The 469,929-nt window shown below is 41.7% G+C and overlaps 2 protein-coding genes, 6 long non-coding RNA genes and 2 pseudogenes across 17 annotated transcripts; 7 read left to right on the top strand and 3 right to left on the bottom strand.

Moving 5' to 3' along the window:
- The first annotated feature begins 8,299 nt into the window (after positions 1–8,299).
- On the top strand, positions 8,300–237,051 carry ANO10 (anoctamin 10). Of its 4 annotated transcripts, none has more exons than XR_013361650.1 (13): positions 8,300–8,572; positions 16,036–16,188; positions 20,014–20,211; positions 21,805–21,939; positions 41,356–41,475; positions 44,274–44,843; positions 46,246–46,301; positions 47,946–48,020; positions 50,045–50,227; positions 60,297–60,488; positions 71,802–71,930; positions 100,048–100,326; positions 174,043–174,159. XR_013361650.1 is itself a non-coding variant. In XM_077865993.1 (13 exons), the coding sequence occupies exons 2-13, from the start codon at positions 16,050–16,052 to the stop codon at positions 236,492–236,494; spliced, it is 1,980 nt and encodes a 659-aa protein (XP_077722119.1). In that variant the 5' UTR covers positions 8,308–8,572; positions 16,036–16,049; the 3' UTR covers positions 236,495–237,051. The 4 variants fall into 4 exon arrangements, 3 of the variants coding, with proteins under 3 accessions (XP_077722121.1, XP_077722120.1, XP_077722119.1); XM_077865993.1 differs by lacking the exon at positions 100,048–100,326 and adding an exon at positions 236,429–237,051 and having other exon boundaries at positions 8,308–8,572; XM_077865995.1 differs by lacking the exons at positions 41,356–41,475; positions 100,048–100,326 and adding an exon at positions 236,429–237,051 and having other exon boundaries at positions 8,304–8,572.
- LOC144294196 (ferritin heavy chain pseudogene) lies at positions 17,269–18,028 on the top strand (annotated as a pseudogene).
- LOC144294194 (heat shock protein HSP 90-alpha pseudogene) lies at positions 66,404–69,062 on the top strand (annotated as a pseudogene).
- Positions 237,052–238,288: 1,237 nt separating the features above from the next.
- Positions 238,289–241,605, top strand: LOC144294193 (uncharacterized). 2 transcript variants are annotated; one of them, XR_013361648.1, is made up of 2 exons: positions 238,289–240,157; positions 241,187–241,605. It is a non-coding gene; the product is annotated as an uncharacterized LOC144294193 (long non-coding RNA). The 2 variants fall into 2 exon arrangements; XR_013361647.1 differs by having other exon boundaries at positions 238,289–240,273.
- A 3,093-nt stretch (positions 241,606–244,698) lies between these two features.
- On the bottom strand, positions 244,699–302,586 carry SNRK (SNF related kinase). Of its 6 annotated transcripts, XM_077865989.1 has the most exons (8): positions 302,444–302,564; positions 301,665–301,745; positions 289,013–289,103; positions 285,241–285,935; positions 259,555–259,696; positions 254,788–255,000; positions 252,272–252,406; positions 244,699–248,518 (listed from the first exon to the last, which is right to left on the bottom strand). In XM_077865989.1, the coding sequence occupies exons 4-8, from the start codon at positions 285,827–285,829 to the stop codon at positions 247,327–247,329; spliced, it is 2,271 nt and encodes a 756-aa protein (XP_077722115.1). In that variant the 5' UTR covers positions 285,830–285,935; positions 289,013–289,103; positions 301,665–301,745; positions 302,444–302,564; the 3' UTR covers positions 244,699–247,326. The 6 variants fall into 6 exon arrangements, with proteins under 6 accessions (XP_077722115.1, XP_077722113.1, XP_077722117.1 ...); XM_077865987.1 differs by lacking the exon at positions 301,665–301,745 and having other exon boundaries at positions 289,013–289,113; positions 302,444–302,586; XM_077865991.1 differs by lacking the exon at positions 301,665–301,745 and having other exon boundaries at positions 289,052–289,113; positions 302,444–302,586.
- A 178-nt stretch (positions 302,587–302,764) lies between these two features.
- Positions 302,765–305,070, top strand: LOC144294396 (uncharacterized). Its single transcript, XR_013361794.1, has 3 exons — positions 302,765–302,905; positions 303,757–303,802; positions 304,716–305,070. It is a non-coding gene; the product is annotated as an uncharacterized LOC144294396 (long non-coding RNA).
- A 34,902-nt stretch (positions 305,071–339,972) lies between these two features.
- Positions 339,973–343,878, bottom strand: LOC144294395 (uncharacterized). Its single transcript, XR_013361793.1, has 3 exons — positions 343,684–343,878; positions 341,400–341,530; positions 339,973–340,144 (listed from the first exon to the last, which is right to left on the bottom strand). It is a non-coding gene; the product is annotated as an uncharacterized LOC144294395 (long non-coding RNA).
- A 32,217-nt stretch (positions 343,879–376,095) lies between these two features.
- On the bottom strand, positions 376,096–378,432 carry LOC144294394 (uncharacterized). The gene is made up of 3 exons (XR_013361792.1): positions 378,245–378,432; positions 377,674–377,875; positions 376,096–376,246 (listed from the first exon to the last, which is right to left on the bottom strand). It is a non-coding gene; the product is annotated as an uncharacterized LOC144294394 (long non-coding RNA).
- A 52,838-nt stretch (positions 378,433–431,270) lies between these two features.
- Positions 431,271–437,121, top strand: LOC144294190 (uncharacterized). The gene is made up of 4 exons (XR_013361643.1): positions 431,271–432,998; positions 433,114–433,189; positions 433,758–433,834; positions 435,430–437,121. It is a non-coding gene; the product is annotated as an uncharacterized LOC144294190 (long non-coding RNA).
- Positions 437,122–440,605: 3,484 nt separating this feature from the next.
- Positions 440,606–469,341, top strand: LOC144294191 (uncharacterized). Its single transcript, XR_013361644.1, has 3 exons — positions 440,606–444,455; positions 444,707–444,776; positions 468,948–469,341. It is a non-coding gene; the product is annotated as an uncharacterized LOC144294191 (long non-coding RNA).
- Positions 469,342–469,929: the final 588 nt, after the last annotated feature.

Raw genomic sequence — 469,929 nt, 5'->3', positions numbered from 1 at the left:
GCTTATTTTATTGTAAGAATGCAGTATATAATCCATATAACATGCAAAAATATGTTAATAGACGTTTATGCTATCAGAAAGGCTTCTGTTCAATAGGAGGTTATTAGTAGTTAACTTTGGGGAGAGTCCTAAGCTGTACACATGTTTTTGATTGCCTGGGGGCTTGGTGCCCCATCCCCTTGTGTTGCTCAAGTGTGAACTGCACTTCTGTTGGGAAACTCATGAGTTGTATTGAAAGCAGGACTATTTGTAATTCTTGGGAAACAGTTTTACATGGGTCTTTTGCATGCCTACATATCTTCTGAGTAAAGGCACTGAAAGTTTTTGTTCCAAATTATCTTTTGAAAGATATTTGTACAGAAAACAGCCTTGAAGCTAGGGCTGGTGTCTCTGTGTGGAGTAGAGGGCAGACTTGTTTTCTCTTTAGGATCACAAAGATAATGTTTCCCTCAGAGGTAAAGATTGAGTAGGCTTGCTAACAGCCCCATTACAAGACCAGAGTTACTAAACTCAGAGTTTCTGAGCTATGATGCACACCCAGTGAGTGTGCAGGATCCACCTGGGCTGCTCCACATTGCCTCCATGGGCGTTGGGGACCAAGAGGAACTCACACATAGAGCACATTGTGGACTATGCGGTGAGTAATTAAGTCCTCTGTCTTTGAACCAGGAATCTCTTGTCTTCTGTTGGCATCCATGCAACTGTGACAGTTAACTTTTAGCTCATAAGTATGGTAGCATGTCATACCCTTTGGGATTCTTGACACTAATGATATAGATTTTGATAGTTGAAGATATCCATCTCGATCAAAATCTAATATTTAGGATGAGCAGTTCTCTTCAGGTGAGCAATTTCATAGAGGAATTCTATTACATCAATGGCTTTATTCCAGGAATGTATTAGATACAGAGAAGACACAGAAAAGACCCATTAGCCATTTAGCCTGTTCCCTGCTAAGACAGGAAATTGAAATAACGCTGGGAGCCAAATTATTCCTTGGTTATTTGGTGGGTGTCAAATGGTCATTACTCTATATTATAGGTTTCCAGTAAAAACATGGTAGAAAGAAAACAACACTTTCCCCAGGATATTAAAAATATTTGTATCCTAGTTGGTCTACTCTAGCAAATAGGTGTTTGTATTCAACAGTTACAGGGAGGATGGAAACAGTTTACATATTTCTTTCTAGGAGGATGAGATAGATGTTTTAATATATGAACATAAATTTCTGTTTTTCATTCCTAGATATCAAAGTGGAAAAAATAAAAACGATTTTTTTTGTTTAATTCACCAGTCTATGATATTTCAGGTATAGCAGCCCAAACTGGCTAAAACCTTCACTCTGACAAAAGTAGGAGACCCCTGAACTGCAAAACCACACAACACAAATGGGAGTGCACCCAAGGCAGTGAGGCTCAGTAGGGACACAGGCAGAAGTACAGTAAGCACACTCACGGTTGCAGGTCTCAGATAGGGCCAGGGGTGCTCCACAGTACCCGTGACAGGGGCTGTACAAAGCCAGGTCCCAGAGCAGCATCATGTAAAGTATAAAAGTAGAAGCAAGGGTGCAGGGCTGCATGAGGACACACACAGACATGCCATTTATGTGCAGGAAGCAGTCTGCCAGTGAGCAGGGAGAGGACTGTACCATGAGCAGCCCTCCAGCGGCCTGTGTTTTGGATGAGGAGCAGGAAAGGCCAGGCTATTCACCGATTGAATACTGAGCCAGAGGAAAAGCTTCCAGCCAGGAACCTGGACTCTACCAATACCTCCTGCGTGTGGCTCACATGGAAGACAGTGAGACAGGAGACAAACAAGCTGGTGGCATTTGAGAAGAAGTGAAAGGAAAAGAAAAGTTATCAGAGAATTAAAGGAACACTGGAAATAGTCCCTGGAAGAACAGACACGGAAGCAAATTCAGGAGGAGCCATGGAGAGCAGGAACAAAAACAGCAAAATAGTTTAAAGGGATTAGAGAGACTGACTAGGTTACAGTTTTGAATAGGGAGGTGAGAGAAGGTCTCATTGAGAAAATGACATTTTGAATAGTCTTGGAGGAGTGAAGGAGTTAGTGGTATGCTAGGGGAGAGTGCTCCAGGCAGAGGGAACAGCAGGTGCAAAGGCCCTGCTTGAGGCAGGGACAACAGTGTTATTTGGTGCTAATATATTCACAAGTATGTTATCTCACTGTGAATTCTACACATAAGCATTCCAGACTCCCTTTCTTTGTCTTGTTTAATGGCTTTTTCTGCTCTAAATCCAACCACCTTGGCTTTATTTGCATTTATTGCATTTTATTTGCAAACTTATATTTGCCTGGCATGTCTTTGACAATCCTTTTAAAACTTTAAAAATTATTCTAAGTTGTCTCTCACAGAGAGTATAGCACTGAGTTTTCACATTCAATTTGAACATTTTATTTATTAGCAAATGATTTAGGCACGTTTACCATAATTGATAGGTCGAATATGTTCGACTTACTGCTCTCACACTATTTCATGTTCCCCATTCTCATTCTACTTGACCTGGCACAGCTCCTTCTTCATTCATATTCTTCACTTGCTTCTGAGACACCCCCTTTCCTACTCTCTTGGCTTACTTCCCATCTCACTGGTCAGTCCTTGCAAAGCTCTTTTGCTGTTCTTTCCCCTTGTTTCTTTTTTTTTTTTTTTCCCCTTGTTTCGACCTCTCGCTGTTGGGGCTGAGGACCAGGACTCATTCCTTGTCCTCTTCCCTAATGGCTTCTGGAACTCTGGTGGACCCATTCAGCCTATAGCTTCAAACATCTGCTCTGTGCTGATAATCCACGAATGCATTTCTCCAGGTGTACCCTCTTTCCTGACTGCCAGGGGCCTGTATTCCAACCCAGATTTCCAAAAGGCATCTTAAACAGTGTGTCCAACACAGAGGGCCTGACTCTCCTCCAAACCCACTCCTCCCACAGTTTTCCTGACCTCACTAACGACAGTGCTGTCACTTGATTTTTTTCTCTTGTACTTTACATCCAACGTGTCCAAATTCCTGAGAACTCTACCTTCAGGATATTTCTAGAATCTATATCTCATCATTGTACTGCTACCTCTGGTATAATCTATTTCTCACCTTAATTACTGCAATAGTCTGCTTCCATCTTTGTGTCTCTTCTGTGTGTTCTTGACACAGAAATCTGAGTGATCCTTTTCAGTTGTGAGTCAGATAATCTTACCCATATGCCCATTCCTCAACAGCCCTCTATTTCTTTCAGAATAAAAGCTAAATAAGGGAACCTACTAATAAAATTCATTATTACTAAGAAAAAAATCACATGAATATCTTCATGGATGATGAAAAGACACATTAAAAAAAATTCAGCATTCATGCTTGACAAGAAAAAAAACTTTCAATAAAATAAGAATTCATGGATTCTTACTTAATAATAAAATATATTTATCTCCAACCCAAGGTCAACCTCCTACATGCTCAGTAAACACCAGAGGTATTTCCTTAATGCCAGAAAGAAGAAAAGAAAGCAGGAAACTTATAATTATTTCCAAATTATGTGACTGTAAGCTTGGAAATCTTAAAGAAATAAACTACCATAAATTGTAAAAGATTTTATTCTTATTCTTATTATTTTTTATGCAAAAATTAATGTTCATACGATAGCCAATAGCCAAATAAAGCTATGCTGGAAGAAAAGTTCTCATTTACACTAGTAACAAGAAAGGTAAACTAACTAGGAATAAATGTCATGAAAAATGTGATTTACGTGAAGGTTTTTATGTAAAGATGTACTGGAAGTGGCTGGAAGCCTAGAAATAACACCAGGTTCTTTAGGAGGATGCACTAACTTGAGATCAGGTAGGAAGCAAAAACCATCTTCCTATGGTTCCTGGCCCTTCCGTTGGAGAGAAAAGTGGTGGTTTCCTTCCAGCAAGTTTCAGGCTATTCTCAAGCTTTCTGGGTGTCAAGAAGCAATGGTGGTTGTAGCAGCTTCTTGATCCAACTCTGAAATCCCTGGATCACAGATTAAAGTGTCCATTTTCCACATTTAGGCAGTGGCTGTGATTCTAGCCCAGGCCCATACATAGTTGGTATTGGAAATGGTTGCAGGAATCAGGCCCTTGAGATGGAAATCTGGGATTGCATCTGACCTGGCTAGGTTTGAAGAGAATGGTGACCTTGTCATCATTGACAAGGCATACTATGAATCTAGGGTACACAGTGGGAAAAGTTACATACATGATCACCTGTGGTCACCTGGAGAGAACAGTTTACTGAAGGCAAGGCTTCAGCAGCTGCTATACCAGACACTTATGATGGGAATCAGGGATTCAGAAACTGTCAGGGGGAACTGGCCTTCTCCCGCTATACTAGAGAGTTCAAAGAAAGAAAATGATATATTGCAAAAGTCCAAAAATACAGAAGGAAATTTAGTATATGATTATGATGGCATTTAAATCAGTAAGGAAAAGATGGGTTATTAAGTAAATCGTTGGGCAAATGTGTAGCTATCAAGATATAAAGTAAAGCCAGATCCATTCCACTTATATCACAACAAATTTCTGATGGGTCAACTTTTAAAAGGAAAAATATGAGGGGAACCTGGGTGGATCAGCCAGCTAAGTGTCTGCCTTCAGCTCAGGTCATGATCGCATGGTCCTGGGATCAAGTTCCGCACTGGGGGGGGGGGGGGGTCCCTGCTCAGCAGGGAGTCTGCAGCTTCTCCCTTTCCCTCTGCCTGCCATTTCACCTGCTTGTGATCTCTCCCTTTCTGTCAAATAAATTAATAAAATCTTTTAGAAAAGGAAAAATGTGAAATCATGAAATATTAAGAAGAAACCATGGAAGACTTTTCAAAGTAATCTCAGAAACGTAAAGGTCTTAGAAAAGTCTGATACAACCTGGAAATACTAAGTAGTAAAATTCACCAATTAGAAAAGGAAAAGGTCTGGTGGCAAAAAACACAAAACAAGCAAATAAAACAGCATAAGTAAAGTCAAATGACATGGCAAACTGAGAAAAAGTTTTGACATTCATACCTAAGAAAAGGACTATTTTTACTATTGTATAAAGTTTCTCTATCCAATAGAATGGACAAAATATATAAAAAGAGGATTCACAGAAAACAAAATACAAACTTCTCTTTCACATTCATAGTAAGAGAAATGCAAATTGAAATATTTTTTCATTTATCTGATTGGTAAGTTTCAGTTCTGGCCAAAATGCAGTAAGTCCACTGCAGCCCGTGTATCCCACTGACTACTGCTAAAACCTCTAGATAGAATACTCAAAAAAGGTTTTGCAACCTGGAGAAAGTGATGAAAACTCCTGATAGTTTTTTCTTCTTCCTTTTCTGTCCTGAGGCCAGTCCCAGTCATGGTGTCGCACTGCTATAGTACAGGGACTATACTTACAGTGGGTAAGTAAGACACACAGAACACCTGTCCCCATGGACAGAGGAAGTGGGAACAGGGACCCTGTTGTGCAAAGAGCATGGGGAGAATCCCTGTTACTTTTTTCTCTTTTCCCTCAATACTGCCTTTATAGTTGCTCCAAGGACAGATAGGCATGACAGAAAGCCTAGGAAACTCCAAGAGAACCCTAGCTCTCTGGCCAGCAGAACTGGAAATAGGTCCTGGGAGCCAGAGAATATGAAAATCCCCAAAAGGAGAGAGGAGATGGGAATCCCTAAATGTGTGTAGCAGGTTGTTATGCAGCATTAGGTAACTGATAACAGGGATACATGTCATTAACTCACTCAGGTCAGCCATTTGTGTTGTCCAACAACTAATTTGTCATACTTATCACAAAGTTTTAATTTGTTAATTATGGAGATGCAATGAGATTGTCCACGTGAAAGATATTTTTTTATATTTCCATTCAAATTTTGTTTTTGTCAGTCCTGGTCATATAAACAGCAGAAGATGAAGTTATAGGGAGAGATGGCCATTCAAGTTCAAGGGGTGAGGAGGGAGGAAGATTGCAATTTTAAAAAGCCTACTGAATAGTTAATGTCTAAACTTACTGGAACAGAAACAATTTGTCCCAATTTGCAGAAGAGAGAGAACTTCTGGACGTACCCATGCAGGACTTCCATGAGCATGACATGACAGGTCTCAGTGGGGTGGTGAGCTGCCATGACAGAGCACTGGAGTTCCAGAAAGAACAGCAAACAGTCCCCTGTGTAGTAGCCAGCTTCTGTTCCTGTCCTCAAGTTCCCCTCCCTCCTGTCTTGAGCCTGGAAGACCCAGAGGAGGGGAGGATGAATGGGAGGGCAGTCCTCACTGCTCTGGCTGGGCAGGCCCTGGAGGCATCCCTCTGGGCGGAGATGGGTGTAAGGTGGGGAGAAGTCCTTTTATTATTTTTTTTATTTTTAAGATTCAAAAAATTTATTTATTAATGAGAGAGACACACACACACACACAGAGGCAGAGACACAGGCAGAGGGAGAAGAGACGCAGGCTCCATGTGGGGAGCCGGACGGGGGGGCTTGATCCCCGGTCTCCAGGATCACGCCCTGGGCTGAAGGCAGGTGCTAAACTGCTGAGCCACCCGGGCTGCCCGGGAGAAGTCCTTTTAAAGCCTTCTTTCGATGGACACCGAGGCGATAAAGAAGATGTGGTCTATGTATACAATGGAATATTCCTCAGCCATATAGAAACGATGAATACCCACCATTTGCTTCAACGTGGATGGACCTGGAGGGTATTATGCTGAGTGAAGTAAGTCAATCGTAGAAGGACAAACGTTATATGTTCTCATTCATTTGGGGAATATAAATAATAGTGAAAAGGGAATAAAGGGGAAAGGAGAGAAAATGAGTGGGAAATATCATAAAGGGAGACAGAACATGAAGACTCCTAACTCTGGGAAACGAACTAGGGGTGGGGGTGAATGGGTGACGGGCACTGAGGGGGGCACTTGACGGGATGAGCACTGGGTGTTATTCTGTATGTTGGCAAATTGAACACCAATAAAAAAAATGACACTAAAAGAAGATAAAGCCTTCTTTGATTCCACTGAGAATTACTGCTTGCCTGGTGAGGACCTAAGGCTGTTCCAGGCGCTGCAAGTATATCAGTGGACAAAACTGACAAAGATCTCTGCCCTCGTGACGTTTACATTCTAGGGCAAGACTGACAGACAAAGAACTAGGAGAGCAGGCACAGAGACGGGGGGGCCGGGAGGGGGAAGCGCCTCCATTCCCTGGAGGGATGCGAGGACAGACACCTTGCCCAAGGCTAAGGAAGGCGAGGGATACAGCCAGGGCGGAGGCCTGAGGTCCGGGGGGCTGAGGTCCAGGCAGATCTGGGGGGAGGCAGGGCTGCGGGGGACAGTGACAAGAAAAGTGGAGTCTGGACCGTAAGAGACTGAAAGAAGGAAATGGCGAGGAGGGAACCTGTAGGCTCCCCTGGTTGTCCGTAGGCAGGGCCAGGGAAGTAGGAGGAAAAGCGAAGAAGAATCCCTCCATCCCAACCTCGCTTTCCGAAAGTTCTCGTTTACGAAAGACCTACAGTAGTACCTGTTTTCGCTACTGAAAGGAAATCTGAGGAGGGCTGCCGCCTTTACTAAAAAATCTCTTACTCCAGTAACGAAGGTCTTTTGTAAGAGCCCGGACACCCGCGTTCTCGCTCAGCGGCTCCACCAGTGCCCCCCTCTCCGCGCACCGCCGCCCAGCGAGGCCGCACCCCGCTTCCGAGAGACGGCCCGTCGGACGCGCCCCTCCCGCCGTGGGCCCCCAGCCGCCCCCGAGGGACAGCCCGCAGGGCACGCCTCTTCCGCGCGCCGCCGCGCTCCCGCTCTCGGCGGGGGGCCAGCTAGGCTCATCTCCTTGTTCCGCGGAGCCGTTTCCGTCCCGGCCGGGAGGACTCCCGCGAGGCCCCGCCCTCCCGCGAGCCCCGCCCTCCCACGAGCCCCGCCCTCCCGCGAGGCCCCGCCCTCCCGCGAGCCCCCCTCCCGCGAGCCCCGCCCTCCCCGCGAGCCCCGCCCTCCCCGCGAGGCCCCGCCCTCCCGCGAGCCCCGCCCTCCCGCGAGGCCCCGCCCTCCCGCGAGCCCCCCTCCCGCGAGCCCCGCCCTCCCCGCGAGGCCCCGCCCTCCCCCGAGCCCCGCCCTCCGCGAGGCCCCGCCCTCCCGCGAGCCCCGCCCTCCCCGCGAGGCCCCGCCCTCCCTCGAGCCCCGCCCTCCCCGCGAGGCCCCGCCCTCCCTCGAGCCCCGCCCTCCCGCGAGGCCCCGCCCTCCCGCGAGCCCCGCCCTCCCCGCGAGGCCCCGCCCCGCTCCGTACGGCGCAGTGCCGGCCCCGCCTCTCGCGGCGTGGTCCGCTGTGCCTGCGCTCCGGCTCCTAGGCCCGGTCAGCCCCGTCAGCCCCGTCAGCCCCGTCAGCCCCGTCAGCGCCGTCAGCCCCGTCAGCGCCGTCAGCGCCGCCAGCCCCGCCAGCCCCGTCAGCCCCGTCAGCGCCGTCAGCGCCGCCAGCCCCGCCAGTCCCGCCACACCCAGCGGCCTGCGTCCGCCCCTGCCAAAGAGCGTCCGCGGGGGCTCCTGAGTCTCTCCGGCCCCGGGCCCGCCTCCGAAGGCGTGGAGCGCCGCTGCGGCCGGTACGTGGGGGAAGGGAGCGCAGACCCTCGTGTCGGCGGCGGGGAGCCGGCCTGTGCGGGGCTGAGCTCGGGCTGCCTGGCGGCGGGGCTCCTTCCGTCCCGGTGCACCCCCAGTGTTGGCAGCCCCAGGAACGGGACGTGGGCCGGGATGGGGGGAGATGCGGGCTCGGGGGGTAGTCGCAGGGAGGGGGGCTGGGAAGAAGGGCCTGTTCAGCGGGGCTCGGGACTGACGCCCCCCGGGTTCAGCGGGGCGGGTTGGGGGAAGTCCGAACCCTCCGTGGCCGCAGCGGACTTGCGGGGTCCGGGTGATGGGCTGCCCAGGCTCCGCGCGGGGACGTAGCGTACGACTCGAGTCCTGCGTGCAAGCCAGGGGCAGGGCCTGGGACACCTGAGAAGGTGGCTGGAGCAGAGCGGTCTCCCCGTGGGCGCCTCCCCGGGCCTGGACTGGGCGGCACGGGCTGCTGCAAAACACCGCTCCGGCCGCCTGGACACTGTGCACAGGGTCCCACGTAGTAAGTGCGGTGGGGTTCGCCCAGGATGAAAACAGTTCCCGTTTCCTTAAACCTGCGGAGTTTAATTTTTAAGAATTTAGCCCCGTGGCGTTAAAAAAAAAGAAATCTTTATTATTTGCCTCTTTCCAATTTGAAGTCACACTAACCTACGGAACTCGATGTTTCTAAGGTTTCCTGTTTTGTGAGTATGATACATAGTTTTCAATTCACGGTGGAAAGTAGATCGTATCTGCGCAGACCAGCTATTGAATGAATTTTAAAAGGTCGAAAATAATGGAAGGGAATGGAAAAGGCTTGGTAAATTGGAGTGTGTGGCTTAAAGCCAGTGAAACTTGTTTTTCATTGTAGAAACATGGAATATTGAGAAAAAGTATAGGGATAAAAGTTAAAATCCCATGTAATTTCGCCAACTCTTAACATTTGGGTGCAGGGATCCCTGGGTGGCGCAGCGGTTTGGCGCCTGCCTTTGGCCCAGGGCGCGATCCTGGAGACCCGGGATCGAATCCCACGTCGGGCTCCCGGTGCATGGAGCCTGCTTCTCCCTCTGCCTATGTCTCTGCCTCTCTCTCTCTCTGTGACTATCATAAATAAATAAAAAATTAAAAAAAAAAAATTAAAAAAAAAACATTTGGGTGCAAATCTTCTTAATTCTTTTTGTATTTTATTGCAAATTAAATGTACATATTACATCATTGGGGTCATATTGTTATATTAATTTGTTTGCTTTTTTCCCCCACTTAGCACTTGCCTGGATCATTAAAAATTCTCCTTAAACATCTTTTTAAATGGTTGTATGGTTATCATGGATTCATTCTTTTATCACAGTAGAAATTTAGTTTTGTGTCAGGTGCTGCACTTGCAGGGGAGATTCAGGGCTGCTTCAGATTTTCAGACATTATTCCAGCCTAAATAAGCAAAATCTTGTCAGTATGTGGCATAATGAGAGTAGATACAAAGCTTAAATGAGAGGTGGAAATATTGTTGTTTCACTTCATTGGTCAGTCCGTGGCAAGGCTCAGTTGGGTGATTCTGTGCAGAGGTGGCCTTCTGTTAGTGCAGCATCTAATCAGGCCAGGGCTTGGGCTGCTGTGGCCAGGCCATCTTCAGTATGTCTTGTCTTGCCTCTCCTGCATCTTCTTGTGGGGTCCTGATACCACCAATTTCCCAGGTATGGGAGTGGGCCTCACCAGCTTCCTTACCTTGTCAGTGTCTCTGAGAAACTCTAGTGAGGGTGGCTGTGTGCAGTGTTGATTTCCCACTGTTAAATTTGCCCACATCTTACATAACACCAAGACGCAGCTACCTTGGGTCTCAAGGAAAAAATGTCCCACAAATGCCCTCATAGTTAACTGCCTACTGGAGGTTTCAGAGCATGTCCCCAAGTTGTCTTTACCCTCAGGGCCTCTGGAGCTGTCCTGTACTTCCTTCTAGCCCTGGCCATTAAAGTTATAACTTTTCTCCTAAGAAAATCCCTCTCATTTTCCAGCTCAATCATTGTGGCCCTTCATTTTTCTCTCACTGATGTGTTCCTGTTCTGCTTCATGACAGAGTAATTGTGTAATTTTGGTTTACATTTCTCCTTGAGTCTGAAATAAGGTGATTTCTGAAGACTGCTTGTGCATTTCCTTCTTACTCGCCTTTGAATTTATAATTCCACTGGTTCCCCACCTCCTAAACTCAGAAAGTGAATACAGGGTCTCCTTTTCTTGATCCTTGAATGTACATACCCCCAGCTTCCCCACCCCCAACCCATGGTTGAACTCACAGTGTGTTTGTATGGACATTTCAACCACTCTGGTCAGTATTTACCTCTTACTGTAGGCAAGTGATCCAGTAGCTAATCTAACAGCCACATGAATCCAAGTCATTTATAGGCCTCCCTTTGGCCCTCTGTGCAGTCCAGCATATGATAAGAACAGAATTTGGGATGGCTATCCTGTGCCCCAGAGCATCTGTGAAACCTGTATGCTATGCCTTTTAGTCATTCCTGGCAGCTGTCCTGGTTGACAACCTGCATAAAATGGAGAAATTGTTTGCAGTTGCAGAAATCATTCTATCTTTCAGTGCCTAAGAAGACTACATATGTTGAATCATTGTTTTTAGATTGGCCCCAACTGGGACCATGAGCCTCTCTTCCATACCCACACTTAAATGTCCTCCCATCTGGTATTTTGGTACCATGTGCTGGTCATATATATTGTAATGGTGAACCAAGCTCATATTAGGATCCTCTGGTGAAAGCAGGTTGCAGAACTCAGCTTAGGCCAAGGCTGCCATGAGGCTTCTTGTTTTCACTACTTTAGACTTGCTGTTCACTCCATTGGGCCAGCCAACTGGAGAGTGGGTTTAGGGCATGCCTGGATTCCACTGACCAGTTAACTGTAAAACTAAATCCTCCTTACCTGTACTCTGCTGCATGCAGAGCACAGGGGCAGGAGTCCCCCAAGGAAGGGACATCCAGAGGTTTTCTATACAGGGACAAAAATTCCCTGAGCAGTAGGTTCCCCTAGGTTGGTTACAGGGACAGGAAGAAGAGAGCACAGAAGGTATAGCAGGATGAGGAAGGGCATCTTAGGCAGCCAGGGTTGTAAGTACATTTTGGCTCAATGGATGGCTTAAGTGTAGAACAGCTGAAAACTGCAAGCATTAACAGAGCAGAGTTGGTCCTTAAAGGATTGTCACCGACAGTGTTGAAACCCCAAAAGCATTTTATGTCCTGGAGAAAGGGATCAAAGCTTACCAAACTCCACTAAAAAGCCTTAGTAGTCTTTCCCCCTCACATGGTTCACATTGCACAAAGCAGAGTCCATGCAACACTGCCATTTGTGTTAGTCTTTGAGACTTTTATGGAGCAAAAGCATGCACCTGTACAGTTTGGCTAGGCCAGTGTTTCTTCTAATGACAAAACTGTAAAACTGACTTTATTGACTAAGTTCATAAAAATGAAAAAAAGATCTTTTTCAGAAAATCATTCAAAGAGCACTGGTCTTCAGTTCTAAATCTGCCATGCTGGTTGTGTGAGTTTGGGTCTTATGAACATAGTACAGTGATGTCACAGGATTAAATGACCCCTAAAGCTCTTTCTCCTCTAAAAATTCTATCATTCTCCAGCTCCTTTGGTGCTTTTGGCAGTCTCCTTTTGGATAAGAGGGAATGTGCCTAGATGCTGAGTCCTTTCTTTTTTTTTTTTTTTTTTAAGATTTTATTTATTCATGAGAGACACATAGAGAGGCAGAGACACAGGCAGAGGCAGGCTCCATGCAGGAAGCCTGAAGTGGGACTCGATTCTGGGTCTCCAGGCCCCGGGCCGAAGGTGGCACGAAACCACTGAGCCACCCAGGCTGCCTGACTCCTTTCATTTTATATACTGTTGGACAGAAGGCTTTTTCATTGTTAGTTAATCTTTACTCCAAAACATCTTTAAAATTAAGCAACTCTTCTTTCACAGGGTTCGTATGGTTTTAATCAGGGGACTAAAGCAAAATATTACCTTGTATTATCCAGGTTTAAAAAAGTATCATTTGGCCTTTACTAAAAGGTGCATTTTACACGTACTGTTGAAAATGTGGGGCTCGTGCATACTATTTTACAACAGTAAAAACCATTTTTTTAATAATTATAAAAAAAACTCTTGCTCATTAAAATTCAATCAAAAAGAAAAATTTAAAGAAGAAAATAACAATCAGCTTACATCCTACTACTTAGACATGGTAGTTTGGAGAAATATATCTGACTAATCATTGATAGGATGTTTATTAAAACACACACAGTATAGATTGAAATGTGAGTGTATCCACACACGGTTAAGGGTGTGAGCTCTGACCTGAGGCCACCACAGTTTAAATCCCAATTCTCCTGCTTGTTACTGTGTGACATTGGACAAACCTACTTCTGTGACCTTAGTTTTCTCATCTGCTAGATGAAAATGTTAAGAGTTTCTTCCTCATAGAATTGGTGTGAGAATTTAATGAGTAGTCCAGTGCTTTGCATGTAGTAAGTCCCCAGCAAACGTTAGCTAGTGTTGCCATTTTGCTATTAGTATGGATCCTGTATATCCGTAAATGGGATCATGCTTTGTATTTTTTTTTTTTACCTTACAAGGAATTATGAAATGTTCTCCATGTTAATATAGTCACATCTGTATCCTTGTGTTGATGGTTCTATTGTATAGTTGTGACACACTTTATGTATTTAGCCAATCTCCCCTTGTTAGACTTTCAGTTGTAAGTTATTTCTTGTTTCTTTGCCATAACTAAAACCCAGAAATAAATAAGAAAGAAAAAAAGAAAATTATAATGAACTTCTACTATATGTAGATTCTTTTTTATTATCTCCTTGGCATAAATTCCTAGAAATGGCATTGTTGTGTAATGAATAGTAGGAGTATTTAGTATTATTTTTCATACTGCCACTCTGCTTTCTGGAAAGGTGATACTAAAGTACAACATCTGTCAGGCATGTGTGAAAATACCCAATTTTCTACACCTGTACCAGAACTGGGCCTTGTCTACATTTCAACTTCAGCAAAACTGAAAAGGGAAAGGCATCTTATATTAATTTTACATTTCTTTTATTAGTATGTTTGAGCATCTTTTCAAAATGTGTGTTGGCTGCTTGTATTTCTTCTTTTGTGACTTGTGATTTTAGTTTTTTGTATTTTTTTTGTTAATCTGTGGGTGTCCAAATTGACTTGAGAATTTTTCAAGCTTGGAAACAGAGTTAAAGATGATATTCCCAAGAGTTTGTAGGAACTCTTTGGATATCAGAGATAGTGACACGTTGTAATATATTAGAAATCTTGTTAAGGTTGTCTCAAGTAATGAAGGGCATGTAGTATCTCAAATGAGAATAAATCAGTGAGCAAATATTTATTACGAATTTGTAGCTGGTGCTCATATATGTGTATAGAACTGAAACCTGCATTTAGTGTCTTTAAAAGATTATTTTATGACCTGGTAATTATGAATAAGGTAGGCCTTTTATTACGATATTAGGCAATGCATAAATGGCAGAAAACTGACATCTTTGATGCATGTCCACATGTACCCTGCTGAACCCTTGATTGTGCCCTGAACCCTGATTGTGCCATTCTTTCCAACTTGCCTCTTTATTTACTCTTTCCCACATCCCAGGTCAGAAACCTTAGAGTTATCTGCATATACCTTTTCCAAGTTGAAGGGTGTCTAGTTCTCAGCCTCCCTTCCAGGAAAGTTAATCTCTCCCTCCTGCTGCCCCACCTCACCTGTTTATGACTATGGTGCTCAGGCCTTGTGTTAGAATGATTTGGTGCACATTTGCTTCTGCTGTAGGACTGCGAGCTCCCCAGAAGCAAGATGGGGACCTTACTTTTGTACTTTCAGACTCTGTCACAGCATGGCACAAAACATTTACTACATAAATGTTCATTGTACTTGATATTTCCAGTTAAAAGTTGGTGATGCCTAAGCCTCTGTAGTCTACTGGCAGATTAACCATTTTCCCCAACTTTTTGTTATGAAAAAATTTTAAAGTTCAGAGGAACTGAAAGATGAAAAACACAGTCTTGCCCCCTAAATTTACCTGTTGAGGTTCATATTGCTCTGACACGTAGTTAATCCTCTGCTCAGAAACTTATAGTGACTCCTTTCTGGCCATTGGAGCAGATGTGAACTGTACCTTAAATTTCAGTCAACAGCTCACAAAATGTGGCCCCTCCTTGCTCTGGTCTTACTGTTCTTATCCTATACTGTCTTTATTCTTCCATCATTGATTTGTGTAGAACATGGTTTTCTCCCTTTTCTTGATTGAAAACTTTTGCATATTAAGCGTTCTGAGTTCCCATAGCTCTAATTGGTATGTTTTATTCTTTCATTCCATATAATTCCTGACCACATTATTTTAGCTGTTTGAAGGGGAGTACTGAGTCCTGTTTTGATCTGGTTACTTTCATAAAGTGTAGCATGCTGACTTTTGATTTGGCTGGTATTTTATAATAGCGTTCCTGAAGCATTTGTGCTATAAGATGAACTCAGCATTGATTTATAATACCTATGTTGCCCCAAAACTATGTTCTATGGGAGAAAAACAAAAGTGTATTACTGTACACCAGATTACACTGTTCTATTAGATCAGCTTGTTGCAAGATCATAGTTCATCCTTAAGAATGGAAAGGTGTTCGGTGGTGTTGTGCACTCCTTTTGTGATTGTTCCCAGGAATTGATTGGCACTTGTACTTTGGAGTCATTAAAACTTAAATCAAGTACAAGCTTAGAATAAGATTGTCTAAAGTCTAGAAATTGTCCCTGCTGCGAATCAATGGGTTAGAGAGATTCGCATGAAAAACATTTTAGAGGGAGGCCATTAGGCCTTAGTTTAATACCATTTGTGGGTGTCCAAGTTGACTTGAGTCATTTTTCAAACGTGGAAACAGAGATAAAGATGATATTCTCAAGAAAGAAAAACTAGGAAGGAAGCTAATAGGTAGTGCTGCAGCTGTACCTAATCTACTTGTATTTCTCTGATTCTGTTGGCTGTTTGTCATCATTATTTTGTAAGGGAATGTTATTTCCTCTATTTAGAATGCCATCCAAGTCTCACCGGCAGACTCCTATTCATTCTTTTAAATCCCGTTCAGGTGTCAAATCCCTTATAAATACTTCTGTACTCTTCCTGTGTGAAAGCATGTTTTACACTGCTGTCCTTCCCTTTATCTGGGTGTCCCCCCTGCTGTGTTCTGAGCTGCTTACAGAAAAGGATGGTGTTCCGCCTTACTTTGTTTGGGCCTAGCTTACACATGTGCTGTGAACCATTGGTTGAGCCTGTCACATAACACAACTGGATCATGAGATATTTTCCTTTTTCTTGGAATCCAGAATTAGGTGTAATTAAGAGAAAATACAAATATATGTTTGTCTATATATATTTCTCTTTTCTGTTGTAACCCATGTGCTTTATATTTTATTTTAATTTCAGCAAGTTTGTGAAAGATGAAAGTGACCTTACCAGCTTTGGATACTTGTGAGAGTTCCTTCACACCTTTGGTGGTCCTAGAACTGGCTCAGGATGTCAAAAAAGAAACCAAAGAATGGCTGAAAAACAGAATTGTCTCTAAAAAGGAAGATGGTGGTGAGTAAAATAAACATAATTCAGACTTAGTTGTGATCAGTGACTAAAAGTATATTTTCAAATACGTCTTACAGTTTTTTCATTGATATGTTTCTAAAATTAATATCTATTTCTTTGCTCTTCATTTATGTAGATATGAAAGGAGACCTTAAGTCAACATTAGACCAAAAGCAACCTGAGTGATTTTGTTCACAGCTCTAAATGCTGTGCCTAGTACCTGGCCTGGCACAGTAGGTCACTATTTGTCAAACGAAAAAACAAGTATCTACTGAGTGCTCTTTATATGTGAGTTATGATGTTGAGGGAGAGATTAATATGGTCTTCTGCCTGCAAGGATGTTACTGTCAGTGTATGGATACTGAATGCCAAATCCTGGAAATTGTGTAGTAACAGGACAAAAATAAACCCCACAATAAAAAACCCTAATGAAAGAACTGTTACAAAGCAGTGCATGCTACTTAAAAATGAATTGTTTGTAAACTAGTTGGAAGGGTAAAGGGAAGACAGAGGTGACACTTGGTGATACTTTTTGGGATGGAAAAGGATGACTTTATAGAAGCCAAAGCTTACCCCTCTCCTGAAGGGCAAATAGGCATCTAGATCTGGTGAGAGGGTGGAGGACATTTTACATGAGCAAAAACTTCATAAAATTATACAAAACAAGAATTGATTTGCACTTGCACTTCACCTAAAACTTTACCAAGTCTCCAAACACTGAATAAAACTTAAATAGGCAGGTTTTTAAGTAAAGATTTTTACTGTAAACGGAAATGCTTTCTAAATAGTAAAGCCTTGGATCAAAGTGGAATTTTTAATGTTTTGCAAACAACTGAACCAAAAGAAGACTGAAAAACTGGAATACCTTCTTATTGAAATCTGACGTGTTTCACTGGGTTGGAGTCCCTTCTTTAAAATTCTTGTGATGGGCCAGTCTCCGCCGAGAGTTGCCGCGGCTTCCTGCTTCAACAGTGCTTGGACGGAACCCTGCGCTCGTCTCCCCTCCCCGGGCCCGCCGCTCAGAGCCAGCCCTCGGCCACCTCCACGCAGCGCTCTCGGACCGCCCCAAGGCCTCCGCCGCCGCCGCCCCAGCGCCGCGCAGCCGCCGCCGCTGCCGCCTCTCCTCAGCTTCCGCCATGACGACCGCGTCCCCCTCGCAGGTGCGCCAGAACTACCACCAGGACTCCGAGGCCGCCATCAACCGCCAGATCAACCTGGAGCTCTACGCGTCTTACGTCTACTTGTCCATGTCTTATTACTTTGATCGCGATGATGTGGCTTTGAAGAACTTTGCCAAATATTTTCTCCACCAATCTCATGAGGAGAGGGAACATGCTGAGAAACTGATGAAGCTGCAGAACCAACGAGGTGGTCGAATCTTCCTTCAGGATATTAAGAAACCAGACCGTGACGATTGGGAGAATGGGCTGAATGCAATGGAGTGTGCATTACACTTGGAAAAGAGCGTGAATCAGTCACTACTGGAACTGCACAAACTGGCCACTGATAAAAATGACCCCCACTTGTGTGACTTCATTGAGACTCATTACCTGAACGAGTAGGTGAAATCCATCAAAGAATTGGGTGACCATGTAACCAACCTGCGCAAGATGGGGGCTCCCGAATCTGGCATGGCAGAGTATCTCTTTGACAAGCACACCCTGGGAAACAGTGATAGTGAGAGCTAAGCCTTAGGCTGTCTTCCCATAGCCACAGGATGACTTCCCTGGTCACCGAGGCAGTGCATGCATGTTGGGGTTACCTTTACCTTTTCTATAAGTTGTACCGAAACATCTACTTCTTTCGTTTGTATCATTCCTTCAAATAAAGTAATTTGGTACCCCCCCAAAAAAATAAATAAAAATAAAAAAAAAATAAATAAAAATAAAAAAAAATAAAAGTCTTGTGATGGAAGAACATTCGTAAATGCCTAAGAGCAAGGGACTTCAGTGTATTGTCTTCCCTGCTCGTGGTGTGGCTTCAGCACGGAGACACAGGGATGGGGCAGAGGTAGGCATCTTTCTACACTGCTGGGAAATATGAAAGAGCATTCCAAAAAAGTATCCTGATATTTCAGGTAAAGGCAGTGGATTTATTTTATTTTATTATTTTTAAAAAAATTTTATTTATTCATGAGAGAGAGAGAGAGAGAGAGGCAGAGACACAGGCAGAGGGAGAAACAGGCTTCATGCAGGGAGCCCGATGTGGGACTCGATCCCAGGACCCCAGGATCATGCCCTGAGCCAAAGGCAGACACTCAACTGCTAAGCCACCCAGGCGTCCCATGGCAGTGGATTTAACACTCATGTTTACTTTTACTCTCTTTCAAACCTCTATGGAAATGACAATAAAAGGATCTTTAAAAAAGAGATATCTACTTTGACAAAGAAGAAAGAATTTAACAGCAGCACCATTTTGGAAGCTAGAAAACAGGTGGATGAGTGGTAAATAAGTTCTCAGACTTGAACAAGTCAAAGCTGAAGTTGGCAGGAGTACAAACTGAGGTGCAGTTTCGTTTGCACCACAGAATGCTCCTGTGGACTTAGGTATTAGTGATTGTAGGGGCCTATGGGGGTGGAAATAAGTGGTACCAAGAGCAAGAAAAAAAGAATCGACTGAGATTCATTTAAGAAATAGATTCCCCCGATCCCTGTATTCTACGATTGCTGCAGAAGACTGAATTTTCTCTGTAAAGGGTCAGATGCTTGGATTTTGGCATGGGGGCTTCTGTGATAGATTCTATACTGAAAATAGAGTAATGGAGTATTGTTCCCCTTATCCTCCATCCCACTAATCTCATACCTAATTTAGTTTCTAGAATGTTAGCAGCTAGATTCAAATCATCTAGGAAGCAGATTGAATAATCTTCCTTGGGGAGTCTAACCAAACACAAAATAACCAAAGGTGTAGAAATCAGAGAGTTGCCCATGGAAAACAACCTGGCCAGAGGACTGTGCATTAAAGGCCATCTTCAGTGAGCTCCATCTAAACCTTCAGAACTTGAGTACAGCCTCCTAGAACCCCTTTCTTAAACACGCACATACAGGAAAAGATCACCACACATCTGAGGAAAGTCCCTAACATGAAAGACAAAGCTTAACCTAAACAAACAGGTAGAAACAGCAAACTGCAGAAGAAGAAAACCAAGAGAGAATTAAAAACTTAACTCCTTCACTTATGAGAGGGCAGGACAGACATTCTGTAAATCAAGAGTTGGAGACTGTAAAATATTCATTTAGAAAAACAGAGCTTATATAAAGTTGAAGTATGAAAGCAAAATTTAAAAACACAGTATTAGGGTTAGAAGATAATCTTGATAAAACCTCCCAGAAAATAGAGCAAAAGGTACAGAATTAGGAACTTTGAGAGAGAAAAAGTCAGGAAGTTAGAGACTAGGCCAGGAGGTACACATCTTAAATAAAAAGAGTTCTAGAAAGGGGACAGAGGGAAAGGAGAAGAAGAAATCATCGAAGGAAACCTCAAGGGTGATGCCAGGCCTTTTCAGATGGAAAGGGCCCACTGCACTGTAGGTGAAAATGGTTTGTCATCGGAAAGTTCCAGAACCCTGGGAATGGAGACATACTACAAACTTCAAGAAAGAAAGACACAGTAGGTCACACATTAAGGATTAGACTTCTGAGCAGAAATATAGGATGCTAGAAGGTAGTTTTCTGGAGGATATCAACTTACCTGTAATTCCTATTTATTTAGAAAATAGATTTGAATTGTTAATACATTTTCCTTATATCAAGCTAGAAACAATACTTATTTAGAATGTTTTCATTTTTGAAACTTTTCTAAGATTGCTTTTACCTTTTGTTTTTGAAGGTGCCCAGCTGCTATTTAGACCACTATTAAATAAATATGAGAAAGAAACACTAGAAAATGAGAACTTATATCTTGTTGGTGCCTCCAAAATTACATTATTACTGGGTGCAGAAGCAATGGGTTTGGTAAAGGAGTGTAATGATAACACTATGAGAGCCTTTACATATGGAACCCGACATAACTTCAAAGATTATGATGGTAAGTCCCAAGATTGTTTCTATCAGCATCAGTTTATGTCAAAAATAAGTTTTTGATGAGTAGATCAGGGGTCAGCAAACACATTAAGGGTCAAATAGTAACTATTTTAGGCTATGCAGGCCATATATTCCCTTGCTGTTACTTGATACTGTCCTTGTAAAGCAAAAGCAACCTTAGACCATAAGAAATAAATGGGTGAAGATGCGTTCCACTAAAATTTGCTAATGCAATATGCCCCATGGGCCTTACTTTGGGAACCCCTGGAACGGGTGAACATAAATTAGCATGACAATATAACATATAATTCTGTTCTAATTCTCAGAATAGTAAGTATTCACTAGCTTGATACAGAAAAATCTTATAAGGAGAAATGCAGTAGTAGTCCAGAGTTGTAGAATTGCCATTTTCTGTAGGGTAACTGGTTCTGTTCTGGTCTCATAGAGGGTCCAGAAGGGAATGGATTCTGGAAAGAACTGAGAAAGCCAGGATGTCTGTGATGTCAGAGTGGGAGTTTGGTTCCAAAATAATTTAAATTGGTCCCTGCTGGGGCTTTTGGAGTTAGGAGAAGATGTGTTGTGATTAGGCTTCTTCAGACTCACTCTGGATTTTTATGTCTTAGTGCATACATGGTAATGGTAAAATTCACCTCATTTTTAAGAGGATTCACTTGTCAAAATATACTAGTTTTCTTATCAGATTGTCTTCTCCCTCATTTATGGGAGGGATTTTCAATCCCAGAAGGGAATGGCTTGAGCTTGAGAGTTTGAAGGAGGAGAATTTGTCATACAGCCAAACTTCAGTTCCATTCCCTGGTTAAAATAGTGTTAGAATTAAAGACCATGTTGCCTTCTGCTCATTGGTATTAGATGGGATCAAGCAAGCATCTGCCGTTTGGATGTTTCTACTATATTATATAAGAACTGGTATTGTAGCCTCCCCCCTCTTAGTCGTAAGAGATACATTCAGAGACTCCCAGTGGATGCCTGAAATAGCAAATAGTACTGGATGCTGTATATGCAGTGTTTTCCTATATGCACATCTCTGTGACAAAGCTTATTTTGTAAATGAGGCACCGTAAGAGATTAACAACAACAATAATAAAATAGAATAATGATGACAATCTACTGTAATAAAAGTTAATGCAAATGTGGTCTCTCTCTAAAAGTGCCTTTTATTGTATACACCCTTCTTCTTGTGATGAAGTGAGATGGTGCAATGCTCTCCTGATGAGATGAAGGGAGGTGAATGACCGAAGCATTACAACATAGTGTTAGGCTACCTCTGACCTGACGATAGGTCAGAAGGAGGATCATCCACTTCTGGACCATGATTGATGTGGGTAACTGACTGCCCAGAAAGCAAAACTACAGATAAGGCGGGACCATTGTACCATGATCGAAGAATTGTATTATTTGAAGGCAAAACAATGTTTTTCTTCATATAGCATATCAAAGGTGCTTTATGTTCTGTTTAATTTAGCAGTTTTATACTTTGCTTACTTACTCCTTATTTATTTATACCATCATTTCTGTATTCTTAACCTTATTTTGGCTATTACGGAGAAAATAATGGTAAATTTTTGCTTTCATTTAGATGACAATGATGACTTCCTTACAATGGCAGAATGTCAATTCATTATCAAACATGAGCTTGAAAATCTTAGAGCCAGAGATGAAAAGATGATCCCTGGTTACCCCCAGGCAAAATTGTATCCAGGAAAATCATTATGTAAGTCATTATATCAACTCTAATGCAATTATTTTTTTCTTGGTAGACATGTATAACAAGTTAGGCTTTATTTTTTTTTCTTACTAAAAAACATAGAACTTTACAATTACTTATTTTTTTCATGAACATATTTTTTGCTTTTAGAGCTTCATTACATTGTACCTTTAGATCAATATATTTTTTCTAGGTGTGTGCGGGTAGCTCAGTTGGTTAAACATCTGACTTTGGCTCAGGTCATGATCCCAGGGTCCTGGGACTGAGCCCTGCATTGGGTTCCTGCTCAGTGGGGGATCTGTTTCTCCCTCTGCCTCTTCACCTCCTCCCTCCTTGTTCTCTCTCTCTCTCAAATATAAAAATAAAATATTTTTTAAAAATATATTTGTTCTATATGGCTTACTACTTATTTATTGAGGTCTCACAGCATTCAGTTAGCTTATAATTGGGTGTGAATACATACACATATTACTCCTATTAAGATTAGCAGAGTTTACTTTATGCCCAGACACTCACTGTATTGGGAGTCTGGGGAGGAATGAAAATGGGAGCCATCCTGGAGCCCACTTTCCATCCCCTCTCATCAGTGAGTGAGAACATGGAAACATGGCATAGGAAGAGGCACAAAGTGGCATAATACCTAGATGCATATCAGCATTTTGCAACTTTGTGATTTTGTGTCATTCTGTTTCAATGACAATACTAGTTTTCAGATGAAAGTGCTCACTGCAGTGTGTAATTCCACATTTGCCTCGAACCTCCCAGATGGCGGCAAGGCCTTAGAGCATTTTTGCTGCCCAAATATACATAAACGTATTCTCTAGGCAGTGTAATACTACCTTCCAGTCTTTCCAGTCTTTCTCTCATGAGGACAGATTCAGTCCATATTCAAATTTTTCTAGTTGTCACCAAATATATATAGACTTGGTTTGTTCAAACCAAGATCCAATCATAGATCACCCATTTTGTATGGTGGTTATATGTCTTAACTAGCTCTCCTATTGTGATAAAGCACATGTAACATGAAATTTAAAGATTGAAAAATCTTAAAATATCTTATCCCTCTTCATAGCTCCTTTCATCTTATAAAACTGAAACTCTATTGATTAAACAGTCACTTTCCCTTCTCCCCTTGACCCCAGTACAGTCAACTACCTTTCTACTTTCTGACTGTGGTTTTGACTACTCTAAATATCTCAAATAAGTGGAATCATACAGTATTTCTTTCTTTGTGGCTGGTTTATCCCACTTAGCATTATGTCCACAAATTCATCTATGTTGTGGTATATGTTGGAATTTCTTTCTTATTTGGAGCTGAATAATTGTATGCATATACCACATTTTGCTTGTTTACTCATCCATCAGTGGACACATGGGTTGCCTCTATCTTTTGTCTATTTTGAATAATGTTATGAACATGGATGTGCAAATATCCCTTCAAGACCTTGCTTTCAATTCTTTGGGTATATGCCCAGAAGTGGAATTGTTGGGTCATGTGGTACTTCTATATATGATTTTTTGAGGTACCTCTGTATTTTTTTCTACAGCAGTTGTACCTTTTTACATCCCTACTGACAGTGCACAAGGGTTCTGATCTCTCCACATCCTTGTCAACACTTGTTATTTTCTGATGTTTTGATGGTTGTCATTCTAATGGGTATAAGGTGATATCTTGTTGTAGTTTGATTTGCATTTCCCTGATGATGAATGATGTGGAACATTTTTTTTTTTTCTCCTGTGCTTTTGGCTGTTTGTATGTCTTTGGAGAAATGTCTTTTCAACTCATTTGCTCATTTTTGAATCAGGTTGTTTTGTTGCCTTTTAGAAATTATATATTCTAGATATTATTCCCTTATATATATCATTGGCAGATATTTTTATCTATTTTTATGGATTGCCTTTTTACTTTGTTGATACTGCCTTTTGAGGCATGAAATTTTTAAATTTTTATGAAGTCTGACTTACCTATTTTTTCTTTATGCCTGTACCTTTGGTGTTATATCTAAGAAATTATTGCCAATGTTGTGAAGTCAAATCCAATGTCATGAAGCTTTTCCTCTATATTTTCTTCTAAGAGTTTTATAGTTTTGGGTCTTATACTTAGGTCTTTAAGCCATTTTGATTAAGTTTTGTCTGGTGTTAGGTAGGGGTTCAATTTCTTTCTTTCTTTCTTTCTTTCTTTCTTTCTTTCTTTCTTTCTTTCTTTCTTTCTTTCTTCCTTTCTTTCTTTCTCTCTCTCTCTCTCTCTCTCTCTCTCTCTTTCTTTCTTTCTTTCTTTCTTTCTTTCTTTTTTGGTTAGAGTTCATTTTCATTCTTTTGCACGTGGATACTCAGTTTTCCCAGTATCATTTGTTAAAAGACTGCCCTTTCCCCATTGAATGGCCTTGGTATCCTTGTCACAAATCATTTGACCATATATGTGAGGGTTTATTTCTGTTCTATTACATTGGTCTGGATGTCTGTCTTTATGCCAGTACCACATTGTTTTGGTTGCTGTGGCTTTGTGGTAGTTTTTGAAAAAGATTTTAGTTATTTATTTGATAGAATGAACACAAGCTGAGAGAGGGACAGAAGGAGAGAAACTCAAGCAGACTTCATGCTGAGCATGGGGTGCAATGTGGGGCCTGATCTTACAACCCTGAGATCATGACCGTAAGTAAGATCGTGATCCAAGCTGAAACAGAGTCAGCCACTTAACCATCTGAGCCACCCAGGCACCCTGGCTTTGCAGTAAGTTTCAAAATCAGGAACTTTTTTCTTCTTTTTCAAGATTGTTTTGGCTAGTTGAGATCCCATGAAATTCCATGTGGATTTTATGCGGGGTTTTTCTATTTTTGCAAAAGGCCTCTTTGGGATTTGATAAGAGATTCATTGAATCTGTAGATTGCTTTGGGTAGTATTGACATTTTAACAGTGTTAAGTCCTGTGAACATGTGATGTGTTTATGTCTTATTTAGCATTGTTTTATCGTTTTTCACTGTATGTCTTTTATGTTTTTAATTTCTAAGTATTTTATTCTTTATGATGCTATTATAAATAGGATTGTTTCCATAATTACCTTTTCAGATAGTTTATTGTTAGTATATAGAAATGCAACTTGTTTTTGTATATTAATTTTGTGTCCTGCTGCTTTGCTGAATTCATCTATTAGCAATGACAGTGTTTTTGCTGAAAACTTAGGGTTTTCTACATAAAAGATAATTATCACTTATCAACAGAGATAATTTTACTTCTTCCTTTCTAATTTGGGTGCATTCTATTTCATCTCTTAATTGTTAGGGCTAGAACTTCAAAATCTGTGTTGAATGGAAGTGGTGAAAGTGGGCATTTTGCCTTATTCCTGATCTAAAGGGAGAGCTTTTAGTCTTTACCATTCAATATGATGTTTGCTGTAAGGCTTCTCAGAGATGAATTTTATTATATGGAGGTAGTTTCCTTCTATTCCGAGTTTGTTGAGTGTTTTTATCATAAAAGTGGTGAATTTTATTAAATGCTTTTTCTGCATCGAGTTGATCATGTGGTTCCTCCCCCCCTTCTTTCTGTTAATAGGATATATTAAAATAAGCTGGTTTTTGTACTATCTTTGCATTCCAGGAATAAATTCCACTTGCCTGCTATGTGATCTTTTTACTGTGTGGCTAAATTGAGTTTGCTAGTATTTGATTGAGTGTTTTTACATCGTTGTGCATAAGGGATGTGTGTCTGTAGTTTTCTCTTCTTGTAATGTTGTCTGACTTTGTATCAGGGTAATGCTGGCTTTGTAGAATGAGTTAACAGTGCTCCTCATCAATTTTGGGAGCAAAACTTGAGAAGGATTGGTATTAGTTCTTTAAATATTTGGTAAAATTCACCAGTGTAGTTGTCAGGTCCAGGGTTTTTCTTTGTCAGATTTTTTTCAGTCTCCTTACTAATTCAGTCACCTTACTAATTATAGACCTCTTCAGATTTTCTATTTCTTCTGATTTATGGTAGGTTTTGCATTAGGAATTTGTCCATTTCATGTGGGTTATCTAGTTTGTTGCTGGACAGTTGTTAATAGCACTCTCTTATAATCCTTTTTATTTCTGCAGAATTGGTAGTAATGTCCCCATTTCTACTTCTGATCTTAGTTAAATTAAGTCTCCTCTCTTTTTTTCTTAATTCATCTAGCTAAATATTTGTCAGTTTTGTTGGTCTTTTCCAAGAATCAACTTCGTTTTTTTTGTTTGTTTGTTTTTTGTTTTGTTTTGCTTTTAGTTTTCTCTATTGTCTTTCTTCTTCTATTTTGCTTTTCTCTGCTCTAATCTTTCTTATTTTATTCCTTGTGCTAGCTATCGGTTTAGTTCTCCTTTTTCTTGTTCCTTAATTGTAAAGTTAGGTTGCTCATTGGAGGTCCTTGGCTACAAATCTCCTCCCTTTAGCACTGCTTTCTCCATGTCTCCTAAATTTTGTTGTGATGTCTTCTTTGATCCATTAGTTGTTTAAGAATGTGTTGTTTAATTTCCACATGTTTGTGAATTCTTCAGTTTTTCTTCTGCTACTGATTTCTAACTTCATCCTGTTGTGGTCTGAGGATACTTTTTATAATTGATCTTTGTAAATCTGTTGAGATTTAATTTGCAGCCTAACATATGACTGATTTATCCTGTAAAATGTCCCATGTGCACTTGAGAAGAATGTGTTTTTGGTCCTTTATTGTGTGACTTACCTATTAATTGGATTTTGCGAACTCTCCTGTCTCTGAGGTATGCTGTAGGTGTATGCTATGGATGCTTTTACTTGTTTGCCTTGTTGATCTGTATGGCTTTTAGAAGGTGTCAGGAAATTTGAATGTAGGTACTGATTCTTAATTGTCTACATTTCCTGTTATCTGCATATGTCTTGATATTGATTAGATTGTAACAGTTTTTGTTGACATACATTCATTCAATGTATAGACTAAGGATTACCATGATTTCAGAAGAATTTTTTTCAGTAACCTTTTAAGACTTACTTGATTGTATTTGCTTTCTTTTTGCCTTTAGGTAAGCCAGTTATGTGGGCTCTTACATATTCTCTGAAATAATTTTAAGGTTTTATGTAATTTTCTTAGACTTGTCCACCATTTTCTTGGCTATGTGTTCAGTATTACTTAGTAGCTTTTATTATGACCTTGTATCTGTAGTAATTTTATGGTGTCTTAAATAACTTTTCTGAGCTCTTACCTTCAGTTCTCATAGCTCTTCTTTGGGTTTTAGCTTCAGAGAGATGGCTTAGTTTCATTGCTTGAAATTTATGAAGAATTCCATAGGTTTCCATTACTTGGTTCTATAATTTCCTGCTGTGTTTCTTCTCTGCCTTTGTTTCTGATTCTCTTTGCCCTGTAATATTTCCGTATAGTTCTATATCAATTGCTTGCAGTTATTACTTAGTTTCTAGTGAGCCCCTGTTTTTCCAAACCACTATCTTCTAGCCGACGTGGTTCGGAGATCCACCATGAGTCCTTTCTGTCTACACCCAGGCAGTGGGGTGGTGGTCCCTGCTCCTTGGCGTCCAGGAGAACCCTGCCCTCTCCTCCTTGGCCCCATTGTGCAGAGGCATAAGTGCTCTTAGCTTAGCCTGGGCTGACTTTTAAAGCCTCTTCTCATGGTTTGTGATTTGGATTTATAGTTTGTTTTTTTCTTATTTTCATCAAAGATAGGGGATCCCTGGGTGGCGCAGCGGTTTGGCGCCTGCCTTTGGCCCATCCTGGAGACCCGGGATTGCATCCCACATCGGGCTCCCGGTGTATGGAGCCTGCTTCTCCCTCTGCCTATGTCTCTGCGCCCCCCCCCCCCCCCCCCGTGTGACTATCATAAATAAATTAAAAAAAAAAAAAGATAGGTGTTCCCCTTTATGTGTCTTGTTTCCTTTGTTGTTTTTAACTTTTCTCATGAGCAACAACAGGACAGAGGTGTCTTTCTGCCTCTATATATTACCAGGAGTTCACATTCCACATTCAGGTGCTTGTTTAGGGCCTTTCCAGAATTTTTTTTTTTTAATTTTTATTTATTTATGATAGTCACAGAGAGAGAGAGAGAGAGGCAGAGACACAGGCAGAGGGAGAAGCAGGCTCCATGCACCGGGAGCCTGATGTGGGATTTGATCCCGGGTCTCCAGGATCGCGCCCTGGGCCAAAGGCAGGCGCCAAACCGCTGCGCCACCCAGGGATCCCGCCTTTCCAGAATTTTAAATCTTTCTGAATCTCTTAGTGGGTACAAGACGGACTGAGGCATTGTCTTGGTTGTTAATGTCAGCATCCCATTTTTTCTGGTTTATCCACGGTATTCAGATTCTTAGGTGGAAGCCTGTGTTTCCACCTGCTAGTTACTGTGCAGGTACATACTCTTTGTGGCAGCTGGGACAGAGACTATGTGTGTGTTCCCATCAGCTGGAGATCTGGAGCATCAGTTTTCCAAATGCTTCCGCTGTTTCAGAGAGAAATTTTCGACTGAATAAAAACCTTGAATGGAATTTTGTACATAGATTTTTCTTGGGTGTATAGGTACCCTTTTGGGTGTCATAAAGCCATAATAGAAATAACTTTCTTGTTGGTAGGATGAGGATTTTATATATAGTGATCCACCATTTCTTTTTTTATAATACATAAAAAAATAATAAAATCATCTCAGTCATGCTCACTTGAAAATTTTTATGCATCTGAGATAAGAATCCTATTTCCATTGTTAAGGCTGGATTTTTATTTTATTTTAATTAATTATTATTATTTTTTAAAGATTTATTTATTTATTCATGAGAGACATGAGAGAGAGAAGAAGAGACACAGGCAGAGGGAGAAGCAGGCTCTATGCAGGGAGCCTGATGCGGGACTAAATCCCAGATCCTGGGATCACGCCCTGAGTTGAAGGCAGACGTTCAACTGCTGAACCACCCAGGTGTCCAAGACTGGATTTTTAAATTCTGCATTATTCTCTTCCTTAATGTCTTTTAAAATGTGATCCCTACAATGCTGTTTATATCATCATATTTGGCTGAAAAAAATTGTACATGCATATGAGATATGCATAATTATAAAGTGTGAACTATTTTCAGAGTGCAAGTTTTAGAACTAATAAAACTCAGAATAACTTAAAATCTTAGATTTCCATGAAGTTAACATAAGTGGAAAAGCTTGTTCTTTTTTTTTTTTTTTTAAGATTTTATTTATTTATTTGTGTGAGAGAGCACAAGCAGGGGGAGGGGCAGAGAGAGAGGAAGAAGCAGGCTCCTTGCTGAACAGGGAGCCCAATGCTGGGCTCAATTTCAGGACCCCAAGATCGTGACCTGAGCTGGACAGACACTTAACCTGTTGAGCTACCCAGGTGCCCCCCCGCCCTCCTCCTTTAGCCTTTATGATTCATGGGAGACATTCCCTGGATATCCTCTTCCCCAAAGCTACCTAAAGGAGAGATTGTAACCTGCTCATTGTGATCCCAATCAGCATTGTGAGAGCTAGCCAGGCCTTTTGTGACAAACACTCCCTGCTATTGCAGGTTTAATTTGATTTTACACACAATGATTGTGATTTTGTTTGTCATAATGTTGTGTTTTGATAACTTTCATTAAGTAGATGGCAGCTTGTGTAGTGGTGAATATGACCTTGAGCCAGTAGTTAGGAGGTATTGGGAACTTGCAGTCAAGGCTCTCACTCATTTCACTAGACAGCGAGCGATGTGGAGTTCTTTTTTTTTTTTTAATTTTTATTTATTTATGATAGTCACACACAGAGAGAGCGAGAGAGGCAGAGACATAGGCAGAGGGAGAAGCAGGCTCCATACACCGGGAGCCTGACGTGGGATTCGATCCCGGGTCTCCAGGATCGCGCCCTGGGCCAAAGGCAGCGCTAAACCGCTGCGCCACCCAGGGATCCCCGATGTGGAGTTCTTAAAGTGTGTCTCTACCTGTGTCTTAGTTGTGTTCATCTTGAGTTTTCTCTATGAGCAAGGATCACTAACCCTCAGACTCTGCCTTCTCCTGTTGATTCCTAATAGTTAATGAAGTAACACAAAGAAAGATTTTCTTTAGAAAAAGGAATTAAGGGAGTTAAGAATTTCTTACATATTAACTGTATCATAAGGGGTGCTATTTAGGTTAAAGCTCTGTCTCAAAATGTCTGTCACATGATTATCATGTTTTGATTTTGGTACATCTCATCTTTAATATTGTCATTCTCTTAGGACACTGTAATAACTACTTCTGAATATCTTCCTTTATACATGGATAGATTAGAGTGGTCAGATACATCTGTCTTCTAACATTATTAATCCACCTTATAAGTAATAAAGTTTCAGGTGAATATCATATAGCAGGCATGTATGTATATAAGAAGACTAAACTATAGATACATATGTATCTGTATTTCTGTCTCTGCATATATTTATCACTGGGTACATCAGCATTTATATATATATATTTTTATATATACACATACATACACATACATATACACATACATAGACATGCACATGTATGTACATATATATATAGGCACATAGGGACAGTTTTTATATTAAGCAGGAATATAAAAATGTATTTTGAAAACACAGGTTATTTCTAGGAGCAGTTTTTTCCTTATTGAGACACAATCATATGTGACTACTGGAGTCCAGTAGGACCTGGGAGAGTGTGCTGGGGCATGGTGGCAGCTATAGGGGGCAAAGAGGCACCCCATCTTCATTGTGCTGACCTTTGCTTCCTGTGGGTACTCTGTGTGCTCATCATCCCTTTGCTGGGTTGGAGGCAGTGTGACCTCCACATAGGCACTGAGAGGAGTCATGAGAGAGACTTTTGTTTTTGCTTTTGAAGTAAACATGTGCCACTGGCCAAAGACAGAAGCAGTACTGTCTTAGTATTGTTATTGCGTTATTTAATGTAGAGGTCTTCCTATAAGCCAGGTTAGTTCTCATTTCCCTTAAATTTGATTTTGCTTTGTTTGGCTAATCATTAAATGGCCATAATCATAATAATCCTAGGATGTGACAACAGATCATTCAGCCATTCAGCATGTTTAAAGGAGGGAATCTTGTTTTAGGTTGTTTAGTTTTATTTTGTAATGAAAATATAGTTGACATATAATATGACTTATTTCAAGTATACAGTATAGTGACTGGACATTTATATACTTTATAAAATGATGACCATTATAAGCCTAGTTACCATCTGTCACCATAGGAAGTTATTACAATATTCTTGACTATATATTCCCTATGATACCTAATTTTATAACTGCAAGTTTGTGTACCTTAGCTCCTTTCACCTATTTCTCCCATCCCTCCATCCCTTTCCCCTCTGGCAACCACCAGTAGTTTGTTCTCTGCATTTATAAGTCTATTTCTATTTTGTTTATTTGTTTTGCTTTTTTTTTTTTTTTTTTTGAGGACGAGTATAAGTGGTAGGGGGAGTGAGAGAGGGAGAGAATCTTAAGCAGGCTACACACCCAGTGCAGAGCTGGATGCAGGGCTCAATCTCATGGTCCTGAGATCATGAGAGCCTAAATCAAGAGTGAGATGCTTAACAGCCTTCTGGGTGCCCCTGTTTTGCTTTTTAGATTCCACAAATGAGTAAAATCATATAGTATCTCTCTTTCTCTTGATTTATTTCGCTTAATGTAATATTCTAGCTCTATCTGTGTTGTTGCAAATGGCAAGATTTCATTCTTTTTTTGTGGTTGAGTAACATTCCATTGTATGTATGTTTCTATATTATGTTTTCTTTATCCATTCATCTGTGAGTAGACATTAGGTTTATTCCATATCTTGGCTATTGTAGATCATGCTGCAATGAACATAGACGTGCAGATATCTTTTCAAATAAGTGTCTTCATTTTCTTCAAGTAAATACCCAGAAATGGAATTGCTGGATTGTATGAAATTCGTATTTCAATTTTTTGAGGAAATTTGATAATTGTTTTCTGTGGTGGCTGCACCAATTTACATTCTCACCAGCAGTGCTTGAGGGTTCCTTTTTTTCTACATCCTTACCAACTCTTGTTATTTTTGTCTTTTTGATATTAGCTAATCTGACACATGTGAGGCAATATGTCATTATAGTTTTGATTTGCATTTCCCTGGTGACTAGTGATATTGAGCATTTTTTTCATGTCTGTTGACCTTGTTTGTCTTCTCTGGGAAAATATCTCTGCCCATTTTTAATCAGATTGTTTTGTTTGTTTGTTTGCTGAATTGTATGAGTTCTTTATATATTTTGGATATTAACACATTATCAGATATAGAACTTGCAAATATCTTCTCCCATTCAGTAGTTTGCCTTTTCATTTTCTTGATGGTTTCCTTTATTAGTTTGATATAGACTAAATAGTTTATTTTTGCTTATGTTGCCCTTGCCTGAGGAGACAGAACCAAAAACATATTGCTAAGAATAATGTCCAGGAGTTTACTGCTTGTATCCTTTTTAGAAGTTATATAATTTCAGGTCTTACATTTAAGTCTTTAATCCATTTTTTAAAAAGATTTATTTATTCATGAGAGACACAGAGAGAGAGGCAGAGACCTAGGCAGAGGGAGAAGCAGGCTCCTTGCAAGGAGCCTGACGTGGGACTGGATCCCTGGACTCTAGGATCACACCCTGAGCTGAAGGCAGACGCTCAACCACTGAGCCACCCAGGTGTCCTGTCTTTAATCCATTTTGAATTTATTTTTGTATCTGGTGGAAGAAATTGATCCATTTTCATTTTATTTTTGCATGTAGCTGACCAGTTTTCCCAACACCGTTTGTAGAAGAGACTGTCATCTTGCCTCCTTTGTCATAGATTTACTAACCATATATGCATGGCTTTATCCTGACTCTCTTTACTGTTCCATAGATCTAAATGTCTGTCTTTGTGCCAGGTACCATACTGCTTTGATTTTTATAGCTTTGTGGTATCATTTGAAATCTGGAAACATGATACCTCCAGCTTTGTTTGTATTTCTTAAGATGGCTTGGGTTATTCAGGGTCTTTTGTGGTTCCCTACAAATTTTAGGATTGTTTGTTCTAGTTCTGTGAAAAATGCCATTGATATTTTGATAGGGATCACATTGAATTTGTAGATTTCTTTGGCTAGTATCAACATTTTAGCAATATTAATTCTTCCATTTCATGAGCATGGTATATCTTCGTTTATTTGTGTATCTTCAGTTTCTTCTCTCAGTGACCTAAACAATTTCACCTCCTTGGTTAAAGTAATCCTATGTATTTTGTTCTTTTTGATGCAATTATAAGTGGAATTGTTTTCTTAATTTCTCTTTATAATATTTTGCTACTAGTACATAGAAACATAGTAGATTTCTATTAATTTTATATTACTCAGCTTTATGAATAAATGAACTGGATTCATTTAATCTAATAGGTTTTTTGATGGATTCTTTAGGTTTTTCTATATATAATATTATGATATCTGCAAATAATGACGGTTTTACTTCCTCCTTACCAAATTGAATGCCTCTTATGCCTTTTTGCTGTCTAATTGTTGCAGCTAGGACTTCTAACACTACGTTGAATAAAGGTGGTGAGAGTGGACATCCTTGTCTTGTTCCTAATCTTGAATGTGATGTTTTCTGTGTTTTTTGTCACACGTGGCCTTTATTATGTTGAGGTATGTTCCCTCTATACCCATTTTGTTGAGAGTTTTTATAAATGGATTTGAGTTTTGTCAAATACTTTTTCTGCATCTGTTGAGATGATCATATGATTTTTATCCTTCATTTTGTGAATGTGGTATATTACATTGATTTGAGGATATTGAACCATCCTCACATCCCTGGAATAAATTCCACTTGATTATGATGTGTGATCCTTTTAATGTATTAATGAATTTGATTGCTTATATTTTGTTGAGGATTTTTGCCTCTATGTTCATCAGTAATACTGGCCTATAATTTTTTTTCTTTGATAGAATCTTTGGTTTTGCTATCAGGGTAAATGCTTGCCTTGTAAAATGAATTTGGAAGCCTCTATTTCTCTTCAAATTTTTAGAATAGTTTGAGAAAGATAGGCATTAACTCTTCTTTAAATGTTTGGTAGAGAGGTGCCTGGGTGGCTCAGTTGGTTCAGCGTCTGACTCTGGATTTCAGGTCAAGGTCATGATCTCAGGGTCGTGAAATTGGGCCCCTCATTGGGCTCACACTCACTGCAGAGTCTGCTTGAGATTCTTCTTCCCCTGCCCCTCCCCCTGCTCACACTCTCTAAATAAGTAAGTAAATAAATCTTAAAAAGAATGGTCGGATTCACCTGTGAAGCTGACTTGTTCTAGGCTTTTCTTTATTGGAAGTTTTTTGATTACTGATTCAGTTTCATTATTAGTAATCAGTCTGTTCAGATTTTCTTTCTTCCTATTTCAGTTTTCCCCTGAGGATTCAGTGTTTCCAGGAATTTACTGGTTTCTTCTAGGTTGTCCAGTTTGTTGGCATATAAAACTGTGGGTAGTAAGTAGTCTGTTAAAATCCTTTGTATTTTTGTGATGTCGGTTGTAGCTTCTCTTCTTTCATTTCTAATTTTATTTGGTTCCTCTTACTTCCATCTCTCCCTCCTTTGTTTCTTCTTCTTTTTTTTTTTGATGAGTCTTGTTTATCAATTTTGTTTATCTTTTTGAAGAACCAGCTAGTTTCATTTATCTTTTCTATTATTTTTAAAGTCTCTATTTCATTTATTTCTACTTTGATCTTTATCATTTCCATCCTATTAACTTTGGATTTTGTTCTTTTTTTTTTTTTTTTTTCAGTTTATTTAGGTGTAAGGTTAGATTGTCTATTTGAGATTTTTCTTGTTTCTTGAGGTAGGCCTCTATTGTGATAAACTTCCTTCTTACAGCTGCTTTTCCAGAGTCTCATTGATTTTGGAACATTGTGTTTCCATTTTCATTTGTCTGGAGGTTTTGTTTTTTTCTTTTTTAATTTACTCATTGATCCATTCGTTGTTTATTAGTGTGTTGTTTAGCTTCTGTGTGTATGTTTTTTAAATTTTTTTCTCATAGTTGATTTATAGTTTTATACCATTGTGATCAGAAAAGATGCTTGATAATGATTACAGTCTTCTTGTTTGTTGAAACTTGTTTTGTTCCCTAACATAGGATTTATCCTGTTGAATGTTACATGTGGACTTCAAAAGAATGTGTGTTCTGCTGGTTTTGGATGGAATTTTAATATATCAGTTAGTCCACCTGGTCTAATGTATCATTTAAGACCACTGATTTTTTTAAACTGATTTTCTGCCTAGATAATCTATCCGTTGATGTAAATGGGGCATGAAAGTCCCCTACTATTATTGTATTATAGTCAGTTTCTCTGTATTTGGCTCTTAATATATGCTTTTTTTATTTAAGTGCTCCTTAAAGTATAGTATTATGGTATTAAGTACCTATGTTGGATGCATAGGTATTTATAATTGTTATATCTTCTTGTTGGATTGATTTTTTTATTATTATGTAGGTCCCCTTTGTTATACAGTCTTTGTTTTCAGTCTATTTTGTCTGATATAAGTATTGCTACTCTAGCTTGCTTGTCATTTTCAGTTTCATGGACTGTCTTTTCTCATCCCTTCACTTTTAGTCTGTGTGTATCTTTAAGTCTGAAGTGAGTCTCTTTTAGACAGCATATAGAGAAGTCTTGTTTATTTACCCATTCAGTTGCTCTGTATCTTTTGGATACACTTGGAACACTTTGTCCATTTATATTTATATTGGTAGGTATGGACTTACTGCCATTTTGTTAATTATTTTTTGGTTATTTTTGTAGTTTTTCTGTGTTCCTTCTCTTGCTTACTTCCTTTGTGGTTTGATGATTTTCTTCAGTGTTATGTGTGAATTCTTTTCTTTTTAATTTTGTGGATCTACTATAGGTTTTTGGTTTGTGATTACCATGAGGTTCACATATAATACCCTATGTATGTAGCAGTGTGTTTTAAGGTGATGGTTACCTAAGTTTGAGCAAATCCTAAAAGCACTGCATTTTTTACTCTCCCCCCTACCCTGTTTTGTGTTTTTTTTTGTCATCATATTTCACATCTTTTTATTTTTTTATTTTCCCATAATTAACTGTTGTAGATATTACTTTTGTCTTTTAACCTTCATACTAGTTGTGTAAATGATTGATATACCACTTTTACTGTATGTTCACTGTTAGTTAGATTTTTTTCTTTCAAAAATTTCTTCTAGTTATGGCCTTTTCTTTTCCACTTAAAGAAGCCCCTTAACATTTCCTGTAAAGCAGGTCTAGTGGCAGTGAACTCTTTTGTCTGGGAAACTCTATCTTTACTTCAATTCTGAATGATAACCTTGCTGGGTAGACTGTTCCTCTTTATGAGTTTTTACTTTCAGCACTTTGAATATATTGTGCCATTCCATTCTGACCTGCAAAGTTTGCCAAAAAAAAATCAGCTGATAGTATTTTTTTTTTAATTTTTATTTATTTATGATAGTCACAGAGAGAGAGAGAGGCAGAGACACAGGCAGAGGGAGAAGCAGGCTCCATGCACCGGGAGCCCGATGTGGGATTCGGTCCCGGGTCTCCAGGATCGCGCCCTAGGCCAAAGGCATGTGCCAAACCGCTGCGCCACCCAGGGATCCCTCAGCTGATAGTATTATAGGTGTTCCCATGTATGTAACTAGTTGCTTGACTCCTGCTTCTTTTAATATTTTCTCTTTAATTTTTGACATTATTTTGTATCTTGGGATGAACCTCTTTGGGTTCATATTGTTTGGGGTTTTACTTATTTATTTATGAGAGAGAGAGAGAGAGAGAGAGAGAATGGGGCACAGAGACACAGGCAGAGGGAGAAGCAGGCTCCATGCAGGAAGCCCAATGTGGGACTGAATCCCAGGTTTCCAGGATCACACCCTGGGCTGAAGGCAGCACTAAACCGCTGAGCCACCCAGGCTGCCATGGGGCTTTCTTTCCTTTTTGGACCTGGATGTCTGTTTTCTAGTCTGTCTGCTGTAACTTCCTTAAATAAGTTTTCTGCTCCTTTCTCTTTCTCTTTTCTCTCTCTTTTTTTAATTAATTAATTAATTAATTTTCTTTCTCTTCTCATTCTGGGACCTTTATAATGCAAATGTCAGTACCATTGATGCTGTCCTTAAAGTTTCTTAAACTATCCTCAGTTTTTGAAATTCTTTTTTCTTTTTGCCATTCAGCTAGGGTCACTTTCATTACCCTGTTTACCAGATTGCTGATCCATTCTTCTGCATCCACTAATCTGCTGTTGATTCTTAGTGTATTTTTCAATTCAGTTATTGTATTCTTCAGCTCTGATTAGTTCTTGTTTGATATTTTTTGACCCTTTCTTGAAGTTCTTGCTGTCTTCATCAATTCTTAACCTGAGTTTGGTGAGCATCTTCATGACCATTACTTGGAACTCTTTATCAGGTAGATTGTTTATCTCTTTTTCATTTAGTTCTTTTTCTGAGGTTTGTCTTGTTCTTTCATTTGGAACATATTTTTCTGTTTTTTCATCTTGGCTCTCTGTGTATGTTTGTGCATATTAGGTATATCAGCTACATCTCCTGGTCTTGAAGGAGTGGCTTTTTGTAGGTGGACTGTGAGACCCAGAAGTGCATTCCTCCACCGGTCAGCAAAATCAGGAGCTCCAGGATAGTCCTTTGTGTGTTCCCTTCTGTTTTGGGTCAGCCACAGCTGTTGTGGGCTCATGGTGGATGGGAGCCCCTTTGGGGGAGCATCAGTTAAGGCAGAGGTGGCCTGGTGGGTGTGGTGGGGTGGAGGTGCCTTCCAGGGTAGGGAGAGTTAAGCAGGGCAATTCTGTAGGGGAATACCAGGGTGGGGCTACCAGTGCTAGCAAGTAGGTGCAGAATGTCAGGACTATTTCTCACCAGTACTAAGCCAGCTAGGTAGGGTGAGAACAATGGCATCTGCTAGTGCTTCTGTTCCTGGGGAATTTCCTGCAGTTGCCTGTACCTCTGGCATGTGCTAGTATATCTCCTTCGTATATGGCCCTGGTGCTTTTCAAACTGGTGCCTCTGCACTAGGTCTTAGGGTGAGTATGTAGATGGGTGTTTTAAAAGTAGCATCTTGGGAACCTGGGTGGCTCAGTGGTTGGGCGTCTACCTTCAGCGCAGGTTGTGATCCCGGGGTCCTGGGATTGAGTCCTGCATCCGGCTCCCCACAAGGAGCCTACTTCTCCTTTTGCCTGTGTCTCTGCTTCTCTGTGTGTGTGTGTGTGTGTGTGTGTGTGTGTGTGTGTGTGTGATGAATAAATAAATAAAATCTTTAAAAAAAAATAAAAGTAGCATCTTGGTTTTCTATAGCCCTCTGGCTTTCTTGGGATTAAGCTGTGCTGATTTTCAATACCAGACATTTTGAGGCCCAGTGCAGGTCCCCAGGGCAAGGTTGTCCCATGTGGGGCTTGAACTGCTCACTCCATAGGGAGTGCTATCTCTCCCACTTGTGGGATGCCATGCTGAGGGTGTGGTCCTGATCAGACTGCTTCTCTGCCCCTCCTGTGCTTCTTGATGTGACTTATTCTTTCTAGCCATTAAAGAGCCATTCTGTTAGTGTTTAGGTCATTCTCAGAGTTGTTATTTGTGTAGCTGTAGCCTTAGTGTGTCTGGGAAGAGGTGAGCTCAGGATCCTCCAGTCTGCTACCTCGATACTCCTGGGAAGCAGTTGTTTCTTAAATAGGCATGCACAGCATCATATTTTCCTTTGAAGGTAAGGGTCATTATAATTGCATTCTTAGCTGACAAGAGAAAGTTAAAGGATCAAAGAAAAAGATCTGTTTTTAGATGCTGAAATTGGAACCATACTTTTGGCGTTGATGGTGAAGAAAAGCTGCGTGATTTAGAACTTGAGTTTTTATATTCTCTGAGTTCCTTGGTTCACAGTCCTATTTTTAGAAGTAGCTGGTTATTATGCCTGCCTAGAGAGTCATCTATAGTAGAATGCAGTCAGTTTTTTAGAAAGAACTTAGACATAGTAAAATAATTTAGACATTGTTAGTTCAAAGTTGTATAACTTGATACAGTAATTGAAAAGGATAGTAATGGAAGAAAGAATACATTACAGCTGTGCATCTTCAAATACGATTTAAGAATCAGAGCAGCTGTGGGTGACCAACATTGACTCATGTGAGCTGAAGAAAAATCCACTGAAACACTTCAGAATAAAAATAATAAAAAATGGATTTGATAGCATCAGTGGCTAATATAACTTTTAAACCATGTACCTTTTCCCTCCTAACTACTGATATTTTGACTGTATGCTTTTTTGAGTCATTAGGGATTTCATAGCATCCATAGCTTTTCAAGACTTTTTAGAAAATATTTATTTATTTATTTTTAGAGAAAGAGAGCACAAGAGCAGGGGGAGGCAGAGGGAGAGGAAGAGGGAGACTCCAGCGGACTCCCTGCTGAGCATGGAGCCTGACCCAGGGCTCAGTCTCAGAACCCTCAGATCAGGACCTGAGCCGAAACCAAGAGTCAGATGCTCAACCAACTGAGCCATTCAGGTGCCCCTTTAAGACATTTTTGTAACTTCTGTGTGAAATATAACTATAAGAATCATCTATTAAGAATTTTTCTTTCAGACTCAGACTTTTTCCTATGGTTGGTATCACATATCTCCTGTTTATCATTCTTTGTTCATTTCTAAGAAGTTAGCTTTACTTTTAATTTTATTATTATTTATTTTTAGAGAGGGAAGGGACAGGGGCAGAGGGAGTGGGAGAAAGGGAAACTTAAGCAAGCCCCACACCTGGTTTGGAGCCTGATAAGGGCTTGATCTCATGACCCTGAGATCATGACTTGAGCCAGAATCAAGAGTCAGACGCCACCCAGGCACCCCTGCTTTACTTTTAAATTACTCCAGAGTTTATGATAGAGCATCTGTCTTGAGAATACCGTCTTTGTTATTTGTAGTATTTCTACACTGAAAACTTAAAACATGTTTTTCTTCAATGCTGTAGACATTCCTTTATAATCTTTCTTGAGGGGCTTGTTTATTATGCTCATCACTTGTCTTTTGTGACAAGCTAGATAGAAAATAAGAGAGGCAGCCCTTGGAAGAGGTGAGCTTATAAACCTTAAGAGCTCAAACCTTATCAGTGGATGAAAACAGCAAGGCATCTTTTCTTTACGCAAATTCCATCTTATTACCTATATTCTTTAGTTAGAGACTCTACTAGGAACTTGTGTAGAAAGTAGTCCATCTCCTCACATATGGCACAAGGCACTGCATCAGAGCTCCCCACATCTGCTGAACACACTTCCTGCTAAGACCTGAAAACCTGCCCACACAGTGAGTCATTCTAAATAGTTATGGAGAGAGAATGCCGTTTTCACTTATTATTACCAGGGGATATTGTCTTTGCTTAAATTCATTTGTCTCTTTCAAATATGTGCATGAGTGATAAAATCATACCAGTCACCTGACTGCTGAAAGTTTGATTTCATTTGATTTTGATATTTGCTGTTTGTAAACATAAGCCTTTGTTACAGATTAGAAAAGATGAAAATGATTTTGTAAGTATTCAGTATCATCAAGCATGAAAGGAACTGAACACTGTCTTCTTACCTTCACTGCAGTGGGATGACAGGTCAAATCTTTCTAGGGGCAGTTTTATAATAGGTGTTCTAATTTAAAAAAATATGCTCTTGGGCCTAGCAATTCTAAGTGTGTTTGAGGAAATAGTGGGCAGCTGGAAAAAGATACACATATAAGAATTTTAACATTTGTTTGATTATTTTAGAGAGAGCAAGCATTCACTCATATGTGTGCCACAGGGGGAGGAGCAGAGGGAGAGAATCTTAAGCAGACTCCCAACTAAGTATGGAGCCTGATGCAGGGCTTGATCCCATGACTCTGAGATCATGATCTGAACTAAAACCAAGGGTTGGTGACTGACTGAGCCACCCAGGCACCCTGAATTTTAACATTTATAATAGCAAAAAAGTGGGGAGGGGACAAGTATTTTTCAGTAGAGGATTATATTTATAGCACTTCACACAAGGGAATATTATGATACTGTTAGAAAGGACATTTCATGTTTATATGTATTGGCATGGAAAAACATTCATTATACACCACTACATGAGAAAAGATTACAGAACAATGTGTACAGGACAATCCTACTTTTGTTTTTATAATACATATTTATGAATGTATGTTTTGAAGTCTGGTTTTACACAAAATTGCTGTTTATAGTGGTTATTTTTTGTGAGAGGTTCTCTCCAGTTCTAATTTGTTCACTTCTTTATGGTTTAAAATTTTACATAAACTTGTATTGCCTTCATAAAGAAAATAGTTAAGATATTTACATTGTGGAGAACAAAAGAATATATGCCTTTAGAATAGGCAATATACCACTGATCTTTGTGTAGCACTCCTTCCTTATTGGGCTGCCCTTATAGCATTTGAAGAAGTATGTCATGAGCGATCTCAAATCCATTTCATCTAGTTTGGCACATTTTCCCTCCGCAGTGAGAAGACTGCTCACCTCTGGCATCGTGATTCAGGTGTTCCCATTGCATGATAATGAAGCCCTGAAGAAGCTTGAGGACAGCTGGTATACTCGGTTTACTTTAAAGTATCAGCCCCTAGGTATGTGTCAATACCTGTTCTTGTAGAGGAAAGGAAGAATTAATAAGTCATGATTCAGCAGTGGTGTTTTCTCTCTTGGCTAGACATTTAACACAGCTGGACAGGGCTCACCAGCTGCAGGGAGACCAAAATTGGGATTGGATAAGATGAAATACATGACCTATTTAGTAATTTTTTAAAAAGGTTTTATTTATTCATGAGAGACGCATAGAGAGAGAAGCAGAGATATAGGCAGAGGGAGAAGGAGACTCCATGCAAAGAGCTCAACGGGGTACTTGATCCCGGATCCTGGGATCACGCCAAAGGCAGATGCTCAACCGCTGAGCCACCCAGGCATCCCTAGTAATTTATTTCTAATACCATTTCAAATGGACTGAATTACAAGCTTTCACTAAATTTCACCAACACAGGCAATGGTCCCTGGTCAGAGTTGGAATAGAACAGACTTTTTAAGAATTTCATTTGACTGTGAATATTTTGTCTTTGAAAATTTCTGTTTCTTTAGAACTAATAATTTGAATGGATTGAGCTATGCTCATTTTTAGGGCCTAAACATCTTTTGTGGTAGTTTGTAACTATCTTGATGTGTATTACTGAATGTATCCATTTTCTCTGAATACAATTTTAAGAGTATCCATTAATTTATTTGGTGTGTGTTGAAAATGACTGTACATAAACTGACATCAGTTTGGGTGTTCAGATTTTTTGGCTTAGTTATGATTTTTTTATTTTTTTTAGTTAAGTTTTTTAAGCATAAGGATTATTGAGTTGTTAGATTTGACCATAAGCATTGCTATCAATATTTTTTTTAAGATTTTATTAATTTATTCATGAGAGACAGAGAGAGAGAGAGAGAGAGAGAGAGAGAGGCAGAGACACAGGCAGAGGGAGAAGCAGGCTCCATGCAGGGAGCCCGACGTGGGACTCAATCCCGGGTCTCCAGGGTCACGCCTTGGTCTGAGGGCAAGCGCCAAACTGCTGAGCTAACCAGGCATCCCCTATCATATTGTTTTAAAGATTTTATTTATTTATTCATGAGAATCACAGAGAGAGAGAGACAGAGACATTGGCAGAGGGAGAAGCAGGCTCCATGCAGAAAGGCTGATGTGGGACTAGATCCCAGGACTCTGGGATCATACCTTGAGCCAAAGGCAGATGCTCAGCCACTGAGCCACCCGGGCATCCCTCAGTGTTTCTTTAAAGGGAATTTCTCTTTTGACTTTGTTTAAAGGAATCCCTCTAAAATAATTTTATTTCTATTTCCATTCCTGAAAACGGCTAAATAGTAAACAAGTATATGTTTTTAAGATGAAATTTGAAATTGCATTTTGAATTTTTTTCTTGTATTCTTTGAAAGGAAAAGTTTTTTTTGATAGTTCTGGGTAATATGCTAATTATTTTGTGTTAAACTTACTGATATTTTTTCACTCCAGTAGCTGCTTAGAAAGTGAGGGGAAAAGTGAGTTGATGGTGAAGGCTGAGCATGGTTGTGGTAGAAGGTGTGAGGTTTTGGGGCAGGCTGGGACTAGGATTGCAGTTGGGGCATGGGCAAATCTTGACCTTCCCCTTGAAATTGGAAGAGGGAGGTCGTGTGATTTGGAGCCCAGGACCATGAGCACCTTTTTTTTTTTTCATTGATTAAACATCCTTTAACCTGATTCAGATTTGAGGTGACACCATCCTATCATTTATTTTAATATGTTCGTGTGTTAGAAGAATAAAGATAGGAGAAAATAGCTTATCCTGGTTTACTCTGATGCATCTTTTTAGACTGATCTGACACAATTATCTTAAAGTGTTAACTGCACGTAATAACCAGGAAATAATACCTCATTTCTGCCCCTCCCAAGCTCCCGCATCCCACCCTGGTCTCAGTGCAGGATGCTTTTGCAACCCAGGCACTCACCCAAGTAGATGCAGCTGTCAAAGGATGTAGTGTTGGCGATGCCTTTTGGATTAGCTCATGTTGTGTTCACAGAATATTTAACAGTGATATTACTTGTCCTTTCTTTCGCTCAGTTCTTTTATGAAGGTATAGATAAATGTGACCTGTGGCTGTTCTAGAAGTTAATGTGTAGAATATTGTTTTCTGCTTTTGAATAATTTTTCTTCAGTATATTGAATCATTTGCCATGGTATATTGTTTATCAATATTTATATTTTTGGATAGCAGGAGTGGATACTGTGGACAGGGAGTCTTCTTTGAAAAGAGCGTCTATAACTATGATATTAAAGTGAGAGAAGGATGGAGAACATAAATTAAGCCCCCAAATTAAAATGGCTCATTGGCTATGGCTAAGTTTCAACTAGGATCTTAGAAATTTAGGACAATGGGCAGCCCCGGTGGTGCAGCGGTTTAACGCTGCCTGCAGCCCAGGGCGTAATCCTGGAGACCTGGGATCGAGTCCCATCTCAGGCTCCCTGCATGGAGCCTGTTTCTCCCTCTGCCTGTCTCTGCCTCTCTCTCTCTCTCTCTGTGTCTCTCGTGAGTAAATAAATAAAATATTTAAAAAAAAATTTTAGGACAAACCCTAAGCTGAGTTTTTTTGGGAAGAGGGCATCCATCAGATAAGGAAATAAAAAGGAAACAGACCCAGGTCTCTAAGCTGGGACAAATATCAGGCCTGCTAACCGGAAAAGTGGGGTCTTTGTACTGCATAGGAAATGGATTTACCATCGCACACTGGGAAATGAAGGTACTAAATGATCCCCCTTTAACTAAAAAAAATAAGCTTACTTGAAATGGCAAAAGTCTTTGGTAGTCTGTACTTAAGGTCATCTTTTCCCTTTCCTTGTAGACTGTATTCGTGGCTACTTTGGGGAAACAATCGCTCTTTACTTTGGATTTTTGGAATATTTCACTGTTGCCTTAATCCCTATGGCGGTCATTGGGTTACCTTACTATTTGTTTGTGTGGGAAGACTATGACAAGTACGTGATCTTCGCCTCCTTCAACCTGATCTGGTCCACAGTGATCCTGGAAGTGTGGAAGCGTGGCTGTGCCAATATGACCTACAGGTGGGGGACACTCGTTATGAAGAGACAGTTTGAGGAGCCTCGGCCAGGATTCCATGGGGTCCTGGGTATCAATCCCATCACCAGTAGGGAGGAACCTCTCTACCCCAGCTACAAGAGACAACTGCGCATTTACCTGGTCTCTCTGCCGTTTGTGTGCCTCTGTCTCTATTTCTCCTTGTATGTCATGATGATTTACTTTGACATGGAGGCCTGGGCCTTGAGTCTACATGAAAACAGTGGATCTGAGTGGACCAGTGTCCTGTTGTATGTGCCCAGCATCATCTATGCCATTGTGATTGAGATCATGAACCGCCTCTATCGATATGCTGCTGAGTTTCTAACTTCATGGGGTAAGACTTGATGCTTGTATTTATGTCATATTTGCCTATAGGAAGTGTGCTTGTATCATAGGATTCCTATAACGGCTGCTTTGCAAAGCAAGGAGATGTTGCTGTGAGCTCACTATAGAGACATAAGGAGGAATTCATCAGCTTTGAGGGTTCTGATGCTCTCACCTCCTGGTTATCATGGTAGTCATAGAGGAATATTAGTTACTGTACTCCAGGTGCCCTGCTAACTTTTTGTTCATGGTATCTTATTTTCACCTCCTCAGGACACCATGAAATAGAAGTTACATCACCATTTTAGGGACAAAAACACTGAGGGTTATTAACAAGGTTCAGGCAAATCGTAGAGCCAGGCTAATCCAGACCTTTCTGTGTCTAAAACCTGTAATCTCAATACTATAATTTTGTATTTTTTTGTTGAGGGTAGAGTAAATTATCTTCAGGTACTTTGGCCAAATGAACTGTGTCTGCTGTCTAGCTGTTTAGAGCACTGAAGCTATTGACCTTAGTGTAGTGGGTACTCTTCTATCTGTTTGTGGTTAAAGGGGAACTGGTTATAGTTTAAAAATGGTCTTGACAGGCCATTCACTCTTTTTATTCACTCAAACAAGTAAATATGTAATATTCCCCAGAAAGAAGTCTTTGTCTTAATTTTATGCACCATAAAGATGTTTTAAATTATTTTCTTCATTTAACAACTACTATTTACTGAGTGCTCTCCTTGTGTTGAAACTGGAGGAGAGATTTTGTGATGTTTCTTATCCTGACAGTGACCCTGGGGGAGGGCAGTATTGGTGCTGTTTTTGTGGGCAAGGTGGGCTGAGTATCAGGAGACTAAGAGACTTGGCCAGCGATAGGCAGTGGCTGAATAGCTGAGTGGGGGTTCCAGTCCAGGTGAGCCTAACACCATCTCTGGCAGGAGGACACTTCTCTTCAGAATCTTCTTGTTCTTTTGCCCTGATGTCCTAGGGCCTGTCCTCCCATGTCTCCTTTCCCCAGCTGAGGATAGATATTTGAGTTGCCCTCTGAGTTAATCCTTGTGAGGCACACACACAGAGGGCTTTATTGCCCTCTTTAGAGGTTGCTGTCAGTTTTATTTATTCAGGGTCGTCTTCTGGATGGCTTTTAGTGGGATCATTTGCCAATACATCCCATATTTCTTTGTTGCAGTAATACTTGAAGAATAATTTCAGAACACAGTGCTCTGCAGTACTGTGGACAATGTGTCCTAAGCCGAGTTTCCTCCTAGGTGCTGTTCAGATGTGTGAGATGGAGCCATGAACCACATTCCGGCATGTTTGCTCACCGATGCTCTCTGCCTCAGTATATCCACCTTTACCCCATGACAGCCTCCCATACTTCTTGCTTATCTAAGAGAAATTTCCTCTCCTTTTTAATATTTTAGAGAATCACAGATTGGAATCTGCCTACCAGAATCATTTAATTCTGAAAGTTTTGGTGGTGAGTAGAGTTTTTATATACAGATCTATTTGGAGATGCCTGGGTGGCTCAGCAGTTGAGTGTCTGCCTTTGGCTCAGGTCATGATCCTGGGGTTCTGGGATTGAGTCCTGCCTCAGGCTCCCTGCATGGAGCCTGCTTCTCCCTCTGCCTGTGTTTCTGCCTCTGTTTCTGCCTCTTTCTCCTCTGTGTCTCTCATGAATAAATAAAATCTTTAAAAAAAAACCCCAAATCTACTTGGATTAGGAAACTTATGTATACTAGTTAATAGGGGTATAAATACGAAGACTGGCTTCTAATTTAAAATATCAGTATATTTGGTATAGGTAGGCAAGGATTGAGTGTGTTTACATATGTGTTCAGTTGTCTTACTGCCTATGTACACATGCTGTTAAGACTTCAAGTACAGAAATTAGTAGTAGAGTCAATTTCTAGTTATTTAACAAACTAACTAACCATGTTATAGACCTGTTTCTGTTCTTTTCCTTTTGGTCACTTCTTTGTTTCACTATTCAACAATTCTGTTCAGTGATGGAGCATTACATTTTTTTTTTTTAATTTTGTGAAAGAGTTTTCCAAAGTCTAAGAGATTCCCAGCATATTTTATTGGCTAGGAGGAAAGAAATGGAGAAAAGGCATAGTGTAACCTACTTGGTATTTGTATATAAGCTCACATACTAGGCTTCTTCCCATTATTATTATAAATAATAAATATCAGCTTGGAAGCCCCTCATTTATCAGGAGGTCACCTCAGCCATTGGGAACATAACTGCGAATTAAGAAAGGTACAGAGAGAGTCCTCTAAACTCTTCACCTGGAGCACAGTCCATGTACCTTACCCCCAAGAAAGGGTTCTAGAGAAACAAGTTTTTGTTACAGTTACAGAAATCATTCTAAGAAGCTTATTTATCTAGTTTTTCAGGTTTTAACTGATAGGAAAGTGTTTAGGTTTCTGGAGGTAGGTAAATTTGTAAAGGCAACAGTGGTAAGGAAGTAACATTTTTCATAAGTAGGTAATAAAAATTCGACAGTTTAGCAATTTGGACATTAGAAAAGGAACAAACAGCCATGTATACCTAAAAAGTCTTTGAAGGCTTCATTCTAGCACTGTGAGGTATTGATATTCAAAATGCTGGTGCTTGCTGTCTGGCTGTCCTAGTATGTCTCCGTGGGGCAGGGGAGTGCCAGGTTTTGCAGGGTGGGATGCACTGTTGGTGAGGACTCCAGAGAGATCCCCTTTGCCAGGTCTGTAGGACTCTTTGAATGAACAGGGGTTGGGGTGAGGTGGGTAGGTAGGGAATGAGCCCATCCAGGCTATCTGGAGTGCTGGTTGAGGGTGGAAAAGGCTGGGTGGGCCTTGCTCTTCCTCTTGTGTTAGAATATAGTAGAAATCTGCTAGGCTGGCCTGGAGTCCCAAACCAATTCATCTTCTAGGCTCTAGGCAGCTTTCAGAGTTCTCCTTTGCTTGCCCCTTGTGTTATTTCCAGAGTTTATGGACATGCTTAGTGAGGAGGAATAGGGGAGAAACAAGTCTATGCCATCTTGTTAGGACTGGAAGCTCCCTCAAGACATTTTTTAATGCTATATTTACAATTTTGATAAAGTATTTGTAAACCAGTGTGAAATATTACTCTCTTTTTTGGCAGTTCAACTTTCTGAATTGCTTTGCCTCACTCTTCTACATTGCCTTTGTCTTGAGGGATATGAAGCTGTTGCGTCAGGTGAGTGAATAGCAAAAGGTATGAGTTTTACAGGTTTTAGGGCTACTTTCCTATATTCGGGTAATGTATTTCACATTGTTATTTTTAGATATTAAATGTTACATTTTGTATATCTTGAAGCCATTTCTAAATATAAAACCATTAGCAATTGCACTGTGTATCATACTCAACTGAAAACAAATTAGTTGAAGCTAACCCACTTGCAAAACTAATATAGTAGAAGTAAATAAAATACATAGTTCATCTCAAAGCTTATAAATCAATTCTGATGAAAAAAGTATGTTTCTTTTTTTTTTTTTGAAGTATATTTCTTTTTTTTTTTTTAAATTTTTATTTATTTATGATAGTCACAGAGAGAGAGAGAGAGAGGCAGAGACACAGGCAGAGGGAGAAGCAGGCTCCATGCACCTGGAGCCCGACGTGGGATTCGATCCCGGGTCTCCAGGATCGTGCCCTGGGCCAAATGCAGGCGCCAAACCGCTGCGCCACCCAGGGATCCCTGAAATATATTTCTTAATTGAAGTTTTGTGTGTGTCCCAGAGTGAGGGGTGATTGGTGTGACTTTAAATGTACTTTACACGTTTCCTTTTTTAAATGAATAAATTGTTAAACTTAGAGACCAGCAGGTCCTATGCAATGTTGTGTCTTTTCTGGAGTGTTTAGGAAAGTGACATTTACTTTGCTGTGTTGCCATTCTTGGATCACAAATACCAGTGAAAGATAAATTGAGTACAAATTATTGCTATCTAAATTATCTTTTTTATAACTGAGCCAGCTATCAGAGCTGTTCTTTCTTGGTTTTAATATGCTGTAAACATTAGTAAAGAGAAAGAAGATTTTGTAGTTATGTCTAACTGCTTGCGTAAAAGTAAAATTAAATGCCACATTCTTAAGAACAATACGAGATATATTGCTACTTTTTTGAAAATTAAAAGTTCGAATAATACATTTTGAAATTGATAAGTTGGACGTACACATTGTCTTCTGTCCTGCTGTTAGTGTATTAGCAGGGTATGACTTCTCATTTCTTGTACCTTAGAGAGTCTCCTTTTTTTAACAGGAGATACGAGATGGGGTTAGGGAAGGACTTCTTAAATAATATGATTTTAATACCAGCAAAGGCGGTGTGTGATAGAAACACTTTTGTCTGTCTGGGGTAAGCAGAAATTGACACAGCATTTCTGGAAAGTTCTTGGGCAGCTTTGCCAAGAACCTTAATCCATCCCTAGTAAATCATCAGAGATAGGAACAAAGATTCATGTATACAGGTATCCAAGGAGCAGCATTGATAGTAGTGAATGTTGGGAATGATATAGTCAACAGCAGTCCGTGGGCTACTTGTATTTTTATTTGTGATTGGAAAAAAGTATCCTAAGATGTTAGCAGTGGTTCCATCATGCTTGTGGAATTATGGTGGACTTTTTTTTCCTCCTTTCTAGATTTTCTTCAGTGAAAGAGAATATGTTCATTTTGTAATTTTTTTTTAAAGTTTGGCCAAACTGGGATGCCTAGGTGGCTCCGCGGTTGAGTGTCTGCCTTCAGCTCAGGGTGTGATCCCGGAGTTCCAGGGATCAAGTCCCATATCGGCCTCCTGCAGGGAGCCTGCTTCTTCCTCTGCCTATGTCTTTGCCTTCTCTCTGTGTTTCTCATGAATAAATAAATAAAATATTAAAAAAAAGTTTGGCCAAACTGCTTTTTTACAAAGTTGGCAATATGTAGATTGTTATGTTGTAGCAAGGATGAGATGACAAAAAACACAATCTTAAGTTAAATTTTCCCCTGCCAACTCATAATTGATTTATTTCTTATTATAATCCTATTTATATATAACAATTTTTGCATTTTAGTATGTTATTCTTGTGAAAAAAAATTAGAAACATTATTCTAGCACCTAGCTTCGATACTAGTTTTTGTTGATAATATACTGTTTGTTGAAGGTACCATTTTATTTATTACATGATTATGTGTATACTGTGATCTCATTAAACTACATTGTCAGATTCCATTTGTGTGTTTCTTTTTAGAGCTTGGCCACTCTCCTGATTACCTCCCAGATCCTTAACCAAATTATGGAATCTCTTCTTCCTTATTGGCTCCAAAAGAAGCACCACGTGCGGGTGAGGAGGAAGGTGCAGGCTTTGAAAGCCGACATTGATGCTACATTATATGAACAAGTTGTCCTGGAAAAAGAAATGGGAACCTATTTGGTAAGTTTGACTGTTGCTGAATTAACCATTGACTAAAAGTGAGTTAACAGTCATGCACTAAGCTCAACACATGTGTTTGCTCACTGTCTCAGATGTAGCCACTTTAGTGTCTTTCCCGCCAGGGTGCTTTAAACAAGAGCTACTTTAAAGCTAAAAAGAAAAGGAGGAACTGCATTGAAATGTTGCTGTCTTTAATTAGAAGTTATGCCTAACAACAGCAGAGGGTAGGTTTGGCCAATTCTGTCACTGCTCTGCCAAGGCTTGTGGCAGTCTTTGCTGCAAAGATGCTAGAGCCAGGGAGAGATGAGAAGGCTGCAAAGAGGCAGTACCTTGCTTGCTCGGGGTGCTGCCAGCATCTGGAGGAGGCTGAAGCCCACTGCTGAAACTGGAGTGCCAATCTTCAGTCTCATTTGTAGTTTAAATTACTTAGTTGTATTGTAAGTACAAAACGGTCCCTTTAAGATAGAAAATGTCTGAGTTCTTTGTAGGAACTGCCAGCAGATCACTGGCAGTTTGGCCACTTATAACAGTGGAAGCATCTGGCTTGTGTTCGTGGGCAAGGGGTGTCAGCGTCACATCTACTTTGGGTCACTGTACATCCTACCCCTTCCTCCTTAGGGTGGGTGGTACTCTTCTTATGAAATAGGTCCTGCAGTGGCTCATCTGTGAGGGTCCGTTATTGTGAAACTCACTTAGTCTTGCTTTCCATCTTAATGAATCATCTTCTGAGTTTCTTGGCTCCTGTGCCCCTTTTTCTTAAGTGCTTATGAGTTTTAGTCGGTATGTTCATCTTGAGGAGGAGTATATTCTCTCTCTGCTCACTTCTTCCTACCTTATTTTCACAACTGTCCCCTGAGCCTCTAAGTCTTTAGTCCAGAGCTCGCAACTTGTGATGACATCAGGGATTTTGGAGAGCAAGTAGGTAGCGTGCTGTTGACACAAGCTGTATTCCAGAGCAGCAGTTGTGGCTTTTTCCAGCCTCCTTTCCGGTTAAGTGAAACAATGTCCTAGCCCCTGGTTTTGTTCAAACAGCCTAGCCTCAGCCTCCAGGGGAGTGGGGTGCCTTTGAGTCCCCTGCTCCATAGGATGCAGATCTAGCCACCTTGTTGGCCTGTGGATTGGAGTCTGACCAGGCTCCTGCTCACCACCTTGCATTTTGTTCTGTTTCTCACCTAAGCAGCTGATTTTCTAGTTTTTGAGTGGTGATATGCCTCTGATGAAAATATACATATATGCACTAGCGTTTTCTGTCATTGCTGTCTTTGAGGGAGAACATGATTCAAAGTATAAATTTATGGCACGCATGACCAGGAACACTATTTCTGTTTATACACAAAGGGTCAGAGAAAATGCAGGCGTGTGTGTGCACATGTAACACATACACGCACGCGTACACACACACATACACGCTCGCCTTTATGTGCAGGAAGAGTTAAAGGAACACATTTGCACAGTATGGCGCCATCTTGCCTGAATTGGTTTGAGGGCTAGCTTACTGTGGCCTGAAAAGTGTCTGCTTCATGCTGTGTCAGAATCCTTTCCTTGCTTGTTCTGGGGGAGTGCTATTTCTGGCTGTGTTTATTTTTTGTCCTTTACTCTCTTATGGAAGCCAACCAGCAGTCTCTCCTCCAAGCTCTTTATTCCATCCCCTTTATTCTGCATCCCCTCTCAAGGCCTCTTTTCCCAGTGCCCACCTGGAGCTCCCACATCTCCCACTTCCCCTTCTCCCTGCCTCAACTGTCAGCAGCCCTCCTGTCCCAAACCAAGCAAACCCTCACATCTTCTGCTGTTCATGTCCTATCTTTCCTGCCCCTCACAGTTTGTTGAAATAATTCTCCATATTTATATCTACTTTCTTCCTCTTCTTCCTATAATCAGAATCTGCCAATCTCTGAATTATTTGAGCAAACAACATTATCTCCCAAAGTGCCCCAGATCAAATTCACAGTCTTCTCAAGACCAGTTTCTTCTCCTTTTCTCCTGGCTCAGTGAGTAGTGTACAGTAATTCAACCAATATGCTTCTTGCCCAAGCAATTTTAATTCACCTAAGAATGGTGCACTAATAAGATGACACTGCCAGAATCTTAGACCTCACCTTTGTGGCATTTCATGACATCTGATAATATCTTTACAAAAGAAAATTAAGCATTGCTACTCCTATGTTAATAAAAGGCCGATGAAGCTCTGTGTTGTTCATCACCTGGCAACTAAATCAAGAACAAGATTCAAGACTTTGCTTTTCCAGTTGAGAGTCTTTCTGTCATTCAGCACGGGCTCTCTGAGGTAAAGTAAATGAAATAGGGCACAAGTTTCTCTTTGCGGGTCCTGGGTCTGTGAGTGGACGCTGGGGTTAGCAGTGCTACTCTTTAACTTGGTTGCAGGGTCCTGTGTGATCAGATGCATTTTCCCGTCCTCATATCCTATATGTCCCCCTCTACTCTCTCTGATGGAGTGACAATCCAGTATTTGCTATTTCAACTCTCTCCATGTATTGGGAGAGGGGACATACTTTTTGGTCATATATGCTCTAGATCGTTTCCTATGCACTGATTCTTCCCTCCAGGTGTATTTTTCTCCTCACTGAAGTCTGAACTTAGAATTGTACATACTGTAAAGCTCATCCTGACTGCTCTATGAGAATCTAACATAATAACCAAATTTTGGGGAAAACAAATTGGACTGAAACACAAACAACATTATAAAAGTAATACTTGTTAGGCACTGTAGGAAACTTGGATAATGCAGGACAGAGTAAGTAAAAAGTAAGGAAAAAGAACACCTCTGTAATGTCTCCACCGAGGGTAATTTGCTGGGGTCTTCTGACCCTGCTGCACCAGCCACAGGGCTAAGGCCATAGAGTGCCTCGATCTGCAGTGTACACTGCTGCCTCTCTCCTGCAAATTGCCAGTTCATACCTAACTGCAGAGCTGCATGAATATAAATTTGCATGACAAATGCTTCAGTTAGGGCAACATTGCCACACAGTAAACGAGCTGCCTTCTAATAAGGTAAACGTTAAGAAATTTGCTAAAAACTTAAACAGCACTGTTCTCTATACTGAACATTTTTGTCTTGGAAAACGTGATTATTTTTTCAGCAGTATTTTATTGATGTTAATGTTTTTATTTAAATGAATCAATGAGAAATAATTTTTACAGTTTGAGTTTTAGTTTCAAACATGCACTGGTAGAACTCCTATAAACAAAAGGCCTTTGGTGTCCTCAGTCATTTTTAAGAGTTTAGGGCTTCAAAGACCAAACAGCTTAAAACTGTGGATCTAGAATAGCTCTCCTGCCTTTTTTGTTTTCCAGGGCATTGGCTTTGGTGTAGCCAGTTGGTCCCATTGTTTCCTTACATGATTCAAGCTTGGCGATTACCAGAAGGTACCTCCATTGTACCCCATCAGGGGGTATGATGTCAGATTGCCCCTTGTGTGGGTTGGAGCTGACATTTTAGATCCCTGGATTGACTGCTGACAGGCAGATGGCACAGGAGGTTTTTCACTTTGTAACAAATAAGTTATATGCTGGTGGATACATTGAGACTTTTCCTGTTTCCTTTAATTGGTAGCTTTTTAAAAATAGTTTTTAATTGGTTGTTTCCAGTACATAGGAATGCTGTTGATTTTTGTATGTTTTATCCTGCAGCCTTGCTGAGTCTTCCATTATTTCTAATCCATTTTCTTGAATTTCCTATGTAGACAGATATTTCAGCTATAAATAAATAAATAATGGCTGTTTTCTTTATTCATCTTCATAGTTATCTTTTGGGCTCACTAATGTGTTCAACATAATTTGGACACAAGTAGTTACAATAGGAATTTTTCTCTTGTTCCTGATTTTTTTTTTTTTTTTTTTGTCATCATTGAGTGTTGTGTTTGTCACATGTTTTTGGTAGATGACTTTTTACCAGTTTAAATGTTTTTTTCCTATTTACTAAGAGTTTGTATTGTGAAGGATGTTAAATTTTATCAAATTTTTCATTTATTTGCTTCTGTTGAGATTATCAGATTAAGTCCTTTCATTATTTAATATGTTCATTTACACTAATAAATTTCCTAATGGAACACCATGTGTACATTTATTTAGGGTTTTGTGTGACTTACTAATACTTTTCCTTTCTCAATCACTGAGGGCAGGGTCCCCATGTTATTTATCATGTTATTTACCTGTTAACTCTTAGCAGGCATTCAATATGGAATAAGTTTTATGAGAAGAATGTCCAGTCCCTGATGTCTGTGTGTTGTATGTTGTCCTCAGTATACTTTCTTCCCTTGTCCTGCACTCAACGTAGGGAACTCTCAGACATGGTGTTTCTCCAAGGCTGATTTGAGGAGCCAGTGGGATGGATCACTTGAAACCTAAAATTTTGTTTTCATTCATTTAGTAAACAGACATGTAAAATTAGTTATGATTTCATGGAAATATTATAGTATTCTTAATGACAGCTTTTCTCTTAAAATGTTATAAGTTTGTGTTAGTTGGTCCTTGCTAACTTGCCACTAGTATAATTATAGTGTCTTGGTTAATGTATTTTTATTTTAATATGTGATTATTTACTTTATTGAATTTGCATTTTTTTTCCCCTTCTTTCTGTTGGAGTACATCCCTGCTTTGCTAAATTTACTGGCTCCAAAGTGCTCAGAAGTGTAAAAGTACGATATGGCGTTAACATACTATACTCACTCCCTGTGTGAGATGGAAAAACAGAATGTCCAGTGCACTGCTGTAGGTGGGAGGAGCTCACTGGGTGTTGTATGCTAAAAATGCCTTCTGAAGGCTGCCTATTGGCACATCCAGGAGAATTTGTCCACACATCTCTGCAGAGGCTCAACCACGTACTTTCAGAATTGAAACAGCACAGTTTTGAAAGCCGGATGTAGGCTATCAGGATTTCTTAAGACTGAATTGTAAAAATGGCTTAATAGCTAAGATTTTCACTCTTTCCTAACTCTTGATTTCTACACTTTTCAGAGAAATGAATCGATGCCATATCATTAGGTATGTTTTAAAACCACATCTATATGCTACAACACAACATAAGGAAATACTTTCCAGAAGCAAATCCAACCAAAGAGTGGTTTAGAAACTACTCACCACAGAATCTCCAGCTGAGTGCCAACCACCACCATCTCCTAAGGCACATGTGAACCTTGAAAACAGTAAAATCTCTGGGTTCATGCTTTCTCTATGTACTCAGAACACCTGAAAGAAGCACTTTCTACCATTCCCAGTACTTAGGTTTGGGTATTTTCTATTTTAGTGAAATACAAAATAATTAAATAACTTGGCTAGAAGTGCAATCTGACCTACACTGAAGCTCAGCTACTGAGCTTTAATATTCATGTAGTATATATAAAATATATTAAACATAAAATGTATATTAAATGTATAATACATTATATGTTTATCATATTAATATATAATATATAATATTAATGTATTTATGTATAACATATAGACTATATGTAATATATATAAGATGTATATAATAGAATATATAGAATTACATAGAATATATATTTTATACTATATAGAATACTATAGAATACTTAATATTACTTTAAAATATTGTGACAAGTATTTTTATTGAGCTGGAATCATTGCAGCCTGTGTTCTTAGATGGTCATGAGGAGGCCAGAGCATGCTGGAAGTCAGCAAGTGTGACTTTTTGATGGAGTAACTCTTGGGAGGTTCCTTGTTGCTATCAGCTTTTTTTTTCTTTGCTTTTTTTTTCAGAATTGGGATATAATTTGCATACCATAAAATTTTGCCATTTTGAAGTGTACAGTGTAATGATTTTTAGTAAATTCGTAAGGTTTTACAACAGTCACCACTAATTCCAGAATATTTCATCGTTCCCGAAAGAAATCCCATACCTATTAAGCAGTCAGTTCCTACCCCAGTCTCTGGCAACCACCAGTCTGCATTCTGTCTCTGTGGATTTACCTATTGTGTGCATGTCATGTAAATGGAATTGTATAGTATATGGCCTTTGTGTCTGGCTTCTTTCACTAAGCACAATACTTTCAAGGTTTATCCATGAGATAACATGTATCCGTACTTTATTCCTTTTGTGGTTGAATAAAATTCCATTGTATGGATATACTACATTTTATTTATTCATTCATCAGCTGATAGACATTTAGATTGTTTTCACTTTTTGGCTTTTATGAATAATGCTGGTATGAACATTTGTGTGCAAGCTTCTGTATGAATGTGTTTCTTATGAACATATGGTACCCATGGTACCATGGGCTAGGTCATATGTTCACTCTGTGTTTCACTTTTTGAAGAACTGCCAGACTGTTTTCAAAGGCAGTTGGTATCATTTTACATCCCTACCAGTCCCATTTTTTTCTGCATCTCTATCAACACATGTTATGTTTTGCCTTTTTCCCTCTTTTAATAACTTCTTTTTTTTCTTTTAGACTTATTTATTTGAGAGAGAGAGCTCAAGCATGCACATGTTGGGGGAGGGCCAGAGGGAGAGAGAGAGAATCTCAAGTAGACTCCACACTGCATATGGAGCCCAACACAGGGCTTGACCTCATTACCACGAGATCATGATGTGAGCAAGACCAAGGGTCAGATGCTTAACTGAATTAGCCATCCAGGCACCATTCCCCCCTTTTAATGATAGCCACACCTAATACGTGTGAAATGGTGTTTCATTGTGTTTGTGATTTGCATTTTCTAAATGCCCAAAGATTACTGATTATTGCCATGTGCTTTTTGACCATTGTGTCTCTTCTTTGGGAATATATGTATTCACATTCTTTGCCCACTTTTCATCAGATTATCTGCCTTTTTATTATTTCATTGCAAGAGTTCTTCAAATATTCTGAATATAAATTTTTTTTTAGAGCGTGAACGGGTGGGGGGTGGGGCAGACACAGTAGGAGTGAGAATCTCGAGCAGGCTCCATACCTACTGTGGATGCAGGGCTCAGTCTCATGACCCTGAGATCTTGACCTGAGCTGAAATCAAAAGTCAGTTGCTTAACTGACTGAGCCACCCACAAATGCTCCTGAATATAGATTTCTTATCAGCTATATGATTTGCAAAAATATCCTCCCATTCTGTGGGTTAGCTTTTTCTTGAGTGTCCTTTGATGCACAGAATTTTTAAATTTTAATGGAATCAGATGTCTCTCTATTTTGATGCTGGTTCTTTTGGTGTCATCTCTAAGAAACCATTGCCTTATCTAAAGAGAGGAAGATTTACTCGTATATTTTCTTCTGAGAATTTTATAGACAGCTCTTGATTTAGGTCTGATCCATTTCTAATTAATTTTTGTAGATAACGAGGAAGGAGTCCAGATTCATTCTTTCGCATGTAGATATCTAGTTGTCCTAGCACTATTTGTTTAAAAAAATAATTTTTTCCTTCATTGAATGGTCTTAGCACTGTCAGTGCTATTCTGTTGACCTCTATATGTCTATCCCTATGCCAGAGAAAATTCTCCTCTATTATTCATTTGTTCAGTGTTTTTATCATGAAAGAGTATTAGATTTTGGGTTTTTTCCTGTATCTATTGAAATGATTATAATTAATTATATAAAAATACATGTTTATGTATTTATATAAATTGTCATATGCATATAAAACTTTATTGTGCTTATATCCTTTTGCTTGCTTTAGATTTAGTTTACTATTCTTTTACTAGATTCTTTTTTTCCTTTTACTAGATTCTTAAGGTGAAAATTTTAGTTGTTTTGAGATCTGCCTTTTTTTTTTTTTAAATGAAGGCACTTATACCCATGAACTTGCCTCTCTGAGCACTGTTTTTACAGCATCCCATAAGTTTTGATATATTGTGTCTTAATTTTCATTCATCTCAAAGTATTTTCTCATTTATCTTGTGATTTCTTCTTTGACTTACTGATTTTTTAGGAGTATGTTGCTTAATATCCATACAATATATGAGTCTCCCAAATTTCCTTTTGTTACTGTTTTCCACTTCCATTGTGGTCAGAGAAGATATTTCGTATGATTTTTAAGCCTTTTAGATTTGTTGAGAATCATTTTATGACCTAACTCTCTCTATCCTGAAGAATGTTTCATGTGCTCTTGAGAAGAATGAGTATTTTGTTGTGTTGAGTGTTATATAGATATTGATATGGGATTGCAAGTGAACAGTCAAGAAAGAATTCTTGAAACATTTTCAGTACAAAAAGGTGCTTTCTGTCCACTGGGACAGGACCTGTGGGCATCTTGAAATAGTTGTACTTTTTCTGTATGAAGCTGCTGGTTATATGCTTAATGTTCAAGGGAGAGGGGACATACTGTGAGTATTAAATCATAAATATTTCTTCAAATTTCTACTCGTAAAACTACTGCTGCAAGATTTCTCTTGTGCTTCTCATTCAGTTTGATATTAAATGTTGGTGAGATGTACAGGCAGTCATGAGACTTTTTAAGAATGTAGCAACCAGCACTTAATTTAATTCTTATCAAAATTATGCGGGTCATAGGTCAGCCTTCTGGGCTAAAGGTGAAAATTTTTAAGCTTCTATCCTGCATCGGATGTCTGGTTTTGTGTAACATTAAACCAGGAAGTTCAAAATTCTGCCTTAGCATTCACTTTCTGCTTATGCAAAGGTGAGATCTTAGAGCCTTCTCAGATCTTTCCTGAGATTATGCAGGATACTAGGAATGTGCCTGGTCTTCTAGATTTCCAGGAAAATGTTGGAACTTTTCAGAGTCCCTGTGGATGTGTCATTCCTCAGCTTTCCTTTTGAGCTCCTTGGCTAGTCCCTTGTTCACCCCAGCTCTGCTACTCATTATCTCAGACTGACTGATTCAGCGAACATACCTAAGGAGAAGCCTTTAGCATTAAAAGTGACTCAGTGAAGTTGAGTAAAGATGAGCCTTTTGAGTGGGGTCTTCTAAGGTACCACTAACCAGGTCAAATAATGATTTCCTTTTGGGAATGAGGCTTTCAAAGATCTCCAGCCGCACTCTGCTCACTTTGGTCCTGGGAGTGCATGCTTGTTTTTTGTTTTGTTTTGTTTTTCAAGGTTGCTGCAGAGCTGGAGAGCAGAAGATGAGACTAGAATAAGTTAAAAATGCCAGAAGATTGAGATGTTTGCCATGACTACATGCAGCCAGAATTTCTACAAGCCTTTGGTTAACTTCCAGAGTACCCCAAAAATTGGTTCTGACACATTTTGCCATTTTTTACATTTTCATGGAGGTACACATTTCTGGAGGTCCTTACTCTGCCATTTTCATTAGCATCACCACTCTTTTTTTTTTTTTTTTAAGATGTTTCTTATTTATTCATGAGAGATACAAAGAGAGACAGAGACATAGGCAGAGGGAGAAGTAGGCTCCCTGCGGGGAGCCTGATGTGGGACTTGTATTCTCAGACCCCGGGGTCATGCTCTGATCCGAAGGCAGACACTCAGCTGCTAAGCCACCCAGACATACCACCACTCTCAGTTTTTTTGTTTTTTTAAATTTTATTTATTCATGAGAGATACAGAGAGAGAGGCAGAGACACAGGCAGAGGGAGAAGCAGGCTCCCTGTGGGTAGCCCAATAGGGGATTCAATCCCAGGACCCCGGGATCATAATCTGAGCTGAAGGCAGACACTTAACCACTATGCCACCCAGGCATCCCGGCCACTCCCAGTTTTTAAATGGAGGGTCAGGGACTGAGATTCTGAGGTACCCATGGGGCGAGGGAGCAGTCATGTAAAATTTCTAATAGTGATGTTGAATCATTTCTTGTTAGTTGATCAAGAATAAACGTCTTTAGCTTTGCTGTTATTATGTAATAATTCAGATTTGGCACAATGAAATGAGTAGTGAAATCATTTTTTCATTCTTTTAGAAACTTAAATATAAGACTGTTTTGGAATTTTTTTAAATTTTGTTGAGAAGAAGAAATTGGGAGAAATTCTGAGGGTTTTTTTTTGTTTTGTTTTGCTTTGGTTTTTGTTTGTTTGTTTTGTTTTGTTTTTGGTTGGAGTCCAGTGCCTTGGGTAGTATTGCAAATGTTTTCTTATTATATGATATTAAAAAAAATGCCTGTTTTTTTTTCTTGTGGTTTACATTTTCAGGGTACCTTTGATGATTACTTGGAGTTATTCCTTCAGTTTGGTTATGTGAGCCTTTTCTCCTGCGTTTACCCATTAGCAGCTGCCTTTGCTGTGCTAAATAACTTCACTGAAGTTAATTCAGATGCCTTAAAAATGTGCAGAGTCCTCAAACGACCATTCGCAGAACCTTCAGCCAATATTGGTGTATGGCAGGTAATTATTTGAGAAAAAAAATTATTCCTTTGGAAAATAAATATCAAAGTGGGGCATTATGATTAAAAATAAAAGTGCTAAGGAGAGATTTGTGAAAACTGGATGTTATCTCTCTTTTTTTTTTTTTTTTTTTTTTTTGCCACAAACTAGCTTTGTGACTTTAGTTACTAATTTTTTCTGGACCTTGCTTTCCTTGTTTTTAAAGTTTGGGATGGGGTAGGGGAGATAAATTATGATTTCCTATGACCCCTTTCCGGTGCAAAATTCTGATAGTTTTCTAGGAAATTAGCCAGCTGGGACTTCACCCACTGGGTAATAATGAGACCCTTGTCACTGCAGTGTCAGTGCAGATCATGTAGAGAGCCTGGACTTCCACTCTTACCCAGTAATAATGAGGTTCCTTTTCCAGTTTCTGCTGGAGTGGTCTCAGAGAAAGCCCAATGGAAAGTCAGACCTTTCACCACCACCCAGCACAGCAGAGGCCACATGGGAGTACACCTGTGGCACTTGTACCCCTCCTAGCTAAAGAGGTATCAGTGAGGGGCCTGGTGGGAAGCCAGAAGTCTGATCCCTGTCCAGCAATAATAAGGACCCCACGCCCCACCTTGGGTGTCAGCAGTGTCCAATGGGCAGCCTAACAAGTTGTTGTTTCTTCTTTCCATGCTGGAGTGGTGCTATAGCAACCAAATAAAACAAAAGTTTTAAGTAACATACAGAATCTTGTAACATCAAAAATGTCCAGGTTTTTATTAAAAAAAAAAAAAATCATCATACCAAGAACAAGGATGGTAAAAAAAAAAAAAAAAGGGGGTGGCATAGTCACTTTAATGATGGAGCCATCAAGGTGACAGATGTTAGAAATATCAAAGATTTTAAAGCAGCCTTGATAAATACACCTAAAACAGATGGAAAAATAGAATATTTCAGCAAAGAAATAGAAGATATAAAGGAGAGGCAAATAGATATTTTGGAAGTGAATAATACAATTAAAATAAACTTAGTGGATGAGTGCAATAGCAGAATGAAAGTAGAGGAAAGATCAGAAATTGGAAAACAGACCCAATAGAATGATTCAATCTGAATAGCAGAGAAAAAATAGACTGACAAAGTAAATACAACCTCAGAGACCTGTATGACTATAATAAAAGATCTAACATTCCTGTTGTCCCAGTAAGAGAGAAGAAAGGATGAGCTAGAAAATACTTGAAATAATAATGACCAACATTTTTTGATTTGGCAAGAGAACTAAAACTCCAGATACAAGAAACTGAGTGAATCGCAAACAGGATAAGTCCCCCAAAGTGCATGCCAAACACATCATAATTAAACATATAAAAACTAAAGACAAAGAAAAACTTGAAAGCAGCAAGAAGAGAAATGGCATTCTATCAACCGATAGGAGACCATTAGAATGATAGCTAATTTCTCATCAGAAACCCTGGAGGCCGGAGGAAAGTGGCATAGTACTTTTCAAACACTTAAAGAAAGGTACTTTTTTTTTTTTTTTTAAGATTTTATTTATTCATGAGAGACAGAGAGAGAGAGAAAGGCAGAGACACAGGCAGAGGGAGAAGCAGGCAGAGAGAGAGAGAGAGAGAGAGAAAGAGAGAGGCAGAGACACAGGGAGAGGGAGAAGCAGGCTCCATGCAGGAAGCCCGATGTGGGACTCGATTCCGGGACCCTGGGATCACACCCTGAGCCAAAGGCAGACGCTCAACCACTGAGCCACCCAGGCATACCAGAAAAGTACTGCTAATACAGAATCCTATATTCAGAGAAAATATCCTTCAAGAATGAAGGGAAAATCAAGGCACTCTCAGCTGAATGAAAATTAAGAGAATTTCTTGCCAGAATACCTATCCTAAAAGAATAGCTAAAAGAAGTTCTCTAAACAAGGAAATGATAAAAGAAGGGACCTGGAAACATTAGGAAGAAAAACCATGGTAAGCAAAAATAGGAATAAGTATATTAGACTTTCCCTGTCTTGAGTATTTAAAGTTATATTTGAGAATTGAAACAAAAATTATAACACTAATGATTCTAAGTATATGTAGAGAAAATATTAAGATACTATACAGAATGATAAAAGGAGGCGAAGTTTCTATACATCACTCAAACTGATAAATGATGACACAAGTAGACAGAATATAGATAGATAGATAGATAGATAGATAGATAGATAGCTTCCAGCTTACAATGGTTCAAATTATGATTTTTTGACTTTACAATAGTATGAAAGCAATAGATATTCAGTAGAAACCATACCTCAAGTTTTGAATTTGGATCTTTTCCCAAGCCCAAGGTATGCAGTATGATTCTTTCTCATGAGGCAGCAAGCTGCAGCTCCCAGTTAGCCACATAGCCACGAGGGTAAACAACAGATACACTGAGAACCATTCTGTACCCACAGAATGTTTTTACTTTCAATACAATGTTCAACAAACTACATGAGATATTCAACACTTTATTACAAAACAGCCTTTATGTTAGATGATTTTGCCTAGCCATAGGCTAATCTAGGTGTTCTGAGCACGTTTAATGTAAGCTAGGCTAAGCTATGATAATTTGGTAAATTAGGTGTATTAAATGCATTTTTGTCTTATGATATTTTTAATTTATAGTGGATTTTTTGGGACATAACTGCTCCTAAGTCAAGGAAGATCTACCCAGACACACACACAATATAATATGTAATGTATATAATATATAGTAATATTGTATTACACATGTAAAGCATATACATAATCGGTGTGTTTGTATGTATATATATGTAGAATACATATGTATGTGTAGTATATATAGGTAATACCTAGAACAACCACGGAAAAGCTGTATAAAAGATACATTCAAAAACAGATAAGTCAAAATGTAGTTCTAAAAGATGTTCAAGTAACCTGTAGTAAGGCATGAAAAATAAAACACAGAAATGAAAAAACAGAGGGAACAAATGGAAAACAAAGAAGTGATCAAGTCCTAACGTATCAATAATTATATTAACTTTAGAAGGTCTAAAGATACCAGTTAAAGACAGATATTGGCAGAGCAGATTAAGACACATAACCCAACTGTATGCTGTCTGTATGTCTGTCAGTTCAAACATAATGATATAAGCAAGGCAAAGCTAAAAGGAAAAAAAAAAGGTATGTATGGAAGGAAATGTTAATCAGAAGAAAGCAGGAGTGGTTATATTAATATCACCTAAAGTAGACTTCAGAGCAAAGAAAATTACTCGAAAGGAACATTCTATGATGATAAAAGGGTAAAATTACCAAGAAGACATAGCAGTCTTACTGCGTATGCACTGAACAACAAAGTTTTAAAATACGTGAACCCAAATTTATAGAACTGAAAGAAGTAGATAAATCCACAACAATTGGAGACTTCAACATTCTTCTCATGATTGACAGAACAAGGGATAGAAAGTCAGCAAGGATATAGAGGAATTCAACCATCAGATACAGAATCTAATCTGTATTACAGAGCACTCTTCTCAACAAGTAGACTAACACATTCAAGTGCTTATGGGACATTCATCCTGGGGAAACAAACTTTAAAAATTGAAATCCTATATAGTATGTTCTCTGACTACAGTGGAATCAAACCAGAAATCAGTAGCAGAAAGACAATAGGAAAATCTCTAGACATGTGAAGATTAAAATGACACACTTCTTAAATAATCATAGGTCAAAGAGAAAGTGTCAAATGAACTCAGAAGACAAATTGAAAACAAAAAGCATATCAAAGTTGATGAGACACAGCTAAAGCAGTGATAACAGGGAAATTTGTAGCCCTAAATGCATACGTTGGAAAAGAGGAAAATGTTTCAAATGATAAACTCCTACTTAGGAAACTAGAAACAACAAAAGAAACAGAAATAAGAAAATAATAGAGTACAAATCGATGAAATGAAAAAACAGAAAAATAATAGAGAAGATTAATGAAACAAAGAGTTAGTCTTTGGAAAAATCAATATAATTGACAGACCTCTAGCAGGACTGAAACCAGAAAGAAGGAACAACCAGAATAAAAATGAAACAGCAGGTATCACTACAGACCCTTCAGATATCAAAAGTATAAAAGGGAATATTAAGAGCAACTCTACACAAATAAATTTGACAACTTGGATAAAATGGACCAATTCCTCCAAAGCACAAATTACTAGAAAACTTGCCCAAATATGAAGTAGATAATTTGAATAGCTCCATAAGTGTAAGGAAATTGAATATGTAATTACAAATTTCCAAAAAAGAAGTGCCCTGGCCCAAATGATTTCACTGACAAATTCTAAGATTTAAAGAAGAATTAACCCCAGTTTTACACAATTTCTTCCAGAAAACAGAGAAGGGAGGAGTGTTTCCCAATTCATTTTATGAAGCTGGTATCAGTGTGATAGAAAACCAGATAGAGTACAAAAAAGGAAAACAACAAACCAATATCCCTTGTGAATAAATATAAAAAACATCTTAATAAACTGTTAGTAAATAGAATTCAGCAATCTGTAAAAAGAAGTATATACCATGACAAGTGGGTTTTAGTCCAGGGATGCCATCCTGGTTCAACATTAGAAAATTAATCAGTGCAATCTACCATATTAATATTCTGAAAAGGAAAAACAACATGGTTATGTCAATCAATACATAAAAAGCATTTGATAGAGTCCAACATTCATTTTTGAAAACTCTCAGAGGAATAGAATATTTCTAATATTTCTTCAACTTGGATAAGGAATATCTATTTTTAAAAAACTAAAGCTAAAACCATACCTATTGGTGAAAGACTGAATGCTTTCCTTCTAAGATTAGGAGCAATGCAAGGATATCCACTCTCACTACCCTTATTGAACATAGTACTAGAAGTTCGAAGTCGCATACTAAAACCAGTGATGTCTCCAGTTTACCCACTAGCTGACCTCAGGTGTATGAGCAAATACAATCAAAGTCAGCTAAGACCAGAAGAATTGCTGGGTTGAGCACATCCTAAATTGTCCATCTGCAGAAGCATGAGCTAAATAAATGGCTTTTGAAGCCACAGAGTTGGGGGTGGTTGGTTATTTAGTAATGACTAACTGATAAAGGAAGACTCAGCACTCGTAATATATTAGTTCTCTTAATTTATAAATTTACAAATTCACAAATGTAGCACCATCCCAGCCAAAGTTTTTCTTTTAATTAGATAAACTTGTTGTCAAGTTCACAGGGAAAAATAAATAGAATAGCAAGAAAACTCTAAAGAAGAATAGGGACACTTATCACATATTAAAATGTGTTGTATAGCTTCAGTTATTAAAGGCATTAGTAGACAATCAGACCAGTGGACCAGAATAGAAAGTCCGGAGATGCACAGTATGATATAGGTGAAATTTCAATTCAGTAAGGGAAATGATTTTCCACTAATAGCATTGAGAAAACTAGATATTCAGATGGCGGGGAGTGGAGAGTTTGCTCTTCTAAAGTTAAAAGAAGACAAGACAGGACACAAAACAGGAGCAAATATTTATAATATGTATGTCTGTTAGAGGAATTGTATTCAGATTAAGAACTCTTACAACTCAATGAGACATTTCAGCCACTAAAAACATGGACAATGATTTGAAGAAGTACTTCACCAAAAAACATATGCAAATGGCCAATGAACTCATGAAAAGATTCATATTACCAGGAAAATGCAAATGAAAACCACAGGATAGCAAAACATGCTCATTTTTAAATTTAAGAAGACCCATGGAATGAAGTGTCAACAATGATATTTAATAACTGGAACTCTCAGACATTGCTGGTGAGAAAGTATAATGATGCCGTCACTTTGCAGAATGAGATGGATATTTGTTAAAAAGTTAAACATATGCCTGCATACCCCTAGCAATCTGCTCCTGATACCCAGGAGAAGTGAGAGAATATGTCCATTTCAAAACTGCACAAGTGGCTTCTGCATCCTGGTGCTGCGTCGTCGCGGAGCCCGTGCGGTCCTGTAGCCGAGATGCCGGAGGAAACCCAGACCCAGGATCAGCCGATGGAGGAGGAGGAGGTGGAGACGTTCGCCTTCCAGGCGGAGATCGCCCAGTTGATGTCCCTCATCATCAACACGTTCTACTCGAACAAGGAGATCTTCCTCCGGGAGCTGATTTCCAACTCGTCGGACGCTTTGGACAAAATCAGATACAAGAGCTTGACCGATCCCAGTAAACTAGATTCTGGGAAGGAGCTGCACATTAACCTCATTCCGAACAAGCAAGATCGAACCCTGACCATCGTGGACACCGGCATTGGCATGACGAAGGCCGACCTGATCAATAACCTGGGTACCATCGCCAAGTCGGGGACCAAGGCGTTCATGGAGGCCTTGCAGGCTGGCGCCAATATTTCCATGATTGGCCAGTTTGGCGTCGGGTTTTATTCTGCCTACCTGGTGGCTGAGAAAGTGACGGTGATCACCAAGCATAACGACAACGAGCAGTATGCCTGGGAGTCTTCCGCTGGAGGGTCGTTCACGGTTAGGACGGATACAGGTGAACCTATGGGTCGTGGAACAAAGGTTATCCTGCATCTGAAGGAAGACCAGACTGAGTATCTGGAGGAGAGGAGGATAAAGGAGATTGTGAAGAAACATTCTCAGTTCATTGGCTACCCCATTACTCTCTTTGTGGAGAAGGAACGTGATAAAGAAGTCAGTGACGATGAGGCTGAAGAAAAGGAGGAGAAAGAGGAAGAAAAAGAAAAGGAAGAGAAAGAGTCTGATGACAAACCTGAAATAGAAGATGTTGGTTCGGATGAGGAGGAGGAGGAAAAGAAGGATGGAGACAAGAAGAAAAAGAAGAAGATCAAGGAGAAGTACATTGACCAGGAAGAGCTGAACAAAACCAAGCCTATTTGGACCAGGAACCCTGACGACATCACCAACGAAGAATATGGGGAATTTTATAAGAGCTTGACCAATGACTGGGAAGATCACTTGGCAGTGAAGCATTTTTCAGTTGAAGGACAGCTCGAGTTCAGAGCCCTTCTCTTTGTGCCAAGACGTGCTCCCTTTGACCTATTCGAGAACAGAAAGAAAAAGAACAATATTAAGCTGTACGTTCGCAGAGTTTTCATTATGGATAACTGCGAGGAGCTGATCCCTGAGTATCTGAATTTCATTAGAGGTGTGGTGGACTCTGAAGATCTTCCTCTAAATATTTCCCGTGAGATGTTGCAGCAAAGCAAAATTTTGAAAGTTATCAGAAAAAATTTGGTCAAAAAGTGCTTGGAACTTTTCACCGAACTGGCTGAAGACAAAGAGAACTACAAAAAGTTTTACAAGCAGTTCTCGAAAAACATCAAGCTGGGAATACATGAAGATTCTCAAAATCGGAAGAAGCTGTCAGAGCTGTTACGATACTACACGTCGGCTTCTGGTGATGAGATGGTTTCTCTCAAGGATTATTGCACTAGAATGAAGGAAAACCAGAAACACATCTATTATATCACAGGTGAGACCAAGGACCAGGTAGCAAACTCTGCCTTTGTGGAGCGTCTTCGGAAGCATGGCCTGGAAGTGATCTATATGATCGAACCCATCGATGAGTACTGTGTCCAACAGCTTAAGGAATTTGAGGGGAAGACATTGGTGTCAGTCACCAAAGAGGGTTTGGAACTTCCAGAAGACGAAGAAGAGAAGAAGAAACAGGAGGAGAAAAAAACAAAGTTTGAAAATCTGTGCAAGATCATGAAGGACATCTTGGAGAAAAAAGTAGAAAAGGTGGTCGTGTCAAACCGATTGGTGACCTCCCCGTGCTGCATTGTCACAAGCACATATGGCTGGACGGCAAATATGGAGAGAATCATGAAGGCCCAAGCCTTAAGAGACAACTCCACCATGGGTTACATGGCAGCAAAGAAGCACCTGGAGATAAACCCTGACCACTCCATCATCGAGACCTTACGGCAGAAGGCAGAGGCCGACAAGAACGACAAGTCTGTGAAAGATCTGGTCATCCTGCTCTATGAAACCGCTCTCCTGTCCTCCAGCTTCAGTCTGGAAGATCCCCAGACACATGCTAACAGGATCTACAGGATGATCAAGCTTGGGCTCGGTATCGACGAAGATGACCCCACAGCTGACGATAGCAGTGCTGCGGTGAGTGAGGAGATGCCGCCCCTCTAAGGTGATGACGACACGTCACGCATGGAAGAAGTCGATTAAGTGCTGCCCTGAGAATTACTTGTATATGTATTCAATACTTTATCTTCATTCCCTCTGATAATATATTTTCAAGGATGTTTTTCTTTATTTTTGTTAACATTTTAAGAATCTGTAAGGCATGACAATATAGCTACTTAAGGGGAAGATAAGATTTCTTTTTGTTTGAGTGTGATACTGTGACGTGTAGGAACTAAAGCTTGGCTAGTTTTTCTTTCTTAGTCCCATGCTGGCTTATTTTAACCGGACAAGGTAACATATGTTGTAAGGTGTACGTAACCTAATGTTAGCCGTGTGGTCTCAAGTGTGGATTCCGTAGTAAGACCAAGTGTTTTTTTGTCACTGAGGTGTTCTGAGCTGTACCTTGATGTGTAAAAGAAGAAATACTGGTTAAAACAACTTTCATCTTCTAGGATCTACTTTTTAAATCTTCTGTCCCTTGTAGTTCTCAACTGCATGTACCAGGCCTCTAGAAACTAGTAGTGAAACTGAACCAACTGGATGGGAGTAGCCATGGATAGGGCTTGTTTTCCAAAGAAGAGCGTTGTTTAGAGTAGCGAAATTCTAAGCCTCTTTAGGCATGTTGTAAAGCTGTTCAAGAAGTAACTCCACAAGTTTTGTGAGTGAAAATGTGTAGTGCTCAAGTCACATTCTGCTTTAAGAGGTTGTAACAAATACAAACAAATTAAAAAAAAACAACAAAAAAAACTGCACAAGTATGTCTATGGTAACTTCATTCACAGTAGTCCCAAACTGGAAACAACCCAATGTGCCATCAGTAGGTAAATGGATAAAAGATTGTGGTATAGTCATAAAATGGAATACTACTAAGCAATAAGAAAGGAAAGAATTACATATACATACACACACATATATGCAAATATATAGTATGGATCAATCTCAAAACCATTACAGTGGGTGAAAGAAGCATATATGAAAGAGTATATACTGTATGATTTCAATTCTTTGACATTCCAGAGCCTACAAAAAGTGACAAAAAGCAGGTCTATGTTTGTTTGGGGCCAGTTGTGAAGAGGAAGATAGATTTCAAAGGGTCATAAAGAATCTTCTGGGGGAAATGGAAATGTTCTGTATCTTGTTTGTAGTGGTGATTTCACAGGTAAATACATCTATCAAAACTTAATGAAGTATATACCTTCAATGAATGCAGTTTATTACACATAAATTATAACTCAATATAGCTGTATTTGAAAATCACATTTTATGATAAATGTATTAAAATACAGGAAGCCAGTGCTTATAGGAGAGTAAACCTGGTTAACCCTGTGGAGTGCAGCTTGGCATTATGTATCAAAATTATGAATGCATGGTACTTTAGGAATAATTTAATATTATTAATATTTAATAATTTTTAATATCCTAATTTTACACTTGTTAAATTATGTATTTACATGATGACTGATTGGAGCATTGTTTGTAGCAGCAACAAATGCACACCAATAAAGAAGTAGTAAAATAAATTCTGGTACATCTGTGAAATAAAATATTTAAGCAGTTGTGACAAAGAATGGAAGAATTCTTTGAGTTCTGATGTAGAATATTCTTCAAGACATTTTAAGTGACAAAAGCAAGGGCCCTGACAGGGTAAGAAAAGGCATATACATTCAAGTTTGCTTATATTTGTATGTAAAGTATTTGGAAAGGTACAAAAGAAATTAATAATAGTGATCATTTTGTAGGGAGAACAGGAGCTGGTGAGGGAGGTAAGGGGTACACAAGGACAAGGAGACTCTTCACTTTATACTTGAGTGTTTCAATTCTGAGCCATGTGAATATAATCATTAATAAATAAATAAATAATTGAAGTTATGTAAAGAGAAGGTAAACAAAGCCCTGAGTAGGTTTGGAAAACTATGGAAAAATAATCAGATTACCAAAGGATTTCTAAAATAAAAGCAGAAATTCTCCATGAAACAAGAAATTTATTCAGTTTGGATTCAATCATGTTTTGTTTTGCTTCTTTTTTTTTTTTTTTAATTTTTATTTATTTATGATAGTCACAGAGAGAGAGAGAGAGAGAGGCAGAGACATAGGCAGAGGGAGAAGCAGGCTCCATACACCGGGAGCCCGATGTGGGATTCGATCCCGGGTCTCCAGGATCGCGCCCTGGGCCAAAGGCAGGCACCAAACCGCTGCGCCACCCAGGGATCCCTGTTTTGCTTCTTTTTAAATTTTAATTTCTAACAGTATTGTATTTCTTAGAATTAGTGGGACTTTTTAATGATTTTTTAAAAAATTGAAATGCAGTTGACCTACAGTGTTACATTTGTTTTGGGTGTGCAACATAGAGATTGGACAAGTCTGTATGTTACCTTGTGCTCACCACAAGTGTAGCTCCCACCTGTCACCATACAACACTATTACAATACCATTGATTGTATTCCCTGTGCTGTGCCTTTCATCCCCATGACTTCTTCATTCTGTAACTGGAAGCCTATATCTCCCACTCCCAGTGGTTATTAAGTAGTGGTCAATTATTATACATTAAAGGAAAGAAAGAGCAATCAAGCAGTGGTCACATTTCCACAGTCAGTATTCAGTAGTGTACTATGAGACTCCTTTATGGGATCTTGGATCAGTCTGTTGAGCAGCTCAGCAGGGCATCTGTATTTTTTTAAAGTCCTCCAAGTAAATGCCATTAGAAAAGGATCACTGTAACGGTGCCTCAGGTACAGCTGAACCAGATGTGGTGTGTGATGTGTCAAAGTAGGGCAATCACAAAATAAAGTCTATTTGAAATCATATCTGTTTTTGAATGTGAAACATTTTTTTCTGGTGGCCTCATTTTAGATTCCCTTTAGATATGAGTAGAGTAACTTTAACAGCGTACTCCTCTAGGCTTTATTCCAAATCCTCAGGTCCCTGGCCACCTCCAGTTGGGAAGGTAGAACATACTGCTTTGTATAGACAAGCCAAAGTATCTAAAATACCTTGTAACAGCATGGCTTTTTTTAAACTAAAGAAAATCACGGCTTTATAGAGAAAAGGTTTAAAATGCTCTTAGAATATTTACAACGAGGGAAAGGCTTTTTCTTTGATTTTAGATAATATAAAAAAGATGAGGAAATATGGAAGAGGTCATTGTGGTTTTTAATTTCACATTTTTTTCCCTTTTAGTTGGCTTTTGAAACCATGAGTGTTATATCTGTGGTCACCAACTGTGCTCTAATTGGAATGTCACCACAAGTGAATGCCCTCTTTCCAGAGTCAAAATTGGACCTCATTTTGATTGTAGTAGCAGTGGAGGTAAGTGACAGTTTTAACCTGGTTTAAATAGTCTCCACATCAGATACCTCTGTTAAAACAGAGATGACCTAAAGCAGTGATGTCCCTGACTGTCAATGACTAGCAATTTAGTGATATGCATTTCCTGGTTCAGGTAATGGAAAGATGTGAGGTTTGAGGCTGTGCATTTCTGGTTGTGCAGATATGAAAAAGTCACCATGGTGCAGACAGGAAACTAACATTTCCAGTCATTGTACTGACTTGTCCAATGCTGAGCAGATAAATCCTATTTGAAATAGAATTCTGTAGATTTAATATATTTTTAGCCTCTTCTAGGGATCGTAATTTCTACTTAAGCAAATAACTCATAAGAAATGCTTTTTGATTAACAGATTAAATTTCATTAGTAACAGGTGTGGAATTGTGAAACTCTGAAACACCAAAATGTATAACAGGAAGGCTTGTAATTTCACATACAAAGTACAAGTAGGCTGTGTACTTTCTAGGTTTTCATTTTGTTTATCATGTTTCTGAACGTGGCTTACTATAACATTAGGAAAATTTAGCACTGATCAATGGCAAATGGGAGAATTTGCAGGAATTTTTTATTGCTAGTGATTATTATTGTCAGGAATATTGTGGCCTTTCATTTTTAGATACTTTTAAAATAGAACAGTTATGGAAATTATTAAAGCAGAATTTATAGGATTATACAGTTCTTAAAGCCTGAGGACTGAGGGCTAGAAATGGAATTGGTACATTTCCAGTAGTGGCTGAAGAAATAGATTGTGCTTTGCTGTATTTACTCTTTCTGTGTATTTAATAGGAATCTGTTTTCATGATAGCTGCTATATGCAGAATTTACATTTTGGAGAATGATTTTAGACAGCAGTGAGTAGGAGGGAAAGGGAATGGCTCTAGCAGATAAAAGTAGGTCTGTTTTGAATTTTGAGAGTTGAATAGGATTTTGGAGAGCTATTTGCAAGACTGATTTCTCACCTGCATGAGAGATCAAAACAGGTACCTTGGACAGGGGATGGCCAGCTGCCCAGGCTCATAGTGTACCTTCTTGTTCTAGGATATGGCCCTTAACTTTGCGGATCAGAGAACTTGTCTTTGCCAATACATCCAGAGTTAACTAGGCTTTTGGGACTGACATACTTAAAACTAATGAGACTCACACAGGACTGACCAGAGTGCCAGGCAGTTAATTTGCCATAAGGAGATCTTTTCCAATGATTTAACAGTTGGTGTTAAAGTGGAATTGGTTTATCAGAAGATTTCTTGGTAAATTGAGAACCACAGCAAGAGGAGTCTTGAGAGATAGGGAAAACCTGAAAACCATCCCTTATCCCAAATTGAGCAGAGTTCTGCTGTAAGCCAGATCTGGGTGTTGCATTGCCAGCTTCTGAGCAATTCTGGGTGTGTTCACTGCCTACCTCTTGACTTTGCCTTTACTTCCTCTAAATTTCTGGCTGGTCTAGTGTTCTGTATATTCCCATTGCTACTGCTTTCTTTCGTATTTGGTGAAGTCTCAACATCAGATACCCAGGTCCTGGCTCTTCTTACTTAATTTGACCTTTGCACTTTCCAAGTCCTTTCTTTGGGCCTAGGTAGCACACTTCTGTTCCTTAGGTCTCTGCTCAAATGTCACTGGGTTCCCAGCCTTTTCTGATCCTCCCATCTCCGCTGTATCTCTTCTGTTAGTCTCACATGAAGTCTTTGATTGTCCTCAATCATGGGGATTATCCCACTTACACAACCTTGCATTCACTGGTAGGCAGGTTTATGTAAGGTCTATTTCTCTTGTACATTGTCAGCTTCCCAACTGGTAAATCAGATTCCTAGCTAGAATATTAACTGAAACATGGTAGGTACACATTTCAGTGTTGACATGAACGTGGAATTAATAGATTATGAGATAGGAAAATGAGCATTTCTTTTTTATTTAAAAAGGAAAAATGGATATTTCTATTTTTGTGATAAATTTATAGTCAATATTAATTATATGACTATATTTGTGTATAACATTTTCTAAGTTCTACTTACAGAACACAAAGTCACAAGTGCTCATTTTTTAAAATTCCTTAATTAAATTGTACTCAGTCATTATTCAGAACTGCTATGTATATGACACTGAATCTGGTGCTAAGGAAAGATAAAGCTGTCTTTTTATTTTTGTCCTCAAGAACTCTACTTCTTTTTTTTTTTTTTTTAAATACAAACCCTTGTGTCCAGGGCTGACTTTCAATAGTTCGCAGCGAGGGAGCTGCTCTGCTACGTAGGAAACCCCGACCCAGAAGCAGGTCATCTACGAATGGTTTAGCACCAGGTTCCCCACGAACGTGCGCGTTGCGTGACGGGCAAGGGGGCGGCCCTCTTTCTGGCCGCACCCCGTTTCCCGGAAGGAGGGGCTCTCCGCACCAGACCCCGTCCCGACGCGCGGCGCACAGGCTGCGCCATGCGGCCCGCCGGCAGGGACCGCGGGGGACCGGCTATCCAAGGCCAACGGCTATCCAAGGCCAACCGAAGCTCTGCGGCGCTGCCGTGTCATTCTGCCTGGGCGGGATTCTGGTTTAGAGGCGTTCAGTCATAATCCCACAGATGGTAGCTTCGCCCCATTGGCTCCTTAACCAAGCACAAGAACTCCACTTCTTAATGTAGCTGAGATGTGCATGCGCATGCACACACATACCCACAGACGTATATGGTTAAATACATCTACTAGAGATGCAGCTAGGAAATGGCATGCCAATAAATGTTCTGTGGTAACACGGAAGAGGATAATCATGAATGGCATCCAAAGACAGGAGACCCTTTGCTGTTTTTATCTTCTTCCTTTGGTGAAGCCTGGGGCCTCCTATGGCATATTTTGGGAAGGCTTGGATGTGAGTTAATCTGATTTCCCAGAGTAGTTTTAAAGGCAGTTTCTTCCATGCTAGTAGAGACTTCTCACTCTGAATTGTGAGTGTAATCTACTCTTAGGATATTAAGTTAGGGATACCTTTGGTGGGAGACCAAAGCACAGCCACAGGCTGATTTAGAGGCAGTCATGACATAGAGGAAAGGTATTTTTCAGCATAAAATTAATCCACATAGGCCAGAATGCCAGCAGTGTTTTAGGCTATTTCATTATTGGCTAGACTTATACCTCTAAACAAGAAGAATTTCCTTTGGTTACCAAGATTAAATCCTTACAAGATAAAAGTGATCATTTTGGTGTGTATTGGGTTTTTATTTATTTATTTATTTTGTATTGGGTTTTTAAAATAAGAATAACCCATTAAAATGTTATCAATATTTATAAATATAGAGATCATTACTAAAATTGAGGTCTCCCAGAGTTAAGTCAAAGGGTGGCAGGGCGTGAGGAAGTTGTAACTAAATGTATACTGCTCTTTTCATTTTTTTTTATTGTGATAAAGTGAACACAACATAAATTTACCATTGTAAACTCTTTTAAAATTTTTAACTGGGGTAAAAAACACATAATATGAAACTTACCCTCTTAACCCCTTTTTTTTTAACCATTTTTTGAGGAAATACCATACCATTTTCCATAGCAACTGCTTCATTTCACGTTCCCATCAGCAATGCACAAGTGTTCCAATTTCTCTACATCCTTGTCAACACTTGTTTTTTTTTTTTTTTAATTATCATTATCCTGATGGGTATAAGGTAGTATCTCACCATAGTTTTGATTCCCCTGATAATCAGTGATGTTGTGCATGTTTTCATGTGCTTTTGACCATATGTATATCATTTTTGGATATCTGTTCAAGTTCTTTTTTTTTTTCATTTTTTAGTAATTTATTTTTTATTGGTGTTCAATTTGCCAACATACAGAATAACACCCAGTGCTCATCCTGTCAAGTGCCCCCCTCAGTGCCCGTCACTCATTCATCCCCACCCCTCTGTTCAAGTTCTTTGCCTATTTTTTAGTTGTGCTGTTTGTTTTTTAGTTGTTGATTTGTAGAGAAGTTCTTTATATATTCTGGATATCAATCCCTTATTAAATATGTGACTTACAGATATTTTCTCCCATTCTGTGGGTTACCTTTTTACTCTGTTGATACTACCCCTTGATGAACAGAAGTCCAATTTTTCTACTCTTTTTCTTCTTTTTCTTTTTTTTTTGCCTGTCTTTGGTGTCATATGCAAGAAATCATTGCCAAATCTAATGTCATGAAGCTTTTGCCATATGTTTTCTTCCAGGAGTTTTAGTTTTAGGCCTTATGTTTAGGTATTTGATCCATTTTAAGTTAATGTTTATATACGATGTAAGATAATGGTCCAAACTCCTTCTTTTGCATGTGGATATCCAGTATTCCTGGCATCATGTTGAAAAGGCTTTCCTTTCTCCAGTGAATGGTGTTGGCAGCCTTGTTGTAAATCATTTGACCATGTATGCGAGGGTTTATTTCTGTGCTCTTTATTTAGTTCCATTGGTTTGTATGTCTGTCTTTTTTTAAGCACTTTATTGATGTGTGATTGATATACAAAAAGCTGTACATATTTATTGTATACAACTTGATGAATTTGGTGATGTGTACATCTGTCTTTATGCCAGTTACCACACTGCTTTTATTACTATAACTTTGTAGTAAGTTCAAATCAGGAAGTGTAAGACTCTCAACTTTGTTCTTTTTCAAGGCTGTAAAAGATTGTTTGGGCTATTTGGGTGTGTGCTGGTTTTAATGTGCTTATAGGAATCGAAGTTATTTACTGACTTTTTAAAAACTAATGATCAAAAGCTGGTTTGTTTGCACAGATTGGTGTTAAAATAGGCCTTCCCTTCCTACCATAGTAGTATATTTGAATATTTATTTGTTTTTATTTTATTGACTTTTTTCCTGATGAGAGGACCCCACTTTTGTTTTCTAAATTGAAAATTTTGTGTGTTAGAACAAAATCTAGCTCAGGGGAAGTGTTGGAAGTAACCAAAAAATTAGTAAGTTAGCTAGTTTTATTCTAGTGTTGCTAAGACCTGAGCTGAATGCCATCTGGTCTTGTAATGAATCCAAAAAATAGAAAGTTTAATATAAATTAGAAAGTATATTTTTTTGGTTTATTACCATGCAAGTTTATAAAATCATACTGAAATTCTAATTCAGAATGTTACAGAAAGTTCATTAAAACCATCCATGAGTTTAACAAGTTTCTAATTATAAGATTTTTACTTTTGATCTGTAGAGAAGGAAGTAAAATCTACTTCACATAAGGAAGTAAAATCTTAACATTATATTTAATTTTGTTTTTTTTTTCCCAAAATCAAGATAGGTATTAGTATTAATTATTGAGTTTTAAAAGATGTTTTGCCTGTAGGACATTAAATTAACAGCATGCTGTACTTAACATATATTCATTCTTGGACCCTAAAAGAGTAGAAATTTCACTAATTCAAAACCTAAGAAATAAGCCATAAATATGTATAAAGTAAATTCTTGTGTAGATTTTTGACATCTTGATGGAAACAGCAATTTAAGATATTTTAGTTATTTTATATAAATTAAGTAACATCTAAAATATATTTATATGATTAAAATTTGTTGACAAAATAAAAGAAACTTAGAAAGTGTAACAAATTTACAAAATTGGTGTTGAGAGTATTCTCATAATTTAAATTGTGGATAAAGTTTTTCTGGTTCACACTTTTAAAGCCAGGAAACTTTAATTTGTATTTAATTTTTGATTTTTTTTTAAGCTTGACACAGTGCAGCATAAAATCCTTCAAAAGGCAAAAATGATAGGTATTGTATGCTGTTAAGCGCAGTATCCGTGTCACAACTCTTGTGTATTTACTGCCATCTAGTGTTTTCTTTAAAAACTAAGGACACTTGAACACTACTTGTTCAATGTTACACTTGTTCAATGTTACTTGGTAAAATGTTACAAAAATTTGTTATGGGCTAATCGAAAAGAATAGCCTATCAATATATGAAACTATGTGAAAATTCTATTTTCTAGGTTAAAAATAGCCAAATAATGGTGGTGTTACCGTTCACCAGAGGATTAAATCAATATCCAATTATTTTCTTTTAAATAATAATGATTATTCTCACTTTTCAGGCAAATTTAATTTCCTTCTTGGGTATAATTTCAAAGAAAAGTGACTACTGTTTTTTGTTTTGTTTGTACTTTAAAGGAGGAATTACACAAAGAACTCCAATTCCTAAAAAATAGAAATGACCTAAATTCTCCAAATATTATATGTTTGATAATCATTTATTTTAGTATTAAATGCATTCACAGCTCTTTTAATTCTCAATGTGGCAAGATGCACCCATCATACTTTCTGAATATGAACAATTCATCTACTAAATGCTACTTTTTTCCTTAGGTGAAAGCAAATTAACTATTCACTCCAGAAGTTCTGCATTTCTAATGTTCAGATCCTATTGCCCAGCAAATCAGTTTGTAGCATGCATGTTTAATGGGTAGTTTTAGAAATAACACTTCATTGCAGTTTACTTAAAAAAAAAAAAAAAAGGAAGTTACATGATTTTCTTTTTTTTTCTAGAGCTACTTAGAATTGTTTCTCGTCTGCTTATAATGACTAGGAAGTCTTCTGAGAATGGACAAAGCCCTTTGGGTTCTTTTATGCCCTGGCTCACAGGGTTTCTCTATTTTTAAATTTATTTATTTTTTAGAGGGGTGGAGGGGAGAGAGAGAGAATCTAAAGCAGGCTCCACCCTGAGTGAGGAGCCCAATGCAGGGCTTGATCCCAGGACTCTTAATCATGACCTGAGCCGAAATAAAAAGTTGGATACTTAAACCAACTAAGCCACCCAGGTGCCCCTATTTTTCCATTTTTAAAAAATGGTTTTAGACTTGAAGAAAAATTATAAGCATAACATAGATAATTCCTATATTTATTTTTTACTTATTAGGATTCACTCATTTGAACATTTTGCCACATGAGTGTTCTCTCTCCTCTCAGTTGATTTATATTTACATCCATGTGTATGAATACATATGGGTGCTTCAGAGTATGGAGATTATGTACTTCTCCTGCCCCTTGGTGCACCGTGGCCCTGGGCCAGTCACCTCATCTTGTAGGTCTGTTTCCTTGACTGCAGATTGAGACCAGTGCAGCTTCTTTTGCAGGGATGCTCTGAGGAGTAGAAATGACACATGTGTCCCTGATCACAAGGGTCTGGCCTTGTGCAGACACTTAATAAATGCAGGTCTTGTCATCACTCTTAGAAAACAAGATGTAGAAAAAGTCATGCATGTGAAATTCCAGACATAGAGCCGGGCATTTGGCAGAGGCCCAGGGTGGAGAGCTGCAGTTCTAACTGGCTCAGCAGTGGCAGAGTGAAGTTACTCTTGTTTCTATTGTCATTGTCATTATTTATTAAGTAGGCAGTGTTGCAGCATGGAAGTAGCTTGGCGTATCAGAGGTCAGAGGTAGCTAAATTAGTACCTCAGCTTTTCATCTCTGTGTTCTTTGGTTTGCTTAGATGTAAAACGAGGGCATTGGTAATGTACCCTGGAAGAGATGGATGCCAGGCCTGACATGGAGGAAGGGAAAAAGTAGTAACAGTGAACAGTGACATCATTGTTGGTGGGTTAATACTTTAGCAGCTAGCTCGTATGTGTCCCTCATCTCATAGATACGTCTTCTTCCACTTTGTGTGCCCCTCCTGCCCCCCCACTGTGTAACACTGAATTGATTTTGTTTGTGCTGCAGTTTCTCGATTATATGTTAGTCTCCATCTCATGTTTCCATCCTGTGACAACTCCACTGTTCTTCTCTTCCCAATCTTCTTGCTCCCACACCTTAGTCCAGCCCTCCTTCCCTTCCATCACCTCACCAAGTCTTCCTGATTCTGATTTTGTATCTGTTGAGTCTCTTCCTTGTGACCATTTCCCAACTAGACTTTTTATTTATTTTTATTTGATTTATTTGACAGCACAGGCAAGGGGAGCAGTAGGCAGAGGGGGAAGCAAGCTCCCTGCTGAGCCAGGAGCCCAATGCAGGGCTCAATCTCAGGACCCTGTGATCATGACCTGAACCAAGGGCAGATGCTTGACCAACTGAGCCACCCAGGTGCCCCCTCATCGATACTTAAAAAAAAACAACAACAACTTTATAAACATAATTCATGTATTATATACTCCCCTCTTTGAAAATGTACATTCCGCAGTTCTCACCTAGACTTTGACAGCCACCAGGTAAGTGGGTCCTTACCAGCCTTGTGGCTTTATGCTTTCTCTCATCTGCTCCATGCTCTCTACTTCTGGAGTGGTTATTCCAAAACAAAATTCTGATTCTGTTTCTCCTCTGCTGTGGTCCTTAACACGAATCTCCATGGCTTACAGAAGAAATGCCTAGGTTGGATATCAGAGTCTTTACAATGTCCCTTCCCCTTGCCTTGCCTGCTGTCTCATTTCACACTTGTACATCCCAGAGCCCTTCCTGCAAGTTACTTTTAGCATGTATTGAAACTGTAGGGCACTGATGCATCTCTTCTAGCAGACTGCACCTCCTGAGAGCATTGGCGAGGACAGGAGTGCAGTAAATATTCAACAGCTGGCAAGTGTCCACTGAGTCCCTTTCACTCTTTGTCTCCAAGCAATTAAATAATTACTTGTTAAATGTTTGTTAATGAATAAGTATAGTCAAGTATGGTTGTTTTTTTCCCAGTGGGGGGGAAAAATATATATATATATATATATACTATACATATGCTATACATATACATATATTTCCCAGTATACACACATGCACACACAGTTAGTGGGAATTATTCAAGAATTAATTTCAACTCTATAATTAAAGACGGATGTATTTTTGATGTACGTCAACAAAACCCTTAGGTAAAACCTTAAAATTCTAAGAAAAAGTGAGCTCAACTAGGCAGTATGACATGGTGGTTAAGAAAATGGCCTTTGGTCTCAAATCCTGACCCCACCATTGACAAGCTCTCTGTCTTTGATGAGTTAATATCTACAATTATGAGGATTAAATGAGTAGATACATATGGCATGCTTACTACAGTGCCTGGCAAGATTAAGTGTTCAGTATCTGTTAGTTGTGATTGTTGTTTCAGGAGAAGAATCTCTTCTCATAGAAGTCTCTACCTAATTGAAAGGTTCGATTAAACTCTGAGATTTCAATTAAAAACCTTGATTAGGAAGAAACCCACAACCAACTATTCATCTGGTACCACTTCCCAGCATAGGAGCATGTGTTGGGCTCTTAGGAAGGTTTTTGGATTAGGGTACTTGTGAATAGAGTTCTTGAACTGGGTTTTTCCTTACTCCTTTTGTTTCCTTTATTTCCATGATAATCATGGTAATTTTCTGGTCTTTCTATACGTTGTTGCCCTCTTCAGTGTTTTTTTTTTTTTTTTTTTTTTTTAATTTTTATTTATTTATGATAGTCACAGAGAGAGAGAGAGAGAGGCAGAGACACAGGCAGAGGGAGAAGCAGGCTCCATGCACTGGGAGCCTGATGTGGGATTCGATCCCGGGTCTCCAGGATCGTGCCCTGGGCCAAAGGCAGGCGCCAAACCGCTGCGCCACCCAGGGATCCCCCTCTTCAGTTTTTATCTAAGTGAAACACTGCTTTGTGTTCTTTTAATGGTGTGGAAGTAATTGAAGACAATCAGGGCAAATTCTTTCATTGAATGCATATTTATTGTGTGCTTAAACTATGCCAGATATTACTAAGATACAGCTTTGGCTTTAGCAGTGCTAACGACAGAATCCTCCAGGAGATGGATCATAGTGCAATAGGAGGCCTGCTTTCTGACCTCCCCAGGTGACCCAGCTCTCCCCTACCCTCCCAACAGTACCTGGGCTGGTGTAGGCACTCCCAGCCCGCTGCACGGAAACCAGAGTGAACATGTCTGCTCACCGAGATAAATGATCACCAAGAAGCATTTTGTTTCCAAAACTATGTATGGCATTCTTGTTCCTGTCATTGGCATAATTTAATTAAATGGAATGAAAACTGATGAAATGTGTGTGCTAAAACAGAGAGAGCCATCATTTCTATGAAAACCTTTGGAAAGACTCCATAAAGACAAATTACTATCAGATTGGATAAAGATGGGGCAATTATAAAAGAGTAGGGACAAAATCATAAAAATACAGAAAGCTTCCATGTGCTGTTTTCACCTTTGCTCTACATGTGACTTTAAGTCTTTATTCTTCTTTAAAGAAAACAGTTCTGAGAATCTTCAGCATTGTTTCATGGGTGTTATTTCCATAAGGAAGACTGAGAAACTCCATCATTGATCCTACTCAAAGGAAAATCTTTGCAAATAAATGTACATTTAAATGTTTGCTAAAACATGAAAGATATGCATTTTTATGATTCCTCATTTTAGCTCCTTTGTTGATTAACTGGTCTCAGGTGTGGCACCTTTATCAATGATCTGTCCTTGAGGGGTGTGCACTTAGGGGCTTGGTCTATGAGTTTGTCAGTTAGTGGGAAACATGTTTTGTTGAAGAACCCAGGGTCCTCCAAATTGATGGTGAGTACATAAACGATTTAAATATGACTTGATTGACATTAACCTTGAAAATTATTTTGTATTCTCTTAAGATATTACAATGGTTAACCTAACTTGAATCTTGTCCTAGGAGGTTTAGTAAAGGCAAGCCTCACACTTCTAAAAGAGATCACACTGTAGTTAGAATGGAGTTGTTTTCAGAAAACAATTTGTACAGGGATTAAGAATTAGAAAACTCCATAGTTTCTCTGTACTCTTAAGTCACAATTTCAATGTCTAGCTACATTAGTTTCTTTAAGTGAAATCACAGATCATCATCTATATCCATATTCAAATGTGGACCACTCCAATTCCAAAGACAAATAGAATGACTTGGGTTATTTAATAAGTCTTAGAGAACTGTTATTCTGGCCTACTCTCAGTGGATGCTCTCAGGGCCTTCAGCCAACTACCTGCTCCTTGTAATATGTCCTGTGCTCCCCACTCTCACATATAGACCTGCCAAGTTCATTGGCCTCCTGTAGTATTTACCTCCTAACCTCCTCCTTTTGTGACAGTGATCTTCTTTTTCAGATACATAAATGAGTTGCCTCCAAACTTGCCTCCTTTCTCCATTTTTCTATTTTATTCTTTTGGGGAATGATGTGATAAGAAAGCATTTTGGTTTTATTTTTTTTCCCCCAGGGTGAGTAGTTTTGCTTCAGAAAATGGAAGGAGACTTTAAAAACATATGACTACCAGTGTTTGTTGTATTGGATGGAGTGTTGAGAAGTCCTTAGTCCAAGGGGAATGTGTTAGGGAGGCCTTGTGTGGCAGGGGACTCCTCTGGAGGAAAAGTGAGATGTTGGGGCCATTCCAGAGGCAGGTGTGAGCCTGGGAATGGTGAAATCTGAGACCATCCATATGGGTTTCTTAGGGAGAGTGAAGAGCATGAATTGGGGGATGATGGATAAGGTGTAGGGAAACTGATGGAGGGCCCAGAGCTCATGGTGAAAAGTTTACATTCCATTCCATTCCAAATGGTCTCTTCTGACATGCCAAGGGCCAAACTGCAGGAATCGTTTCCTCTCACTAATGTAACTCTTCTTGGCCAATCCAGGGACATAAAAGCCAATAGGTTGGACACTGAATCTGTCACATCTCCCATTATGAGATTGAGCTTCCGGCCCTCTCGTTAATCTAGGGAGAAGCCCCCACCCCCCCCCAAAAAAAAATCTAGGGAGAAGCCCTGTGGGTGATTTGGGAGTTTGTCTCTGTGAAGCCTGGCCCCGTGCTTGTAGACAACACGGCTGTCCTCCACACTGTTCCACACCCTCCTCTACCTCAGTGGCTTCCTACTCTTTCTACATCAGTCCAGACCACTATGGTCTACCCAGCCTTCTTTCCATTGTTCAGTCCATCTGGCCTTTTCGGTTTCTGCTATCCTATGGGCCAGGTTCCAGTTCTGTGTGCCTGTGTCCTTAGATAATTTCTTTGCTGAAATATAAAACCTCCAGGGTAATTGTTCTTTAGGTTATCCTTCATGCTTTCACATAACTTGTTTTATTTCCATTTAAGATGCTATTTCTGAGTTTCTGGGCTATGCTGGGAATGCAGAGAAGATAAATTGCACTCCTGCTCTCTAAGAAGGCTTGGACCCGTGGGAGAACGTTTCAGTACTCATTTTTGATGTCTGTCTTCTTGTTTTTTCCCTCAATTAAAATAGCGCCTTTAAATTCATATTTATCAACATCTACACTTTGTTTAATAACCTGTTTCCTTTGGGAAGGTCTTCCCACATTGATGATACCCCAAGCCCAAAATGTTGTGGTAGTACTCTAGGTCAGATCCCACTTTAAGAAATACTTAACTGTTTTTTGCATTGGAATTTTGTTTCAAAAATTGGATCAGGCTTGAATTATCACTTTCTCCGCATCCTAGGCATTGATACATTAATTGGATTGGGTGAAATGGTGTCAGTTTGACAAGTCATAATTTTCTGATTGTATTGTTATGTTATAATTTTTTGTTTTGTTGTCACTTCTGTTTTCCATTTGCCTCACCTTAAGTCTGTAGCTTAAAAGCTTCAGAGGGGCTTTAGTTTCTTTTATAATCCCACAAGGTGCCATGTTGCAAACACTGGATTAAATTAGAAGCCAGGAGAGTTATAGATTCCCAGGTGCTTATAAATGCAAGATGTTCATATTAGCACTGTCATTTCTTCCTAATTAATACAATGTGTTCCAATCCCCTTTTCTTATGTTACTAAAAATTGACTATTTCCAAAGAGGTTAAGAACTATGAAAGGGAAAGATTTTGAATGTTGTAGGAAAACTTCTTATATACTTTAGGTAAAAAAAAAAAAAAAAAAACCCTTATCTTCCAACTGAAGCAATAGAAATGCCATGTTTTACACACATATGTGTATGTATATATGTATGTATAAGTGTTCATGTGTTATATGATATGCCTAATATGAGCCTGTAGATCAAGTTTCTCCTCTAGCACTTTGAGCATAAGATGGAAGATGAGCTGCAGAATGTAAAGCTGTGATTATCCCTGTGCTGCTGTCAGGGGACCCCAGCTATAACCATTTCTACAAGCACATGGAAGGTTGTAGTGCTTCCACTTCAGGTTCATTGTAGCATAGCACGGAGAAACTAATTGGCACCATCTGTGCAAATGGCTAAGTCTGTAATGTGGTCACTGTACACAAAGAATTCAGGTTGGGGAAGTATTTGACAGCAAAAAAGTAGTGGGATGGAGCAGAAAGAATACAGTTGGTTGACATTCTTTTATAGTGATCAGTTGTATAAGAGCAACCATAAGAAGAAAGAGCAGCTCTGTGGTAGCTCAACAGTATCCTTCCACTGAGCCTTTAGGAAGGACATATGAGCAAGACTGTGGATAGTACTCATTGCATTGTCTTCTCTTTGCTGTTAGATTTGTCATGTGCATCCATTCTAAATTTTGGATATTTAAATTTACTGAGGTTGGTTGCCAGGGATTGGGAATAAGGTGTGTCTACAAGGGTATAGCACAAGGACATTCTTTGGAATGATGGAATTGTTCTGTATCCTGATTATGATGATGGGTTCATACTTCAGTGCATTTGTAAAATCTCAGAGAGCTTCCTGAGTGATTTTTACTCTGTGTAAATTTAAAAATAAATTTTAAAATGTATAAAACTTTATTGAAAAACATGTTTTGGAAAATCCTTTGTGTGTGGCTCAGGGTATGTTTGCAAGATAAAATAAGTGATTCTGTTTTAAAGATTTTATTCATTTATTTATTTGACAGAGAACAAACGAGAGAGAGGGAGAGAAAGCGTGCACAAGCAGGAGGAAGGGGCACAGGGAGAAGGAGAAGCAGACTCCCCGCTGAGCAGGGAGCCTGCCCTGGGGCCCAATCCCAGGAGATCTTGACCTGATCCAAAGACAGACAACCAACTGAGCCACTCAGGTGCTCCAGTGACTTTTTCCCCCAAAACTAACTGAGAATGAAACAGCCTAATACCAATTAACCTAAAATTTGATTTTGTATATCAAGTGTCTTTTTTCAAACTCCAAATAAGATTTTATAATAGAATTCTTAGAGTCTGCTAAAAGGAATATGTTAGGAGGCATAGGTGTCTTTTCCGTTTCTTAATGTCTCATAACTCCTATCCACATTAAAGAAACTACTCATCCAGAGTACTGTTTTGCTGATGAGAAATTGATGAGGTGAGCCATAGTTTCAGACATTTGAGAATTCACTGGTCAAGCGTAAGAATAAAAATGATCCATTGTTTTATATTTTGTTGTTTTCAGAATGTGGGCCATGTACATAAATACATAAATGCTTATAATTGTATGGAAAGTAATATGCTGGGGCACCTGGGTGACTCAGTGGTTGAGCATCTTCCTTCAGCTCAGGTCGTGATCCGGGGTCCTGGGATCGAGTTCCACATCGGGCTCCCTGTGAGGAGTCTACTTCTCCCTCTACCTATGTCTCTGCTTCTCTCTCTATGTCTCTTATGAATAAATAAATAAAATCTTAAAAAAAAAAGAAAGTAATATGCTATTGCTGTTAAACCTTTCAAACACACTAGGTACTCTTCATGTGCTTTTAGAACCATCAGGGCGTGTGGACAGGCCAGAGTTCAGTCTCACACTGGGAGCGATCAATAATTCCAGTGTTCCAATGAGGGAGGGATTGAGGTTGATATCCATTAGTGGGGTCATTAAAAACCATAAGTTTGTATTTGATAATTTTTTTTAAAAGATTTTATTTATTCATAGAGACACAGAGAGAGAGAGAGAGGCAGAGGGAGAAGCAGGCTCCATGCAGAGAGCCTGACGTGGGACTCGATCCAGGGTCTCCAGGATCACGCCCTGGGCAGCAGGCGGCACTAAACCGCTGCGCCACCGGGGCTGCCCTATTATCTGTATTTGATAATTTTTAAAAAGATTTTATTTATTAATGAGAGACACAGGGGGAGAGAGAGAGAAAGAGAGAGAGCGAGCGAGCAAGTGGGAGAGGGAGAAGCAGGCTCCATGCAGGGAGCCCAACGTGGGACTCGATTCCGGTTTCCCAGGATCAGGCCCTGGGCTGAAGGCAGCACTAAACTGCTGAACCACCCGGGCTGCCCTATTTGATAACTTTTAAGTAAAGAATTTCAAACTAAAAGAAACATTTTAAACAATTTGGAACATTTACTCATGAATTTGACTTTTCTGAGGAATGTTTCAATAGTCCTAAACCAAGAAACTACTTAAGGGCTTAACCTAAAGAATGTTTTTTTAAAATATAAAAGACTAAATAGTATGGAACTGTGATCTGATTGGAAGTTGATTTATCAATTGGGTAACAAATACTTGAGTACTTATTTTGTAGTTTTTTGCTTTAAGATAAGGGTCAATGACCTTTGAAAATGAGCATGCTAAGCTCTGTTTATTCTTTCCTTTGGAAGAAAGAGGTTAATAATCTAAAGTCTTGAGAAAGGTCTTATCTGAAACCCTGACCAACTGATACAGTTATTAAGTTATGTGTTAGCTGATATTAATGGAATTTGAACTTCCAGGATATTTTTTCCCCGTTGTTTTGGTCAGCATGTCACTAAACCTTGCTGTCAGTGGTTGGTACTCATCATAGTTTATGGTGCTGCTCTAAGTATGGCTTACTCTCTGCTTGCTGCTCTGTGAACTGTTAGTAGTTTGCAGAAAGAGAGGAGTTCATATTAAAGTGTAAATCACCTGCTTCCTTCATAGCAAATGTCTAGGTATGGAAGACCGTGTCAGCTGAGCTCTAAGTATGCTTCGTGAAACTTGATGTGCATTCTGGCACAAGTTTTTCTTTCCCCAAGGGCTGGTAAATAGTATTCTGACCTGTGGTATTGAGGTGAATACTTTATGTCTGCATTCCAAGAAAGTTGTTGGATTTGAATGTTGGATTTCCTGCTACTGAGCAGTTAGTCCTGCACTGTGGCTATTTCCACATGGACACTGGGACAGTGCATGGGGAGGAGGCCTGTCCTGCCAGGAGCAGCCTCCACCCTTCTTTGCCTCTGTACTTTGGATCCTTGTCTGGGTCAACAGATGGTGCCCTCTAGAGGCTGCTCTTGACCTTCACTGTTGCTGCAGCTGTGCTATCCTCCTGAGAACATCCTCATGCACAGGTGAAAAGAGTTCTGAAAACAGTAGACGATATTCAGTGGGGCACTTCAGTTAGTGGGAGAAAGAGCTGGCTGCAAGCATTCCTTCTCAACTCTTCTTTTTGCTTTATACATGTAACTTCCAAGCAAGTTATTGGAGAAGCTGTTCTCTCCCGTGTGTGTGTGTGTGTGTGTGTGTGTGTGTGTGTGTGTATACACACACACACATACATCTCTTTGTAAGGACAATGATAGCCTCCATCATCTTCCCTGTGGCTTGCTATTTGATGGTATCATTTGATACAGTTGCGTTTTTGTTGTCAGCTGACAGCATGGAAACTATAAAGGTACTTACTTACAGAAATAATGATCTTTACATAAATGCTTTAATTTATTCTTTGAATAGTATTGCATTTTCATTGTTCAAACTTGAAAGGTTCAAAAACACAGAGATAAAATCCCTCTACCTCTATCTCCCAGTCAACAAATTCTCGTTTGTGGAGACAGTCATGGTGTTAGGATCCTTATGTATGCTTCCTGGAGTGTTTAATGTGCAGATAAACAAATATATAGGAGAATTTAGTGAATTCATTTTACATCTAATTGTTTAGTACAAATAATGCTGTTGGGAATTTAAAAAAATTATGTAAAATTTTTTATGTCATATGTAAGGATGACCTCTGATGCTGTTGAGCTTTAGAATTTATGACTTGAATATTTTTTTATTTTTTATTTTTTATTTTTTTAAAGATTTTATTTTATTTATTCATGAGCAGCACAGAGAGAGAGGCAGAGACACAGGCAGACAGAGAAGCAGGGAGCCCGATGTGGGACTCGATCCCAGGTCTCCAGGATCACACCCCAGGCCGAAGGCAGCACTAAACCGCTGGGCCACCGGGGCTGCCCTGAATGATATTTTACAATGCAGTTTTGACCTTTCCAGAATAATAGAAGTTCTTACATGATGAGTAGATAGATGATGGGTTGAAGGATAATGAATGACTGGTGTGCTTGTAATTTTAGGCTTGGATCTCTTTCACCTACAGGTTAGGAAAAGCAAAAGCTGTTTATTAATAACTAATATTTTGTCCTGCTTGTTGTCAAGGATAGTACCAAGATTGGGTTGGGGCCAGAGCAAAGGAGCAGCCTATTTGAGTATTTGTCATAATTTTTTAATAAGAGTGAATTTCTTTAAAACTGCTTCTAAGGCCAGAGCTTGTTTAAACAGGTAATTGTGCAACTCTGGGAAGAGAATCTGTTGTAGCAGTGTCATTCAGCAAAAATGCCCTCAGTTGGGGAGTTTTTGAAGTTGCCTTTTTAAAAAACTAAGCTTCATAAAATTTAAATAAATGTGAAATAGACCTTATTCCTTGATCTGAAATTCTACTTGATGTAATTTATCCTCGTGAGAGAGAAATTTGGGATGGAGTGGTTTAGGCCAGTGATGCAGTTCTCTGGATGATCCATCAGCTTTCAGCCCGTTTCTCACATTCATTTGCTACTGCATTTCTCTGTCTCCCTAGTCCTCCACAACCCTTGGCTTTGTTCTCCTTGCTACTTGCCACCGCCATCCTCTGAAATGTATCACCACCTCTTTTCTGATGATAGCTCCTACTTCAGGCTTCTTTCTTGTTGGAGTTTTCTCTGACTGCTTCCTTGAGGTCTGGGGCTGTGTCCTGCACTAGGACCACTGGAGTGTTACTGAGCCCCTTTTGGATTTGAGCCCTGGACTTGGCATAGAGTCTACAAAGGCAGAGAGAGAAGGAGTCAGCTATCTGGTGTGTAACAGGAACAACTAAATCCCTAATCGGAGAATGTCTTTGGAACAGAGCAGGCATATTATGTCAATTCTTGCTAGGACTGAAAAAGGAACTGAGCTTGCATAAACCTTACCCTATCACTGTGTCTTTGAATCTTTGAGTCAGTGATCCTTGGATGTTTTGGAGGGATTGTTTTGGTTGTTCTGTTTTACTCTTTCCTGGGAAAAAGCATTAAAATAAAGTGAATTAAATTAATTTTGTTTTGAATGACTATAAAGACATGGCATGAGGGACTCTGGGGGAGATGGAACTATTCAGTACTCCCAATATGCTAGCGGCCATGCAAATCTATCTATTTGTTAAAATTCATGAAACTGTGCACAAAACCCCTCAACTTTATTGTATGATATAAAATTTAAAAACAAAATAAGTTTAAGAATTACAGGTAGCCCTGCAAGTAGAGATATATCTGTGGATGTCATTAAGGAATCACTATTATACTAGATGAACTGTCATTTGACCCCATTACAAATATTGGGATTTCCAAGAACCTAGTCAGATTATTTCCCAGCATGTCTACTTCTCCCACCTTATACACACCTGCATGTATTTTCATATTTAGTATAAGATCAGGTTTAAATTGAATGAGGATAGCAAGTCAGATGGTTTTTTTTCTAAATCCTGAAGAATTTTGAGCCATTTTGTATGGGAAGTTTGAGCAAAGGCATTTGCAGTTGTGAAAACATCAGTTACTATAGCCTCTTTATTTAGAGAGAAGGAATCCTCATTCCTTTGACTATCAGACGTTTAGTCTCCTCCTTGCATTATTAATATTGCTATGGAAATTATTAAGACTTTAATCCAGGCTGCCTGTGATTCTGCTCTTCTTCTTGTTGGCAAGATACAGTTGATGTCACACATGGAGCTGTGAGATGAATTGATAGGGTACTAGTTGATAGTTGAGGACATATCCATGGTGACTTTCAGTGATAAGGATCTCTAGTGGGCAAGACATGACTGGACTTAATGACAGTGCTGTCAGCTCTTTGATTATGTTTTTAATTACCACTAAACCACAGAATTGTGAGGTCACACATTATAGAAGGTTTTTATTTCGAGACCCACTATTAGTATTTTAAAGCAATTATGAAGCAGAAATATAATACAGTAACTTCATTTCATATGTTAAAATATTAATGCAAGAAAAAACTCTGCCATAGACATCAGAAAGAAAATCATTTTTTAAGATATTTATTTATTTGAGAGACAGAGTGCATACGGATGGGTGGAGGGATGGAGAGGGAGAGAGAGGGACAGCAGACTGTTCACTGAGCAAAGCCCAACGCGGGACTGGATCCCAGGATCTCAATATTATGACCTGAGCTGAAGTCAAGAGCAGACGCTTAATTGACTAAGCTGGGTGCCCTGGAGAGATGGTATTTTTATGAATCATGAGAGGCCCTTATTTACCCTCATTCTTGTAAAACAGTTTGAGAAAACTAGAATAACCTACAAATATTTATATTAAAATGAGGTAGATCCTGGTGAATTCTATGGGCAAAGAATAAGGTAGGATTCATAATTTTAAAGGAGGTTAAAAATATTTCTCCAAAATAAAATGGAGTTTGCATTTCAAATATATGTTGATTCTTGAGAGTCTGTCATTTTGCTGTGTCTTCAAAATAGTTGAATATTACTTAAACAGCACGTGAATGCAGTCAAAAGTTAGAACACCTGTACTTGTGACCTTAGACTAATTTTTTTTTCTTTGTCTTCTTGCCTGGAGTTTATTAACAGTATTGTACATACATGTTTTACTTAAGAGAATATTCAGATTTTCCTTTTTAGATCTATACATGCCTTTTAAGTTTGAGACTTTTTCTGTGACCTGACACAGGATCAGACTTTTAAATGTTCTATGTGTGCTTGAGAAGAAAATAGGCCCTTTATTATACTCATGTAATGTTATCAGTATCTATATCTGTTTCTCTGTAAGCTCCACCATAGGAAACGTATTGTTTAGATCTCCTAAATTATTACTTTTTGTCCACTCGTCTTGATTTAAGAGTGATATCAAAGTCTCCTATTTGGATGCCTGGGTGGCTCAGTGGGTTAAGTATTTGCCTTTGGTTCAGGTCATGATCTCAGGGTCCTAGGATCGAGCCCTGCTTTGGGCTCTCTGCTTGGCAGGGAGTCTGCTTCTCCTTCTCCCTCTGCCTCACTCTCCCACACATGAGCTCCCTCTGTCTCTCTCTCTCTCTCTGTTTCTCTCCCCTTCACAAATAAATTTCTTTTTAAGAAAATAAAATCTCCTATTAAATACTGTGCTCCTGTTATAAAACATCTGTTGTAGCTTCTGGTTTATGAATGTAATTGCTATGTTACTTATTTTGATTTTGAAACGAACTAGGGGTGGTAGAAGGGGAGGAGGGAGGGGGGTGGGAGTGAATGGGTGACGGGCACTGGGTGTTATTCTGTATGTTAGTAAATTGAACACCAATAAAAAAAAAAAAATGAATTGTGACTTTAACATGATAAAAATATTTCTTTGTCATTTTTAGTGTTTTTGGACTTAAATTTTACTGTCTGATATTAGAATTATGTACCTTCCTTTCCATTTTTCTTTTTTTCTCTAGTATGCCCTTATTTTTAGCTTTCCTGAATCACTTTCATTGAGATGTGTCTCTTGTCCAAAGCATAGGATTTAGTTTTCTTTTGGAAGATATAGTTTGAAATATTTTACTTTTAATTGATGTATTAAGCCTATTTGCATTAATTGAGATGCCATTGTGTTTGGTCTTAACTTTGTTATGTTATTTTATGGCATTATGTTATATTTACTGTGCTTCTTTCTCTATGTGGTGTATACTCTCTTTTTGTGGGGAGGTATTCAGGTAGAGTTGTTTTGTACCTTTATAGTTATAGCTCCTATAATGTCCTTAGTTATTTTCCCTTTATTTAGATTTCTACTACTAGATTTGTCATTTTTAAAAATTTATTTATTTTTATGTCTTAAAGAATTTATTTATTTATTCATGAGAGACCCAAAAAGCGAGAGGCAGACACATAGGCAGAGAGAGAAGCAGGCTCCACGCAGGGAGCATGATGCAGGACTCGATCCCAGGATCCTGGGGTCATGCCCTGAGCCAAAGGCAGATGCTCAGCCACTGAGCCACCCAGGTGTCCCAGGTTTGTCAGTTTTAAAAAACATATTTTGATTATGTGTTATCTGTTTGACAATTAATATATTTCCTTTCTCCTTTCTCCTAATATTTCAGTTGTATTATTTCTACTTTGTCAAAATATTCAGCATTTGTTTGTATCTTTTTTATCCTAGGAGACAGATCTCCCTGGTGTTTGCCATCAGTCACTCTGCCAAAGTTCCCCTAACACTCACCTCTTTTGTCATGAAACTTGTTCTCTTGTACACTGCTTCTCCAACAGTAATGGGCATATGAATCATTTGGACTTCTTGGGTAACACCTAGATTCTCATCCCTTATATATATCCCCTTATATATCCCTTATATACTCCTTATATACTTATATACTGGATGCCAGTGAACCCTACTTTGAGTAGCAAAAGATTCCTCAAGAAGAATTTTTAAGTTCTTGAATATTTAAGAGTATTATTCTATGACATTACTATTTGAAGGACAACTTAGCTTTATAAAAAATATTTTGGTTCAGTTTTCTTAAAATTTCTTGAAAATGTTACTGCAATGTTGTCTTTGTTTATTCCTGTCAGACTTTGATGTCAGCCTGGCTTTTTTCTTTTTGTGAGTGAGTCGGATGTTTTACTTTGAGGGCCAGGGGTCTATTCTTACTTTTTAAATTTATCTTTAAAATGTAATAGTTTTATAAGTAGGTATATGTCTCAGAGTTGACTGGTTCAAACCACAGATACACAGTTGGCCCTTTCAAATGTTGTTTCAGGTCTTCTTTTATTTTTGGAACATTTTCTTGAATTATATTCAATGTTAATTACATTCTTTTGTTTTTCTTCAGGGTCTTCAGTTGTATGTGTGTTGGAACTTCTTTTCCTGTCTTCTATATGGATCATTTTATTTCACTTTGACGTCTCTATTTTATTTTTTCCATCTTGACTTTTTAGTCCTTTCTTTCAGGTCCGTTGTTTTCATTTCCGCCTATTCTCTGTTGGCTACTTTGTGGTTTATTCTTCACTTCTAAGATGATTTTTTTTCTTTTTCTTTGACTCTTTGCTGGATTGTCACTCTCATTTCACATCTTCCTGTTTATTGGTTTGATATTTCTGTTCTGAGTTTTTAGATTTCTTACTTGGAGGTTTTCTTTTGCATTTGTAAATGCTTACTTAATATCATTCAATTCAGGTTTGATTCTTGAGTTACAATTTTTGTCTGGTTTCTATTTTGCTTTATTGGTTTTTTGATCATTTTTATTTTGTTGGTTAGCAAACCCCAAACCTGAAACCCCTTGATTCTCAATGTCTGTCTTATTCTAGTACCTCTATTCAGACGTTATTGCTGTTTTTTCTGACCATTTTGAAATGAGTGACTTCCCTGGACTAGCTTTAGTAGCTCAAGCTGGCAGCAGCTCCCCTAGCTCCATGGTTCACGGTGCTCCCTTCCTCTGGTGCTCCCTTCCTCTGGTATGGCAAGAATGTTGTATCTTTGTTTTTCTTTTTCTTTGGCTAAGCATTTTTTTTTATTGAAGTACAATTGACATATTAGTTTCAGATATACAGCATGATTCAATGTTGTGTATATTGTGAAATGATCATCACAATGAGTCTAGTTAACTTCCAACACCATATAGTTATAAAAATCTTTTTGTCATGAGAACTTTTAAGATTTACTCTCTTAACAGCATTCACATATTCAATACAGTATTAACTGTAGTTAATCCTGTGCTGATTGTTACATTCCCTTGACTTACTTATTTTATAACTGAAAGTTTGTACCTTTTGATGCCCTCTCCCATTTACAGGGACACTGAAGTTGCTTCCATATCTCAGCTGTTGGAAGTAATGCTGGATGCATATGTTTTTTCAAACTAGTATTTTCCTTTGCTTCAAATATATACCGAGAAGTAGAATTGCAGAATCCTATGGCAGTTCTATTTTTAACTTTTTGAGGAACCTCCATATTGTTTTCCACAGTGGCTGCACCAATTAACATTCCCACCGACAGTGCACAAGTGTTCCCTTTTCTCCACATCCTTGCCAACACTTGTCATTTCTTGTCTCTAATAGTAGTCATTCGAACTAGTGTGAGGTAACATCTCACTGTGGTTTTGATGTGCAAAAAAAAAAGACTGTTTTCTTTAAGGAGTACTTTCTTTGTGGTGAGAAGTGTGAGTTTGCTCTGGTTTGTGCAGGACCATAATTTCTACTTTTTACTTTCTTCTTTTCCATAATCACCAGCCTTCATAAAACACCCGATCCTTCTGTGTAATTCTTCCCCCCCAGAAGTGGTGCCTTCCTATGACTACAGACTCTGGTTCTATTCATTTTTAAGCTCTGTCATTTTGATTTTCCAGGAATCTCTGATCCACCTATGCCAGACCTGTTTTCTCTAGTTTCTCACAGTGGAGATTTCTTTTTCTGTTAGTGATTATATTTGTCGTCCAACATCCTAGAACTCTATTTCCCTCTCTACTTTTCTTTCAAAGTTTCTGACTTGATTCCCCACATAGATATGGGCTCTAGAACTGGTGTTCCTGGATCTGGGTGTTGACTTCCCTGTTTTCATGTAACCTGAAGTTCATGGCATTCCCTATCTCCTAGTTATGTTGTAGTCATAAATAATGGATACCTTCATTTGTTCTCTCCTCATTGATCTGTTTTGTTTGAGGATGTATTGAGAGATTTGGATTTAGGTGGCTTCATTAACTTATAAAAACCAGAATTCTGTAGTAGTATTTTTATATCTGGAAAAAGGGAGTTTATTTTGGTATTTTCAGATAGTTTTAATATATGATAATAATTTATGAACTAAAGAAGAATACTTCATTTTCTGTTTAGCTTATACCATATTTTATATTACTGGCATATCATTATGCTTATTCTAATTTATACCTAGTTCACTACAAAATCCATTCTTGTCAACATAATAGTAAACCTCTAATATATTACCTATAGTGGGTGTGCTGGGCATGTTGTAATATTTTAATTAGATAAGAGGCATTTTGAAATTCAGTGTTTGTGAATATACAACCAGTGAACAAGATAACAGCTTTTCCCAGAAACTCATTACACATAAATCTGTGATTTAAATCCTTTGTAACTGCTCTACACCGCTAAAAAGCAGTATAGTGTGTGTGTGTTACATTTATTGTATGTGCCAGTTGAAGTCAGTTAATTTTGAAATTATTTTAGACCCTAGGAGAATTTTAAGGGACCTCTAGACCTCTACTGTTACTTCTTAAAGTAGAGCTGAAATAGAATGCTATATTTTGAAATATTTATAGGATATTTTAAGGGAATATTAAAATATTTTAAGGAACTTGTTATTAAAGTATAGCATACATAGAGATACTGGTTATGGATGTCAAGCTAAGTGAAGTCTCAAGAAGTGAACGTATTCATAAGACATAGAACATTGTACCAGAAGCCGCTTCTTGCCCTTCCAATCAGTGCTAACCAAAACTAACCATTTTTCTGACTTCTTTTGCCACTTCGTTTTGCCTCTTTTTAAATTTTGTATATATTGTATCATAGACTATGCTCTCTCCATATATTTTTTCAGTGATCTCAGTCTGTTGATTTTTTCCCCAACTGTGGTGCTTTTTAAACAGTTTTTTTCCTCTGACTTGTTAATTAATCATTTAGTATTGCTGTGTTGGTTTGCATGCTGACACTTCCTCATGGCTGGTAGTGAGCTGCAGTACTACACAGATGCACTGTTTCTAGCATTATAAAAGTGATCATAAATATTACATCTCTAAGTCCAGTGAGGAAATTCTCAAAAATGATGGCTAATTAGAGAGATTAATAAAATATGGATATATCTAAAGATGTGGTGACAGAACAGGACAATTAGTCTGTTGCTAATTCTGAAAGTGAGTCTAAAATGAGAAAGATAATTCTGCCGTCCATATGTTAGTCATACCCTAGACTAAAGAGATAAGTTGGCAGTCTTTTTTAAGCTTCCTCATTTTCATCATTTGATTGGTTTTTAGTTTCCTCAATGTGCTGATTTCAATGACTTTTTTACTTAATACTTTCTAAGTATATTATGTGATTATGCTGGAGTACATTGAATGTTGTCATTTGAAAATAGAAATGATCACTCTGTTGCAAAACAAACAAATAAATCCAAAGCAGAGAGATGATACTGGCACATTATAGCAGCAGCAGCTCCTTGGATTTGGTTAAAATGGTTCCCAGAAAACCTGAGGTTTGAGGTAACGTGTCTCCATTAGATTCCTCATAAATTGCTAGCATTTTGATATTGAAAACAGAAGAAGAGTTTGCCGTGGAGAAGAGCAAATTTGGAAATTAGGCCTCTGCTGGTCCTCACTGCATCTGCCTTCCTACCTCCACCCCACCCCCACTCTTATTTATTTTAGGAACTGAGGAAGAGGAGTGAGAGAGACAAAGCATCTTTCTCTGCTTAATAATTCTACTCCCTTATGTTGCTTTCTCCTTGCTGATGTGGCCAGAGTGTTCTGTGGTGTTGGAGAAGGGAAGTACGTTGGCCTCTGCCTCTGGGGTTGAGTGTGCCCCTGCCCCAACAGATATTGGGGACTGACTGCACCTCCTCCTGGGCCCTGAGCAGAAGCAGGCTTGGTCCCTGGCATCTTGGAGCTTTGTCTAGCATGAACATAGAACACCAAGCAGTCACACACAGACACAGAAAATGGCTGGAGTGTACAGAAGAACTCAGCCTCCTCGAGAGTCAGAGAGGAGGTATTTTTGAGGAGGAGTGACCACAGTCAAGGAGCCTGGAGCGAGGGGCTCGGGACAGGACACTGTGAGCAGAGAGGAAGGTGGTCCTGCTGAAGGAGCGTGGAGTCTCCAGGGCAAATTCTCCTTAAAAGCCTTCAGGCTGTCTACCATTTTCAAGGTTGAAATCCAGGTTTAGTTTTGCAGTTCATTTGTGAAATCCTGCAGCTCTTCCCCACTGCTCTCCTCCCCACACTTAATAATACCCAGCTCCTTGATGGTACTCCAAAGGACTGAGCTCTTGCTTTCTTGGTATTTTAAGTGTACTGCTTCCTCTGCTGAGAACCCTTGTCAGGCATGCTTAGCTTAAATTTCTAATTTGCAAATTGGTTTGCCTAAAGACATGGTCCAGTGAGCATGAGTCATTCTTTTTGATCTTTGAGCATCAAAACCCCCTTTTATGTCTACGGAATCTCTGACCTTGTAAGGCAGAGTCCACCCTCAGTATCCCAGAAGTAGGCAGTGCCAGGGTGCTGCCTTCCTAGCCTCCCTTGCTTCTTGGGTGTGGACATGGGGACATGGTCTATATTCAGACAGTTATAACCTTGCCACTCCAAACTTTGAACTGGAAGCTAGTGGTCAGAGGAAGGAAGCAATGTACAGAATCCACTTTGGTGAGGGATACTCTGGCAGTGGCTGTGGTCAGGGGTGTGAGGTCTCTGTTTTACAGCTGTGGCCGATTTTGGACATTGCGCCTGGCTGGGTAACTGCCAAGCCTGGCTCTGTAGATCTTTTAGAGGGTATGTAAGCTTCCTGATTTCCTTTTAACAAACCCCTTCTTTGTCTAAGTAAAACAGAATTGGTGTTTGTAGCTTGCAAAGAAGAACCCTGCTTGACTTAAGTAGACTCTAGCATCAATGCTTTCAAGGGCAGAGGGAAGAATGTAATTATTTATGTAACTGCAGGGACATACCCCTAATGCATAAGAATTGTGTAAGGCTCTTAGCTTGTGTGTAAGTGAGTAGTCACAATACTCACCAAGAAGAGCTTGTGCTATGTCTGTTAGTGAGGTAGTACCAGTCACAAAACTTTCCCAAGAAAAGAACACCAAAACATTGCTATGATAGTAAAGATGGTAAAAATATGGGTGTAGTAATAGTTGTGAGCCTTTTATTACAACATTTTCTATTGTTGGTGAAATATAAACAACAAAATTTGCCATTTTAACTATCTTAAGTGTCCAATGCAGTGAGATTAATTGCATTCACTGTGTTGCACAGCCATCACCTTTAAGCATTAACTCCTCAGATCCCTCTCACCCAACCCCTCCTAACCTCTACTTTCTGACTTTGTGAAATTGCCTATTCTAGATGTTTTACATAAGTGATTCACAGAATTGTTTGTCCCTTTGTGTCTGGCCTTTTTCACTTACCATAGTGTTTTCAAAGTTCATCCGTGTTGTGGCATGTGTAAGAACTTCGTTCCTTTTTGTATCTGAATAATAGTGCATTGTATGGATAGAGACCACATTTTGTTTATCTCTTTATATGTTGTTGGACATTTGAGTTGTTTCCACCTTTTGGCTATTTTAATATAATTATAAATAATGCTGCAGTGAAGATTGGCATATGGTTATCTGTTTGAGTCCCTGCTTTCAGTTCTTTTGGGTATATATCTAGGAGTGGAATTGCTGAATTATATAGTAGCTCTACATTAAATTTTTTGAGGATCCACTGAACTGCTTTCTGCTCAGCTGCATAATTTTACATTACCAGCCGCAGTGCACAAGGATTCCAGTTTCTCCATGTCCTTGTCAACACTTATTTTCTGGGTTTGTTGTTGCTGTTTTAATTATAGCCATCTAACTGGAGGGTATTATGCTGAGTGAAAAACTGGAGGGTATTATGCTGAGTGAAATAAGTCCATCGGAGAAGGACAAACATTATATGGTCTCATTCATTTGGGGAATATAAAAAATAGTGAAAGGGAATAAAGGGGAAAGGAGAAAAAATGAGTGGGAAATACCAAAAAGGGAGACAGAACATGAAAGACTCCTAACTCTGGGAAACGAACTAGGGGTGGTGGAAGGGGAGGTGGGCGGGGGGGGGGGGGGTGACTGGGTGGCGGGCACTGAGGGGGGCACTTGACAGGATGAGCACTGGGTGTTATTCTATATGTTGGCAAATTGAACACCAATAAAAAATAAATTTATAGAAAGAAGAAAGAAAGAAAGAAAGAAAGAGAGAGAGAGAGAGAGAGAGAGAGAAAGAAAGAAAGAAAGAAAGAAAGAAAGAAAGAAAGAAAGAAAGAAAGAAAGAGAAAGAAAGAAAAGAAAGAAAGGAAATTTATTTAGACAAATGGCTGGCATCTGCTACAGGGAGGTTGCCATTGGTTATTCTGGGCCTTTGCAGTTTTGAAATTCTGTTCTTTACTAGGTCTTCTTTACTGAGTCCTGTGGTTATAAGAACTATGAAGAAGTGAAAATGCTAACGCTGAATTACCTCTTCCTTGGACATAGAAAAAAATAGGAAAGTTTAGCCAGCAAAGTTTTTCACAGCAATCCCGTTTGCACAAAATATATTCTGTGGTCTTGTAAACCTACCTATTTGCCAAGGCATGATGCTGGCTTGAAACCATGATGATCTCCACTCATTTCTAGCCTGTTTCCACCTATGCAGAAGAGGTAATCGTTGTCCTCAGTTGTGCTACAGAAGGTAGGTGAAGTTTGAATATGAATGAACACTCTTTTATAGGAAACAAACCAGTAGGGACTCAGAATGAAAACTGAACGTGTGCATTAGGTCTCGTGCATCAAAGATCCTCTGGAATGGCCATCAGAAAGTTGGACGTATCCTCATCTGGAATAGAGGGTCCTCACCTCAGTGACAGGATCATGGGAGTTAATTTGCTTATCCATCTAAGTCAGAGTCCCTTGAGGGCATCTGTTTTGTGTGTTTGGTATATATATTGTCAATGGAAGAAGTAATCCAGCTTTGAGCTTGTAATCTAATTATAATGAGTTCTGTGTGGATATGATTACAGAGACTGAAGGAAAAGCAAAAGAGAAACAGAATAGAAGAGGCATTATAAACAAGGCACAGTGCTGTTCATTTTTAAGAATCTGCATTCTGCAGTGTCTTGTGGGATCTTGCCTAGGTATATGATGGAATCTTGAGCTTCTCTGTTATTCCCCTCACCCCATGACATACATCTGGTTTCATACGTGTTTAATATTCATGCCTTTATTTTGAGTTCTGTGCCTAAGCTAAATGTTGCACATTTAAAAAAAAAACTATCACAGAAAGACAATAAACCAGTACTGGTTGAAGCATGGTCTGTAGACTGCTGTTAGTCCACCAAGTATTTGATACTAGTCAACAGTGAGATTAGCACAGAAGCCGGGCATGTTTAGAAATGCCTAAGGCAGTTTGACATCACTGTGACATTTAAACATGTGGCCAGTGGACTCATGTTGTTGAACAAGGTATAGACCAAACAGAGTACTGTGCAACTTGCATGGTGAGCTGCATGTTGTACAAACTCTTTGATCACATGTGGTATGTATTAGTCTACTCTGATTGCCTAACAAAATACCACAGACTTGGTGGCTGTTTAGACAACAGAAATTAGTTCTCACAGTTCTGGAGGCTGGAAGTTCAAGATCAAAGTGTCAGCAGGATAAATTCTGTTCTGAGGTCTCTTCCCTTGGCTCATAATTGGCTTCCATCTTGCTGTGTGCTCATATGATCTCTTTTTCATATGTGTTCAGAGGAAGGGAGAGAGAGAGAGAGAGAGCGCTCTTTGGGAGCTCTTCTTATAAGGACACTAGTCCTGTCACATCAGAGCCCAGCCTTATGGCCTCATTTAATCCTAATTATGCCTTTGTCAACCCTGTCTCCAAGTTATAGCCACAGTAGGGGGTTAGGACTGCAACATATGAATTTGGGTGGTACGCAGTTCAGTTCACAGTAGGGCCATAGGTAGATCTGTAATGGACTAGAAATTTAAAACATCAGTCCTTTACCACAGATAATCTGAGAAGCTGTGCTATAGACATAAATGGGGCTAATTAACTTAATTACAAGTAAATATTACTAATATCGAAGCAGGAAACAATTTGCTGTGGGTTAAAAATCTTTGAATATTTTTGAAGTTTATGTATCTTGATTTTCAATAAAATTGTTTGTGTGTGGGCAGCCTGGGTGGCTCAGCGGTTTAGTGCCACCTTCCACCCAGGGCCTGATCCTGGAGACCCGGAATCAAGTCCCACATTGGGCTCCCTGCACAGATCCTGCTTCTCCCTCTGCCTGTGTCTCTGCCTCTCTCTCTCTCTCTCTCTCTCTCTCTCTCTCCGTGTCTCTCATGAATAAATAAAATCTTAAAAAAATTTTTTTTTTAAATAAAATTGTGTGAAATATTGACCCTTTGGAAGAGATTAGATTAAAAACTGGAAAAGATGTATTGGGTAGTTAATTCCTAAAGAGGCCTGGGTTTAAGCTTGATGTAATTACTGTATGGTAGCTGCTTTTGTAGCATAGCTGTCTTGTCTTTGCAGCAGACTCATAAATCTGCCTCCATCTGCTGGCTCTGCCTTTCTAGCTGCCTGAGGACACCTTCCCATGGCCATTCTGGAGGTACCGCCCCTCAGCCACTCTGAGAGCACAGCATCCTCCCAGGGACCCCACTCTTGTGTGTTTTTCTTTCTCTGGTTTTCTGTCACAACAAATGGGATCCCTGTCATCATGGTAACTCACTTTGAAATCATGGAATCTCTTTTCCTTTAGAGATTTCTTTTGTCTCCCACCTGCTGATTCTGCCCCTGGAATGCCACTTCCATCAGCCTCCTTCCTGAGGTGCCGTCCACCTTGCCCCGGGCCCCTGTTGTCATGCCTCACTGGAGTATTTCAGTGAGTGCCTAATTGTTCTCCTTGACTTCAGTTTCTTCCTCTGCTATCTGATATTTGTAACAAACAGTTCTCACCATCTGACGTGTGATCTGAAAAGCCTTTGGTTGTTCTCATTTTCATAAAATAAAGTCCAGCATCCTTTGGAAGGGACTTAAGATCTGTGATCTGCCTCTTAGCTCTCTTTCTTCCCCTCCCCCAGCCGTCACTCCTCCTTTCACCAGCACTGCCACGTCTGTGTCTTCCTGTTTCTGTGTCTACCGGGAGTTCATTTAGTCCTCAAATTTTCTCCCATCCAGTTGCTGCTATCAGAGGGCCTCTTGTCCTTCAAGGACCAGTTCAGACATCATCTTTCCCTGGTCTTCCCATTTAGGATTAATGATTAATTAATGTGCTTCCATAACGTGTTCTGGTGTCATACAGTGTTTCCCATGTATTCTCTCTCCTCAAACTAATATTGGCATGGTAGCCTTTTTTCTTTCTTTCTTTTTTTAAACAGTCTTCTCCTAACTTATTTGTGTTTATGTATTTTAAGGATGTTTCTTTTAGGTAGTATATGATTAGGTCTTACTATTTTTTTTTTAAATTCTTTGTTTAAATTCAATTTAGTTAACGTATATTACTAGTTTCAGAGGTAGAATTTAATGATTCATCAGTCTTATCTAAGACCCAGCGCTCATTCCATCAAGTGCCCTCCTTAATGCCCATCACCCAAATACCCCATCCCTCCTCCAATCTTCCTTCTAGCAACCCTCAGTTTGTTTCCTAAAGTTCAGGAAAAATAAAATTGGTCTTACTGTTTTATCCAGTTTGACAGTCTCTGCCTTTTAAAGGGGTTATTATGGCATTTATATTTAACCTGGTTATTGATATGATTAGATTTAAGTCTTCATCCTGCAACTTGTTCCGTTTTCTGCCTTCTAATAAACTCATGGAAGTTTGTGTGGATATGTGAGTCCACCATCAGGGGCTCCAGCCCCTCTCCACAGTCCCACCCCAGCTCACAGCCTAAGGGCCATCCTTTAAGGACTGCACAGTTGGAGCCTGTAACCCATGAGCTTATGTGGTAAGACTGTATGCTGCTCTGCAGTTTGGCCCTTGTACACTGGACCTCATTGGCATGTGGCTGCACTGCCCAGGAAAACATCTGGGAGGGGGAAGTGCACTGCTGCCCTCAGGCACAGATTTAACCTCATAGTGAAGAGCCCCTCTACTTTGTGTGTGGTTTCTTTGTTCCAGAGAAGCCTATAGCAGGCCTGTTCCTATGGGACTGCACACATGGGCCATTCTGATCCACTCTGGTATCAGGGCCCATTCAGGGCACAGAGCCTAAAACTAAAAGTGGGGTACTAAGGTGGCAGCACAGAAATGAAGGGCAATGACACTAGCAGACATGGACTAAATCAGGCAGATGTCCTCTGCCTGACTCTGTGTATTCACAATCATGATTTATATGTGAAGAAAGATGCTTAAGTTTATTTTATGAAAGATTATTTTCAGGCAGAGATAGAGATTTGATGTTAGACATTAATTTAATATGGAAGAGCTTATGCAGACTCCACTCTCAGGCTAAATAGAATTGGAAATGTCATTCTAGAACTAGGACCTTGTTAAAACAATTTTCTGAGATTTTGCAGATACTGTCAAATCCATAAATTGATATATAGACTATATTTTGTAAATTAAAAAAATCTAATTTGTGTTATGAGAGAAGCAGTAAAACCAAGTAACCATAAGGATAAATCAATTATGTTGGAAATATAATAATACCCACTTTTTGTACATAGTAAGTACACTCCCATCACTTTATTGACATTTTTTTCCCTTTGGCATGAACTGTCTTTGTGTCACTTAAAGCTGTAGTCTCTAAAGATGGAATCATTAAAGCGATCATGAAAATTATCTAATTGATCACATTAATCAACCTATACTATTTTTGTTGATAACAACTTTAATTAAATCATGAAATGGGATAACCATTAGATGGATAATTATTGTCACCATGAGAACAGTACTAAAACTAAATATGATTATGTCATATTTAACACATTACTATTTAAAAAGATGATCCTTTTTTTCCAATCTATCTGGAAATATGAATAGTGTGCAGAATGTAAAATCAGGCTGACTTAGTAGGATTTTGGGGAGTTTTATGTAAATCTAGTGGGTTTAATTAACAATCAGTTGAATCAACTATACAATCTTGCTCTCTTGCACAATGACATATTCAGGTAGAACCCAAAGACTTGGGAGAAGGTAGGTGCATAATCAGACATGGCAAAGTAATGACTTTATGATTTTTTTCATTGAAATTTTTATTGAGATAATTGTAGGTTTGCATGCTTGTAAGAAATAATTAATACACAGAGATCCCATGTACCCAGTTTCCCCAGTTTCCTCCAATGATAACATTTTATAAAACTGTAGAGCCATGTCACAAGTCAGGATATTGATATTAATACAATCCACTGATCTTGGTCAGATTTCCTCAGTTTTACTTGTGCTCCTGTGTGTTCTGTATAATTTTATCATGTGTAGATTTGTGAATTCACCATCAGCATACGGAACAGCTCACCACCATAAGGATTCTTTTAGTCTTGTTATAACCCCACCTACTTCTGCCCCCTCCATCCCACTCTCTTCATCTCTTATCCCTGGCAACCACCAGCTGTTCTTCATTTGTAAAATTTTGTGTTTTTAAAAAAATGTTACATGAATGAGGCACCTGGGTGGCTCAGTTAGTTAAATGCCTGACTTTTGATTTTTGTTGTGATCTCGTGATCCTGGAATTGAGCCCTACGTTAGGCTCCGAGCTCATCAAGGAGTCTGCCTCTCTCTCCTCCCTCTGCCCTTCCCCCTGCTCATGCATGCACACACACATGTGTGCTCTCTCCCTCTCCCTAAAATAAATAAATCTTTTTAAAAAGTGTTACATGAATAAGTCATGCAATATATACCCTTTTAAGACTGGATTTTTTTCACTCAGCCCACTTTCCTGGAGATTCATCCAAGTTAATCTGTGTATCAGTAACTTGTTCCTTTTTATTGTTGAGTATTATTCTGTGATGTGGATGTACCACAGTTCATTTATCCATTTAGCCATTGAAAAACATATTTTGGCTGATCCCAGTTTGGAGGCTTTGAACATATTTGTACAGATTTTGCATGAACTCAAGTTTTCATTCCTCTGAATAAATGTCCAAAAGTAACATTGCTGAGCTCCATTTGCTCCATTTGCATGCTTAGTTTTATAAGAAACAGCCAAACTATTTTTCAGGCCTCTACCATTTTACATTCCCACTAGCAATGGATGAGTAAACCAGTTTTCACATCCTTGCCAGAATGGTGGTATCTTCATTTTAGCCATTCTGATGGATTTATATTGATACCTCATTGTGATTTTAATTTGCATTTTTCTTACAGCTAATGATGTTGGACATCTTTTCAGGTGCTTACTTTTTATCTGTATTTCCTCTTCAGTAAAATGTCCATTGATATCTTTTGCTCATTCTCTCTCTTTTTAAGATTTTATATATTTATTTGAAAGAGAAATAGCGAGAGAGAGCATTAATGGGGGAAGAGAGAGAAGCAGGCTTCTTGCTGAGGGAGCCCAATGTGGGGCTTGATCCCAGGACCCAGGGATTATGATCTGAGCTGAAGGCTGATGCTTAACCAAGGTGATGATGAGCCACCCAGGTGTCCCAAGAAATGCCTTTTCTGAGTGGCCTGTTCACTCAGTCACCAGTGATTCTTCTGCACTATAGCCACCATCAGAAGTTTGGGTATTTCCTTTTTCTCCGTCTCTTCGTGAAGGGCATGGCCTTAGCTGTGAGGACCTCTAGGCACTGCTGGCTGGTGGAGTGCCAATCCTCCAGGGGCTAGGAACAGCAGGGATCATGGGAGGAGGGGAGCCTGACAAACTTAACCTGTCTGCATGTGGTGCTGGTTGAGGAAACACCTGTGGGCAAGGAGCATGTCCCAGTTCCACATGGGTCCTGGGCCTGTGAGAATTCCTGAGCCTTGCTGAACAGCTTTTCTTCCCTCTTGTGAAGCAAGGGTGGGAAGAGCATATAGCACCCACTCTGCCTCTCTCAAGGGGCATATCAGAACAATTCTTACTTTTTTTTTTCTCTGTCTTATCTGGACTCTCATTAGAGAAAAAAGCATTGGTGACTTTCCTGGATGCTATAGATACAGAGAGAAATCTGTTTATCAAACTCTTGGGTAAAAAGTTAGCAATGTGAGGTGCCTAGGTGGCTCAGTCGGTTAAGGTCATGATCCCGGGGTCCTGGGATCGAGCCTCACATTGGGTCCCTACTCAGTAGGGAGTCTGCTTCTCCCTGTGCTGCTCCCCCCACTCATGCTCACTCTCACTCTCAAATAAATAAAATCTTTTTTTTTAAAAAAGGTAACAATGTCAAATCTATTAGCAAATGAAGCGCTGAAGTAAGTTTTTTTAAAGAAACTAGATGAGTTCTAGAATCTTCCAATAAATAGGAATTAGAACTCATTCAATTAATTCAATAAGAATTTGCTAACACTGACTTAGTGCCAGACCCGTTTCTTGGCAGTGATCATAAAGCAGCAAACAAAAAGAAGAAAAACTCTGCCCTCAGGGAGTATATATTTTAGAGGGAAAGATAGATAATGAGGAAGATAAGTAAATATTTAGTATGTGTAAATGGTAAGTGCTAAGGGGAAAAACAAGGTGAGGAAGGGTGTGGGTAGTGTCCTTGATGGGGTGGTGAGGAGGCCTCCCAAGGAAAGTGAGTGAAGACCTGAAGTGGACTTGGGCCTCACGTCTCTGTACTGAAGTGAGCAAGGGAAAGAGGAGATGAGTCCAGAACTACAACAGAGGGAATGGAAAGGCAGATCACATAGCGCTTTTCAGGTCACAGGCAAGCTTGTGCGTGGCTCCAGGGGATGTGGGAGTCACTGGAGGTTCTGAGCAGAGGCTGAGTGGTCAGGAGTATGTGTTAGTGGGGCCACTCTGGCTGCTGTGATGACACAGACTAGAAGGGTTAGGGGCAGAAGGAGCAGTCACGAGGCCATAGCAGTGATCCGAGACAGTGGTGGCAGTGTTCTCTGCCAGGGTAGGAAGTGTGGAGGTGGTAGGAGTTGGATTCCGCATATATGCTCAAGACAGAATCACAAGGATTTGCTCATGGGTTGCAGGTAGGATGTGACAAAAGCAAGGCATCAAGGATCATCCCCAGGTTTGGCCTGAGCAGCTTAGAGGATGGAGCTGTCATTTCAGAGATGATATCATAAATGAGTTGGGGCAGGTAAGGGCTAGATCATAGTGTAAGAGCATTATATCTTTTTAAAAAGTTGATGATTTGTAAGCATACACAAAGTGTAATAAAGTATGCTTATTTTAAATTATAGTTTTATAGGAAAACTATATCTTAAATATATTTTATTCATCATAAAAATTTTGGGATAGAATTTTTTCATTAATTATTCACATCTTAAATTCTTTACCTTTTTAAAAGTACACCTATCTCTGCTACAAATTGAAATGTCAGAGTATCTTTTATCCCTACTTTGCATGCTTATAACATCCTGGCCCTGTAAGGGAATAGGAAAGTCATGGCTTCTGCCCTGAAGCACCATAATATTTTGTTAGGCATAAATCAAAGATGTGAAAACTGCAGAATAATGACCCGATTGAAACAAACTCCAATGGCTGACAGCTTTGGCTTCTTAATTCTCTGTGTGTGTGTGTATGTGTACATCACATACTCCTCTGAAATAGCTGTTACAAAATGGCAGTGTTTTGGTTCTATGATCTGAAAGATGGCATGAAAAGAGCATGTGAAGGAAATGTGATACCTCACTCCTGATGAGTAAGAAAGCCAGTCTGAGGTTTGGAAGCACACTTCAAGTAAAAGGTTTTGATGTGGCATAATTTGAGGCTTCACTGGAACCTGAGTAAAGCCCTGGGGATGGTGACATCCTATGAAAACCACATACCCTTAGTCAGTTCAGGAGTGGAATATGTCAAGGGAATCAAGCCTGCATGCAGTCCCTGGGCTCAGTGGGAAGAATGCTCTTGTAATTAAAGCAGTTTTCATTTGAATCTGATTTTCCCATAGAAAAAGTAACATGAGATAATTTTTTTCTGACCAGGGATTCAGTCAACATTCAACATTTTGTAGAAATTACCCGGTATATTGGATTTAACTATATTTATTTTAAACTATACATGGCGTGCTAGTCAGTGTACAACTTAAATAATATAAAGAAATCCAATTTGCAGTCACAGAATTATATTTATTTTGACACCATCTCCTACTGTACCAGAAAGCTTTTGTTTTCCTTTTTTCTCAGTTTATTAGAGCAGATCGGAGAAACTGTCATTGTACTTAGAGAATTCAGAAGAATTTCATTTGGATTTTTAAACCATCTTTGAAAGAGACTTTGGACTAGTGGATAATTTCTTGAGAAACTAATTCAAGAACAATTTTCTGAAAAGATTTGCTCCTGTAAATGAAGTGAACCGACCTGAGTTTTAAATATCTCCCTTCACAATGGCTGAAAAAATAGACGGTCACAGCCACAGCAGTCATCTCTTAGGTAGCAATTCTGTGTCCCATCTGTTTTATCATTGTTATTTACACTTCTTAGTGGAGGTGTAGTTTGTGCTTTTCCTTTCGTTCCTCTGCCTTTGGCCTTTTTGTTTGTTTGTATGGATTGTGCTCCCCTGGGAGACCTCTTTACTTTACTGCACCATGACCTCACGAGACACACAGCTCCAGTGCAGCAGTACTGAGGGTTGCTCCTCAGTAAAAATATTCCTTTTTTCCCAGCTGTGACACTGCCTCACTAGAGTGTTTAGTAGGATGCGTTACTGGGCAGTGAGGAGATCCTTCTTTACGTGACAGCACTGAAAAATTCAGTCAGAGCAGCCACAGCAGCCTGCAGAGTTAGGCTAGATGGGCCTAAAGTCTATTAGAAACTAGTCCTTTTTAATTTCTTCAGAGATGATTGTATAGCTACCTGAGAAAATGATCTTTTTTTCCCCAAAATTTTATTTAAATTGTAGTTTGTTGACATATAGTGTAATACTGGTTTCAGAAGTAGAATTTAGTGGTTCATCACTTGCATATAACACCCAGCGCTCGTCTCCACAGGTGCCCTTCTTAATGCTCATCCCCCAGTAATCCCCATCTCCCACCCACCTCCCACCAGCAACCCTCAGTCTGTTCAATGTGAACTTCATAATGTAATCACAGCCCACTCCCCTTGACCTAATGCTAGTCTCTTTTCCTAGTCTCCCTGCATCATGTGGCCTAGCATTATCTGTCCCTATTTCATCACTCACTGCTGCTTACACTGACCTTGAAGGGACCGAGAAACTTGCTGTGTGACTTGGGAGCCATCACATTGATCTCTGAGCTTACTGCTCTCCTCATCTACCGGGATGAAATTTGTGGTGTGCTATTTGTAAGATATGGAGTTCCCCAGAGGAAAAGGATTGGGCAATACAAAAAATATAAATGATCAAAACAAAGCAGAAACTACCTCGAAGTATCTGAGGGTATTTAAAGGTGTTTAAACCACTAGAGGGAGCCCACATTGTTCTGATTTCTAAAAACTAATGTTTAACAGCTTGATTTTATTGGCTGTAGAGAAGGATACCTTCCACCAATGATTTATGCATGCATAGTTTCAGTGATCTCCATCATTTTGCTTTAAGTTGGAAATACCAGGTCCAGACCACTAGCACTATGGTGATCTTTTATTCCATATCACAGAACCTGGTGTGGGCAAAGTGATTTGAGCAAGGACCTTGCTATGGTTCTGGAGTCCCAGGCTCCCGCCTCCCTCCCAAAACCCCTGCAGGTTTAGTCCCATTTGGCAGAATGTCAGTCATGCCTAGCTGTTATGCTAGGCTCTCGGCAGCTGTCCTTCTTGTTCATGGATAAGACTCTCAGGCTCATGAGCACCCAGGGAGCATGTGTCGTGGCCTCTTTCCACCTTTCCTCCCTTGCCTTCTCCCAGATGGCTCTGCCCCAGTGATTTCTCTGGTCCCTTCATCTCTTCAGATTCTCCAGGTTTTCTATCTTTCCGTTAATGGAACTCTGTTAGTGCGTTATTGTCTGCGGATGGCCTTGTGCATAGAAAGGATTACTGAAAATTGCTTACTTTTTAATATTCAGGTGATTAAAACTGAATGTGAAAAATGATGTTTCTTATGCTCAACTTTAAAGCTTTGTTTTATTTGTAAATCTAGTAAATTTTACATGAAAATCACAATCATTTTCATTTATATTCTGAGTAATATTCAATAAACTTATAAACAAACATTAGGATTCCTTATTAACCTCCACACAAAATTAATTAAGTTAAATTTTATTTGCAGACTTTATCTGACTCAAACATGTCAAAAGCTTGGCAAAGCATCCTTGGACTATAACAAGTGAATTCTTCTGAGCAATAAGCAACTCATCAAATACATCTAACTCATAAAAGTAGGTTAGATTCTGTTAAGCATTTCAGACATGTTAAAAGAAGAAAGCACAAAATAGCTCAATGACTTTTTAGAAAATATTGTCATGACCTTATTATAGGGCGTATCCAAAGTTGTTTATATTAACTTCTTCACACCAGGGCTCCTCATCCACCCAGAAGGCACAGAATTACTGTCTCAGACCCCCATAAAACTGAGTTTTATTGACAAGGCTGAGTCAAGGCACAGGACTGGGAATGCTTCTAGTTATTATTACCAAAGCCACAGTTTATTGAATCCATTTGATAGGAGTGGCTTTATAGTAGTAAGACTTAAACATTCAGGACTTATAATACCCCTTATACTCCAGATATGACTGATTTTGTTACTGAGAAATTTGGGTTAATGCAGTTCTTCACACACCAGCCTACCCAGTCCACCTACAAACCTTTTTACAGGATGCTTCCCCTTTTGTTCACTGGTCTAGACTAACCTATAGAAAGTCATGTAGACTGGCAGCTTATCCAGCCTTTCTAAACCATCATAGATTACCCCAACCAAATGCAGAATGCATACACTGATAAAGCTAAAATATTTATTGGCTTATTTTCTGTAATGGGTGCATTTGTGTGTGTGTTTTTGTGCGCACATGTGTGCACCTGTGCACATACATATCTTAACTAATGCATCTTTTCAGGGTTTAAAAGACAAATCCTGTCCTCAGGTTAATTACATTCAAGGGTGATTTTAGTACCAACATACGTAGAATTATAGTTGAGGATAAAAGCTTAATATATCATTCCACTACATTTCATTGATACTAAGGGCACATTTTTTTACTTTAACACCTCTGAAAGTGACTGCATTTTACAGTGGCTGCCATGATATAGTTGCCGTTGCCAGTACTCGGGCAAATTCAGTGTTTCTCCTGATAGCATGATTTGGCAACTGCAACTCCTCCTAGTTTCAGCCAACAAGCTGTTAAGCATTCTTTGAATAAGGGAAAATGAGCTCTGGGTGGTGCAGAAAACCTCTCACCAACTCCCTCTGATAAGATTAATCAAGGAGCAGCTTTGGAACTTGCATGTAGGTGTTAGCTGCTTGGAACAGTGGCCTGGGTGCTTGGTGAAGCACTCTTTTAACCACTGCTGCACCCCCTACCCTCCTGGGCCACCCAGAGTTTTTCTACTGAAACCCTGAGTACCCTCCCTCCATCCACTATGAGACGAGAATTGATTCTGAAGTGTTGGACTCTAAATGTGGGGGGAAAAAAGAAAAAGTGAGGAGTATGTTGTGCTGGTATATTGTGCTTTGTTTTCTTACATGGATCATAAGAGTGATTTTAAAAATATTTCTGAAGGAGTCTTAAAGGCCCCTTTAAAATGGAATTCTCGGTGATGAGAACACATTGTATAAGATTGAAATGAGGCAATAGCAGCAGGAAGTGGGGTTTCACCTTCCATTTCCCACCTCTTCCTCTCCAACACCAGCTTTTTTCCACTGCTGTTAACTCCAGCTTCTGTGCCTTACAGATGCCTCCTTCCTCTGGTCAGTGGCCTTCCTTTTTGCCCACTGAAATCCTACTCTTCCTCTGCCTAAACCCTCCTTTTTTTTTTTTTTTTTTTAAATTTTTATTTATTTATGATAGTCCCAGAGAGAGAGAGAGAGAGAGGCAGAGACATAGGCAGAGGGAGAAGCAGGCTCCATGCACCGGGAGCCCGACGTGGGATTCGATCCTGGGTCTCCAGGATCGCGCCCTGGGCCAAAGGCAGGCGCCAAACCACTGCGCCACCCAGGGATCCCTGCCTAAACCCTCCTTGGTAAATGCTTCCCCATCTAGAGCATTTCTTTATATTCAAGGTCCTTCTAAGGAGGTATATCATTTGTATGACACTTGAATGTATGTTACTATGGAAATGTTTTGTGTTTGCTTCACACCTGAATTCCACACCTATAATAGATTATAAGCTCTTTGTGATAGGGTCTGTGTCTTCTTTGTTCTTGTCATTTTATCCATAATGCAGCATTGCAATGTGCTCACTTGATAAATGCCTGTTGATTTTAGCTGGGCTCTAAATTTTTCTAGAAGTCAGAAATATGAAAACATTTTTTAAGTCTTTTTTTAAAATTCTTTTTAAGGGGATCAAGGGGAGGGGCAGAGGGAGAGAGAATATTAAGCACGTTCCATGCCAAGGGCGTGGAGCCTGACTTGGGGCTCGATCTTATAATCCTGAGATCATGACTGAACAGAAATCAAGAATCAGGCACTTAACTGACTCAGCCACCCAGGTGCCCCAGAAATATGAAAACATTTTATGAGAAAAACAGGGGCAAATGCTTCAACTGGCCCCTCCCCAGTGGTTTCTCAATGTGAGCTCTGAGACTCTGGTGGAGAAGGCTACTGGTGATCCCCTAATTTTGCCTGGGGTGTGATTTTTCACCCCTTGCTCAGTATTCACCACTGCCTTAAGTTATTCAGGTCTGGGAATGTTCTCTCATGCTCCAAGAATCACAGTCTCAAGACTGCTGCATTGCAAAACTGATGGTGAAAGAACACATAGACATGCCCAGTAGCTTCCCAGGGTAAAGCAGCCCCCTGTTCCACCGGCCTACAGCCAGACAGCAACCCCATCAGTCACTGGGGCCTTATCCTGCCACACATACACCCTTCACAGCACAGAACAAGGATTCATTACTTCATGCTTTAAAAAAGTACATGAGCAGAGCAACTCTATGTTACTTCAATTCTTTAAAATAATTACCAGGTTGTTAATGACTTGACTCACAGCTGAGAATTTATTATGATAGGCACAAAATATGTGAGTCATTCCACATAAGAAGTACAGAGATGAAGAAACAAAATTGGAAATTACACATCAACATTAAGATATATACCATGAATGTCACTTTAGAGTTCTCTAATTTCATGTTTAGATCAGCTCAACTTGTATTACTTTTTTCCTTCTTTTCTGAATATATCATAAAAGCAATATCAAAAATATTATATTTGAGGGATGCCTGGGTGGCTCAGTCAGTTAAGCATCTGACTCTTCATATCAGCTCAGATCTTGATCTCAAGGTCCATGAGTTCAAGCCTTGCATTGGGCTCCATGCTGGGCAAGGAGCCTACTTAAAAGTATATATATACACATACATGTATGTATAAGTATACATGTATATATATATAAGTATATATATAAGGTATATTTGGGGTAAATGCTACAGTTTTACCAATCAACTTGCTGCAGGGGGTCTCTGCTCAAATAGTAGGTGCCTCAAGGGTCTGTGGGGGGCGAAGGATGTGTGGGAAGTAGGGGAGTCACAGGATGCTGAAAAGGTGACATCTCTCCTAGCTGTAGGTCTCCCCCTGCTGGGGGAACAGGACCCTGAAAGAGAGGCCCTTCTTATCTTGTATCAGAAAAAGAGCAAGGAGTGAATCTTATTTGAATTGCTTGGTGTCCATTTACATTTAAATTTACATTCAACATTTAATTCACTTGGAAATTATTTTTGTTTTTGAGGTAGGAGTCCAACTTTGTATCTCCCAAAGGAATAGCCATTTATATTTGTACCACTTATTAAATAAGTTATCTTTTTTTTTTGTTATCTTTTCTAACAACCTGAAAATCTTTATCACATGTTTTAAGACTGTCTATTTTATTTTCATTGACCTTTCTCTCTCTTTTTGATCCAATCCACATTGTTTTAATTATAGTTGTTAGAGTTTTACTATTTGGTATAGCAAATTTTTCCCTAAAATTTTCCCTCCTACATTTTTTTTCCCTAAAAATTTGTTGGTAATTCTCATACATTTATTTTTCCATATGAACTTTAAAATGATTCAGTTCAATTTTAACAAAATCCATTGGGCTCTGATTGAAAGTGTCTTAAATTTATATATGAATTTTAGAAAGATTAACACTTTGTAATAAGTTTGCCCATCTAAGAACATTGTATTTAGGGTCTCTGTTTATCAGTGTCTTGGTGTGTATATGTGTGTGTGTATTTGTTTTTCAATAAAAATTTATGGTTTTCTTCATATAAGCTCTGTACCTTTCTTATTTTTCTTTGGTAATTCGTTGCTTTTATTGCTTTTATGAATAGTATTTTTCTACTCATTTTCTGTTTCTATTTATTACTAGTATAAAGAAAGCTTTTCTTAAGAAATAGTTATATCCAACAACTACTAAGCTCTCTTATTAGTTGTAGTTGGTTGTTACTTTTTTATTGGGTTTATACTCCTAGCTGTAATATAAATTGTATTTTCTCTTCTCTGCCAGTACTTGTGCCATTTATTTGTGTCTTCTATTACTGCATTAGCTAGGACCTCCAAAACAATATTGACTATAAGCATCCTTTAGTCTTGACTTAAATACTAATGGCCTTAGTTTTGCTCCATTGAGTAGGTTGTTTGTTGTAAGTTAGTAGTAAATGGCTTTGATTTTATTCTATTTTAGGTAGTTGTTTATTTGCTTGCTTGTTTTAATTAGGAATGACTTAAATTTTATCGAGTGTTTTTTTAGTCTCTGTGCTTTCTTGATAGGGTTTTTATTTTTTCACTTTTTAAAGATACAAATGTAATAAATTATGCTGATAGCTTTCCCAGTGGTGAGCCATCTCAGCAGTCCTGAAATAAACCACGCTTGGTCATGATATATTATCCTGTTAATTCACTGCTGGATTCTACTTGCCAGTACTGTAGTTAGAATTTTTGCATCTATATTTTTAAGTGAAATTGGTCTCTTGTTTTATCAAGTTTTGGTATTACATATATTCTAGCTTCCTTTTTCTTTTCAAGATTTATTGATTTACTTGAGGGTGAAGGATCAAAGGGAGGGGCAGAGGGAGAGGAAGAGATTCTCCAAGCAGACTCCCCACCAAGCATGGAGCCTGACCTGGGACTCCATCCCAGGACCCTGAGATCATGACCTGAGCCAAAACCAATAGTCAAATGCTCAACCAACTGAACCACACAGGTGCCTCTATTCTAGCTTCTTAAAATGAATCAGGAGAACTTTCCATTCTTTTCCATGATCTAGATCAGTTTTAGTACATAGCAAGTACCTGTTCTCTGATGCTGTCTTCTGCCCAGTATTAATAAGGGTGTGGGGTAACACCAAGCTTTTGATCTTTACCATTATGATTTAAAAATATGATCTTGCTGCTTTATTTTTTTTTTTAATTTTTAGATCTTGCTGCTTTAAAGGGAGAGCTCTAAAATGCTTTTTCCCTCCCTTCTTCCCCCCGCCCCAGGATTTGAGTTTTATTTTTTTGTTTATTATTTTGCTTGTGTTGACATAAAAAGTTTTAGAGTTTCAGTAATTTTTAGGCTGAAGGCGTATTCCAACACACAAACAGTTGGAGGGGAGAGCCATACACATAGTATCAAGGGTTTTGTTTTTGCATAGTTGGAGATCTGAGAAGGGGAAGGGACCTAGATTTAGCAAGAAAAAGAGAACAGGACTCATTGTGGAACACTTGACTCCAGCCCCAGCCCCTCACACTGGATGACTATAAGCAAGCCTTCTCTGGGCTACAAGTTATTTTTGCTTCATCTGTGTGTCACTTTTATAACTGCCTACCTAGTACAGTTGCTGTGAAGATCGGAAGAAATAATATCCAAGGACGTCAAGATCCTTAAAGTACTATATTGATGCAAAGACTACTTTTACAGGATCATTCTTTTCAGATGATTACAGTAGGAGATCTCATCAATGAAAGGAAAAATTTTTTCCCATGACACAAGTGGAATATCCCTCTTATTTCCTATGAAAGGAAATTTTTATTTGTAAATGTTTAAGTAGCTGTTGATTTATTGTAAAACAGTCTTATTTGGTCAGGACCACTATTGACCATGAGATGGTAAAACAGGTTTAAAATTCTTTTAAGTAATCCCAATTTTAAAGATGTGACATTGTACCCAGTAAGCCAGGCCAGATAACACTTAACTTCCTGGTGCCATTTCCAATATTTATTCAGAGAGTAAAAAAACCACTTTATTTATTTATTTTATAGATGTCACTACCCTGGAAATTAAAGGCTTTTTTTTTTTTGTAGCAAAATGCTCCTCTAGCACAAAAAAAGAAGAGAAAAATAATTTTCTCTAGCATGTACTCACAATACCAGCTAACTGGTGAATCACAACAGGTTTTGAGTACCTGAAATAAAAGTTATTGAAGAGTTCACTTCATCAAACTGTAATTATCTCTATAGTATTGTGATGAAAATGCACTGCAGGCTCCTTGGCCTCCCGTGTCTCCAGTGGTTCCCCTGGGGAGTGTATAATTAGTTCTGTTAGCTCATAGCAGGCCCTACTATGCCACTGCAGTAAGTGGCAAACAAATAACGTCCAAGTACTTACTCAGTGGGTCATGCATATTGGGGTAGAGTATAGCCCCCACCTCTGCTCATTCCTGGACAGTGTTGACTGATGAATCCATGGAGCAGGGTGAGATGCTAGGGTGACTGATTTTAGTGATTTGTGTCAAGTGCATGGCTGGGAGTAAGGCTGAGTGTTGAATGGTGTCCCAGGGTGCATTAGCATGAGCAGTTACCTAGAGCCTAGTTAGAGAAGTATGGCTTCCCTGATGAAATACCATTTTATAATGCAAATGAAAAGAACAGAACATTCCACCAGAAGGAAAAATTGCCAGATTCCCCAAATACTATAAAAATATACAGTTACTAAACTCACTGGGGAAAAGGTCTCAGGTCTGGAAGCAGATCATTTTATTCTGGGTAGAGTCACTTAGGAAATCTCATTCTTTCTACAACAACTGAGCGAAAGACAAAGAAAGGGGGAACACTGGGTGGCTCAGTCGGTGAAGTGTCTGCCTTTGGCTCAGGTAATGATCCCAGGGTCCTGGGATCGAGTCCTGCATCGAGCTCCCTGCTCTGAGCAGGGACCTGGGTTGGGTGGGGGGGTGTCTGCTTTTCCCTCTCTTTCTGCCCCTTTTCTGCATTGTGCACATGTGTGCGTGTGTGTGCATGCTCATGTGTATATGTGTGTCTCTCCCCCAAAAATAAATAAAATCTTTAAAAAAAGACAAAGGAATGAAATATTTTTCTAAAGGAACGATCATCTTGTTGAATTTCTGCTTTGTAGCATTTGGTGGTGATCATTCACCAGTGCCCAGAGCACAGGAAGCTTATAGCATATAATCATTTGTTCCAAGAGAAGATATAATTAAATAATTCTTAAACATGACCAAAAATTGAATCTCTTAAGAAACAAATTGAATAAGCAGTCTCTTTCTCTAATATTGATGTCCTAATTATTGGATTGCCTGTCCATTACTTGTTTCTTCTGGAAACGGCCTCCTTGCCCCACCTTCTGCTACCCCCATGCCTGACTGCAGCTGTGCCCTATACTGTCGAGTTCCCTGCCTGGTGGTGAGCATGTGAGCCTCCAACCTAGGCTCCACCGTACCACCCTTCCTTGCAGGGTTTGGAATTGCCACCAGGGCAGCCTGTGTCAGTCTGGCTGCTTGCCTGCATAGGGGAGTTGTCTGCTCAGGAGCTGTTGTTCGTGGCCCTTTTTGCCACGTGGTTTGGGGAGCAGAGAGAACCCCGCAGAAGGTAGAGATCTGCCAGAGGTGGAACTCAGAAAAGAAGAGGTCTCAGGGGCTCTGGAGGTTGAGCCTGGTCATCTGAGCATGTCCTTCTGGAGGGCATGGCTGTACTAGGAGCAGTTCCCAGAGCAGAGGTTTTCAGGAAGTAGCTAGGGTCCCATTGGGGAGCAGGTAGCATAACTTAGATAATTGTTCGGGTGTTTCCAACCCTGAAATCCCATAGTTCTCTAAACTCGCAAATTAGGTATAACTCTTAGTACTTGATATAATTTAGAAATTGGATTTTACAAATTCTTTTGCTTATAGTTGACCAAGCATACTCACCTTCTTTTTAAAATCATATCTTATTTTCTGAAAGTAATACATATAATATTAAAGCCAAATATTCCTTTAAGACTAATAAAGTAGTAGGTCACTGGCCTTTTCTAATTTCCTGGAGTCGTGACTAAATATTTTAGCCCTTTCTTCTGCTCATTACCTCTGCATTCCTAAATGATGTGTTTTTCAGTTCTATTGACTCCCTTCTCTGTGATATGAATGTTTTTATATCTGCCATACACTGTTCCTTTATCCCCCTAATGTAGTTTTACATCACAACTTTTGGTCAAAGTAATCCTTGATGATTCTGTTTTTGCAACTTTTATCCACAGATAAGCATGTAGTGTACCATGATTATGTTTCCTTTAATGTAATTGAGTTGATAATGCCTTATTTTTTATTTGCTTCATTTCCTACATACTTGTTACTCATTCTGGAAAGTACCATGTTTAACCACATCAGGTAACCTAACCTATCAGCGTTGGTTTTGTTGTTTTCCACGGAGAGCTCGTTCCTGGAATCTGTGTCTGTCCTTTATCAGTCTGGGCACATGACTCATCCTCATTTTCAACTTCTTGAGATGGTGCTTTGCTTTGTTCCCTATACCCTTTCTTAGTCCCTGTCCCTGTTTGGCACCCTGTTTTGGCAGGTGCATGAGAGACATTTGGGAATCTCATGTGAAAATATCTTCATTCCTGTTTTCCCTTCAAATTTGGAAGGCATTGCTCAGTTGCCTCCAGCATTGCTGTTGAGAGGCTGATGCCAGTCTGATCCCTGGGCTTTCATATGTGATTTGTCCATTCTATCTAGAAGTTTTCAGAGTCTTTTCTTTATCTCTTATATTTCTTATATCAAATTTCATAGTGATACTCCTTTGTGGTTTGGTGGGATTTTTTTCCCCCAACAGTTGAACATGATACTTGCAAACTCCTGTTCTACATTTCTGTGAAATGTCTTGAATTGTTTTTTTGAAAACGATCATTTCTACATCGCCTATCTTCTCTATTTCTGAGCTTCCATTGCATTATCTGGACTTATCATTTATCGTGTATCTCCCCCTTCACTGGCCCTCACCGTTCTGTGTTCTTTTGTTTATTTTACTTTGTGTTTGTTTTTGTCTATTTAAGAAGCCTTCCTCAACTATATTTTCTAATTGTTTATTGAATTTATTTCTATATGTTTAGTATCCAAGAGCTTTTCTTTGTTCTCTGAATGTTCCCACCCTCTTTTAAAAACAGTATTCTGTACTTTGTTTCATGAAGGCAGCCCCATATCTCTGCAGTTGTCTTCTGTTTCCTCCCTGTCCCTGTCTCCACCTGAGTCCCCTGTCAAGTGAGGGCAGGTACCTAGGTGCAGCCTGTCTCTCCTGAGACAGGGAGGGCCTGGCGCTGAAGCTGGCAGTGGGCCCAGAAGCCTCCTGAGCTGCAAGCCCTCTGGGCACTGTGGGCTGGCCTTGTGGTGAGAAGTAATTTCATCTGTTTGTTCTAAGGGCCTCTCACACCTCAGAGTTGTATTTGATTTTAACCATGTGGTAATTAACTTTTGTCCTCTGAGTCTATGCAATCCTGATTACTTAGAAATGAAACTGGCTTTTTTCTTTTTCTTTCTTTCTTTCTCTTTAGGGCAAACATACCAATCACATTTCAGTAAAGGTCGTTACTTCTCTGGTTCTTTTAAGTTCTAGAAGTTTGATGATTTTTGGTACATTATTGGATTTTGGATTGCCAGCTTCTGTATTACTTTATTAAAATTTAATATTCTTTATTTCTTCTTTTATCTACTTGAAGTAACAACGAGATTAACATTCAAATAGGATAATGAGGTTAAGAAACTTTAGAGAATATCTGGAATAAAAGGGACACTATGTTCTTATTCACCCTCATGAGATGAGATACTTAATCTTGTACTTAAGTTCTCCTGTCAGCTGAAGTAAAAAAGGACAGGTAGTAAATCTTTCTTTGTTGTTATTAAAAAAAGAAGCATAAACCAAGAAACAGACTCTCAACTATGGAGAACAAACTGTTGGTCATCAGAGGGGAGAAAGTGGGGGAGTGGGTAAATAGGTGTTGGGGATTAAGGAGGGCACTTGTGATGAGCACTGGGTGATGTATGGAAGTGTTGAATCACTATACTGCACACCTGTGACTAATACTACACTGTTGGTTACCTCTCTGGTATTTAAATAAAAACTTTAATAAAAGAAGCATAAAAATTCTTCTTCAGAGAAAACTGAACTCAAAGATGACCTTATCATAGAATTAATTCCTTGAATAGGGAACTTGATTTGCATAATGATCAATGTCCTCAGGGATTGTTTTAGAGATTGTGTATAGTATGCCATTCAGATGGTTCAATGTGGTTTCTAAAGTGCCTTAACTTAGTAGAGGCATTTCCTTAGGGGGCTGTGAAAATATTACCCAGGCACTTGGCCTTGTTTCACCTTAAAATAGAGACGGAATGTGGAAGTCAAATAACGTATTTGATTTCAGGCTTTTGCCAAATGGTAGGTCCCAATTTATTTCTGAATTATCTGCCACATACGCACAGTACAAGTATTTCATAGTCTTAAAATGAGATAAATTGTATAAAGTATAACATAGAGGTAAGAGTTAAATTTTTATTGCATTGATTACTTATGCCTGAAAACTTCTCCCCAGGTAGAAGGCCAGCCTACATTATTACAGGTATAAGCTATCAGAGTAAACAGAGCCACTATTACTCTCCACTATTACAGAACAGCTATTACTCTGTTGTTCAGTTTTCTCACCTGTCAGATGGGGATGATTTCCTACCTCCTGGATTGCTGTGAATTCAGATCCCTTCAGAAGAGGACCTGGCACATAATAAGCACTGTATTAAAGCACAACGTAAGAAGCAGGACTGGCTGTAGTACAATAGTTTCAGGATACTGCTGCCCTGGTGCAACCACGTGTGCCTATGCTGTGCACCTTGGCTATCTCCTTCCAAAGCCCAAGTGTTCTGTTTTTGTGTGAGCAATACTTCTTTTTCTGCTCATAACCAGCAATAGGAGCCTTCTGTGCTAAGATTATACTTTCTTTGTCCAAGCAAGGAGACCACATCCACTCACCTTCCTGGGAGCTATTGTGCATGATCACACCCCAGGTTCATCTGACAATAAAAGGCATCTGAGCTGAGGGGTCATTTGTCATCAGACCATTCCTTCCCAATATTATAATCCAGAATCTGAGTAAGTGTTTGAGCCTTGGATCTGTGTTGAGATTATTCTCTTTGATTCATAAATGGTTTTTATGTAAGGAATCATTATTGATTTTACACTTAAAAAATAATCTTCAACTGTTCTTAACTGTTTTCTTAATACAGTGAACTGGAGGTTAATAGTGGGTGGATCATGTCTTGTTTCATTTTCTATACCTGTGTCCTAGAACTGTACCTAGCATATGGTAGATGCTCAATGAATCTTTGTTGAATGAACATTTCATAAATTATTTTCATATTCATAAATAAGAAGGAAAATGTATTATATCTTTTTTATATATCTGGACAACTCTTACCCAGGGTAACACTTGTGAGATGTTAGCTTTCTTAATAATTTATAAGACTGTATCTTTGCAATGTCTTGTAATAGGCCAAATTTTGATTTGAATAGAATAAAGGATTTTTTAATTTGCATACCAGTAGATAAATAACAGAGCTTGTTTCTAGGGAGAGCATTGTAGGATGGGGCAGGAGGAAGGTCAGGAATGGATGGAAGATCTACTTTTTAGTGTTCCCTTTACCTTTTCTTTTTAAAAAATTTTTTAATATATTTTATTTATTTATTTATTCTTGAGAGAGAGTGAGAGAGAGGCAGAGACACATGCAGAGGGAGGACCAGGCTCCATGCAGGGAGCCCGATGTGGGACTCGATCCTGGGACTCCAGGATCACAACCTGGGCCAAAGGCAGGTGCTAAACTGCTGAGCCACCTGGTCTACCCTACCTTTTTTTTTTTTTTTTTCTAGTCATGTGTACACATTACTTTCTCAATGAAAAGAATTTGACCCATCCTAAAAGGAAAAATATGTATTATTTGTGCTTTAACATGAAGAGAACATACCCATCCTTCTGATTAGGTAAATAGTTGGGCAACAGTTGTAGCTCACCTTTCTGGGTAGTTGCAGGGAATAGAAGTCTTTTCAAGAAGTTGTGTTTGTTTGTTTGTTTTAGAGAGAGTGAGAGACAGTGGGGTGGTGGGGAGGGAGAGAGGGAGAGAGAGAATCTTGAGCAGGCTCCATGTCCAGCATGGAGCCTGATGTGGGGCTTGATCCCAGAACACTGAGATCATGACCTGAGCTAAAATCAAGAGTCAGATGCTTAACAGACTAAGCCACTCAGGTGCCCTTACAGGATTTTTTTTACAGATTTTTCAGTCAATTGGATATTATAACATAGTGGAGCCCTTGGCTTTTCTCTGGGAAAATCTGCTTACTCTGGAGATTGGCCTCTGTCAAATAGACCAGGGAAATCTCTTATCAACCACAGTCATACCATACTCCTAAATCATACCATGATTTATTTCTTCTTCCAAAATCCATACTGTGGTCACCCATGAATTCAGATCTAGACTTTTTTCTTTTAACAGTCCATTTTAAGTTATATCATTATGTTAATGTTTATTAGTGGTGCAGCTTGCTCATACAAAGTTCCACAAAATTATCTAACTCATGATTTCCTGAGAAGATAGTGAAGGGGAGAAACCAGCAAACATTACAAAGAAAAAGAAAAGTTAGGGGTAAAGTACATCAGTCAGTACAGAAGCAGGGAGCTCATAGGGAAGTGGTGCCCAGTGAAGCCTATGAGGATTGATAAGTTTTCACCTGATAGAACAGGTGAAGGAAGGAAGGACAGATCAACTTCAGAAGACACTGAGAACCAACCCATGACTTCTTTCCTGAGCAAGTTGGTACGATGTTTTGAGAATTAAATTTAGCTGGCTAAATTCTAGCTGGCTGCTACAAACACTGTTCAATAGAAAGGCAAGGGCAGGCCCAGGGGAAGCAAGGACCCTTTTCTATCCAGGATTCAGAGACAGAGACTGGGTGCAAGGATATTGCCATGATAAGCCCAAGTTTAGAGACAACTATCAGGCTAGCAGCAATTATTTTATGGGGCTTTCTTTAGTTTCTTTTGGTATTTAATTAGATATGATTAAGTATATGGTAACTGTAGGAAAAAAGTAAAGAAGTTAAAAGAGAAATCCATCACTCAAGAGAAAAACACATTATAAAATAACAATGAGTAAGGAGCCTCGGTGTCCATCGAAAGATGAATGTATAAAGAAGATGTGGTTTATGTATACAATGGAATATTACTCAGCCATTAGAAATGACAGATACCCACCATTTGCTTCAATGTGGATGGGACTGGAGGGTATTATGCTGAGTGAAATAAGTCAATCGGAGAAGGACAAACATTATATGGTCTCACTCATTTGGGGAATATAAATAATAGTGAAAGGGAATAGAAGGGAAGGGAGAAGAAATGGGTAGGAAATATCAGAAAGGGAGACAGAACATAAAGACTCCTAACTCTGGGAAACGAATTAGGGGTGGTAGAAGGGGAGGAGGGCGGGGGGTGGGGGTGAATGGGTGACGGCACTGAGGGGGGGCACTTGACGGGATGAGCACTGGGTGTTATTCTGTATGTTGGCAAATTGAACACCAATAAAAAATAAATTTATTATTTAAAAAAAGTAAATAGTGTATGAAAACACAAATCTGAAGTAAATCAGGTAGAATAAGTGTGAGATGATGGCTATGAACCTTTGAAGATAATGCCTTTTCCTACAGAAATGCGTACATGCAAAGACATACATGTACAGGTTGTTCACTTCTCATTTGTTATTGGGGCTGTCTTGGTAGGGGTAGGGGTTTGCCCTACCATATCATATTAAGCCACAGTAACTAAGGCACTGAGGTACTGGCACCAGAACATATAGATAAATGGAATAGAACAAAGTCCAGGAGCTATCAGAAGTATCAGTATACACAAATTTGGTCTGTGTTATGATAGGTATTTCCTGTCAGTAGAAAATGTTGGATTGGTTATTGAATGGTGTTGGGACAACTGGCTAACCATTTAGAGGAACAGATAAAGGTCGAGCCCCTCTTTAAATTATACACTGAGTTTAAATTTAGTAAAATTAAAGATATAAATGTAAACATGAAGACCATAAAAATAACAGAAAGATTTTAGGTAAATATTTAGCTGACTTTTGGATGGGGAGACCTTTACTATATGAATGCCACCAAAGGAAGAAACTAAAAAGATTCGCAAGTTCTTTATGCTAATGTTGAATGTCAAGTTCAGGGTAAAGGGAGCTGTGTGTACAACATTAAGTAATTAAGTGTTGCCCTCTTACAATGGTATACCTTGCCATCATAAAAATAAAACTTTAGGGCAGCTCTGGTGGCTCAGTGGTGTAGCACCGCCTTCAGCCCAGGGCCTGATCCTGGAGACCCGGGATTGAGTCCCACGTTGGGCTCCCTGCATGGAGCCTGCTTCACCCTCTGCCTGTGTCTCTGCCGCTCGTTCTCTCTCTCTCTCTCTCTCTCTCTATATATATATATATAATTAATAAATAAATTTTAAAAATCTTAAAAAAAACTTTATATGACTCTATTATTTGAAAGATGGCCCCAATAACAAATGAGAAGTGAACAACTTGTACATATGTGTATTTGCATGTGTGTATTTCTTTAGGGAAAGGCCTGGCTAGTAATCCACATTTAACAGCAGTAGTTTTTAAGTTATGATTTGGATAATTTATTTCTTTTTGCTTTTTCTGTGCCTTCTTCCCCCCCAACCCTCCATCATGATTACATATCTAATCCAGTCTAGTTAAAAACTAAAAGACAAAGAAATTCCACAAAATAATTGGTGATTAATTGGAGAGAAAACGTAGCTTTAAACTTCCCTCTTTCCTAGGTCAAATAGATTTCTTAAAGGGGATCTTTGGGACCACCCATTTTATTGCAGGATAACTCAATTTCATTGGGTGGCAACCTGAATCCATCATGACCATAAATGTAGATTCCTTTAAACATAAAAACCAAATGTATACATTCCTTCTAGAATAACTCTAAAAGATTATATTTTAAATGGTGATTCTTGTTATTATAGTTGATATTTGATTTTTTAATACACTCATTGTTTTTAACCAGTATTTTTCTAATGTCTCTGAATTGAGCAGCAGAGAGCTGTTTTAACATTCAAATTTATTATGGATAACCAAAATTAGTGAAAATGCCTCTTAATGAAAGCTTTGATTTGGCCAATTTAAACTGTTTGTAAATCAAAAATGTAATCAAGGAGAGATTGTTTTAGCTCACTGTCCACCAAGAAACTTTTAGCTGCCAAGAAAAGGCCTCACTTCTGGAGAAACATTGCCCCTCCAGCTTTGAGTCCTCCAGGGGTTTACTGACATGGAGAAACAACATGGTGGTTTTGGATAATCAAGTTTAATGGACTTCTTTGAGCCTACCAGCTTCTCTTATGAGCCATTGGGTTGACAGTGTTCGAATATAAAAAAGAGATTAGAAAAAAAGATCTCAAATTTTCTCTTTGCTCAACCCCCCTTCCCTTTGCCCCTGGCAACCACTTCCTTGCCTACAGTTTTGCCTTTTCCAGAGTATTATATAAATAGGACCATCTACTTTATAGCCTTTTTTTTTAGGTTCTTTTACTTAGAATAATGCATTTGAGATTAATTCGTGTTACTGCACTTATGAAATGCAATTTGCCCTTTGCATTGTGGAGTAGTATACCAATGTGTGGAAGCACCATAGTTTGTCTAGCCATCTTTTTAGAAGAAGGAATTTTGATTGTTTCCAGTCTGCAATTTTGAATACAGCTGCTATAAGCATTTGCCTAGTGTTTTGTGTAAATAAAGGTTTTCATTTTTATTGGGTAAATACCTAGGAGTAGGATTGCTGTGATTACACTGTCATATATAAAGGGAATATTTGACAATGTGGGAAACCATCAGTTATTTCCACAATGGCTGTGCCATTTTGAGATGCCACCAGCAGTGTATGAGAGTTCTAGGTCCTCCACATCCTTGCCAGCACCTGGTCAGTTTTAGCTACTCTTCTGGTCGTGTTGTGCCATTTGCATATGTGTTTCTCTAATGACTACTGATGTTGAACATCTTCTCAGGTATTTATCTGACTACATACTTCTTTAGATGAAGTGACCATGGCAGTGACTGTTGAAGCATCTAGTTTCAGTTACAGTTTTCATGTTGATGGTTTACAGTGTCAATCTGATTGTCTCTTTAAGGTGTGCTTCCTCTTCCTTTTTCCTTTTCATTCCTCTTTTTTTTTTCTTTTTATTTATTTGTTTTTTAAATTTATTTTTCTATTGGAGTTCAATTTGCCAACATATAGTCTTTTTTTCTTTTTAGACTGGTCCCCCTGTCCCTATATTACCTTAGAAATTAGATTTAGAGGCTTAATTAGGTTCAGTTTCAACAGTTTTGTCAAGAACATTTCATAAGCAATATATATGTGAGGGATTAAAAAAATGCATTGGAGCAGATTTGAAAGCCACACCTTGATACTACCTACTGCATTGTAGCAGCTTCCCCAAAAGTGAGAACAGCTGGAATAATGTCCTTGACTCTGCAAGAGGGACAGCTGGAATCAAACACAGGTGGACAGGTTGGACCTCAGTACAAGGGAATGGACGGTGAGGGGTATGGGTCCAGCCAGGTGTGGGAACAAGTGGTGGTGGGAACTCACAGACTTTCTCCTCTGAAAGCTTCTGTTCTCTCTACAAAATAGCAAGTAAGATTGGTGCTGACAGTGAGGATATAGAGGTGTTGGAGGTATGAAGAGTCAGGAGAAACTGTAGAATCAAGTTGGGGAGTGGGAGATGGACTGAACCAGGGGAAAACAGCACATGCCAGGCCCTCTTGAGGACATGAGTTGAACATGGAGGTCACTTGAAGTTGTGCTCCCCCCCCCACCATTGTTGTGACTCTATTGTTAATAATTTTTTAATAATAAATTGATTTTTTATTGGTGTTCAATTTGCCAACATACAGAATAACACCCAGTGCTCATCCCGTCAAGTGCCCCCCTCAGTGCCCGTCACCCATTCACCCCCACCCCCCGCCCTCCTCCCCTTCTACCACCCCTAGTTCGTTTCCCAGAGTTAGGAGTCTTCATGTTCTGTCTCCCTTTCTGATATTTCCTACCCATTTCTTCTCCCTTCCCTTCTATTCCCTTTCACTATTATTTATATTCCCCAAATGAGTGAGACCATATGTTTGTCCTTCTCCGATTGACTTATTTCACTCAGCATAATACCCTCCAGTTCCATCCACATTGAAGCAAATGGTGGGTATTTGTCATTTCTAATGGCTGAGTAATATTCCATTGTATACATAAACCACATCTTCTTTATCCTCTATTGTTAGTAATTAGAGCAATTTTATCTAAATGTGGGCTTTCACTTTTGGGAATTTTATTAAAATGTGAGAGTGTCATATACAGAAATGTCATCAGTGAAACTGGTTACGGTATAGAATTTTAACCCCCTAGATGTTCACCCAGAGGCCCTGGACACCCATCCTCTGTAGAGGAGGGACATTATGAGTTTTCTAGTCAAGAGTAGAAGATCTTACAAGCAATATTCTATTTCGTAACCATAGAATTTTGAAATTTTGAGACTTTCCCCCCCCCAAAATATGAGACATTTTATGGTAAATAAGGGAAAAATCGGTATTTTATTTATGCTTGATTTCCTTTCTTACTATTTCTTTTGAAGTTGGATACACTTTTACTGTTAGTTAAACCTGAGATCGAATGTCTGATGTTACTTTAAATAGGTTTCCAACTGGGGAAAAGTGTTTTCTGAATATTTTCTGGGCCATCACAGCAATATTATATAAGAGAGAAAATTGTTAAAATATTCTTCTAAAAATACTTAAATGGAAAATTATTTTGCAATTAGAATATGTCTGTTTAAAGATGTAATATTAAAAACTGCAATCTTGATTTACATGGTAATTTTTTACATGATAGACTTTATTTTTAGAGCAGTTTTAGTTTTATAGAAAAATTATATAGAATATAGAATATACCACATAACCTCAGTACCCCGAAACAGTTTCCCTTATTAACATCCTGCATTAGTGTGGTACATTTGTTACAATTGATGAATCAGTATTGATACATTACCATTAACTAAGGTCCACAGTTCACACTCCAGTTTACTCTGTGTTGTACGTTCTGTGGGCATTAGCAAATGCATAATGCCATGTATGCACCATTATGATATCATATAAAATAGTTTCACCATCCTCAAAAATCTCCTACATGTCACCTGTTCATCCCACCCTGCCTCCCATCCTCTAATCCCCTGGCCACCATTGATCTTTTTACTGTCTCTACAGTTTTGCCTTTTTAAGAATGTCATATCGTTAGTCATATAGTATGTAGCATTTTTAGATTAGATGCTTTCATATAAAATGCATTTAAAGTTCCTACTTGCCTTTTTGTGGCTTAATAGCTCATTTCTCGGGCAGCCCCGGTGGTTCAGTGGTTTAGCGCCTCCTTCAGCCCAGAGCCTGATCCTGGAGACCTGGGATCGAGTCCCACGTCAGGCTCCCTGCATGGAGCCTGTTTCTCCCTCTACTTGTGTCTCTGCCTCTCTCTCTCTCTCTCTCTGTCTCTAATAAATAAATAAAATCTTTAAAAAAATAGCTCATTTCTTCTCATCATTGAATGTTATTACATAGTATAGATGTACCATGGTTTGTTTATTCAGTCATCTACTGAAGGACATCTTAGTTGCTTCTAATTTTTGGCAATTATGAATATAGTTCCTATAAACTAAAATGTAATTTTTAAAATATAATTGTAATTATTGATACTTTTCTTAAGTTAAGCAGTGCTGATATTTGATAGACCATGTTTGACCAATTACTCACAGTAAGTAGGCCCGAGAATGTTTCCAGATGGCACTGGCCATCACAAAAGCAAGCAGTCAAGCTCCTTGTCTTGTGGAGTTTGTAGTCTATCTAGTGAAGAGCTAAGTTATGTAAAAAAATATATATATCTAAGGATTTAAATATGTAAACAGGCATGTGAACCCCTATGAGAACTCTTAGGCACTTTAGTTATGAGAAGTTTAAACACTAGTCACAGAACTCTGTTTAAGAAATAATCAGAGACCCAAGGCAATGGGCTTCCTTAGGAAGGGTCCTGAAGAAGCAGCATTTGACTGTGGTATTTCTATTTATGATAGTTATATTTCTAAAAATAAAAGTTATGGCCCTTGGAACTTTCAGAAACTTTCCAAGTTTTCACTCCTTACAGTCAAGTATTGAAACAATGATCTTAACAAATCCTGGAACACTACAAAAGAGAACAGTAAAAGGTCCCTCTCTGGGTCATGTACTGTGAAGTCCTAATCAATAGGAGATTAAATCAATATAAACCTGAAAGAATGGTCAGGAAGGCAAATCATGAAAAGAAGCCATTTGATATAGGACTGCAAACCCACCTAGAAGTTTAGAGAAGAGATTTTTATACCACCACCACCCTCCAACCTAACGAGGCTGCTTGGCTTGAAGTCTGGATGTGTTCATTAGAACACTAGGCATGCAGGTGCTTTGTGGGCTCTGAAAAGCTTAATTTACATTCAGAGTTTGTGTGAGGGCAAGACATCCCATAAGACCATTCCTTTTTACAGTCCTGGGTTCAGGGGGAACCATGTGCAGACATGCCAGGCACTGTGCAGCACTTCTTTCACTGGAGGAGTGTCCCCCACCTGCATGTGCTCTGTTACTGTGGCTCCTGCACAGGGACTTTCTTTCATTCTTCCAGGGCATTTCCTGTTACAGAAAAGCCTCTTGGGTTAGAGATGGTTCTTTCATCCATCCTTTCAGCACTTTTTGAGGACAGTGTGCCACACTGTACTGCACACTGAGGATTCAGTGGTGACTGGAACAATTGTGGGAATTAGGAAACTGACACACACAACAGATCAGAATCCTTTAGAATTACCTGCCCATCCAGCAGAGCGCCCACAACTATTTTTTGACTGTCATATTCTATAATGCACTTGAGAAGGCACTGCTAAAAATTATAAGACATTATGGCCAAAGCAGGGAAGTAATTAATTTTGCTATGAAAGTACAATATCTTGTAGATTGAACTATTTATAATTAAAACTTAAAATATGACCCAAAATGCTGGCATTACACTTTCTCAGGCGAGTTACTTTCAAATGCTAAGAAGTCTATCTCTGTGATGAAATCTAAAAAATGGTTAGTGTTTTTCCCACTAATGGGAATGCTCTAAATTCCTCTGTATATTATCTTAATTCTCTTTACAGCTCAGGTTTGTGCATATCTCAATTTGATACAATTGTTACTATTGCAGATAAAGTAGAAAGAGATAAGGATTCACTGCATCATTCTGTTGTGCAGTCTTCTTAATTTTTCAAGGTATAATTTGTATACAATAAAATGCACTCTTTTTAAATGTTTGGTTTGATGGGTGTTGACAATTATATCCACCCATGTAACGACAACTACAGAACAACTTAGAATGTTTTGTCTCCAGAAAGTTCCTCCTCCCTCTCTGTAATTAGTCTCTTCCCCATCAGACCATTGCTGAAGTACTATCACTATGAATTACAATAGTCTCTTCTAGAAATGTATATGAATGAAACAACAACGTAAATACTGTTTACATCTTGCTTTTTTATTTAGCATGATGCTTTTGAGATTCATCCATGTCATTATGTGTAATGTGGTGGGTTTTTTTTATACTGCTGAGTAGTATTCCGTTACCTGAATACACCACATTTTTCTTACCCTGCTGATTACCTGCTGATTACCCTGCTGATTACCCTGCTGATTACCTGCTGATGAACATTTTGGTTGTTACCATATTTTTACTATTATAAGTGAAGCTGCAGTGAACATTGTCATACATGCCTTTTCATGTGCATATTGTTCATTTTTCTTGGGTAAGTACCTCAGGGTGGATTTGCTGAGTCTTATATGTTTAACTGCATAAACAACTGTCACACTCTTTCCAAAGTGTTTCTAACACTTTTTACCTCCACTGGCAAAGTTTGTGAGTTGTACTCTAAGTCCTTGCCTATATTTGATAGTGTTATTTTTTTAGTTTTGTTTTAGTCATTGTAACAGTTGTGTAGTGATATCTTCTTGTGGTTTTAATTTGCATTTTCTTGGTGACTGATTGTTAGAACATCGTTTCATGTGTTCATTAGCATTTTATATGTCTCCTTTTTGTGAATGTCCTATTATTATGCCCATTTCTTTATGGCATTGTATTTTCATTTTTGAGTCGTAAGTGTTCTTTATGTATCCCGTTGTATGTATCAAAGTTGTATGACACAACTTTGTTGTCAAACATTGGTAGATATTTACGCCCAGTTAATGACTTGTCATTTCATTTACATGTTCTTTTCTGAAAAATCTTTAATTGCTCCAAGGTCCTGAAGATTTTCTTCTATGAATTTTCTGGTTTTAGCTTTTATGTTTTTATCTGTGATGTAATTCAAATTAAGTTTTGTATATAGTATGAGATAGAGACTGAGATTCAATTTTCTTCTGTATGGATATCCAGTTGTTACTCTAACCATTTGGTGAAGAAATTCTTCTATATACTGATTACTTTGGCATCTTTGTCTAAATTCAGCTAATCTTATATGTATAGCTAAGTTTCAGGACTCTATTTTATTCCATCTATCTATATATATCTCTTTATGTTTTAATGTTTAAAGTAGTTTTAAGTCTCCATATTAGATATTATTGGTCCCCAACTTTTTCTTTTTCAAAATTGTTTTTGCTATACTAGATTCTCTACATGAATTTTAGAAATTAGTGTCCTTATTTCTACCAAAAGATAGGCATTGCATTGGTTTAGTAAATCAATTTAGAAATGATTGACTGACATTTTAACAATATTGAGTCTTCTAATCCATGAACATTGTGTATCTCTCTGTTTATTTAGGTTCTCTTTAACTGTATAGATATTATTATACAAGATTTACACAGGTTTTGTTAAATTCACCCATAAGTATTTTATGTTTCTAGATTCCATTGTAAATTGTATATTTACATGAATTTCAAATTTTAATTACGAGGATATGGAAGGAAAACTTACTTTCTTTTTTTTTTTCTCATTAAACTTTTGTTTTAATGGGTCTCAAAATTCTGTGACAGATTTTTGGTCAAATTGTTTCCATTAAAAAGTACTGATTTTAAAAACTAATAACTTAAAACTGCCACACACACACACACACACACACACACACACACACAAAAATGGTCCACAAAACATTCTCCTTTCCTTCTGAAGGTTTTACGATGCATTGTTATCATTAACCAGTCTTTTACTATTAAACTTAAATGGCCAATTGACACAAACAGTTCTGAGACCGTTCTTCCACCACTGATTAAGACTGGGGTGGCAGGTATTGGGGATAATATTCATTTAGCCTTCTGAGCTTTCTGGGCAGATTTGGTGACTTTGCCAGCTCCAGCTGCCTTCTTGTCATCATGATCCTGTATCCTGCAACTTTGCTCAACTTGCTTATTAGTGACAGTAATTTGTTTTTTTTTTCTTTTTAATATATTCCTTAGGAGTTATTGTGTATGCAGCCATGTCATCTGCAAATAAAAATAAATGTTCTTCCTTTACAATCTGTAGGCCTTATCTTTACTTTTCTTGCCTGATTGAACTGAAGGCTAGAACCTCCAGTTCAAGAATGTTAAATAGAAGTAGCAAAAGTTGACATGTTTTCTTTGTTTCTGATTTTAAGGAAAAGCAGTTGGATTTTCATCATTTGGTGTATTGTTAGCTGTAGTTTATTCCTAGATGCCTTTTTAAAGTTGAGGAAATTTCCCTCTATTTCTCTCTGAGTATGTTTTATCATGTGTGAATATTGAATTTTGTCAGAATTTTTTGCATGTGATCTTTTTTCTCCTGTATTCTGTTAAGGTGTTGAATTACATTTATTAACTTTCTATTGTAAAAGCAACCTTGCATTACCAAGATATATCTCACTTGGTTATATTTTATTACAGATTGCTAGATTCAATTTCCTAATATTTTCCTAAGAATTTTTGTGTCTGTGCCAATAGGAGGTCTTTAACTTTCTTTTCTTATAATGTCTTGTCAAGTTTTGTATCAGAGTAATACTATGCACATAAACTTCCTTCCTCTTCCTTTTTTCTGAGAGAGGTTGTGTAGGATTGTTTTTTAATCTTATTATTTATTCCTTAAATGTTTCATATAATTTTCCAATAAAACCATCTGAGCCTGAGAAGTTTTTAAATTATAAGTTTAATGTCTTTAATAGATATAGGGAGGTATTTACATTTTCTCTTTTTTCCTGTGTCAGTTTTAGTGATTGGTCCTTTTAAGCAATTTATCTATTTTATCTAAATTGTTAGAAATATTGACAAAAATTTATTGATATTACTTTCTTATTATTCTAATTTTTGTAGGATCTTTAATAGTATCCCTTTTGTCATTCCTGGTATTGGTAATTTCTTTCTTTTCTTTTTACTCTTATTTAGCTAGGGTTCATCATTTTTATTGATATTTTCAAAGGACCAACTTTTGATTTCATTTATTTTTTTCAACTGTTTGCTTTCTATTTGACTGATTTTTGAATTTTCTTTTAGTATTTCCTTTATTCTGCTTGATTTGGTTTGGTTCTTTTTCTAGCCCCTCTTAATACTATTTCATGAAAGACTTTTGGACTAGATCCCTTAGCTCTTCTATTAAAGTTTTCATTTAGGGAGTCATTCGGTAATTTGCAAAACTCTTTCTGGTTTTCTAATTTTTCCTTTTTCACAAGTGTCTATTCCTTCCTTTTTAAAAAACAAAATAAAAAACTTTTTTCTGTTTCCTGAATTATCTGTTTCCTCTGGCATCCATTTTCTTCTTTGTCACCTTGGGGTATATAGAAAGCTAGCTAGCTAGCTAGCTAGCTGTGTGTCTGTTTCTCTCTTTTTTTTTAAGGATTTTCTCAGATGTTTGGTGTTTCTTGGCTCTCTATTTATATTTGAGGATTAGCCAAAAGCATGGTTTGCTCAGGATAGAGGCAGAGTCTCTGCTTTATGCTGGTTGACAGCTGGTGGGCCAGAGTATACTGCTCGTCCTTTAGGGCCAGTGCATGGAATGTGTTGCTGAACTCCCCAAGAAAGTTCATTAATTTCTCTAGCAAAGACCTCTTTTATGTGTGCATATGAGAGTTCTTTTAACTGTAAGCCATTTGATCACAAAGCTGTGGGGACGGAATGAGCCCCCATATCTCTGTTCCCACCATCACGAGGGCAGTGTACAAGTATGGAGCCTTTCCAAGGTGCTGTTCAGTTGGTCAGCTTCTTCCATAGCTGAAGTTCCCACCTCCATCTGGGTTCTAGGCTCAATTTCATACACTCAGTTTTCATTATCTTTCATTTCATCTGTTTTCAGATTTCCAGAAATTTGTAGAAATTTCCCATATGCTCATTGTCTCCTTCCCATTTCCTTTGTTTTTATGAAATTGTATCTTTGTTTTCTTAGATGTCCTTTGGATGGTCTCTCCAGACGGATATGAGAGATAAATGAGAATCTTATCTTAAACCAGTGTAGTTCATTCCTTTTTAACTGCTCTACATTGTAATGTGCCTGATTTCTAAACCTGTGCTGTGGCTTACTGTCTGTGTGCCCCTGGGCAAGTTGTTTAACCTCTCTATTCCTCCACCTTAAAATAGAGTAGGTTCTAACCTACAGTTTTTGTGAGGACTAAATGAATTACTTATATAAAGCCCTTAGAATAATTTATAGCATAAGGAAGACCTACATAAAGGTTCTTTTTGCTATGCTTAGTTTGTAACCTAGTTGTTTGTGCACACCCCACAGTGGACTGTGTGTTTGTGTTGCACCAGTGCTGTGATAGATGTCCCAGCTTAGTTCCATGCTCTGGGTGCATTATGAGAGTCTGTCCACTAAAGATCAACAATGCTGAGGGGAAGCAACCATGAAGCCGGATTTTCATAGAGATGCCATGTCACTTTCTTACTATTGTACCCTCCCACCAATGGTAGATATGAGAATTCTCTTCTTTTTACCTTGTTTCTAACCTGTTAGGTGAATGCAGATGGATGATATACTTCCATCCATCAGTTAGAGAGCTGTGGTAATAACTAAATAAACACAGCAAATTAAATTAGATTTGTATTTAGAATCTCTAATAATCTTGAGGTACTGAACAAGGCCCCCTCACACACCAGGAATGTGCCCATGAAGCAAGGCAAGTAGAGGCTGGGAAGGGCCAACCATGGTGGTAGAAGAGTTAGAGCTCATGCACGGCATGAAGCGCAGGCCTTTCTGTCGTGACTGAGCTTCATCGGCCCCACCAGCCAGCTCTGAGCTTCTGACGGCACCAGCCTGTGGTGGCAGCTGAGAAGCATCTTCATTAGGAGCTTCCTCCTCAGAGCCTGGCAGCTGCACTACACCTTTCAGCCCTTTCACTACCTCCTTGCCCACATGCACCCACTCCGTGCCCTGAGCTTCTTGGCAAGTCATTCTTCCCCTGTGGCTCACAAGCAAGTGCTGCCATGGACCACTGCAGAGCCATGTTCCATCACTATCCAGCCTTTTCTCTCCCTCAGCCTTGTCACACATGACTCCATGTGGAAACCCTGGTCCCCTGATAGTACCACCCTGTCTGTTACCCACTGCACTGGGTGATATTCAGGCTTGTTATTCTCCCTTTACTAGGGAAGTGCATGGGGTAGAGAACTGGGGTCTGAAGGCAGTCCCAGTCCTTGTCAATCAACAGCACTGACTCCTGAAGGGGAGGGAGCTATGGCTACCAACAGAAGAGAGCAGAAGGTGAAGGTGATGTGGTGGCAGGAGGTGGTGGTAGTGGAGGTGGGTGGACACAAAGCAGGTCAGGGAAAGAAAGAAGTGCCACACTAAGTAAGGAGTGACACAATCAACTATTGCTCTTAGAGCCATCCAATGGCCTTGGGACTAGCGTTTGCCCACCTTGCACTAAATGGTGCTGCCTCTCTACTCATGACCTAATTCCTCACAACTCAAGGGGCTCAGAGACTTTGTCTCAGCCTTGTAGAAACATGGGTTCAGAAGCTCATGGCATATAAGACATTGGTTTAAGTCTAATCAGAGAGTTAATAGTCTGCATTTCCGGTCTATTGCTACTTCATTTGATGTTAGTGGGAATTTGTGATCTGTAAGAGAATTCATGTAGAAATATTTTCTGTATGGAAATATTTTCAGAATATTTTATTCTTACAGTGGGTAAAAGGAGGATGTGGAGGAGTTTTGTGGAACAAATCAAATTATTTCAGCTTAAAGTAAAAAACTTTTCAGGGCTGCATTGTCTTGTGCTAAGAACATCCTTCCAAGAAGGAGGAAACAGGTAGTATGGAAACTTTGTTAAACTTCTCCTTAGAACAGATTTTTCTTGAGTGTTTCTGTCTTAGACCTTTAAGAAGATTCACCTGCTGGGTGCTGTATGGCTCTTGTTGAACAATAGCCTCCATTGTCAGGGGTTTCTTGACAAGGATTCCAAGATCAGCATTTATAACAGACCTCCAGGGTTTTAATATTTCTATTTTATAAGTAACAAAGGTCACACGTAGCACAGTGGGGATATGTTGTTATCTCCCCTTTTATGGATACTGAGCTGGGAACAAAATGAGGGTTCCTGACCCTTCTTCCTGTGTTCATTCATCCACTGTCTTTGTTGGCAGGAACTCAGTGAAAGCAAGGCAAAGAAACTTGAGCGATTATTCTAAGGTCATAAAAAACTCCTGTGGGAGTAGGAGGTGGGGGGTCCTGTGTCTTGATTGATCCATCCTGAACCCTTTGGGCCCCAGATACAGGATTGTGCAGCTCTCCCTGCAGCACTGAGCTACATCACAAGTGGCAGCTCCTCAGAGCACATTAGTTAATTTGATTTCCATCTAGTGCTAATCTCCTTGCAGTCGATTTCATTTAAGAATAGAATTCATAGTTTAGAGATGTAAAACAAAAAACATATCGTGAACTAGGAGCCTGTTGAAACATACATTTATTCTAAAGTGAAACATGAGCACATTTTTGCAATAAGCTATGCCTGTCAGGGTAAGCACTGATGTGTATGGTTAGCATTCGGCTAAGAGGTATTTCATGTATTAAGTTATTAATCATAGTGTCAAGCTCAATTCTGTAGGAGTCTTTTTATCTACTTTTCTCTCTGAATATTTCAAATTATGATCAAAGCTTTACTTTTTATTAGATTCACGATTGACTGATTTAGTTTTTGGCAACTGTTATTCTAGATCCTATTAAATACCATCCATAAATTGAGGTAACAATTGTACCAAAACATGTCAAGTTTATAGAATGGAGATACACTGTTGGGTGATTATCATGCTATGTTATAGATACCTCTGGAGCAAGATTTACAAGTAACAAATAGTGGAAAGCTTCAAGTATGAAAAATACATAACTACTAAAAGCATTTCATTTGTAAGAATACTCTCCTCCCTTACCCCATGACCACAAATACACAAATCAAGTTGATCCGATGCCTTGATGCATGGTACAGACATCTTTGCTTGTATTTTATTTAACTTATTCCCACATCTGTGGCCTTCCCACACTGGTATCAATGTCTGTCCTCTGTTTCCACTCGCTTATTTAAATTGTGTTGTTTTGTGTATGTTCTTAAATTTATATGTATGGATTTGTGCTCTGAAACTCTATTTTTCACTCATTACTATGTTTATGATGTCTGTTTGTTGAGAATATATCTGGTTCATCATTTCATACTGCTGCATAGATTTCTGTCTTCTGAATATACCAGAAAGTATTTGTCCATTCTCCTGGTGATGGGTGCCTACTGTGCCTCCCCGTCTTTGCTTCTAAAGCTGGTGCTACATAAGGGTTCACAGCCTGATATTTGCTCTCTTGAGCTTGTGTTGAAGCACAGGTGGAAAAAATGCCCAGGGTTAGCAGACAGCTAGCATCTTGAAAATAAAAACTAGTGCCACCAGTATAATATGGAAGTTTCAGAGCTTTAAAGTATATACATTTTGTGTAACAGAGGACATTAGAAAATGCCATGGAGATTACTATTAATTACCACACTAAAGATTATATTTTTGTGGCATCTTTTTCTTTTTCTTCTAGTGACTCTGCAGGTGCTGCTGACTGGCACTCCCTGTGGAGCTCTAGTTTCCACAGGAGGGAGCCAGCCTGAGGGATCTGAGGAGCAGGCAAAAGGAGCACATCAGTTTCTATTTAAAGAAATTAATTATTTTGTCATGTAGCAGATACTTAAGTGGTTTTTTTATGCTAAAAATTCTCTTTGTTTTTCTTCATTTTCATGCATCACAAATTAAAGTTAACTTTTTGCTCCTGTTACATTTCAGCCCTGCTCTAGAATAGCTGTTCCTGGAGTCTATCACTCTACAAAATAAATACAGCCTCACATACCATGGGGATATTATAGTTTCTTCCTTATATGTTTTGTTCATCTTGGTGCCCTAAGACCGAGTCAGAGCCTGATGCCAAAAGAAAGAAAAAAAAGGTTTGGAACAAATTTTTGATTAATTCTGTTGTTATGTTTGGAAATTTTGTAAGCCTAGCTCACTCAGAAACTCAGAAGATCAAACATATAGCATCCACGCAGTTCTGAGAGGGTCCTCAGATGGTAAAAGGGCAAGAGAATAATAACCAGCTGGTCCAATGAGTTTAATTCAGCTGGTCTGATGAGGGATCTGTGGGACGAGAGGTGACCCATGCTGATGGCCCTCTTTCCCTGCTCACCAGCCCGTGGTACCTGGCTGGCCAGAGTTTAAAGTCATCATAAGCCTCAGATGGTTTCTTATGCTACCTGACAGTTGTGTGTGCCTTCTTGGCCTGTCCTCTTTCCTACTCTGCTGGATGACAGTGGTAAGCCTTCTTGTCTCTCAGTCTTCCAGGGCACTCTCCCTGCTGCCTCTCTGCTGGTGACCTTGTTTCCCACCCTCCTGCACCTACACAGGCATATGACCTTCTCTGCTGCTCCTGTGGGCAGCTGCCTCTCTGCCCCTCTAAGCAGAGACCATGCATGGGCTAGACCCCTTCTTTCACCTCTCCAGCACATCCTGCCTCTATCCTTCCCACTCCCTCCTACATCACCATGTCCCATCCCCATCCACAGCACACAAACATAGGCCAGCGTTTCTCTTCCTTCTTGACTTCTCCTCTCTGTCCAGTTACTGCCCCACTTCTCTTTAAACAACACTCCTTTAGAAAAAAAATGTGCATTCTTGCAATCTCCAATTATTCTTCTTAATTTTCTCTTTAGCCATCATTCCACCAAAACACCACTTCTCAAGGTCACCAGTGACCTGCATGGCTGACACCATTGTTATTCCTCGGGCCTCATCCTGCTTGACTCCCTTCTTCTGGAAACATGTCTCTTGTCTCATTTATGACATAATCCCCTAACTGGCCTCTGCTTCTACCCTCCCTCCCTTCCGTCTGGTCTCAGCACAGCAGCCATAGTGGTCTGTTAATCACTTACCCAGACCAAATTATTCCTCTACCCAGAAACTTCCAACAGGTTTCCATTTCATGCACTGTAAAGCCTATGGCCTCACAGTGCCTTGTGAGGTCCCCCCCAGGATCCGGCCCCATGTTGACCTCTCTCATTCTCAGCTCTACTCCCTTCATTCACTCCACTTGAGACACACTGGCCCTCCTCTGTCTTCGAACAGCCTTCAGGCTACTGCCCTTGCTTTTCTCTCTAACTATAGTGCTTTCCCTGCAGATGTCAGCATGTCCACCTTCTTTACTTTCTCCAGGTCCTTGTTCGACACTCAGCTTCTTGGCAAGGCCTGTTCTAGCTATCTTGTCTGAATTTAGTCCTCCTTCCGATACTACTTATTCCCTTCTTTGCTTCCTCGTTGAGACAGTGTTATCATCTCTGACAAACTGTATGTGTTACTCATATATAATTGAATTATGTGTCTCCTGCATAAATCTAAGTTCCAATTGAACTTTTGTTCACTTGAGATTCTGCAGCACCTCAAACAGTGCTTAGTATGTCATGTGTGCCCAGTGAGCATTCATGATGAATGAATGCATATAGCAGTTACCTTCAGAAGGACACCCTGTGTGATACTGGCATAAGGAGAGACTTAAAGACTAATAGTATAGAATCAAGAATCCAGAAATCAACCCCCACAAATGGTTTTTAAGGTGCCAAGACAACTCAGTATTTTCAACAAAATGGGGCTGGGACAACTGGATAGCCACATGTGAAAGAATAAAGTTGGACTCCTACTAATATAATATCATGTATAAAATTTAACTCAAAATAGACCTGAGAGCTAAATGTAACAGCAAAAACTACAAAGTTATTAAAACAAACATTGATGTAAATCTTCATGATGTTGAATTAGGCAATGATTTCTTAAATCTGACACCCAAAGTACAAACAACAAAAGACAAAAATAGATAAACTGGACATCAGTAAAATTTAAAAAGTTTATGCTTCATAGAACATCATCGAGAAAATGAAAAGACATGAACAGAAAGGGAGAAATGTTTTGTAAACCAACTATCTGATAAAGGGCTTATATCTAGAATATATAAAGAACTCAATAATAAAAAGACAAGTAATTTTAAAATGGGCAAAGGATTTGAATAGACATTTTTCCAAAGATGAAAAATGGCCAATAAGCACATGTAAAAATGTTTACATCATTAGTCACGGACACATGAGTTGTTTCTACTTTTGGGAAATGAGTAACATTGCTTTGTACTTTTATGTACAAATTTTTGTGTGGACATAAAAGAGAAGTTTTCACTTCTCTTGAGTATATACCTAGTAAGAGAATTGATGGATCATATGCTAACTCTGTATTTAATATTTGAACAATTGTTAGACTGTTTTTCATAGTAGCTGTACCACTTCACATTCCTACTAGCAATGTGTGAGACTTCCAATCATTCCACATGCTTGCCAACACTTGCTATTATCTGCTTTTTTATGATAAACTTCCTATGAGTGTGAATTGGTTTCTCATTTTGGTTTTGATTTGTATTTTTTCTGATGGCTAATGATGGCTTTTATTCTTCACCCCTCATAAAGTAATCGGGTACAGACTGCCTCAGGAGAAGGGTGGGCATTGGTGTGCCTTCCAGCAGCACCCTCAAAACCTGAGGGTATTTGCCCTACAGTCTTGATAGGGTATGTAGAAGGCATGTGCCTGCATTCTCTACAATTACTTTACACTCCAAAGTATTACTCCTCTCAAGATTCAACTCCTTAAGCAACTGTTGCTGTGACAGTGGGCTTAGAGGCCACATTTCAGATGTTATAAATTCGTGCTGTGATATACTTTGAAAATAAGGAGAATTTCTTCTTACCAGATCAGCATTAACTTTAAGACTATATAAGATACCCACTATCAATATTATATTATAAAGCCTAAGCAATAAGAGAGAATGCCTGGACTTGTCAAACATCTAGTCCATTCATGGAAGTTCATATGCGAACTTCCATGAATGAACAGTGGAACCTTAAGGAATTTATGACCAAAATGCAGTTTTTCAGAACTGTGCCACAATTTGATAGAGACACTTTTTAACCTACTGCTATATGGTATCACAAAAGATGACACAGTTATTTTCATAAAAATTTTCTAAAGCATGGGGTCCTTTAATATGGCTTTATTTCATATGGGCTTGAATACTGTGTTCAGAAATCTTCTTTAAAGTTTATCCCCTGATTTTTATTTTATTTTTTTAAGATTTTATTTGTTTTTTTTTTTTTTTTCATGAGAGACACGGAGAGAGCGGCAGAGACATAGGCAGAGGGAGAAGCAGGCTCCCTATGTGGAGCCTGATGCAGGACTTGCTCCCTGGACCCTGGGATCATGCCCTGAGCCAAAGACAAGTGCTCAACCATTGAGCCACCCAGGTGCCGCTATCACCTGATTTTTAAAAATGTATCACAAATGACAAAGTTATTGATATAAGATTCCTGTATTGTAATGAGGGAATGCTCTAAGATATATGATTCTAGTGCTGGTGAAAAGCCAGATATGAATTTTTCACAGCTTCAGGAATCAGATTTTCTATATTTTCAGTTGCATTCACAGATATATAGACAACTTTTTTCCTGCTTAATTCTAAAAACAATGGTAAAGACTAGTAGAACAAAAGTCAGTTTCTTTCCCATATACCAGCAGTGAAAATTGGAATTTGAAATTCAAAACACAATACCATTTACATTAGTAGGCCCCCCAAAAATGTTGAAATATTAAGGTATAAGTCTAACAAGACATGTATAAGATCTTGATAAGGAAAACTATAACACTCTGATGAAAGAAATAAAAAAAATATAAGTAAATGAAGAGATCATGGATGGGAAGACTCACTATTGTTAAGATGTTTGTTCTTCCCAGCTTAATCTATATAGGTTCAATGCAATCCCAATCAAAACCCCAGCAAACTCTCTTGTGAATATTAACAAATTGATTCTAAAGTTTCTGTGGAGAAGCAAAAGACCCAGGATAGCTGACACAATATTGAAGAAGAACAAAGTCAGAGGACTGACACTGTCTGGTTTCAAGACTTACTAGAACATTTCAGGAACCAAGACTGTGGTATTGGGAAAAGAATAAAGAAATAGATCAATGGAACAGAATAGAGGGACCAGTATTATATTCACATATATATAATCAACTGGTCTTTGACAAGGGAGCAAAGGTAATTCAATGGAGAAAAGATCGTCTTTTCAGCAGATGGTGGTGGAACAACTGGACAACCACATGCAAACTAATGAAGCTAGACACAAGATACAAGCTACACCCTTCATAAAAACTAATTCAAAATTTATCAGAGACCTAAATGTAAAACACAAAAGTATAAAACTTTTAGAAAATACAGGTGACCTAGGGTTTGGCAATGATTTTTTAGATATAGTTCCAAAGCATGAAATAAATAATTGACAAGTTGGACATTTTTGTTTTGTTTTTTAAAGATTTTGAGTTTATTTATTAAAAAGAGACACACAGAGAGAGGCAGAGACATAGGCAGAGGGAGAAGCAAGCTCCCTTCGGCAGCCTGATATGGGACTCAAGCCCAATGTGGGACTCCATCTCAGGATCATGCCCTGAGCCAAAGGCAGACACTCAACCACTGAGCCACCCAGGCACCCCAAGTTGGACTTTTTAAAATTAAAAACTTATGCTCTGCAAAAGATAATGGTGTAAAAGACTAAAAAGACAAGCCATAGACTGGGAGAAAATGTCTGCAAAAGATCTATTTCTTAAAGGACTTGTATCTAAAATATACAAGGAACTCTTAAAACTCAATATACTAAAACAACCCATGAAGAAACAATCCAACAGCTCATTCACTGCTGATTGGAAATGCAAAATGGTACAGCCTTTGCAGATTGGATTCTTTCACTTTCTTGTGGAAAACAATTTTGGCAGTTTCTTAAAAAGCTAAACATACACACATACATACCTTACCATACATTTTAGCAACTTCCCACCTCAATATTTACCCAGCTAAATAAAAAACATGTCCACACAAAAACCTGCACATGAATGTTTGTAGCAGATTTATTCATGATTGACGAAAATTGGAAGCAATCAAGATATCCTTCAATAAATGACTGGAAAACAAACTATGATACCTTCATACAACAGAATGTTTTTCAGTGTTAAATTAAAAAGAAATGAGCTATCAAGCCATGAAAAGAAATAGAGGAAACTTAAATGCATAAAACTAAACGGAAGAATTCAATCTGTAAAGACTAACATATGAGTCCAACTATGTGACATTGTAGAAAAGGCAGACTGTAGAGGCAGTAAAAAGATGAGTGGTCACCAGAAGTTCAGGAGGAGGGAGGAGGGGTGGGTCGAGTAAGTGACCTACAGATGTTTAGGGTAGTAAAACCATTCTTTATGATAAGTAAGGATGGGTACATGACATTATGTGTTTGTCCAATCCCATACAATGAACCCTAATTTGAGTTGTGGACCTTGACTAATAATAATGTGTCATTATTGGTTCATCAATTATAACAAATATACCACAGTAATACAAAATGTTAATAGTAGGGGAAACTGAAGGAGTGGAGGGCATATGGGAATTCTGTACTTTGTATGCAATTTTTTGCAAAACTAAAACTTATAAAATTTCTTAATAAAAAATAGCAAAACATGGAATTTGACATATTCCAATATAAATTAGATTAAATGTAAGGCAAAAACATGAGGTCTTTTTCCTTGTATAGAACTATATAGATGTTATTTTCTTCTTTCTCTTCTTACTTTTTTCCTTCCTTCAATCCTCCAACCTTCCCAGATGCTTTCATTGTGAACAGAAAGTTCACAAATTAATGAAATGCAGATAGAATTAAAGCATTTATATGCTTTATAAATAGATGGTCAACACCACACAGAGTAAGAAATGCAAATTGAAACTAAACTGAAGCACCAGTTGTCATTTATGGCAGAAATCCCTAAGAGGGATATTGTACTGGCTCTACCCCAGAGGTGGGGATGGGCAGGTACTTCATACTCAGCTATTGGGAGTGCATACTGGTTCAACACCATGTATGGAATAATGTGGCAAAATCTACTTGAATTAAAACTACATGTATCTCTGGATCCAGAAGTTCTATGTTTGGGATTTTATCCCACAAGTATACTTGCATATATACAAAATGCTAAGTACGTGGACATTTTCACCACAGCTTCCTTAATAATAACAAAATACTAGAAATAATGTAAATGTCCATCAGGGTTAAGTAAATTATGGTTGCTTTCTGTGTACCAATATGAAAAGAGCACTGGTGTGTCTGGGTGGCTCAGATAGAGTCTGACTCTTGATTTCCACTCAGCTCATGATTTCAGGGTTGTGGGATCAAGCCCCTCATTGGGCTCCATGCTCAGTAGGGAGTCTGCTTGCTCCCCTCCCCCAACCCTGCTTCCCCTCTCCAATAAATAAAATCTTTTAAAAAAATATGGAAAGAACTTTGATATTAGTAAGTCAAAATCAAAGTGCAGAACAATATTGCTATGTGCTCTTCTTATGTAAAAATGGAGAAAAGTAGTAACATATTCCTATTGTGAATGTGAGCACAGGCCACAAGAGGGCAGGGGCGGGCGGGCGGGGGGGGGGGGGGGGGGAGGCGGGGCGGGGGCGGGGGCGGGGGAGGGAGATTTTTCACTAGCAGACTTTTCCCCCAACCTTATGACCGTATGATTATATTACCTTTAAACGTGTATTTCAAAAAAAAAAAAAACAAACTCAGTATAAATACATACATTTTTAAAATAATAAATTCAGAATAGCTAGGAAAAATGTCTTTGCTGTTGTCAAGCCTTAGAAATTATTTTTATCTGCCTATGAAAATCCCTCCCTTAGGTGTTTCCAGCAGCGTGATTGCTAATGTTATTTTGTAACTGTGAAGGTCCTTTAAAGTCCTTGGTGAAAACCTGCCTTTGCCAAAGAAGTAGTTTAGATATCTCTGCTCTTTTAACGGTAATGTTCATTAAGCATATCTAGTTGATTAAGAAAGAAAAAAGTAACAAACCAGTGTTTTCTGTAAGAAAGTATGCCAGTGAAGAATATAAAATTTAACTTTGATCTTTAAAAAAAAAAAGTGTAGCTGTAGAGTCCTAGCCCTTTTCTTCTTCGACAGCAGCCCTACTCAGTTCTATGAAGATTCTCTTTTCGAGCAAAGACTATAGAGCTGGCTTTATTATTATTATTATTATTTTTACCTCTTTCTTCTACATCCACTGCCTCTGCGCAGCTGTTTTTCCCACTTCCCTTGTTCTGGCAAAGTAAGATGTTATGTTAAAGTAAAACGTGACAAGTGGAAGGTATTGCTGGTAAGTTCTACAAGGAGTAGACATGAATGCTGAATCCTAGTGAGCCTGGAAAAAAGCAAGGTAGGAAGCACTGTTTGTTGAAGCCATCCCTGACTTACACTGCAATGTAGGACAAAAACCCGGGCCCCAGAAGCAAATGGCAGCAGAGGCTATATCCTTGCCTTGCAGATCGGCAGCTCCAAAATCTGCACACACCAGTATCCGCTATATGTGTCTCCCTCCCCCCACCCTGTTTGGACAGCTCCTAAGAAATCAACAACACAGACGTGACGCCTTGCCTCTGCTGTAGGAAGCTGGTCACAGGTTTGAAGCTGTAGGAGTGGAGAACTGGTTAAGAAGTGTTTAGCTGAGTTGTTTTTAGATTTCTTTCAAACCCTAGTTTGTTTTACCTGAAAAATTTTGGGAAATGTATATCAAAGTTTTTTAAAATATTTTTTTAAATTGTTTTAGATTTACCAGGAAGTTGACACTTCTCATCTAACTCCTATTTTTAATATCCAACATTAGTATACAATAAGTAATTAGTGAACCACTGCATTATTATTCATTTAAGTTCATAGTTTATTTACGTTTCCTAATTTTTTTAAATGTCCTTTTTCCGTCCCAGAGTCCCATACAGTATACTGCATTCCATATAGGTCTCCTTAGATTCCTCTTGGCTGTGATAGTTTCTCAGACTTCCCTTGGTTTTGAGGACTTTCGACAGTTTTGAGGAGTACCAGTGAATATTTTGGAGAACATCCCTCAATCGGGATTTGTCTGATGTTTTTCTCAGACCACAGGTTTGGGGGAGGATGACCACAGGGGTAGATATTCTTATTATTACATCATTTCAAGGGCATACATTGTCAACATGACTCATCACTGTTCACCTGGCTGGTGTGGTGCGTGTCAGGTTTCTGCACTGTAAAGTCACTCCATTGTCCCCCTGTTCCATATCGTACTCTTTGGAAGGAGGTCCCTACACTCAGCTCACATTTAAGGACTGGGTCATTATTCTCCACTTCCTTGAGGGCTGAGTATCTATATAAATGTTTTAGAATTCTTCCACAAGGGAAATTTGTCATTTCTTCCCCATGTAGTTTTTTATACAATCATTTACTTGTATCCACATATATTCATGGATATTTATTTTATATTTTGGGTTACTGGTCTTTGGAGACTCTTTTAATTGGCTCTTGGGTCTTTTTGACACACAACACCCCCCATTGTGTGTGTGTGTATTTTGAGCACTCCCTTCCTTTTCTGGCATGATAAAATGCTCCAGGGTCATCTTATGTATTTCCTGCTCTTCTCCTAGAATCAGCCATTTTTCCAGGGAGCTCTGATTCCTTGTATTGGAGAATGGTATTAGAAACCAAGATTTGAGGCACCTGGATGGTGTGGTCATTTAAGCATCCAACTCTTGATTTCAGCTCAGGTCACAATCTCAGGGTCATGGGATCAGGCCCCACATCCAGTTCTGTACTCAGCACAGAGTCTACTTGGGAGTCTCTCTCCCTCTGCCCCTCTCATTCGTTTTCTGTTTCTCTCTCTCTTGAATAAAAAATAAACCTAAGAAAAAGAAAAAGAAATCAAGATCTGGGTGCATTCCTTTGCTTTTAACCCATCTGAATCTTTATATTTAACGTGGGTTTCTTATAGATAACATAAAAAGCTTTGCTTTTTACCCAGTATGGCATTGTCTTTTAATTAGTACATTTACATTTAAAATGATAACTGACATCGTTGGGTTAATAAATCTACCATGTTCTTACCTGTTTTATATTTATTATATTTGCTCTTTGTTTCTTTTTCCCCTTTTATTTCTGCCTTCCCTAATTTTACTTAAGCATATTACATGATTCAGTTTTATCTTGTCTCTTAGCCTATTAATTATACTTTTTGCAACAATTTTTAATGGTTGCCAGTGAACTTTAAAATGTACATTCCATCAAAATGACCACCTTCAAATAACACTGTACCAGTTCACATATAGTGCAGGTACCTTTCACAAAATAGTTCCAATACTTTCCCCCTGTCCTTATGACATAGCTATCATTCGTTTCACTGGTCCATGTGTTGCAGTCACCCCCAGTGCATTGATCATGTTTTTGCTTTAAATAAGCAGTTATGTTTTAGATCAGTTAAGAATAAGAAAAAAGAGCCTGTGTGGCTTAGTTGGTTAAGTGTCCGACCCCTGATTTCAGCTCAGGTCATGATCTCAGGGTCATGAGTTGAAGCCCCACATCAGGCTCTGTGCTCAGCGTGGAGCCTGCTTGGGATTCTCGCTCTCCCTCTGCTCCCCCTTCTCTCTCTCTCTAAAAAAAAAAAAAAAAAAGTTTTACCTTCGTGTATTCCTTTTCTGACCTACATCATTTTCCTTCTGCCTGAAGAACTTCTTTTAACATGTCTTTCATAGCAGGTCTGGTGGGAATGCATTTTTATTCGTATCTGTTTCTCTTCCGGCCAGCCCCCAGAGTAATAACTTTTAGAAATAAACACTTACAGAAAATTCTTTTCCTTCACTTTGAAAGATAATTTTGCTGCATGTAAACTCTGGTTTGGCAGACAGTTTCTTTCCACACCTTCATAAGCACTTGATGTCATTCTCTTGTACTAGCAAAGCTTCTGCTCTTACTGTTCCCCTGAATGCAAGGTGCTTTCTCCCCTCTGGCTTCTCCCAAGACAATCTCTGGTTTTCTGCAGTTCTGAATGTGATCTGCCTGGGGATAGACTGTTGGCATTTATCTGGTTTGAGGCTTTAGGAGCTTCCTGGATCTTTGACTTGATGTCTGTCATTAATTTTGGAAAGTTCTTAGATATTATTTCTTCAGATATTTCTTGTGCTCCATTCTTTTTTGTTCTCCTTCTGTTATTACAATTATGTATATGTTACACTTTTTACTATTGTCTTATAGTTGTTGAGTATTTTCTTGTTGGCTTTTTTTCATTCTTTGCATTGATTCAGACTGGGAAGTTTCTTTTGACCTATCTTCAGGATTGCTGATTTTCCCCAGCTGTGTCCAGTCAGCTGCCAATCCTATCAAAAGCATTGTTCACTTCTGTTAGAGGTTCTAATTTCTAGTATTCCATTTTGATTGTTTCTTACATTTTCCATCCCTCTCCTTACATTACTCATTTGTTCTTATATTTTGTTTACTTTTATCAGTAGAACCCTTAACAATATTAATCATGGTTATTTTAATTTCCTTGTATGATAATTCCAGAATCTGTTCTGTCTGAGTCTGGTGCTAATGATCTCTTCATCTCTTCAGAGTGTCTTTTTCTTGCCTTATGGCATGTCTTGTAACTTGTTGAAAGCCAGACATGCTGTATCAGGCAGTAGCATCTGAGGTAAATAGGCTTTTGTTGTCATGATTTCTGTTAATCTGGCTGGAAGTTGGGCTATACTTGACATTTATTTTGGCCATAGATACCAGAGGTTTTAAGTTCCTATTGTGTCCTTGTTTTTGTCTTCCTCTTTATGTTGTGTTCCCCTATATTTTCCTCCTTTTTTGGGTATATTTTTTATTGGAGTTCGATTTGCCAACATATACTATAACACCCAGTGCTCATCCCATCACATGTCCCCCTCAGTGCTCATCACCTAGTTACCCCATCCTCCCACCCACCTCCCTTTCCACTACCCATTGTTCATTTCCCAGAGTTAGGAGTCTCTCATGTTTTGTCACCCTCTGATTTTTCCCACTCATTTTCTCTCCTTTCCCCTATAATCAGTTTCACTATTTTTTATATTCCCTGTATGAATGAAACCATATGTTTGTCCTTCTCCAGTTGACTTACTTCACTCAGCATAATACCCTCCAGTTCCATCCACATTAAGGCAAATGGTGGGTATTTGTCATTTCTAATGGCTGAGTAATATCCCATTGTATATATAGACCACATCTTGTTTATCCATTCATCTTTTGATGGACACTGAGGCTTCTTCCACAGTTGGACTATTGTGGACACTGCTGCTAAAAACATTGAGGTGCAGGTGTCTCGATTTTTCACTGCATCTGTACCTTTGGGGTAAATCCCCAGTAGTGCAATTGCTGGGTCCTAGGGTAGCTCTATTTTTAACTCTTTGAGGAACCTCTACACAGTTTTCCAGAGTGGCTGTACCAGTTCACATTCCCCCCAACAGTGCAAGAGGGTTCCCCTTTCTCCACATCCTCTTCAACATTTGTTGTTTCCGTCTTGTTCATTTTTCCCATTCTCACTGGTGTGAAGTGGTATTTCATTGTGGTTTTGATTTGTATTTCCCTTTTGGCAAGTGATGTGGTGCATTTTCTCATGTGCTTGTTGGCCATGTGTATGTCTTCTTTGATGATATTTCTGTTCATGTCTTCTGCCCATTTAATGACTGGATTGTTTGTTTCTTGGGTGTTTAGTTTAATAAGGTCTTTTCAAAAAGATTTTATTTATTTATTCATGAGAGACACACAGAGAGGCAGAGACACAGGCACAGGGAGAAACAGGCTCCATGAAGGGATCCCAATGTGGGTCTTGATCCTGGGACCCCAGGATCATGCCCTAGGCTGAGGGCAGGCACTAAACTGCTGAGCCACCCAGGGATCCCCTAATAAGGTCTTTATAGATATTGGATACTTAGCTCTTTATCTGATATGTCATTTGCAAATATCTTCTCCCATTCTGTAGTTGTCTTTCAGTTTTGTTGACTGTTTCTTTTACTGTGCAGAAGCTCTCTATCCTGATTAAGTCCCAATAGTTCATTTTTGCTTTTGCTTCCCTTGCCTGTATAGATGTAACTTGCAAGACGTTACTGTGGCCAAGTTCAAAAATGGTGTTGCTTGTGTTCTCCTCTAGGATTTTGATGGATTCTTGTCTCACATTTAGATCTTTCAACCATTTTGAATGTATCTTCGTGTATGGTGTAAGTGAATGGTCCAGTCTCATTCTTCTGCACGTGGCTGTCCAATTTTCCTAGCACCATTTATTGAATATACTGCCTTTTTCTAGTGGATATTCTTTCCTGCTTTGTTGAAGATGAGTGGACCATAGACTGGAGGGCCCATTTCTGGGTTCTCTCTTCTGCTCCATTGATCTATCTGTTTTTGTGCCAGTACCACACTGTCTTGATGTTCACAGCTTTGTAGTACAAATTGTTTTGCCCCCTGCTCTGATTTTCTTTTTTAATATTCCCCTGGCTATTTGGGGTCTTTTCTGATTCCACACAAATCTTAAAATAATTTGTTCTAACTCTCTGAAGAAAGTCCATGGTATTTTGATAGGGATTGCATTAAACGTGTACATTGCCCTGGGTAACATTGACATTTTCACAATATTAATTGTGCCAATTCATGAGCATGGAATATTTTTCCATCTCTTTGTGTCTTCCTCAATTTCTTTCAGAAGTGTTCTATAGTTTTTAGGGTATAGATCCTTTACCTCTTTTGTTAGGTTTATTCCTCGGTATCTTGTGCTTTTGGGTGCAATTGTAAATGGGATTGACTCCTTAATTTCTCTTTCTTCACTCTCATTGTTAGTGTATAGAAATGCCACTGATTTCTGGGCATTGATTTTGTATCCTGCCACAGTGCCGAATTGCTGTACGAGTTCTAGCAATCTTGGGGTGGAGTCTTTTGGGTTTTCTATGTACAGTATCATGTCATCTGTGATGAGGGAGAGTTTGACTTCTTCTTGCCAATTTCAGTGCCTTTTATTTCTTTTTGTTGCCTGATTGCTGAGGCTAGGACTTCTAGTACTATGTTGAAAAGCAGTGTTGAGAGTGGACATCCCTGTTGTGTTCCTGATCTTAGGGGAAAGGCTCCCAGTGTTTCCCCATTGAGAAGGATATTTGCTGTGGGCTTTTCGTAGATGGCTTTTAAGATGCTGAGGAATGTTCCCTCTATCCCTACACTCTGAGGAATTTTGATCAGGAATGGATGCTATATTTTGTCAAATGCTTTCTCTGCAACTATTGAGAGGATCTATGGTTCTTGTTTTTTCTCTTGTTGATGTGATCTATCACGTTGATTGTTTTATGAGTGTTGAACCAACCTTGCATCCCGGGGGGATAAATCCCACTTGGTCCTGGTGAATAATCTTCCTACTGTACTGTTGGATCCTATTGGCTAGTATCTTGTTGAGAATTTTTGCATCTGTGTTCATGAGGGACATGGGTCTATAATTCTCCTTTTTGGTGGGGTCTTTGTCTGGTTTTGGAGTTAAGGTGATGCTGGCCTCATATAACGAGTTTGGAAGTATTCCGTCCCTTTCTGTCCTCTGGAGCAGCTTGAGTAGAATAGGTATTATTCTTTCAACGTTTAATAGAATTCCCCTGGGAAGGTATCTGTCTGTCCCTGGACTATTGTGTCTTGGGAGGTTTTTGATGACTGCTTCAATTTCCTCCCTGGTTATTGGCCTGTTCAGTTTTTCTATTTCTTCCTGTTCCAGTTTTGGGAATTTGTGCTTTTCCAGAAATGCATCCATTTCTTCTAGATTGTTTAATTTATTGGTGTATAGTTGCTTATAATATGCTTTTAAAATCATTTATATTTCCTTGGTATTGGTTGTGATCTCCCCTCTTTCATTCATGATTTTATTAATTTGAGTCTTTTCTCTCTTCTTTTTAATAAGGCTGGCTAATGGTTTATCTGTCTTATTAATTCTTTCAAAGAACCAACTCCTGGTTTTGTTGATCTTTTCTACAGTTCTGGTCTCTATTTCATTGAGTTCTGCTTGAATCTTTATTATCTGTCTTCTGCTTGGTGTAGGTTTATTTGCTGTTCTTTCTCCAGTTCCTTTAGGTACCAGGTTAGCTTGTGTATTTGAGTTTTTTCCAATTTTTTGAGAGACGTTTGTATTGCGATATATTTCTCTTTCAGGACTGCTTTTGCTGTATCCCAAAGATTTTGAACAGTCATATCTTCATTTTCATTAGTTTCCATGAATCTTTTTAATTCTTCTCTAATTTTCTGGTTGACCTATTCATCTTTTAGTAGGATGCTCTTTAACCTCCATGTGTTTGTTTCTTCCAAATTTCTTCTTGTGATTGAGTTCTAGTTTCAAAGCATTGTGGTCTGAAAATATGCAGGAGATAATCCCAATCTTTTGGTATCAGTTGAGACCTGATTTGTGACCCAGTATGTGGTCTATTCTGGAGAAAGTTCCATGTGCACTTGAGAAGAATGTGTATTCAGTTGTGTTCAGAAGCAAAATTCTATATGTATCTGTGAAATCCATCTGGCCCAGTGTATCATTTAAAGCCCTTGTTTCTTTGGTGATGCTGTGCTTAGAAGATCTATCTGTCATTTGCAGAAAGTGCCTTGTTGAAGTCTCCTACTATTTAATCTATTATTATCTAAGTATGTCTTTACTTTGGTTATTAATTGATTGATACACTTGGCAGCTCCCACATTAGGGGCATAAATAATCATGATTGTTAGGTCTTCTTTTTGGATAGACCCTTTAAGTATGATATAGTGTCCCTCTTCATGTCTTACTACAGTCTTTGGGATAAACTTTAATTTATCTGATATGAGGATTGCTACCCCAGCTTTCTTTTGAGGACCATTTGAATGGTAAATGGTTTTCCAACCTTTCATTTTCAGGCTGGAGGTGTCCTTAGGTCTAAAATGAGTCTCTTGTAGATAGCAAATAGATGGATCTTGCTTTTTTATCCAGTCTGATACCCTGAGTCTTTTTTTAAATTTTATTTATTTATTCATGAAAGACACACAGAGAGAGGCAGAGGCACAGGCAGAGGGAGAAGCAGGCTCCATCTAGGGAGACTGATGTGGGACTCGACTCCAGGACTCCAGGATCACGCCTTGGGCCAAATGCCGGTGTTAAACCACTGAGCCACCCAGAGATCACCACCCAGTGCTTTAGATGGGATCATTTAGCCCATTCACGGTCATAACTATTGAAAGATATGAATTTAGTGTCATCATAATACCTATTCAGTCCCTGTTTTTGTGGATTATTTCATTGGGCTTCCTCTTTCTTTTACAGGGTCCCCCGTAATGTTTCTTGCAGAGCTGGTTTGGTGGTCACATATTCTTTCAGTTTCTGTCTATCTTGAAGCTCTTTATCTCTCCTTCTGAATGACAGCCTTGCTGGATAAAGTATTCTTGGCTGCATGTTCTTCTCATTTAGAACCCTGTATATATCATGCCAGCCCTGTCCTGCCAGGTTTCTGTGGAGAGGTATACTGTTAATCTACTATTTCTCCCCATATAAGTTAAGAATCTGTTGTCTCTCACTGCTTTAAGAATTTTCTCTTTATCTTTGGAATTTGCAAGTTTCACTATTAAATACCAAGGTGTTGGATGGTTTTTATTGATTTTAAGGGGGACCTCTCTGTCTCCTGGATCTGAATGCCTGTTTCCTTCCCCAAATTAGGGAAGTCCTCAGCTATGATTTGTGTAAATATGCTTTCTGGCCCTCTGGTGCTCTTGATGCTTTCTGGAACCTCAATTATATGTACATTCTTCCTTCTGAGGCGAACATTTGTTTCCCTTAACCTTTCCTTATGGTCTTTTGATTTTCTCTTTTTTCCTCAGCTTCCTTCCTTGCCATCAACTTGTCTTCTATGTCACTCACTCTTTCTTCCACCTCATTAACCCTTGTTGTTAGGACCTCCAGCTTGGATTGCATCTCTTTTAATTGATTTTTAGTTTCAGCCTGATTAGATCTAAATTCTGCAGTCATAACATCTCTTGAATCCTTTATGCTTTTTTCCACAGCCACCAGTAGCTTTATAATTGTGCTCCTGAATTGGCTTTTTGATATCAAATTGTAATCCATATTCTATAACTCTGTGGCAGAGAGTACTGTTTCTGATTCTTTTGTGGTGAGTTCTTCCTTCTAGTCATTTTGTTCAGTGCAGAGTGGCTGTATGAGTGGGCTGAGTCAAGAATATCAAGCACGACCTAAGTAAATTTCACCCTAGATGATTCAGAGAGGTCAGAGACCAGAAAATGAAAACAAAGATCAGAATGAAATAAAATAAAAGGACCACTAAAGCGAAAATCAAATTTTAAAACAAAGTAGTAAAAAATTAAAGGCCAGGAATCCCAAAGAAGAAGAAAAAAAAAAAGAAAAAAGAAGATTAAAAAGCAAAAGTAAAGAGGAAGAAAAAGAAAAAAAGGAAAGAAAAGAGGGGGACTGGGAGATGGTGGTGGTGACAAAGTTCCATTGGAGGGAGAATGTAGTCTTGCCTGAGGGGCCCTAGAGGGTGATCCTCCTGGTTCTGAGTGTATTATGTTCTGTATGTTAAAAGATGCTCAGTCCCAAATTTATAGAAACCAGAAATATTTGTAGAGAGTCCCAACATTAGCCACCAAAACATAAATGAGGTGGGGGGGAGGTGGGGTGGGCAGAATGGAATGAGGAAATCTCACAGAATGAACCAGCACTGTATTCCACTTGGTTCTGGGTGTATTCTGGTCATGTTTTAGAAGGTATTAACTTCTGCCATTGTAGAACAAAATGAGGCAGAGAAAACAAAAAAACACAAAACAAAGAAAACATATCTCGTATATCTCCCAAAATTAAATTGAAGGGAATCTAGAAGTGGAAAATATATCTTGCTAGAAGCGAAAACCCTTCTCTCTAGCGTTCCAGCTGTTCTCTCTTTAAATCTCAGGTCAAAATCGTAGGTGTTCAGGATGATTTGAAAGTTATCCAGGTATGTTGGTGGTGCCAGGTGAGTTGAGGACCCCTACTCCTCCGCCATCTTGCCCCGCCTCTCCCCTATATTTCTCTCCTCAGAGAAAGTGTGTCTTGGAGCTCTTTTAATTGTAATGCACTATTATACTGGAGCCCTGTTGGAGTGTGTTAGGTGTTGAGGATGGAACGAACTCTCTGATGTTCAGATCAACCGTCAGTCTTTAGGTGAGGCAGTGTTTCAGGAGAATGGCCTCCAGAAGTGTTCTTACATGAGTTCTGCCCCTTCCCCCTACTCCCTTGCCTGGCTGCAGTGCTGGAGACTACTTCCTTCACACCCTGACCCCTGTTCTCTCTGTTTTGTTCTTGTTTTTGTTTTTCCCTGTGTGAGACAGGAAGGCTGGAGAAGGCAGGGGTGGGGAAGAATTTCCTTACTGCCACTGGAAACAGAGTCTAGAATTTGTCTTGGCAAAGTCCTTCCTTTGCCAGGAGTAAGGAGAGTAAGCTATTTTTTATATGGAGAAGCCATAAACAGTATTTCATAATGCGTACTCTTCCTTTCTCCCTGTAAGATCTGTGAGGCAATCTTATATTCTTAACATGGGAACCTGGTTAGATTCCTGGAGGGAATGCCTATGAAAGTATGGGGACCCTAGCACTGCACAGCATGGTTTCTCACTCATGCTGGTCATGCTCAGCCACCAGCAATTCATCAAAATCACCTTTTAAGTATTACTATTAGGTTATGGCTCTAGCAGTTTCCATTCCAAGTAAGTAGATCTTGGTTGCTATAGTTCTCTGGATACATCTGTCTCCCCAGATTTTGGGTTGTAGTTCACCCTCAGTTCTTCAACAGGTCCAAGAAAAGTAGTTGATCTTCTATTTGTCCAGTGTTTTCTTGTATTGACAGGAGTGATAACGTCCAAGCTTTCTTTACATGTTGGAGCTAAAACCGGAAGTGCTCAAAAATCTTTGTTGAAGAGATATTATTTGGTTCTATATAAATATGCCCGTTACCAACATAGTAAAGCATATATTCAGTAGTAAATTTGCTAAGTTTTGTTTTATGGAAAGATGAAGCAAATGTTTCAGTATAGGCAAACTATTCGCTCAGTGACAGCAGCAGAAGGGTCCACTGTGGAATAGACAGAAATCTGGTGCCCTTCAATACCCCTGGTCTTTCTGGCTCCTCTTCTCTGCAGAGTAGATTGTCCCGTAATAATGGGCCCGGGGCTCAGCTGACTCTCTGCCACCTGCCACCCAGTTAATCAGCTGATACCTCTGGTATAGTTTGATGAGATGTAAAGTCCATTGTTCCCTGGTACAAGTTCTCAACTTAGAATCATATTTTGGTAAGGAACATTTGTCTAGAAGCATTTCTCCTAAAACTGCTGTTAGTGACATTGTGGCCTTTGGCAGAACATTTATATATGCAGATGACCAGTACTGACTGGTTTAATTGGAGGCTCCATTGAAGGACACTAACATTCTTCACAATAATTTCTTTTTTCAAAAGAATGCCTGATTAGTTAAATAGCTGCCACTAAAGTTTAGATGCCCAAACTGAGCTAAAGGTGGTCAAAAACCAAGTTGAGGGATCCCTGGGTGGCGCAGCGGTTTAGCGCCTGCCTTTGGCCCAGGTCACGATCCTGGAGACCCAGGATCGAATCCCACGTCGGGCTCCCGGTGCATGGAGCCTGCTTCTCCCTCTGCCTATGTCTCTGTCTCTCTCTCTGTCTCTCTCTGTGTGACTATCATAAATAATAAATAAAAATTAAAAAAAAACCAAGTTGACAAAATAGTAACATAGTAACTTTAGAAATTAGCATTTCTGTATATCGTCAGGTGTCACAGTGGGAAACAAGGCTCACTGACTTGCACAGTGTCCTGCTGTCTGTGCAGCCTGCCTGGCTCCCAAGCTTGTGCTTTCCCATCCACAGTGTCTTCACAGAGTGCTGCTGGGAAGGTAGCAGTAGGGGGCCCACAGCAATGTGTGGAGTGAAGAACCTAGAATGTTGCTCTCAACCCTGATGTATGGTCCCTGAAGGTCACTTTCTTGCCCTCAGAGTGATTAACTTTTATTTGAAGTCTTTCCCCCAGATTCTTACAGCTCTAAAATCTCTGCATTCCTGATGGGGCAAGAGGCATTCCTGTCTACTAAGTGGAAGATAGGAATGGAAGCTCTTAGCCACCATTTCCTTCTCGACATGTCAGCTGGTCTTCCCTTCAGCTGTGTAGCAAGGAGTAAGCGGGGAGGACGCTCCAGAGGAGGAAACACAAGCCTGGCAGGGATGGGATAGAAGCAGCAGCCCCTCGAGGGGGCACATTTCAGAGGCCAGGTCCACAGAGGGCTGTGGTAGATTGAAGCTGGTCCAAAGCAGGCAGGTAGAACTGAGAAGATGGGATAGAGGTTTTTGCCCAGTAGTGTCAAAGAAATGCCAGGTAGCCTTACTTCATGGTTGGTACTTGAGGAAGTGTCATTAAACATGAGTGGTTCTCACTTAGTTCTGTAATAACCAAATTGTTTCCATGACCACAGCATCTACATTAGAAGGAAAAGAACAACAAAACTAGAAGGAAAACAGAAGATTAAGAGGGAAGGAGATGAAGTCTGTGAACAAAGAGCCATCCTGAGATCACAGCTTTATGTCATATGTACCATAAGGCATGAATACATACTGTTGTCACCACCATGAGAATAGCTCTCCTCCTGTCTTGTACCTGTAGCTTGGGATCCTCACTGCCATTGGGCCTTGAGCCTTTCTTTTTTCCAACTTCAAAGATTCTTCCAGTGTCCACCATGCCTGTATATTTCTGTTTTGTGAGGCCAGTTTACCGGGACTACATCTTAAAAGGAACAGTAATTCTGTTTCCTGCAAGACTTCACATGTGGAATCTGTTGAGCCCTACCTTCCTCACCCTCTGTCATTGACCAGGCAAGCATTAGGCAGGTGACTGCCTTGCACTCTGGTAGAGCCACTATCCTCACATGACCCTTAGAATGTACCATGACTGCCCTTTGTGACTAATGATTTAGAGGCTGCAAATGTGTGTTTCTTCAGCATGATTTAAATTCTCACTTGATTGTCCAATTTAAGTAAATGAATTAAGTATATAGTGAAACAAAACCACAATCTTTGGGTATCACTTTGCTTGTAGGCCTTAGAAAACATTTCACAAGCACACAGTTATTAAGTGATGCTTGTTTTTTTTCCTTGTTGAGTAATCAAAATAATTGTTGGAAAAACAAAAACTCCAAATAAAACATAACCTCCTACAGATTGCACTTGCTTTCACCATCATCAAATCTGGCCTAGAAACTGCTTTCTGCATGAAATGTGGCTCTGAATGGGAAGAGAACAAGTTTTGCACGTGTAAATTGCTTAAACACTGCATAGAACGAGCTCTTGGATGACACAAGGATTGCCAGGGACTTGAAAGCCAGCTTCCACAGCCCTGTGACAAATAACAGTGCCATCACTTAAGGTGATAAGGCTCCTATGGAGGTTATATTTTAAAAGGGAAGAGCTGATGAGACATTCAGCTTAATTTACTTGTAACCCTTTAATTCCTTCTATTCATTTGGTCTAATTTATATTAGTTCTCCTAAGTGGTAAGATAGGAAAAGAGGAGGTAAAAAATTTTTTTTTGTTTTTATTATAATCAGATTCTCTTCTCTGTCTCATTATTTTAATCAGCTCTCCTAAAATTTTTCCATTGCTTTTCCCCCAATACACTTCTTTTAGATTCCAGCCTTCCACTAACCTTTTAACTATTCACTATCATGTGACTGATCTTAAGAAATAGCTCATGAAGACAAGCCAAAGGCCCAGGCTCTTTGTGATGATGTTGACTCCCTGTTATACCCTATGTGCATCTTCACTGCACCAACATGGACCTTGGTTGGGAACATAATGTGCTGTTATCACAGGTGCTACCCTGCCCCCATCTCTCAGGGTCCCACCAGGTGTTAGGAACTGAAGACACTGTACAAGAAGTCTCCCTTGAAACTACAGAGAATATTCCAATTCGTTGTGTTACTGAGACAAAGATTTTTTTATGCTTTCTCATCCATTTGCATGGAGTATCTTTTTTACATCTTTTCACTTTTATGTGTGTCCTTAATTCTAAGGTGAGTCTTTTGTAGATAGCATATGGTTGGATCTTGTGTTTTTTTTTTTTAATCCATTTAGCTGCTCTGTGTTGTTTGATTGGAGAGTTTAAGCTATTTACATTTAAAGTAATTACTCAATGTAGCAAAACTTCTGTTGCCATTTTGTTGTTTTCTGTATATCAGTTATTTTGTTCCCCTTTTCCTCTCTTGATGCCTTTCAGTTGTGTTTCATTGTTTTTTTTTTGTAGTGACTTGCTTTGATTCTTATTTCTTTTTTGGATATCTTCTATAGGTAGTTCTTCTATAGGTATACCATAGTGGGTATGTAAAACATCTTATAACAGTCTATCTTAAACTGATAAAAGTTTAGTCACATGCAAAATCTTTATTCTCTTACACATCTCCTCAGTTTTATGTTATTGATGTCACAAATTACATCTTTTTAGGGTCAGTTTTTCAAGATTTTATATAGTGTATTTGCTCACACAGTTTTATAGTTTTTTGTATGCTTTTATCCTTTAGTTGTACATCAGAATTAAAAATGATGTACACACTGCCACTATAGTAATACAAGATTCTGTTTGTATTTACCTTCACCAGGGAACATATATTACATATGCTTTTGTGTAGCATCCTTTATTTCAACATGATGGATTCCCTTTAGCATTTCTTGTAAGGTAGATCTGGTGGTTATGAACTCTCTTAGCTTTTGTTTCTCTGGAAGGGTATTTCTCCTTCACTTTTGAAGGACAGTTTTGCTGAATATAGTATTCCTGGTTGGCAGGATTATTCTTTCAGCACATTGAATATATCATCTTACTTCCTTCTGGCTTGTATTATTTCTTCTAAGAAACCCTCTAATAATCTTATAGAAGCTCCCATGTAGGTGATGCAGCACTTGTGTCTGCTGCTTTCAGGATTCTCTTTTTCTTTCAACAGTTTGATTACATTATGTCTCAATGTAGGCCTGTTTGGGTTTATCCTAGTTGGAATCTTTCAAGCTTCTTGAATTTGTATGTCCATTTACTTTCTCTCAGACTTGCAACTCTTTGGCTGTAATTTTTTTCAAATAAGCTCTCTGACATTTAATCTCTTCTCTTTCCGAGACTCCCAGAATGCATATATTGGTCTGCTTGTTGATGTACCTTAAGTCCCTTAGGCTTTCTTCATTTTTCCTTATCCCTCCCCCCGCCTTTTTTTTTTTTTTTTTGGCTCCTCTGACTGGATAGTTTCAAATGACCTCTCTTCAGGCTTCCTGATTCTTCTACTTGAACAAGTCAGCTGTTGAACCCATCTAGTGAATTTCTTGATTGCTGAATTATCCAGCTTCAGAATTTGTTTGGTTCTTTTATAATTTCTATCTCTTTGTTGAATTCTCATTTTGTTCATACATCATTTTCTGATTTAATTTGGTTTTCTGTGTTCTTGTAGCCCATTGAGTTTCTTCAGGTTAATTATTTTGAATTATTTGTAAGGTTAATTTATAGATCTCTGTTTCTTTAGGGTCAGTTTTTCAAGATTTACTATTTTCCTTTGATTGTGCCATGTGTCCCTGTTTCTTCAGATGGTGTATTATTTTTTGCTGAGTTTTTTTTGCATTTAAAAAAATAGCCACCTCTCCCACTCTCTGGAGGTTTCCCAAACCTTTTCTGGGAATATGTCTTCTCTGAACTTGTGCATGTAATTTCCCAATTGGGGAGGTTGTCATTTTCATTTTCAGGAGTTTGTAATCTCTTGCTCCCTCCACTGTCTGTCTGCAGTACTGCAGGCTCTTTGGTACTTCAGTATGCCACCAAGCTCATGTTGTTCTTAGTGGCTCCCAGGCATCCAAAGCATGTCAGATCCTCTCAGCACTCTGAGTCTACTGAGATAGAAATCAGTCCCTGGAGCAGTCCCCTGAAAAGCTGAAACATTGAATGTACATTGTACTCTTCTCCTCTCCTAAGGGAGGAGCCATGAATTGGGTATTTTCTCCCAATTGTGCTGAGTTGTGCCAGCTTGAAGAAAGAGCTCTTGCAGTGAAATCTAATGGCTTTTCTTACATATTCCAAAGTCACTGTTCTTGGCTTTGTGCTTGCCTGGAGTACTGCAGCTTCTTAACTGGTTTCTGGAGTTCTCCTAAAGGCTTTTTGGACTGTATATTGCTGTAAAGTCTATGTCTCTTTTGGGGGAACAAGGTTTGGGCTTTTGACATCACTCTGGCCTCTTAAGTATTTAGTAGGAGCCTGGTATGACTGTGGGCTTGGCTTTCTCTCTTGGGCCTAGCAGCCCCACACAAAATGCTTTCCCAGATGATCACATGCTTACTTTAAAGGGGAAGTCACTGGCTTTAGTGCAAGAGTAGAACCTGCAAGTCACTTTCTTAGAGTAAGAAAGGGCTCCCTATGGCCCTCATTTTTCTGAAGGCAAGTTTTTAGTACATTCACTTTGGTGTTGACTCACTGGCCCAATCCTTTCCTTTTGTGGGATTGAATCTGACATTGGCCTCTCTCTGAGTCTTCTTTTGGAAGACCTGCCTTTATGTCAGGAAATATTCTAGACTTTCTACTCCATCAGTCCTATATTCGGATTTCTGGCAAAAATTCTCTTTGTTCCTAGTCTCATTCTTTTTAGAGTATATATTTCTGTCATTTCAGGAGACTCCAGGGAGGCAGAAGAATAGATGTATCTACCATCTTAAAACGAAAATCCCTGAGGTTTTTTTCATGTTCTTTTTAAATTGTTAATGAGGTATAATTGACTTATAACATTATATTAGGGGATCCCTGGGTGGCTCAACAGTTTAGTGCCTGCCTTTGGCCCAGGGTGTGATCCTGGAATCCTGGGATTGAGTCCCACATCAGGCTCCCTGCATGGAGCCTGCTTCTCCCTCTGCCTGTGTCTCAGCCTCTCTCTCTGTGTGTGTCATGAATAAATAAATAAAATCTTTTTTAAAAAGTAAAATTCAGTGGAAAAAAATAAAATTATATTAGTTTCAAGGGTGCAATATAGTGATTTGACATTTGTATACACTACAAAATGGTCACTGTAATAAATCTAGTTACCATCTTTCACCTTACAAAGTTAGTATTTTGTTAAAGATTTATTTGTTTATTTTAGAGAGAGAGCACACGCCTGAGTACAGAGCCTGACTCAGGGCTTGATCCTAGAACCCTAAGATCATGACCTGAACTGAAATCAAGAGTCAGCCACTTAACCAACTGAACCACCCAGGCGCCCTCAAAGTTAATATAATTGGCTATATTCCCTGTGCTGTACATTCCATTCCTGTGTCTTATTTATTTTACAACTGGAAGTTTGTATTTCTTAATCCCCTTCACCCATTGCAACCCACCAAGCTGCCTTCCCTCTGGCAACCCACAGATCTGGGTTTTGTTCTATTGTTTTGTTTTTTAGATTCCATATATAAGTGTAATCAGGCAGTACATGCCTTTCTCTAACTTATTCCACTTAGCATAATGTGTTCAAGGTCCATCCTTATTGTTGCAAGTGGCAGGATTCTATTCTTTTTTTTATGGCTGGAAAGTAGTCCATTCACCCATTGATGGACGCTTAGGTTGTTTCCATATCTTGACTATTATAAATAATGCTGCAGTGAACATATAGGTTCATATATCTTTTCAAATTTGTGTTTGCATTTTCTTCAGGTAGATGTACAGTAGTGGGATTGCTGGGTCATATGGTAGCTCTATTCTTTATTTCTTGAGGACCCTCCATACTGTTTTCCATAATGGCTGCACCAGTTTACATTTCCATCAACACTGCACAGAGATTCCCTTTTCTCCACATCCTTGCCAATGCTTGTTATTTCTTGTCATTTTGATAATAGTCATTCTGGTAGGTATGGGGTTATAATCTCATTGTGGTATTAATTTGCATTTCCCTGATGATTAGTGGTGTTGAGCATCTTTTCATGTGCCTATTGGCCTCTGTAGGTCTTCTTTGGAAAAATGTTTCTGTCCATATTATAATTAAATGGTTTGTGGGGCTTTTTTGTTACTGAGTTCTTTATATATTTTGGAGCTTACCACCTAGGTTTTCTTCTGGGAGCTTTACAGTTTTATGGAGTTTTAAATCCATTTTGAGTTAATTTTTACATATATTGTAAGATAGTGGTCCAGTTTCACTCTTTTGCATATAGCTCTCCAGTTTTCCCATAACCTTTTCCTTTCCCTATTGTATGTTTTTGCTTCCTTTGTCATAAATTAATTGACCATATATGCATGTGTTTATTTCAGAGCTCTCTATTCTGTTTCATTTATGTCAATACTATGCTGTTTGAGTACTCTTTGTACTGAAGTTTGAAATCAGGGAGTGTGTGGCCTCTAATTGTGTTCTCTTTCAGGATTGTTTTGGCTATTGAGGCCTTATGTGGTTCCATGAAAATTATAGAATTATTCATTCTAGTTCTAGAATTTTGATAGGGATTGCATTGAATCTGTAGATTACTTTGGGCAGTATGGGCACTTTAATAATACTAATTCTTCCAGTCTATGAATTCAGAATATCTTTCCATTAATTTCTATCTTCTTCAGTTTGTCAATATCTTACAGTTTTCATAGTACATATCTATAGTTTCATAGAGTCTTTTACCTCTTTGGCCAAATTTGTACTTAGGTATTTTATTCTTTCTTGATGCGGTTGTAAATGGGATTGTTTTCTTGATTTCTCTTTCTGATAACTTGTTATTAGAGTATACAAATGGAACAGATTTTTGAATAATCTTTTATCTGCAAATTTATGGAATCCATTTATTCTAACAGTTTTTTGGATTTTCTGTATATATAACATCATGTCATCTGCAAATAATGACAGTTTCACTTACTCCTTTCCAATTTACATCCCTTTTATTTCTTTTTCTTAACTAATTACTGTGGATAGGACTTCCAGTACTGTATTAAATAAAAGTGGGAATAGTGGACATTTTTGTCTTCATTCCTGATCTTAAAAGCTTTCAACTTTTCACCATTGAGTATGATGCCTGTTGTGGATTTGTTATATATGGCCTTTATTATGTTAAGGAAATGTACATTTCCTTTATACTCACTTTGTTAGGAATTTTTATGATAATTAGATGTTAGATTTCGTTAAATGCTTTTACTGCATCTATTGAGATGATCATAAGATTTTATCATTCATTTTGTTAATGTAGTACTGATTAGTGTACAATTGTTGAATCATCCTTTCATTCCTGGAATAAATCCCACTTGATCATGGTGTATGATCCTTTTAATGTGTCTTAAATTCAGTTTGCTAATATTTTGTTGGTGGGAAAGTTTGCATCTATTTTTATCGCCAGCCTGTAATTTTCTTTTTTTGTGATGTTCTTGTCTGGTTTCGGGAGCAGGGTAATGCTGGTGTCATAGAATGAGGAAGGCTTTCTCTATTCTTCCGTGTTTTGGATGAGCTTGAAATGGATAGGTGTTAAATCTTACTTGAATGTTTGGTAGAATTCACCAGTAGAGCCATTTGACTCTGGGCTGTTATTTTTGGGGAGCTATCTGATTATTTATTCAACTCCTTATTAGTAATCTATTCAGACTTTCTATTCATGATTCAGTCTGGAAGATTTTATGTTTCTAGGAATGTATCCATTATTTCTAAATTGTTCAACTTGTTAGCCTGTAATTGTTCCTAGTAATCTGCTATGATCCTTTATATTTCTGTGGTATCAGTTGTAACTTCTACTTCATTGCTGATTTTATTTATTTGAGTCCTCTCTTTTTTTTTCTTGATGAATCTAGCTAAAGATTAGTTAATACTATTTTTCTTTTCAAGGAACCCGCTCTTAGCTTCATTAATCTTTTCTGATTGTAGTCTCTATATCATTTATTTCCACTCCAATCCATTATTTCCTTTTTTCTACCAACTTTGGGCTTTTTTTTTTTTTTCCTTTTTCTAGTTCCTTTAGAGTTTAAAGTTAAACAGTTAATTTGAATATCTCTTGTTTCTTGGGGGCAGGCCTCTATTTGCTGTGAACTTCCCTCTTAGAACTGTTTTTGCTGGAACCCATAGATTTTGGTATGTTGTATTTCTGTTTTCCTGAGGTTTTTTCTTAAGGATCTAATTCCATAATTTTTAAAATCTTGGATCCATTAATCATTTATTAATTGGCATTTGGCATATAATTTGGTAATCAGCAGAGGATGCTTTTTGGGAGTTTCTTTTATTCAGTAGTGACGGGGCTCTGAATGGGGAGCGGTAGCATGGCTGACATTCCGATGTAGAGATCAAATTAGCTTTCCAGAATTCTAAGGACTCATCTCTAATTTGCATTTTGTATTTCATAAGAGATGAGGTTGGGGACATGCTGCTACAAACACAGCTGCTACTGTCAATCGTGTCATAGTTTCTAGTTTTTGTAAAATAAAAAGGTTCTGCTCACACTCTCTGCACCTGCCACAAGACTCCCAAGAGCTTGACCCGCCCTGTGGTGACCAGAGGTGGGTGGCACTGATGGCAGGGTAGGCAGTACTGTACTCTGGCACTGGAAAACACTTAGCTCTGAATGCTAATGTTCTCTGGTCTTGTCCTTTTCTTCTTTCTAAAGACACCCTATAATCATTACTTGAAGCATATTGTTATGGGAAGCCAACTTCTTTGTATTTATCACTTTTAAAATTCTGCCCATCTTCCACCCACCCCCCACTGTTTTTTTTCTTCTTTACTTTGGATAAAATTTTGTGAGCTTTACTTTAAAAGATTGTCAATGAAAGAAGAATCACAATCATGCCCATAAAATGTCTTCTCTTTTCATAGACAGGCTATGAAAAGCCAGCCCAACTATTCATCTTTTAATATGTTTTTCTTCAAATCTGACTAGATTCACATTTTGTCTTAGGTTCACTTTTATTTATGAAAACAAGTAGAAATAGCTAAAATGACTCTTACAATTTTTTTTTCTCAGTTCAGTTAGCATAAAACAGTTCCCAGCCTTGAAACAGATTTGCTGTAGGGAAAATATAAACATTTTAAAAATTGATTTTTTTTTTTGAAACATGGTACTGTAACTGTTATTTAGGTTTCCAGGCTAGCCCACAAAAGCATACTTAAAAATTTTTTTTAAATTTAAATTAAAATTTTTTAAACTTTTTTTTTAATAATAAAAATAAAGCATACTTAACCCATCAACTTGAACCCTGGATCCTGACTAAAAGAGACCAGTAAAGAGAAAGCGGTGGAGGATGGATGTCTAATTTATCCTTTCCTGAGCATCGAGACAGTGTTATTTCCTTTCTTCTCCTCTTTACTTCTCTTCCTCAAAGCCAGTACCCCACTCCTGAAGCTGCTGTGACATTTCCCCACTACTTGTGAGCCCTCAAGAGTATTGGGGATGGGTGGAGGACGGAGTTTGCTAGCACCAACTAATTGAATTAATTGACAGTTATTACCGGTGAATGGTAATGCTCCTTCACCTACCCAGGGGTATGTTAAACCAATAAACCTGAAATTGGTGGAACTTCTGGGGAGTGTCACAGAGTAGTGTGGGGTGAGGGGTTGGATCAGTGTGATAGAAGATTTGAGGAGGGAAGGAAGTGGTGGAAGAAGGCTACCATCTAGACAGTCTGGCTGTAAGTGCTCTACATATTTGCAGAATGAATGAATGCAAAGTGACAGCCTTCACCAACTTATTTTATTCTTGGACCTCATATTGAAAGCCAGACTTCCTGGGCTGCAAGTTATCCTGTTTTGGTCTGTTTACTGGACATACGGCAGTTACAGTGAAGTGGGGTAAGGAACTTTGGCAGATGTAATACATTTAAGTGAGTGTTGAATCACAGCCCTCTGAGGAGCTTCCTGGGTAAAATCTGAGCTGGCCCCTGAGTGCGGAGGGCAGGGAGAGATGGAATAAAGGGACTGGCCACTCCACGTTGGTGGGCAGCAGATTTAATAGCGAAGGGAACTTACATACGAGGCTTGTCTCGGGTGGCAGCAAGACAAATGGATCCCTGCACCTGCCCACAACATCTTAAAAGTTTATAGCAAGGCCTTAAATGGGTTCAGACGTGGATACCATGCAGGTGTTCTCAATACCACATCACCATCTCAAGGCTGTGTCCTTGTAGCAGCTTCTGGAAGCAGAAAAGGCAAGCCTCATTCTCACTTTCCAAGGATGGGGGGAAAGGTGAGCAGCCTCCAGTTACCTAGGTCCAGCTCACAGGTCCACTAGTGGTCATGTCTTCTCAATGACCTTCTCTAACTATGAGGAATCCTTGTGTTCTTTCTCACAGAAGTGCTTTCCCCCCATTATAAAAGTAATGCATGACATGCACCACTATTTTTACAGCAGCATTATTTATAGAGCAAGGCCAAGTGTCCATTGATGAATGAATGGATAAAGATGTGGTATATACATACAATGGGCTGTCAGCCATAAAAAAGAATGAAATCTTGCCATTTGCAACAACACAGAGCTAAAGAGTATGATGCTAAGCGAAGTAAGTCAGCCAGAGAAAGACAAATACCATATGATCTCACTTATATGTGGAATATAAGAAACAAAACAAATGAGCAAAGGAGGGAAAAAAAACAAACCAAGAAACACTCAACTATAGAGAACTAATGGTCACCAGAGGGAAGGGGCGGGTGAAAGGATGGGTAAGGTGATGGGGATTAAGGAGGGCACTTGTGATGAGCACAGAGTGTTGTATGAAAGTGTTGAATCATTGTATTGTACACCTGAAACTAATATAACACTGATGTTAACTGGAATTAAAAACTGAAAAAAAAAAATGTTGGGAAAAAAAAGTAATGCGTGTTTGTTAGAGCCTAAAGATAAAGAGATTGCCTGTATTGCCCCAACTATCCAAAGAAAACATTGCCAAGATGCTGATATATTTTCTCCTAAATCTAGTTAATAAAATTGGCTTTTTTTTTTTTCCTGCTTAAGACACTTTTTTTTTTTTTTTTTTCTGCCAAAGATTAGGAGGATCTGTTTCGAGGAAAGGATACTTAGTGATGGTTTAAGATTAGGTCTCTAAAAGAAAAATGGGAACACTGTGGGATTCTCACCTGTCCTTCCTCATTTTAAGTCTGCGTTGTATATTCTGAACAATAAATTTCTTTTAAATTCTTCTCTTCTTTAAAATCAGTGCCCCCAATGCCTTTGTTTCCCCAGGTCGACTCCCCCTCAGTGTGACAATGTCAGACCATGGTGAAGACCCTGCCTTGCACGGTGGCCTGGTCCATACCCTAGACTTTTCCTTCCAGGGTCTTCATCTTTTACCATTCAAGGCTTAGACTTTTAAACCAAAACACCTGGCTAGGCCAGGTCTCCCTTCCAGCTACTACCTCAGCTTTTACTCTCCCTCCTTCCACTTTCTGAACCCTGTTTGTGGTCCACCTTTCTCCAGCCTTGCTTCCCAGGCCCTTCTCAGCCCACTTTGTCTTACTTCTGTGACTTCCACTCAGCTGAAAACACTCCCACCAATTACCAAAAGCCTCTCCCCAGCCTCCACATACTTGACCTTCCAGTGCCCACCTTGAGTGGCTTCTTTCTCTCCCTTTTGCTTCTGTAGCCCCAGAACCTCCCAGATTTTTGCCTTCCTCCATGTGCTGCTTCTCAAGCTACATTTCTGACCTCTCCCTCTGTTCATCACACCTGTTACGTTCCTCCAGTTCTATCCTGTGCCATCTTCTTGCCTCATCTCATCTTTTCTCCCTCACTGTGCATCCCGGTGAGTCTCACCCATTCCCATGACATTATGTGCCACTTATGCACATACCCCAGACTCCCAGACATTTGCCCCCAGCCCTGTCATGAATGTGAGGCCTCTCTATCCCAGAGCCTGTTGAGCATCTCTACTTAGACACCTAAAAGTCCATCGCCCACGTAGACCTTCTCCCTCCAGCCTGCTCCTCATTCTGTGCACATCATCATGGAGGAGCCATGGAGGCCTGTCTGGTCCTCTGCTGGTGAACCCTCCATTCATTCCTGGAAGCTCCATCTCATTGATCTCACACACATCAGCTTGCCCTGCTGACCTGCCTGTGCTGCTGTAGCCTCCGCACTTGTCCACTCTCTCTGCCACAAATGGACAAATCTGAGCCCATCATTCCTGTATTGGTACCTCCAGTGCCTCCTCACTCAGCTTCTGTGTCATCCAGTTCCTGGGTGCTCCCATAGGCCCTCTCTCCTCAACCCCACCATTCTTTGGTGCATTTGTTCTCTTTCTGGGAATGCTCCTCCCCTTTCCTAGCCAACTCCTCATCTGAATGTCTCTGCTCAAACATACTTTCTTCAGGAAGTCCTCTTAAAACTCCTGCAAACTGGGATAACTAGCAGTTCCTTGTCCTGTGTATACTGGGCAGTACCAATCACACATGGCATTAAGGGATGGCCTATAATCATGTCCTCCTCTACACTGTGTGCCAGAACACCATCTCGTTCATTATAGAATCCTTCGACATGTGGCCCATGCCTAGCACACTAGACACTGATAAATGTGAGAGGATGGACTTCCCTCTGGCTTTTACGGTGCTAGTAGCAAGCTAAGGAATATTCAGCTGTGTGGAATGAAACGCCGGGACACCTGCACCCCGATGTTTCTAGCAGCAATGTCCACAATAGCCAAACTGTGGAAGGAGCCTCAGTGTCCATCGAAAGATGAATGGATAAAGAAGATGTGCTTTATGTATACAATGGAATATTACTCAGCCATTAGAAATGACAAATACCCACCATTTGCTTCAATGTGGATGGAACTGGAGGGTATTATGCTGAGTGAAGTAAGTCAATCGGAGAAGGACAAACATATGTTCTCATTCATTTGGGGAATATAAATAATAGTGAAAGGGAATATAAGGGAAGGGAGAAGAAATGTGGGAAATATCAGAAAGAGAGACAGAACATAAAGACTCCTAACTCTGGGAAACGAACTAGGGGTGGTAGAAGGGGAGGAGGGCGGGGGTGGGGGTGAATGGGTGACGGGCACTGAGGGAGACACTTGACGGGATGAGCACTGGGTGTTATTCTGTATGTTGGTAAATTGAACACCAATAAAAAATCAATTTATTAAAAAAAAAGAAAAAAGAAAAAAAATTCAGCTGTGTGGTTTGTGTGGAACTCTTCAAGGAGCATAACCCTGAAGGTGTTCAGTAGGAATTTAAAAGCTTAAAATAAGAAGGTCTATTACGAATCTATTTTGCAAATACAGTTCAAAAGAAATGGATTTCTCTACATAGAGGCCTTTAAAAACATTTAATGTAGGGACGCCTGGGTGGCTCAGTGGTTGAGCCTCTGTCTTTGGCTCAGGGCCTGATCCTGGAGTCCCAGGATTAAGTCCCACATCCGGCTCCCTGCATGGAGCCTGCCTCTCCCACTGCCTATGTCCCTGCCTCTTTCTCTCTGTGTCTCTCATGAATAAATAAGTAAAATCTTAAAGAAAAATTAGTATAAAATATTTTAGGAAAACAAACTACAGAGCTACTCATAAAAACTTATTGCTATGGAAGTGTTTTAACTATGTTAAAATGATTTCCTATTTTAACTGATCTTGTCTAATAAACACCAATATTTTTAATTCATGAGGGTTAAGAACATTTTGTATGGCACATATGAGCATTGAGGTCTGTGTAGCAGCCTTGCTCGGTTGCCCAGTAACTGGTCCCAGTTCCCAAAGGAGAGGTGACACATCTTATAGGCACCTTGTATCCAAGGGAAGATCTCAGCAGTGTCTTTTTTCTCCCTGGTTCCCTCCAAGACTCCAAAGAAGAAAAAATGGGTACAGATTTGTTGGGAGAGATGGAGAGAGGCCAGTGACCTGACTCATGGTAGGGCTCTGGAAGTTTGGGAACACCCTATTTTGGAAAACGTGGAAGATTTCTTTTCATCTGTTCATTTCTTCATGTCTTGTCTAGTATTTCCACTGAAGAGGTTAAGTCTTACATAAAATTAAATGTCAGTACTCCCAATAGAATGCAATAAAGATACAGCATACCTTTTTGAGTTGTTTGTTGTTTGTAGATTTTATCCAGGTTCCTGTTCGTTTAATAACTCAATTAGTTCAGACTTACAACAGATGATGTCACCTCATCCATGCTGTTATCTACTAGTTTTCACACTGTAGGTGCTTAATCAGTACCTTCCAGGTGTCTTTGGTCAGAGCAGTCACACTGTGGTGGAGACCGCCTGGCCCTGGCTCACTCCAGATCTCTTGTTAATACCTAGAGTCCCTGGGGCTCTGCCCATTTTCAGGCTTTTGGATTAAATTATTGATTGTTCTGGCATGATGGTGATTTCCTTCATGATTTCATGCTTCTCCCAGAAGATACCCATGTGGTATTCGCACTTCATCCTCCTTTTGAAAATACCACAGTGGGATCCCTGGGTGGCGCAGCGGTTTGGCGCCTGCCTTTGGCCCAGGGCACGATCCTGGAGACCCGGGATCAAATCCCATGTCGGGCTCCCGGTGCATGGAGCCTGCTTCTCCCTCTGCCTATGTCTCTGCCTCTCTCTCTCTGTGTGTGTGACTATCATAAATAAATAAAAATTGAAAAAAAAAAAAGAAAATACCACAGTAAGGGGTTCATTTAGTTTTTTTTAAGCTGTCCTCTTTTTCTGTCAATAATTCAATGTAACATTTCTTAGAGGTTGTTCTAGTTCCTTCACTGATTTTCGAAATATCTTTTAATTATTTCTCACCTTTAAAAATCATCTCACAGCTTTTAGTATTTAGTAATTCATGCTGTCATCAAAGAGGCAGCTTTATTCTTTTCATCGTTCAGACTTGTGTGGGTGTTGATCCTGGATCACAAGATGATACTAGAATTGCAAAAGCATCAATAGGTCAAGGCCATGCATTTGAGGTCCCTTTGGCTTACTCGGTTTTGCAGAGAAAAAAAGCGTAATTATAAACCTTATATCATTATGGTATAGAGAACCTCTGTATGATTTTAGTGTAGAAGAGTTCTAAGCTTCACACGTTCTAATGGATACACTCTATTTCTGTGTACCGGCCCTATAGTATACAGAGTCAGCAGGGTAAGATATTATATTTACAGCCAACCAATTCATCCATATTTATTGATTATCAGAAAGAAACCGCACCAGGCACTTTTGGGGATGTAGAGGATTCAAGGCACCTGGTATTTAAAATGATATACATTTCATTCAGGTAGCATAGCACAGGGAAGATGTTACTAGGCAAAGAGTCTGCCCATGTCATATGCTGAGATACTTTGGGAAATTAGACACAGGTAGAAAAAAAATTTTTTTTGTGAAAGACTTTTCAGAATAACTTTCATTTTTCTATAAAACTCTAAAAGTAGCATATGATACCAATTTAAGGGAATACTGATTTTAAAAGAGTAAAGCAAAGTAAGATGGTAGTTATTGAGTGGACCACAGTGGGGTGCGTTAAATATAACTCTTGGGCCTGGTTGATCTCTGATACATCACAGGCCAGTCATTGGAAATTACCTAAGATTCATGAGAAGAATCACAGATTGCTTAGGTACTATTTTGTTTCATTGCACATGTGGTCTAATGTGCCATATCAACATATACTCTTTCTTATTTTCAGCATGCACTCCTGGCTTTAAAGTTTATACTTGCATTTGCCATCCCTGACAAACCACGGCATATCCAGATGAAACTGGCCAGATTGGAGTTTGAGTCTTTGGAAGCACTCAAGCATCAGGTAAGGGCAACTTGTCCTGAAAATCAGTATATTTTTTTAGCAAATGCCAGGGGCCATAATTTAGAGGACTCACTCTCAGCATCTCCTTCAGCCTTGAAGTTACTAGCTTAAATAAATACAGAAGACTCCAGTTTAGGATGGTATAACAAAACAAGATCCTAATAATATGAGCAATGAATAGATTTAAAGAACTAAACTAAACAAAACAAAAGTATTTGAGCAATGTTTTTTTTTTTTTGTTTTTGTTTTTTTGTTTTTTTATTTGAGCAATGTTAAAAAAAAAAATAGACCTAGCATTCAGCAAAAGAACAAGACAGGGATTTCCAAGAATCATCCTAGGGCAGCCCCCACAGTTTCTAAGCCTGCCTTCTACAGAAACATTAAGTAAGGAGAAGTGAGTAAATAGAATCTTGCATAATATCTTGCATGGAATGAGGGAGAACGAGAAAGTGTGGGCAAAAGCAACAAAAATGCTATGAAAGTAGAAACTTCTTCCCAGGGGTTTCCACATTCTACTAGAGATGATGCTGGAGATATTCATTTTGACTTTCTGCTTATAGTAGAGTGTGGGTAGGAAGACAGAGATTCCTCCATGCCCAGAGCTAGTTCTCTCCAGTGATAGATACATAGGAATCAAACCAGGGAGAAGTATCATTTGATGCGACAAGCTCTGCATCCAGGACCCGGGTTCTGACCTACATAGTCCATCAGGCTCCCAAGCCACCTTGTATAGGAATGTTTCCTTTTAAAAAAAAAAAAAAAGGAATGTTTCCTTTTATATCTGGGGAGGTGGGAGGAAAAAATTGCAAGGAGGACCCCCAACTGACCCTCTGATAGAAGCAAGGGTGCCATGATAGTACAAGAGATGGGAGTCCCCATGCTGGAGCAGAAGGTACCCATGATTGGAAGTGTCCTCAGGATAGGACTTGTGGTAAGAGTACTGCAAAGAGGGAGAAGCGTGGGTCACCCAGCAGGGCACAGCAGTGGGGAGGCTACATTACTGAGGTTCAGTTTCTGAGGTGCAGGGCAAATTCTAGGCAGTGTATGTGTATCTTAAATCAAAATCTGAGTATCATGCTCCCCAGTGAGGCACCAGAAGCACTCACAGCAGTGTCAGCAAACCTATTCCCACCACTGATGCTTCGCATTGTGCGGGGTCTGCTGACCAAGGCAGTTTTACAAGAGGAATAAGTAAGAAGGTCAAGTAACCTGGAGCAGGCAGATGTATCACCCCTTGAAGATGATAAGGTTATAAATCTAAAAATCACCAGGTAAGGTAAGTTACTGGAAGCAATAGGAAAACTTGGTAAGGAGGTAGGTTCGAAGGTTTATCTAAAATTATTTCCTTTCATAAGACATAATGGCCATTTGAAAATACTGTTGAAAAAAAATTTCCATTTACCAAAAAAGCCAAAATAGAAATCCTTTAGGTAATAACTTATAAAAACAATATGGGTAATCTAGGTAAAGAATATTTTTAAAACTCTGCTAGGACCAAAAGATTCAGTCTTGTGAAAATGTGATGCCAGTTCAAATATATAGAAATAAACATTTGAAAAAAAAAAAAAGAAAGAAAGAAATAAACATTTGAGAATAGCAAGGAGATTTCTGAAAAAGAAGAAAAATGAGGCCTCCAGCTCTGCCAGATATTAAAATGTATTCTGAATAATACAATAGTTATAGTAATTAAATCCATTCTGAATTAGGGAAGAAATAGATCAGTGGAATAGAGCAGAGAGTCTGTAAATGGACCCAAATAAAACTGGGACTTTATGGTAAAATTAACACTCTGTGGTAATGGGGGAAAAGGAGGATTGTTTGTTACATGGTCTGATGACAAACAATTATTTGGGAAAAATATTATACTTTATTTTACCTCATTCTTAACGTGCCTCTTGCCACCACCCTCCTGCAAAATTCAGATAGGTAAGAGATATAAAAAGCACAACAATTTAAAGCTTCTATATGACAAAAGAAAAACCCTCAAAAGATAAATTGGACAAACTGGGGAAACACTTGCAACATAAGAAAAATGGTTAAGATCTTTAATTCAAGCAGCATTTTTATAAATCCATTAAAAAAGAAAAGCCAGAATCAAAGCATAACATAGGAAGATGTGTTCAACCTCACTCACCATTAAAGAAATATAAGTTCAAACAGTGAAACATGACATTTTACTCACTCACCCTATTGGCAAATGGTGGTTGATAACCTGTTCCCACTGGGTGTGGGGAAATGGACACTTTTCTATACTTGACAGAAGTGTAAATTGGCCCACCCTTTCTAGAAGGCAGTTGAATCAAAATTTAGATTACCCCCAACCAGAATTACTCTTGCTAGGGTGATGGTTGTAATTGCAAAGTGGACCACAGTAAGGTTGTCAAAGCATAGAAATGAAGTATAGCAAGAACCCAGACACAACTAAACTCAGTAGGAAACAGTTTAAAATAATTATCATATGATAATGGCTGCACATGAGAACATTCTATGAACCCGCTCTTTAAAAAGATCTCTTTTGTGCCGGCGTGTGTGTCATGTGCATGCATGTGCACAAAGCTGCATGCGTGAGTGTGTATTTGCTATTTTATTAAGTGGAGAGAGCAGGATGCAGAACAAGTTTGAGTTAAATTTTGAAGAAGAGAAGGAATGGACGAGAAATGGGTGAATGCAAACATGCATTTGTTTTCCCTAGAAGGGCTTCTGGGATACCCTGAGTAGTAGCTACCTTTGAGGAAAAATGAGGATATCTCTTTTCACATACAGTGTGAATTTTCTGACCGTGCACACGTACTACTTATTTAAGAGCAACAGGAATTCTCTGGGAGGGGGATGATTTGCCATTTGTTACCTTTATGCTTTTCTGCATTTGAAACACTCATATAAGTAAATGAGGAGTAAAGTCTTCCCTCATGTTGGTGGTTTGAATAATTCCTTAAATTCCCTAATGCCATTTTCAGGCTCCCCTGAACGCATTCTTCACACACCCTTCCTCCTTCTTCCTTACTCTTTATACAGATATTCATATGCTTTGGTTTTTCCCTTAGAAAAAAAATTTAAACATCAGGTGAAATTTTCAGAGTAAAATTTACTTCATATAATATATATTTTACACACCAAGTTTGAGGGCATGAATCGAATGTGGAAACCCAGAGGTTATCTGAGGCAAAGTGGGATTTGTCCTCAGTGGGCCTCGGGTGAGGTCAGGGTGAGACCAAGGCTGAGGGCAGACTAACCTGAATTTGGCACCCTGCTCAGTATTTCAGAGTACTTGCTCAGCTCCTATTTAAAGGAGAGGCTAAAATCATAGAGGTGAGGGGCAGAACACAGTCTCTCCCCATAGCCAGTTTCCTTAAACTTGTGAGGAGCCCATGGGCACAGACAATTATAAGGTCTTCAATGTTCTGATCCCCAAATCATGTGCATCTTCTTTCCTAAAATGTAGTTGTCGGAAGCCCAGGTGCCCTGTGGTCCCTCCTGGCTGTCCTGTGTCACACCAGCTCTCTTCTACTGTTGTCCTCCCCTGCTTAGCAGAAGGAAGGCACCCCTCACTGTCTTGAACCCTACCCTGTGTCTTGTCCCCAGGGTGAAAGCCTCACAGCTAAGAGAACCTTACAACATTGAGGTGTCAGGGACTAAACTGTGTTCCTATAAAGGCACCCCAGCCACCCACTTGCCAAAACCAAATCCATCTCCTTAAAAGACACATTTCCAAAATGTTTCCAGGAATGTGTGTCCAATAATTGCTTATCAATATGTATGTTATATTTACGTAATTTTTATCATGTATGCCCCAATTATAACTGTAATGACCAGTTGGTCTAGAAGAAAATTTTAAACACTTATAGTGAGACTCAAAGTCACAGGAAATGTTTTTAAGTTTAAAATTTTTATTTTTATCTTTTTATTTTTAAAGATTTTATTTACTCATGAAAGAGAGAGAGATTGAGAGAGAGAGACACAGACAGAGGGAGAAGCAGGCTCCACACAAGCCCGATGTGGGACTCGATCCTGGGACTCTGGGATCATGCCCTTAGCCAAAGGCAGACACTCAACTGCTGAGCCACCCAGGCGTCCCTAAAATTAAAATTTTTTAAATTTAAAATTTAAATTTCCATTTATTAGCATATTAGTGAAGTAAAGAATGACAGTGATTGATACTTTCAAGAAAAAAATATTAGGATAAAATTCTTTGGGAGAAAGGGCAAGAAAATAGGATTTCAAAGAGGAGAAAAAAGGAAAAACATGAAATTGTTATTATTAATTAAGGGGATATTCTCCTACTTTTTTATTTTTTTATTTTTTTTTAAGATTTTATTTATTTATTTATTTATTTATTTATTTATTTATTTATTTATTTATTTATGAGAGATACAAAGAGAGAGAGAGAGGCAGAGAAACAGGCAGAGGGAGAAGCAGGCTGCACGCAAGGAGCCCGATGTGGGACTCGATCCCGCGTCTCCAGGATCATGCCCTGGGCTGAAGGCGGCGCTGAATCGCTGAGCCACCCAGGCTGCCCTTCTCCTACTTTTTAAATAGGTGATGATGGGCTCACACAGATGCAATACCCACCATTCTATGGTATTTCATAGAATTTCTCGGACATCTTTAAAAGAATGATCTAATAGTTTGTTTTTAGTATTTGTAGTATGCAAATATGCAATATCTATAGTAAGTTTGCAAATACATTTTTACAGTTACTTAATTTATGGTGTGTGGGATGGCAGGTAGCACCCCAAAATTTTAGGAGGTATGGAAGCAAAAACATGTTTTAATTGAATGGCATTGTCTTTGGAAGAATTTTGGTAAATCAAAAAAATTTGGTAAATGCATTGATTGCATTTCTAGTGAGGTTTCATAGATTGGGGCAGGCAACTCCCTGGCCATGTGTACATACCTGAACTCCATGTCACGGTGAGATCCTGCTCCATGCTAGTAAGCCTTTCCTCTCACTCAGGATTTCACGTTGTCATGTATTTGTCTAAAAAGCAAAGGGTCTGTGGTCTGTGATGATGTTGGATATTAACATGTCTTCTCTTACTAAATACATTTACCTGGAAGTTCTGCTGCAGAGCTGTTATATTTGCTTTGAGGGTGCTCATAGGTGTGAATGTTTACTGTGGACATGGCTAAATGATCTCTCAGGTCATCTTAGCTCCTGGCTTCCTCTGTCTTCAGATATGCTCTACCTAACAGCAAAGCAAAGCCCTAATTCAAAGGGAGAATTTATTAATACACATCATCATTGAAAACTAAAGAACTAACCAAAATTTTGTCTCATGTTTCATGTTATTTTGTTTGTTTGTTTGTTTGTTTATGAACGAATGAAAATAAGCTTTATGCCCAACATGGGGCTTGAACCCACCCTGAGATCAAGAGTTGCATGTTCTACCGACTGAGCCAGCTAGGTACCCCTCCCTGTCTCATCTTATTTTAAAAGAAGAAAAAAAAATCCAGGACACTTGGGTGGCTCAGCTGGCTAAACACCTGACACTCGATCTCAGCACAGATCTTGATCTCAGGGTCATGAGTTCAAGCCCCACATTGGGCTCCACAGTGGGCATGGAGCCTACTTAAATAAAAAATAAATAAATAAAAGTTTAAAAGAAGAAGAAAATCTAAAAGATTTGAAGTCTGTTTGGGCTTTTTTCTTCCGGAGACATAGGTGTGATTCTCTGATGAATATCACCTTCTAAGAAAACGTGATTTTGGTGCTGATTTTGCTGTTAAGATTCTGGAGGGACAGAAATGTCCAGCAGGTTTTGACTCATATTTACCAATGCCTTCAAACAGGGCATTCTAGCTTGTCATAGCTCTCTTGCACTAAAGTTGATTTTAAATCAACTCAGCTCAAATGCATCTGCTCCATGCAGTGGGCTGTAGACAGTGATGAGTGCTGTGCTCAAGGTTTCCGAGGGTCTTGAACTGCAAACCAAGTAAATGCATTCCTCTCTCCACTACTTTTTTGTTAAAAGTATAATCTAAGAATAACAGGTCCAGAGTAAAAGCTGGATGGAAGAGCCTGTGCCAGATGCCTGTCTCTTGTTCCTTCTTGCTGGTCCGTGGCTTTGTTGCATGGTTGGCCCTGCTGCTTGGGCCACGCAAGTTTGTGTTGTTGTTAGTCGAGGCAAAGATTTTTTTTATTACATTGCCTGTGTCATCTCACTGTCCAGAAGATCCTAGAGATGAAAGGTCACCCACTTAGTACTTTTCAAAAACCCAGATTAACTGACATGTCTTCGGTTTACTTACTGAACTATTAATGACTTTTCTAGGATATAGAATTTTTCTTTAATCTGACATTTAACTATAGGCTTTGTAAATAAGTAGAGCCTCAATTCACTGGGCTATTCCCATGTATCAGAGGCAGAGAGAGCTTCTGCAGGGTCCTCTGGTCAGTTGGTGGGCCCAGGTCAAAATGGAGTTCTTAAAGACAGTTAGAAATAAACCTCATTGGTGCCTAGCCTATCCCCTGACATTTTCACTGTTAAGTGACCAGAAATTGACAGTAAATCTGTCAATAGAAATTATTACTTATGAATAATTAGTATATAATGTTTAATTTGCATTTGAATTGCTACTTTTCAAGTTCCCATTATATGGACAAAACATTACTGAAAATTTTAAGTCATCAGGCAGTTCTTAAACTGTGCATCTTGAATGTAGAATTTTTGAAAAATACATGTGCCTGGACCCCACACCTGGATTCCCTAGATCTAAGGTGGGGCACAGGCACCCTCATTTAAAAAGCCCTTCCTGTTGCTCCAAACTCCTCACCCCTAATCCTCAGTCCCCAGCAAACATAGATCCCGAGCACAGGCAGTTGAGTGCCAAGAACAATTGAAGTCTGGGCCATAAATGAGGCAGGTAGTCTCTTTGCACTTCAGTGTTCTGTTTTATGAAACGAAAGGCCCAGAAATCTACATTTTTGCACAGCACTATTGTTGTTGTTTAAGATTTTATTTACTCATTTGACAGAGAATGAGAGAGAGAGTACAAGCACACAGAATGGCAGGCAGAGGCAGAGGGAGAAGCAGCCTCCCTGCTGAGCAGGGACTCAATCCCAGGACTCTAGGACCATGACCCAAACTGAAGTCAGATGCTTAATCAACTGAACTACCCAAGTGCTCCCCAGCACTGGTTTTAATGCAGGAGCCCTGGAGCCCATTTGGAGCAGTGCTCTGTTGGTCCACGTTCCTCACAGCTGTGATGGGAGGAGACAGAGGAAAGGAGACGCAGTGAGAGCAGCTCCTTCTTCTGTGGCAGATAGGAAACTATAGCATTTCTAAATATATAGGCAAGTTAGATGTACTTGAAGGTGAGAGGCAAACTGGGGAAAATAAAATTGTTTGCTTAGCAGAGGGCATTTTCAAAGAATTAGGCTTCAGTTGGTGAGACCTTTGCAAAGAATTCTAGATGGTAAATATCATCCTAGAGATGCCCTTTTATTTCTTTTCAAATTGATTTATTCAGTACTTGATAATTTTGAGATTTGATTAAAATTAGAAAGGAGTCACTCAGTGTCCTGGAGCACAAGGATACTGCACCTTCAATACAGTCCCCACTTTCCCTGGCCTCGGGGCAGCCAGCCATCCCAGAGCCAAGCACCTACAGAATCCAGAGTGCTAGGTCCAAACGCAGCTTTTGAGAAAGATAACAGCCTCAGAAATCAGTCAGGAAGAACAAGATAAGGGCTTTAAGAAGACACCACAGTGCTAATTATAGCCCTCAAGGGCCTCAAATCAGGTGTGGGACCCTTGCCAGGCTGGGCCATCTGGGCTGGGGCCTTCAGTAATGTCTTTGTTTCCTAGGGTTAAGTATATTTAATCCATTTCCAGCATTTACCTCTGAACTTCTCTTCCCTGCATCTGTGCTCTCAAGTTGTGGTAGATAAACATTTTTAAGGGAAAGTTAAAAGTTTCACAGTCTGGAACAAAGGTGCTAAAGCATTTGACTATTGGATATATAGTCACAAGCTAGTTTGCCAATATGTGGTTCAGAAGAAAATGAGTCCAGAGAGAGAATTGGCTTCCAAGGAAGCTAGTGGCAGACAGTGCTGGAACCTTAGTTCTTGGGGAGGGATGGTCCATGTTCCAGGGCCCCAAGACACGTCCCAGCCTGGTAAGCTGTGGTGCTTTGAGACTTGGGATGGCCCCTGTGAGATGAGCTCTCCCTTTCTCTTATGTTGTCATCTCCCCAACATAACGAGGCCCTGGGCAGTGGTGCCTACCAATTATGGTCAGAGTGAGACGTTGTGTAGAAGACACAGCATGAAGCTGGCCGGTTCAGGGAGCTGGGCTGGCCAAGGACCACCTTGTACTTGGGTATTCTATATCAGTGGGTGAGCCGGGAAGTGATTTGGGGGAAAATGGTGCCATGATACCAGATTAGGTGGCTAGTGGCAGCTCCACTCCTGGAGCAGTCCCCCCTGTTTTCGTGGCCTGCACACAGCTGGGCAGTAATAAGAGCCAGAGAGGTAGTATAAGGCTGGCATACAGTAGGTGGTCATATGAGCCAGGCATTGCTCTAAGCCTCTGTGTGTGCAGGGACTCCTCTGAATGGTTCTTGGCCTAGGGTCCCTTAGCCTGTGCAGTTGATTCCTCTCCAGTCCATGCATGCTGCTTCTTCACAGGTGATTACTGCTTGAACGAATACTGGCTCTGTGTGGCCCTTCAGCTCCTCTGTTGTTGCTCTTCCTCTCCTTTCTGGTGTGGCATGATGCACTGCTCCTGGGTTCCCAAGGACTCTTGCTAATTCATAACTAAACCTCCACCCCGTGCCTCCCCTCTGCCCTCAGCATCACACCCCTCACCTTCAAGGGGGAGCACTCCATCCATTGGTGCAGACGACTGTGCAATCCCTTGCTGCACTTGGCTAGGTGGTTCTTTACTCCTGCGTCCCCTCATCTGGCACAGTGCCTGATGCCCAGAACACTCTGAATAAACCTCCACCTCATCAAACTAAGTTTGTTGACTCATAGATAGTTCAGAAGCTAATATATTAAGTAAATGACAAGTGATGTCCTTGGACAAGAAAAGAGGAATCTTAAAATAGGTACTCTGACAAAAATGGAAACAGTTAGGTCATATGCCTTTCTGGGATCACTAGGGAAGGGAACGCACTCTGAGGAATTGCATCCGAGCCCTTTTAAAGGTCCTCATACCTAGCCTTGATAAAGCCCAAACTTGGGATCCCTGGGTGGCGCAGCGGTTTGGCGCCTGCCTTTGGCCCAGGGCGCGATCCTGGAGACCCGGGATCAAATCCCACGTCGGGTTCCCGGTGCTTGGAGCCTGCTTCTCCCTCTGCCTATGTCTCTGCCTCTCTCTCTCTCTCTGTGACTATCATAAATAATAAATGAAAGAAAAAAAAAAGCCCAAATTTTTGTCAGAAAGATGGACTGTGGTTGATAGCAATAACAGTCGTGGCTCCCAGAAGATGGTAAGATAAGCCCAAATCAAGCCAGATAAAATTCTAAAGTAGTTTTTACTTGTAAAACTCAGACTCTGGAACAGTCCTCTCCTTACCACTGATGTGTACACATCTTTTCCCCCTGCATTTTCTGTTCTCACTAGAGAAAAAATGCTATAAAGTACACCGAGTCTTATAGACACTAAAGATGCTTCACTAAAACTCTAGAAAGCCTCTGATCATTTTTGTCTTTCCTAGTAAACAATCCATAGAAATTGTTACTTATCTCATTCCCCTGGTTTTCTAAGCAAAAATTTAAATTTGTGTATCTTAATTATTTTCCCAGATGCAAGAAACATAGCCAAATCAGAACCAGATTTATTTTTACTTGTGGAAATTACTGAATAAGCCATGAAACAGAATAAAATTTAACATTTTCCAAGCCAGCATGTGAGTAAGCCAGAAACAGTATGGGTAGAAGGGGCTTGGAAGCACAGTTCCATTCTGTACAGAAGGGCCTCAAGTTCACAATACCATACCATAGGAGTGACACCCTGTGCTTTGGACTGGGATCACATTGGTCATTGAAATGTGTCTGGATTTTTTTTTAATTTTTATTTATTTATGATAGTCACACAGAGAGAGAGAGAGAGGCAGAGACACAGGCAGAGGGAGAAGCAGGCTCCATGCACCGGGAGCCCGACGTGGGATTCGATCCCGGGTCTCCAGGATTGCGCCCTGGGCCAAAGGCAGGCGCCAAACCACTGCGCCACCCAGGGTTCCTTGTGTCTGGATTTGTAAAGAAAAAAAGTTCACTTTATAACAAATCAGAGATTTCAGAATGCTTGAAGCTTTATTTTTTTATTTCTGGCATAATTAAGATAGGGTGTTATATGAGTTTCAGGTATACAATATAGTGATTCAGTAATTCTGTACATTACTCTGTGTTCCATCATGAGAATCCCTCTTTCGCTCATCAAAACTATGTATTTTAAGAGGAAGATACTATAAGTTCTAAGAGTTCTAATCTCAGAGTCCATACTAGAGTAATTTTGACTCATATATGAATGTCAGAGCAGGCTTTTCTTTTCCAGGAAAATGCCTGGGCTGTTATGAATGCAGCTATTTACTTTTTTTTTAACCATATATTCTAGGATATTAAAGGTTATATTGTTGGCTCACCAAGGTGTCAAAGATATTTGTGTGTGACCACCAGACTAGAAGCTTCTTAGAGACAGGATTACTCCAGACACAGGATTTATATTTGTTGAATGAGTAAGTCAGTAATTAAATGAACATCACCAGAATCAAAGCCCCATCTCTTTGTGCCTTTCTCTACAACCGAATTCTAGTCTTTTGACTTGGAAATTATCTCCTGCACATTATATTTGGAATTTGGGAAACCATTATTGAGTATTTGCTATGTCAGGAAACCACAGACTTTTTTTTTTAACTTTTATTTTTAACTACTAGTAAATTGCTGAAATAGAAAATACTTAATATAATAAATGGTATTGTTTTCCATTGATTTGTACTGCTACAGAACCTCAGGAATATGATGGACTATTATATCATGCAATGAATGTAAACCTGAGAGATTGGGCTGAAAATACAGTGATTGGTAGTTTAGAAAATTCAGACTTTAAATCCTTAAGAACAGCACAGATTTGTCTCTGTCTTCTAAGAATAGAATACAGAAAACAAATGTTTGGATTTAGGAACTTTTTGAAATACTGCCTAGATAAAGGAAAATAATTACATTAATAATGGCTCTAAGAATGTAAATAGTAAATTATGGTGAATTCATATATGAGTCAAAATTAAAATATGGATATTAAAATTCAACAAGTATTGAATACATTCTGTGACCAAAGCATAAAAATATAAATTATCAGAAATTCCCTACATCATGTAATTGTCAAATATTAAAGGAAAAAATTCTCAATCCAGTCCCAAACCCCAACTTTATAGATTAAGGAAAGGATCACTAACTGTGGTTGTTAGCTTCCAAGATGGTCCCCAATGATCCCTGCCTCCCAAGTACTTATATGCTTGTGACATCCCATCCCAATAGGATACTATAGAATGTTGGTATATCTCTTCTGAGTCTAGGTCGTAAAATATAAGTAATAAACATGGCTCCTGTCATCTTCTCCCTTTTGGATCATGTGCTCTTGGGAAACTAGCTGCCATGTTGTGAGGACACTCCAAGTTGGAGGGGGTCAAGGAGATCTGACTGCTGGTTGATCTAGGCAGTAGGAAGCTCCTCCTCCGTCCTTGGAATGTATGCTCTGCCCACCATTCCCACCCTAAAGAGCCATTTCAGGTCACAGCCTTGAGAGAGTTGGTGTTGAGACTGTCTGGACTATATATGCAACTGAACTCTGTATAAATGTATACAGGTCTCTGTATAAATGTAAGATTCTGGAGGTCAGGTGTGGAGACCTGACCATCCTACTCATCTCTTGGCCACCCAAGACAAGCCTCCCCCATCATCTTCCTTGCTTGTCAAACCTGCCACCTGCCAACCTGGAGTGTCCTCCCTCCCTTCTATGTATGGGGTCAGTTTCAGATTTCACCCAGAGAACCCCAAGGTTGTGAACCAGCATGCAAGCAGCCAATGGAGAGGCCCACATGACTAGAAACATGACCTACTGCCAACAGCCAAGTGAGTGAGCCATCTTGGAAACAGATTCTCCAGTCGGCAGACATTTTCTGTAAAACATCAGGTAGTAAATGCTAAGGTGTGGAAGCCATACAGTCTCTGTCAGAACCACTCAATTCTGCTGCTGTTGTCCAAAGACAGCCATAGGCAATATATAAATGAAAGGAAGAGGATGTATTCAATAGAACTTTATTTATAAACACAGGGAGTGGGCTAGATTTGGCCTCAGGGCCATCATTTGTCATCCCCAGCTCTTAGCCTAGTCAGGCCTCCAGATGCCTGCAGCCCCTGCCTTCCTCCTGACTGCACTTTCACTGGAGGCCCTGAGCCAGAGCCACCTGGCTGCTTCCAAATTCCTCACCAACAGAAAGCATGGAAATAAATGCAGGTGGTTTTAAGCCATGAATTTGAAATTTCAGAGTAATTTGTTAAATGGTAGTAGATAACTAATGCACCAGTTATCCAGGAAAAGGAGGCTGGATGAATCAAGTTTGACTATGAGGTGATAATTGTTGAGGCTAAGTGGTAGATAGATACATGGGAATCATTACATTATTCTCTCTACTTTTGTGTAGTAAGTTAAAAGGGGAAAAAAAAGGAAAAAGAAAAAAACTGTTAAGTAATTTGTCTAAAACCAGACCATCACAAAATCACAAAGCCTACCCGGCATACCCAGGTCTCTGGCTCTGAAGTCCTGTGTTCTCTTGGCTTCCCCTTCCTGCATAAATAGCAAGCAGTAAAGATTTAACTATTTGCCTAAGTTTTCCAATTCTTTACAACCTTACTAACTCCAACTTAACATGCAAGATAGTTCTTTGGACTTTGATACCATTGTTCTTGTTAAGCCATCCTGGAGGCCTTTCTACTTCTTTATACCTCTTTATGCTATGGACTATAGAATTAGTCATTCCTAGGGGCTGGAGCATTGCTCAGAAATCTACAGAGTCCTACCTCACTGTGGTCTGGAATACAACAGTGCTTGCTGTTTACATTCTTACTGAGCACTGCTTTCACCAGAGCACTTACAAATCCATTAAGCTTAATTAATTCTTACACAGCCTATGAGAAGCCTGGCAGGTTTTACTGTTGGATTTTATAGATGAGAAGACAGAGACTCTGAAAGTTAAAATGGTCAAAGGCAGTCAGGTCCAGAATCTGGCTCCTGGCCCAATGTTCTTCCTTCCTTCCTATACTACCTCTTTTCATGCTTAAGAAAGATTTGATTTTGGGATCTCTGGGTGGTGCAGCGGTTTGGCGCCTGCCTTTGGCCCGGGGCGCGATCCTGGAGACCTGGGATCGAATCCCACGTCGGGCTCCCGGTGCATGGAGCCTGCTTCTCCCTCTGCCTATGTCTCTGCCTCTCTCTCTCTCTCTGTATGACTAAAATAAATAAATAAATAAATAAATAAATAAATAAATAAATAAATAAATAAGTAAATAAATAAATATATATATATATATATATATATATATATATATATATATATATTTGATTTTGGCCCAGGTCATGATCTCAGGGTCATGGGATCGAGCCGTCGTTGGGTAATGCGCTCACTGGGGAGTCTGCTTGAGATTCTCCTCTTTCCCTCTGCCCCTCCCACTGCATTCTCTCTCCCTTTCTCTCTCTTTCTCTATCTCTCTAAAACAATAAACAAATCTTTTTGAAAAAAAAAAAGAAACAGAATTTGACATTAAATAAAATACAATTCACCATATAAAAATAGCTACCACAGTAGTTGGTACATAGTATGTTCTAAAACAGTGAGTTTAACTTTCCTTTAAAATTCCTTTGAGGGCAGCCCGGGTGGCTCAGAGGTTTAGCACCACCTTCAGCCCAGGGTGTGATCCTGGAGACCCGGGGTCGAGTCCCATGTCAGGCTCCCTGCATGGAGCCTGCTTCTCCCTCTCCCTGTGTCTCTGCCCCCCTCTCCCATTCTCTCTCTGTCCCTCATGAATAAATAAATAAAACCTTTTTAAAAAATAAAATAAAATCCCTTTGAAATTGGAAATCACCCTGAAAGAGTTTTAATTGGTGATATAAATAATGTGTTGATTGGTAGGTACATGAAATGGATATTTGAAATAACTTGCCTTTTGATCCCTTACATTGACCACATATACTCACCTCCCCCAGAGTAGTTGATGAGTTGGATTCAGAGAATGGGTCTCAATTATTCTGCTCCTGTAGTTCCCCAGGAGAACCATGGAATATGATTTCGTGTTGGATTTTGAACACCTCGTGCATTTTACCAGATGTCCTTGGCAATGCCATTTACAAGCAAGATGAAATGATGTGTATAGGTGAAGAAAATGGTGGGAGAACAAAGAACGAAATACCAGGCCTGGTGAAATGTCCTGGATTATGAAATTCAATTCCAAAGTAGATCACCTTCCGTTTTCTTTTTCCTTCCAAAAACCCGTTTAATTTTGTATTAGGAAATGATTTTTTTTCTCATAAACTTTTGAGTTTTTATTTTATTTTTGTATTGGAGGCTGACCTTTCAGATCAAGTGTCCACCAGGTAACTGTGTTATCAGGGCTATAACTTTAAATTCTTGATCTCTCTCACAAGCCAATTTGGAATAAAATCTCTTATTTGTAAATGGATCTCAAGATTTCTCTCCAGTTTTTCATTCAGGTTGCTTAAAGCAGTGTTTGTGTGAGTAGATTTGCAGTCTCTTTTGTTTGAATTGTCATTCAAAAAAATGAGAGACATACTTTTTAATTTTCAAGTCTGGTTTTAGTCACAGGCACAAGAGAAAATGATCTGCCAAGTGTCTGGGAAACACAGCACCAATGCCTCTCCTTTCACATGTGATAAATATTGTTTTGATTAGAAGCAGAATAAAGCCAGGTTGCTTTTTTTGACTTCTTGGACTAATGAATTCACTTTTTTTTTTTTTTAAGTAAGTCGTAGAAAACAATTTCCAAAACATCAGTCTGGGTTATTCAAACTTTATTCGGGATAGCTGTGCACAAATCATTTCTGTGAAAATGATGTGTGATTCAACAGTTACCATCAGGGAAATTCGCTAAGGAATTGTCATCTTTATGTCTGTACCCAAACATTGGCGTTTAGTGAAGCACTTTGGTTCTCTAAGAATGTAAAACGGGGCAGGAGCAGGATGGATGGTTTGCATGTTCCCGGTGTTAAGATGATGGCTTTTGGAGTCAGGTATATCCCAGCTTCACTACTAAGTAAACTTCCTCTGTGAAATGAGTATAATGACAGGAATAATCACGCGGGGTGAGTCAGTAGTCAGTTCCAGGCCGGTAACTGATTCTGAGCCTATAGCTTTTCCACCATTTCCCACCATAGAGCAGATGGGTATAAATACAACAGAATTCTCTGTTGGGTGCAACGAAGAACTTGACCATTGGGAGATAAAATACTCCTTTGCAATACTCCATCCTTAGAAAAGGATGGTTTTAATACTCCATCCTTGGAGGTCTTACAGAAGAAAAGGAACTCCTACTTTGGAGATTTACCTACTTTCAGGCAATGAACTGCCTCAAATCCCCTCCAGCCTGTGATTCCTTAAAAATAGTTATTATGCAGCTGTATTTTAGCCCCGAACAGGTCATCTTGAAAGGCTAATTAACCAGAACTAACTTGGATTTCAAATAAATTTCTGGAAATGAAAACTGGTGTCAAGTCCCCTTCAAAAATTACGATGGGGCTCTGTTGGATAGTTCTTCTTGGGCTCACACTCGCTCATTCAGTGGCAGAATTCACAAATGGTGGATTTGAAACAAATTAGAGCATAGTCTCTAGTAGGAATAGTGGCAAGAGTTCACGCTAGAATGGAGCTCTGCTGTTGGATTCTGTAGAATCTGTGTGCATATGTCAGTCACACTTTTCTTCTATATCTTCCTCCCCACTCCCCATCAACATTTCTTCCTTCTTTTTTAATATTTTTTGAAAAAGGAAAAGGCCTGCATGCCCAGAATGTCAATTCTTTGAATTTTATGTTATCCAAACACCCTTCTTTTTAACCTTCGATCTTTGTGCCTGGGTTGCTCTTTACTCTTTCTCTTTCTCTCCCTCTCCCTCTTTTGCTTCACTTCCTTTCAGCAAATTATCCCACTTTCTCTTCTTTGCAGATGCTCATGCACCCCTCTGTTTTTTCTTGCTGTCTCTGCCTTCCAATCTTCAGAGCACTGGGGTCTCAGACCCTCCCCTGGGATGGCCACAAGCCTTAGGGTCTGTGCTCTAGGCCAGCATTCCTACTTAGGAGGCTGTGTTAAGGATGACTGCCCTGGTGAAGGCTGCCCTCTCTTTGTGAGGGGGTAAGGGGCTTCCAGGCCCTCCCATCTCAGCCCCATGTGGGCTGGTACACGGCAGGTGAGGTGAGAATGGACCTCATTCAGACCCTGCTGTCAGTGATGCAGTCCTAGCAGCAGCTTAACTTGCTGTTCCCTGTAGAAAACAGTCCTCCTCTGTTGAAGGTCAACTCATGACTAACTCACCATACCAAATGGCAGACCAGGGGCTGTCTCAACCAAAACCAAGAAGTGCATACACTCTAGGGAAGAGAACACATCTCCAGAGGCCTCTCTACAGAGTGAGGCTGAGAAAAGTACAAAGTAGGGTCGGAGAAACAGGAAACAAAAGGCTGAGCCACTGAGAGCTCTAACAGAAGGTCCTTCCTGCCAGATCCTAAATGCAAGCTTTGTTCATGGCTCTGCTATAGGAAAGCTTTTGCTTCAGATCATAGTGCACATAATTTTTATTGTTCCAGCAAGGCAGGGAATAAAGATAATTGTTTGCCATTTGTATGGTCTCTTTCATTTGATCAAAAAGCGTGCTCTAACTATAAGCGTGCCCTAAGGTCTAGACAGCACTAGCTTTCAGATGAGCTGCTGACTCCAGTGCTGGAGAGCCTTTCTGGATTGGGGACAGTGAGTGCAGGAAGTGGGGTGATGCTCCCAAGAAGCCGGTTTACTGCCAGCATACTGGCTGTGTCCTGGGCCGTCACCAGTGTGATGCTTGGGATGGTGGAGACCAGCCAGGCATCTTTTTTTTTTTTTTCTTAGATTTATTTATTTATTTTAGAGAGCACATGCATGTGTGCAGGGGAGGGGCCAAGGGAGAGGAAGGGCAAGAGAAACAGATTCTCTGCTCAGCTTGGAACCTGACACAGGGCCAACAGGGTCGTCTTATGACACTGAGACCATGACCTGAGCCAAAATTAAGAGTCAGATGTTGAACTGAGTACCCAGGTGCCCCTAGACCACCAGGCATCTTGACACTCCTCTCTAATTGCCTCCTTTTCTGTATTCTCTTAAAACAATCTGCATCAGCATCTCTTATCTGCCACCAGTCTAAAGCTCCATGTCACCCAGCAACCCCCTTGGCTTCCTTAGATCCCCTATGAAACCATGAGCCTTTAGTTGAAGGTGGTTAAGTGGAAATGACTTGTTATATTGTGGGAAAGTGAAGTAGGTTTGATTTTCGTTTACATTTGGTTATAGGACCTGGCTGTTTTTCATCCATAGCTTCAGGAATCCATTGCACATTAGCTTGTGACAGTCCTGATACCCCTGTTATTTGGAATTGTTTGTTAAAAATATATACCTACATACCTGCATGCAGAGATCTTTGCTCTCTGGAACTTGGGCCTATCCTGGCTACAGACACGGGGTGTCCAAATCAAACATATTAGCTGTCGGGAGAAAAAAATGAATTTCTTGTGAGTTAATTATGTATTAACACAGTGGCAGTCTCAGGGAGAAATGGTTGGTTAGCACATAGCTAATCCCCTGGAAGTTAATTTTTCTGGGAAACAATAACTCCAAGATGCAGTCATTCCTGATCTCCAAATTCAGACTGAGGCATCTTTAAATGGTCCTCCATTAGACTTGAAACCATCTGCTTGTTTGCAGCGAAAGTATAAATTTTCCACTGTTCAAAGCACTGTGATGATGGCATCACTCCAGAGAGAGAAGCAGCACCAACGGGGCTGTGCGGAAGCGCTCTTGCCAGCCTACTCTGCAAGGCACTTCAAGTTCATTTCCATTGATTCCATTAGGGAACAGAGGGCCAAAGAAACAGATAATGTCTTTTCAAAATTACCGCCCCTTCTCTAATACTCTCCTGGTCTTCCAGAGGATTCTGCCTCTGGTCTTCCAGAGGATTCACTCACTCTGCCATTTATTTGCATTTGGTCTATCACAGCTGTAAAACCATTGTCAAAATCAGGATGATCTGCTTTTGATGGAGTACAAACAAAACGGGAAGGCAAGTTTCTAGGAAAGGAAAGCCCCTGGACTAAAGGCAGTATTAAGTGTGGCCCTAGAGTGGGCTGTGCCTCTCTTTGCATGTTAATGTAGATTCCAGGGAAGTGGAAACACTTTAGTCATACCGTGCAGGGTTCTGAAAGCACCTCCCTACAGTGTTGCTACCTCCAAGTCGATGGGAGAATCTGAACACTTGTTGTCCACGGCTATAAACATAATCGTTGAGGTCATAATTTGGTTTCAGGGCACACATACGAAAATGTACACACACCAGCTGAAGGACCTTGTCATGCTGATGTTCTGGAACTTTTCATACAGGTAAACTGTGAGAAGGGTGTTAGCTTCTGTTTGCCATGTTACCAGAACAGTATCATCTTTTTTTTTTTTTTTTTTTTATTCTTGAAAGACACAGAGATAGAGGCAGAGACATAAGCAGAAGGAGAAGCAGGCTCCCTGCAGGGAGCCTAATGTGGGACTTGATCCTAGGACCCTGGGATCATAACCTGAGCTGAAGGCAGATGTTCAACTGCTGAGCCACCCAGGTGCCCCAGAACAACATCATCTATTTGAGAGTTATCAGAGAAAAGTTATTCAGACTACTTGGAGTCAAAGTCTGCACCTGGAAATGTTCACAGAAAGCCTCTCTTTTCACAAATATAGCACTGTTGTATTCAAAGTATATTTTCTCATGCAACTAAATATAGTAGGCGATCATGGATTTTGATTTTCTGAGTGTTCAGCTAGATGAGGTAAGTAGGACATGGGCTTAGTAACATTACCTTCTGGCCAATTATATAAATGGCACCCTGCTTGAAAAGGCACACTGGTTCCCAGAGCACATCAGAGTAGTTTACTATGCTGTAAGCTTGGAACATCATCTTCTTTTTTTTTTTTTTTTTTGTTTTTTTTTTTTTAAGAAAATATAAATAGAGAAAGACTCACAATATTGTAGTCATAAAAAGTTCCATTACAATCTAGGTAATGGAATCCAAATACTCTGGTCCTGCAGAATCAGATATGAGCCCAGCAAGAAGAGTTTAATATTTTTTAAATAAAATTTTTAAATGACAATAATAGGATATATTTAAAATTACCTAGAGGGGAGATCCCTGGGTGGCTCAGCAGTTTAGTGCCTGCCATCCGCCCAGGGCATGATCCTGGAGTCCCGGGATCAAGTCCCACATCGGGCTCTCTGCATGGAGCCTGCTTCTCCCTCTGCCTGTGTCTCTGCCTCTCTCTTTCTCTCTCTTTCATGAATAAATAAATAATCTTTAAAAAAAATAAAATTACCTAGAGGAAAAGTCTTTTTGCAACAACTTCTTAGTAAAATACAGTTATAAACAACTTTGTGCACCATTCTTACTCCCTTGGTTTACCTTCCTCTTAGCTTCTGTTAAATATAGTAGATTTTGTGAGGGAAAAACTAAATGAGCTCATGTAATGTAATACATTTTATTGTTCATTTTCAAAGCAATGAGCATGGTAGAAACCATCCCAGCTTCCCATTTAACATAAATGAAGGACTCAAATCACTCCTTCCTCCTTCTTAGTTTCCCTTCTAAAGGATGGATCTTTGGAAATAATATGCTGCAAAAAGAGAGAATAATATTCCAATGTAATATAAAAAGTAAACTCCCCTTAAAACAGAGACATTGAACCTTTATAGTGCTTTTTTTTTAATCCAGTATTTTGGTAACATATTAACCCAAGCATGAGATACAAATTAGATGGGTTAGTTGGTCTTTATCTTACTTACTCATAATTTAGAAATGTCATATACACATGCTTTTGAATGTTTTTTGTTGTTTTAATGATTCTTTTATCGTATAATAAAATTAACTGGTAAAATTCACTCCAGTTCCCTGCGGTAATTAGTGATAAGTAACACAGACTGCATTTTATAATATCTGGGAAGGACGATTCTGAAAGATACAGATGCTCGGCTATAAAGGAAGTATGTACTTCCTTTCTTTCCCAGATGTTGTGGCTTTACAGACTCCTCCACTTCCATTCCTATTCAATGGAAGCAGGATCTTTGGGCAGCGGTAGTGGTGATGTAGGGGTTCAGATCACCCCCACAGGCACTGTTGAATGGTGCACAGTGAGGGCATCTTGAAAGCAAGAAAAGATTCATGGACAGATCTTTTAACTTGTCAGAAATATCTAGAGCTACAAGGCTTTTACACTAATCTCAGGACCTAGAATGTAAAGGTACAAAGCCATGGGGAGAGTGACCCAGTGCTGGCCTTGGGGCGGGGTGCCCACTGCAAGCTGCGCCTTCCACACATTCACTCAGCAAACATTGTATGCACCTTCTGTGCATCTACTAGAACATAGGGCGATATGAAAGGAGCACATTTGGAAGTGATACATATTTGGTGAAATTGTAAGTGCTGATTATAATTCTTCAGTTGCCAAACTCTTAAATTATACCTTTGAATTCCTCAAAGGAGCAAGCACTAAGTTGAAAATCAAACCCATTTTCAAAATCACACTATATCCTGCTGGTTTCCCTTATGTCTCTGTTTTCTTTTGGTACTTTAAAAAGCACAGAAATTATCATTCTACAGAGTACAGTAGTATAGCTTAAGCCTCTAAGATATAATTAATAGATGAACTATGTTAATAAATCATGTTTAGATGAACTGAGATTCTTCTTTTACATCATCTGAGGATTCTCTATGACCAAGAACTGCTCATTAAGGTGACAAGCCGTGTTTGTAGGTTTCCATTGCTAGGCTTAGAAATTCGGGTCCTTAACTTGTCATCATAAATGGTTTCAGTCCTCATGTAGTGAAACATTGCTGAGGAACCGGTGAAGGGGCCTCACTCTCTCTTCCAGGACAGCTCCTGCAGCCCCTGACTGTCCCTTCCTCTGTCCCATCCACTTGCCCTTCTGCTACCACAGCTTGCTCTTCCGATTCCAAATGTAACTTTGTGGTATGCTCCTGCTAAAATCCTTCAGTCCACATTCCAGAGCAACCCCGGCCCCTCACCATGGCTGTTTCCAGCTTCATCTCCCTGCCCAGCCCTTCCCCCCAGCCACATGGAAGTGACCAGCTTCCTAGGTCACCCCAGGTGGTTTTGCCTCTGCACATTCTCCTCACTCTGCTGGCTCCCTTCTTTCTGTCCAATTCACCTTCCTGGAAATGTTCTCCTGCTCTCTTAGGACTCCTGGGTCACCACCTGTGGTGGTGTTTTACCAACCTGTGTCCTGCAGTAGTACCTCACTTGTGGTAGATGTGAGTGAAAGAGTGGCCTTGTACCCCTTGCCTGCTGATTCCATATTTTCACATGGCTGCACCTTCCCAAAGAAGGTGGTAGCTGCAGCGCTGCTTGAGGCAGCAGCGTTAATCTGGCAGAGGATCCTAAGAGACAGGCCCTGTGCCTGGGAGCCCAAGAACTGCAGGGAGGAAAACAGTTGCGATTAGAACACCCGAAGTTGTTGGCAGTCTCCTTTAGGTCAAGGGACCCTACCCAGCGTTCTAGGATTTATGAGTCTGGGGCATGGATTCCAGTCTGTCCTCTAGCATGGAGAAGCCATGCGAGCTTGGGCTTGCTTCAGTGCCCTCAGTGCTGAACTTGAGGACCTGGGCCAGGCCATCCCTGAGGAGCTTTCATCTCAGTAGGGCAGCTCTTCCCAGGAGGACTCAGCATGCACACTGCAGGGTGGGGCAGCCCATTGGGCAGCTGCCCTAGTGTTCAGATGACAGTCATATGATCAAAGGGCACCGTCATGTAAAATGTCTCATTCCCAAAGATGGGCAGATTTGGAATGTTGTAAGTGGAATTTAGTGCTCCATCTTTTTTGCTAGAGAGTTGCTAACTAATTTTACCTTTCTAAAAGGATACAGTACAGCTCTGTGAGTAACAGGATATAAAGAAGCAGTTGGCTTTGGGGAGAGACTTTCAGCACTGACTTTCGAGTGCATTCTGCATATTTTGACTATCATGAATTGGATGCCCCATTATTTATATTGTGAGCCACTCAGTGTCCTGAGTAGCCTGTATTCCCATCAGCCATGATGTGTTTAAGACAGCTCTCCAGGTGCTGATAACTTACCAGCATTACAATGGGACTGTTGTTTCAAAATTAGCAATAAACAGGTGATAGTGCTTCCTTTTTTGCCTCTAAGATTTCAGCATTGGCTCAAAACGTTTAAAAATTTGCCTCTAGGGGATCCCTGGGTGTCTCAGCAGTTTAGCACCTGCCTTTGGCCCGGGGCAGGATCCTGGAGTCCCAAGATCGAGTCCCATATCGGGGCTCCCCGGCATGGAGCCTGCTTCTCCCTCCTGTGTCTCTGCCTCTCCCTCTCTCTCTCTGTCTATCATAAATAAATAAATCTTTAAAAAAAATTTTGCCTCTAAAAATATGGTCCTGATCATTTTTAACTGAATACCCCAAAATTTTGAAAATGAGTTGAATGTGGTGAGTGAAAGCATTTGCACATAGCCTGCTTTGCGTGTTTCCATTGAGTTTCTGAGCAGTGAAGGCTCCCACTCAGCACAGACCACTGGGAGCCTGCTCCAGACACTGCATAAGGAGGCCAGGCCAACCCAAGGGGAGCAGGAGTCCTGCGTCACCCCTCCCACAGGGGCAGGCGCTCTCTGGAGGCCCTTCAGGAGGTGCCAGAAGATGGCCCTGAATGGTTGCCATGGCAGATGAGATCCTTTCTGCTCCCCTGAGAACTGTGTTCTATAACTGTGAGTTGTGTTCATGTTTATCACAGTAACAATCTGTGGTTAGCCTGCTTCCGTGCCAATGGGGCCCTTCCATAAGGTGATGATTTCTCTATTTCCTCCTTTTCTAACCCTTGGAAGAGGAGCTGAAATAACTATTCCACCTTAACTATGGTGCCACTTAGAAGAAATTAGAACAAAATCGTTTTTCTCCTCAGGCCCAAAGAAGTGGGTAATTACCTTTGACAAAGTAGCTGATGATAATCTAACAATATTAGATAAATTTGTTGATAATTAGATAATAATAAGTATACATTCTAGGTTAAAATTCTAGTTCCTTGGAAAAAAATATACAGATTAAAAAGTGTTAAGGAGTAATTTGTCAGTTTCCCACAAATTAAGCTTTGAATCTTCATAAAGTTACAACACAGTAGGTTCATAGAGGTTCACTGGGTCAAAGTGACCATTCCTGGGTGACATCCTGGGTCGAAGCAGACATTCTCACATCCCATCTGGCCTCCTCCCTGCGAACTGCTCTAGGAGTCCACAGATGCAATACCCAGTTTACCCCAGGACTCCTTCAGGTGTTTAGAGTTCGCCAAAGGATAGAATTTCATAAAAATTAGAACTATCAAAATCCTGAAAAACCAGGATCAGTTTGTCAGAAGAGCTAAGCACCACAGAGGAATTTAGATTTGCTTAATATTGTAAGGATGAGTTGGATCAGTTTGCAGATGAAAATTGTAGCACACATTTAAAACATTTTTTAAATCTTCGTTTATTTGGGGCACCTGGCTGGCTCAGTAGGTTAAGCATTTGCCTTTAGCTCAGATTGTGATCTCAGGGTCCTCGGATTGAGCCCCACGTATGGGGCAGCCTACTTCCTCAGAGTCAGTCAGCAGTGAAGAGTCTCTCTGCTTTAGTCCCTATCTTCAGGAATAGCCTATACCTTTTTTAGAGGGATGTTGATTTATTATTAAGTCCAGCTTCCTAAGGATAATCTCTGTTTTAGTTAACTCTTTTTTTTTTTTTTTAAGATTTGCTGGATTTTTTTATTTTTTAAAGAGAGAGGGAGAAAGACTATTAAGCAGGCTCCATGCCCAACATGGGGCTCGACTTCACGACTGTACAGTCTGACCTGAGCTGAGATCAAGACCTGGATGCTTAACCAGCTGAGCCACCCAAGCGCCCCTCTTTTGGTTAACTTAAAGTCACTTCATTGACTACATCTACAGAGTCATCTCACCTTTGCATATAATGCACTCTTATCACAAGAGTGACATCCCATCATCTTCGTCATATTCTGTTGATTAGAAGCGAGTTCCAGTTCCCACTCATTCTAGGGAAGGAGATTGTCCAAGGCATGATACTAGGAGATGGGCATCGCTGGGGGTGAACCCTGGGACATACCTTAGGGTGTCCACCACAGGCACTCAGCAAATAGTTATTAAATTGAAGGATCCTTTTATAAGCCAATGGTTTAGAGTACAGAACACATGTTTTAAGAGGGAATGGGTGATCATTTGTAGCTAAGTTTATAGGTGAACTAAGTCTATGTCACAAAGTGTAGCTAATCTAAAATATCAGTATGCAGCTTACCTTGTGCTTAGAATAAGATCAGGGTGTGTGCGGTACTGGAGAAATACTTCTTCCCATCTTCTGGGGAATGGGGTACTCCCATCTGTCTGCACCTCACCACCCCCATGCCAGGCCTGTTTGGGGAGAGGCCACATCTGCTGCTCCCTTTCCACCACGGCTGGAGCAGCCCAGCCCTCTTGTGCTGCCCTCAGCACCTTGCTGCCACACCCACACAGGCTTAGCCTGGACCCCAACTCCCCAGGCACCCAGGTGGCCTTTCTTCTGCTCCTCTAGCCAAACCATCCCCCTTCATAAGGCTCATCTTGCTAGGTATCAGACTGAGCACTTGGTGAAGAGGAAGACTAACCTTCATGGGCTCTTGATGGATGTCTGATAGATGCTGAATGTCACTGTATTTTTCTTCAAAATTCAGAATATCTTGTGGCCCTCCTGTGAGTTCACTGCAGTACTCTGTGTTCAGTTTGAGAATTGTCTCTACCTGGTGTAGGCTTCCACCTGCATTGAGTACTCCCTGTACTGCAACACTGCAAGGCCCAGTGTTTAGGGCAGGGGCAGCAGCAGAGGAAGAAGTATGCCAACTAGCTTGAAGCCTGAGCAGGATGAAGGAGAGGCTTGGCAGACCTGCTGGGGGAGGAGGACAGAGGAGGAATGTTCAATCCTGGGTTGGTGCAGAAAGTGGCAGCTTGCCTCAAGACAAAACATATGTCAGCTGTGGCACAATGTTTCCTGATAAAGAGTCCTCATTTGTCTGTCACTAGCCTGTGGATGAGGTCTTGTTTAATCTACTGATTTGTTGTAGAGCATTTGTTTCCCTTTTGAGACAACAGTTGTGTAATTATCCTCCGTGAGGACATGGAGGTGTGTTTTTAGATGAGCTTGAAGAGAAGGCATGTCCCTCCTCGGCACTGACCCTGGGGCTGGCTTGTAGTTCCCTGTGGAGCTGGCGGGGCCCTAGGTGTAAGGCAGCTGTGGGATGGAGAGCAAAGGTGGAAGGCATGCCCTCATGTAGGAGCAAGAGAAATCAGCACCCCAGCACCCTGGGAGCCAGTTCACTCTGGAGCCCTGTAAGGCCAACGCTGTCACTGGCATGACTTTATGACGTTTTAACACACGCAAAGTAGTACTGAGTGTCATTAGGTGTAACACATCTGGGGGAGGAGAACCACATGGGAATGATGAGGAGCAAACCAGGGAAGTATTATTCTGGTGGGGAGGAGGGTAGAAGATGAGATTCAGAGGAGCTGCCAAGGTGGAATCCGTTGTATAAGCAAGATCAATACATCCCTCCCTCCCTCCCTCATTTTATTTATTTGAGAGAGAGAGAGAGAGAGAGAGAAAGCATATGCACAAGCCCAGGGGGAGCAGCAGAGGCAGAGCAAGAAGCAGGCTCCCTGCTGAGCAAGTCCTGATGTGGGGCTCGATCCCAGGACCCTGGGATCATGACCAGAGCTGAAGGCAGATACTTAACCCACTGAGCCACCCAGGTGCCCCACAAGGTCCATTTCTTTAAAGAAACTGGATGGTGAGGCAGTTATTCTTTCCAACTCCATGTGTTTGTGAAATAGTTTATAATTTTGAATAGGAAGAATAACACTTTATTATAGATTTATGAGAATTAAATTTTTTGTGTGTTTATTTGCTTTATGGAAAACCAGCAGGTGTGCCAGGGGGTCCATCTATTGTTTACTGAGTTTACAGCCACTGAGCTGAGGGGAAAAGCCTACTGGGGGATATTTTAGGCTCTTGTGTGCCCAAACCAGCCTTTGCCCACAGCCCCTGCTTTCTTCTGGGGCATAGGGACCCCTTCTTAGAGTCTGTGCAATTGAAAGGTAGCAGTATCCATGCCCAGCACTTACTCCAGAGTAAGCATCAGCTGAACCTGTATCCACAAATGTGATGGCTTCTGGATCCTTCAAAGGATAAAAGGGGAAGGTTAGGAAATATGGGGATATGTTTGTACTTACACCTATTATGCTATTACTGAACATTTTTATATCTATGCGAAGGACTCCATTCTGTAATTAGAACAAAAAAAGCAATTCTACATGATTGCTTTTCAATTTCAATTCATTAATTTCTCCAACCTGAAAATAGTCTGGGATTTTTTATAACATTCCTTTTTGCCTGAAACAAATTGAACCATGAAACTACTGGTCTGTGAAATGATTGAACAAATTAAAAATGTGTGTAAGTAGCCAGATCAAAATTAACAGGAGAGTTTAACAGCATAAACAGAGCCCATTAACAAAAGAAACAAGTCTTTAAGTCCATTGAGACAGGCATATTTTGTGTTTGTTTTACCACCCCCTCCCCTTTTTAAAAGGTAATATATCTTTACCCAGAATGATTTCCTAACAAGACTTGAGCTGAGAAGGAAATGTGAAATTTGGAGTTTTTAAATTTGTTATTGAAGATGAAACTATGTTCTCCTTCAGATCAGGAATGATTGTATGATGGAGTGTATCTGATAATGGTTCCTTCATAAATGCTGTGGCCAGCCTATCTTAGGATAAAATATTATGGAAACTAAAACAAGCAGTATGAGAGGCCAAGATTATTGATATTTTTAAGGACCCAGTCCCCCCAAATCCTCTCAATATAGTTTTTTAAAACAGTGCTCTAGGGGCACATGGGTGGCTCAGTTGGTTAAACATCTGCCTTCAGCTTAGGTCTTGATCTCGGGGTCCTGGGATCAAGCCCCACGTCAAGCACAAGGGGGAGTCTACTTCTCCTCATCCTCCACCCCCCATCATGCTCCCTCTCTCTCAAATAAAATCTTAAAAAAAAAAAAAAAAACACTAGTACTCTTAATTGCTGACTAGAGAGTAGAACTATATATACATGTATGTTTTTCTTCCAGAAATACAGATAGAGGCAGATTCAAGTCTGTGAAAGATAATTAAGGAAAACAAAAAGGTTTTGTCATGATGACTGTGGGCTTGATTCTTGACAAAGTATGTCCTGCTGAACCAGTGGATCTGGTTCTGCGTCTCTGCTCTTTGCCCAGCCATGCCCAGGCCCACTTCTTCTCTTACACAGAGCCAGCAGAGCTTTTTAAAGATGTGGGGGAATGAGGTCACAGCCAGCCAGCCAGCTTTCTGTATGCAGTGTCCCTGGCTAGCCTGGTGATCTCTCTAGTTTGGCTTTCTGACTCTGGGGTGACCTAGCGGATCTTCTGTGGGCAAGTGAATCCACACATCCTCAACACTCATCGCCGTCTAATAGGACTTACCACTTACTTCTGCCTCCTCCAAAAGCCTTATTTAAACAAAAGGAAAAATATAAGAACATAAATCCATTAAAAAGATTGGAAAAGAAAAAACCGTACTAGCAGAAAAGATTGGAGAATTTCTGTAAAATAGAAAGTAGAAAAGACAGGTTGGGGACACCTCGGTGACTCAGTGGTTGAACATCTGCCTTTGGCTCAGGGTGTGATCCCGGGGTGCTGGGATCGAGCCCCGCATTGGGCTCTCCATAGGGAGCCTGCCTCTCCCGCTGCCTGTGTCTCTGCCTCTCTATCTCTGTGTATCTTATGAATGAATGGATAAAATCTTTAAAAAAAAAAGGTTGACCAAGAACTGGAGCAGAGATGTTGCAGCCCCATTAGACATAGCCAACTACTGGCTGGTGAGAGCAGCCCCAAGCTGGAGGGCAATCCAGAGAGGAAGGAAACCAGGAGTAGATGGGTTCAGGCAGCTCTGTCAAGGGAGCGGCACGTCTCCAGTGGGAGAAAATAAGCAGGAAGAGCTTTGGAACTGTGACAGGGGTCTATGTTACTCTGGACCTCCAGGACCCATAGGGAGGGGATACAAGGAATACATGGTATCCCAGGATGGGAAATGCTTTCTTCATGTGGCTCCTCCTGAGACTTGCACGTCACCTACCTGTTGCCTACACACACCCTAAAGTAAAACAGGCTCATTGGTGTATGCATACACAGAACCCATCCAGAGCCTCTCCTCCCCATCCAGAGGGAGACAGGGTGGAGATAGATGGCACAGGAAGAAAGAAAACTGCTGGAAGGTGCCCATTCTTCTCACCTAGTCTTTGGTGGAGTAGATCACCAAGGATCACATAGTCCTTTCAAAAGTGTGAAGAAACTACCTAAAAGCATTAGATATTTGAAGAAAATCAATAGTATGACAAAGACACCAGGATATACTGCTGGTTTTTAACAGACACAAATATGGTGCAGTAGAGAAAGGGTAGTCTTTTTAACATGGTATGGGAACAATTGGATATCCATATGCAAATATAACCCCCCCAAAAACAAAAAATGAACTTGGACCCAAGCTTCATACCAAAAAGGCTTGTAAACCTAAACAGAAAACCTAAAATTATAAATCTTCTAGAAAAAGAAAGATAAAATCTTTGTAACTTGCATTAAGCAAAGATTTCTTAGATACAGCCTCTGAAGCACAGTCTATAAAAGAACAAATCGATAAATGGCACTTCAAAACTGAAAGCATGGCTTTTCAGAGTCTGTCATTTATACAATGAGAAAGCTAAAAGAAAGGCAGGAGAATCTGCTAGAAAACTGTCCTGGGGGCCTCTCAGACACTGACTGTTGTTACTCTCTTGTGGGCTGGAAAGATGCTGCGTCAGACACTTCAGCCTCCCCATGTCCCCCTAGTTCGTTACCCCTTCCCCCACCAGATAGGAGCAAAAGCAGAGCAGCAAACAAGTCCCTCAAAATCATAGTTTCCTGAAATCTAAAAACTGTTTTCAGGAAAAAGCCACAGAGGAGCACACAGTTAACCCTTGACCAACATGGGGGTTAGGGACTCCCCCCGATTCAGTGGAAAATTTGCTTAACTTTTGACCACCCAGAACTTAACTACTAATGGCCTACTGTTGACCAGAAGCCTTACTGATAACATACACAGTCGATTAACCCATGTTTTGTATGTTATTATTATATACTGATTCTTACAGTTAAGTAAGCTAGAGAAAAGAAAATTTTATTAAGCAAATCATAAAGAAAAGACATTTGCAGTACTGTACTATATTTATTGGGAAAAAATCCATGGATAAGTGGACCTGCACAGTTCAAACCTGCATTGTTCAAGGGTCAACTCTACCTTCCTTGAATGCCAGAAGATACAGAAATTGAGGGAATTGGGAATAACAGTGGTTTGAAGCCAAGTAGCATGGCTGTGTTTCTATCCTAAGATCTAAGTTTATTAGCCCTAGGCGTGTGACCTAACGTTTGTTCAGGACAGTTACTGTGTGTACAAAGTGGGAAGCACAGTGAGAACTAGGGATAGGGCGGCCATGTGCTCTGCAGCCAGGCCTTGCCACTTCCGCAGGGGTGCCAAGTAACTAATAGGCCTCCCACTTTCTTTACCCATGCTGGTAAAGTCAAGTGTAAAAACTACATGCAACCGTAAGCGTTATTTTTTAAATTGTTTCCTATAAAATCTAGCCAATCTTTCTGCTAGAAAAAGTCTAGGCTGTAACATTTTAGAAGGGATTAAACATTCCTGGGCAAGATGGAAAAATATCAGGAAGGAAGCCAGAAAAACAAATATCCTGAAGAGGCTTAGAGTCAAGAGGTGAGGGTGGAAGAATTTGACACAAGGGAAAAAGAGAAATGCAGATATGTGGTGATGTGTTTATGACAGGAGGCTTTCCCATAGAGGGTAAATCTAGACTTTTCAAGGAAAAGCAGCATGCCAGCCCCTCAGGACAAGAAGAAAAGAGGATAGGTCTGAAGCCTGTTGCTGAGCACAAGAGGCCATGGCGCCTGAGGGTGGGACCAGAGGACACAAACATACAGCGTGTACTGCTGAGCAGGAAGGATGCTGTCACTGTGGCATGTATGTGAGAGCAGGTCTGCCCACACATGCTGTATCAGCCCCTGCAGTCACCCTATACTTTCCCTGACTCTCCTGAAAGTGAAGTGTGATCAAAAAAGTAGCTCTGATACCCTGTGAGTGTTCACACCTTTTCCCTCCCCTGGAGGTATTCCTTCTCTACCAGCTCTGTCCATAGGCTTGTATATAGTGCTGACTTATGGGGGATGGGGGTGGGGGGGAGACAGCAGCAGGCTTGATTGCCTTCCAGTGGAAAGGGCATATGAGAAGGGAAGAGCTCAGGGGATGGAGGAGAAGTCAGAGACTAGTACCTGGGAGGGCTTTTCTGAAGAGGCATGGAGGAAGGAGCAACATTTGGGGGCCTCAGGAAGCTCAGCTCACAGGAGATAACCCAGGTTTCTTCCCTACCAATGTCAGAGGACCTGCAGGAGAAGGAGACCAGGTGTTGGTCCATGTTGGAGGTCAAGACTGTGACTGAAAGGAAAGGAAGATGAATGGCTGTGTAGAATGTCAAAGAACATGATTTCTGTTTCTAAATGAGCCTTAAAATGTTGGGAATAGAAGAACCAATAGAAAATACCTCAAAATTCATGAGAAGAATGAACTTGTCAGAAAATTGGCCAGTATAATCAAGAGAACTTTGTGATTTAAGGGAGAAGAACATACGCCCAGATTAAAGCATTCAGTCTATATAGAATTAGAAACCACAGATAAGACCTATTTAGTTGAGAAGGTACCCAGTAACTTACAGGAGAACATAAAAATGATGAGACATGGGGATTCTCATGGCCTGGGATACTTCTGAGTTGTTCCTGTAAAAAGAATAAAAGTTATTGGGGCTTTGAATGACACACTGGACCAGATGGACTTCACAGATATATTCAGAGCATTTCATTCTAAAGAAGCAGAATAGGGATCCCTGGGTAGCGCAGCGGTTTGGCGCCTGCCTTTGGCCCAGGGCGCGATCCTGGAGACCCGGGATCGAATCCCACGTCAGGCTCCCGGTGCATGGAGCCTGCTTCTCCCTCTGCCTGTGTCTCTGCCTCTCTCTCTCTCTGTGTGACTATCATAAATAAATAAAATTTTAAAAATAAAAAAATAAAAAAAAATAAAGAAGCAGAATACACATTCTTCTTGAATGTACATGGAACATTCTCCAGAATAGATCACATACCAGGTCACAAATCAGGTCTCAACCTATACAAAAATATTGAGATTATACTATGCATGTTCTCAGACCACAATGCTTTCAAACTTGAAGTCAGCCACAAGAAAAAATTTGGAAGGAATCCAAATACATGGAGGTTAAAGAGCATCCTACTAAAGAATGAATGGGTCAACCAAGAAAATAAGGAAGAATTAAAAAAAAAATACATGGAAGCAAACTAAAATGAAAACACAGTAGTTTAAAACCTTTGAATGCAGCAAAAGCTGGTCCTAAGAGGGAAGAATATACTTAATACAGGCCTTCCTCATAAAACAAGAAAAGTATATATGACCTAACCATACACCTAAAGGAACTGGCAGAAGAACAGCAAATAAAGCCTAAATCCAGCAGAAGAGAAATCATAAAGATTAGAGCAGAAATCAATGATATAAAAATGAAAAAAGAAGTAGAATAGATCAACAAAACTAGGAGCTGGTTCCTTATAAAATTAATATCGGTAAACTAGCCAGACTTATCAAAAAGAAAAAGGAAAGAAACCAAATAAATAAAATCACGAATGAAAGAGGAGAGATCACAACCAACACTGTAGAAATACAATTATAAGAGAATATAGGAGCAATTATATGCCAACAAATTAGACAATCTGTAAGAAATGGATGCATTCCTAGGAACTACCAAAACTGAAACAGAAAGAATTAGAAAACCTGAACAGATCCATAACCAGCAAAGAAATGGAATCAGTAATCAAAAATCTTCCAACAAACAAGAATCCAGGGACAGATGGCTCCCCAGAGAAATTCTACCAAACATGTAAAGAAGAAGTAATACCTATTTTTCTGAACTTTCAAAAAATAGAAATGGGAGGAAAACTTTCAACCTATTTGTATGAGGCTAGCGTTACCTTGGTCCCAAAACCAGACAAAGACCCGACGAAAAAAGAGAATTACAGACCAATATCCTGATGAACATGGATGCCAAAATTCTTACCAAGATACTAGCCAATAGGACTCAACAGTACATTAAAAGGATTATTCACCACGACCAAGTGGGATTTATTCCTAGGCTGCAAGGATGGTTCAACATTCACAAATCAATCAACGTGACATACTACATTAATAAAAGAAAGAACAAGAACCATATGATCCTCTCAATAGATGCAGAAAATGCATTTGACAAAGTACAGCATCCTTTCTTGACTAAGACTCTCCACAGGGTAGGGATAGAGGGAACATACCTCAATATCATAAAAGCCATATATAAAAGACCCACAGCAAATATCATCCTCAACAGAGAAAAACAGAGCTTTTCCTCTAAGGTCAGGAAAGGGATGCCCACTCTCGCCACGGTTGTTCAATATAGTACTAGAAGTCCTAGCCTCAGCAATCAGACAACAACCACAGCAACAACAAAAAAAATAAGAGGCATCTGAATAGGCAAAGAAGAAGTCAAACTCTCACTCTTTACAGATGACATGATATTCTTTGTGGAAAACCCAAAAGACTCCACCTTAAAATCGCTAGAACTGATAGAGGAATTTAGCAATGTCCCGGGATACAAAACCAATGCACAGAAGCCAGTTGCATTTCTCTACACCAACAATTAAGCAGAAGAAAGAGAAATCAAGGAATTGATCCCATTTACAATTGCCCCAATAACCATAAGATACCTAGAAATAAACCTAACCAAAGAGGTAAAAGATCTATGCTCCAAAAACTGTAGAACACTTATGAATGAAATTGAAGAAGACACTGGGACGCCTGGGTGGCTCAGCAGTTAAGCATCTGCCTTCGGCTCAAGGCGTAATCCTGGAGTCCCAGGATCAAGTCCCACGTCGGGCTCCTTGCATGGAGCCTGCTTCTCTCTCTGCCTATGTCTCTGCCTCTCTCTCTGGGTCTCTCATGAATAAATAAATAAAATCTTTTTAAAAATTTGAGGAAGACACCAAGAAATGAAGAAACATCCCATGCTTATGGATTGAAGGTCAAATATTGTCAAAATGTCTATGCTACCCAGAGCAATCTACACATTCAGTGCAGTCCCTATCAAAATACCATCAACATTTTTCACAGAGCTGGAACAAGCAGTCGTAAAATTTGTATGGAACCAAAAAGACCCCAAATAGCCAAAGGAAAGTTGAAAAAACCAAAGCTGGAAGCATCACAATTCCAGACTTGTGTATTTAAGACTTTGAGCTGTATTACCAAGCTATAATTATCAAGACACTATGGCACTGGCACAAAAATAAACATATGTATCAATGGAACAGAAAAGAGAACCCAGGAATGGAACCTCAACTCTATCATCAGACTAATCTTCAACACAGCAGGGAAGAATATTCAATGGAAAAAAAAGACAGTCTCTTCAACAAATGGTGTTGGGAAAATTGGACAGCCACATGCAGAAGAATGAAACTGGACCATTCTCTTACACCATATGCAAAAATAAACCCAAAATGGTCGAAAGACCTAAATGTTAAGATAGGAATTCATCAACATCCTAAAGGGAAACACAGGCAGCAACCTCTTTGACCTCGACTGCAGTGACTTCTTGCTGGACACGTCTCCAAAGGCAAGAGAAACAAAAGCAAAACTGAACTATTGGGGCCTCATCAGAAGTTAAAAAGCTTCTGCACAGCAAAGGAAACAGTCAACAAAGCTAAAAGGCAGCCTTTGAAGTGGGAGAAGATATTTGCAAATGTTTTATTGGATAAAGGGCTAGTATCCAAAATCTATAAAGAATTTATCAAACTCAACACACAAAAAGCAAAAAAATCCATTCAAGAAATGAGCAGAAAACATGAACAGACATTTCTCCAAAGAAGACAGACAAATGGCCAACAGACATATGAAAAGATGCTCCACATCATTTGGCATCAGGGAAATACAAATCAAAACCACAATGAGATACCACCTCACACCAGTGAGAATGACTAAAATTAACAAGTCAGGAAACCACAGATGTTGGCAAGGATGCGGAGAAAGGGAAACCCACTTACGCTGTTGGTGGGAATGCAGGCTGCTGCAGTTACTCTGGAAAACAGTTTGGAGGTTCCTCAAACAGTTAAAAAAAAAAAAAAAAAGCTACCCTACAATCCAGAAATTGCTCTACTAGGTATTTATCCAAGGGATATAAACAGTGATTTGAAGGGTCACAGGCACCCCAATGTTCATAGCAGCAATGTCTACAATAGTCAAACTATGGAAAGAGTCCAGATGTCCAGCAACAGATGGATGGATGGATAGATGAAGAAGTGTGAGATATATATGTGTGTATGTGTATACACACACACACACACACATACACACACACAGGATGTAATATTACTCAGCCATCAAAATGAATGAAATCTTGCCATTTGGAATGACATGGATGGAACCAGAGGGTGTTATACTAAGTGAGATAATTGAGTCAGAGAAAAACAAATACCATATGATTTCATTCATATGTGGAATTTAAGATACAAAACAGATGAACATAGGGGAAGGGAAGGAAAAATAAAATAAAATGAAAATTGAGAGGGAGGTAAACCATAAGAGACTCTTAACTGTAGGAAAGAAACTAAGGATTGCTGGAGAGGAGTTGGGTGGGGATGGGGTAACTGGGTGACAGGCATTAGGGAGGACACATGATGCAATGAGTAGTTGGTGTTATATGCAACTGATGAATCATTAAACTCTACCTCTTAAAGTAACAACAACAACATAAGAATGAAATTAAGTGAATTTGAGGTGTAATATAACAATAAATCCATAAGTGGGCCTGTCCTAGGGTTGAAGGAACAGCCCAATGATATCATTAAGGAACTAGGTAGGCTTTGGCTCTCTTCCCATCCAGCCATTGTCAATATGTTAGCTTTCATCGTGGTCACAAGGTGGATGCCATAGCTCCAGGCATCATATCTTCACACACTCTAGTCTAAAGGCAAGGAAGGCTTTTTATATTAGGAAGGAAAACCTTGCCCAAAAGTCCCTCAGGAGACTTACCCTGAAGCCCCACTAGGCAGGATTTAGTTAGTAGTTCATGACCTAACTATTAGGGAGACTAAGAAAGCACCTGGCATTGCTGACTTTGAGAGTAAAAGATGGGCTCTCAGAGTACAGGACAGGTAGAGACCAGGAAGGGACTGAAGGCACTACATAGCAGTCGAAGAGAATGTATCTTGCTCTGATAGATTCAAGATTGCAATAAGCTAAGCTCTGAGTGTTGGAGAAATGCATACAATGAAAGATGTGTGAAATGAAGATGAATAGTAAAGATGGTGGGAAGGCTATGGAATGTGCTAGATGAAGGCATTCAGAAAGATCATGACAGGCTTCAATAATAAAGGTCAGAAAGGACAGTTTAAAACTTAATCAGGATAACCTGAAGGTCTTGCATTCTATTTAAAGAAAAAATCATCATATCACCAAGAGAAAAACCAAGAACCATACGATCCTCTCATTAGATGCAGAGAAAGCATTTGACAAAATACAGCATCCATTCCTGATCAAAACTCTTCAGAGTGTAGGGATAAAGGGAACATTCCTCAACATCTTAAATGCCATCTACGAAAAGCCCACAGCAAATATCATTCTCAATGGCGAAGCACTGGGAGCCTTTCCCCTAAGATCAGGAACAAGACAGGGATGTCCACTCTCACCACTGCTATTCAACATAGTACTGGAAGTCCTAGCCTCAGCAGTCAGACAACAAAAAGCCATTAAAGGCATTCAAATTGGCAAAGAAGAAGTCAAACTCTCCCTCTTCGCCGATGACATGATACTCTACATAGAAAACCCAAAAGCCTCAACCCCAAGATTGCTAGAACTCATACAGCAATTTGGTAGCGTGGCAGGATACAAAATCAATGCCCAGAAATCAGTGGCATTTCTATACACTAACAATGAGACTGAAGAAAGAGAAATTAAGGAGTCAATCCCATTTACAATTGCACCCAAAAGCATAAGATACCTAGGAATAAACCTAACCAAAGAGGTAAAGGATCTATACCCTAAAAACTATAGAACACTTCTGAAAGAAATTGAGGAAGACACAAAGAGATGGAAAAATATTCCATGCTCATGAATTGGCACAATTAATATTGTGAAAATGTCAATGTTATCCAGGGAAATTTACACGTTTAATGCAATCCCTATCAAAATACCATGGACTTTCTTCAGAGAGTTAGAACAAATTATTTTAAGATTTGTGTGGAATCAGAAAAGACCCCAAATAGCCAGGAGAATTTTAAAAAAGAAAACCGTATCTGGGGGCATCACAATGCCAGATTTCAGGTTGTACTACACAGCTGTGGTCATCAAGACAGTGTGGTACTGGCACAAAAACAGACACATAGATCAATGGAACAGAATAGAGAACCCAGAAGTGGACCCTCAACTTTATGGTCAATTAATATTCGATAAAGGAGGAAAGACTATCCACTGGAAGAAAGACAGTCTCTTCAATAGATGGTGCTGGGAAAATGGGACATCCACATGCAGAAGAATGAAACTCGACCACTCTCTTTCACCATACACAAAGATAAACTCAAAATGGATGAAAGATCTAAACGTGAGACAAGATTCCATCAAAATCCTAGAGGAGAACACAGGCAACACCCTTTTTGAACTCGGCCACAGTAACTTCTTGCAAGATACATCCACGAAGGCAAACGAAACAAAAGCAAAAATGAACTATTGGGACTTCATCAAGATAAGAAGCTTTTGCACAGCAAAGGATACAGTCAACAAAACGAAAAGACAACCTACAGAATGGGAGAAGATTTTTGCAAATGACGTATCAGATAAAGGGCTAGTTTCCAAGATCTATAAAGAACTTCTTAATAAACTCAACAGCAAAGAAACAAACAATCCAATCATGAAATGGGCAAAAGACATGAAGAGAAATCTCACAGAGGAAGACATAGACATGGCCAACAAGCACATGAGAAAATGCTCTGCATCACTTGCCATCAGGGAAATACAAATCCAAACCACAATGAGATCCCACCTCACCTCAGTGAGAATGGGGAAAATTAACAAGGCAGGAAACCACAAATGTTGGAGAGGATGCGGAGAAAAGGGAACCCTCTTACACTGTTGGTGGGAATGTGAACTGGTGCAGCCACTCTGGAAAACTGTGTGGAGGTTCCTCAAAGAGTTAAAAATAGACCTGCCCTACGACCCAGCAATTGCACTGCTGGGTATTTACCCCAAAGATTCAGATGCAATGAAACGCTGGGACACCTGCACCCCGATGTTTCTAGCAGCAATGTCCACAATAGCCAAACTGTGGAAGGAGCCTCGGTGTCCCTCGAAAGATGAATGGATAAAGAAGATGTGGTCTATGTATACAATGGAATATTACTCAGCCATTAGAAACGACAAATACCCACCATTTGCTTCAACATGGATGGAACTGGAGGGTATTTTGCTGTGTGAAATAAGTCAATCGGAGGAGGACAAACATTGTATGTTCTCATTCATTTGGGGAATATAAATAATAGTGAAAGGGAATATAAGGGAAGGGAGAAGAAATGTGTAGGAAATATCAGAAAGGGAGACAGAACATGAAGACTCCTAACTCTGGGAAACGAACTAGGGGTGGTGGAAGGGGAGGAGGGTGGGGGGTGGGGGTGAATGGGTGACGGGCACTCAGGGGGACACTTGATGGGATGAGTACTGGGTGTTATTCTGTATGTTGGTAAATTGAACACCAATAAAAAATAAACTTATTTAAAAAAAAACTATCACAAAAGTACAGGAAGAAAAATTCTGACTAGATGAAGCACATGTGAAGAAATCTGGCCTGTCTCCTTCACTTCAAGTTGCAGTGAGCTGGAGACCCAGTTGCCAAAGAAGCTTGTGTAACCAGAGGCTGCAGAAATAATGTCCAGAACAAAGGGGTGTGACCGCAAGGCCTTCTGGGCCCATCCCTAGCCACCTCTCTTGCCCAGTCTCTGTCCCTGGATTTTTTTGCCACCTTCATCCTTTGGTGTCACATTCTCCCTGCTCAGAAAGCCCCTTTCAGTGACTGCTCAGCAGATTCTTTCCCTTGATGACTCTTGCTTCTGCAGCCTTTCCTGATCCCAGCACCCAGGGCCCCAAAAATAGGTTACTGCTGCCTTCATTCCCAACCTAACTCCTAACACTTACTGGGCCTCAGCGCTGCTCATCTTGCTGCTAGACCCAAGCTTGACTTGGAGGGCTCAGAGGATCCCTGGCATTTGCATATGATGGTGACTAAGATGTAGAGTACAGACAAATCAGCAATAATCAGGAGACAAAGTCAACCACACTTGGTTTTCCAAGGCTCCAGAGCTGTGCACTTCACTAGGGAAGTGGCCTAGCTTTAGGAAATGATCTTTAATTTAGTTTTGCCAGTTTAGTGACATCCAAAGGAAGATGTCAGGTGGGCATTGGTTTTTGTTTTTTGTTTTTTTTTAAATGGGCATTGGTTTTGAGCATTATATGAGTTGGGAAGGAAATCTGGGCTGGGAGTAGGGAATGTGTGCATGCTCTGCATGCAGGTGGTGCCTGCAGCTGGGTGTGTGTGAGCTCGCTGGAGAGCACTGTCCACAGTAGCTTCCAGCCACCTGTGGCTATTTACATTTAAATTAGTTCAATTGAAATCAAATGAAAAATTTAGCTCTTTAGTTGCACTAACCACATTTTAAGTGCTAATATAATATTCCTATCATCACACAGTTTCTGGCAGGTGGTGCTGATCTAAGTGAAAAGAAGAGAGGGCCTGGAGTTGACCCTTGAGGATTGTTTCCAGAAAAGGGTAGGCACAGTGCAGAGGGAGAGGTGTTAGGACTGGAGGGCCAGGTGAGGTGTCACATCACAGACACGGGCAGCAGTGTCAGGAAGGAGCTATCTGTTGAGCGTATCAGATGAGGACGGGGAAATGCCCTGGGTGAGGGCTCTCTTCCAGGTGGTTCATAGGAGCCACAGTGGAGTGGGCAGGGAGCCAGAGTGAGAAAACAGCCGAGAGAGACCTTTCCATTGACAGGTTCGGCTGGGAGAGTGGGGAGGAGACTGAAATGCCAGCAGAGGGGAGAGTGAGGGTAAGAGATGGAGGGGAGGATTTTGTCTGTTTAATGAGAGGAGGATGTTTCATAGCCTAACGAAAATTCCAAAAATGTATTCCCATGTATTCATGAATACATGGGACATGTATTCACATGTTCATAAAGGACACACTGGTTTAGGGGACTAGTTAATTATCATGTCACAAACCCCTCGGACATTCAAGAGAAAGAGAACTTTCTATAATTCCTGATCTAGGTTTGTCTCCAAGATTTATTTTGCAAGATGCAAGAAGGATATCCACAGACATCCTAGACTGATATTTGCAGGGGGTGGGGTGGAGGAGAAAAAACAAAATTTCTGAAAGAATGATTGTAAAATTGGTCATGGATTAAGAAATTGCCTCCCAAGATGAGGGGCTAGGGGACAAAGAGGGAGTGAATCTTTATTGGTGGTATTTTTCTAGTGCTGGATTTGTTTAAACTATGCACATATATTTTAAAAATAAAGAGTTTAAAAAATCACTAGGAAAGGATTTGGTGGAGAGGGAGGGAGGTTAAATAATCAGGACAGGAGAAGTAACTCACCTCCTTCCTCCCTGGCCAGGACCTCTTGACCTTTTACTAGTCCATTGAGCTCTCCATAAAATCAGGCATATTTTAACGAAATGAGTTTTTGTAACATTCACATTAATCACCCCATATTGTCTATTGCTAGATAACAAATTATCCCCAAACAATAAACATTGGCTCTCTCACAGTTTCTGTGAATCTGTACATGGCTTACCAGAGTGCCTCTGATGTTGGGTAGAGCCGCAGGCATCCCAGCGCTGGATGGGCTCATGTCAGTGGCTGCTGGGAGCCTCAGGACCCAGACGTGAGTCCCTTGCCAGGTGAGCCTCTCCACGTGGGAGGGCCACTCAACAACTGGGCAGCTAGCTCCCATCAGAGCTAGCACATGAGAAGGAGCACCTGAGACAGAAGCCACAGCCTCAGAAGTGACATTCCCTCACTTTTGTTGTGTTCTCTTGTTGAGAAGTGAGTCACTAGGTCCAGCGCATACTCTAGGAGAAAGGGTTCCAAAAAGGGGTCATACCAAGGGCAGGAACCACTGGGGGCCAGTTAGAGGATACCTACCACATATCCCCAAACTCAGCTCAATTGAATGCTTCTTTGTATGCTAATATTCCAGTTCATCAATATGTCTTTTGCATCCTGAGTAAAAGGGAACTCATGATTTTATCACTGTAACCTCTTCCATACCTTATATCCTCAGAATAACCAGCTGTTGTTTTGTCATTCTGCAATAATACTTTGGGGACTCCCATCTGTTTTGGATACTTCCTGAATTCTATGAATTTGATAAAATTTGGGAAGTTTGATAAAATAGGAAAGTGGCCATTACTTCACCCTTCAAAATCACTTAGGTACCAGAACATTCTCCTATATCATGTAAGAGACAGGCCTTGATTTTAGGAAATATTACTGATGTATTCAGGGGCCAAAAGGTATGTAACTTACTCTCAAATGGTTCAGAAAAAAAAAAATAGGGAATAATGAAGCAAATAAGGCAAAATGAAAGTAGTTGGCAAATCTGGTTAAGAGTACTTCTGACTCCCTAATACTGTGCATGCAATTTTTCTGCAAGTTTGAAATATCAAAATTAAAAGTTTAAAAAATAATTTGCAGACCCCTCCCCCAGACTTGCTAAATGAGAATTGCAAATGGGACCTGCGAAACTTGTTTTATGGAAGATCCTCAAATACATCCTGGTTGTCAGTAAGGTTTGGGACTAACTACATGAAAGTCGGCCTCATCTCATTCTTAAAGCTGTCTGCTTAGAGCATCTGGAACCCGTTGGACTTTGCTTCCTTGGGTAAACCAAGGTAGTCCCATAGTTCATGCCCTAACCACCACCTTTGGTTCTCTTTCAGCTATAGAATTGGCCCCTTGGAGGGAATGGGGTTTGGTGGTGAAGGGGGAGTCTAATTATACAGCCCAGGGAAGAAGGGAGATTCCCAGGATGTGTTTATGGTCACTGTACAGGGCAGAAGCAGTGGGTCCCAGCACAGAACTGTAGAAGCACTTCCCACCACCCTGTGCCACACCTCAGAGCTCTGGAGCATGCCAGTGACCCACCCTGCTCTTGGGAGCCCACTCTGTCTCAGGGAGGCCAGTGGGCAGATGGCATCACACCAGCTCTCCCTTACATCAGGTCCTCTGCTTGTGGGTGCATGTGAGGCCTGCCAGTCCTGCCTGCGGGAGGCCCAAGAAGCTTCCCGGAAGTGTGCCTGGGATGCTGTGTCTTCAGAGAGTGGTGGGCATTCACAGGTTTAAGTGAGGTTGTGGGCCTAGAGGCTGCTGCCAAGTCCATGTGCTGGGCAGGTCAAAGAGAGAACTGCTTCTCTCACAGCGCCTTGCACAGCAGCCTGCCTGAGGGCACAGGAAGGGGACGGGGCAGGGCCCAGAGAGCCCTGGACCTGGGAAAGGGAATCCTGAGAGCTGGGCTCAAGGTCCAGTCCAGGTGTATCCACCTGGGAGCCAGAGACCCTGGGAGTCTCCAGCACTCTCCCAGGGGCTCCAAGTGCTTCGCAGCACTAGGGTCACCGGCTGGGATCAAGTACCCTAGGGGGCTCAGTGGGACACAGCACCGGGGTTGCCGGCTGGGGTTGAGTACCGTAGGGGGGTGTCAGTGGGCGCTACTGCCCTGATGACAGAGTTCCCTGGAGGGCAAGAGTGCAAGAACTGTGGGCAGTGCCCCTTTCTCGCTGCATCTATTGGTGGCAGGCCTTTGCACCTGCTGAGGGCTTTGTTTGGAAATAGCTGTCCTCTCATTGCATGGAGGCCTGTCAGCTCTGAGTCATAGCACTGTTTTGTTCCATTTCCGCCTTGTGGATGTTTTCCTCTGTGGTTAGGCCTCACTTCCTCCCAGCCCGGTCCAGCTGGCTGCTGCACTGTGCACGCCTGGGGCTGACTGGCTCTTCTAGAACACCAGGGAGGTCTTGATACTGATACTGGTTCGTTCTTGAAGATAAGGGTGCCGGGGCTTTGTCCACAATCTGCTGTTGTTAACTGTTGGGATGTTTTACCCTGCCCTTCCAGTGGTTTTTGTGCCCTTTCAGTTAAGCCTCCAGAAGTTAGAGCATTTATGCGTGTGCTTTGCCACATACTTACCCAGAATGCTTGGTTCCCAGGGCCAAAAATGCACAGTGCAAACCACAACCTGGGACAACTGTTTGATTCTTATTTGGTGCAAGCTTGCTTTTTGGCTCATCCAAAACAACCTGTTTGTTGTTGAAACCCTGACTTGCTTCCCCCTCCTAGATGCATGTGAATGAACTGTGAATCAGCTGCGGGCTTTGCTAGGTGACCCAGAATCACTTCACTAGAACCTGACCACATGCTCCTAAAACATTTGTGCCCCCTTAACAAAATGACCTGCAGGTCATTCAGGGTAAGAGGCAAAAATCATGTATATTTTATTACTTTTACCAGGGGTTCCCCTGTCAGCAAACAGCTTATCTCTTATGCTCTCTGCTGTTCTTGGCTTCACACAGAGACACAGCAGTAATAGTAGAGGAGGAACTAAATATTTGAAGGCATGTTTAATTCAACACCTATTAGGTGGGCCAGCTCGTGTTTCTAAACAGCAAAGCAAGGAGACAGAGTCCTGATATTCTAGATACCAGGACTTGGTTAGACATTGCTGCAGCCCTGTGACTTAGGCAGGATTGTGCTGGCTGACAGCTTCACCCAAACCGTGACTGTGATCTCTTCCAAAGGTCACACTAAATATGGCACTGATCACACAGGCTGGATTCCCATCTTTCTAGAACTTTCCAGATTCTGAAAAGTGTGTGATGGAAATGGGAGGAAGCCATTGCTGCTCAAAACAGCATGAAATGCAGCCACATTTTTAGACCTGGAAGCAATGAGTAGAACCAGATGGAGTTGGAATGAAGTATTTGGTGCTAACTTTTGCAGTGATTTTTAGGAGCCTCGTGAAGTGCCGTTTTACAACTTCTCTCTCTCTCTTTGACGTGCTCATCTGAATGTGGTATGTAGACAGAACTGCAACATTTTAGTCCTAGCTTTTCTCTGAATTTGCAAACTTTTTTTTTTTTTTTTTTTAACCAAAGTACACCTGAATTGGCCTCATCCAAAGAACCAAGAACATCTTCTAAGTACATCTGTGCAATTAGGGCCCAAGAACAATCAGAACTTTTGTATTTCCATTAGATGGACAAATTGAACCTGTGGTATTACATACAGAATAATAAAGTAGCTGTTATTATATTTCTGTTATTTTGGAGAGAATCCAAAAGAACCTTTGGAATATGGTCAAAAACAGGGATTTTCCCATGCATTTGTACCTGCTGCCTTTCAGTGCCCTACTGGTACCTGGGAGCACTACTCTTCAAGGCCCATGGGGTACATGTATAATGCACTAAGTGGCTAAGCGTGGATTGGTTCCATAATTAATTCCAGTGAAACTCTGTAATCATTGCAATTTGGAAAACCCCATCTCGGCTCATATAACACCAACACGTACCAGGCCACGTCTCCCCCTAAGCATGAGCACATTCGGGAGAAACCTGACGTGGTCTGACTAGACTGTATGTGGGGTGTCAGCCATGAATGCTCGTTTCTTAATCCAGACTCTGTGTTCTGGTCACACAAGGGTCTTAGATTTCTTTGGGCTCAAAGACATTTGCAAAAAGAAAAAACTTTCTTCCTCACAGAAGTGATGAACTTCATGTCTGTATTATATTTTTAAACAGTATAAAAAATAAACATGAACTTAAAAAAAATCATCCAGGCTACTACTGACTCCAACTGTTACAGAGTCTGGCCTGGACCCCTCCACCTGGAAGAGAGTTCATGGAAAGATAGTGGTTGGGCAGAGGTAGTTTGGTGCTATGGATGGATTTCAATGGCCTGTTGTCACCAACTGAGACAGCGTTGTGTCACTTAAGTTCTAGGTTTCAGGAAACACTGACAGCCCAGATGTGCTAAAGACCCTGTGATACAGCAGTGACGTGTGTTCAGTGATTCCCATCACCTGTTTTTAGCCGTCAGTGTTAGTTACAATTGCAGCCACTCACCCAGGAGGGGATATAAAGTGATAGAAAGTAAAGTGAAATAAAAGATGTGAAAAGCAGGAATTTTTCTATTTAATGAGGTTTATAGGTGAGAATAAGGAGATATTTAGCTGCTCTGAGGGAAAGAGGTGTCAAGTGAATGAAGGCTAGAGTGCCTGCTTTCTGCTGACGATGTTTTTGTTGGAGAATAAGATCAAATGTGATCAAGTAGACCATCCCTGGCTCCAGCTTTGCCCAGGCTTCTCAGGAAGGGCACCTATGGTGGCAGTCCTGCTGGCCCCCACCAAGGGACCTAAGGCTGCTATTCTTACCTGCTGGGGATGGGGCCCTGCCCCCCAGAGTGTAGGGAACATGCCAGTCTCTTAGGAAATGGAGGCAATGTGGAGTTGTAAAAATCATAGTCAATGTTATAACTGTTGGTTTTGTAGTCATATTATTGATTGTGAAATACTAGATTGATGGAGGATAGTGATGTCTGTGTTTATCAAAGAGCCATACAGTGTTTAGATGGAGAGAAACAACCTCACTACCCTGGGAAGATCCTAAAGGCGGGGGGTGGCACTGTGCTCTCTGTGTGGCCTGAGGTTGGGCCTGTGTTTTACTAGCATCTTTCTTGTCTTTGGTGATGGGTGAGGTGTGTCTGAAGGCTGGAACCACTCTGCAGCAGATGGGAGCCCTTTCCGTGCCTGCACACCCCCGGGGTCCCCATGGCAGGTGCACAGAAAGGGTACAGGGACCTCTTGGGGCAGAAGATGGCAGCTCGCCCTGTGTAGCCATTGTCTCTCTCCTGGTTCGTAGCGATGGCACTGTTTTCTTAGATTAAAGGTTATTCTCCCCTTAATATTTAAGTAAAATGTTTATTTTAAATTTGAAAAAAAAAGCTTTGGTTGAAACCCCAGTGTGGGCAGTAGACTGTCTCCTACATTTAATTCAGGGGACCGTTTACCTCAGCCCTTTATTTTCTAAATTGTCTGGGTTTTGCTTCATGCCACAGCGAAATCCTGACCCTACGACCCCTTGACTCAGGACTCCCGATGAGCGCTCTGGGTTCCCTCTGACCGACCGCCACACCACCCCTTCACCCCCAGTTGGGATCCTGTTAGAGACCTTTGATTTCCCTGGTTAATCAGTAGTATTTATTTCTATTCTTTGGGCTCCTAAGCCTTTGTGTGTCACCTTGGCCCAACCCAGTACTGAAGTTTCAGTTGCTGGGTCTCTGTCTAAATGCTGCCTAGCCACGGCTTCCACTGAAGGAGCTGGTGGGAATGTTCTTTGAAGCAGCCACTGGTGATTACTGTTCTTTTTTCCCTCTGCGTGTGTCCTCTGGCCTGTCTCCTGCTCCACTCACAGCCTGAACCCTGAGCCCTGGGATGTCCCTGCCTATCAACCTAGGACCTGCAGATAAACATGAGAACTGACCAGGTTGACATTTAGTTGGCTGGTCACAAACCCCCCTGGGACTCATCTCCTAAAGGACCCTGGTGACCTGTGTGTAACCTTTTGCAGTGAGAAAAGAACACTGCCTCCCTCCTTAGCTCCCAGGGCTTCAAGACAAAGGGAGTTACATCCTGATGGCTCTAGCACATCTTTCCTGTGGTCAGATCAGGAGTGGGCCATTTCCTGAGCAGGTGACACTGAAAGTTTTGTCCTAGAAGTTCCTCATGCCGACCAGACACTCAGTCATCTGGGTGATCTGAAGAGCTTGGTAAAGTGACATCACTGGTGTGCCAGTATCATGGGCTGATGAAAAGCAATCAGATCCTCCACCTCCATCTCTTCTGATAAATAGCCCTGGACCATACTGTAGCAGAGGGAGGGGATGGAGGGGAGGATTGCCTCCTTCACTTCACTGTACAAAGTAACATTACCCCTAGAGATCTAGTTATTTCAGTGAAAGATGCCTTAGAAAACTAACTCAGTTAATTTTTTTATAATAAATTCATTTTTTATTGGTGTTCAATTTGCCAACATACAGAATAACACCTAGTGCTCATCCCATTAAGTGCCCCCCTCAGTGCCCGTCACCCATTCACCCCCACCCCCCACCCTCCTCCCCTTCCACCACCCCTAGTTCGTTTCCCAGAGTTAGGAGTCTTCATGTTCTGTCTCCCTTTCTGATATTTCCCACACATTTCTTCTCCCTTCCCTTGTATTCCCTTTCACTATTATTTACATTCCCCAAATGAATGAGACCATATAATGTTTGTCCTTCTCCAATTGACTTACTTCACTCAGCATAATACCCTCCAGTTCCATCCATGTTGAAGCAAATGGTGGGTATTTGTCGTTTCTAATGGCTGAGGAATATTCCATTGTATACATAGACCACATCTTCTTTATTCATTCATCTTTCGATGGACACCGATGCTCCTTCCACAGTTTGGCTATTGTGGACACTGCTGCTAGAAACATCGGGGTGCAGGTGTCCCGGCATTTCATTGCATCTGTATCTTTGAGGTAAATCCCCAACAGTGCAATTGCTGGGTCATAGGGCAGGTCTATTTTTAACTCTTTGAGGAACCTCCACACAGTTTTCCAGAGTGGCTGCACCAGTTCACATTCCCACCAGCAGTGTAAGAGGGTTCCCTTTTCTCCGCATCCTCTCCAACATTTGTGGTTTCCTGCCTTGTTAATTTTCCCCATTCTCACTGAGGTGAGGTGGGATCTCATTGTGGTTTGGATTTGTATTTCCCTGATGGCAAGTGATGCAGAGCATTTTCTCATGTGCTTGTTGGCCATGTCTATGTCTTCCTCTGTGAGATTTCTCTTCATGTCTTTTGCCCATTTCATGATTGGATTGTTTGTTTCTTTGCTGTTGAGTTTATTAAGAAGTTCTTTATAGATCTTGGAAACTAGCCCTTTATCTGATACGTCATTTGCAAAAATCTTCTCCCATTCTGTAGGTTGTCTTTTCGTTTTGTTGACTGTATCCTTTGCTGTGCAAAAGCTTCTTATCTTGATGAAGTCCCAATAGTTCATTTTTGCTTTTGTTTCGTTTGCCTTCGTGGATGTATCTTGCAAGAAGTTACTGTGGCCGAGTTCAAAAAGGGTGTTGCCTGTGTTCTCCTCTAGGATTTTGATGGAATCTTGTCTCACGTTTAGATCTTTCATCCATTTTGAGTTTATCTTTGTGTATGGTGAAAGAGAGTGGTCGAGTTTCATTCTTCTGCATGTGGATGTCCCATTTTCCCAGCACCATCTATTGAAGAGACTGTCTTTCTTCCAGTGGATAGTCTTTCCTCCTTTATCGAATATTAGTTGACCATAAAGTTGAGGGTCCACTTCTGGGTTCTCTATTCTGTTCCATTGATCTCTGTGTCTGTTTTTGTGCCAGGACCACACTGTCTTGATGACCACAGCTGTGTAGTACAACCTGAAATCTGGCATTGTGATGCCCCCAGATACGGTTTTCTTTTTTAAAATTCCCCTGGCTATTTGGGATCTTTTCTGATTCACACAAATCTTAAAATAATTTGTTCTAACTCTCTGAAGAAAGTCCATGGTATTTTGATAGGGATTGCATTAAACGTGTACATTGCCCTGGGTAACATTGACATTTTCACAATATTAATTGTGCCAATTCATGAGCATGGAATATTTTTCCATCTCTTTGTGTCTTCCTCAATTTCTTTCAGAAGTGTTCTATAGTTTTTAGGGTATAGATCCTTTACCTCTTTGGTTAGGTTTATTCCTAGGTATCTTATGCTTTTGGGTGCAATTGTAAATGGGATTGACTCCTTAATTTCTCTTTCTTCAGTCTCATTGTTAGTGTATAGAAATGCCACTGATTTCTGGGCATTGATTTTGTATCCTGCCACGCTACCAAATTGCTGTATGAGTTCTAGCAATCTTGGGGTGGAGGCTTTTGGGTTTTCTATGTAGAGTGTCATGTCATTGGTGAAGAGGGAGAGTGACTTCTTCTTTGCCAATTTGAATGCCTTTAATGGCTTTTTGTTGTCTGATTGCTGAGGCTAGGACTTCCAGTACTATGTTGAATAGCAGTGGTGAGAGTGGACATCCCTGTTGTGTTCCTGATCTTAGGGGAAAGGCTCCCAGTGCTTCGCCATTGAGAATGATATTTGCTGTGGGCTTTTCGTAGATGGCATTTAAGATGTTGAGGAATGTTCCCTTTATCCCTACACTCTGAAGAGTTTTGATCAGGAATGGATGCTGTATTTTGTCAAATGCTTTCTCTGCATCTAATGAGAGGATCGTATGGTTCTTGGTTTTTCTCTTGCTGATATGATGAATCACATTGATTGTTTTACGAATGTTGAACCAGCCTTGTGTCCCGGGGATAAATCCTCCTTGGTCATAGTGAATAATTTTCTTAATGTACTGTTGGATCCTATTGGCTAGTTCTTGTTGAGAATTTTTGCATCCATGTTCATCAGGGATATTGGTCTGTAATTCTCCTTTTTGGTGGGGTCTTTGTCTGGTTTTGGAATTAAGGTGATGCTGGCCTCATAGAATGAATTTGGAAGTACTTCATCTCTTTCTATCTTTCCAAACAGCTTTAGTAGAATAGGTACAGTTTCTTCTTTAAACGTTTGATAGAATTTCCCTGGGAAGCTATCTGGCCCTGGACTTTTGTGTCTTGGGATGTTTTGTATGACTGCTTCAATTTCCTTCCTGGTTATTGGCCTGTTCAGGTTTTCTATTTCTTCCTGTTCCAGTTTTGGTAATTTGTGGCTTTCCAGAAATGTGTCCATTTATTCTAGATTGCCTAATTTATTGGCGTATAGCTGTTCATAATATGTTTTTAAAATCTTTTGTATTTCCTTGGTGTTGGTAGTGATCTCTCCTTTCTCATTCATGATTTTATTAGTTTGAGTCTTCTCTCTCTTCTTTTTAATAAGGCTGGCTAATGGTTTACCTATCTTATTAATTCGTTCAAAGAACAAACTCCTGATTCTGTTGATCTGTTCCAGAGTTCTTCTGGTCTCGATTTCGTTGAGTTCTGCTCAAATCTTTATTAAGTTTCTTCTTCTGCTGGGTGTAGGATCTATTTGCTGTTTTTTCTCTAGTTCCTTTATGTGTAAGGTTAGCTTTTGTATTTGAGTTCTTTCCAGTTTTTGAATGGATGCTTGTATTGGGATATATTTCCCCCTCAGGACTGCTTTTGCTGCATCCCAAAGATTTTGAATGGTGTATCTTCATTCTCATTAGTTTCCATGAATCTTTTTAATTCTTCCTTAATTTCTTGGTTGACCCTTTCATCTTTTAGCAGGATGGTCCTTAACCTCCACGTGTTTGAGGTCCTTCCAAACTTCTTGTTGTGATTTAGTTCTAATTTCAAGGCATTATGGTCTGAGAATAGGCAGGGGATGATCCCAATCTTTTGGTATCAGTTCAGACCCGATTTGTGACCCAGTATGTGGTCTATTCTGGAGAAAGTTCCATGTGCACTTGAGAAGAATGTGTATTCAGTTGAGTTTGGATGTAAAGTTCTGTAGATATCTATGAAATCCATCTGGTCCAGTGTATCATTTAAAGCTCTTGTTTCTTTGGAGATGTTGTGCTTAGAAGACCTATCAAGTATAGAAAGTGCTAGATTGAAGTCACCAAGTATAAGTGTATTATTATCTAAGTATATCTTAACTTTGGTTATTAATTGATTGATATATTTGGCAGCTCCCACATTTGGGGTGTATATATTGAGGATTGTTAAGTCCTCTTGTTGGATAGATCCTTTAAGTATGATATAGTGTCCCTCTTCATCTCTCACTACAGTCTTCGGGGTAAATTTTAGTTTATCTGATATGAGAATGGCTACCCCTGCTTTCTTTTGAGGACCATCTGAATGGTAAATGGTTCTCCAACCTTTTATTTTCAGGCTGTAGGTGTCCTTCTGTCTAAAATGAGTCTCTTGTAGACAGCAAATAGATGGGTCCTGCTTTTTTATCCAGTCTGAAACCCTGCGCCTTTTGATGGGGTCATTAAGCCCATTCACGTTCAGAGTTACTGTTGAAAGGTATGAGTTTAAAAAAAAAAAAAAAAGAAGAAAGGTATGAGTTTAGTGTCATCATGATATCTATTCAGTCCTTGTTTTTGTGGATTGTTCCACTGGACTTCTTCTTAAAGGGGAATTTTAAGAGTCCCCCTTAAAATTTCTTGCAGAGCTGGTTTGGAGGTCACATATTCTTTCAGTTCCTGCCTGTCTTGGAAGCTCTTTATCTCTCCTTCCATTCTGAATGAGAGCCCTGCTGGATAAAGTATTCTTGGTTGCATGTTCTTCTCATTTAGGACCCTGAATATATCCTGCCAGCCCTTTCTGGCCTGCCAGGTCTCTGTGGAGAGGTCTGCTGTTACCCTAATACTCCTCCCCATAAAAGTCAAGGATTTCTTGTCTCTTGCTGCTTTAAGGATCTTCTCTTTATCTTTGGAATTTGCAAGCTTCACTATTAAATGTCGAGGTGTTCAACGGTTTTTATTGATTTTGGGGGGGGGGGGGGGTCTCTCTATTTCCTGGATCTGAATGCCTGTTTCCCTTCCCAGATTAGGAAAGTTTTCAGCTATGATTTGTTCAAATACATATTCTGGCCCTCTGGCCCTTTTGGCGCCCTCAGGAACCCCAATTAAATGTAGGTTTTTCTTCCTCAGGCTGTTGTTTATTTCCCTTAATCTATCCTCATGATCTTTTAATTGTCTCTTTTTTCCTCAGTTTCCCTCTTTGCCATCAACTTGTCTTCTCTGTCACTCACTCGTTCTTCCACCTCGTTAATCCTCATCGTTAGGACTTCTAGTTTGGATTGCATCTCATTCAGTTGATTTTTAATTTCTGCCTGATTGGATCTAAATTCTGCAGTCATGAAGTCTCTTGAGTCCTTTATGCTTTTTTCTAGAGCCACCAGTAGCTGTATAATAGTGCTTCTGAATTGGTTTTCTGACATTGAATTGTAATCCAGATTTTGTAACTCTGTGGGAGAGAGGACTGTTTCTGATTCTTTCTTTTGAGGTGAGGTTTTCCTTCTAGTCATTTTGCTCAGTGCAGAGTGGCCAAAAACAAGTTGTATTGGGAAAAGGAGAAAAAGAGAGGAGAGAAAGAAGGAAAGAAAAGAGAAAAAGAAAAAAGGAAGAAAAAAAGAGAAGAAAAAGAGAAAGAAAAAGAAAGGAAAAAAAGGGTGGGGGAAGCAAACAGAAATAAAAAAAAAAAAAAAAAAAAAAAAAACCACGGGGGAGTATCTTCTGATTCTGTATACTTTAAATCCCTTGACTTCCCTGGAACTAGTCCGTCTAGCTGGTCTCCTGGGGGAGGGGCCTGCTGTGCTGATTTTCAGGTGTTAGCACTTGGGGGAGCTGCTCTGCCCCCTGCCTGGTGCAGGGCTCAGTGGGGGTTGTTTACCCCGTGAGGCCCCAGGAGGAACAACCCCAGTGGCTGGGCCAGCTCTAGAGCCCCGGATTCAGCTCCCGCAGTAGCTCCGGAGCTCTCCGTCTGCAGGGCCTGGAGGCTCCGGGTGGGGCCGCTGATCTGCTCAGCTTGGGGCAGGAGCGTCCTTGCTGTCCTGGGCCCTCCCCCTCCCGGCCTCTGCCTGTCCCGGGGGAGGCTGGATCCTGGGCTGTGTCCCGGCGCCCTGGGCTCCGGGGCCTGCGCTGTTGGATTCGCGCTCCCTCCCCGCAGCCCCCTCCGCGGAGCTGCCCCTGAGCCCCCCCCCGAGCTGCTCCTGCCCTGCAGCCCCCTCCGCGGAGCCGCCGCCCGAGCCCCCCCGAGCTGCTCCCGCCCCGCAGCCCCCTCCCGGAGCCGCCCCCGAGCCCCCCCGAGCTGCTCCCGCCCCGCAGCCCCCTCCACGGAGCCGCCCCCGAGCCCCCCGAGCTGCTCCCGCCCCGCAGCCCCCTCCGCGGAGCCGCCCCCGAGCCCCCCCGAGCTGCTCCCGCCCCGCAGCCCCCTCCCCGGAGCCGCCCCCGAGCCCCCCAAGCTGCTCCCGCCCCGCAGCCCCCTCCCCGGAGCCGCCCCCGAGCCCCTCTGAGCTGCTCCGGGCCCCGCCGTGCGCGCTGCAGCCCTTAGGGAGCTCGGCGCACTCTCCCGGGGCGCAGGTGTCTGTTAGTGTCCCCGGGAGCCCGAGGGCATCCCCGCCCTCCTGGGTCCTGCTCCAACTCCCCGCGAGCCCCTTTCCGCCCGGGAAGGTCGGTGCAGCTCCTGCTTCTCCGGGACGGGGCTCTCCTGTCCTGGGGACACTCGCCCCGGCCTCAGCCCAGCTCCTCGCGGGCCCCTCCCCCTTGGAGGCCTTTTGTTTCTTTATTTCTTTTTTCCCGTCTTCCTACCTTGATAGAAGCGCGAACTCTTCTCACTGTAGCATTCCAGCTGGTCTCTCTTTAAATCTCAGGCCAAATTCATGGATTTTCAGGGTGATTTGAAGGTTATCTAGGTAATTTGGTGGGGACAGGTGACTTGGGGACCCTACTCTTCCACCATCTTGCCCCTCCTCCTAACTCAGTTTATAAAAAAGTTTAGTCATTCATCCTCTGATTTGAGGCAAACTAATCACCATGCATTTTTTTAAAATATTTTATTTATTTAGTTGAGAGAGAGAAGTGGAGAGGGGAGGGGAGCAGGGTGGGAAGGCGAGGAAGGGAGAAAGAATGAATCCTAAGCAGACTCCATGCTGAGCACAGCTGACACGGGACTCAATCTCAGGACCCTAAGGTCATGACCCAAGCTGAAACCAAGTGTCAGACACAACTGACTGAGCCACCCAAGCACCCCCACCATACTCCTTTTCCTGGTTATCTGCCAAAACACAAAATGCTTTTTTCCCTTTTCTCATACAGAATTGGTGGCCCCTTCATCTGACCTTTGTGATTTGCCAAGGATACCTATCCTGTGTGTCTTCTTCACCCTCCCTATTATCACCCTCTTTATGTGGTCATGAGCACACAGTGGATGGCCATTCGAGAAGTACTGATTGTTTTATCTTTATATTATTTCCTTATCATTACTCATAGCTTGATTTTGATCTCAACCTCTTTTTATTTAAAATGAGATTTTGGGGGGTGGGGTACCACTGTTTATTGGAGATTTCCCATGGCTCATTTGAACTTAACTGTATTTACTTCTTTTTTTTTTTTTTTTTTTTTTTTTTTTAGTGTAGATTCTCTTGGGGTTTTTTTATTTTATTTAAATTCAGTTTGCCAGCATATAACACCCAGAGCTCATCTCATCTCATCATGTGCCCTCCTTAATGCCTGTCACTCAGTCACCCTATCCCTCCACCCCCTCCCTTCCTGCAACCCTTTTTTCCCCCCAGAGTTAGGGGTCTCTCATGGTTGTCTCCCTCTCTAATTTTTCCCACTCAGTTTCCCTCCCTTCCCTTGGGATCCTTTTCACTATTTCTTATTATGCCCTGTATGAGTGAAAGCATATGATAATTATCTTTCTCTGTTTGACTTACTTCACTCAGCATAATACCCTCTGGTTCCATCCACATCAATGTAAATGGTGGGTATTCATCCTTTCTGATGGCTGAGTAATATTCCATTGTATACATAGACCACATCTTTATCCATTCATCTTTCGATGGACAGTGAGGCTGCTTCCACAGTTTGGTTACTGTGGACATTTCTGCTATGAACATTGGAGTGCAGGTTTCCGGTGTTTCACTACATCAGTATCTTTACAGTATACCCAGTAGTCCAATTGCGGAGTCACAGGGTAGCTCTATTTACAATGACACTTCTGTTGCACAAATTCTGTCTGCATTGGACCTGATGCCCCATGGTAGGCTGTGCCACCCCAGACCTAAAGGGGGCAGGGTTAAGCGCCCTCCCCCAGCCCGCTGCTGTGCCATCCCCTGATGTGGGTCCCCAGGCCCTCCAGGGCCCTCTCTCCTTATTCTCCACACTTGGGTCTGGATGTGTCCAAAATACATCCATTCAATTCAGCTGCCTTTTAAGCAACATGTTACCAGTTTTCTCACCTCATCTAAAGAAGGAGACATCACTTATTTTAACCCTGGTGGTTCCTGAATGATGCAGGACTCTATGTGTACTCTCCTTCCCATGCCCAGTGAATTGCACTTTGTTGCCAGATTTAGGTCCTGGTTCTTTCCAGTGCTGGATGCTCTTGTTAGTGGTGTGCCAGTCACTAGCCTTCCCGTGTTTGAGCTGTTTGAGCACTTGCGATTTTGCCAATTAGCATTTCCCATGTTTTCTGGTTCTTGTGCCCTTCAGAGGCCTTTCCTTCTAAAAAAGAAAAAAAAGCCAAGGACTTCTGTCTTCTTTAAATATTTAACTTGTCCTTCCTGGAGTTGTAAGCAACTTTTTAAAATCTTGCTCAAATTTGTGCTTACAGATCAGGATAGGGGTTAGCGTGGTGGGTTCTAGAGCCAGACTCCCCTGGCTTAGAAATGTAGCAGAAAATCTCTGACAGGACAGGACAAAATTTAAGCCTCACCAAGAATCAAAACCATCTCAGCAGACCCTCTTAAGATGGAAGTGTGATCCAGCTGAACCTGAAGCTCCTGGCACAGGTGGCTGGGGCAGAAAGATGAGTGATGTTAAAACAGCGCAAAGCCAAAAGTCCATCAGCAGGCTGGGCTCAAGCCTCCTGTGAGCTGTGTGACCTTCTCAGTGTCCCCAGTCCTCAGTTCCATCTTTAGCATGATGATAATGGTAATTTTCTCATAGGGTGGTTCTGAAGAGCACATGGGTAAATACATAGACTTTAGAACAGTATCCAGTATGTATTATGATATAACTGCTGGTCACAATTTAAGTTACGCAAAAATAATAGAATGTGACAGACATTAAAAGTTGTATCAATAAAGTAGGAGGAGAAAAAAGGGTTGGATATAAGCACAATTAGAGATGCAGGAAATGGGCAGGCAGGGAATAAGCTGCCAAGGATTACATGAAGCTGCTACAGAAAATATGCATGAAGCATGGGACTGGTGCTCTGAACATACCTACCTGTGTCCGCAGCCCATGGTAAACCATCTAGATGGAGTGTGCCCATCCCATTCTGAAAGCCTGGGTGCCAATGAAGGGTCTGCTACATTCATTGCTTAGTGATTTCATGTGAATTTTGGGTAAATGGAAATGCAGTCTGCATGTAGGGCCCAGAACTCAGAAAAAATACCAGAACCCACTGATGGAATGTGGAAGGACAGAGGCCATGTGCAGCCCTGAGGAGGGCTTTCTGCACTTCCCAAACCCAGTGAGGTGGGACAGTCTCTCATCAGTTTTGCTTTATCATTTTTGTTTGCATTCAGCACCTTTTAGCCACCTCTAGAACTTCACAGCATGGGCAGATAGATCATTTTAGTAACCCACGTTTCAGAAACAGCTGTGTCTAATCAAATGTATTTGGCACCCTATTCCAGAAGCCTCAGAATAAATGCATACCTGGGGATAGCTGGGAAACAAGCCTCTGCTTCTGCAGGCCCTCACTCTCTACAGAAAGTATACTGCATTCTCAGGGTATCTGTGGCATTTTCCTTCCAAGAGCCTTAACTTCTGCTTTTGGAAATTTAGCTCTGAAACCTCATCATGCAGAGAAAACAGGACTCAATTATTTAAGAAGTAGATGTTAAAAAAAACTTTTTTGCAGTTAAATTGACTATATGCTCTCCAGAGTCAGCTGGTGCAGTTAATGGACTTGTGCCCCCATTGGGTGAACCGAGCATGGCCCCTGGGCCTTAGAGCCTCTTTGGAGCTGGGTTTTGATCTTGGAGGGTTTTAGTTTCCAGCTGGGATCAAGCTGGTAATCTGGCAAGCTTCCTGGTAGCCCTGACTTTCCTCCTCCCTCCACCTCCCTGGCTGTAATCGCAGACCACCTGAGCCAGGGCCAGAGCCACACCTCGGGGGGTTCGGGGGGATCCGAGATCTCTATTCCCACTGAGTCACAATCCTAAGGGGCCCAGACCAGCATCACTACCAGGTAAGGTAACTGGGACTCCGAGTGAAATCCTGGGACTGGAAAGCTCACACTGCAGTGTGTTCTCTGGGATCCCATGCGTGTGACAGACAAATAAATATGTAGTCCAGATAGTGATGCTGACTTGGGGAACAGGAACGTGCCTCATTTACACACCCAGAGAAGGGGGTTATTTCCCAGGTCACTTGTCATGCCCAGTGGGAGCTAAACCACAGTCTCACTGGCTGTCGCTCTGGGCTCCAGGCTGTGGTCCTTCTTCATGGCTCCAGTTCAAGGTCCTGCACTGCGGGCCATGGGCACAGAGTCATGCCCCTGCTCCAGAGAGTACACGCTAGGTAGGAGGGAACATCGAAGCTGGGAAAACCCTCATATTAACATGCCACACACAGATGATGTGAGTGCAGTGCAGGAGTTCCAGTGGAGGGTGACAGTGACATGCAGCCTCTCGGGGCTGAGGAACCTGGGGTTTAGTCCAGGACCTATGGGAAGCCTCTGTGGTTTGCACATGTGTGTCCCCTGTTTTAAAACCTGGCTTGGGGGATCCCTGGGTGGCGCAGCGGTTTGGCGCCTGCCTTTGGCCCAGGGCGCGATCCTGGAGACCCGGGATCGAGTCCCACGTCGGGCTCCCGGTGCATGGAGCCTGCTTCTCTCTCTGCCTGTGTCTCTGCCTCTCTCTCTCTCTCTCTCTCTCTCTCTCTCTTTCTCTCTGTGACTATCAGAAAGAAAGAAAGAAAGAAAGAAAGAAAGAAAGAAAGAAAGAAAGAAAGAAAGAAAGAAATATTAAAACCTGGCTTGGAAAAAAAAAAAAAAAAACCTGGCTTGGGGTGCTTTGGGATGGTGTCAAGAAGTCCTAGAGACCAGCAGTGGGCTCAGTGGATGTGCTTGGTGGATGGGGTTGGCAGGCCCTGCGGCCAACTGTAGACGCAGGAGGAGGACACAGAGGCATCCCCTCACCGGCTCAAGTTTTGATGTGAGCAACCAAGTGGTAGTGGCCCCTGACATGGGGTGCATGGGAGAAAAGCTGGTGGCTGGGGTAGGGATGTGGGACTCAGAGGCCGGTGTGTCTGACAGTCATCTGCCTTCACATGTTTTCATCAGATGTTGAAATGAAGCAGGTGCTCTGGAGGGAGAGGTGACATATGTCATGGCCCCAGGAATGCCCAAGGTTCCCCAGGCGCCACTGCCCCTGCATCCACTGCTGTGGGGCTTATGAGAACCCGAAAGCATTGCCAGGCCCAGGGCATTTCATCATTATATTAGAATATGTCCAAAACACTGCTTATTTGAGGGAAACTTTCTTTTAGACGTAACAAATAAAAAATATTGAGGCACCCAGCTGTCTCTGTCAGAAGAGCATGTAACCCTTGATCTTGGGGTTGTGAGTTTGAGCCCCATGCTGGGTATAGAGATTACTAAAAGAAATTAAAAAAAAAAAAGTTTTTGTGAAATGTCCCACTCTTTACTTTTTTTACCTGAACCGTCAGACCCTTGTTTAATTTTGCCCTGATTCTAGTGACATGACCGAAGACAAGTTGCTTAGCCTCAGCCTGGTCAGTGACACACAGAAAACCTCACTGGTGCTTACAGGGGGTACACAGGCATAGCTGTGTGTGAGGGAGGCTTCCAGTTCTGCTCCTTCCTGCTCACCAGAGCTAGAGACAGAATCCTCCTGGGGGAGCCCTGTTAAGTCAGAATGGAGGTGAGTAGGGGACCGGTGATGCCAGTGCTCTGTCACCAGGCCTGCATAGCCGAGGCTGGCAAGATTTGGGGGAGCGGGGTGCTGCAGATGCCATTGCTGACCTGAACTGGCCTGAGAACACAGTTCCTATCAGACCTGTTGCCCCAGGACGCCCTGGCCTGTGAAGCTAGCAGCTGACTCCATGGCAGCCACTGAGCTCTGCCCTGAGCCAGCTCCTGGCCAGTGGAGCTTCCAGTAAACAGGAAAAGATGAATGCACAGGCTCTTTTTGTCTGTCAGCCGGGAGCTCCCAGAGCTGTCTCTGGGAGTAGTTGCTGCTTTTGAGGGGAAGGGGTAATAGAGTAGCTGCTAACAGATTTCAGATTGGGCAGGAATGTAATCCACTGGTTGTGGTTTCCTGAGTGCTGTGAATAGAAGGATCCCAGAGCTGATTGTGGGTTCAGCCAGAGAGTCTCTGCGACCAGTCCAGGAGGGGGCAGGGGCCATCTCAGGTCTGTAGAAAGCACTGCAGGTCTCAGGAAGCATTTCTGTGCGTCTCTGCAGGGAAAAATGGGTCCAGTTCTACATCCTTTCTTATGTTCAGCTGTGCATTTGGACAACACACTTAGTGATTAGGCTCCTCCTATAAATATTATTAATAGTGATGCAAGTCAGTCTATGCTTTTTAAAGAGCTATCTGGAGCATGAGTGTTTTAATGAGTCAGGAATTGGGGAAGATTTCATTCTCTTCATTCTGATGCTTTTTGTAGGGAAGAAGTCAGCGCTATTATCCTGCTTGTATTTTTAGTAAGGTTTTAATTTAAGAATCCCTAAAGAAGCCAAGGTATTTTTTGTTTTTTGTTTTTGAAAGGGTTATGTTGCCCCCTTCCCACTACATCTCCCCAGGCAGGGCTGCTAAAAAGCAAAAGAAGTAGGCCCCAGCTACAGACCAACGAGTTCCTGTAGAGGCCTGAGTCTGCATTAGAGACTCTCCAGATTCTTAAGTGGCCATAGGACCAAACCGTCAATCAGGGTTCTTTCAGATTAGGAAGTCTGTGCTTCTGGAGTTCATTCTGCCAATGCTCGTCATCTGCCCCGAATAGAGGAGGAAGTGGGGAGCAGACTGGGTTGGGGCCCAGCCCCTTGGCACCTCTGCACCAGGAGGGTGGGGTACTTCTTCACTGAGTTCATGACAGCAGCTGGAGGGGATCTAGATCTGTGAGCAGTGCACAGTATCTGGGTTTCCTGAGAGAAGCTGCCTCAAGACACTGTGGCTTCTGACTCCGTCATTCAGGAGGATTGGCAGAGGTCTGCCCATTTGCACAGGACAGGTCTGGGTGTCACTCGCTGGTCTCAAAACCAGTTTAAGTCTCCCTCTGTGGCAAGCAGGCTGCTGCAGCTTGTTTCTTCTAAACTGCTTGGGTGTTTCTCTGGGCTTGGGCCACAGGTTTGAAGTTCTGCTTCTGCCACTGGCTCAGCATGTCCAGAGAGGAGGGCAGGAGACCCAGGGAGACAAGCCAGGCCTCTGCTGCCCTCAAGCCAGGGTGCTCAGTCCTGCACTGGCAAAAGGTTGGGGAGCACAGGCCTTCCCGCCCACCGTGGGCCCAGTTTTCTGTGGAGGGCACCAAGCTCCAGGAGGCAGATCAGGCCCTGTGGGACCTACCACTGAGGCAAAGGGCTGTAGGCAGGCTCAGCCCAACCCATCAGATGGAGGGGCCTGGTCAGTGCACTTGTAGGGACAGGTACTCCTGGGCAGACTGCTCCTGCTGCCTGGGCTGGGGCATGAGCAGGTGGTGGGGTCCCTGGCCATCATTCCAACCTTTGCGACCAGCAGCACAGCCAGTGCAGACAGCCACAACCTCCCAGACATCCCTCGTGCTCAGGAGCCACCCTGAGCAGGTAGGGAGGTGGTTCTGAACCACTCCCCTGGCCTGAGTGAAGCTCCCACCTTGAGCCAGGTCGATCAAGGGAGGGTTCCATCTGACAGTCTAGCTGCTGTGGAGCAGGATGCCACTCCCAGGAGGTCTGCACCTCTGGAGTGCTTCACCTGCTGGCAAGCGGCTCCCAACAGTAGCCACGCTCATCATGTGACAGCAGGCTGCACCCTGCAGGGGGCCTTACAGACCCCTTTGGATGGAAACCCATTTTGATTTTCCTCCCCATGTGGAATGCTGAGGAAGCAAGGCTAGAAGATTCCATGACAAGCTAGGGACTATTTTATCCTCATTATAGTTCTAGTTTAGTTAAATTTATTTAGCCTTTAAATTTCTTATAGTTACTGTCAAATTAGGAAATAAATTCATATTCTCTCATAAAAAGACATTTTAAAAGGTCTCGTAAGTATTAAATGACACCAGCTGGAAGAATCTATGGTGAATCCGGGCTGAAATAATAACAGTTTTCCCGTTTGGGGATAGCTCACACCAGCAGTGAACAGGGAAAGTGGGCTCACAAGGGGACAGGAAGTAGCAGCAGAAGAGGGATCAAATGCCAAACATGACTTCTAGGGGATTCTCAGGTGGCCTGGCAGTCCTGCTTCTGCAGGTCTGTGAACCAAATAAACCCATCAGCCTCATGCTGGCAGGTGAGGTTGTACAGATATTGTGACTGTGAGTCCTTCGGCCCACCTCAGCTCCCATGCCCACATATCATGTACTAGGTCGGCCTGCTGCAATGCTCTGTCCCACACAAGAAGAGCTCACTCCCACCTGTCCCCTTCCCCATTAAGAGCTATCCCCTAAATCCTGTGTCCGTGTGGACCAGCAAAAGCCCGGCAGGCCCCTCCCCAGCCCACAGGGTGCGCGGTGGCCCTCAAGCTCCCAGCACTGTGCCCCTTGTGATGGACAGGCCAGGCTCTGAGCAAGGAACCATCTGCAGTGAAATGGGGTCGTCCGAGATGCTGCAGATGGAAAGGATCCTCACAAGGGGAAATCGGGTTGAAGTAGAAGACAGATTATAGACTATGAACAGGACTCCTCTTAAGGAAACAGGGAGAGTGTGGCATTGGTGTCCAGCCTGGTGTGGTGCTTGGAGCTTCCGGGGGCGGGGGGGGGGGGGGGGGCAGCCAGATACCTGGAACACCAGCAGTGTTTGTGCTCAGAGTCTTGTTTTTCCCATCAGTAAATAACTGTTATCAAAAATCAGTGTGTGGAAAAAAAAAATCAGTGTGTGTATTTTAAGCCAAATTCCAAAGGAGTTATTAATTTTTTTCAACAAACAGGCAGAGCTAGAGTGATGTTTTCCATCACCCATGGGACAGAGGGGGCTGGGAGCTATGGGGGCCTAGGGGACTGTCCAGGGTAGGGGGCTCAGGACTGGGAGCAGCGGGACCTCCCCCACAAAGGCTGCCTTGTCCTTGGGTGTAGGCTCCTTCTGACCCTTCCCACTTGGCCTGGCCCTCAGGGGGACTTCATAGGATGTCCCCAGTGGTACTGGACGGCTCGATGGCTCAGGATGGTCCTATGGCTGTAGGGACAGAGGGCTGGTGAAATGTCTGCTGTTTCGGTGTAGCTGCTCTGGGCCAGGGACTTCATGCACAGTGACCCCCCCCCCCAAAGCCACCGTGCAAAATGTACACTGTGGCTCCCACTATGCAGATGTAGAAACAAAGAGGCTCAGAGAGGTCAGCTTTCCAGAGTCACCAAGTTACAGAGACAGAGCAAGAACTTGGCCCCAAGTCAGTACTCCAGGCCCCCTGCTCTGTCCTTTCCCCTCCCCTTGCCCTAGGGATCCAGGGAGAAGGACATTCCAGCTGCCTCGAGTTTCTGTATCTGTAGAATCCCCAGTGCACTAGTAGGTTCACACAACAGGACATTCCCAGCCCAGTCCTCCTGGCTCCCATCTCATCAGGGTCGGAAGCCCGGGCTCTGCACTCTCAGGAAGCCTCAGGCAGTGTCAAGAGTGCGCCGGCTCCTCCTCAGGGTTCAGTGTGCTCTGATGGAGCTCAAGGGACACCATCACCCAGGGAGCCTGGGCCACCATCTGGGGGCCACCACTCAGGCTTGCATGGCTCACCCACTATTGTGTTCTCTCAACAGCAAATGAAGCTCATGGCCCAGAACCTGAAGGAGGAATCACAGGAAAGCAGTAAGAAGGAGGCCTGAGCGCCCGCCCAGGCTGCCTGGAGTGAGGGCGGAGGGGCACCTGGAGCAACAAAGTGGCCCCTGAACCCTGACCCCATGCAGGGCCACAGGAAAGGATGCGACGTGGTAGGCACCCTCCTCCATGTGCAGTGTCCTGGTGAGGGCCAGGGGACAGGGCGGCCAAGACCTGGCCCTTCCTGGGCCCCCAGTCGGCCCATGCCTTCCCGCCCCTGCCCAGGCCCTGTTTGTCACTGCTGCAGCTGTCTGACCTCGCCCCAGAGCCTTGCTCGCGGGAACCACCACTCTCCATTCACCTCTCACAGCAACGGGCCCTTCCATGGGCTGGGCAGCTGGGCAGGGTGTGAACCCCCCAGACACACACACACACACCCCACCCCCGGAGCTGGTCTGGGGCTTCCTGCTGAGCCTCACTTGAGAGGGAGGGTGTGCCTCCAGGCAGTGTTGCCAGCACCTGGACAGCTCTAAATGCCTCTTTCCTGTTCTGTTTTGCAGTATGTTAACAGACCCTTTTCTCAACAAAAAACAGAGTAACTGAGCTATTAAAGGCAACACTTACCTCTCTGACTCCTACTTACTGGACGGGGACTGAAACTCCCTCCCTTCTGAGATGAACCCTGGGTTGGGTCATTGAAGGGGAACCGTAGAGGCGGGGAGCTGAGAACCTCAGCTTGAGGCTGGGCACCTGTGTGCCACTTCCAAAGCCTGTGGCCTGGGCAGTACTCAAGAGGTTCTGCTCTCACTGGAGCCTGTCCCCTCAAGGGGCCTGGCATGGGCCACTGGGGCTGCTTTCATGCCCATGGCACCAGGCCAAGGGCCAGCTGCCTCCCCTGCACCCTGATCCCAGGAAGAGGACAAGGGCCCCTGCCCAGGGGTGTCATCTGCCATGAGGCTGCACCCACATCTTTCACAGGCACGTGGGTGCTATCTCGAGCTCAGGCTGCTGCCCTGGCCTCAGTCTGACCACGAGGACCCCCCAGGAGGGCAGAGCCTGGCGTTGGTCTCCTGCCAGCTGCCAAGCTCCGCCTGGTGCGGCAGCCCCCGCTCCCCGCTGTCCCTCACAGCCGGGCCACTGCGGACCTGTGGTCCCTTCTTCCTTCCACTGGGGAAGAGCAGCCAGGAGGGCCGGGGACCTTCACTTCTAGACGCGTCTGAGTTGGGGGCCCTCCCTCCGTGTCAGGGCGGGGATGGCCTCAGCGGGGCACGCTGGGAGCCCGACTCCCACCCTCGTCTGCCCCCGGGGTCGTGGGCTTGGTCCGCAGAGGCCCTGGCCCCGTCACCTCGGGGCGTTGGTGCTCGGTGGATGGATGGATGCCTTCGGAACGCGGTGCTGTTCGGGCGGGCCGCTGGGCGGCTCCGCCGGGCCCGGGCCTGTGCGGCGGGGAAGCGGCCGGGGAAGGGGGTGGCGCCCGCGCCCTCGGTGCCCTCGGTGCCCTCGGTGCCACCGCGGAGGCCCAGCTGGAGCAGGGGCGCGGCCCGGTGCTGAGGGGCTGCCCCCGCCCCCCCAGCCGGGGTCCTCATCCCGCCTCGGGCCTCCTGGGGTTCCCGGGGATGCCCCTGCTCACGTCCCCAGCCCCCTGCCCCGTGACGGGCGGCGCCGGGAGGGCCTGTGGGGGCAGAGGCCGGGGAGGCCCCGCCCTTGGAGGCGCCCCGCGTTGCCGAGGCCGCCGAGTCCCGACGCCATCGCGGGCACCCCAGCCGAGCAGCGGCGGCCCGGGGCCACCAGCCCCGAGGGGCGGAACGGAGCCGGGGACGCGCCCGGCATCTCTCCCCGCCGACGACCCCGCGCCCCCAGCTCGCCTCCCAGGCCCTCCTGGGGAGGTGCGGGGCGTCGGAGGGCCTCGGCCCTGGTGCTCGGCCCGCCTGGCGGGCTGCGAGCCAGCTCCCCTCCGGCAGGCAGCTCACATGGAGCCCCGTGGCGTGCCCGCCGAGCCGCCCGCCCCCACGGCGGCCCCAGACCTGGGCCTGGGCTTCTGCTGGCAGAGCCCAGCCCCTGCAGCCTTGGGGACGGGAGGGTGTCAGACAGTGGCCACACTGTCACACCCCTCACCTGCAACTCACAGGGTCGGAATGGAGGCCAAATCTTGATCTTAGTGGCTTAGGGGAAGAAGCCAGAAGCCCGTGGTTAGGGATACCGGGCCCTATGATGGAGCTGGAGGCCGGGAGCCCACTGCCCTCCTTGGTATACCCTATGGGCCTCAGTTTTCTTATATTGTTCTCTTTTATAGATGAGGAAACTGAGGTACACAGGCTCCCCCCAGCAGTGTCCCCACGCTCCACAGCCCCACATCTGCCAAGATGGTACTGCTGCCTTGCACCAAGCTACCCAATGCTTGCTCTCTCCTCAGCCCTGTAGCTCTCATCCCATCTCCAGCAGGAAACTAGCAACAGAAGGAAGAAGACCAAAGGCCCCAGAACCAGGATCCGGAGTCCTCCAGCTGATTTATCTCAAGAATCCCTGGGCCACGTCTGAAGAAACAGGCCAGGCTTCCTTGCATGTCCCCACACCCACCTGAGGATGGCTTGAAGAGCAGGGACCTGAGCCTGGCGCCACCAGCTCCTCCAGGAGCCCCCAGAGCCTGGAGGGAAGACGTAGCTCCTGTGCCAGAGCAGCTGTGGGAGCATCCTTTCATCCCAGCCACAAGAAGGCCACAACCTCTTCAGAGGATGGAAGATACTTCTGGTCCTGTCAAGAGGCCCAGTTATGGTCTTCTCATCCATGCAGAAGTGGGAACCCAGGAAGGTTGTGGGACACTGGTTGTCAGGGCTTTCTAAGAGCCAAAATGAGGAGGTCTTGCAAGCCAGCCAGGGGGCCCCAACCAAGGCCCACACCAGGTGGGCAGCGAGTCCTGGACCGAGGCCCAGCCGCACAGGGCCTCGGATTCCTCAGAGCATGTCCGCACGCATAGGGAAAGAATCACCTGGACCTTGTTCAAGCATTTGCCCTGGCCCTACCACCTCGGGCCTGAGGGACAGGATTTGGGCAGTTTGGCCCAGGAGCCCACGTCTCTGAAGGCAGCTCATGTCGACATGGGTATGTGCCTCCCTTTACAAGGCTGTCTGGCTCGGAGAAGGAAAACCAATTAGGTCTCCCCACTTGTGGAGACTGGTGAGCCACTTTGAAGCCACCTCTGCCCCTCCCCACTCCAGAACACAAGGCCGGAAACAAGCCCCATGGGGTTTGCCCATCACAGGTAGAGGCAGCTAAGCACCACGGGGAGAGCAGGAACCTCTCAGGAAGGACTGGGGCCTGCCCACCGGCCCCATCCTGGGGGTCCCGCCTGCTGGGGGCCCTGCTTACCAGCTGGAAGCCACCCTGCAACACCCCACATTTGGGCCACCCGAAGGAAGGATGCAGGTTGGGGTTTGCATTAACCATGTGGAAGCTAGGGTCTCCTAACAGACATCTTGGGGACTGAGAGACACTTCTTTCCTGGTCTCAGTTTCCTCCCAGGTGGTGGGTCCCAGGGAATAGCCATCCAGCCCAGGGAAGCTTCAGCCAGCTGGAATTCTTCAGGAAATGTGAGACCAGCTCTCGGCCCTGACTCTAATTGATCTCACCTCACGAGGTGTGCGACAAGCTGCCCAATCTGGTTTCCCCTGCAAGTCCACCATCCCCTAGGACCAGCTGTCTCTCTAAACTTGGAAATTTCAGACATTAGAAAGGTAAAAAGATGCGTTAATACGTGGCAGGTATGAGCTCCAGTGTGGTTTCAAGGGTAACCTTATGGTACAAGGCTTAATACTGCTTTGCCCGGCTCTCTGGAACTGGAAGGTCCAAGGTAAGTCGAAGGGCAATCTCACCTCTCCCCACCCAGGTGGGCAACCTGCAGAAGGGGTCTCTGGGGTCAGATTAGTGCTGTGCCCTTGGGCAGGCCCCTAACCTCTCTGAGCCTTAGGAGCCATGCACCACTGCCCATCCTTCACTGGGGACACTATCAAAGTCATACCCACACGCTCTCCTGACACTTCTCGATTAGTCCTCCAAGGACCTGATTCCATCTCACTCTCCACAAGTCTGGGGAGCCTCTGGTGCTCAGATCTGATCCACAGACCACTCAGTTTCAGCAAGAAGTTCTCAGGCTCACAGGCAGCCCTCGCAGGTAATCTTGGGTGCCTGTCTCTGGCCTTTGCTGCTCCCTCAGGACCTATGTTCTCACCAAAGTCCCCACCTCTCAGGGTTGAGATCACCTCTCCATACTCCTGGAGTACAGATCTGCAAGTAATCTCTCAGCCAGGGACAGAACCTAAGGTGCCCTGTGCAAAATGAAAATGCAGCATCCTTGCTTGAAAGTTTTTAAGAATTTTAAGACAAAAAACTAGGAGCAGAGCATGAAGTCAAGGGGGCCCTTCCAAACCTGGGGCACAGGCTAAGGATAGGCTGCACACTACGGGGTACTGAACAGTCTCAAGTCCCCTTGATACCGCCCCTTCCAGTCCTCCAGTCCAGAAATTGTAGCATCCTGTTGAAAGGATGAATGAGCCAAGAAGTAAAGTGGACTCTCCCTCAGCAAGGTCCACTCCTGGCTCCTGGCACATACAGGAGCTGGTGATTGGCATCTGTCCAGCTATTCAGTTCTCCCTCCCTGAACTCACCCTCCTTGGGACTCTCAGGATCCCCCAGCAGTGCCCTGCCACACATCACGATCTCTGATCTTCATCTGGTACTAATCTAATCCTCATTTCTTACTCAAGGGCATTATGAATTCACAAGGACAAGGATTCCGTTTTATTCTCCTGACTTCTCAACCTGTAACACCCAGCGTGGAGTGGGATGTCTGCTAAGACAGGGGTCCTCAGAAACACAGTGTGCTGGCAGCCTACCATGTGCTTGGGTCCCAGTCCTCCTCATCACAGTGGACAGCAGTGAGGGACAGAAAGGCAAAGGGGCGACCTAAGGCCTGACATGTCCTTCAGTGGAGTGATGTGTCCTTCAGTGGTGTGCTTAGGAGGTATTGTCTCAGGGGTGAGGCAGACTAGCCCTAGAGGCAGCTCTGGATCTGTCCTAACACACTTTAAAAGCAAGACCCCAAAGGATCTACCTGATTCCAAGTAACTGTATGCCAAAATGAAAACCAACACTTTTTACATGAATAAAACAATCTAGCACTCAACAGTGTAAAATGTGTCGAGCATTGCAATAAAAATCAACCTATACTCAATGAAAATATCCTTCATGAATTAAGTAAAAATACTTGTTTAGACAAGCAAAAGCTGACAGAATATATTGTCAGCAGACCTGCACGTATGAAAATTTAAAGTTCTAAAGACAGAAGGAAAATATCAAAATGTGGATCTACACAAAGAAATGAAGAGTGCTGGAAAGAATAAAGATGTAGGTAAAAGAAGACACTCTTTCCCCTTATGTTTCATCTCTTAAAAAGAAAACAATTTAAAATAAAAATATTTATGCATATGTAAAAATAGGATGTATGCCAACAATAGCACAAAGAACAGGAGGAGTAAAGTGCACATTTGTCAGGTTCTTCTACATTAGGTAGATTGCAGTTTTATACATATATACACATATGTATAATATGCTGTGCGTATATATATATATATACACATATATATCCACCCATTGATATCTATATCTATATCCATCCCTATAGCAACCACTAAAAAAGAGGCACAACAATAAGCCAATAAAAAGTGCACAAACAAAAAGAACATAGTAAAGAAGGAAAAAGAAATAAGAAACAGATGAGACAAATGGAAAACCAGAAAGATGGTAGATTTAAATTCAACCGTGTTGATAATTACACTAAACATACTTGATCTAAAATACTCCAAATAAAAGGCAAAGATTTGCAGATTGGATAAAAAGCAAAACTCTACTATATGCTGTCTATAAAAAAGAAATGAAAAATCCAAAAACAAAACAACTGTCCCTTAAATATAAAGACATAGATAGGTTAAAAATAAAAAAGGTGGAAAAAAAATAGTCCCACAAACCAAAGAAAGGTAGAGTGGCTATATCAAAGTAGATTTCATGACAAAGGTTTACCAGAGACCAAGAGTATTTCATAATGATAAAAAAGATCAGTTCATCAGGAGAACTTAGCAATCTTAAATGTGTACCTAACAACAAAGCTTCAAATTTCATGAAGTAAAGCTGATAGGACTAAAAGGAGAAATAGCCAATCCACAATTCTAGATCTCAGTACTCCTCTCTCACTGATATGAGACAGAAACTCAGTGAGGATACAGAAGACTTGACTAACATTACTAAGCAACTTGGACTGACCTGTGTAGAACACTTTACCAACAACTGCACTTTCCCAGCACTCACAAAAACATTCATCAAGAAAGGCCATTAGCTGAGCCATAGGAAGAGTTTTGGTAAAATTTAAACGATTTCAGTTATACAAGGTACAGTTTCTTGCCAAAACAGAACTGCAGTAGAAATTAGTAACAAACTTCTGTGGAAAGTCCCCCAAATAATTTGGAAATTAAATACCTTTTTACTGAACTTTTACTGGTTTAGCTTTTAAAAGTCTCACTCGGGATCCCTGGGTGGCACAGCAGTTTAGCGCCTGCCTTTGGCCCAGGGCGCGATCCTGGAGACCCGGGATCAAATCCCACATCGGGCTCCCGGTGCATGGAGCCTGCTTCTCCCTCTGCCTGTGTCTCTGCCTCTCTCTCTCTCTCTCTCTCTCTCTCTCTCTCTGTGACTATCATAAATAAATAAAAAAAAAAAAAATTTAAAATAAATAAATAAATAAAAGTCTCACTCACACTGCTGAAGAAAAAGTCAAAAGAAATGGCAAGGGCAAAAGCAGCAGCACCCTCCAGGAGGCATTTACAGTTGTCCAGTTGTGATGATGGTGTTAGCAGTGAAGGCAGTAAGAAGGGATCCATTTCTGAATGGTGCCTAAGATTTGCTAATGGATTGGATATTGGGATTGCAGAGGGAAGGAGGATTCCCAGATTCTTGACTTGTGTAAAAGGTTTAGAGCCACCATTTATGAGATGTGAAGCATTGGGAAGGGAAGGATTTAAGGGGGAGGTTCTAAGTTTGGGGCATGTAAAAAAGGTGCTTATTAGACACAAACGTGGAGAGAAGTCAAACAGCGTGCTAGAATCTGGCTTGTGGTAGGTGGGCTACATATACTTTAGGGTTCTATCAGCACACAAATGTTAGATTGAATGGGATAACCAAGAGACTAAGTGCAGAGAAAGATCCAGAAAGGAACCTTGGGGTACTCCAAGCACAGAAGTTGAGAGACGAGCCAGTGGGATGAAGAGCAGTGAGGCGCAAGTGGAGCCCAAAATGAGAGATTTATGAGGAAGGGGTGACCAACTTACCAAGAATTAGAAGCTGACTGCCAGGGTCAGCAGTCACCAGTGTTAAGGCCCCAGTGGGTAACTGACAGGAAGGGAGGAAGTACAAACAGGTACAGATTCCCTTTTGGGTTTATGGAATGGTTGCACAACTCTGAGAATACACGAAAAGCATGGAATTGTACAACCGGCAAGTTGTGTGCCATGTGGATTATATCTCTAAAGCTGTTTTTAAAAACTCACCATTTTTTCAGCGCATGGAATGCTGGAAAGAATAACCTTGAGCAAAGCGTTATGGGCCGGGGGTGGGGGGAGGTGGCAGCAGCAAGAGTCTGACTGGAAGGGTTCAAAGAACCAAGAGGAGAGAGAACAAAGACATCTCTTTAAGGTAGGGGAATCAAGTCTCGTTTTGTTTGCCATTAGGAATGATCTAGCAGTGAAGCAAAGATGGATGGTGCAAGAGAAAGCAGGGAATGAGCAGTCCTCATGGCTGCCTCACTCACAGCCATAAAGCCTCAAGGTGTGAGTAAAGGAACTGACCTCAGAATCACACAACCAGGAGCAAGGGCAGGGCATGCGGGTTCAGATGAAGTGGGAGGAGGAAGTGGGAGCCTGCAGCAGTTTCAATGGCTTCACTTCATTCCATTATTTGAGAGCATGATGACCAGCCAAGTGAGGGAAGCCATGAATTGGGAAATAAAGCATAATTAGCAGGCAGTCCTGGAGCCACTTGTGGTCATGAGTTTGTTTATTTATTCATTTATTTTTGCGGTCATGAGTTTAAACCAAGGACAGTCACAATTCTATTTTTTCAGTTGCATCTGGCAGTGCAGGTACACAGCATGTGCAGAGTTGCATGTCACCCAGGCTGAGTCTGTTGAGAAAGCTGCATTCAGGAGAAGAAAGAGAAACATGGGACACGGTTTATATTGCTGAACACCAATATGCCACTTTATTATTTGGATTTTTTTCCCATCTGTCACATACCTGTCAATGTTTACACAATGAGGAAATCAACCAGCAGTGGAAGCAATCGACCAATCAGCTGATAATTCTGTACCCTCTTAACACATCAATTCTTACTTGGTAGGGATAGCTTTATTCTGATTCAGTCTCACAGCTCTTCTTAAAATCGGTGTCAAGATTGTCACATCTTTAAATACAGATAGAATTGCCAGAAGTACATAATTTTATATATATATATGTATATATATATATGTGTATATATATATAATATATGTACACACACGTACAGAAAAATACAAGACTAATTGTTTTTCCACAATATTGAATTTACACACTACTATAACTCTATGCAACTTCTGAAGACAGGTTAAGGGGTACAAGAAACTTTAGAGCTAGTAAATAGTTTGGTCCAATATTATCTTAATGTAATGGTTATTTGCTCCCTCCCTTTTATGTGACGACATACTATGACATACAACACATGCACAATCATTCACTTATGAACAAATGAGTAAGACGCCACTCAGACTAACATCTGTATACCCAGAGGGCCAACCAACCACACACAACTAATAAGGCTATAATACAGCTATGCAGCATAGACGGTCAACACTGCTGATCCTAGAGTGAGCACCATATATACATCTGAATATAAAAAACCATTGGAAAACAAACACGTATGGGTTAGTTAAAAGGTGCCATTCCAAGGCTATACATTATCACAGGAAGAAGTATTTACATTACTTGGAAAACAGCTGCAACAAAGAGTTTATTGCCAATGCCCTTTATAAACTTCTCTCCTACGTTTAATACAGATGTTACGCTCACTATCTATGTGAACCACACATCTTATTTCTGGCCCTTTATAAGATCCCTGCTCAAGAATTTCAAGCAAATATGTTCTATGGCTTCACCCACACATCTTTTCTGGTAGCTTTCAATCATAAATATCACAATGAACTAGAGCTGTAGCTTAAAACATATCTAGCCTAGGTCTAGAAAGTAAAATAAGTATTTTAAGTATCATCTTAGTTTAGTAAGTATATTGTGAAATTCAGAGTTCAGAGTAAAATGTATGAACCCTAAGGAGCAGAGTCAGTGTGTACTTGGAGAAACCATGACCAATGGAATGCAGTCCTTTGGTGCTCTGCCCACTCAGAGACATGAGTGTGGGAAAGCTCCCCTCCCCTAACCCCAGCCCAGCCACATCCTATCACCAGTGTGGAAAAGCACTGCTTTGAAGACCCCCAGGGCACAGCATAAACAAGTAGCATCTGGCCCCTTCTAAAATTAGCAATCTGCCAATATACTGCGTCTTACAAGATAAAATGCCATGAAAGATGATTATCTGGTCAAAAGTAGTCTTTGTACAGGAACAGTTTAAAGCAAGAGGTCTTTATTATTTTGGCAGGACGGCAAAGTGAAAAACACTTCCAGAAAAACAAAAACAAAAACAAAAAACAAAAAAGCAGGCTTTGTGCATTTCGTTTGCTGTGTGAATTTTACTCTTTTGTGTGTTTAATCAGCCAATTTTCATAGCTTATTGAGCTAAAGGATATAGAAGAATGGAAAAAAACAAGAGAGTCGATCTAATTACCAAACTCCTAAAAAATCCCAGGTTTTTTTTTTTGTTTTTTTTTTTTTTTTTACTTCATAGGGTTTTGACTTTGCCAACCTCTGTGTGCACCTCTGCTCCCGTATCAGGCCGTACAGCTTCCTCTATCTCCATGGTTTTAAAGGAAACCCTAGGGTGTGCCCTTTAGGAAAGAATGGACACTGAGCATCTTTTCTGTCAGACAGACTATACACTCTGTAAGTAGAGTTAAGACACCATCAGTTCACTTGATCACATTACAAAGTAAGATTGTCTGCTTGTAATTTACCACTACAGGGGAAGCTGCCTTATAAATCTAAGTACTTTATCTCACCTAGTACAAAACAAGAAAATCTTTTTCAGTTAAATTTTAAGAGCCCAAACTTGTTTTCACACTATAGCTTAAGACAAACAGGTGTGGGTATGTTGAAATCGTGGTTTTAAGGTTCTCAGTGCAGACGCTCGCTGTACTGGCTCCGCACAGGCCTCGGAGGGTGGGGCACGCACACGCTCACAGGCACCAGGCCTGTCGGCATCACGTTATTGCTTTGGTTCTGTCTCAGACACCACGGAGTGTGCCTCCGAGCACGGAGTTTCTGTTATCACAGAAGGTCAGGACAGGAATTTAGAGTTTTCACAAGGAAACAAAAGCATTTTTTTCTCTATGTTAAGTGCAGAACATCACACATTTCTAAGTGCTCCATTTATATTAGGTTCCAAATATACATTTTAATTTAATCCTGATCATCCACATTAAAATTATAAATGTAAAAATTACACAATAGACTTTTCGGCTGGAAAAGAAAAGTAGTATCTAGCAGCATGCACAAAGACCATGCATTGTCACATCGTCAGGTGGACCAACGAAAAGGTAATAAATAACTGCTCCTAACGCCCACTTTAAAAGAGTAAAACCAAAAGAGAGCAGTGAAGTGAGCCGGTCTTCACCACTCAGAGCAGGAAGCGCGCCAGTGGCCAGTGGGAGCCGAGGTCAGATGACATGGCAGCAGCTGGCCTGGCTGGAGGCGCACAGCAGCCCGTCCTTAGGGTTCCGCTGGATGTTCACAGAGATGGTCTTTTCGCACAGAGGTAGCTGTAGCACGTTATTTTTCAGGTTCTTGCTCTTTATCCGTTCTAACTCGGTGGAGCTGTCCGCCACGTGGTCAGAGAAGAACTTGATGCCACCCACTCCGGGGGCCTGGCCTGCGCTCCCCGTGGAGCTGATGCACATCTTCCACGTGGACTTCTCCTGGACCTTGACGCTGGAGAAGGACAGGCCACCCTGCGGATCGATAATGTACTTGGCGCCACCGTGCAGCTGGGAGCCCAGGCAGAGGCTCATGAGCTTGAGGCTCTGCACCAGCTCCCCAGGCCCGGGGCCGGCACAGCGGCGGGTGCTCCCCGACGTGCCGGTGGGCTTGCCACCGGAGCCGCCCGCGGGGCTGCCCCCGCCCGCACTCTTCTCGCCCGGGCTGGCCTGGTCCGCACTGCCGCCGCCCGCGCTCGGCTTGCCCTGGCCGCCGCCGTCACCCTCGCTGCCCGGGGGGCCCTCGCTGCTATCCCGCCGGTGCCACGAGTAAGTGAAGCCACTGTCCTTGTCCAGCCGCCGCCGGCTCTCCGAGTCGTCGTCGCTAGTCTCCGAGCTGCTGCAGCTGGAGCCGCGGCCCTGGCTTTTCCTGCGGTGATAGCGCTTGTGCACAGTGCCCGGGGAGGCGATGTTCATCTTGAGCCGGCTCAGCTTGGGAGGCAGGTTCTCATCCATGTCGAACTCGTCGTCGGACTCCCCCTCCTCGAAGATCTGGTTGAGGACTGGAGCGCTCTTCCTCGACGTCAGCCGGTTGGTCACCGAGGGCTTCCGGCGCAGGACCACTTGGGTAGAGAGGGACATGGGCTTCTTGTCCTCTTCATCTTCCTCTTCGTCCTCCTCCACCCGGAATAGGCACTTGCGCCCACTGGCCGTGGGTTTCAGGCTCGCAGGTGACACTGTAGACAGCGCCGGGCCAGCCAGCTCCGGGAGCTCATCCTTCTTAGCCGCATCACACAGGCCTTTGCTCCGGTGGCCATTGAGGACATTGTCAGCGGCCCGTGCAGGAGACTGAGGGACAGTCGCATGGGACAGAGGAGTGGCTGTGAGATCATCCTCAAGGTCCTGAGGAACATCAATTTTGGTTGGCCACGACTGCCTGTGTAACAGATTGGAAAAAGAAAACCACGTAATATGCAGACTTTACTCAAACTATATCACATAAAACTTACTGGGGCAAAATCCATGGACTAAAAAAAGAAATACATAAAAAAAGAAAAGAAAAGAGAGAAACCACAGCCTTGCAAACCCATTCACCATCCTATGAAGGACACCAGCAGGGCAAATGTGCTTCTGAAACACGGCTCGGTCTGTGGCTTACCAGCCAAAGGAGAACTTCATCAGAGCCACCAGGAAAAGGAGGCCAAGAGCTACTCCATCTTTGCCATACTAGTCTCACACCACAAGAAAAGCAGTTTAAAAAAGCACAAGGGAGATCACCAAAGCAAAAACACCAAACACCACATGTTTCATTCCTTTGGATCTTAGATCACCACCTTTGAAGGGCAATGGTTTGCTAATAAAATTCACCTGAAAGAATCAAATACAATTCACCTGAAATTCCCAGTCTTCCAAGTATGACAGGATGGTATAAAAGTTTGGTGTTTATAAAAATAAATGGAAATAATTCAGTGGATTAAACACAAGAATACTGCAAAGAAAAGTCCATGGACGCTGCCACACATACATCTCTCCTTCACCAATTATAAAACACACAACACTAAATATAAATACATGTATTTTTAAATGTCCACACAAGTATAGTAAGTAGCAAATCCACAATTATTTAAACTTTGATTTTATTCCCCAATCTAGAGTCACCCAAGTAACAAGAACACTGTCTGGCAGCCAAAGAAAAAAACTTTTGAAACGGGTCTCCAGCCTGTTTTGGAATTCTCAACTGTGCTCTGTCCGGGGAATAGCAGATGCCAGAGATCTTTAAAACAGTAACTTCTACACTACAACACTTTCGTTTCACTCCAATTATCTTATCCTAGAAATAAAACTCAATTAAATCTACAGCTTTAAAAAAAACTCATAGGAATTTACGACAGACATTTTCCCCCAACTCAGAGCCATTTCCTCTTTGTCAGTGGAGTGGGGTCCATTTGTGCTTGTCATTGCTTTGGTAGTTTATAACAACCGAGTGTTGGATAACATCTTTGAGGTCACTAAGTGCCTTTGGACTAGTCCTCTTTCCCCCACCAACGCAAATGCTCAAAACCCTGGCCAGGCCTGCAGCTCTGGGGAACTGCACACCCTGGCCCTCACGCACACAAACACCCTGGAGCCCTGGGCTGGGAGGCCACCTGCCGACCGGGTCCCACCCAGCAGAGTGGCAGCTGGCGCCATCCAGGATGAGGGATCCACACGTGGTGGAGGATCTTCTCTCCTCGCCTCCCACCCCACTTGAAAAGAAAGCCAAAAGCGTTCTCAGAACCCACTCCCCAAAACAGGATGGGTGGGTGCTGCCACTGGGGTAGTTCCACCACTGGCCACTTCTGAACCAACAGGTCTGAAGTACATCAAATGGTTCAACAGCTCACATTAACCGAGCACACATCTGAGCTCAATGCTGTGCTAAACTAAGTAAGTCATCTTTATTGCCAGAACACTGTGAGCAAACTATGGCTTATGTTAACACAAGAGAGGAGAGACTGCTAAACAAGAATTGGAAATGAGAAATGAGTCACATGGACTCACAAGGCCTGAGGGCCTACCGGAGCCAGCACCACCACGGGAACCGACAGGGATGGACGTGCTTCATCCCCCCACCCCTCCACAGGTGGGGGCCATTATTATCCCCGTCACAGATGAACAAGTAAGAATGCAGACAGGGTAAGAAACCTGCCCAAGGTGGCGCAGGCTTGCGGACAACATGTAGCCTGGGGTTCCAAGGCTACTCTACCCACCCCCCACCCCCACCCCCACCCCCCGCCCCGCTGGAGCTTCTGAGTGGCTGCTGCGGTCTGGTCTCCGTGCTCCTCCTCACTTCCTGAGCTCTGAGAGGATGCTGGCACTGAGCCCTCCCTTGCTGGGGTCTACTCCTTGGAGGACCTCCAGAGGCCTCTTCTAATACTCAGACCACACCACACTTCCAGCCCACACTGGCAGGACCCGAAGGAGGCACTCTCTGTGCACTTGGGGCTCCCTGGCTCACCCTGCCTACCCCAACCTCCGGAACAGCTATGCCCGTTCAAATACCTGTCTCTTGACTCAGTCTAGGGTCCGGAGCCCCAGGCCACTCTGACCTGAAGGCATGTCCAGCGACAGAATCAAGTCAGGTCTGGGGTTTTAACCATAAAGTCACAGTGACAGTAAAAATAAGGCAAGGAAGTAGAAGCATGACCTGCCTTGGGCTGGGGAGGAGGCGAGGTCCACACAGCCCCTCCACTCCAGCATCCCCAAGAGGATGAAAGGAAAACTTGAGGGAAGGCTCTGATATTTCTTTAGAGCCTCTGTTGGCTTTGTGACTCTAAGAATAAGGTAAAAGCAACTTAACTCATTCACATATGTGATCAACTTTCCTGTGTCGCTGAAAACGGTTCAAATCCAAAGAGTCCGTTCTGTAAGGCTGGGGTGACCCCAGACGTGGTGGCCCGACGCGTGGTTAACCTGCTCTTTTCCATCAGGGAGTTCAGGTCAGGACTAGGATGACCTTACCACTCAGTCACTGTCCTGGACTGTCTCCTGCCCAAGTCCTTGGCTTCCTGGGACCCAGTCCTTTCCACACAGATAGCAGACAGTGTGCCTACGTTTCATTACAGAAGCCTCCATCCAAGATATAAACGAAGGTACTGAGTCCAGTTCTAAACTTCTAAATCTTTATTCTTTGGTCACCCAGAAATGTTTTCTTCTCTCGTCTCTGAGCTGCATCCCAAGTAACAACATACACATAGCAAGCTGACTGCAAGTAATTTAAATCCAATGGCTTTCTGCCTATTGTAAATAATTATTATTACATATTCACACACACATATTTGTATATGGATGTATGAGTAGAGAATTATTCAGAACTGGGAGCAACCTTCTGTTTTTCAATCACTACACTTCCATGGATTATTCTATCTGGAGAGGGAAAGATAAATTCTACATAGCTTTCATAGTGGTCATGTAAAAATGTGACCTTCCTAGCCTTGATTTTAAATGGAAAGCTAATACAGCAGAAGAAAAAGCAAAGCGGGAGGGGGGAGGGGAGAAGGGGGAAGAGGGGAAAAAACAGGGGAGAGCACAGTCACAACTTTACCAAAGACACCAGTGGTGGTGAAATACTCCTAACAGTGACCGCAAACACGTGGAGCACAACTCAGGAGGCAGATTGTGGCATTACTCTCATTTCACAGACCAGGAAGCTGAGTCAAAAAGAGGTGACGTGACCTCCAAAGTCAAGCAGCCAATAAATCAACTAGCTGATATGTCAAATCACTGAAATCCTGAGATAACATCACAGCACAGAAACACCCTAAGTATTCTTAAAAATTATTTGAAATAATGGAGGGAAAACTTGGCTTTGTTGCTGGAATGAAAACAAAATGAAAAGAAAATAACACATTAATACATATCAGATCTGAACAGTTTAATGAAAGTAGTTGACAGACACTCTGCTTGAGGCTGCTTCTCCAAACGTGTTCTCCTGAGCAGGCCAACAGCCACAGCTCCTCTGCTGCGGCCCCAGGAGGGAAGGTGGCCTTGATGATGGGGGAACAAGACTCCCACATGGAGAGCCCAGGCATGGCCCTGCCAGTGAGGCTGTCACCATGGTTTATACTCGTGCCCCAAAGAGTTAGGAAGCATAGGGGTTCTCTATTTCAAAACATTAACTTACTAAAATCAGTGAAGATTTTGTTCTCACCTAAACTGGGCCTTGATATTGCTAGGACTTGCAGATCTGGTTTGTATTTCTTTCTCTTGCTTTTCCCTCAGGATCCTTTCAGCAAGCAAGAAGTAAGTGGCCGTGATGTGGTTATACCTATTGGTTTCCAGGGCTCTGAGGAAAATAAGGGAGAATAAATAAAAGCCACATTAGCACGTTTGCTTTTTCACAAGCAGAACTCAATTTTTTTTGTTGTTTGAAGTACAAGCAAATGAAATTCAATAACCTGGAATCTTTAAAATGATGAAAAAACAAGAAGAAAAAGATAAACCTAGTAGTTAGACTGCTCTTGAAATTCTAAGAAACTACATAGAAACATTCAGTTGGTAAGAAAAATCCAAATGCTGATGGCAGCTGAGCTGGATGTCAGTTTTCAATGCATAAAAAAAGGTGATGAAGCTTTCCAAGAATGTATGCATTATATAAACTCTAATCTGTGTCAAAGTGTTCATTTCCATTAAATTGGCTTACTGGCTTCCATCAGAAGTATGAAATGAGCTGCATGAATATGCACTGAAATACTAGTATCAATCAGAAAAACAAGGGTACGTTTTTATTTTTACACTTTCTGCATTTAATGAATTATTAATGTAACTGAGAGCCTGTCATTAGCCTCTTCTCTGAATAAAATCAATGTATCCATTCATCCATTTCTAAAGAGTGCTCAGGGTGCCTAGTCTGAGCAGGCACCCCGCAGGCCAGAAGCTGGCAGCATCCCGCCCACAGGGCACCCAGCCGCCTCCTCTCCTGCGGCTGGCCCAGCCTGCCAACTGCCGAAGGGCCCAGAAATACAGAACTGCACTTTGCAAAAACCTTCCATGGTTCGTGAAAATACACAAGCAACACTCAGGAAACCAGCAATACAAGGATTGCTTTTCACAAAAGGAACAAGGGGTCACAGCTCATGGGGGCAGGGCAGACTGAGATGCAGGACTCTGAAGTCAGAGCCCAAGATGAAATTCGGGACTCAGAATGACTTCTTAGATGCTTTCCTAAGTGGAATACCAGATAAGGTCAATGGCTTATTTCAAGGGGACTAAGAAACGTGTCTTTGAGTGGAGGAATCACGCCTAGAAGGAGGAGCTGGTCACAGACACAAGCCACAGACAAGACCTGAGAGCAGCTAGGGGCAGAGTAAGCTCGGGCCTCCCAGCCCCTGCTCCCTGTGCACCTGTCCATGGTGGACAGGCAAAGCGGGTTGCCAGAACCAATGAGACTATCCCTCCCTGCGGATTCATCATTGAATTTACAAGAATCAAATAGTTCTAAAATGGTACCACTGCATATATTTATTTAAGCTAAGAACACTGAGCCAATTCAGGGAGATACAAATAGCCTTCTATACACTCAAAATGAAAAATCACTTTCTACACATTCCTAAAGTGAGTGCCCTTGGCAGGAATAGCAAGTGTCCTGCTCTTCCTGTTCATTTAGGTCATTAAGTATGAAAATTCATAATGCAGCTGGAAATCTGTAGAAATTTGTACTTCAATCAGAATTCTGAATCTGAGTTTTGGGGGTTTTTTTCCCCCCTCCCCGAGTAGATCCTCCTTCCATCATACCCGACTATTTCATTCAATAGGGTAAGTAACTTCTGACTTTTCATTTGTGGAAATACTTTGTAATTTTCTAGACAGGACAAATCATTATTAAATTAAATAAATAAATAAATCATTATTAAGACAGAAATAAATCATTATTAAAACAAAGCAACCCGGTGCATGGAGCCTGCTTCTCCCTCTGCCTGTGTCTCTGCCTCTCTCGCTCTCTCTGTGGGACTATCATAAATAAATAAAAAAAAAAAATTAAAAAAAAAAACAAAAACAAAAAAAAACCAAAGCAACAGAATCTTTATACTGTTTTAAACGACTTATTTAACAACTCTGTATCTTGTGGGTTACAGACTGCTGCACCAAGGGCTCTGAAGGGCCAGAAAGTAAACATTCTAGGCTTTGTGGGTCATGTGGTCTTATAGCTACCCTGATATTGCAGCACAATGTGGCCAATGACAATATCCAAGCCATGGAGGCATGACTGTGGCCCACTAAAATTTTCCTTACAACAATGTGTAACAGGCCCCATATGTCGCCCTCTGATTTAGAGGACTGTGCTCCTTCCCACGTTTCCAGATTGCTGTGGGAAGCAAAGAGAGACATGACAATGGAGAAGATGCCGCTATGAAAAATAAATGTACTAAGATACAAAAGAAGCTATTCCGATCCACCCCTAGAGTAAGGGACAGAGGCCACAGCATTGGCTGACGCCACCCAGCAATGGTAGAACCTACTCACTAATATGAAAATAAAAACAACCGAACAATGAAGTCTGAAACTATAAGACAGGCACTGGGCCAGGCACTCTAGAAACAAATGACATAGCCCCTGCCAATTGAGAACGCTCCCCATTACAGTGTCCACAGGCCCTAACAAGTTAAAATGAGAGATCATTCCAAGAACCCTAAACCCATGGCCCCATGCTGATAAGTGCTGACATACTCTACAATGGCGTCTCGGTCCGCTATGTCCCCCAGCACCATGCGCTGAATGATGCTGTTGTGTTCTTCCTCCGAGAGGTTTTTGTATGACACAAGGGGGATGTTATACTTTGTGGCCGGTGAAGGGTCCACTCCCTGAAGCCATGGATGATTTTCAATCTCTTCTAAGGAGGCCCTTCTTTTGGGATCTCTCTGTAGCATCCGTGTGATCAGGCTGGAAAGGAAGGCAAGTCCACCGTTAGAGCAAACTATTGGCAGGGGTTAGTAACAGTGGATTATTTTATTAATCAGAATTGTTTCCTACACTTAATACCATCAATTTCATTAGGTTCACTAGTGGTGATGGTGGCAAGGCAGATGGGAATAAAGAAAATTTAGTACCATCAGATTCATAAATAGAAAATCACAACTGCTGGATATACTGATAAGCCAAACAGATTCTTAGCATCTAGAATTAACTCTAGATATCAACATGTGCCCTTGAATTAACTGTGGCTTAGTGGCATACCAGAACCGGCTATCATGATCAGCAATGACATAAAGAATACAGTGCATGCGCCAACTTCTGCTTCAGGAAGCATAAATGACCCTGATGAAAACCATCAAAATGCCACAGGCTTTTAAACATATATTTTATTTAAATGCATTGTGCTGGCATAGTAACAAATACATACATACTTAAGGATGGAAGGATAAAAGGCAGGAAGGCAGGCAGGAAGGCAGGCTCAACAGATAAAAATGTAGTCAAAGCAGGACTTTTAGGAGGCAAATGACAAAGCTAGCCTTTGACCTGATTGCTTCTGCTTTGGTTTTGAAAGCCACACCGAGTGCACAAAATAGAATACAATGTGTAGGGCCTACTGAGGGCAAAAAGTACAACTAGAGCCCTTGTAAAGTGCTGGAATCCCAGCTTCAGTGTAACGGTGACTGAGAAATGAGAAACAAATCTACTGCTAAGATATCAAGAAGGAAACCTGCTTGCCTCAACACTGGCTGTGGAGGTGGGGCAGGGAAATCTCTTCTACGAATTTCTAGCGACAGGTCCTCACACAAGTCTGTGGTCCAAATTAATGGACCTGTGGTCCAAATTAATCTGCATGGTATGCATAGAGAAGAGGTTAATTTAAGGTGGTTTTAAGCTGAAGGTGCTCCTGAGTAACTACAATAGAGAAGGAAATGCAAACCCTTTCCATAGGAATGTAACTTAAAAGAATTCCCTACATAATATTACAAGAAATATGACCTCACAATCAAAAAATACAAAGGAAACAAGTACCTTTAACAAGAACTAAAAAAACATGATAGCAAAATCAGAATGCAAAGTCTACAAATACTGAAATTTTCAGACACAGAATAATATAACTGTGTTGAAAAATATATATATATGTATATAACTGTGTTGAATATGTTTAAGACATAGACAAGCCTGAAATACAAAAGACTTAAAAAAAAAAGCAATGGACAATTTTTTAAAAATAGACATAAAGAGAATTAATGAATTGGAAGATAGAACCAAGGAGTAACCCTACATTGGTGGACTAAGAAAAGGCAAGGTGTGGACAGAGTGAAAATACAAGGGAATGGGCAAGAAACTGCATTTGAAAAGATAATGGCTAAGGATTTTCCCAACTCACGAAAGAACACAAATCCTGACCCAAAAAGCCTAACACATCCTAAGCAGAATGAATAGAAGCTCTTAGAGCAGCCTGAGAAGAGACAGATCACCTGTGCACAAACAGCTGACTTCCCAAAAGCAACAAGACATATCAGAGATGTGTCTTCAATAACCTGAGAGAAAACAATGGTCCACCTAGAATTCCACACTCCGTCAAACTGTCTTTCAAGGGCACATGTAACATTAAGAGATTTTCAATGAAAAATTGAGAAAGTTGATCACCAACAAATGCTCATCAAAGAAATTCTAAAGGGTATAATTTTAGCAAAAGAATTTGATCCCAAATGGAAAGATATATACCAAGTTCTTACCAAACATCTGGGTAATTCTAAATTTTTTTTTTTACTATACAGAATAATAATATTCATAATTTGTGGAGTTAAAAAACATCAAATGGTAAAGTGTTTTAAGGATTCTGTGTTGTTTAGGAAGAGATAAGGATTAATTATCGACTTTATTAAATTAAGCATACAGATATGTGTATTAAAACAGGATAATAACTAAAAACAACTGGCTGTAACTCCCAAGCTAGTGAAAAAAGAAAAACTTGCATCAACCCCAAAAAAGGAACAGACATAAAGATACAAAGAAAAAAAAGTAGGACAAATATGAAGCATATAGAAAGAGCATAAATATGTCAAAAGGTGAAGACAATAAATATGAATGGGATAAACTCTGATGAAAAGACAGAAATTCTCAGAAAGGATTAAACTCCAGCTCCCAGCTGTTAAAAAGATGTACTTAAAACCAAGACGATGAAAGGTTTAAAGTAAATGAATGGAAAACTATATAGCACATAAATGCTGACCAAAATAAGACTGATGTGGCTAACTAAAACTAGATAACACAGAATGACTTTAAGGCATAAAGTATCATTAGAGATAAATAGTAATGTACAAGTTCAATTCACCAGTAAAGTACAATTTGTACCTAACAGCACTGCCTCAAAACGCTCAAAGCAAAAACTGACAGACCTCTAAGATTAAAACAATAAATCCATCATCATAGTGGAAGAATATCTCAGTTTTGAATCAAGTAATCAAAAAACTTAGAAAAAAAAAACTTAGAAAAGATGTGATTTAAAATAGCATAATTAACAAGCTCAACCAACCTTAAGGATGTATATAGAACTCTGACCCTGACAACTGGAATACATTCTTTTCCAAAACAAAAAGATCATTTACAAAAATCGACACCATGCTAGGCACTAAGCAAGCCTCAACAATTTGAAAAAAAAAAAAAAAAAAACTAGTACTATAATAGACTATATTCTTGACCACAATGCAATTAAGTTAAAAATGAATAACAAAAAAGTAATTAGAAAAAATTGGAAATGTAAAACACCCCTCTAAAAATTTAGAGGTGAAATAAACCATTTGAAGCTAAAAAATAATCAGAACTAAATAATAACAGGGCTATAAATCAAAACTAGTAAGATATCACAAAAATGGTACAAGGAGGCAATTTATAACCTTAACTATGTCATTAGAAAATGAAAATTTGTGAGCTAAGTATCCAACATAAAAAAAAAAGAGAATTTACCCATGAAGGAGGTAGAAGGAAGTAATAGATGAAATTCAAAACATAAAACAAAAAATACAAGTCAATTAATAAAGATAAAAGGCAGTTCCTTGAAAAAGACTAATAAAATTAACAAACCTCAGGCAAGAACTGATCAAGACCAAAACAAGAGAAGGCAAAAACTGTTAATATTGGAATGATAAAGGGCAACATCTCCACTGATCTATATATTTTACAAATATAACCAGAGAACGTAAATACTTGAGGCCAATACATCTGAAAATTTAGATAAAATGGGCAAGCTCCTTAAAAAAAGTTCACAAAATTGACATAGGAAAAAGTAGAAAACTGAATAGTCCTACAATTATTAAAAATAATTCCTCTAGAAGAGAGAGAAGGCTTCTAAGATATTACAACTGTTCTATTTCTAATGCTGGACAACAGGTTCTACCATTCTCACATCTACAATCTCATATCATCTCACATACAGGAGAAGCCTGTATATGAATCCAGAGAGTTTGAATAGGTAGGTTCTTAATCATCTACCACATGGGCCTAAGATGGGGTTCCATTTAGAGAAAAGATTTCTCAAACCATAAGATTTCCTTCTTACAAGTTGATGAGAAAAATTCAAATCTTTGTTACAGAAAATCCTTTAATCTCAGCTGAACTTACTCAAAAAAAAATCACCCATTAAAAAAAAAAATATATATATATATATATCACCCATAATGTCAATGAAATACTGAACTTCTAACAGTACTTTTATTCCATTACTGTACTTCTCACTATACATATCACAGAACTATAAAGTACTTTAAATTCCAAATGATCAAATTAAGTGTACTTTTGGTTGCTGGCTTCTCACAGTCACATTAACCAATTGGGGAGAGCAGTGCATGAATAAAATTAAGGAACACATTATGTAAAACTTAAAAATGGTGTGTTGGTGGTCTATCTCAGGCAAAGAAATCTCTTAACTTTTCTCTGGAATTTAAAATAATTCCAGGTGGTCTTGCTTTTTGGTAATATCTTCATTTCAAGCATCTAACTACCATTCCTAGAGGCTGAAGAGGCATATAATGGGTTTCTTGAAAACAAGCATATTTAAGAAATAGACTAATACATTTTGCACTCCAATATTAGATTTCAAATCATATTCCAGGTTAACCTCTCAAAACACAGTTAATAAAAAATTATCAGTTCAAAACTTAAACAAACCCAGCAGATGCTTATATGCTGAAGTTACCTCAAAGTTTTTTTTGATGTTATTGGAATAAAACAAAACTTCTGGGGTGCCTGCATGGCTCAATCAGTTAGGCATCTAACTCTTGATTTCGGGTCAGGTCATGATCTCAGGGACATGAGACTGAGCCCCAAGTAGGGCTCCACACTCAGGGCTAGGTCTGCTTGAAATTCCCTCTTCCTCCCTTTCCCTTTGCCTCTCCTCCTCCCCTTGCTCATGCTATCTATCAATCAATCAATCAATCAAAATCTTTAAAGAAATAAATAAAACTTCTGGTTTTATTATGAGTGCTTAAGTTTCCATATTCTTGTTCTGTTTTTACTTACTCTTTACACTCTTTGGACACATGGGATGGTACTGTATATTTGCAATCCATGATCATTGTCAATGTTTCACTGTCATTGGCCTCTTGAAAGGGTGGCTGTCCACACACCAACATGAAAAGGATCACTCCCAGACTCCATATATCTACAAATCAAAGACATACTGTTAAATATTGGGTAAGTCAGAAAACCAAAAGCACTAAGAGCAAAAAGAGACTAACAATATTACTTTATTAGAATAGTGAAAAGCAATTATATCTCAAAGAAAAACATCTAAGAAGAAAAGTGAAGTCTCAATAAGGCAGGGAAGGTATCTGTCTTGTTCACTGTTTTTATATTCACTTCAGCCACATAGTGAATAGTCAATAAATGTTCAGCGAAGAGACAAATCAATTCATTAATGAAAGAACATCATGTGGAAAGTGCCTATCAAGGTTCCCAAACCACTGGACAACAGATGGCTGGCTGTCTTTCTCATATTGCTATTTACCAAAGAAAAAACTAAGATATATTAATACTCTGAGACATGAAAAAGATTTTTGCTTAACATCACAATTATCTCAGGTGTTCTTTACCTCAGTCCTGGTAAGATAACCAGACAATGTAAGTCACAGTCATTTTATAGTTAAGAAAATTAAAATTCAGAGAGAAGAAATATTTCTGTGCTATCAAAGAAATAGACAGGTTATACATCACTTCAGAGGACAGAACTAGGTCTGAAGGTGTAAGTAACAAGGAGACACACTTTGGTTTAAAAACAGCAGAAGCTCGTTAATAAAACACTGGAAGAGACAGTAGGTTTTGTATTTCAGCAAAGGCGAGGCTGTCTAATATTCTGCACAAGACATTCCTGTAGTGATTGTAAGACTGGACTAGTTGACATCTGAGGACACTCTCAACCTTCCTAACTCCTAGGAGTGAGACTAACTCCTACAAGATCAAATAACGCCCATTAGACAAAAATCTCACCAATCAGTTGGGACAATGATGCTTTTTCAAATGAAAAAAGGATGAATTCATTTAGGAAGGGTACCACAAATCATTCATTCATCCCAGAAACTAAAGTATAGGCATGATTACATAAGCATTAATACAATAAGAGATGAATTCAAGAGGCTTTCGACCACAAAAAGAAGAGAATGCAAACCACAAGGACTTTGACACATCTGTTAATACTCAGCTGCTGTTTCCATTTAAGCTTAAACACCCAAATAATGTAGGATCCATATTATTTTCCAGCAGAATTACAACCTGTCAATAAAATATCCTCTTTGGTCCAAACTAAACAAATAGAGCAAGAAGGGCAGAAACCCAACAGTTATACACACTGATTTTTTTTTGTATGTACAATAAATTTTACTAAGGATGCTTCAATGAAAATTAGTGAAGCAGATGGAAAAATCTATTAAACTTAAACACTACATATGTAAGCATGAAAGGGACTTAAAGATCATTCAGTCCAAACCCCTGGCTCTTCAGTGTCTCCAGGAGGTCTGCCTAGCATTGCTTGTTGGCTGCATACATTATGTGACCTAGAGCCCCAGGACAGCAAGCTGGCTCAGGACTCCACTCTACTCACTGACCCACGTTTCTTTACCTTGATCTTGGAATGCAGATGGCCATCCCCATACAAAGTCAAACAATCTGAGTAATGGTGGCTAGCTGCATCTACTATTTAAATATCCAGTGGGTGGGGATCCCTAGGTGGCTCAGCGGTTTAGCGCCTGCCTTCGGCCCAGGGTGTGATCCTGGAATCCCGGGATTGAGTCCCACATTGGGCTCCCTGCATGGAGCCTCTCTCTGCTCTGTGCCTCTGCCTCTGTGTGTGTGTGTGTGTGTGTGTGTGTCTGTAATGAATGAATGAATAAATAAAAAAAATCTTTTAAAAAAATATCCAGTGAGAAGAATTTATAACACAAATACTAGTTGTAACTTGTTGGGAATTTCAACGGAAATCTATATAGTTGTTTAACTTAAACCCTCTTTGAACAACCTGAACCTATTATTGGTCACCCGCCCCAACTTGCAAGCCACTACTATGAACAAGTGACAATTATAATCATTCTCACTGTAATACATGTGTCCCTCATTTTACAAAGCAGTTATATTTTTAGAAATTCACTATAAAGTGAACTCATCTTTTCACTAATGTTCTTTATAGAAGGAAAACACACATTTTTATTTTTGGTTGATTTATATTATTTTGTGCTATTCTGATTATTTTTAGCTATCTCATCCCCGAAGAAGGGAAGATATTTTAAGTGGCTTGCAATAAAAACACATAAACATAAAAATCAGAGTAGTTAAAATAAAAACTGCCTTCTCTCTTCCATTGTTCAAATATTGACAATGTCTAAAGCTACTACTATAACCAAGTCCAACCATTAATACACATGTATTTGAGATACAATCAGTTCATATCTTTCCATACAAATCCTACAAAAAAATTTTTTTATAAAATGAATTTGGTTACATTATTTCTTCCACCATTTCATGGTTTAACTGGATAAGTCAGCCTGGTTATTTCAGTTTTTTCTTTATACTAAATTGGAGATGATATCTGGTACTGCAATTATACAAAGCTAATGTTCTAAAAGTGTAACAGATAACATAAACATCAACTAATAATTACCTCGAATTCTTATCTGGTTAAAGAAAACTTTCATTTTCTGTTAAATCCCAACCTCAAACAGCAACAAGGAAGTTCAATTATTTGGAAATGTTCTCTTCAGGATCATTTGCCCAAGCAAACTCACACACCACTTGTTAGGAAGTGGTGCATGGTTAGAAGAGTAAAAGGAGAAAAACAACATAAATATATATACTGTTTCTAGTCAGGGTTCAAATAATTTCCAAACACAGAAACGCTTAAAATTTGAGAAATTTAGAAATATGATTCTGTGCCTGATACTTTACATTGCTATGTGACATGATATGAAGCATCTAGAATAGAGAAGAGCAGCAGTGTGACTAAGGGAGCCATTTTAGAAAGGGCAAATGACCTCTCACTGAGACAACGCGACTATTCAAGGGGCTGCTTATTCCATTTATTTATTTTCCAGACTTAATTTCTCTTCTTATTCTACTTTTTAGTATTTGAATGATTTTACGTGTCCACCCTAAAGGCCAAAGGAAAGAGAAAAAAAAAATCATCAAAGTGGTATGACTTTAACCAAGTACTTAAATGTGTCCCCCATCATTAAATGGGAATAGTAACAGTAATGCATTGCCTCTTAATGCTGCTGAGGGCATTAAAGAGATGAAAGTCAAGTCCATGCTGGGTATTCGGGCCAGAGCCCAGCACACAGAAAGCATCCTAAGGAGGCTGCACTGTCCTGCCCTCATGCATCTGTGCCGGGTGGGCACTGTTTCTGAGCACTGCAGACCCAGAGATGAATGGGGACACACCTGCCTTTCCAGGGCTCTCAATTCACTGTGAGAGATAAGCAGCAGGTAAGCTCAAGAAGGCACAAAGCCAACACAGACAAGAAAAACTAGTGGACGTGGGGGGAGAGGAACAGGAAAGGTCTCTCAGTAATGCAGCTACAAAAGATGACAATTCATGATCCGGGGTTCCCAGGACAAGACATCTGATATTACAGGACTAACAAAGGCATCAGGACAGATTATCTATCATATTCTCCTCAAACGAGGGAGGGAGTTGGTAGTTGTCTTAATAAAATTTTATTTTTGTGATTATTTTAAAATACCTTTTTCCATTAAAAAAAAAAAAAAAACTTGCTAACTAAACACTCCCAAGGTACAGATCATACACTCAGCTTGGGATCCACCAAGTCTATAACTGGGGGTAGAGGATGGACAGGGTGAAAGTGAGAGAAAGAGCACAGAATAGGGACTTTACATTATTTCTATTTTTAAAAATGTTAATGGAATTGTCTACTCAAAGGTACACATGTTAACAAATATTAACCATCTGGAAAATCAAATTTTAATGTTGATACTCCTATCTATGCATATGTTTTCATTTCAGACCCAGCTATAGGTCCTTGGTTAATAAAACTGGAAAAAGAAAACACCACTTAATAAATGCAGTTCCTTTGGTTAAAAAAAACACTTCCAACTCATGGAATTGTGGGAAGGGGTGGAAAGATAATGAGGTCTTTGTTAGTAAAAAGACTGGAAGTTACTGGTCCCCTTCCTGGCAGCTCTCAAGTTAGCTGGAAATAAGATCACAAAAATAAGCACTGACATCTCCTTCACCAGCTAACATTCAGCAGGTCAACTTGTCATAATACAATTTAATTATGCCATTTCTAGGGTTGGAGGTGGAGTTTATACACAAAGGTCATTTTAGGCAGGCTGACAAAAGATCAAAAATGAAAACAAAACAATAAAAGAACATGCTAATGATTAATTTGAAAAAAAGCTACTGCCAAATGGTGGGGCAGGGGTTAGGTGGAGGATGATATAATTGAGAGGTTTTCTTAAAAATCATTTCTGAAGTGAATTATCTAGAGAGCAAAAGTGCGAGCAGGGATTAGAAATAAAAATGGGAAGACCAAAAGAAAAGTTTCACGTGGAAACCTCTATTTCTTCCTTCTGGCTTTCTTTTATCAGTATAGCCATCAACCATAACAGAAGCTACCGAATGTTCTAAAATCACTACAGATGAAGCAGGGACCAGCACCTTTTACAACACCACTTAAAACAGGCAGGATTTATGCAATCACTTTTCAGTTCCAACTGTGGTTACTGGCCACTGACATATGACCCAAAACTAATGTAAAAGGCAATGCTTTCTTAGTGCTGTTACACAAACACATAGGTCTCAGGATATTTGTAACTCATATGGATATTCAGAAACCCTAGGTCTACTAATGTGAATTCCTCCCTACACAGTAAGAACTACTTATCTATATTCAACATCACCTAGAACTCTGATTACTGAAGATTCTTGTTCCCAACAAGATCAGTGGTTGGTTCTGAGGGACCAGACTAGAGACCATTCTCCAAGTGGTCTTCTGAACTAACAGGGTAAGAGTGGGGCAGAAGAGGAATGAAACATTTGATTAAGTCCATGTTTTAGAGTACTTATTATTATTTCTGGTTTTACCAATACTCTGGTTAGAAGCAAAGGTTTATCAAAGTAATAACCATTTCTTCTCTTAAGAAGAAAGTTAGGGGGCAGCCCCAGTGGCTCAGCGGTTTAGCACCGCCTTCAGCCCAGGGCGTGATCCCGGAGACCCAGGATGGAGTCCCACATCGGGCTCCCTGCATGGAGCCTGCTTCTCCCTCTGCCTGTGTCTCTGCCTCTCTCTCCTTCTGTGTCTCTCATGAATACATAAATGAAGAAGAAGAAAAGAAAGAAGAAGAAGAAAGAAGAAAGAAGAAGAGGAGGAAGAAGAAAGTTAGAATGCATGCCATCATTCATACCTACTTCAAAACACTTCTTTCCCACACCTGAATTCATCTAAATGCCCCCTGAGGGCTTCAAAAATCAATGCTGTCCACACTAAGTTTATCACCTTTTACCCAAATCTATTCATCTCATCTAGGTTCTAGTGTGGTCTTATGGCACCTCCACCTATCCAGTCAAAACCTGGGAGGCACCCAGACTCTGTACCACAGAGTCCTCTGACTTCCTTCTGGAAGTCAGGAAGATCCTGCCAACTCCTGCACATGCCCACAATCCTCCAAGGCTCCTCCTACCACTGACGCTCGACTCTCCCTGAGATCTGCCCAATTGCCCTCCAACCTGGCAACCGAGGCATCACCACAGTGAGCTGTAATTAGATGTTTTCCTCTATTACTCAGAGCTCCTGGAAAGCAGAACCCGTCCCCTACACCCTCAGAAATTTGCTGAATGTCAGAGTGAACCTGAAGCTGAAGAGAAAGGAGTACTTTGGCAAATACTGCTTGGGTCGGGCCCTGCAAAAGGCAGTTGCTCCTGCAGGAGCAGTCACTAGTTATTACTGTCTTTCAGATAAAAGCTAAGAGGGAAAGGAGCTGGAGTACCCGGGGTGGGGGGAGGTGAGGATCAGTGAAGAGAAGCTGCAGTTCGTTTCAGTTAGGGGTTTGACGCCTTGTGCAAACTTGTTTTTTCAATTCAAAAGAAAACAGGAAAAAGTTCAAGAAGTCCAGAGGTTATCAATCATACACTGTGGGATTGCACATGGTCATAAATCCAAACCAGACAAGCAGCAGATACCCTTCCAACTCAGCATTCCTTCAGAAATTGCTTTACAAATCTGATTTTAGTGAACTTTATAGATGAAGAGCAAAAAAAATAGGCCAGGCTAAAATCATGTGATTTCCTTCAGTATGGCCTAATGAAAAGAGCAGGCCTGGGCTAAAGCATCAGAGAGACCTGGGATCAAATCCTACCTCGGCCATGTAATTAGTTATGTGTTCTTAGCCAAGTGATATCTGCCTTCTGTGCCTCAGTTTTCTCTTCTACAAAAGGTGGACACCCCCAGTCATCTGGTAATTTCTGAGAGGGTGTCTGGGGCAAAGAGCCCTACATGTATCACTACAGAATGTACAAGGATGGAGAAAATCCTTACCTCTAAGTATAGGAGACAGGTAGGGAAAAGCAAAAAGAATTTAATACTTTTTATTCCACCTACTTCTGTACTATTTAAATTATCTTACAAGAGCATTCATTTATTGCTTGTTTAAAAAGTAATTAAAATTAGGTGTGCTTAACAGAACATTATGAAGTGTACGTACTTCAGTGGGATAAGCAAAAACATCTTTAGAGCAATGTAAAGGTAATTTAACAAAACAAAACTAAACAAAAAAGCCTACTCATTGAGATAGTGATTCTCAACCTGTGGCCTGGGGACACTTGGTTCTGCAAGTTTTCCTTAATGAATTCATAGACCAATCCTTCCACAGCATAAATAGTTACAGTAGGAATTATTTTAGTTTGAATTTTAGCACAATTATCTTCTTTCAAGGACCAAAAAACCTCTCAAATAATATACACTGGGTCTTGTGAGGCCAGAGAAGGGGCCACATCAGTGCTGCTGCCATTTCACCCTCTACTTCCATGTGTGCTGGAGCATAGCACTCCCAAGGGTTCACAAGGGGAAGAGGACACCAAAGCCAGAGCCACCACAGTGCAACCCACCTCAGGGGCATTCCCAAATCTCCACCTAGCCAAAACAGTTCCTCAAGGCATTTCTAAATACCTGGGTGAGGCAGGAATTCGTTACAAATTCACAGCTTCCCAAAATTATACCTTTAAAAAAAATACCTTGTGAAGACTAAATACTTCCTTTTACACTAAGCTTATGGGAAAAAAATCTTTGGCTTTTGTCTAATTTCATCATAACACTAGCCACAAAGTCTAAACTGTTCATATTTTAGAAATACTTTTAAAATGTGGAAAACAGGGCCATGAGCATGGCAACACGCACACCTTCTTCTATAATAAATTTCAACATGGATGCTCTTCAGAAAGGGGAGCTGCTGCTGTGGATACACAGTGACTGCAGACTTAGTTTTCAGAAGTGATTTCACATGTCAACTTCTTTATTAACGAGATTATGAATGATGCAAATTTCACAAGTCTAACTTTGATCTAGAAAGTAGGAATGCTTAGATTTAGAATCAAATCTAAAAATGTCCAATTCTATTTGTCTAGTCAAACAATATAAACCAAAAAAAAAAAAAAAAAAAACAAACAATATAAACCATGCACACTAAAGAATTGTATGATTAGCATTTTATAAATGTGAAGTCTGCTTGATGCTTTATTCTAATAGGCAGTGGAATATGCTGATGTTTTCTTAAATTTATTCTAAGAACGCTGAGCCTTTTGCGTAAGGCTGAGGTATGCTAACATAAGAAAAATATAAAAGCCATTAAAATATCAGTTAATAAAAATCACCTGCATAGGGACGCTGGGTGGCTCAGTGGTTGAGCATCTGCCTTCGGCCCAGGCATGATCCTCGGATCCGGACTGAGTCCCTCATCGGGCTCCAGTCCCACATCAGGCTCCCCTTGGGAGTCTCTGCCTATGTCTCTGCCTCTCTGTCTCCCATGAATAAATAAATTTTTTTAAAAAAATCACCTGCATATACCAACTCCCACCGGTTCTCTTTCAAAAGGCACACCATATTTAATGCATGTGGGGGATACAAAATCAAATGAAGTTTATCCTTTAACAGAACACGTTACCCTAGATTGCCCAAAATGTTTAAACTTGTCAAAAGACTTTAACTTTCTCATTGAGGACAAAGAGGAAAAACACTTTAAAATAGTGTATTTGCTGTAATAAGATTCAAAATTCAAACTAATTGGTTCTTGAAATGTTTGATTTTGGTTTGTTTTCCATGTATAACACCTAAACAGGCATGTGGCTGAAAGTGTATAAAACTTATTTTCCTACCTTAAAAAAAAGTCAGCATGTTTTTTCTTTCTAGGAATTACAATAAACATACAATCCGGTTAGTTCCACATAGGATTATGACTATTCCTTCATATTAAAACTTTAGCTAGAAAGCTCTCTCAAATATAACCATGCATTTCCCAGTGTTTAACATTTATTTTTTTTCAGATTATGAAAAATACATGTTTAGGGGCAGAAGATTCTATCAGCAGCCTGTGGGAGTCCCTCGCACACTCATCAACACCACAGACATTCTTTAATATTAGCCTATTAGACAGGTAAAGATACGATAATTTGTTTTAATTTGTACTGTATTTTCTTTTATTATCCTGATTATTTTCCCCTCATATCCAGCCATTCTGAGGATGTAGTTCTCATTTGCATTCTCCCTATGACTAATGATGTGGAGCATCTATATGTGCTTATTTGAATTATGTGTTCACATCCTTCATTCATTTTAATATTGGGTTGCCTTTTACTTTATTGAGTTTTGAGAGTTTTTTATATACAATCTCTAGCAATAAAGAAAAACAGCTTTATAAAATGGTCATATTGACTGCATTTACATTATTTCCTGAAAAACAGCTTCAAAAGCTTTTTTAAAAAAATACTGAAGTACAGCTGACATAGTGTTATATTAGTTTCAAGTGTACAACATAGCGATTTGACAATTCTACACATTATTCAGTGCTCATGATAAATGTCACCTTATGTTATTACAATATTACTTGTACTTTCCACTTCCATGACTTACTTAAATCTGTACCTCTTAATCCCCTTTATCTATTTTACCCCTCCCCCCACCCCCCAAACCCTCTGGCAACCATGCATTTTTTCTCTGTACTTAAGAATCTGATTTTTTAATTTTTGTTTTTTAGATTCCTTTGTAAGTGAAAACATATGGCATTTGACTCTGACTTACTTAGCATAATACCCTCTTGGTCCATCCATGTTGTTACAAATGGCAAGATCTCATCCTTTTCTATGGCTGAAGGGTACTCCACTGTGTGTGTGTGTGTTTGTACACACTATATTGCCTTTATCCATTCATCTATCAATGGTTGCTTAGGTTGCTTCCATACCTTCGCTATTGTAAATAATGCTGCAATAAACATAAGGGTGCATAAATCTTTTCAAATTACTATTTTTGTTTTCTTTGGGTAAATATCCAGTAGTGGAATTACTAGACTATACAGTATTTCTATTTTTAATTTTTTGAGAAACTACCATACTGTTTTCCACAGCAGTTGTACCAATAGTGCACAGGGGTTCCCTTTTCTCCACATCCTCACCAACACTTACTTCTTCTCTTTTTGATCTAGCCATTTTGATTGGTATGAAGTGATCTCCTACTATGGTTTCAATATACATTTCACTGATGATTAATGATGCTAAGCATCTTTCATGTGTCTGTTGGCCATCTGTATGCCTTCTTGGAGAAAATGTCTGTTCCTCTGCCCCATTTTTTAATTGGACTATTTGTGTTTTTTGGTGCTGAGTTATAGAAGTTCTTTATATATTTTGGATTTTAATCCCTTAGTGGATTTATCATTTGCATGTATCTTCTAACCTTTGGGAATTCTTTACATATTCTCTATCAGATATGTGATTTGCAAGTATTTTCTCCCTGCCGATGGCTTTACAGCATCTTTCAAGAAGCAGGAGCTGATTTTTACACAATCCAATTTATCATATTTTTCTTTTATAGATCATGCTTTTGATATATCTAAAATAGTTTTAAAAAATAAAGTAAAATAGCTTTGCCTAAGTCAAAGCTGCAAAGACCTTCTATATTTTCTTCGTTTTACAGTTTTATATTTCACATTTAAGTCTATGATACACGTTGAGTTTAAGTCATGTAAGAAACAGATCAAGGTTCATTTTTTGCATACAGATATCTAATAGTTCCAGCAACACTGTTGAAAAAACTACTTACTCTTTCGCCACTGAATTGCTTTAGTATTTCCTCTGAAAATCAGTTGACCATATATGTATGGATTTATTTATGGACTCTCTTCTATTCCACTGATCTATATGTATGCCTTTTCATTAATATCATAGTCTTGATTATTGTAGCTTTATACTAAGTCCTGAATACTCCATTTACTTTTAATGTTAGACTTTTCCATATTTATTGGTTTTTTATGTAATTTTTTAATGAACTCTTTTTTCATTTGTCTTTAGATTTCCTCATTGATTTGTAAAAGCTCTTTCTACAGTAAGAATAGTAATCATCTATATTACAAATAATTTCCTTGGTTTCCATTATAATTTCTAAAAAATATGTGCACTATATCCATAAACTATTATCATACCTATCACCTTTTCCTTATGATTCCTGTTTAGAAAGGCCAAGATCTTATGAATATTACTGGGGGGGGGGGCTTAATTCTTTATATACAAATCCCTAATTCACCTAGAATTTATGTTGACACATAACATAGATAGGGATATATCATGCCTTCTTCCTTAAATGTTTAATTATTTCCAGTATAATTTATTAATTCCTCCTCTGATGCTTTCTAATAATGAGGAAGTGAAAACTATTTAGAGCCTGTTTTCCCATATCACTTAAAATTACTAAAGAACCATGCTAACACAGTGCTGTCCTTGGGGGCACTGGTCCTTACTCTAAAGGGCTACAAAAGCAGACACTGAATGAATTTTCATAAATATGTGGCATCACTGTTTGCCAGGCACTGTGGTAGGCGCTGAGATGTAATCATAATGAGACCTTAGGGCTTGGCAATGAAGGGAAAACGTCCAGGAGAGATGGCACTACTAACCTTTGTGTCCCTTGCCACAATTCATCTCTGTTCCTTCATTTGCAGAGAAAGTAACAACCATCTGGCTTATAAAAAGATGGCTCCGTCTTACCCTTCATCCAAGATACCCCTGTTAGAGCTGCTTCCATAACAAGTATGTACTTTGCCCTGCCTCCAAGAGCCCATAACCAGTCCACATGGCCTGGACTCCATGTGGTGAACAAACATCCATATTTGGCTTTTTCTCCTCCCTCCTCCTTTTATTGAGAAATAACTGACATACACCTGTATAACTTTAAGGTATACAGAATGATAATTTGGTTTATACATATTGTGAAATGATTACAACAAATTTAGTCAACAACCATTATCTCATATAGATACAATAAAAAGAAAAATTTATCCTTATGATGAGAATTCTTAGGATCTGTTCTCTTAACTCTCCTATATACCATACAACAGCGTTAACTACTGTCATCATGCTGTTCATTACATTTCCCGTATTTATTTATCTTGTAACTGAAAGTTTCTATTTTTTTAATAAATTTATTTTTTATTGGTGTTCAATTTGTCAACATAACACCCAGTGCTCATCCCGTCAAGTGCCCCCCTCAGTACCCGCCACCCAGTCACCCCCACCTGCCCGCCCACCTCCCCTAGTTTGTTTCCCAGAGTTAGCAGTCTCTCATGTTCTGTCTCCCTTTCTGATATTTCCCACTTATTTTTTCTCCTTTCCCCTTAATTCCCTTTCACTATTTTTTATATTCCCCAAATGAATGAGAACATATAATATTTGCCCTTCTCCGATTAACTTATTTCACTCAGCATAATACCCTCCAGTTCCATCCACGTCGAAGCAAATGGTGGGTATTCGTCGTTTCTAATGGCTGAGTAATATTCCATTATATACATAGACCACATCTTCTTTATCCATTCATCTTTCAATGGACACCGAGGCTCCTTCCACAGTTTGGCTATTGTGGACATTGCTGCTAGAAACATCGGGGTGCAGGTGTCCCGGCGTTTCATTGCATCTGTATCTTTGGGGTAAATCCCCAGCAGTGCAATTGCTGGGTCGTAGGGTAGGTCTATTTTTAACTCTTTGAGGAACCTCCACACAGTTTTCCAGAGTGGCTGCACCAGTTCACATTCCCACCAACAGTGCAAAGTTTGTATTTTTTGAACACCTTACTCCAATTCCCCCTTCCCCCATCCCTCACCTCTGATAACCACAAATCTGACCTCTTTTTCTGACTATGCTGTTTGTTTTGGTTTGGTTTTAGACTCCACATATGAATAAGATCATACAATATTTATCTTTCTGCCTTATTCCACTTAGCATAATACCTTCATGGTCCATATTGTCACAAGTGGTAGGATTCCTAATTTTTATAGGTGAATAATATCCTATTGTTTGTGTGTGTGTGTGTGTGTGTGTGTGTATATGTATATATACACACACACACACACACACACACAACTTCTTCATTCATTTATCCACTGATGGACACTAACAGTTGTTTCAATGTTTCAATGTCTTGGCTACTGTAAATAATGCTGTTCTGAACATGGAGGTGTAGGTATCTTTTTGAATTAGTATTTTTCCTTTCATTGGATGTATTCCTAGTTTACATTCTAACTAACAGGGCACAGGGGTTCCCTTTTTCTCCATATCCACGCCAGCATTTGTGATAACAAATGTCTTTTTGATGATGGCCTTTCTAACAGGTATAAGGGGTATCTCCTTATATTGTGGTGTTAATTTGTATTTCTCAAATGATTAGTGACGCTGAACATCTTTTCATGTACATCTTCTCTGGAAAAACGTCTATTTAGGTTCTTTACCCATTTTTAATTAGATTATTTGGTTTTGCCACTACTGAGTTGTAGGAGTTCTTTATACATTTTGGATATTAATTACTTATCAGATACATGGTTTGCAAATATTTCTTCCCATTCCATAGGTTGTTTTTCACTTTGTTGATTTCTTTTCCTGTGCAGAAGCTTTTTTCTTTGATGTAGTCCCAGTTGTTTTTTATTTTATTGCTTGTCCTTTAGGTGTCATATCCAAAGAAATCATTACCAAGACCCATGTCAAGGTTTTTCCTGTTTTCTTCTAAGAGTTTCATGGCTTCAGGTCTTACATTAAGTTTTTAATCCATTTCAAGTTAATTTTTGTGAGTGGTGTAGGAGGGGTCAAGTTTCATTCTTCTACATGTGAACATCCAATTTTCTTCAATTTATTGAAGACAGTATCTTCTCTTCAATGAGGATTCCAGGCTCCCTTATCAAATATTAGTGAATGTAAATGCTTGAGTTTTTTTCTGGGCTCTTGATCCTGTTCCATTGGTCCATTTGTCTGTTTTTATGCCCAAACCACTCTTCTACAGGACTAGAGCTTTATAGCAGAGCTTGAAATCAGAAAGTATGCTTCCTGCTTTCTTCTTTCTCAGGATGGCTTTGGCTATTTTGGGTCTACTGTGGTTCCATATAAATTTTAGGAATGCTTTTTGCTATTTCTGTTAAAAAAAAATCTTTGGAATCTTGATAGAAATGGCAAGGAATCTACAGATGGCTTTTGGTAATATTGACGTTTTAACAATATTAAATTCTTCCAATCCATGAACACAGGCTTCTTTCCATTTATTTATTTATTTGTTGTACCTTTGATATCTTTCACCAATGTCTTATAGTTTTCAAAGTAGAGCTCGCTTTCAAAATAGATAGGCTATATGTTTCTAAGACTTTTTCCATTTCTTTTAGGTTGTCTAGTTTGTCAGCATATAGCTGTTCTAGTATATTGTGTTTCCATTTTCCTATGTCTTGAGAAACTTTCACTTCCCCTTTAATTTCTTCTTTGATCCACTGATTGTTCAGGAATATCATGTTTTTGAGTTTTCAGTTATGATTTCATTGTTCTTTCTCATCTTTGCTATCAGTGGGCCAACCTCTAAAAAGTCCCTAATGTTACCTACTTATGGGAAGGCTCAAAATACTAATTTACTGAACTTGCTAGAATTTTATGTAAAATTAACTAAATAAGGATCCAAGTGAGACCCTGAATGAAAACTACAAACAAAATACATGAACTTTTACATGGGCTTAGGACAGCCCATTTCAGCATTCCAGGAGCATTTGCTTGCTTCATGGTGCTCTGCTATGGAACAACTCAAGAACTCATCTAAAGAAAGTGATCAATAAATATTTCTCTAAGAGGCACTGATAGCTAAGGATGCTGAAATTTGTTGCTCTTACATGAAGTAACTCAAGAATGAAGCCTTAGAAAACTTCGTCAACATGGAAAGCCATCCCCTTTCATCTCCTGACACCAGCCAGAAGGGTCAAAAGTCAGAAACAGAACACAACTTCTCTAACTACTTTTGCCTCGGTTTACTAATGAATTCATTTTGATACCGAAGCTGGACAGTAAATCCAAAAATTTTTTATCAAGCTTTTTATTGACAACTTGATAATATGGCTATCCTTGGACAGATAACAACATATCCTACCCACAAACTGATGACTGAGAACAAAATTAGGATTAATCTAAAACCACCAGGATGTAATATATTTAGCAGACTGAAGATCGTGCTGTCACAACCAGAAACAAAATGATAACTTGCTGAAACCTTGTTTTCAGGGCTTTGGAAGCAAAAGAAATAAATGAACTAAAATACCAGAATAGGGATGAGCCCTTTCTAAGAGCTAGGCAGAAATCCAAACAAGAATCATGTGACCTTGGGACTTTCAATGGATCACAAAAGTTCCTAAAAAGATTAAACAAAATCAACTTATACTATACCTAAAAGAAAATTTTCTGTATGTCAACTTTTTAGAAACCTGAAAAATAGGTAAATTTAGGAAAAATATCACTAATCTGAAGCAAGAATATAAACTTGTAGTGGACTGATATTTAAAATCTCATCTATCGGGGCACCTGAGTGGCTCAGTGGTTGAGCCTCTGCCTTTGGCTCAGGTAGTAATCCAGGGGTCCTGGGATCCAGTCCAGCATCAGGCTCCCCACAGGGAGCCTGCTTCTCTGCCTCTCTCTGTCTCTCTCATGAATGAATAAATAAAATCCTTAAAAATATATAAAAAATAAAAATAAATACAATTTTTGTATCAACCAATTGGTATTTTATACATTAGTTTCCTAAGAATTTGTTAAGCCAGTTTCAGTCCTCTAGAAACTACTTACCACTGAGTACAAAACTGAGAATCACACCTTGGAAGATGGGGATCACACCATCTGAGAAGCTTCCTTGCCATCTACTGAAGCTCCTAATTCATGTTAAGTCTCTTTAAACTGTAACAAGGACCTCCTAATGTCAGTGAATAGTCAATACATACAAACTGTTAATAACACAAAATGGGCTTACAAAAAAAAATCCACATATCAAACACACCAAATATCTACAAATTAATTCTCTCTTTTTTTTTAAGATTTTATTATTTACTTGACAGAGAAAGAGCACAATCAAGGGGAGTGGGAGAGGATGAAGCAGGCCGAATTACACTTTGCAAACACCGAACAGGGAACCCAATGCGGGGCTCAAACCCAGGATGCTGGGATCACAACCCAAGCCAAAGGCAGACACCTAATCAATTTAGCCACTTAGGCGCCCCTAATTCTCTGACTTTAAAAAACAAAAAACAAAAACATACCATATCCCCAATGACTTGATCTTCCTTTTGGAAGAAGCCCTGTCTAGAAGCTTACTTTTAATTTTCTATTACAAACTTCCAAGTTATAACTAGGAAATTTAAAACACAGTAAGGAAAATAAGAGATCTAAATAAGAGATCTAAATGTATAAAACAAAAAGTCAAGTAGCCAAAGGCACAAAAATAAGGACACTATTCTTCACCTATAATTTATGCTCCAAAACTTATTTCAAAACTGCCCATGTTCATCCTTCCTCTCAAAGTTGTGGGCACACTTTCTACTCAGCCCAGCAAGCCTGCAAGATCAGATCCAAAAAAGGGGCTTCAGAGTGGTCATATGTTATAACATGCCTGAAACTGCAGCTCTGCCTCTCCATGAAGAGAGGAACCACGGCTTCCATCAGACTCACAGTGAGTCCAGGACACATTAATATTTATCCAGAAAGCAGTGAAAAGGAGCGCCAATGTGAGCAAGGACATCAGGAGGGACCATGGGGTCAAAATTACACTTTGCAAACAAGTTTAAAAGAATGTACATTTTCATTTCTTTAGTTCATCTCTGCAATATTTACTCATTTAAACAAACATTAAGACCTTGTGGTGTTTACCAGGTGATAGGGATGGGACTTAGATAAATACATAAACACACAGTTCTTTCTCTCAAAGACCTTACTATTGAGCAAGGGGCACAAGTGAGCCAACTGAAATGAGCAAGATCTGGTGTCATCCCATCCAATTCCAAAGGGAAAAGGCCATCAGGGCATGTGTCCCTTACATCATCCTGTTTTCAGCCATCTACAACCCCTCCCTTATTTCTATCTAGTATACCTACTCTGTGCCTGGCTGAATCCTAGGTGCAATTTAGATGTATCTACAAAGAGCATCTCACTCCACAAAGTCTTGTTCTCCTATTCACTGGACAGTGCCACAGATGCTGAGGTCCTACAATGTTTTCCCTAGGTTCCAAGGTTTAAGATAATTAAATTAAAATTTTATAATATTAAATTAGGCACTGCTCTACACTATACTAGATATGATTTTAAAGACATCACTGTAATGCTAATCAATAAAAACTAGGTAAGATAAGTCAATGCTTTTCAAAGAAAAAGTAGGTTAGATAGAAAATGGGTTATAAAGAATGACTGGAAGAAGACATTTAAAAACAGCAAAGACATGTATTTGGAACCACAGTTGGAAGGAAGTACCAGTTCCATAGTACATCTCTGCTAATTAGCTTGGCTTAGCTCTATGGTGCCCTGTTCTATGTCTGCTCTCCATCTTTCTCCACCAAAGTCTGTATCAACATGTGAGGATCTGACTGAGAGAAGCCACAGCCCTTGAAAGAAAAAAAACACACTACTATGTATGTTAATGTGCCCGTGAAAGCATTTCCCAGGCAGCTGCTCCGGGAGTCATGACAACTCCAGGACCACACAGGCAACTTCCCGACGTGGAGGGACAGTTTCCCCAGAAACGGAGACATGTCACTAACAAGTCCCAACAGGCCATCTCAGGGCAAGAACAAGAGCGCAATTGAGAACAGCACCTGTATATCAATACAGTTTTCATCAGTTCTTAAAAACACTACAATGACTTTGCTCAACATTTGAGTTGTTTGTCCAGCAATGTATATTGTGACTAACAAGATTCCAAGTTTATTGTGTTGAAAGTTTGTGCTAACTACTGATTTTTTGTTTTGCAAACTAGTCTTTCTTCAACAGGTTTACGCTTCTGCACACACACACACACACATACACACACACCCCAAACAGATCTGATGTTTTCAACTCCCTAAAGGTTTCCTGTGCTATAACCTGAATAGAAGTAGATTCAGTTTCTGTATTTCTGTGTTAAGACGGCTATTTTAAGTGTTTTATAAAGTTCTTCTAAAGTTCCAAGAAACCAACCAGTTACCAAATAAATATTTTCATTTGTTTTTATCTAACTTTAATTTTAAAAAAAAGAAATCGCTACTTTAGAAGCTAACCTATTTCCTACATTCTGAAAGTTAAATACAACAACAAACGTGTGAGAAAAACACAAGAGCAAAGTTCTTGGGCCTGCCCCACCCTCCTGGTTCTTTCACAGCAGCCAACATTTCAGAAACTCCCCTGAGGACAAATTTCCAAACACAAAGCAAGCACCTTGAAAGGAAAATGAGACCATGATCTTTAAATACCCTTTGGCACCGCAGAAACCTGATATAGTGTGACCACCCCCAAAAGGGTCACTGACAGTTGTATCTGATTGAAGACTGACTTTGTGTCTGGTGTTGAGCTAAGTACTTCCATGTTGTCATTCATCGAACTCCTTCAACAATCCTAAAGGCAGGAACTATTACTATCCTCATTTCAGATGGAGGTAACAGAGACCACAGAAGTGAGTCACGTGGGGAAGATGCGGCGCTGAGGCCCTCCACCTCTGGAGGAGAGGGCTGGGCCTGGCCAAGAGGGTCGCAGTGGGCAAGAGTGGCCTAAGCAGAGGGAAGGGGACAGAAGAGCCCAGAGACATGACTGGATATGGAATGTGACTAACATCAAGAAGGTAGTGCTGTTAGAGCTGAGCAAGCAACTGAAAAAAGACTGGGAGGAAAAAGTGAGCGAGGAAATAAGGAAGCCAATCTTGAGGGCCATGCTGGCCTCTGTGAGGACTCGGGTGTTGACAGGTGAAGGAAATGTAAGTCTTTAAAGTGTTCTGAGCAGAGGAGAGATATGCATATAAATTTTAAAAGGAACTGATAAGCGTATTTTTCTCTTAAGAGTGGTGACTATCTAAAATTGCCACCTCCTAAGGAATTCCCCCTCTCTTCCAGCTGTTCCACAGGATAATTCCTTACCTACTCTTGCCCAAAGCCCCAGGACTTCCTGTCATCTGCAACTGTCAATATCTGAAAACAAGCAGCATGGTACAAATGACAGGAAACCTGCCTCTAAACTCACTTCCTTATCTTCTTTCAAAAATGCACAGTTATGTCAGTCAGCCCAATTTCCACTTCCTCACATGAAGTACCAAAGACTCAGAGCTTGGGCGCTAATCTGAAAGTATATGAATAGTAACTTCCAGTTTTTATTCTAGTGGAACCTAGGTAAATCAGTCCTGTACATCTTTGTCTTTCCACACAGGCTTTGAGAGGACAAACCCAAGTCTAGTGAGCGGCAGCAAAACCCCTTAGAAAAGTGTGAAGGTGCTATAAATCTTCTGAAGAAAATGGTTTTGGGGGCACCTGGGTGGCTCAGTTAGGCACCTGCCTTCAGCTCAGGTCATGATCTCAGGGTCCTGTGATCGAGACCCACACTGGGGTCCCTGTTCAGCAGAAAGTCTGCTTCTCCTTCTCACTACCACCAACCCCACTTGTAATCATCCTCCCTCTCTAATAAAGAAAAAAAGAAAGAGAAAGAGAGAGAGAGAGAGAGAGAGAGAGAAAGAAAATAAATTATTTTGAATGAGGCGGTAAGGCAACCTTCTGACCTGCACAAGGCCACGGGACACCCTGACAAACAGCTCCAGGCATGGCAGTGGAAAGCAAATAAGCAGGATAGTCTCCAGGCTCCTAACAGGAAAAGCAAGGAGTGTCTGTCTAGAGTGAAGTTCCAGGTGTTGGAATAACATCAGAAAAAATTTCCTAAGGATCTAAAATTTGGTTTTCACTTACTTATCCCTAAATAAACACAGGGTGTGATTAAAATAGGGGAGAGGAAGTGGAGAGAAATTTAAGCTCAATTATTAACATCAAAAAAGGGTCTATGTTCTTTTTCAATTTTTGAAACTAAAGAGGTTTAAGCATTTTCATCTGAACATTTATTCTTTAAAGAATATTATAAAATGTAAGGAATCTATTTTTCACTAAATAACCAAAATCATTTGATTCTAGGATTTTAAATCACAGGTAGGCAAGGCTGAATGCACATCAGAATCTCACAGAAGCTTTTGGACGAGGGCCTTGCCCAAGACTATCTAAATCACAATATCTTAGGTAAGGCCCAGGCCAGGTTTTTTTTTTTTTTTTTTTTTTTTAAATCTGCTCCAGATGAAACTTATAGGTGGTAAGTAAAGAACCATCAATTTAGATCTTTTTTTTTTTTTTAATTTTTATTTATGATAGTCACAGAGAGAGAGAGGCAGAGACACAGGCAGAGGGAGAAGCAGGCTCCATGCACCGGGAGCCCGACATGGGATTCGATCCCAGGTCTCCAGGATCGCGCCCTGGGCCAAAGGCAGGCGCCAAACCGCTGCGCCACCCAGGGATCCCCCCTTTTTTTTTTTTTAATATTTTATTTATTTATTCATGAGAGGCACAGAGAGAGAGAGGCAAAGACACAGGCAGAGAGAGAGAAGCAGGCTCCATGCAGGTAGCCCGACACGGGACTCAATCCCTGGTCTCCAGGATCACACCCTGGGCCAAAGGCAGGCGCCAAACAGCTGAGCCACCCAGGCATCCCCATCAATTTAGATCTTTACCATACCACCAGTAGAGTAAATTATACTTTTCAAAGTAGTGTCAACATATATTTCATTTGATCTGAATCTTAAAACACAGTGAGAACCATAAGCATCAGAGCTAAAAATGTAGGAGGGAAAACATTAAAAGCACATAAGGCATTTTTATCTCATTTTTCAGGTCTCTCACTTAAAAAAATCAATGGTTGAGTTAGCCTAAGAAACCCATTTGTATGGCACCTATAGCTTACCCATAACATTTCATGGTCAAGAATCTTTATTACAAATATTAATTCTATAGTAGTTTATTTATAAAACTCAAAAGATTTTACTCAAAGCACAGAACTTTTGCTGTTTCCTAAATATATAATTACACAACATTCACACTGTAAAGCCAGTACATTGTGCATACAGAGCTAATACCATGAAATGCTTCTGTTTACACAGGGTTCAGGCCAGATCAATTTTTAACTGATTTCTGAAATAACTGGCATTTCTCACAATGTGAGATTCTTCCTTTTGGTTTTATATGACAAGTGATGATGTCACACTCTGTAAAAGGTATCTTTCAGAGTATGTGACCATGCACTTGGCAGCTAGATTGTGGAAGGTCCGTGCCACATGTTTTTGGACACGTTTTTCAGTTCTGTACACTTGGATGCCACATGTGTTTGCCTGGGCTACGGATGCAGTGCAGCTCATGTTAGACACGTACCATGCAGGCAGGTGTTATGTTTACCTTTTTAAATAAAGCAAACAAGATAATACTTTAAGCAGACCAAACTTCCTTATGCACAAAAAAAAAGGCTTAAAAATATATAACCCAACCCCCAACTTGGACCTAAAACTATGACACAAGCCAAGGTCTTTTAATCTAGAACCCATCAGGACCCACAGTCTGAATGGCAAACTGTGGAAGAGTAAATAATATAAAATTAACCAGAACCTGACTCTGGGAAGAGAAGGTTCAAGTCAGAAAACACAGTAACATTACTAAGACATCTGCCTCTAATAAATGGTAACTTTGAGCAGGGAAATAAAGCTGTACCCACAGAGATTTGGAGAAAACTGCAGAAACAAGCACATTAATAGATTTTCTGGGAAAAATTGGAAACAAAAGCAAGGAGTTATCAATTCATAAGAAACTGTAATAGCAAATTTAGATAAACCAAAGAGAATTTCTGATTTATGTCCTTTTGGACTATTTTACAAATGTATTATGGCCGAGGTTGCACAATCTGTACAAGAAGGAGTAATCCTTTTAAAAGTTTTCAAAGAGAAAATATTTAAACATATTATACACATAATACTACAATCACAGTTCTGGTGGCTGCCTATTTCCTACATTCCCTAAGAGACTCCTTTGTAAGAGGAAGCATGCTGAGATATTTCTTCATCATGCTAAAGCAGAGCAAGGAACGGACTGCCTTAAGGAATTCAATGTGGCTTCTAGTTAAACCACAACTCTTGGGTTGAATATGCCAAGATTTCCAAAAACTGGCAAATTACACAAACTATAAGTTACACACAAATTAACAATAAAAAATGTCTCAATTTATGTTTTACTAATCTACTTTTTCACAAGACAAGGCAATGCCTTTCAGATAGACCAGCTAGTCATTTTTAAATTCATACTGTATTTTGAGATGCTCTTCACATGTAGTAGTTAGGTCAAATAATGGAATAAAGATGCTTAAGAACACAATTTTAAGATATGTCCACATTCTTCAACAGCTCTTAAAGCATTACTGAACCAGAAAAAAGTATTTAAGTAATAAAAGCAAATTATAAATCTATAACTAAAAGGAAAATAAAAGCAAACTACATTTAGTTCTTGTTTGGAGGGCAGAAGGAATGATATGGATATTAACTCTGAGTATTAAGGGAAGACACTAGTGCATCCTATAACAAAATGACAAAATAGAATCCACGGCAACAATGCACAGTCTCATATTGATAAAAGGTATAGCACATCATGTTAAATAAAAGTGTATATACCTCAGCTTAAAATAACATATAATAAGCAAAAGTTGATTAAAATACAAAATTCATATTAGAGTAGAAAATTAACATAATTCCCTTAGAAAATAACATCAGAATGAAAACATGACACAAAGGAACAAAATACATAATTAACAACCTTAATTATGTATATGTATAAAAACTTTGTACATGCTTTAAATACAAATATTTTAAGGGAATAGTCACCAAAAATCACTACATATTAAACCACCCAGAAAATCTAAAAACACTTTCCAAAACAAAAACCAGATTATAGTGTACATTACTGACTGAAATGTACTAAAATTAGAAGTTAAAAACCAAATAGGAAAAATCAATCTATCCAGTTTTAATTTAAAAAGAAAAAAAGAACCTTGGAGTTAAACAAGAAACAAAACAGTAAAGATAAATTTCAGCAATGATAGCAGAGTGAAATCCCCAGGATGTTACCAGAGATTGCAGGAGAGGGCAACATACAGCTTTAAATACTGGAAATCATAACAATAAAGAAAAAAGCTTTCAATTCAAGACGGTAAAAAAAAAGAAAAGGGAAACTGAAGGATCCTGGAAAAAATTAGTAACAATGAAAGAAAAAATAATGACATAGAGAATAGAAGTGCAGTTAATCCATAAAATCAAAGTCTGATTCTTTGAAAATAATAGACAATCCTGAACCAAGTGTCAATGTTAGGGATTAGTGCACTCTAAGACACATAAAATTGAACCAAAGTTCCCTAATTCAGCAACATCTGATAATTTAGTAATAGATCAGTATTAATCCTTGTCCCTACTAATGCTACTACATATTTGTGAAAAATCACTGACTGATTCTGGCATAATAAATTAACACTACATTAGCACAAAGACTACTGTCCACTTGTTTTTTAAAGGAATTCTGTATTTATCTCAACTACACAATTACACAAAATTGAAAGAAATACAGAGTTACCCATAAACTCCACCCAATTCATACTTTACCAACCATTTATCGAACTGGTAAGCATCCTTCCAGACACTTTCCTTTTCCCTTTTTAAAAGTGTTATTAGGCAATATTTGTAAGGGAAAAAAAGAACGTTAGAGTGCATACCTATGTACCTACCACCCAAGTCAGGAAATAAATAACACTAATACAAATGAAACCCTCCCTCTAGATATGCCTGCCCTTCTGAAGTAACTATTTTGACCTCATGCATTCTTCAGTACTTTACTACATGTCCATTTACCCCTAAACAATATAACACTGTTTATTTGTTTCAAACTTTTATATAAGTGTTTAATACTATAAGTACTCTCTTACCAATTTCCTTTTCTTAAACATTCTGTTTGTGAACTCCAGCCATGATGACATACAAAGTTCATTAATTTTCACCAATTTCATTGTATGAATATCAAACAAGTATTCCCCTACTGATGAATACACAATAATGCTGTTAAAAACATTCTTTTGAGTGACGCCTGGGTGGCTCAGCAGTTGGGCATCTGCTTTCGGCGCCGGGGGGAATCCTGGAGACCCAGGATTGAGTCCCACATTGGGCTCCTTGCATGGAGCCTGCTTCTCCCTCTGCCTGTGTCTCTACCCCCGCCCCCCCTGTGTGTCTCATGAGTAAATAAATAAAATCTTAAAAAAAAAATTCTTTGAGGGAAGCCTGGGTGGCTCAGTGGTTGAGCATCCACCTTTGGCTCAGGTCATGATCCCAGTGTCCTGTGATCAAGTCCTGCATCGGGTTCCCCACAGGGGGCCTGCTTCTCCCTCTGCCTCTCTCTCTCTCTCATGAATAAACAAAATCTTAAAAAAAAATTATTTGAAAATCTGTGTACATGAGTGAGAGCATCTCTAGGGTGTGTACACAGGAAGAGAACTGCTGGGTCTCAGGGTTGTGTAAATCTTTAACTTTAGTAGACACTGACAAACTGTCTTCTGTATACTACAAGAGTTCCCGATGATCTATAGTCTTTTTTTTTTTATTTTTATTTATTTATGATAGTCACACAGAGAGAGAGAGAGAGAGGCAGAGACATAGGCAGAGGGAGAAGCGGGCTCCATGCACCGGGAGCCCGATGTGGGATTCAATCCCTGGTCTCCAGGATCGCACCCTGGGCCAAAGGCAGGCGCCAAACCGCTGCACCACCCAGGGATCCCCCCGATGATCTATATAGTCTTACCTACACTTGGATTTGTCTGACTTTAGTTCTTCCCAACGTGAAAAGTATGAAACAGTATCTGATCTTGGTTTTATCTACCCTGATTATTAGTGAAGTCGAACATCATTTTCACCTTCAGACATTTGTTTCCTCTTCTGTTAATTCTTGGCTTCCTTTTCTGATTAGACCTGCTCCACTCATCAAAAATCTCTGACTCAAATATTCTAATGAAATGTTTTAGTGAAGCCTTGTTATTTATAGTAGGCAGGAACCATTCAATAACCCTTTCTTTTCCAGAACAGTCTAACATGAAAAGCAGTGTCTTGGTTTACAGAATATTCAATATAAAAATCATCACTCTTCAATGTGCTCTTCAACGTGTGTCTTTCATCTTCTGTAACATGCACTTCAAATGATGAGAAGCCAAATGGAAGAGTGCTATCTATGAAGATATCACATACATGTAGTATTAAGACACACTGTTCCAAGATTAAACTAAAAGTTATAGAAGCTGACCACACCTTCAACTTAACAAATCCTTAAAAATTATTAATAAATTCCTATATGACCTTCAAAACAGATACAATCCCAAGGGACAAAGCTGACACAAGCTGAAAAGCAGTAAACACTTCCACCCCAAGTAGATAATTCATGACAAGACAGAACACAATCATGTGTTGGACTGAAGACGGGGTAGTTGGGAATGCCAGGGGCTACCAAGATTCTGGAATCCACCATTCAGCAGGTGTCTGTATGTCTTGTACAAGGAGATAGACAGTAAACATGATAACCTGGGATGTGATACCTCTATCTGATCCAATTCTATTCCATGGATGAGGAAATAAAGCAGAAATCAAGTGTACTCTTCAAGGTCACAATTAATAAATGATTCCCATGACCAAATTCTTCATAATGAACTGTAATATTCATAGTACCCTTCCAATATGAGTCTCAATGACTGTTAAAGGATATGCATAGGAAAAAGCTGATGAGGGGTGCTACCAGAAGAATCTAAGAAAATAGGAAATGTTCTCAGACCTGCAAAAGAATTATAATAAGTACATGATGGTTACCTTAAATGATAACTTACTCACTTTTCTCTGTGCTGACAAATATATTTTAGACATTTGCCATCTAAAGAGTAAAACAAACTGAGTGCCAGCTGTAGGCATATATGGTATTCATGAAACCCAATCTGTTAATTAAGATGCATTTAAGAAAGTCCCTTAAAAAATTATTTTCAGATAAACAACAACCAATTTGACCAACTATGCTCTAGCTGGTGGAATTCAAGTGGGCAAATACTGGAAGAAGGTTACCTACCTACTGCAGGTGCATCATACTCATCACCAAGCAGAATTTCTGGAGCAGAATATGCAAGAGATCCACAGCTTGTGGTGAGCTTCTTCCCTGGTTGAAATTTGTTGCTGAAACCAAAGTCTGTCAATTTTACAAGACCTTGTTTTTCAAAGAAGACCACATTCTCTGGTTTTAAGTCTCTGTGAACTACATGGAGTTTATGGCAATAAGATATAGCATGAACAATCTGAGCAAAGTACTTCTTAGCCAAATCTTCATTAAGTCCCTCTTCGTGTTTCATTATGTAATCGAACATATCTCCTCCATCCCCAAGTTCTAGAATAAGATATAGTTTGGTCTGAGTGTCAATAACTTCATAAAGGCGTACAATGTTGGGATGCTGCACTAGTTTCATGCATCTCACTTCTTGGAAAAGATGGCCAGTAGCTAAAGTGTCCAATTTTGTCTTGTCAATAACTTTTACTGCTACTTTTTCACCTGTAAAGACATGCCTGGCAAGTTTAACCACTGCAAAATGACCTCGACCCAAGGTTTTATCCAGATCATATAATCCAGCAATCTTTCCATCATATCCTCGCTTGAATCCTGCCATGCTGGTCCAACAGAAGGAAACAGATCTAGACTGTTTGAAATAGATCTTCTCATATAAGAGTATCTGGTGAAAATAAGGAATTCATTTTCAATGTCGTCATGAACATCTACAAAACAAGAGGAGAAATAAAATTAAGGTTCTGTAGCTTTTTCTTTTATAGCTTTCTCTTTTTTAAGAGAAGCCTGCAGTAAACAGAGACATAAAATGAGTAAGGGCCATTATAAGAACCTATTTATATATTTTGGGTTTATGTTACAAAGGTTGAGAATTTAAATGCCATATTAAATTTTGCAAGCTGAAAAAAATTAGTTGAAACAAGTTTTTGGTGATGTCAAATAAAAAAGCTGGCAAGTCTGATAAACTACGTTTAAAAAAATTTTTTCCAAAAGTAATTTCAATTAGTGTCTTAAAAAGTAAGTCAAGAATTGGCAAAAAGGGAAAAACAGAATAAACATTTGGACAGAAACCCAACAACTTTTTCCTGTTATTCCAAAGCTAGCACTATTTCCTTTAAGTACAAAATCCTTTAATGAAGCCTCCTCTAACTCTCCCAGCTGAAATTACCTTCCCTACTCCATATCTCCCCAGCAGTTCAGGACATCCGTGTGGTCTTATTCCATAGGTTTTTGTATATACCATCCCCATCTTAAGACTGCGAGGGTCCTGAGGACTCTAAAATTCTATTTTTTTCCTTCTACCCTCCCCTGAAGAGTGTTTTAGATATAACAAGTAATCAACAGTTTATTAAATTTTGAAATTCAACCTCTTTTTATTTTTTTTTATTTTTTTTTATTTTTTTTTATTTTATTTATTTATGATAGTCACAGAGAGAGAGAGGCAGAGACACAGGCAGAGGGAGAAGCAGGCTCCATGCACCGGGAGCCTGATGTGGGATTCGATCCCGGGTCTCCAGAATCGTGCCCTGGGCCAAAGGCAGGCGCCAAACCACTGCGCCACCCAGGGATCCCTTCAACCTCTTTTTAAAATGCTTACAGGGGAATTTTTTGCTCTTGTGTCACTAGTGCCTAGAACAATATCTGACACACAGTAGTTGCTTAATAAATGTTTGCAGACTGGTACTCAATCTTTGTACTTATCAGTTATGCTTATCTGTATTACAGTTTTCCAACTCTCAAACATAACCCACCATGATCTGACTAAATTTCAAAAACAAGCATGCATGCATTCTTAAACCACTTTAAAGACCATTTGGTTTTAAAGACCATATCTCATATAGCATTTAAAATTCTAAACCTTTATAAACTCTAAATACAGAAACAGACTTTTATAAATGACCCTCAGAAAAACAAATGTATAAAATTATACAAATTTTAAATTTAAGACATCACTTTAAATTTCACAAATTCAACTCTCGCTATTACTTTTTCTGACCCAAATTTAGTAGAATTATAGCAAAATTCAAAGAGGAATACAGCCACTTCCCAAGACTAGCTTTGTCCTATGAGTGTATACCCTCCCCTCCATGAAACATTTTCTAATATATTTTTCCAGTTGTTTTATTAAGTACTTTTTATCTACTGCCACTTAGATGAAAAATACCCCCCAAAAGTAAATTGTACATAAAATGAGGAGTGTTTTAAATTTTAAAGCACATGCATTACATTTCGTTAGATCTCATTTTTGCTTAAAGGAACAGAAGAAAAACTGACATTTATTAAAAGCCTACTATATGTATTTGTGCAAAATGAATCAAAGTGCTACAACTAAGATTCAAACTGAATTTTTATTTCAAAGCCCATCTTCTTTATAAATATTTAACCACTCTAAATGATGTTACATTTAGGATAATATCTGGAGAGTTAAAGTACCAACAATAAAAGAGGCATAAAGTTATTCTCACATGCAAATTAAAATGATCTCAAACACATATCTGGGGTCACCTCAAAATACATACATATATATATATACACACACACACACACACACACACACACAGAGCACGTGCACACATGTGTGCGCGTGCTTAAAGAGCCAACGTTAGTATGTTTATTAATTTTTTTACATTTTAGTAATTACTGTAAATATAAACTACCATTCACTAAGTATAATATGCCATTTATATACCAAGTGCTTTATATTATCCTCATTTAATCCTTACAATTGCCCTCAGAGATAAGGATTATTAGCCCCATTTTAGGGCAAAGAAATGGTTAAGTCACTTGGCGCTGGCTAACAGGGCAGAGTGTAAAAGATATAGGATTTAAACCTAGGGCTACCTAACCTCAAAATCTGTGCTTTTAACAACTATGCTATACTGTTTCTGCAAACCAATTTCAAAACCAAACTAAATTAATCCTGTTTCTCAAAGATTTTTAAAACAAGAAACCAGTACTATGTACAGGTATTGGAGAAAAAGCAAATTTCTTCCATACTGTGTATTATCTATCTTGTCATCTGAGCTAATAATTTTTAATGGGATTAACAGGAAAATCAGAGTGGCAAGATATTGCTTTATTTGAAGAATAGTTCCCCAAAAGAAAATTTAATTCAGGCATATTTTATTTTCAAAAATAGAAACTCTAAGCTAATTCCAGGGAGCAGAAAACTATCTTTAAATCTTAATTTTGATTAATTATAAGGGCAGTGATTAGTTTTAAAATTCTACCTGAGTCTATGTTTCTGTTGTACAAGCTTGCAAACGCAACTTAAGCTTTCAGAACAATTTCAAGCCACCCCCAAGTATTAAAATATTTTGTTTTTTTCATCTATCGCTTTAGTTTAGACAGATTTTTATAAAGTGGCATATAAATCAGATTTTAGAAATAAATCTCAATTTAATTAAATTAATTAGGTTTTGAATCCACTAGCAAGTTGATGGGAAAGAATCAAAGGAGGTCTCTTCACAATGAGACTACCCTAGAGTCAAATAATAATCACTTTCACTATCAAGAAATTTACTCTTTTTGTACTTTGTTTTGTACACATATCCCTTTCCAGGGTCTATGAAACTATAATTATACACTAAAAACAGGACATTATGATTAACTGAAGGTGAGAAGGAAAAAGATCCTTGTTACTGAACATCTTTTCAAGTAAGAGTCCACTAAGCAATCCTACCATCAAGTGCATTTTGTGTTAGCATAAGAAATAACTAAATTTTTTTATCTTTGAGGATCTTCAGTCACTTTAAACAACAATGTCAAATTCTAAGATGTGGCTTACATAAAGTACAGGTGACTCTGCAATGGCTCCAGCACATACCCTGCAAACCACATACTGAATAATCCTTGTTACCACTGTGTTTTGTTAGTTGCTTCTTTTTCCTAAAAGAAAATACAGGAGGAGATTTTAGTTTAGTTCTATTCAACTGCTTAAAGTCAAAATATACACCCTAAGGCTGGATCCAGACAAACATATAAAAATGGTAAATTTGTCCTTAATGACTCCTCTCCCATCATCTTTCTTCCTCTGTGAATTACAACCCACTCAAACAATCGTGAGTGAACAGGAATTTCACAGTGAACAGATACACAGAGATTGTTCCAGGTGGCCCAGTCAGACCATTCCACTAGGTGGAGGAGGAAACAATAATCATGAACAACAGTGAATTGACCGTTTTCTAAATGCTTTCTGGGTAATAGACACCAAATCCACATTTTGTGGACCATCACTAGGAGCCTGCAAGCTAGGCACAATGGGGCTCGACTTGCCAGATCAGCAGCAGTGGGCAACTCCAATCCTGCCTAGCCTAGTTTCCAAGCCTAGCGTGCCTGTAGGAACCCTTGACAGCTCGTGAAACACTCACTCCCACAGCCAAGGAGGGCAACCTTTACAACACACAACCTTCTAGCAAGTCAGCAGAAATCAATCATAAGGGCCAGCATCTGAGAACACATAAAGCAGAAGATTCCAATTCAATAGTAAAAAAAGAAACTATCACTACAAACAGAGAATGTGAACAGATCACTGATATATAAGTCTGGCATGGTGAGAATACTGTGAGAATAAAGGCTTTATGGTCCTTTCCACAACACTGAAATGTCCCACAAATACTGAAAGGCCTAAACATTCACACTAGGCCGAGGCAATTTACACAACACACTAAAGGTGAGCATCCAGGTAATCATTAAGCTCACAAACAGGGCCAGGTCATGGGCACAGGCCCACATCTAGAGACAGGTGAACCCTGGACGCTTACCTACTCGTTCAGTAGCAAGTGGGATATGGTAGCTCCTGACATTAGCCTTGCTTGCTTCTCTCCTTCTACCACTCAGTCTCTAGGCAAGGCAGTGTGGTAGTCCGGTGCGGGTGAGCACTGGCTCTGAGCACCAGTGACTGGATATGAATCCCACTCCACCTATCACTAGCCACGGGACCTCAGCAAAACTCGACTCTACGATCCGTTTCCTCATTAGAAAATGTTAGTAGTAAGGATACAACTTCATAGGTCGTGGTGAAAATTAAATGAGCTAGTATAAGTGTTTAGAATTAAGCCGGGCAGAGAATAAACAGTAAACACTGGTTACCACCATCATTGTTAAAATGATGGCATTCTCTCTCATGCAGGTAGAAACTCTTCCACCCTACTTCAAGAGAATGAATTTACTGATCTGTTCAGTTTCCTAAAATGTATTAAATTGAAAATGACTGAGGTATGACTGTTACATAAAGAAAATACTATCTCTAGTTGGGCATCAAAGCATGATGATTTTTCTTTTTTTTTTTTTTTTTTTAAGATTTTATTTATTCATGAGAGACACAGAGAGAGAGAGGCAGAGACACAGGCAGAGGGAGAAGCAGGCTCCATGCAGGGAGCCCCATGTGGGACTCGATTCTCCCTGGACTCCAGGATCACGCCCTGAGCCGAAGGCAGGGACCAAACCGCTGAGCCACCCAGGAATCCCCCTGATGATTTTTCAATAAAACATCCCACAAAAGCTAAGTATTTGCTTTTAAAATTATATCAAGATGACCTTCTTTCAAATCTACCTTTTTAAAAAGAACTAAATGTTCCTTCACATTTTTTCCTTCTAAAAGTAATACATTCTTACAGAAAATCCGGAAAATACAGACTAGAAGTAGAAAGAATAAAAAGGCATCCATAGCCCTACCACTGATGATAAAAACTATCAGTATTTTGGCGATCTTTCTGCAAATATTTACATACAGCTTCTTCTTTATTCTGTTTTACAAAGATGTGATCATTCTATTTATAACTTTATCTACATTCTATAGATAACTTTAACTTTTTGACATAAAAGTTATGTCATAAAAGTCATAAAAGTGACATAAAAAGTCACTTCTAGTCTCTTTTTGCCTGATGTATTACTTTCATTCGTTTTAGTATTTTATTTCTATGATGGAGTTATGAAAGAAATACCTGTACAATATAGGAAAATATACAATTAGAACATATAAACTGCAAAAAGAGAGAAATTTTTTTCAAAACATCAATTTTTCTACTCTCTGGGACAATCTCTGTTAACAGTTTGGTACACAGCCTTTCCAATTATTTTCTACATGTAATATATGCTCAGACACAACTTTTTAAATAAAATGTAATATATGCAAACATAGGAACAGAAAGAGAAACAGGTCTATAACATTTTAAAAGTAATTCTCTCTACAAAACAAGTCGATACGAATTCACTTTAGAAAATTTGGAAAATGTAGAAAAGCACAATCTGGGGGTGGGGATAGAGAAATCACCTGTAATTTCATCTAAGCTAACCTCTCTTCAGCTATGAATACATATCCTTTATACCTACATTTCTTTACAAAGCTAAGATACTGAATATGAAGTTTGATACTACTTTTTCCTCTACTTTATATAATGAACATTTTCCCATGCACTTGCTTGCATATCAGTATTTTTAATGGCTACATAACAAATATGACATCTTTTAAAACAGCAAAACCACTAAATTAGGCTATTCTAAAGTAGTCACACAAGCACATAACTAGGCTGGACCTAAATGAAACCAGCCAACTAGTCAAAAGTGTTTATAATATGGAAATTCATGTTTGAGAAACAACTCCCAGTATATGTTGCAAGAATATACTGATATCCTCCCAACTAAAGAGAAGCAAACTGAAGTGTACGGGTGTGGCTGGAGAAGAGGAAGGAAGAGTGGGTGGCCCTACACACATTTTGCAAGCTGCTGAAAACATTTGTAGAACCAGCCTCTGTTAAATCTACTGTCAATTTGAAATTCACCCTGTTATTCTTCTCGAAATTCACTTTCAGATTTTCACTGACATCACCACCACTGCAGTGTAGTCTGTGTATCAAACAAATGTCTCCTACTCACATCTTTGGGGAGGACAAAACAGAATACTGAACAAAGGTAGCTCTGCATGCCCAATCCACAGCATGAGAAAGTAGAGGAATGGAACAAAAAGGGCCATGTGTTTTCCTACATTTTATTTGGGATATTATAAATTTCCTCCTAAAATCGGACCACCAATATTTAAAATATGTAAAACCTCTCCCAAAATTAAGTGCTTTTAAAAAAAAAATCTGTGCTAATGAATGCTCTCGAGGACTTTTTGCAAAGACACACTAAAACTGCATTTAAGCTTCTTACATATGGAAATATTCTGGTTATCTTTTACAAATACCAAAAATGCAAACTGTAATTTTTACTCATGGAAAATGCTAAACTGCATGCTGATAGAAAAACTAAGTGGAGGAATTAACACTGTCTCAGTGAATACTACCACCCCGATCTTACTGCTGAAATTTCAGATACCATAACAAAAATGGCATAGGATGAAAGGAAGACAGTAGACTAAATCCTCCGAGAATATCAACAACCTCCTGGTCAAGCAAAATAAACACAATCCTACATGCAGTTGCCACTGCTGTTCCCTTTATCCAAAATAAACAATATTCTACATTTCTAGAATAGCACTCCTCTTCCTGGGAGTTACCAATATAAGCCATAAATCAAAGATGAAGAAACCACAAATAGGCCAAGAGGTCCTAAGTTATGGAAGGATCAGAGTTTTTCACTGGATTGGCTGGATATTACAGTGTAGTTATCATATACTATTATGTGGTTATCAGGCTGCACTCACTGGATGGATTCAAGATTGGAAATTACAAATTAAAAGGTTAAATTCTTAAAAAAAAAAAAAAAAGATTTATCTACTCATGAGAGACAGAGAGAGAGAGAGAGAGAGAGAGGCAGAGACACAAGCAGAGGGAAAAGCAGGTTCCATGCAGGGAGCCCGAGGCGGGACTCGATCCAGATTCTAGGATCATGCCCTGAGCTGAATGAAGGCAGACGCTCAACAATGAGCCACTCAGGCATCCTGGTTAAATTATTTCTTATGAGAAATGTCCAAATAGGCAAAATTGTACCTCCAAATGTCTAGGAAAGTATTTTCCAAGGGAAGGTAACTTCCTACTCAAGTATATTCTGCAAGTACTCTTCCAAGCACTCAATTTTAATGGACGGGGAGCAACCAAAGTGACCAGGAATGGCAGGCTGAAAGGACTGTTCGGCTCTTCAGACAGCGACTGGGTCACAGATGTAGATCAATCTCATGAAGCGTTGGTTTACATAATCCTTATTTTCTCTAAGTGAAACTAGCAATGGTCCAGGATATATCAAGGAATTTTAATGTATCCAGGAGTCAGGCGATTTATTAACTGATGTAGAGTAGTACTAATTATTTGTAAAGAGAAAGAGGTTAACATCCAAACCACACAATCAGGACCAGCAGTGCAGATGATAAGTTTAAATTCCTAAACAGAATCTGCCTCTTGTTAAAATGATAAAAAATGCTAAATTTGTCACCATTTCTGATGACAGCCTGGTATAACACACGCATGTAATAATGACTTGAGCAAAAGCAGGTATGTAAAAGTTACTCCAAAATAAATAAAGCTAATCCACAATTACTCTTTGTTGCCAGGAAGACAAGAGAAATTGGAAGTTTGGAGAATTCAAAAACTTAATAATCTAAATCTTTTATTTATTTATTTATTTATTTATTTATTTATTTAATAAATTTATTTTTTATTGGTGTTCAATTTACCAACATACGGAATAACACCCAGTGCTCATCCCGTCAAGTGCCCCCCAATAATCTAAATCTTTCTTCCAAACTTTTATTAAAATGCTATCAGTACTCATTTTCACTCCCCGTCTTTTCTTTCCCTGCTGATTTGTGATGAAGATGGTCATTAAAAAATGGTCAAAAAAGAATACTGGAACAGAAGAAAAATAATAAATCTATAAACAAAAATACGATACTTAACATTACATTGACTTTGACTTAAAAGGCTACATCATTTGAGATTCTCATATTGTTAAGACTAAAATTATCTGATTTCTAAAAATTTCTGAAATTTCTGAAAAGCAATGTGGCAATATATACATCAAGAGCCTTAAAATACTCACCTTGATTTAATAATCTCATTACTAGATTTGTATCTTGAAGAAATAAAGTTGTTGAAAATTTTTACACTCAACAATGTTCAGTGATATCTATATGTACAAAAAAATAGAAATAATCTAAAGGTCTGCAAAAGAAAACAATTAAATCACAGTACACCTAACATTAACACTATGCAGTCATATTTTGAGGCTATTTAATCTCCTGGGGAAATTCTCACAATAAAATGTTAAGTTAAAAAATTCATATACCAAATTTCATGGCATGATCTCAATTTTTAAAAAAGCATTTAATTTGTCTGCATATATATTTTAAAAATACCAAAATGTTAAGTTGGTAAGATTATAGAATTTTTTTTTTCTCTTTATGCTTTCCTGTTCTTTTCAAATTTTTTGGCAGTGAATGTGTGCTGCTTTTACAATCTAAAACAGTTTATTAAAATTTTGACTCTTTTGTGTGTAATTTTCAATTTTCTGAGATCTATGAAAAGACTAATTTCCCTAAAAATATATTATCTAAAACCTATTTATGTCATCTTAATAAACAAGACACATTCAAGGAAATATTTTGCTTCCCATGAGGGACAAGGTATGCAATATTCCTTCAGACTGAGGAAGGAACAGGATCACCAAGTCTATTTTCATTAGCAAATATGTGAGCCTTAATTGTGTAGAAACACAACAGTCTCTGTCCTTTATAACCTTACAAATGTTATCTACATATAAAAAAATAAACAACTACACAGGTTAGCCTGGGTGAGGAGTGCCAAAGGAAGAGCAGAGGACACTAACAAGGCAGGATCCCCAAGAACAGGACAGCCCACAGACCAGAGCTTAGCCTTCAAGAGGGAGCAGTGGAACACCATACCTGAAAGTGGGGAGACAGAGGCAGCAGAGCATGCACATGGCTGGCTGGCTTTGGAAAGGAGAGTATCAGTTTGGGTGAATTTATGATTTGGGGTAGACATGAGATAAGTTAGTACGGTTAAGAAGTTTGATCCTGAAAAATACCTAATGGCTTACCATCTACGCAACTATGATGAACTCTTACTTTCTCAAAACTAATGGAAAACTTGCCATACTCAATAATTCACCACGAATCTATCCTTGAATTATACTTAAGTTCAATTAAGTGTCATTAGAGAGTTAAAAATGCACAGAAGCAGCTTCTAATCACAGAGCTGATAAGAGGTCTCAAAGAAAAAAACTTTTTAGGTAGTAACATAAATGCAACATAGAAATAAAGTCATTAGAGAATTTAAACCAATTTTAAAAAGTTCACTGTCCACTTTAAAGTTCCATAAAACACCAATTTTGTTTTGACTTAGATTAGACCTTTCTCATTATCACCCATGCTACTTTCCTAAAAACCTACTACAGACATAAATAGGTTTATATAGAAATTAAGTCCAGTCTCCTAACAAAACTAGGTGACTGTCTCATTTCAAATTTTAAAAATGTCTTTCACTGCCACAACTGTTTACTTTAGAATTTCAGTTTTGTTTTAATGCAGGTCTCAAAAAGAGTGAACAAAGTAACAACTGGGAATCCATGTCCATACTGAACTCTATATATTTGTTTAATCATTTATTCCCCCCAACCTGCAATACAATGGAAATATACCCACTTCACAGATGAGAAAGCAGGGACAAAGAGGACTTTGTCCCAGTCCTACACCCAGCTAAGAGCTGCCTGGTTTGGACTCCAGGTCCCACCGACTCCTGGGCCCTCCATTATTTCCTGCAACAATACACCTCCCTTTACCTAGGCCTGTCTTCTTTCCCAGGGAAAGAACAGCAATAAAATAAATCAATTTGGACATTTCTCACGTTCTTCCAGTGATGATATGCTATGCTAGTCACCTAGTCCAGCAATCGATTAAATGGAGGAAATTCCCTGGCACCACCGCTCACTTAATAAACATTATTAACAAACAACTCAATTAAAGACTTTTTGAAACTACTTTTTAAAAAAAGAAATTACAGGCAAATAACTATTCAAAAGACAGATATTTACTGATCATGTAAAAATGGAATGGCACCTTAAAAATAACTTCACCTTAGTGTTTACATACAATTTTGTGATGACAAAAACAGCCAGTAGCACAGAACAGCCAACGCCAAGCAAGTAATTCAGATAAATTTAGGGAGGTTCTATTTTCTGCATAAAAACTGTACCCTTTCCCCAACTGCAATTCTAATACACTTTGCAAATTACATTCTCTCCATTTGTTTCTGAAAAAGCCTTTTCCTTTACAGGAAGATTAGCAAATACACATAAAATAGGAGCACAAAGGACAAAATCAAGCCCTGAAACTAAGACTGTATGAATATTCTCATTCCAAATTTCTTTAGTAGCACTCATAATACTCTACACCAATAAAAAGAGAATTGTTTCACTTGCAGAAAATGAGGTAAAACAGAAAGCTAAACTTTACTTTTAAATTTAATCGCTCTGCTTTTGTCCACTAAATAGAAGGCTATTGAGGATTATGACTATTTTTAAAAAAGATCCATGAATACAGTACGTTCTAGCTTCATACTGTCTCCATGAATATTTGTTAGTACACGGTCCTAAATCTGAAATGAACTTTACATAAATAATTATACTATAAAACTTACATTATCTAAAATACAATTTCTCTAATAAAGAAAAAACAACATGGGTGAATATGTATTAAATCCAGTTCAATTTATGATTTGAACATTTTCCCCTAGCTACGCCATATAAAGACAATATAATGCCCTAAGAGGTGTGTACATAGAGGAGAGGGAATATTGGAGAAGAGCTGGGAGAGCGTGCTAAGATTCAGCATTTCATTTCAAACTACCACATGGTCAACCTTTCTTATTACCCTCACCATAGAGGTGCACTTTAAAAATGATCAAAGTTCATTTATTCAGCAGACATGAACAGCAGCATCAGAGTGCAGTAGAAAGAGTACCACAGGGCCTGGAGCCCAGCAAGTTACTCAACTTCTACAAAGAGGCACATCTTAATCTATAAAACAAAGATAATCACCACCTTAGATAGTTATTATGAAGGCAAGTGGGATAATACATATTAGCAAGATGTGAGTAGGCTCAAAATCATCTACCGTTTTCCCCCGAAATTTTCAGAACTGGCCTTCCTTCCAGGAGAGTCTGATATTTGAGAGGAGTTATATACTTAGTTTTCTACCTTATTTTGATATCTGCTAATAGGCCCATCAAGCTGCCCCTAAATGCCTCTACAAGACATACTAGGAAGATTCCTGCCACAAGATCTGTACAATCTCTTACAGAGACAGATATGCTAAAGGAGTTGCTCTTTCTCCAAAACCTACCTTAGGGGAGTTCATAGGAGGTTATCTCGAAGAAATTCATTTTGTTTGAGCTAAGAATTGAAATTGACAATGATGGGGAAGACGCTTTTCAGCACACAGACCTGAGAGAGCTTAGTATGACTGGGATGATAATACAGAGCACAGGAGACGAGATCAAACAGGTAGGCAGGGACCACATACCCAAGGGGCCTTGTATTCCAAACAAACCAGCTGCGGTTCCTTAGGTCTGGTGAGCCCTTACCAGAGGGCTTCAGGGCCCAGCTAAAAGTTCACCTCCAGGAGGTGTCCTTCCCCACCCACACACATCCCTGCACACCAGCTCCCATACCTTCTCACAGCACCATTCCTTTCCCATCAGGGCCCTTATCACAACTGCAGTTAATATAATTACATGAGTAATAATCTGTGTCCCCACTCAAATAAATGATAACTTCAGTCTGTGTAAAGCCCATGTCCATTTTATTCTGCTCTGTATCCCAGGGCCTGCCATATATCTATATATTTTGAGTATAGTATCTACTCAAAATATATAGATACACATTATTAAATAAACAAACAAAAGCTGGCACTAAGAAGCCGAAGAAGGGCACGCCTGGGTAGCTCAGTCGGGTTAAGCGGGTTAAGCATCTGCCTTCAGCTCAGGTCAGGAGCCCAGGGTCCTGGGATCGAGCCCCACATCAGGCTCCCTGCCTCCCTGCTTGGCAGGGAGTCTGCTTCTCCCTCTCCGTCTCCCCACCCCTCACCTCCCTCATGCTCTCGCACTCTCTCTCTCTCTCTAATAAATAAACAAATAAAATCTAAAAAAAATAAAAAAAATTTTAAAAAAAGGCAGCAGCAGCCAAGGAAGAATCCTGAGCAGACAAATGGCAAGCAGAGATGACAGTTACACAAACCACTCTAACAGCAAAGTGAAGACCAGCCTGGCAGGGTAAGACTAGAGCTGGGGTACAGATAAAGAGACTACTGAAAATATCCCACTTAATGACCTAAATCACTTAGGCAGCCAGTATGTGGACAGTGATGATGAGAGGTAACGGACCAGACATGTTTAGGAAGTAGAATCTCAGACCTCAATGCCTGGGGGGCAAAGCAAAGAGGGAAATCCAGAATGATTCTAGCAGAGAGTGGTAGCAAGTGGTGCCATTCACTCAGACCAGAAATACAAAGGACAGGGACAAACATTATTGAGCATCTACTACATGCTAGGATCAAGTGAAAGATTGGCTTCTAGTTCCAAAATTCTATGATTGATAAACAGTTTAAATTTAGCCCACCTGTATTAAAATGGGCACAGTTTCTATTAATAGGCTGGTTAAATCAACAAAATAAGTTTAGATTTTTGAAGTTTCTTCATGAAGACACCACTTGGGTATACTAACTATGCATGAGGCCATCACACTGGTCGGGGGATGTTTAAATCAAGGAATTGGTCTCTGCCTTCAAAGAGCTGACAGTCTTTAAAGTTTGAGAAAAATAACTGCATTTCAACAAATGAGCAACTAATGCCCAGTGGGGTTATGATCTGACCATTTATAAGACCTGTAACCCACACTACTGGAGCACAGACTTCATAACCTACATTACATTTCCAGGCCAATATATGCATTTGAGGGGGTATGTATTTAAATAGACAGACCCAATCCTGCTTTGAGCCTGGAAGATACTGCAGAACTTAAAACATCACAGCACATAGCCTGTGACTGACTTTGAAGTAATTACTGAGTGCTACATCGCAGCACTTTGGAAGGTACCATAAAACAAGTAAGGAGAGAGAAAGACGCCTGATTTGTCATGGAAGAGGCTACCTGAGCAGAAGCCAAACGCTGGAGGTGCCAAAGCAGAGTCTCAGGAGGCTCTGGAAGCAGCAGAGAAATAAACGTTCAGGAAAGGTACAGCAGGGATCCTCTTTAGACAGGCTCCTCCCCTGCCACCAGCAAGAAATGGCTTCCCATGGGATATAAGGCCTCAACCCAAAGCAGACTTACAGAAAAAGGTATGAGGAAACCATCCAGTGTGAATAATCTAGCTCCAGATCATCCAGAGCAGCCAATATATGAAAAGAGCTCTTGTGAGGCTATTAAGTCTGAGAAATTTTACACTAGCTCTTTGCAAACAAAAACAAGATACCAAAACACTTCCCTCTCCATGCCCAGAGCTCCTGCCACTCCTCTCTCTTCCTGTTCATATTCTTTAAAAAAAAGAACAGCTGCACTGTCTTTACCTCCTCAACTCCCTTTCACCCACTTGGATCTAAGTTCTTCCTCCACTACTTAACCTTGTCTTCTCATCTTCCCTGAACTCTCTGAGCACTTTCCCCTTCTCTCTGCCTGGGAACCCTATCTGTATTAAGACCAGTCCATTGTCACCTCCTCCGTGAAGCATTCGCAAGTCAGATTGCTCCTTGCCACCATCTTTGTACTTCTGCGGGGTTTTGCCTATGCCTTACCACAGCATTCACTGGATCCTATCATCACTGCTTACTTCAGTGCCCCAATAGCCTGTGAGCTCCTAAAGGCAGTAATTGGTTTTTATTCATTTTTCTATTGCTACTCTTGAATCCAGGGTCCCAAAAACGGACACACAAAGGTACCATGAATAAACGATAACAGGCTAAGTTTATCTTCAAAACTGCTAGAATCTACTCAAGTAACTTCACTGACATTGCTCTAAGAATTTACCTGCACACACATACACTGAGAAGTACCTAAATTATGAATAATAGTTTTATTGGCTAACAATTCTATCTTCTGATTGTTAAGCAAACAGCGTGCATGCCGTTAAAAGAGGTCTTTAGAGTACCTCAACTATGTTTTTAAAATTCTGGCTGTGTAGAAAGTTCACTTGTGCTCTTTTCTTCCTGGGCCTAGTGGGGGAAGACATCACAGGGAAGACATCACACCTTCTTTATACCAGTACTTAGAACGATGACTGCTCAATTATCTCCAAAAATAAATAACTTTTTTCCATTTAGTTTCACTTTCTATATGACAGAAACACCCATGGTAAGGTTTAGATGAACATTATTTCCTGTGGCCAGTAAAAATGTCATGAGAGCCCTTCAACTTCAATAAAGACATATAAAAGCCTTCATTTGAGGATTATGGGATTAAATTTGAACATAAAGTCCCAATTTATATTTCTGTTCTAGAAAAATAAAAATTAGGATAACTTCTGAATTCTTGTATGTTTACTGCAGCAATACTGAAAACTTTAAGTAGTAAAGTATTAATGGGGCGAGAGCCATTTCTGTGCATAAAACGAAAACTGATTGTACAGATTTAAAAAATAGAAAGGTCACACTCAAAATTCCCTGCCTGGAAAATCTTGAAGATGTAAGAAAAGTTAGCCCTGGGCACTTAATTTTTCAGCTACTACACTGCTTCAATATGTGCCCTTGGGAATGTCATGTAATTTCTCTCATTTCTAGTTCTGTAAAATGGGAATGTCATCTGTTTTCCTAGTAGGGACAATAAGATAGTTGGAGAAAAGAATCAATACGTATTTTTTTTTAAGGAAACTTGTCTAATTAGTATGCTTAAATCACCACTTGTACAGTACATTCTTCCTCAGGAATCCAATTCCAAAAGAAATATTTAAGCAGACATAGAAGACAGATTTCCTTAGGGGAATGATTTGATAAATATGGAAAGTCTTGTAATTATAAATTTAAAAACTGATTACATAAAACTTGACAGCTCCTAGCTTTAAAGTACACTAATAAACATTCTGATAAATTAGGTTGAGACACAGTGTCCCAACCCTGAACAAGGAACCCAAACTGAGGCAACTGATAGTTGACAGAAATTTGGTGAAAATTCAGCAGGACAGTCAACATTTGCAGTTCCATCAGTGGTAAACCACGCTTCCCCTTCAAAACTGATAAAATGTGAAACGCAATAAATCAGCTTTATCACCCATTCCTAAGGCTTTGAGAATGCACTCAATTTTTAAAAACATAAAAAAGTTAACCTGACAGTTTGAAAGGCCCTCTATCCTCAGACCTCTGTAGATTTAAGAATCCTCCTGCCAAATTCTCCCAAACACTGAGATGGAACCAATCCTCCCAAGAAGCAGTGGATCATCCCCGATTCAAGCGTCAGGAAGAGCACAGCTCCAGGACCCCCCCGCCCCCCCAGGTTGAGACTGTCACTTTCCTAGATCCCGAGTCCAAGTTAACGACAGGCTTTTGCAAAATGGTTCAGAAAGCAATCAACAGGCGATGACTCTGTAAAAGAACGGAGGTTTCCTGATGTGCAGGGAAAAACAACAACAAAACGGCAGGTCTCCCCCGGGAACGGCAGCGCTCCTCCTTCCCAGCCCGGTGCCCTTTCTCTACAGACAAGAGCCCCATTCTATTGTAAGGCTGCGGCTTCCCCGAGAAAGCCTGGCTGCGGCCAGATCTCCAGGTTGCTCTGGAGAAGGAAACACATCCCGGCGCACACCCCACGAGGGCACCGGGCGCGGGGAGCCGCGGGGAGCCCGGCCGGGCGCGGGGCCCGCTCGGGGCGGGGCGGGGCGCGGGGTGCGGGGTGCGGGGCGCGGGCGCCTCCCGAGGTGCCGCAATCCGGCCGCGGCCGCAAGGGCAGGGCCTCCGGGAGCCCGCGGCCGCCGCAGTGCCAGTGCCAGTGCCAGTGCCAGTGCCGGCCCCGCGCCCCGCCGCCGCCCCGCCGCCAGGCCGCACGCCGCCGCCGCCCCAGCCCGCGTCCTCCGGGCCCAAGGCGCTGCGGCCGGCACGGGCAGCGGGGCGCGGGGCGCGGGGCGCGGGGAGCGCGGAGCGGCGAGCGCGCAACTTACTTTCCGCCCGCGGCGGGCGCCCGGGCCCGCACCCCCAGCCCGCAACGCCGCAGGCTACCCGGCGGCGGAGGCCGGCCCGCACCCGGCCCGCGGCCGCCGCGCCCCGCCGCGCCCCGCGCTCGCCCCTACCTCCGCCAGCAGGCGGGCGTCCGTCCGCAGCAGCCGCGGCGCCGACGACTCCCTCCCGGCCGCCGAACCCCCGCACCCAGCGCTAATCATAATACCGAACGGGCGGCCGGCCGCGGGCGGGGGGGGCGAGGTGCGCCTGCGCGGGGCTCGCGTCACTGTGACGCAGAGCGGGGCGGGCCCGCGGGGGGGCGGGGCCGGGAGCACCTGCGGGCGCGGGCGCGGGCGCGGGCGCGGGCGCGGGCGCGGGCGCGGGCGCGGGCGCGGGCGCGGGCGCGGGCGCGGGCGCGGGCGCGGGCGCGGGCGCGGGCTGCGGAGGGCGTCGTGGCGGCGTCGGGGCAGGCGGGCTCCGCGGCGGTGGGCTGGCGGCGGGAAGCGGCCGAGGCGCCCGAGGGGAGGGCCCGGGGAAGGAGGAAGCGCAAGGGATACGGGGCAGTGGCCGGGAAGAGTGGCGCGAGCTACCGGGTAACCGGAGAGCTGGGACGGCCTGCGCACCTGACCTGCCTGCGTCCTGGGGGCTGGCGGGGAGGGCAGCTCGCGCTTTGCCCTTCCGGGGGTGCCCGCGTCTCCCGCCGAGTTTAAGCAAGGAGAGGGAAAAGAGTGAATATACGTTCATGTATACACATACATATATAAATATATGCATATGCTCTTTTTCTCTACAGTTTTATTTCTTGGGAACCCAATTTGAAGGAATTTCATTGATTTTGTTGCTATTTAAACAAAAGGAGAAAAGCCCACCATCTGAATGCGGCGCTGGCCTTAAAGGTCACCGGGAGACACTAGCCCGGCCCCATCAGTTAGCGGCCTCTCCTGGAAACCACCTGGAAAGGCAAAAGGTCATGGAAAGTGTTAAAACTGACCAAGTCCGGGATTCAAACAGCAGACGTTAATCGTGGTTTAGCTAGAGAGTTCAGCGGCATGGTCACCAGGCCAAGTGGCTCAGGAAGGGAGCTTAGCCAAGGCCAGAAGAGGGGTGCTGGGCTCCTGACTCCCACCCTCGAAAGCTTGTCTTTCAGTAGGTGGAAGATGGGCTCTCTGAGGCTTCCTGAAAGGGAGAGCCAACAAGCCAGATGCCAGGTTTCTCCGACCTGCTTTTCCCTTTCTGTTTCTCCTTTCTTTCCACCCTTCAAATAAAAAATGCCTAGTGAAGAAGGACACAAGAAAAAAATAAATACACAAATAAAAGCTGCTCAGATGCTCCAAATTTGATTAAGTTGACTTGGTGCAGAAGAGAAATCTAGATGGCTTTAGCAAGTGTGTCTTTGCTGACCTGCAAATGTCAGGGGTTTTGTTTTGTTTTGTTTTGTTTTCAGACCATCTCCACAGCATCAATTTTGCATGTCTGAAGATGATTGAAAAGTAAGTGGATTGTGGGGAGATGCAAGCCCTTAGGGTGAGAACAAGGTTTTCTATTAAAGGGGGACTCCCAGTCAGCCTAATGCTCTAGGATGGGGTGATGGATCATTGGCCGGGAAAACCCTGGGACTCTAGGCCTCAGGCTAGGCCTCTGTCCCTTAAGGATGAGTCAAAGCCCCAACTCTGGGATCACTCTGATTGAGAAAGACCATAAAGGAAAAATCTCACTTTGACACTGACATTCTAACTCTAGGCGTATGTTACGCAGTAGCTCCTTTGTGGAATTCAGTCAGTCCTTCACTACTGGAAAGTTGGAAGACCATGCACTTTTCCCCTCAGGGAGATATCACTATTTAGGGAACCCTGTAAAAGAAAAACAAACAAACAAAAAAAGACCCACTCTAATGGTCTCCCAAGGGAATCCAGTGGTTGACGACCTCTGCCACCAGACCTGTAGCCCTGAGAGTAACAGTAACCACAAAGCAATGGCCATAATAAATAAGCCCTTGGAAAACAGTATTTATATTGTTGCTGTGTGTGACTCAGGTTTCAACTAAAATCTATAAGGTAACAAGGACATAAGAATAGCAAAACAATAAATGAAAAGGAACAGAATAATAGATTGATTCAAATAAAGTCAGGGATACAGCCGGATAGTAAATCATTCATTCATCCCCAGTGTTTCTTGGGAAGCTATAGTGCTGCTGGCAAGAACATGACCCATTTTCAGTTCCACACCATAGATGTAGTAACATGATCTTATTATGCTTAGGCAATATTTAAGAATATTCAAGTGCAAATTAATATATTATTACTTAACTTTGAATATAAGCAAATATGTTTATTGTTAATGAAGAACCCTCCTCCAATCTGCCTGGAGGCTTTCTCCAACACAGACTGCTTTTTTTAATGTTAGGTCTTTTTATGGACCTGTAAGAAGCTTTAATTAGATATACAGCACTCTACAAAACGACAAGATGGAGCATGCAGGTTTGTATTACAGTTTCTGTGATTCAAATCTCAAATATAATGCCACCAATTTAAGGAAGAAGTTGTTTATCAGAAGGCAACCAGGGCAATGCTACAAATTAGATCAAGATGTGAAAAGCAAGCAGATTCTTGAAAGAATTGCAATTTTCATCTTGGGACCCCCCATCACCACACACACACACACACACATACACACAAGCATCATATTATCTTCTCTAGATATTGTTCATTTTCATAATTTGAAAAAATTAAACTATATTTAAAACAATAGGTATTGAGTAACCATGTACAGTTCAATTTTGAGTTATAACATGTATTTAAGTAAGATTTTGCTTTACATATTTAATTAGTCATTTTGTACATTGATAGTTGTGCATTTCTAAATCCTGGCTTCATCCCAGTAGGACCAAAAAATAATGATACTTCATTGGAAAGGCCTACAGAGTTCCTCAAAGACTTTCTCATACTACCCCATTGGCATCAGTTAGCATGTTTCTCTTATCTCAGATATCAGTGAAGGCCACCGTATGTGTGTGTGTGTGTGTGTGTGTGTAATGTATTTTTGATAGTTGCAAACAAAGATTGAAAATGCCAGCCCTTGACTCTGTTCATTTGCAACATGTGAGCTAAGAGACATGACAGTCATTGCCTGGCATCAAATCCCGCCCCATCACTTAATTCTCTATGGCTTTGGGCAGGTTCCTTAACCTTCTGTTTGTTTTCTTCTCTGTAACATGAGGATGGTAGTGATAATGATATCTTTCTTATAAAGATGGTATAAAGAAATGGTTCTCAAAGTGTGCTCTCTTGACCAACAATATCAGCTTCTTCTGGGAACTGAATCAAAATTCAAATTCTCAGTCTCCATTCCAGAGGTACTAAATTGAAAACTGTAGTTTCTGTTTCAAGAACACTTTTGGGTGATTCTGATGCAAGTTAGAGTTTGAGAACCACTGTTGATGGGATTAAATGAGTTTATTTTAAGTATTAAAACAGTGCCTGGTACACAGTAAGTGGTATATTAATGGATATGTTTAAATGAATACAATATGATGTTGCCAAGATTTGCAAAGTTTAATTCAGGCCAAAAGAAGCATGTGCATGTTCTCCAACAAGTAAATCCCATCTTAATCCCATGTCCAAAACTTTAACATGGCCTGCCAAACCATTCCTGATACGGCCCCATCGCCCCTTCTTGCTCTTTCCATTCTCCGTGTGTGCCACATCTCCAACCTCCCCAGTTCTCAAAGGGAACTGCTTTTTCACACCTTTAAGACTTTGCCGATTCTATTCCCTCTGCCTGGAAATGTCTCCCACCCCTTTTCTCCACTTCCCACACTTGCAATCTCCTGAATTCCTGCTTGTGCTTCAAAACCTAACTGCAGTGTCCAACCTCGTCTGTGGTACCCCAACCCAAACCCAGTCAGAGTCAAGGATTCTCTGGACCCATACCTCTCTGCACATCCCACTTAGAGCATTTATCATTAGGTGTTATAATTGTTTACTTCCCATTCTCTGCCTTTGGATCTTTAACTCCTGGAAAACAAGGATTTTATTTCATTTAAAATTCTATTCATGCCACTGGGCTCTGACGTTTTAAGAGAGCAGCCCAAGGGTTTACACCACAGACTTGGGGTATTTTTCCCCCCACAAAGGTCTTTTAAGAATTTTAATTAGTTGTGAACATTTTAAAATTGGGAGATTTAATTTTTATGTTTAACCTTTTAATGAGGTCTAATATGTATATTGTAAGGTTCACCCAGAATACATGATAATTCAGTGATTTTTAGTAAGCTTATAAAGTCGTGCAATCATCCCCTTAATCCACTTTTAGAGTATTTCCATCTCTCCCTAAAAGTCTTCTCATGTGCATATACAATCACTCTCCAATTTCAAGTCCTCCATGACCAATAATTTGTTTTCCATCTCTGTAGGTTTGCCTTTCTAGAAATGTTATATAAATAGAATCATACAATATGTAGTCTTTGGTGTCTGGCTTCTTTCATTTAGCATAAGATTTATCCATGCTGTAGTTCATGTAGTTGTATCTGTTCATTCCTTTGTATTGCTGAATAGTATTCCATTATATACATAAACTACATTTTATTTATTTCCAGATGTTTGCTATTGTGGATAATGCTGCTATGAATAATTATATAAACTCTAAATGGCAATGTTTTCATTTTGGGGGGTATATTGCTGGGTAGAATTATTGGGTCATGTCATGACTCTTTAACATTTTAAGGAACTGAAAAATTACTTTCTAAAGCGACTTACTATTTTATATTCCCATCATCAATATATGAGGGCTCTAGTTTCACCATACCCTTAGCAACACTTGGCATTATTTGACTTTTAGGTTATCAATATTCTAATAAAAGTATAGAGGTATTTCACTGTGATTTTAATTTGCATTTCTCTGATCAACAGTGTTGATCATCTTTTCATGTGCTAAATTTTTAGTTTTCATATATCTTCTTTGGTGAAAGATCTATTCAAATCTTTTGCCCATTTTTAATTGGGTTATTTGTCTTAATGAGTTTTAAGACTTTTTTATATATTTCAGATACAAGTCCTTAATTAGATATATGACTTGCAAATATTTTCTCCCTGGCTGTGGTTTGTCTTCTCATATTTTTAATGATATCTTTAGATGTGCCAAAGTTTTAGATTTTGATGAATCCCAATTTATCAAATTTTTCTTTTATAAATCATATTTTGGATGTCATATCTAAGAAATTTTTGCCTAAGCCAAAGTCAAAAGATTTTTTTGAGTTTTTTTTCAAGTTTATAGTTTTCAATTTAACATTTTAGTCTATAATACAATTTGAGTTAATTGTTATATGTGATATAAAGTGTCTACATGTTTTATCAATTAATTCATTTTTTGCATATGGATAGTCAATTACCCCTGAACCATTTGTCAAAGAGTATCATTTCCCAATTGAATTGCCTTGTCACCGTCACTGAAAATCTATTTACCATAAATGTAAGGGTTTTCTGGACTTCCTATTCATTTCTATTGATTCTACATATCTATCCTTAAACCACTGTGACATAATCTTGACTACTGTTGTTTTATAGTAAGTTTTGAAAATGGGCAGAATAAGTCCTCCAACTATGTTGTTATTTTTCAAAATTGTTTTGCTATTCTAGGTATGTTGCAATGCCATGTAAACTCTAGGATCACCTTGTCAATTTCTACCAAAACAGTGTTTTTGAAGAATGGTATTTTTTTTTTTTTTTGGAGTTGCATGTATAGGCCAATTTGGGGAGAATTGCCACCTTAACAATAAAGAGTCTTCACAGTTCATGAACATGATATAGCTCCCCATTTATTTAGATCTTTTAAAATTTCTGTCAGCAATGTTTTGTAGTTTTTAGTTGTACACATCTTTTGTTACCCTTATTTCTAAGTACTTTTCTTTTTAGTGCTATTGTGAATTGCATTATTTTCTTTATTTCTAGGTTGTTCATTATCAGAATATAAAAATACTGATTTTTATATCCTTTGACATTCTCATTTTTTAGTTCTTCTTGGTGTTTTCAGATTAAATAGTATTTAATCATATTATCTGCAAAATCATATTTTCTGCAAATGAAGACATTTTGTTTCTTCTTTTTCCAGTCTGAATGCCTTTAATTTCTTTTTCTTGTCTTCTTGACAGCCTATAACTTATAGTATGATATAGAATAGAAGTGGTTAGTTCTTTGGGGTGTCTGCCTAGCTCCATCACTGGAGCATGCAACTTTGATCTCAGGTTTGTAAGTTTCAATCCCATATTGTATAGAAATTACATAAAAATATATTTTTTTAAAGTGGTAAGGATCCCTGGGTGGCTCAGCAGTTTAGCTCCTGACTTTAGCCAGGGCATGAACCTGGAGTCCTGGGATTGAGTCCCACATCAGGCTCCCTGCATGGAGCCTTATTCTCCCTCTGCCTGTGTCTCTGCCTCTCTCTCTCTCTCTCTCTCTCTCCATCTCTCATGAATAAATAAAATCCAACACTCTTTAAAAAAATAAAAAAGTGGTAAAAGTAGATATTCTTCCTTTGTTCTCAAAAAACGCATTTAGTCTTCCACTATTAAGTAAGATATTTGCTATAGGTTTTTCTTAGGTGCTTTTTATATATTAGAATAGATTCCCTGTTATTCAGAGTTTGTTGAGAGTTTCATCATGAATGAGTGTTGGATTTTGTCAAATGCTTTTTCTGCATGTATTGACATGATCATGTAGGTTTTGTCTATTACATTAATATGACACATTGCATTAATTAATTCTCTTTTTTTTTAAAGATTATTTATTTATTCATAGAGACACAGAGAGAGAGAGAGGCAGAGACACAGGCAGAGGGAGAAGCAGGCTCCATGCAGAGAGCCCGACGCGGGACTTGATCCAGGGTTTCCAGGATCATGCCCTGAGCTGCAGGCGGTGCTAAACTGCTGTGCCACTGGGGCTGCCCGCATTAATTAATTTTCATATGCCAAATCAACCTTGCATCCCCAAAATAAATTCCACTTTGGTCATTGTAACATGCTGCTGGATTTGATTTCCTTATTTATATTCATGTGGCTCCAATAAAAAATTTAAAAAAATATTCATGTGGCATAGTATGAGGACTTTGGCCTCAATGAGCTTGGAAGTGGATTCTTTTCCAAAGCCTCTAGTTAAGAGCCTGGTCCAGCTAACACCTTCATTTGAGGTTTGTAAGACCCTGAGCAGAGGGTATGTTGCATCTGCCTGGACTTTGGATCTACAAGAACTGTGAGTTAGCAAACATATGTTGATTGAGCTGATAAGTTTGTGATAATTTGTTACAAAGCAATAGAAAACTAATATGCCAACTTTTTCCAGTTTTACTCTGCCATAGCTAGAAGTCCAGCCCCAAGCAGAGTTAATTTTGAAAAATAAAATCAAGATTTCTGGCCCCTCTTGAAAAATAGGAAGATCTTGCAACTTGGGGTTTGAATCCATCAAATGTCAAACCAGCTGCTACACCTGAGCAATGGCTCACCCCACCCTCTTTGTTAGCCAGGGCCTAGGTCTTCCTTCATCTGCTGTGGTCCTTCAGCCCTGGCCTACATCTCTAATTATAGGCCTGGCCCTGGGACATATGAACCTATAACACCTGATCAGCACATGCTCAACTTATTGAGCCCAAGTGCTCAATAAGTATTTGTCAAATAAGTGAACCAAGCAACAGAACCAGTGATACGAGGGAATATTACATAAGAGTGCACAAATGGACATTTGGGATGACCGAGGTTGATGGCAGTATACCTTTCAGTTCATTCCAGGAGGAGTTCTGACTGTGGCCCACAGAGCCTGTCTGCCTGAAAGATATTTCTTGGAAGTTCTATGGATTTTCATATGCATCTCAGTGGTCCTAAGTGTGTCATATGACCAGCCCTAGTTCCAAAGGAGGCTAGGAAATGTGGTTTTTAGCTCCTCACATACTACCCCCACCCCCACCCCCACAAGGAAATCAGGTTCTGACAGAAAAGAGAAAGGAGAGGATAGATATTGAGTTCGTGACCAGCAGTTTCAATACCTAGATCATGAAAAAGGAAAAAAATAAAACTACTATCGGAACAACTCAGGTTTTCTAATATGAGACTTATTAGCCTTGAGGAAATCAAAATTGTCAGTGATAGAATTATCTACTTCCATTCCTTGAATTAGTTATCATTTGCCCTTCAGCTATGGACAGTCCAGAAAAATGACCAGTAAGAATAGAAACAATGTGCTTTCTCATGGAGGATAGTATTTTTTTTTTATTACCTCTGTGTACAGACACAGAATGGATGGCCCTAGTCCTGGTAGGTAGTAAGGCCTTAGGACCCCTACTAGACCAGGCCCTAACTTTCAATTGCTGGATGCTAAGGAGGTCATGGGCAGGTGGGGTGGGTCCTCAGAGAGGAGCCGAGATGGCCAAGGCAACAGAACTGTGAGGCTCCAGGCAGTGGCTGCCTATCAGTCAATTCAGAATAAGCTCAGTGTTTCAGTGTCTGGAGTGCTGGCTGTGTGTTAGTGCTTCTCTTTATCATAACCCTGTGAAGGTTGAGTGGTTTCTGTGAAACTGTAGCCACAAGGTATCCTGGCATCATATGGATCACTACAGCTTGAATGAGGTCTGTCTTGATGAAGGTGAGACTGCTTTGGCCCCATGCAGACAGGAGATGGGGCATTTGGCAGCATGGACACTTGGCAGCAGAGATCCTGCAGCTGGAGATGGCATCTGATAACTGAACGGAGCTGAGCCATCAGGGTATGGATGCCAAAACAGCTGATACTCATTTCCTTAGAGCAGCTATACTCATTTCCAATTCACAGTTCAACTATCCCACCCTGCTTCAGAATCAAGGAATAGTAGACATTATGTAAAAATTAAAAAGTAGGGGTGCCTGAGTGGCTCAATCAGTTAAGCATCTGACTCTTCATTTTGGCTTAGGTCATGATCTCATAGTTCATGAGATTGGGCCCCTGAGTTGGGTTCCACGCTCAGTGGGGAGTCCGCTTGAAGATCCTCTCTCTGTCCCCCACCCATGCATGTGTTCTCTCTTTCTCTCTCTCTCTCTCTCTCCCTCTCCCTCTCCCTCTCTCTCTCTCTCTCTCTCTCTCTCTCTCTCTCTCTCGAAATAAGTAAGTAGATCTTTAAAACAATAATAAAAATAAAAACACAAAAAAATCAAGATAGAGAATATTGATTCAGGCCTCAAGACTACTCTCCCAGACCTAGTAACCCTATATTCACCCTCAGCCCCCACTCCTGCCTGCTTGAACTATGGAACTTGAACTATGGAACCTAGCAAAACTAAGTGCTTGAACTATGGAACCTAGCAAAACTAAGTGCTCACTTTCCTGGCCACCCTTGCAAGTAGGGATGTCCATCTAATTCAGTCTGGCCAATGAGATCTTTTAGAATTCAGCTGAGTGGGAGGAGGGTATGGTGGTTTGGGGAAAGCTTTTGCTTCTCTGATACAAAGGGACAGCTGCAGCTGGCTCTGGCCTTCCCCTTTCTTCCTGCCCCAGTTGGGCATGATGCCTGGAGTAGGAGCTGCCATTTTGCAACCAGGAAGGAGAGGCCAAGAGAATCACAGCAATGCTGGCTCTGGATCTCATGAGCTGCTGAACAAATGCTAACAGCTGCCTGCTCCAGACTTTGTGTTCTGTGAAAAAATTGAAAATGCTATTTGTTCATTATGCTTACTTAGAGCTGAAAGCCTTCCTGACTGATACAACTAGTATAAACCATTATTTGTCATAAGTGATAAAATGGTAGTGGAGATGAGGGTATAAAGATTTCCCCAAATCTAGTGAATTCATCAGAAAGAAGCTGTAGAGGGGCACCTGGGTGGTTCAGTCAGTTAGGCATCTGTCTTCAGCTCATGTCATGATCCCAGATCCTGGGATCAAGCCCCATGTCAGGCTCCCTGCTCAGCAGCTTTTCCCTCTCCCTTTGGCCTTCCCCCAACTCACACATACACTCTCTCTGTGTTTCTCTTACTCTCAAATGAATAAATAAAATCTAAAAAATAAATAAAGAAAAGAAAAAAGAAAAGCAAGGAAGGTATCCAGTCCTGCTAGGGTCAGGTCATGACAACACAGAAGTTGACTTGAGGTGATTTCACTGGCCAAGGAGGAGACAATTTGAGCATTGGAAAACAATGTCTACAATGGACTAAATTAAATTAAGAGTGCATAATGGGAGATAAAGAAGTATTTCTTCTGCCTTTCTGGTATGAACTGTGTTTCAGAGCAACCAAAGAGATAATAAGGAGTTTTTTATAGAAGAATTCTAGCTAATAAAGACAGAAGGAATGATAGAAAACCACGACTCTGGAACACCTAATAAAATGAAGAATCCAGAAAACTACCATCAATGACTATTAGGCGAAAGGTTGACAGGGAACCTTTGGGTGGACCATGCTGATAACATCTGAACCCACTGATTAATTTTTACGTTTCTGAAAGTGGGACTTTCAGACACTTTTCAGACACTGTGCACCTCATGATGTAATACATTAGAAAACACAGCATCTGCAAAGTTTTCTAGCCAAAAAAACATTTTAACAAGAATCTAATCCAGCTTGTAAATACAAGAAGAAGTTGAATAACACTATGGGGAAACAATCAGCCAAATCCAGAATGTAGGATATTATACAGGACAATGACTCATATCTCTCCTTCCTCAAGTAAATGGCATAAAAACCAAGAAGAGAGAAGAATTTACAGAGTAAAAGAGACCTAAGAGTTCTTTCAATTAAATATGATGTATTGATCTTATTTGGATCCTGATTTGAATGAAACAACTATAAAAATATTACTGGAGCTAGTTAGGAAAATTTGGTATGTTTTGGGTATTGCATCACATAAAAATGGCATTGTGGTTATGTTTTTTAAAAAGTTATTCTTCAATAGAGATACCTACTATAATATTTAGGAATGAAATTAAATGATGCCTAGAATTTGCTTTAAACTATTTGTGCAAAGCCAAACCAAGATTGTGTTGTGTGTGGTGGGAGAGGTTATAGAGGAGAAAGATCAGGTGGCCTATAAAGGGGTTCATTGTAATTTGTTCTCCACGTTTCTATATGATTGAACCTTTTGTATACATTTTTAGTATTACTATTTTAATTAGGTTTTCCTGCATTCTAGATGCTAATCATAACAAAAATGAGAAAGCAATATAAAAAAAAAAGAGCAATCCTGTCAAAGTCCCTAAATTCTGTTTTCTTCCTTCATGGTGTTATTTTCATAAAAGCTAAATATATGCTACAATTAAAAAGCTAGGATAAAACAGTGTCATGTGACTGTACTTGAAAGCATGAGGCACGTTAGAGACCCTAATCCTGCTTAGGACACTTTCTATGCTCTTGTCCACATGTGGGACACCCAGGTTGGTTCTCCACTCTGTTCCTGCATGTTGCCAAGAGCACCTCGCTCTTTCCATTGACTTGTAATGACTTGTCCATCCTCTTCCACCAGACTGTGAGCCATCCCCTACCTAACTCTCATTTGAGGACCAAAAAATCAGTGCCAAATATGCCATTTCCAATGCTCTCTCAACCCCAACCCCTCACAACAAATTCATAGCATCTCTGCCATGACACTCTTATATTTTCCAAGAAGACATAACTTGGATTTGTTTTAGGCAGGGGAGACTGTAAGTAATTATATGACATAGACAACATGGTGCTGTTTTTAAAGCTAGTAACAACAATACATGAGATCCTTAGCACTTGTAACTGTAGTTACTTAGAGCTAGTAACTCTTCCTTTATTTCTCCTCTAGCCTCCAATTTGCTGAGTCAAGGAAAAGAAACCTGGGGATACCCTCAATGTCTCTTGAATTTTGGTCCCAAAGTCATGGACACCATGGTATACATGGCAATTCACTCCTAACTTAAAATAACCTCGTTTTCCCTGAGCTTTGATGAGCACTCTGAGCCAACCTTTAGACAGCGGTAGGTCATACTGAGGTAGTACATTCAGGTGACCTTCAAGAAAGATCTATCTTTATCCTTTACCCCCAAAGTCACAAATGACAATGATGGAAAGGCAAACTGGATAATCTGTCTCCTATCTTCATTGTTGACTTCTATGTCTCTTAGGTCTTAGCCTCCAACCACCATAGCTTCCAACCTACCTCGTCCCCAGTCTGCACTGGGCAGCCTCTTTGTGTTCCCATAACACGTCATGGACCATGTGGCATGGCTCTTCCAATACACGATTACAATCTCTCTGACTTTCACTCTATATTACAAGTTACTCTGAGATGAAGACTGAACGTGTTCACCATTATATTCCCCGTGCTTGGCATATGGTAGCTACCCAATGAGCACTTGCTTAGTAAACATACAAGCAATCAAATGAGTGGCTTACAAGATTCAAAATTTCAGAATTGAGACTAAATTTAGGCCATCCTACTTCTTAAAGTGTTAAATACCTTTTGTCCTCAAAGTTTAATTTAAAAGAATAATGTTGGGATCCCTGGGTGGCGCAGCGGTTTGGCGCCTGCCTTTGGCCCAGGGCGCGATCCTAGAGACCCGGGATCGAATCCCACGTTGGGCTCCCGGTGCATGGAGCCTGCTTCTCCCTCTGCCTATGTCTATCTCTCAATCTCTCTCTCTCTCTCTCTCTCTCTCTCTGTGACTATCATAAATAAATAAAGATCTTAAAAAAATAAAAATAAAAAAAATAAAAGAATAATGTTGAAAGGAGAAGAACCACCTAGTCCTCAGAAAACAATTGAAAGGTTGGGTAGGAGAAGTGTTATGGGTCATGCAGATGCTCACCATCCCACCACCCCATCCTCTCTTTCTCTTCTCTCTCTCTAGCCACTCCTGGAATGGCCAGCATGAGGGTTTGCTGATCTGTATCCAGTCCTCTGTCTGCTCCTTGGAGTGGAGGAGAGTTGGGAGTATGGGTAATGGTGAAAGGAACAAAGACTGCCGGCAAGAGCTGAGCCCTCTTTTAATGACACTTAACACACTACCTTATAGCACATGGGGGCCTGACTCACAGGAGATGACTGGACTCTGGTTCCCAGTCAGCACTCAGGCCCTCCCAACAAGGCGCCCTTTGCCTGGACCTGATGCTAGTTAGTAGATCTCAATCTGCATTGTGGATGGCTGTGGCTTATTCATGATAATCCCCATACTTCCTAATAATAAATTTGCAGTTAGTCAAGGTAATGGAGCATACATGTGAGCTCAGAGCCAAGGGAAGGGCCAGAAACTGAGAACTCAGGATGGTTTCTTTCATAATCAGTGAACTAAATCTAACTCTGCACCAAATGAAATCAACCAAAATGGCCTAATTCAGATTTCAGGGGCTAATCATGGGGGGGGGGGGATCACTAGTCTAAACAAATTGAAGTTGATTAATGAACATGAACATGAAATGCAGTGTCCCTGAATATCTACAAACTCAGGACTAAATTGTTCAAATCATTAATATTCACAAAGGTATCTTGGCACAGCTTTACCCATCATTAATTCTAGTAGGAAAATACCAGTTTTATTATCATTGTGATCATATATTCAACATCTACAGTGGCCTGCCCCAGATAAAAGGCCATTTAGGAAAGGAAAAAGGCTAGCGACTCTTGGCCTTGAGGCCATGTTCAGGGCTCAGAGCCAGCTACCCCATCATCCTGAGCACTGGGAATATGAAAACTCTAAGCCATGCATTTGTCCTTGACGAGACTACAGTTCGTTGTTGTTAAGGTGTCATCGAGTAAATGCCAGTAAGCAGTATAGACAGGTGAGAACATTGGTTTTAGAAATAGAGGGGGCAAGGATGTTTTCATAAGGCAATATATATATATATATATATATATATATATATATATATATATATTACTTCTGACCGATACAGAGGGGTTTTTTTGTCCCTGCAAGGCTTTAATATCCACAGATAACTAAATTTCATGAAGGCAGAGACCTTAAGTATTTTGTTTACCACTGTAGCTCCAGCACCCTGTACTGGTGCAAGGCACAGACTCAGAGCTCAATAAATATTTGTCAAATGAATTAACCAATGGGTATATTGTGTCATGTTTATTTAGGGAAAGAAAACTGAGAGGTAGAGAGGAAACTAATTTATTTGAGTCGGTGGTCACCAGCTCAGCGTTTGCCCATATGACTCATTATAGTTAGTTGCTCATAAGAAACAGCCAAACTTCTGTCCTGGTATTCCTTTCATATTTTTCTAAAAGGGAGGAAAATATAGAAACAGGAATAAATGACAAATACATGTAGAACTGAGGACAAGTCTTGACTTGTACCTAAAAAGTGGCATCTATGATCTACTATTCATAAAAATATAGACATGAAGAAAAATCCTTAGGAAGAGAGGAAGCAGGGGCCAGAGCATGGGTTTTGATGTTTTCAACAGTGGAATGACAGCCTCCAAGCCCCTTTTTGCTATACTATGCTGCTGCTTTGCTCTGGAGCCACAGTGCATGCCAGTTAATCTTCTTGTATTCGTAGAGGACATAACAAGGAATTTATATAGGTCAGAGAATATTTTGAAATTCCAAACAGAAGAGCTGCTAATGAATTTAGTTTAGGGTGTCTTGCCACCAGAAAAAAATGATAGACCTTCCCAAACACCTTCGGCTGTTTGCTCATCAAGAAAAGTCACACATTTTCTCTCCGTAAAAAGTGTCAGAGAGAAAACCAGGCAGAGTGCAATTGTGCTCCTAAGGACCAGAGCCTGGGGCTGCTGTTAAATTCAGCATCTAGCATGATGCCCCTGGAAAACTGTATGGACACTCCACTCAGAAGGTGCATGAGGTCAGTGGCTTCTGATTCCAGGGTGGGGAAATGGCCCAAGTTACACTCCAAAGTGCTGAGGCCTGGGCACATTCTCACCCATGGACAAAAACAAAGTTGGATTACATTTCTTTTGGTTTTAATAGTGCTTGCGGTGACTTCCCTCTAAACTTCTGCAGCAGCAATTCCAAGGGAGCCTTTCATCCACATCCAGATGAAGCTCTGGGTGAATACTTTTATACACTATAGCGTCACCTGCATTGCAAATCCTACTGGCTTTTCTATGTGGCAATTTATTAACAATTTCCTGAGATAAGTCAACTCTGAATATGTCTTTGAAGTCTCAGTCTGAATATGTGAATTTAGACCCTGCCAGTCCTTTGCTCACCCAGAATCTGAATAGCCAACGAAGGAGTGCCTCCCTGGGAATCTTACACGGGCTTTGGATACCTGCCAGGCGTGGTCGGGGCCTTGATCTGGCATTGGTATTCTGGGAGTACCCGCCTCAAAGGATCAGTGATACGAGGATGAAATAAGTGAGCCCAGAGTTGGAACAAATAATCTTAAGATTTGTGTGGAAGCAAAAAAGACCCCAAATAACCAGGGGAATATTGAAAAAGAAAACCAGAGCTGGGGGCAAAACAATGCCGGATTTCAAGTTGTACTACAAAGCTGTGGTCATCAAGATAGTGTGGTACTGGCACAAAAACAGACACATAGATCAATGGAACAGAATAGAGAATTCAGAAATGGACCTTCAACTCTATATTCAACTAATATTTGACAAAGCAGGAAAGAATATCCACTGGAAAAAGGACAGTCTATTCAATAAATGGTGCTGGGAAAATTGGACAGCCACATGCAGAAGAATGAAACTAGACCACTCTCTTGCACCATACACAAAGATACACTCAAAATGGTTGAAAGATCTAAATGTGAGACAAGAATCCATCAAAATCCTAGAGGAAAACACAGGCAACATCTTTTTTGAACTTGGCCACAGCAGCTTCTTGCAAGATATATCTATGCAGGCAAGGGAAACAAAAGCAAAAATGAACTATTGGGATTTAAGCAAGATAAAAAGCTTCTCACAGCAAAAGAAACAGTCAACAAAACTAAAAGACAACCTACAGAATGGGAGAAGCTATTTGTAAATGACATATCTGATCAAGGGCTAGTTTCCAAGATCTATAAAGAACTTATTAAACCCAACACCCAAGAAACAAACAATCCGATAATGAAATGGGCAGAAGACATGAACAGAAATTTCACCAAAGAAGACATAGACATGGCCAACAAGCACATGAGAAAATGCTCCACATCACTTGCCATCAGGGAAATACAAACCAAAACCATCAATGAGACACCACCTCACATCAGGGAGAATGGTGAAAATTAACAGGACAGGAAACAACAAATATTGGAGAGGATGTAGAGAAAAGGGAACCCTCTTGCACTTTTGGTGGGAATATGGGCTGGTACAGCCACTCTGGAAAACTGTCTGGAGGTTCCTCAAAGAGTTAAAAATAGAGCTACCCTAGGACCCAGCAATTGCACTGCTGGGGATTTACCCCAAAGATTCAGATGCAGTGAAACACTGGGACACCTGCACCCCGATGTTCATAGCAGCAATGTCCATAATAGCCAAACTGTGGAAGGAGCCTCAGTGTCCATCAACAGATGATGGATAAAGAAGATGTGGTCTAAGGGGGGAGGGGCAAGATGGCGGAAGAGTAGGGTCTCCAAATCACCTGTCCCCACCAAATTACCTAGATAACCTTCAAATTATCCTGAAAATCTACGAATTCGGCCTGAGATTTAAAGAGAGAACAGCTGGAATGCTACAGTGAGAAGAGTTCATGCTTCTATCAAGGTAGGAAGATGGGGAAAAAAGAAATAAAGAAACAAAAGGCATCCAAGGAAGAGGGGCCCTGCGAGGAGCCAGGCTAAGGCCGAGTCGAGTGTCCCCAGGACAGGAAAGCACCGTCCCGGAGAAGCAGGAGCTTCACCAATCTTCCTGGGCGGAAAGGCGCTCGCAGGGAGTTGAAGCATCCATTCAAAACTGGAAAGAACTCAAATACAAAAGCTAACCTTACACATAAAGGAGCTAGAGAAAAAACAGCTAATAGATCCTACACCCAGCAGAAGAAGAGAGTTAATAAGGATTCGAGCAGAACTCAACGAAATCGAGACCAGAAGAACTGTGGAACAGATCAACAGAATCAAGAGTTTGTTCTTTGAAAGAATTAATAAGATAGGTAAACCATTAGCCAGCCTTATTAAAAAGAAGAGAGAGAAGACTCAAACTAATAAAATCATGAATGAGAAAGGAGAGATCACTACCAACACCAAGGAAATACAAATGATTTTAAAAACATATTATGAACAGCTATATGCCAATAAATTAGGCAATCTAGAAGAAATGTACGCATTCCTGGAAAACCAGAAACTACCAAAACTGGAACAGGAAGAAATACAAAACCTGAACAGGCCAATAACCAGGGAGGAAATCGAAGCAGTCATCAAAAACCTCCCAAGACACAAAAGTCCAGGGCCAGATGGCTTCCCAGGGAAATTCTATCAAACGTTTAAAGAAGAAACCGTACCTATTCTACTAAAGCTGTTTGGAAAGATAGAAAGAGATGGAGTACTTCCAAATTCGTTCTATGAGGCCAGCATCACCTTAATTCCAAACCAGACAAAGACCCCACCAAAAAGGAGAATTACAGACCAATATCCCTGATGAACATGGATGCAAAAATTCTCAACAAGATACTAGGCAATAGGATCCAACAGTACATTAAGAAAATTATTCACCATGACCAAGTAGGATTTATTCCCGGGACACAAGGCTGGTTTAACACTCGTAAAACAATCAATGTGATTCATCACATCAGCAAGAGAAAAACCAAGAACCATACGATCCTCTCATTAGATGCAGAGAAAGCATTTGACAAAATACAGCATCCATTCCTGATCAAAACTCTTCAGAGTGTAGGAATAGAGGGAACATTCCTCAACATCTTAAAAGCCATCTACGAAAAGCCCACAGCAAATATCATTCTCAATGGCGAAGCACTGGGAGCCTTTCCCCTAAGATCAGGAACAAGACACGGATGTCCACTCTCACCACTGCTATTCAACATAGTACTGGAAGTCCTAGCCTCAGCAGTAAGACAACAAAAAGCCATTAAAGGCATTCAAATTGGCAAAGAAGAAGTCACTCTCCCTCTTCACCAATGACATGATACTGTCCATAGAAAACCCAAAGCCTCCACCCCAAGATTGCTAGAACTCATACAGCAATTAGGCAGTGTGGCAGGATACAAAATCAATGCCCAGAAGTCAGTGGCATTTCTATACACTAACAATGAGACTGAAGAAAGAGAAATTAAGGAGTCAATCCCATTTACAATTGCACCCAAAAGCATAAGATACCTAGGAATAAACCTAACCAAAGAGGTAAAGGATCTATACCCTAAAAACTATAGAACACTTCTGAAAGAAATTGAGGAAGACACAAAGAGATGGAAAAATATTCCATGCTCATGGATTGGCACAATTAATATTGTGAAAATGTCAATGTTACCCAAGGCAATGTACATGTTTAATGCAATCCCTATCAAAATACCATGGACTTTCTTCAGAGAGTGAGAACAAATTATTTAAGATTTGTGTGGAATCAGAAAAGACCCCGAAGCCAGGGGAATTTTAAAAAAGAAAACCATATCTGGGGGCATCACAATGCCAAATTTCAGGCTGTACTACAAAGCTGTGGTCATCAAGACAGTGTGGTACTGGCACAAAAACAGACACATAGATCAATGGAACAGAATAGAGAACCCAGAAGTGGGTTTATGGTCCCTCAACTTTATGGTCAACTAATATTCAATAAAGGAGGAAAGACTATCCATTGGAAGAAAGACAGTCTCTTCAATAAATGGTGCTGGGAAAATTAGACATCCACATGCAGAAGAATGAAACTAGACCACTCTCTTGCACCACACACAAAGATAAACTCAAAATGGATGAAAGATCTAAATGTGAGACAAGATTCTATCAAAATCCTAGAGGAGAACACAGGCAACACCCTTTTTGAACTCGGCCACAGTAACTTCTTGCAAGATACATCCACGAAGGCAAAAGAAACAAAAGCAAAAATGAACTATTGGGACTTCATCAAGATAAGAAGCTTTTGCACAGCAAAGTATACAGTCAACAAAACTAAAAGACAACCTACAGAATGGGAGAAGATATTTGCAAATGAAGTATCAGATAAAGGGCTAGTTTCCAAGATCTATAAAGAACTTATTAAACTCAACACCAAAGAAACAAACAATCCAATCATGAAATGGGCAAAAGACATAAGAGAAATCTCACAGAGGAAGACATAGACATGGCCAACATGCACATGAGAAAATGCTCCACATCACTTGCCATCAAGGAAATACAAATCCAAACCACAATGAGATACCACCTCACACCAATGAGAATGGGGAAAATTAACAAAGCAGGAAACCACAAATGTTGGAGAGGATGTGGAGAAAGGGGAACCCTCTTGCACTGTTGGTGGGAATGTGAACTGGGGCAGCCACTCTGGAAAACTGTGTGGAGGTTCCTCAAAGAGTTAAAAATAGACCTGCCCTACGACCCAGCAATTGCACTGTTGGGGATTTACCCCAAAGATTCAGATGCAATGAAACGCCGGGACACCTGCACCCCAATGTTTATAGCAGCAATGTCCACAATAGCCAAACTGGAAGGAGCCTCGGTGTCCATCGAAAGATGAATGGATAAAGAAGATGTGGTCTATGTATACAATGGAATATTCCTCAGCCATTAGAAACCACAAATACCCACCATTTGCTTCAACGTGGATGGAACTGGAGGGTATTATGCTGAGTGAAGTAAGTCAATCGGTGAAGGACAGACATTATATGTTCTCATTCATTTGGGGAATATAAATAATAGTGAAAGGGAATATAAAGGAAGGGAGAAGAAATGTGTGGGAAATATCAGAAAGGGAGACAGAACATAAAGACTCCTAATTCTGGGAAACGAACTAGGTGGAAGGGGAGGAGGGCGGGGGGTGGCGGTGAATGGGTGATGGGCACTGAGGGGGGCACTTGACGGGATGAGCACTGGGTGTTATTCTGTATGTTGGCAAATTGAACACCAATAAAAAATAAATTTATTTATTTATAAATAAATAAATAAATAAATAAATAAATAAATAAATAAAAGAAGATGTGCTCTATGTATACAATGGAATATTACTCAGCCGTTAGAAAGGACGAATACCCACCATTTGCTTCGACATGGATGGAACTGGAGGGTATTATGCTGAGTAAATCAGAGAAGGACAATCATTAAATGGTTTCACTCATACAGGGAATATAAAAATAGTGAAAGGGAATAAAGGGGAAAGGAGAGAAAAGGAGTGGGAAATATCAGAGAGGGTAACAAATCATGAGAGACTCCTAACTTGGGAAACGAACAAGGGGTTGTGTAAAGGGAGGCGGGTGGGGGGGGGATGGGGTGACTGGGTGACAGGCACTGAAGGGGGCACTTGACGAGATGAGCACTGGGTGTTATACTGTATGTTGGCAAATCGAACTCCAATAAAAAATATATATAATAATTAAAAGAAATAAGTGAGCCCATGAAGAGTCCTGAGAAGGTTCAGTGCATGTCAGTTGTACTGGTCCTAGGAAGTGAGTTCAAGCTCCTTTGGAACATCATCTGTTCTGATGCTATAACATAATGTCCAATTCCTGACTTCGTGTGAAATCAACCGCAAAACAAAGAGATTAAACTTGAAGGTGCAAAGCACTAAAGGGCTATAGCCATTTTGGCAATAGCATTCAAACATTTAAAATGCTCATCCATCCATGACCAACAATTCTATTTTCCAATGTTTTGTGATTCATACCCTAAAGAAACCCACACACCCTGGTGCAGGAGGTATGTTCAAGAGTGTTCACTGTAGCATTGCAGAAGAACTGTAAATAACCCAACTTTCCACTAACAGCTTAAAAAATGTATACATGGAAATAGTTGGCAGTCCTTGTAAAGGTAGCCCTCTGCTTTCTAACATAGAAAGTTATTGCTGAGTGTGAAAAAGAAAGTTGCAGAATGACATGAAAGGTACCATATGTATAAAATCCCAAACAAAATGATCATACGTGATTTCTCTAGGAATATATATGCATGTGTAAATGCAGTGAAGTTCTGGGAATGGGACAGCCACAGGAGATAGTGGCCGAATGAAATGTCAGTCTTCTCCCTGATGTTCTGATTTGTTATAACGTTTTTCATGTATCAAGTAAAAATCATCATATACAATAATGAATGACAAATGTGTATAGCAATGTATACTAATTTAAAATTAATACAATTAAAATCATTACTGAATATATTAAAATTATAGTGATTTGTGATTTTTTTATTTATACAATACACAATTTATAAAGAAAATATAAGAGAATCACACCAGGGTGTCAAACATGCAGATTCCTGGGTCTTACTCCCAGAAGTTCCAACTCCTGTATCTTTGGGATATGACCCAGGAATCTGCATTTCTGGCATGATTCTGCTGCTGTTGATGGCCTCAGGCCCACGCCTGGAGATTATTTCATTTCAAAGTTCCTTCTCCCATTGTAAGGCATGCAAATCACTCAACAGTCTGAGGATGCACAGCTCTGCCGTGGAGGATCTGGGGTGGTCCTACCATTCTGTGTCGTTAACATGCTGATGATGCCTGTCCTCGGGCCCCACTGCAAAGCTTGACTTGAGTCAGGCGTGGAAATGGGTAGAAATTGGATGGGAGCAGGAAGGACCTCAGAAAAAGAGGGGCAGATGTCTAGGGGCAGAAGCAAGGAAGCATGGGAGACTGGTCTGACCAAAGGGATGGCAAGAGAGCCTGAAGGAAGCCTTAATGCCAGGCTGAGGACTGGCACTTGGTCCATCACAACTGCTGGTGGCTCTAGGGAGGGGCTCAGTGTCCCACTAGCAAGGAGAGGGGACAATAAACATGGAGTGAGAGATGGGTGTTGGGGGGGTTGCCGTCCCACGTGTCTGAGGAGCCAGTCACCCAGGGCTGGGATTGGATCCAAGATCAGAGCTGCCTAGCAACCCATTCCCCAGTGCCTCAAGCAGAAGAACCAGTCGTTCTGCTGCCAAATTATAGGGGGCTCCTGAGCTACTGAGCTCTGCAGTGGACAAAGGACCACTTTCCACATTTATGAAACCAGGGGAATATATTCAGAGAAACAACCCCAGTGCTACTTCACACTTTTCTTCATGTGAAGTGTCACCTCTTCCAACATGGTAAAAGAAAGCCTTAATTTATCAAGATTCAGCCTAGCTCATACAACTTTAGAGAGATCCTGAAGAGAAAGTTGATGATTACAGTCAAGATGAGAATATCGGATGGGGTAAGGCAGGGGCAGAGTACTGCAAAACCCCAGCATTCCTGGGTAATGTTCAACTCTTACTATGGTTATTTGACAATGAATAGTTAATTCTCTGCTTCACTTTGCAGAAGGGGATGGAGCCACTTTTTTCCAGACTCACATCTAGAATGACTTCCAAACAGCAGGCTCCCATTACCACCCATTTTGCATCTCCAGCTTCAGAAGCAGCTTCTCCCACTCTCCCAGCAGGCAGCTAGGTTGGGTGGTGTCCCAAAGGTATACTCTGGGACCCAGAGGAACATGACCTTCCCAGTCCTGCCTGACCACACCACCCACACACACTATGACAATGATGACAGGTCTTGGAGGGGCTGAGGGGACATAGCACTACACCTTCAGAACCTCTATGATCTAGATTGGCAGCTACACATTTTGAGGACTTGTCACTTGAAGATTACCACACAGTCTGCTGCAAATTCATCTGCAGGAAATACAAGCAGTTACCTGAATTAAAACTTGACAGCCCACCTCTAATTGCAACTTCATAGCATTGCTTTTACATGTAAAACTGAGAATCCAGTTTTGTTGCAGTAGTAAGGTTATGGATTATTATTATCTTTTGCACTTTTTAAAAAGATTTTATTTATTTACTTATTTATTTATTTATTTATTTATTTATTTATTTATTCATTCATTCATTCATTCATTCATTCATGAGAGACACACACACACAGAGAGAGAGAGAGAGAGAGAAGCAGAGGCATAGGCAGAGGGAGAAGCAGGCTCTATGCAGGGAGCCCGATATGGGACTGGATCCCGGGCCGAAAGCAGGTGCTCAACTGCTGAGCCACCCAAGTGTCCTTATCTTCTGCACTTTGACCTTAACGGTGTCACTGTGTTTTAAAACAAAAACAAAAGTTTTATACACTTGAATATTTTCCAAACCAAGCTATTTAATTATTTTTACTAAAAACATTTTGTTTTCTAATTAGAAAAGCAATTCATGCTATTGTAGAACACAGAGAAGTTGTTAATAAAGACATAAGTCACCCATCATATCTCTGTGCAGAGATTTATATTTTGTAACAGTTTAAGAAATTGGATGAACCTTTTAGAATAAACCTTTTAGGGGCAGCCTTGGTGGTGCAGCGGTTTAGCGCCGCCTGCAGCCCGAGGCGTGGTCCTGGAGACCTGGGATCGAGTCCCACGTCGGGCTCCCTGCATGGTGCCTGCTTCTCCCTCTGCCTGTGTCTCTGCCTCTCTCTCTCTCTCTCTAGCTGTATCTCTATGAATAAGTAAATAAAATCTTAAAAATAAATAAAATAAAGCTTTTATTTTTGAATAATTTTAGATTTATATAAAAATTGCAAGAATAGAGGTGCCTGGGTGGCTCAGGTGGTTAAGCATTCAACTCTTGATTTCAGTTTGGGTCATGATCTCAGGGTCATGGGGATCAAGCCGAGCATCAGGCTCTATGCTGTGCCTGAAGCCTACTTAAGATTCTCTCTCTCCCTCTCCTTTCCCCTCCATGCATGCTTTCTCTCTTCCTCTCTCTCTCTCTCTCTCACTCTCTAAAAAAAAAGAAAAGAAAAGAAAGAAAGAAAGAAAGAAAGAAAGAAAGAAAGAAAGAAAGAAAGAAAGAAAAAGTTGCAAGGCTAATACAGAGTTTACCTTCATCCAGCTTCCACAGTGTTAACATCTTGCATAACTTTGGAATATTCATCAAAACCAAGAAAAGAACACCAGTACAATGCTATTAGCTAAATTACAAAGTCTATTCAGATTTTCTGTTTTTTTCCACTAAATGCCTTTTTTTCTGGTCTAGGATCCCACGTGAGGTACAACGTTGTGTAGACTTAGTGCTCAGTTTTTGTGAGTCTCCTTTCTTCCCAAGTCTTATGTGCAAAATACTAATAAGAAAATACTATATTTATATTATTTGGGTTTTTTGAGCTGCAGAATCCAGCATCAAATATCAATAGCCTTCATGTCTGACATGAAGTGTAGTAAGTGTCTTAGTCCTTTCGAGCTGCTACAAAATACCACAAGCTGGGTAGTGTATAACAGCAGAAATGTATTGCATGTATCACTGTATTTCCTTTTTTAAGGGCAAAAAACATAAGTAGAGGAGATATCATACAATGATCCCCCAGAGGGCCAGGAGGGAGTGCTACAACCCTTGTCCTCCCTCCCTTCCTTCTTTCCTCAACTCCCCTGCTTTGTTCATTCATCCAACAAATACTTTTTGCATGTCACACATGGTGGTGTACAGGGCTGAGGATGCATCTGTGAACAGGGGCACTGTCCCCGCTTTCACAGAGCCAGCCACTGTAACAAGGAAAAGGGCCTTTCTTCAAATAACCCTGCCAATAATTGGCTCCACGATTATAACTCTGATGTGTGCTATCTGGTGAGGTACCAAGGTCCAGAAGACGTTATCTGGACATGAAGGAGGATTTTTGCAGAGAAGTGACATTTAGACTAGGTATGAATGATGGGTAGGAGCTGTTCAGACAAGGCAAAAAGAAATCCAGACAAAGGCTCGTAGGTGGGAAAGAGTGCTGGCATGGTACCTTGTGCAAAGGAAAAGGCCCTTGATAACCTTTTTGCTGAAGGAATGAATACATTTTTTCATTCACAGTGTATTTGAAGGAATGCTTACTTAAACCCTTGCCTATACCAAAGCCTCACCACAGTCCTCCATTTCCCAATCTGTCAAAACCATTCTTTCACACCACCTGGAGTCTCTAGGGAGCATCCCCTCCTGTCCCTCAGTGTCTGGGGTGGCCCACTATGTGGTTAAACAGCCATCACGGGGATCCCTGAGTGGCTCCGCGGTTTGGCGCCTGCCTTTGGCCCGGGGCATGGTCCTGGAGACCCAGGATCGAGTCCCATGTCGGGCTCCCTGCATGGAGCCTGCTTCTCCTTGCTTCTCTGCCTATTTCTCTGACTCTCTCTCTGTGTCTCTCATGAATAAATAAAATCTTAAAAAAAAAAAAAAACGGCCATCTCACTCATTCTTGTTGGAGTGGATGGAGCTGTGCTCTCCTGGTGTGGGCCACTCTTGGCATTGTCTGTTACACTTCCCTCTGGGTGGCAGTTGGGTCCTCCTCTGCTGCCCAAAGCCTTCTGCTCAGGTTTTGTGCATTTTGACAGCTCAGTCCTGTCACCCATTGAGTCTAATCACGGAAGAACACATCGTTTCTTCCTGCAGGGCTCTGTAGCCCTGGAAGTTAGCTTCATGATTGCAGGTGAGTGTCACTTGGTAGCTGACAACCAAAAGATATCCCTCTCTCAGCAGATCAGGGGCTTGCACATTTGACTGGAGACTGGAGAGCCAATGTTGGAGCTTTGGAAGTCCAGAAGGCAGAAATGACAAGTGTGACCTTTATCTGCCCTGGTATCACTGCATTCCTTATGCTCCCTGGAAAGATGGCCCAGGCAGTGAGAGAGGGATCTTTTCTTTTGACTCCCCTAACTCCCAAGGCCACACACAAAGAGAAGTCCCAAAGAGTGATCAGGACAGAAGAGGAAAGGAAGCTGGACACAGGACAACCTGAACTATGGTGTATGTCCACTACAATGATTTTATTTCTTCAGCCATCATCTGGTAACTGCTTGATATGAGCCAACCGCTGAGCCAGACATTGGGAGTCCAAAGGTAAATTCAACATGGAACCTTCTCTCTAGGAGTCTGCCTTTATTGCAGAGGGAAGCAGATGGGAAACACGTGAGTACTCTGAGTGTTGGAAGGGCCTGCAGCCTATCTGTACTGACACATAAAGGGAGGTGTGGTTAATTCTGCCTGGGAGGGCAGGGGGTGGTTGATGAAGCTTGATAGTAGAGGTAACACTGAAACTGTGTTTGGCTGGCAGGCAGTTTGCAGGCGTGTTTGGGCAAGGGATGATAACATTCCAGGAAGAGAGAACAGCAGATGCCAATGCATAGAGGTGTAAAGTGGGCACAAGGTTTTAGGGAGTTGTAAGTCATTTGCTATGGCTGGAATTCCCAGTTTGAATGAATTCTGGCAAAAAAATTAAAGTTGCTCAAATAGGACTAGGACATGCCTAGCACTTGGGATTTCATTATCTAGACTTGCACTGTCTAATATGGAGCCCCCAGCCATATGTGGCAATTTCAATTTCAATTAATTGAAATAAAATGCAACTAAAAATTCAGTTCACCAGACATACTATCCACATTTCAAGTACTAAATAGATACATGTGGTTAGGTTCACTGTATTGGACAGCACAGATGTAGAACATTCCCATTATCACAGAAAGTCCTGTTAAACAGTGCTGCTCTAGGCTACAGGAACTGCAGGAGGATTTTAGGCAAGCAAATGGCAGTATTATATTTCACAGAACCTTCCCTGTGGCCAGTAAGGATGGATCAGAAGCAGGCATGACAGAAGGCTAGAGACCAGTTAGAAGTCTATTGTACCAGTTCAGCAACAACCTGCTGTTACATGATGAGAGCTATCCCCTTTTGCCTAGAACTTGTCCTTATCTACAGTGGAGAATTCTTAAGGGTGACTAGTGTTTCACCTAAGTCGTGATGTCCCCCCATCCCAGCCTGAGAGACAAGAGTCCCCAAAGGATCATAGCAAATCTGGGCAATCAAGGCAGTAGAAATGGATCTCATTTCATCTGCAGTAAGTCCTTGGGCTTATTATGTAAGGTGAGGGTGTGTCTGCAGACATAAGAACCCACAATCTAGGAGTCCCATACCTAAGACCCTTTTCACTCACACCAAATGTATGAAGATGACTCAAATTTTGCTACCATGAAAGTCAAGTCAGATGCTCAACTGAATGCTTAGTTGCCCATTGTCCTTAACACTGAGCACCACAAGTTGGGAGGCTTGAGAAAGCAGGAATATCCTATGAACCCTGATAAATACCCAGTGAGCTCCAGTCAGTTTCCCTGGCTGTTTGCAGTTGCAGACATAGAATATGGGAATATTGGCACATCCTTGCTTTGAGTATAATTAGTGACAATGTACCCAATATGCCATCAGTGGAATACCTGACAGAGATTCTGCTTGCGGCTGCACTCTGGGGGTGTGGATGTGCCCTCATGAACCACTCCGAAGTGTATGAACATCACTCTTGTGTTTCTGGCTGAGTCAGAAGAAGATCTGGGGGTCAGAAGGCCTGGTCCAAAGCCTAGCCTTGTCAGTCAGCTAAAAGTCTGTTAAGAATGCTTCTCTCACCGGCCTGCAGCCCCCACTATAAGCCAGGTCCAGTCCTGGAGATATTAGTTCACTTAATCCTCATAACAACTCATGAAGCTGGTGCTGTTGTTATCCATATTTGATAGATGAGGGAACTGAGGCATGAAAGTTAAGCCACTGGCCCATGCTTACATAGCTACCAGTATCCAACCCTAGCCCCCCAGGCTCCAATGCCCACACATTGTGTGCTACTGAGAAACACATACCCAGTGTGGGCCAAAGCCCTGCGGAAGCCTTCACTGCCGGTCAAGTGTGAATGCTTCTGTTGTTAGTGCTCTGATCCCCCTGGTGATGGTGATCCCACAGACGGGTATGAGTTCCTTTGGAGAGGGACTGGCTCAAGCACCCCAAGAATACACCAAGTCCTCATCCCTTAGTTCTACACCAAGCAAGGAGATCTTGTCACCCTCAAGACTGGATGTCACCAGGATGAGACTCCTATCCTGGTTCCTCCCATTTCCACCATGGCAATGCCACAAGCCTCCACCGTACCTCCTTTGGAGAAACACCTCTTTGAAAGGCAATCATAGCACATGGCATGTTGGCACAGAGATGGCAGTGCACACCTGCAGGCATTCTTGGTGCTGGGCCAAGCAAAGCCTGCCTCCCACACAGCTCCAGCTGCAGTGAGCTGGGCCTCCTCATTTCCTCACTTCCAGCTTCAGTGGGCCAGCATGGGTGTGTCTAAGGATAGTTTTGATTACTGAACACACTGCCCAGAGGGGCTATTGCTGAAAAAGACCAAGTCTATTGGTGAAAGGCATCACCAACCAAACTCTGGCCCTGAGGTCAAGGTAGCGATTTGAGAGCTCAGAATCTGTGGAGTTTGTCTATTTCCATTGTTCTATTGGCTGAAACCAGAAAACTATATAAGAATTTAAATGTAATGGGAAAATCCAGAGATATATCTCTGGCTTTAAGTATAGCTTGATCCAGGGGTTAAAACGATGTCATTAGGACTTGGTCTAGCTTGCCTTGGTCTCATAGCTCTGCCATCTGTTGTGGCTCCATTTTTTAGTTCCATATCATGACTGTCTCCATATTAAAGGCAAGTTGGCTGTAGGATGACTAAGCTCCAGGTTTCATTCAGTGGGAAAGAATTGAAAAACTCTTCCAGCGACTCCCACAAAAATTCCCAAGATTCACTCTGATTGGACTGTCTTAGGATGGTGTTTCTCTCCTTGAACCAATCATTGTTGCCAGGGGTATGAGTTCCACTACTGAAGAATTAAGATAGGACAGATCCTCAAGCAGAAATCAGAGGTCTTACTAAACAAAAGGGAACAGATGCTTAGTAGTCAAACCACAGATGTCCAAAACAGGTAAGGAAATTCTCCTCAATGAGACCTGGACAAATGACATGATATTTGCAGGGTGACAGGGCAAGAGAATAGCAGATGGGGTAGTACTCAAACCCATCTTTAAGATCTACTCTATACATGTGACCTGACATAACCTTGGATGTCCCAATTGTAGCTAAAATGTCAATGGGAAACCCAGATAGAGGCTTTGCAATGTCGTGTACATGCAGAAACTGTCCTCATGGATCCTTTTTTACTTCATGGCAAGGCCTGCTGTTACCTATACATTCGCTACCCTCAATTCCCTCCCTCCTCAGGATTTGTCTTGCCTCTACTAAATTATAGCAACAGTCCTCTGGCTTTTACCCTGCTCTACCTCTATAACCCTTCCTGTGCATTGAAGGGAACAACCTTTCACCACTGCAGCTCTTCAACACAGAGCACCCTTTAAGAATAACCCTGTTGGTGTGATATATTCAAAATGCTGAAAGGGAAAACTCTATAGCCAAGAATACTGTACCCAGTAAGGCTATCACTCAGAATAGAAAGTCAGATAAAGAGTTTCTCAGACAAGTAAAAACTAAAGGAGTTCATGACCACTAAACCAGCCCTACAAGAAACATTAAAGGGGACTCTTTGAAGTGAAAAGGAGAGACAATAAGGGAGAGTATGAAAAGTAGGAAACACAAAAGCAGTAAACATAAATATTTCTCTTTTTTTAAAGATTTTATTTATTTATTCTTGAGAGAGGCAGAGACATAGGCAGAGGGAGAAGCAGGATCCTTGCAGGGAGCCCGATGTGAGAGACTCAATCCCCGGACCCAGGATCACAGACCTGAGCCCAAGGCAGACGCTCAATCACTGAGCCACCCAGGAGTCCCAAAATAAATATTTCTGTAAAAAATCAGTCAAAGGATTCACAAAATAGAAGGATGTAAAGTATGACATGATACGTAAAATGTGGGAGGGAGAGGAGTAAAGAATGGGTTCGAATTCAAGTGACTATCAACTTAATATAAACTGCTATATGCAGAAGATGTTATATACAAACCTAATGGTAACCACAGATCAAAAACCGATAATAGATATGCAAAGAATAAAAGAGAAAAATACCACTAAAGAAAACCAGCAAGCCATTAAAAAGAGAAAGAAAACAAAAAGACCAGAGAAAAAAACAATTACAAATAAGTAACAAATGGTAATACATACCTAGCTATCAATAATTACTTTGAATGTAAATGAACTAAGCACTTCAAACAAAAGACAGGGCATCAGAATGAATGGAAAAACAAGACCCATCTATATGCTGCCTACAAGAGACTCATTTCATTTTTTTTATAATAAATTTATTTTTTATTGGTGCTCAATTTGCCAACATACAGAATAACACCCAGTGCTCATCCCGTCAAGTGCCCCCCTCAGTGCCCATCACCCATTCACCCTCAACCCCCGCCCTCCTCCCCTTCCACCACCCCTAGTTCGTTTCCCAGAGTTAGGAGTCTTTACGTTCTGCCTCCTTTTCTGATATTTCCCACACATTTCTTCTCCCTTCCCTTCCATTCCCTTTCACTATTTATATTCCCCAAATGAATGAGAACATACACTGTTTGTCCTTCTCTGATTGACTTACTTCACTCAGCATAATACCCTCCAGTTCCATCCACGTTGAGGCAAATGGTGGGTATTTGTCGTTTCTAATGGCTGAGGAATATTCCATTGTATACATAGACCACATCTTCTTTATCCATTCATCTTTCAATGGGAACTGAGGCTCCTTCTACAGTTTGGCTATTGTGGACATTGCTGCTAGAAACATCAAGGTAGGGGATCCCTGGGTGGAGCAGCGGTTTAGAACCTGCCTTTGACCCAGGGCGCGATCCTGGAGACCCGGGATCGAATCCACGTCAGGCTCCCGGTGCATGGAGCCTGCTTCTCCCTCTGCCTATGTCTCTGCCATTCTCTCTCTCTCTCTCTCTCTCTGTGTGTGTGACTATCATAAATAAATTTTAAAAAAATTAAAAAAAAAAAAAACATCTGGGTGCAGGTGTCCCGGCGTTTCACTGCATCTGAATCTTTGGGGTAAATCCCCAACAGTGCAATTGCTGGGTCATAGGGCAGGTCTATTTTTAACTCTTTGAGGAACCTCCACACAGTTTTCCAGAGTGGCTGCACCAGTTCACATTCCCACCAACAGTGTAAGAGGGTTCCCTTTTCTCCACATCCTCTCCAACATTTGTGGTTTCCTGCCTTGTTAATCTTCCCCATTCTCACTGGGGTGAGGTGGTATCTCATTGTGGTTTGGATTTGTATTTCCCTGATGGCAAGTGATGCAGAGCATTTTCTCATGTGCGTGTTGGCCATGTCTATGTCTTCCTCTGTGAGATTTCTGTTCATGTCTTTTGCCCATTTCATGATTGTTTGTTTCTTTGGTGTTGAGTTTAATAAGTTCTTTATAGATCTTGGAAACTAGCCCTTTATCTGATACGTCATTTGCAAATAGCTTCTCCCATTCTGTAGGTTGTCTTTTCATTTTGTTGACTGTATCCTTTGCTGTGCAGAAGCTTCTTATCTTGATGAAGTCCCAATAGTTCATTTTTGCTTTTGTTTCTTTTGCCTTCGTGGATGTATCTTGCAAGAAGTTACTGTGGCCGAGTTCAAAAAGGGTGTTGCCTTTGTTCTCCTCTAGGATTTTGATAGAATCTTGTCTCACATTTAGATCTTTCATCCATTTTGAGTTTATCCTTGTGTATGGTGAAAGAGAGTGGTCGAGTTTCATTCTTCTACTCGTGGATGTCCAATTTTCCCAGCACCATCTATTGAAGGGACTGTCTTTCTTCCAGTGGATAGTCTTTCCTCCTTTGTCGAATATTAGTTGACCATAAAGTTCAGGGTCCACTTCTGGGTTCTCTATTCTGTTCCATTGATCTATGTGTCTGTTTTTGTGCCAGTACCACACTGTCTTGATGACCACAGCTGTGTAGTACAACCTGAAATCTGGCATTGTGATGCCCCCAGATATGGTTTTCTTTTTTGAAATTCCCCTGGCTATTCGGGGTCTTTCCTGATTCCACACAAATCTTAAAATAATTTGTTCTAACTCTCTGAAGAAAGTCCATGGTATTTTGATAGAGATTGCATTAAACATGTACATTGCCCTGGGTAACATTCACATTTTCACAATATTAATTGTGCCAATCCATGAGCATGGAATATTTTTCCATCTCTTTGTGTCTGCCTCAATTTCTTTCAGAAGTGTTCTATAGTTTTTAGGGTATAGATCCTTTACCTCTTTGGTTAGGTTTATGCCTAGGTATCTTATGCTTTTGGGTGCAATTGTAAATGGGATTGACTCCTTAATTTCTCTTTCTTCAGTCTCATTGTTAGTGTATAGAAATGCCACTGATTTCTGGGCATTGATTTTGTATCCTGCCATGCTACCTAATTGCTGTATGAGTTCTAGCAATCTTGGGGTGGAGGCTTTTGGGTTTTCTATGTAGAGTATCATGAAGAGACTCATTTCAGACCTAAAGACACCTGCAGATTGAAAGTGAGGGGATGGAGAACCATGTATCATGTAAATGGATGTCAAAAGAAACCAGAGTAACAATACTTGTATCAGACAAAATAGATTTTAAAATGAAGACTGTAAAAAGAGACATAGAAAGACACTATATAATGATAAAGGGGACAATCCAACAGGAAGATGTAACAATTGTAAATATTTATGCACCCAACATGGGAGCACCCAAATACATAAACCAGTTAATAACAAACATAAAGGAACTAATTGATAATAATACAATAATAGTAGGAAACTTTAACACTCCACTTACATGAATGGACAGATCATTCAAACAGAAAATCAACAAGGAAAGAGTGGCTTTGAATGACACTGGAACAGATGGATCTAACAGATATATTCAGAACATTCCATCCTAAAAGAACAGAATACACTTTCTTTTCAAGTGCACATGGAATATTCTTCAGAATAGATCATATATCAGGCCACAAAACAGGCCTTAACAAATTCAAGATCAAAGTCATCGCATGCATCTTTTCTGAACACAATGCTATTAAACTAGAGATGAACCACAAGAAAATACCTGGAAGGAACACAAATACATGGAGGTTAAACAACATGCTTCTAAACCGTGAATGGGTCAACCAGGAAATTAAAGAAGCAATTAAAATTGGTGGAAACAAACCAAAATGAAAACACAAGGGTCCAAAACCTTTAAGATGCAGCAAAAGTGGTTCTAAAAGAGAAGTTTATAGCAATACAGGCCTAGTTCAAGAAGCAAGAACAATCTCAAAATCACAATCTAGCCATCCACCCCAATGAGCTAGAAAAATAACAACAAACAAAACTCAAAACTAGCAGAAAGAAAGAAGTAATAAAATTTATAGCAGAAATAAATGACATAGAAATTAAAAGAACAATAGAACAGATCAATGAAACTAGGAGCTGGTTCTTTGAAAAATCAACAAAATTGATAAGCGTCTAGCCGGAATCGAGAGAGAGAGAGAGAGAGAGAGAAAGGACTCAAGACGCAAATAAACAAAATCACAAAAGAAAGAGGAAATATAACAACCAACACCACAGAAACACGAACAATTATAAGAGAATATTATGAAACATTATATGCCAACATATTAGACAACCTAGAAGAAGTGAGTAAGTTCCTAGAAACATACAAACTCCCAAAACTGAAGCAGGGAGAAACAGAAAATTTGAACAAGTCAATTACCAGCAAGGAGATTGAATCAACCATCAAAAAACTCCCAACAAACCAAAGTCCAGGGCCAGATGGCTTCATAGGCAAATTCTACCAAACATTTAAAAAGGAGTTAAGGGACACCTGGGTGGCTCAGCGGTTGAGCATCTGCCTTCGGCTCAGGGCGTGATCCCAGGATCAGGGATCGAGGGGATCGAGTCCCATATCAGGGCTCCTTGCAGGGGGCCTGCTTCTCCCTCTGCTTGTGTCTCTGCCTTTCTCTCTCTCTTTCTCTCTCTCTCTCTCTCGAATAAATAAGTAAGATCTTTAAAAATAAAAAAGTAAAAAATAAATAAAAAGGAGTTAATATCTATTCTTCTCAAACTATTCCAAAAAATAGAAGAAGAAAAAGAAAAACTACCAAACTCATTCTATGAGGACATTACTATGATGCCAAAACCAGATAAATATACCACTAAAATTCTGAAAACTTCAAAACTCTGATGAAAGAAATTGAAGGTGACACAAAGAAATGGAAAGATATTCTGTGCTCATGGATTGGAAGAATAAATATTGTTAAAGTGTCTATACCACCCAAAACAATCTATACATTTAATGCAGCCTTATCAAAATACCAGTAGCATTTTTCACAGAACTAGAACAAACAATTCGAAAATTTGTATAGAACCACAAAAGACCCCAAATAGCCAACGCAATTTTGAAAAAAAAGAAAAAGCGAAGCCAGAAGTATCACAATTCCAGACTTTAAGTTATATTACAAATCTATTGTAATGAAAGCAGTATGTTACTGACACAGAAACAGACACATAGGTCAATAGAACAGAATAGAAAACCCAGAAATACGACAAATACCCACTATTTGCTTCAGGTGTTTTTTGTTTGTTTGTTTGTTTGTTTGTTTTTATTCATAGACAGAGAGGCAGAGACACAGACAGAGGGAGAAGCAGGCTCCATGCAGGGAGCCCGATATGGGACTCGATCCCGATCCCGGGTCTCCAGGATCACACCCCAGGCTGCAGGCAGCGCCAAACCGCTGCGCCACCAGGACTGCCCTCACTATTTGCTTCAAAAATAGCAATGGATCTAGTGGATGGAACTGGAGGGTATTATGCTGAGTGAAGTAAGTCAATCGTAGAAGGACAAACATTATATGGTCTCATTCATTTGGGGAATATAAAAAATAGTGAAAGGGAATAAAGGGGAAATGAGAGAAAATGAGTGGGAAATACAGAGAGGGAGACAGAACATGAGAGACTCCTAACTCTGGGAAACGAACAAGGGGTGGTGGAAAGGGAGGTGGGCAGGGGGTGGGGGTGACTGGGTGATGGGCACTGAGGGGGGCACTTGGCGGGATGAGCAGTGGGTGTTATGCTATATGTTGGCAAATTGAACTCCAATTAAAAAATAAAAAGAAGGAAAACCCACAATTATATGGTCAATTAACTTCAACAAAGCCCAAAAAAATATCCAATGGGAAAAAGACAGCCTCTTCAACAAATGGTGTTAGGAAAACTGGGCAACTTCATGCAAAAGTATGAAACTAGACCATTTTTTTTTACACCGTACACAAAAATAAACTCAAAATGAATTAAGGGCCTACATGTGAGACCTGAAACCATAAAAATCGTAGAGAGATCATAGGCAGTAATGTCTCTGAAATTGACAATAGCAACATTTTCCTAGATTTGTCAAAAATAAACTATTGGGACTACATGTAGAGCAAAGGAAACAATCAAAAAAACTAAAAGGCAGCCTATGGAATGGGAGAAGATCTTTGTAAATGGATACCCAATAAAGGGTTAGTATCTAAAATATATAAAGAACTTACACAACTCAGCACCCAAAAAACAAGCTATCCAATTTAAAAATAGGCAGAAGACATACACAGACATTCTCCAAAGACATTCAGATGGCCAACAGACACATGAAAAGATGTTCAATATCATCAGAGAAATGCAGATCAAAACCGCAATGAGATATCACCTCACACCTATCAGAATGGCTAAAATCAAAAACATGGGAAATAGCAAGTATTGACGAGGATGTGGTGAGAAAGGAACACTCATGCACTATTGGTGGCAATGCAAATGGTGCAGCCACTGTGGAAAACAATACAGATTCCTCAAAAAGCTAAGCATAGAAGTACACTATGATGTAATAATCACACTACTGGGCATTTGCCCAAAAAATACAAAAACACTAATTCAAAGAGACACATGCACTCTTATGTTTATAGCAGCGTTACTTATACAATAGGGCAAGTGCCCATCAATAGATGAATGGATAAAGAAGAGATAGTATATACACAGTGGAATATTATTTGGCCATAAAAAAGAAGGAAATCTTGTCATTTGCAACAACATGGGTGATAGAGAGCTAAAGTATAATGCTAAGTGAAATAGGTCAGAGAAAGACAAATACCATAGGATCTCACTCATATGTGGAATTTAAGAGACAAGCAAGCAAAGGGAAAAAGAGAGGTAAACCAAGAAACAGACTCTTAACTATAGAGAACACACTGATGGTCACCAGAGGGAGGTGGGTGGGGGGATGGATGAAATAAGAAGTGATGGGGATTAAGGAGGGCACTTGTGGTGAGCACTGGGTGATGCATGGAATTGTTGAATCACTCTGTCATACTCCTGAAATTAATATAACACTGTATGTTAACAATACTGGAATTTAAAAATATACACTTAAAAAGACCCCAAAACAATTGCCCTGCTGGCCTCCACAGTCCTTATCTCTGCCCAGGTCCTGCTCATGCTCAGCATCAAGCTCAAAGAGAAGCCAATTCCCCCCATTCCAAGACATCATGACCTGAGGCTACACCCTTCAACTGAATTACTCCTTTAAGAATAAGGAACCATGTAAATTGGGGAAATACAGTTCTTACTGTTTCTAAAACTGCTTGAGGCTCTATAGCACCCAGCCATGGGTGCTCTGTAATGCTTTCTCCTGGAACAAACCACATTCTTCTACTATTAAACCATTCCTATAGTTTCTCCTTTTAGCCCCTCCAACCTAAGCTGCCTTAGGTGCCTATTTCCAAGGCACTTCTGTAAACTTCTTGAAATTCTGTGGTTCATTATCTTTTCAACAAATTCAGTTTTGTTGATTTTATTTACTTATTTATTTTTTAAAGATTTTACTTATTAATTCACGAGAGACACACAAAGAGAGGCAGAGACATAGGCAGAGGGAGAAGCAGGCTCCCCAACGGGAGCCCGATGTGGGACTCGTTCCCAGGACCCCAGGATCATGCCCTGAGTGGAAGGCAGACGCGCAAGCACTGAGCCACCCCAGGTGTCCCAGTTTTGCTGCTTTCAGACAAAATTGGTTTCTGTTGCCTACAATCAAGTTCCTTGATTGACACACTTTATTTCTATTTCTCTCCTCTGTGTCCCAGTGTCCCTCATGGTCCCCAGCACACAGGAGGCACCAAATAGCTGTTGCATTAATGCCTTATGAACTGGCTCCTGGGAGCCACATCCCTTGCTCCAGGCCTCCACCAGCTGGCATCACTGTCTCAGACCACTCAGTCACATGGCAGAGCTTGGGCCCCCTACCTCCTTGTCCCCCATTCACTGCATAGTGAGGACCTTACCTTCCTTCCATCCAAACAGTGCTATCCTCCCCCCCGCCCCCCAGTCCAGAGGCAGAAGCTGTCTTCCTTTTGGATCAGTTACCTATAAGACCAGTACCTTTCAGAGCTTCTGGTCAGCCAACTATCCTGTTCTTCAAATTCTCCTTCCTCATCATTTGATTGAAATATACGTTGGGTGCTATTGACACCTAATATCCTATAGTTTAGTAACAAATAGGGCTGCATTTTTAAATTTTTCATTCTATTCTGATTTAGGATTTGGTTACTTTCAGTATATCATCAAACTGCAGCAGAAAATGATATGAGCCTTCTATCTACCTACAGATAAAGAGATAAATTCACCTGAAGTCTAGATTTCAATCCAGGCCTGGCAAAACTTTTGACATTTTCTGGACCAACTTTCTAAAAAATTTTTAAAATAAAATAAAATAAATTTTTTAAAAATCCAGATGACCATTGAGTGCAGGCCCATCATTTCATTTGAAGGTGTTATGGATGTATATTTTCTGTTTTTAGATTTAATATACTTGAATCAGTAATGCAAATTTGTAATTTGAATTAAAGAGAACAGAAAGGCTGATGGTGAAAAACAAATTACCTACCCCAGTTCCAATCCCTCATGGTGATCTCTCCTATTGGCATCTGCTTAGCTTTTCTCCATCTCTATGACTCTGTGGTCATCCTTTTGCCTGAGTGTAATTTTCCCATGTCTTAGATCAAGTTCCCCAGAAACAGAGCCTGATGTAGGTTTCGGGTGCATGCGATTTCTTGAGCACAGGCCTGAGGAGGACAAGGGTGAGGGGAATAGGCAAGGAGCTGAGCAGAGATGGGATCTTGGCTGGAGTTGGCCTGTGGCTGATCCCATGGGAAACTCAGGAGTATGAACTGCATCACAGAGCTGATCCCCTCTGAGGCAAAGTAATTTGAGTCAGTCATGGGCTGAGAGCTGCCCTGGTGGTAGAAGAGCCTTCCCCAATGGGTCAGTTTGCAGAGGGGTCAGCTGTTTGCTATCAAAATCCCGCCAGAGAATGGTGTTCTGGCATTGTAAAGGGGGTCTGGATGGGGCATCTGCAGTACCCATTCACCCCCTTTAGGTGATTTCTTTGGAATATATTCCAAGAAGTGAGATCATTAGATAAAATGGGGTAGAACAGGTTTGTAACTCTCAATATCATTTCATGGTGCACAAAATATAGGAGTTAGCCTAGGCTAAAGAAGACTTTGCCATGAGGCCATCTATCAAATGCAACAGTGAGAGGGGCAGGCCCCTCAGCTGGTGGAATGGAATATGCTACAAGTAGATTTGGGTAGGATAGGAGAGCTATCTCCCAGGTCCAGCAAGCCCAGGGTTTCTTGCAGAGAACTGCAGAGAGGGGAGGGGAGGCGGCAGTGGGCAGCAAGGGGAGAAGCTGCTCAGGGGATAAAGGCATTGGGTGCGTGGTCCAGATGGGTCCCGGACCACCACCCTCAGGTCCACTGAGTGGGGGTAGGGGTGGAGAGAGTCAAGAGGAATGGCTTCATGCTTGCTAAGAAACTAGTAGTATATCTTTACTTTGTTCCTATGTTTTCTTTATCAGATTTTCTCATTGTTATAAAAGATTTCAAACAATTCAGAAAGGTGCAGTACAGAGAGACACCCCCTGCCATTCTCCACCGTAAACTCATCTGCCAATAGCAACCACTGTTAATATGTTGCTTGATAATAATAACTATTCTTTGGTTTTGCTCATCTTTTTGAGGGAGGTAAACTCTTCCTCCTTCTCTTAGCTTACAGGTGTTTTCAGGTTCCAGATTCCATGAAGTATAAACAATATGAGGCAAAGGACTCAGATCCCAGGCAGAGTTTCCCTACGAGGCAACAGGGACCCTGGAGGATGCTGCTCCAGTTGTAGGCAAGAGACTCTGTCCTCAGGGCTACTGCTGTGGGACCTGGTGCTATGGGCTCCTGTTCGGCTTCCACATCTCTCACATTCCCCCTCCATACACATGTCCCTTTCCTGGCACAGAGGCAGGTTTCCTAAGGTGTCTCAAATACCTCTTTCTCCACCTTTAGCCATCAAAGTCACACCAACATGGTCTCTCCAGTTTGCATTTCTCAAAATTTCAGCATCAGGGATGGAGATCTGTTTTCATTCAAACTGAAATGATATTCCAACTGGTTTAATCCTGGAAAGCCAGAAAGGAAACTCCTGTTTATACAAAATCTAAATAATAAGGAAGCTCAAAGAGCCAGATGCTATTCTACACATCACTTCTCTAAGAAACAGATACAATGGAAACAGTGCAGATGGGGGATTCAGTCCCCAGAGCAACCCCAGAGCAAGGGGCAATCTTGCTTCTAGTTGCTGACATTCCTATATCCACAGGACCATGTAAGACAATCAAACGATAAGGAGAAAAACTTCCAGGCTCTGCCAAACTCTGGCCCAGTGGAGTCCATGATGTTTCTGCTTCATGCAGGCAGAGTTTGGTAGATCCACCCATTTATTGAATTCATGGAGCATCTACCATGTCTCTGGCTGAGTGCTAAGCGCTCTGTGGGATCCCAAATCAATAAAACAGCCCAGGTGTCTGGTTTTGAGAACACACTACACACAGTGTAATCTCAGGACAAGGAACCATTGTGCAGAGCAAGGTAGGCCAAAGAGCTGGCAGACTGAGTTCAAGATGTTGGAGTCACGTGCAAGTGTTGCAGCTTCCATACAGAGCTGTAGGGAGGGCTTCCTGGAGGAGGAAGGGGCATTTGTTGGATTCTGAGAGTAGGTGATAAGTTGACAGGTGCATGTGGGAACTGGCTGGGATAGAGAGGGACAGACCTTCTAGGTGGGAGTCAGGAGCAAAGAGGCATAGGCCTCAATTACAGTGTTCTGCAGTGAGGCAAAATTCCATGCAGCCAACACTGAGTGAAGGAAGCTGCTGGAGAAGACTTACGCTGGGGCCACATTCCAGAAAGTTTAAAAAGGCAAACTGAACAGTAGTGATTAGAGACTCACATTTAGTGGTAAAAGGATAAAGAAAAGCAAGGGAGTCTTTACTACAAAAAACAGCAGTGTTGTTCTTCTTAGGAGGCAAGGGGACATTGTGACCTATTACCTTGGGGGGCGCTTATACAGATATTTTCTCTCCAATAATTCATGAAGCTCTACAGGTCTGTTTTATTTTTCTATTTTTGTGTTTCATAGTGGCCCACAATAACCTCACCTTCTGCCAAAGGTGAAACAGTTCATATGTCCCTTATCTCCCTGAAGGGCTTTGTCATCTTTGGAATTTAGTTCACCTGGCTTCCTTATGACCTTAGTTCACTGATGAGCTCTTGCAGATTATCTGCCTTTTCATATTGTGGAAGGTGGGTGGGTGAGAGTGAAGTTCTCTTGTTGCTGTCTACATTCTAAGTTGGGACTTTTAATGTTGTAGCTCATGATGAAAAATGTGTTGGTATTTTTAAGGAGGAAAGAGGCAGTGTCAGCCAGAACATGTAAGGCTGGACAAGAGGGTACCTACAGGGTTGTCAGGGAAGTGAGGTTGGGGACTAGGTGGGAAAAAGAGGGCTTGGGGAGTCAGGCTGGGGGATGTGGTCAAGTCTGGAAGGCAGGTGGCTGCAGGAGAGGACAGAAACTGGAGCACACAGCCACCAGCTCAGGGGGCAAGGCAAGAGTCCAGCTGAGCTGCAGAGGCCTGAGTAGTGGAGGGCAGGAGAAATGGGAAAGGAGGGGATGCATGTGAGCAGCATGTGTAGCTGCTGGGTCAGAGGGGTTTGGGGCCTCAATGGTATGGATCTAAGAACATTCTGGGCAGAGGTGGTATGGGAGCGTGCCAAGATACTGTCAGTCAAGAGGTGACGATTAAGGTGATCTTAATTCCACATTTGGTGGTAGGTAAGGACATCTGCAGTTTTTTTTTTTAAGATTTATTTATTTATTTATGATAGACATAGAGAGAGAAAGAGAGGCAGAGACACAGGAGGAGGGAGAAGCAGGCTCCATGCCGAGAGCCCGACGTGGGACTCGATCCCAGGATTCCAGGATCATGCCCTGGGCCAAAAGCAGGTGCTAAACCACTGAGCCACCCAGGGATTCCTGACATCCGCAGTTTTAAATGAGGGAAATATTAGAACTTCTCCAAGAGCTACTGGGGATTCATTAAGAAAGTAAGGAAGGGCTTGGTGACACCCAACATGTAATGTTCCTCCTGGAAGGTGAGAAGCTTGTGTTTCAACAGTGGACTTGTGGGTAGTTAGTTTGCTCCCAGAATTCGTGTTTAATGTCCTGTCTTCTACTTTGCAATCCCATTAACATTATTGAGTTGAGTCTCATACCCACCGTCTGTAGTAGCCAGCTTTCCCTCCTTCCATCATCCCTGTGTGGCCATGGTGGTAGGTGTGAGTTCACGTCCTTGGAGGCCGGCCCTCCCATCCCTGGAATCCTTCACTGGGTGTCAAGTCATCCATACATGTATTGCCCTGGTAGAACTGGAGTACAAACAGAAGAGCTTATCCTCCACATTTGCAACTCAGCTCTGGAATCTGGAAGAACAGCCCGGTGTTCCTGTTACAAAAATACTGTTGGTTCTTCAACTTTCAATGATGCCTCAATCCTAATCCTAAACCTCATTCTCACTCTTTATATCTGATTTCTTTGAATATTTTATGTCCCACAACTTATGTCAAAAAGTCAGCCAAAACACTGGGGGAAGTTTCATTTTGTTCCTAGAAACTACCCTGAATTAAATTCTTCAAAATATAGAACAAGCAACATCAGTTTTATTGGTAAGGGAGTCTTTTGTTTTCTAATTGTCTGGGTTTAATTTGCATCATGGGCTCCACTGCCCCATAGGAGAGAAAGGAGGAACTTTCCTTGTGGTATTCTGAGAGCTTCTGGGGACCAGGATGGAAGATGATCCTATCAACCTTTAGTGGCTTTCTGGGGGGCATTGGCTGGGACATATTATACCCTAAGATGAAATAGACCATTACAGAGAGGAGTTTCACTAGAAGAGAGGCATGGAGAAAACAATATGGTACATGTATGGATATGTTAGTAATGTAAACCATAGGGCCAATGGTGCCTTGGTCTTGTTTTTTCTGACCTCCCAGCACACTCTAGGGAGTGGAGAGGGCCCCAGAAACTGAGTGTGCAACTTCTTGTCTTTCAATCTCCCTTCTCAGCACAGTGATTATGGTCTTTTCATAAAAAGTAGGAGCTATTCCTAAATCTGTCTTTGGCATTTCAAATGAATTGGCAACGATAAGTTCTTGGTTCTCATAATGCTCAGTGAAAGCGACAGTGCTTACTTTATTTTACCACGTTCTTTGTTTTTCCTTTACTTCTCCTAAAGTCCATCTTTACTTTATTCAGAAGGTCAAGCAAAGTAAATGTTTAAAAATTTGGGGTGGGTAAGATATATAGAGTAAACAGCACAAAGAGCACTGGTCTTAAATGTTCAGCTCAGTGGGTTTTTTGCAAATGTGAAAATAAATGAATAAAATAAACAAACGGGAGCAAGTAGAGGCTATTTATTCAGATCTTGCCATAGTAAGGGAGTTAGTACTTGTCTTTGGTAGGAACTCCAAGGCAGGTAGAAGGGTGGGAAAGCTTTATAGGGGCAGAAAGGATGGCTTCAGGAGTCCCCTGATTAGAGGCTGGAGGCAAGAGAGACACAGGTGAGTCAGAGTCCCATAGACTAGAAGCAGAGAATCCTATGTGATTGGTTAATGTAGCATATCTGATATTTGGTTTCACTGGTTGGCCTTGAATTAGAAGCAGGCTGTAGGGGCATTGGTGGCAAATACATACATACAGACAGACAGACATAGAGACATAAAATAGGGAAGCTGGCAGCTACTGACCAAGCCCTGACTCTGTTCTGGGCCAATTGCTGCAGAGATTGTGGTTTGGCTCTTGGGGCTTCTTATGTGAGTCAGAGTCCTATTGTTATACATGGTCTAGCCATTGTCCGTTTGCTCTTCTGCTTCTCACATGTGTCCATCCATGTCACCACCAGCCAGAACAAAGAGAGAAGTGTGTTTGAAATTTATTTAGTGTTTTTGAGCACATGTAGTACAAACAACGTTAGAGTCACTTCCTATTTATGGAAGGCCTCCACTGTATTTAGGGAGGTAATTGTTTAACGCAATCAACATAATACATGGAGTTATATCCAGAAAAAAATGCTTACCAGATGTTCATGAAAGATGTAACTTTGTCTTTCCTTATTTTTAAAAATATTTTATTTATTTATTCATGAGAGATACAGAGAGATGCAGGGACATAGGCAGAGGGAGAAGCAGTCTCCCTGCAGGGAGCCTGATGCAGGGCTGAATCCCAGGACCCTGGGATCACGATCCGAGCTGAAGGCAGACACTCAACCACTGAGCCACCCAGGTGCCCTGTCTTTCCTTATTTTTAAGCTTCTCTAGTCTGTGTGAAGAAGAAAATATGAAAAAGGAGGACAAGAAGAGAGTTCTCAGCGGGACCATGGAGCTTAGGAGGAAGAGGATGTGACAAAGAGGAAGTTGAGGTGCTGTGTGGGGCACAGGAAAAGAAGTGCTGGAGGTAAAGGGGGAAGGGGAGGAGCAACTGATGAAGGAGCATGGAGTGGGAGACTTCTAACAGGGAGCCAAAGGTTTGACTGCCATCACACCCTGCTTCCAAATAAATACAATTCTTGGCTGGGTGCATAGCTACCCAGAAAAAAAGAAATTACATTTTCCAATCTCCCTTGCAGGTAAGTGTGGCCACATGACTGTCTCCGGACCAAGGAGAAGGGATGTGCAGAACACCCATGCTGTTCTCCCATCGAGTAGAGGAGTGCCCTGCTCTTCTCCTTTGCTGCTGGAATGTATACATGGTGGTGATAAGTCATCTTGAACCGTTCAGATGAGGGGAGAACAAGGTTGAAGGAGACTTGTCCCTCCATCATAAGCCATCAGACCCTGCCCCAGACTGCTAATGTCTAGGTTGTTACAAGAGAGACAAGCAACCTCCATCTTGTTCAAGCCACTGTTATTTAGGTGTCTCTTACATTATGTTACCTCTGTGAGGCTTACCTTTTCTATCTACCCATTTATGTGCGCTGCTGTATATAATAGAATTGGATACTTTGCTTACCAACTCCCCTTGGAATCTGCCCAGAGACAAGCCCACTGCTCTTATCCCTAAGGCATCTACTCGGAGTAGCCTAAGGGGGAAGTGAAGCAATCACAATGATGCCAGGGGTGCCTTTTGGTTCTGACTTCATAGCATCCACCAGCACGCCAAGATGTTACCACACTTTGAACCCCAGAAGTCCACACACTGCCAGCCGGGCTCAGTGGACACTTAGAGCTGAAGAATGCCACGAGGCTGTTCTGGGGATCTTGTTGCCATCCTTTCTTGCACACAGCTGACAGCTTTAAGGCTCAGGACAACTTTTTTGGGTCCTGAATAGATGCATCTGTGTTGAGCATCATGGTTCTGTTCCAAATTTAATTTCTGCCCATTAGCTGTGTTGTTAATAACATAGGTTTACTCTTTTTCTTCTTCTTTTTCCATCAATTAGCATCAGGATCTAGAGTCAACTCCCTCTAAGACACTTGGGCCTCAAGGAGGCCCAGCTCCCAGCAACACTAGTGTTTATAAAATAGGGACCTCTTACCTTCCTGGAATATTGCCCAACTAAGTTAACATTCATAAAACTTCCTGAGATGTTCCGGGCACAAGCCATTACTCACAACATGTTGCTGTGTTCCAGTGTGCCCCTTATACTGCTAATTGCTGGAGTTCCATAATTCTTTGCCCTGGTCTGTGCAGAGGGTGGCCAAACAGTGGTCTCTCTACTATTTCCTCTTGCCTGGTTAATTGTTGCCAGACTTGCTGTTCTCTAGGCTAGAAATCATGCCAGCTGAATTGGCTTTGTGTTTGGGCATTTGGTTCCAATGATGCAAAATCCATTCTTGACCCTAATTATATGAAATATGCTTCAGTAATTTTCCACTAGGTGAATTAAAATAATGCCAGGACTGCTACTTGAACCTCTCCCCCCTCACTGTAACTTGATTAAGAAGAATTCAAGGATCTTGAAACATATCATGTATTTCTTCCAATGCTATTATACTCAGGATCCCTCAAGGAGCTGCCACAACCGGAGTCCAGTGCCAGGACTCCACTGAAAGGGACTGAGATGAATTGTGGGCTGAATTTTAATTGTGGATTTCCAACAACTGAATCTGGGCTTCTCTACCTTTCTCTCTCTCTCTCTCTCTCTCTCTCCTTCTTTCTTTCTACCCCTCTCTGTCTCTCATGCACAAACACATACAATTTGGCTGCTAAAAATCTTTGCTCCCAATTTTTTCCTATACAACTCCTTACCACACACCCATCCTTTTATATCTGTTATTCAGCAAAGTTTTGCTAAGGAGGCACTCCATTTTGAGAACACGGGTACCCCAGCATTTCAGCAGGCAGTTGTTTTGACTGCATTCCAGATAGATGCTTCCGGCCTCATTGTTTACCATGGGACACACACGTAGGCTCTTGTTTCCCCTCATTCTTCTTCGGGCACCAAGCTTCTCTGTGTTTCAGTGGTCACGGAAATCTCTCCTCGAAACACATCCTGTGAAACACAAAGACCAAAACAGCCCAAACTGGAAGGCTAACTTAGGGTTCTTATGCTTATTTCTTACTCCCTAAGTTCATCAGATTTTACACATCTTAACAGCATGTATCCTGTTAGCCAAAAGGGGGATATAATATTCTGTTGTGAGGTAAAAAATGTCCTTACTTTACTTCAGGTCTCTAAATGAACGCCAAACTATCGTACATGTCTAGTTCTTTAAGATACCCAAATGAGTATAGTTAAAGCTGGTCCCATTGCCAGGATGACAACTGGATTGACAGTGAAGCTCCTTGATCTCTATCTTTGCTTTAGCTCTTTGCCAAAGCCTCATATTCATTTATCTTTTCAGTGTGAGGTTGAGAAGCTCAACCCTGCCTTTGTTTCACTCTGTAATGAGCCTTGGGCCAGCTGATGGCAGGAATCCCCTTGGGCAGGTTTCATATCTTTGCTCTTAGAGAAGTCCTAGAAGACTCAAGAACCCCTAAACTGGCCACCACAGTCCAAGCCCAGGAGAGAAATTGGTAATTTCTCTCTCTTTCTTTTTTTTTTTTCTTTTAAATATTTTTTTTTCAATTTTTTATTTATTTATGATAGTCACAGAGAGAGAGAGAGAGAGGCAGAGACACAGGCCGAGGGAGAAGCAGGCTCCATGCACCGGGAGCCCGACGTGGGACTCGATCCCGGGTCTCCAGGATCACGCCCTGGGCCAAAGGCAGGTGCCAAACCGCTGCGCCACCCAGGGATCCCTTTCTCTCTCTTTCAACAGTGTTCTCACTATAAACTTCTTTAGGAATATGTCCTCTCCAGGTGAGCTGGGTTGCTCCTGGGTCCTGGGCTATATATCCATCAGGAAATTGTCCTGGCCTGCTCCCCAACTTCTGCATATTTTCTCTGAATTACCATGACAAGAAACTCAACTGTGGCAGCTCGTGGATCCTTCCCTCTAAGGTACTCTTCTGGAGAACCAGAATGCTACCCCTCTGAGACCCATCTCCCCAACCCCAGTTATCCTCAGTTCAATTCAGTATGCAAATGTCAAACACCTTCTCTATCCCAAACAAAATAGTCAGCATGTTCTTAATAATTTTTTAGTTTTGCATCTCTTTGGAAATCTCATGACAGCTATAGACCCTCTTTCTAGAAAAATGTATGTACATATAAATTTTTCTGGGCAGTCTCTTGAAGACAGACAAAAGGCTCTAGATTAAGAAGCTGCTGAATGAAAAGAAAACACATGAGACTTAGTAGCTCTGTCATTACCAACTTTAGGACTATGGAGGAACCCCTTCAAACTCTCCAACCCTTAGTTTGTTCAACCATAAGATGAGACTGGTAATACTTGCCCCATTCTTGTGGGATTGTAGTGAGGCTTTACCAGAGAATGGACACAAATAGAAAATGTTGTACCTGAGCACTCCCCACACATGAGAGTTGATAAGGATTTCAAAATCTCACCTTTTGGAAAGGGGGGAGGTAAGGATTTGTGATTGGTAGTGTTTTACAAATGGAAATTCCAAGGTGGACCAGAAGGCAGGCCAAATAGAATCTAATCTCATAATTACACAGGGACAAGAAGATGATTAAATATTGGGGGTTATGGAGTTTTTCCAATCAGTTTCGGCTTTGATTGCCTTAGGGAGCCCCCTCACTTGCCAACAGGGTAAAGAGTGACCTTGGCCCTCATCCCTGGAATCATTCCTGTTGGTCAATGTCTCTCTGAGGACTGCAATACTCAAGTGGGGAAACTGATTCAGCTAGAAATCCAATATGGCCATGATTCATTTGGCTCAGAACTAATCCAGGGGGAGGTCTGTTGGGGTATTAAAATGTATCCCCTTCACTTTCAGTGCTTTAATAGTAATCTCCAGCAGTTTTGCCCTTACTTCACCTTTCCCAAGACAATTGTAGGTTGAGAGTTTTGATAGTACTGCCAGAAATGTGATTCATTCTGAATATCTGAGCCTTATATTCTGTGTGAAGAAAGTTAAGGGTCCAAGGCTTTGCTTCCATTTGACCGTTTTGTCGATCCTCAGACCTGGAGCAGATATTCCACTAACAGGTGGGGAAGTTGGAAGCACTGGAAATATCTTGTTCAAAATATGTCAAAACTGGACAGAATCTCTTCCCCCAGAGGTTTCCAGAAGCTCCTTAAAACAACATGTGATTGTGTTTACTTCTAAAAGTAGAGCACAACAGGGCAGCCTGGGTGGTTCAGCGGTTTAGCACCTGCCTCTGGCCCAGGGTCTGATCCTGGAGTCCCGGGATCGAGTCCCACATCGGGCTCCCTGCATGGAGCCTGCTTCTCCCTCTGCCTGCATCTCTGCCTCTTTCTCTCTCTCTCTCTCTGTGTCTCTCATGAATAAATAAATAAAATTAAAATAAATAAATAAATAAATAAATAAATAAATAAATAAATAAATAAATGTAGAGCACAACAGCTTGGTGTACAAAGGTATGTCAGCAGCCCTGTGTGCCAAAGGTTTCAACATCCCAAAAGCTTGGGAAGCCAGGGAGGGAGGGAGGAAGTAACGAAGGCCAACAGAAAATTGAAGCCAGTGAAAATTCAGTGTCAGCAGTTCCCAAATGAACAGGAACTGGATCTGTAGCTAATGACTGGAGCAGGAACAAGGTCTAGGAGGCACCTGTCTGTGCAGGCCTAAGCAGCCTCTTCACAGGTGTGTTTCCTGGTCTGAGGACACTGGTCCCCTCCTTCTGTATTAAAGATTTTTCTGAGTAGAAAAATATTCTAACAAACCTTCTGTTTTCTTAGTTGAGAAAACAGATTAATAACACTGGCTGCTTGGAGAGTCACTAAAGATACTGTGTAACAACAAAAATTATAAAAAATAGATAATAACAAGGAACATTTGTATTGGGCTTTCCAGTGAACCTCAGACTTAGGAAGACTTATTCCTTTGATCTCTTAACAGCCCTGCAAGGCAGATAAAACAAGTAGCTTTTATTAATGTCATTATGGAATGAAACTAAGGCTCCATGGGATGTCCAAGGCTACAGAATGTCTGGTTTCAGCCTGATGGTTCAATTGAAGTCATCAGGCCAGGGGAGAGGGAAAAAGCCCTAAATCAATAGCTGACCAAAGGGAAGAGGAGGGAAGTTGCGACAGGGGCTCTAATGAGGTCCCAGAAACACCAGGTACAATCCAGGACTACTTAGATCTAAGTCTGAGGCACAAAAACAGGGAGGGCTAAGATGGCAAGGAGGCCATGGGAATGATATGCAGGGATTTCCAAGGAATTTGAGAAGCCCACATCCTGTTCTGGGAGGTTTTCGGTGAAGGATCCGAGTCTGCTTCCATTTGCCTTTGATGGTTTTGTTGACACTTGAACCGGGGCTGGTGTACACTAGTGCATGGGCAAAGCTTCAAACTCAGCTTTTTCTACATTCCTCGCTTAGTCCAGTGTCCTTTCTACTTCAGTCAATGGTTTGTGTAGGAAAACCAAAAATAAGCTTTTGCATGTTAACGACTTATCTCTGACAGCAAAATAAAAACCATGAATCAATTCACTAGAGTCAAGTCTCACATGCAGGATATACCTGACCCTAATCACACAAATGTGCCTGTCGACAAGGGGCTGGAAATGCTGGAAAGTGTCTGCATCATGTGCCTGAGCCACCTGCGAACTGAGAGCACCCACTTGGAGTATGCTTCATTTCTTCTGCAAGGAGGTAAAAGAGAATAAACTTCCTTGTCCGTTGAGGCCTAATGTGGTTTCCCATAGGTGAGCCCAGGAAACTTTCTTTTCCATATGAATAAGGTTCCAGCGTGTTCATGGGAACACATGTACTTGGGGATATTAATGGAGGGTATCCAAAGGAAGGAGTGGAGGCCAAGCAAGGTGCCGAGATAAAGATTCAACAGGCTTTTCACTGCAAAACAATTGGAATCTTCAATATGTCCAAGTGCATCATACAGTTCCAGGAGGGGCATTCAGGATAGAGGGGTTCCCAGATTTATTGGGTCACGGGATTCTTGTCGTGAGCATCTTGGGAGAAGGATATGCCACAGAACACACTCTGGCTGTAGCATGATTTGGATCTTCTCACATTGCATTCAGATGATCAAAAGAAAAATGGTTCCTTCATTTTTTGTCAGGTTAGCCCACCCTGTTGGATAGCAGGAGGAAGGGGCAGGAACAGCCATGTTTACGTGGGTCCAGTGCTCTTGGTTAAATGCAGTTATTTACACAGTCTTTCTAGATCTTTGGGGGAAAGTGCTTCACTTTATGTTCCTCTGAGGTGAAATGTAATTAAGGCAGAGGGCTGTATTTTACATGACCTTGGGGCATCAGAGGGAGGGTGGGATGGTTGGATAGATCCAGTCTCAGCCATGGAACAGCAGGCTGGGATTGCTGTGTAGATGATGACCACTGGGTCTGGGTGTCCTATTGGTGTCTCTGCAGGGCTCTGCTGCTGCTGTCCCTCACAGACTGGTCTCTCTCAACTTGACTTGGCCCACTGTTGCTTCTGTTGGCACCACAGAGTCTCCTGAGTTTCTGTCCCATCCTTCTCTGCTCTGGGGCCACCTCATCTTCACCAGGGGCTCCTGAAAGGCCCAGTGCCTCTCAATTCAGCTTTGTTGTTCCCTGAGAGGGTACCTGGGGATTGTGGGGGTATCCTCCAAATCACACAAGAGCCAAATTCCTTCTACTAGATCACCCTGTGCTTCTGAGTGTTCTCTGATGTGACTCCCCATGGAAGATTGGTGTGGGGAGCTATGGGGTCATCACCTCCCTGGGTCCCAAATGAGACATAGGCAAAAGTGGTGCCCCTGGTTTCTCTCCATTCATCTGATATGCTCTGTGAGCTGAGGAAATATTTAGGACACATAACCAATATTGGTTTCTCTCTCCCTGGCCCCCTTCCTCTTTCTGATTGAATAGGATTCTGTGACCTAAAAGGTCAGGTCCACCAGGACCTCTATTCTCCCTAAAGGTGGGGATAGAAAGACTTACAAAACCCTTTCCCTAGAGACACTTCTTGTTTTAAAATCCAAGTTTCAGGGCACCTGGGTGACTCAGTCAATTTCAGCTCAGGTCATGATCTCCAGGTCGTGGGATTGAGCCCCGCATGGGGCTCATTCAACACAGTCTGCTTGTCTGTCTCCCTCCCTCTTTCCTTCCCCCTCTGCTCTTACCTACCCCCGCTGGTGCCGCATGCTCTCTCATGCTCTGTCTCACTCTAACACAAATAATTAAATAAAATCTTTACCAAAAAAATTAAATCCTAGTTTGGATGCTAGCAGCTAAATGTTAACTCTTTTTGTTTGCATTTATAAGATCCCTAAAATTCTCCAAGGCCAAAGGACTCCCCTGGAAGGAAAGGGGGGGGCATCAGTACAAGAAAATGTGTATTTTAAAATATTTCGATTAAACAGTATTTGCTGCTCAGAGAATCATAGAGCCATGCCAAATGCAGTTAGTGGAAACTAACACATTTAATTGAACAAAATGCGGGGCATCGTTCTTACGAGGGTTAGTAAAGTACAGTTGTTTTTAGTCATTCCATACAATCACAAAAGTTAAATAGTGAAATGTATACTGCACTCAACTGCCTCCGCCTGAGAAAGCCCACGATGCCTGCTAGTGAGTAATTTCCTCATTCTGCCCTCTAGCACATGCTTTTACTGGGATGTTAACAACAACAAGTAATACAGGCCCAGATTTACGGGGCAGATATGAGCAGTTCTATTTGAGATTGCCCAAACTCATAGCTTTCATGGCTGGAAGTTCTTTTAAAATTATTATTATGAGAAATGTCAAAACTACAGACAGAAAAGGAGGATAGTAGCATGACCCTGCATACATGTATACTTGAGATTGAACAATTGTTAGAATTTTTCCATATTTGCTTCATTAATTCTTCTGAAGTGTTTTCAAAGTAAATTACAGACATTATGGCATTTAATCCCTCAATACTTCCTTAAGCTACAGAAACAACTCCCTACATAACCATAATTCCATTTCTTTAAAAATGGGCTTTATATTTTTTAGAGAAGTTTTAGATTTCCAGCAAAATTGAGTGGGAAGTACAGATTCCCCATATATCCCCTGCCCCCACACATGTATAGACTTCTGCATTATGAACATCTGTCACTAGAGTGGTATATTTGTGACAACTGATGATCCTAAATGATGCATCATGATCACCCAAAATCTGTAGTTTACATCTGTAGTTTACAAAATCTGTAGCTCACTTTTGGCTTTGTGCATTCTATTGTTTTGAAAAACATATAACAACAGCTATCCACCATTATACCATTAGGCAGAATAGTTTCACGGCCCTAAAAATCCTCTGTGCTCAGCCGGTTTGTCTAACCCCCTAACCTTTGGCAACCATTGATATTTTTACTGTCTCCATAGTTTTGCCTTTTCCAGAGTATCATATAGTTGCAATTATATAGTATGTAGCCTTTTTAGATTAGATTCTTTCACTTGGTTATATGCATTAAGTTCTCTCCACATATTCCCATGGTTTGGTAGCTCACTTCTTTTTAGTGCAAAATAATATTCCATTGACTGGATGCACCTCAATTTATTTATCCGTTTGCCTACTAAAGGATAGTAGTTCTTGATTGTTTCCAGGATAAGGCAATTATAAATAAAACTACTATAAATGTCCATGTGCATGTTTTTGTGTGGACATAATTTTTCACCCAACTTGGGTAAATACCAAAAAGTACAGCTGCTGGATTGTATGGTGAGAATATGTTTAGTTTTGTAAGACACTGCCAAACTCTCTTCCAAAGTAGCTGTACCATTTTGTATTCTCACCAGCGATGAGTGAGAATTCCTGTTGCTCCACATCCTTGACAGCATTTGGTGTTGTCATTGTTTGGGGTTTTGGCCATTCTTATATGTATGTATGTAGTGGTATCTCGTTGTTTTAACTTATAATTACCTAACGACTGATTATATGATGTTGAACATCTTTTCATATGCTTACTTGCCATCTGTAGATCTTCTTTAGGGAGGTGTCTGTTAAAATCTCTTCCTTGTTTTAAAAATCAGATTGTTCATTTTCTTTTTTTTAAAAAAAGATTTTATTTATTTATTCATGAGAGACACACAGAGAAAGAGGCAGAGACACAGGCAGAGAGAGAAGCAGGCTCCATGCAGGGAACCCAAAGTGGGACTCGATCCTGGGACTCCAGGATCATGCCCTGAGCCAAAGGCAGATGCTTAACTGCTGAGCCACCCAAGAGTCCCAGATGGTTCATTTTCTTATTGCTGAATCTTAAGGATTCCTTATTTTGGATAGCAGTCCATCAACAGATATGTCTTTTGCAAAAGTTTTCTCCCCTGTCTGTGGCTTGTCTTCTTACTCTCCTTACAGAGTCTTTTGCAGAGTAAAAGTTTTTTACTTTAAGAGGATCAGCTTCTCAATTATAAGGCATGGATTGTGCTTTTGGTGCTGTATCTAAAAAGCCATTGCCATACTCAAGGTCATTTAGGATTTTCTCCTCTGTGATCTTCCAGGAATTTTATAGTTTTTCATTTTGCATGCTGAGTTAATTTATGAAAGACATAGGGTCTGTGTTTTGATACATTTTTCTTTAATATGGATTTCTGATTGTTCCAGCACCATTCATAGAAATGACTATTTTCCCTGCATTGTATTGCTTTTGCCACTTTGTCAAAGATCAGTTGACTATATTTAGGTGGATCCGTTTCTGGACTATTTATTCTGTTCCATTGAACTACTTGTATATTCTTTTGTCTATTTTTGTCTAATTACACAATCTTAATTACTGTGTCTTTATAGTAAGCCTTGAAGTCAGATGGTTTCAGTTCTCTGAGTTTGTTCTCCTGCAATAGTGTGTTGTTATTCTGGATTTTTGCCATTCCAAATACACTTTAAAATCAGTATGTTGATATCTACAAAATAACTTGCTGGGACTTTGATTGGGATTGCAATGAATCTATAGATAAAGTTGAGAAAAGTGGGCATCTTGAGTATTTGTGTCCATGGACATGCAATATCTCTATTTATTTAGTTCTTTGATTTATTTCATCAGAGTCTTGTAGTTTTCCTCATACATAGATCTTGGACATATTTTTTAGACTTATACCTAAGTATTTTATTTGGGAGTGCTAACATAAATGATAATGTGGTTTTTAAGATATTTTTATTTAAATATAGTTGACATAGGTAATGTGTTTTAAATTTCAAATTCCATTTGTTCTTTGCTGATGTACAAAAAAGTGATAGACTTTTGTACATTAATCTTATATCCTACAACACTGCTATAATAGGTTATTAGTTCCAGGAAGGGTTTTTTGTTGTTGATTCTTTTGGATTTCCTACATAGACAATCATGCTGTCTATGAACAAAGACAGCTTTATTTCTTCCATACTAATCTGTATCCTTTGTGTTTCATTTTCTTGTCTTATTGCATTAGCTTGGGCTTCTTGTACAATGCTGAAAAGAAGAGGGAACATCTTTGCCTCATTTATTATCTTAGTGGGAAAACTTAGTTTCTCTCAAGTTATGTTGTTAGCTATAGGTTTTTCGTAGATGTTCTTTATCAGGTTGAGGAAGTTTCCATCTATTCCTCCCTAATATCATTTTCATACCTAAAAAAATTGACATGAGTTCTTTAGTATTATCTATACTTGGTTTCAAATTTTTCCAAGTATCTTTTTACATTTAGTTGATTTAAACCAGAACACAACTAAGGTTGGCCTAAAATTCTTTATTTTTAATTATTTTTAATGTAGTGTATCATTTACCTTTACTATGATAAATGGACATATATTTACCCCTTTATTTTATTTTTTTATTTATGATAGTCACAGAGAGAGAGAGAGAGAGAGAGAGGCAGAGACACAGGCAGAGGGAGAAGCAGGCTCCATGCCGGGAGCCTGACGTGGGACTTGATCCTGGGTCTCCAGGATCGCGCCCTGGGCCAAAGGCAGGCACCAAACCACTGCGCCACCCAGGGATCCCCTTACCCCTTTATTTCAAAGGGGATAGATCCAGTATGTGGTGCTAAACTTTAAACTGGCCTTCTGGGTCAGGGTAGGGGGAGTTCTTACAGATTTTGCTGATTTCTGTGGCATAATTACCCTTACCATGCCTGATTTCAAGCTACCATTGTGATGCTATTGAACATGACATTATGAAGAGCTATGTACAATTGGCTTTCTTAAGCCAATGAGAACTGGCTCCAGCACACCATTGGTTGAAGTGAGAGAGATTAAACTAGGAGATAGAACCAGGGTGAGGCAGTTCATGTGAAGCTGGAACTGGCTAGACTAAGGAATATGAGAAAAGTAGGTATAAAAGTAGGCCAGTTGCAGATGAGAAGAGTAACTACATAGAAAGGTGGATGTACACAGGGTTGGTCACTCACATGTTTTGGTAGGTTGAATCTTGGTGCAGCTCAGAGTTACTCTTTTATGATGCAAACAGCCTTCAGAGTCACAGCAACCTGCTCAAGAAGCTGCTGCCAAGGTTCTGTTGCATTATGATAACAGTGCAGCCAGCCAGACGTGCTGCATGAGGCTTGCCTGGGCTGACTTTGCCTCCAGAGGCTGAAATGAAATCAAAGAGACAGGATAAATGGAGGCTTTTTCTTCTCTTTGGTGTGGGCCTATGTGATATAAGCATATTTTCCATCAAGAGTTAGTTGCTTAGAGAAGAAGGATCCAAGCAAATCTGGACCAGGTGTTCACTCCATTTAGTCCTAGAACCAAGAAAAACCATTTTCTGGACACTGAGAAGAAGGAAAAGGGGAAGGCCAATTAATGGTCATCTTTCTAATTGTTTCTGCTTGTCCTGGGGACTGGGCTTCATTTGACCCTTCAAGCTCCAGTGGGCAATGGAACCTTTTTTCTGCAGAGCATTTTCTGATGGTCATGAGGGCATCACCCTGTGGGGAGTTGCAAAGATAGATGACTTCCTCTATGAAATCAAAACTTTATCTGCAGCAGTGTCTGTAGGAAGCCAATATAGGCGATAGAAAGTAAGAAATAGTTACTCCATCTAGGAAGGGCAAACCGAAGGCTGTGGGATGTCACATAACCAGGCTAATGGATTTTTCACAGAATCGACGGGTGTTTTGACAGAATTGTCCTGAGTGACTGGTTGCTTAGGCAATGTGCAGACACAGCTTTCTTCTAACTCAATAGGATACCGATTATCATTCTCTTTACCTTCTGGACTCAAGGGAAAACAAATCTGTATATTTTAAGAAGGTGCATATATTTCCTTTGTGAGTAAAATGAAGCCAAGAGGATAATTTTAATAAATTATGAGTGTTCACTTATCCTGAAGGGGAAAAAAGAAAGGTTGATTCTCCTTCCAGAGCAGTCTCTTGATCTGTCCAATCTCTTAAAGAATAATTGAACCAGCAACAATCACTTCCATGAAGTATCTATTAATTACACTGCTCTATAAACAGCCTCTGCATTCAGACTTGCTGACTGCTAAAAAAGGATCATTACATCAATAAGAGTGTTGTTGGAGTTTTAACTACTCCCAGATCCAGGAGATCTAACCCTGAAAAATGAAGGCTGATGCTTTATTTTCCTTTTCCTTAGTGTGCCCCAAATCTCATCTCACATATTCTAAAGCCTTTGCTCTCCTCCAAATTCAAGTCTTTCATCTTCTTTTGTATTATCAGTCTCATAAGGTATCCCAAAATACACCATTTCTCTTAAATGATTCATTTTTTTTTCTTATTCAGCAAACTCTCTGACAGCTGGCAGAAAAGGCACCACGAACCAAGCCTGATATAGTCCATTCAGGCCTGCATTTTTATCTTTCAAATGAGGAAGATGGAATATGTATCACTTAGGATTAGGTTCAGCTGTAACAGAGACCAAAATAACAGTGGTTTAAAATAAGCATGGGGTTATTTCTCTCCCACATAGTGAAGCCTGGTGGTAAAGAGTACAGGGTTGGTACAGTAATTCCATGATTATCAAAGACCCAGGCTCCTTCTATCTTCTTGCTCTGACATCCTCCAAACTTGACTTCCACCTCCTGGTCTAAGTTGGCTGCTTTAGATCAGGTCAGCATGTCCACATTTACTTATGTCATTAGTAAAAAAGGGTGCATTTCCTCTGACATGACACCACTAGAAGTCACACTCAACACTTCCACTTACAAGCCATTGGATAGCTGCAAGAAAGTCTGGTAAATGCTGTGTTTGTTCTGAGAAGCTATAGACCAGCTAAAAATTGAAGATTCTATTACCATGGAGGAACAGGAGAATAGATACTGGGAAGAGTTAACTGTCTCTACCACAGATTAGGTCTGTGACTTGAAATCTTGTCTTCAAAGTCCTAGGGTTTGGGTGTGTTGCACAGGGGTTATTGTAGGTTTGAGAAGGGGTGGTGTGTGGGCACATTTGCATAGGATCCCAGAAAATTTCTCAAAATCAGAGCATATGGATCCTCTGTTTTGAATTATATCAGAACATTTCTGATGGGTGGCAGTGGTTTGGACTGAAAGCCATGGGTAAGAATTCTCAGGGCCCTGGGTAAGAGGTGCTTCAGGTAGTGCCTTGGGTTGGTCAAGGTGAAATCTGATTATGGATCAGGGTGCTCATCTTGTACAGGAACACAGCGAGCTATGTTTAGACTGGTTTTCATTGCTGATATCTGGTAGCACTGACACAAGCAACAGCACCTGACAGCTGGGCCCTGAAATTGAGCTGATAAGACTCTGTATTTTTCTCCCTGAATGGGTTGCAATCCAAGTGACGGTTACCATAGAGCAGCGTTCTCAACTTTGACACTGTTGACATTCCGGATCAGATGATTCTTTGTTGTGTATAGCTATAATGTGCATTGTAGGATGTTTAGCAGCATCCTTGATCTCTGCTAAATAGATGCCAGTAGTATCCTTTCCATTGTGAAAACCAAAAATGCCTCCAGACATCAAATGTCCCCTGAGGGCAGAATCACTCAGTGTGGAACCATGAGACTAGGATCTAGATAATGGTGCCCATTTTTGTATTTGCTCATGGTTGTGCAATTTGGTACCCATCCTTCCACAAATTAGGTGGGCTACATATCAAAAGCCTTAATATGTTCATTACTTTGACTTAATTATCCTATTTCTTGGACTTTGCCCTAAGGGAAAATATCACAAGAGGCCTTCTGTCTAAAGACATTCATTGTAATACCGTTTACAATAGAGAAAAGTTGGAAACAACCGAAAACATTTAAAAATAAGGAAAGAATTGAGTAAACCCTGGTAGATCCATGCACCCACTGAAATGTATGCATGAGTTTATAATAACATGGGAAAATACTTATGATAAGTGAGCACATAAAAAAGGATGCAGAGAAAAAAGACAGGAAGGAATTCACAAAAATGGTAGACTTTGGGAGTGGGATTAAGACCATTTTTTCCCCGTTTCCTTCTCTTTTCCTATAGTTTCCAAACTTTCTAAATTCAATGCAAATAATGCTATAGCAAAGTACAAAACGAAACTTAAAAAAAAAAATCCTGAATAAAAGAAAAGTCAGGCACTCAAAGGAGGCATCCCTTTGGGAATGGTGCATGTCCTGGAAGATCCACAGACCCTATGAACACCCTGGGATGTTCATGCTGCTGGCAGAGCAAACCATGTGGCTTCTCAAAGTCAAGCATGACTGTGCCAGTGAGCATTGAATCAGGAATCCCTATTATAGGCTAGATGGAAGGAAACCAAACCACCTATGAGAAAGCTTGACCCAAGGCACTGTCAAATAAGAGCCTTGATATTGGATAGTGAAAAACAGGGCTGATCATATCCTGTCTCAGGAAAAGTACATACAGACACTCCCTGAAGAAGCTTCTCTGCCCACTCCTGAGATTTTAGCAAAGAGAATCAAGCTAGAAGGCTGCTGGGTCCTGAACAGTGAGAGGTGTCATTCTGATTCCTCACCAGACAGGAGGATGGCTTTCCTTACTCCTTTACTTTCTTACAAGAAGTCTCTGCCACATGTAGAGAGCAAAGCAGCATTGGATCTGTGTCTAACAAAATTTGTCTCCCCTCGGGTGTATATAGTGGACACTGCAGGGGCAGCTGGAATTCCTGTCTATACCCCATGGCCCCATAGACCACCCCACAGATGAGTGGCACAGGGAACTTGGGTTGAATTCCAGATGCCCGGCTCCTCCCCTAGATAATCTCGTCTCATAGTCTTGAAAGTGGGGCACTCAGGGATTTGCATATAAGAGTTCCCAGGTGATTCTGATGCAGAATCCAGTTTGGGAACCATTGTTTTACCCACTACTGGAAAAAACACACACTCATGCTCTTCTGAAGTAATCCTGAACAGTATGGAGGGTCCTCAAAAACAGAACTCTGGATCTCCATGTTCATAGCAGCATTATGCACAACAGCCAAAAGGTGGAAGCAGCCAAGTGGCCATCACAGATAAATGGGTGAATAAATAAGATGTAGTATGGCCACATAATGGAGTATTTTTGTTCAACCTTTAAAAGGAATGAAATCCTGACACATACTACATTGGGGATGAGCCTTGAAGACATTATGCTAAATGAAATAAGCCAGACACACAAGGACAAATATTGTATGATTCCAGGTATAGGTGGCTCCCAGAGAAGTCCAATTCATCCAGATGGAAAGTAGAATGGGGTTACCAGGAGCTGAGGGCAGGGAGGAGTGGGAAGTTATTTAATGGGTACTGGAGTTTCAGTTTGGGAAAGTGAAAACATTGTGGAGATACATGGTGGTACAACAATGTGAGTGTACTTAATGCCAGAAAACTGTGAGGTTCAAAATGGTTAAAAATGGTAAATTTAATGTTATGTATATTTTGCCACACATACAAAAACCCAACAAACCAGCCAAGCTACCACCAAAATAAACTATGCAATCTTTCTAGCAAAGAAGCCACTTGAAAGAAACTATAGCCAAGAAAATAACTTTTTTTTTGGTACAAAACACTGTCAGAAACGAAAATCTTTAGGAAAAAAAATTAGTACAAAACAAGCTTTTTGGGGATGCTTAGGTGGCTCAGTGGTTGAGCGTCTGCCTTTGGCCCAGGATGTGATCCTGGAGTCCTGGGATCAAGTCCCACATCGGGGTCCCGGCATGGTAGGTAGGGCTCTGCACATCTCTGTGAGACTTTTCTAGACTAGGCTCTCATTTAATTCTTACAACTTCCCTGGGTTTATGTTATTTTCATTTTATAAGCAAAGGTACTAAAATGCTAAGAGTTATGTCCATTTTCCAAAGGAGCTCCGCTCCATACACGGTGCCTTTGGTCTCCAAATCCTTCAGAACCAGCTCTGTGTGGTCCCAGAACCCCTTCCTCTGTAGCCCCTAGAGGTGCTAAGTAGAGTCTGGCCCTGGGATGCTTGTGTCGGTCTATTGTGGGTCTCTCAGCTCTGGACACTGTCATCTCTAAATGTCTGTGTCTTCCTAACTCCTGGGTCTGCTATGCCAGAGCCCAGGAGCCATCATGTGGAAAGCTATGCACACTGGCCCTGCTTTTCCCCAGGAAGCTCAGAACCCTTGCTTGCCTTTTGAGCGTTTGTGAGTGTTCCAGGGTGGATTTACCATCTTAGGTTGGGCTGTTGTTCACACTTTAATTGAGGGCACGCATGTGCTAACAGTGGGAGGATGCTTATTCCAGACCTTGGAGGGACAAAAAGAAGCATCCATCCAATGCTGGGTTCCCCCAGTGCTGAGACATCATTGATAGAAGGAAACACCTCGAAATGAGAAAGCTGAAAAGAAAATCCCCCTTTGGCTGGCTCTGTTCTCTCTTGATGTTTATATAGGTTCTTTCCATACTTCCAAAGACTGCTCTTGAGTGATTAGGAAATTACATGTTTAAATCAATGAGGAATAAGCCAAGAAGAATAACTTTTAAGAAAGATGCTGGTTGAGGGCTCCCGGGTGGCTCAGTCGGTGAAGCATCTGTCATTGGCTTGGATCATGATCCCAGGATCCTGGGATGGAGCCCAGCATCAGACTCCCTGCTCGGTGGGGGGCTTGCTTCTCTCTCTGTCCCCTGCTTATGCTGTCTCTCACTTATAAATAAATTCTGTCAATAAATACATTTCTTCAATATTGTTCTCAATGGCTGAAGAAATTGCACTGTACTATCATTTTAAAAAATCCCTTATTGCTGGGCTACCAGTAAGATTACTTCATTACTCTATTTTTAAAAATTAGTTATTATTTTTATCTTTATTTTTAGTATAAATAAAATCTTTAGGGCACATCCTATTTCCTTAGAAGAAACTCCTAGAAGTGGAGTACTGTGCAACTTTTATGATTTTTAATATATATGATCAAGTTTATCTGTAGAAAAAGCATAATAATTAATATTCATCTACCATGCAGGAGAGGATTCCCTGCATTCTGGTTCACAGTGGACACCATGTTTTTCTTTTTTTAGTTTTTGTAAAAAAAAAAAAATTTAAGTAGGCTTCATGCCCAGCATGTAGCCCAATACAGGGCTTGAACTCACAACCCTGAGATCAAGACTCGAGCTGAGATCAAGAGTCAGATGTTTAACCAGGTGTGCCCCCCAGGTGCCCTGACACTGTTTTTCTTGAGAGTTTTGGAAAGTCAATGACATTCTCTAATCCTTTGGGAAAGAACCACAGTTGCAAATATATCCTATACAGAAAGTTTTCCTTCCACGACAACTCTATCTGAGAACTCCGGACCAACACCTGCCCCAAAAGGGGACAGATTAGACCCAAAGTCAGATATGCCTGCATCTCAGAACACGCTCTCATTTCCATAGGCTCTTGAACACACATCTGGCTAAACCACTCTCTATACTTTGTGACCTAGGCTGGATTCAATGCTGACCTAGATAGAGAATACTTTGGATCTCATTACCAGCCCTCTGAACCATGCTAAACGGGTCCTGGCTAAACGGGTTAGCCACACAGCTGGAACCTTCATCACTCAAGTGGTTTTCTTCTTGCCAGTTTTCTAATAAAAAATATTTCCTTGCTCTCTACACAAAAATAGAGCATGTGGATGTCTTTTGCACATTTTTGCCTGATAGCCAGGTTGCTTATTTTTCAAACGTTGGCAACCCTACAGATTCTTTCACAGCCCCCTGAAAGCCCCAGGAGACAGTGAGAAGAGAAGGACGGAAGAAACAGATTCCTGTAGTCATGAGGACTTGGGCTGGAGGAGTTGCCTCTGCATGTTATCTCCCTTACGTTAATATTTAAAATATTTGTGCTTGGGGGGAAATGCCAATTATTTTCAAAACTGAGATTCTGTTCTTCACTACAAAGCATTTTTTCGAATTCCTAGAATTAAAGCAGACTGTTCTTCCAAGCTCACGAGCTATTTTTATCTACAGCAATATGGAGCACACACACCTGTTTGCACGTACACCTACCTGCATGGACACTGGGTTCGTTATGTTGAAGATAGAGCTAAGAGACAGTAATCATGGTGTTTTACCACCTGGGTGGAAGTGGATCTCTGGGGCACAAAAGATTGTCTTCCTTCATAGGTCCTCATTTTCTCAAATGATACTTTGGGATCTTAAAATCAGTCATATGGTGGGGGCGGGGGGGAGACGTATTTTTAGTACTTCTATTGTTAATTGTATTATGTTGTTATGGTCTCTATTTATTTAATTATGCAAAACATCCTTATTGAGAGCCTATGTGGGCAAAGCCCTCTGCTGCGTGTTGCAGAAGCCATCAAGACAGAATCCCTAGTCCGGCTGTGTCACGGACCAGCTGACATGAAGGTCAAGACCTCACACGGTTCTCAGTTTATCCACCTTTAAAGCAAGGTGCTTGTATGTATTGCTCACAGGGCGCTAACTCCTCTGCTCTTGTGGGTTCCTCCTGGTGGGGTGCAGGATGTCCTGAGCAGGCTCAAGCTGGCATCCCCTGCCACACGTCAGGGAGACCTGTGGCTCATTCTGGAAGTGAAGCAGGTCGCTGCTGCAAGGAACCATCCCCCAGCCATGGACGCAAGCACCCGTCAGCCTGACAGATGCTGAGGTGGCAACTAGGTGTCCGATCCGGCACCTAACATCCTAACATGGTTTGTAGTCATGTAAGGTGACTTTATGAAAGGTTTTAATTTACTATAAAACTTTCAAAAGATACACAATGCAGGCAGAAGGGTATAAGGAAAACTCAGGCACTCATTCCCCAGCTCCAACCATTTAACTCTGTCCCTTGCTACTCCCTAACTCTAAGAGTCCCAGATACCATTTCATTTCAGCCATAAATATAAATACTTCCAGGTACATCTGTAATTGGTAAGGACTTTCTAAGAATATAAGTACCACACCATTATTCACCCTAACAAAATTAACAGTCATTCCCTAGTATTAGATTAGTTCCCTTAAAGATGTCTCTTTGGGGTTGCTTTGTTTTGGTTTTGAATCAGGATCCAAACAAGGCTCATGCATTTCTTTTGATGGTTCTTATCTCTTGGGTCTTTTTTTATTTTTTAACAATTTCCACTCCCCCCCCCCCCTTTATCCACGCTATTGATTCGTTGAGGACACTAGGTCATTTATCTTGTAGAACGTCCCACATTCCAGATTGGGCTGATTGTGTCTTTATAGCGTTGCTTAATCTCTTTTTCAATCCCTGTATTTTCTGTAAACTGTTCAGAGATCCAGAGGCTTGATTAGTTTCAGGATCAATTTTTTTAAGACAAGAATTTGTCCAAGTTGGTGTTTGTATTTTACATACATCACCTTAGGAAGCACTTAAGACCTGGTTATCCCGTTTATGGTGGTAGATCAGAGGGCCCGGGTGGTTAAGTAAGTAGACCACCTTGATAAGAGGCAGAGGGGAAGGGCTTTGGATCTTCTTAATCTGACCTCCAAATCTAGATTTTTAGCCACTACCCCACCCCATCCTGCAGGAAGGACAAGCGCTCATTGTCACACCTTACTCTCTTCCTGAAGTCCCTGTGCCCAGCACCCACCCTTCCTCAGCATCAAAATGCTGTGGGTTGGTTTATATAGTATAAACGAGGGAGGAAGATAGGTGTGAGGCTTTCAAGTATCGAGGGGGGCCTGACCTGTGGCTCCTTTTCTTCTCTCCTGGCTGTGGTGGAAGTCTTGAGAGGTAGGGAGCGGCTGGGGAGGGTCTAGCATCTGACAAGAGTTTTTTTGGTCCCTGCATTTCCCTTTGGCCTGAAAATCTTCAGGCTCCAGCTGTGAGTGTGCCACGGGATTGAGGACTATGACAAAATGTGATCACATTTTCAGGCTTCATGCAGGGTTTCTTGTGAATTCCCCATCTCCTTGTCCTGCCTCCTTTTCACACTCTCTTCTGCCCGGATTCTCTCACATGATGAGAAGGGGTTTCCATCGGCCTCATCCATCTTGTCCCTTCCTCAAGGTACAGGGAGCTTGTAGTACCATCCCACACTGAAATCGCACTGCCAGAGGCAGCTGAAGTAGCAGAAGAAAGGTGGGTGTCATAGGTTCTGCCCTCTGAGGTCTCTGAGAGCCCCAGACCTGAGTGTCTCTACCTCTAACCCTGCAGGTAGGGAGAGAGCTGCACAGGAGAAATCCCTGAATCCAGGGAGCTGAGGAGTGGAGAAGGCAGAGACACAAGAGAAAATAGGCCATCTGGTGGGAAATGAAGAAATGATCGCAACTGTTCCGGCCCATGCATTTCTCCTCAACTCACCCAAGTTGAAAGTGTCTTCTTTCTGCCCGAAGGCTATAATGTGCTGCAGGCCTCCTAAAGGTTGTGGGCTGTGACATAGGGAGCAGTTAGGACATTTGTTCTTGCCTTTTGTGGTGGTGATTACTCTCCTTCATTTACGAGTAATATTTGCAGAGGTTCTGGCCATTTGCAAGGTCAGGGGCCCTCATAGGGCCTTCAGAAGGGAAGGAGCAGGAGCAGCGCTCACAGTCTCTGGCTTGAGGTGCCCCCACAATGAAGTGTCTGACCTGGGGATGGAACCACATCCCTGGGAGGCTGAGTGTCTTCCCCTGTGAGGCCCTCCCTCTGCACAAGCTTCACCTCAGAGAAGCGAGAGGGGCTTGGGTGTCACTTTGTTCAGGGCCCAGTGACTCTTCTTCCCAAGGACTTAGTCGAGAATGTCAGTTGCATTTGCTCCATCTGTGGTCAGTGTCCTTTGGGAAAGGGTCAGCTGGCTGTCCAGAGTGGGAAAGAATTCTTTGTGAGGCCTCCCGTTTCTGCTCTAATTATTAAAGGCATTTGTACTGCCCCGTGGGGCCTTCGTGGTACACATTCCGTGCTGCTGTTATGGCTGTTGATGTGGTTTGTGTTTTGGCCTTTTAAATTTAAAAATCATATTTTCTGCAATTCCAGGAGTCACATGTGCTCATTTTGAGATTAGAAAAATACAGAAAAGCACAAAGAAGAGAAGAAAGCTTGTCCAGTCTCCTGCTGCCCCACATCAAGGGAGGCCCTAGTGGGCTTCCTTCTGCCTTCTTGCCACCTACGCCCCTCCAGATCCTTGCCTTCCACTGCTCTGTGTCTGGAACCATACTGGCAAGTCCTGTACCCTCTCCTAGGGCTGGCTTCAGCTACGTTCAGGCCCACCAGAGGAAGGAAGGTGAGGTTGAGAAATTTAATCCTTGGCTCTCTCTGCAAGATCACCTCTGTTGAGGGCCGCTGCTCCTCTCAAGACACAGGGGCATAAGAAGACACCCTCTCCCTGTGGACGCCAGTAGCTATCCCCAATCTCCTTCTTTTGGGCCTAAGAGTGGTGAGGCCCTAGACACTGTACCACCTGTTGAATCCCCCACCCACCCGCACTTTTATTCTTTTTTTTTTTTTTTAATTTATGATAGTCACAGAGAGAGAGAGGCAGAGACATAGGCAGAGGAAGAAGCAGGCTCCATGCACCGGGAACCCGATGTGGGATTCGATGCCGGGTCTCCAGGATCACGCCCTGGGCCAAAGGCAGGCACCAAACCGCTGCGCCACCCAGGGATCCCCCCACCCGCACTTTTATACATAACCCCTCCCCAGGTCTTCCTGGTATGAATATGCCATCTGTTTTTCTATTGGGAACCCGATTGATTCACCTTCTGATTCATTGACATTTTGAGGCCTTTGCCTGGAAGTTCCCATCGCTATGACGTTTCCTGAGGTTTCCAAAGCAATTATGGAGTGCATGGAATAAACTGGTGGGTCCTTGGGAGGGAAGGCATTTAATTTCCTGACTGTTGCCTGGAGCTCCCCACCCTCCCACTGCCCTGGCACAGAGTAGGACTAGACTCATGTCCATGTGTTGTGACGTGAGGGCTGCCACACACCCTAAACACCTCCATTAAAGTCACTCCTTCGATCACCAGGACTTTCTCCACAAGGTCCCAGTTGGCCAGGAGGAATGAGCTTGGCTGCCTCGTGCTGAGGCCTCCGTATATAATGGCACCTCAGGCTCACCATCTGCTGAGCCTTCCTGCCCCTCTCATTTCAGTTTCCGTGAGGGACCCCCATGAAGCCTTTGAGCTCTCCAGCCTGGCTAGTGGTCCTTCCTCGTGACTCTTAGTACCGTGTCTTATGCCTCTCCCGAAGCTGTGAGGCCTGCAAGGGCAGGAACTCTCCCCCACTCACCCTTCATCCTGGCACCTGCCGTAACACCTGGCACATGAAACACTCCATAAATAGGTGTTATTGCATATTTGGGACATCCTCCAGAATCAAGTTTCTCCATTGGATCCATTTTGAAGGACTGTTTCCAGTTGGAAGAAACTTGATTTGAATCAGCCAGCCACCTCTTCCTTGAATATTGTGTGCATGACAGTCCATTCACCCATCCCCACTGGCACTGATATGATGATGGGCCTAGACAGGTGAGTTTGTTGGAAATGGAGATGGGCCTTTGTCAGAGCCCTTGTGGGGTTGTTGATGTGGGAGGAACAAGGGAGCTGGGGAAAAACTATTCTATTCTTTTCCCAAAAGCCAGGTATATTTTTAAAAAGGTCACTGCTGCTGACAGTCATAGGAAGATAAACCTTAGAGGCAATTTCAGTCTCCTGGGGTCACTTTTGAAATTATCTACCTTATTTGACTTTACCTTTTAATGTGGCATCAGGGCAGCTCTGTGCATTCATGAACTATTTAAAACCTCTCTTTTTGAGGAAAATACTATTTGCATACAGCAACCCTGAAGGTTTTATAAGAAACAAATATAAGTGGTGACTTCCAGGGTGTGGGATGGAGGATCTATGTAGACTGGGGATCAGTGAGAACGAAATGTCTCGATTATGCCTTTTAGTATTGTGTTGACTTTTGGATCACAGGAATTTATATTCTATTTTTAAAAAATAAAGCTACATTTAAAAACCTTCCCAGAAAGGAGTAATAACCTTTAGACATTTTTTTACTCCAAGCCACGTAGGTGTGGCAATAGACCTATTCTGCCCTTTTACATTTTCTAATGGAAAAAAGATGCCACTTGTTTGCAACAGTGTCACTGTACAAGCTGTCACTGTACAAGTAAATTGCTTTTTAGGGAGAGGGGTGGAATTCCGTAAATGCTTGCTTTTGCAGTAGGGGCATCGATGGTTCTCGTCTGAACCACCATGTATGCATATCTTCCAGTCTAGTTGTGAGATAATAACCACTGGAGACAAGATCAGATCATCTGTAACCAACTATAGTACATGGATAACATAGTAGTAACAAATGATGAGAGAGATAACAGAGCTCGCTTCCTCCGAAGTGTGGGCATTCTGGCCATTGACAGTGATGCATGCCCAGCACGAGCTTTGCAAGTTGCCACATGTTGCATGGAAGACAGAATCTGGGATAAAATACAGAGTAAAAAGTATTCTATGGGATCTCTGGGTGGGTCAGTGGTTTAGTGCCTGCCTTTGGCCCAGGGCATGATCCTGGAGTCCCGGGATCGAGTCCCACATCAGGCTCCCTGCATGGAGCCTGCTTCTCCCTCTGCCTGTGCCTCCGCCTCTCTCTCTCTCTCTCTCTCTCTCTCTCTCTCTGTCTCTCATGACTAATAAAATAAATAAAATAAAAAAATAAAAAGTATTCTAGTCACACACTAATTTTGGTTCACAAATTCCAAATTCAGTCATCTTTAATGATTCACTTAATAAGTTACTGGTAAGAAGTGGTGAGTTCTTTATAAACAACAGTTGAAGGATTGCGTGGCATTCACTCCGACAAGCAGAAGTAAGGACTCACCATGTGTGGAGAGCAATTTGCATCCATCAGAGAATTCATGCATCCCACCAGTGGCCTTCCAGCCCGCTTCAAAAATGACTGTAGAACTGCTGTTGTGAACAAGGGGTGGTAGAAAAGGAGGTGGGCAGGGAGTGGGGGTAACTGGGTGAAGGGCACTGAGCGGGGCACTTGATGGGGTGAGCACTGGGTGTTATGCTATAGGTTGGCAAATTGAACTCCAATAAAAAATAAACAAGAAAAAAAAAAAGAAAAAGAGAATAGAACTGCTGTTGTGCCAAAGTCATAAAGAATTTGAACTCTGATGGAAAGGATCACTCACCCAAATCATGCTTTTTCCCAGTGGGAAGTAGCCCTTCAAATGAGGAAGTTCTCTGATGTATCAACTTCAGCATCCATAACAACTTTTCTAGAAGGGACTCACTATGTGAGTTAGCTGCAAAGCTCAGGAAAATCTTTTCACAAACAAGTTGTAAGACCTGGGAAGTACTGAGTAGCTCCTACCCTTGCCTTACACTGAACCGCAGCCAAGCTTCCCATGGCAAGAATGGGAGAGTTTTGAGGCAATGGTCTTACACTCCCTTGCTTCACTATGCTCTAGTCCTCTTGACCCTCTAGGACCCTAGAGGCTCTTCCCAGCATCTGCCTTTTGTCCTGTCTCTCAGGTCTCACTCTACACTTATCCTTTGGACTCAGGGACCCTCTTGGAGGTCTCCAGCTTTGAGCATCTCAGGTTGTCATTTGCCATTGATGCCTACTTCCTGCATCTGTTCACCCAGCCCATCTCCAGTTCCACTCCCAGCTCCAGTGGGCCAAAGGGGAGGCGGGATGAACTAAAATGAAATCTTTAAGGCTCTTAAATCCAAACACCTCTGTTTCTTGGCCTGCTATAATCAACCATCATGTATGCTCAGGGACACCTGTATGTTCAGCCATTTGGTGTGGCTCTGTAGTTTCTAAGAATTGAGAATATATGCTCATTTAAGGTTGGCAAACGGCTGGTTAAATCATTGCTTTCCTATCACGTGGTATGGCCATTGCCCCACTGCTCTGACCACCTAGACCCCTTCCCTGGAACTCCCTGGACCTTCCTCTAATCCTGCAGCTTCAGAGGCACTGCCTAACCAACAGGGGGGTGCAGGTGGGGGTAGGGCCCTGGTTGGGTACACTGGCCAACATCCATTCTGATTGGTCAATACCTGAGCATACTAGTTGCTATATACATTAAATATCAACTCCATGCAAGTGAGCCATGGGAGGATTTCCATATTTAAAAATGAGACAGAAAAAAAGTCAAGTGCCTGCTGTGTCAGGTACCCCCAGCCAGCAGCCTCTTGTCTTTAAGGCTGCCCCAGAGGCATGAGGGTTTGTTTGCAACAAGCAGGTGACTTAGTAAACATTGCTTTTGCCAAATCCCCAGAGGCTCTCAACTGTTAGGTGCTAATAAAGCCCACGTTATTATTAGGCATGTGGTCTATGTAGGTCATTGCCAAGCACTGGCACGATGGAAATCAAAGAAAAGCAAAGAAAATGAGCTAAGCCCAGATAGAAGGTGGATGGGGAATGGCAATTCCTTCTCCAAACAGGAAACATGCCCGAAATCTCTGTTGCCTTCAGAAGGACTCAGTTTCTTCACTTATAAAATGAGGGTCACCTGAACAACCCCCTTTGCTAGTGTCTCCAGAGTTTGGACATAAAATAGGCTTCTTCAGCAGAAAGCGGGGGAACCCACTGGAGAATAGCACTGGGAGACTCAGCTTCATCCTATAGCCCTAGACTTTCAGGGACTGCCACGTCGGAGCAGTGTTTGGCTTCTGTTTTACCTAGTGGCCCCAGAGAGGGAGTGTGGCTGTGAGTGCAAGCAGGAAATAGCTCCAGGAACCCAAGCTCTGGACTGAAGGAAACAGCAGATGTGTGCATTTGATTCTGCTTGGACACAAGCTTTTTTCAGATGCTCACAGGAAGATGACTTGTGTCAAGCTCTCAACCATTTGGACAAAGTTCAGGATTGTTCTTTAGGGAGACCTCTTCCTGAGCAATAAGGAACACACGCGTTTCCCAGGCATCCGGTTGGGTGGTGACGTGCCCTTCCTTCCCAAGGTGCTCGGAGCTGGAAGGGTGTCCACCACACAGGCAGGAGAGACAGCCCAGGGGTCTGGGGCTGGGCGCGCGTGCTGGGATTGGGGACGTCTGGAAATATTGCTGGATCCTGGATAGAGTAGGATGCTCCCAGGGCTGGAATAAGGGTAGGACACAAGGAAGCAATGAATCTGCCTGTGTTGATAACAACTCTGGTGGCTTCCAGGCTGGGGCATCTCATCTGAACCTGGCAAAGGATGAGAAACATTCAGGAGAAGAAGCAGGAGGTGTTGAATTCAGGCCGTGCTGCAGGGAAGGGCAAGGTTGCAGGACTTACATGCCAGTGGAGATCATAGTGAGACCTAAGCATGGTCTTTAAAAAGAAAAAAAAAAAAATATATATATATATATAGTTGACACAATATTACATTAGTTTCAGGTGTACAACTTAGTGATTTGACAAGTTTGTATGTGATGTGATGTTCACCACAAGTATAGCTACCATCTGTCCCGTTACATCCCTGTTACAATCTCATTGACCCTATTCTTTATGCTCTGCTTTTTATTCTTATGACTTGCTCATTCTATAACTGGAAGCCTGTATCTCCCAATCCCCTTCACCTATTTTGCCCAACCGCCTCCCACTGCAACTGTCAGTTTGTTCTCTGTATTTATAATTCTGATTCTGCTTTGTGCTTATTCATTTTTCTTTTAGATTCCATTTATGAGTGGAAGACAAATATGGTATTTGTCTTTCTCAGCCTGACTTATTTCACTTAACATAATACCCTCTTGATCCGTGTTGTCTTGAATGGCACAATCCCATCCTTTTTATGGTTGCATAATATTCTTCTGTGTGCGTGTATGTGTGTGCATGTCACATTTTCCTTATCCATTTGTCTATTTATGAACACCTGAGCTGCTTCTATGCCTTGGCTGTGGTAATAATGCTGCAGAAAACATAGGGGTGCATGTATCTTTTTGATTTAGTGTTTTCCCTGGGTGAATACCCAATAGTGGAATTACTGGATCACATGGTATTTCTATTTACATTTTTTTTTAGGAATCTCTACTATTTTCCACTGTGGCTGCACCAGTTTACATTCCCACTAACAGGGCACAAGGGTTCCTTCTTCTCCACATCTTTGCCAACACTTGTCTCCTTTTTTTTTTTTTCTTAAGAGAAACAAAACCTCAGCTAATGTGCGCTCTTCTTGTTTTATAGGACACATGAGGTGGACTCACACCTTTAGTTTTATGTATTAAATAAGCACTAGCAGTATTTACTCAGTGCCAGGCACTCTTCCAGAGTTTAGTCACCAGGACAGTCAGAGCTACTGTGATTATTCCCATTTTACAGTGAAGAAACCAAGGCACAGAAGGACTAAGTGGTTTACCCAAGGTGAAATGGACAGGATTGAACCCAAGGCAAACTGGCTTCCAAGTGTGTGCTCTTGGCCTTTGATTTTTTTTAATAGACTTTATTTTTTAGAATAGTTTTAGATTTACAGAAAAATTAAGATACTGCAAAAGTTTTCAGTACATTCTATACCCCATTTCTGATATTTATAAACATCTTACGTTATTAGCATGGTACCTTTGTTACAGTTAATGAACTAATATTGATACATTATTAACAAAAGTTCATCATTTATTTAGATTTCCTTAGTTTCCACCTCATGTCTTTTCCTGTCCCGGGATCCCAGCCAGGCCACCGCATTATGGTCAGTCCCAAGGCCTCCTTAGGATCCTCCTGCTGTGGCAGTTTCTCCGACTTCCTTGCTGATGATGGCCTTGATGGTTCTGAGGAATGCTGGTCAGGAGTTGGGGGACATATCTGATGATTTTTCCCCCATTAGACTGAGGTTCAACCCTTGACTTTTGACAGTGACAGTGAACTCTTATGAGGTGGGTGTAAACTCGACAGGGACATCTGTGTTGGTTCTACCATTATTTGGCACAAGTCCATGCTAGGTCTTTTTTTCTTACCTGTCTGTTTCATTTCAGAAGGAAAATGAGACTCCAGCTTTGTAGTTGTGCCGAGACATCTGGTTCCAATGAAAAGAAGTGAGGGCCTCTAGTGAGAGGCCCTTGGTCTGTGCTAGGCTCCATATTTCAGAGTCATAGATTGCATTTGGTTCCTTCAGGCCTCCTGCTTGGCCTTGTTAAGCCCAGAACCCTGAAGCTCTAGTCCGGTGCGTGGAGGCTGCCTCTCAGCTCCCAACGCTAGGCTCTGTCTCTGCAACCATCCATCTCTGCTGTCTCTGTGGAGGCATCTCCTCAACCCTGCACATGTATATCTGCAGCAGCTCCCCCAACTTTCCACCTTCCTCTGGTGCTGTCCTGCTGGGTGGACCACTATCTCAGGCGATAGACCACATCGTCGGATGGACCCTTCCAAGCCAGCCTGCGGACACGTCCATTTGATCTTCCCAGGGAGGACTTCAGTCCTAAAGATGTTTACACACCAGAGAAGTACTTGAGATGTGGTCTTGAAATGATAAAAATACACACAACCTTTTAAAACCATGGCAACACAAGAGGCAGGAATGCTGCCAATTAAAATGTATTGAAAATATGGCTCCAGGCTGCAGGTTTGGAAATCAAGTAGATGAGGAAAACAGATGGATGGCATAGAGTCCTGCCTTCATGCTCGCCTGCACTGGGCTCAGGTGGGAGCCCCACGGAGCTCCAAGCCCTGCCCCCTGTAAATGTCAGTCATGAGTGAAGAAGGGTTGTAGCATTGGCACAGCCCCCACTTCCATTCCTCCACACCTTCAGTCTGGATGGGCAGGGCGCTAACAGCTTCCCAACCATCCTAGTACCATGTTGAGTCACTGACCTCAATTATCCACCCTTTGCTGCATCCACACCCTTTGTCATGTGATTTTGCAGATTCTCCCACAATTTTTGGAAGAGAACACTTCTCTGTCTCGAGACTTTGGGCTTGGCCAGGGGTACATTAGCAGAGGTGATGCATACAACAGTTGAAAGTGTGCTGGTGTGATTGGGTGTGCCCCCTTGTGCCTCTGCCATTGCTGGGAGAAGAACATGCCCCAGCTGGCTTGCGGTCCCCGAGGATGAGACACATGTGGCACAGACTTGGGCCCAAACTACAGCCTGGAGCCCAAGCCAGCTGATCCCAGCCAATAGCAGCCAGAACGCAGCTCACCCACAGTGTGCAATGAGAGGCTCAGTGGCCTGCAGCCGAGGCTCTCGGCCATTTGGTACCAGCAAGAGCTGGTGGCTATACACGTCCCCCTCCAGCCCCTCTCGGAACCCTACACGGGCGGATGATTTCTGGGAAGAGGAGGCATCACGGAAAACTCTGTCCCAGGAGAGCATTCCTTCCTCCTGTGAGTCTCAATAGTGATGTTGCAGTCACCGTGACTCACCTCTCCCAGAAAGCATTAGTGTGTTAGTAATAACAGTAATTAGCATTCACCTGGGGCTTTACAAGCGGGAGGTAACGGCGACAACATATAACTATCTCATGAGGTGGAAAGGCTAGGATTATCATGTTCATTTTGCAAAGAGAAAATAAAAAACAGACAAGGTGGGTGACTCACCAGGACTGGACCAGGAGGCAGCTGTCTGGAGGAACAATGAGATAAGGAGTTCCTTATGCCCAGGAGGAAGTCACATGTGGGTTTTAATTTTTATAACCTTTTCATTATAAAAGGGATACATGCCAAGTGTAGAAAAAAGGAAAATACAAAAAGCATAAAAAATGAAAGTTCCCATTCTACCTCGTAGTATTTTGGTTTATTTCTCCTTGATATTTTTAATGCACATATGTTTGTTATATGTATTTTATAAATTAGAATCTTACTGTATATATAAGAGCATTTCCCACAACATTCAAAATTCTTTAAAAGACAAAGTCTTGGGTTTTTTAAAAAATATTTTATTTATTTGTTCATGAGAGACAGAGAGAGAGAGAGAGGCAGAGATACAGGCAGAGGGAGAAGCAGGCTCCATGCAGGAAGCCCGATGCAGGACTCGATCCCAGGATTCCAGGACTCCAGGATCACCCCCTGAGCCAAAGGCAGACGCTCAACCACTGAACCACACAGGTGCCACTAAAAAACAGAGCTCTTAATGCATAGTATTATGTTCTACGGACTTAATCTAATTTGTTTAAGCATTCTTTGTTATTGCAAATGTCACTTGTTTCTAATTTTTTGTCATTAAAAACAATGTCAGTCATTATATAAACAGGGATTTATTCCAAGTCTTCCCTTGCTCAATTGAAAGTCCTTTCAAATGGACAGAATTCTGTGGTAGAAATGAGGTTTGGGAGTGTCTGTTGGGGTGATTACACCGAGAAGCAACTGCTGGGCTTTGGAGCTGGCCAACCAGCCAGGGAGAGCTGCTGATCAGCAATCAGGAGGCCGGGGTAGCCAGTGGTGCCTTTACTCCTCCAGTCTCCCCCCTCACAGCTCAAGCACATGCTTGTGGCAATAGGTGTATTTGGGCTCTGTGGACAATTCTTTTCTCGAGGAGAAGGCAGGGATGTGGGCTGGAGCTTTGCCCCTGACTGCATCATGATTTGACTCAGCCAGCAGACCACGTGAACTGGGTTAACCCTTGCCAACCTCCCTTGGTTCCTTCCTCCAGGTTAGGCTGAGACCTCTGCCTCCTCCTCCTTCCTTCTCTGTCTCCCTCACCCCAACCCACAGCACTCTTGCAGTGCTTACTACTGTGCCTTTTAATGTTTCATTTACAAGTCACACTCCTCTTTTTGATTCAAGCTACTCGAGAGTCTTACCATCTTTGTGTCTTCAGGAGCTGAGCATGAGAAGGAATGAATACATATCCCAGGAGCATCCGGAGTACACCAACGATAAATTAAGGGCTTGGAACTTATTTGGGAGAAGTAGAGTTTATTCTTTATTAATATGTTTCATCACAGAGTTTCATTGAATTGGGGAAGTTATAACTCAGATGTGAGGCTCAGTGGGTGGTTGGGGTTTTGGCATCACATATCTCTGTGCCCTGAAGGTTTCTGTTTTTGCTCTGATTTGACTTTACACTGAGAGCCAAGTCTTAACTAAGGAAGGATTTTTAAACAAACAAACAAAAAACCCATCTTCCCAGCTTTCCTTTAAAGCAATGGTTCTCAAGCTACTTGATATCAGAATTGTCAGAAGGACTTGCTAGAACATGGAAGGCTGAGCTCTACCTCTGGAGTTTCTGACTTAGCATTTCTAAAAACTTCCCATCCCGTGTGATGCTGATGCTGCCGGTCTGGGTACCACACTTTGAGAACTGCTATTCTCAATGTTCTAATGTGATGGACTGATCTTCTCCCAAGTCCAAGGAGCTGGGTGTGTAAGATGTTTGGCCCCTGTGCCACAGCCCAGCCCTGTTTGCCCTCACATCAGGCTTGGACTGTCTTTTCTTGGCAGCCTGTAGAGGTACACTGGGGCATTCCAGCTTTTGTCAAAAGGCCACCAGGACCTAAAAATCACTGCAGCAGGATCTGAAAGCTTACCAGGGTACTTACTAGCTTTTAGAAGAAGCACTTGAACCTTCAGGGAAGAGAATTATACATCACGGGAAAACTCCAGGAGCCAAACTTTGAACAGGAGGAGGCACCTGCTCCCTTCCAAAGGCCAAGGGACTCCTGGCTGTCATCTGTGAGGGTCTCCATATGCTCTCCATGCCACCTGCTCTGTGCCTGAGCCCACGGCCTCTTCTTTCTTGACCTTTACAAGGGAAGGGGATAGGGCTAAGATAGGCTTTCCCGATCACATTCAAATAAAATCCAAACTTCTGACCATGGCCTGCCTGGGGCTTAGACCTCATGTCCCTGCTTCTCAGCTTGTCAGCTCCACCCTGACCCTCTGCCCACTCTGCTGCCCCTCAGATGCCAAGCTTTTCCTACCCTGGAGCTCCATCTGCTAAGGCCAGGTCCCAGATGGCACACAACATTCGTTCGGACATCCTCTCCCCAGAGATGGCTTCCTGTTCGCCCCTGTAAATCAGCCTCCCCGCCCCCCTTTCCTTCTACTCTTTAAGGCCTCAGTCCCAGGAACAGAGGGGCAGGGATGCTATATTTTTCCAAACCCACTTACCCCTACAACTAAGAACCTCTTTGGTATGTCTCCACTCCAGTTCCTTCTCCTTCCTTCCTGGTCCTGGCCCATTGGTGGAGGGCAATAGGTGGATGTGACCTCAGGTAACCCATCTGCCTAGGCTGCCGCTGAGATGCCGCCCACACAGCCACAGTCCTTGGAATCAGCAGGGCACTTACTGAAGCGTGGATGCCAGAAAAGTGCTCAGGTCCTAAGACAAACCAGGGCAGGAATGTTTTATAGATGTTGGGAGCATTTGATTCTTAGATAAAGGGCCTAGGAGACCCAGAACACTTTCCTGAATGCAGAGCAAAACTCCTGTCAGCCTATTTATTTTGGTATTACTAAACACCACCTTTATTACTAATAATACCTCGCACTCATGTTGTGCTTTTCATCCAGAGATCTCTAGGTGCATGCAGTATTAGCATTAAGCAGCACAGCCCTGTGACCCCTGACTTATGTAATTATACAGAGAGCTTCCTCAAGGTAGAAGGGTTGGCCCTTCATCCAACAGACCTAGATGGAAGCTAGAAATAGTCGAGTCCAAACCTCAGCTGGGTGACAGACATTTCAGTACATGTCCCCACCCACCCTGTTAACTTCGCAATGACAAGATCGGTTCTGCCTTCTTCTTCTTTGTCATCTCCAGCATTTAGCACAATGCCTGGAATATATAGCAGGTGCTCAGTAAATGTTTACTAAGTGAATAAGTGAGTGATGAACAAACAAATTAACCTGAAAGTGAGCTTGGCCTTCCCTCCTTGCTCTCTTCTCTTGCAGATGGGGTGTACAGGAGTGGCTGTCAGTATGTTGTTGCTACTCCCTCCTGTCGTATTGCTGTTCCCTGGTGCTTCTGCTCCCAGGCTCACGTGCATCTCCATGGCAGAGGACAACCCATAGGCTACGGGAGCAGCTTTGGCCATGCCCCCATATGTCCTGCCCCTACATCCCTTAACCAATGACTGAGGGGTCTAGGCTACGGGCTCTCCAACTCCCTCATCCCTGATGGGAACACTTAGGTGTGACCTATACTGTGCCAGCATTACCCTCCTAGGAATTCGGCTTGACACTATAGCCTTGTTTGCTCTTCTTCCCTTCCCAGACCTGCTTCCCGACCCTACAGAATGTGACAACCGTGGGAACACTTCCTAATGAGTCACTTTCACTGGAATATTCTGTCAGGATCCGCTTCTGGGGAAACTAGCTTAAAACTGGAACATTTTGATTTCATGACTGTGGCTCCTTTTCCCCATGATGCTGACTCTTTTTCCTGTACCAGGAAGGATCTACTAAGAGAATACAACAACAGCAACAGTAACAAACACCCTTCCTATTGGATGAGAAGCAACGGAAGATAAGGAGCAGCCAAGACTTTACATCTGTTGGGGCCAGAATATAGTTTTGGCTTAGAATTTTCTTGAGCAAAGATAGGGCAACAAAGTAAGCTTCTAATTCTTGCACCCATAAGCATGTGGCCTGATTTTTAGATTTCCCACCTGGGGGCTCTCTTCAGACAAATCTCTGCAGGAGTCAGAGTGAAGACCAGTGGTTCCTAAGCGACCAAAACAGGGCCTTACGATCGAGGCCAGGCAGGACCCAGATGGCCTCACCCATTTAGATCAAGGAGGTCTTGTAGCAAAGTGGTGGTGGGTGCTGGACCGAGTCAGTGTGGTGGGTTGTGACCGTGTTTCCTCAAAAAAGACTTTTAAAGAGTCATTTCTCCATTCCCTGGGACTTTCTTGTCCCAGGACTTCCCATTTTCAGAGATCAAGCTCAGATGCAGAGGGGCATCCAAGGGCTTCAGGCAAAAGCAATGGAATGGCATTTAATAACTTTCCTGACTGTACCATAAAGACAATGGCAGGGGTAAGTGTTCCTGAGCTCCCCGGAATTTTATTAGTTTGTACGACTTCAAAGGGCTCTGGTGATGCTGCCATAACCTACTTCGGAGGAAAACATTTATTATTAACATTGGTTTAACACTTAACTTTCTAGGGTATTTGTAGATGACACAGTCATACATCTGCCTTTTTATAGTGCTTTGCAGCAGAGCACAAGACCTTCTGGCTGACACCTCATAGATCATCAAAATTAAGACCTCTAGGCAAACAGAGGAAAGTAGGGCGGGGGTGGGGTAGGGACAGCAACTGGGGATGATTCAAATGGTTTCCCAGTTAACTTTCCTTCAGAGAGAGACTGTTTCCATTAAGGAGCAAATTATTCTTAACATTAAGACATCCTTGTTTCCGTGGCAACCTATAATAACTTGAAAGGAATGGTCCGCGGTGGCCATGCAGCCAAGTGATGCTTCCCACCTGACTGGTACCTGGTGGAGATTAACCCAGACATGGGGTGAGCCAGCCAGGGATCATCCTCCGCCTACTTGGCATTCAACGCCCTTACTCTCCTGTGCTAAAGCCAGAAGAAATCTGGAAATTAGCAAGCCAGGATGAGAGCAGGTTCTCCATCTTTTATAAACATAAACTGTATTTTCACAGTGTCAGGATCTTTGCTGAAGACTCTGAAGATGATAACAGAAAGCTATCAATATGGCAGCCCAGGTGGCTCAGTGGTTTAGCGCCGCCTTCGGCCCAGGGCTTGATCCTGGAGACCTGGGATCAAGTCCCACGTCAGGCTCCCTGCAGGGAGCCTGCTTCTGCCTGTGTCTCTGCCTCTCTCTCTCTCTTTCTCTGTGTCTCTCAAGAATAAACAAATAATATCTTTTAAAAAAAAAGCTATCAGCAAAGGAAGAAAATAATTCATTTCTTTTTTACTGACTCCCCTTCATGGTCCAGCCCTGGCTGACATTTTGGGATTTCTTTGGCCTGTCTATAAAAAGATAAGCAAGAGGCCATAATTGTATGGTATCATATGCTCTTACACCCATGAGCCTTTGTCACTCAAACTGACCAAATGTGGAAAATGAGTGAGGTATTTGGGAGATCCCTTTGGTAGAGATTGTGTTGGCCCAACTTTATGTAGGTCATAAACTATTTTGCACAAATGACCTTTATTTTGGGAGGAACAACAATTGTTGCCTCTAAGCTCTGAGACCAGCAGTATCTTTGAGGGGGGAAAAAAGGAACCATGAAAGAGAAAATTTACTGACAAGCCAGTAAGGACTGCAAAATAGCCATTTGGGAGAATTCTTGCTGGAGACCACATAAAACCTTGCATCTTTCCCACTGATAAAGTGGCTGCTGTTTGCTCTAGGCTGTCAGGAATCAACTGTGCGTAGTAGGAAATGTAACACGAATCCATCTGCTGGGAGCCTTTTCTTGTCTTCTTTTGTCAATGGTATGACATTAGCAACACCATACGACATTTGCACAGTGCATCAAATACATGCCTGTTGGTTTCCAAACACTATGTCCAGAGAGAAATAGAGCCTATTGCAACCCAAATAAGGAAGCAGGAGCGGGGAGGAGCACTCTGCCCCGTGCTGGTGCTGGTCAATAAGAGTGCCATGAAGGCACTGTGCAATGGACAATGGGAAAAGCAGAGAAAGCTGCCCATATGCTGGAAAAAAGGAAAGACACCAATGGGAAGAATGTGGCTGCTCTATTGGAACGATGAAAGCAATTGCACCAAGCCACAGCTTCCCTTCACTGATGTTCTTTCTTCAAGTCTGGTCAGTACCCAGTTATGTTACAGTTGTTGTTTTTAATTTTTGAACGATGGGACAATGTCTGCAGGAACATTTATGGGAAAAACACAAATGGTGCGTTAACACACATGCTGCATAAGTCTTTTTGGTAGGGGGTCCAGGGGTTTCATGCCAGGAGAGGGAAAACACAGCTGTCTTTGACATCACCCTTGTTTGGATGGCTAATCAGAGAACACACACTACTTCAGAGGAAAGGTTACTAGTTTGGTTGGTCACAAAAATGGCTGAATGGGACTAGACTGGTGACTAATAAACCAGTTGGGGTTAATGTAAGACCACTGGGCAATACATTGATCTCTTCATCTTCCAGGACCTTGTGCAAAGTGCTTATCTGACTTCCTTTGTGTCCCCACCTCCATTCCCTGCCCTCCCTGCTCTCCTTGTCCTCTCCTACCTATGCAAGCACCAACAGGGAGCTATCACATCCCTCCATCCTGGCTGGCTGTCCTCCTTCCTCCCTGCTGATATGTGTAGGCCAGTGTTCTGGATGCAAAGGGCGACCAGGTGAACCTGCTCAGCAAGGCCTTTCCTGCTTTCCTGGCAGCAAGTGGGGAATGCTTTTGAGTCAAATTAAGAGGAGATATGGGAGTGGTAAAGGGACACCATTTCTAAGAATGTAGCCTGATTGTAGAGCTGGATTGTGTGTGCATGCACACACATGTGCACACTGTTTACTAAGGGACAAGAAAAATCAAGCCAGTGCTTAACTGGGTTCCTGTGCAAAATTCCCAGGCTCCTGAGTCTAACAGCGGATGGGAGGAAGGGGCTTCTTCGGACGCCCTGCTGCCTCCCCCTGACTTATTTGGGCCCATAGACTCCAAAGCCTCCCAGTGTGAACTTCATCCCCACCTCCCTCATCATCTTTAAAATGTTGCTAAGCCCCTTTGCCCAGTTTGAGGAAGGGTAGCATTTTTAAAGAAGTAAAGTTATGGATTCCCGTGTGAAGGGAAAGGCTCTTCAACCCTGCCATATAGACCTCAATACAGACACTAGAGCAAAGAACGTGGGACATCCCCTTGCCTGTCGCCCCGCCCCCACCCAAGTCGTTCCTTAATTCATCCTGAGAAGCAGTTTAGCCTTGTGGTTGGGGGCATGGACCAGAGGTCCACCTGCTGTGGCTGCATCTCGCCTCCACCAATGGCAGGTGCTATGACCCTCGGCAACTCATTTAACCTCCCAGTGTCTCAAGTTTTGATATGAAGAGTGAGGTAATAACTTACCTACTGATTCACTTGCCAAGAAGTCTCAATGAGTTCATTGAGACTTGAACCAGTGCCCGGTCGCTGTAGGCACAAAGTGTTAGCTCTCACATGCCACCATCCTGATGGGCAGGGCTAGTTCCGTGGTGCCCCTGGTGACAGGAAAGCATTAAGAAGGGAGCCATTCTTAATAATTTTATCTTTGAACTTGTGTTTTACAAGAGAAGTCAAGGATACAATGGAGCATGCTCATAAGCAGAGATGTGTGCAGCATTTGTGTCTGTTGTTCCCTGCTGCCCCATTTCAAATAGCATTTTTGATGCCCCATGAGCACCTATTTCCCACAGACCCATGATGGGTACGTGGGAAGTATGTTATCAGTATGACTGATTAATCAGGGGAATGGAGGGGAGAGTCAATCTCTCTTTTCAACCACCACTGGCTTTGACTGCGGAAAGAAGACAGTGGGATTCCAAGAAAGGCCAAGGAAACCTATGGTATTTTTTTAAAGGTTTCATTTATTTATTAATGAGAGACACAGAGAGAGAGGCAGAGACATAGGCAGAGGGAGAAGCAGGCTCCCTGTGGGGAGCCTGATACAGAACTCAATCCCAGGACCCTGAGATCACAACCTGAGCCGAAGGCAGATGCTCAACCCCTGAGCCACGCAGGCGTCCTGAAACCTATGGTAGCCTTATTTTACTTCCCTGTATTAACCAACCACTGACACTGAAAATGAGGATTTAGAAAGAATGGTAAAGACAGGGCAACCATAGTATCTTTTCCTTTCAACTCTACTCTACTTGTCAGTAAGAGAAAGGTACATAGAATGGGTAAAATGTGTGTATTTCAAGAAGTGAAAGAAGAACAGGGGTCTGGGAGGCTCAGTTGGTTAAGTGTCAGACTCTTGGTTTTGGCTCAGGCCCTGTTCTCAGGGTTGTGAGATTGAGCCCCACATTGGGCTCCAAGCTCAGTACAGAGTCTGCCTGAGATTCTCTCTCTCCCTCTCCACCTGCCTTTCCCCCTGGGTCTCACTATCTCTATCTAAAATAAATAAATGAATCTTAAAAAGAAAAGAAGTGAAATAAGAACACTATCACACAGCATTTGTTCTGATAGGAATGAATCATACATAAATTATGAACTAGGAGATACGAATTGTGTCATTTTGGTGATTCCACATCTGACTTAAACACTCCTACAGGTTCATTCAAAACTGTCATTGTATAATAGAAAGATGAATGGTAAAATTCATAATAATATTTCATTCATTTATTTATTCATTCATCCATTTATTCATTTACTTACTTATGTTTTCTTAGAACACCATATATGGCAAATAAAGAACACCATGACAAATCAGAGAGACCACAGAAGAAAGGTTTACCTTCTACTTCAGTACTTTTAATGATGCTTCTCTCTGCTTTTTTTGAATAAGGGGTCCCACATTTTCATTTTGCACTGGGCCTTGTAGGTGATGTAGCAGGCTGTGCTCACAGGCTAACTCCTTGCTTCAGCTTCTTATGAGCCTCTTGTTCAGTGTCATTTCTCTTACAACTGGGAGAGTTTTAAGAGACCTCTCTTTCTCTCTCCAGAGGCAGCTACTGTAGTATTGTCAACTGGGATCTGACATCCCAGGGTCCCTTCATTCCCTGGGAGGGTCCCTGGAGGCTGCTAGGCAGCTTGTGAACAGCACTTCCACTAGCTAAGAGATTAGCTTGAAATCTACCCACTCCCCAACCATAGCTCCTGCCCAGGTTTGCCAGATGTCAGGTCTGAAAGGCAATTCCATTCCGAGGAAGGAAAGAGGATACTGAAGAGCCAAGTCATGCAGGTGGGCATTGCCAGCCAGGACCCAAGACCGAGGACCAGCCTGATGCCTTGCTCTGAATGGCAGGAGTAGGGCAGGGTTGTCACTTCTCTTCCTGGGATCAAAATCAGACAAATTTTCTATTTGGCTTACCAGGCAGTAAGTGGATCACGCCAGTGAATGTCAGTGCAAATTACAGCTCCAGCCTCCTGTCGTCAGCTTTGTGCTGCTTCTTGTCATTTTAATGCAAAGAGACAGCATGGAGCTGATAACAAGCCAGAAGGGTGGGGGATTGGAGGTGGTGGCTGTGTCAGGGACAAGGAAAATGCATGTTGGAGAGACTGATTTAAGACAGTAAAAACCCAAAGCAATGATTTCTCTGATTGCCTGTTGGAAAGGGGATATTTAAAGGTGTCAGGACAATGCCTCATAGATATCCATGAAACTGAGCAGCAACCTCAATCTGTTCATTCATCCACTTACCTATACATTCATCTGTCCATCCATCCATCAACCCCTCTCCCCACCCATCCGTCCATCCATCCATCCATCCATCTGCCAACCATCCATCTTCATCTGCTAACAAGCACTGGCCTAGGCCTCTCACACACTGGAATTTGGAGATACTCATGGTGCCTCCATCTGCTGCTTGTAGCCACTCTCCAAGGCTGTCTTTAGGAAGAAGCTTGGGGAACTCTTGGGAAGAAACACCTTTTTTCCTAGCAAAAAAATGTGGGCTCCAGGGCCTTTTAATTTTGCCTAAAACAGCCCAAGGACGGCTCAAAAGCTCCAGCTTTACTCAATTAAGTTGCCTTTTGTAAGCTGGTAGGTGAACGTTACTGTTTCAGAGGTCCTCTGCCAAGAGCCAAGATGTCCTTCCAGCCAACTGAAGAGGAGGTCTTGTATTTTGCAGGCCAGGGTTTGAGTGTGTCCATCTGTCTTCAAGCCTGTGAGGGAGGGCTCACAGTAATATACAGTTTTGTTGCATGTCTACCCATATGATACATTTGAGGAATGGATGCAGTCAAAAAAAGAATCCAAGCCTTCCTAGGGCTGTGCTGGTGAGTTAGTATCTGAGGAATTTTAAAGACACCATGAAAGTAATGATATACAGGCCACACATCTTGTATATCTTCTTAGGTTGCTCAGTGACTTTGTTTCTTGGCTGGTACCCCACTTGCTCCTGGATGTTCTCCAGTTTGGGACTTGGATGAAATTCCTCACTGTGAGGCCTAGGGTCTGGCTTCCTGGGCGGTTATTAAGGGCTTGATAAATCAAAGGAGCTAGCTATCTGTGGGATGAATACTGACCTAGGAGATAGAAGATGAGAGCAGAGCAGATAAATTCCTCCACCTTCCTTTTCCCATGATCATGGGATCCTTCCTGCTTTTCCAGAGAATCCTCATGCTAAGAGAGCCTGGTGTCCCCTCCCTGCCCATGTGGAACAGGGGATATCACAGTAAGGTATCATATTACATTGCATGCTGTCTTGTCTCTATTTCTTTCTTCTTCTCTCACCTCATTGACCTGGCCTTGCTCTTTCCAACTAAATTATGAGGACCTTAATCCTTTGTCAGGTTCTGCTTTCTTCAAGGCCTAGACCTGGCAGTGAATATTTATTCAACACCTGCCATGTGCCCACAGATGCTCATAATATGTTCAAAACTGACTATGAAACAAAGAACACTCATTAAAGAGAGCAGGAGAGGAGTCCCCTGATGACCTACAAAATCAGAAGCAGAGTGGAAGTAAAACTAGAGTGAAAAACAGTTTATGAGAAAAAGAAGGAGTGCAGTGGGGATAGAGCAGCATAGGGCTTCATGGGGCCCAGTGGAGAAGAGAGACCCTCCCCCATATTCCTGGAGGCTTTGGTCTAGAATCCAGACCCCCAAATTAGGAATGATTTCTGTTTTAGAGCTTGAGCTTCTGTGATGATTTAGTGTTTTTTTCATAGCAGAAATAATACAACAGTGAAGCAAAGACAGCTTTTTGTACAAGCGCACTAGCCATCTATAGGACTCTAGTGGTCAGCAAACAGTGATCACCTCTGGGAGTTTCTGTGGCTCAGGAGCAGCTTGACTGGGTGGAGCTGACTCGAGTCTCTTGTAAAGGTAAGGTCAGATGCTGGCTGGGGCTATAGTCAACTGAAGGTCTGACTGGAGCTAGAGGACCCAATTCCAGCTTGTATCACCCCCACAACTGCTGGCAGGAGGCCATAGTGAGTCTCTATGAGGACCTCTCCCCAGGCTACTTGAATGTTCTCATGACACGGTGGCTGGCGTGCCCTAGAGCAAGCAGTCCGAGAGACCCCCGTAGAAGCCACCCTGCCCATTATGACTCAGCTTCAGAAGTCACACCCGGCCCTCTCCATCCTACTGTGCTGGTCACACAGAAAGCCCAGATTCAGTGCAGACAGAGTACATAAAGGCCATGGACGTTGAGGGGGTGGGGGGAGCAGATGCTGGGAGAAGGGGAGTGTTTTTAATGTTTTTGGAGACAGGACCATGACAGCATGAAACTTCAGAGCCGGGGGAGTTTTTAGAGATGGCTATTTCGGCAACCTCATTTAATAGCTCAGAACCCAAAGGTCAGGGCCATTAAGCAACTTGCTCCGGGGCTCAGTGAGTCTTCTGTTCACACTTTATTCAAGGACTTAGCAGTGTCCGTGGGAGCACGTGCTTTGAGGCCCTGTGAGGATTATGAGGCAGAGGTTAGCCAGCAACACTGGGCTGACAAAGGAAGTCAGAGGCTATGCTTTGCACAAGAACTGCCAGATGAATCCAATGCAAAGCTGGTTACAAGAGTTTGTTCATTCATTCCACATATATTTATTGAGTGCTGACCTCAGCCTGGCACCCGCACACTGGTGAGCAAACATGGGCCCCTACTCCCAGGGACCTTCTGGTGCAGGGGGAAAGGCAGACGGGCATCAGATAGTTCCGCAAACAATGGAAGCCTCACAAGGATGGCAAGTGCTCTGAAGGGGAGGTTGAAGCACTGGGAGAGCAAGGAATATGGAGTCTATGTCAGCCAGGGACGCTTCTCCAAGGAAGTGCTGATTCCATCAACACCTGACAGCCTGCAAGTGAAGCCCACTGTTGACACAATAAATTATGTTCCCGATTTGTATTTCAAATATTGTATTTTCCACCTCCAAGAGTTTCATTTGGGGGTTCTTTTATACCTTCCATTTCTCTCATAGTTGAGTTCGTGTTTTGCTTTAACATCCTTGAGTCTATTGATAAGATTGATAATGGCTATTTCAATAGCCTTGCCTACTGGTTCCATCATCTCTGCCATTCTGAGCCTGTTCCTTTTTTTTTTTTTTCTTTCTGGTTACAAGCCATATTTTCCTACTGTTTTCCTACATATATGCCTGTTAATTTCCTATTGGATGCCAGGTAATGGAAATTTTACAGTGTTTGGTGTTGAGTTTTGTTTTATTCCTTGAAAGAGTGTTGGACTGTGTTTTGGCACACAGTTACTTGGAAACAGTTTGATCCTTTCCAGGCCTGCTTTTGTTAGGTAAAAGCTAGACTTAAGTAGTGGAAGGAATGCCCCGAGGCAGATAAAGTCACAGGTGTATGATGGGGGAATGATAGAGACAAGAGCTGGAGGCCAGGACAGCGATAAATAAGTTACACATTAAAAGTCTGGAGGCAGGGCACCTGGGTGGCTCAATCTGTTAAGTGTCTACCTTCAGCTTAGGTCTCTCTTTCTCTCTTTCTTCTGTCAAATAAATAAATAAAAATCTTAAAAAAAAAAAAAAAAAGCCTGGGGACACGGCATCCTGACTTTGTAACTTATAAGTCCTTGAGCCAGACAGATCAAGATCCACAGGTGCAGAGTATGTGCTCTCCTCTTCCACCTCCCATCCCAGGGTAACCCCCAGACTCATTATAATGCATTTGGAATGCGGGTACAGCCCCACTTGATGGAGAAAGGCTGCCATGACCGTTCCAGTACAAACCTCCTAGAGTCAAAAACTGCCTTCCCACCTGCAGGAGGGGTGTCCCAAATGACAGAAGTAGCCTCCATTTGAGAGCACCCACTCTATGTCTCAGGTCCTCCCAGCCCCAGAGAGACACAATGATATCAAATCCCAACACAACCCAGGGGCCAGTCCCACCTCCCTGAACCCGCCTGTTCTCCCACCTTGGGAGTGTATTTTCACCTTAACAAATTGCATTGAGCTTGCTACTTTCTTTCTGGCTGTCTTTATTTGAGCGAGGATCCCCATAAATGTTCTCACGAAGAATCCAAGGGCCAAAGCCTCCACTCACACAGCACAGACTCTCTCACTCAAACACTTGTAAAGTTTGTGCTAGATCCTTAACTCATTTAGCCTATGATTAAAGCAATACCCTTCTTTTTTTTTATTTAAGTTTTATTTATTTATTTGAGAGGGAGCACAAGGGTGGAGTAGGGAGCAGGGAGGAAGAAACAGGCTTCTCACTGAGCAGAAAGGTCTTGGGATCTAGCCCTGCTTAACTGACTGAACCACCTAGGTGCCCTGAGGAAATACCCTTCTGAGGATGCTACCCACAAATTACAAGGTCTCTACTTCAGCCTGTGAGAATACCAGTCATTCCTAGCCCTGTAAGCACTCCAAGAATTGTCCTGTCTGAGATTGTCAGGTGGTTCCTAACCGTGCCTGGAGGAATTTCTTCATATGCAGCCACCGATCAGAAATTAAAGACTGGAGGTTTTTATGTGACAGTCTCTGGAGTTGTCCTGTATGTAGAGCTGCTTCTCTGTGACACTCTGCACTGCAAAGTTGAGCTGCTTTGACCTTCCAGAACTCAGAGCTCCTGTCTTCTCACTCTTTGAGACCACCAGTCTTCATTTGGAGTCTTGAGGGAATGAGCTGGTACTATTGTAGGATTCATTCACTGTGTCTATCCCCCAGATTTCAGAGATCACAATCCTGCCTTGACTCTTGTCCAATGTTGGAAATTATTGTTTTATATATTTTCTCTGGTTTTCTAGTTGTTTAAGTAGTCCCTGATATGTACATATCATGGTTTCTTTCTTAAGAAAACAGCTTTTACAAAAAAAGGAAAACAGCTTTATTGGGGCAACATTGACATAATAAACTGCATACAGGAGTGCCTGGGTGGCTCAGTGGTTGAGCATCTGCCTTCCACTCAGATCATGATCCCAGGGTCCTGGGATCAAGTCCCACATTGGGCTCCCTGCAGGGAGCCTGCTTCTCCCTCTGCCTGTGTCTCTGCCTCTCTCTCTCTCTCTCCCAATCTCTGTGTGTGTGTGTGTGTCTCATGATAGATAAATAGATAAATAGAATTTATCGTAAAATTTATTGTAAAAAAATAAACTGCATACATTTAACATGTACAGTGGACAAATCTTGATATTTTTACATACATGTAAAACCATCATCACGTTCAAGATAGTGAACATATTTGTCACCCCTCAAAATTTCTTCAAATTCCTTTTTCATCCTCTCATTCCCTGGACCCTTCCCACCAAGGCAAACACCGATCTGCTTTTCGTCACCCCAGATTAGCTTGCATTTTTTAAAGTTTTATAGAAATCCCTTTTAGTCTGGCTTCTTTCGCTCAGCAGAATTATTTTGATTCATCCACATTGTTGTCTGTATCACGAGTTTCTCCTTTTTCACTGCTAAGTAGTATTCCACTACATTGAATATATCATAATCTGTTTGGTTATTTTGTTTATGCCATCTTTGTTCATTATTGATGAGCATTTGGATTGCTTTCAGGTTTTAGCTATTACGAATAAAACTGCTATTGCACATTCACGTTTTTGTATGGACATGTTTTCTTTTTTTTCCTGGGTAAATACCTAGTAGTGGAATGGCTGGAACATATGGTGAGTGTACGTGTAATTTTTTAAGAACCTGCCAAACTTTTTTTGCAATGGCATTTGTTTCAAAGTCAGTCTTTATTTGTTTGTAGATCCATGTGGTGATGTGGTAAATCAATGAGACATTTGGATGTAAACCTTCAACTTCTTTTATTCTGAAGCAATAAGCATGCGATGGCAACTGTCAGCTTGGTTCGTGTCAGACCCCACCAGTTTGGAAAGTAGACTTTCCCTACAAGATGCAAAAGTAAGAGGGGAGAATATGAGGGCCTTGTCTGTCAAGACCTGGCTGACAGCAGTGGGAGAAGAGTCTGAACCCTCGGATTTTTGCTTTGAGGCATTTAAACAGAATTTAAAGGGAATTTGCTCTTTTTGGATTGCTCATCTCTTTCTTGTGATTTTTGAAAATATGAAATGTTGGAGAACTTAGGTCAGAGCTGTTTTTTGAAGTTTTGAGCTGTTTCCTTGATGTTTTGACTTTGAAGCTCCTGTCTGTGAGTGAATTCAGCCTTTGTTTCACCTCTCCCTATTGAACAATGCCAGTGAATTAGAAGGAAATTTCCAGTAGGGATAAGTAGCTTTTCATTGATCTACACACAAATCAAGCTCCCTGTAGCCAACAGGGAAGTGGGATTCACAGATGCCCGTCTGGCTCTGAACCACTCATCACATTTAATGGGATGGGTGGTGGCGGCATGATCTCCGGCCACCTCCTCCCCGCTCCCAGATGCCCCAGCACAGGTGGATTCTCCTACAGGAGCTTCTTTATGACAGTCACACGCACCAGGTAGTGATACCATGTTTCTGTCAATACCTCGCGCAGTTTGAGATTTCTGGCACTTGGCTGTATTTTTAAGTGCAGAGACCCTTGTAAGTCATGTGATGCCTGGGGGTGGGGTGGAGGACTATGGTAGGAAGAGAGTGCTGATTCACACCTCTATTCGGCCTTGTTTGTCATCCCAATGATGCAGAATAAACGGGAGATCAAACAGCCAGGGCCCCCCTGTGCCCCACACTCTCTCAGAGCAGGTGCGCCTTCCCTAGAGGTCGAAGTCACCACTCCCTCGGGAATACCCTATGTGTGGCTCTGTGGCTGGCTTAGCTCACGGTGCAGCTTGAGGAGATCCATTACAGAACATTCATGTGCACAGTCATAAACTACCCAGGACAGAAATGGAGATGACCCCCTCATGGCCTTTTCTTAGCTGGACCTGATAATTCTGCATGGTTTGGGCTACAGCCAGAACACGGCCCTGCTAATCATTTTTAATTTCCCATGTTGGTTTTAGGCTTTGTTCTTAACAAGGATGCTCCTACCTGTTGTGTTCTGAGGGGCTCTGCCCCCCGACCCTCCTGTCCACAAGTATGATTTGCACTGAGCCATCCAGCCCTGCAGGCTGTGGCTAGAGACAGGGCCACTCACCCCAGCCTAGGACTGGGCCTCCTCACCTGGGCTCCCTGTAGACTCCCAACCACTGTAGTCAATCCGGTTGACACGGGCAAAGAGTTAGACACAGGGCACTGCTGAAAATGTTGTCACAACTGATGGTAGATGGGAGAAAGGAGGGCCAGCCCCCACCCCCCAACCCCAGTTCTTGGGCAAGTGACAGGTGGAGGACCCAAGGCATCTCCTTCTTGGCTTCCACCTCCTTGGTGGTGCTGCTTGTGCTGGGAAAATAAACGTTTGATTGATTTTGTTGCCCCTAAACTGTTGGTGTCGTGGCGAATGATTGCAGTTGTCATGGCAGCAAGCACCGTTTTATTATCATCGGTGGCCTCTTCCCTTCCCTGGGAAACATCTGACATGATTCTGGCCCATCACCGAGTTCTGTCCCTTGTCTTGTGGTGAGAGCTGCTTCCTCCCTGCCTCCAGCTGGCTGGTTGGCAGGGCCCGGCTGATGCATGGGAAGGACGAGGGTGGGGCGGGAGGAGGGAGTCAGAGGAGGGACAGGCTGTGTGTGTGGGGGGGACACTGAAGCAGCAGACAGACTCTCACTGGAGGACAGAGGAGAAAGGGAGAGGGAACAGGAATGGGCACGGGCGGGGTCGGACACACGGGCGAGGGGGGTCGGGGCAGGCAGCCGGGCTGGGACACACAGACCATCGGGCCCCTCCCGACTCCCGCAGCCCAGCTCAGCGCCCTCCACTGGCCTGTAGGTTTGGGGCAGGGACACTCCTGCTCCTCAGCCCTGCCCCACGGCCTCTACCACGCACCTCAGCATAGTGAGCGGTTCGAGGCCAAAGGAATAAATGCCTGAATGGACACTCAAACACTTTTTAAAAATTGTTACTAATGAATAAAGGAGACTGATTGACGGGAACCAAAACCACTGGAGACAGGCTCGCGTGCCAGTCTGTGGATTTGCTCTGAGAAGTGCAGCTTTGAGGGAGAGTGGGAGATACGCATGGGCTGGTCCTCCCCTCTGGGCACCTGCCCTAACTGGGCGGGGGGCGGGGCCAGCTTGCCGGGGTCTTCAGCCCCGAGTGTCCCACCTGGAGACGCTGTAGGCTCCTGGCCCACGGGAGAGGGAATAGGATCCTGAGAGAGAGGCTGTTCACCTGCTCAGGGCCACCCTCTCCCGCCCCCACCCCCGGGCTCTGCTGCCTCCGTTTACAAAGTATGCAGGTATGGAACACACCCGGAGCCCTCCTGTTCCTGCTACAGTCAGGTGCAAGTGACTGCATCAGGGCATTCTGCACAGGGGAGCAAGTTCCTAAGTCCCCTAGAGGGCGCGGGGGTTGCAAAGCCCAGTGTTCCCGGTGCCTGGTGATTGATGGGCAAGGCCGATGGGCCCTGAGGCCCCTGCTTGGGGAGTGAAGGTGGCAGGGCAGCTGCGGTAGGAGCAGGAGCGCTCACACTGAGGTTGCTACAGCAAGGACCAGGCCCACCGGCAACCTCCAGAAACCTCTTTCCGGGTCAGCAAAGTCAGTGGTGGAAGGAACCCCAGGCCTGGAAGAGCTGCTGTTGCTGGGACTGTGGACACCCCAGAGCTCAGGAGGCAAGGCCTGCTGGCACCCGTATACATAGGAGGGAAGGACCCAGGCTACAAGCCCCTGCAGGCTGCGCTGAAGGGGTGGCCCAGAGCTGGCGGGCACCCCAACAAAGCAGAGAAGCACCTTCATGGCCCCGTAGGTAGGTAGTGGTTGCTTTGGGGACTCAGATTCCTCAGCAGCATCGTGGGGGCCACCGAAGGGGTCAGCTCCGTTTTATCCAAGTGACACACCAGGGGCCCAACAGGACCAGGAGGTACCCTCAAAACAGTGTCATGAAGAACAATGTAAGGAAGGGGTACATCGGTGAGGGCAGGGATGCTGCAGGTTAAGGAAGCAGCCCTGGGGATGACAAGGCCCCCAGAGACCAGCCACAGTGGAAAGCAGACAGTATCTGGAGGGAGGAGAGGAGGAACGCTGAGGCCTGGGGCCCGGGAGGAGGGCTGGGGCTCTGAACGCAGCCGGCTAGCAGGTCTCTGGGAAGCCACCTGGGCCCTGAGCAGGGCGAGGCGAGGGGGGGTGGCGGAGAGCTGGACGGAGAGGTAAAGGGAGCCTTTGGAGCATCCGTGGAGCCAAGATCCTGATAATAAACCAGAGAAAACAAAACGTGAAAGGGCCTTACACCAACCACAAATCTGCATCCAACTCCTGACTCTTGTCATTCCCTCGCTGATCTGGGCCAAGCCCCATGCCTCTCTGATGTGGCAACCCTCACAGCCCTGGCACTGAGGGACAGCGAGGAGTTCCTTGCTGATTGGCAGTTGTTGTAGGGTGGTCATCAGATCATGACGTAAGGCACAAAGCTGTGTCACAATTGTCCCCATTATGGTCCCAGAGCTCCTCTTGAAGTAGAGATCTTGACTGTCCTGGGCACAGGCCCTCAGAGCATGCTCCTTAGAGTGGAACAACGACAAAGAGAGGGCAAAGTAAGAGGAGAGAGGAGGTCACCTCTGTGCCTGCAGCCTGAGAATGCCCCCTGTTGTGACCCTGAACCTTTAATTCCTTCTGATATGATCAGAGCTCTGTATGACCTCATGCCCAAGCCCAGCCCTGGGAAGAGGAAAAGCATTACAGTGGTAAATCCCAGCTTACATCCAGTGCTGGCAGCTGGCAGTCTGTGGGAACAAACGGAGCAAATGGGAAAACTGATCTATGCTGACTAAACTCACAGACAACTGATTGATAAACCCACACACTACCTATTTGTTCTCCATTCTTCAAGTTCTTTGATATATGAAAATCTGCTCCAGTGAAAAAAGATTAGAGTTTCTATATGACTCATCCTGTGGCATTGTCTATAAAAGAAAGGGATCCATTAAGCCTTGCTCCCAAGGAAGGCAGGAAATGGGGCAACGAACAAGTTTGTTGTTCTTTGCACTTATTGATTCTAGCTTTTTGACTCAAGCAAGGGAACTCGATTAGTGGGAAAAATAAAGTCACACTAAATGCCAACCCTTATACTTTCCTTATGGATGTAAGTAGATATTAACCTCTCTGGACCTCTCTCCACCTCATAGAGATCCAGGTAGTGTTGACTTGAGCCATAAGATTTGTGACCGTTAGAAACCTAAAGCACCCTCTAGACTTCTGTACACCCTTAAGGAGCTCATGTCCCCCTGTGTCCCCTCTTGCCCTCCCCACCCCAGCCTGGCTCTTGCTTCCATGTGTGTGGTCCCTATTATGTGCCGTTACCTGCATGGCTTTTGTCGCGTGTATCAAGAATCCTTCTCAACAAAATATTTGAGAGCAGAGCAGAATTTGGCGACTATTTCAGGAACGAAAGGGCTGGGAGGGGAGATGAGCAGGTTGAGCCACAGCAGCAACACAACTTCAAACCAACAGATGAGCATCTATGACCTTCAGCCTCTGGCAGCCCCACCCTGACATTCCCCACTCCCTCCCAGCCCTCTCTGTCTTCCCCCTTCCCCCGTACCTCCTTCCTCATCTCTCCTCTGTCCTCTCTCAGATTCTCCTAGGGGCTAAAAAGTAGTTCTCACATTGTTTTCATGTGGCAGAACAGCTTTCCCTTCAAGACCTTGCACTCCACCCCAAGCATTTATTAAGGTCTTTTTCTCCCCCAGGAGGCACTCCCACACTGCTGAGATATGAGAGGCATTGCATCTCCTTTGCTAGACAGACTCTGATTTGCAGTGCCTCACTCAGTTTGCTCTAAGCACTCCAAGGACTCAGGAGTCCTCAACCCATCCCAGACGCTACTCTCCTTCAGAAAGGCTTCTGACAGGGGAATTTTAAAAAAGAAAACCATATCTGGGGGCATCACAATGCCAGATTTCAGGTTGTACTACAAAGCTGTGGTCATCAAGACAGTGTGGTACTGGCACAAAAACAGACACATAGATCAATGGAACAGAATAGAGAACCCAGAAGTGGACCCTCAACTTTATGGTCAACTAATATTTGATAAAGGAGGAAAGACTATCCACTGGAAGAAAGACAGTTTCTTCAATAAATGGTGCTGGGAAAATTGGACATCCACATGCAGAAGAATGAAACTAGACCACTCTCTTGCACCATACACAAAGATAAACTCAAAATGGATGAAAGATCTAAATGTGAGACAATATTCCATCAAAATCCTAGAGGAGAACACAGGCAACACCCTTTTTGAACTCGGCCACAGTAACTTCTTGCAAGATACATCCACGAAGGCAAAAGAAACAAAAGCAAAAAAGAACTATTGGGACTTCATCAAGATAAGAAGCTTTTGCACAGCAAAGGATACAGTCAACAAAACTCAAAGACAACCTACAGAATGGGAGAAGCTATTTGCAAATGACATATCAGATAAAGGGCTAGTTTCCAAGATCTATAAAGAACTTCTTAAACTCAACACCAAAGAAACAAACAATCTAAACATGAAATGGGCAAAAGACATGAAGAGAAATCTCACAGAGGAAGACATAGACATGGCCAACAAGCACATGAGAAAATGCTCTGCATCACTTGCCATCAGGGAAATACAAATCCAAACCACAATGAGATACCACCTCACCCCAGTGAGAATGGGGAAAATTAACAAGGCAGGAAACCACAAATGTTGGAGAGGATGCGGAGAAAAGGGAAACCTCTTACACTGTTGGTGGGAATGTGAACTGGTGCAGCCACTCTGGAAAACTGTGTGGAGGTTCCTCAAAGAGTTAAAAATAGACCTGCCCTATGACCCAGCAATTGCACTGTTGGGGATTTACCCCAAAGATTCAGATGCAATGAAACGCCGGGACACCTGCACCCCGATGTTTATAGCAGCAATGTCCACAATAGCCAAACTGTGGAAGGAGCCTCGGTGTCCATCGAAAGATGAATGGATAAAGAAGATGTGGTCTATGTATACAATGGAATATTACTCAGCCTTTATTTATTTTTTTTTTTACTTTTTTTTTTTATTACTCAGTCTTTAGAAATGACAAATACCCACCATTTGCTTCAACGTGGATGGAACTGGAGGGTGTTATGCTGAGTGAAGTAAGTCAGTCGGGGAAGGACAAACATTATATGTTCTCATTCATTTGGGGAATATAAATAATAGTGAAAGGGAATATAAGGGAAGGGAGAAGAAATGTGTGGGAAATATCAGAAAGGGAGACAGAACGTAAAGACTGCTAACTCTGGGAAATGAACTAGGGGTGGTAGAAGGGGAGGAGGACGGGGGGTGGGAGTGAATGGGTGACGGGCACTGGGGGTTATTCTGTATGTTAGTAAATTGAACACCAATAAAAAATAAATTAAAAAAAAAAGAAAGGCTTCTGACTTCCCAATAGTTCATTTTTGCTTTTGTTTCTCTTGCCTTCATGGATGTATCTTGCAAGAAGTTGCTGTGGCCAAGTTCAAAAAGGGTGTTGCCTGTGTTCTCCTCTAGGATTTTGATGGAATCTTGTCTCACATTTAGATCTTTCATCCATTTTGAGTTTATCTTTGTGTATGGTGAAAGAGAGTGGTCCAGTTTCATTCTTCTGCACGTGGATGTCCAATTTTCCCAGCACCATTTATTGAAGAGACTGTCTTCCTTCTAGTGGATAGTCTTTCCTCCTTTATCGAATATTAGTTGACCATAAAGTTGAGGGTCCACTTCTGGGTTCTCTGTTCTGTTCCATTGATCTATGTGTCTGTTTTGTGCCAGTACCACACTGTCTTGATGACCACAGCTTTGTAGTACAACCTGAAATCTGGCATTGTGATGCCCCCAACTACGGCTTTCTTTTTTTAAAATTCCCCTGGCTATTTGGGGTCTTTTCTGATTCCACACAAATCTTAAGAGGATTTGTTCTAACTCTCTGAAGAAAGTCCATGGTATTTTGATAGGGATTGCATTAAATGTGTAAATTGCCCTGGGTAACATTGACATTTTCACAATATTAATTCTGCCAATCCATGAGCATGGAGTATTTTTCCATCTCTTTGTGTCTTCCTCAATTTCTTCCAGAAGTGTTCTGTAGTTTTTAGGATATAGATCCTTTACCTCTTTGGTTAGGTTTATTCCTAGGTATCTTATGCTTATGGGTGCAATTGTAAATGGGATTGACTCCTTAATTTCTCTTTCTTCAGTCTCATTGTTAGTGTATAGAAATGCCACTGACTTCTGGGCATTGATTTTGTATCCTGCCACGCTACCAAATTGCTGTATGAGTTCTAGCAATCTTGGGGTGGAGGCTTTTGGGTTTTCTATGTACAGTATCATGTCATCTGCGAAGAGGGAGAGTTTGACTTCTTCTTTGCCAATTTGAATGCCTTTTATTTCTTTTTGTTGTCTGATTGCTGAGACTAGGACTTCTAGTACTATGTTGAAAAGCAGTGGTGAGAGTGGACATCCCTGTCTTGTTTCTGATCTTAGGGGAAAGGCTCCCAGTGCTTCCCCATTGAGAAGGATATTTGTTGTGGACTTTTCGTAGATGGCTTTTCAGATGCTGAGGAATGTTCCCTCTATCCTTACACTCTGAAAAGTTTTGATCAGGAATGGATGCTATATTGTGTCAAATGCTTTCTCTGCATCTATTGAGAGGATCATCTGGTTCTTGGTTTTTCTCTGCTGATATGATCAATCACATTGATTGCTTTACGAGTGTTGAACCAGCCTTGCATCCCGGAGAAAAATCCCACTTGGTCCTGGTGAATAATCTTCTTAATGTACTGTTGGATCCTATTGCCTAGTATCTTGTTGACAATTTTTGCATCCATGTTCATCAGGGATATTGGTCTATAATTCTCCTTTTTGGTGGGGTCTTTGTCTGGTTTTGGAATTAAGGTGATGCTGGCCTCATAGAACAAGTCTTCATCAAAATAAAAAAGCTTCTGCACAGCAAAAGAAACAGTCAACAAAACTAAAAGACAACCTACAGAATGGGAGAAGATATTTGTAAATGACATATCAGATCAAGGGCTAGTATCCAAGATCTATATGGAACTTATTGAACTCAACAGCAAAGAAACAAACAATCCAATCATGAAACAGGCAAAAGACAGAAATTTCCCAAAGGAAGACATAGACATGGCCAACAAGCACATGAGAAAATGCTCTGCATCACTTGCTGTCAGGGAAATACAAATCAAAACCACAATGAGATACCCCCTCACACCAGTGAGAATGGTAAAAATGAACAAGACAGGAAACAACAAATGTTGGAGAGGATGTGGAGAAAGGGGAACCCCCTTGCACTGTCAGTGGGAATGTGAACTGGTGCAGCCACTCTGGAAAACTGGGTGGAGGTTCCTCAAAGAGTTAAAAATAGACCTGCCCTACGACCCAGCAATTGCACTGCTGGTGATTTACCCCAAAGATACAGATGCAGTGAAATGCCAGGACACCTGCACCCCGATGTTTCTAGCAGCAATGACCACAATAGCCAAACTGTGGAAGGAGCCTCGGTGTCCATCGAAAGACGAATGGATAAAGAAGGTGTGGTTTATGTATACGATGGAATATTACTGAGCCATTAGAAACGATAAATACTCACCATTTGCTTCAACGTAGATGGAACTGGAAGGTATTATGGTGAGTGAAATAAGTCAATTGGAAAAGGACAAACATTATATGGTCTCATTCATTTGGGGAATATAAAAATTAGTGAAAGGTAATAAAGAGAAAGGAGAGAAAATGAGTGAAAATATCAGTGAGGGTGACAAAACATGAGAGACCCCTAACTCTGGGAAATGAACAAGGGGTAGTGGAAGGGGGGTTGGGGTGACTGGGTGATGGGCACTGAGGAGGACACTTGGCAGGATGAGCACTGGGTATTATGCTATATGTTGGCAAATTGAACTCCAATAAAAAAAATAAAAAATAAAATAAAAAAGGAAAAGCTTCTGACTAACTCCTCGTTATTGTCTGGCTGTTTGTGGGGAAGCCAGTTGTGGGATCCTGGACAAAGTGCTTAACCTTCCCGAGCCTCCATGGGGAAGGGAATGACAGGTAACATATGAAGTCTTTGCAAGCTTCCAGTAACAGGATTCAGGTGGAAATGCTCTGGCAGCCACAGAGCTCAGTAAATTTACCATTGTTTACTCAAGGGGCCCCACTTGCCGGGATACCAAGCACTGTGGCCCTTGGTTGTGCGAGTGCGTGACTTCCTCTCTCGATGACAGCAGATCTACTGATGCACCAGCCTTTCTCAGGTATAGCCAGAAGTTATTTCAGTTGCTATGCATAAAGAACACCTAATGAGTAGAGAGCTAGCAGTCCCACCAGAGGTGGAGCATCTTAGACTACGGAAAGTCTCTATTAGGGGGATTTAGAAATGCCCATATGTCTGCAGACAATCCTCACCTCTGGACATCTTATAATTGATAGTAAGCACCAGTTTATTTTATTTATTTGTTTGTTTGCTTGTTTATTTATTTATTTATGATTGTATTTATTTATTTGACAGAGCACAAGGAAGGGGAAGGGCAGAGGGAGAGGGAGGAGTAGTCTCCCCACTAAGCAGGGAGCCCAATGTGGGGCTCAATCCCAGGACCCTGAGACCATGACCCCAGCCAAAGGCAGACGCTTAACCAACTGAGCCACCCAGGCACCCCACAAACACCAGTTTAAAAAAAAACAATTACTCCTCTATTTTAACTTCTTTACACAAACAATATACTGTAGATTAATTAAAAATAATGGATCAATAAAAACAGAGAGAGAGAGAACGTCCATCTGTAGCCCCTTCCTTCAGGGAAAACCACTATAACATTTTAGTGTCAGTGCAGCTTAATTTTTTTCCTGTGTGTACCTGGTGTGAACTTCTCTGTAACCCTTTTGAGCACAGTGGGTCATACTTCTTTTATTTTTCCAAATTAAATTAAAACTATCAGTCACCCATCTTTTAATCCATTCAGTCATTCAACAAAAAGTTACTGAATGCTTATTACTTGCCAGGCACTCTTCCGGGTGCTGGGGAAGCAGCAGTGATAGAGAACAAAAAGCTCTGCCCTTGCCCAACTGACATTCTGGTCAGGGAAGACAGACAATAAACAAATGAATAAGAAAAATAGTATGACAGCTGGAGATGAGCACAATGGAAATATCTCAGCAGGGGAAGGGCTTTGGGAGTGTCAGGCAGGCCTAAAATCTCAATGGGGCGATCAGAGAAAGCCTGAAAGCAACACCCTGAGGGAGACAAAGGACTGAGCCACCTGGAGAGGATGGGAAGAGTGTTCCAGCAGAGGAAACAGCACGTGCAAAAGCCCTGGGGCAGAAGCATGCCTGGCAAGTCTTGAGAACAGAGGCAGTCAGTGTGCCTGGAAGAGGTAGTGTGTCAGTGTGAATGGGGTGTGGGAGGGGAGATAGAGAGATCATGGAGCTGGACTGTGTAGGGCCTTGGGGCAGTGAAGGGATGGGGCTGTTTTCTGAGTGAGATGGGATACCACTGGAGGATATGAGCAGGGCAGTAAGGCAAAAAAGATTTAACATTGAGAATAAACTGCAGACGGGCACAGGTAGGAGCTGTTATGTAATAGCGCATGTTATGCGGCTATTACAACAATCCAAGTGAGAGACAATGGTTATTTGGACCAGGAGGATGTGGGTGGTGGTGAGGAGAGGTGGTTTCTTGATGTATCTAATGATAGAACTAAAGGAGTTTCCTAGTGGAGATGCAAAATGGAATAGAGGGGCAAGGTGACTCCAGATTGCCCCGAGGCATCCAGAGAACAGAGAAATGGGGAGACTGCAGGAGGGCCAGGTGGGAAGGCAGATCAGATGTCAGCTTTAAAACTTTAAGTCTGAGGGATCCCTGGGTAGCTCAGTGGTTTAGCACCTGCCTTTGGCTCAGGGCATGATCCTGGGGTCCTAGGATCAAGTCCCACATCAGGCTCCCTGCATGGAGCCTGCTTCCCCCTCTGCCTGTGTCTCTGCCTCTCTCAGTATGTCTCTCATTAATAAATAAATAAAATCTTTTATAAATAAATAAATAAAACTTTAAGTTTGAGATAGTAAATACCCAAATGATGTATCAAAGAGGCCAGTCTGGGTTTGGAGGAAAAGCTGGAGCTAGAGACACCAATTTGCGTTTCAAAAGCAAAGTGTTAGTATTTAAAGTCATAGGGTCCCTTTCACGAAGATGGCCCTGAAGGCCAAGACAGAAGCCCCTGCCCCTCCCAAAGCTGAAGCCAAAGCAAAGGCTTTGAAAGCTAAGAAAGCGGGACTGAAAGGCGTGCACAGTCACCAAAAAAAAGAAGATCCGTTCATCACCTACATTCCTAAGACCCAAGACCCTGCCTCTCTGAAGGCACCCCAAATATCCTCGAAAAAGCACCCCCAGAAGAAACAAGCTTGATCACTATGCCATTATCAAGTTCCTCCTGACTACCGAGTCAGCCATGAAAATGGAGGACAACAACACACTTGTGTTCACTGTAGATGTCAAGGCCAATAAGCACCAGATCAAACAGGCTGCAAAGAAGCTCTATGATTGATGTGGCCAAGGTCAACACTTTGATCAAGCCTGATGGGGAGAAGAAAGCATATGTTCAACTGGCTCCTGACTATGCTGCTTTGGATGTTGCCAACAAAATTGGGATCATCTAAACTGAGTTCAGCCGGCTATAAATCTAAATATAAAATTTTTCACCATAAAAATAAATAAATAAATAAATAAATAAATAAATAAATAAAGTCATAGGGTCACCAAGGAAGTACCTGCAGACAGAGGCAGGTTTGAGGAGCAGGTCTTAGATTAGCAGAAGAACCACATCTCCCTCCTGGGGCACCCCGCAGATCCCTGCATGGCCCAGGAACAGATGCTGGTTTACACAGAGATGGTTTGATTTGCATTCTCAAGTGACCCCTACTATTCCACTATAGCAATTGCTCCACCCTAGTGACCACACCACGTATGAGGAACGCTGCACTGCTGTGGCCACATGGAGGTGCTGAGCAGGGCCTCTCAGTGACCTCACTTCTTGCTCAAGGGCAGACAATGACCTGAATTCCTCCAGTACCACACTGTCAAGGCCACTCCAGACTTGGGGTCCCTAGGTCCCATATACAGCTAGCCCCACGTGGGTCCATATGCTCTTGGAGCTTATAATCCAAATCCTTCTGGTGTCCAGCCCCAGCTGCCTTCCACCCCACCCCCCAGGGATAAGCCCCCACCCATCAGACATCTTAGCTTCCCTACTCTTGAACAAAAGGAGTTGGTTCCATTCTCTTGCTTCCAAAAGTGGGCCCTGAATGTTGACATGTTTGAGTGGGTGCTGTGAATATTATCCTCTCTCACACATCCTTGCTTAAGTCCCATCCTCATTGAGAAATTAAACAAAGGAATAGTAAGGCAGATGGAGACCAGAAAGTCACTTGTTAGGATAAAGCTGATGTAGGAGAGAGAGGCTGCATATCCTTCTACATTCTGAATCCCAGAATTAGGCATCTAACTCACCCAGTCCTGGCAAAAATGGACCAAGACACGTACCCTGTGGGATCTACAACAATGGAGAGTAGACAGTCCCAAGAAGTTCTGGGCTATTCCTGTCCAGTTTCTCCCTCCAAACTCCCAATCAGATTAAGCGCCACCCAGGGAGGGTGACAAGGATGGGGAGTTGGAGGGATGGAGAGAATCCAGGGGCATCATACCAGGTGCACTGCTTCCAGTCAGATGAAAGCATCTTAGGGGGATAAGCTATCACCACTCCCAATAGCCTCCTAACACACACCTTATGAACGGCCCCTTTTAGATCCCTTGGAAGTGATGGTTCCCTCTTCCAGAGGTGAACAAGAAGCCCTGGCACAGGCCTTGTCAAGATAATGAAAACCAAACACTGAGTCATGTATAGCCTCTGATATGCAGAGAGAGGTGGGTGTGGGTGTGGGTGTGTGTACATACACATGCACACAAACGGGATCCTAATGTATATATGATCACAGCATATTTTATAACTCCTTTCCCCTAATAACATATTAGTACTCCTCTTCCAGGAAAGATACTTTCACAAAATCATTTTAATGGCCACAAATCATTCCACTGTGTAAAACACCCATCTTTTGGTCATCTGGTTTGTTTCCAACCCTTTGCTACTATTAAAAACAAATAGAAAGTAAAAAAACAAAACCAAAAACAAACAAAATTGTCTGAACCTTCTTGTAGCTGAATTGTTTCATGTGCTCAATAATTTCCTTAAACTAAATGTCTGAAATTGGCATTGCTCAGCTAAAGCGTAGACGGTTTTTAACGCTTTGGTTAAATTTTGCAAAATTAACCCTGACATAGTCCAATGTGCAAAGGATGAAAAGAAAGCTAGGGCTATAAGCTCCCGCACTGGACTGTGTCCGCCGTGGAGCCTTGCACTACGCGGGCCACGGCCCTGCAAGTAAGCTGACAGGCAGAAGGAAGGAATGGGAAGGGATTTAGGTGACAAAGGCAAGTGCATTTTCAAGGGTGAGCAGGGGCCTCTCCTCGCTGGGAGACGTAGAAATGCTGGTTCCTGATCCCTCCCACCCCCTACTCATGCTCTTTCTCTGTGCCTGGGCAGATCTAAAATCAGAAAAGCAGTATCCTCTGCCTTTGTTTACCGTGAGACTCTCCCAGATGACCTGCTACCAGAGCAGCCATCGGTGGACTCAAGCACAGACACGGTGTTGCACTGTCCCAAAACCTGGACCTGGAACCTGGACCTCTGTGAGCCATTTTTCACTCACAAGGATTCCTGGAAGCTATCTTTGGAAACACGTGTGCCTCTTTGGATCACATCTCTGAATGGCGATTTAGTTCATGGGCTAATATTTTCCGTGAAGCACCTCCAAAGAAAACATGAATGCAACGCAGCCCCATGAAAAGAGCCGACTGCCAGCGCTCCTGGCGTTGCTGGAAAGTTTTTCTGGTGCTGAGACAAGAAACTGCTGAAGGTTTCCAGGTTCTCAGGGATGGAATGAGGGAGGGTCTTACTGTGCTCAGGGATGGTGGCTCTCCAGGTCTCCCAGGTCTCCCAGGACTCCCAGAGCATGATGGAGAGCTTAGGAGTGAGACCGGGCTCTGTTGGATTCCTGGTGCTGGCAGCCCCTCCTTGCAGGAAGGTGGGCAGGTGATCTGACTTCTCCTCGCCTCTTTGCTCCTTAGCTGGAAATGAAAGCAGCAAAACTCAGCACCTAGCACTGTGCAAGGATCTAATTGCATAATGTGTGTGCGAATTACATGGCAAGGGCCCCGTTCGTGTCAAATGTTACTCTAGCATCAATACTAGCAAGTGTGGACAATCAGGAAGCCAGACTAGAACTCTAAAGAAATGGATAAAAGAACCACTGGATGTGCCTCGTATACTGCACATCATTATGTCCCCAGGGCGTAGCACGTGCTCACCACTCAGTAAATGTTTGGTGAATTCGATGGATGAATATGTGTTAGGCTATGCCAGACACGTCAGCAGCAGCAAGAGGGAGCCGCTGGGCGCGGACTAGCTAAAATAACTCGGTGACAATGCTAATACCATCGGTAAAAAGTCGCAGACTGTAACACTTACTCGATACCTTAAACTAAACCTCACTCTACCCTTTCTATGTGTGTGTGTGGTTTTTTTTTTTTTTCAAGATTTCATTTATTTATTCATGACAGACCCAGAGAGAGAGAGAGAGAGGCAGAGACACAGGCAGCAGGCCCCATGCAGGGAGCCTGATGCGGGACTCGATCCCGGGTCTCCAGGATCACGCCCTGGGCTGAAGGCGGCGCCAAACCGCTGGGCCACCGGGGCTGCCCCTCACTCTACCCTTTCTAAAGTGGTGCTTCTGGAGCACCTGGGGGCTCAGTCAGGTAAACGCCTGCCTTTGGCTCAGGTCATGATCCCAGGGTCCTGGGGTCAAGTCCCGCTCCCAGCTCCCTGCTCAGTGGGGAAACTGCTTCTCCCTCTCCTGCTCCCTCTGCTTGTACTCTCGTCACTCTCCTGTGTCAAACAAATAAATAAAATCTTACAAAAAATAAATAAATAAATAAAGCGGTGCTTCCATTTTAGAGGAGGAAATTGAGGCACAGAGAGGTCCCACAACTTGCCCCATGTCACACAGTTAATGAAGGTAGAGTGGTGTCTGAGCCTGGATCTTGGGGTAGGAGGATGGCCAGCCAGGAACTCTTCTGGCTTAGCTAAGGTGGTAGCAAGCAATGACAGTGAATTCAGCTCTGGGTTGAAGGTGGGGAGACTGTGGACACTCGCTCACCCCGGACAGGCAGACCAAGCTTAGACCACAGAGACCAGTGACAGAATAGAAGTAAGACAGAGGAGCCTATACCTTCATATTTAAGCCGTTTCTTCTGCCAGAAGGTAGGGTGACACATTTACTCAGCATACCAGGACCCATTCTCAGGGCTTCACATACATTAACTCACTCAACCCTCACAGCCACCCTATGGGCCAAGTAGTATTATGACCCCATGAGGAAACCGAGGCACAGGACATGAAGGTCATACAGCCAGCAAACGGCCTACCTGGGATGTGCGGTTGGTTTGCAACCCTCCTGGGAGCTTCCTGGGTGAAATCTGAGCTGGCCCCTGAGCGCGGAGGGCAGGGAGAGATGGAATAAAGGGACTGGCCACTCCACGTTAGTGGGCGGCAGGTTTAATAGCGAAGGGAACTTACATACGAGGCTTGTCTTGGGCGGCAGCAAGACGAATGGATCCCTGCACCTGCCCACAGCATCTTAAAAGTTTATAGTGAGGCCTTAAGTGGGTTCAGACACGGACACCATGCAGGGTTCTCAACACCTCATCACCAAGGCAGGACTTTTCCCTTGGAGCAGTGGGAATGGCAAGTGGAACTTGCAGCAAGGACAGAGCTGGGGGTGAGGAGCCTCTGGTCACCTGGGCTCAGCTCACGGGTCAACTGGCACTCCTGTCTTTTTGATGACCTTCCTCAACATGTGCACCCAGGTGGTGTAGGCTTGGTGACAGGGCTGCCCATGGACTTAGCAAGTGTTCCTGAGGACCTGCCCTGTGTCCAGCCCAGTCCTGGGGGCTAGGGAGGCAGCTCTTCTCAGGAAGAGCTGGAGACAGGGCCGTGCGGTGTGCATGGTACTGACACTGCTGGCTGCCGGGCGGCCTGCCCTAGGGCTACAGAGACCACTCAGCATGTTGGGGTGTCGAACCCTCGCAGGCTTGCTCTTCTGCTTGAGGTTGGGGGGTGTGCCGCCACTATTAGGTGATCCTGAAAGAGCCTAGCAGATCTCAAACCTCAGGGTGTGCTCAGCCATGGTGTAGTTTGTTTTCATCACTTTCAGCTACTCAGGAGACCTGATTATTGGCATTCCTATTGTAAGCAAATGTCAAGGCTATTATAAATCAAGAATTCTGCTGCCCACGAGCCTCTTCACCCCTTCTCTTTCTTTTTAAAGCCTTAGAATATAACTTTGTTCATGTGAAGTCTCTTAGGGGCATTTTTATCACCTCTACCTAAGGATGAGCAGAAGAACCATGACCATCAAGAGTCCTCTCTACATGGCCAAGGGTCCTCCAGTGAGGAGCCACCAGTGGCCTGGCAGGGATCCCTGAGCTCCATCTTACATGAGTGAAGCCACCTGCCTCCCCATTTGCCTGGACTGTGGATTTGAGTGCCCACCCTGAGCCTTGAGCAGCTCCTGCGGTATGACCAGACTTGTCAGCAGGATGCCCGCCAGTGTGTCGGGATGATCCCCAGGAGAGACATTGGCCTGGTGAGGGGTGACCTGGAGAAGCTTCACCCATCATTGGCGACTGACCCATGAGGTGTACAGGTCATGAGAGCTAAACTGATCATAAGGATTCCCTCCAGGATATGACCCAGGCACCCCAGAGGAAGAGACTAGCCCACTGGGACCTGCAGGACCCCCACAGCTGACAGGGGTTGAGATTCCCAGCAGAACTGGCTAGTCTAAGAAATGTGAGCTGGAGGGAAGTACAGGAGCCCTGAGGGGACATACGGTGGGACCTAGCTGTGGGCACCAGAGAGGAGGCCCAGGTGGGCACTTGTGAAAGAGGACCCCCCATCCCTGTGGCCTGCTTATAGGTGGTAGGTGTGCCCTCATCACTGGAGCCAACCTTTGCAGGTTCCCTCCTGGGTATGGTCTGATCTGATCAACTTTGTACCAGGCTGCCTCCAATCTTCCTCCCATGTCAGGGAAACTTCTCCATGGCTTCTGTCTCCTTCCTGAGCTTCCCTACCTCTGAGCCCCTGGAGGAAGGACAAAGTAAGGCAGCCATTTGCAAGCTGGGAAATAGGTCCATGTTCATGTTTTGCAAGGAGGCAGTGCGTTTGGCCTGGTCCGCTCAAGGCTCTAGTGGCCTCTCACATGCTGCTATAGCCGCCCAGCTGAAGTGAGGCTCTGAATTCCCTGTTTCCCTAACAGCCTTGTGCCCTCCCTCCACTTCCTCAGTTCTTCTGTCTCCTTCTATCCTGTGCTGTCCAGTCCTTGTCCTCCTGGGATCCTAGCCTTGCCTCAATTTCCTTATCCCTGGGGGTTGGAGCATTACTAAGCTCTAGCCATGGGAGGGGCCCAGCCTCCGCAGGTGCACATTACATATCGTCTATTGTATGAACAGCATCACTGTTTCTATAGTGTGACTTTGAGCAACTCTTTTAACTTTAATGGGCTTGAGTTGCCCAGTCTATAAAATGCACATTAATCATCATCTCGCAGGGTTACCTAGGAGTTTAAATGAGATCACAGCTGCAGGGCTGGAGGCACAGTCACCCTCCTGCTTCCCCACGTGCTTGCCTCTTGCCCATCACTGTGCCTGGGGCCTGCTCTCCAAGGAGGTGAGCCAGAGCCAGGGAGGATATAATGTTCCTGCCGGCAGGTGCTGCCTCGTGGCCCCCAGGATCCCAGCTCATCTTCTAGTTCTCACTATTCTGTTCCTTTGGCATCTCTTCCTGGCCACTCCCCTCCAGGGCCCACCAACTGGGATTGTTAATGACCGAAAGGCCCATCCAGGATGAGCAGAGGGGGCTGAGTGACCATGGCCTGGGTTCCCAGTTCCTGCCTCCAGGGGTGCGGTTTCATTACCAAACATCCTAAACCAGTGTCAGGAATGAGAAGTCAGGCCTGGTGGGCTTCAGGGAGGAGATGTGGCATCATTCAGCTTAGAGCCAGACTGATGTGTGTTCAAACCCTGACTCCTAGTCCCCAGACTCCATGACCTTAGGCAAAGTCATTTATCTGAGTCCTTATCTATAAACTCTGGTGATAACCTCTTTCTTAAGGGATCATTGGGAGGCACTGAAGGAGATCATTTATGGAAACTCTCTGACATATAGAAGGTGTGCAATAAATCCTCCCACCCCCTGCACCATGTGATCTCCACAGGCTTGCCAGAACAAGTAATAACAGCATACTTACAGGGCGCTGCACATCTCCCCACACGGTATTCCCATCAAAATCACATGAAATAGGTTATATTATTATAACACTCATCTTTCCCAGATGAGAAAACAGAAACACACTAAGTAACTTGCTCAGAGTGCCCCGCATGGCCTGCTGGGAACAACTGTCACTGCCATTGGTGGGCATTTCCAGCTTAGCTTGCATGGCAAGTTTCCCTATGGAACTCTGGAGGAGGGATAGGAGTCTTACACCCCAGAGTGGACACGGTTCCAGAAACTTCCATGGCCCCCGTGTGGAGGGAGCTCACAGGGAATGCAGAAGGTTCAAACAAGGCCAGTCCTCCAGGTACCTTCTCTGTAGTCACTGTCGGATTTGTGACTGGCAGGAAGCCGGACCCGCCTTCCTCCTGCATCAAGTGTTTGGCAGCACTTTCTCAGAATGGCCACTCATCTCTGGAGCTCCTTTCAGCGAGTTCATTAAATGGAGGCACCAAGTAAGTGGGATCTCAGAGGTTAGGGGACTTCTGGCTGCAAAGCCTCAAATGTATTTGCTTTGTTACCTGAAATTATTTTCTTAAATGTCAAAGGCTTAATTCAGGAAGACCCAGATGTTTACCAGGGCTCCAATTGGTGAAGAAAAAAGTATTTGAAAGGCCAACTGCAGAAGCAAACACCTCTCCCTTTGCCATTCTTCCAGGCAGCACCCTGGCCTTGACATTAAAACAGCTCGGTCCGTGTGCTGACAGTGTTCTGTGCACACAGGCAGGATTTCCTGGCTGCCACCTCACCGTTTCCTCTCTTCTGCCTCTGTGCCCATCCCCTTTGTTCCTCCCTCCTTCCTCCCCACAGCTTGTTCAGATCTGGGGGTAAATGTGGGGACATGTTCTGGGAACTGGGAACACTGCTGCTCCAGCCAGGCAGGCATTTAAATTCCAGGTCGACCATTTCCCAGCTGTGCACACATAGGCCGCTTACCTCTCTGAGTGTCAGACAGCCATGTGGAAACTGTAAGAACACCTGAAAGTGATCTGTCCCAGAGCCTGGCACCGGGAAAGGGGTAACGCATGGAAGAGACGGGGATAAGCCTGGCACCCAGAGCTACTGCGAGCCTCAGGCACTTGGGCCTTAGCTCTCCGGCACCCTTTCTTGAAGGCCCTGCCTCCTGTCCAGCTCTCTCCACAGACTTCACCTCAGATGTGGATTCCTTCTGCCCGGCAGGCCTAGAGGGAAGGCTTCAGGGAGGTTTCTGTGACTCCCACCTGCCCCCAGTAGAACTGACCTGTCTCAGTTTCAGCCCAGATTTGGCCTGATGGCTGAACTGACCCTGACCGACATTACCACAGCGAGGTCATGTCTCACCACGGCCCAGGGAAGCACAGACTGTCACTTGTCCAGTGTTACCTAAATGTCTCAGACCAGCTCACTTTGGGCCATGCTGCCAGGAGCCGTGCCCCACCCCCAAATGGGGACAAATGAGGGCCATGGGGCCAGTGGTGCACCCATGGGGGAATATCTTTGACTTTGAACTTCAGGTCACACTACTCAGGTCCCCACTAGGCCTATTTGTGCACCTTCCAGCGGCCTTCCCCTAGCAAGCAGGGAGCCCCAGGAAGGAAGGGAGGAGCACCCTCCAGAGCTGTCTGCTCCAGCTGCTGAGGGCCAGGAGGGGATGCTGCACCCGGGTCCAGAGAGCAGGGTTTAGACTGTGCTCTGCTCATGACTCACACATGACACAAGGCAGGTCATTACCCTTCTGTTCTGGCTAAAAGGCTATAATAGCATTTGGCCTCTCCCTGCCTCGTAATGGTGACTCGGAGGATTAATAAGGGAATGAGCACTAAGCCTTGTGAATGCGAGCTTTGTTCTCAAGTCAGTTCCCTGATTATTCCACAAGCAGAGGAACAGCAAATGTCAAGGTTCCCTTTACTCGAGGCTGAAGTCTGAGGTTGCGGGAGGTGCCTCTCCAGGTGTGGCCTGAGCTCTGCGTCTGTGTCACGGTCATGGGAGGCCCCGAGGACACATCAAAAAGGTGGGGGTGGAAGGTAAGTCTCGTAAAGAAGGGGGTGAACACTCCTCGGGCTCAGGGCCCATGCCTGGGGCATTTCACATGGCAAGTCAGACAAAGGAACAGATCTTATTAGGCCTTTTGGAAGTTTCCAATAGGCGAAAACCATGGACTGAGCAGCACCTGTCAAGGTTGGAGTGAGCAGCACCGCTGCTGTCTCCTTTCAGAGATGCTGCTTTTCGGGGTCTCCCGGTCATTTTCCTGACCGGCTTTCTGGTGTAATTTGGTTTTGTTATCTCTCCTGGTCAGTTGACAAACCCTGCGGCACCACCTCGAGGACACTGATGGCTGAGACTGGAGCCCTAGAAGGACAGGAGAAGGGAGAGGGGCAGGTGGGTGCTGGCTGTGGCCCAGCTCCATGGAGCCAAGTCAGAGAAACCACTTCCCTGGGTGCCATGGCTTTTCCCACTCAAGATTTGGAGATTCCTCAGACTTAAGGTAGTGCAGATTCTTTCCAGTTTAATTTTATCTAATGGATAAGTAATTCACATGGTTCAAGAATCAAAATAATAAAAAATTGACATGATGAGAAATCTTACTCCACCTCTGGACTAGCTCACTGTTTCCTCCCACTGCCCTCCTTACAGTAAGCTACTTTTTTTTTTAAGATTTTATTTATTTATTCATGAGAGACACAGAGAGAGAGAGGCAAAGACACAGGCAGAGGGAGAAGCAGGTTCCATGCAGGGAGCCCCATGTGGGACTTGATCCCGGAACTCCAGGATCACACCCTGGGCTGAAGGCGGTGCTAAACCGCTGAGCCACCTAAGGATCCCTGCTGGTTTTTATATAAAGTTGGTACTTCCCAATCCCCTTCACCTATTTCACCGATCCCCCCAGCCCTCTGGCAACCACAGATTTGTTCTCTGTATTTTATGATTTTGTTTCTGGTTTTGTTTGTTTTGTTTTTAAGATTTCGCATATAAGTGAAATCTAGTCTTTTTATGCAAATTCAAATATGTATTTTCATGCTGCATCCTGCCTTAAATGCACAAAAGTTGGCATATGGTATGCCCTGTAGACCAGCCAGAGTCTCTGTAGGAAGCAAAGGGCAGACTAGAAGCAATAGGACCTGCAGTAGCCCAGGACTGGTGACCGTGGGAAGCCCTGGCAGCAGGGATAAGGAGAAGGAGCAGATGCTGAAAGCCAGAGAGACAGAGAGGGAGAGAGAGAGAGAGAGAACCTGGTGGAGGGAGCTCAAGGTAGAGGGACAGCCTACTTGGCAGTCCTTCAAGGAGGGCCCAGGAACCCAATCCCTCTCCCTCACTCCCTCTGGCCCTCTGACACTCTGCAGGGCCCCCACTGGCCATGCCTGCCACAAGTCACGGGGCCAGGAGGCTTGCACGTGTAAACGTCACCAGCCAGCCTCCTGAGACATAAAGCAGCCCGAGAAGGGAGTGGGGGTCTCAGGAAGGTCACACAGAACTCACAGCACACCATGTGGCTCTGATCAGCTGACAGCACATCCACACGTTATTCACTAGTGATGATTTCTTTTTTTTTCTAAAGTTTTTATTTAAATTCCCTTTGGTTAATATACAATGTAATATTAGTTTCAGGTGTACAGTATAGTGATTCAACACTTCCATACATCACCCCATATTCATCATAGGCGCCCTCCTTAATCCCCATCACCTCTAGTTAAGAGTATCTTTCTTTTTCTTTTTCTTTTTTTAAATGTTTTTATTGGAGTTCAATTTGCCAACATATAGCATAACGCCCAGTGCTCATCCCGCCAAGTGCCCCCTCAGTGCCCATCACCCAGTCACCCCAATCCCCCACCCACCTCCCTTTCCACTACCCCTTGTTCGTTTCCCAGAGTTAGGAGTCTCTCATGTTCTGTCACCCTCACTAGTGAGGATTTCAACACTGCTTTGTTCCACTGCCTCACCTCTCCAGCCAGCATGGCCACCAGACTTCCCTGACACCCACTGCCTGGCCTACAACATCCTGAGGACACTACAACATCCTGAAGAGTGTTGGCCAGCCTCCTAGGGCCATCCTTCCTTTTGAAAACCAAATGGAATGCTCAGCTGCCTTGCATGTCTCTGCCAGCAGCACTCCAGGGCTCTTGTAGACACCTCCAAGGATTTCTGGGGATCACACTGTCCTCTCAGTTGCCTGACCTTTCAAACCTTGTTCCTCTCCTCTGGCTGTCAGGCCATTGCTTGGCACATCACTGTCTACACTTGGCCCTGTTTTGCCCCAGTGTGGACGCCACTCCCCCAGCCCCACACAGTCTGTCCTTGGACTGTGGGGCCAGCAGAGGAGTACTACAGCACAGAATGGGAACCCATTTACAATTTACCCACAGATCCCACCACTGCAAAACTCACTGCCAGCCCTGCCTCAGGGACCCAGGGAGCCCTTCCTTAGCCATCTGTCTCCCTGGTCTCTGGAGGCTGTGTAGTTCCTGGGCTTCCCCCTGACCCTACCTCCATTTCTCCTCCCCTGAGACCCAGCCCAGGGCCATACTCACCTGTCCTGGTCCCATTCTGTAACTTTTCCTTCCTTCTAGTTTCTTATATGAAGTGGCTAACCTTCCATTTGTCTCAGAGTCTTCCTCAGGTCTGGACCCAAAAATTTGTTTCTTCAAACCAAAGGGCAGTTTTGTCTTTAGTTGGTTTCCACTGAATTTCCAGTAGCTACTGAAAAAAATTAAAACAAGCAGGTGGGGGGCACCTGGATGGCTCAGTCTGTTAAGCGTCCAAATCTTGATTTTTGGATTAGTTCATGATCTTAGGGTTATGAGATCGAGCCCTACTTTGGGCTCTGCGCTCAGTATGGAGTATGCTTGGGATTCCCTCTCCCTCACTCTCTGCCCCTCCTGGTCACCCCACCCCCACCCCCACACCTCCCTCCTGCTCTAAATAAATAAATAAATAAATAAATAAATAAATAAATAAATCTATCTTTTCTTTAAAAAAAGAAAGTACAGGTAACATCAATTTTAATATGCTCTATTTGACCTAATATATTCAAAATGTTATCATTTCAACATTTATCCAATTTAAAATTATTAATGAGACACTTTAATTCTGGTATGTAACAAGATATTTTAAAGCCGGTGTATAGGAGGACGCCTGGCTGGCTCAGCGGTTGAGCATCTGCCTTTGGCCCAGGGTGTGATCCTGGAGTCCCGGGATTGAGCCCCATGTAGGGCTCCCTGCGTGGAGCCTGCTTCTCCCTCTGCTGTGTCTCTGTGTCTCTCATGAATAAATAAATAACATCTTTTTAAAAATAAATAAATAAAAATAAATCCGGTGTATATTTTGCACATACAGCACGTCTCAATTCAGACTAACCACTTTTCACATGTTCAATAACCACACGTGGCTAGTAGCAACCATGTTGGGCAGAAAAGCTCTCCAGAAAGACCTGCAACAACCTTTTAAAAAGTAACTAGAATTCCCCCACTTAGTGGGTACAGTGGATTCACATTAACGGTAGCAGTCCATATTTCATTGTCCTTGCTCTTTTTGCCATGAAGAGCACCATATGTCTTTGCAGCTCACTCAGATGTTTCTGGAAAGGAGTTTCACGTTCTTCTTCTCCGGATGCCTATGTCTTTGTCTCCAGCGCAGGAAAGCACCCAGCCCAGGGATCCCCTCAACCACTGCTGCCAACACCTCTGGAGAGCGTTGGTACCTGCCTCAGGACCTACCTGCATTCCTCTGGGTGCCTTAGTGGCCTGAGTTTGAATCTAAACTCCCAGTGGGCACAGCCTCCTCAGGAGATTTAAACACTGGTCCAGAGTTCTAGGGAAAGGACCAGTATCTAAGAGCACCAACATGTTGTCCCTTCCTTCTCTCTCCAACCATCTGTGCATACCTCTTTAACCTGCCCTATCCATATACATTACTGTGGGGAGGGGATGGGAAGAAGTGCACATTATTTATTAAAGCAAGTTTCCAGGATGTTCGTTGCTATTCCTAGAGAAAATGTGAGGTGGACCCATAGTCAAATAAGTTTGAGGAGCATTAAGCTCACAGATGTCTGATCTATGGCTGCTGAGTCTCTGATATCCTAATGTCTACAGTTGCTGAGAAAGGTCATGCAAAGACACGACTGCCAGACAACCTCTGAGCTAGACCCAGGTACTGGGAATGCCTGACTTGGGCCCTGTCTTTGGAACAGTGGGTTCCCCTTGCCTGTCCTGCTCCCAGAGGCTGCTCCAAGCACACAGCCTCGAGATGTGATGTGGTGTTGAGAACACCTGCATGATACACATGAATGAATCCACTTAGTGCCTCTCTCTATATAAACTTTTAAGATGTGGTGGGCAGAAGTGGGGATCTGCTTGTCTTGCTGCCACAAAGACTAGCCCCAAACATAAATTCTCTTTGCTTTTTAAACCTGCCATCTACCAGCCGGGGCTGGCTTGCCCCCTTCTCTTTCTCTCCTGGAGCTCCATATGTGGCTGGTTTCAGATTTCACCAATGAAGCTCCCTAGAGGGTTGCAAACCAACAATAGCATGGAGCATTTCCCCAGCTAGTTGACCATGGAGTCCCTTTTCTACAGATTACCATGGGGGATGAGAATTTTTGAAACTATTTCTCAAGTATCCTGATAAATAAATAAAAATGTCTCTTTATGTCCAGTTGGAAGTTCCCTCCCTGGTAAGAGCAGAGCTTTGGGAAAGAGCTCCTGGCCTCTTGAACACCAGCTGTCCAGCTCCATCCTCAACTATATCCTGTGTGATCACATCCTCTGGGCGGACATTCCTCCCTACACACTGAGCTCATGCCAAACTCTGGGGATTTGCCTTCTAGGCAAAAACCTGGAGCTGACGCCTGTCCTGGGAACCTAGGCACAGCTCTCCCATTTGTTTGTTTTTAGAATTTTTAAATTTTAAACTATGCAAATTAATATGTTTTTATTAATATTTAAACAATAAATCTCCCGTAACATCATTCAATCTCAATAGCTACCCAGGGATAACAACTAGTATCAGTTTGGTCTTTGACTAACTGCTTTTTATGCATTTATTCACATATGTAAGTACCTACGGAAATACACATTTTGTTTTGTAAATTTGTCTTTTTATGTAGCATGCTATATGTATTGTTCTGCAGGATTTTTCCACTTAACATTTCCTGGAGATCTTTCCATACTAGTGCATGTCAGTATCTCATTGTTTTCAACTGGGCCATGAAATTTTATAGTATTTATTGGACCATTTTCCAACATAACCATTTAGGGTGTTTCTAATTTTCACATTTGCAAACAAAGTTGCAGTAAACATCTCTGTGCACATGGGTGTTTCTCTAGGATTCCAAACTGAAAGAGGAATGATTAAATCAAAGGTTATATACATTTAAGGGTGCCTGAGTGACTTAGTTGGGTAAGCATCTGACTCTTAATCTCAGCTCAGGTCTTGATCTTAGGGTTATGACTTCAAACCTTGAATTGGGCTCCATGCTGCACAAGGAATCTACTTAAAAAAAGGAAAAAAAGGTTATACATATTTAGATTTTTAAAAAAAAGATTTTATTTATTTATTCATGAAACACATAGAGAGAGAGACAGAGACACAGGCAGAGGGAGAAGCAGGCTCTGATGCAGGACTCAGTCCCCGGACACAGGATCATACCCTAAGCCGAAGGCAGATGCTCAACCGCTGAGCCACCCAGGCATCCCACACATTTAGATTTAAAGGTATTTTCAAATCATCTTCCAAATGGCTATCAATTTATATTCCTACCAGAAGTATGCATAGTACCCATATCTCCACACCCTGGACAACTCTTGGATCATCAAAATTTAGATTGCTTGCTGATGTGAGGGCAGACAGAAGCAGGAAAACAAAACATTTAAGAGCCAGCATCACAAAAGATAGGCACCTCGCCCTACAGGTAGTTGGGCCCAACTCCCAAGGAAACAAAGTTAACAGAGCAAATGTAAGGAGACTTCATTATTTGCAAATGCAGTTAGTATCCCCAGAAGAATTGAAGAGGACATTACATCCATCAAAGACCAGGTTAATATGAAAATAAACACAGGGGATCCCTGGGTGGCGCAGTGGTTTGGCGCCTGCCTTTGGCCCAGGGCGCGATCCTGGAGACCCGGGATCAAATCCCACGTCGGGCTCCCGGTGCATGGAGCCTGCTTCTCCCTCTGCCTGTGTCTCTGTCTCTCTCTCTCTCTGTGTGACTATCATGAATTTTAAAAAAAATAAAATAAAATAATAAAAAAAATAAACACAAAGACAACGGAGATAAAAGTTTGACTATTAAAAAAAATTTTAAACATAATAGTTGAGAATAGAGCAACTGAAGAACAAGTTACTACTTGTAAAATCGGGTTGAGGTTTCTATCAAAAAGGGCATACAAATGGACAAAGATGAGGCAGATGTGAGGGCAAAGTTAAGAGATGCAGCCTTCAAAGTCTGAACATTCATCTGAAAAGCTTCCCAGAGGAGGAAATGAAATAATCAAAGAAATAGTCAATGGAAGCTTCCCTGATCTGAAGAAACACCGGCAAGGATGAAAGGATGTCCATTCCTCGACATGGATATTTTGTCACTTGGAAATCATCTTCTATCAGAGCTCAAACATCTGCCTCCTCCGTCCGGACGGTCACATGGAACGTGTGCATAACGTACACACTCACACACCATGATTTACGTTTCTGTTAATGAACACTTACATGATTTCCAATAGCCACAATTACAAACAATGGCCCAATGAACATCCTTGTCCATAGGTCTCTGTGGACATGGGTGAAAATTTCTGCAGAATGGATTCCAAAAGGGGTGCATGGGTGGCTCATTCAGTTAGGCGTCCCACTGTTGATTTTGGCTCAGGTCATGATCTTAGGGTCATGAGATTAAGCCCTGTGTTGGGCTCCATGCTCAGCATGGAGTCTACTTGAGATTCCCTCTCCCTCTGCCCCCCGCCCCCCTGCTCTCAGGAGCACTCACTCTAAACTAAATGAATGACTAAATGAATGAACAAATAAAATCTTTAAAAAAAAATGGTTCCTAGAAATTTAGGTGGTGAATTACATTTAAGATTTTCGTAGCTGCTGCTAACATACCCTCTGGAAGACTACAACAAATGACATTTGTGAAATTGCTGATTTATTGTATCATCAACACTGGATTGTGGTGTGTTTCATTTATGCCAGTCTGATGGATATAAAGTACAACTTGTATTTTCCCTGATGATATGTAAGATTAAGCTCTTTTCACTTATTTACTAGCTACCCTCATATTCTCTTCTGTGAATTATCTATATTCTTTGTCCATTTTTCTACGAGATTCATTACCTTTTTTGAAAATAGAGTTTTAGGATCTTGCTTTATTCTTCCTCGGTTCTCTCTGGGTCCTTTTCTTTTTTTTTTTTTTTTTATTTATTTATTTATGATAGAGAGAGAGAGGGAGGCAGAGACACAGGCAGAGGGAGAAGCAGGCTCCATGCACCGGGAGCCCGACGTGGGATTCGATCCCGGGTCTCCGGGATCACGCCCTGGGCCAAAGGCAGGCGCCAAACCGCTGCGCCACCCAGGGATCCCTCTGGGTCCTTTTCTACCTGAAGTACTTCTTCAGCACTAGAACATTTTCTTCTACTATATATATTTTTTATTTCCTTCTATACATTCACTGTGTTCTCTCCTCTGGAACTCCCATAAGAAAGGTATATCAGTGTTTGACTCTATACTTCATACCACATGATGGCACCTCTTCATTTTTTTTCTAACACATTTTTGAGAAATCCTTTAGCTTGATCTTCCAGCTTGCCAATTTGTTTACATTTGTCTATTTAGCCCATTTATTGTGCTTTTTTTTTAATTTTGACAGTCATGATGTTAATTTCTAAGAATTTAGTAACTTTTTCATAGAGGCTTTATTAGATTTTTTAAATGGATAGGTTGGTCACTTAACTCTAAAGAATATTCATTTTAATTGAAGTTTTCTTCTGTTTTAGGTATTAATTCTATTTTCTTAGAGTCGGTTCTATTTTTGCACTTCTCTCAGGTTCTGGCTTTTTGGGAAAAAAAAGATAGATGATAGATAGATAGATAGATAGATAGATAGATAGATAGATATACTTCAGATAAAGTTTGTTTATCTACTTGTAGATAAACAAGTCTGGGAAGACCATCTGGATGATGGCTAAAGGGCACTTCTTTACCCCCACAAGAATCCCATTTGTCTAGTCAGGAATTCAGTTTGGGACACAGGGGCTAGCCTCAGGTGACATGTGTGCAGGGCAACAGATGGTGGACAGTGGGAAGGAACCAGCTCAATCACCCTCCAACCCATTGCCTGCTGACTCTTGCACCCAGTGCTTTGTTGCCTTCCTTCTGGAATTGTACAGGGAGAATTTACCTGTGATTGATTGTGCATTTAGCTCCATAGCATTACAGCTTTCCGTTCATTGCATCTTCAATCTCCTATTTCCCAGAAATTCCTTCATCTTCTGGACATTGCTCCCACTCCTCCTGACTGTCCACAACCACTTGGACTCCATTTTTATTTCTATATTTACTCTATCATTTCTCTGGGATTTAAGGAAGAAGAGGGCACAGCAATGTGTCCTTAGCCATGATGAACTGTAAAACACTTATTCCACATTCAGAATTATTTCATAAGAATAGGTTATCAGACATGAGACTCTTGGATCAAAGAGCAGGGACATTTTTGAGGTTGTTAATACATATTTAAAACTGCATGCTAGATTGAGGAGTAGAACAGAGGGAAGGTACTGCCTCTGGCAGAGAGGGAGCTGGTTATGATCTTAGTTCCTTCAATTGCCAGTCATGTAACCTAAGTGAAACTCTGAGCCTCATTGGTAAAATGGGCACAGTAATTATACCAACATTTAAGAATACTACGAGGATGAACTACGCAAACTTTCTTCCCCATGGCCCAGCCTATAAAAGGTGCTTGATAAATGCTGTTAGTCAGCATTATTTCAAATAAGTAATTTTCAGCATCAGGTAATTGTGCATTCAGTCAAGTGCTTGGAAAAGCACTCTCTTTCTTGGTCATTGGCATTTCACGCTCTCAGATAAGTCATTTCTCAGCTTGGTACCTCTATCTTCAAAGAAAGAAGCCTCCTTCCTACCTGCCTGCCTCTCTGTAAAGGCTTCTGTGAAGATTCACTGTTATTTGTAAAGCTCTTAGAGATGCTCCAGTGAGAATCCCTGGGCATACTTGGGTTGTTTTCATTGGAATGATGGGTCCTGAGGCCCTGTCTCCAGAGTGAGCCTCCACAAGACAATTCCTCTTCCTGAACATGGTCAAGTCAAATGTGAATTCCTGTGGAAGAAAATACCTGGTCTTTATTTTGAGCCAACTCCAAGAAATTTATTTTCTTCCTCAGCTGAGAGGTCGGGTCTTATGACTCCTTTTCTATTTGACAACGTATTAATCAGAAATTGTCGGCTCACCTGCTCCAGCGAGGCAGGCTGAGTCCTCACTACAGTCACGTGTCGATCGATCCAGGCCCAAGGATGTTAGGAACCCAGTGTTTATGCCCAGCGCACAGGAAGGGCTGTAGATTGCTCTTGCAAGAACCTCTGAGGCTAATGTCTTGGGGAGGATAGTTGTCAGGAAGGGGGTAAGAATATTTACAAATAAACAAGTTTAGTGACAAAGAGAGAAGTTTGTACCTGTAGAACACAGGCAGGTCAGGCATAGTGGTGAGCCAGGGGCCAGCAGCATGAAAGCTCACAGGGGCAGACCAGGCTGAGGCCATGTGTGGGGTGGGATGAAAACAGCAGGGAAGGAGAGAGCTCATCTGAATAAATAGGAAAATCCATAGGGCAACCACAAGACCTGCAGCATTTTATTTTTGTTTTGATCCAGGAAGCAGTTAGCAAACAAATAAAACAGCAGAGTACTGGGCTTGAACTTGACCAAGAGCAGACCTTTATACAATAGGAGTAGCCACTGGGAGTCTCTGCCTTCTCCCTCTTTTCCACCCCACTCACAGTGGGGTGGGAGCCACCCAGCTGGACTGGGCTGGATAAAAGCAGGGAGGGCCAGTGGAAAACACCTTCCAGAAACTCAAGGAGCACAGGGCAAGAAGGACACAGGGGACAGATGCAGGTGAAGGAAGAGTTCATTCACCAAGGGGCTCCTCACCTCCCGGCCCTCTAGCCCCTCCCTTCACACTATTGGCCTTTCTCTCTGCTCCCTGAAGGGCTGTGGGCAGCCAACACATGGAGTGCCATCTGGGATTCCTCCCTCATTGCCAGGATGACAACAAAGGTGGTTAAGTCTTCCCCTTGACATCTTGCTGTGTGATAGAAGACCCAGGCTCAGAAAGATGTGGTAAGTGGCTCAAGGTCACACAGCAAGGAAGGGGGAAGCTGGAATCAAAGCCAGGCAGTTTCCAAAGTTCCTGTATGGCAGAGGCTAAACCATCTAAGAAGCCTTAGAAATAGTAGAATATAAAGTTCCCAGGGGGCTCTCAAGCACTACAGTGTGTGCTCAAGGGCAGAAAGTCCTATTTGGACCTGGGCTGGGGGGCGGGGAGAGATTACTGAAGCCACCAAGGCCAGAGCAGACATGGGTGCTGGTCCTCTGCCCCCAGATCATCTCAAATTCCCCTCATATCTGGGGAGATTCTGTGAGAAAAGGGAGGAGGAGTGATTCCTAAATGCTATGAGAACTCTGTCCTGGGATCTCTCCCGTGCCCCTTCTCGGTGGTGGTGGTGGTGCGGCGGAGGGCAGCCCCTCTCTCCTGCTCTCCTTCTGCTTTCATGGCTAGGCTTCTCGGGCTCCTCATGCAACCCTTCTCCTCACTCTTCTTACATCTGAACCCCCAGGATATGTACTTCTTTTGGAGAAAGAGCCTCATCTCTTTCTCATCCCAAGTCAAATACCTGCTAAGTGCAGAAACAGGAAATGCAAGAGTATAATCTTTCAGTGGAACATCTGCAGAATGGAGAGCTACTTAGCCATATAGAAAAGAGGGAGGACTCCCGTTAGAACTGAGTCTGGACAAGATTCACAGTGATGTGAGTACATCAAGGTGCTATGCAGTGGGCACAGCAGTCCCTGTGTGTGTCACATTCTCCCAAAGGACACTCAGGCAACTGGTAATATTCATTGCCACCTGCAAGGAGAACTGGGTGGTTTGGACATTTTCCACTAGATAGTCTTTTAGAGCTTTGGACTTTTATGCCATGGGATTTTATTACTTTTTCAAAGATTAAATAAAATTTTGAAAAAGAATAGTTTATTATGTGGTACTCAGTGAAAATCATTCTTCTCATATATCCTTCCAAATTTTATTTTACACGCATGCGCACAGACATACACACATGTGTTTGGTTATTTCTATAAAACTGAGATTATGTTATTAAAAAAAAAACCACCTGAGAACATGTTGTAATGAATTAAAACCTGCTTTCCACCACCCCCCCATTCACTATATTGTGGATAACTTTCCATATCAATTAAATAAATGGCATTAATATAAGGAGCTCTGTAGAGCAATCCATTGTATTCTTTTATCATAATATTTTTAACTAATTCCCTAGAATTTTAACTGCTTTATTGACACATATACCATAAACTTCATTCATATAAAGCGTATAATTCAGTAGGTTTACTGTATATTCAGAGTTGTGCAGCGATTGCCAGTATCTAGTGTTAGAACATCTTCATCACCCCAGAGAGAAACCCCGTTCCCATTAGCAGTGGCTCCCCATCCTTCCTCCTCTCCCAGCTCTGGCAACCACTCCTTCTGCCCCCATGGGTTTGCCTGTTCTGGACATTTCCTGTAAATAGAACTGTACAGTATATGGCCTTTTCTGTCTGGCTTCTTTCACTTAGCATAAAAGTATTCGAGGTTCATCCATGTTGTAACACGAGTAAGTACTTCATTCCTTTTTACTGACAAATAATATTCCATTGTGTGGCTATTCCACAGTTTTTAATCCATTCATCAGTTGATAGACACTTGGATTTTTTCAATTTTGACTATGATAAATAATGCTGCTATGAACAGTTGTGCACAAGATCTTGTGTGAACATGTTTTTAATTCTCTCAGAGATAGATTGGCTGGTCATAGGGAAACAGTATCTTAACTTTTTGAGGAACTGCCAACTGTTTTCTGAAATGACCATGCTATTTGACATTCCCATCTGCGGTGTATGAGGGTTCTGATTTCTCTATGTCTTCACCAATACTTGTCTGTGCTTTTGATTATAGCCATCCTAGTGGATGCCAAGGGATGCCATGATGGTTTTGATTTACATTTCCCCAATGGCTAATGCTGATTGAGGTGTCAAATGGATTTTTGTGTGCTTGTTAGCTATTTGTCTCTTTTCGAGAAATGTCTTTTCAGATCTTTGCTCATTTTAAAATTAGATTGTCTTTTATCATCAAGCTGTAAGAGTTCTCATGTATTCAGGATATGAGTCCCTTATCAGATATATGATTAGCAAATTTGTTTTCCTTTTCTGTGGGTTGTCTTCTCATTTCTTGGTAGTATTATTCGCAGCAAAAAAAAAAAAAAAAAAAGTTTTGATCTTGATGAAGTCCAACCCACCTACCTTCACTTTTATAAACTGTGTTTTTGTGTAAGAAACAATTGTTAATCCAAAGTTACAAAGATTTACTCTTGTGTTTTCTGCTAAGAGTTTTTCTAGTTTTAGCTCTTACATTTAGGTCTATTATTCATTTTGAGTGAATTTTTTGTGTAAGATGTGAGGTACAGATCCACACTTATTCTTTTGCACATGGCTATCCAGTTGTCCTGGCACTATTTGTTGAAAAGACTATTCCTACCCACTGAACTTCCATGGTACCCTTGTTGAAAATCAATTGAGCATAAGGGTAAGGGCTTATCTCTAGACTGTTGATTCTTTTTTATGGGTCTAATTGTCTATTTTTATGTCAATATTATACTGGCTTAATGACTGTAGCTTTATAGGGAGTTTTGAAACAAGAATATGTGATTCCTCCAACTTTTTATTCTTCAAGATTATTTTGGCTATTCTGTGTTCCTTGTATTTCCATATGACTTTAAGAATCAGCCTGCTGAGTTCTACAAAAAAGCAAGCTGGGATTTTGTTAAGTACTACATTGGAATCTGTATTAGAGAGTTTTGGTATCAGGTTAATACTGACCTCATTTAAATGAGTTAGGAAGTGTTCCTTCTTCTTCTAGTTTTTGGAAGACTTGTGAAGAATTGCTATTTCTTCCTTAAATGTTTGGTATAATTCACCAGTGAAGACATATGGGCCTAGGCCTTTCTTTGAGGGGAGTTTTAAAATGACTGATTCCGTTGCTCCATCTAGTGTAAGTATGTCCAAAATGTTTATTTCTTCTCAAGTCCATTTTTATAGTTTTTGACTTTCTAGGAATTCATTTACTTCATATAGGTTATCTAATTTGTGGGCATTCTTATTTTTCATAGCAGTCTCTTAAAAGTTCTTGTTTTTGTAAGGTCAATAGTAAAGTTTCACTTTCATTCCCAATTTCTGCTCTTTTTTTTTTGTTTACATTATTGCCCGTCCATTCCTCTCTCCTCTCCTCCACCCCCAGTGTAGGGCCTGGACTCATGGAAGGTTCTATCCCATTAATTGCCTTATAAGCCAATATAGCTAAGTGTCAATGGAAAACTATCAGACCAAAACGGAAGGGCTAGAATCCTAACCAAAATACCTTAGCACGACCGCATATTGGAGCTTCAGCACCAGGGGTGCCACTGCTCTGGAGGGCTTCTAGGGGTAGCATGGATGATATTCTCATCCTAACAGGAATGAGTTTTTCTGCTTCAGAATGCATTTCAGAACCAGGGATATTGTCCTCCCTATCCCAAGCAATTGTTAGCTCTTTCCTTCTCCAGACTGAGAGATGAGGGAGCATGCAACCTGGATTATCTAAGGAACACAGGAAAGCCTGTCTGCAGCAGCCCTGCCCAGGCACAGCTCTGGCCCTGAGTCACCGTGGGGAAAAAGTGCAGGACCCTGATTCACCTGCTCAGTGTGAGGCTCCATCACAATGCCCTGCCCCCTGCAAAAGCGAGACGCCCAGGGAACTCAGGCTCCCATTTTGGCTCTCCCCGTGGAGGGAAGAACATCCTAAGGTGGCCACTTTACCTCTTGTAGAGCCAGCTTGGTCAACACGAAAATAGGGTTGCTTGGCCAGCTGGCTTGAAGTCCTGTCCAGCCTAGCCACTTATGATTAGGTCACCAAAAAACATGTAGGCTTTGTTTGAACACTCTGAGCCTAGGGAAGCTTCCCCTACCCGACCCCTGCAGCAGGCCCTGGTTTGGGAGTCAAGCTACCTGGGCCAGAATGCCGTCTCTACTTCCAAGGTCATAGCTTGCATATTCAGTTTCTCTTCCTCCATTTCTTCATCTATAAAATGGGGACAATGCTAGCACCTATCTCAGGCAGTTGCTGTGAGTGCTTATAAAGGAGATAACATTGCATACAGCTCCTCCCATTGTGCCTGGTAGACAGTAAGCATGTAAAAGATATTAGTGTTGGAAACGAATCTGTGCCTTTAGAATTCGACCATTAGTCCCAGCCCTGCCCTCTGCAGCCATCATCTGTCTCAGCAGCAGGAAATCTGCTGGGCTGGGGCCTAGCCAGCACTGTGCTAGGCTATTCACCACCCAAGGAAGGGTGAGGAGATGGGTCGTGGCATCTCTGTGTCTTGCTCCTGCACTATTTCAGGGGAGGGGACTTCAGACCTCTCCCCAGTGCAATACCCAGAGCTCATAGTCATCTGACTTCAAGCACCTCCTCTGCCACCTACTCACCCTGAGATTCCATGAGGGGTGAGTTCCTCAACCTCTGAACAACCATTCATTCATTTTTAAAATGGAAATCACTACCTGTGTCAGAAGGAGGAAGATTAAATCACTAATGCTTTAAATCTGATAAGCAGCACTGGCACATACTAAAAATTCATTTCAGATCATAAAAAGTCGCTGTTCTGCTCTTACTTTTTCTCTTTCATCATGAAGAGCCCCCTGCCCACCCCGTCCCCAACCTCCCACCCCCTGTTTCAAATAAAGGGCACGCTATAAGTCTCAGTAAATTTGATCTTATCTGAGATCAAGCAGAGGTGGCTTTGATGTGATGGACAAAAGTTCAGATTGGGCCTGTTTTACACAAACTCCCTCCTCTTTTGGCTGATAATGTAACCTAGCTGTTTTATCCTCTTTACATCACCAGTGCTCAGGCTGCCACTACAGTCAGAATGAGTCTAAGGTGAGCTCAACCTGATACTCTTGCACTGTGATGTCCTGGGGGCCTCTGACTCAGGAACCAAGGAGTACTATGTGGTTAGACCACTGCCTCTCCTTCTCCTGGTGGCCTTAGGACTTGGAGGGCAGGACAGGGGCAAGCGAGCCAGGGCTCAGAGAATCACCACCTGCAGCCTCACAGAGGGACCTCACGAGGACCACCACTTTGTCTCCATCAAGTCAAGGCCTTTTCCTCTGTGTAACCATATCCAAAATGCAAAGAGGCCCCTGGAGAGGTCCAGGGGCTGTGCCTTTGCCACTTCCAGGAGTCTGTGCTCAGGGGATTTGGTAGGGATGCAGCGGGTGCAGTGGCAGCCACAAGGGGGAAAGGAGCATTCTGTGCCATTTTTACTGAGTCACGTTTCCAAGTTGATTGAAAGTAGGATTTTTAATAATATATAGATTGTGACTAAAGGCTTGCTCTTGCCAAATACTAGCATAAAGCGGGTTTTTACAGCTGGGATGATAAATCCCAGAAAGGCGGCGCTTACCATGGAAACGCTGACACAGCCTTTCATTCCCCTTCACAGTGATTAAAATCCTCATTTCAATTTGTTTTTCTTTATTTTGGGCCAGAGTCATTTGCAAGCCCAGGAATAGATCTTGCTCTGATAGAAAACTAAATGCTGCCCCCTATCGGAAATAATATGGAACCACTTCAACCTGCCGGAGGGCTGTAGATCTTGCTAGGTAGAATTACGGAAACGCAGGAAAACTGGTTTTCTTACTAATTGTCTTGCCAGGAAGGAAATTCCTGCAGAACTCACCCTTGTTTTCCCAGGGCAAGCGAAGCGAGGAAGGGAAAGCAGCTAGTGAAGGGCGTGGTGTCAAACCAGAGGTCGCTCTGGGGAACTGGCAGCGGCCTGGACTCTGCACCCCCGCCCCCCTGGAGAGGCAGGGGAGCCTCTCGCTGGTTGCAGGCTGCTCCACATCAATTCTTATAGGGCCCTGGCCTGCTGACCATCGCAGGCTCCCATGGCCAGGGCAGCTCCGCAGGCAGGCAGGGAGGCAGCCCTAGGCAGATGGAGTCCAGCCCTTGGGATGTTGAGGTCCCAATGGTCACCGTTGGCCTGTCTGCTGCACCCGCTCTCCATTATTCCTTGTATTCCTCTGTGGGATGTTTCATTTGCAGGCATATTTTATGACCCTGGAATGCATGTGCCCTCCATTTATTTAAGGCCTGTAGTCTCTGCTGAACCAAAAGCTCAGTAATCCTACTAACCAAATGTCCAGGAATGTCTTTCTACTTTCCAGTTCTCTTCATTGATAATAAAACCCACAATGGATCCAGCCACACTTGTTAATCTACCAGTGAGATCCCAGCAGAGTTCCTGGGCCGAGAGCTGACAGGGTCTCAGATTTCAGGGTCCCCACTGAACACGCTTTGTTCAATTCTGCTGATGACATTAGAATGTGGCCTTATAACACTCGAGCATTTCCCCAATCCTGCACATGGCCAGTGCTTCGGAATAGGGTTTTCTGAAGTGTGTCCCACAGGTATTCTGTGGGCAGAGATACTGCTCCAAGAAGGGTTCAGAGATTGAACAAGGTTGATAACATTGCTAGCTATAGCACCCTCTTAAGGTCACAATACTCCTCAGTGAACTAGAGGCTCCGAGAAGTCCTGAAGGGAGGAAATCCAATGAACTTTAACTCCGTGTTCCCCAACTTGCTTCCTCACTGGAGCATGTCCTCACAGAACATCTTTATCATCCTGTGACAATTCAGCCACATGACACATAACATGCTCTGTCTTGCTTGTCCTTTTTATTTTTTATCTTCCAGGGTCCTAAAAATATTTTTATTATACAAGTATTACCTGTTCATTGTAATAAACTGGAAAAAGTTTTCTCCTTTGTGAGAAGGGAGTTTTGTTGTCAAAGGAGCCAATCTGTTCCCTAGACTGTGTTCAGTTTTATGGCCCCTGATTCTAAGTAGCAGGTTTCACACATTTCAGCCAACGGTGGCCAAAGAATAATTTTGAATTCTTTCCAAACCCTGGGTGGAGGAAGCTTCCTGTGCCATATGTTGTGCCTTTTACAGGGAGTGGCAGGCCCAGAAAACAAACAAGTTGGTAGGAGGAGAAAAAAATTATATATGATGATTTTTCGGCTATGTGAAGGTATTTATTATAAAAAAGATGGGAGTGAAATACACCCAAGAATTAGGAAGTTTCCCTCTCAAAGATGGGCTCAAAGGCAACTGATTTCTCTGCTGTTGTAAAAGCAATACTTAAAAATAAGTATTTTTAAAAGTCACCCCTACATACAGCAGGCCAATTTCAGTGAGGATTAAAGTCAAGCAGGGAATGTGGAGTCTGGCACGGGGCCCCTGCCTGGGGGCAGGGAGCCCTCACATCTTTCCCACCCAAGAGGCCCCAGGCTTGCTTAGGGTAGCATCGTCTCCTTTTCCTTGAAAACAAGCCATATTTGGGAGTCATGGGTGGCTCGGGGTGAAGTGGAAGGTGTAGCTGGTTGCACTGACCCTCAGAGCAGCCGCAGGAGGAAACCACCGTTATTTCCCCTTTTCATCAATGCTTTCTGAACACGAGCTCATTTCTGCCATAGAGGTGCTAGCCTGGGACACTCATCTTTCAAGTCTGAGTTCAGAGAGGGTCTGTGAGGACACTGAGAGCACACAGCACAGAGCTGAGCTGATGTCTGCCTTACAGCAAATCTGGCAAGCATAAACTGAATTCCCAAAGGGTCCTTGGAAAGTTACTGTTTAAGAAAGTTCCTGCCCTAAGTATGACGTAGAAGCAAGGATGCAATCTGAAGTCAGGGGGAAGACACCTAATGTGTAACTTCAGTTGTCCTTTCCAAGATAATGGCTTCTCTGAAAAGCTGAGGACAACTCTGATGGCATCCTTTGGTGGCTAGAAGGCCATTCTGGGGGGTACAAGCTCCATGTGTGTAGTGAGAAGCCACAGCTCCCTGCTTCCAACCATCTCCTTGCCTGCTCGGAGCAGAAGCCAGCTGGTCGTCTGGGCTGTGCAGGACCACTGCAGGAGCTGCAGATCCAGAGGGGGCCTGCTAGGCAGATGGCCCATGTCCACCGAGTGCTAATCAGGTGCCACAATGACTCCACCACTGATGCTTAAGCACAGCATTCTGCTGACACAGGAGAGAGGACCCAGAGAAACCATGCTCAGTCTCTCATGCTGTTGGATCCCCTCCTCGTGAGCCCCCTGACCCCCTCAACCACATGGCAGCTTCCATTATTCGCAAATCTCTGGTCCCTGTTGTTTTCTCTTCTCGGCGTTTATCACTCACTGGTGTTCTGTTATCTCCCTCTTCTTTGTGAGAGGGAGATATGTGGGTGGTTGTGTTCACCTTGATTCTCTAGCATCCAGAACACTATCTGGCACAAACAGATGCTCCCTGTTAGTTGAATGGCTGCCTGTTATTTCAGCAAGATGGATGAGTATCAGAGCATCAGGAGTCCAGATGAGGGCTCTTATAGGTGATTCAGCCGGTTTACTACAAGTTCAAGTTCCAACTCCTGCCTCAGTGATCCCAGTGGACAGCCAAGACTTTCTCTCCCAGCATCAGCTGTTGGAGCAGCAGAGGATGATGCCCAGGGGCCTGAGTTGGGCTTCCTCTGCTCTGTGTGACCTCTAGTAAATGCTTCCCCTCCTTGCCCATCCAGCAGATGAGGAAGTAGATGCACTGTGTTTAAATATCGTGGGGTAGATTCCTTCCCCATGTCAAGCGTTAATGGGAAAACAGTTTATTTAAAAGGAAAGCCTGGAGTGTGGAGTGGGATCAAGGAGGAGGGAGATCATGAAAGAGTGTGGCCAAGTCCCCTGGAGGCTCCCATTTGCCCCCATCCACAGGGAACCTCGGGGGCAGTGCAGGTCACACCCATAATGTCTTAATTGGGAGTGAGAGAGCTGGAGCATTTACAGCCCTGCACTGATGATCCTGTAGGTGCCCCTGGAGGGGTATAAATTCCCAGGCACCTCCAGCTTGTCAGGTGCACAGGCCAGGAAACTCCAGCAGCCTGCAGGCAGCCCCCAGACAAGACAAAGATGCTGCCTTTTAGGAGTGAGAAAAGAGAGACTAAGGCAATATGGATGGGGTCCTGACATGATCCCTAAGGTGATATGGAAGAAGGCCTTTCTCCACACAGTACTCTACAAACCTTCTGGAAATGCAGGTTTGAGTCCTGGAATGCATGCTCATTGGCTCTCTCCCTGGACTCTGAGGGTCCAGGGCACAGGGAGATTGTCATGGCCATCTTTTCAGCCTCAGCACTTGTAGCTATGCCTGGCACATGGTTCACATTCAACAAGTACTGCATGAGCAGATGAATGAGAGAATAACAATGGAGGGGAGACTGAGTTCCTATTCTCAGTTCTTGCCTGCCTCCTTGTGATGCATGACCTCACAGTGGGCTACAGTGAGCAGAGTTGATTCCCCTGTTCCATTGACATCACACTTGAACATGGCCATGCAGGCAAAGGGACAGACTGTGTTTGGAGTCAAGGCCTTAGGAGGCATCCTGCATTTCTGCTCATGGTTCTGGACTCCTGTGATCTGGGTCAGAAGAATAAGTAGTCCTAAGAAGAACAAATGAGGGACATACAGAGCAGGCCTGAACCAACTCAAAGCCCAAAGCCAAGCCGAGATGACAAGCACTTAGAGCAGAGCTGCTTCTGCTGACCCACAGGCCTGTACTCAGGAGGAATAGACACCTTCTCTAAGCCACTGAGTCGGAGGGGTTTGTTGGGTAGGTTATATGGTAGTAAGTGTCTCAGGCCGAGTTCTCCAGGAAGCAGACTCTGACACAGAATTGTGTGCAGGAGGTTTGTTACAGAAGGTCCATGGAACCTATACCTGTGGAAGGCAGGGAAAGCAAGCTGGACTCAGCAGAGGGGGAAGCTGAGCTGAGCTGGGCACAGTCCCAGTGAAGGTTCAGCTCTGGGCTGTCCCAGGTTGGGGTGAGGGGGTTTAATACCTCTGAGTTGACCAGATGTCTCATTCAGTTGCTCTAGGAAGGAGTATGACCTTGGGCCAAGCACTGTCCTTGAGTGGAAGCACTTCCCTGAGAAAGTTACTGACAGTGCTCTGTGCATCTGGAGGAATAAGTCCTTCATTCCCAAAAGGGGATCTGGGCAGTACACCCAGAGTCCTCGACTATAACTGACTGATATGATGGTGTCCATCAGATTTCAGGGCTGCTTCCCCACGTCTTTACTGCTACGGATCAAAGATTTCAAATACATTTGATTATTCCTAAAATACCATTGAGGTAACAGACCTGCTACCATCTAATAAGTTGCAAAGAAAAACATCACTAATGTTGGCTTACAAGCTCAGTTTTACAATGCTTGCTGCCTGGGGCGTGACCTGCACAAAGCAGACAGCAAAGGGTTTTAGCGCTTGTGACTTATTCCATGTGAATATGTCCTTCCTGGAGCCACTGAGATGGCTCTCCTTATGAAGATGCAGTACACACCCTGCTTCCCCTGGAAACCCAAAAACAGTGACATGAGCCCTGACCTGTCCTGTTCCACTCAGCTGATGAGGCTTATAGAGAGGTGAGACTTAAGGGTCCCTTCACAGCTCAACAGTTGTGGGAGAAAGAGCTCTATCCGACCTCCACAGAACAGAACAAAGCTACACCAGAGGGAATGAGCTCCTTGAACTCCTCACCCATGGCATCCCATAAGCAGTTGACCTTGGGTACCTGGGAGCATTGAGTCACTCCCCAAGGTCACCCAGTGACTCACTGGCATGTTGTTAGCATCATCTACCATTCCTTTCCTTCTTAGAAGAAAAGCTGGAATGGAAAGGATATGTCAAGGAGATATTAGAGCCGCATTGGGGAAAGCTGTATTAGAAAACTCTGCTGTCTTTTTTTTTTTTTTTTTTTCCTGCTGGCTTTAAATAACCAAGGCATAAGAAACCAAGCTCATAAATTAACATTGCAGTTTGTGTATAGATTCCCATGAGGGGTATTTTGCAAGTCACCCAGCCTTCTCCTTCGGTTCCTCCGGGTGGCGCCTGCATACTGACATCTGACAACTGAGGGCGCAGACGCTCCAGGTGAACAGTGCAGTTAGATCTAGGAGTACAGGGTCAGGTTACTTGCTCTGAACTTAACCTCTGCACACCATCTTCAGAAGTAAAGAACTAAAGCAACCATCAAGACATTGGACGGGACTCCTCGCCTTGGTACTTGGAATCATTTATTGCTAATTTCAATACATTAGCAAACCAAACAAAAAACCCAACATGAAATATGCATCCAGACCCCCACAGTTCTCACTTCCCATTCTTCAATCCGCAGGTGGCTGACCACAGACCCTAAAGGCTAATTCAACTTCGAGGACTGACAGTGTACAACTAGCAAATACACAAGCCAGGTAGGTCAGCAGAACCAGGAATCCAGAACGGGCAAGTGACTGGTGAGGCCAGAGCAAAGGCGTGGGCTATTTGGGATACCTATATCTGCCTACTTTCAAGCCCTCACCTACACAAACTCACATCCCTATTCCTTCGGAAGGTGAAGCTGGAGGAGCAGGGACCACTTGTGCAGCTGGAGCCCATCGGGCAGCCTGGGCTCCTCCAGTGGGGGATATCTGGGAGCTGTGGTCACCAGGGGGCCCAGGACCCCATGGGGTCAGTGCAAACAGGGACTGAGCAGAGGCAATTCCAAGCTGCCACTTCAGAAGGATGTTTGGGCGTGGGCTCCCTCTGCCTGGAGCCCCAGCAGGTGGTTTGGGACCCAGGGAGCTGCTCAGGCTCCCAGGGCCTGGCTGCACCCGAAGGGCAGATGGGGTATGTACAGCACATGGATGAACTGCCTAGCAAGGTGTAGGCAGAGTCTGGGAAATGTCCAGGAACAGGACAATGTCTGGGAAAGTGGTTTCAAGGTGGGGAGTTGCTGTTTGGTGTCCATCTGCCTAATTCCAAGCTTTTGTTGACACAAAGGGGCATCTTCCAGCTGAAACCAGAGCCGGAGGCATCTGGATCGCCTTGCCAGAATGAGGCAGAGAGGGATGGTCAAGGTAGTGTTTATTAACTGACACCTTGGAACCTTGATGATTGGAGAAGTCTGGGACTGGCTGTTACCAGTTTAAAGCTGCCGCCTCAGAAAGATTTCTGAGAAGTAGATACTTTTCTAGGACCCCAATCCTGCATAGCTTCTAGGGATTGGCCTGATCCCCACTGGCCTGAAGGGCTCCAGCTACCAAAACTGACTGAGAGGACAGATGGCACCTGTGCCCGGTCAGAGGAGCCAGGGCACTGGAATGGGGCTGCTGTGGGGAGACGCCAGGTCACGGGAATAGGCTATTTGAGGGTACTTGGCAACTGCATAATTCCAAGCTTTTTTTTTCTTACATATTCTTTCTGAAGCAGAGCTTGAACAATTCGATTGCATTTCCCGGGCTGGGCCTAGAAAGCTGGCCTTGGAATCCTTTAATAACAGACAGCTGGGATCCTTCATTTCTGCAGACACTCAGGACAGAGGCAACTGACTCCCTTTTCAGCAGTGGCCTCAGAGCAATTTCCTGGGTGTAGTCTCTGGTTGGGGACAGGCCCTAGCTCCACAGTCTAGAGGGCCTGGCCGTTTAGTTGCCGAGGGCAGAGTTGCATCTACCTGGAATAGGGCAATGTCGGATGAGGCCTGGCCACACGATCAGGCTCTTTGTGGTACAGGGTGTTGGCCTAATCTCAAGGCCTATCTGTTCATTATGGAATATTCCCCCAAAGTCAGAGATTGAAGTTTTTTTAAATGTTTTACCATGAAAGAGCTGGGGGCAGGACTGAGTATCCTCCAACAGGGGGCATCTGGGATGCTCAGTTCCTGGAGAAGCCTGGGACTCCAGGAGGCAGCAGTCCGCATGCAGACTGAATGCAACCTGTTTACAGCTGCCACCTCAGGGTGATTTTCAGGGCTGGGTCCCTTTCCACATGTAGCCTATGCTGGTATTGTGCCTGGCCCAGCTTCACCCCCTCAGAGAGTTCCAGCTGCCTCAGATTGGCTGAAAGGGATAAACTGAGTATGTCCCTATAGCTCATTTTGGGGTAGCCAGGATCTTAGAATGGTGCTCTTATCTTGATAGGCTGGGTCAGAGGTGTGGTCCTTGGGGACAAGGTGCATGCTTACTCACAAGCCCGAACCAACCCAATGGGCAGTATTCCCCATGAGTGGAGAGCTCTAGGTTACTGAACTGCCTTTTCAGGTCACCAGGCAGGGGAGGCTGGCCAGGGGACCATTTAGTAAGAAAGAGACTCCCTGGGAGCACTGGTGGCTGAAGGAACCCCAGACACCTCAGGCAGCAAGTCCAGATGGGGACTTATAGTAGCCAATTTGTAGCTGGTGCCTCACTGTGATATTTGGGAGTGGGCCCCTCCAGACTGAACCTCCAGGTGTTTGGGTTCAAGCCCCAGTTACACCAGCCTGGCGGGCCCCGGTTGCATCAGGCTGACTGAAAGAGTGGGAGCTGTTCATGCTCTGGCTGTGCAGTTCAGGGTGGTAGGAACCTGGAACTGGGTAAAAGACAAGGGAGGCTAGTTCTCAAGAATGGACTCCTTGGTGTCTGTAGATCTGCCTCTTTGCAGGTCCTAACCTATGCAAAGCTGCTTATTCTTTCTGAAGGTAAAGCTGGAAGAATCCATCCTTCCTTTCCAGGACAGGGCTGGGCAGCCTGCCAACGTAGACTTCTCTAAGAAACACCTGGGAACCAGGAGGCTGGAGAGGCCTGGGACCTGATCACGCAGCCCGTCCAAATGTGAACTGACTGTTACCATTTCAAAACTGCTGCTTCAGACAGATTCCAGGGGATGGGCTTCCTCCACCCTGGAGGATCTGCAGGTGGTGCATAGAGCATGCTCCAGAGGCCCAGAGGCCCCAGCTGCCCAAGGACAGCTCAGGCAGTGGGTACTGTGCATGGGTAGGCCATGCAGGTCAGGAAAGCTAGGGAGCTAGAACAGGGCAAGTGTAGGGAGAAGCTAGGTCATGGTGGTGAGATCTCGGGGATGTAAGGCATCTGCTTCATTCTAAGACCTAACAAACACACATGCACACACTCCCTCTGAAGAGAGAGCTAGAAGATACTTCTTCCTGTCACAGAAGACCCAGGCTGACTGGGTGGGGTATCCGTCATCGAATAGGAGATATCTCACAGTCCTTGTTGTAGGATCCCTTCAGAAAACAAGTCCCAAGCAAGACAGATGATGGCCAGTTAACAACTTCTGCTCCAGGGTGATTTGGGGGGCTGGGCCTCCTCCATGCTAGAGTCTATATAGGTGTTTGGGCCCCAGCTCCACAGCCTGGAGGGTCCCAGCTGCCTCAGGCTGGCTGTGGGGGTCCAAACTCCGTGTACTCAGAAATTACAGTTTAAGGTAGCCAGAAACCCGGAAAAGGGCATGGATCCAGGGAGGATGTTGTAGACACAAGGCATCTGCCTCAATCCAAGTCCTAACCTATGTAGATTCACGCATTCCCTTTGAAAACAGGGCTGGATGATACTGGGCTGCCTCACCAGGGCAGGGCCAAGAGGACTGGCTGGGGCATCTATCATCCAACAAGACACCTGGCATGCATGTGTAGTGCAGTTCAGGGTTGCCAGACCTAGAACGAGACATTTGGTCTCTAGAGCCTGGGTCAGAGGAATCCCTCTTGGGGATGTCAACCTTAAAAAAGAAATCACTTATTTTACCAGCAAATGAGTTTATTTGGGGATAGCAGAGGAATTGAAACTCAAGACAAACAAGCTATGGCAAACCATAGGCGAGTGGAAAAGACCAAGAGAAGGTCAGCTTTTATTATATTTTAGGAGGATAGTGGGGAGGATTGTTTTGAACAAAAGTTCACTGGAGAACAACTACAGTTTAAAGATATGGCGATATCTCATTGGCCGCAAGATGGTTAGTGCATTTTTGTTGGGGCAGGGAGAGATCTTGTTTTTCTTAAAAGCAAAAGATAAATTCCTATGAGACTAGTGTCCTCTTTTGTCAATGTAAGAATTATCTTCCTTCGGGTGTCCCTGGTTTAGCTCATTGGTTTAGCCCCTGCCTTCTGCCCAGGGCTTGATCCTGGCATCCCAGGATTGAGTCCCACGTCGGACTCCTGCATTAAGCCTGCTTCTCTCTCTGTGTCTCTCATGAATAAATAAATAAAATCGTAAAAAAAAAAAAAAAAAAAAAAGGCAGCCGTTGGCTCAGCGGTTTAGCACCGCCTTCAGCCCAGGGCGTGATCCTGGGGTCCTGGGATTGAGTTAGTTCCACATCGGGCTCCCTGCATGGAGCCTACTTCTGCCTGTGTCTCTGCCTCTTTCTCTGTCCCTCTCTGTGTCTCTCATGAATAAATAAATAAAAATCTTAAATAAAAAAAAAAGAATTATCTTCCTTCTTTCTGTTGGTTATGCAGGCTGCACTGGGTGCAACACACATGAGAGCTCCACCCCTAGGGTTTCCGGGCTCCATTTTGATGAGGGGGCCTTCACTCATTGCTACTTTGCCCACTTGAAAAAGAGCTTTCCCCAAAGGTATCACTGATCAAGAGTGAGGTGTTCTGCAGAGATCTGACAGAGAACAGGTTAGTTTTAAATTGACTACACAAAATAAGACAAGGAGAATAATGACCCAGTTTGCATAGTAGTCCTGAACCAAGAGCCCAACAGGAAGGTAGCCAGCTAAATAGATCAAAGGCTCACAGGTCACAAGGTGGAGTTCTTTGTAGTCAAAGTGCTTATTCGCTGATTTTATTCCGCTAGATGTTTACTTCCCCGGAGGTATTTATCCATGTGCAGCAGGTGGTATTCACTGGTGCACAAATGTCTCTTTGTTCAGCCAGTAGATAATCAGGAGCTATGCAATTATCCAAAATTACTGTCGCCAAGGAGTCAAGTGGTCATTGTTGGGTTTTTATGGCTTTGGTTATGGAGTCAGCCAGCTCTCCTAACATCCGAGAGAGATTCCTGATCTTGCACTTGTCATTCACTCTGATCCATGGGAGAAAGGCTCTCTTTATAGAGGCAAATCCAGAGTCATAAATGCCTCCTGGAGGTTCCCATTTACAGAAGCCATGGAGGTTCAATGGGGTGAACCAAAGGCGGGCTTCATTTGCATGTTAACAGAGGCAGTTAAATGCCTCAATAAGCAGTGTTCTCTGACGGACTAGCAAACATATGCTCCTGGGAAATGTTGTCCACCACAAACACCAATGGAAGCAGGTGGAGCATAGAGGACTCCAGCTAAGATCTGATTATTGATAGATTGATTAGCTGAATTCCCTGACACTTTCAAGCCGTGGGTCAGAGATATTGGGGTGACATTCTATGAGAGGTTATCCTAAAGAGATGCAAACCATTTGTCTTTCCCAGAGGAAAAAATTGTATCTGGGTAAGGAAAAGAAGATGGGGAAGTGAGGGTCATATAATTGACAGAAGTAGAGGATGTTTATAAGTGCAGAGAGGTAGAAACAAGGCATGGGAACACCTGATTTAACAACTTAACCTTACAGGTAACATCCATCGGCTTTTGAGGAAAATCAGCAATAACACTTGGGAATACAGTGCAGTCAAGAGGAGACCAAAGAGTTTCCAACATCGTGAACAGATTGGAACTTCTGGTGACAGATCTAGGAGTCAGGGAAGTTCCCCCTTTTTCAATAGATTGAGAAATGTGGATAAGAGCCTTATCTCTCTGAGAGAAAAAAGAGGGAGGTAGTAAGAAGCAGCAGCAAGAAAAGGATATATGGGGGGTGCCTGAGTGGCTCAGTCAGTTAAGTGTCTACCTTCAGCTCAGGTCATGATCTCAGGGTCCTAGGATCAAGCCCCACATCAGGCTCCCTGCTCAGTGCAGAGCCTGCTTTTTCCCTCTCCTCCCTAGTCATGTTCTCTCTATCTCTGTTGCTATCTCTGTATCTCTCAAATAAATAAAATCTCTTAAAAAAAGAAAAGAAAAGAATACATAGGCTTGGAGCTGGCCATCTTGGAAAAGCAGTCTCTAGCTGTCATCTACTTCAATTCCTGGGGCCGTTGGTTAGTATGTAGGTCCAGTCTGGATTTTGTGATTTCTTTAGCTGTGACACATGAATCCAAAAGTCTATTGCTTGGAGTTTGGCAGCACAAGGGTTGGTTAACAGTACCTTACACTAGCCTATCCAGTGGAGTTGAAAAGAATTTTTCTGGGCATGTCTTTTCCAATAGATGAAGTCCTAGGATTATAAGGCGTGATGTTTCAGGCCTTTGTCCTGGGTGTGTGCTGTGAAAAGTTTGCTGAATATTTCAAGTTTATTAGTTTAAATACTATTTTTTCAATTTCAAAAAACTTACAAAGCATATCAAGAAACGATGGAGAGCAATTGTTACAGAATAGTGGCAGATTTACTTCTAGAAGTTAGCACAATTGTTTATGTGTTACATCAAATAGAAACTCCTCCTATATAATATAAAAGTAAACCATGCACTCTTTAGAAATTACAGTATGAGATTCACTGGTGTCTGGAGGCTCTTTCTGATAGTGCTCTGTTAGACTGGGCAACAGGATCCCCATGTTATTGTTAAAAAGGGTTACTATGAGTTAAGTAGAAAGAATAAAGATTTGAAAAATGGGACAGCTTCTAAACTGATGGCATAGCTAGAAATATTGGAAGCTGCCATCCAGCTTTCCAAGTCGTTATAAGAAATGCGGAAGTTCTTAATTTTAAACAAAGATTGATGCCTGGCTGCAAATCTGAAAAGACAAGGCAATGGTAGGTCTTGGATGGGCTTTTCAGCTATTGCTCAGTTTACCGTGATACAAGAGCAGTAGCTTTCAAACGTGTTAGAACATTTCTACAGCGAGAAATATAGCATATTTTATAGTCCAGCACATGCCTTTATATATAAAGCCACCTAAGTAACTGAAATAAGAGTTTAATAAACTGACATGTATTTCTTATATTTAGTATATTTCATGCATTTGCTCTATTTTGCATGAAATTTTATGAAATTATTTTTACTTATAGATAACCTATAATAAATCCATTCACAAATTTTAGATGAAATTGATATATTACCCATTTATATAGATACAGGTGATAAATATTCTGTTTAAATGAATGTTAATCATAATTCATCAATAGTCTGCGACAGTGATTTGAAAAACAAGAATCACCAAAGAAAAAAAGAAAGAAAGGAAGGAAAACAAGAAACACAGGAAATCGGTCCACAGAAAGAGAAAGCTTTCATGAAGTTCCATTGTTTCTCACCTTCCAAAGGAGGAGGTTGCTGCATTACCTTCATTTTGTCAGCATTAGTGCACACAGTTTGTGCACAGTTAATTGATGCTTATTACTCTAAGTGTTCTGACATTTGGGGCCTCATTTTGTATTTTAGGGGATTTCAATTTTTTAAAAAATATTTACAATCTTGGCTCCCCAGCAAAAACTAGGAAGAAGGCAGTTGTGAGTTATCACATTTAGCAGACTTATAAATACATTTCAAATTTTTGAAGGTGATATAAAACATGTTGATCAATAGATCCAAATCTATTTAAAAAGCCAAAAGTAGATATGCTTACATTTAGCATTTAATGTTTATCTTATTTGGAAATGATTTAGGTGTTATTGAACACCTGATTATCATTTAGTTTAACTTAGTATAAACGTTGGTCTTATTTATAATTATATAAATTAGTTACTTTTAACAAATATACTTGGATTAGACACTAAACAGTCATCATCCTAAATTATTTCTTTTGTTGACAAATTTTGTAATATAAAAGTAAGAGTTTATTTGTTTAGTACACTCAGGAAGAAAAAGTTGTTTATCTGCATTCTATTTAATGCTGGTAACTCTGAAGGCATGACTGTTTTTATCAAACCAACAAACTTCAACTAGTGTTTTTTTTTATCAAGATTATCTCAGATCATAAGGACTTGAAAAACATTTGAGTTAGTTGCTATATTTCTGAGACTATATTTGATTTTTATAAATGCTTTCCTTTAAGCCAATTAAAGATCTTTACAGATTAATTTTGTCAATACCACCTGGAGGTAGAAAAATATCACATATCTATACCGTACATAACATAGATTCACATAACATAGATTCACATAACAAGATTCACTTATAGCTTTTGTTTAGAAATTTTAGCCATGTCTCAGGTACAAAACTCAAAAAGAAAATAATTGGATCCAAATTGTGCTTCTGGCAGATGGACTAAGTTAAGATTACCTGCTCAGATGGCCAAAATCTTTTATATAAAGATTTTCTTAATTGGCGTGCTGAAAGGATTTTTAGAACTGTTTTTCAAGTCATGTTAGTCTTTTAGAAGCTTCTGCATATCAAAGAAGATATTCCATTGTCTCCAAGAGTTTGGAATCATCACTGCCCAGGGTGCCCCTTACAGTGGACTTAACTGAAACAAACATTCCCCAGAATGGCCATGACAATCCAAATTATCTAAAAATTCACCCATTTTTCCAGAAAGGCACAAGAACCTGGTCCAAGGACCAAGTGGAACCTATCTTGCCTTCAGGCTCCCTATGTTATCTCAACTCTGAGGAGCCCTATTTTCCAACAGGTCTTCTAAAAAAACTGGAATCATGTTCCCTATTTTTGAACAACATGGGTAACATACCAGGAAGCTTCAACAAACAGAAGCAAAGGAGTACTCACCAGAAAGGGTTATGGCTTCATAAAAAAGAACAAAAAACAAAAAGCATAATAGAACCTGAATAAGCCTGAGAGCTCAAAACCCAAGGAGAGCAGAGCTCAAAACCCAGGGTCACCAGAAAGCAGTGAGTTTAAGGGCTCTGTGGCTACCAGCACCTGTGTGCTCACCAGCCTTAGAGTTATGATGTGTCTCTTCTGGACCCCATCTCTCTGACACTGTTTAGTGTTTAATGTTGATGAGAGAAAGACTCTCTAAAGGCCTGGTATACAAGGGAAGCCATTTTAGATTTCTAAATCAATATGCCTGTATATACACTTTGTTCAAACCAAAAGCCTGATTTATGGCCCGCCATGCATGCATTGGTACATCTGCTTGGTGAATGACTAACCTAAGGAAAAAATATCTTATTCTTGAGGTATTGATCAATGCTCCCACTCCCTGCATTCCTTTATGGTAAAACTCATGATTCTTGCCTGTATGCTAATCTATAATCTTTTGAGCTCTTATAGGATGTAAAAAAAAGTGTATAACCCTGTAAAAACTGTTCTTTCTCCAGAGCACTGTCTTCCTTGTGAAGAGCATGTTTCCAGGCAGTTGTTCTAATTTGAAATTGAATAAAACTCCCTTACTTTTAGAGATTCTAAAAGGTGTGTTTGGTTTACAGTGACAGTGTCAATCTTAAAAATAAAATAGCCACACACACAAAAAAAAGCCATTTATTTTCTTGCAAAATGAGTTTATTTGGGAATAGCAGAGGAACTACAATTTAGAACAAAATTATGGCAGGCCACAGACAGATCCAAAGAGACAAATGGAGGGTCAGTTTTTATTAGGTTTCAAGAGGAAATTGGGGAGGATTGCTTGAACAAAAGTTCATTGGAAAAGAACAAGAGTTTGAGTTTGTGGTGGTTTCTCTTTGGCTGCAAGGAGCAGTTAGTGCATTGTTGCTGGGGCAAGGAGAGATCTTCCTACTTTTCTTAAAAGCAGGAGGTAAAACTCCAACATAAAAAATGCCTTCCTTAGTCAAGATAAGAATTATCTTCCTTTCTGTTGGTTATGTAGGCTCCAATGCGTGCTACCTGTATGAGATCTCCACTTTTAGGGCTTCCCTTCACTTAAAATGAAGTTTCATTTACTAGTTTTCATAGGGACAAGGTACATGCATACTCACAAGCCCTAACTTACCCAATAGGTAGTAGTGCCTCTGAATATAGAGCTTTAGGTATTGGACTGCCTTGGTGGGGCCAGGAGGGCTGGAGTAACTCCTGTGAGCCATTGTGGCTAGAGGAACCATGAGACCTTCAAGCAGTAAGCCCAAATAAGGAATGACTGTCCCCAATTTGTAGCTGTTGCCTCAGGGTGATGCTTAGGAGTCCCCGCCACACTGAACTTATCAGGTGTTTGGGGTTCAGCTCTAATACAACAGCCAAGTGGGCCCTGGTTGCCTTAGACCAACTGAATGGCTTTGAACTATGTATGCCTTGGCAGCACAGTTCAGGGTAGCCAGGATCCTAGAACTAGATAAGAGTCAGGAGAGGCCAAGTCTCGAGAGAAAGATGTTGGGAGTCCATAGTGCCTGTATAATTCCAAACCCTAACCCACACAAATGCACTTATTCCTTCTGAATGCAAAGATGGAAGAGTCTGGACTGCCTTGTCAGGATAGGGCTGGGCAGACTGACTGGGGTAGCCTCTAATAAGGGATGCCTGGGAGCCTAGATTACTGTAAGCCTGAGACTCAATCAAGTGGCCAGTCTAAATGGGGACTGATGGTTGCAAGTTTAAAGCTGCTACCTTGGAAAGGTTTTCAGGATGGGGTCCCTCCCTGCTAGAGAATATAAAGATGGTGAGTCACAGTGTGAGCTCCACAGGACCTGCAAAGCCCTGGCCGCCATAGGGCCAACTGACAAAGTACAGTCTGCACATGTGTGGGTTGACAAGTTAGGGTAGCCAGGAAACTAGAATGAGAAAAAATCAGGTATGACTGGATTATAGCATGGGGCTATTGTGGGTACTCCTATCCTCCTAAATCTAAGCTTTTACCTACACAAAAGTGCATATTCCCCCTGAAGGCAGAGTTAGAGGAATCTGGACTGCTTGGCCAGAGTGGGGCTGGACCTGGGTATCTTCCAATAAGAGACACCTTTCAGCCTTGAAAGCTGGAGAAGCCAACACCTCATCAGGCAGCTAGTCCAAATGGGACTGGTTGTCACCAGTTTCAAGTTGCCACCTTAGGAAGAGCTTAGGGGGTAGGCTCCCCACCACTGGCAGGATAGGCAGGTGTTTGAGGACCAGCTCTAGCTCCACAGGTCTGAAGGGCCCCAGCTTTCCAAGGCCAACTGGTAGTATGTACGGTGCATGAATAAAATGCAAAGGTCAGGGTAGCCAGAGACCTGAAATGGGACAAGTGTCAGGAGAGGCTGGATTATGGCAGCAGGCTATTGGGGATATCTGGAATCTACCTAATTTCAAGCTCTAACCTACACAGATACACATGTGGAGACCAAGGGAAGGGCACCCCAAAATGTGCCACTTTGGCATGTTCATTCTTTCAAATTAAAGTTACTTAAGAAACAGTCACTGCAAGGACACCCTGAGCCTTCTTCTTCTCCAGAGAGCAGGAAATAAATGTCCCATGGAAAGGTACCCTTCCTTCCTGTATCAGGAGGTAAAATGACAATTTTATCACCAGAGAGAGGGGATTCAGAACCAAGAAGTCTATATAAATAAACCTTGTTAGTAATAATTTACTAACCCCAGCCCAAATTCTGTTAGAATGCCTTACTAATTGAAGCTTCTGAATGTAACTTTTCTTTGTCCTCAATTCCTCACAGATTTATTGTTTGTCCAAAAAGTATAAAAGCTGCCTGCTTTGGTTATTTCTTTGGGCCTCAACTTGAATATTTGGCCTCCATGGTCATGTAATTTTTCCTCCTCAACAGTTGGGAAGATAACACTAACTGGTTGCACACCAGTGCTGCTGGAGAATCCTGGGACATCTCACAGAAGCCATCAGAGGGTAAGCATCCCTGCCACATCAGCCTCCCAGGGGTCAGCTGCAGGCCTAATGGACCAAGAGTGGTGAGAGTCCTTTTTCTCTTGCTGTGTAAATTTAGATTAGCAGAAGATAATATATGTGGAATAGTAGCTTGGGCTTAACGATACCAGTAAATTTGGTAGAATAGTCTTGGCTTGACTCACCCATTTTCTCCCAGAGATGGTCACAATTTTTCTTTTGTTGTTCTCTTTTGTACTATTTGTCATAAAAAGGAATTATCATCAGGAAAGACTACAGGCATAAACCCCATTAGCCTGGTGTTTGAGCCAGCCTCACAAACCGGTGAGTTCATGGTAATCATGTGACTAGCATCTATTTAGACAAACTTTGGTGTGGGTCCCCTATGTAAAAGCTGGATGAGCTTTCTTCTTTCATCTTGTCCTATGTCCTAAGTGCTGGGCTTTGTGACCAGTAGGAATATGCTCTTCAGTCTCCACCATCTGAAGGGTGTACTTACTGAGTGCACCTTGGTGTCCTGTCAAGTAGCCTGGGGTACCAAGTCATTTACAAGCAGTATCCTCTCTCTGTGGCTCTGGCAGCTCTCAGGGGAATTTGTCATAAGAGATCTCAGCCCACAAAGACCTTTGTCCTCTTAGTCTTTATTGCTGGTTTGTGCTGGAAAAATCCCATTTCAGTAGAACCTTCCTGCTATCAAATATTAGCAGGTCAGTGACTGGAAGCACCTCACATTTTTGTGGAAGACTGGAGACAGGGTATTTTTAGCACTATCCTTACTACCTGTGCAATGAAGGCCTTTGCTGCCTCAGACTATTTTTGGGAGTAATCTTTTAGATCCAGGATTGCATCACCTATGCCCTCTCCAGGAATGCCTCCCGTGTCCATGGTCTAAACCTGGAAAATTGTCTCAGGGTCTTTCCATTAAAAGGCTTTGAGTCGTTATTGAGATTGATAAAATTCTACTTTTCAGTGGCCAATTGTTGGATCCTTTAAAGTGACTATATTGAAAGAAAAACATTCTTTATAGACAGTTTATCAATTGTCATATTAATGTAATAAATAACCTTTAGGTCTCCCTTGACAAGATGAAAAGACAAAAATTAGACTTAAGACCAAAATTAATGTCCACATCCAACACAAAGTCCCCTTCTCAAAATCCAGCCCCATCCATGTGTTTTGATTTTCCTTTCCCTACTAGATTTACAGAAAGCTCTCCAGGCTAACCTCTAAGTTGAAGGTATACACTTACTCAGAGAAATGCTGAAAGCCTGGAAATGAATATAACAAAAGAGATTGGCTGGAAGACCCATTTTGCTCCTACTTCCCAGAGCCCTATAATGAGGATCTCCTAATGTACTGTTGGATCCTATTGGCTAGTATCTTGTTGAGAAATTTTGCAATATCCCTGTTCATCAGGGATATTGGTCTGTAATTCTCCTTTCTGGTGGGGTCTTTGGTTTTGGAATTAAGGTGATGCTGGCCTCATGGAACGAATTTGGAAGTACTCCATCTCTTTCTATCTTTCCAAACAGCTTTAGTAGAATAGGTATGGTTTCTTCTTTAAACGTTTGATAGAATTCCCCTGGGAAGCCATCTGGCCCTGGACTTTTGTGTCTTGGGAGGTTTTTGATGACTGCTTCGATTTCCTCCCTGGTTATTGGCCTGTTCAGGTTTTCTATTTCTTCCTGTTCCAGTTTTGGTAATTTGTGGCTTTCCAGAAATGTGTCCATTTCTTCTAGATTGCCTAATTTATTGGCGTATAGCTATTCATAATATGTTTTTAAAATCGTTTGTATTTCCTCGGTGTTGGTAGTGATCTCTCCTTTCTCATTCATGATTTTATTAGTTTGAGTCTTCTCTCTCTTCTTTTTAATAAGGCTGGCTAATGGTTTACCTATCTTATTAATTCTTTCAATGAACCAGCTCCTGGTTTTGTTGATCTGTTCCACAGTTCTTCTGGTCTCGATTTCGTTGAGTTCTGCTCGAATTTCATTAACTCTCTTCTTCTGCTGGGTGTAGGGTCCATCTGCTGTTTTTTCTCTAGCTCCTTTATGTGTAAGGTTAGCTTTTGTATTTGAGTTCTTTCCAGTTTTTGAATGGATGCTTGTATTGCGATGTATTTCCCCCTCAGGACTGCTTTTGCTGCATCCCAAAGATTTTGAATGGTTGTATCTTCATTCTCATTAGTTTCCATGAATCTTTTTAATTATTCCTTAATTTCCTGGTTGACCCTTTCATCGTTTAGCAGGATGGTCCTTAACCTCCACGTGTTTGAAGTCCTTCCAAACTTCTTGTTGTGATTTAGCTCTAATTTCAAGGCATTATGGTCTGAGAATATGCAGGGGACGATTCCAATCTTTTGGTATCGGTTCAGACCCGATTTGTGACCCAGTATGTGGTCTATTCTGGAGAAAGTTCCATGTGGACTTGAGAAGAATGTGTATTTAGTTGAGTTTGGATGTAAAGTTCTGTAGATATCTGTGAAATCCATCTGGTCCAGTGTATCATTTAAAGCTCTCGTTTCTTTGGAGATGTTGTGTTTAGAAGACCTATCGAGTGTAGAAAGCGCTAGATTGAAGTCACCAGGTATAAGTGTATTATTATCTAAGTATATCTTAACTTTGGTTATTAATTGATATATTTGGCAGCTCCCACATTCGGGGCATATATATTGAGGATTGTTAAGTCCTCTTGTTGGATAGATCCTTTAAGTATGATATAGTGTCCCTCTTCATCTCCCACTACAGTCTTCGGGGTAAATTTTAGTTTATCTGATACAAGGATGGCTACCCCTGCTTTCTTTTGAGGACCATTTGAATGGTAAATGGTTCTCCAACCTTTTATTTTCAGGCTGTCGGTGTCCTTCTGTCTAAAATGAGTCTCTTATAGACAGAAACAAACAATCCAATCATGAAATGGGCAAAAGACATGAACAGAAATCTCACAGAGGAAGACATAGACATGGCCAATATGCACATGAGAAAATGCTCTGCATCACTTGCCATCAGGGAAATATAAATCAAAACCACAATGAGATACCACCTCACCCCAGTGAGAATGGGGAAAATTAGCAAGGCAGGAAACCACAAATGTTGGAGAGGATGTGGAGAAAAGGGAACCCTCTTCCACTGTTGGTGGGAATGTGAACTGGTGCAGCCACTCTGGAAAACTGTGTGGAGGTTCCTCAAAGAGTTAAAAATAGACCTGCCCTACGACCCAGCAATTGCACTGTTGGGGATTTACCCCAAGATACAGATGCAGTGAAATGCCAGGACACCTGCACCCCGATGTTTCTAGCAGCAATGTCCACAATAGCCAAACTGTGGAAGGAGCCTCGGTGTCCATCGAAAGATGAATGGATAAAGAAGATGTGGTTTATGTATACAATGGAATATTACTCAGCCATTAGAAATAACAAATACCCACCATTTGCTTCAATGTGGATGGATCTGGAGGGTATTATGCTGAGTGAAATAAGTCAATCGGAGAAGGACAAACATTATATGGTCTCATTCATTTGGGGAATATAAATAATAGTGAAAGGGAATATAAGGGAAGGGAGAAGAAATGTGTGGGAAATATCAGAAAGGGAGACAGAACATAAAGACTCCTAACTCTGGGAAACGAACTAGGGGTGGTGGAAGGGGAGGAGGGTGGGGGGTGGGGGTGAATGGGTGACGGGCACTGAGGGGGGCACTTGACGGGATGAGCACTGGGTGTTATTCTGTATGTTGGCAAATTGAACACCAATAAAAAATAAATTTATTATTAAAAAAAAATCAGGCTCTCCCAGCTTCGGGCTTTCCTATGCAATGTCCTTTGCAAATGTGTCCTGGACCCCCCCCCCCACCACCACCACAAACACATACAAATTTATACCCTTTGAGAAGAGCAGAGATTTTAAATTATAACACCCCTGTAGGGGGCACCTGGGTGGCTCAGTCAGTTACATGCCTTCAGTTCAGGTCATGATTCCAGAATTGCAGGAACCAGCCCTGTGGCAGGCTCCCTGCTCTGCAGGAAGTCTGCTTCTCCTTATGGTCCTCTCCTCTCTTCTGCATTCTCTTTCACTGTCTGTCTCAAATAAATAAATAAAATCTTTTAAATCTTAAAAAATATAATTAATTAATTTAAATCAAGCCCCTTTACCTCCACTTCCAAAATTTTCTAAATTTTCTAATTTAGAATGGAATTAGAAAAATGAGTGACCCTTCACAACACACTCCTCACAGAGCAAAGTGTTGATCAAAATTTCTTCTAGGCCCTTCTACAAATGATCAGCAGAAAGGTGATAGGGACTAATAGAAGCCAATGTCAAATTGTATACTTAGAAGACTTCTGTTAAAATACTGTAAACAGACATTTCAAAGGCATAAATCTTTTGATTCCTATTTTAGTTAGAAATCTCTCTGGTATAAGGAAGAAAGTTTAATTTAAAAGGTGGGTCAATCTCTTGATATCCAGTAATTTTGGGGGATTAAAAACAATCTTTGTCTTGCAAATCTCTATAAAATCAGAAATGCAACTTTGGAAGCAGATCAAAGCCCACCTATCTATCAATCCCCAAACCTCACCTGTTCTCCAAATGGTTGTAGATATTATAAAATACCGTAATATTGAGACAAAATTGGACTGTACTTTAAAAAGATAAACAGCAATTACCCTGAAATTCTTAGAAATATTTACATATAAAATATTAATGAAAGGGATTGAAGACAACACACATGAATAAAAAGATAGTCCATGGTCATGGGTTGGACGAATCAATATTATTAAAATGTCCATACCATCCAAAACAATCTATAGATTTATTGCAATCCCCATCAAAATACCAATAGCATTTTTCACAGAACTAGAACAAGTAATACTAAGATTTGTATGGAATCACAAAAGACTTTGAATAGCTAAAGCAATCTTGAAAAAGAAGAACAGAACTGGAGGTATCACAATCCCAAATTTCAAAATATACAACAAAACTGTAGTAATCAAAACAACATGGTAATAGTGCAACAATAGACACGTAGATCAACAGGACAGAATAAAGACTTAAGAAATAAACCCACAATCAGATAGTCAAATAACATTTTAAAAAAGAGGCAAGAATATGCAATGGGACAAAGAGTCCCTTCAACAGATGTTGGGGAAACTGGAGAGCAGCATGCAAAAGAGTGAAACTGAACCACTGTTTATACCATCCACAAAAATAAACTCAAAATGGATTAAAGACTTACATGTGAGACCTGACTATAAAACTCAGACAAGAAAACAGGCAGTAATTTCTTTGACATCAGCCATAGAAACATTTTTCTAGATATGCCTCAGGCAAGAAAAACAAAAGCAAAAATAAATTACTGGGATTACACCAAAATAAAAAGCTTTGTGTAGCAGAGGAAACCATCAACAAAACAAAAAGGCAACTTAATGAGAGAAAACATTTGCAAATTATATATCCAATAAGGAGTTAATATCCAAAATATATAAAGAATTTATACAACTCAACACCAAACTAAATCTGATTTTAAAATGGGCAAGGGTCCTGAATAGACAATTTTCCAAAGAATACACAGATGGCCTATAGACACATGAAAAGTTGCTCAACATTATTCATCATCAGAAAAATACAAATCAAAACCACAATGAGATGTCACCTTATACCTGTCAGGATGACTAGAATCAAAAAGACAAGAAACAAGTGTTGGTGAGGATGTAGAGAAATAGGAACCCTTGTGCACTGTTGGAGGGAAGGTAATTGGTATAGCCACTGTGAAAAACAGTATGCAGTTTCTTCAAAAAATTAAAAATAGAAATACCAGAGAAAGAAATTTTACTCATATGTGAAATTTAAGGAACAAAAACAAATGAACAACAACAACAAAAAAGACCCAGCACCCACAAACCCACTCTTAAACACAAGAACAAACTGGTGGTTGCCAGAAGGGAAGGATGGGAGAATGGGTGAGATAGGTGAAGGGTATTAAGAGTAAACTTATCTTGATGAGCACTGAGAAATGCATGGAATTCTTGAATCATTATAGAATGAATTTGGACTTTTCTTCCTTTTCTCTTTTTTGAAATAGTTTGAGAAGAATAGGTATTAACTCTTCCTTAAATGTTTGGTAAAATTCATCTGTGAAACCATCTGGTCATGGATTTTGTTTGCTGGGGTTTTTTGATTACTAATTCAATTTCATTGCTGGTAATTGGCCAGATTTTCAATTTCTCTTGATTTGGTTTTGGAAAATCATATGTTTCTAGGAATTTATCCTTTTCTTCTAGGTTGTCCAGTTTGTTGGCATATAATTTTTCATAATATTCTCTTACAATCCTTTGTATTTACCTGGTGTTAGTTGTTATTTCTCCTCTTTCATTTCTTTTTTTTTTTTTTTTAATTTATTTTATTTATTTATGATAGGCACACAGTGAGAGAGAGAGGCAGAGACATAGGCAGAGGGAGAAGCAGGCTCCATGCACCGGGAGCCTGACGTGGGATTCGATCCCGGGTCTCCAGGATCACGCCCTGGGCCAAAGGCAGGCGCTAAACCGCTGCGCCACCCAGGGATCCCCTCCTCTTTCATTTCTGATTTTGTTTGAATCCTCATTTATTTATTTATTTATTTATTTATTTATTTATTTATTTTTACTTTTTTCTTGATAAGTTTGACTAAAGAAAGGTTTATCAATTTTGTTGATCTTTTTTTTTAAAAAAATTTTTTTATTTATTCACAAGAGACACAGAGCGAGAGAGAGAGAGAGAGAGAGAGAGAGAGGCAGAGACACAAGCAGAGGGAGAAGCAGGCTCCATGCAGGGAGCCCAACGTGGGACTCGATCCCAGGTTTCAAGGATCACGACTTGGGCCGAAGGCAGGTGCTCAACCACTGAGCCACCCAGGCATCCCAATTTTGTTGATCTTTTTAAGAGCCAGCTTCTGGCTTCATTGATATATTATTTGTTTAGTTCCTATTTCTTTTATTTCTGCTCTAATCTTTATTATTTCCTTCTACTGGTTTTGAGTTTTGTTTGTTCTTTTTCTAGCTCCTTAGGCTAGGCTAGATTTCTTCTTGCTTCTTGAACTAGGCTTATATTGCTATAAACTTCCCTTTTAGAACCACTTTTGCTGCATCCCAAAGATTTGGTGTCATTGTGTTTTCATCTTCATTTGTTTCCATGTATTTTTTTAAATTTCCTCTTCAGGGATCCCTGGGTGGCGCAGCGGTTTGGCGCCTGCCTTTGGCCCAGGGCGCAATCCTGGAGACCCGGAATCAAATCCCACGTCGGGCTCCCGGTGCATGGAGCCTGCTTCTCCCTCTGCCTATGTCTCTGCCTCTCTCTCTCTGTGTGACTATCATAAATAAATTTAAAAAAAAATAAAAAAAAATTTCCTCTTCAATTTCTTGGTTGACCCATTTATTGTCTGGTAGCATGTTATTTAATCTCCATGTATCTGTGCTCTTTCCAGATTTTTTCTTGTGGTTGACTTCTAGTTTCATAGTGTTGTGGTCAGAAAAGATGCATGCAATGAATAACTTCAGTCTTTGTAAATTTGTTGAGACTTGTTTTGTGGCCTGATATGTGACCTATTCTAGAGAATGATCTGTGCACTTGAAAAAATATATATATTCTGCTTTAGGATGGAATGTTCTGAATATATCTTTTAAGTCCATCTGATCCAATGTGTCATTCAAAGTCATTGTCTCCTCATTGATTTTCTTTTTTTTTTTTAATTAATTAATTAATTAATTAATTAATTAATTAATTTATTTATTTATTTATGATAGTCATCAGAGAGAGAGAGAGAGAGGCAGAGACACAGGCAGAGGGAGAAGCAGGCTCCATGCACCGGGAGCCCGATGTGGGATTCGATGCCGGGTCTCCAGGATCGCGCCCTGGGCCAAAGGCAGGCGCTAAACCGCTGCGCCACCCAGGGATCCCTCCTCATTGATTTTCTGTTTGGATAATCTATCCATTGATGTAAGTGGGGTATTAAAGTCCCCTATTTAAAAAAAAAATTAAAAAAAAAAGTCCCCTATTTTTATTGTATTACTATTGATTACTGCCTTTATGTTTGTTATAAACTGCTTTATGTATTTGAGTGCTCTCGTGTTGGGTGCCTAAATATTTACAATTGTTAGATCTTCTTGTTGGATTGTTCCCTTTGTGATTATATAGTGTCCTCCTTTGTCTTTTGTTACAGTCTTTATTTTAAAGTCTATTTTGTCTAATACAAGTATTGCTACTCTGGCTTTCTTTTCACTTCCAGTTACATGATAAATGTTTTTCTAACTCTTCACTTGCAATCCACATGTGTTTTTAGGTCTAAAATGAATCTCTTGTAGGCAACATATAAATGTTTTATCTTTAAGCAATCTCTGCACCCAATGTGGGGCTTAAACTCACAACCCTGAGATCAAGAGTCACATGCTCCACTGACTGAGCCAGCCGGGCACCCCAGGGATCTTGCTTTTTTATCCATTCTGTCTTGCTTTTTTATCCATTCTGTCATCCAATGTCTCTTGATTTGTCTCTCATTTACATTCAAAGTAATTACTGATAGGCATGTACTTATTGCCATTGTTTGTTTAATAGTTGGTTGGGGTTTTTTTGTTTTCTTTTGTTTTAGTTTTTCCGATTCTCCTTTGCTCTCACCTCTCAGTTTATTGGCTTTCTTTAGTGACATAGTGGGATTCACTTCACTTTATTTTTTTTATATCTATTACTGGTTTTTGATTTGTGGTTATCATTCAATCTGTATATAACATCTTCTGTAGTCTATATTAAGTTGATGGTCAGTTAAGTTTGAACCCATTCTTTACTCTTCACCCCTCCACACATATATCAAGTATATAGTGTCATGATTTACATCCTTTTATTTTGTGAATCCCTTGACAAACTTTTATAGATATATTTATTTTTACTGCTTTTCTTAGTCCTACTAAGTCTTTCCTTTCTACTCAAAGAGGCCCCCTTAACATTTCTTACAGGGCAGTTTTAGTGGTCTTGAATTCCTTTAACTTTTGTTTGTCTAGAAAACTCTTTATTTCTCCCTCTCTTCTGAATGATAGGCTTTCCAGATAAAGTATTCTTGGCTGCATTTTTTTTTTCCTTTCAGTACTTTGAATATTTCATGCCATTCCTTTCTGGCTTATAAAGTTTCTTCCCAAAAAAAAAAAAAAAAAAAAAAATCAGAATTGCAAAAAAATCAGCTAATTGCCTTATGGGGTTTCCCTTGTATGCAACTGTTTTCTTTCTCCTGCTGCTTTATATTTATCATTACTTTTTTATGGTGCTCCTGGCTGGCTTAGTCAGTATAGCACACAACTCTTGATCTCAGGGTTATGAATTCAAGCCCCACATTGGGTGTACAGATTACTTTTTTAAAAATGCAAGAGGGATATATCACTACTTTTTGCAATTTTGATTACTATGGGTCTTGGTGTGGACTTCCTTGGGTTGACTTTGGTGGGGGTTCTCTGTGCCTCCTAGAACTGATTTCTTTTTTCCTTCTCCAGATTCATGAAGTTTTAAACTATTATTTCTTCAAATGCATCTTCTGTGCCCCTTTCTCTCTCTTCTCCTTCTGAGATCCCTATAATGTTGAATGTTTCATATTTAATGGTGTTACTGAGTTTTCTCTAAGTTATTTTTTTCCTCTCTCCCATTTGGCTTGATTGCTTTCCATTACTTTGTCCTCTTGATCACTGATCCATTCTTCTGTTTCCTCTAGTTTGCTATTTATTCCATCTAGTTTATTTTTAATTTCACAATTTCATTCATTTTCTTTTTTTAAAGTAGGCTCCATGTCCAATGTGAAACTTGAACTCATGACCCTCAGATCAAGAGTCCTAGGGTCTACCAACTGAGCCAGCCAGGAGCCCTAGTTTAATCTTTATTTTTCTAAATATTTTATTTATTTGGGATGCCTGGGTGGCCAAGTTGGTTAAGCATCTGACTTCAGTTCAGGTCATCATCTTAGGGTCCTGGGATCAAGCCCCATGTCAGGCTCTTCACTCAGCAGAGAGTCTTCTCCCTCTCCCTCAGCCCCTCCCCCTGCTTGTACTGTCTCTCTCTCTCTCTCTCTCTTCCTCTCTCTCCCTCTCTAATAAATAAATTTTAAAAGATTTTATTTATTTATTAGAGAGGGAGAGAGAGAGAGAGAGCAGGAGGAGGAGCAGAGGGAGAGGAACAAGCAGATTCTATACTGAGCACAGAGCCTGACATCAGGCTCAATCCATGACCCTGGGATCAGAACCTGAGCCAAAATCAAGAGTTGGAGGATTAACTGACTGAGACATCCAGGCACCCCCCCCCCCAATTTGTTTTTTATTTCAATTATTGAGTTCTTCATCTCTGATTGGTTCTTTTTTATGTTTTCTATCTCCTTATTAAGGGTCTCATGAGGCCTTACACCCTTCTCAAGTCCAGTATCTTTACAATCATTACTTTAACTTCTCTATCAGAAGAGAATCTTATCTCCATTTCACTTGTCTCTTTCTGTGATTTTGTCCTACTCTTTCATTTGGGAGCATATTCCCCTCTCTCCTCATTTTGTCTAACTTTATGTGTCTATTCCTAAGTGTTGGTAAAGTCAACTACATGTCCTGTTCTTGAAAGTAGTGGCCACATGAAGAAGAGGTTCTGTAGTGCCATGCAGTGTAATGTCCCCTGTTCACCAGAACCTGGCGTGTCTCCTATATGTTGTGTGTGCCCTGCTATTGTGGCTGAACTACTTTTGCCTTTAGTCCAGTCATCTGCAATGGCTCTCTTTACCTATTGTGGGCAGGGTTTTTTCCCTGTGTTGTTACTGATACAGTCTGGGGCTATCTTGGGTTTAAGTTGAGTTAGACCAGGTATTTTCTAAAGATGTAGTAGTGCCAAACTATAGGAGAATGTGGGGCTAGGATGCCTGATGCCAGCAAGGTCTGTGTCACTGGCAGAGGACGTGCAGCTGCCAGGGACTGAGGCAGGCCAGGTTGAGGGTGGGGGGCAGATCCACAGAAGTACTTGGGGACAGGGCAGCAGTCTTAGTAAGGTTTTCATGGGTCTGCCATGTGAGGGGCCTGAATTGGAGGCCTGGCTGGAAGGGTGTGTTCAAAGGAGAATGTGGGGGCGGGGCACACTGCTAGCAAGTTAGGTAGGGAATGTTGATGTTGCATGGATTTACACAGGTTTCTGGTTTAGGAGTAGTAGGATGCCTAGGCTTGGGGGTAGAGGAGGGAAATGATGCCTGCCAGCTCCTTTGTGCCTGGAGAAGTCTCCTAAGGATCTCTGCCCCTCCAGCACATGCTCAGAGATTAGTAAATACATCTCCCTCCTGTATACCCTAAGTGTTTTTCAAACCACTGCTTCTATGCTGTATCTTAGGAAGCTGTTTGTTGTGCTGTCTCTTTAAGGGCAAGGATTCAGTTTCCTCTTGCCCTGCCACCTCACCCAGAGCCAAGCCACTGATTTTTAAAGTTCTGGGTTTTAAGCCTCGCTGATTGTAAGAACTGGTGAAATTCAGGCCCTCGAATTTTCAAAAACAAATACTATGGGGATTGTTCTTCCACATTTGGACTCCCTGGAGTGAGAATCTGTTTCTTTCCCATTTCTGTGCCTGTAGCTCCCTCCCTCCTGTGGGCAGCTGCAAGGGCCATTCACTCCCAGCAGTGTTTCTGCCCTTCCTACCCTCTTTGACATGGCCACTTCTCTACATTTAGCTGTGGAGAGTCTATTCTGCCAGTCTAAGGGTCATTTTCTGGGTTATTTACACTCCTGTGGCTGTTATCCAGTTATATCCGAGGTACAAGATGAACATCAGGCCCTCCTACTCTGCCATCTTCCCTGGAAGTCTTGTAATTCTTATTATTATCTTGAAGTACTGTCTGTCACAGAAATAACCACATTTCCTTGTCAATTGCATTGTAGTGACCTCTCATCAGATCTTTAACCATGGGAATTTGAAGTCTTTTATCATTTACAGGTAGTTATATTTTTATTCAGAGGCTTTTACAAAAGTGTTCCTGAAAAAAACTTCATCTTCAAGTAGATTCGTGAAAAAGACTCCAGCATACACCTTTATGATAATTTTGTGATCATAAAACTAAACTGAGTAAACATTTCCAGAACTCCTGGAAAAACTGAATTCAAGCAAAACAAGAATTAATTACATGGGACTGAATAAACTGAAGAGGGTGATTATCATTTTTATGACTTTTTGTTTGAACATTGCTGATTTTTAAAAATATTTTTCTTTAACCAGATGAAAAGAAGCCTTTTAAGCTAACTGATTTGTAACTATTTGGTAAATTACACCTTTATGAGCAGAATTGAGCATTTACCTTTTCTTCCCTACCTGATCCCTCCAGAATTCAGAAATTCTCGGTGAGGGAGGGATCAAGATATATTTTCATGGCAGTATATTATTTGCATAAATCCAATAAGAATCTGTTTTTCTCATAGCAGGAGTATTAGAAACATTGGTTATGGGATCCCTGGGTGGCGCAGCGGTTTGGCGCCTGCCTTTGGCCCAGGGCGCGATCCTGGAGACCCGGGATCGAATCCCACATCGGGCTCCCGGTGCATGGAGCCTGCTTCTCCCTCTGCCTGTGTCTCTCTCTCTGTGACTGTCATAAATAAATAAAAATTAAAAAAAAAAAGAAACATTGGTTATAACACAAAGGCTTTGACTGAAATGTCACATTTAAAGAAGCATGCATAGACTTAGATATGACTGGACATCTTTAAAGAGCTAAGGTTGGCTTTATGGAACGAATAAAGCTCCTTAGGAAAACAGCCTGATACCTCACTTACAAGATTCCCAACATCCTTACTAGGTAAGCAAAGAAGGTTACTTCCTGGCAGGTGCTAGAATCTCAGGATATTTTGGGGACTTAAGAAAAGAGAAAGTAACCCAAATCTATAGGTATTGCAGGCAAATCTGATGGCAAGTATTTGGCTTGGCTTCTTAGGTTCAAGAGGCTGTTAAAACTTCAATCTTTTTTTTATAACTTTATTTTTTATTGGTGTTCAATTTGCCAACATATAGAATAACATCCAGTGCTCATCCCGTCAAGTGCCCACCTCAGTGCCCGTCACCCAGTCACCCCCCCCCCCGCCCACCTCCCTTTCTACCACCCCTAGTTCGTTTCCCAGAGTTAGGAGTCTTTCATTAAAACTTCAATCTGATGATCCCTTATGAAAAGTAACAGCAAAGCAGGTTTAAAATAGCCTATAAGATCAATCACTATTCTCCTGCACTTACATAAATAACCAGGCCTTGTTCATTAACAGATTAGTTTAAATACAAATTAGTCTTTTTTTGGCTGACTTTGAAAACAAGGGTGACTTTAGAGAGAAAAATTGTTTCAATAACTCACTTTGGTGACTTCAATTCTGTTCATTTGTCTTTGAGGTTTTGTTTACTGCCTGTAAACTATACTAAATCCTGAATTTTTCTAGTCTCCTCCAATGTCTGGGTACAACTCTGAAAACTAACATTTTCAATTTTCTCCCATCCTTTGACTTGGAATCATGGAAAACTAAAACTACTTAAAAAAAAAAAAAAAAAAGATTTTATTCAGGATCCCTGGGTGGCTCAGTGGTTTAGCGCCTGCCTTTGGCCCAGGGTGTGGTCCTGGAGTCCCAGGATCGAGTCCCACATCAGACTCCTGCATGGAGCCTGCTTCTCCCTCTGCCTGTGTCTTTGTCTCTCTCTGTCTCTCTGTCTCTGTCTCTCTCACTGTGTGTCTCTAATGAATAAATAAATAAAATCTTTTTTAAAAAGTAAAGATTTTATTCATTTATTTGAAAGGAAAAGAGCAAGTACAAGCATAGAGAGAGACAGAGAGAGAAATAGGCTCCCCACTGAGCAGGAAGCCTGAAGCAGGGCTGATCTCAGGACCATGATCTGAGCCAAAGACAGACACTTAACCAGCTAAACTGTGCAGGTGCCCCTGCCTTTTCTTATTTTTAAGCCCTACAAAGTGAATATGAATGATCTGATGGAAAATTACCAAAATTACTCACATATAGACAGTCTTTGTGCCTATTGCTCTCCAAGCCATTCAAAAGGGTCATCAGACACATTTAAATTACAAACAAGGGGGCTGCCTGGGTGACTCAGTGTTTGGCTCCTGCCTTAGTCCCAGGGTGTGATCCTGGAGTCCCAGCATCAAGTCCCACATCAGGCTCCCTGCATGGAGCCTGCTTCTCCCTCTGCCTGTGTCTCTGCCTGTGTGTGTGTGTGTGTGTGTGTGTGTGTGTGTGTGTGTGTATGTCATGAATAAATAAATAAATAAAATCTTTAAAAAGAAAATTACCAACGAGGGCCCCTGACTGACTCAGTCAGTAGAGCATGCAACTCTTGATCTTGAGGTCATGAGTTCAAGCCCCACACTGGGTATAAAGTTTACTTAAGAAATAAATAAATAAATTACAAACCAGGAAAATCTGTGAGATTGCAACGGCCTTGTTCTCACACCCTCCGAAGATGCTTCAAGCTTGACATCTTATAAAGTTTGTTGTGGATGGACCAAATGCCACAGGCCTAGAGGGTCCCTGCTGCCCAAGGCTAGCTGACCAGGTATGTTTTGTGCAGGTCAGATTAGGCAGGAATCTGGAACAGGGCAAGTATCCAGAGAAGGTGGATTATGAAAACAAACTCTTGGAGGTTTATGCCATCTACTTAATTCCAGGCCTTCACCTACACACATATTCCCCTGAATATAAATCTGCAGGAATCTGGTCTGCCTTGTTGGGGCAAAGCTGAGAAGACTGACAGGGGTATCCTCCAATAACAGATACATGGGAGCATGGAGAAGTTCTGGACTTCATCAGACAGCCAGCCCAAATGGGGATTGACTGTTGCCAGTTTAAAGCTGCCACCTCAGAAAGATTTTAGGGAAGGCTCTATGCAGCCCGAAACTATTCAGGGTTTGGGATTTAGCTAGAGCTCTATCCTATAGCCCAAGGCCATGGGACAAACTATGCATGTGCAGACCATACAATTCAGGGTCACCAAGGGACTAGAGACAAGGTGATGTCCAGTGAAGCCAGGTCACAGATATTAGGGGGTGCTTAGCATCCTTCTAGGTTTAAGCCTTAACCTTCATAATTGTGCATATTTCTGCTGAAGCCGAGCTGGAGGATCTGATTGGCCTTGCTAGGTCTGGGACAGTAAGGCTGGCCAGTGTATTCTCTACCAACGGACTTCTGGAGCTTTGCTTGACAAGCCAGGACCCTATCAGGTAACCAGTCCAAATGGAGACTAACAATTACAGTTTTACAGCCACTTCCTTAGCAAGATTTTCAGGAAATGGTCTCTTTTCACCCAGGAAGTTAAGCAGATGGTTGGGAAAGGCCTGAGCTCTGCAGGATAAGGTGTAGACTGTACACACACTGGAGGCCCAGTTCAGGGGAGCTAGGGACCTGGAACAGGGCAATGTCCAGCCAGGCTAGCTCACAGGAGGGAGCTGCTTAGTATACCTGACATCTGCTTAATTCCAAGCCTCGACCTACACAAATGCACATATTACCTCTGAAGGCAGAGCTAGAGGAATCTGGACTGCCTGGCTAGAGCTGGATCGTGCAGGCCAGCTGGGGTATCCTCCCGTAAGAGACACCTGGCAGCTTTGATTTCTGCCGAAGCCTGGGACCCCAGCAAGCAGTAAGTACACATGGGTACTAACCGTCACCCATTTCTGTGGCTGCCTTAAAGTGATTTTCCAGCAGTGGGCTCCCTCAACCCTTGAGGAAATGCATGTGGTTGGGGACAAGCCCAAGCTCCACAGGCCTGGAGGTCCCCAGCTGCCCAAGGCCTACTGATGGTCAGGATAGCTGGGGACCTGAAACACAGCGATTCTGGGTGAGGCCAAGTCACAGAAGCAGAATATCGGACGTACCTGGCATCTGCCTTAATCCGAGGACTGACCTACACTGGTGCACACATTGTCCCTGTGGTCTGCTTTGTCTGTGGAGGCAAATAATGCTCAAACTGATTCTGTCTTTCCCAAAAATGTATTTAACTCTGGTTCACTAGGCAAATTCCATAAGCTCATTGAGTACAGGATGATGTTTTATTTTTCAGGATGATGTTTTAATTTACCAGTAAAGAAATAATAGTCCAAAGCAACATCAACTAATCACACTATTGTCCGGGCAAGGGGAGATGAAGACAATCAAGTCCAAATGTTGTTGTTGTGTACCTTTATAGGACTTGGTACTCAGGAGAGACAGTGTAGCCAACTGAGAGCTGATGTCCAGCTGCCAGTGCTGGAGTTAGAGTCCTGCATTGCCAGAGCACACTTCTTGGGAACACGGGTGCTGGTGAAGATGGGCGAGAGGACATTTTTTGAGGGGTCGCTGCATGACTGTCACTAGTGCCAGCAAAAGGGTGGCCTTTACTGCAGCAAGAACTAATTGCCTCAAGGCCTCTGGAGAGCTATTTTATTTAGATCAACAGAGTGTACTTTGCCCAAACCGACCACTCTCGTGCTCCTCACAAGTCCCAGTGTTCATAGTCTACATGTCCCCATGTCATAGGGCTTCTTCCCAGTATTTTATAAATCTCTGATGGTTACAAGCTTGCACACTGCTATCAAGTACATGTTCGATTGTCATAACATCAGAATTCAAAGCTCTTGTTGTTTTAGGGAATGCATGTTTTTGTGTTTTTAACATCTGCAAAGTTATCTTGACTTTGTCAGTATTATCTTCCAAATGTTTCTTTTCTTAAGTTTTCTAAGGTATGACTTACATTTGTTAGATTTATTTTAGGAGGTTCAATGTGAGATATTTCTCTAATTATCTTAATAATTCCTTTATCTTCTTTATCTTACCTTAAATAATATCTTTTTCCATCTGTTGTCCCATTTATTACCTGTTTTAGAAGACTTTGTTATCTGTTTTATTTTATACATGTCATCATGTTGTATTTCTTATTTTCCTCTTGACATAAGTGAGGATGGATAAAACTGAGCCCAAAAATAAGGATGTCATCAGGATAGGGAAAATTGTTTTATGTGTGTGCTGTTTTTGTCCAAGGTCTGGATGTCTCGTGTTAGGCTGTGGGCTGTCACAGGACTGTTAAGCTGTGCTTGTGGTAACCTAGTAAAGTGGCATTGTCTGCTTTCCTATGTGAATGCAGTCATGGGTTGGCTCTCCTGGTTAATTGAAATAGCAAAGAACATGTCAGATAAGTCTATCACTCTGTAGTAGGTTCATCAAGGTCCAGTGGTGATACCATTTATGATAGGCCTGTATCTGGGGGGTGCTCCCTCAATTTTGGGAGAATGTTTAAGTTCTTATCATCTCCTATAAACCTATAGGACCCGCCTGGCTTTTTAATAGGTCAGATTGGGTTATTATATGGTGAATTAGTAGGCACAGTAATAAATTCCTTAGGCGTTTCTGAATGTTTTCTTTGAATATGTCCTATTACATCCATTCCAAAAATGTTTCCTAAATCAGGCCCTCTAAGGCATTTAGCTTTAATGCATAATCTGTCAACAATTGTTAGGAAATTTTCAACCAACCCTTCAATTAGTCCCTTTTTATTATTAAAGGTTCTTAATTAGTAGAATATCCTTGCATCATTGTTACGTGGGAACTTGTATTTAACAATCTGGTGCTATATGTAGTATTTTTATTTGCAAATGGAGTTTCTATTGATATGGCCAGCATAACATGGGTGAATGCCTCCTTTGACTCTCAGTGGCTTGTCTTTTAACGGGATTAGGCTTTATAAAGAGGTTAGTATTTACAATAAAGGGATTAGTGGGTCTATGTATGGGTTTATTTTCTGTAGGTCTATTTACTCTCGAATGTTAGTTGTTTCCACTTCTCTGTCACTTACGTACTTTCTGGGGTTTCTGTTCAGGTTTCTATTTTTATAATTTGTTTTAAAGAGTGGTAGTGTAAGTCTCTTTGGTCTATTTTGATTGGGTCTATTTACATTAGGCGTAGGCCAGCTTTGCCTATATACATGGGTGTTATCTTGGTTTATTTCCTCAGCTGTTCTTACCAAGTCAATCAGTTCTGTGTTTCTGGTGCCTGCAAACACTAATAATGCACGTTTAATGCAATCCCTATCAAAATACCATGGACTTTCTTCAGAGAGTTAGAACAAATTATTTTAAGATTTGTGTGGAATCAGAAAAGACCCTGAATAGCCAGGGGAATTTTAAAAAATAAAACCATATCTGGGAGCATCACAATGCCAGATTTCAAGTTGTACTACAAAGCTGTGGTCATCAAGACAGTGTGGTCCTGGCAAAAAAACAGACACATAGATCAATGGAACAGAATAGAGAACCCAGAAGTGGACCCTCAACTTTATGGTCAACTAATATTCGATAAAGGAGGAAAGACTATCCATTGGAAGAAAGACAGTCTCTTCAATAGATGGTGCTGGGAAAAGTAGACATCCACATGCAGAAGAATGAAACTGGAACACTCTTTCATCATACACAAAGATAAACTCAAAATGGATGAAAGATCTAAATGTGAGACAAGATTCCATCAAAATCCTAGAGGAGAACACAGGCAACACCCTTTTTGAACTCGGCCACAGTAACTTCTTGCAAGATACATCCACGAAGGCAAAAGAAACAAAAGCAAAAATGAACTATTGGGACTTCATCAAGATAAGAAGCTTCTGCACAGCAAAGGATACAGTCAACAAAACTCAAAGACAACCTACAGAATGGGAGAAGCTATTTGCAAATGACATATCAGATAAAGGGCTAGTTTCCAAGATCTATAAAGAACTTCTTAATAAACTCAACAGCAAAGAAACAAACAATCCAGTCATGAAATAGGCAAAAGACATGAACAGAAATCTCACAGAGGAAGACATAGACATGGCCAACACGCACATGAGAAAATGCTCTGCATCACTTGCCATCAGGGAAATACAAATCCAAACCACAATGAGATACCACCTCACCCCAGTGAGAATGGGGAAAATTAGCAAGGCAGGAAACCACAAATGTTGGAGTGGATGCGGAGAAAAGGGAACCCTCTTCCACTGTTGGTGGGAATGTGAACTGGTGCAGCCGCTCTGGAAAACTGTGTGGAGGTTCCTCAAAGAGTTAAAAATAGACCTGCCCTACGACCCAGCAATTGAACTGTTGGGGATTTACCCCAAAGATTCAGATGCAATGAAACGCCGGGACACCTGCACCCCGATGTTTATAGCAGCAATGGCCACAATAGCCAAACTGGAAGGAGCCTCGGTGTCCGTCGAAAGGTGAATGGATAAAGAAGATGTGGTTTATGTATACAATGGAATATTCCTCAGCCATTAGAAACAACAAATACCCACCATCTGCTTCAACGTGGATGGACCTGGAGGGTATTATGCTGAGTGAAGTAAGTCAATCGGAGAAGGACAAACAGTGTATGTTCTCATTCATTTGGGGAATATAAATAATAGTGAAAGGGAATATAAGGGAAGGGAGAAGAAATGTGTGGGAAATATCAGAAAGGGAGACAGAACATGAAGACTCCTAACTCTGGGAAACGAACTAGGGGTGGAGTAAGGGGAGGAGGGCGGGGGATGGGGGTGAATGGGTGATGGGCACTGAGGGGGGCACTTGACGGGATGAGCACTGGGTGTTATTCTGTATGTTGGCAAATTGAACACCAATAAAAAATAAATTTATCATAAAAAAATCACTAATAACATTGCTCTGTCCTGTGGGGGTGCAGCTTTTAGACTCACCTTTTAATTTGTCCTCTTGCTGCCATATGCAGAGGTGAGCCTGTCCCCTATATGTAAGAGCTGTACTCTGTGAGCAGGCCTTGGGCTGCAGGAAGCACTCCAGGCCTGCGGAGCTCAGGTAAAACTTTAACCACCTGAATGGCCTCCGGGTGGAGACAGCTCACACTCTGAAAATTACAAAGCATCTTTTTAATCCCAAATCCTAACCAACTCAAATGGGCATATTGTCCTGAAGGCAGAGCTGGAGGAAATTGGAATGCCTTGCCAGGGCAGAGCCTAGCAGGATGACTGGGTATCCCCCAAGAAGAGAGATTTGTATGGGAGAAGCCTACATGCAGATTAGACAGCAGATTCCATTGGGGACTGGCTGTCACCTTTTTGAGCTGCTGCCCCAGGGTAGTTATCAGGGGGTTGGGCTCCAAATCCCCTGATAACTGGGGGGTCATGCCCAAATTCCCTAGGCCTGGAAGATTCCTGCTGCCCAAGACCTGCTGAAAGACTACTGAGCATAAGGGGGCTTCACGGCTCAGCAGTTGTCAGCTTTCTGGAACAGGATGGGGGTTTGCAGGTGCTGACTGACTGGTGTCACTTGGGGAAACAGGGTATGACTATTCTCAAACCATAGCCTGCATATTTCCCCTGCAGGCTAGTTGAGGGATCTCGCACTACTTAGTCAGGGAAGGACAGGGCTGCTGACTGGTGACTCTGAGAGTCACCTGGGTTCCCTGGTTTGGGAGAAACCTGGGGCCTGTTGACAGCAGGTCCACGGAGGATTCACTCAAGTTGTAGCTGCCAGAGCAGAGTGATTTTAAGGGGGTGGGTTCGCACCACCCTGGGGACTACAGTCCTAGCTCCCTGGGCCTGGAGGGCCTTATCTGGGCAGGCAGGCTCGCTGAAGAGGTGAAGGAGGAGGGGGATGTCCGGTTGGGGAGGTGGGTTCTGCGTATGCGCAGTTGAGCACTTCAGGGTTGCCAGCGGCAACCAAGAAAAGGAGGTGATATTAAAAGGCATTTTATTTGGGGTCTCAGAATTGCGATTCTGGGCCACAGATTCTGGCAGCACCAGAACCTCGCCCTCCCCTACCACCACTGGTGCAAGCAAAGCCAGGTGAGTGGCTTTTGGGTCACTGGACCAACTATTCTATTGGCATAAACAAAGAAGACTATTCTTGGTATGCATTAATTAGTCTCCAGAGAGTTCACCCCAACACTTTTGTGGTCTAGATATCAGTGGTCCTGTTGAATTTTAAAGAGCAACTGCTTGTAAAGCAATTGCCTCTTCTGTCCCAGTTCAAAGGTCTCCTTGCCCCGTTCAAGGGTTCTTTGCCTATTTGTTTTAAAAAGCAAATGGGGGATCTCTGGGTGGCGCAGCAGTTTGGCGCCTGCCTTTGGCCCAGGGCGCGATCCTGGAGACCCGGGATCGAATCCCACGTCGGGCTCTCGGTGCATGGAGCCTGCTTCTCCCTCTGCCTGTGTCTCTGCCTCTCTCTGTCTCTGTCTCTCTCTCTGTATGACTATCATAAATAAAAAAATGAAAAAATTTAAAAAAAAGAAAGCAAATGGGGAGTTTTTTCCATACAGTGGTTGTATACAGTTTCACTCCAGGGACTGGAACAGGGCAGGGGTCTGCAGACGCTGGTCACAGGAGACGGCTCTTAGAGGACAGGGGGATGCCTGATGTCCAGCCTCGGCCTGCACCTGCACCTGCATCTGCACGGACACCGCAGCAGGAGGACACAGGGCTGCACAGGCAGCAGGGTGAACAGGGAAAGCTGGAGAGGAGCAGTGAGAGTAGGCCACCTGGAGTATGGGGCGGGGGGTGCTCAGCAGTAGCTGGCTTCTAACCTCAGATGCTGAGACCTGCAGCCACCCCCCCACCCCCCCCCCCACCCCGCACCACAAGCGATGGGTGGTGCAGGACGGCAGTCTTGGTGGCAGTCTTGGTGTGACTGGTGTGCTGTTGGAACCCTGAGGCTCGGGTTTGAATGTGAGCCCTAACTGAGGAAGGACTATGGAGCTGGGTTGTAGCAGCAACGTGGCGAGTCTGCCCTTTGGATGTGGTGGCTCCCCGCCCTTCTGCCGCGGAGCAGGAAAGCCAAGTGGCCCAGGCACACCACACTGAACTGTACACATTCTGAGGCAGTGGTACCCTGTGGAGGACCTGGAATCAGCAGCCCCTCCCCTGCACCCACTCTGAGGCCCCCAATCCCACCAAGAGAAGAAAGCCTGCAGATCCTTTGACTTCTCCTTTGTTTGCAGAGGGGCACTTGGACTAGCTTTTTGGGGATCCACATTTTCTGACCTAGGGCCAGGAGCCCTCCCTGCAGGGGCCTCAAGGGGTCACTGGCATCCTTCCAATTGGAACCTAACTTGCAAAAAGCAAAGGGTCCCATTGATCTCCATTTCCGGGGGCAAGCCTGAGAATGCCAATCACGGACACCAGCTGAGGTAGGCAACCTCCTGTCTCAGCTCCTGGATAACCTGCAGAGACCAAGGGTGGCCCGTGGCAGGCTATATACAGGTTCGGCACCCTGCCAAACTAGCTTTTAAAACTGAAGGTGAGCAAAATCAGTGTAGAAATAAGAAATAAAACCATCTCTCTTTGCAGGTGAAAAATCTCAATTAATTCACACGGGGAAAAAAAAACCCTGCTAGAGTCAATAAACTAACTGTAAAGGCATAGGGTAGAATATAGACAAAAATCAATGGAGTTTCTGGACACTAGCAATGACACTCTGAAAAGGGAATTAACAATTCCAGTTACAAGAACACCCAAAAGAATAAATCATCTAGGAATAGGGGCACCTGGGTAGCTCAGTGGGTTGTTAAGTGTCTGCCTTCAGCTCAGGTCATGATGCCAGGGCCCTGGGGCCGAGCCCGGCATCAGGCTCCCTGTTCAGTGAAGAGTCTGCTTCTCCCTCTCCCTGTGACCCTTCTCTGTCTCTCTTTCTCTGTCTCAAATAAATAAAATCTTACTAAAAAAGTTATCTAGTAATAAATTTATCCAAGGAGTCAAAAGACTTGTACACTGGAAACTCTACATTGCTGCAAGCAGTTAAAGAAGGTGCAAAGAAGTGGAAAAGCACCCTGTGCTTGGAGGGTTTCGTGCTGTGAGAGTGGCCCTACTGCTCAAAGGGATTTGCAGACTCAACACAAGTCTAGCAAATGTTTTTCTTCATTTCCTAATTGCTGTCAATCCCTTGCAGTACATTTCCTTTCACAGACATGGCAGTTTTCATCTCTGAAGAGTTAGACTAGATCTTTTTTATATGCTTCATTTTTCTACTTAATGTCTTAAATTTATGGACTATAATTGTAATAAACGTTTGCACGTCCTCTTCTGATGATTCTAATATCTGCGTCAGCTCTGGGTCATTTTCAAGTCATTGATCTCCTCCTTAAGAGTCATTTCCCCCAGCTCTTCACATACCTCAAAGCCTTTGATGGAATGCCAGACATTTTGAAGTTTACTCTGTTGGTTGCTGGTTATTCTTATACTGATTTTATTATTTTTATATAAGTCTTCTCTGAATTTCGAGCTTTGTTTTGGGATGCATATAAGTTATTTGAAAATACTTTGATAGGGCAGCCTGGGTGGCTCAGTGGTTTAGCGCCGCCTTCAGCCCAGGGCGTGATCCTGGAGACCCCGGATGGAGTCACACTGGGCTCCCCGCAAGGAGCCTGCTTCTCCCTCTGCCTGTGTCTCTGCCTCTCTTTCTCTCTGTGTCTCTCATGAATAAATAAAATCTTTAGAAAAAAAGAGAAAAAAAAGAAAATACTTTGATCATTTCTGGTCTCGCTTCTATGATTCAAGCTGTCCAGAGCAGTGCTCAGTCGAGGAGCAGTTCCCACCACTGAGGCAAGACCTTCCTGAGGGCTCCACCCACACCCCATGAACTCTGAGGGGTTGCTTTGCTGCAGTCTCTCTGTTGGGAACAAGCACCTTTGCCAGCGAAGTAGGAGTGCCAGACATTGTTCTTCTAATCCTCTCAAATGATTTCCCCCTGACAGTAGAGTTGCCTCACTTGGAGGCCCAGTCAGGATAGATCTGAACTCAGGCCAGGCCCCCTAGGCAAATCATTCTGATCCACTTTCCTCGTCTCTCTCCTCCCTGGCACTCTGGCCTGTGGACACCAGCTACCTCAGCCTTCCTGGAATCTCACCTCGTGTGCTCAACTCCATAGGGTCCACTAAGCAACTCTTCAGTTCAGTGCTTGGAAACTCGCTCGAGGGAGTAAATTGGAGCAATTGCAAGGCTCACCTGTTTGTTTTCCATCCCTCAGGGGATCACTGTCCTCTTCGCCTGATGTCTAATATCTCAAAAATCTGTTTCCTGGATTTTGCCTGGTTTGTTCTTGTTTTGTTTTGTTGCTTCAGGCAGGAGGGCAAATCCAGTTCCTATTACTCTGCAATGTCATGGTACCCCTATGTTAATATCAAAGTTGGAAAATGTTGGGGCTCCTCGGGGGCTCAGTGGTTGAGCTCTGCCTTTGACTCAGGTCATGATCCCAGCGTCCTGGGATCGAGTCCCTCATCGGGCTCCCTGCTCACTGCGGAGCCTGCTTCTCACTTTCCCTCGGTCACTCCCCCTGCTTGTGTGTGCTCTGTCAAATAAATAAACAAAAACCTTAAAAAAAAAAAGTTGGAAAATGTTAATAGGGATTCTGAATAGAGGCTTTTACAGAATACAGAGAACAGCCAAAGCCAGGGTGAAGCTGTCACGGGCTATACCCCAAGACCTGACCTTTACCGCCCACATGCTTGTACTCACTGACCTCTGTTCCGCATTTTTCCTTAAGCTCTTCTTTCCAGCTTATCTCTTACCTCAGGCAAATGAAAGCGAAAGCTCCCCCAGAGGGATAAGAGCTGCCCAGATGATGACCTCCAGCCACACCAGTCTGAGCCTAAGCCCGGACTCCTGCTTGCGCAGACGGATCACGCAGTGACCTGCAGAATGATCGGGACAACTTTTACCTCATTGTGATACTAAGACCTCCGCCCAGCGAGGAGCTGGAGCCTCATTTACGTAACCTGCAAGGTGTGGACCGGCGTGTTTCTTTATGGCACATGCACCCTACTATGCCCACGCCCACCTACGAGGGGGGAAGGGAGGGCGGGTCCCAGGATCCAGTCCGCATCGGGCTCCCCCGCAGGGAACCTGCTGCTCCCTCTGCCTATGTCTCTGCCTCTCGCTCTGTGTCATTCATGAATAAATAAATAAAATATTTTTTAAAAATAAATAAACAAACAAATAAATGCATGTCAGCCTTGATCATTTCTCTCCAGGGCCCTCCAAAGGAAGGAGGAACAGGACTACAAAGTGGCCTGAGGCAAAGTCCCAGCTTTCTCTGAGCTTCTGTGAGGTATCCCTGACCAACACTGGGCCCAAGCTGACGTCTTCATGTCCCCATGAATAGATAGAGGGAGCAGCTTGGCCCGATCCATGAGCAGTAACCTGTAACCAGAGCATGGAAGGAGGGGCAAGGATGCCCAAACCTCTCCTGCACCTCACTGGGCTGCTTCAAAACAGACCAAGAAAGGCCCCTCCTCATGGGATCATGCTGTGATATTTGGGGTCCAGGAGTGAATAGCCAAGAAATAATTCTGCAGACATCTTTGAGGCAAAGGAAAAACAAAACAGAACAAAACAAAACAAAACAAAACAACAAACTGATTTTATTAAAGCACAGGGACAGGAGCCTAAGCAAGAAGAACCTCACTGGGGCTGTGAGGAGTGTCTGACTGATTATATACCTTTTAGTTAGTGGGGGTGAGGGGGAG

The sequence above is a fragment of the Canis aureus genome, chromosome 22 (genome assembly GCF_053574225.1).
Source record: "Canis aureus isolate CA01 chromosome 22, VMU_Caureus_v.1.0, whole genome shotgun sequence".
NCBI classification, from domain to species: domain Eukaryota; kingdom Metazoa; phylum Chordata; class Mammalia; order Carnivora; family Canidae; genus Canis; species Canis aureus.
This window is presented reverse-complemented; position numbering and strand designations above follow the sequence as displayed.

Excerpts from the sequence above, each read along its gene's own strand:
- SNRK (XM_077865987.1), bottom strand. The coding sequence starts at position 285,829 with ATGGCAGGATTCAAGCGAGGATATGATGGAAAGATTGCTGGATTATAT. Across the intron at positions 252,407-254,787 it reads GACCGAGACGCCATTGTAGA|AGCCCTGGAAACCAATAGGT; the intron begins GTATGTCAGCAC and ends TATTTTCCTCAG. Across the intron at positions 248,519-252,271 it reads AATATCAAGGCCCAGTTTAG|GCAGTCGTGGCCAACCAAAA; the intron begins GTGAGAACAAAA and ends TCTGTTACACAG.
- ANO10 (XM_077865993.1), top strand. The coding sequence starts at position 16,050 with ATGAAAGTGACCTTACCAGCTTTGGATACTTGTGAGAGTTCCTTCACA. Across the intron at positions 48,021-50,044 it reads ATATGAAGCTGTTGCGTCAG|AGCTTGGCCACTCTCCTGAT; the intron begins GTGAGTGAATAG and ends GTTTCTTTTTAG. Across the intron at positions 50,228-60,296 it reads AAGAAATGGGAACCTATTTG|GGTACCTTTGATGATTACTT; the intron begins GTAAGTTTGACT and ends TTACATTTTCAG.